Source organism: Diorhabda sublineata, chromosome 9 (assembly GCF_026230105.1).
Source record: "Diorhabda sublineata isolate icDioSubl1.1 chromosome 9, icDioSubl1.1, whole genome shotgun sequence".
In the NCBI taxonomy this organism is placed as follows: domain Eukaryota; kingdom Metazoa; phylum Arthropoda; class Insecta; order Coleoptera; family Chrysomelidae; genus Diorhabda; species Diorhabda sublineata.
The window spans coordinates 24,697,309-25,257,127 of NC_079482.1; the positions used below are offsets into that span (position 1 = coordinate 24,697,309).

General features: G+C 33.4%; 10 protein-coding genes, 1 long non-coding RNA gene and 1 other non-coding gene across 18 annotated transcripts; 4 read left to right on the forward strand and 8 right to left on the reverse strand.

Annotated features, from left to right (window-relative positions):
* Positions 1-23,905: 23,905 nt before the first annotated feature.
* Positions 23,906-28,969, reverse strand: LOC130448558 (uncharacterized). Its single transcript, XM_056785973.1, has 4 exons — positions 28,876-28,969; positions 26,014-26,327; positions 25,078-25,289; positions 23,906-24,022 (listed from the first exon to the last, which is right to left on the reverse strand). Exons 1-4 carry the CDS (start codon positions 28,920-28,922, stop codon positions 23,906-23,908), a joined length of 690 nt encoding a protein of 229 aa, XP_056641951.1. The 5' UTR covers positions 28,923-28,969.
* A 9,433-nt stretch (positions 28,970-38,402) lies between these two features.
* Positions 38,403-58,806, reverse strand: LOC130449032 (endothelin-converting enzyme homolog). The gene is made up of 12 exons (XM_056786667.1): positions 58,633-58,806; positions 48,142-48,184; positions 47,706-48,029; positions 45,996-46,120; positions 44,174-44,404; positions 44,089-44,121; positions 43,810-44,036; positions 42,282-42,737; positions 41,333-41,397; positions 40,298-40,548; positions 38,777-38,942; positions 38,403-38,701 (listed from the first exon to the last, which is right to left on the reverse strand). The coding sequence occupies exons 1-12, from the start codon at positions 58,690-58,692 to the stop codon at positions 38,472-38,474; spliced, it is 2,211 nt and encodes a 736-aa protein (XP_056642645.1). The 5' UTR covers positions 58,693-58,806; the 3' UTR covers positions 38,403-38,471.
* Positions 58,807-81,536: 22,730 nt separating this feature from the next.
* On the forward strand, positions 81,537-331,456 carry LOC130449031 (neuroligin-4, X-linked-like). 2 transcript variants are annotated; one of them, XM_056786664.1, is made up of 13 exons: positions 81,537-81,810; positions 237,575-237,877; positions 241,634-241,912; positions 242,179-242,443; positions 259,878-260,030; positions 286,498-286,719; positions 287,556-287,730; positions 293,028-293,514; positions 297,548-297,830; positions 315,826-315,972; positions 322,614-322,760; positions 327,669-327,852; positions 329,496-331,456. In XM_056786664.1, the coding sequence occupies exons 3-13, from the start codon at positions 241,736-241,738 to the stop codon at positions 329,770-329,772; spliced, it is 2,517 nt and encodes an 838-aa protein (XP_056642642.1). In that variant the 5' UTR covers positions 81,537-81,810; positions 237,575-237,877; positions 241,634-241,735; the 3' UTR covers positions 329,773-331,456. The 2 variants fall into 2 exon arrangements, with proteins under 2 accessions (XP_056642642.1, XP_056642643.1); XM_056786665.1 differs by having other exon boundaries at positions 329,499-331,456.
* LOC130448559 (probable chitinase 10) lies at positions 194,080-213,386 on the reverse strand. The gene is made up of 16 exons (XM_056785974.1): positions 213,298-213,386; positions 212,355-212,573; positions 210,574-210,594; positions 208,885-209,049; positions 207,587-207,625; positions 206,990-207,316; positions 205,656-205,673; positions 203,580-203,602; positions 202,145-202,202; positions 200,780-201,007; positions 199,077-199,097; positions 198,703-198,867; positions 196,917-196,955; positions 195,582-195,815; positions 194,915-194,932; positions 194,080-194,215 (listed from the first exon to the last, which is right to left on the reverse strand). Exons 1-16 carry the CDS (start codon positions 213,332-213,334, stop codon positions 194,208-194,210), a joined length of 1,620 nt encoding a protein of 539 aa, XP_056641952.1. The 5' UTR covers positions 213,335-213,386; the 3' UTR covers positions 194,080-194,207.
* LOC130449034 (probable chitinase 10) lies at positions 219,192-227,256 on the reverse strand. The gene is made up of 8 exons (XM_056786670.1): positions 227,091-227,256; positions 224,364-224,401; positions 224,272-224,307; positions 222,368-222,550; positions 221,512-221,526; positions 220,893-221,099; positions 219,916-219,945; positions 219,192-219,396 (listed from the first exon to the last, which is right to left on the reverse strand). The coding sequence occupies exons 2-8, from the start codon at positions 224,371-224,373 to the stop codon at positions 219,224-219,226; spliced, it is 654 nt and encodes a 217-aa protein (XP_056642648.1). The 5' UTR covers positions 224,374-224,401; positions 227,091-227,256; the 3' UTR covers positions 219,192-219,223.
* Positions 227,677-234,279, reverse strand: LOC130449033 (threonine-rich protein-like). Of its 2 annotated transcripts, none has more exons than XM_056786668.1 (8): positions 234,177-234,279; positions 232,634-232,677; positions 232,533-232,577; positions 232,270-232,302; positions 230,818-230,979; positions 230,190-230,756; positions 228,968-229,003; positions 227,677-227,846 (listed from the first exon to the last, which is right to left on the reverse strand). In XM_056786668.1, the coding sequence occupies exons 2-8, from the start codon at positions 232,638-232,640 to the stop codon at positions 227,827-227,829; spliced, it is 870 nt and encodes a 289-aa protein (XP_056642646.1). In that variant the 5' UTR covers positions 232,641-232,677; positions 234,177-234,279; the 3' UTR covers positions 227,677-227,826. The 2 variants fall into 2 exon arrangements, with proteins under 2 accessions (XP_056642646.1, XP_056642647.1); XM_056786669.1 differs by having other exon boundaries at positions 227,753-227,846; positions 233,988-234,199.
* A 2,859-nt stretch (positions 331,457-334,315) lies between the features above and the next one.
* Positions 334,316-443,082, forward strand: LOC130448750 (fibronectin type-III domain-containing protein 3A). 3 transcript variants are annotated; one of them, XM_056786248.1, is made up of 14 exons: positions 334,316-334,394; positions 338,464-338,891; positions 397,849-398,033; positions 422,937-423,329; positions 423,934-424,170; positions 427,919-428,196; positions 428,938-429,213; positions 429,279-429,455; positions 433,131-433,377; positions 433,440-433,765; positions 434,890-435,148; positions 435,752-435,957; positions 437,037-437,442; positions 437,888-443,082. In XM_056786248.1, the coding sequence occupies exons 2-14, from the start codon at positions 338,498-338,500 to the stop codon at positions 438,230-438,232; spliced, it is 3,729 nt and encodes a 1,242-aa protein (XP_056642226.1). In that variant the 5' UTR covers positions 334,316-334,394; positions 338,464-338,497; the 3' UTR covers positions 438,233-443,082. The 3 variants fall into 3 exon arrangements, with proteins under 3 accessions (XP_056642226.1, XP_056642227.1, XP_056642228.1); XM_056786249.1 differs by lacking the exons at positions 334,316-334,394; positions 338,464-338,891 and adding an exon at positions 375,679-376,136; XM_056786250.1 differs by lacking the exons at positions 334,316-334,394; positions 338,464-338,891; positions 397,849-398,033 and adding an exon at positions 418,886-419,028.
* Positions 443,083-446,528: 3,446 nt separating this feature from the next.
* Positions 446,529-457,693, reverse strand: LOC130448560 (tyrosine-protein phosphatase non-receptor type 23-like). The gene is made up of 5 exons (XM_056785975.1): positions 457,559-457,693; positions 449,841-450,007; positions 448,086-448,264; positions 447,813-448,025; positions 446,529-446,938 (listed from the first exon to the last, which is right to left on the reverse strand). Exons 1-5 carry the CDS (start codon positions 457,691-457,693, stop codon positions 446,529-446,531), a joined length of 1,104 nt encoding a protein of 367 aa, XP_056641953.1.
* A 5,884-nt stretch (positions 457,694-463,577) lies between these two features.
* LOC130448664 (uncharacterized) lies at positions 463,578-471,991 on the reverse strand. The gene is made up of 3 exons (XM_056786124.1): positions 471,494-471,991; positions 465,308-465,586; positions 463,578-465,254 (listed from the first exon to the last, which is right to left on the reverse strand). Exons 1-3 carry the CDS (start codon positions 471,503-471,505, stop codon positions 464,685-464,687), a joined length of 861 nt encoding a protein of 286 aa, XP_056642102.1. The 5' UTR covers positions 471,506-471,991; the 3' UTR covers positions 463,578-464,684.
* Positions 471,992-473,796: 1,805 nt separating this feature from the next.
* On the forward strand, positions 473,797-528,656 carry LOC130448880 (uncharacterized). Of its 3 annotated transcripts, none has more exons than XM_056786449.1 (2): positions 473,797-473,917; positions 523,246-528,656. In XM_056786449.1, the coding sequence occupies exons 1-2, from the start codon at positions 473,882-473,884 to the stop codon at positions 524,416-524,418; spliced, it is 1,209 nt and encodes a 402-aa protein (XP_056642427.1). In that variant the 5' UTR covers positions 473,797-473,881; the 3' UTR covers positions 524,419-528,656. The 3 variants fall into 3 exon arrangements, 2 of the variants coding, with proteins under 2 accessions (XP_056642427.1, XP_056642426.1); XR_008910385.1 differs by lacking the exon at positions 523,246-528,656 and adding an exon at positions 482,785-482,905 and having other exon boundaries at positions 473,807-473,917; XM_056786448.1 differs by lacking the exon at positions 473,797-473,917 and adding an exon at positions 477,198-477,449.
* Positions 528,657-534,482: 5,826 nt separating this feature from the next.
* On the reverse strand, positions 534,483-534,574 carry Trnay-gua (transfer RNA tyrosine (anticodon GUA)). Its single transcript is given in 2 exon segments — positions 534,483-534,518; positions 534,538-534,574. It is a non-coding gene; the product is annotated as a tRNA-Tyr (tRNA).
* Positions 534,575-534,846: 272 nt separating this feature from the next.
* LOC130448882 (uncharacterized) lies at positions 534,847-536,763 on the forward strand. Its single transcript, XR_008910386.1, has 3 exons — positions 534,847-535,065; positions 535,669-536,024; positions 536,111-536,763. It is a non-coding gene; the product is annotated as an uncharacterized LOC130448882 (long non-coding RNA).
* Positions 536,764-559,819: the final 23,056 nt, after the last annotated feature.

Genomic DNA, 559,819 nt, shown 5'->3' on the forward strand with positions numbered 1-559,819 from the left:
ATCAGAACATCCGTTTTTGGAATCCCTCGAAATTTTATCACGTTTCCCGTCCTCCAAAACATACCCAAACCGTCACCGAGCCTCCGCCGTGTTTTATAGTTATCAGAACATCCGTTTTTGGAATCCCTCGAAATTTTATCAAGTCTCCAGTCCTCCAAAACATCCCCAAACCATCACCGATCCACCGCCGTGTTTTATAATCATCAAAACATCAGTTGTCCATTTGCCCTGAGCACAAACATTCTTTTTCAATTCTTTCCAATATTCTTTACACAGCTTCGAGGAATCCCTTAAAATTTTATCAGGTCTCCAGTCCTCCAAAGCATCCCCAAACCATCACAGAGCCTCCGCCATGTTTTATAGTCATCAAAACATCCGTTTTTGGAATCCCTTAAAATTTTATCAGGTCTCCGGTCCTCCAAAACATCTCCAAACCATCACCGTGTTTTATAATCATCAAAACATCCGTAACTCATTTGTCGTGCGTATAAAGACCCTTTTTGTAGACCTAAAAACCTCAAATGTTGACATATCATTCCCTAAGTCTGTAAGACCACGTTCAAACTCAGTCAAAATCAATACTAAATGGTTCTTTTTAATGGAGCAGAGTCCGGATAATACTTTTGAAGCCATTGTTGAGCTTGTACAGTATTTTTGTCATCCAGAAACAATGATAAATTGATACACGAAATTGTTTTGAAAGCAGAAGTAGCTTCACTTAAATGGCTGTCACTTTTTTCTGACTAATCGAAATGTCATTAAATTTGACACATAGTCTTTTGGCAGTTGGTACTTCATAAACGTCATATAGATTTGACAATGGCAACGCCATCTGTGTGTCAGTCACCCGACTTATTAAGTGATATAATTAATAAATTATAATTTTCAAGTAGGACGTTTTTATTTATAGTTCAATAGTTGAGACTTTCTGTATACTCGTTATCTATGTTAATACGATCCGATTATCGTTGATTATTATTTTAACAACGCACATTTTAGGTTATTGCTCTGAATCCAATTAAACAGTTGATTTCTTCCTTCATAACGCCATTATAGTAATAAACACTTTGAAAGTTCTCATGCCTAGCGGTAATCTGTTCCGTGCAAATCGCTCCGAGCATTTATATAACGAAACTTTTCTAAAACGTTCGAATAAGTGAATGCATAGTTCACTAAATGCAGTTAACCTTTCAATTACATCGGTTAATGACCAGCGGTGGTTAACTTCCTGCAATTTCTCAAGAATTAGAGATAGCGACGAATGTGGTTCTGGCTATGAGTTATTAACTGGAAAATTATAATTCACCAACCCATTAGAATAGAATTCCCATGAAGATAAACTATTCCAATAACATTCCAGTGAGGGACAATAATATCGATTCTGAAGGGAGGTTTTTGAGAGCACTCTAAATCTAACCTACATATTTTCGTCGAGTCTCAAAACATCCGACAAAGAACGCAAGTTCGCTATCAAGACATAGTTAAATCAAGCAACGTTAGAACTAAAAACCCTATTCAACAGAATAGAAATAACGAAATAGGAAACAAGAAAAAAAATAAATAGACTCCAGCCAATAAATGCTCCTACTTGTTTGCCAAACACTTAGTACAAGTCTTCAAGGCCAACCTCTTCAACATTGAGGTGGCTATTTGGAAATTGATTGAGTAAATTGTTGATAGTAAACGTTTGTGCAAAAATAAAAGTCACCCGTGAAGGTTTACGTGTAACTTTTGGCAAGGAATCACCATCAGACAAGACTGCTTACAATTGGATTGCAAAATTTCGTTAGAGACAAATGTCGATAAGATCGGTAAAAACGGTTGTCATTTCGAAAAACTTCTTTAATTGTAGCTTCCGATAAGTCCTTGAGAAATCGAAGCTTCGTTACAAAACTAATAAGTAAAACGCTTTTAGTCGAAATTGATCAAACTCTAAAAGAAGATGGCTATGTAAGGCAATTGCAGTTCTGTTTGTCTTTGGGAAAGCTACATTTGGAAAACAAAATTTTTCATGAATTAGTAATAATTCTCGGCCACAATGGTGCCCCAAGACGGCTGCCTGTTCATTCTACACAAAGGAATTCTGATCGGTTTGGTAAGAAAATACATTTGAGAAAATTAGTGTCAACCCACATCTTAAGATAATGGTTTTTGTTGTATGGGGAAGGTATTATCGGAAACTAGAATTTTCAGTTCAATTTTCAAATACGGTTTGAAAGAAAAATCCCATTTTTCATTATCCATTGAACGCATGTCCCAATTTTGGCAAACAAAACACATAAATCATCTGATTCTCATTAGACTTTTTAGCTATTTCCAAAGAGATATTTGCAAATGGAAGTTCAGGGTGTTCTGGGTACAAAACGTGAGCCTCAACGTTAATTCCACATTTTTTGTAGGCATACAAGAAATCACCACTCGAAATATTTTTATACTGCTGCTTTGAGCTTGTGAAGTGAACTTTTAAGGGTAAATCTAGAACCTTAAGGAATTTGGCTTCAAATATGTCAAAAAAACTACAAAAAAGTTCGAATTTTATATTTAGAACGCGCACTTTTAGAAATTGACGTTAGAAATTGTCACATTTTCTTCAAGAACTTCAATAATAATCGAATATGCCACTAGCCAAGAGGCAGAGACAGACCAAGAAATACCTGGAGAAACTGGTAAGCAAAATGCAAAAACAGAAAAGAATGATGAAACCAGGACCAAGAAAAAGAACAAAGGGAGTAATACACCCCAATAAATGGATTTGTAGGCGCACAAAACACTAGGTATAATCCAAGAGATTGAATTCTAATCCTCTGGAACCATCTTCTTGGATATGAGCAAAACCCGCGGACCATGTATGGTGGGAAAAAAGCTGGATATTCTAGAGCCACGACGAAGCTGCTACGCAACTATCTGAAAGAGAAAATCAAGTTTAACAGGACTAAATTAGCATCGAGATGATGCACAACCAAGATGAACAACACCCTGATAGCACCCTCTACGTAAAAGCACTAAACTGCCGATGGTAATACTAAGATTCCAGGAAGGTTAAATAGCTGGGAGTCATCCTGGATCTAGGACTGAAATTCATGGATTACGTTGAATAACTAGTCGATAAGACGAGTCAACAGGCCATGATTCATCAAAATCAACTCCAATCCATGAAAAATACCAACCTGAGGCAAGCAGGGAACGTCCCTTGAACATCAGGGTCCAGCAGGTTTACTGAAAGTTAGACCAAAAGAAAAGTGGAAAAACAAGTAGTGTATGGCCGGGTACTTCCAGTAAAAACGTAGAAGTAAGAAGAAGAACGCGAAGATTAGATGGGGGTGGTTGATGGAAGCTATTAACGGAATGTATTGCTCTTTGAGGGAGGCAAATATATGAGTAACAAATATCTCATTGTACTCTACAGATCAGGGTATTGTGAACCCGATTTATCAATATGACATCCCTCATAAAATACTTATTAATGGCGCGAAATTTGAATCATTTGAAGGTAGGTACCTCGGAACTGTGTATGTTGAGATAATAATTTGATATTCTTTATACTTAAACATTTTCAGTTTGACGATTATATCAGTTTCTATTTCATAAAAACGCCCGTCGCAGTTGAGGATTTGTTTGTGGATTCAGTGTCAAAGCTAAAGAGGTATCAAAGCAAAATGGCGTGAAAGTAACGGGAAACTGGGACTGCCCATTTCCACGGAGTTTATATTTCCGTGTGTTTGACATATCTGAGCTTTCGTTGTGTTTTCAGAAACTTCCTATTTTAAGAGTGATTCGTTCTTTTTTAAAAGTTTTTCTTCAAAGAATATTTTATATTTTCATCTGATAATATCGGAAAATATGATTTTCTATACAGTGGTCAGCTCTATATCAATCAGAGTTTTTTTTTTAAAAAGAAAATAAGTATCATGGAAATAGAAAAGGTTTTATTTATTCATTTTATTTTTATTCATAGATCGAAACATGTTTCATAATCAATATATTAATTAATTAAACTTAAATGGTGAAGGTAAGCATTTTATTTTCAGTCTCTGAAGACGATAACTTGGTTATCGAAACGCGCGTCAGACAATTGTGTGTGTAAATTTTCGTTTTCGTGATTTAAATCCAGATCCACTATCTGTAGTTGAAAAATCGTCACAAAAGGTGTAAGTAATATCAGCATATCGTGTAGAATCGACTACTGATTGTTGGCGAAGCAAATTATTTTCGAGTAATAGTAGTCCAAAAACCTTGCGTCTAATCCGGTAGTTCTGATTTTTTGCTCATTTGTTTATGATGTTGGCCCAATGAATAATCCAAGTTTGAGACCTCGAGCGCTGAACGCAACCTTTTCCAAAATCGAAAAAACCGTGAAATTTTAAACTTTACTTCAGTTTTTGGCAATTTTAACCCTGAAGGACTAGTTTTTCGACAATACTTACGTAATGAATTTTTAAAGTAGACTAAATTTGCTACAATTTGAGACCATAACTGTCTCTGTAGACCCAACAGTTTCTGAGATAAAGCTATTTAAAACAATCCTCTCAAAGGTCCAGGCGTGGTTGGGAGTAACCCTTAACCCTCTCACCTAGGGGTGGATATCAACATCACAAGGTCTCAGCCCCAAAATGATGGCCCAACATCTCCCGGGATTGAGTTCTTGCGGCTCCAAGGGGGGTTGTGGGAACACGTGCAGCTGTAGGAAGGCTCATCAGTCTGCAGGCACTGCACTTGAAATTGACTTTGATTCCATTGAAGGTGAGGACCTGCCCGACGTGGACGTGATAGAGGATGTCTTGTGGGTACAAGATTATCGATGAGACATCCCCTTCCCCAGACAGGGATCCACATACGGGAGAATTACCGTTTCAAGAGGGCAAAATTTACTTAATTTATTCCCCTGAATTGTCATTTTCTTGAATTAAATCTACTCTCATATTGTAGTGAAATTATTTTTTTCCTGAATTATATTTATCTTGAATTTTCTACTCATTTTCTTGTTTAACACCCCTTCATAAAAAGTACAGAGGAAGGATTATTCCTCTTCGGAATCCACTGGCTTATGTTGGGGGAGGAGGTATTTTTTGGTAGAAACAAGATCAAAATTGTTAAGAGTTTGAACACAAATATATATTTTAAATAGCTTTATATTAGAAACTGTTGGGTCTACAGAGACGGTTTTGATCTCAATTTGTAGCAAATTTAGTCTACTTTAAAAATGCATTACTTAAGTATTGTCCAAAAACAAGTCCTTCAAGGTTAAAATTGTCAAAAACTGAAGTAAAGTCTAGAATTTCACGGTTTTTTCGATTTTGGAAAAGGTTGCGTTCAGCGCTCGAGGTCACAAACTTGGATAATTCATTGAGTCAACATCAGGATTTGACGCAAGGTCTGATGTATAAAGTTACTGGTTTATAGGTAGGGGAGAGTGAAATTGAAAAATTCCTCCAAGTCCGGGTCTGCTTAACCGATCTTTATAAACTAAATTGAAATTGAAAAAGCGAAAACCGCATGTCGATGTCTGTTTTCTATGCCGATTTATATTTTATTAAAAAAAAACATATAATGATCGTTCGGAATGTTTAAAAAAAAAACGATATTGCCTAGTGACGACAGTCACGATGAACTATTTTATTAAAATTGAACTCAATCTTCCATTATGAGGAAGGTTAGTAAACTCTATTCCATATTAAATTTTCGATGGGACACGATTTATGAAACACTTCAATTCAAGGATGAGTTGATTGAACTTGCTCTTGTGCTGTCATAACCACTAGAATATCTGACGAATTATCTTGTCTACTTTCCCGTTATTTGAGGGTGTCAAAAATCGTTTTTCATCACACAAAAACATATTTCGGGGTAAATCAGTTTCCTTAGAATTAAGTGAAGGCATATATTTCAATAAAAAACATTAGAGATTCAAGATAAAAAGGTCTCAGTCAATAAATCTTTCTTATATCGGTGTTTTTGATCCGAACTAGAGAACAACACATAAATACAATGGAAACGAGTCGACAAGCGACTAGTTTCAATTAAAAACCATCTTCGAACTTAAATTATTCAACTTTATTATTATAGGCATTAGAATTCATATAAAAATAGACTATTTTTATCGCAAGGCGGGTGTCGATATTAGTTAATATTGATGAAAAGCTCGCTAGCATCGAAAACATTGTAAGAGAAAAGTTTTAGGAAAAATAACCTCGAAAGACAGCGAAACATTTTAGTCAGGGAGAAGAAGATTAAAAGGTAATTGAAAGCAATTGAAAACAAAAATAATAAATTATAAACAAGAATGGTTACTAGACTCACGAAGAGACTACAATATAGACGAATTTCCTGAAGAGGGAAGAAGAAGTAGCAACAACAAATTACAACAAAAAAATTAGAAGAAGATTTATGGAAACGCTGAAAAAAAGAGACGTTTGTTATACTTTTGGTGTGCCGTTTCCTAAATTGACTCCACTTAAGACATTTCTTTTTGCCAGTGACTTCTTTTGGTACATTTTCTCTTATGAAAAGTATTAGGAAGCGTCAAACTTTAGTTCTGTCATTATTAAAACGTTCTATCTTACCTGGTATATTTATCAATGTTCTTAATACCTTCGTCAAATCATTCACCTCTCTGTCACCCTGTTATTTCCAGGAAATTTCTCTTTGAAGACTTTGAGGCTTTTTTAATGGTTGTGATCAACTGTCGATCAGCCATAAGCACTCTAATTCATGGTCCAACTAAAACACCTTCCCTAAACCTCCGAGATGAGCACAAATTTGGAAATATACGCAATTTACATCTCTTGGAACCGACTCCATACGTTGTTTCAGCAATCCCAGCTTTATACGAAGCGGCTATAGAAGTACCTATGAGGAGGTACCAACATTTTACGTGACATGCTATTTTCTTCATCGGAAACACGGTCTCTATTATCCCATCGACATAGAAAGTAAGGAAATGTGTTAAACTCAGATTATTATCCAAGAAATAAGACCAAGGTTTCCAAATCAATGTGCAAATAACCAACTTCGAAGCTCTTGGAGGTTTTCTCGAGATTTACAGAATGGAAGCATGGAAACCGTCGTTGCGAAGCTTCAAACCTTCTTCTAGATTTAAAGGTTATTTACATACGAATAAATCTAACCAATTTCATATATTTAGGGTATGATCGTGATGTTTGTTGGTTTACAATCCAAGCTGACGCAGATCCACTGGGAAATGTATAGATAACAACGCTTAGTGTTGGTTCCAATTAATATTAGAGCTTCTGATTGTGAAGGGGATCTGAATAGATCAAAAAAGATCGGTACTGCTTAGCAGATTACACCTCCATTCTAAGAATTTAGATCAATTGGGTGGTACTGTTGCTGGTTCCAAAACCAGGGGTCCAGGTTAAAACAAATAACTAGTACCGAGAGAAAGCTTCAGACATCTGAAAAAGGACAAAGACAAACGACAATTGCCAGAACCCATCGTTAAAAGAAGTCCTGTTACGTATCTGGTGGAGCTGTGAAGGTTTAGTGTATTAAATCATTTCAAATGATGAGCTATTGATGCCTAGATATAAAATGGATAGCTAATGCTATTGATTGGGAGAAATATTCAGGATTAGTTAACCAAAAACGGTCTTAATGCTAAACCACAGTTACGCAGGATACGATCTAAGATCTGGTAGTGAGTTCCTACCATATCCATCATTTAGTACAGACCTTGCACCGTCAGATTACTATTTATTCAGATCCATGACGAAACTCTAGGAAACAATTTGAATCCAAAGGGGATGTTTAGAATGCAGTCAAGCTCAAATAATAGTTTTGACAAGATCTCAAAGCGGATGGTAAACGTTGGGTTAAAACCATCGAATACGATGGGTTATACTTCGAATATTGTAGCTTTCGTTTTGTATGATTATTCATTCGAAACGTTTATAGTATTAAATTTCGTTTGGACAAGCCTTTATTTTTGTTTGTTCGTAATTTGGATAGAATTTTGAAACGTTGCACAAAACTGTCTGTATAGTAAAATAACTACCTTGGTTAAAATATTACTTAACAATACCTAGTGGTATTAAAATTTTTGGATCGATAAATCACTGTTAACAAAGATAAACGTTATATTGGTCAACAAGTTATGTATCCAGTTGGACCGCATTAACGTTGTTTGCAATTGTTGTAGATGCAAATTTGGGTAAACAGTTGATTAGTTAAAAACATTTCAATACCGCTAGGAATTATCAGATTTGTTTCGTGGCAACGATAAATATCTGGATTCCGAAATAGTCGATTTTACGCCGATTGAAATTTACATATAAAATCGATTGTTTAATATGTAAAATAAGTATACATCAGAGTAATAGTTCAATTGACTTCCACTCGAAATATTTTGCTGGAAAACGGATAGTACGGGGTGTGGTGGGAAACTTTTTGATGACGAACTCAAGTATAATGTTCTGAATATGACACTTTAGATATACACCGGAAGTAGTATACAACCAGCCGCCATATTGTCTAAATATTACGTTATTTATATTAAAATTTTGGTTATATCGGCGTTTTACGGTCATTTATTTTTGCTCTAAACTATTCTTTTTAATAAAAAAAGCGCTAGAAACAATCAATTCTCTATACATAAATGAAATAAAGTCTTTGTTTGTTCACCACGACAATATGGACGGCGTCTCACGTCCCATTACACGAAATGACATATAACCATCAAATTGTAACCATTATTTTAACAACTCGCTTCGTTTATTTAACTCATTTATATTTCCTACAGGGTGTTTTAAACTTAGCAGTCGACAAGTACAATTTGATTTATTTATAAATTTGTCCCAAACATTCCACCAAATATTTTCAAAATAAGTATCTTCAATTAAACTTAGTAAATAACAACGTGCTCATCAACTAGGCCTAATCAATTTATAGGGTAGTTATTTATTTATTATACAGGGTCGCGTTTATTGATTGATATGGCATCAAATTTGATCATTAATCAAGGCACTGTTTGTTCTTTATATACAGGGACGTACTTATCAATTGTTTCGGGTCGAGTGTGGTCATTATACAAAGTAACTCGATATATAGTTTCGTTTCTTCATTATACAGGGTGGTATATTTATTAAACAAGGTTGTCTAATTGTTATACAGGGTCGTTTGTTAATCATACAACATCGAGTTTATCAATTATAAAGGGAAGAGTTTGATAATTGTACAGGGTAGTGTTTGTTCGTTATATACAGGGTCATATATTCATTATACAGGGTCGTGTGATTATTATACAGGGCCGTACTTTCATTATACAGGGTCGTTTGTTATTATAAAAGAGTTTGATAATTATACAGGGAAGTGTTTGCTCGATATACAGGGTCGTATAATCATTATACAGTGTTTTATATTCATTATACAAATAGTTTGTTAATTATACAAGATCGAGTTCATCAATCATAAAGAGACGGGGTAATGTTTGTTATACAGGGTGGTTTGATTATTATACAGGGACATATATCAATTATACAGAGGCGTATACAATTCTGTAGGGTGTCTAGTGATGATTATACAGGGTAGCTCGTTATAAAGGGTCGTGTTTATAAAGGGGACAGTACGATTATTATTCAGGGTAGTGTTTGTTCGTTATACCGGGTCGTTTGTTTATTTGGACTTTGTCCTCTACTTGAAACTTAAATATCCGTATCGAGGAACGCGTTACGAATCTATTGAAGCCATAAAAAGTCCTTGGTTGAAGATACTGAATAACACACAAGTCGAAGCTCACAACAACTCTATAGAAAATTGAATTTAGGGTTAGCAGGGTTAGGTGTTTCTATATATATTGTGAAAATTTGTACAAAAATACGTGAAAATGTTATTTTTTTGAATGAAAATTCAGTCAAATTTATAATTATTTGTGATGATATGGACTATTAGAAAGATGTGAATAATAAGGGTTGGTTTTACTTTACAGATTCAATGGAAAAAATATAAAATAATGTACAAGTCCCGTGAGAAAATAAAAGAAAGTTCAGCATGCTGCGAATTCGTCTTTGTCGTAAATAAATTTAAACAACTCTTTTCAGTGAATTAGTATACGGACGAAATTAGAAAATGGTTATTAAAACTTCAAAACTCGAAAAGTTATGAGATTCTTTGTCTGAATAACATCAGTGTGAGAGTTTCAGGAAGAAAATAAGTTCTTAGGTACATATCTTTATTAAAAACTAATTTCTACAGCTCTTTGCGGTAATTGGATTATTCATTCCTTTCGATGGTAAATCAAGAAGTTTCTTTTGTCTTTTAATTTGTGCATAATTTACTACAAAGGTAAAAGTAGAGACGATTGTTCCTTAGAGACGTTTTTCCTAATAGAATTTTTAGATTAGAAACGAAAAAAGTTGTTTGAAATTGTATTATTGCCAGTTCATTGTTCACAATTCAATTAGTGGTTGGTAAAAGATAGTTTCGTACTAGTTAAAACTACCAAACGCTTATATTATTCAACCACAACAAACAAGGAAGATTCTCATTGTGTAAAACAGGATATTTCCTTGAAAATAGATCAGGATAATGCCAAGTTTCTTTTCTATTATAACCTTTGTAAGCATTTTTATATTTTAATTCAAATTTCGCGCTCTAGAAAGGGAATTTTGAGAGGTTATGTTGGTAACACTGATCGAGGTTTTTGCTTGACAGATATAAATATAATAAAGATAAACATCAGAAGTGGGATGACTCCCGCAAGCTCTGGAAAGATTCTGGACTAGTTATTTTGATAGATTTTCGGTTTGTTGCGACACATAACCCAACTTTATGTACGTGATTTTTTAATTAACGATTGAACTTATGATATTATGGAAAATCAGGACGATTATGATAATTTTTTCGAACCAAGACTCGACCAAAGCGAAGGGCCTCCAGTGCTTAGCCTTCAGGTCCCGAATTTTGGGCATAGTGACCGAGTAAACGCTCAAAATGCAAATCAAAATACTAAACATGTCAATTAAACATAATACCCAGATACTACAGATGTTACAAATACAAAATAGTAGGGCTAAGCCCTCTAGTAGTGACCAAATTAAAAATTTTAGTATTATGCCTAATTTATCCAAAACAATTGACAACTTCAGTGGTGACAACTACATTAAAACTGCTAAATTATCAATTAGAAATGACTGCGACTTAACACAATTGGTCTGAAGCTTTTATTTTTCAGACAGCAAAAAGAATTTATTCTGGCCATCCAAGAAAGGAGTTTACAGCTTTAGCATATACTACACGAAATTCATAGTCATCAAAATGATTTTTATGCTATATCCATATTAAAGAAATACCAAAGTCTAATCCAGAACTACAACCTTTATGATTTGTCCATTTTAAAACTGAATATTCAACATAAATTGTCTACATGAAATTTGGGATGTTTATTTGTGCAAAAACAGTGCGTAAAAACCTAATGATGATTGAAAAGATGGATCTTATTAGTATTAAGAAAAGAATTGGCAAAAAACATCATAATTCAGTTTTTATTTATGGTAGAAAAAGCTGAGTACTCGAAAGGCAAACTGCAGTAGCAGACATTAAGCTTTTACGCTTCAGGTGTTACCAGAAAGGATAGAATAAGAAACAAAACAATAAGAAAATACTTGAATATAAAATCTACGATTAAAACAATCGATAAATAACTTTGATTGTTTGGAGAATGAAGAATGAAGAGCGAAAATAATTTAGAGGAATGGAGAAGAGAAAATTTCAAAACAAATGAAAACAATATGAAGAGCGGCTATGAAAAAGCTAAAAATATAGAAAATTGGTAGAAATTTGTTCAATAATGTCAACATACATCATCCATGGAAAGGATGCTGATGATTTTTGTTACATATTTGGTGAATATACTGCCCCATATATCATTTTTGGATTATTTGATAAAAAAATGGCTTAACGCTTATGAACGACAGATTATAAATGGCTGTTGACATGTGTATTAGTAAACGAAATAAACAAACTGTAAATTTAGAAAGTACATTTAGATTGTTCACTCTTGAATTAAACAAAAAAAGAAAAACTAGAAACAAGCAGTTACTGTACATTACAGATATCATATTATCACCTACGTATTTTCGAAGCCGATAAAAGTTATTGATTCCAACAAAGTTGGCTTTCTTATACAGCTAGTTAACTTTGTTTTTTATTTGACCCATCAGAATACTCAAGGAAAATACGACGTCTCCAGTTGCGAGCTAGTAAAGTGCCCTTAACAGCCAGGAAAAGTAGATTCATGGAAAGTCTTTTGGTAAAGTACGGCATTTCCTGTTTCTATTTTATTTTCCTTGTTTTCTGTAGAAAGGTTTTTTTGGTGTTTTAGTCCTTTTATCAAGGGATTGCATAAATCTGCCGGAAGAGGATAATTTAGGTACACGAAGCTTTACTTTTAATGGATACTTATACAAATACAAACTTAAAACGCTCTGATGAATAGTAAGACATCATGGGTGTAGTAATAATATGTTTCAATTGACGAATGCGTGTATTTCGGCTCGATCCAAGTGGAGCTTAACACTTTCGAAATATTAACAACCATCTGACGTGAATATTGAATCATAACTTGAGTCAGAAGTGGTAATTGAAGATCTTTAGATCATCTGCCAACACTGGATCTTTTTCGAGACAGAATTCGTGAAAAGTAAAGTCTAGTAATCTAGGAGGTTGGATTACTACTTAAGGGACGTGTTCATATGAGACAAAACAGTCTCGAGACTCGAGTCGCGGATGTATATAGGAGTGCGCACCGATTACAGATGGATACGCGTATCCACACTCTCGAGACTCAAGTCTCCAGTCCTCGGATCATATTGGAAAAGTTTCAGAAGTCACGGAGACTTGAACGTTGTGATTTTGAAATTAAAATTATTGATTCATTTTATGAGAAGCATGGAATAACGCTGTTCGGCTCTTCAGCTGTTGTTTGAAACCGATATAGCAAACGCTGCAGGTCTTATTCTTCTACCATCTGAATCTTCTTAGACTCTATTAATTGTTTTATCCACAATTAAACGGAACAAGAACAAGCTCGAACTGTAACCTCGTCGAATACCTGTTTGTATTCGAACTTGAAATCTCTTGTTGTTTTGTTGTTTTTATTGAGATCTTCTATTACGTTTTTGTATTTTGTGGATGTCCCGAAGTTTATCAATCATGTCAGCTAATTTAACTCTTTCGAACGCGAAACAATTTTGATATTTGATTTCATCACTTTTTTGTTTTTTTTTAATCAGTAGGTACTTTTTGGGTCAAGATAAATTTTTGAAATAATATTGTGATCGCTGTTTCTAGTTCAGATCCGTACTTAAGCGTTTCGTTAACTATTCGGTAAAGACCACGAGCCTTCCAGCTTTTCAATTTTGCTAGCACATAAATTCAAAATTTAAACAAAGTACCCCGAGGGTTTGAACCCTCGGGATTTTTGTTAAATAATGAATTTGTTTCAAGTATATGTCGGAGCTATTCAAATCACGAAATGTCAAGATTTAAACATAGAAATGAATAAAACCAAATAACGTCTAGTGTATTTTCTTTTAGTAATAAAAGGAAAATATCCAAAATTACTTTAATAATTTTTATGCGAAAGTTTCTCCATGTGAAATGTAGTAGAACAGAGGTCAGGTGATTTCTACTCTGCACTATAACCCTTCGTTTACAGTTTAGATTGACCCCTGCGAACCTCGCACGTGACCACACACTCGACGCCGAAGACTGATTACGCGAATGGCGCAAAAAGCACAAATCTGATAAAACTGGAGCGAAAAAAAAATCGGAATTAATGCCATCCATTAAAGCAGATTCTACGTTTATTCTTTTCGAGTGGCTGCCGTATAGCGACAACCTTTGAAAAATAGTTTTGTGATGGATTGGAGGTTGGAAAAACGTTTCTGAATTTTCGCGGACCGGAATATTTCTGCATAAATTTTTATCTCGCAGAAATATGTACATTTTATCGACAGTTGAAACGACACGCGAAGCTAGGTGAAGCGCGAAGTAATTCCAATGGAAACGAAAAATTTATAAGAGCTGATAATACCACAACGTTGTTGATATAAACGTGTAAATTCAAGTGAGGATTTACCAAAAAACAGTTTTCAAAATTTCAAACTATTAAACGGGTTACACAAAAGTAAAGTTTCTAATGAGCTACAACCTCAAGGAAGATTCGTGGGTTTATGGTGAAGAGTGTATGTCCTCAAATAGTGCTGAGGGTCGCACAGAATTTCACCATGAAAAACGGAGTGGAAGATTACAGAAACAACAAAGACCTGCTCAAAGATTAGAGGATTACTGTACGTAAACTGTTGAAACTTCTTATTTCCAAATCTTGAACAGAAATGTTGGGATATCGCAAAGTTTGTTTTTACTGGATGCCGGATCCTAACAAATCGAGCAATACCTCGAATGTGTTTACAAGATTCTAGGAGGAGTTGGCAATAAGAAGAAGCTGCTAGATTTTATCATCATAAGAAATAGAACAACATTCGTCAGTGTCATCATTCACCAAACCAATTCCAACAAACGCAGATTATAGGAAGGGTTATCCCGATTGTGTTTCAAGGTAGGAAGGGAGTTTGTACACCTTGGGAAGACGATAAAATCAGACAGATATTGTGAAACATTGTCTCAACTCCGACAAGGAATTCAGAACAGAAATTTGGGTGGACTGCTGAGCTCAATCTCTTTCATAGCCCCGGAGCTGAAGGAACACTTGGAAGGCAAACGCTTCAAGAGCGACGATGAACTAAGAGCAGAGGTTACATGTTTCAACGGGTTGATAATCTTCGATTTTAATACAAAAGCCGAAGCACCGTCTTCAGAAGTATCAAAAGATTATGTTTAAAAATAGACAACATTATAAGTTTTTCAATAGTATTTGAATTGATATCGATAACTTTGTGTTTTTAACCGTAATAATCAATTATTTAATATCTAGTAGAAGAGTGAATTGATTTTATTGAAGAACACATTCATAATTTTGTTTTTTTTGCTCGATTTTCCGTATTAGATCAACACCCCAACTCACACCGTGAGAGAAATCGAAGGAACAAGTAAAAATGCTTCACAAAATGTTAATAATGTGAAACGTTCGTTGATGAAATGACAAGATTATCGTCGTTCAATATGACGACTTTCTAGATCCTCTTTGGCATAAGTTTATACGAATTTTCAAGCTGCTTTCCCCTCGTCGTACCTAAAACTTTTAATTGGAAATAGCTGATAACGATATAACTAGGGAAAGAATAAATGTCCCTGTTTTCTAGAGATAAAGGGGAATATAGACATTTCGTTGACGTCTTAGCGACGTCCTTATCATACAATACGTAAAAAATCCCTCAAGGGTATAACGCTACGTCTTCCTTTCGGTATAATTTATACACCTCCTATTCTTCTCTTAATGGGATTTAGTCTAAGAGCCAGCTTAAATCTGACAACATATACTATACGGTATCAGAAATTTCGTCCTTTTAAACTGCTCTACCCAGTAAACAAACAACTGGTAATAGTTAAACCGGGAAGGGGTCTAGATCGTCGTTGTTTTTTATTTTCCGATCGAATTAGTGGTGGTTTCCAAGTTTACTTCTATTTTCTATGTTTTAAACCATCTTTTCATGATGTTTTCACCTTCACGCATCACGTGGCTTGTCGTTCTTCAGCCATTTTTAATATGACTAAGATTCATAAACTTTTTATCTTCAACAATTTTAATTCTATGATATTTCGAAGCGTATTGATCATTAGAAATCTTCCTCAAACTCAGGAATTGTAGTATCCGTATCCTGTTTAAGTGTATTTACACTGTTCTTTCTTTTTCTTCTTCTTTTTCATTCGTATCAAGCACGCAGTGTTATTAGCGAGTAATTGAAGTTTAATACATTCGGGGTGCGTTACAACTCGTGAGATAAAGATGCACAAACTCGGAACGAGGATATTTTAGGTGAACGAAAAGGTAATACGACTCGTGAAGGATTCATCAAGAGTAGTACTTGATTTTCGTACCTAATCCACACAAAACAAATGGCTTGAAATTAATGATTTTAAATTTAATAAATAGATACCATGAAAAAGTGGTAGAAAATCTTTGCTAGTGCTCAGTAGAATGATTTAAAACAAACTGATATACCAAAGGAGTTAAATTAGGTTATGTTCGTTTTATAATTGAAATCCCAAGTTGTTTAATCTTGATGACAACCACTATCACGAACTGGCTCATTGTAAAAGAAGTTAAAAGTTTCTTTGGAATAGCGTTGGGTCGTGATTTCCCACTAGTATATAGTCATATTTCGTGAGGTTTATGTTGGTGGTTCTGCTTTGCAATTTCTTGCAATTATTCTTCTTGAAAATAACTGGAGATGTTGGTAGAAAGATGTTAATGCAATTTTATTTCAAAGAGTCAATTTTTTGAAAGTCTCCAAGTGTTTCTAAAATGGTAAACAATCCAGCAAAGTTTTTTGAAGCCTATTTGTTTACTTGAGGCTCATAGGAATTCTTGTTTTATTATATTCGTTGGTGTTTTTGATTTATTAAGTTGGACAAGTCCTAGGTCTGTAGAAGGGCGAGCTGTTGTCCACGGGAGGATGGCATCTATTAAAAGAAGGAGTAGTTGAGTTGGTTGAAAGTTTTCTATAAATTTACCTTTATGAGAATACAATTTTCGTCATTATGATAAAAAATTTGAATCATATATAATATTTGAAGGCAAGTAGCCAAATCGCGGTTCGTATAAATGTTCTACGTTTCTTAATAGTGAATACGACGTTCTAATTCTCATTTGTCAAGAGGGTATTTGAGTCTTGAAGATCTTTTGAGTATTACCGCTTTCAGCGAAATTCACTAGACAGAGATATCCATTCATGCGCATATTCTCCACGGAATATAATTCCATTTCTCATATTATTCCTTCAAAATCTCCATTCGCCTGTCTGAAAATGTAATTACACATGGTCACAGATGACTAGGTCATAAATGGAGAGGAATATGAATATACAGTCTTAAATCTACAACTTAGTACACTGTAAAAAAATTATAACATTTGTTATTATTTTGACTAAAAAAATGAGTTAAAATGCATGGAAATTAATACTTTTTTCGTGAATACATACTTTTGGGGTTCGATACTTTTGATACTTAGTGAATGAAACAAGACATTTTCATCTTTCATAATCATTTTTATTTTTAAACGTATTTACACTCAATCTACGTACTCCATATATTTTGAAAAAGACTAATAAAAGTCGAAACGTCAAATTTTCATCAGTATTTAAAACATTATGAAAGAAAATAATTTTGAATCAAAAGATTGAGTAATCGTATAAAATAAAAATTAGTTTAAAAGTAGTATGTCAATCAACATAACCTAAAACAGGAATTGGACTCAATCTATCTCAATACTCCATATATTTTGAAAAAGACTAATAGAAGTCGAAACGTCAAATTTTCATCAGTATTTAAAACATTATGAAAGAAAATAATTTTGAATCAAAAGATTGAGAAATCGTATAAAATAAAAATTAGTTTAAAAGTAGTATGTCAATCAACATAACCTAAAACAGGAATTGGACTCAATCTAGCTCAATACTCCATATATTTTGAAAAAGACTGAAAGAAGTCGGAACATCAAATTTTCATCGGTTCCAAAAAATTATAAAAGAAACTAATTTGATTGAGGAATCGTATAAAATAAAAACTAGTCAATCAACGTAACCTAAAACAGGAATTGGACTTATTCGATCTTTACCAGCTATCGAAAATTTGACAGATCTGTCAAAGTCAATCAACGTAACCTAAAACAAGAATTGGACTTTTTCGATCTTTACCAGCTATCGAAAATTTGACAGATCTGTCAAAGTCAATCAACGTAACCTAAAACAGGAATTGGACTTTTTCGATCTTTACCAGCTATCGGAAATTTGACAGATCTGTCAAAGTCAATCAACGTAACCTAAAACAGTTATTGGACTTTTTCGATCTTTACCAGCTATCAGAAATTTGACAGATCTGTCAAAGTCAATCAACGTAACCTAAAACAGTTATTGGACTTTTTCGATCTTTACCAGCTATCAGAAATTTGACAGATCTGTCAAAGTCAATCAACGTAACCTAAAACAGTTATTGGACTTTTTCGATCTTTACCAGCTATCGGAAATTTGACAGATCTGTCAAAGTCAATCAACGTAACCTAAAACAGTTATTTGACTTTTTCGATCTTTACCAGCTATCAGAAATTTGACAGATCTGTCAAAGTCAATCAACGTAACCTAAAACAGGAATTGGACTTTTTCGATCTTTACCAGCTATCAGAAATTTGACAGATTTGTCAAAGTCAATCAACGTAACCTAAAACAGGAATTGGACTTTTTCGATCTTTACCAGCTATCGGAAATTTGACAGATTTGTCAAAGTCAATCAACGTAACCTAAAACAGGAATTGGACTTTTTCGATCTTTACCAGCTATCGAAAATTTGACAGATCTGTCAAAGTCAATCAACGTAACCTAAAACAGGAATTGGACTTTTTCGATCTTTACCAGCTATCGAAAATTTGACAGATCTGTCAAAGTCAATCAACGTAACCTAAAACAGGAATTGGACTTTTTCGATCTTTACCAGCTATCGGAAATTTGACAGATTTGTCAAAGTCAATCAACGTAACCTAAAACAGGAATTGGACTTTTTCGATCTTTACCAGCTATCGGAAATTTGACAGATCTGTCAAAGTCAATCAACGTAACCTAAAACAGTTATTTGACTTTTTCGATCTTTACCAGCTATCAGAAATTTGACAGATCTGTCAAAGTCAATCAACGTAACCTAAAACAGGAATTGGACTTTTTCGATCTTTACCAGCTATCAGAAATTTGACAGATCTGTCAAAGTCAATCAACGTAACCTAAAACAGGAATTGGACTTTTTCGATCTTTACCAGCTATCAGAAATTTGACAGATTTGTCAAAGTCAATCAACGTAACCTAAAACAGGAATTGGACTTTTTCGATCTTTACCAGCTATCGGAAATTTGACAGATTTGTCAAAGTCAATCAACGTAACCTAAAACAGGAATTGGACTTTTTCGATCTTTACCAGCTATCGGAAATTTGACAGATCTGTCAAAGTCAATCAACGTAACCTAAAACAGGAATTGGACTTTTTCGATCTTTACCAGCTATCGGAAATTTGACAGATCTGTCAAAGTCAATCAACGTAACCTAAAACAGTTATTTGACTTTTTCGATCTTTACCAGCTATCGGAAATTTGACAGATCTGTCAAAGTCAATCAACGTAACCTAAAACAGTTATTTGACTTTTTCGATCTTTACCAGCTATCAGAAATTTGACAGATTTGTCAAAGTCAATCAACGTAACCTAAAACAGTTATTTGACTTTTTCGATCTTTACCAGCTATCAGAAATTTGACAGATTTGTCAAAGTCAATCAACGTAACCTAAAACAGGAATTGGACTTTTTCGATCTTTACCAGCTATCAGAAATTTGACAGATCTGTCAAAGTCAATCAACGTAACCTAAAACAGTTATTGGACTTTTTCGATCTTTACCAGCTATCAGAAATTTGACAGATCTGTCAAAGTCAATCAACGTAACCTAAAACAGGAATTGGACTTTTTCGATCTTTACCAGCTATCAGAAATTTGACAGATTTGTCAAAGTCAATCAACGTAACCTAAAACAGTTATTGGACTTTTTCGATCTTTACCAGCTATCGGAAATTTGACAGATCTGTCAAAGTCAATCAACGTAACCTAAAACAGGAATTGGACTTTTTCGATCTTTACCAGCTATCGGAAATTTGACAGATCTGTCAAAGTCAATCAACGTAACCTAAAACAGTTATTTGACTTTTTCGATCTTTACCAGCTATCGGAAATTTGACAGATCTGTCAAAGTCAATCAACGTAACCTAAAACAGTTATTTGACTTTTTCGATCTTTACCAGCTATCAGAAATTTGACAGATCTGTCAAAGTCAATCAACGTAACCTAAAACAGGAATTGGACTTTTTCGATCTTTACCAGCTATCAGAAATTTGACAGATTTGTCAAAGTCAATCAACGTAACCTAAAACAGTTATTGGACTTTTTCGATCTTTACCAGCTATCAGAAATTTGACAGATCTGTCAAAGTCAATCAACGTAACCTAAAACAGTTATTGGACTTTTTCGATCTTTACCAGCTATCGGAAATTTGACAGATCTGTCAAAGTCAATCAACGTAACCTAAAACAGTTATTGGACTTTTTCGATCTTTACCAGCTATCAGAAATTTGACAGATCTGTCAAAGTCAATCAACGTAACCTAAAACTGTTATTGGACTTTTTCGATCTTTACCAGCTATCAGAAATTTGACAGATTTGTCAAAGTCAATCAACGTAACCTAAAACAGTTATTGGACTTTTTCGATCTTTACCAGCTATCAGAAATTTGACAGATTTGTCAAAGTCAATCAACGTAACCTAAAACAGGAATTGGACTTTTTCGATCTTTACCAGCTATCGGAAATTTGACAGATCTGTCAAAGTCAATCAACGTAACCTAAAACAGTTATTTGACTTTTTCGATCTTTACCAGCTATCAGAAATTTGACAGATTTGTCAAAGTCAATCAACGTAACCTAAAACAGTTATTTGACTTTTTCGATCTTTACCAGCTATCAGAAATTTGACAGATTTGTCAAAGTCAATCAACGTAACCTAAAACAGGAATTGGACTTTTTCGATCTTTACCAGCTATCGGAAATTTGACAGATCTGTCAAAGTCAATCAACGTAACCTAAAACAGTTATTTGACTTTTTCGATCTTTACCAGCTATCAGAAATTTGACAGATCTGTCAAAGTCAATCAACGTAACCTAAAACAGGAATTGGACTTTTTCGATCTTTACCAGCTATCAGAAATTTGACAGATTTGTCAAAGTCAATCAACGTAACCTAAAACAGGAATTGGACTTTTTCGATCTTTACCAGCTATCAGAAATTTGACAGATCTGTCAAAGTCAATCAACGTAACCTAAAACAGTTATTTGACTTTTTCGATCTTTACCAGCTATCAGAAATTTGACAGATCTGTCAAAGTCAATCAACGTAACCTAAAACAGGAATTGGACTTTTTCGATCTTTACCAGCTATCAGAAATTTGACAGATCTGTCAAAGTCAATCAACGTAACCTAAAACAGTTATTGGACTTTTTCGATCTTTACCAGCTATCAGAAATTTGACAGATCTGTCAAAGTCAATCAACGTAACCTAAAACAGTTATTGGACTTTTTCGATCTTTACCAGCTATCGGAAATTTGACAGATCTGTCAAAGTCAATCAACGTAACCTAAAACAGTTATTGGACTTTTTCGATCTTTACCAGCTATCAGAAATTTGACAGATCTGTCAAAGTCAATCAACGTAACCTAAAACTGTTATTGGACTTTTTCGATCTTTACCAGCTATCAGAAATTTGACAGATTTGTCAAAGTCAATCAACGTAACCTAAAACAGTTATTGGACTTTTTCGATCTTTACCAGCTATCAGAAATTTGACAGATTTGTCAAAGTCAATCAACGTAACCTAAAACAGGAATTGGACTTTTTCGATCTTTACCAGCTATCGGAAATTTGACAGATCTGTCAAAGTCAATCAACGTAACCTAAAACAGTTATTTGACTTTTTCGATCTTTACCAGCTATCAGAAATTTGACAGATTTGTCAAAGTCAATCAACGTAACCTAAAACAGTTATTTGACTTTTTCGATCTTTACCAGCTATCAGAAATTTGACAGATTTGTCAAAGTCAATCAACGTAACCTAAAACAGGAATTGGACTTTTTCGATCTTTACCAGCTATCGGAAATTTGACAGATCTGTCAAAGTCAATCAACGTAACCTAAAACAGTTATTTGACTTTTTCGATCTTTACCAGCTATCAGAAATTTGACAGATCTGTCAAAGTCAATCAACGTAACCTAAAACAGGAATTGGACTTTTTCGATCTTTACCAGCTATCAGAAATTTGACAGATTTGTCAAAGTCAATCAACGTAACCTAAAACAGGAATTGGACTTTTTCGATCTTTACCAGCTATCAGAAATTGGGCAGTAATTGGACTAAATTTGAGAGATTTGTTCAAAAGAAGTTGAGTTTAATGTGAAAAAATATAACCAAGAAGGGTTACATATGATAAATTTAGATTAGATGTCATCGTATTCTAAAATTGGGACTCCCTGTATGTATTATCATGTATTAAATCGAGAAAATTCTAATAGATGAATACGATTATTAATAAAATTATAACAAAATGGTTTCTTTTGTGAGAATTACGTAAAATTAAGAAGTGTCAAATTTCCACCATTGACAAACATTTTTATGCCACTCGATAATAATATATTTTTTTTAGTTTTTTCCCAATTTCTATATTATTACTTGTAACCCTTATCAACCCTTTTGAACCGTATTTATATTAAACAGCCCCGTTCCATTTGTCTCTTTCAAAAGAACACGATTTATGAACAGTTTCTATTTCCGTTTCCAATTATCAAATGGCGTCCTCTATAAAGATGGCGGTTGATTGGTTCTGTAGATTAGTTATTGGAGTGATTAAGCAAAAATATTCTGCTACTTTGATCGATTATTTCATCGGTAACAAATATTTATGCCGGTATTTGTAATCATACTAATGAACGAGCGGATATTCTTAATGTTTGTGATATCGAGTGTTGGAATTATTTTTTACGTATGAAACGTTTCAGTTCCAGCAATTGCTTCTTCATTCTAGCTGAATTCCTTACCGACTTACCCAGTAGTCACTGGGGGCCAGATCTGGACTGTAAGAAAAGCAATTCGAAGTGTAATTTCGTTCCATTTAACCATCGTTTCCATCGACTTGGGAATCGGTGCACATTTTTGTTGAAACAGTGGTTTTTTCTTCGACATACGAGGCAGTTTTTCCTTGATTTTTGCATACAAATGATCCAACAACTCATGTAATGATGAATTATATGGCTTTCAGGACTTTCTTGATTTCTGTGGGGCAGTTGAATGCCTCTTTGAGGTTATGTTACAGTTTAAAGTGATGATATGATGTAGAGTATTGTTTACAGTCACAGAAATGTTACAACTTTGGCAAGAAACTGTAATTTAGTTTGTCTTCTCATTGTCACAGCTTCTCTATTGCTCAAAAAATTTAGAAGCAGATGACAAGTAAATGAATGGATGTTATGTAGTGTTGTCCCATTCTTGCCCCGAGATTATTGGATTGGGTTCTTGGGATCGTCATCATATAAACTAAGTTAGGATTTCAGAAGGATTTTGGGAGGTTTTTTTGGCATGGTGATCTGCAGATTCGTCGGAACCCCATTGAAGGTGACTGGTGGTTTCAATTAGGTTCAGCCTCTTTAGACGGATGCTTTTGATGTAATGAATATGATAATTCCATTTGAGTCGAAAATATAAAGTCATATCGAGGATTTTTCACTGATTTACAATAGGTGGTAGGAATTTATTAAGAAAAATTTGAGGCCAAGAGCTGGATTTAAGTATATCCTTCCCGTCTTTTTGGTATGATTCGTCATTCTTTGTGTTTATTTAAACATACGTTCATGGGAGGTGGAAATGAATGAACAGATCTCGAGAAAAATTTGCATTCGAACTTTTATTTTAAAATCACATTGAACAGTAAAACATGTAACTGGTACAGTAGATATCTCCAAAAGATTGTATAATTCCAGTTGTACTTAGTTGATGGTTTTGTTCCATATTACGACCAAATAAAAATCTGATAGAAAGAACGATCAAATTTTGATATCGAAACATTCAAATACAACTAGAAAATTTCATAATACGATGAGATTTATATTGTACCGCTACGGAAATAATAATATCGACTAACTTCAAATTTTTGGACAATCGATCGCTGTTCCTTGACTGCAGCAGGCTGGAGAAGAAGAAGCAAGTCCTGTGAAGACCCATACAGTGTCGTCTTGGCAAATTTTTGATTCCACGTAGACCTGCAAACAAAATATCAATTCATAATCAGACCAAATATTAGATAATTTCAAAATATATCTATATAAGTGAATTTGATGATTTAGACCTCAAACTATTGTCTCAAGTATGTCTGAATTTCACGGTATGTCACATGACTATATTGAAATAACAGTTTACGCACTGCATCGATGTTTTCTAGTACAACAACCGATTTTTTCTGCGTCGAAAGTCACGATTCACTTTCATTTATATACCAAGAATGTTTCAAGTTTATATAAACAACTCAAATGGAGTATGTTCAATATTGCAAATGTCAAATTTCATAATGTCAATGTCAAATTTGACATATTCATATCAATGTTGCCACATCTCAAAACTTAAATAGTAATCCTCATAGTTGTGGTTACTAACTAGATTAAGGAAGATCGTGTAGTGCTGGGAAAATATTTTTTTGGAAATTATTTTCCTAAATTCAATCTTTTGTATTATCTGTATAGACCTTGGATATTCCACAACTATCTAGAACATTTCGAAATATCCTTAGTTCTTGGTTTTACCACTCGTATTCAATACAAAGAAGATTTCGTATGGTCCACGATCTTCCAGAATATTCGGAAACAATGAAGAGTATTTTGAGTTACGTAAAATGTTCTAGAATATCCCTAAACTTTTTAGAAATTCCCAGAGGACGAAACTTTCAGTATTTTCATCCTTCAGGTTGAACTGAAAATGTTTTTGATGGATGGAAGCACTTTCTAGGTCTGTAAATGTTGTTGCGTACACTTAATCCATTAATCTATACAAAGAAACTTCCCGACCAATATCTCTATGGAGAAACTTTCAGTTCCAATGTTGGGTTTTCCAAATAGAAAAACTGGCCGTAAAATATGAGCACTGGTTTTATCCTTATCGATATCTGGAGATCAACCTCGAATCGGGTTCTTTGAGAAGTTTTCAACAAGGGTGATGTATTAGAAAGTGGTGTGGAACTTAACATATCCTTAATAAAAAGGTACTGTGATACATTTAATATTAAGGAAATTATTGATTCTAAGAATAAAAATTGAAAAATTACCGTTATGTTTGTAGCTTGATCCAAGTGTGAGCAAATATTTGCCGGTTCCAGTTCGTTATGGAACAAAGCGGCGAACATACAAACTTTTTTACAAGCGTCTTCATCGGGTACAACTTCATGACAAGTAACGTTATGGAAAGCTTTAGTTCTTAAAGGAATGTCGTTTGTATCCGGGCACTGGGATATAAAAAGTCCGCACATGCAGCCTATCACTAAAAAAAATTTGTACATATTTCAAAAGTTAGTAAAAAAATTTCTTCTACACGAGGACGGTATTTGGCTCAACAAAGAAAAAACAATCAACTTAATCTCCTTTTAGCTCGATACACTTGATGTACGATAAGTTCGATACCCTTTTTATAATAAGCATCTTCAAGCTCTTAAAAATCTTAGACCACCGAGCCATCGATTGACTGGAAATAGAGAGTGATAAATCTGGTGCATGAGGTGCAACTCAAACTTTAATTCATTAAATTTCGGTAACGGTACATTATCTAGAAGAAACAACACTTTCATTTTAGCCAACTGTGACCGTTTGCATAATACAAGACGTCGATAATTTTTTCCTACGCCATGACCTTGCCTGCATATGGAACGGTTTTATTTTTTCTTGCAGTCCATTGTTTTGTCTTTGGTTTCGAGTGTGAAGTGATTGACACACTTTTCATCCATGATTGTCTTCAAAATGCTTTTCCATCAAGTTAATGCTACTTTCCATACTATTTCGATGATCGTCATATCCAAAATTGAATAGTTGCACATTGAATTGGTTAACCACGTTTTCCAACCGTTGGGAGATTGCAGGAAAAACTTTAAACCCGAAAAAAGACTATTTTGAATCGATGTTTGCGAAAAAAAATGTCTTGTATGTTTGTTGGCTTCGGAAACTTTCCAGACAACCAATATTTTTAAGCGATTATTTCAAGTTGAACTCACTTTTTGTTTTATTGTTGTTACTATTTATAATTCCGTTTTCGAGTCCTTTGAAGCATCGAGAACAACTCTCATCAGATTTGGAATAATTCATAAATTCTTCGTTCGCCAGCATTCCGTAAACGGTATTCAGAGCGTCATGGTGACCCGTGAAACAATGGGAACAGCTGTCTTTGAGACCGGAAGCATTTGATGAAGCCGTCAATACATCTTGCGCTAAGGATACTCTGTAATGTATTTCCGGTGTATTGGAATTTGTTTTATTTTCGTCACAATGAGAAATTAGCAGAGTTTGATTAGTTGCTGGATGCGCTGACCTAAAACGAATATAATAAATGTGATTAGCAACAAATAATTTATATTATTGAATTAGCAATAAATAATTTCTTCAATAAAAGTGCTAGAAACTTGTTATATTCGTTTGAATCATATTCTATTATCAATAAAAAGTTATATGATGACTTTCATACACCCGTGATTAAAAACATTAAATACCGAGTGTATTCCAACATTTTCAAGACTATTTTTTAATGATATAATTGAGGAATATTCAAATTAAAACCACTTTGCTCAAGAAAAATATATTTTTCTACCACCGTTTGTAAAGAACGTACTTTATCATATAGGATAGAGTATGAGGCTTAAATACTAGAGGTCCTAGGTTCAAGTCTTCTAGGTCCAAGTCTTAATAAATGTCCAAAATATTCCAAGACTGGAGTTCATTCACTAGATGATTGTACCTAAGAGGATTTTTGGCGTGTAGCAAGGAAAAGCGATAAAGAAAATGTTTTTCCCAGCCTAACCCAACTTCACCTAACCTAACCACGTATTTCCAGCTACTTTATGACACGTAAATTCCCTTACCCAGGTGAAAATCCGTACACCAAAGTAGAGTACTCGGAAGTACTTGTTGTTTTGTCTCATAAAGCACTAAATACCAGTAGAGACGCGGTTAGGTTAGGTTAGGAAAATTTTTTTATCCCGTTTTCTTACCAGACGCCAAAAGTCCTTAATATTTTTCGACGTTCCTAATTGATAAATGACATAATTCATGCTATCGTTTATTTATTTACATATTTTCTATCACACATAATTATAACTAAAAAAAGTAGGGTTGACTGTGTTTTTTGCTACCTTTGTCAAAAATTAATCTATTATGGTTCAATTATAACTATGAAACAAGTTTTTTCAAACCCATACCTCTTAAAAGACGCGAAAAAACCTCTCAGGTATAATCATCTGGTGTACCTGGTAAAAATTTGAGGCTTCGAAGGTTCTCAGAACACCAAACGAGAAGTATTGAAGTGGTCGAGTGAAAATATTCCATACTACATGGATGAGAGAAAATTTTTCTTCAATAATCATAATTTCTAACAAATATTTCTATAATGAAATATTAGTTGCAAAAATTAAACCGAAAAATGTTTTAATTAAAACAAAGCACCTGGTAATCAACTGATAAAAACTATTATTGTAGTTATACAAATATTTTATCAACATTCCAAATAGTGAGTGCATTATAAAATCTTTTTCTTGATGTTTTTATAGGAAACAAGACGGAGCTCCACCAAATTTAACAAGGATATTTAGAAATTATTTGAACCAGGTTTTTCCAAATAGGTGGATTGGAAGACGTGGAACGATCGAATCTCCGGCTAGATCCCCCGATCATTCTCCTGGGGCTATTCAAAAGTATATTCTAATAGACCAGGCGATGTTGCTGATTAAAAGCTAGAAAATTCCTCGGTTATTATCAAGAATTGAATGGTAGTCATTTTGAATATTCAATTTGATTGTAAAGTACATTGAAAAACATTTTGCGATAAAGACATTATCAAAGTTTTTCATCTTAAAAATCAATTTTAATTTAAAAATAAAGAAAATTGGGAAATTTAAATATCTTGACAGCTAGATCCATATTTCTAAAGGTGGAAAACTTATTATATAACCTTGAACTTAAACTTAAGATGGAGCAGAAGCATGGACATTAAAATTGGATACCATGAACAGACTCGAGGCTTTTGAAATGTGGATCTTCTGTAGACTATTAAAAATATCATGGACTCAACATATACCTAACGATGAAGTGCTTAGACGTATGAGAAAGGAAAGAGAGTTACTTACAAAAATAAAGAGAAGAAAAACCGCTTATATGGGCTACTTATACCTTAACAACAGGTATGATATGGTGAAATTAATAATAGAAGGAAATATCGAAGGAAAACGTGGACCTGGTCGCTGATTAGAAGACTAAAATCCCTTTCCAACAAGGTGCCACTCGACCCCCTTCCGTTTTTCGAGGGGTTGCTTATGATTCAGAGGGGGTACTTAAGGGGGATTGAATTTTGTCTAAACATATAGACCGCATTGTATATTTTCTTCCATGGCCTTCGTTTTCGGTTATCCGAGAGTAGTACTAAACAATTCACTTTGTTTAACTATACAGATTGTTTGTTTATGTAAATTCCCGAACTAACTTTTAAATGTTTAACAATATCATGATCGTAATTTCGGTTTATATCACTTGCCTGCATTTGTCCTAGATTCCAGTTTATTGGTCCGAAAAAGTAATACTTTCGAAAGCCGAAAAGTATGTATTTGTGCTAAAATTTTTTTTTTCACATTCTATTCATTATTATAATTCATTATTAGAACAAAATTTGGTATTTTGAAAAATTACATCTTCTTAAACCAGTTGTTTTAAATTTGTAAAAGATTTAAAGTGCCCCTCGAAAACTAAAATGAAATAGTGATTTTTAATCCAATAAATATTTACTATAATTGGAATGACCCCTATAGTATTTTGTATTTATATAATCACTAATATATTATATCATAAACTGAGAATTAAAATCAAATACTTACATGGATTGCGCCAATATGAAAAGCATTAATATTTTATACAAACACATTTTCTTTTCGAATTTATAGTCTAGCACTTGAATAAATTACCAGAAATTCATTGCACAATGTAACTGCTAATCATTTTTATAGGTATTTTTATCTGTTCATTGTGGTAGGAATGACAGTAGGGATGAAAATATTTGGAGGACGTGTTCAAAACTCATGCTGAAATCCAGTGGCTTACATTTATTAATCAACAAACTTAAATCATATCATGCTTCATTATATGAAACAAACATCAAATGCTAATTAATGGCTTTTTAATAATAGTGGGTCTGAGAAGTTGCCGATTTTTTTTCACAATCATTTCATGTGTTTTGGCTTCGGCACTTTTCGAGTTATTCGCGATTTAAAATAATTTTGACGATCAAACCTATTTTATAATGGAAATTTTGAGGTAAGGAAAAAATTGTAACCTTTTTTTGTACAGAATGTTGTGTTCCACATTTTTAATCCTGGCAGTTTTTGTCGAAATCCTCATAGTTTTCGAGTTTTCCATAATTCAAAATGTTTTTAAGTACATAAACCCATTTTACGATGAAAATTTTGAGGTTAGAAAAAATGTTTCAAGACCAATCTTTAGAGAATTTTGTGCTGCACATTTTTTGTTCTAGCACTTTTCTCCGAATTCCTCGTAGTTTTCGAATTATTCGCGATTCAAAATATTTTTGAGTACATGAATCCATTTTACGATAAAAAATTTGAGGTTAGAGAAAAGTGCTTGGAGACCACTCTGTATAGAATTTTGTGCCGTACATATTTTGTTCTAGCACTTTTCCTCGAATTCCTTGTAGTTTTGCGAGTTACTCGAGATTCAAAATATTTTTGAGTACATGAATCCATTTCACGATAAATATTTTGAGGTTAGGAAAAAATGCTTGGAGGCCACTCTGTATAGAATTTTGTGCTGTACATATTTTGTTCTAGCACTTTTCCTCGAATTCCTTGTAGTTTTGCGAGTTACTCGAGATTCAAAATATTTTTGAGTACATGAATCCATTTCACGATAAAAATTTTGAGGTTAGAAGAAAGTGCTTGGGGACTAATCTGTAGAGAATTTTGTGCTGTACATATTTTGCTTCAGTACTTTTCTCCAAATCACTCGTAGTTTTCGAGTTACTCGCGATTCAAAATATTTTTGAGTACATGAACCTATTTCACGATAAAAATTTTGAGGTTAGGAAGAAATGCTTGGAGACCAATCTGTAGAGAATTTTGTGCTGTACATATTTTGTTTCAACACTTTTCTCCGAATTCCTCGTAGTTTTGCCAGTTACTCGCGATTCAAAATATTTTTGAGTACATGAATCCATTTTACGATAAAAAATTTGAGGTTAGAGAAAAGTGCTTGGAGACCAATCTGTAGAGAATTTTGTGCTGTACATTTTTTGTTCCAGCACTTTTCCTCGAATTCCTTGTAGTTTTGCGAGTTACTCGAGATTCAAAATATTTTTGAGTACATGAATCCATTTCACGATAAATATTTTGAGGTTAGGAAAAAATGCTTGGAGGCCACTCTGTATAGAATTTTGTGCTGTACATATTTTGTTCTAGCACTTTTCCTCGAATTCCTTGTAGTTTTGCGAGTTACTCGAGATTCAAAATATTTTTGAGTACATGAATCCATTTCACGATAAAAATTTTGAGGTTAGAAGAAAGTGCTTGGGGACTAATCTGTAGAGAATTTTGTGCTGTACATATTTTGCTTCAGTACTTTTCTCCAAATTACTCGTAGTTTTCGAGTTACTCGCGATTCAAAATATTTTTGAGTCCATGAACCTATTTCACGATAAAAATTTTGAGGTTAGGAAGAAATGCTTGGAGACCAATCTGTAGAGAATTTTGTGCTGTACATATTTTGTTTCAGTACTTTTCTCCGAATTCCTTGTAGTTTTCGAATTATTCGCGATTCAAAATATTTTTGAGTACATGAATCCTTTTCACGATAAAATTTTTGAGGTTAGGAAAAAATGTTTCAAGACCAATCTATAGAGAATTTTGTGCTGTACATATTTTGCTTCAGTACTTTTCTCCAAATTACTCGTAGTTTTCGAGTTACTCGCGATTCAAAATATTTTTGAGTACATGAACCTATTTCACGATAAAAATTTTGAGGTTAGGAAGAAATGCTTGGAGACCAATCTGTAGAGAATTTTGTGCTGTACATATTTTGTTTCAACACTTTTCTCCGAATTCCTCGTAGTTTTGCGAGTTACTCGCGATTCAAAATATTTTTGAGTACATGAACCCATTTCACGATGAAAATTTTGAAGTTAGAAAAAAATGTTTCAAGACCAATCTGTAGAGAATTTTGTGCTGCACATTTTTTTTTCTAGCACTTTTTTCTCGAATTCCTCGTAGTTTTCGAGTTACACGCGATCTAAAATATTTTTGAGTACATGAACCCATTTCACGATAAAATTTTTGAGGTTAGGAAAAAATGTTTCAAGACCAACTGTAGAGAAATTTGTGCCGTACATTTTTTGTTCTAACACTTTTCTTCGAATTCCTCGTAGTTTTCTCAAAATATTTTTGAGTATATAAACACATTTCAAGGTCAAAGTTTTGAGGTTCGGAAAAAATACCTTGCATACTTTTTTGTAGATAATTCACTATTCTACATTTTTTGTTACGGAAGTTTTTTTCGAACTCCTCATTTTTCGACGTAATCTCGTTTTTTGAGTTTCAAGTCCCAAAATTTCGAAAATTCGTGCTCATAATTTTGCCAGAATTTGGTAGACTTTTCCCCAAAACCTCTCAGAATCTAGAGAATCAAAACCACCCAATTTAATTTAAGGTTTTAGCTTAAAAATCCCTAATTTGCCTGTACTACACGTTGAGCTCAGAAACATAATATGCGAATATTTGTAAACAGGTATACGAGGATGGTTCCAAAAGTATCACTTTTTTTTGAATTCAAATATTAATTGAAAATCTATTTTCCTCCGCCTATGTCTGCTCAAAACTCGAAATAAACTATGCTTCAACATTAACGGGACACATATTCATACAAGAATGTAGCGGGGGGTTGGGAAGAGGTAGGAAGAGTTATAATATTTTCATTTACAAAATATTTTGAGTATGTGATTGTTGAGTTTATTTATTATGAGAATCGTTCATTACTGAATCACCATATTATTGAAATTCCAATCAAATTAGTGTTACTCATTTTGTTTTTAACCATAATTCATTTCCGTTTCTAATATCTCATGAAACTTTTGTTTCTGGTTTAGTAGACAGTTTTCCACGTTATACATCGAGTATTTTCATCTGATTTTTACTCATAATAATGTTTATAACTTCCAAACAGCTGAAGGTAAAAAAAGTGCAGCTTTTCCAGAAAGGCATGTTAAGTTTAAACTTTGACTTCACTTTGATTAGACCTCACCAGAGCTATTCCTCACAAATCCAATTCAGAATCGAAATCGCAATTAATCTTTATAATTATTTCAGTTATATTATCAAATTTCCAAATTTTCTCTTCTTTTTTAATCGTATAATATTTTATTAATATCATATTTTTCTTTATAAAGGAAACACAAAGAATACAGAATCAGGATGGAGTTTAATATCTGCTGTATCAATTCTGTTTATAGTTCTTTTAACCACTTGGTTCTGGAAAATAAAAAAATCTCGAGTGAAATCTTGATTTTCCATCAGTATAATACGGTGTCGAGGAAGAAGATTTATCATTTGTTCGAATTATTCTTTCATGTATTCCCTGTAGTAACCGGTACAAGTAAATTAAAAATTTCATGGCTTCACGATCTTAGCACACAGAAAAGATAAATTATTCAGGGATAAATAGTAAGACTAGATGAAAGAATTGATAAAGACAAACAATATTCACATATGTAGCTATGTACAGGGTATTTTTCAACATATAAAACTACTACCAAGCTGATCTATGAATGCAAATGTTATCCAACAAATTAATACAGAAAATAACAATGTGCATCAGCAATTGTGATGATTTGGACACAAAATGGGAATAGAGAAGGACGGATTAGTTAAGGTGATATGGAAAACTGAAGGAACAAAAAGAAGACAAAAGGAAAAGGAATTCTGAAGAACTGGAGAAGGGCTCGAATGTTTTATAATCGATATATTTCATTATTTTAGTTTGAATCGCATTTAGCTTGGTAAATACAACATAATCAATGACGAATTTAGTCAACAACTCATGTGGGGTTATAGTTAGGCTTCCAAGTTTATATATCTGGAATATTACCTGTCTGTTCGGTTCTAAAATTGTTACGTCTCGACTTGAACGTGACCATATCTCGTTTAACCCGTACGGAGATGCTATCTGGCTCTTTTTAATTAATCCGCGTTTATTTTCAACCACATAATCGAAACACTGTGGGAAATTCTAATTAAATAAGTTGGCTATATCAGACTGTTTCCTCTTGACTGTCTCTGTGCTACATGGGAAGTAATCCCAGATAACTTAATGTGTGTCTTCCTTCGTAAACGAAATGAATTTATTTCTAATTATCCGACTACCTTTTAGCTTATTTTGTTGATTTTTCCTATTTTCGTGTAGTACAGAGAGGTGCAAGGGTAATTAAAATTTTTCGTAAATACAGGGCGATTTTAATTGCTTCGTTTCTGTATTCTTAATTCTATAATATCGAAACAGCACAATATCAGTTTTTTGACAAATAAATCGACTAATTAATTGCTTAATGATTAGATATAAAACCTTTTTATCGAAGAAAAATAGTAAACCAAAACAATATCACGCATAGTGCACGGGATCAAAGTCGTGTAACAGGACCGTACTTCACACTGAACTTTCATACAGCAGACAATATGTGTATTGAAACATTGAAATAAAATCTTCATTTCTGACCTCAATAAATACAATTTTCTTATTTCCCATCAGATGACGAGCTTCCACTATCATCAACATTTATTATAAGGGGCTCAATCTGCACATCAATAACCAACTTTAACCTTAAAATCTTCCGTTACGGAAATAAGTCTTTAACTTGTCATCATTTATTTGCATTTCATTTTTATAAATATTAACAATCAATGTCAATAAGTTCATCAGCTGTATCCAAGAGATAAATACAAACAATTTCACTGCATTACGACACTAACGGCTTCTTCAACGATGAGGTAATAGCCCCTCCCACGCTGTTTTTTATTAGTGATATATTATGGTGTCACTGATTTCGACCGCGTCTTCTTTCGCCTGAGATGTTCACGTGCTGATTACGTACTAATCATTGTTTTGGTTTACTATTTTTCTTTGTTGAATAGACAGGTGCATAATCGTTGTTTTTCATGGAAAAATCAAAATATCTCGGGAATTAATAATTTTAGGTATAGGGAATGATGAGAAAAGAAAAATGTTTGTTAGTACTTTTCGATAAACACATAAAATACAATTTGAAAAAACAGAGAAGATTTTGTATCAGGCTTTTGATTAACCCTGTATCAGATTCAATGGATGTTACATTATACAGGGTATTCAACTTTAAAATTGTTTATAACTTTCTAAATATCCCGTAGAACATATCACAATTCTTTGTAATATTTTTCTTATATATCTATACGATTTCTATTCGTGGGGTGAATTAAAAAACATTGTCTCTTATTGATTATTGATTTATTCAAACACTATACACTACACTTACTTATATTAATCCACTTAAAACTATCACTTAACTAATTTCAATAATTTATTCGAATTCTTCGGTTACTTTTTGTTTCGGTCTGTTCACTACGACTATTTATTAGAAACTAAACTAAACTGCGCTACAGAACTTTCTTATATATGTCTTAGAAGAATTCTGTAAATGTAAATAATAATAACTTAATGTTAAAATTCATTCATACTTCTCAAAGGTTACTTGAAGTCTTCTTCTCAGGCTTCTGCAGGTATTACGATTATTTCTACGGACCGTAAGTTCTGGGTAAAGAGCATGATGTGATGTCTTTAGCATTCGACAACAATTTCAGTTTCTTGGAACCAATTGAGAATTTTGGGAGACGATTTGCAACATTCATCAGTATTTAGCTCACTTTGAGTAACCCTGTAGTAGATTCTAGGTCAAGTTTCTTTTTAGAATTATTAAAATTAACCAAACGAACTAAATTAGATTACGTATCGTGAATCCAAGAAATACAAGGGAAGAATTCCTCAAAAGCAAAACTTTCTCTAATATATCAGTTCAGTTACAAATACAGTGTGATTCAGAAATAACCTTAATATTAATACAATAGTTGTTTGTAGTATGGATAAACAAATTTCGTGTTTCTACGATTGATCTGCCTCTGTACCAAACGATTGTCGTTTATCTTCGATAATCTTTCGTGAGCATGTCTACACCAACAATCAGGGTAAACTGCATCTCGCAGTGAGAGATCAGGGTGTAATTGAACGAAATTACCACATGAATTGAACAGAGCTTCAAGCTTAGATCTTGCTGAGTCCAATTAAACTTTTAAACAACTTTTTGTTTTTACCGAAGGATTATTAGGTTTAGAAATGTAACGACTTTTGTTTGAAAATAGAATGAGCTTCCGCTTTAGCAAATGCACATGACTTGTTTATTTCTCTACTATTCCACCCTACTTTAAAGTTTGTGATTAGTTTTATTGTACAAATAAAAACGTCCATTTATTTATTCACCTGTTTTTACGCAGGTACTAAACTAAAATTAAATAAGCATCTATTATTACACAAAGCAAAATGAAACAAAGAATAGTTTTTAATCAATTATATATTTCCCTTTTTGCTCAATGACCTTTTGCCATAAATATTTCAGCGTCATAATTCTGGTCTGGATCCAAACTAAACCAGGTGCGATTGAAGGTCATCGTCATTTGACCATTCAAAGAATTCTGTATACTTCGAAATACATGTTAATTAGATAGTGACAGATCAGGGCTGTATGGGGGATGATGCATTACTTTCCAGCCAAGCTCCAATCGCTTCCCACGAGTTGCTAAATATGTGTGTAACATTAAACCTTTTCGATTTGAAAATTCTGGCAGTTTTTCTTTGATTGCCTCATCCAGTATCATTAATTCTTGATCAGAATTGATCGTTTGATTCCTTGGCAGCAGCTCAAAAAAGTTTTTCAGCTTTCAATACGGTTTGTGATGGTTCATCGTATGTTTCATGATAGTTTTATCACTTGGGATGATTCTTTTCAAGAAAGGGTCAGTTTTATTTCGTTTAAGGTGCAAATATGAAGACTAGAAACATTTTTCCAAAATTTGAAGGTGAAGTGCAGAGAAGAGACAGTGACATGATGGTATGGAAAGAAAGTAAAATTCGTTGACAAGACATTGAAGATTTTTTGGTAGTAGACAGTTAAAGAGAAGTTACTGTTCAGATTCAGTTATGTTTTATTATGGGAAACGTCCATCACGCCGATCAAATGATATCAAAGTTGTGATTTGGATAGAAAAAGCTTCAAACGGATTTTCTACAAACTATTCATGACTACATATTTGAATTCCTTGAATTTCTTATTTCTTAGACCTTTTCATATGTTTATGTTTCTAAATCTTCTTGATTTTAGGTCTCCTCTGTTTCAAAATTAGTTTTTTTAAACAACTTTTGAAAGTCGAAACGTCAATTTCATTTATCGTTCAAAAATTATTTGGAAAAAACCAATTTTGATACAGAAGAGACTTGGAATCAAGAAGATTTAGAAACATATGCATATTTAGTAACAGGAACAGAAAATATGGACGAGAATAATGGATAATGAAGAGAGGACGTTCCTCAAATTCATGGATAATGTTTGGGATCATCTGCTTATTTGGAAAAATCAAGAAAACGATGTATACGATGTGTGGAATCCAAAATAGAAAACAGGATAAAAAACAATTGCCAAATATGCACAGTAATAATGGTTTTGCTAAGTATCATTCTTGATTACCTTGTATATATGCAATGAAAACAAATTTTGAATTACAACGATGTTTTTTTCTATTTTTTTTTTCGTTTTACTCCGTAAAATTATGTTTCATCATTAAGTAATCACTTACCACATCACCTAACCTAACCTAACCTAACCTAACCTAACCTAACCTAACCTAACCTAACCTAACCGAACCTAACCTAACTTAACACATGAAATAATCAACTTTTTGTCTTGTCCTCGTATTGTACCGCAATCTATTCTATTATAGATGTTTCGTATTTACAGGTCTGCTTTAAATAATTAAGTCGGTGTGGATTTACAATCCTTTCGTAGTGTCTATCTATTACACAAGCTAATACCCCTTTGTCCTAGATGAGATTATATGAAAATTAATGTTTAGTTATTGTTATAATAGTATCAACTCAAATATTTGCTGAGCCGTTGACCGGAAACAAGACTGAGAGTAACGTCTTATTTTCACAATCAAATAATGCTTCACAGAAGTTTGCTTACTTTGAAATTAATAGCATTAAGCAGCAAGTAAACGTATGCTTTGAACTAAACTTTCTAAGTACACTCGGGCAATGTATTTATTTAGATTTGGTTTTCGAACGGCAATAAATGTAAAAATACAATTTATAGATTCGAAATAAGTTTTCTGATTATAATAATACGGTCAATTATAGTTAATTCCAAACTAGAAGGATTCTTAAAATATTTCTAATGATCAAGTGTTTGAAATATAAAATTTTCTATAGTCTATTTTTACGAATGAGAGCGTAATAAAACGATAAAGCATTCGTAATACATAAGCGGATCACTTCTTTTAGTAGACATTTAAATTATTTGTTAAGTTAATATAAAATAACATTTGTATGAATATATTGAATATATAGGGTGTACACTTTTCATATAATTAACTTGCAAACAGATGAAAATGGAAAAGTGAAATTTTTTCACAAAGTATGATTCTTGAATCGTATGATTAACTGCCTTTTCTCAGTTTCCAGGCTACTTACAGCTTCAAGAAACAATTGCTTAACGTAACTCTATTTAAAAAAGAATCATTTTCTCTTGAAACTTCTCCCTTTACCTTTGTGTTTTTCAATTTCAACAATTTTTCGAATTTATCATTAGAATAAGTTTTTTTCTGACAGAACTGGGATGAAACTAACGTCAGCGCCACATATTTTCGTTAGTCGTTACAGATATTGGTTGGCCAGAACGTGGCGCGTCGGCAACAGAGCCCGTTCCTAAGATTTTCTGGTACGTCTTCCACTATTTTGGATTTGGTAGCGGCGAGTCGGAAATTGTTTCGTAATCCGCGTTCGTACGAAGATACGACATAAAAAAACTCTTTCTAGAAATACGAACCTATTTTTTTTCAAGTTTCTATAGAGTAATCTTCATTATCTCGAACCGTGACATGAATCTTGTCAACTGTCGGAAATTCTGCGTTCATGGTAACATTTATTTTTCCACATTTTTCCATGAATCAGCATTAAACAAGAAGATACTAAAAAAATTGAGGAAATTGGTGAGGAATAAAGTTGTAAGACCAATTACTGAATCTTCTGGATAGAATAGAATATCAAATGAACTACTTTAGACATTTATTTTGTACAACATACATAGAAATAGAAACTTATTCCGTTGTGTGATTCCTTAGTCTCCTTCATCTTGTTCTTCATCATCATAATCGTCAGGCGGAGATAAAGGAAATGGTCTTATAACACTGGGGTCCAGCCAAAAGCTTGATCCTTCAGAACATTGGAAAGTTTCACCAAAAAAAGGAGAGTTACTTATAACATTTCTAACTTTTATTTGAGGAGGTAATGTTTTCGTTTCGAACAGATCTTTCATAAAAGAAACTTCAGATTGGTCATCGCAGAATTCTGAAATTGCAATCATCAATTGACAACGAAATTTTTTAGTTTCATATTTTTAATTTAGAAAGAAAATTGACAAACCTTGAGCGAAAGCTATAAAAAAACTTTTATTGAAGGATATTCCACCGCTTGATATCCAAGGTAAATTTTTTGATTTCTTTTTCATTTTGTGCAGATAGTCAGTTACTAATTTGAAAGCAGCATTATCATAAATCAATTCATTGATATAATCGTCACCATTTATTGGCTGAAAATTATTATAAATTTGAAAATTCGATTACTTTGTCGTTTTTCCTAATTAGACTTCTCATCAAAAGCATTAAGTTTCTCCAGCTACTGGGTACTGGAAGTTGTTGAAGTTAATCTTCTATTTCTTCTGATGTTGAATCAGATATCGGAATATTTCACGTTTCTACCACTAGATGACCTTCCAAAATAAGCCTACTCTTTCCCTAGCATCATAAATCTTAAGCAATCCAATCCACACCCTTTCAATACCAGTTGGTTATCGATTTTCTTCAGAAAGTCGTAAAGATTGGAACACAAATAGATGAAGGGAGGAAGATAAAAAGTTTTTTGTACTGCACTCTACAACATCCCCAAGAATCCATGGACCGAAACGACGTGGTTAGTACCCAAGCAATTCTAATAATCTGGATAACCAAGATCAAATGCCTGGGAATCGTCCTAGATGTCGATTAGCTAGTGCACAAGACAAGGAAAATAATTAGTAGAAGTCATCAGAATACGATCAAAGTTTGAACTAAAAACGAAGCTCCACTTCATCAAGGCGTGTGGATAAATAGACTAAGGGCTACCGAAAGAAGCTTCAAGTCAAGCAAAACATTAGTTTGAGGTAAAAATAGTAAAAATCACAGAGTTTAAGCCAATGAGCCAACATCCAGTTCCAAATAAAAGTTATAGAAGCTGAATAAAGATGTATCACCTATTAGGGATCACGCCAATATGATTATCGGAGGAATTTCGAATAGGAACCGATTCTTTAACAAGTGATTCCAGTCTTTAAATTCAATTTTTGGATGCGATAAGTTGGAAATCTGGAGTAACTTTGAAGAACAGAAGAGAATTGGATTGGATAAGATGATGAGGGTGGATGGAAGAATCATTCTTTGAGGGATACATTTGGGGAAAGGCGGTTTCAAACTAGTTATTTGTCCTATTTGCTTGCTGGTTCTAGAAAACTTGTCGATATAATTTAAAGACCAGCTTCACGATTGCTTCATTAAGTAAATAGTAAATTTTTCAATTTTTACCCTATCAATTTCAATTTTCGGACATATTCAAAGTATATACGATGGTATTCAAAAAATACAGATCCAGAACATATAGAACAGTCAGCTGGGAACGTTATGACTTCAGTTTTTTGGAATATTCTTGATCGATTAGCTCCAAAAGGGAGAGATAATCAATAGAGAATACTAGATAGAGTTGTTGGATCGTTTGAATGCAAAAATAAAGGAAAACGTCGTAGAAAAAACCCTTTTTCACCAAGACAATGTACTGATTAACAATGGTTGAATTGAATGTGTTTTCTTAGTTAGTCACGTGAGTTATTGAGTGATGGTTAATATGCTTTTTCACCTTAAATTTGAGGAAGCTCCTGTGAAATGGATACGGAATTTTCATATAAAATTTTTCAAATATTTCTTTAGATTGTTTCATCAAGTCGTTGTAATAAGCGTCGTTTGTTTTTATATTATCCGTCAAAATTCCACGACCAATTGGATCAAAATGTTTGGCAAGATTTTGAGCTAACGGAAATCCAATTTTTGCCAACCGAATATGCTCCGGCAATCCGATGGGTACCTCATTGAACACTCCTGGATGCATAACTAGAAACAAAATTTTTAAAAAATGATCAAGTCTCAGAGTTATTATCAAAAATGAAGACAGCGGTGTGTGAAAAATTGAAAATGAAGGTGAGCGGTAAACCGAAGCCATACAACCTATTTACTCAAAGTAACTTTTAACGAAAAAATAATAATTAATCATCAATGGTTGCCTTGCTGCAGCTGGGATGATGCAGACCACCTTTCATACCATCTTGTAGGTGGTCGTCCTGGTGGTCGGGATGTTTTTCTTCCTTTGCAATCTTTACCAACTCGTCATCTGACATTCTATCCACGTGGTCTCCCACTATATCCTGGATGTGACATATCTCCCTCATTTCATCTTTTTGCACTTCAGTATTACTTGTTCTACACTCTGATCATATATTGCGAGTTTACATCTTCTCGGTTATCTGGATACTGTAAAACTTTTGGTTTTCTTCAGGGATATTTGCATGTTGAAAGCTTTCGATATTTGTTCAAACCTATACAGTAGCTATCTTCGTCTCCGGTGGGGATCACTGCGTCTTCAGCATAACATACAATCACAAGTAATAGTCCAATTAAATTAGCCAACAAGTTCGTTCAATTTAATTCCGTTGGACTATTTTTGTTTGGGTTATGTCACTTGTCTCATCGATTTAACACACACAATTTGAAATCAATATCGAGCTACATATGCTGCGATGTGAGTTGTTTATCCACGTTCTAGCCGTGGACAAAATTATATTTAAATAATAATGAGATTTTCATATAAAAAAGCGTAGTATTATAATAAACCCCTTACCTATTGCATTACTCGTGTAGAATGTCACGGGTTTCGTATTGAACGGACTCACAAAATAATGTAACCTAAGAAACAAAACGTTTTTCAGAATGCACATAACCTCACTTCACTTAATATTGAATAGTGTAAAAAAAATCTAGAGGGAACTAAAATTTTTGGTTTAATAATTATTATTTTCTCTATCCTTGTATAAATATGTGGAAAGGAGGCAAGTTGTTTATAAAAGGTGCGGAATGTTTTCCAAAATGAAAGCCGTTCATAATAAAAAATATTTATTTTATTTTAAAAGTAAATAAGGAATTTATTTACTTTTAACTATGCTAGTTTGGTTAGCGTAAACTTTCGATTTGATATAACCCCACAGGAAAAACTCCATAGGCGTTAAATCGGGACTGTGTAGAGGCTAACTTATGTTATCTCTCCTGGAGATCAAGTTGCCTGAAAAACTCATGGGAGGGAACCTACTGGAACAAGGTTTTTCGGTTAGTTCAAGCACGAAGAAGTCGTCTTGTATCTGTACACAATATCCAAGGTAACTTTAGGCAAATATACGAGTTTTTGATGTTTGTTTTTGGTTTAGATGCACTCCAATGAGATGAACACGAACATCATTCGAAAACAAGATGTTGGTAAACGTTGTGAAGCGCTTAATCATCTTGTTAACAGAGTAGACGAGGCTCGTACATTTTCGAGTCTTTGGACACTTAAATTTCAGTTTAGCCAGGGTTCATCCGATCTCTTTAAATTTCTCGGACCATGTTTCAATCAGGCTTGGAACATCATTGTGGGACTAAACTTTCGTTTCCTTTGGAATAGCTGCGTTCAAGCAATAAGCAATCCGAAGGTAAACTCTCTTTTGAGACTCCTTGTAGCATATGTAATGGTTTAAAACTCATTTCTTTATGGTACTAGGTAATTGGAGTATATTAAAAAAAATACTAATACTTACAGCGTCGCTGAAGAAGATTTCAAATCAACAATTTCGTAAATACGCTTTCTATAATTCTTGAGTAGAATTACAACATTTTCTGTAAAATTATCCCTGACTTTCAAATCCTTGTAATTATCTCTGGTTGTGTTCATGTCTCCAATAGTGATCAATCCCAAATTCAAACGTTCCAACTTTTTTCCAAACTTTTCTTTAGATATATCGTCCAATTTTGAATTATTTATCGATTTTCCAAACGAAAGTTTCAAATCGCCGAACATCATTTGTGTCAAATGTGTTGGTAAAAATATCTTCTTGGCTGGATTTATTTCATAAATAATTGTTGTTACTATGTCCGGCATTAGCTCGTGAGCTAAATTCATACAATAAATTTCTTTGTTGGAGACGTGTTTTGGAGATGCCAAATTCCGATATAATTGAAAATGTATGAATTCTTTGATCATACTGACAAGTTTACTGTAAAAAAATCCATAATAGAGTGGATAATAATATAGAATTGAGCAATCTGGAGTACTAGTATCATCTCAGTGAATTTTTACCAACTATAAACTTATTTTGTATAATTTAATATTGATTTATCAACACTTCCATCGATTTAAAGCTGTCACATTCTTATCAGGTGTTATTTTCAATAGTAAAACGATTGTTCGAAATAATTTTATAACAGATTTCGAAAGCTTGGTGCCTGTAAGCAAGCCCGGCCAGAAAAATGACCAATTAGAAAAGTCGAGTGGAGATCCAGACGTGTTAGTTTTTATAAGCTGATTCTACCTTGGCTATGTGATAGAATTTCCGTTGCAGCCTTTCAAGTGTATTTTCAATCAATAAATTCATCATTTCCGGAGCTTAATGGTGTCGAACTTTGTTCGGAACGGGACTGGATGGGTTTAGGTTAGGTTAGATTAGGTTAGGTTAAGTTCTTCGTATTCAGAAAGAATAATTGCAGGTTATAACAAAATGTCGGCAATGTTTCCTCTAGAAATTGATGATGATGAATTGAAAATGTTTTTTTTATTATTTCTAAACCTTAGTCTTCAAAAATTTGGACCAAATTTGAACACTGGTTCCAAATTTTTAACACCACCCGCCGCTCCCGCCTCGAACAATATTTTCACGAACCGAACATGGATTAATTATTGAAGAGTAATTTTCAATTATTAAATAAATCATCAATTTCTAGAGGATAAATTTCCAAAACTTCGTCATTTATTCTTTTTGTATACGAAAAACCTAACTTAACCTCACCTAAGTTAACCTAACCTAACCCAACCTTTCAAGGTCATCGGGGCTGTAAGGCTTAAAAGATAAATTACCAAAATCACTTGTAGAAATGATTATACGTGAATGAATATATTTAATATATTTAATCGGCCCAAAAAACGTAGATTTAAAAAAAAATCGTTGAATTCGTATATGGTCACCATGTTATTTACATAATTATCATAAATATATTTTTGCAGATTGAAAAAAATTGTATTACTTGTGGATGTTTGTGTGGATGAGAAGAAATTTGAAAAGTAAAACTTACTCTTTATCAACTTTACGCAACTCTCGAAAAACAAAATCATAATGACTGGGATAACTCACAAGAATTTTTTCATTTCCACTGAACGTTTTATTCGTGGTTAGTTTTTCGAAAAACAATTTCCAATCAATGAGACCGTATTTAGAATTAAGCTCATTTATTTCCATTGATTTAAATAATTCTCCGGAATTTTGATCGGATCTGGCTTTTACGGCAGATTCTATGAACCGCTGTAAACAAATAAATAAGCATCATCACTACAAAAACTATTCTGATAATTACCTGAATCAAATCCAGTAATTCAGTTAGGAACATCTAAAATAAAAGTACATAGAAAAAAAAATAGATACAATATTTGTTACAATACGTTTTTTTCTGTTATTTTACCAATTGCTTTCATAACTTGTTCAAAATCTTCAGCATATTGTTTTATCAATTGTTTTTTACACCCTATATATTCTTCATGCAACTTATCTATATCGATAGTTTTCGAACTTATGGAGTTCTGTAAATTTTCCAAACATTCTTCAGCGCTTTCCTCAAATACAGACCAACCCGTAATCCTGGTTTTTAAATAAGAAACACCTGATACAGGTAACTAAAAAATAATAATATTATTCCATAGAAATACCGTACGAGAGCGTTTTAGGTATGGCAACACTGATTTGTATATGTCAAATCTGTCATTGTCATCATTGACATTTTAATCGTGAACGTACTCCGAACGTGTCTTGTTTGGGATAGATTTTTGTACGATGATTTTCTACAACAGTAATGTGTCTACCAACTCTACGCTATTAAAGTTTTTAGGTATGGCAACACTGATATATATATATGTCAAATCTGACATTGCCAACATAAATTTTGACATTTTAATCGTGAACGTACTCAAAACGTATTGTCATACGAGTGATGTTTGAGATAGATTTTTGTACGATGATTTTTTACGACGTGGATTCAATGTGTCTACCAACTCGACTTTTGGTGATAGAGCACCATCTCTAACCACTGTACTTTGCTAGTTTTCCGAATTCAGTCATGATCTCACTTCGGTTCAGGATGAATTTCGTGGAGATAGACATGTTGTCATGTGACATACAGTGAGATTGAACCAAATTTGGGCATTAGTTTCACTCGCATACACTTAAGATTATATGAAAATTAGGCTCTCGAAAATATTTGTTCGCGTTGGATTTGGCGATCGCTCAGAAAAAGCTCGCGTCGATTGGCGCAAAGAAATTATGACAAAATTAAATTTTGGCCAACATGAGTCAACGTAAGCCAAATCCAGCCAAAGATGGATGAACTTCGAAGCAAATGGTTGCCTACCAATCGCAGAAGACGAATCATTTTCCACCACGAGACTGCGAACTCTCAAGTTTAAACAGACATGTTTTTGAACAGTTGAAACATCGAATTGATTGTTCATCCCCCGTACAGATCTTTTTTGGTACCCAACGATTTCTTGTTATTTCCGTATATCGAAAATACATTGTGAAATCAACGTAGCAGCAGTTCGATATTTATTTGTATTTTTCCGAATTTTATTTCTGTTATTCTTTCTCATTTTGTTTCCTATTAAGTCAGTCTGGATCGTTAATCGCGACCAAAGGAAAGCAAAGTTTTGAGGCGTCTGTGGGCAGACACAAATAGACAATTTTCACTCAGCAATCGTGCTCTGTGTCTCAGACTTTTTGCCTCTATCTGAAATTCAAAAAGTAGCTTCGAAAAACGCGGCATTGATTTAATTTTGTATGTTATTGAGTGGTTGATCAATATAGAATAAAAATGCAATCTTTAATAGGTAGAAAGTGTTATTAGATTAGTTTTCCAACGGGGTAGACTTTTTCTCGATGTTGCCAAAGTGTTTATTGTTGATCAGTATAATTTCATAACAGCCTTGAAGTAATTCCTTTGAGGTATTTAAGTCCGTAGCATTGGCTAACAAAACTGGATTGAAAAATAGGATTAAGCATGTTTATATTGGTTCCAAAGAGTTTTTATTCGAAGGCCACAATTGAGGTTTGTAATAAATTACGTTGGTTTAAGCTCTAGAGAAAGCGAAGAACTTTTTACCGAAGAATACTTTGAGAGGAATAACTTTGAAGACAAGTTCTACCCCTTCGAGAAAACGGAAAAACCTACTGGTATCGTTAATATTTTCAAGACTTATAATTGTTAAAACTTACTGAGAACTGGAATTTTTCTTTGGTTTCCGAAATGATTAATCCAATATCAAAAAAGGGCATCGCTTGAAGTAAAATAGCTTCAACAAATAGATCAGTAATATCAGAAGTTACCAACGGAGCATCAACTGAAAAATAAAAAAATAATCGCGTATCGCTCCTCAGATAGCAAAACACTTTATTCTAGAACAAGTTAAGAAAATTACATACTTACATACAAATATTGCTGTACTAGAAAGCGATTGATCAATACAGCATATATTTCAAGTTTGAAGACGCCGCGTTGTTGAAGAAAATCCACTGGATGATCGTCGATTGAAAGTGTGCGAGCTAGTAGACTTGGTAGGCATTTCAAAGAGTGCAGAACATCGCCCATTAATTGGAAATTTGGACATGAGAAAGATGGGTGCCGCGTTCGCTCACAATGGAACAAAAACAGCGTCCTGAAGTTCATAACCAAGGATGAAACTTCACACCCGGGATAAAAGAACAATCAAAACAATGAACTGAGAAGGAAGAGCCGATTCCAAAGGTGGTAAAGGCCGTTCCATCTGCAGGCAAGGTCACGGCGTCGGTTGTTTGGGATACGCGTTGGATGATTTTCATTGGAAAAGGAAAAACTATCAACGTTAAGTATTATGTTTTTATAACGTTTGGATGAAGAAAGAAAAGTGTTGTTTCATTGAGACAATGCACCAGCTCCCACATCCGTTATTGCAATGTCCAAAATTATTGAATTAAAGTTTCCAACAATGAAGAGATGATGTCTGCATCTAATGGGATGCTTTTATGTACTCAAATCCAGGTTCAGAATTAAAATGCATAATACATTGATTCATTTTTGAATTTAATTCGAAATTACAACAGTTATATTTGAAGAATATTGGAAAGTAGTACCTGGTGGTGCGTTGTGTTTCAAAATATTTTCGGTAATTGAAATATTAAAGTCAAAATTGAAGTTTTGGGTCAAACGTACTGTCAGAATTCAAGTTCCACTGGCACTGGTGGCTTTTACAAAAGGAATTTACCCCAGTTATCGCTCTATTATAATAAAGACTTAACAAACAAACTAACTATGTATTTTATTATGAATAGATCTGAGTGTGATTCAGGGGACATAGAAATTTAGGATTCGATGGCACTTGTTATATTTTTTTTATTTGGAAACAGCGTTTAAAAATGTTATACAAAGCATAGTATAGTTACAATCATTTTTTCATCAGTAACTTAGCTCACTTTTGAGTTTTTGTTTGAATTCAAGAGAAACTAAAATAGAGGAACCACAATATGTAAATTATATAACGTTCTCTAGCATTTACGTTGTTGAGAATTTAGATATTAAGACCTAAACTCTATCAAACATCATCAAGTTTAAAAAAATCGGCTTGGCAGAACCAGATTTAAAGATATTTTTTCATAACAAGTTTCCCAATCTCCCCCATCTCTTATATGACATGAAAAATGCACAGAATTTGTCAAAGAATTCGATTATTGTAAATAAAGTGCCACTTAATTGATTCAATTTCGAAAAATTCAATCAACTATTTTCAAATATGCTTTTTACTAGTGAACCACGTGTTTCTTGGTACTTACCCACCCAGTACGTTATTTTCATCTAATTTTCATATTCCAAGTATTTAAAAATCTTGTAAACTGAGACCGTATGCTCTATAACGACCCAATATCAGCAATTCGCAGATAGAATCTACTTACTATAATCTATATTCATCAAAAAGTTGAAATCTTGCGAAAACTTTGCGCAACTGTCATAGAATCTTTTGAAATCCTGCAGGTACTTTTCGGATCTGTACGTAATTTTCGTATTCAGGTAATATTCCAGCACCTCAAAATTGCTACGGGTGAATCCGTTTTCACGTATACGTCTTCCACAAACTAAATCATAGAATTCTTCGCATGGATCCGCGCCGTGTTCCATCGAATTGAGCATTTGGGAAGTGAAGCGCTCACACGTGGGAGTGTTACATTCGTCAGGATTGCCCTTCTTCTTCAATAACGTCGCGCGTTTCATTCTGTTTCCTAATAATATAAATTAATTTTATTGTAAATTAGTTATAACTAATGGATTTGACTATTCATATTTCACCAATACTGAATCTGTTTATGACAATTGATTTTTATTTATAATTACCCCAAATATCCTGAGTTTCCGTTGATAAAACCTCAGAGCCTATCTAAAATATTGAAAAATAAAACATAAATTTGCTATAAAGTTATTCGAGAAATTTGTTTCCACGAGATGTAAAGACCTCCTTCAACAAAAGAAGGGGTAGCTTTTAACTCTTGAATTCCCATGTCCCAAGTTAATGAAAAATATATTCCCTTTTTATATAAAATAGCTTAGTTACATTTGAATAAAATAAAAAAATATATAAAAAATAAGTAAACCACCCCCATTTTTTTTAATGGGGGGGTCACCTGCAGGTGACACTGGGCATTGTAGCAAAGTTAAGACTCTGAAGGACACACGGGTTTTTTACCGGTCTTAGTTAGGAAAAAAGATACAGTTTTATAATAATATCTATTTTATTACATATCTATATGAAAAAATATAACAATTATTTATTGTGAAATCTGTACCAACATTTTAGATGCAAACCGATATTGCATTTGGTACACATTTTTCTAGTGCGTTGGTGACAATATCCGCATCTTCGTTGACTTCCGAGTGATCGTCCGCACTTCCTGCGGTCCTTACCGCGGCAGGTACTCTTATCTGAACAGGAACGCCACAAGAAGAATTACGGGACTCGGGCTTGCCATATTTTTGTAGGTAAACAGTTACTACATTTTTCCGGAAATCGCAATAGGTCCAGTTGTTTTCTGACTGTCTTTTGATCAGCCATGCATTTTGACAAGCTGCATCCAGGCCAAAAGCAAACAAAGGGAACCACCACTTTTTGCCGCGAAGAGCTACCCTCATGGAGTCAAACGTTTTCTTCAAAGCGGTCTACCCCACCCATGTACTTATTGTACATCTTGATGACGGCTGGGCAATCAACTTGAATTTTAGCTCGTTTTTTATCCACAAATCCAATCCGATCCACTTTTGTGATAGGATCCAATCCGTGGCAGTTGGATGCAATGGTGACGATGTTATTGTCATGCCGCTTAGCTGCAATAATTTCCTTAGAAGCTTTATGACATAGCTTACCTCTTGGATCTTTTTTCATGTCCTTTGAGTATGGCAAATTACAATTCTCTAACCGGTTTTCCCGAACAGTACCCGTGCCCCCAACATTTTGCTCTCGCAAATATTTGAGAAGAGGCAAACCAGTGAAAAAATTATCAAAGTATAAGTTGTACGATCCTAACTCTTCTGGTAATCTTGAATGGAGTTCTAAAATAACAGCAGCTCCTAGGCCCAAGTCGGACTGCATCTTGAGGCCAGGGCCGGACGCGCCCTGATATGGCTCACAATTTACTAAATATCCATGGCGCGTAGCAGCTGACCAGAGCTTGTAACCGAACCTTATCGGTTTTCCGTGGATATGTTGTTTGGTACCGTGCCTTCCAAAGTATGGTACTATAGTTTCATCTATGGAAATGTGTGAAGAACCTGCTTTTTTGAAATGTGCAGTGAAATTTACATTCAGTTTTGTAAAATATTCTCGAACTTTAGCAAATTTGTCGTTAGGCGGCAAGGAAGTACTGTCAGAAAGATGAAGATATAGCTGAATTTCAAAAAATCTATTCCGCCTTATGCTAGATGCTACTAGGTCATTGTGCGTGTCACTTTTTACTTCCCATAACATTCTCATATACTTTGGAGTCAAATATCCTGTAAGTAGCAGTATTGCAATGTACACTCTAATTTCATCACAAGTTACATTCAGAGTGTGATTTCTCTGTAAAGCGTACAAATTGCTCATATCAACTATGAATTTTATTATGTCGTCATTATAGAGCAATTCGAAACACTCGACGGCACTCATCACTTCCTGAGAGTTAGTAAAAACTTCTTCATCATGGTCTCCTTTGCCGCAGCTAGTAAAAAAAGTGTCGTTGCTATACCATTTTTTTATAGTATTGCCTTTTTTCTTTTTTTTCTTCGGTGCAGGCACGTCGATTTCTTCTTCTTCCAGGTCATTCATGCGATTTTCTCCAGAAGTGGAGGGTCTATTTTGTAGCTCTACTTGAGATCGAAGCATACGACTCGGAAGATGAAGAATATTAGCTTCGTTTTCATCTCCACTGCCTTCGTCAGTCACCACGTCATCATCAGGAGGAAATAAAATAATATCACCTGGGTCTTCCTCAGCCAGCAACTCCTCGGCAATCTCATCTAACGTCAACCTGTAATACGTAAACAAGCACTAAAATATCATGAGCACATAGCGATAAGACTAAATGTAAACAAAAATCTTGTTATTACTAAGAATTAATTCAGAGTAGTAGAATTATTATATTGCCCAGTGTCACCCAAGGGTGACACTGCATGTTTCCAACGTTGTAACAAGGATGCTGATAAGTTATTCTTATTGTAAAATACATTTTTGTAATAGCTTATATATTCATTTATTAGATGTGATAAGAAAAAAAAATAATACTTACGGTTTAGGCATTTTTATTTCACTTTATATCGCAAGAAATTACACAAACTCAAACTGCTCTAGACCGCGTGAAACAAATGAATGAATTTGACAAATGACATAATGGTCAGTGTTGCCAAAAAAAAAACGAATAGTGTTACTAATTAACTTTGCTGTAAAAATGGTAGGATTTAAAAATAAAGTTTAAGTGTGGGAGAAAAAAATGTTTTACTTTCTGTCACCTACAAGTGACACTGGGAATTCAAGAGTTAACTTATACATTGAAGCAGATCTTTATGACTTAAAAAGTAATTAACCCTGTTTTTTTTCTATCTCTTTTCTATAATATCTAGTTCATCCCAAAAACAATTTTTTCAGTACTCGAATTTTCATTTGTATAGAATTAGAAGGTATCTAGTGTATTTAGGGCGATTGTTTTGGGGTTTGAAAATGTATGGTGGTGTTGTAAATATTTTTATCACATATTTTTTGACGAATGTATCCTGTGTAATTAGTTTCCAGACAGCGGGAATCCACAAACGGGATTAAAATCGTTAATCAACCATATTTTGCTTTAGGGTCTCGTTAGATTTTCAATATCTGAGACCTCTAATTTTGCTTTTCATTTATTTTGTGGTAGACTGTATCTACTTCCATATCCATATTAATTGAGCTCCAAGAAATATTATTCGGGTCCATATGAACATATCAAACAATGTTTCTCTTTCGACGTCGATGACATTACCGAGTCTAGAAATGTGAAAATATTAAAAATATTTGAATCAATATATGGAAATTTTTTGCAGAGTTTTTGAACCACCAATATGACTATGGGAATGCTATCAAAAGTCTTTCAACGATTAACCCCATTCCATGGTAAAATTTACTGTATCGTTTATCGTAGCTAAAATTCGTGCTCCATTTTTGAGCTCGTTCGTTTTCAGTTCTATAAGTCTTCTTCCAGTTGAGGTGATTTTGATTTGAAAACGTATCCAACTCCCAAACTGGTATTTCCAACTTTTGAATCACCATCATACATATACGTGAATTTGTCGTGGAAATAATTTTCCATTACAAACATATAATGGAAAATGATCTACTGGTCCGAAAATTTTCCCCTCATTAAAAAATTGTAGCAGTTGAATTACGAAGTGAAATGAATTCTGAATTTCTTGTAAATTTTGAATGAAATTGCTGAAAACATGTCTTTGGATTATTTTCAACGTAAAAAAATTTTGATAAAATTATTCATGGTATGAAAATGAAATTTTCCCAATTAGCTAACACACACACACACGAAAAAAATTCTGTAAAATTTTAAAATTAATAAAATTTTGTGCCTTACTATGAGAAATAAGTGAAATGCCCCCAATAGGCCAGGTACTAGCCGATTTCCCGTGTAATTTTGATAATCAAGATCGATTTTCTTCTTCAAAATCTACCCTGCGTCGAAGGGTGCTTTTGCCCTGGGTGTGTGGAGTGGAAACCACCCCTTCTTGGAGATGATAACTCATTTTATTAAAATGATACTTTTAGAGTTGTTAACGATTGAAACTGCTCATTTTTCATTGGAGAAAACCAATAATTTTTAGCGTTTTTCTTGTACAAAGATTAACTTTTTAAGAACCTCTGTGAATTTAATAATAACTGGCTATTTTTGGTGAACCCCTTAATTGATAACCTTCAACTTCAAATAATTTGAAATTGATGGGATTTTTGGAAAAAACTCGAGAGATTTTTCCAAAGCACATACAACAACTTTCGAAATAGAAACTGTCAAAAGTTTTTTCCATGAGAGTTGACTGATTTATAACAAACCCTCGCCATTACCACCCTAATTGAAATTAATTGTAATCCACTTGCAATCAACTTTATTTATGTATCATCGATATAATCCTTGTTATTTGACCAGTTTATATTAGAAAAAATAATCGATTAAATCGAACACTGCATTTCTGTAATCTTGAAAAAAAATGTATTTTTCTCAAATAGACCAAAAATTATACATATTATGAGAAAATGTTTCAATTTTAATTGTAGGGTTTCTGTTGCCAAAAATTTTGAGCTTTTTTAAATCTATGTGGCTCATGCAACCCCTTTGAGCTGCATCCTTTTTGAAACCAGGGAATAAAAATAAAATTAATTAATATGACGTTGAAGTACTTAAAATTTCATACAAAATGCTTTTTTTAAAAAGTTTCTAGCTTGAAAAATGAGCGAATTATCGTCGAAAAACCGCCTACTTTTTTTTTTCAAAATTTCGAAGCACGAATTTTGGACTATTGGATGAAAGTATCGTACAATCGAGCAACAGCTGCAGAAGATATTTTTTAAATAAAAAATTGATTTTAAAAATAATTTTTCATTACTTCAGTTAAATATTTCAATTGTTATTTCGAAATTTTTGGTCATTGAAGGTGGGTTTCATATTTAGAAATCAACACTACAACAAAAATACTTACGAAATATTCTCAATTCAATATAAATACACTTTAGGATCATTTTTAATTATAAAACAATCGTTGAAATAATTTTTTTAATTTTTCATGTGATTAGGGGATGATTTTGAGGGGTTGTATGAATTTGATTGATCATAAACGTGTTTGATAATGTCAAAAGTTTCACGGATAATATATTTAAACTTTATTTCATCCTAAACATGCATAAAATCTGAGATTTAAATTTTTTTTGCAATAAGGGGGTAGTTTATACCCCACTAAATATAAAAAGCCCGGTTCGGCACAGGGAGGATTTCGTAGAAGAGGGTATGTAGAAATTGAATTAAAATTTTCATCAAAATCGAGATTATAATAAGTGTTTTTAAAAAAAAAGTTTTTAACATTACTACCCTCGGAGAATGGTCTTTGTAGGGGTTACATTAGTATGAATAATCATAAACTTGTTTAAAAATATGAACAGATCTACGAATAATCGATTTAAACTTTATTTTAGTCAAATATATGCTAAAATCAAAGATTTTGGAATTTTTTACAATAAGGGGTAGTTTTCAGCCTCAAAAAATAAAAATCACTCTTCAGCACAGGTAGATTTTGGATAAATGAGTGAGTAGGTAAGCACAAAATGAAATTTTCATAAAAATCGACGTTGATTACCAAAATTCTACAGTTTTTTACCGCTGGTTCCTGGATTTAAGTCGTCAAATTTTGATCTCCTCTGCAGTGTGTGGTTTCTCATAGTGGATACTCTGTATATCGGATTTATATTTATCGAAATATTTTTTTCGGATAACTCTCTCGATATCCTATATACAATCTCATCACACAAATTGTTAACACACAATAACCACGTAAACAGGTCCCTTCTGACACCAGAATGAGAATAATGTAAACATCATCAATAGAGTCGTTAATGTATTTTTCTGATGGATGGGTTGTCAGGAATAAATAACAAATTGGTTCGTAGTATCATGAATTAGGTGCAAAAAATGTTCGCAGCGCTAAATTTTATAACATTGTATCAGAAATATGTTTATACAACAATAAATTCCTCTCGAACATGGATACGATATTCCATATTTATGAAAAATGTACTAGAAAATGGATTTTGATAACGTAAAATGTATTTTAAGTGAAAAAATGAAAAGTATCAATTCCTAACCTCTAAAAAGCTTCTGGTGGAATCGTTTTATCGTCTTCCTCAATCCTAAGCTATACAACGTGAGTTATATGACGTTCCGCTGGGAGCTATGAGCTCTTATTGACGTGGTGAGGTCATCTCCAAAGATAGGACGCCTCTAACCATTTTTCAGGTCTGCAGGCCAGTTTCTTTTGAATCCTCTATTCAGTTGGGGATATATTAAGGGATTGATGTGCAATTACTTTTTGTATGTGATGGATTTTTTTAGTTTTCGTGAAGTACCAGGGCGTTTGTTATCATACAGATCATTTTGGATTAACTTCTTTAGAAAAAACTTGTATTTTATTCTCTGGCACATCCCCATAGCTGGATACCACACATCCAAATTGACTTTATAATGGTTTTGTAAATTAGGAGCTTCTGGTGAAATCGTTTTATCGTCTTCTTCAATCCTAAGCTATACAACGTGAGTTATATGACGTTCCGCTGGGAGCTATGAGCTCTTATTGACGTGGTGAGGTCATCTCCAAAGATAGGACGCCTCTAACCATTTTTCAGGTCTGCAGGCCAGTTTCTTTTGAATCCTCTATTCAGTTGGGGATATATTAAGGGATTGATGTGCAATTACTTTTTGTATGTGATGGATTTTTTTAGTTTTCGTGAAGTACCAGGGCGTTTGTTATCATACAGATCATTTTGGATTAACTTCTTTAGAAAAAACTTGTATTTTATTCTCTGGCACATCCCCATAGCTGGATACCACACATCCAAATTGACTTTATAATGGTTTTGTAAATTAGGAGCTTCTGGTGAAATCGTTTTATCGTCTTCTTCAATCCTAAGCTATACAACGTGAGTTATATGACGTTCCGCTGGGAGCTATGAGCTCTTATTGACGTGGTGAGGTCATCTCCAAAGATAGGACGCCTCTAACCATTTTTCAGGTCTGCAGGCCAGTTTCTTTTGAATCCTCTATTCAGTTGGGGATATATTAAGGGATTGATGTGCAATTACTTTTTGTATGTGATGGATTTTTTTAGTTTTCGTGAAGTACCAGGGCGTTTGTTATCATACAGGTCATTTTGGATTAACTTCTTTAGAAAAAACTTGTATTTTATTCTCTGGCACATCCCCATAGCTGGATACCACACATCCAAATTGACTTTATAATGGTTTTGTAAATTAGGAGCTTCTGGTGAAATCGTTTTATCGTCTTCTTCAATCCTAAGCTATACAACGTGAGTTATATGACGTTCCGCTGGGAGCTATGAGCTCTTATTGACGTGGTGAGGTCATCTCCAAAGATAGGACGCCTCTAACCATTTTTCAGGTCTGCAGGCCAGTTTCTTTTGAATCCTCTATTCAGTTGGGGATATATTAAGGGATTGATGTGCAATTACTTTTTGTATGTGATGGATTTTTTTAGTTTTCGTGAAGTACCAGGGCGTTTGTTATCATACAGGTCATTTTGGATTAACTTCTTTAGAAAAAACTTGTATTTTATTCTCTGGCACATCCCCATAGCTGGATACCACACATCCAAATTGACTTTATAATGGTTTTGTAAATTAGGAGCTTCTGGTGGAATCGTTTTATCGTCTTCCTCAATCCTAAGCTATACAACGTGAGTTATATGACGTTCCGCTGGGAGCTATGAGCTCTTATTGACGTGGTGAGGTCATCTCCAAAGATAGGACGCCTCTAACCATTTTTCAGGTCTGCAGGCCAGTTTCTTTTGAATCCTCTATTCAGTTGGGGATATATTAAGGGATTGATGTGCAATTACTTTTTGTATGTGATGGATTTTTTTAGTTTTCGTGAAGTACCAGGGCGTTTGTTATCATACAGATCATTTTGGATTAACTTCTTTAGAAAAAACTTGTATTTTATTCTCTGGCACATCCCCATAGCTGGATACCACACATCCAAATTGACTTTATAATGGTTTTGTAAATTAGGAGCTTCTGGTGGAATCGTTTTATCGTCTTCCTCAATCCTAAGCTATACAACGTGAGTTATATGACGTTCCGCTGGGAGCTATGAGCTCTTATTGACGTGGTGAGGTCATCTCCAAAGATAGGACGCCTCTAACCATTTTTCAGGTCTGCAGGCCAGTTTCTTTTGAATCCTCTATTCAGTTGGGGATATATTAAGGGATTGATGTGCAATTACTTTTTGTATGTGATGGATTTTTTTAGTTTTCGTGAAGTACCAGGGCGTTTGTTATCATACAGATCATTTTGGATTAACTTCTTTAGAAAAAACTTGTATTTTATTCTCTGGCACATCCCCATAGCTGGATACCACACATCCAAATTGACTTTATAATGGTTTTGTAAATTAGGAGCTTCTGGTGGAATCGTTTTATCGTCTTCCTCAATCCTAAGCTATACAACGTGAGTTATATGACGTTCCGCTGGGAGCTATGAGCTCTTATTGACGTGGTGAGGTCATCTCCAAAGATAGGACGCCTCTAACCATTTTTCAGGTCTGCAGGCCAGTTTCTTTTGAATCCTCTATTCAGTTGGGGATATATTAAGGGATTGATGTGCAATTACTTTTTGTATGTGATGGATTTTTTTAGTTTTCGTGAAGTACCAGGGCGTTTGTTATCATACAGGTCATTTTGGATTAACTTCTTTAGAAAAAACTTGTATTTTATTCTCTGGCACATCCCCATAGCTGGATACCACACATCCAAATTGACTTTATAATGGTTTTGTAAATTAGGAGCTTCTGGTGGAATCGTTTTATCGTCTTCCTCAATCCTAAGCTATACAACGTGAGTTATATGACGTTCCGCTGGGAGCTATGAGCTCTTATTGACGTGGTGAGGTCATCTCCAAAGATAGGACGCCTCTAACCATTTTTCAGGTCTGCAGGCCAGTTTCTTTTGAATCCTCTATTCAGTTGGGGATATATTAAGGGATTGATGTGCAATTACTTTTTGTATGTGATGGATTTTTTTAGTTTTCGTGAAGTACCAGGGCGTTTGTTATCATACAGATCATTTTGGATTAACTTCTTTAGAAAAAACTTGTATTTTATTCTCTGGCACATCCCCATAGCTGGATACCACACATCCAAATTGACTTTTTAATGGTTTTGTAAATTAGGAGTTTGTTTTCCAGGATCAGTTTGGATTTCCTTCTAAGAAACCAGTACAAGTCTTCCGTTTTTAAGTCAGTTTGTAGTATTCGAGCAGGTATTTCGCACAACACTCCTCTATAATTTCAGCTCAATGCTCTATGCTTTTAGATCTTTTGTTTAATCCCTTATTCCTATTCATTTTATTTTCTTTGTCTTACATTTTTAATCAATGTTTTTCTTGGTTTGGTATTCTGTTTTCGGGTATCCGCCAAATGTGTCCAGACCATCTCAATTGTACTCTATATTCTCCATCTCTAGCTAGAAATTATTCTCAGAAATGTTCACAATTGAGTGGTACTTTGAGAGTGGAGTAGAAATAAAATTGAACGTGAACCTCCGTTATTTTTTAACGGGCAATCGATTTTTTCATTCAAATTTTAATATTGATATTCCGGGTAGCTCAGAAAACAATTTTTTTAATTGGAACCCCTTTATTTGACTTCGTAAATAGATTTCACTTCATATTTTCGGCAACTTTTTTGATTTGAGCAGCCTTATAAAATAGTAGCGAACCTTTTCGATAAACCAAAACCAAAAAATGCTTTTTCTTAGGATTTTTGCGATTTTCGTTCATATTGCTTTTAAAGTTATCCCGATAAGGAATTTTATTTCTTTATTGACTTCCTTGTTTTTACAATTTATGAGAATTGAAGATAATTTTACATATTTTCAACAAAAAAAACTGGAATTTATAGGGACAACATCTGAAAAAAGCAACAGCTAAAAATAATAGGAAATTTGTTGTAGCGCCAGAGTGTAATTAGGTCTGAAAAAAATTTTTTTTCCTTCTGCTGTTATAGAGGGCGCGTATGTACTTGTATAGAGAAAAACTTTTTTTCTCTTAAACCTGTAGGTAATTATTAATTGAAAATCTAGTAAAAACCTTATAGTTAATTTTTGTGGTGGTAGATTTCTGGACTATTTTGAGCCGTCTTCTTTATGAATATTTAATTTTTTTCTGATGCTTTCCATTAAACGAAAACTTCAAGAGTCTACGGAAGTTCAAGCTGCAAAGACTTAAATTATGAGAATAGAGTAATCGTAATAAAGATTGATTTTGATTCGAAAATATAGTTGTGGTACTTTTTTTTGAACAAGGACATTTTCCATGGACGGTCGTTTCAATCTTAGCCAGAAATTTTCAATAAAAAAGAATAGAAACTGAAGAGACAAAAAATTATGGAGAAATTTCAGTTATTGGTAATTTAAATTGATAATTCAGCAGTTTTTCTTTTATTTTCAATCCCAATCTGTCATTATTGCAATTAGATATCCACATCTTTTTCCCTGCCCAATTCACATCTCGTGTATGTTAATAGATTAATAGATTTTGAGTTACTTACCGAAAGATTTGATACAGAAACATGTACTAAAAGTAATAATAATATGAGTAACTTAACCATTATAAATTTGACTTTTCCACCAGCTGATCGTCCGTAAATGTTAATAATTTCATTCACGAATTCAACATTTAAATCAGTCAGGTAGTTACGAATTCAGAGTATATGGTTTGTCTCAACCGCGACGTTTTCGCAGGATGTTATATTATCAAAATACGTTTCGAGTTAATCTCCTTTCCTTTTCCTAAGATACTACTCTCTGTTAATTGAAAGTAATATCAGGCGTATTAAGATAATAAGTTGGGAAGATTGAAATTCCGGATATTATATATTTCCTTCATCGATCATATACAAAGCGATACGAATATCCGACTATAATTTTCCATATTTCATATAGAATCAATAAAACCAAATAAACGATTGATGATAAGAATAATCATCGATTAAAAACAACAACCCCAATCAACTTCTGTCGTTAAAATAGACGTCGGAAAAGAATTAGTCCTCATTATTGTCAAGGCCCAAAAACCACAAGTCTCGATGCAGTTTGATGATTTCTACACTAAAGGAAGTCACTGATATGATCCAAAATACCAACAACTGAAAATTGAAAGAAGTCTTTCAGTATTAAAAATGTCAAACTTCGTGATTGAAATGTCAGATTTGACATAATCGCATCAAAACTTAAGTAGCAACCCTCGTATTAGAAAATGGAGCCGGAATGTAAAACACTGTTATATATAAGCTACAAAAAGATATCAAGTAAAGTTTAATATTAAAGCCTTTTCCATATTAGGTGATTTAATTTTGGATTTTTTTGTTGTTTGCGTCAATCTGTTTCAACGGCTTCAAATCTCAAATTTAGGTTAACAAAACAAAAAATTTTCCGATTTTATAACTCGAGTGCTTCGGGCTGTTATAAATTTTTCTTCAAATACCGTCCGAAATGTGTTTGAAAATGCCGAAATTTACTCTATAAATTTTCGCTTGATGGCACTAAACTTGACTTTAATTGAGGACGGTAGGAGTTTTATTGTCATTAATCCCAATATTATCTTTTTAATGCATCTGGAGTCAGTCCGAAGAGTTTGATAAAAATGTGCTAAAGAAACTTGGAGTCTGTTTCTAGGAAACTTAAGTCTTTTAATAGTATTACAACTTAATTTAGATTCTTTGATTATATTGTTGGTGGTGTCATAAATAAAGCAATTCTAATCAAAGGATAATGGTTCTCGCACGTGACATTTTCAATTGAATTACTCACAAAAACTCCGTATAAGATGAACCGTTTCAAACTTTTAAATTACGTGAAATTGAATCTATAAAAGATTCTGTAATATCTGTGCACTATGGTGGTTGATGTACTTCATCCACATCATTACGGATATCTTTAAACTTTCCACGCCATTCACGCACAACACCATCACTCAGGAAGTTTTCCCCATACACACAACTCATTTTCCCATGGATTTCTACAGCACTATGGCCTTCAGCCAGTAGAAAACGAATCACACTTCGAAATTCACTCTGGGCGGGAGAACCAATAATGGCTGACACGTTTACGTGACTATAGCACAACGCCGACTGACGCTTCGCAGTCGCCTACAGCGCATGATGCCTCACTCTGCACTGACTCTTATTTGATCTCAGTTTAGCATCTTTTATGAACTTTGCAATCGAAAAAATTCAATAATAATATGAAACCTACTACAGTTGAGTAATACGAGTGGTGTCTGCAGAGTAGATTTTTCTATAGATACGTAGAACGATCTCAAGCTTTGCACAAAGTTTTAACTTGCTGCTTCGATTCAGTTTATTAAAGTAGAGTTCGAACGACCGCTCAGTCAAATTGTTCTAAAAACTGTCCCAAATTTCCAAAACAAATGTTCTAAGGATTTTTCATGAGCATTTGGATATGATAAACGGTTGGTGTCTCGAATTTTTAGCGTGGTGCAAGAGCAGCGTCGAGTAGAACATTGTGAGCGATTTTTAGAGCTTTGCTGCTACTGAAATCCAAAAGAGATTCTATAGAGTGGAATCGGAAAGAAAATCTCGTTCCTAGAAAAGTTAATCTAAAAGAAAACACCAAAGAGTGATGACTACAATATTTTGGAACTGCGTCTATTTTAGACTAAGAACACAATATGTATTAGTCTCGAACTCCTGTAGATTGTTTGGTCAACGACCTAGAAGTCGAATTGCTGTCCAGTCGAGCATCTTCAGGGTACATTAGGAGATTGAGCTCCAAATGTACGAGCAATATTTTGATCCACATACAGCTTTTTCCTATTAGAGATGGTTTTAAGTTCTTTTATTGCTGCCATGTCAATGACAGGCGAATTTACGATGATGGTGATATTTTATGTCCACATATAGAACCAGCCTTCTTTGTAAAAACAGTAGCCTGGGTCTTAAATTAATTGGATTGGCTCGTCCCCATTCCAAAATGTTTTCATGATCAGTATTGATAGTAGTGATCTCTTGTGGTCTGCAGGACATCAATGTGCTGTTGTTGGTGGAGTAGAGTAGTGGACCAGCTGTGGAGTTGACCACAAACCCTTCTGAAGTCTGTGTGTCTGATAATTTAATTTTGAGAGAAATTTCCTGGACTTGTTGTCACAAAGACAATCTAAAAACGGGCGATATGCATTTTACGGATCTGGATAGGAAACTTACCTTGCAAAAGCTTACAACTGGGAATCTATTTCGTATTAATATCTTGGATAGAGGAAAAAAGCTTAGTCGAAGTGTCACTAATAGTTTGAGATGATTATCGATTCATGGTTAAGATATTTACAAGCAATTGAATTGTTGTACTTTGGGAAATATTTTTTTAAACCAATTTTCCATCGGAAAAGGCCTAGTATCAAGAGGATTTATCAAGTGACAAATAATTTGGGAAAAAAAGTTAAAGACCAGTAAAAGGATGTATATATTACAGTTAAGTTAGCTTTACAAAGAAATAAATGACGAAAAACAAACAAATGAGATCTACAGATGATATTAGATTATGGTGGAAGAGTAGAAGAAAAAAGAGGGATTGGACCCCCCCGAAAAAGGTGCTTAGATTAGATAGAGCAAGAAAAACATTGGAAAACAAGGCCAGGAATCAGAGAAGTTGAGGTGTGTGGTAAAGGACGCCAAGGACGTGAAGCCGAGGAGTTGAAATATTTGAATAAATTATGTATCATCCTGTACGTAAATTTTGGAAGCATATTTCCTTACTAATTGCGGTAGTTTGAACCAGTTCGTGCGCATTAATGTAGATATGTGATATAACTAACATTTAATGAGATTATACGTCAATTTATCAAGGATAATTCGACTGAAACGATGAAGTACAAGTTGAATGAGAAACGTGGTACAGAATATATTTACATGGTTCTCGAAAATTAAGAAACATCAATTAATATTGATGTATTTTATGTGAAATTATTCACAAATTCAATTGGCTAGAATCTCGCATTTCTGTACCCAACTTCGTGTTGTTTATTATTTATTTTTGCCATTTCTAAGTTTATTTCTGTAACGAATTAAATATACGATGATGGTTCCAGGAGTTTGATTTTCAACGGAATCTCCTTTTAGCTCCATACACTTTTCCTATCGATGTTCAATAAGTTCGACACCCTTTTTATAATAAGAATCGTCAAGCTTTTAACCACCGACATAATTGTTGGAAAATCTTCAACCACCGAGCTATTTTTTCAAATCTAGGAACAGAAAATGATCCGAGAGGGCTAAATCTGGCGAATAATCAAACTTTAATTCATTACTTGGTGCATTGTCTTGATGAAACACTCTCTTCTCAGTCCAATACCGCCGTTTTTCCTTCTTTTCCTTTTCCTTTCCTTTTCCAAGATAGTCTATCATAATTACTCTACGCGCATCTCAAAAAACCGACACCATAACCTCGCCTGCAGATGAAACAGTCTTCTTTAGAGCTGGTTCTCCTTGTCAGTCCATTGGTTTGATTGTTCTTTGGTTTCAGGTGTGTTCCATTATGAACAAACACGGCATCCAACTTCTGGAACCACGTTTGTAGTCCTAAATCCTCATAAAAACAATCAAATAAATTGATAAATTCTAGGTGTCATCATATCTTTTGTGGCCTCTTCATGATCTTATTCGACGTCGATTCATTCCACTGTTTCTGTTTAAACTCTGGCGACTTGTGGTGAATCTACATGAAAACTGTCATATTTGGATTAAATCAAACTGGAAAACATCCTGTGCAAAAACTTAGAGGTGTACACTCAATCAAATAAAATAACTCAGCAAGTTCAAATTGCGATAAAGAGTTAATATTTAAAAAGCGCAAATTAAAAAATATCTCATTGACCATCCCTTATATCGCAAGTTACTTTTGCTTGACCCAAATTTTCTGAAAATTCGATATGGGAGGAACTTGGCGGTTATAGATTTTCACAGGAAAATGAATTCTAATCTGAGAAATTGTAAGGAAACGTATTAATTTTATCGCGCGCTTTCTGTTCGAGACAACCAACAAATTTTCCATTCAGACCTCGTTGTGGATCGAAGATTTCTTGTTCTTGTGAAGGATCCGGCGTAAATTTAGAGGCCAACAGCGAATTAGACTTTGTGTAAGTAGGGGTCTTATGAATAATTAATTTATTGATTACGTTCAAAATTCAATAATCTATGATGAGGATGTTTGAAAAATGGAAGAGCGGTTTCCAGTGGAAGTGTGGAAGTTATTTCATGGAATATCTTCATAAGTATACAACAGGCACATTATTTCTGGGAGGAAATAGGAAATTTGGATATCGGGAAGGAACCAATTGAAGGAAGAAATTTAAAACAGATAGAAATCATCGGAAATGATGGAATACTGAATTTATATGTTCAAAATCAAGAGAGAAGATGAAACTACGTATGAAAATTGTAAAGGAATATCAACCCTGGATATGGTGTATAAAGTTCCGGTTAGAGTTGTGAGGAACAGATCAATTTTTACCGGGGAAAAATAGTTGAAGGATACCAAGGAGGTTTCGAGGAATGATGAGGCTAAATCAAGGTCTTTATGTAGCGTTAGTAGATAGTAATTGAGTATAATGAAGGTACATTATATCTATCTTCAGTTTCTGAAGACGATAACTTGGTTATCGAAACGCCCGTTCTTTTAAGTATTCTGTAGATTTTATCTTCTATCCCCCTTGGACAAATTATAACTATAATTCAATCCAAATCTCATTATATATAATAATTTTGAAAGAAACGTGTTATTTTTAACTTCTAAACGAGTGAATAATGATGGGTAAACTCATTATCGACGGTTCTAATTTATTTATGTCGTAGTTTCGCGTTAAATTTAGAATAATATTATGCAGTATTGAATAATTCAAAGTTGTGGAAATTGCTGGAATCTGATTGGAATAAGCGGTGGAAGATGCACCCACTTTTGACTAATGAAAGCAATTTTGAATTTCCTCTATGCATATAAAATATTCATATTTTGCAATATAAAGTTGATTCTATACGAAAATAAAGCATTAATATTTGAAATGAAGTGATATTGCTTTGTGATTTTCCTCTAGTAACACAGCGATAAATTTCTCAATGCAATTTCAACATTAATGTGTTTATTCTCGTATATACACGGTATCTACTGGTTTTACAATTAATTAGGAAACTAGTAAGTACGGAATTAAAAAAAAAAGATCAAGTTACTGTATAGTTTTATCACTACTCTATAACTTTCAAAGTTTCAGTTTCAAGTCTATAAAAGCAAAGTGGAATAACTTGAACAAAAATCATACAGATTTAAAATATTTAGCTAAACTTTCATACGAGGGTGTACCCAAAAGTAACCGGAATAGCATTGCCATTGGTGGAGCTTTTGTAGTACTGATTTCTGCCGCTAGGACTAGTGACCGTTTTTGCTAGTGCTGTTTCACTGCTGCTGTAAAATTTTGTTTTCTACTCGGTAAAAACGCTGCTGAAACTGTTTTAATGTTAAAAACTGCTTACAAAGATGTTTCCTAGGGGGAAAATCCAAGTGTATCGATTTAAAAATTTCGATTGATGACAAACCTCGCTCTGGACTTCTATCTAACTGTTCGAATCGATGAAAATGTCGAAGAAATTGTACGCACAGACCATCGACAGACAATTGATTAACTGTCTGAAATCAGTGGAATATCTTGAAGCTCGGTTCAGCAAACAGGTGACTGATTCTTCCACCATGAAACGCATCAGCACATTCAGCCATCACTGTTAGCCAATGTTAGCCACCTTACTCGCCTGACCTGGCTCCGTGCGACTTGTTCTTGTTTCCACGTATGAAAAGGGTCGTGAAAGGACGGCGATTTGAAAACATCGAAGACATCAAGGAAAGAACGAGACAGGAGCTTGCACCAATCTCTAAAGATGAGTTTAAACAATGTTTCGAACAGTGGAAGCACCGCTGGGACAAATTTATTACTTGTAATGGAGAGTATTTTGAAGGGGATAAAGTTGTTTCGTAAATATATAGCGTTTAAAAAATAATTCTGGTTATTTTTGGGATAAATATTTGTTAACGATCAAATTCAAAACAGATATATTTTCTTAAATAAAAAGACATAACCTCAAATTTCACCTCTACAATCTCCACAAATGCCTAATCGATGTCCATGTCGTTTTCCATCCTGAGATCGTGGGAAGAAATCACAATAAGATGAGGAGTTTAGAAGTTGTTGATGTAGAGCATCCTCTAGATATTCAAGAAAGTCACGAAGAGATTACTTTAATTTTCCGGCCAGATGATCTACTTTTCATATGACTCTATAGTATAGCATCAGCTCCATTTTTTGAGAAGTTCCAGTATCATCATTCATAGTATGTTTGAAATCGATGCAGTACAAAAATATTGATTCTAGTCGGGTCTGGTCTAGTATAGACAATTTTTAATACCCATCTTCGTATTTTCCGGGCAACTGCTTTCGAATGAAAATATTCTCACCAGTCCATTAGTTCGGGATCAGTATCTTCAGCATATTTAGTGTTTACTCCTATTGTAGTTATTTTATTGTCATTTCGTCAAGTTAATCATTGGATAGGAAACGGTTTTCATATTTTTAAACCGGTTCTTTTTGGCATTCATTTTCTTACAGTGTGGTCAACATTGAATACCTGGAGCAAGGATTACGCATGCAAACGTTGTAGTTCTAGTTTCAGTGGATCGAAAATACGAAGTTGAGAAGAAGTTTTGCCTACGAAATCCACAGTTTTGTTAAATTCTCGCAGTTGTTTTTAGTTCTAATTGATTGTTTCTTAACAGTGTTTCATAACAACCAAATAACATTCCTGAATTTTTGATTAAATGCTGATAATGTTTTTGTATTATATGCTTGAATTTATTCCATATTTTACTTATTGGTGTATTGATTTTGCTGTCAGGAGACATATATTCGATAAAGTAAGGAAAATTGCTAATTTTTCACGAATCAAAATGAAAAACTTGAATCACGAACCGTTCGCATTATGAATATCCAAAAGTGTAGCAGCTTATTTTTCTTTCACACCAAGAAAGTTCCTAAAACTTTTCAAATAAACATTTCAGCAGTATGCTTGTTTTCGATTCACTATGCCGTGTTTTTAATCAACAAAGTATATCGTTCTATTTTGTTCAGCTACTCCGAAGTTATATTTATTTTGATAACATTTAGTGTTCAATAAATTCGACACAAGTTTCATAGTGGAGACATTCAATTAGAGATTGCGAATTAATTCTAATCCCTTTTAGAGGTTTAGTGACTGTTTGACAATCGTATAAATGTGATGTTATGAAGATTTGTTTTTGCAAAGAAATACTATACAAAAATGTACGTGGACTCTACATTATCATTTGAAATTTTGGGTAGCAGAAGTTAAATGTTTTCCTATTGGCTTGATTGACCACCAGCAGTCGGGAAGGCTAATAACTGCTGCTAAAACGATAATCATCATCACCAAATGATTCTAGATAACGGTGAGAAGATAGTTTGAAAGATTAAGAGGCTATCAGAATATCCAAAGAATGTATTTGACTCTTCATTGTTTCCCAACCTCAAATTTTTACTTGTAGGAAAGAGATTTTCATCAAATGCAGTTCGTGATTGCTTATTTTGGTGAGAATTATTATTTGGACGAGTTTGAAGCAACGCTAAAACAGTGTGCGATTATGGAAAGAAAAATATTTTGTTATATCGGAAACTTATTCGACGAACCTCGTAAATATATAATAATGATAAATATATATATATATATATATATATAGTTGCAATAATACTGATGAGATTTGTTTGAAACAGCATTCCTTTGTTCTCTTCTGCGAGGGAACGAAACGGTATAAAATCATGGAAACGATAAGGAAATTCTAACAGGATAATCTTCAATATCGAGGTTATTCTCAAGAGTCCTATTTTACATCTGGATAGGAAATCGATGAGATATGGAATATACTTTGTAGTCACTGCATTTTCCAGAACGAAACGAGCTAACAGAAAAATAGATTCAATCACTTTTTATACAAAAACTATAACTATTTAAATTTTGGATGAATTCCAGGTTTTGTTGATGTAGTACGAATCGTAGGAGCCGGTTTATATGTTTTGTTTTTGATCATTTTCCAAACGGTGGTATTCTAAATCGATAAAACGTAGCTTATGATGGATGTTCGCTATAAACAAAATCATCTTCGAAGATATCGCAACTACAATGTGTGGTCGATTTCACTTCAGCAAAATATTCAGATCCTCATCCCACGATCAACAATATCCAGACAGCATATTTTGCATATTTCGGCATTATAAATATCTGACATCCAAGTTGTTGTTTTGTTTTGTTTCTTGATCTGGTGTAGATATTTTTGACGGAGCTCAAGGCATTTAAGGAGTTTGTTATGATTACAGTTTTTTGTAGTTTGAGGATTGAATTTCCACCAAAGGTTGTAGAATAGCATAAATTTCTGCTATTCAGAGCTTACGTAAGGTAATTTATATTTCAAGGGAGGTTTATGAGAGGTGATAACAGCAGCCCCAACTTCATTGGAGGTTTTGGATGCTCTGAGTTTTAATCAGAAACGGGGAAGGTAAGTCGAACGTGCTTTGATATCTGTTTGCAACTAATTTAGATGTTCGAGGTTAGTTATTACGGTATTTGACATATGACTATGTTAAGTATTGTCTTCTTTTAGCTAGTGACGACTCTCCCAGTTGGATTTGTAAACTTTCCATAGGAGATATTCTGTAAGCTCCAGTAATGTTTGATTGGCTATGGTATCTAAACATTTTAGTATCTGTTTTTTAGCGAAAGCACATGCGATGGACCCATAATCGATTCTAGATCTTATGACATGCCTATAGCTGGAGTGTAAAGTCTCTTGGTCAGATCCCCACTTTTTATTTAAGAGAACTTTTAATAAATTTAGTCCATTTGATGACAAGGTACTCAATTTGTTCGTTCCAATTTAATTGCGATTGAAAAATCGTTCTCAAATATGTGATTTTTGATACTTAACCGTGAGGAATACCATTTAGTTCGAGTGGTGGTTTTTGGTCTACTTCTTTTTTAGAGAACGTTATGTATTTAGTTTTCTCTGCTTAGAAACGAAAACCGGAGACTCTGGACCATTTTTCAAATATATTTATGTATTGAATCTATTTTTGTTAATTTGGTGAATATGTTCCAAAAGTTTACGGTAAAATTGGTGATACAGTAAATAAAAAAATTTATAAAAGACAGCTGCTTTAAAACACTCGAGCAAATTCACGAAATTTTAAATGGAAAAGTTGAAATTGATGTTTAGGTATAGAATTTTCAGGTTTCGTTACTTAAAATATCTTAGTCTTATTAGAACGTAGTTTCCTAAATGGATGTGACTACAAAATCTGCATTTTTTTGCTAATTTTGAGTAAAAATTAGTTTTCTCCCAAAGAATACTGTACTGGCGATATCAAGTTTCGTAGGACTATTTTCAAAAACGGAATGAGAGATTCCATATCGATTTCCAGTCACTCCGCATCGTTCCATCTTTTTATAGCGTCTTAATTTTCTGTGTTACGCTATCGGAAATGCCAATCTCAGATATTTTCCATCTTATCCATATAAAGAGCGCACAAAACTTTATTGAATGTTTGTGTTAACAACATCAAACAATGGAAACGTTCCACATTATGTTATTTCGAGTTTGTTTTTTCTATTTTATTCCACAAAATAAGTTGCAAGGAATGACTTTTTCCCACCCAATTTTTTTATATAAGATGTTTTTTGAAGTTCTTTGCGATAATTACCTTGATTAATGGAATTTAATATCATGTTGTGAACTAACCATAGTCTGTTATCCACATAAAATGCGGTCGAGTAGGTGATTGATGTTCGGGATAAAGAATTCCGAAAATCTAATCTATTTCGTTAAATACCTTCCTTCAGAATTTTTTAACGGCGTTTTTCTTTTCCGCCACACTCTTTTGTCATTAAAATTTGATTTTGTTACAAGGGCGTATGTTTGAAATTAATTATTTTCACGTACTTTAATCGAAAATTTTAAAAAATAAGGGAAATTGTTCTAAAATGACTAAAATAACTTTTGTCGTGAGTTTTTATTAGTCAACAACTGTTTGGTGAATGGAGAATCAACAAAAATCGACGAAAACTTAATTGGTTATCGTCAATTTTAAGCTGGAAGGGATATATTAACCTTAAAGCGTCTTGGAGGATGGCAATATTTACAGAAAATACGAACGATCAGCTCTCAACAAAGAAATGACGTTCCGGACTTAACTATACAAAATTTCACAATCAACTACAATTTTAAACAATATTATTCAACAGTTAAGAAGATACTCAAGTATTATTTTGGTTTTACTAATCATAAAAATAAAAATTAAGTTCAATTACTTTTAATCTTTCAATTTGTGCAGTTGTAGAAAAAGTATAGTGTGCAACATGTGACTGGTGTGTTTGTGGCAATCTTCCACACTTGTGAGAAAAGTTGAACTTTTCCCACATGTTGCACAATATATTATTTCAACCGTAACTAATATTTCGAAAAATTTCTCACATATTTAAACATTGAAATAGCGTTTAAAACTACAAATATCAAGTTTTGATAATATGACAGACTGTGTCAACATCCACAACATCACAACAAAAACATCAGATGAAAGATACGTCAGAAAGAGTATTAGACACTCCCAGGATTAAACAGCTTTGCAACAAGCCGCAAAGGATTGGCTAAAAGGATCGAAACTGTATATTGGTTCCTAAGCAACCAAGAATTTATTGAATTCATCAATTGAATCGATACTGTTTGGATTAACAACAATTGAAGTATGAGTTTGCCGACAAAAATAAATTAGATAATAGATTTGATCGCCAGAACAGAAGGGCAGAAAAGAAGTGGTTGAGAGTTTCTCAGAAAAGAAATTTTAGCATATCTTTGCGACGACCAGAACCCAATTTTTCAAGCAGGGCAAAAGCGACCAAAAAGCCTCAAGCTTCTAAATTTTTTGAGGTCTTAAATTCGCTACTGCAAAAATAATCCATCGACGTGAAACAAATGTACAATATTGAATTATCAACTGTTCAAAAACAAATGATTTTTTGTAAAGCTCCTAAATTTGTGTCAATAGTCTGGATAGATCAACTCAGAGCTGTTTCTTCAGTAATTGAACCATTGCTTCTTCTTGTTGAACATCCAAGCCACACCTTCTTAGTATCTGTAGCATTTTGCGGGAAAAATAACATCACGGTTCATATTTTTAGATGATTTCTTTTGCTGAACCAACACCGACAAGCTACAGAATCATTCACATGGTTAGGTTCGTTATAAATATTGTATTGTACAAAAATGTACCATTGAATCTGTATTTTTCTGAACCTTTCAAAGGTATATTATAATCTTATACCACATGGTTGTGCACCGATCCAGGCCCTGTAATTACTGCTTGATAAGTTAGTTAACTCTTCACCGAAGCATTTGGTGAAGCAACGACAATGCTAAATACTTCAACCGGTTTTGTTGGAACAGTTTATTTGATTTCGAAATTTCTCAAATCCTCAAGCTGAAAAATGATACTCGTTAGAGAAAAACTATTAACATCTTCACGGTGACAACCAAGTTGAAGTACAAAATGAACTAGAAATCGTTTCTGAACTTCAGATCAATATTGATGGATAAAAAAAGACCTTACCACCTAAAGCAATAGCCCAATAGAGAAAAAGGATTTTAACAAAGAAATATACGTAGCCTTGAGGAACTGAACATTAAAGGAAGAATCTAATACAATACGAAAGAGTTCTAGGAATAGTTGAAGAGGATACTGACGAAGAAAGCGATGATGAAGACGAGGAAGATGTATCTGGTATTTATAACAACAGATTATTCGAAGAACAGAAGACGAAATGAAAACTCGATCAATAAAAAGTAGATGGTGGCGGTGATTTTTACTCGCACAATTTTATAAGTTTTCCAATATGTAAAATGAAGTTTTTCCATCGTTTATCGTAACTTATTTTTCTTCTGTTGGGATTTCCAGCGAGAAGCGTCCCTTTTAAATTTGTTTTAGGTTCGTTAGTTTATTTAGGGTTCAGGTACAATCGACCGAATGACATTCGTCGATGTCCAATTATATAAGATAAATTTTTGTATTTGTATCTCCAAATAGAATTTTTCTGGATTCTATTTACTCCACCATACATTAATTTCGAATTTTAAAATGGATATACAATAATTTAAAGTGTCCTCTAGATGTCACAAAGTTTTTAATTCAAATACAACATTCGGATCGAATTTTTGAGAAAAAACAGATAATTTTTTGTTACTCTTCCGGGAACATCATTTCAGTCGAAAGTATTTTTAGGGAAGCTGCAAAGAAATCTTGTAGAAAAAACGTAGAAGGAATGATTGACATCAACTTTGTTGAAAAATGTTATTCCTTTCCAAGGACCGATAACTTTTTAGAAAGAAATGTCTGTTATTCGGAATAACTTCAGTGGTTCTAATTTTGTTATATATACAGGGTGGTTCGACAAAATTCAGGAAGTTATTTCTGAAATTAGTAATGCAAGAAACTTGAAATTCTATAATAATATCCCAGCCTTTACGCGGGGGTATAGTGAAGATATTTTCATCTGGTGAGTTAGAATTGTTGGAGTTTGGAGCTGGAAACTACTGTTCGCAAATTTTGTAGACAACGTTCTACTGTAAGAATTTATTCAAAATAACAATGAAAAATTGTGTCTTCCGTGAATCTTATTTTCGATAGTTACGGCTTCAGTCATCCAATTTTTTTTGCTATCAATTATTTGAACGAGTTTAAAAAAAAAACAGGAAGCATTATTTACTCAATAAACGGTGGAACGTATCACCAAATATGAATATGTAACAAAATTTAAAAGGGAAACACGGGGTGGAACGAGACGGCTACCTTTAAGTTCGTTTTGTAAATCTACTTCAAATAGAACCAATAAACCATAATTGATGTTTAGAAAAAATCAAACACGAAAATGGAGTGCAATATATTGAAAAGATTTCAGATATTTTGAAATATTGTAATTACTTTTTCCGGCCCACCTCCGGGGCAAAATGAATTTCACGTTATTTATGGTTAAGTTTTTGGAGTAATCCAGGATTATAAGGATCTATTTGGAGGGCACAGAACTCACATACAAAAACGGCCTCATCGTCATCACTGTCAACTTTAGCACAGGAGTTATGTACCCAATTGTGACGCGTGATGAACTAGATAATCCATCCTTCAGTTGATATAGAATCGAGTCCAGAAAGTTCATAATATCTTATAGCTATTTATATTTGGAGAAAACCATCCTTAATTATGACAATAGTTTCTAAGGATTTGGTCCTTTTTTGTTCCACATTCTCGCGTGTTTATTGATGCAATTTTCTGAAAATTGGTCTTTTCCTTGTTCTGTTAACTGTCACATTGGGCAAAACATTTTTTTTGGCAGATTGTACAATCCATCACTAGTCACTTTTGCATAAACCTCTCCAGTAATTTCCTTATGAAGTTCTTCGTTATCAGCTTCATTTTGATCGACGAATTCAACGTGTGTTTGTAGCCGCAGGTAAAAAATCGTCATCAGTTAACAACAGTGTTTTCAGGAGGTCAAATTTCGGTTCTCTTGAACCAACATGATCGTACATGCAAATCCAAATCCAGTTCCTCTTGAGACTCACTTTGATTCCCATTTTACTACAGCTGAATATCAACCATCAATATATTCAGTCAACCATAATCGTACCACTGAAGTAGCTTCTGGTGAACGCATACCAATATCAGGATGTCTCTTCAAAAATCCACTAATCTGTGTCAGCCATTTCGTGGTTAAATTTGTGGGGAATATTATTTCTAGTTGCCAATCGACTTCAGAGATAAGCCAGCTCAAGTTACTGTTCATCTCTGAAGACACACCTGAATTTTCCAGCTTTCTCATCTACTTTTATGGCAACGGTTTTTGTTGATGTATCCATCAATTTGGCAAACGGTATTTAGAGGTTGATATTGAGCAACACGTCTTCTGATACCTGACCGACACTATCAACATGATTTTCGCTTCTAAATTTGTTCGCTATTACTCGGATGAGCAGTTTGCATTGCTTTGGTTCCATCTCCACATTCTATGATAAAAGAATGATCAAAATGTTGCAAAATAATGAATGTCTTATAGTTCTTTACGATGTTTGATGTGTACGTAAAAAATTTGATGACGTTGGCAGACTCGAGCTTCATTTTAACACTTTTGTCATTTGCATCGTCTCTGAAAGCAGCGAGCTTATTAAGAATCTAGACTTTATCATGTTATTTCAGCCGATTATGGGCTCCCATTATCATATTAACGACTCAATTTTAATTATTATCACAATAAGGCGATGTTTGGTTGCTTCACTCTTTTTAGCGTGTCACTTCAGTGTCTTCGAGCTTTGAGAATACGAACTGAGAAAATGAGATTAAATAGACGAGCCCAAAGGGAAATTTATGACAGCGAAGGAGGCATTACATAAACCAGCTACCGTTACCTTTTAATTTTCTTTCATTCGCCGAGAAAAGCACAATAGTAATTTGAGAAATAAAAAATGGAGCTTCTCTAATAATAGTATACAATTTTCTACTTTATTATTATTGTTCAAGGGATTACATACCACGTAGCTTTTTTATTATTAAAAGAGAAATCGTATGAAAGAATTTTTAAAATTACTACAATGTGAAAATTTATTTAACTACAATTTGTATTAAAAACATTTCTTGCTTTGTAAAAAAAACGATTCTCTATATCACACGTTCTTGATTTGTTTGGCGTCCTTTATGGTTTCCCACGTTCATCAATTTGTCCTTGATTTTTCAACAAAAGGGCCTCCTGCTGAGGCGGTTGATTGAATGTGAGTCTAATAACTTTTCTCAATATTACTTGGTTTTTGTATTCGCTCTGGAAAATTCAAATCACATCGATTTTCCGTTTATTACAGACCGTTTTTGGATATAGAAACAACATTTATTATAACTGAATATTCAGTAAAATCGGACTCAAAATCAAATCAAAATCAAAGTGTGCGACTCTTCTTCTTTGATTCGACTCCTATTAAAGACAATAATCCAGGATTCCGTATTGGTAGATCTCAGATTCATGATGGGCGATACGGCTGAGTTGTATATTTCGAAAGATTGCTTAGTCCATAAGAAATTTGAGGTAAAAAAGTTGTGGGTTCGATAGATGTCGCGTTTACTCACTATGAACAACCGTGAAACAACTTTTGAGTAGTGTTTGAAGGTAAGCCAAAGGTTCGATCTCGAAGTGAAGAAGAAAATAGTGATTTTCCATCTTAATAATGCATCGGGTGAAAACTCTACCCTCGTCGTGGTTAAACTGGTCTAATTGGGCTACGAAGTGACGCCTCATTCACCGTATTTTCCAGATTTGAGCACGTGCGACCTCTTTTTGTTTTCAATATCCATTATCGTACCAGGGAGGCCTATAGATTCGACAAAACTTACTTTTCAGAAGGGGGAAAGAATTTATCGACAATTTCGTCAAATTTTCGTATTTCTTTGGTTGCAATCTACTGACGGTAACCATTGCATTGTAAAATTTCACCAGCGTCTCTTAGTTATGTAGACAGCAACAAAATTTTGTGCAAGTGCAAGTTCAATAATCTTCTTAATCACAAATTGTCGAGTAAGAAATTAAAAATGATTTGTAAACAAACTATTCATGAGTGAACCTGGCGTTGGTCTTGCAAATAATCAAGTTTTTACCAGAAGACTATATTGAAAAAGAAAAAAACTAGCAACGACGAGTATTAGGCGAGTTTAATGCAACTTTTGAGCGAAAAAATCGAGTAAAAACGGCCGCATTTGGCTAAGAAGAAAGTGTCAAGATTTCCTCATTATGAAGTTCCAAATTAAAACAAAATCCTCAGCATCATACACAAATTTTTGATACTCTGTGATATATTTTCAAATTTTTTTCTTCGATCTGTATCGTTTTTAGTGAGAATTCCATATCAAACCGCTACGAAATACCTTTAATGACAGCACTGGGACAATGTTAAATAAATCTCAATACAATCGATTTCCTCATACGCGAAACTAACACAAAGTTACTTTCCACATAATGGTCTCAATCCATATCAGTTCTATTTTATCACCCCCCATAAGTGATTGAGCAATTGCCCATAGGTTGTTATTTAATATCGATCATAGTATATCTAATGAAATCTAATGCTCCAATAAACGTCCATTGATTATAGTAGCAGCAGCAGTAATCTTTCAGCAATTTAGCGCAATACTAGTTGATTTAAGATTGAAATTGAATGGAACGATGAAAAACTTTTAATTTTTATTGTAGCAGTATTATCCAAGACATTCAGAGTAGAATATTGTATCGGGTTACTTGGTATTGATGTTGTTCCATGTATACTGTACATCAAAGATAGTAAACTTACTATATTTAAAGTAGCTACACCAATTGTCCAAACATTTCATCAGTACCTACCAACCCGATTCCTCGTCTTCATCACATAATCTGCATTTGGTCTATTCCCACTTAAATTCACCAGATGGATAATTCCTTTCATAAAGGTTACAACTTCTATTGTCCATTTCATGCTGGGTTACACCTTTTGCGTGCGTTTCATGAATGTTGTTTGTTGTGGACGAGGTCATGGAAGGATTGGCAGGAAGAGGATTTTGAAAGGGTTTGTATTTTGTGCTCTATTTGCTGTAGACACCTTCTCTAGTAACTCAATTAATATAGATGGACTTTCAGCATAGTCGATATCTAGTAACTGCCCTTGTTCAACATTTAGCGTGTATTGGATCAGGATAAAGCTACAAATTACCACAAGATGCAGATGAAAGGGGTTCAAAGATGATAATATCACGAGATGTGGGTCGAAATTAGTAGATAGTCATTGAGAAATTTAGTTCTGGTTTCATATTAGTCGAGCTAATGCCTTCCAAATATAATTATCGTATCACATAAACTCTAAATTACTGCTAAACAAAAACTAAACAACGTGGAGTCTTCAAACTTATACTGTATTAGATTGTGTACTTTCTAATTCACTTCTGAGTCCAATCTCGTACTTTACAAAAATTGAGAAATATCTTAATATCAAGCTTATTCTCATTTTACCATTTACAACAGGCCAATCCTCAGAATTAAAAAAAACTTGATACTTTGATTGCTAGTTTCATAGAATAGGATAAAATGAAAACTGAATTATTCTTTGCGAAAGATGGTTAGGTAAGGCCGGTGAGCTCTTTCAAAACAATAAATAAAATCGTATATAAAACCTGTATCCAAATAAATTCGATAAAATAATATACTGGCCTATTTTCCTATTTTCTTGACGAGGAAAGCTGAAAAGCCCCTTCAAATGCGGAGAATGAGGTCGATTGAACTGCTACAAATGCCGATTGTTTCATTTTGTGAATCTGGTGAGGATTGTAAAAGGGAGAAAGTTAGATGAGCCGCTGATTTATCTACTACTTCTTTTTCTTATAAGAAAATTTGTGTGTAAAGGTAATTTGTCAGATACCTCTCTTTACGTTATCTCTGATTTGAATTATACTAAAACGATTTACCTGAAAATATGTGACGTGATTATGGAGGAACTACGATTTTTTTTTTAAATTTAAATTATCTAGGTTTAACTCTAGACATCAAACTTGTCGCATCTTCTAACAATTGGAAAGAAAACAATATCTAAACAAAATACACTTCTCCAACCTAGTGAATAAATTAAATTAAGTGCGGTGTGTTGATTCCTCTAGTTTTAACCACATCACAACAACGCCGTAGCATACTTCTGATTAAGATGTTATTTTGGTCCGAATTTTCACGATCATTTCATTAACAACTCTTGAAGTTGTTGAAGGTTAGCTTGTGACGAATCTGTGAATCTCACCCTTCTATCTCACATATACAAAAATTAGGGTGTCAGTTCGAGCTTCGCGCACTACAATATTCACTACTTGAAGGTACTGGTGTGCATTATCATGAATTAACACAAAAAATACCTCCCGCCATCTTCAAACCCACTATAAAGAGGAATTTCCCGATCTGGTCTGTTGAGAAACATTTTTAGCATTTCTTGAAACGTTTTTCACGATTTTTGAGGTTAGTTTTTTATTTTGGAGCTTGAGCTAATCCTTGTTTGAGCTATCTTGCCTTTGTCTTCTTCGTACAGCTTGCAGCCTAAAAAATTATTGTCTACAGATGTACTCGTAGTTGCAGACAGTCTACAGGCACTTTCACAGTCAAAATCAATTTAAAATCTAATAAAAAATAAAATTTTCAAAAATATCTGACGTTGATTTTGTTAGCAATGTTGCCATTTATATTAGTGATGCGATATTTTTTTGTCGAAGTGTTTATCTAATGTCTAGCAGACTTATACGTGATTCAAATGGATGTTTAAATATTTAATTCGTAGTATCAATCTCTAGAACAGTTTTTATGAAGTATTTAAATATAATTCCGCATTTGGAATACGATAAACCCATCTAGAATTTAAATTAAACCGAATTTTTCGGCAACATATACATACATCATAAGATAACTACGAATTTAAGTGAGGGTTACCGTGACCATCCCTTTTTGGATATTTCAGAACACACTAAAATTCCTGAAATCTAGCCGAGAACGGACCAAAGGAATGGACCTGATGAAATAATAATTAGCTTACCGTCATCAATAATTTATGGTCTGTTGCAGACAACGCATTAGTATGATTTATTCCTTGACGAGTTTTACTCACTACACCAATAGAAAATGATTTAATCAACATTTTCCTTTTTTTTTTTTGGATATAAACTTCGAAATTTGTTTATTTGTAGAGGATTATTTGAGCGTTAACTATCGAATTCCTCAATATATCGAATTTTTTCTATTCCCGTTTCCAATGCTATTTCTAGCTCTATATATCGAAGAAAAAACACAAAGTAAGCAAACTATACATGTATAAACAACTTTCATCTTTCGATATGTCACCGATACTGGAAACAGATTTGATACACTGTCAATGTCAATGTCGTTGTCGTTGTCAATGTCAATCGCAATGTCAATGTCAATTTTTTGTGCGATGGTAAAATGAAGAACATTAACCTATGAAGAAAAAATTGAAATGATAGAGGCTGTAAACACCGTTGACATTGCTAAAGAACTTGGTAAACCAACCACCACCGTCTAGAATAATGAAAAATAAGTAAAAATAAGGAAAATACGGAAATTAAGCATCTTCATCAAAGAGAATAAAAGCAGCTGAATTCAAAGACATCGAAGATTACGTACTGCATCGGTTGCCGAGATAACAATCTACCGATAAGTGGCCCAATCCTACAAGAAAAAGCAATCAATGTATTCAACAACTTGGTAAAAGTGAATGTGACTGTTGTGCTAGTAAAGGCTGGTTTCAAAATTTTAAGAAAAGATAACTGAAAGTGCATTGTCGACAATGAGGTGTACACAAAATAAAGTGAAAAACTACCTGAACTAACCAAGAGGATCCTTACCATAATGGGGAAGACAGTAAGCTTAGAGTTAGTGGGTTGCTCGGAGAAAATCAAACGGGAAGTGTGAAACTTAAGTCCTTAATGATTGGCAAACCAAAAACCCAAAATGCTTCGAAGGGCTTCGAACTTTTCCTGCAAACAAGTCGGATGAAATCTGAAAGAAATGAGAAAATAGAAAAAGAAAGTTCAGAAACATAAAACACGTTCGTTTTGAGAAGAAAACTTAAATTTCTGGATTTAAATAAATTGCAATCAAATTTTTATTTACGTAAGACTTTAATTGGTCTGTTTACACAAATTTAGTCAATTAAAAAACATAAAATCCTTTAGCATCAGCGAGAAATATTTAGGATTGAAAGGGTGATGCCCCTAAATGTGGGCAGCACGTTCTGCAATTTCCTTAAAAATTGCAGACGTTTTCTTAAGTAGCATGCTATAAATGGGCGTAGAAAAAGTATAGTACGTTACACGAGTTGTGAGTCCATTACGCACTTGTTACGTAATATACTATTAAAGCTCTATATATAAAGGAAGTTGTGCACCAGTTCCTTCGTGATACTGAAGACAATAACTTAACAAAAATAAATGTCCTTGACGCCATGTGGATGGCTTCGAGGGCTTGGAACAATGTAGCTGGGAAGACAATTGAGAACTGTTTAAAAAAAGCAGACTCAAAATGATGTCCTAACATTATTGATACTCCAGATGCAATCGAAACTCCCGATCGATGGAACGAGGTTACAAAGACATTGAACGTTGACGGACTTTCATTAGAGGAAGCTGCAAAAGATGATGATGACGAGGAAGAAGATAGCAATGAATTTTCTACAAAATAAAACAGCAACGAGTGTACTCCAATCAATAGTTGTCCTGGATGATTCATTGCACAAAGCGGCAGTAAGCAGACAAGAATTTTGGATTTTTTAAAAACCTAAATGAAATTTGATTATTTATTGCGGTAATTTCATTTGATATTCAATACTGTACTGTATTTCATTTCATTATGGCAATTCGAAACCTTTGCCTTCGATATATCAAAGTTTTCACATTCCCCTGAACTTGAACTGTATTCATTTAAATCAATTTCGTTTATTTCTTTCCTTACAGGTCCTTGAGGATCACATGTCCGTACCAGAGCAGCTGCTTAGTCTGCTGTATTATTTATTAGCTAGAAAAATTGTCATACAATCCTGATATTGTCTACACATTTAATTGTATCACTATTTTTTTGATCCTATAACGTTGGTAAAAATCTTTTTTTGAGTCTGTTCTGCATTATAACTAAGGTGGAATCGACAATTTAATTTCACCTATATTTTTGATGTTTTTCGGATAAGAATTTGGCACTGATTCAATCTACTCCCAGGACTTTTTATGCTGATGATTTTGCTTGGCCAAATCACTATTTTCAATCTCAGAAAAATAACATGGTAAGATAGCACTGAATCTTAAGAGGAGAATTAATTAATGCACAAAGTTGTTTACTGAAAACCGACGATGCAATTAAATTTTTCCAATTCCTGTCTCATTTAGTTAATTATTCATTCGTTAGTAATACAAATTATGGTCTTACGTAATAAGTGAACGGACGTAACTTGAACCATTATTTGTCAGAGTAACTGTAATTATAGCAATAGCCCAAGTATCTAACAGTCTCTATACGAAATAATTGTCAGCCATTGTGTTATTGATTTGTATACAACACAAGGCAAATTGCCACAAATCCATTGAGATGACAGCCATAGTTTGAGTTACTCTATTGTGGAACTATCAGCAACGTGTTAAACTTGATGAACGATTTTGAAAATTGTTGTTTCTATAATATATCAAAATTTGTGATGGATATACAAATAAAATATTGAGAGATTCACTGAATCAAGGATTAATCAACATTGAAAAAACTTACTTATAGCGTTTCTCTAGAAAGTTTCGTTTTTTATAGTTGAAAATCTACTAGTTCAGTGATTTATCACCGTTTATTACGATCCTGAATGTGAGAATTCACTAAAAACGATTGACTTGTGAGCGAGGGCATTATCTTGATCCACCTGTGTGGCAAATCCGCTCCAATTCGGGCCACACGTTCTCTAAGACGTCTCAAAACTTGAACGTGAAAAATTAAGTTCATTTTCTGGTTGAGAAAGACAAAACAACCCTCCTTGGTTCACCTGCTTCGAGATTTGAGCTCCACGTAGAATTCTTGGAACCAGGAGTCGTCTCCAGTGATAAAGAAAGTTTTTTCTCTCAACTAATCCCCACAGTACTCAACTCTATTTATTTTACGTTCTGTAAACGATTGTTTTGGAGATTGACAGTTCGTCAATTATCATTTTGACTGTCAATCTAAGTCTTTAACTCCGAATTTGCTTAACATTTTCAAAGAACTCGATGTCAATAGACATCTTGAACAAGAGTCATTCTTTAATTTGTTCTTTTTAACCACTTCTTCAAGATTCTTCCAGATAATTGTCTTCGTAAACTTGTAAGTCAAAAATCTCACGGCTATTTTTGCCTAGCTTTTCAAGAAACTTGATGTTGAAGCGCTTTTCCTCAACTTGAATTGAGCGTTGATGGGACTGGCTGCAGCAGGACTTTTTTCACGTATTTTCCGGACAAACCTCGTAGATAAAATATACATTCAAATGTCATAATTATAAACGTAATTTTAGAACATAATGTCAAGCTTGATTTCTCATGTCAGAAAAAATCTAATGCGATGCTAAAAATTAGGTGCAACTAATTTTTGTGCAGGACGAAGAAAAGAATGAGTATCTGCAATCCTTCCTGTAGAAGGTCTGTACGATTCTCACTTGACGTTGGAGGAGAGAATCGATTCCGGTATGCGCTGCTCCACAGCTGAAAATCCGACGTTTTCGCGGAAATGAAACGTTTCAGTGCTTCAGTCTGCGTACGAATGTGGATCTCGATGTAACGGCCTCATCTTCGAAACGTGCTAGTTTTTTCGTGTAATATCGTTTGAATAAAAAGTTAAGCCGCGGCATTCTTTGGAGATAAGTAAGCACTGCCTTTTTTGCAGTTTCCACTTCAGAAAAAAAACCGAGTGTTAGTTGTGACTTGTTCGTTTGGTGTGTTAGATAAAATTGAACTTAGTGGTCGAATAGACAAGGATAATACTCATGTTTTAGTCAGTTTACTGAATTGGGTGAGTGTTTCATGCACATTCCATTCCAATTTCAGTTTCAATTGATTGTTATGAAATAATTGTACGACAAGTAAATTTAAAAAAAATTCTTCCACGGGTTATGTGAAATGGAAGAATGGTTTAATAATATTTATGAATAATTAAGTTTAAAAGAAAGTATTCTTGAAACAAATCTCACTACAGCAACAACAAATTTCATTACAGCATGTTATTTTCAGAAATAGGAAAAATTGTAATTCAGTATTTGATATTCGAGTATGATAAACAACAATTTTTGATATATAAGATGAGACGAATCGAAAAATCTTGATTTTCCATACAATTCTGTATGAAATTTAATTATTTCATAGACAAGGATATCACAAGGAATCAAGTCTGGGAAATACGATGGTTGAGCGATGATTCTTGTCTGCGATTGCGACGAATTCCTCCACGTAGCCGACTCGAAGCAGCCGAGCTGACTCTCTAAAACGAATTAGACGTCAGTTACTTTGTTAAGCATCTTTATTGCAAAAGGTCTTTGGTACAAGTATATCCAGATCAAAATATGTTGAGGGATGTTGAAAGTTTCTGCTAACTCCCGGATACTACTTCCTCGACTATTTTCATGTTGCTATCGTTAACAGATTGGTAATTCGTATGAAGTCAGTTCTAGACGCCTTCTAACAAAAACTTGCGTTCGCGATAACGTTGACGTTGAATTACAAAATTTGGAGCTAACTCGTTGCTCAATTTTTTTCCAAGGTCAATATCGTCAAACAAACAATTAAAAAATGGACATTTATGACGCTCAATCTTTACACAAACATCAAAAAAGGTTGTACCAGATTGGGGAGAAAATATGACCGAATCGATATGAGCGCGCAGTTTGAATACACCAATCCGGATCAAATTTGATACAGCAATGATTATTTCTAATAAAAAATTAATTAAGTCAGTCAGTTTTTATACAACTGAAGATGTGGTTTATGAGTTCAAATCACATGTTTCGGAGGTACTTGGAACATAATGCGAAAATTAGATCTTAATATTTTGAAAACCAATAAAGCCGTATCCAATTAGAAATATTTGTTTTCATTTGTCTTTCTAAAAACTTGAGTAGCATCCCTCGTGGATTCTTAACTATGTATGCGGTCGAAGGCTTTTTCGTAATTGATAAAGTATGCAGAAACTTCTTTTCGCAAATCACCGCATTTTCGGAGTAGAAGGTTCATTCCGAGAAGTAACTACTTTATAACTTGTGGGACACTAAAACAATTGCATGAATTTTACAGAATTTTAATTGCTTCTGTAATCACCACATTACTCAGATATATCCCCCAGCGACACTTTCTTTTTCTCAGGTCCTGAAAGGATGCTCATTGGACAGAAATTTCGCTTTGATAATTCGTACTTTATAGAAACCCTTTAAAGGATTATATCGAATGAAAAAATTTTCCAGCTCGTCCGCCATAATACAATAATGGATTAGGTATACTCAGTGATCTATTAGATGCAGATAACGATATTGATTGCCAGAAATAAGATGTAGAAGTTGAAATCATGAGAATGGAAAGAAACATGGAGAAGACGTAGTGGTAGAAGCAAAAGGAAGATGTAATGATAAGAAGATGTTTCATCAGGAGTATAATATCTGGGCACAATAATGATAGATGATGGTAAAATGGGCGTAGATCAATGCTGAGAATTGCAGAAGTGCAATATTTCTTTCTCGTGATCTACTCGGTACGAATAAAAAAAATTTAGATTATTTAGAAGAATTGAAATTAAGTTATCGGCGAAAATGGCGAGAAAAACATAACGGAACATCAATAATCAGAATATTATGGACATTCAATCAAACGAGGATAAAAGGATGATGCCATGAAAAGATCGGAACCAATAATATCATGAATTAAGCAGATAGCGATTCTTTGAACATAATGAAACTACTAACTAGGGAGAAAAAGCATAAAACAAAAGTGTTGATGAGAATATGATGTCCCAAAACGATAAAAGAAGAAGAAATCATTTAGTTGCTTCATCCAATTTCACCAATAACGCCAATTAGAATCATTTATTGATAAAAAATGCTGAAAAAATATGTTTATCGCTCATATTATCTTGAAATATATTAATTTTGTATATTCTGCTTTTGAATGTGAGGTGTTTGAAATAATTCACTTGATGATTGGTAATAAATTCACCCACCATTTCATACTAAATTAATATAGCGCAATATATTAATCATCCCCAAAGTATTTCATATAATTTCTTGTTTTAATTGCAAGGGTTGTGATTTTATACGTTAGATAATATGAAAAGAAAAGTTCGCTCCAAACATAACGTTGAGAAATGAACACATGAGTACAACAGCAAACAAGGTTGATGAATGTAATAAAAAAAAGCGTTACCGGAAAATGGATTCGGGGTAAGAATAATGAAACATCCTCCGAAAAATAGAGTATTATTTTAACGGAAAAAAACTTGGTGACATAAAGAAGTATGGACCGATAATAGAAACAAATAATCATAAAACGCATTGAGATCGAAGCAAACCAAATCAAAACAAACGACAAACTACAAAGAAAATAGTAATCAGAAAACGAGGAGTAATCCACCTCAAAAAAAAGGGATTTGAAGGACCAATGCGATAGCTATAATCCACATGGGATTGAAAGGCTTGATGATGATGAACGTTGCTGCAAATTAGGACACCATTGGTATTTTCTTACTTTACATACAACACCTTTAACCAAATAACTACTCAGATTTCTCAAAAGAAGACTCAAATATTGTGTACTGAAGACTCATCCATATATATTGAATGTCTTCTAACTCCAGACCTATTTGTAACCCTGTTTGCTTATATATTTTTCTATCTTCATACAATTGGAAAAATATAGACTGGAAAAGTGTCAAAAATTCCACCGGCTACTGGAGAGTGACCTCAATAGACCAGGCGGAGTTGTTAGGTCGCGTGTTTGCTTCAAAATCAACTCTCGATTCAAAGGCTCGGACCACAATATTCTCGATGGAATGGCAGCAATCGTATTGAAGAAATTCGTAGCGGAACTAACTTTTTTATTTATCATTTAAAGTAGATTTCTTCCCCGCCGATTGGCAACTAGCTCGAGTTCAACCAATACCAAAAAAGACAGTTCGCAACAAGTACCGTCCTATTACCAATGTCATTAGCAACCATTAATACGGTTTTCGAAAACATAGATCATCAGAGGATCTCCATATGGGGAATCCAGAGCAATCGAAGGCTTTTGACAGAGCTTGACATGTCTCGACCTCCTAAATGAGTTAAATTACGGTGCGTTATCCTCAATCATCGACTGGTTTAGTAGCTTTCTCCAAGATAGATCCATCAAGGACACACCTCAGAAAGTTTTAAGGTGTTCACCATCACCTATTTTCTTTCTCCTGTACATTAACGATCTGCTTGACAAAATTTAAAACCGTATACCCATCTTAGGAACATTCTTGAATGGAGTGGAAGCAATTTGATTGAGTTCAATGTAGCAACGACCCAGGCTGCTGTTTTTACAATGGAGACTCGTACTGCAGCTCAGGATTTGAGTTGAGGTTTCAATCAGTATATGTTGGAATGAGTTAATTGTTTGAATAATTCAATATTTAATAATGATTTAATTTTGAAGTGGCTTTTGAATCGTCACATGTCAATATTAATAATTCATATTTTATGTGATGATAGTAGACGAGGTAAATTATTTGAATTAGTTGGACGACACTGTTTTACTTCAAAGGTATCAACTGTAGTAATAATATAGATATCTGTAACTAATATTATTCATGTGGAGCTTGATTAGACCGCATTTAATATTCCCGTCAAAGAAGGATGACTACAAACTACCGTTTATTGACGTATATAAATTAACCTCTGTTTGTACTTTGATGTATTGATTGCTATAACGCTTTGTTCACAAGTTGCAACAATGTATGGGATCATGGGAAACGAATATTTCGAGATATTCAACATACCAATTGCAAATTGACAATAAACTGTTGTAAATTGTAAAAAATGGATACCAACAGAATCATTGTTCATAGGCGATTGAAACAACTCATTCAAATAGACAAATTGAGGAAAAGTGCATTTTTCTTATTACCAAAAAAAAAGTATTACTAACTTGGGAAGAAGTTTTAATAGACTTAAATGCAGATGAAACTTCACCAAACGTTAAAAGAGACAAATTATGGAAAACTTTGAAATTTGAGTTCATAAAAAACGATGAAATTGTTCAGTGGAAGAACATTTGATAAACCTATCGTTGTGAATTGAAACCAATTGAGTCAATATCTCTATTTTGTGTTTTTTTACACTTTTACAATGTGATAAACAATTGCACGCATTTTATAAGTATATAAAGGTTGTTCAATGGTACTTGAAAGATTATAAGGCGTATAATCTATTTTTGAAATCTACGACCGAAAAGGACTACGCATCTATTAGGATACAAATGCTTGAACCACAGATTAATTTGAATTTGTAGTGGCACATCACCAAACAAGCTCCAGAGCTAAGTTTGCGAAAATTAGAAATTTTCCCGCGAATACCATTAATACAGTACGTCAACTACATCTGTCCAAATATTCACTGTGAATCTGTATTGATTCCTTGTTTGTATAACTCCATGTGGATTCTCAGCTGGAGAAGATTCTGTATATTACGGGATGTAATGACTCAATCTTTGATGCAACCGCTAGAAGTCGATGGAAAGTAATTATAAGACGTTACGTACGATCGACAAGCATTCCGAGATAACTGGTCAGCTTGGATAAATATTTGGTCAGTCCAATTTCATAAGAAAAATATTAAATATGTCAATGTTGTAACGCGCATGCTTTGGGCCGGTTCAGTACTAAGATCGCGAAGCCCCTGGCTTCAAATTCTACTCTAAATATGTTCACCATACCAAAATAAACATACAGATACGTGATATAATGTTTATAACCTAACCTAACCTAACTTCTAGGATTTAATTTTTGGATTTTGCAACTTTACAAAGTGAGTTAGGTACTAAATTCCAGATAATGCTTTCAATGAATCTGTTACGATTTATATTATGTACACGGACTATATTATGCTGAAAATTTTATGAAATTAAAAATAGCAAAACACTTTGGAAGCCTATAACTCAAAAACTAGGACTTTTATTGGAAAACTGTATATGACTAACTAAGTAACGTTATTTTGGCTGAAACTATACGTTCACGACTTTTTTCACACTTATCCTGGAACACCTTATATCTATAATAAACCAGGATGGTTTCTGAAGTATCAGGCATGACAAAGAAAACACAAAAATTTTGAAAAAAATTATATTTATTTTTGAACGTTATCTCCTTTTAGTTCCAAATACTTTTACCAACGATTTCCCATTTTTTCAAGTCTAGGAAACTAATGTAATCCGTGCGGGTCAAATCTGGAGAATATGGTGAATGTGGTAGCAATTCAAACTTTAATTAATTAATTTTGGCCATTGCAGTCACGGATATGTGATCTGGTTCATGGTGTTGACGAAACAACACTTTCTTCTTATCTAAATGCGGCCGTTTCTGCTTGATTTCTTCGCTCAAACTTTACAATAAGTTTGCATAATACTAGCCGTTCAAATTTTGTTCCTTTGTCAAGATAGTCAATGAAAATGCCGGCGCCATGATCTTGCTTACAGATGGAACGGTCTCTATCTCCGGTTCTATCTTTTCAGTCCATTGTTTTGATTGTTGTTTGGTTTCGGATGTGAAGTGATTGACCCACGTTTCATCCATTATCCATCTGCTATCGACGCTGTTTTTGTTCTATTGTGGGCATTTTCTTTAACATTTCTGGAGCCGTCTGGTCGACAATTGCGATGCTGGTTTCCGCAGATCAAACAGCCTCGTTCAAACTTTGCTTTGTACTTTTTAATACAATGGGTATTTTTCAATCAACCACCGCCATCTTTAGGTCAGGCTATATATTTCTGGGATCATCCTCGTAATTTCACTTTAAGGGAAATTCAACTACCATTTTCAAAGGAAATAATTTATATTCATGGATAATTTTTTATGTTCAAAAAAGAAACAGTATCAGTGATATATATTTGAAAATTAAAAACTGCATTAACGAAAAATAGTTAAGAAACGAATCAGAAACATTCATCCAAGACATGCTATTGATCTTGATATTTTTGTTTTTTTTTTGGTCTTTATTTTCATTTGTGTCTTAAGAAGAAGCTTCAACAATTTTAATAAGAAATCTGAACTGGAAATTTCATCTACACGTCTATAAAAAATATAAAACTGAATCTTTAGTTTCAAACATTTTTTCCTATCTTTCGTCAGAAATATTCACTCTAAAAGGTATAAAAAGTAAAAAACTCAGATCCTCGACACTATAAATTAGAAACTACGAATTTACTCATAGTACGAGGGCTGACGGATAGTTTTCGAATAAATTTTATATATGCCTTTTAAATCAAGTGAAATTGTTCAATATCAAATTTGAATTCGTTGAAGGAACAAAGTGGTAAGACATTTTCACTATTATAATGGCAAAACCCCACGATGGAGATGAAATTTCCAATGGTGAGCACTTGGGCCTGTGGAGGTTCATTCAAAAAGGACAACAGAGCAAAACATTCTTCATTGAAAGTGCAAGCTGCAGTTTCAACAACGATTGCAGTAACGCTTACTTACTAATAATTTGTTATTTTACGTGAAAACACAAGGTCAGTTTACATTTTCCTAAAGACACAAAGATTTGTACACAATATTCTCGACATACTGTACCGAGCGAGATTACTATTCACCTGCAGTGAATTTTGGATAGAAATCTCATCAAAGTGTCTTTTTCCCTTACCAATTCAAAATTTCATCATCTTAGTTTGGCCTTAGAAAAATTGAAGTTTCTATCACTCGAGAATTTCTAAATTCCTATAGTTTCCGAGCTTTTTCTCTATTAAGATATTGTAGTACAATTTTCTCGAAAATGTTTTCGTAAGCTCCCGGACTATTTATTTTCTGGAGTGTTACAACATGAAAAATATAGAAGAAAGGTCATTTCTTCTTAACTTCTTCATCAAAGTAAGTAAAAGCGTTACTTGAAAATTAATTAGCAACTTTTGAAAAAAGATTATTGCTTTTAAAACGCGTATAAAAATTGATCTGAAAGCTCCAAGTACACTTTGAACTTTGGTTCACGATCTAGGAAATTTTTCAATTTATCAGTCAACAATACTTGTTAAAGTATCAATTATTTTCTGTATGTCTTCTAAAACTCTTTGAAGTAATAATTTTAATATAATGAAATGCTTTTTTTATTTATTTGTGTTTTATCTACTTATTTTATTTATACACTAAACTATTCACTAGTCACTAAATTATCCACAAAAACTTAAATTTACCCTAAACTATCCACTAAGACTACTAAACACTTATCTAATTTGCATTCGATACTCCAGATTATTTATTGGCTGACAACGTCTGTTTACATATACAGAATGTTTGAAATTCCTAATTTGACTTAAATAAACAAAAGGCTTTCTTTCTTTGTTTGAAATTGATTATATAAAAACGGCTACAACATACTGTAAATAAGCTTTAAAACCATTTAGAGAGATTGCCGTCGTAAATATAAAAAATAATAAATATGATCTTTCTTGGAATTTTAGATTGTATTAACATTAATAGAACAGGACCAGCTTCATGATCTACTTTAGTGGACGAGTGGATTTAAATCATTTATTTATAATAAAAAATTCATTTTATTATTGAAAAGCTTGACATTATTATGAGATAACTAGGAGGTTATTGAATAATTATAAAAAAATCCAACCAACACTCACAATTACATTGTCTGACGCGCGTTTCGGTAACTAATTTATCGTCTTCAGAGACTGAAGTTTTACCAATTCACCTTCAGTCTCTTATTTTATCTGTAATGAAAAAAGCTTACCTCCATACCTGAGATTTCAATTCGAAAAAATATAATGCCGATATGTGAACAAACTTTTAGTGGGGATAATAGTTGTGATTAGAAAAGTCCATTACTCTCGATAAAACTATTTTGAGTCTTATATACTGAATAAGTGAAAAATTCATATCAAAGACACTTTTTTTAGAATGCACTGAAAATTGAGAACCAAAATTTGTTTCAATGGGAAAACAATCGATGGAAACATCTTCTCGAAGCTATTTTTGTTCCATTGTGAGCAAACGTGACACCCATCTTGCACAGAGCTTTCTTGTGTCCAAATTTTCAGTTCATATGCTTTTTGAAATGCTTAACATGTCTGCTAGTTCACGCACTTTCAGTCGACGATCATCCAATGGATTTTCTTCAACATTTCTGGAGTCGTTACCTCATTTGGTCGACCTCTTCAGTGCTGGTCTTCGCAGGTCGTACGGCCTCGTTTAAACTCTGCTATCAAATATTTTACTGTTGATAACGAAGGATCAGCCTCACTCAGACTAGGATCTAGTTCAGCTTGTATATTGGTTGGACTAAAGCCTTTCAAATAGCGATTACCAAAAATCACTGAGAACTTTCACTATTGATAGCTGCTAAACAAATACCAAACAACAAAAAACTCTCTATCTCCGTCTCTAGGTCAGGCCAAGGATCATCCTCGTAATTTGCAATGAGATTATAAGATAAAAAGTAATAATAGATCATCTAAAATGGCTGCCAAATGGCAAAATGGAATGCGTTTCGCTTCATGCAATAGTTGTATACATTGTATTTTGTAACCTGAAGTCTTCGGTGCTTAAAATCTATATTTCGGCCATATTCTTTTCCATTTATGTGTAAGTAAATTAAGGTGGAATTGTTGAAGTAGACATTTTCGAAATTAACACGTTCCACTGGTAGTTTTCATTTAAGTAGAGAAAAGTAATATATAATCCACATTCTTGTCATCAAGTGTGCTTGAAACTCATAATCAACTTTGGAACATCAGACATAAAATCATTGTTCTTACACGGTTAAGATATATCTGTCGACAATTTTGGCTCTTATCCCAGTTACGGGTTTAATATATTCAGTTAGAAGTATGATGATTCGCACAGCGATAGAAAAATTCAATAAAGCAGTCAGCTCCAGCGAAAATAATAATTAAATTTTACTTAGCTTTAGATAACGGATATTGAGTGAGACAGACTTTCATTTTAATGTGTGATTTAATACTCGTAATCGGAAATGTAGGTAGTAGGAATTAAAAAGAAAAATAATAATAACCTGGAAAACCGTCAACAGCACGGCAAAACCAAAAAAAGAAACGCGAGTGAAAAATCTCGTGCCAACGAATGAGGATTTCCAAAGGGTGCATTTCCTTTAAGGCGACTTACAAAATCGCAGCGCCCTTTAACAAAAGCTTTTTGTTTAACGAATCGTAAGTCCTGAACAAACCCGTTGCATGCTTTAAAAGAAACAATGGGAATATTTCTCTCGATGAAAAAGCTGTAATCATATTTTCAAATGCAGAAACAATGCTGGAGAATGTTTGAATAAAAATCATCAATGTTTCAGTTATTTCGTTCATAAATTTACTAAAAATTTTTTGTGTGTTTAAGCAAGCTTCTTCATATTTGCGCAATCTGCGACGAAGCACTTGCCATCAATCTCTGGGTGATTAAACTTTTCCCAACACTCTTTTGGGTGTCTATGATAGAATAAAGTCACACATGAAGTAGAAATTTGAAATGGGGGGGCTTACCAGATATTTTGGGGCTCTTTCTAATCTAGGAACAAAAAAAAATTTATTCCAATTGTCACCACAATGTTTGTTTCAATATTAGTGTATACTGTATACTATATAAGAAAAAATATCGATGACACAGCATTCGTCGAAGTTTAGACCTCCAATATAACCGGACAGTACCGGATCCACAGTCCATGTCGTAGACGAGTTCAATTTTTTTACAAGTTCAAACCATCTGTTACCTATTATGCTAGACTGACGTAACTATACATGAGAAACTTCATCTGATGCAGCATTCTCACCTAAATTGAGGTTAGAATTAGAGGCAGCTTCACGAACAGATCAATGCGAGGTTTTAAGATGTCTACTAATTACTGCAACCATAAAATTCCATAGAAACATGTCTTACTTTTGGGCAGTTTTGACCAGATCGTTTCTTGCAGGACGTTTAGTCTTTTGGTTGATGCTTGAATGGAAATAATTTCTGTTTTGGAAATAACATGCATTTGAGACAGCCAAATTCAGAACGTGGAAACTACAGTGTATGTATAGAGTTGAAGGACAACAGCTTGAGTTGGTAAAGGTATAAATTTTTTCTCAGTCGGCGGATTTGATAGCAACAGGGGTTTATTTATCTAAAAAATAATCTTTCGCCGATATAACAGATTTCTTTATTTGTAATCAATTTGTTTGAAAAATATCGTCGAACATTTATTTATTATTGACATTCTTTTACACGATGTAGGAAATTTATTATGTGTCTACGTACGTTTCTATGAAAGAATTGTCGTCTATTTTATTATGAGACATGTTTTGCTCATTTGCAGCGTTCTGAATAACAAAGATTTACAACTTCTTTCCTGGCTATGTGCCACGACAAATATTAAATTATATTTTTTTACAACAAAGAAACAGTCACTTCATTTGTTCTCATACGATTCTCGATATACGAGGAGGCTTCAAAGATTAATTAATAAATATTTGTTGCTTGTAATTCAGTGATTAGAATGTTGATTTGAATGCGTTCACTATGCACCTGCCTTGATTTTTTTCTTATTGAAAATTGACCACGTAAAATTTGTTTTCCCCTTGAAATGATATTTGCTTCAATTCCAATGACCTTTCAGTGTGCGCAAACGAAATTTCGGAAGCTATCTTGGCAGATATTCGGCTATATTCTTTAATCCTTCAAGAGCTTTGCAGACGACAATCCACGGTTTGATGAAAACTGCATTAGAGCAGTCAACAACAAAAATGCAGCTTATCGCAAATCGTATTGTTGTCTCGCGAAATACCTGATCATAATTGCTAGTAGGGAACGATGTAATGAGAAAAACAAACTCCTCAGTTGTCCAAATGATTCGAGGTATATCTGGTCAGCAACAAAAGCAGTCAGCCCAAGAATTGGTGAGTTAAACATTCCACCGTTGACTGAAGAAGATGGGCCAATGAATCGCATAGAAAGCTACCACAGAACCTGTTTGGAGTTGGTACATCTATACTAACATCTCAAAGGCTTGAACATCAATGAAGCGACTGGTCCAGATGGAATAGCGCTAAACGTATTAAGGAATTGCACAGTTGCACTAACAAGTTCGTTATGCGAACGATTTTTTCTATGGTGTAAACGAGGTCTCTTCACTGAAGATTGGAAAACTGTTCGGGTTCAACTCGTACCAAAAAAAAGGAGAAAAGACGGTTCTTAACGATACCTCCACGGCAAATTCTTTTCGAGCTGTTCAACTTAATCTAATTGAATTTATGTTTTCTTATATTTTCATGGTTTGTCAATGTAATAATTCTTTGTAACGTATTGATGATCTATTAACCTGTTTTCTGTATACTGAGATGTCTTGCCTATGTAGTATTGTAGTCATGATAAAAGACATTTTTTACAAATTCTCTGAAGAAGAAATGATTTATCTGGTACTGATTTAGTTCCTTTGGAATACAAGTTTTGGCTTTTCTTAGTCGATGGCTTTCGAACTGGAGATTCAGGAATTTTCCATATAGATATTATCGTACTTGAGGTACTCTTCAGCAGAGTAGAAAGTAAATTGTGGAATGAATTCTGTAAAATATTGTAGTCGACATTATACGTTCCCTTAGGTTCTGTAGGTATTAGATTTTTTGCTAAGCTCGTAATTATACATATTAAATCCGAAAAAAGCGTACAAAATGACACAATTATTGTTTTTCCTCTGTATTCTCTAAGAAATCCAAAAATATTAATCCCAAATTACAGTTTCTTTCTCTTGATAATTCATATATCTCTAATGTTTTCCAACACACAGTCATAATATTTGTAATTTAAATTTAGACACGTATATTTCCTTGCTGCGAGTTATTTTTCTACTTCATATTCTGTTAATATATCAGTTAACCTTTATTTGCTTTGATAACTAAAAAAGATACACACTTCAAAACCAGAATTGTACTGACACAGAAACAATGTTTTTAATATTTCATCCGGGGAAAAGCTTGCCGCTGTCGTTTGTGAAGGTCAAAGAGGAAATGATGTGAAATTTTCCCCACGCACCAAGTGTTCTCTATATGAGCAGGCGTAAGGGCTGGTTTTAAATGTTCTTTTTTTCAATAGGCTAGGAAATTGATCGTTAAATGAAACGAATTCCAAGAAAAACTATTCAAGGGTTTCTCGTAAGAGGTGATTTCGTTTAATTGTCCCAATTTTTAAGGGTAAAAACACTCATTTTATAAGATAATAAAAATGTATGATCTAATTTTATATTTTATAAGTGTATTATCATTTTTTTTTCATACTATTGAGCAAATAACAGCAACAAAATATTATGTAGAATAAATGCTGAAATATGTACCCAGTTTTGGAAAATGGCTCAAGTTATAATGAGATTCAAGCCTGGAAAACTACCACTCGAAGTATCTCATTACTGCCTGTTATGTCCAAACTATTTGAAAACCTCCTACTCAAAAGACTGAACCCGCTTATTAAAGGAAGATAAATAATCGCTAATTGCCAATTTGGATTTAGCAATCGACGCTAGATTAAGTCCATAGAATAATCAACATTATAAAGTTATTAATGTTATTACTTTCTTTATGTAACACAAAATTTCACATACATAACCTCAATATTTTCTTTCCAAAACAATATCCTCCATTAAAACATATCGGAAAGATATTTTAGAACCAAGCAAGAAGCAACCAATTCCGATTTCAAAGGAGTATCACTAAGAAGTATTCTATCTTAGGATACGTGGATGATAACAGAAGTACTTGGCCTGACCTAGAGATGGCGGTAGTTGCTACCACTATATTAGAAAGTACACAATCTATACAACATATGTTACAAGTTTGAAGACGCCACGCTGCTTAGTTTTTGTTTGGCAGCCATCGATAGGGAACGTTTTCACTGAATTTGAAATGTATTAGCACAACCAATATAAAAGATTAACTAGATTCTACTCTGAATGAGATTGATCCTTCGTTATCAACAGTAAAATATTGGATAGAAAAGTTTAAACGAGGCTGTACGACCCACAAAGATTGGCGATGCAGTGGGCGACCAAATGAGGTGACGACTCCAGAAATAATGAAGAAAATCCACTGGATGATCGTCGACTGAAAGTACGCGAGCTAGCAGACATAGTAGGCATTTCAAAACGTGCAGTACATCGCATATTAACTCAAAAATTTGGACATGAGAAAGCTGTGCGCAAGATGGACGCTGCATTTGTTCACAGTAGAACAAAACTAGCGTTGAAGATGTTTCCATCGAATTTTCGCTCTGTTTCATAATTATGGATGAAAAGTGGATGTATCAATTCGCATCCGAAACCAAGGAACAATCAAAACAATGGATTGAAAAGAAAGAATGGACTCCAAAGAAGGAAGAGACCGTTCCATCTGCAGGCGAGGTCATAGCGTCGGTTTTTTTGGGATAATTTTCATTGAATATCTTGAAAAAGGAAAAACTATCAACGGTGAGTATTGTGCGAAGTTATTACAACGTTTGAACGTAGAAATCAAGCGAAAACGGCCACATTTGGCTAAGAATGAAATGTTGTTTCATCAAGACAATGCACCAGCTCACACATTCGTTATAACTATGACCAAAATTAATGAATTCGTTAGATTTAGAGCTTTTTGTGTTTTCTCTGTTGGGCCAGTTACTTCTGGGACCATCCTCGTATAGTTTAACAGATTTGGATTCAACTATAATACCAAAACTCTCATACGATGCTTTCCTGGTAGACCAGTTGGTGAATGCGATCAACTGACAATTTTTTTCTCATGTCTCTATAGTATTTTGAACGTTAAAACTTATTTTTTTACTTCAGATGACTGTTTACTATTATTTCCGAAGAGCAGCGTTATTGATAGGTTATTGAGGTTTCGGTTTCTATATTTTCCAGCATAAAAATAGTTCATTGGTATTAAACTTCAATACAATATCTGTGTATGTGGTTAAATAATTGATAACTACTCAATAATATGTGAAATTTATCATCACAACGGAAAAATCAACGCACTGAAAAGTTTGTTTGTTTGTAATTTACCGTAAATTGTAAGCGATGTTCGGAAACTGTGATCAAAATTTGGTTCCACAAACAGCTGATACCAAATCGTAGTTTCCGACAAGCTCTTTAGTGACCATAAAAATTTTCACTTCAATAATTACAATTAACAATATAAAATTACTATACTTTGTTGTCCATTATTATTTTGCTGTTTTTGATAGGTTAACTGAATAAACCTTGTTGGAATGAAACAACGGTAAATTTTGTTAGTTTCCAGTTGAAACAAACTAACAGTACAGAATAAATGTATTTAATTCCCTGGAATTCTAACAAACAACGTACATTTTCCAATATGAATTAATAAAATTCCATAATACAGATTTAACAATGGAACCGCAAATGAGAGCTTAGTAATATTTGCCTGCAAACGAATCGAAATAATTTGATTACACATTTTTTCCCGGCTATCATTTTTCAGCAAATTAAGTTTCATTTCCGAATCTGACAAAAGCAGTGGTCGAAGCAGCGGTTAGCAATTGTTTTTAACTCATATACATACTGGATTGTTCCATTTCATTCAATTTATTTGGAGCAGATGCATTTAATTGGCGGGCAAAAAAACAAATAATTTCGTATTCTATCGAATTATTTACGTTTCCATTCTGATGGAAATCAATTCGAGAAATCATTTTGGAGACCTACCACTTTATATTTTTCCAAAAAACATCGATAGTCACTGTCTAACTGGTATTTATTGAGGTGAGGGAGGATACTAAACACACTGTATACACCACCACTTCACCAACACTCATAATTGCACGGTTCGACGCGCGTTTCGACGAGACTGAAGACTGTTTACGTCACCACTACACCAACACTCGAAACGAGCGTCATATAGTGTAATTCTGAGTGTTGGTGTAGTGGTAGTGTTCAGTATGAATATCTGCTATAGCATTAGAGTCCTATTTTCCAGAATTTGTTATTCTCTTCAACCAGAGCAGCATCAACCAATGTTTGTATGTACATTTTGGTATATCATCATTAACTAATTTCCTGCAAAAATCTTAATTTTCTCCCATTTCTTTGTACGGTGCTTTTTTAACCCCGTCTAATCTTTAACACGTTTCCTCAAACGACAAAAAATGTGCTGACATCATCTACCCTTTTTATTTTATCGGTTTCGTGGAATCGGAGTGTATTGGAAACATGACATTGCTAAATTTGATTCGTGAGCTAAATATTGGAAAAATATAATGACGAAAATTTGGATTATCTCGATTCAAATTTGACAAATATTTACGAACACTGTTGATGCAAGGAAATTGTGAATCACAGTCAGGTCCGCGCTGTACATAAGGGCAAAGTCGTGTGGCGTAAAAAGTAAAAAAAAAAATAGAGCAACTAACAATATTTATAATGATAATGATAAAATTATAACTCTAGTGAAGGGAAAAAGTACGTAATGCATAGTGCATAGTGCATAGTGGAGACTTAAGAAATTTTTATTCTAAAATCATCAATTGTGGTTTTACAGATTTATGTTTTTGTTTTCTGAATTTAGGTAAAGACATTACGGTTTATATTACAGCTTCAGGGAAAAAATTATAACGAAAATTGAAAATTTATAACTTGATTGCGTTGAAAACTCCTTGAATGATTGATATTTTTTATTCTTTTTGGAAACCAGACAGTTTATTCCATTGATATGTCAAGATAACAACGCATTTCTTCGATATGTACATCAGATTACACTGCAGAGAAGTGCCGGTTACCATGGAAACAAGTTTCTTGAGTTTCAATAGCAGCGGCGTTGTTTCGTGACAAATAACTCTAGGCCAAATAATTAGGAACTTGACGACACAAGTAAATTCGAGATAATTGATAGAAGAACAGAGAAATTCTGCAATTTGCCAGACAAAACTTTGTCGATATGAAATATGGGATTCGAGTGTTGATATCACATGTTTGAAACATATAAACTATAATTAACAATTGAAATAATTCAAAAAAGAAAAATTACAGTCTACAAATTACACTGAATAGAGGATAGATATAGAATGCAAGAGACTAAATGAAATTATCCTTATGATAGGATCCAAGAATTGTATCTACTTTGAAATTAAGGACCAATTGCTCCAGAAGGGAGAATCAGCATCAAAATGAGGTTATCTTGCCTTTGATGAATCCAAAGAAGGTGATTTGCTTACAGCAGGTGTATACAAATGGTAAGGGGATGAATAACTCAAATTATATCAGCTATACATAACGCAGACAAGCTTCTTGTACAAGATAATGACCACATCAGTTCACAAAGTTGATTCTAGAATGCTATAAAGTATCCAACGAGCTATTTGGTAGAAAAGCTATGGATTCCAGATCATCAGTAATGAAATTTTTATTGATCTGGTCAAGTTTGAAACAACTCATCTGCAGACAACGCCAGAAAATGCCTTGGGAAAGGAAGAAAACAGAAAAAAATCTCTATACAACACAAGAATGGTAGTTTACACGGATTCATTATTCTGAGGAATAGAGCAAGGAGCTATTAGACAGATCCTCAATTGTATATCCGTGAAAACACGAAAGAGAATCCTGGGATTCAGTATAGTGCCTTGTTTAAGGACCAGCGATGCATTATCCAGTCAATTAGTACCAAAGAACTCAATTCTTTTAACGTAAACTCACAAATTCAGAACACAATCCAAATTATAGTGAAATATAAAAAAAAACAGATGAAGTTGAATGAATTATATATTAATATTAACTAGCTTTTACTCGCGGCGTCGCTCGCATCAAATCCATTAAATAAGTATCAGAAATTATTATAATAGAAAAGAACGAACTCTGTAGCTATTTTAGAACCTGAGATATAGATCTTTGAATGTAGAAAAATTGCCAAAAACCTACAAAAATCCATAACTCCACATTGAATATCCGCGCCTAGCTCCTCTCCAACTCAACCGATTTAAGTGTTCAAAAACTCAAAAGAAAGAGGATGTTTCAGCGAGTGTTTTTAAATCAAAACGAACTCTGTAGCTATATTAGAACCTGAGATATAGATCTTTGAATGTAGAAAAATTGCCAAAAACCTATAAAAATCCATAACTCCACATTGAATATCCGCGTCTAGCTCCTCTCCAACTCAACCGATTCAAGTGTTCAAAAACTCAGAAGAAAGAAGGTGTTTCAGCGAGTGTTTTTAAATCAAAACGAACTCTGTAGCTATATTAGAACCTGAGATATAGATCTTTGAATGTAGAAAAATTGCCAAAAACCTATAAAAATCCATAACTCCACATTGAATATCCGCGCCTAGCTCCTCTCCAACTCAACCGATTTAAGTGTTCAAAAACTCAAAAGAAAGAGGATGTTTCAGCGAGTGTTTTTAAATCAAAACGAACTCTGTAGCTATATTAGAACCTGAGATATAGATCTTTGAATGTAGAAAAATTGCCAAAAACCTACAAAAATCCATAACTCCACATTGAATATCCGCGCCTAGCTCCTCTCCAACTCAACCGATTCAAGTGTTCAAAAACTCAAAAGAAAGAGGATGTTTCAGCGAGTGTTTTTAAATCAAAACGAAATGTCTATCTTGAATAGAACCTGAGATATTGAGGATAGAAGGTGTGTATGTGAAAAACTCCCATAAGTAATGTACAGGGGGAAATCGCATTTGATAGAGTATAACTTGAGAATGGTGAAAATTATATGAAATCCGATGGTTGTTGGTTGATCTGTGCATCAATACCTTTCATTGAAAAAAAGAATTAAGCAAATCGGTTGGGTAGAACGCCTGAACGGAAATCATCAATTTTTTTAATGTATAAAATTTTCGGAAGTTTGATAATCACAATGATGTAGCTGCCGCAGTAATTTACTTCCCATATAATGCAGCTATAATACTTTGCAGCTATCACTGATCAGTTCATGTTAGACTTTTTTGCATTTTAGCACAAATCTAGGGGACGCCAATTCATTGTTTACCGATTTTACAGCGTCTCTGTCGCCTGAGCAAATTTCAAACGACCACATTTCATAATTCATTTTGGGATGTTCTTTGCAGAAATTTGCCAGGTTATTTATCCTTGAGACGTCCTTTATTCATTGATTAGACATTCACTATTCCGTAAAATCTGTTTGATGTTATGTTTATGAAAAATCGTGCCCTTAAAAGTTAATTAGAAATATGGATGTTATATAAAAAGTGATAATAATTTTATATGTATGCTAAACTGTATTTTTATATAGCTAAAGATTTTTATTTCTCGAAATATTCTCCTCTAGAGAGATGGAATGAATATATTCTGACATTGCATAATGGAATATTTTAATATAAATTGAAAAATTAATGATAATATTAACATTTAAGTTGAGGTAAATATGTTTATTTTTAATTTAGATTCAATTTAGTAACAAAAGTTTTTTCTTTAAATAGAATCAGTTGAAGGAACTTAATTATTAGTGAATCCCAACTAGGAACTTCGTTGTACTTCACCAAATGAGACAATTCCGTTGAATTGTGTAATTTTGATGATATTCAGGAAGATTGATACGAACTCAGCAATAGGAAATAGATCTTGAGGAACTCTGACATGCACCAATTAAATAAACCACCGTGAATGACTGTTAATGCATCTTTTAACAAACGAATCAGTATCGTATTCAAGATACAAGGAAATTTCTCAACTACGACAATGATGTTAATGTGCTAGACGTGCGAAAGAAGATGTACGGGAATTTCAAAAGTCGCCGTAATCACTTGAGAATAGTTAAACTCTCATTCACGAGATATGTAAGTTCCGTTCTTATTTTTAACAACGACAACGCTACGATCGCTGACACAATCAAAAAATGCCGCAGCTTATCAAATCTGTTCTAAATGTAAATTGAATTCCAATCAAACGGAAAACTTGGATATTTGATTCCAGATGATACACCTTCACTTCATGGTCTTCTTTGTAACCAGTTCAAAGGAAATTGTGTTAGAAGACGTGGATGTTTGTTGTGAAGATGTAAAGTTTTGCTGTAAGAACATTCAAAATTTCAGGTGTACGTTAACCAATCAGACAATTTAGAAGATTTAACGGAACGAATTAGACATGAAATTACTTGTATAATTCGGTATGTAACACAATTCTTTTGAGAAATAGTTCTGGTTCAATCGACTGCTCAATTTATTTCGATTTCTATTAATTTTCTCGTTCCATTTTCTTGTGACATCTACTTCAACTATTTTTTCCTAGTGTACAAAAACAAGCTTTATTAAATGATATAAAATAATTTACTTGACGGTTTTTTACAATTTTTCGATTTTTCAATCAATAAAACATATTTTTTTGAACTAATCAACTTCTTTAATAATCCCAACAAGCTGTTCTCGCCGAACCAATATCGATCTTGTACGGTCAGGGAATCTGTCATTGCCAGAAGAGTCAGAACAATGCAAAAGCTAATCAAGTAACTGTGGTCCACCACAAAGGATGCGGAATGCTCTAGAGGGTTACTCCTAACAAGACAATGACCAAGGATATGCTAGATACACTCGTCTCAAATTGAAGTTTCGAGGAAAACGTCGTAACAAGATGCAAGTCGAGATAATTGGTCAAGGGAGTTGATGTTTATTCACCCGGATGATATCATTGTTTCGAGATTCAATTTTATAAGAATTAAATAATTCTATAAACATATTATTTACTGTTGTAGACGTTAATTATTCCTTATTCTTGAAGTTTATTGTACAGAAAGTGTTTAAAATACACTTGGGAAATCTAGAGCGAGAAGTAATTCCATTTGTAGGAACCAGATAGACAATTTCATTTCCTCGTGTTGCAAATTACTTCTTACGTTGTAAAAAATTTGATAATTTCCATGTAAAAGTGAGGAAAATCGAAGGAGAAACTTGGAAGTGAAACATAAATTGGAAAAAATTAAAATAAGAAGCGTGGGAAACTTAATATTAATTGTTAGTTAAAAAATCAATCGTAGACTGATGTTTTTCAGTATTGTTTATCATATTTTTAATTTATCACATACTAGCTGACCCGACAGACTTCGTACTGCCTCAGTCAATGATGTTGTTTACTTACAGAGTTTTTAATTTGATATTGATAGACACACACAGTTATGATACAGTTTTTTGATCAATTTAAAGCTTTCTGATAACTGTATTTTTTGTATCGTTTTGTGATGTGTAAATAAACAAAAATAACGCATGCGAAACAAGGAAACTCCAAGTTGATTCCGCAAACTTCCAGTTTCTGGCCCTGCAATTTATTTATGGTTATTGTAAAGGCCAGACGTATCGGATATTGTAAACGTAAACGTGTATCCGTTCGGTATACGCGAAATCAACACATCCTATCGTTAGAATTTTCCTTTTATGATTGTTACCTCAATGACGATATTCATCTCCTTTTTCACAGCCAGTCTTCTTCCATCGTACAGTCGATGTTACGCAGCATGATGAAAACTCATCTTGTTGCAAAAATACTCGCAGTAAAGTGTCACTATCACAAAGAATCACAAAAATAGAAGAATGCACTCGTCATCTAAGGATGGATCGACGTATTAGTTGGTTTTTAAATGTTAAATATTATGGTGGCCTTCAGGAATTTAATTTGTGACAAAAAATCAAGAAAAAACAAAATTGTAGTTATAAAATATGAGCAGAAGTTATCATATTAAAAGAAATACAGATAATTATCTATGAATCAAGCAAACCTGATATGAAAATGTAGTTAATGAAAGTAAGTGTTTAGTTCATTTAAAATTTTAGCAGATCCAAGTATCAAACTCTGATCTACACAATCACAATGAGCCCATGAACTCTATCCATATTTCTCCACTATTATTCGTGGAAAAAACAACACAAGCAGAGTTAAAAGATACTTGGTCCATCATTCAGTTCAGTGTCTTTATCAAATAGGTTAACATTTTGCTCTTCAGAATCTTCATCTTCATAATCAGTCTCATTTTTCTTTGTCAGTTCATTTATTTCCTCTTCATTGTATTTTCCTTTCAATTACAAACGGTTTATCGTCTTTTTCTGAAGATAACTTAGCGCGTCAAACACAAACAATGTGTATGAATATCTTGTTAAACATCATTATTCACCCATCGTATTCACCAGATCTTGCCTCCAGTAACTTCCTTACTGGGAAGGATTTTTACTAACCGAAGACGTCAGCTATGTCATATGTAAACGTTTTTTCGTAGGAGGAATAGTGCAGGAAGAATTGAAAAGCCTGGAGCATTTCCGAACTTAAAACGAGACCATGTTGAAAAATAAAATTGTCTTGTCCATTTGTTGAGTCAGAAACTGTTCATACCACCCTCGTATATGTATACTAAGCTAATGAAATCATCCACTTTCTTTATAAAAGGTACAAAAACAAATGTTTGAAACTAGCAACACTAAAAAATCAATTATTCAGCTTGTACTGCGGTCGTGAGTTATGTTTCTATATAATCCTTGATTCTGTTTTAATTGTTTGTAAGTTTCCGATGTATTATCATCCCCACAACCGCATACAGCGGAATTGTCCGAATTTCGACAGTTTGTATTGCATTTGTCAAACTTTCTGGAACATAATCTCTGCTGAATAGTATTTTGAACCTTTCGAATACACATATAGCGGTGAATTTTGGGATAGGATACATATCTAGAATATATAATTCCTATTTATATGGGGAAGATGTAGTCGGAAATGTAAATTATAAAATTGATTTCTGAGGGTGAACGATATGTATTCACATTGGGTGTTGTCGAACTGGGAAATTTTGATTGGGACTCGTAAAATATTCATTTGTTCAATCATGTTATTTGACTCTCCTGTCAATTTTGGTGACTAATCTAATTATTTGATTCTGAACTCACAGACTACAAAAGTTTTTTCATAAAAGTCTCCATTTTATATGTTTTTGTGTCATAATTAATGATATGATTGAGTATAATTCTGAAAATTGCTTTGGCAATCAACGTCAGTTCAGTTATCAGTTGCTACGTTTTGGGCTATGATAATATTTGATAAATTGAAAAACTACGTTGGTAACTATTGATTTCAACAACAAAACTTTCCAAATTACCTTATTTCAATTCCCTTCATTTGTTTGTTGTTTTATCATTAACTATTCAACCAAATATATCTGTGATAAGTATCTTCAAAGAAACTTTTCTTTTTTACCATAATTAACTGTTGTTTGATATTGTTAATAGCTTAAACTGAATGAAGGGGCTCTTCAATTACCACATATTTCGAGTATTTTCGAAAAATTCTACGCTATAATTGTTTCTCATTTTCAGTTTCATAAATCATAAACGTACAAGTGCCCGATGATCTACAATTGTTTAATGGGAGGACGGTCATAACATTATACCGTCTCCAGCTTGATTTTGACGTAACAAATCAATTAATTTAGTCAGGCTGATGTTAATATACCTTTCGGAATCTTCAGCTTATCCCTGAAGATCTGAATATCAGTCTTGTCGAAACTTACTGAAGCATTTTGTTTTTTTTACATATTTCAAACTTTTCTATAGTATCCATATGAAAACTATCTTTTTCTTAGATATCCAAATTGGTGGGTATGAAGGATTTTTTATCGTTTAGTTAGAATAATTTTGACTTTTTTAGTGTTTTTAACTATTTCTTGATAATTATTTGAGGTATGGTATTTTTTTACGAAAAACCAAACCCGCCATTGTCTTTTGTTCTTCTGATCAGTCTTTCTCAAGATAACATATTTGGTTATCCGCTTTTAGGGAGATTTTGATATGGTATTCCATATATAAAATATTTTCGTTTTGAAAAATGTTAATCTTAGCTATGTGGCCAATCAAAGTATAAACGCTTTTTCTTATTTCCAACTTATGAGATATTTCAATGCAACTGACATTAAAACGGTTTAAAATAACTATTGTCAACAAAAAAATTGATTTTTATATTTGTGAATTCCCAAATTTTGTACAGCATACTTTGTTTTTACATAAATCAATTTAACTATGCAATAATTATTCGTTACAAATCGGGAGATTTTACAAACAAAAATTACATATTTTGTCGTCCACCCCTAGTATAAATGAGGCTAATGATTGTTAGTTTGGGACAGTAGTTGCTTAATATTTTAAACAAAATCCACCGTGAAGATATCCAGACCCATAGTCCGAGAAATATACAGTTTTACACAATTGAAATCTTACTCGACATATTTAAGTTTAAAAACAAACAAAACCGTTGTTAAATTCATAGAAATTGACACAGTTAATCATTGAACATCTCTGGGGAAAATGTATGGAGCTGAAAGAAAATTAAGTTGGAAAATAAACATATTTCTTACCAAAATTTTTGTCTTTTCTTTGTTGTGCCAGGTACTTCTCATATACCTCGTATATACCACATTTCGAAAAATTATATTTTTTGTGTATTTGATTCCGTTTCAAGAACTTTTATAATTGAATGAATGTTTTTTGATATTTCATGATAAAACGCAGTTGCCTCAGACTGATGCACTTCTAATCTATTTTCTAAATACTGAGATGTTTATCCTATGTTTTAGTTTTAGATTTTAGTTTAGTGAAACATTTTGATTGATTCAAAAGTATATATTCAAATTTGAGACGTTTTAATATCCCAAAATTCAAATTTAAATAACGTCGCGAGAGTGCAGATTCCCTTACAAACAAGTAAACTGGAATGTCCAGAACTAGAATCGAAAAATTCTATTTCAAATAGTTTAACCAACAAGAGAAAACACAAAAGGGATTCTTTCAGTTTATTCTATTTATTCCATGTGTAATTACAATTTGTTGATGTGATTTTCGTTGGTTATTCATAATGGTATTAATACAAAAAGCGTGTTACATTCTGTATTTAACGGAATAATCGCTACATTCAAATATAAATTCGGTATTGCTTGTCACAGTTGACATGAAATTAGAATATGCAGTTACATCCATCCCATCACTCCACTTCATTTCAATGCATAATAAATTTTACAGGTTTCAATCAATAATTTAGAGTATCTATTATTTTATGCCTCGTTGTATTTTTCTTTCCCTAATTTACGTTTCACAAACGTGTCCAATTCGCTAAAATATACAAAATAAAGAAAAAATAAAGAAAACGTCTTTTTGATGTTGGTCCTGCAGGAAAATAAATATAAGCGGGGAGGCCGGAAGCCGGAAAAGGACTTCCGTTACAAGAAGGAGTTTACGACTACGACCCGTCTCACGAAACGTACAATAAAGATATTCGTTGGGTGGATAAAATGTATTTGTTTTATGATAATTATATTAACCCTCAACCGGCGAAATGCCATAAAAACACGCTATGCATAAGTAGTGCACTGACCGTTTCCCTTAATAGACATTTTTTATTTGAAAAATTGTTTCAAAATTTGGTTCTTGAGAAATTTATTATTGTGAATATATTTGCGCGTGTATCGAGAAATTGAGTCTAGTGATGTTATTACATTTGGAATGTTCTAGAAGTTTTCCGAATGATCAGGAAAATTCCAAAATGAGTGCAAACTAATGTAATTGATTTGGAATGTTCAGAATGTTCAGGACTGATCAGAAAAGTTCTAGGATGCTAGAATTGATTTACAATGTTCTAGAGAGTTCTAGAAATTTCCTGAATAACCTGGAAAGTTCCAAAATGAGTGCAATTTTTTATGATCGATCAAGAAGGTTCGAAAAAGTTCTAAAAATTTCTGAAATGTTCGGGAAAGCTCTAAAATGACAGCAAACTATTGTCATTGATTCGGAATGTGTCCTAGAAAGTTCTAGAAATTTCCTGAATAACCTGGAAAGTTCCAAAATGAGTGCAATTCATTGTCATCAATCTAGAATATCCCAAAAAGTTCTAAAAATTACTGAAATGTTCGGGAAAGCTCTAAAATTACAGCAAACTATTGTAACTGATTCGGAATGTTCAGAATGTTCAGGACTGATCAGAAAAGTTCTAGGATGCTAGAATCGATTTACAATGTTCTAGAGAGTTCTAGAAATTTCCTGAATGATCTGGAAAGTTCCAAAATGACTGCAATTTATTGTCATAAATCTAGAATATCCCTAAAAGTTCCAAAAATTTCTGAAATGTTCGGGAAAGCTCTAAAATGACAGCAAACTATTGTAATTGATTCGGAATGTGTTCTAGAAAGTTCTAGAAATTTCCTGAATGATCTGGAAAGTTCCAAAATGACTGCAATTTATTGTCATAAATCTAGAATATCCCTAAAAGTTCCAAAAATTTCTGAAATGTTCGGGAAAGCTCTAAAATGACAGCAAACTATTGTAATTGATTCGGAATGTGTTCTAGAAAGTTCTAGAAATTTCCTGAATGATCTGGAAAGTTCCAAAATGAGTGCAATTTATTGTCACCAATCTAGAATATCCCAAAAAGTTCCAAAAACTTCTGAAATGTTCGGGAAAGCTCTAAAATGACAGCAAAGGATTGTAATTGATTCGGAATGTGTTCTAGAAAGTTCTAGAAATTTCCTGAATGTTCTGGAAAGTTCCAAAATGAGTGCAATTTATTTTGATCGATTTAAAATGTTCCAGAAAGTTCTAAATATTTCTGGAATGTTCTGGAAAGTATAAGAATGAGTGCAAACTATTTTAATTGATTTAGAATGTGTTCTAGAAAGTCCTAGAAATTTCCTGAATGATCTGGAAAGTTCCAAAATGAGTGCAATTTATTATCATCAATCTAGAATATTCCAAAAAGTTCTAAAAATTTCTGAAATGTTCGGGAAAGCTCTAAAATGACAGCAAACTATTGTAATTGATTCGGAATGTGTTCTAGAAAGTTCTAGAAATTTCCTCAATGATCTGGAAAGTTCCAAAATGAGTGCAATTTATTGTCATCAATCTAGAATATCCCAAAAAGTTCTAAAAATTTCTGAAATGTTCGGGAAAGCTCTAAAATGACAGCAAACGATTGTAATTGATTCGGAATGTGTTCTAGAAAGTTCTAGAAATTTCCTGAATGATCTGGAAAGTTCCAAAATGAGTGCAATTTATTTTGATCGATTTAAAATGTTCCAGAAAGTTCTAAATATTTCTGGAATGTTCTGGAAAGTATAAGAATGAGTGCAAACTATTTTAATTGATTTAGAATGTGTTCTAGAAAGTCCTAGAAATTTCCTGAATGATCTGGAAAGTTCCAAAATGAGTGCAATTTATTGTCACCAATCTAGAATATCCCAAAAAGTTCCAAAAACTTCTGAAATGTTCGGGAAAGCTCTAAAATGACAGCAAAGGATTGTAATTGATTCGGAATGTGTTCTAGAAAGTTCTAGAAATTTCCTGAATGATCTGGAAAGTTCCAAAATGAGTGCAATTTATTTTGATCGATTTAAAATGTTCCAGAAAGTTCTAAATATTTCTGGAATGTTCTGGAAAGTATAAGAATGAGTGCAAACTATTTTAATTGATTTAGAATGTGTTCTAGAAAGTCCTAGAAATTTCCTGAATGATCTGGAAAGTTCCAAAATGAGTGCAATTTATTATCATCAATCTAGAATATCCCAAAAAGTTCTAAAAATTTCTGAAATGTTCGGGAAAGCTCTAAAATGACAGCAAACTATTGTAATTGATTCGGAATGTGTTCTAGAAAGTTCTAGAAATTTCCTCAATGATCTGGAAAGTTCCAAAATGAGTGCAATTTATTGTCATCAATCTAGAATATCCCAAAAAGTTCTAAAAATTTCTGAAATGTTCGGGAAAGCTCTAAAATGACAGCAAACGATTGTAATTGATTCGGAATGTGTTCTAGAAAGTTCTAGAAATTTCCTGAATGATCTGGAAAGTTCCAAAATGAGTGCAATTTATTTTGATCGATTTAAAATGTTCCAGAAAGTTCTAAATATTTCTGGAATGTTCTGGAAAGTATAAGAATGAGTGCAAACTATTTTAATTGATTTAGAATGTGTTCTAGAAAGTCCTAGAAATTTCCTGAATGATCTGGAAAGTTCCAAAATGAGTGCAATTTATTATCATCAATCTAGAATATCCCAAAAAGTTCTAAAAATTTCTGAAATGTTCGGGAAAGCTCTAAAATGACAGCAAACTATTGTAATTGATTCGGAATGTGTTCTAGAAAGTTCTAGAAATTTCCTGAATGATCTGGAAAGTTCCAAAATGAGTGCAATTTATTGTCATCAATCTAGAATATCCCAAAAAGTTCTAAAAATTTCTGAAATGTTCGGGAAAGCTCTAAAATGACAGCAAACGATTGTAATTGATTCGGAATGTGTTCTAGAAAGTTCTAGAAATTTCCTGAATGATCTGGAAAGTTCCAAAATGAGTGCAATTTATTTTGATCGATTTAAAATGTTCGAGAAAGTTCTAAATATTTCTGGAATGTTCTGGAAAGTATAAGAATGAGTGCAAACTATTTTAATTGATTTAGAATGTGTTCTAGAAAGTTCTAGAAATTTCCTGAATGATCTGGAAAGTTCCAAAATGAGTGCAATTTATTATCATCAATCTAGAATATTCCAAAAAGTTCTAAAAATTTCTGAAATGTTCGGGAAAGCTCTAAAATGACAGCAAACTATTGTAATTGATTCGGAATGTGTTCTAGAAAGTTCTAGAAATTTCCTCAATGATCTGGAAAGTTCCAAAATGAGTGCAATTTATTGTCATCAATGTAGAATGTCCCAAAAAGTTCTAAAAATTTCTGAAATGTTCCGGAAAGCTCTAAAATGATAGCAAACGATTGTAATTGATTCAGAATGTGTTCTAGAAATTTCCTGATTGATATGGAAAGTTCCAAAATGCGTGAAACTTATTATGATCGATTTAGAATGTTCCAGAAAGTTCTTAAAATTTCTGGAATAATCTCAAAAGTTCGGCATGTGTTCTAGAAATATCCCGATTGATCTGGAAAGTGCAATTTTTTATGATCGATCAAGAAGGTTCGAAAAAGTTCTAAAAATTTCTGAAATGTTCGGGAAAGCTCTAAAATGACAGCAAACGATTGTAATTGATTCGGAATGTGTTCTAGAAAGTTCTAGAAATTTCCTGAATGATCTGGAAAGTTCCAAAATGAGTGCAATTTATTTTGATCGATTTAAAATGTTCGAGAAAGTTCTAAATATTTCTGGAATGTTCTGGAAAGTATAAGAATGAGTGCAAACTATTTTAATTGATTTAGAATGTGTTCTAGAAAGTTCTAGAAATTTCCTGAATGATCTGGAAAGTTCCAAAATGAGTGCAATTTATTATCATCAATCTAGAATATTCCAAAAAGTTCTAAAAATTTCTGAAATGTTCGGGAAAGCTCTAAAATGACATCAAACTATTGTAATTGATTCGGAATGTGTTCTAGAAAGTTCTAGAAATTTCCTCAATGATCTGGAAAGTTCCAAAATGAGTGCAATTTATTGTCATCAATGTAGAATGTCCCAAAAAGTTCTAAAAATTTCTGAAATGTTCCGGAAAGCTCTAAAATGATAGCAAACGATTGTAATTGATTCGGAATGTGTTCTAGAAATTTCCTGAATGATATGGAAAGTTCCAAAATGCGTGAAACTTATTATGATCGATTTAGAATGTTCCAGAAAGTTCTTAAAATTTCTGGAATAATCTCAAAAGTTCGGCATGTGTTCTAGAAATATCCCGATTGATCTGGAAAGTGCAATTTTTTATGATCGATCAAGAAGGTTCGAAAAAGTTCTAAAAATTTCTGAAATGTTCGGGAAAGCTCTAAAATGACAGCAAACGATTGTAATTGATTCGGAATGTGTTCTAGAAAGTTCTAGAAATTTCCTGAATGATCTGGAAAGTTCCAAAATGAGTGCAATTTATTTTGATCGATTTAAAATGTTCCAGAAAGTTCTAAATATTTCTGGAATGTTCTGGAAAGTATAAGAATGAGTGCAAACTATTTTAATTGATTTAGAATGTGTTCTAGAAAGTTCTAGAAATTTCCTGAATGATATGGAAAGTTCCAAAATGCGTGAAATTTATTATGATCGATTTAGAATGTTCCAGAAAGTCCTTAAAATTTCTGGAATAATCTCAAAAGTTCTAAAATGACTAAAAACTATTGTAATTAATTCGGCATGTGTTCTAGAAATTTCTCGAATGATCTGGAAAGTGCAATTTATTATGATCGATCAAGAATGTTCGAAAAAGTGCTAGAAATTTCTAGCATAATCTAGAAAATTCTAAAATAAGTGCGAATCAGTGATTTTAAATGTTCTAGACATTTTTGAATTGATCTAAAAAGTTTCAAAATTTGTACGAGTATTATTATTGATCTAAAAGAACCAAATCGAAACAATATGAAACTAAATATTCTAGAGTATTCTGGTACTGAAAATTCTGATGGTATATAAACCAAAATTCAGTTGAAAAATTATTAGAAAGATTATTTTAATCAAAACTACTCATTAGTTTGTCATTATAAAATGAAGTTAATCAATTTTTCATACTAATGTGTGTTGAAATCGTAGTATAAAAATATCAAAATGACTTTCTAACAAAACATTTTCTATTTTTTTAACATGAGTTGTCCTTTTTTATATCAGTTTCATTCAAACGTCTTATAACTTGGAAATAAGACAAAGTGGTTGGATTTCCACGTCCGACAGAAGCTATAGCCAAATATCATGTCTGAAACTCCCAAAAAGTGAAAAAGTTTCATTAAAGATACTTATCACAAAAAAATATGGTTAAATATTTTGTACCAATAATATATTCGTTATAATTATCATTTTTTGTAGGTTTATTTCAAAATTACTTTCAATTCGTGATAAGACATAGCCCGATAACTTTCCTTCCATTTCCTATCGTTCAAGACCGTTTCTGACTAAGTCACGAATTCCGGAGAATATGTCGAGACCCCGAGGGTATTCTTGGAAATTGTTCGATTATTGAATAAATGGATTATTAACGAACGGGTAAAATTACCAATGAAAGTTATGTAGACTGTTTAACTTTCACGATACAATCTCGCAACTTCGACAGTTTAATACACGGAATGTTTGAGAATGAATTGAATTGATACAGCGGGGAACAAATTGGGTTGATTTACCAAAGGACGAGCAAAAACTTCTCGAACTATGTGCTGTGTTGAACATTTGATTGAATTTGATTTAGTTTCTGTGTGTTTAGCATACCTAAATTGAGCCGAAAATCAATTTACTTACTCTTTTCACGATCAAATTAGAGTGATAGGGCGAGATATTAAGATTAAACAATGAACCTAGAATCTGATTATTACGTTCATGTGGTCTATTTTTATAAATGACAGTAGTTAAATGATGGAAGTATTCGTATGACTTGATTTGTATTGAAACCACGATTTTTTGTAATTTCATCAATTTCATTTCAAAGAAAACTGTTTTTCTTCTCATAGAAACGAAGTGGAGCTCAATATTTTTCGATTCCAGTCAATTCTTTCAGCCAGTTGTTTGTGGGCAATACAATTCTGAGGAAGAAGATATTATTTGTTCGAAAACACTTTCTAAAAACATCAGCATTTATGTCCTCATGGAATAGATTCAAAAATCTATTTCTATCTATCTATGTATCTAACAAAACCGTTTGATCTCTGATAAATTATCTTAAAACGACTTGTGACAAATTAATTTTGTCAAAGCTACATCATCATCTTAATTATTGATATAATATCCTTCTTGGAGTTATTTAAAACTTAGTTTTCGAGGCTCAAACTTTCGAATATGATCAGCTGTTTCCGTAATTTTAGTAATTCCTTATCATTACTCTTTCCTTTTGCCATTTTTTCATCTGTAACGTCTTCCTCATTGCCTGAGCTGACCACCTACCAAAACGACATTCATCGTGGTCCTTGAACTGCAGTACTCAACGGTACAACGAATAGCTCAATAGACAAGATTACAATGAATCTTTTTAGATCTTCAAAGAACCTAAGATCATCTCGCAGCAGAGTCAGAAGAAGAACTCCAAGAAAGTTTGAAGAGAATTGGAACAACGCCACAACAAAAGCACAGTGGACGAAACGCCTAACACGAAATATTCGTGAACGGGTATATAGTGAAGATTTGGATAAAAAAATATTGGATTTATAGTAAAAAAATAACGCCTATAACCTCAGAGAGATGATGATTAAGAGCAAAAGGAACTGGGAATTGGTGCAAACGATGATAATCCCTCGGTGTTGTACGACAGTACCACAGCATCTCGATCTGATTTTTCTTATTGGTTATTCTGTTATTTTCCTTATCGTTTTGGTGACTTTTCAATCTATTTTGTAAATATCGTGATGTTTGTCCTATATGAACGATTTACATTTATTCGAACCGAATTCTTTTCACTTTTTCGATCAAATAATTGAATTTCCTTTTAATTCTTTCGAATTTTTTTTTTTTTTTGGTATTCAGTAACTGTTAATATTGGCTGCTGGAAATGTGAAACATATACGCTTCCGAACAAACTAATGGAATCAAGGGAATAATTGAATTGCGTACAACTTGTTTTGAAAAAACGAGTTGTGTGATTAACGGTTTTAATTGAATTCTTGTTACTTCGGATTATGACTCTTGAGTATTCACTAGTAAAGAACGTAAAATTATTTGTTCAATACAAACATGCCTAGTTGTAAAATTTCATATGTAAAAAATTCTTATTCATTATATCGTATTACTATAGAAAATTTTTTCTCGAGAGTTTTTTTGGAACGAGGATGCTAATTTTGGTTCTAATTTAGTTTATAAACAACGTGACCCATTTTAAAAATCTATGACTAGATGAAAATAGATTTTGGTCAAACAGTTTTCACGCTGATTTAAAAAATGAGACTCATTTTTTTTTCTACCATGTCTGGTTAACTCATAAAACATCTACAACTAAATAATCAGACACCAGCGACGCACAGCGGAGTTTAAGCGTGTATAACGCGTGAAGTGCACTTTCACGATTAATTTCTAGTGTGAGGTTAGGATTTACATGTACAACGTCAACTTGTTACATGTTTCTCTCGTCTATCGGAACTTTACCGACGACCGGCAATTTCCTTTCAAACACGCATCGACTGCACTCATCTTTTACCTCAGTTCATTCCATGTTTGTCTTCCGATAACCGTGAAAATAGTGTCTATTTAAAATTAGATATTGATGGGTTAGTGAAGAACCTGTATTCTGCCTATTTCGACTCAAAAAAAGTCGTTACTTTGTAAAAAGAAGGTTGGGAAAAAGAAGCAAAAACCCGTTGGGATCTCTATGGTATAGCGAAAACGTCAGATTCATGTAAACGACTTCTATTTTTGTATTATCAAGACCATGAATAAAAAGTGCGTTGTTTACTAAGCATTCCCTCAGCAATACGACTTATGCTACATGGACAAGATTCCTTCTCCACTTGATATTTCAATCGATCTCCCTTCTAGATCTGAGAGTGAGGTCGATTCATCAGAGGATGCATTTACTTCAAGAAAAGCAGAATTAGATTATTTGGTTCGAGATTCAGACCATTTGAAAGAAGAGGATAAAGTTCTAGGCTCAAAACTTACATCTAAAAATCTCTTAGCACCAGGTACATTCTTGTCATGGTAATTATGAGATTTACCACCTTACTCTGAAGGAACCCCATTGGGTAACATCAAATATGCGGAGCACTAATGGACTGTATGTGGGGATTTCAAAATGATATGCCTTCTGCTAGGTCAACAGCTCTAGCTTACGCAAAAATATATGACTAGGAAAGTAGCTTGTGACAAACACTGGAAACAAAAATTGTGGACCAATCGACAAAATCATGTACCTGGTACGAAAAACATCTTGCATGAACCGTTGGTTGACCATAAGATTTTGCTATCATCGCTGCACATAAGGCCCACTTCAAGTATCGTTTCTTGCATCAGAAAAAATCAAAGCGGCAATTTTCGTGGATCCACAAATCCGAATTTTGAAAAAACGCCATTACAAAAATCTTGGATGCAGCATCAGGGTGAAAGTGCATTTTCTACTTTCCCACTTTGATTATTTTCCTGAGAATCTAGAGGGTTACAATGAAGAATAACTTCAACCAAGACAAAACAAATGAAAAAACTGTTAGAATCCCAAGAGGCATTGCCAATACAATAACTTTTTGAATCGTTATATCTTAGAAACAGTGGCTTGTAGGAAAAAAAGTTTGGAAATATTTTTTGTAGATAAATTTATGATCTACAATTTTTGTCTGAGGTATTTTTATGATAAAACTCACCGTTTTGTTGAAAATCGTGAAAACATCATTTTTTGACCTTTGGCCTCGAATAAAAGTTTTTTATCATACAAGGGAATGATGGGGAACGGTCACATTTTATTTTTAATCGCATTTCACTGATTTTCAACTTTTAAAATTGACCAGATTATAAGTCAGTGTCAAAGAATAGATGCTAAAAGACCTTGATGTCTATCCAACTCACCACCCTGCATTTCCTTTCTTCCTTCTTAATCTGCAATAATGAGAGATAAGCCCACCACAAATTCGATGTCGGCGCAAAATCGATGGCGGCTTTCACTTCTTAATATTTTTCAGGGTAAATAACTGAACGCGGACGCAGGTGAACCCGATGATACGATTTGTTCTGTTGATATTTATTGATTCGAAAATCCGACTACGTGTTCCACATCGAGAGAATATTTCATGGAAATTGTCACGATCGTAACGGGTCATTTATTCCCTTTCAGAAAATCGGCGAAGCTTCCAGAGCTTTTTTCCGAAGGTGATACGAGTTTTTTTTTGCCGGGGTAGTGATGGAGTGACGGAATTTAATATCGGTGTTAACGCGGCTAATAAAAAAATTGTATTCAATTTATAATGCCGTTACCAAATTCGATGGGCTGCAATTTCACCTTTTTTCCATTCATTTGGTACTAATGATTCCATTAATCTTTCTTAATATCTTAATCTAATTATACAGTGATATATTTTAATAATAAAACAATTTATAGATTCACAATCATCAAAAATAAATGTACTCTAAGTGTTAATTAGTAGTATATTATGTTCCTAAAGACATGCCCCAAATAATTCCCCGTTCCCAGATGGGTAATGGTATGATTTATAACATTCAACCACCACCAAGTAGGTCATAACTCACGCATAAGTTTGCTAGTATTATATTTCATTAAGTTAGTAATCATTACCATATATAACCTATCTGACCAATAGCTTCTACTTTTTCTTCCCATTTTATTCTGTTTTTTGTGTCGCCCGCCTCATTAATTATTCTTTTCTTTATCTTCTTTTTCGTTTTGTCTACTTTAACCACTAATATTATCCACATATCTTCAAACATTCTAATTTAATAATCATGAATCTTAATAGTTCTCTGTTCGTTAATTTTTTCATCAATTCGTCTGCATACTTTGTCATCTTTTTGATCATTTTACGTTTCCACTTTTTTGATTTATTCGGTTCTTTCTATTTCATTGTCATACACGTTTAGGTAACTGGCGGTTATTAAATCGTTTGCTACGTTCTTATTTCTGCTAAGTTTATTATTTTTTATACCATTCTCGCTAGTTTACTGTCTTTTGCTTTTTGTCCTCCGTTTCCTTTTCTTCGTCGTCTTTATTTGTAATGGTGATTCCCAGCAACTCGATTTGTTCCACAATGTTTATTCTTTAGCTATTATTTCCATTACAATTTATCTTATTCTTCTATGACTACGTATTTTGGGGTCTTACTCTTTTGTCTAGTACTACAGGGTGTTCCAAAATTATCTTTACAACTTCAAATAACGATAACTAAGAATATAAACAAGATATTTATATTCTGTCTTTTGCATGTATTACTGCAACTAATAAAGTTTTTTTTAGTACACTTTGACATGCCCACACCACATATTAACCTTTGGGCTGTCTCGTTGAAGCTCGATTACTGCAAGTGGGGTTTCGTAGCCCCAAATTCGTACGTTGTGGTGGTTTATTGTACCAGACACATGGAACGTTGCCTCATCACTGAAACACACTTTTTTCAAGAAATCTTCATCATCCTCAATACGTTTTAACATGTCTACAGCAAATTCCACACGTTTCGATCGATCTGTTGGTAACAGTGCCTGCAGCAACTGTACATTATAGACAGATGCAACCGTTTATGAAAAACTCTGTGGATTGTGGTTGTAGGTATTTGGAGTTTGAAGCCTGACGAAGTTTTCGAATTGTGCTGGAATGTTTGTCGTATTCGCTCCACATTTTCTGGACTTGTGCTAGGTCGTCCGGCTACACTTTTATACAATACTGATCTAGTGTTCATGAAGCTTGAGTACCATGCACGGATTGAGGGTCTGGATGGTGGGTCTCTTTGGAATTTTTTCCTGAAGTTCCGTTGAACCTGAGTATCTGATTTCGTCTCTATGAACCATTACACGCATTGAGCTTTCTGTTGTGGTGTCCAATTCACTTAGAAGACGGAATATAGATATCTTGATTGAAGAGGGATTTAGATAAAGGTTTTTCATTCCATATTTTCATCTATATTGTTATCAAAAGTTTAGAAAAACTTTGACCTCGTTATTTATCTTTGATGTACGGAAATAAGAAGAAATCATTGAGTGTCAATCATGGACTGTACGGCGGATGATCCATCAATTCGATGTTTTGACTGTACTAAAACGTTATTGTTCGAAATAATGCGCTGTCGTCGTCTTCTGCGATTGGTTTCCCTCATTTTTACGAACGCTTCTGGCAAACAAACTCTGGCATACCATTAAGACCAGTCAACGTTTCCCTGATAAAATGGCGGCGATATGTCTAGTTATTTCGAAAAAAAAAAAACAGTAAACAGACAACAAGTTCTGAGTATGTTCATCATAATGTTCGAAATTTATGATGGCGACGACAGGTTTGACATATTCATATCAGTGTTGCCATATCTCGAAACTTAAGTAGCAACTCTCGTAATATTAATATATTCACCCTCTTTTATCACATTTTCAACAATTTCTTCTCATCTAATGATTATTTATTATTCCATATTTTATGTTTCTTCACCTTGGATAACAAGATGTCTTTAAGGGCTCTCTACATTTCCTTTTTTCTCCAATCAAGAAGCTTTAACAATTTGAGAAGCCTCATACATCATGTTTCAGCATTTCTTCGCCCTAATTATTTCACAATTCATCCGAAATTATTAATATGAAACTTTCAAGGGTTAATAAATCAATTATTTCAATTAACCACCGATGTTTACCAGAAAAATTATTGGAATCATACGTTTTCTAAAATTAATTGTTGTGCTATTCCCATAACAATTATTTTATGAGTATGCAAGCTTTGCATAACAATTAATTATTATTAAATAAATTCCGATTCATTATTGATGACGAAATATTTATTTTATATAAAACAGCTATGTCAACATAATTTCGAAATTAATTTGAAATTTAGCTATTTTGATTGCTATTTTACTATATATTAAATAATATCTTTGTTTTTGGTATATCCCAGTGAAATTAGTACAAATCAATACTCAAAATCATAATATTTAGTTGTAAAATCAACGCAATTATGGAAATACATCCGAATAAACTCGAAATTGAGGATGTAAACTTGAAAATAGGTACTTGTGATATACCAGGTTTATTTTTCACACCCTATATAACAACATTCTAAAAATTAAAAAGGATAAAGATAAAATTACGTAAACAAATATCAGAATTTTATTAATATAAAAATGAAATTAATTAAGTTCATTCGCTTGGAAAATTGTAAATTGTGTTTTTTGTTATAATGAAGTTTTTTAAAAATAGATTTTCAAAAGTGAAATCTTTAACTCACGTGGGTTTTTTGCTTGTGAGCAGTGCAGGAATATGATATAATACTCATTCTAATATCCTCTAAGTTTATTTTTCGGTAGACTAGTTTATAATTACAATTTACATAACCTCAACAATTGATGACTTCGACGGCCACTTTGGCTCAAGTATCTGTTTCTATAAGTGACATCTACTGCACTTGAAGACTGTACTATATTACAAATCAATAATTGGGTTATCATTTACACTGTAGGTCAAAGGATTTATTGTGTCCCACTTCCTTGCTGCGATACTGGAGTACCCAGCGTTTACAGCTGATCTTATAATTCCATTCCTTTTATAAAGTCCTCTTCTATTTTATACGCTCCCTGGTGTAGTGATCTGGAGTTACGAAGTCTTTTACACCTCGAAAGAATGTGGATTGAGGTTATCCCTTCTGTGAAACAAAATCTGCACGCTGCATTATCTGCTGGATCTGGTATCTTCAGAAGCGACAGTGCCCCGATAGGGCTCCTGTTAGTTTTTTTAGATTGTTCTTACTCAATTTGATACATCCAACTGTTCTCCTCTGGTTACAGTTTCCCTAGAGAGTCTTTGTCTGTCCCTTGTACAGTTACTGATACCACAGAAGGGTTCAGGTTCCATGAAAAATGGAAATGAAAAATGAATCAATTGTAGGGTAAATTTTTTATTGTCTAGGTCATTTAAATTCTTCAGAGTTTGGATTTAATTACATGGAACTTTGATAGCTGTTGGATAGGATTGATGGTGTTTTGTTGACGATAATTCCTCTTTAGATTCTATTGGTATGTCCAGTCACATTCCATGTGGAAGGATTTAACTTTCCATTGAAAAACCATATATACTAATTGAGAAAACGTGCGTTTATTTTCAGTAGATTACTCATTATATTTATAGATTTTGGTCGTTGGGATTAATCATGAGTATAAATCACTAAATACAATCACGAAGATGCAAATAACCTTTAATTAAAATGTGACCAATACTCACCAAGCCGGCTGCAACTTTCACAAGGGACTTTCCTAAATACGCCATTGAATAGTCCCTCGATTAGAGAAGCTGGAAGAGTTATGGGACTAGTAGATCCTGTTTTATTGTCAAAAGTAATTGGTTTATTAGTTTCTGTGAAGCCCAAGCGAGTTATACCAGGGGAGATGAGAAAATAATATTGAGTTAAGACATTAAGATACAAATTCGGAAAACAAAATAATCGATGCATGTAAAAAATACTTATTAACACTCTTTCAAAGTACTTTTGTAGGCTAGAAATCTCATTGTTAAATCCACGATTGAAAGCATTTTGGGAATCCTTGATTCGGAATAATTTTATGGTCTCGTTTATGTGAGGAGTTAAGTCAATACCTCAGAAGTCACGTGGTATTATATTAACTTGTAGCAAGACGCGTTGTGAAACATTCCAGTACCGTGAGAGGTCGAAGGACGTGTCTAAATTATCACCTTAAACTTTGGCTAAAGCTAAAGCTAAACTTAGAGCTGAAAAATTTTTTTCTTTTGTCTTCAGTATCCATCGCAGTTACACCAACATGATCTTTGTGAAGAGATATTTGCTAAACGATGTATTTATATCAAATTTTCTTGTAAATCAAGTTTCACACTAATTAAGTTTGGATAACTTGATGTCATTTAACTTTAGACGCACCTCAAATTTGTGTTGACACGTTCTGGTGAACGATATTGAATTATATGATTAAATAATAATAATTGAATCGTTGTTAACATTATATTTTTGATATAAAATAAAGTCAAAATTATGTAAGATAGGAAAAACTTATGTTCAATTGAATATTGCGTCAATGTTTCACGTTAATGTACTAGATAAAAAAAATTTAGATGTCCTGTAATGTTTCTAGACAAAATTCACCTTGTCAAAGTTATTTTTCATTCTATCTGCTTCCATAAACTATCCTAACCTATCTAACCGCACGAAAACAATGAATTACCAAACTACTTTTTGTCTTCACCAAGGTTAAGTAATTTAGCCATGTGGGATTGTTTTTTAATCTAAGGTATCGTATACGATAAGGTGGCTATCCTCATGTGTCGTTGTGTCCACAAGAGGCCTCCATTTTCTTTCGTTTTTGAAGCCTTGTTCCATGCCAAGTTCATCTTTTGCAGTTCTTTCTCGTCAGTTCGTACTCATCTCTTTTTTTGCTTGTTGTATTATAATTTCGTACTTGTCTAGGTAACTTGTCTATTAATCGCCTTTTCCCCGTTCCTGTACAAGCAATTTCTCCACTACAATCTCTCTAAATATGATTTTAAATGATTCCATCTATCATTTACATCGAGATTTGTCTTCATTTCATAAAATTTTCTCATTACTCTTACGTGAAATGATTTAATTTCCACCTTTGGTTTGCATTTGGTTCTTGTATTTTGCTTCGTACATTTGGACAGTAACAGAAAGAGCGCGCAGAACAATTCGTGTAAGTTAGATTGATTGATGATATTCAACAACTCGATTTGAATAAATTGTTTATCAAGATCGATGTTTCTTCTCATGAATTTTATGCACAAACCATCCCTGAATGGATATATTAACGATTCATATCACGTATTTATACGTAGGTAGTTTTAGTGTTCAAAAATTACCTGTACCTTTGCAGAGGGACCCTATCCATAATGCAATTACTAACACCTATCCTTCAAACTTGGGAGAAATGTGAAGTTTTGGTATTATATGATTAAATTTTGGTCACAAGTGTTTATAATTAATTGGTGGGTTGATAGGGGATTTATTAGTCTTAGAATTCTTTATTAGTAAATGAAACCCGTAGCATTTATTTTGAAACTTGAGTTCTTTAACAAAAAAACGAGGTATGCTCAGATTGTTCATTATATAACAAAATTTTGGGAGAGTATACGACGAAACAACCTCCTTTTTCCTAGTATTTTCATTCATTCAAAGTGGAAGAATCGAAACAGAATTTTTTAATAATGGATATGAGAAATATTGTACAAAGTACTAGATTTTATCTTGAAGTTGTATTGCACACTTTCATTTTTGTTACTTTGTTTCAATATAAAAAATGAATTTTTTTGATCAGGTGGAAGACTATCATTCTTCAGAAATCGTGACGAAGACTTTGGACAACTGCCTACCAAGAATTAGTTTGCCATGAAGCATTTTAGTTAGGAGTTCAGTCAAAGTTTCAGCCAGAAGATAATTGATCGGATGACGGAAAGGGATGATAATCCAACGTCCTTGCTCACGTGATGTGATTTTTTGAACTTGGTAGTTTCAACAAACTAAAATTATCGGAATCAAATTCGAACATAACTTGTATATTTAACCCCTCGCTATATGTAACATCTGTGTTTTACTGCGTTGTTTTCTGATTATAGGGCGAAAAACCCTTTTCATATCGTATTTAGATTCGTAACATGAGTGGGACATATAACGCAACGGCTGTCATATGTTGGAGAACTCCTCTCATTGTCTAGAAAGTATTCCAAATATTAAAGGGCGCGATGGAAAGTATGTGGGGAATTTTGGTATGTTCAAAGCGACAGCGAATATGTTGTTTTCGGAATTCTACAGTTCCATATATTGTGAAAGTCTTCTGGAGAGCTCGGTAATTTATCATGTTTTGAAATAAACTATAAATACATTTGTAGTTTCTCTCGGTGCGAATATATCCCGTATTTTGAATTTGCTTAAGGTAAACAGAAATAATACATTAAAAAATGAGTAGATTTTAGAATACGCTTCACTCTATCGATTGTCCAAATCTATGGTGGCCAAAAGAACAGCGATAAATGACAATATCAATATTATCTGTTTGATCAAATTCATCAAACAGATGACAAATAGTATCCTCAAAACTTTTTTACAAAAACTTTTGAAACCAATTCTGTATAACACATTTGACATTGACTTTAACATCGTACCGGTATCACCTTTAAACGTCAATTCCGCCATTTCTATCCCACCTATTTATACACCTTTACCATATATAAAATCAGTTACTCACCATTTGGGTAACCTCTTACAAAAGCGATAGAAAATTATATCCTACCAGGTATTTATTAACGATACATGTCTACCATGACGGACACAATTTGAATTATGAATCTGCCAAAGTTTTGACAACTGAAAAATACTACAAAAAACGTCTATTTTTATAAACAAAATATATTGCTCGAAATGAAAACTCCGTTAATAAGAAACTTTTGTGCAGATTTTGAAAAAAATAAAATAAATTCAACGCCACTAACACAAAGTTGTAGAACGTCATCGCACGAAAATATGTCAATGTCAATGTCAGATTTGATATATTCACATCAGTGTTGCCAAATCTCGAAACTTAAGTAACAATAATCGTAATATCCTTTTAAGAATTTGTTTTTTCGATTATCTCGACATTCTAATTTGCTATAAATAAATGAAAATTTGCAGCTTGTTATAATTTTCGTTGAATTACAGATAGTCCTCACGACTAACAAGGAATTAAATGATCAATAAACTGAAATTATGCAGTAATTAGAGCAACTAAAGCGATGTAATGATTGTGTAACTAATCTGTAGTTTTGTTGGGTTTGGAAATGAATCACCCATCTATGACGGAATTAATTTCCGCTGAAAAGGCGCATTAACGTGATGAGCAAAGGAAATACTATTATGATACTAAATATCATTCTATATCTCTATTGCCCCCGCAAAAAATCAAATAGCATTTACTCTGTTTTCTTTTAGCTCAAATGAAGAATTCCACAGTCCAATCATTCAATTTAGTTTAGGTTGCTCCAATAATTACAGCATTATAGGAGCTTGTATTGAAGTATATTTTACCATACATGCAAATTACAGATTCAGAAAATCGTATGAAATACCAAATATTTATATACAGTGCGTTTGTTTCGCCTCTGGTCGGTAATTATTAATATATGCTAGAGGTGATATTACTGCCACTGAAATGCCAATCAAATATTTAGTCGCGTACGACGTTATTTGGTGATTATCTCTTTTTCATATTTGTTCCAGAAACTGTGAATCCCAGATATTCCTTTTCTCCTCAATGACTAGCTTGAAGAGCTTTTTCTGCCTAGAGAAGGAAATTAAGCAAGTCTTGTTCGGTCCAACCAAACTACACCATCTTTTTGTATAATTGAGTTTTCTTTAAAATATGCCACGGATTTTATTCTCAAAATATCCTTTAGCGTTTGCATATCCTTGACAGGATATACATAACTGGGAACATTACTCCTCCTTGTGGTCATCCCCTTTTTGCAGTAAATGTTGTCTTTCCCTATTTTCATTTCTGCTGTTCTAGTAGATAGTAGTTGAGATATCCATCTGGAGGTCCCATCTACTTCTTTCCCATCTGATGTTCCTTTGACAGCGTCGCTTCTTATTTAAATTCTTTTCTTTTCTTCCTTGATAACGTTTCTCTATATCACGTACATCCTGGTGAAATCTTCCACCTTGTTCTTAACTGTAGACGCCCAAGTTTTCAAGAAAAGCTCATCTTGAGTTTTATATGCTGTACAATAATTTTATATTTGTAATTCTCCATTTTTGAAAGCATCCCATGATCCTTTTTCAATGTCTCTTGTTCATTCAGGAAAGAGGGAATCAGACAAAAGTTTTTTTATATCGGAGCCAATAGAATTCCTCGTTTTAACTTTGCTTCAGATAATTTCGGGAATTTGGAACATATATATCTAAAAAAATCACATCTTCTTGCAATGATTTTAGTTACTGTTCAATTAGGCCCAATTTAATATGAAGATGTGGTAATTGAATCTTTTCTGTCGGAACCAGAGTAGTTTTTGTCGCAAGTAATTTATCCTTGTCGTGGTGTACCTCTCTAACTCTCTCTGCTCAAGCTCATAATTTCAATAAGCCAGATCGCCAGCTCTATTGAAATACTAAATTCTCTAACTCTCGATCTCTACACCATTTCTAAAAATTCTCTTTTACGCGAAGTAGATTCCGCTCCAAGAATTTCTGAACCTTCATAATTGCATTTATGTTTTCTAATATTTCGTAGTTTGTTGAAGCAGTTTTATTTTTTTTTTATCGTATTCATAACCTTGATGACAATTTAATCTACTTTCTCAATACTGAGATATCTGCCCTATCTATCAAGAATATTTAGAAACATAAACATATTGAAAGGTCTAAGAAATAATTAATTTCTTCACTTTTTTGGAGGGTTTTTACTCGCAACAACATACTTCAATTTTTTTTATTGTCACCAGAACAGATTAAACTTTCCTAGTTGTACTATTCCCTCGTCAGTTTGAAATTGCAAAGTTACGCCAATCTCATGTAAGTTATTATATTATTCACAACAGCAGAGTTCGAAGTTGATTAAACTTTCATTATTAATTCCGGTGTTTGTATGAAAATCATGAACATCTTATTATGAATCAATTTTGTTTCATCAATTAAAAAAGAAAATTATTCCTCTGCTTCGAGGGATGTTAAATAGAGATCTAGTTAGTATATTATTATTGATGAATAACTGTCCGAATTTCGCATTTATATGCCCAGGATCTTGGAATGTCATTAGTACTAGGCAATATATCATCCCGACCACATAATTTACGACTAAGCGTGAAGCTTACTGCCACGTGTGGATTTTCTGGATCAGTATATAAATTTCCCGAAGTCAACACTCAATAAATCGCGTGAGTCACACAAAGATGGCGCTGACATTCATGACGTTTATGAAGTACCAACTGTCAAAAGACTATGTGTCAAATTCAATGACATTTTGATTAGTCTGAAAAAAATAACAGCCATATAAGTGAAGCTACTTTTGTTATTTTCAAAAAAATTTTTTGGTGTGTTAATTTATGAAAAAAATACCGTACAAGCTTCAAGCAATGGCTTCAAAAGAGTTATTCGGACTCTGCTCTATCGATAAGAACAATTTATTATTGGTTTGACGAATTTAAACGTGATCGTACAGACACTAATAATGATAAACTTTCTGGTAGAAGTGGTTACTTTAGAAAACATCAAAAAAGTCCACAAATTGGTTATATCAAAACGTAAATTGAAATTGCTTGAGATAGTTGAGGTCGTAAAGATATCAGAAGGCAGTGGAATCACAAGTATGCATAAACATTTGATCATGAGAAAGCTTTTTCCAAGGTGGATTCCACGTTTACTCACAGTCGATAAAAACAAAACAACCTGTTGATGATTCGGAGTATTTTTTGGCCATGTTTACATGCAATAAATTTTGTGCGATCATCACCTGAATGGACTGCAGCCGGTGAATCACGTCCGAAGCGTACAAACACCCAACAGTCAGCTGGGAAGGTTATTGCTTCAGTAATTTGGGATGCGCATTGAATATTGCTCATAGACTATCTCCAAAAAGATATGAGTGCAAAAAGCAAAGAAAAACGGCCTCATATGTCGAAGAAAAAATCACTGTTTCACCAAGACATTGCGTCGATTCACAAGACGATAGCAACGATGGTTAAATTGAATTAAATGCACTTCAAACGCATCCTTATCCAGCATATAGTCCAGATTTAGCCCTTAGTGACTACAGATCTCAAAAAAATGCTCGCCGGTAAGAAAGCAACTGCAAGCTACAGTTGTAGCCTACTTCGAGGTAAGAGAATTGACCGCGACCTTGTGAAAAGAGCCATTTTAAGTGGATAATATTGTTATCTGACATGTATATCATTCTCTCAAATAAGAACTTCAATTACAGCTAACCTTTTTGCGAGTAATTATCCTGGAATACGGACAGCAACACCTTTTCTATTGAAAGTTGCATCTTTTGCGAGATTAAACGGAAATAAATGGTTATAATATCAAAGAAAGCTTTTTTCCATTTGATTGAACAGTAAACGAAAACATTTCGCGATAAATTTTACGTTTCATAAAATTAAAATTCATTATATTTTCAGTAATAACTTAATGCTTACAGCCACCTACGAACTATTCAGAAAATTGTTTATTGAAGTCATTCAATTAACGAAACACGCTCGAAATTTTAAAAGCGTTAATTAACTATACCGCCCGCCTTTTTGGTTTAGGGTAAATTTCCTGTGAAATTTTTAATTCACTCTTGCCACCTTGGCTTTGTGTATTAGTGCCCATGTCCCAATTAACGCTAATTCGATGTTAAATATTCAGGAAAGCATAACTCTTCAGTGCGCCGTGGAATGTTCGAGGAAAAAAAATTACCGACAGGAATTTCCCTACAATTACATAAAAAATTAATGAAAACTTATTATTATTATAGAAATGCGTCCTAACATGCCACTTAATAACCTAATACTTAAATCTTATTTAACTGACCGGTACTTCCGAGTTAGTTATCGAGATCGATATTTATATAATAGCTGGTGTGCCACAGGGTAGTGTGATGGACCTCGTGCTCTACCTGATCCCCCTACAACTGCACTTACACTGGTGATACTGCCAAGTCCATCCATTTAACTACAAACGATTCTTTGGTGGTTTATATCTAGATTGAAGGAAATTCATATGGACCAAAAAAAAAAAAACAACTCGGTTCAAATCTCCGCGATGTGAATTGATTAATCGGAAGGTACTCTGAACTAAGTCTAGGTGATGAACTGTTACGATGTGGAATACAGTTATAGGGCACTGCATATATCTTTATTCGATTTTTGAATCTTCAAACTAAAATTGAAATACACAATCATGACGTCAAATTTTATTGATAAATTTGTTCCTTCTATCAAATTTCTTCCATATAGTTGCATGGTTCGATTGAAAAATGCATTGAATTCGATACTTATCAAGTAATTATAGAAAGTTTATCGCTTTGTTTTATTTTATTTGGTGCCACATTCATAAAAATCGACCTATTCGTTGAGATACTTTTCTTTTGGAGAAAATAAACCTAATTTATTAGCAATAAAACGTATTTTATTATAGTGGACAGACGTTCCCTCTTATTGGAAGCTTCAATCAGGACATAAATTCCATTTTTATTTGCTTTGGAATTATCCTTTTTTCTCGAAGTGGTTGTTCAACATTCACTCAACGGAGTTAAGTTAATCTCGAACTTCCAGTCTGTTAAACAATGACTGATATATTGACTTTGTTTAGTCATTTATAAACAAAGAAAATGTACATTGCATAAATAATATATAGATAGGTAGATAAGCGCAGTAAGCATGAAGAAACGAATGGTAATAGAAGAAGATTGGTTAACTTTGCAGCAGAGATGGGACTTGTTATTACCAGCACAAAATTCAAACATACATAAAGATACTTGATAAATTAGGAAAATCATCAGATCCAGAAGACCAGGATGGCTCGAAAACTTGAAAAGAATGTCGGAATCAATAGAAAATGTGACCGATATAAATATGACTGGAATACGAAAAAAAGGAAGAGACAAAAAGAAGAAGAGACAAGGAGATCTAATGGAAGGAGGAGTTCGGGACTAAAAGGTGAACTTGAAAAACAGAAAAGCATAAAAGAAAAATTATATTAAGCAAAAACTTGATCATTCAATCATTGCCAAGCAACGTTGTGCATGATTCATTCCTTTGAGCGGAGTTCAATCCTGTGAAGAGCCTGAACAGTTCATCCTTACCACAACCAACAGCTCAGACGTACGCTGACGCTAACCATTTTCTTATTAAATCTAACTTAATTGGAGTTTGGTTTTATCGAACATCTAACTCAGTTTACTTAACTTTTCAAATCGGTTGTAGAAAAAATCGAGTTCGCTTATCACTAATATCATTATTACAGATATACAGTCGATGTTTTCTTGCTAGTTAAGTTTAAAGTGAATGTTTCAAAGCAACTTTCGGTGTTTTTTTTTTATGAAATTCAATAAAACCTACGACTACAAGTGCTCAGAAATAACAAAAAATTACAAACTCCTCTCGAATTTCAGTGGAAAATACATTAAGATAAATTGAAAGATACTAACCCCTCTCATTCAACTTTGCCTTTAGCTATAAGAAGTTCTGAAACGATAGAAATATGATCAACATTTATATCAATTTTATCATACGAGGGAGGCCTGTTAAGTACTTGGCTAAGAAAAGAAAATATGGGTTATTATTAATCTATGCAGTTTTCTTTTGGTTCTATACACTTGGATTAACGAATTTTCAACTTCTTTAACCCTTTTAGTAAAAGAATTTTATGGAACTCTGCGGAGTAGACCTTCGCGGTGCCGTAGACCTCCTCATTTGATTAGAATTTCTGCACGCAACCAAATCTAGAGACTATCTAATCCGCCAAACAGTTTCGTTTTTACTCCAAGTCTCCAATTGAATTGGCTCTATAATCCGACATAGTACAGCCCTTTTCCTACCAAGTAGCCTATGTAAATCACACACAGTTTAAGTTTGCTGTTTCTTGATCTTTGGTAAAAACGTCGATCGTAAAGAAACGATGCCAAAACTTATTTAAACGTGGTCAAACACTGCTTTCTAATGCAGACATTCTTCATATTCTCAGTATCTCTAGTATTTGACTGCATATTCCGAAGTTTGAGTTTATCTTTTCACCTGTTTTACCATCCAACAAAACCGAATTACACCTTATCCACCAAACCAGAGCAAACGTATCAATTATTTGAGTCCCATCATACACCGGGACCCCAGAAAACGAAAAAACAGATAAAGGCGACAAAGAAGCAGCAGATACCAACGAAGCAACAATTGTGATAGCAAACGACTACAAAGGGACAATAAACACAAGTGCAGTGTCAGTGGCAATCTGATCGGAACAGAATAATCACCAGTAATTAATGATTCTCTTAAATATATTTAACACCGAAACGACAATGTTCAAAAAAATATAGAAATGAGGATACTTGACATCGAATAAATTGAATATTATCAAATTAATGAACGTATTTCTTTTTGATTCATGAAGACTCACCTCTCCATTATCTTTCCGGAAAAGATAACAACGAACTGAATTAATAAATCAATCCGACTTTTCCCTGTTCTCTCGGGTCTGTGAATCTTTCATGAGCCATACTGAAAGATACTACAGTATCATATTTAATTCATCCTTAATAAACGTGGCAGGACGAGATTTTTTGATTGATCTATTAAATCCTGTTCTATATTATTATTATAAGCATTGATTCGAGTGTTGTTAATATTTTGAATATTCCCCACAAATTCTCAGTTCCGAATTTTCTTTGTAGCTCAATCTTTTTCTGAACCCCAATTTATTAACTTTCAAATAATTGATGAGCTGTATCTTCATAATCAGGATCATATGATCCATTTTAAAATAATCAGTTATTGTGTTATTATCATTCTTTGACGCATGAAATTAAGTCAGTGTAGAATGCAGAGTGGAAAAACGATAAGAAATCAAAAAGAAGGAATAATGCCCCAAGTTTAAAACCATATATTCTTTTCTTATTATACCAACTAGTATCGAAAAGATCCTTCATTAACCAGAGATTAACAATTCTAATTTTGGCAGTGAATAAATGGTAAAACTAAAAGTATACTTACAGATAGATATGGCTATGCATTCGATAAAAATCGATTCGAATCACAGCCCGAGGATTCAATCAATAAAAACATCGATGTCTAAAAGATCGATTTCTAAAGAATCGATTTCTATCGATATAATTATTTATTAGATACCATATTAAACATATCAGTGAAATCAGGGATTTTTTAGTACAGGGAATTCGATAATAACGATTATTTTTATTACTCTATCAAATATCAGATCAAGTATAAAAGAAGACATTTATTTGTTACATTAAAAAGTTAAGAAAATGGATAATAAAGCTCATAGATCCTAAAGTTCGATATCTAACAGTCTGTCAAGTTTATTGGAATGCGATGTTGCCGGCAATTGAAAAAAAGGGGCCACAAAGAACGGATGAACCCGTTTAAATTATTCGTTTAAGCCTTTTCCGGTGCAAGTGTATTTTATATAAAGAAAAACGCATAGCCAATTTTGGAATAATTAACCGGCAACACCGTAATATTACGGTTTTTACCAAAACAGAAAATCTCGATTGTCGATTTTCAAGGGTGAAATATCGATTCACTGAATCGATTCAGTACAATATTTCGATTTTAAAAATCTTCTTACAGGTATCGACTAAAGGAATATTTAGATTTACTGAGTCCAAGAGCCCGCTTGAGAGCACATATCACAAGCTTAAAGCGAATAGAGATGAAATATAGAACTAACGCAAACCGTTAGTTTAGATTTTTAATACTGTTTTTCATTAAAGTAATTTTCATCCTAGTTAAGAGAATTATGCTTCACGTAACGTAATGAGCTTTAAAGGTTTACCCTGCTATGGATAACATTGATAGATTGGGCTATCCATTATTTCAAAAATCTTTCCTACACACAAACATTTCCTTAGTGTTAAGTTATAATTTCCGCTCAATTAATATGATAAATTGTTTTCAGTTTTGAATATTTCGTAATATTTGAAACGTACGTCACAGTAGTTTAGGCACAAAATATTCAGTCGTATATTTTCATAATAAGTACATTTGATGGAACTTGTATTGAATGGAGAGGCCGCGATACCTGAAGGAAGCGTAGTTTTTTGCAAACAGATGTTTGATGACTTGACCATCTATTTCGGTGAGTTTTCTAAACATTCTACGTTGTAATTTTTCCTTATTTTCGGCCTATCAACCTTAATAATGAAATTCGCGAGCTGAAAGTACCCACAAATCTTTAATTGGACGGATCCGAAGTGATTTATTAGGGTTCGGTACAAAATGTATATTATTTTGATGTACCCAATTTCGAATTGCCCTTGCTTAATGACAGAACGGATAAAACTTACGTCTTCAACGTGATATTGACATACAAAATCGACTAATTTAGTGAAACAGTTGTTGATATACATTCCAGAATCTGCAGCTCTCCCTCAGTCCACCCCTATGTGGTCTGGATATCACCCTCCACATCATATTACATCAACAAGCAGCAACAAACTTTTAACCGTAGGAATTTTTACTTTAAGTTCAACAGTTTGGGATGACAGACTTTGCACTATCAATACGAATGCTAAGTTCAGTCAAAATTTTCCGAATATACATCCTACGGTCCTCTAAAATGAGTTATCCGACGGTTTCGATGCTATCTTTGAACGCTTCGGCTTCAGCACTTAATATCGAATTGATTTCGTAAACGCCGAGGAGTTTCCGTGTTTTTAATACCTTCCCACACCAAGAAAAGAATGATTTAGTACAGCGTTTGTTTGTATCGTATTTGAACCTCCCTCGTATTATTACAATCTACTTTTAAACTCGTAAGTTTTGTATGAAAAATAAATTTCATTGGATTATTGAGTGTCGAGGTTATTTCTGAAAAAATTATTAATTTACGAATGTTTTTGAAATCCGTTGCTGTTTAATTGGAAATTGCCCTTAGTAATATTTCACCGCCATTGTTTTTAATATTGTAACCAGGAACGGAAATGAATAGAAAGCAACGTGGGTGAAACAATAATAAAAGTATATCAGGACTTTGATTTGCATAGATTTTATATACCGAACAGACCAGAGAAATTAAATATTTGCAGAGTATAATGTCCGCTTGGACTTTTTCATTTTCTTGAATTGATACCAGATACATTTCTTTTGTATTTAGTACATTCCGTTTAAAGCCGATAAGTCACCGGAATTATGTTGTCTGATAAAAACGTTCAATCTTGCTTTGCGTCGTTGAATCCAGGTATACATCTTCAAGCAATTTGCCTGATTTTCCTTTTTCGTTTTATCGTCAGTGTCTTTCAAATTGAGTGAGATATATTCTTATTTTATGAAAAAAAAATCTTGAAACAAATTGTAGAGAAAAGAAAATGTTCAGGAATATAAACATAAAATTTGTTTCATACATTCCACGTTATGTAACAAGCGAGCTAAAAAGTTCTTCAGATAGATTGAAACACCTGTTTTGTTATACAATTTGTTTCTATTATTCAATATTGATGCTCCCAGAAATACTTGGCCTGAACTAGAGATGGAAAAAAATACCCATTGTATTAGAATACAGCCAATGCTTCAAGTTTGAAGTCTTCACGTTGTTTAGTTTTTGTTTGGTAGCCATCAATAGTGAAGAAACAAAAACAGCGTCGTGAAGATGTTTCCATCGAGTTTTTGGTAATTTTTCACAGAAATGAAGCCAAATTTTTGCACAGTTCATCACCATAGATGAAACGAACAATCAAAACAATGGAATGAAAAGGAAGGACCAGCTCCAAAGAAGGCAAAGATCGTTCCGTCTACATGAAAAGTCATGACGTCGGTTTTTTTATTGACTATCTTCAACTATCAACGGTGAGTGAGGAAATTAAGCAAAAACGGCCGCATTTGACTAAGAACGAAATGTTGTTTCATCAAGACAATGCACCAGCTCACACATCAGTCATTGCAATGGCCGAAATTGATGAATTAAAGTTTGAATTGTCACTTTTTGCCAGATTAAGCCTCCTCGGATTATTTTCTGTTCCCAGACTAGAAGACTAAAAACAAAAACGGTCAAAGATTTTCCAACAATGAAGAGGTGATGTTGATAGTTAATGGTTATTTTCAGGAGCTCGAGGATTCTTTTTATAAGAGGATGTCGCTGGAAAAAGTGTATGGAGCTAAAAAAAGATGACGTCAAAAGATAAATATTGTATAGGGCAAGGTGCTTGTGGAACCATCTTCGAGATACAACATTTATAATTGTCATATAATATTCCTGTACCAAATTTATCTTTAGCCTAAAAATAGGTTCTAGTTTCGGCGATAACTTCTTCATCTATGCGTAATTTTCATCTAGCGTGAATCACCTGGAGGTTAGAGATTGTAAAAAAGTCACCGGCGTAAGATCTGGAGACTTTTGCGTTCGATTCCATCGATTTATAGCACAGTGAATTATTTTGATGACATACCACCATTTCATCGTGATTCCTTTCCCCAAACGAAGCAATAATAGTTGCTGTTTACGGTTTTTCTGTCTTAAAGATAAGCGATGGATACTATATCATGCATACATCGAAATACCATAATCTTGCTAGCTGACTTTCGGATCTTATCACGCTTTGTAATCAGTTCATTTCGACCAGTCCACTGAACTCCGGTATAAAATGATATTTTCAAATATTGACGCAAAAATTCTGGGGGTTTATTGCGATTGAATAGCTTCAAACACTGCCTACAATCATCAATTCCTTGTTGTTTCTGGTCACGTTCTTCTGATATCTTCAGGGTCGCAGTTATCTCAATCAACCTCACTTCACGGTTATCCGATGTTATTTTATGGATTCTCTGATGTTTTTATAGGTGTCAGCTTCTATGAAGCGTCCACTGCGTGTATCGTTGTCAGTGTTGATTTCGCTCCATTTCAACTACTTCTCAATGGTTGATTTTACTGGAGCAAAGTGCGATTGTTTATCAAACCAAGCCTTCATTTTGATAGTATTTTTTGTCAAAAAGCAATCCTTGATGCTAGTATATCAGTCTATGAATTTTCCAGACCGATATTTATCGAAGGTTTCTGAGGTTGGCAGTAAAGTTTCGGATGAATTTAAGTTGAGAGGCGGTTTAAAAATCTTTATTGTTATATAATAAATTCAAGTTCTGTATTACATAGTAAGTATTAAAATGTTTAAAAAGCAATGCAATTTAGTTGCATAAGTTTTGGAAAGATGATGAATTCATTTTACTAACTAGGTTCTTAAGTTGGGTGAACTCTCTAAAGGGTTTTAATAATAATACATAATGGAATTTTCAATGGATCGTTCGAGAAGTTTTAACAAGATTTTGGTATTATGGATAGAAAAGGCAATTATAAACAGAAACTTTATCGCGCTTTTTGGTTGTATCTTTGTTGTTAATTATTTTATTTTGCATTACTGTCTTTGTTTGTGAGTGAATCACGCCATACATTTTATTTGAATAAAGTTACCATGTCAAGGATTAGCTCTGGTTGTCTGCAAAAATTGAACCATCTTCCAAAAATCCCCTGCTTACAACTAAGTGTTGCAAATTGGATCATTTACCCACAAGTACATGTTCTAATGAGTCAAGCAGACTCAGACAATATTATGAACCTATAGCTTTTAGAGGGGCTACAAAGTGTTGGTTTACTAGAAGGCTTTCCAAATATTTCTTCCATTCACAAAGGTATCAACAGGATTCTCTGCTGAATCATTACTAGCATCCTCCGCACCCTATGGATGATCTATCATATCCATAATCACTCTTCCACCTCGATTTGTTTCCATTCTGGTTATTTTGCTTTCGTAAACAAGAAGAAAATATCCGTTAGATAACAGGAATAATGCACATTATCAAGCTTCACCAAAGTACACCTGCATGTAAGGCTTGGCAGGCTTCTTTTCATATATATCCTTTCCTCGAAATGGTATCAGTTGTACAAGGACACAGATACTGGGATTTAGCGCAGTTTTGCGCAATTTGAATCAAACTTTTCGAACACATTTACATATTTCTGATCGGAGCAATCTTATCTCTCGTGCTTCAAAATTATCGAAGATGCTTCGTTTTGAAGCCACACATGTCAATTATTAGATTTGCAATAATTGGATCTCCATCTTCTGAAATTCCCCCGTCTTCTTCTTCTATTCTAGTCTCTTATACACTACCTGTCGTCTTCTTTGTTTTGCTTTGCTTCGGTGTCAGTTTCTTTGTGGGTGAATACCCAAATCTTGTTTAAACTCAAAACATTTATTCTATTTTGATGAAAGAAGGAATACCTACTAGAATTTCGTCATAGTGAATCTTAGTTGGAAAAAAATCTCTATTCCATAAGCAAACAAAACGGAAACGGAAGCAGTACCTTGGCAATCAAAGTATTTGCGACAGATGACAACCCAGAAGATCTATTATTTAGTTTAGACCTCTGGAATAGAGTAAGCCACACTGTAAATCAGAAGCAGCCTGATTTTAAGGACTGAAATATTTTTTTTTTATAAAGATGGACGGATATGATTATTGTTTTTCAAAATTTTTGAATGCGTTTGGAGCAATTGTCCCATTTTGATTGAGGTGCCTCCATATTATTTGAACGCAACGCTTCTTGTTGTTCAATTTTTGCGAAAAATTTTTGATTAAATGTTAATTTTGGAAACACCCTCTGAAAGTAAAGTAAATAACGCACATTTGGAAAATAAATTGGTCAGGATAGATGAATTTGGGCCACAATGGGCCACTACTTGAAATGCGTATCCACAACGTAGACTTCCAAATGGCGCCACGGGGCTCAAAAAACGTTGTTCGGAAAAATGTATTAGGCCATATTCCTTCAGATTGAATATAGAATAATATCTCAAATTTTGAAAATAATAACAAAAGTACGAAATTTTTTCATAACAACAACACGCGTTTTTGTTATTTTCTATTCGATTATCTTTTAGCTTCTTCGCATGTAAAGATTCGTACGATATGAATTGATTCTCTATTATTCCATGCAAATGGAAGTTGTTAGATATTTCTAAATAAAACAAAAATGTATTTTTCGCCACATCCAATACAAGTTCAACTTCTCTAAACTTTTATGACCGAACAAAAAAGGAAAGTCACATAAAAGTTGTATCATACTTTCCATTCCAAGATAGAAGTATGCGATGCTTGGAAGTATCTCTGACTTTTTTTTTATTACAAATCCAAAATAAAAAGCTCAATATTAACTGCATTTTCATCAGTACAGTGAATGTGAAGGAAAATCTAGTACAACTTGATCGATTTATGGAAAATATTGAGATTAACTGGGATTTATTTAAGGGAAAATAGATGAATCAAATATAAAACACAAAACACCTCAAAATATAGGAGAAACGCAACATCTAAAAGATAACCACAGAACTGGAATCGATAGAAACACAAAAGCAGGAACTAAATTGAAATAAAATGAAAAAAACAGAAAATAAAACATTAAAGATTTTCTCGAAAAAATGACATCCAGAGAAAAAACGGATTATTTATTGTGGCGCCTTAGACGAAAAATGAAATAGCCTGTATAACGAAAACCTCCGATAAAAGACACCATGAGAAAATGGGGTAGAAGCACCAACGAAAAGGCTGACGACTTTGCAAAGTTTTTAAACCTAACGAAATGATATCAAGAATTTCTTCGACATTTGTACGTAGTGCGATCCATGATTTCTCATATTGTGCCTCAACAAGCTTTAAACAAAGTTTCAATTTGCTGCATCCATCCATGTTAAAAGGAACCCCTTTTACACTAGAATAGTTCGAGATGCCTGTGGATATTGATCTTGAACTTCTGTAGGCTGTAGTGTTTCGGAAAGACGTGTCTTTGAAGCTGATTCCATAGACTCTCTAGGTGGGATTTTGCTGGACAGCTCGCAAAAAGATCTGCCGTGGTAGTATCCGTAAAACAGAGTCAGATAAGCGACCTTTCTTCTTTGCTATAAGTTGTCCAAATACTTCAAAATTAGATAAATCTGAGAGGATTTGAAGCTGTTGACGAGTTTATGTCTGTTTCGTTTTGAAGAGAGTGACTACTCTAGAATATATTGCTCCTAACCTCAACATCTATGCTACAGGACCAAATCCTGTGTTGCAGTGCCAGGTTCCTTTGTGAAAACTGCAGGCATTAATCTGAATTAGACCCCATTCCAGAATGTTTTCAAGATTGGTATTGATGGTTATGATCTGTTGGGAATTTATTGGGTCTGGCTTAGCTATATATCAAATTTGTAGACATGGATAGATCGGTGTTTGAGAATCGTATGATAATAATTTCTTTAGAACATTGGTACGGATTGCATCGCAGTGCAGATTGAGTAGTGAACATTCTAGACATTTGTTCGGGTAGAAATAATTCTGCAGATTGCAGATATCGACGAATCCACTCGTGAAATAGAAAACTATTTCTAGAAAAATGTATGAAGATTGTTGGAAAAGAACTCAATTAAAATTCTAATGCAATTAGGATCGTACTTTGATTGATAAATAAAATTATATTCATTGGCTGGTTGTACGTTATGGATCTAAATATTAGAAAATGTCATTTACGTTATCGAACGGTGAATCGACTCGAAAATATCAATTCAAATTTTCGATTGCCTTTCAAATAATAAAATGTAAATACAGCCGTATCTATTCTCCGAAATCAAACGTTTCTACAATTACAATACGCTACTGAATTTCGAAATATTCAAAATTCATCTCGGTTTTCGGAGTCTACTTCGTTATACATCAATGAATAATTGATAAGCACAAGGGAGTTACTGATCTTCATTTCTTACATTCGTCTTATGACAATTCCCATTCTGGAGAAGAGAAATTGTTAGTTTCTATCTCGCATTCTAAATTATTTGTTTTTCTCAATACCGGTTGTATGCAATGTACATCTCAGTGCATTTTTTCAATTATATGAAAAAGAAAAGTGGAAATATTGATTTGATATTAAGTAAGTGTTAATAAACTTGTAGTTAGTATGAAATATCTGAATCTATGAAAGAAACTAGCGACAAATTTTTTATTTATAAACCACACCGGTAATTTATCGTTTCCAGTAGAAGATGGAATAAAGTGAGTGGATATTCCCAGCAGAGTGTTCAAGAAAATATAATTTCCAATCGTGAAATATCGGGAAAATCTCTCCTAATCAAGTAGTAACCAGTACATGTAATAAAAAGTTTCCAACGCTTCCACGACAATCGGCGCTTTAGATTTCAACCGATTCAAAACCGAAAACTATTCTAACAATCTCATTGTATTCCTGGATCTGAGTATTCACTGAAGCAAAAGTAATCAACTTGGTATTACGTGGAGTTATTCAAACACCGAGAAAGTTTCCAATCCGACTTCTGCATAAATCCCTCATTCGTGTCTAATAAGAGCAGTATATATATTCGAAAATGTATTGATAATTATTATTTCATGCACATAAGTTTGTTGAATTATGAATGTAGTAAACATGTATTACAAGATTGATATAAATTCAAAAATTATAGTTAGTTATTTTACAACAGATTAAGGTATATGGGATGGTCAAAATTGAGCTTTCACGGGCCACAGTTAAATAATATGAAAACTTGTACTTGGGTGAACAATTAATATCAATTTGGACGCCACCGACTTTTCAACAATTAATAAAAAAAATGGGAAAGCTTTAAACATCTTATTTATTAATCCAAAATATTATCCACGGATACTACTATTCAAATTAATATTTACTGCTCAGAACAACATAAGAAAGTTTGCAAAAATAATAAATTCGCGTTAATTGCGTATCAAAAAGGACATAATGAACAAAAGCAGTTTTAATTAAAAAACAATTCAGAATATAGAAATCCGGGATAGCTGCAGCCCTCAACTGGATTCCCAGTTGTTGAAGTAATTTGAATTTTTAGTCTGGTGGTTGGATCCTTTTTGGCTGGAACTACCAACCTAGCAGCTATGGAACACCACCAAAATCACTACAAATTCACTAAAAGTGAGTGGGAGGTCGATAAAAAATTAATTTTCTCAAAAACCCGAATGTTAGATGAAATAAATACCTGAACAAAGGAATATTCAAAATGTTTGATAAGCCTAATGACATGTTAGAGGGTTCAATTAGAAAGAAAATTGTCCAGTCAGGTTTTTGGTACACGGTCCCATAATTAATTTTCTACTTTCTTGTTGATCGAGCTGACCATGCACATCTTCTTCAGTCTTTACGTCCTATAGAATAATTATTATTCAACTGATCGAACTTCTCGTCCATAAAAATCGACATCTAGAGAAACTTCTTGCTCTTGCATAGGTTATTGAGTCTTGTACAATATTCATACATCAGTTTCGAATCGAATAGAAGCTAGTCAACTTAATATTCTATTTGTTTTATTAACTATTAGATACTGAATTAAAAAAAATTCAAGGTTGTGATTTTTGTCCGACTTGGCTCTTGGTACACAGCCCCATAATTAATGTTCCACATGCTTATTGATCGAACCGATCATGTAGATCTTTCTCTGTCTCTAGCTTCTATGGAAAAATTTTATTATTCATTCAACTGTTTATAACCAATAAGAGTAGAATAGAATGAATAACGAAAGTGATTTTTCAGATATCCAGTGGAGCTTTTAGTGATAAACTAATTTTACAAAATTTAGAATGACAGCAGTGATCTGAAGGTGAACGTTTCTTCTGATTGAGTCAGATAAACTGCCGCTAGGATGGTCCTAGAAATACTTTTCATGTCTGGGAACATTAAATAATCCAATGGGGCTAAATCTGGCTAATTTTGGTCATTGCAATAACGGATTTGTAAGCTGGTGCATTCTCTTGGTGAATCAACACTTTCTTCTCAGTCGAATGCGGCTGTTTTTGCTTGATTTCTTCACTCAAACATTGATTGTTGTTCCTGGTTCAAGATAGTCAATAGAAATTATCCCAAGAAAACGTCGCCTGCAGACGGAACGGTCTTTGCTTTCTTTGAAGCCGATTCTCCCTTTTTAGTCCATTTTTTTATTGTTCTTTTTTTTCGGTTGTAGTTTCATTCATGCTCATAAAATGGCGCAGAAATTTGACTTTATTTAAGTGGAATACTACCAAACACTCGATGGAAACATCATCACGACGTTGTTTTGTTCTATTCTGAGCAAACACGGCTCCCATTTTGCGCACAGCTTTCTCATATCCAAATTTTCAGATAATGTGCGATGTACCGCACTTTTTGAAATGCGTACCTCACGACATTTCAGTGGACGATCATCCGGTACTGCCTTGTGGATTTTCTTCAGCATTTCTTGAGTCGCCACCTCATTTGGTCGACCATTGTGCTGCTGGTCTTCGCAGGTCGTACAGTCTCGTCTAAACACTGCTACTCAATATCACTGTTCATAACGAAGGAGAATCTAGTTCAGCTTTTATATTGATTCAAATAACGATGACCAATTTTTCCACTATTGATGGCTGCCAAATTAATACTAAACAACGTGGCGTCTCCAAATTTGAAACATATGCTCTATAGATTGTTTACTATGTAATAGAGTAGTTTTTTTGAAGCAACAACTGCCACTTCCAGGTCTAGTCAGGTACTTCGGTCCTATCGAAATGTTTCATTCATCTCAACATTTATGATTACTGATGACATGTACTGGATCATATAAATCATGTTCCTCAATTCTCTAATTAGTTAGTTCTTCGGATATTTCGAGAAAAGGTTGGAAATAAACATGAAAGTGAGTGAGGCTATTCTTGTGCTGTTATTTATTTATCTAGACCAATAATTTCCTAATAATTTCGCAAAATGTGTTTTCTCGATAACAAAAACAAATCTCTTTTGTCTATGAAAGAAAACCAAGAAAAATCTCGTGTCGGAGATAACCAACATGACACAAACAAAAATAACCAGCTTTTAGAGAGAAATAATGCTTTGAAAAATGTATCACATCCATTCAACTCCATAGAATCCTGCAACGGTTCTTTCAGGCGATGATTAATATAATGAAAAGCTTTTTTTCTTTTTTTCCATCAGTCTTCGAGTAAGGCCGATAGCAGTGTGAATACTAAAGAATGAAAAGGATAGTCAATAAGCTAAAATAACCCTTTTCAACCAATTTTCAGGTTGTTATATTTGGTATCGGGAAAAATTAACTCGTTTCAAGCACGGATCTCGCGAAGAATTTTAATTTGATTTTATGAATAACGAAAATTATTACTAAATAGTTTTACTTACAAATGAATGAATCTGCGTTTTGAGATCACATATGACAGCAAATATACTAGATCGATAAAGAATATAGTAATTTCCACAAATGTGCATGAGAACTGAACCGTTTCAAGTAAAAATCAGTGTGTAGTAAACCAACTACCACCAGCTGTTTATGCATTAAAATGATGGACTATGATGAAAAGATCGGAATAAACTGGAAATATAGAAATAGAAAATTAAACCAACAGAAAATTTGGAGAAAATATACAAACAGAGCACTAATAATGATGTACAAGAAGCCGAGAATAACTCAAATTATTAGAGCACGAAGAGAAAGATAGTTAGAACACATTGTGAAATAGTCGTAGCAATAAATTGTGTGTAAATAGTTGTTCCGGGAAGAGTAGAAGAAGGGAAAGAATAAGCTACAAGAAATCACGAAGAAACTGGAGAAGGCCAACGGTCTAGAAGAGCTGAAATATTCATATATAACTAGAAAGACTCAAATTAACTGGTAATCTCATGAGATAAGACAACTTTACAAAATATTAGAAAAGAAATGACGGAAAAGTTCTGTCTGTTTATATTACAAAAAAATCGACAAACTTTCATTCAAAAAACTTTTTCTCAGTGTACGGATACAATGAATAAGGAATGTATTATCCAATTTTCATTGTTATAACTTCATGTTTCTATCTTTATTTTTTATATTTAAAGAAGATGGAACAACGAAAATTGAATCTTCGTTAGTTTTTGATTGTTTGATTATTGAAAATTCTTAATCGAGTTGCTGACGCTTACGATTTCTGTATTGTTTCGGATTCTGTATACTTCTCAAGTATGAACACTTCATGTCGAAGTTAATTGGTTGCATATTAAAAGTGTTAATGAGAAAAGATGATAACGAAATATTATTTAGTCGCCAATTTGCGATTAATCTCAGCCATCGGTATATTTCGCTTCTACCCAACACTAAATCAAAAATACCGTCGCTTTTTCCTTGAAACCGTGAAATATGAGCCGCATATTCGCAAATAGGTCCGTATTTTATTCCACAAAAGTGCTATAAAATGGTTTATGTCACGTCATTTATATTTACAAAAATTTTGGGAATATCGCCAAAAGAATATCAGTAAAGAAAAAGTAGGGAAAAGAATTGAGGAAAGAATGAAATTTGAGCGTCTACCTCGGAAATGTCTATAAAATTCTAAAACGCCATCCAATATTTCATTTACACTTTGAAACATCTGAAGTCATGCAAGAATATTGTGATACCAGAGCTGGACAAGGACAGGATTTGAATCGGGAAGGTCAACCGCTGATAATTTTTAATTTTACCGGGAAATATTCAAATATTCTTAACAAGGAAACACAACTTAACAATCTATAGACAGATTTTGAAACCATATCATCGGAATGGACCAAATTAAAAGTTGTAAAGTACTGATGCCAGCCACTCTCTTGGATTTGTATACGGCAGATAAAAATAGTCAAATATGAATGATTGCTTGATATCCAGGACGATTTGGCCAAGGATTAATAAAGAGAAAACAAAAAAGTAAAGATTCACGAATCCAGAAGAGGTTTTTAGTAATCACTGGACGTTGCATTGTTGTCACAAGATTTCAAAAACAAATAAAAGTACCGGACAATTATTACCATCATCTGTTCTGCTGGTGTAATGTTTTAAGCCACTCAAATACTGAGACATGATACTCCTCTAGATTACCTCGAAAAAGAAGTAGCAAAAAAGCTGGACTGGAAACGCTCTAAACCAGTTATGTAGAAGAAAGATGGGAGGATGGTTAACTAGTTAATTGAATTTTCTAATCGTGAAAAATGAAGGGTATCTCAATGGATCTCAAGCCTTCGAGTGAACCACCAACGATCTAAATAAAGGTTACTCATACTAATAACTTAACAAGAAGACAAAGAAATACAGTGTTACAATTTCCGGTTAGGAGAGTGTAGTTTGCGTCTGCGTTTAGAAATGTTTTTATCGAAATTTATTGTAAATAAAGAAACCCAAATTAAGAAAAAAAGAACCTAAATAAGAAATGGAATGTTCGTGACACACACTCAAGCAATAATCGTTATAAATCAAAAACAATTTAGACCACGGATTTTTTGACCGATGATACGCAAATCAAAGTTGTTTGTAAAAATCGTTTTTATTGAAAATATCCTACAAAATAACATGAAATTGAAAAAAATGAACAAACATATTTTAGATATAAAATAAAATTATGGAATATATCTCGAGCAACAACTGGCTTACACAGACGATGTGGTAATCGAGTTTACGGAAATCTGCAACGCCTTCAGAGCCAGCAGAGGCAACACCACAAAGGAAAAGATCAACGAAAAGTTTGTTAATACAACTGAATAAAGAAGTAAATACTTTAGAACAAGTTAAAAGCTAGGTATATGTTGGGGTGGTTATCAAGAACGACGATGACGAAGGAAAAAATCTGGAAGCGAGGATGACGAAGGGAAGTAAAAAGTTGGGAACGCTGAATAATTTTGTTTTCATCGATTTCGCTATTCTTTGAAGTATAAGATTCTAGCTCTACAGTTTTTGCTTGATGGTACCCTTTCTGTCGTGGAGCTCGGTATTCATCAATAGATTTAAATGTGGATTGTTGGAACAAAGAAATTCCATCTCAGATAAAATTCCTTCCAAAGGGAAAGCGAAAAGTGTGGAAGAAGCTCTTATTCAGTTGTTATCAAGCTGCAACGTCGAACAGAACTTCCTCGTGACATGATGAACGAGTATGGAACCAGAAATACCTGGCTCGACGAAGAAAAAAAGTTTATTTTTCAACGTAATCTCATTTTAGCTCCATACACGTTACTCAGTGATGTTAAATATGTTGAATGAGACATCTTTTCTAAACTGGACACATGAAATAAATCAATAAAAGTAAACCAGGTAAATGGGGTCCTTTAATTCATCAATTTTGACCAGTGCAATAACGGATATGTGAGCTGGTGCATTGTTTACTATGTCTGCTAGCTCTCGACGATCGTCGAGTACCGATTTGTGGATTATCTTCAACATTTCTGGAGTCGTAATGTCTTTTGGTACAACCTCGTTTAAACTCTTCTTTACTGTTGATAATAGCTTTCAAATAAACTGAAATATTCACTGAAATTCACTATTGATGGCTGCCAAACAAATACTGAACAACGTGGCGTCTTAAAACTTGAAACAGATTGTGTACAGGGGTATTTTTCATGTAATTAACGCCATCTGTAGGTCAAGCCAGAAATATCTGAGACCATCCTCGTATTTAGTGACCAAAATAGTATACTATCGAGTAATGAATATCAAAATTTCAAATTTCTATATAAATCCCAATCAAATTTTCCAAATAGACTACAACGAAATAAATTTCTCGAAATAAATCAACGTTTATCACCTTATCCCATCTCTTTTTACTGGTACATGGGTACTGTTGATTTACACTAAGTTGAGAACACATCAGTGTATATATAAAACTATTCCTCGAAGCCGTTCTTATCTATTGCCCGAACAGCACTTAGAGGAATTGGAGATTTATTTTCCTGGTTCGATGCTTTGTATGTAGAACACATTTGCGAAATGTTTCACAATGGAGCGCAGAACCTAAAGTTTAGAGCCTGTCTGTTCTTAAAGTTGTGAGAAAGTTTACTTGATACGGGAATTTCTGATTTCCAAATATTTATTTTCATGAAAGATTATGTTAAACAGATGTTTGATATCCATCTGATAAAGTTGTTAATACTAACATTTATCGTCACCATGAATTTTCGAATCCGGGAGGGTTGATTCAATTTAAAGTTCAATACTTTTGACTTTAATTATGTATTTTTTTAATTATTCAACAAATCAAAAAAATTAGGATGCTGTAAACCTTATCAATCACGCTGTTACGGCTCGATACAAGTTTCGACGAGATATAGGTATATAAACAACGAAACCGTTATAAAAGGGTGATATCAATTAAATAAATATAATTTAAAGAACCAAAAAACTTGCTTTTGTAAGATATGAAACTAAAAAGTGAAACAATAATTAACAATTCATTGTATTCAATAACATTATCGAAATGCTTAATTTCCAACGTGGTGATCAGAGGTTCGAATCCCTCGTGGAACGAAATATTTATTAAATCCTAGTCCAAAGGACTATTTAGAGAAAATAATTTATAACTTTGTAGTTTTATATGCTTCAAAAGTGTATTTTCCTTGAACCATATTTATTTTTTCACTATATTGATCCAGATCTTGCAATATACCTTCGTTCAAACTGGTTATCCAGAAACGTTCGATCATTAAGATCCTAATATGATGGTATACCGTGTTTCAATGAAATGCTGGAGTCGAAATTTTATTTGTTTCCTTATAAAGATTTCACACAATTCAAAAGGTCTTTTCGAATCATCTTCTGAGAGTTCGTGAAAACATATTGATGCACTTCACTACAAACGACTAATCAACAGTTTTCATTGTAGTTGTATGAGTATTGTCTTTTAGAGAAAGCAAAAAATCTATCCACTTAGCATCATCTCTTATTCCTGGTTTTCAAGATTTTGGAGATTTTGGAACAAATCTGCTTAATGTGCTTTGGACAGCTATATGTTTCCAATTTCAGAGAAACAAAAAGCGACCAGAATATTTTTTGCGTCCTCTACTGTTCACTTATGAGATTTTTTAGCACAAACTTTCGTCAATTTCATGTACGATTCATAATAGTACTGTGATTAGGGTTTAAAAACCAATTTAGTTGCCAATTCGTTAGCATTGCTCACAATTTTATTATTTCATCGCATATTGATATGATTCCGTAATATCAAAACACCGGCACATTTACAATTTTATGATTAAATCTATCCCTAATTGGAATTCGGGGGATTTCTAATTTTGATTACTTGTTATAATTGTTAACTCAAAATATCGCATAGCCAAATCACAAAGAGATTTAATTAGTTGGAACAGTAATTTTGTACAAACCCAAATTTACAACTGAGCTTATATTTGACTTGATGTTTTGCTATGGATAAGTAATTACTGATTTTGATACTAGTTCATCTTTATATTGCCTTCAATATTAAATTACTTTAAGGACTTACCATATCCATTTATCATTTCTCATTTGCATTAGATAATACGTGAGTCCTTGAGAACTGAAGATCCTCAAGTTCATGGTTTTTTATTGGCAATTTGTTCTCACAGAAAAATGACCAAACCTATCAAAGTTGTATTTACATAGACCCACTTTAATCCCAAGTATGTACATAAGTTGGGGACACAATAAATTTTATTTTACAACAAAACTGATACAAGATCTGAGTCTAATACGTTGCAGTCTTCCACGTGGATTTCATCTTAATTTGAACATTTCTAAGCAAAGTAGAAGTTCAAAGTCTTTATCGTCAGTAGCATCACTTCCATTCTCTGCATGGTAACATATCGCTGGCCAGATTTCTATCCATTTTAATTATTGATCAGATCGATGTTTACGGCCTTGTATTGTCATGCATAAAGGTTAATTAGTCTCCAATTCAGTCGACGTAAACTACCACATGAATTGCTAAAATCTCGATAGAATTAACACAGATTCGTGCTTCTATAGAAATTGCATACAGGAAGCACTCCGCTCTTCAAAGTAGCAATCTGCAAATCGTTCTGTTGGTCTTCGAAAGCATCTGAGAACAGAACAGATCCCCGTTGTTCCTACGTTCAATTCAAACGATCCTGTGCACAACGGAGGCGTGCTCGCCGATGAATTGGACTTAGTTTTGGATCTATTGCAGGCGCTTTAGTCTCCCCCGACTAATAGTTAGTTAAACTAATCAGTTACTTGCCAGTTTCCTGATGTCAAGTGTCACATTTCATAGAGGAATTAAATGAAAAAAATATTTATTAACTTCACAATTCATTAACATTAATTGAAATAGCATCGTCTCTACCAATTTGGAAGAAATTTAGAGCTTTAGAACGTCGGTTATCTACAGTTGTTAATGATCTAGTTATAAATCTATTTCAGAAGAGTTTACAATAACTTGAGGAGTGGTTGAACTTTCTAACGAGTTAATTGTAAAGTTAGAACGCCCCAAATTGAGCATTTCCTTTCATTGCTACTTTCGTAGAACATTATAAAACATAAAGAGGATTATAAATTTATATTAGAAATTTTCCAATTTATTATAATAAATATTAAATTTGGAGAAGATGTTTTAAAGTAAAGATAGCACCAGCTCGTGTTCGGGTAGTGTAATAATAAAGAAAAATCTATAATAGTACTTTGTAACGACAAAAGATCAAATTTTGGAATATCAATTCAAAAAATGCATACAAAAAAGCCTCGCAAATTTTGTATTTGTCAAGAATTGTGTCAATTTTGTTGTCAATTGAAAATTTATTGTACTGATATCATAAAATTTAGTAAACAACAATTAAAACATTTTTGGAAATATCGTACAACCAAAATTGAGGGGGTATTTATTCGAGATTCTTTGGCGAGATGATTCGACAGGCGTTAATAACTAAGCTGACTGATAATTTTCCTATGGAATGCTATTTTTTAAACATTTATTCTATTTGTACGACAAAATTAAAAATTTAAAATGCAATTTATGTATCTGACGTATTGAAAGATAAGAATGTTAAAAAAATTATTTTGGTAGTGTTGTTTTCCTCCCTTATTTAATTACAGCGAATATAACTTATTTTTATAAATACAAACACATTTAAAATGTGAGTTTTTTTATGATACTACAAAATATTGTGGCTTTGGTAAATCGAAACCGTTTTTAGAAAAATTTCCAGTCCGTTTTTTCTCCTTTCATTAAAATCGTGTCAAAGTTACTTCCTTTGTCACTTTACGTGTACTCTTAGATCCCTTAATCCGCACAAAAACCCTTACAATGTGCTCAACCAGGCCCAAAAAGACCCCAAATTACGAAATCCAATACCACCAGTGGAATATATTCACGCATAGGGGTTCGAATGGAAAACGAGTCGGAATTTATGTTTCAAATAACCGATATATTTGATAACCTATAAAAACAGGTTTCCGCCTGCGATATTTTAGAATAAGGAGAAAATTAAATGGCTCAGAAATTGTGTGGTGAATTTTTTATTTTTCAGGTATCTTCAGAAATTTATTTCAATTGATGTTGAAGGCTGAGGAATCGCTTGAAAGTTATTTATATTAATTTAGTTAACTATCATTGTTTTTATTACAACAAAAAGAAAAATATATAAATAAACTAAAAAACAAGGAATTAATTGAATTATAAATGATAAATTTGATAAAACTAACAGTAAAATAGAAAAAAAGTGGAAAGAAAATAAAATAATAAAAAGAAAGTAGTGAAACATGAGTGAAATAATAGATAATAAATTTGACGAATTATGGCAACATAAAGAAAAAAGTATGAAAATATGTATAAAAAAATTAATACAAAGAAAATGATGATGTTAAGAAAATCCAAAATCGTGAAGACTAATTAGAGAAAAAAACCCACTGAAAAAAATACATTTAGAATCACTGAGAGGAAATAAATATTTAAATACAAAGAATAAAAAGAAAAAAAATGTATTAGATTAGAAAGAGAAGATGAATTGGTAATCATGGATTGAAAATAAAAATGCACAGACCTCATAAATTAAAAATTGAATTAGAATACAAATTATTCTTTGTTTTTATTCATCGTATCGTGATCTCCCTTATGTATTTATGAAATAATACAATTGAGGTTTTTACCAATAAATGGATTGAACGTGAACCTCCATTATCATAATCAGATCGTTTCCAAGCGCCTACTTACTCCTGATCGTGGTTGTCATGAAGATTAGACAACTCGATATTTTACATTCTAAACTTAACCTAACTTAACCCAATACATCCTAACCTCCCCGCTGATGAAATCTAAAACCACCTTTGAATATGAAGAAGGGAGCAACGAATTTAATATTTTTATTTCACAAAGGGTGGTAGCAAAATGGGGATAGTTGTTTTTATTATATACTTTTTAGTATCTACCTAAAGTTAAAATGCAATTTAGAGGATTTAGAACTTCTAGGTTTTATTTTTTGGATTTTACAAATACTCTTAACGAATCTGTCACGAGTACTATGTATTCGGACTACCTTTTCATTCACCTGAAATATCCCCGTCGCGAGTAGATCAGGAAACTGAGTAGTTAGATATAATATTCGTTGTAGTAGTACTCTAAGAAATTTTCTTGTGTTTAAAACGTTTCCATGTATAAATCATCGAAGTTGAAGGTTTTGATTATTCCGATTGAAGTAATAAGATAGAAATCATATCAGAAAAATATCGTTCGTTGAGTTCAAAACAAGCATCTGCCCTTCACTCTGTTATTTTATTAAAATGTGCATAATATCTCAAAGTTAGATTCTCTTAGAAGCACGTCGTAAATCTGACTAGATTTCAACTTAATCCAACATTTACATATCCTCGAAAATTCTATGTATCTCTGTACGTCCCATCTATATATAAACTTTTCCCGTCTAGGGATTGCACGCGTTCCAAGAATTATAAAATTCAAGCGACCCGTAATAAATTACGTTCAAAAAGAGGGTGAGACTTTCAATTTTAGTTCACTTACCCAGAATATGGAGGATCTATGATAAAAGAGCAGTGAAGTAAAAGAACATAGTGATGTGAATGCTACAATAAAAGAAAAGAACAATTTTTTGGTAATTTAATCATATCACAAAATACTCAAATATATTATCGTCTTCCTTTTTTACTGTTTCTAATGTTTTATTTTGTATTAAAATTAATGTGCCTCAACAACTGAAATAATTGACACATTGTATAGTTATAATACAATTATTAACTTTAACTACGATACCTTAACAAACTTTTTAGATTAGATATGTTGCTTTACAAATCCGATTTCAGGTCAAACTAGTTTTGCCTAGACCGAACTAGTTGTGCCTAATATAACTCTAGAATAAACTATTATAGTATATCTAGAAAGTCAAAATAATTAGATAAACTCAATAAAATACTCCGTAATTGGAAACTTTTTCCTTATTTTTGTTTTTGATCTGCTTGTCGACTTAACTTAGGTGCAGGCTAGGAAATGATTTTAGACAGTGTCGTTTGATTATTTGATGTGAATTGGATCCGCCATAACCTACCTTAGTATGCAGAATTTTATTATAATCAGTGGAATTAATAAAATTTAGAAATCAGTATATCGCTGTATTTCATACTTCGGGAATATATATAGAGATATTCCTGGTTGTTTCTTTATCTAATGGTTCTTTTAGAAAAATATGAGACTTCCAATAGTATCCAAAAACCACCAATTTCTAATACAAAATACAAAGAACACCTTACCAACAGAAGTCACCTTGTAAGAGTTGATATAACGATGTCATCTTGCAATCCAATAGAATGTGAAGTGCCCCAAGGCTCAGTACTAGACATCAATGGTAAAATATTCAGCCTTTTTTATTATTGATGTCGTTGAATCTGTATAATTCTTGGGGCTTGTTGTGGATAATTCCTTGAAATGGGATCTACATTGCAGTTCCAAAGAACTGAACCACTTAACACCTTCTTAACAGTTTATTATGCCCTTATTGAGTCCTACCTTCGATATACCCTTCCTTTCTGGGATACGTGTGGTACGGACTCAATTTGAGCTAATATCCAAACTAGAAAAGAGAGCTGTCAGATATTTACTAGAATTAAACAGCAGGGCTCACTGCAGGTATTTCTTTAGAAGATTGAAAATTCTGATTCTTCCTTCTTTATTAATCTTTGAATCCGTCTGTCTAATCCGTAAGCACGCTTCTCCAATTTCAGAAAGGTCCACGTTCGGAATTAGTTGAGTGCTCAATATTTTACAATGCAAAAAAAATGCACAATCACTTGCCAATTCAAATCAAAAGGAATATCCGCAATCCGCAATAATTTGAGGGCATATTTACGGGAAAGTGCCTTTCACTCTGTAAACGACTTAACAATTTTTTGACATTAAAGCTTTCTCTCTTTCTCTTTCTCTCAACTTCATGCCTTTAAGCAGAAAGACACGATTACTGCTTTTGTGACAAAATTGGAACTGTGGATAATAAGTTTGGAAAATAATAACTTTGACTTGTTTCCCACTCTTTAAAATTACCTGTCTTGCTGATGAAATAGAAGGAAGCATTTCACTGTAAAGATCTTGACATGTCCAAACATGAATGGAGTGGAAACCTGCTTGTGATTGAAAAATATGATGATTTTGGCCTTGCGATACCACAGCAGAAAATGATAATTGACTTATCTAGTAATAACACATTAAAGTAGATTTTCAAATAATATTACATTTTGGCTACGAGTAAAGGACAATTTTCCTACTTTGACAAAATTGTATTTCGACAGTAGCTGTATCAAAAACAAATTATCGTTTTTTAATTGGAACTGAGAACCTCGATTTCTTAAATGATACCACGGTTTTAGATTGAAATTTATGCTAAAAAACGAAGCTCAACCGTCGCCTCAAAATTTTATAATATTGTATTAATTATATATTATTTTTTTTGTATTTGTTTCTATTACATTTAAAATTATTATTTATTATAATAAATAATTGTTAATGCATCTGAATGTTTTTGATTTCAGGTTTTTTCTGTTTTGGAATTAGTTTCTTTAATATTTTTCGACGTTTCGACTTTTCTTTAAGTCTTTCTATTAAAATATGATATTGACACTGACAATTTGTGCATTTATATTAATCAATAGATCACGTACATCATGAAAATCAAAATATGGATGAAATCAGAATAGAAATTAATTTTTCCTTAGTCCTTACATCTCAAATATGTAGCAGTACAAATTCTTTGTAGTTGTATTAGAATTTACAAATGTATTTTACTTGAATCATTTAGGTCTATCTTATAATTTTTTTTTCGTTTTTATGAATCTTTATAAAAATTTATGTTTTTTTTTTGATATCTCAGTTTGTTAATGCGGTTCTATATTTTTTATCGTATCGATGACCTCTTAGTCTATTTTCTAAATACTGAGATGTCTGCCCTATGTAAGCAGCGTCACAATTAGTACAAGGCACTTGTATATAATTTTAATTCTTTTGTTTTTTGTTGTTTTGGATTTTAATTTAGTGAAATATTTGGATAATGTTTATGACTTATACTAAAATAGTATTTATTGGAGTAATTCGATAGTTTGTTGGGAAAGAAAAAATGTTTTATACATACCTTTACATAATATTGTACATTATTTTGTAGCCCATTGAATAAGTTATCAGATCAGTTGAGTATTTATGAAATTGAATTGTTAGAAAAATTGAGGGGGAGCAAAAAATTAAAAACCACTGCTTTAGACATAAAATTAACAGAGTTTGTCTCACGTACGTACTTACTGGACCAAACATTATTACTACAACAACTAGTTTTATGAGCGAATCCAATAACACACCACAAATTTTATGATGCAAGGAAATTCGGGATATCATATATTCATGGAAAGGGATCATCCATTGCACAGGTAATTAATTCCTCTGATTCACATATCGTTGTTTCTAACACAATTTTGAAAACTAAATTTGAAATTACAAGTAGTTGTGTACAAAGAAATAATGTACCAGGTGATTAGAATATATTCCACCAGCTAACTCACCATCTTATCAAATTTCTAATTGGAAAAATGGGGAGAATGGAGTGGAAAGGGGTAGAAAGGTATAGGTCGAAATTTCCCCAAGAAATTGATGAAGAATTAAAATATTAACTTAATTTTTCCTATAGAGATTTTAAGAAGTTCAGCGACTGTTTTTCCGGAATTTCAAAACGAAAATTGAATCGATATTTGTGTTGGTAGGTTTCGAAAAAGTAAATATCTACCTGCGTATTTGTTTTGTTTAATTGATTTTTATTACCTGCTGATAGTTAAAAAGTACATGTTTATCATGATTCTATTCACTTTTCGACCCAGTTCTAGAGTTCCTGGATTCCTGATTCAAAAGAGAACCTGATCAATTTCAAAGAACACATGGCGGTTTTGACACATTTTTTTGACCTCGACTTACAATTACAAGGGGACAGCCTTAATTTTTTAAAAATAAAGAGTGAAGTCTTAGATTTTCTTTGAAAATTGTCGCAAGGTATTTGTTGGCACGACTTTTCCAAGTTTTTAAACTAGTCGCAGGTAAAATACCTTGATGAGGATTCTCAGATATAAATTCAAAATTTAATATTACCCTACGTGATGATTTTAGAATCAGATTTGAAGATATTCATTGGATCAATTGTATTTATGATCCAGGAGCCACTTCGACAAAAAAAGTAGCAGATTTAATATCGAATAGTGTGAATATTTGCGGTTATTTATTGGCAAACTCCAGCCAAATATTAATAATTTACAACCAATCCATCAAGTACATCCCTTTCATTGAAATTATGATTTTTTTTGTGATTATCAGTGTGGAAACTAGTAGAATAATAATTGAATATATCTGAATACACACCACACAAGAAAATTGATTGGTTTTCTGTGCTGTGAGTCAATTTAGATTTAGAGTAAACAATCATTTCTCACCTTTTTTTTTCGAAAACTGTTAATTTGTAGTTGAAAGGTAGCTGCGAAATTTGGTGAAAAGAAGTGATCTATGAGAAAAAAAGTTTTGGAACCTCTGCTGTAGAGGTAAATGGGATCGAAACAACATAAAGGTAATGAACATAAATGACATCGAATGGTCCAAGGATGGAACTGGCATAACTGGAATAGAAATTTATGGGCTTAAGACCAATATTAATGGGAATATACAGTATGGAACAGAAAATGAAATTAGGGTCTTTTTTTTCTGAATACACACGTTACACACTCCTCCATTGTAGATATTCAGGCATCAGTCGGCGTTATGTAACAGCCACGTAAATATGTCCGCCATTATTGATGCTCCCGCCAAGTGCGATTCGTTTCCTACAGGCTGAAGGCCATACTTCTGAAGGAATCTATAGGAAAATGAGTCGTGTGTATTGGGAAAACTTGATGGGTGATGGTGTCGAAAGTTTAGGGCACAAATCTGTCGACCTGGTGCAACGACTTACTGCTTTGTCTACAGAAGTTTCAAGGTCTCTTTGTACTTGATTTCAGGGTATTGAAAAGCTTGTGATTATGTTGAAAACTAATCGTAAATGTACAAATCTTTTGGTAATAAAATTATTGTTTTACATGAACTTGTCATTTATCGGAGGTTGAAAAAAAGCCGCCCTCGTGTATTTAAAAAATAGATTTGCTTAAGGGAACTTTTAGAAAGTCTTTGGCCTATTAAACGGCTAGTTTCTTCTAGTTAGACTATTCTAAGAAATTGAAAGCTGATTACCCAAATACATTGTGGCCATTAATCAAAATTCCCTTTATCTTAAACTCCAGAGGATGTGAAAGCTTGCAGTGTTGTCAAACTTATTCCAAGGAAATTCCGATTATCCATTAATATTCTAAAGAAAATTGAGCCAATCAAAATGTTGGGACGTGTATCCTCATCACAAAACGAGCCCAAATTTATTAAAGAGTAAATATTAGCTTCGTGCTAAAAACGAAATCACTGAAATGAGGGAAATTCACCAGAGTTGTAATGAAATATTTGGAAAAATATCTTTAATCAATTTGTCTGGAAAGTAAAGGAAGTTGAAAATCTACAAAGATTTATGAATCATAGATTTTATAGATGGTAGATTCAAAAGAAAATAGCAAAGTAATCTGAAACTTGAAGTAACAGATTATATAGGAAAATTTAGTAACTTCAAAGTGACTATTTAACCACATGAACCAAATAGCGACGTTCTTTCAAGTTGTTTTCAGTTCGGGTCAAATCCGAACGAGGTTTTGTTATATCACTCTGATGAGACGTAATAACGTCGAAACTAGTCAGTGGTTACAAATGTCTCCTAGTAATTGTGAGCCATTAGAGATGTTAATATCGTCAAAAAGGTCGATTAAAATCACGCTCTTCATATTTTGAATTTGGAGATTATTATATTTTATGTGGTTCATATGAAGTGGATTATACGAGATTTTAATGTAAATATCACCATCTGGAGAAGATCTAGGACTCATCCTTGAACCTGGAAGTCTTATTTGATTCATAACAAATAAGGTATTTATCAAATCGACTTGTTTGTACTTGGGAAACAAGACAAGGCATTTCGAAATGAAATATCTGAACGCGATGAAAATTTTTGTAATCTTCATGCATTATTATAATTTTCTAGAGCTGTTTTTTCGAGATGTCAAATATTGACTTTCTGAACTGTCAGGTAACTTATTCCTGTGGGAACCACTAAACTTATATCCGGATTCTTGTTGAGTAAAATCAACAAAGGAAATACTTGGGAGACTTTGAGATGTTCGACGTATAGATACGAAAAAATTTCAATAAGGACGAAACGTACAACTGAAAAAGTTTTTTGTCATGGTAAACTAATGTCACTAATGTTGACAGATTAAAATAAACGGAATATTACGACGCCAAATCGATTCGATTATGATCAATTTACGGGAAACAATTCAGTCCGCACAACATAATAGAGTTGGTGTATTGTTACCATACTGTATCTCTGTTGATTTGTTATTTCAGTTAGTATTATTCGAGCAAAAACGTAAACATGGGAAAATTGTGCTGTCAGCCTCTTTAAACCAAACGCGCATGTTCAATTAAACTATACACAATGTAATTTGATGTTGTGCGAAGTTAGCTTATAACAACAAACATAATAGGATGAAATTAATGATAACAACAACAGCTTCGATACTAAAATCAAAGTTATTCACACGGATTTTAGCGCGTAATTTCGGCCAAAAGATAAAGGAAAATAGTATACGATGAGGAATCGAAAAGTTAAATGTCCTGAAGTATATGATATGAAAATTCAGTTATTCACTTTATTCCATGCTATTTGTTTGTCTATGTTCAGACACAATGTAGAAAAAAGAAGAGGATGGAGGTTGTTTGACCCTACAAACGTTGTTTTGCTATTTAGATTATTTCTAGGAAATATTTTCAAAAATAACTGACACTGTTATAACTTAATTCGTTCGTTTTTTTTTCAAAATTTGAACGTTTATTTAAGAAAAACATGTTGAATAGTATTATTCAAAGTATTGCCCATTTGAAGCTATGACCTTTTCCCATCTTTCTGGCAATTTGTGGATCCCATCCCAAAAGAACTGCGCCGCCTTCGCAGCCAAGAATGAATCAGGACAATTTTTGATATCTTGCTCTGATATAAACAGTTTTCTGGTGAGGGTATTCTGCATCCACTAAAACAAATGGCAGTCAGAAAGGGCAAGGTCTGGGCTATAAAACATCCACTGTTTTCCAAATAGTTCTTAACCAGAATAGCAACGTGATGCCGAGCGTTGTCATCATGGAAAGTTAAAGCCTCGTGTCTGGTTGCGTTTTTCGTCTACTGCTCTCTTCAAACGGATTAATTGTGTTCGGTAGCGTTCTCCATTGATGGTTTCACCCGGATTTAGTAGCTCATAATACAGCACACCCTTCTGATCCCACCAAATCGAGAGCATTACCTTCGCGCCATGGATATTCGGCTTTACCGTTGAATTGGTTGGTTAGCCGGATTACACATATGATTTTTTGCGCTTTGGGTGTCGTCATGGATCCATTTTTCATCACCAATAACAATCCGATGCAAAAATGACGATCCAGTGGCATTTCGGGCATGCGAAACCGTCTATCGACGTCTCTCGGCTTGAGTTCGTGCGGAACCCAATTTCCTTGCTTTTGAATACATCCAGCAGCTTTTAATCGTTTTAAAACGGCTACTTGAGTGACACCCAAAGATTCTGCGAGCTCTTCTTAAGTTTGGCAACAATCTTCATCGAGTAAAGCTTCCAGTTCTTCATGTTCAAACTTTTTCGGCTGCCCAGGATGTTCATCGTCTTCCAAGGCAAAATCATCTCTTTTAAATCGTGCAATCCACTTTTGGCACGTTCGCTCAGCTAGAGCATAAAACAAAATACGAAGAATTTCGGCAGCAGTTCGAAATATTTGAGTGAAAAAAAATTATTGTTGTTAACGCTTCAAACGAATGACATATACTGAAATAACAGTAGCTTTCCAACGCAGGTTCGGATTATTGGAACGATATAATATGATACAAGTTACGCCATCTCTTATCAAACCGCACGAATTAAGTTATAGACCAATAGTTGGAGGAACTAATCTGATGAAAATGCTCGAAGTGATTGTTGGCGTTGTTGATCAATTACTCTACGTCTGTTGACTGAATCTGCGCGATTATCTTCGTTTTAATGGTCTTTGTTTTAATTCGTTCATCTAGTGCCTCTTTAGGTTGTGATTCATGTAAATGTTCGAAATTTACACGAATACCTACATTGTTTTATTGGATTCTTTCGCCTAATCTTCGTTTTCTTCGACGACTTTTTTCTGTTTTGATTTAAAACTATTTGAAAAAAATGTTAAGTACGAGATGTACAGGTACGGTAATGGCCGTTGTTGGCGGGAGCTCACAACACGTGTTTATTTACGTGAGAGTAAAAACAGTTATTGATAAATCGACAGGTAATCTCCCTTATATTGATCTGACTCGTTTCAATAAATCCCGATATCCACTCTTGTGCTAGCCTACTATCAAACAGGAGACTTTTCAAATAACCTTCGTATATGTAGTGTTCTAACCACCCCATTTGGCAACCACTGGGTTTAATGGTTTTAATGATGGATTGTTATTGAATTCTCTGTGTTGAAAAGTCTAATTTTTTCTTATTTTTTCTCATCTAAAAGCCTGATTACCGATGTTATGATATACTATTAGATTTAATCTCTTAGGAACGTTTAATGGTATTTTCCAACGTATTTAATTCTTTTAATATCTGGAAAAATGTATCATAGAGCTATATTACATGAGAAATAATTATATTTTTAATTCCGTACAGCAAGTAGTCATGGTTCTCGTGAGGGTTAAACTGGTTGCGTAATCCTCGGTGGCAGATTTACCTTTTTATAGGAGAAAACTGCTTAATCGGATTATTTCCTTTGTTTTAGAATAACAGAAGTAACCTCAAATTATTAATTCCACTCTAATCAATTAGAGCATAGACTCGGTCACGTTTTACAGAATTTCTACATTTTCATTCGTTTATTCTTTTTTTTTTTATTCTAATACGGGGATGGACTCAGAAGTATCTAGTCCAACAAAAACAAAACACAGTTTCGACAAAATTTATATTATTTAAACACTTTTTATGATAAGAATGGAGATTAACTGCTAACGTCACCACTATTGTTGAGAAACCTTTAACTACCGAGCTATTTTTTACAAGTTTGGAATTAGAAAATAATCCGAAGAGGCTAAATCTGGCAAATAGGGTGAATAAGGTGGCTCTGATTAATCAATTTTAGCTATTGCAATAACAGATGTGTGACCTGGTATATTGTCTTGACACTTTATTCTTAGCCAAATGTGGCTGTTTTTGCTTGATTTCTTCGCTCAAACGTTGTATAATACTCGCCGTTGATAATTTTCTGTTTTTCAGGATAGTCAATGAGAATTACCCCAAGCGATTTCCAAAAAAAAACGACGCCATGATCTTACCTGCTGATGAAACGGTTTCTGCCTCCCTTGGAACCGGTTCTACCTTTTCAGTCCATTGTTTTGATTGTGTGGTGTGAAGTGATAGATCTACGAGCAAAAATTTGGCTTTATTTCTGTGAAACAGTGCCAAACACTCGGTGGAAACATATTCACGACGTTGTTTTGTTCTATTACGAGCAAACGCGGCACCCATCTTTCTCTTGTCTAAATTTTTAGTTAATATGCAATGTATCGCACTTTTTGAAACTCCTACTATGTCTGCTAGCTCGCGCAACTTCAGTCGACCATCATTCAGTCACGGTTTATGGATTTTCTTCAAAATTTCTGGAGTCATCTTCTGATTTGGTCGACCACCGCGAAACTGGTCTTGCTACTCAATATTTTGCTGTATAGATTGTGTACTTTCTATTACAATGATTTCCAAGCAACTACCGCCATCTCTACGTCAAGCCAGGTACTTCTGGGACAATCCTAAGTTTGTGTTATTTATATTCCGAAGTGCTCTAAATTGGTAGCTAACTGAATATTTGAATTAGATATGAAATTTTCTTGATTTTCCTCGCTTTGATAAAAGTTTTATTCTAATGTATAAAAATGACTTCAGTCAACGTTCTTTCTGGATTTCCGAGCTAACAATATCTCATTCAGAAAGTACCCCTAGAGATATTTATAACAGCGACACTAATAGCGAAAAACGGCTTCCGTCAGATTTGATACATTTAGCGAGGCGTTTTTCCTCCAATTTACATCTTTAAAGTCCTTAGTCCTTCTTATCGGTCGACTTTATATCTTACCACGCCCACTTATCGAGAATTCTAGTTAAATAACGAATTGGAGTTCTGTTATTGGATGAACTTTGAATTTACCAAGAAAAGACATTTTTGCATATAATATGAATAATGAGAAAATTATAGAATGGTTAGAATATACTTTTACATGTTAGACGTAGTATTGAAAAAAATATTTGTTAGTTTAGTTCTTATAAAGATATCTACGTAAAATACCTGGTAATTTTGGGCATTCAATTTTATTAGTCACAAATTTTATTTTCCGCGAATTGCTCTCCATCAAAGATAATACCAATATGCTGAACAAAGCTTAATTTACTATCAAATGTAATACCAAAACTTTTGAAAGAAAGTAGAAAAGAGAATGTCATCAATAAATATTAAAACGGATCAACAACTAAACTTTCAAGCATTCCAGGAGTTTCGTTTATTTCTATAGAGTTGAAACCATGGTAACTAACTCTAATATTACGGATGCCTGCAACTTTTTGTGTAAAAAATAATTTTCTATATATCTAAATAAAACTGAAGGACTATCTCCACAACTCCAAAATTTCTAAATATCCTATCCAATTTGCTTCTAGATCTAGAGCTGCGAAATTCTGTTATATTTTGCATTCAGAAATCCTGTGAAGGATGTTTCCTTTTCAATATGTTCGGAAAGGTGCAGGATTATGAACAAAATATTGATACGGAATGGTTTCAACAAATCCTAAATCTCCATCCTCCTCCACTGGTTCGAAATATCAATTGAGGGTATCCTTTCCTTACATCAAAGGTGTCACAGACAAAATTTGCAAGATCTTCAAACCCAAGATGGTATTCACACAACCTTCACACCCAATCAAAAACTATCCCACTTAATCAGATCCAATGAACATGTATGAAATCCCCTGCTCAGATTGCTCCTGTTCCTATATTGGCCAGACAAATCGACGTATTTCCATCAGAGCCAAGGAACACTTGGTGTCTGACGATATGACAATATGCAAATTCAAATAAATTGATGATACGTCTTCAAAAACTTTTCTATTCTTGATAAATAGATGAATTGAGCCAATGTTGAATATCTTAGTGATAAGTCTGGATATACGATATTGACCTGACTACTAATAATGTATTAAGCACGTTAAACTCGATGTACCAGGTTAAAATCATGCTATTCATAGAAAACAGTATCGTGAAGCAGATTTTCATTTAGAAAAATTGGGAATAATTTTCATAGGGATAGTCCCCAACAACAATCTCATTATCCTTGCTAAAAATGGGACAAACTGGTTCAGTTTTTCATACTGGACATTTAGCAGATAGACCAGATAAAAAGTTTAGAAAAAAAGAAAAATTTAGAAATAGATGTGATGATAACTTCAGTTTATCTTCAGTCTCTGAAGACGATAACTTGGTTATCGAAACGCGCGGCAGACAGTGTAATTGTGTTGTTGAGTGTATTCAGTAAGCATTCAAATTCACTTCTAGATGTTTTCCTGGGAATTGTGAGCGATAAACTAGGGAATCGATTCCATTAAACCGTTTCGCAGATGCTGTTGAACGTTAAAAAGAACCATCCAGGAATTACATTTTCCGGAAAATGAACTTTGTTGCGGGCAATCGTTCATGCGCACATCGCTTTAAAGTTGACGTAATATTTGACTTTTAGAAAAGTTTTCAGTATTACCACTGCCACATTATTTGCCGGATTTATCACGCTACGATTTTTTCTCGTTCTCAATATGGAAAACAACTCAAATAGTAGGAACTTTAATCGATTAAATATGATAATAAAACTGAACATAATTATGCACAATAGAATGCAATAGAATGATAAGTTAGAAGGAAATGATGCCCAAAAAAATCATACCAAAACGATATTTTCGAAAGAAATAAATAAAATTGGCAGTTCTTACAACGAGTGAACATGTTAGTAATAAAAATTGTTATGAATGTACCGATAGGAGTAATATAAACTAATATTTTTCACACATATACACAAAATACGGTTTTTCCACTTTCAGATGATTCAAAAAAGTAAATTTCGACTTTCATACAAATACAACAAAAGCCTGGACAAGGTGAAACAGCATTGTTTCGATTTAGAACTGAAATCGATTAATCTTCATAAGCTTGGGTCAGAATTCTTTACGATTTCCTATTAAAGCGTCTCTGGAGTGTACATTAATTGTAGCTGGAAGGTTTCGTTCTCTCAAAGGGAAACGTGCAGATGGAGTCAAGTGACGAGCGATCGATAACCCACCACCTCGACGGTGGTGTTTCAATATGAAAACGGCGAAACATAATTTGTTACGACTAAACATCTGAAAAAATATAATTAAATTATTTAAATGATTCAGATAAGATAATTAACGATTATAATTTGAAATATTTGGGGGAATATTATAATTAATTCATACACCGAACAGATCTTAGGGTGGGTTCACACGATACAGACTTTTGTTCGTACAGAATATGGAGTCGGAGTGAAAAATTTCAACCAAACATTTGGATAGAATATCTGTACATACTTTTCTTTACTTTTCGTCCAAAAATACAATTTGAATTTCTTAGCTACGATAAATACGCAGACTTTTAGGTCGCACCGACATTTGTCTGTACTTTCTAGTTTGCACAGACAAAATTCTATAGAATTTTATGGGAGTCTGTATCGTGTGGACCCACCATTAAACGTCAAAAATCATCTTTATTATTGAATAAGTAATTTTCTGCTAGTTCAATTAAGCGTAGCCTAGTAAAAGACGCGTGCTTTTATTTTTCTTCCTGCTGACTGCGAATTTTGGTCTGTGGTTCACTTCTTGGATATACTGCGTGCCATTTAAATCAAGAGGATTTAATGCTAACCGAGGCTACAGGTGTCGGGCTCCTTTACGAAAGCACAGACTCGAATCAACGGAATTTAGCTAGAAATCAATTAATAACTCACCTAACAGCCCTGATCTTGCTCTAAGTGATTCTCACGTTTTCTTTCTCCTTAAGGATTATTCCAAATGCTTTGGCAACGGGGAATGAAAATGTTGTTGAATGTGTGAGCTGTTTTTTGTATGTAGGAACTTACTTCTTGTATGTACCTCGTAATGTTTTGTTGTGTACATACGGAAGAAGACGATAAGACAACTATTGATGAACCCACGTTCACTATACAAATATCTTGATGCCAATTTCCACAATGAAACCAAGGAAAAGATATTTGAATATTTCTTTGTGGATCTATTTAGTAATATGAAGACGGATGATGCTGTTGGGGATGTTCTAAAGGAGATTTACATTTAAATCAAGCAAGAAATATTGATCATTCCTTTTATTTTTATATCATCCTCTCATTCTCGAATTCTTCGCATCAAATCCTGGAACATCCTGTATAAGTCGAATTCTGATGTTAATGGAATACACAGCAGCAATACCCGTAAATCTTTTAGTTTTTTTTTGACGGAAATTACTGTTTCTCACTCTGCGTTTATTGTCTCACCACTAGCTTTACTACTTTCCTCTTTTCCCCTGGAGCTATTAAATAAATACGTTCTACAGTGTTGGAGAGAACACAATTTTATTCTACTTTCAATTGTGTAAAATATACAATGATACTGAAAAGTTTCCGATCTAACAAATAAGCAATAATTTTTTTTTTCATATTCAATATTATTTTGCCACCTTTTTAAGTCTATACATATAAAATGATTTTCAAATTAATTGCAACAAACACATGTGTTGCTCTAAAGAACAAAGATTTTATTTTTATGACAAATACACTACATAAGTGATATTAATAAACTGTTTTATAATATTACATAACTAAATTTTACCTAGAAATCAAAAAAAACGACATTAAATGTTTATTTCTCCAACTATTTTTTAAATACGCAATATTTCTTGACCTACATTTATTAACCTCTTTTATCTTATTCTAATCAATCAAAAATGACACTCGTGACAGTGACATTTGTGACAGTGACATTTGTGAGAGTGACATTTGTGTCAGTGACATTTGTGACATCCATGACAGATCTATCATAGACATCATATCCCACAGATAAATAAAGTAAACCATATTAAAACTAAAGAAAGACTATTTCTTCACATACACTTAAAATCTGTTACATGAAATTGCTTCTTCTCTAGAATACTATGGAGAATAATATGATTTTACTAAAATAACAAAATTATTACTGTAACCTACTTTAACATTAACATAGTATTATTTATAAAAATTGAAAAAATCACTAGGGGCTAGTTCTAGTGAATACAGTGGAGAGCATTCCTGCAACCCAGCGAACCAGGACGCAGTCATCACCGAGCTTTTTGTACGACAGGACGAACGTCTTTCTTAAAACTCGGTCGAATTGAAATCCCAAGAAATCGTCAGCGGATACTTTCACAATGTTTCAGGTGGGTTTGAAGGTGATATCCCAATCCGATAGGTAGCACAAGATGTTCCGGGATGGCTGGAAATGAAATCCGCTCAAATCGCTCGTCACGAGGTGAGAAAACGACTGCAAAAATCGCTTAATTGCGACCGCAGACTGAGTTTTCGATTGATCAACTGGATATCCCATAAAATTACTACGAATATTGTGCCGATAATCTACAATTTCTGATTAACGTTGGTGCGAGTCGTGGATTTTTTGATACAACCTTGAAACAAAAAGACAGATTGCTGAATGGTACATTGCCAGATGTTCAAAGCCCAAAAAGGCAAGATTGAGCATATCCAAAATCAAAGCATTGTATTTTTTGTTGTCAGAGGAATTGTATAATCTGAAATACTGCAACTTGCAAAACTAAATTTTACATTTTATGGAGGTTAAAACAAATTATCCACCGCGTCAGGCTGGATATTATGAACAACCACGACATTGCGACATGGCATCCGTTGAGTAGGTCAAACAAAAAACTAGGTCAGCCTACGACCGGGATCTCACCCCGCCAGTATTTTTTCTGTGCTCTTGGCTCAAAATGTGACTAAATAAATAGATTTTGAAGACCTCTTACAATATTAAAGCTACGATGAGATATATCCCCATTGGAAGCTTCCAAGTTGCCTGCATCTTGTGGAAATCTTGATAGCAAAAGCTTTTGGACTTGATGACATGGATAACGTATTTTGGAGGACTCTATTGCTCTATGAATGAAATGAATTACTTATTTTTCATTTTACAACCATTAGTCGTCGTTTTTTAAGATAGTCATTGAGAATTATCCCAAGCGCATTTCAAAAAACCGACGCCATGATCTTGTCTGCTGATGGAATGGTCTTTGCCTTCTTTGGAACTGTTTCTCCCTTTTCAGTCGATTGTTTTGATTATTTTTTTGTCTCGGGTGTGGAATGATGGACTCTGGATACTCGATGGAAACATCTTCACGACGCTGTTTTTGTTCCATTGTGAGCAAACGCGACACCCATCTTTCCATGTACAAATTTTCAGTTAATATGCGCGCACTTTCAATCGACGATTATCCAGTGAATTTTCTTCATTATTTCTGGAGTCGTCACCTCATTTGGTCGACCACTGCGATCTTCGCGAGTCGTTTCAACTCTGCTACCCAATATTTTACTGTAGATAACGACTGGGCAGTCTCACCCAGAGTAGAATCTAGTTAAACTTCAATATTGGGTGGGTTGAGGACTATTCTATAACATAACGATATAACAAATACCGAAAAATGTAGCATACTGTATAGATTATGTACTTTCTAATATAGTGGTACTTTTGATGCAACCACAACCATATCTTGGTTTCACCTGGTACCTCTAGGACCATTCTCGTATCAAAAAATCTGACGATCTTACTCAGTCTTTTGACATGCTTATATTAGTTGGTGTATATGTTTGTGTGAAACTGAAAAGTCAGTTTATGAGCACAGTAATTAGACATTTTTTAGTTTTTTAACTATTATCCATTATCTTATATAAATTCTTCCATAATTTAGTCGCATTCCGAATAAAAATTCACACTATTTAGTACATATTTATTATTATTATTAGAATGATTACGGAAAGCGATGAAAAGTGAAATAACCTTGCGGAAATAATTTATCTTCAATGCGAATTTTAACGAGTTATTGTGTTGGGGTAACGTTAAGCCTATAAAAATGACGATGACTGACTGAGTCAGGAGACTGTTCTTAATTCGCTTATTCCACCGGTTGTTCAATTCATTGTTCTGTCAAGCTATGTAGTCATTAATGCCAGTCAAAGCTGACAAATTTGGTTTCTATTCTAGTTTTTGACGATTCGCAAAATTTTGATGATTATTCTACTTCAATTAACGTTAATCGACGTATCCATATTTCGAATAATACAAATTTCAGTACAAAATTTCGATAGAAGATTGATGTATTATACAAAGGAGCTGCAGAATACTTCAAATTGTTCACAAGAAAGATCCTTATCATCAGTTTGCATTTTTATTCACATTTTCAGGAAAAAAAAAGTTATCGGGACTTGTTCTGTATTTTCTTCGATTATATTAAGTATATAAATAACAGTTTGAACTGGTTTTTGCCTTCAACTTGAATTCTCCATTATACCAATCAAACAGGGCTCCGCTGCATTTTGCAAACTTATTTTTAGGAGTCTAAATGTTCTAATTCCTTTATATATCATAGTTTGCGTCAATTCGGATTTAGAAGTGTTCTCGGTACAAAAGATGTAACCCAAGTACTGGTTCAGAACTGCTACGTCCAAAGTAAAGATGTAGTTATATGTTGTATAGATTACGAAAAAGATTTTGACAGAATACTGAAATACTGAAGCAACTTGACATAGACCAGAAAGATATACGCTGTATTAAAAATTGGTACGATGAAAGTGTTTAACCTCTATTAGAAATCAAAGTAAATGCACATGGAATCACCATCAAAGGCTCCTGGATATAGTTAGAATACACAGTCGGCTTATGGGAATCAATATCAACATAAAAAAGACAAAATTCCTAGTAATCGCTCGCAAATAAGATGATTTTCAGAATGTGGTGGGATATTGGTTATGTGAAGACTGATCATCAGACGTGGAGATCAACTGCCGGATAGAAACAGCATGAAACTCAAAGACGTGGTTACGAACTTTAACTTTGACCTCAACTTCACAATGCTACGTATGGTCGGTGGTATTGTACAAAATGGAAAGCTGGACACTGAAAGTTAACACCAGGAAAAGATGGAACGTGGATTGGGACGTGGATCTAACGAAGCAAATTTGAGGAGAATAGGAAAAGAACGTTAATAACAGGGACAAGAAAAAGTGGAAGAAAAGATGGAAACATGAAGGGAATTGGACAGAAAAAGTGGCTCCGCAATATCAAAAAGTGGACAGGTATAATAACCACAGGAGAATCAATTAATACCACCAGAGACTGGATGAAATGGTCAGAAGTGATCGCAAACAACCATTGATGTTGATACCCGATAAAGAAGAAGAGTTTCTTCTATAAGTATTGGAAACCGACGAATATTTCATCGAATTTCTACAAATTACCTTCGTAAGTTTAATATTGAATGGTGTTTTTAGGATTGAAGGAGGTTTAGATTGGAAATTTTCTATATGGTGGACATACGACTCATGTAATTACTATATTGGGACTTTTAGTGGAATAGTAAAAAGTAGTAAAAACATAAAATCAATTTATTAGCACATTTTTTACTAGTATGAATTTGGGGTGAGTTTTTCTAGATTAAAGCTTCAAAGACCGTATATTTCTTGAGTCGAAATAACAGTTTCAATATTGAAAAGATCGATCAGAAGGACAAAGCTCTCTTTGAATACTTAGATACTTTGTTGCTACTGGAATAGGGAAACACACAAAGGGGCAAGCGTTGTGGTTTTTGACAGGAAAAGCGGTAAAATTTAAGGTACGGGCGTGAAACGCCAAAGGCACAAGATCTTGCCTATTATACGGCATTTCAGTAGTCATAAATTCTCGTGGAATTTCTGCATAGAGGTGTATTGTGTAGTGGGTCGTTTCTTAAGTCAGATTTATTGAGCTCTGTGTTGGCGGAAGGAGCTGAAAGCCGACACATTCGTACGTCGTCTAAAGTATACGTAAAAACCTATCTACATAGTAAATCAACAACTAAAACTGCTTCTTGGACCGTCAAATACATTACTTCGAAGAACTAAATTACAAAAAAAAACTTTTAAACTACTTATGAACGTTTCTAGAAACTTTTTAAATCAAAAGTTGTAGATCTACAAAGCGAAACATGACATTTATTATCGATTTTATATGTTATCCCTGATGTATTTGGTCAAAATATTTCAAACCATCGACCTATATACAGTTAATGTTTGTGAAACGGTAAAACCAATCGACAATAGATCAAATACAAAACGTCACAGATCTAATCGAAAAAGTCTTTGAAAATGAACAAGAATGATATGTTTTGATATAGTTCAAACCAAGAGACACGAAAGCAAAAAACACAATCATCAAGATCTTCCAGCTACTCGGTAACCGCGACCTAAAGAGGACAAAACCTTCTGGCGTGGTGTGAGTACTAAGTGAAAATATCCAGTTATTTTTCTACCCTTATCCAAAAAATCAATCATGATTACTTCATGGCAATCCCAAAAAACTGAAGCAAGAACTTTTCCAGCAGATTTTTGGACACGAAACTTCTTAGGTCTTGGAAAACCAGAGTGTCGCCATTCTATCGATTGTTGCTTTGTTTCTGGATCGTAGAAATGTACCCAAGTCTCATCCATAGTAACAGTTCGGTTCAAGAAGTCTACATCGTTTTCAAATCGAGCACGGATCGAACGCTTTTGGTCAGCATTCAAACATTTGGGGATCCATTTTGAAACAACGCTTTCATATGAAATATTCAGTGCTTCAGATTAAATCCGTTTCAGCTCTAGTCTAAGCTATATATCAATACATTCTCGTATGTTCAAGAACAAGAAATGTATCTGGACCTAGTGGTCGAAATAAGGTTGATTGAATCCTGATCCTTGGAAAACGAACGTTAAAAAAATATTTCGCACGCTATCAATATACTCAATCATATATTTTACACAACATCATATTGTTTTTTCACTCTTTCGTAGAGTATTCGCATTTACATCACTATTATTAATGACGAGCGATATACTCTGCGTTTCTCAAGAACTAATTCGTTTTCAAAAGTTCCCTCGTCGAATTTAATCTGGAGCACTCGTAGTATAAGTTAGAGACTGAACGTGGCTAACCCCTTATAACGGTAAGTACCTACTAGAAGCCGTGAAACTTTAGATCCAACCTTTATTACCTCTTGGAATTATTAGGGGAATATTGACATAAATAATTCAAAGGTGTCTCAACTTACCATAAGTCTGAAGGTAACAGGGTGAAAGTAAAAGTACTCAACGATATCACAGAGCTACAAAAAATAGGTAATGCACCGGATGAATTAAAGATTTTGTTGCGGTCTTTACAAAAATGGCGATTTAGTTTATTACCTACAAATTTCCTGGATTAAGTTTGAAGAATTAGAAGCAGGTATTTTCGATGGACTTCAAATATGTTAAGTAATAAAAGACATCGCTTAATTTGAGACATTTATGAATGATAAGGAAAGGCTTGCGTGGAAATATTTTGTAGCACTTGTACGAGGTTATGTTAGGTTGTAATATCAATATGAAATTACACAATCTCAACAGCCATTTACCTCAATTCAAGCACAGCGAAGATCTAGGAAGATAGGACACTGCTGGAGAATCATGCGAGTTTAGTTCAGTTCAGTTAAAAGACCATTCCTTGATGTTTATTGCCAATAAATAATTTTCTGGAAACTGTTTTTTTTTTATTTATCTTTGGAACAAAAGCTTCGGCTTTTTCTCTAGAGGAACATCGTTCACCTTGTAAGGGAAAATTGTGTACGAAAAGTAGGGTCGCATAATACTGCCCATCTGAAGTTTCTGAAGGTTAAATTGAATTTTTAAATCGTATTAACTTGCCTAGAAGGCTTCCTTTTTGGGTAATTGAATTTAAATAGTTTTGTTGGAATAGATGAGATTTACAGATTACTGAATACGTCAGCTGTGAGATGAAAACAATGGAAGGAAAGTTTTATAGGAAAGTTTATAGCATTTTATTAAGCAGTTTCGAATTACTTTGGACGATTTGTAGGTTAGTGAGTTAACAACTTGGACTTTTCCCAAAGATTTCCAACAAAGACGATGATATTATGTATCTACTAACTAAAACACTCTATAGAATGTATCCAGATTTTTAGATATTTATTTACTGGATTAAACGAAAAATAGTTCGGTTCTGAATCACCACGACCATAATTTTTCGTTCATAATTCTAATTTTTGAGTCACTGAAGTGGAGTTTACTGTCTTATCAAAATGTGATTCAAAAACTGCTAACTTTTTATATGATAGCACCAAGAAAACCGCTTCTTTCTGCTTTTTTCATCAACATTTTCACTATACATATCATATAGATCTTTTATGCTTAGGAATATTCTTAATTTTGGATCTATTCTGTTTTAAAATTAGTTTTTTTCAATAGTAATTTTTGAAAGCCAGATCAAAATTAACAATTCGACTCTGTTTTTAGGAAGAGTATCAGTCACTACGTACATTTTTTTTGTAGGACCACTAATTGGTTCTACGAGTGCAATTTCTTCGGTATCTTCCCCAGTTTCGGCTCGAGGTCCTCGAGATAAGATATCGGCTACTTCTCATCCCTCCACGACGGTATTTTATATCAAAATCGAACTGGTACAACATATTCCATCGGACAAGTTGGCCAGTGGGGCTTTTAATAGGACAAAACCATCGAGACTGTTGATCGGTAAGCTTGATTAGATATGGCCTATCGGTGGCGATGCAATGACCCCTGTTCTTTGTCCAAAGATTGGACCAGAACGACTCCGAGGCCAAAGTCTGAAGCGTTATAGACTGAACAGTTTGTTAAAGTCAAGAGAGCCTAGGATTGGTTGAGTCCCAACTTCTAGCGGTTATTCTTCTTCAGCTGTTGGCGCGGTGGTACTGCAACATCAGAAAACGCTGGTACGAATCTTCTGTACCAGGAAGCAGGTCACAAAATACGTCGTAGATCTCGAACATTTGTCGGAGTGGTCATTTTGGCGATGGTCTTTGCGAAGACACTCTTAATATGTCAGTTTTTGATAAATAAATCGTAGCTAACTCACAATTAATTATCAAATCATTAGATACAGGTACCCAATACCTCAAGAACTAATAGTTTTGATACCAACATAAAATATAGGGTGATTAGTTTTATAAAACCGAGAAAATAATATATTAGTATTTTGATTCACCCTGTATCAGATTCGATTAATAGTAATAGAATCAATATTTTTATTCTATTCGAATGTTTTGATTGCAATAGATCTTTATTTTTAAATTTCTCTTATATTATACAGGGTATTCAACTTGTTACGATTTTTATGAAAGATTGGTTATAAATTTTGAAATACTCTATAGAATATATGATAACCCTATATTATTGTGATGGGGAAGTCATGCTGATTCCAAAAATGCAATAAAATATAGGGTGCTACTTATAAAAAACAATGTGAAGACTAACAATAACTATAATCCCTCAAATTTTTGAATTCATATCTCAAAAGAGAAAGGATGCACTGTAAAAACACCTTGTATATTAAAAAATATTGAATAAATACAGAAATTGAAATGTAATTCCTCACATTTTGCGACAAAACGTTTTTAGGAATAACGAATATATACAGAAAGTATCAGAAATATCTCTTTTGAATAACATTTATCAAGAAATACGTTAAAATCCTTGTCAGGATTTTTAAAATCCTGATCTGTTTATTTGCAACAGTAGGTAAAACAAGATCATCAACCTGTACTGGAAGTTTTTATCTTGATCCTAAGTCGGGATATTCTTGAGATAACTCGAAATTCAATTTGTACCTTGATTGAAAAAGTCGAACATATTTGTTTTCTGTTGAGGATCAAATAAAACAAAGTGCCAATTTCAAAGCTCTGGTAAATGAAAAGTTGTTTATACGATACCAACGTTATATTTTATTTAGTTAAAAGTATACGAGTCACCTCACGAGAAACGTTCCATTAGGCAAAACAACACGATTCCGAAGATTTTAAAGCAATAAATTGCGTTGGAGATTGTGGTTTTGGAAGTTTATTTATTGCGTGACAATAATGGAATCTCTTGTAAAATATACCGTATAATCTGTTCAAAATCCATTTAAGACTGGCGCCAACTGACTTTGTTGTTGTAACCGAAAAGCAAATACCGCAATTCGGACAAACCGAATTCGATTATTGTTCCAACATTTCATTCAATAGAATCTGTACATTGTGGATAAAACAATATCAGTCTATAGCAACGATATCTTCTCACTAGAAGTTTGTCAAGTTGGTCAAATGATCTCAATTAACATGAATTGACGTGAATCGTCACCAATCGACGTCAATAAACATCATAAAACATCGATCAACAACAAATGACAATAGATGTCAATTGACTTCGATGGACGTCTATTGATAAAGTCAATTATTATGAAAATTGTCAAGAAATAATAAGGAAAAGTTCATAAAGTGAAAAACACTGTTATTTTTGTAACGTCGATGGAAATATTTCAATTAATCAATATTTTTATCAACGTCACTTTGAATGTTGAATTTTGAATCATATGAATTTGAAATTTATACAACGCCACAATTTTCAATTAATTATTTCCTTCATGATGAATATATAAGTAATCGAAAGGTCGGAAAATATATTAAAGTTAATCTACTTTGGTGTTTTATTGCCACGTTCCCGATAAGAAAACGCTCATAATATAGCTGACAAAGACAAAGTAGGAACCGAATTTTCGACATTTAAACGCGGTTCAACCGGTGAACCTAATCTAGGTTTTTTGTTCTTAATCCTGACCGCGTAAACCTTTCAATAAGAAATTGAAAATTCAAACACTGGTCGTGTTTTTAAGCTAGATGGTAACTGGTAATTATTTAATTACAAATTTCGTGATAAACATAATCATGTATTTCCAAACAAGCTTTTATGGATTTCGAATCGATGGAGAAAAATAATTGAATTAATACCGTTCCGTGACAGATACCACTTTCGGAAAATCAATTCCTTTATCCTTCCATTTCTATTTTCGTGGGGTAGGAAATCCGTATTCAAACTCGACGCTGTCGTTTCCTATACAAGATTTTACTGAATTGTATGGTATGCTATACGACAACCGTACTATCTTAATGGATTTCAAAACATTGAGCAATTTATATTCTAAGTATAATTTAGTCTCTAATGATCCTGATACAAAGCAATATTGATGAGGTTTTACAGATAGATGAAGTGAAATGAAACTTTACTTAACCAGAATCTGATTTAAGAACAAGTAAAGTTTAACTATTTCTGTACTTCGAAGTTTTCATTGTTATAATCTCGGTTCTGAATTTTACGATATTTTCAACCTACACACAGACATATATTTAATATATTTAAGTGTAAGAAAGAAGAAGCTTTGGGCCCAAAGAGGGTAGCAAGCAAAATGAAACATCTATAGAGATTTAGTAGTGAAACCTCTTAAACAGTTTAAACATTCCATGGGTCATCATGGCCATGGCAGTATTGGTACTGCCTTCACTTTAGCAATAAATTTTCTGCAGAAAAAAAGTTGTGTGAGTTTTGACACGTTAGAACAATTATGGCGGACTCATCCTAACCGATTCATAACCTCAAAATGTCCACAAATTTATTATATTTGATTCTTTCTATTATTAACTTTATTGTACCATGATTAGCAGGATGGATCAGAGGTATAGAATGAAATACATGTTTACGTTATGTAAAACTGCCTTTCAACTCGCTTTAGTATGAATAAACACCAAGAAGAGGGATCAAATTCAACTTACAAATTCTCTATCACTCAATTCATATCATTATAATACACCAAATAGTATGACGAGTGATGATTCCAAAAATGGTCCGTTCTTCTCAACGAAATCTGAATGCTTCCAGGTCTAGATCTACCTAGAAATCAATTATTTTGTAGTTAACTCAATATTTTCTTCTGCGAGATAGCTAGAAATGCAGCAGGTGATTGGTGTACACAGTAGACGATTCCAAAGAGCGATTTCTCGTTGAATTGCAATCACATAAACGTGACAGCTGCTAGTGATTCTGCAGACAGGAGAAAACACTGAAGCGCAAATTCATCAAAGAATAAGTTTAGTGTAAAGAGTCACCTTTAATACTGATGATGTTGTTTGTGAATGGTGTCGAAAATTCAAAAATGGCTGAACTGATGTTTATAATGAAGAGGACAACGACAGAAATCTGTCGCTACAGTCTACAGCGAGTTAGTTTGCACTTGCTGGGTCCTCATGATGTTGACTGACAACCACGAAACTCTCTGAATGGGTGCAATTTTGGAGTTTCTTGACCGTTACAAAATACTAATGGAGAAGATTTTTTGAAATCTCTAACGAGACCTACAAAAATCAAACGAACTTTGAACAGTTTTTTGGGATGTGTATCTTGTGGAGTTTATGCTGCATGGAATAAAAATTAATGCTGATTTATGTTGTGAAACTTTGGGACGCTATAGGAAACAAACGAAGAGGTATTTTGAATTCTGGATCCTCGAAATTCATGTCCTTACAACGTTCGAATAACCCAACGACTCCTTCAGCAATTTCAACGGGATATTTTTAAGAACTCACCATACATTCCTGATCTAGCACCGAGCGATTCTCTGAACTGATGTAGTGGCTTATATCTTTTCTGTAAATTCGTTCGTTATTTCTTTCCAGCCTGTAAGGAAAAACAACTCTCGTACAATAAACTTCAAGTTGCGTCTCGGTCTTTCTTGTGTTTATGAACAAACTACTCGAAACAATTCCATCTATGATAAAAGGACGAACTTCTCGAGAAATGGGTAATCCGCTTTGCGTTAGTTTCGTCTGAAGTCACTTCCTTCCTCTTCAAGATAAACTACTACTTTTGTACTCTATTGATTCACTGGAGTAGCAATCGAGTCATTCCACTATAATACGCAAACCACTCTTGGAGAGTTTCCACGCGAAAATTCTCTTATCTTAGATGATTTAGTACATCCACACATATTTTATCAACTTTTATAAATATCAGTGTACTATTAATTTTAGGGTTTTATTCATGAAAATGTCTCAATATTAAACTCATTACATACCCGACTATCTTCGCATTTCAATTTTACATCGTTTCAAAGTTTAATCGTGTTCACTAGCTTTGATCAAGAATCTAATGGAAAATCTGATTGGGATATGACTGTTTTTGATGTACATGTTAATCTTATACCGATGTTTGTCGGTTAATAAAGGTTCGTTGGTTATTAGGAAGCAATTTCGACTACTTCGAGTAGAGGAAAAGTTCTAAACGCAATTAAGAGCTAAATCTAACATATTTCGAACTACGTACACCTCTAAAGGTTGAAACATTGTGGAGGAATGAGTGAATAGTGAAGAAGTGTTTCAAGCATAAAATCATGGATATTTTCAACTTTTAACACACATTAGTAGATGCGCAGCAGTCGAGTCATGAATTATAATGAATCTTAATTCATAATAAACTTCTTAATTAATAATAAACGTCGAATAAGCAGATTAACTAGATAAATGATTTGGAAAAGACTGTCTTCGACTTCATCTTTTCAAAATTTATTGGGTGTATGTCTCTCAACCTCGTCTATTGTCGGTAAAATGAATGAAGAATGAAGTCTTTCAAATGATTTTCCATTTGGAATTTCTCGATTTGAAATATGAAGTGGAAGGTGTGGGGTGTAAAACCCGCCCGCCCCTTTATAATCCATAAAATATCAAAATGTATCTCTAGACCTGGAAGGAATCGATTGTTTTTTAGGTTGGAGGTTTTCATCTCCTGCAGCTCCACGTTTAGCGGTCCGTTTTTTTTCTTTATTCAGCCTAAAGCAGCGCAATCACAAACGTATCTCAACAGCCCCAGCCCAGCAGTGGAACAGCTCCTACAATCGAGGCCAACTCCAATAAACATTCCTCTCTATAAAAACTTTTTCATCCCACTTCATAAGCAATATTAGTTCTGCAAGTACAATTCAAAATAAAACTTATTATTATTGTTTTTGTGTGAAATATGATTGTTGTTGTATGAAGTAAAATTGAATGAAGAATTACGTTCAATCAACAAAGGATTTCATTATTCAAGACGGTAAAGTTTTTCAATGAGTTTCCGAACCAATTTTCGATAGCTCAAATAAAAACATCGAAGAAACTAAGTTTTTTGAAAGTTTGAAATAATTTGAGCACTCTATATGGAGCGTATTATCTTTTTCAACCTGAATATTGATATCACGAATAAAAACATTGGATTTTAAGGCTTAACCAATTCGAGGACTCTATTCAAGACGTACAGGGTTTGTTCTAGGAACAGAAGGTCTTATTTTTTCTTAAAAAAGATGAATTCGATTAGAATTTCTGGATCTTCTCTAGCCGTGATGCTTCACCTTGAACGTCGATTTGAATATCAAGAATAGAAAAAAGGCTGATGGGGCCAAGAAGATCCCGGCAGATGCATGGCTATGTTTCTTATCACGATCTCAAATACTCGTGTTAAAAAAATGCTCAATTCATCAGCAATTATTCTTCTTCTCCTTCAATACATTCTACCAAACTTTACACAATTTTTTATCGGGTTTCACGGCTCCAGTGAAAGCTCCATGATTCTCCATGAAGAGGCGTTTTGATAGGGGTTCACGGTACAAGCAAATTCTCTTCAACAGCCGGGAGGGAACCTTCTGATTTTTTCCCAATGTTCCTTTCCTTAAATCATCCGCATCTTCGATCAGAATTAACCATTTCTACTACTTTTAGTACAAACCCTGTATGCTCTTTCAATAAATCGTGTTATTGAGAGAATTTTAAACAGTTTTTGATCTTCAGGAAATTAAACCCATCGTAATTACAGTGAACCGCATGGTGCCAAAATTTGGGATACTAAAAATTTTATACAAATTTATGATATATAAAAAAACCAACCTACAAAACTGGTAATGATATTCCAGTTCCAGTTCCAGTAGTATTTCAGGCAATTCATGTGAGTTAAGAGGAAATTTGTTCTAGAATTTCCTCGAATTAGAATTCGCACGAAGACTCCATTTTATAACACTTCAGGAGCCAATTTTATCATTAAATAGGAGATATTTCTACATAACTCTTTAAAACGTATCAAAAACATTTAATAAAATTATTTTTTAACAATATGACCGTGTATTATCGATGGGGTGCTTACTTTTTACTACATTTAACGTTGTATACCTTATTGTGTAAAGCTTATCGTTGGATTTTGCCGGTTTGAAAACTGGGTTATTAATTCATGCTGTCTCCAGGTTCACAACGCACATATGCACCGATTCACAGATAGTAATCTCGAATTGTAACCGTGGAAATTCTGCGGAAACTGCAATTTCCGGTTTTCTGTTTCACCTATTACGTACGGTCAAGATTACGGCTAGTCGCTCCATATAACCGTTAACAATGAGAAAACAACTGCTCCGCATAAGCAATTTAGTTGATTATAATTATTTTGATAAAATAAAATGCACTTTTTATAGAAAATATTTTGTTCTGAGTTGTCTTTATTCAATTCGAAAATTTGACTTAACTTTGCCGTTGCCATTCGCGAGTGACGTTTGTCGTTTGACGTCTGTCAACCTTAATCATAATTATGACGTCCGTTAGCCAGTTGGTAGCACTGCGAAATTGTTTCTTTAGGTACGCGATAGTTGACGCATTACGCGCCAGAGGCGCACGACAAGTGGTTCTGTGAGTCCGACATCTGCATTAAAAAAAACAGAAAACCAAGTTTTTCATCGAAATTTTGATTGTTTCCATATTCTTCTTATATTGAGTAGTTTTTGAGGTATCAGAGCGTGGCATTTTGCATATTGTTTCGAATTATTATTCTGACCAAATCGCGATTTTTGGCACCTAGGAGATTAGTGACAGCGTGTAAGTTTATTTAATGGTTAGCTTCTTCTAATTGGTTTAAGCAATTTTAACCTAAGTTTGAGATGAATATGAAGCCAGAACCAAAGCAGTCGTCAGATGGTGAAGAAATTACGGAAAATAGGTCTTCCATTCCAAAACGTACTATTGCAACAGTTCAAAAATAATGAAGCAAGAGCCCTTACTCCAATTATACCTACAGATCAAGCTACGACATCTAGCAATCCACATTTGACAAGCAATAACGGCAACGAACCCGTTGCCTACAAGTCGATGGTTCGTTCTCCGCTTGCCACTTGTTGCCAAATATAAAATTTATTCTGTATTAATATTTGAAATGACTGTACTAAGTTTTGCATTAGAAATTAGGTTTTTCGTCCTCACACATCGATTGGTTTAGCAGCTTTCTCCAAAACCGATTCCTGCTATGAGTTTAACGTTGGTGTTCACCACTATGGAAGCATATTGTCATCTACTTTCTCTTGTAAATCAACGATCTTCTCGACAAGACTGTAAATACGATTTATAGCTTCGCAGACGGTCTCACTTGGCTACGACCCCAAATCCGTGGGCAGATCACCGATCTATAAAACATTCTGGAATGGGGTAGAAGATCCAAAGATACAAAGCTGGCACTCCAGCTCAAGATTTGGTTCTGTCTGGACATAAATTAACACCATCACCGCTAATTCTCTTTTTTGGGCGTTAAGATTGGAAGCAATATGTGCTGGCATAGGTAGCTTGACAAATACTTGGAGACCTTTTAATACCAAAAAGCTATATACTCCGCAACAGCTTCTAATCCTCTATAAGGCCCAGATTCGTTCATCTTTGAAGTATTGCTAGCACATTTTGAGCTTGACTCCCCGAGAATGCTTGACTCTATACAGAAAAAAACAATTCTACTTATAGGTGATCAAGAGTTGACCAGAAACTCGGACAGTTTTTGCCTACTCGACTGGAAGACGAAAGTTCAATATCAATTTCCATAATATTGGATAAGTCTTATAATATATTTTGTTTTCAGAACTTTTCACAAAAAGGATCAAATCTGATAATTCAAAATGGTAAATTTCCGAATACTCAGAATTTTGACCACACTTTCTCTGGATTCTTTCCCTATTTACTCCGGTCCTGTAAACAGCTTTTCGTTCTTATCTCTGAATATTACTATAGACAATCACCAACGAAAGTTATTGATTACGAAATCCCTTGGTCTCTCCACTGATCGGAAATTTCCGATTATCTGACCGAAATTTCGTATGTTGAGGAGCTTAAATGTATGGGCATGTACTTGAATGATAGGATTTTGTACTTGAATTAAGTTTATTGAGGTTATAAGGGAAATTACCATATTCAAACTTAATCCCGCCATTATGAAAGCATACAAAATATTTATCAGCTTGAAGTTTGATTTATTGATGTTGTTAGTTGGGAAACTGAGTTCGGAACTACCTTTCTCTCGAACCTTTTATCGGTTATCCCGATGTGAAATTAAGTTGGCTCAACTAAAACTTTTCAATTAGTTAATAGCTACTAGTTTTCCCATATAATTTTTGCGACGAATTAGAATTCACATTTTTATACACCAGCTAAAAGTTTTCAATTATTTTTAATTTATGTTATAGTCATTTGGGGTTTCAGAAATACTTCATCACTTACAAGATCTAATAAACTTAACTGCTATCCTCCCAGAAGTCGGTCACTAGAACTATCCATGGATCATTCGAACCCACTTTTTCATTTTACTGATAAAAAAGAAGTTGGATAAAAATAACGAACCATCATTTTATATTTCGGGAAAATGAAGTAGTGATAAGAAGCTAAATCGGGTGGATAAGGCTTCACGATTATTGGAAGGATCCACCTATATCCTTGTTCCAAATCCTGGGTCACACGAGCTCTGGACGTCTAAAAATTTCAACATAAAAAAATTCTGTTCATTCTCTGACCAGGAGGGATGAATTCCTTGTATACAATGCACCTAGAATCAAAGATAACAACCAACATTGCCTTCACATTGGACCTTGATTTTCGTAATTTTTTTATTCTCGGTTATCCTGCTAGATTATTTCTTTGCTTTGAGATTTCAGCTCAACGTCGACTTCGTGAAACCAGGACTCGTCTCCAGTGCTCTTTCCTATACTTCTAACGAATCCTGACAGCTTACCTGCTTTTTTTTCTGGAGTCTTGATACAATATTCGCGCACAATTTCTTCATTTCAGTTTTTATGTCAAAATTTCGTGAACGTTTGTTTCGGGGATTGATAGTACTATCATTTTGACTATCAATATATGATTTTCAAAAGCAGAAGCCTAAATTTATTCACCATATTCATCAGAGCTCGATGTCGAAAGGCGTCGAATTAATTGTCCTAAAACGATGTTCAAAAATGATGTATTTTGACCTAAATTGTCCTTAAATGATGTAAAATGAGCCTTAAAGGATCTGGAATGATGTTAAAATGGTAAATACCGTCCTAAACTGTCCTAAAATTATTGGTAAATATCCTAGAATGATCTATAATAATGTAAAATGATCCTAAACGGATCTGGAATGATTTTAAAATGTTCTAAAATTATGTATATCCACTTAAATTATCCGCGAACAATTGATAAATGTTCTAAAATGATGTGGAATGAGCTTAAATCCTGAATGAGTGAAAATGCTCTAAAATAATGTATATCGACCTAAAGTGTCCTGAAATGTTGTAAAATGATCCTAAACGGATCTGGAATGATGTAAAAATGTTCTAAAATTATGTATATCAACCTAACTTGTCCTAAAATGATTTAAAATAAGCCTTAAAGAATCTGAAATGATGTTAAAATGGTAAATATCGTCCTAAATTGTCCTAAAGTTATTGATAAATATCCTAGAATGATCTATAATGATTTAAAATGATCTTAAACGGATCTGGAATGATGTAAAAATGTTCTAAAATTATGTATATAAACCTAACTTGTCCTAAAATGATGTAAAATAGGCATTAAAGAATCTGAAATGATCTTAAAATGGTAAATACCGTCCTAAACTGTCCTAAAATTATTGGTAAATATCCTAGAATGATCTATAATGATGTAAAATGATCTTAAACGGATCTGGAATGATGTAAAAATGTTCTAAAATTATGTATATCAACCTAACTTGTCCTAAAATAATGTAAAATAAGCCTCAAAGAATCTGGAATAATGTTAAAATGGTAAATACCGTCCTAAACTGTCCTAAAATTATCGGTAAATATCCTAGAATGATCTATAATGATATAAAATGATCCTAAACGGATCTGGAATGATGTAGAAATGTTCCAAAATGATGTATATCCACTTAAATTGTCCGAAAATAATTTATAAATGTTCTAAAATGATGTAGAATGATCTAAAAGTTTCTGGAATGAGTGAAAATGTTCTAAAATGATGTGTACTGATCTAAAGTGTCCTAAAATGATCTATAAGGATCTGGAGTGATGTGAAAATGTTCTAAAATGATGTATATCGACCTTAATTTCCGGAAATGATTGATAAATATCCTAAAATGATTTGAAATTATCCAATTAACACAATCACGTTGCTCATATTTTTTGCATGACTATTGAGACTGAAGAGTTATGAATTAACTCAAAAAATCCAAATCATTTTGCTTGAGCTACGTCAATAATGACCGGGCAATTTTGATTCGAGTATGCCTTGTTTGAGATGCAGACAGCCTCCTATATCTTTCTAGATTCAATCTGTCATTCATCCAGAACCATTTGGTGAACTTTGTGGCTAGTTTTCTTACTTTTTCGGTCGTTCTCATTCAAGCTGATTCGGAGACGTTTGCTTTCAAGCTACCAGCTAAATTGTAGTGCAGTAAGTCTCTCTATATCAGTCCTCTCAAAGCGTTCCATTTGCACAACGCCTCACTGTTACGTTTTTTAAACAGAAACTAATCGTTCAAAATGGCGAAAACTATCGTAAAATGGTTGTTTCGTAGTATGATGTCATAGTTTCACAATTTGATTTGTGGTTCCCGTACTACTTGAACTTTCTTTTGTTTGGAAAGCTGCATAAATTTTATTTCGTGAAATGTTACATGAGACTATCGTTATCTCGTAGAGACAGACGCCGTTAACCATTAAGGCACCTCATGATTCAGTTGATATTCCTGTTATTTGAGAGTAAAAGCAAGTTAATAACCATACGTCGAGTGGCATCAAATGTACCGCGATCATTTTGCAGAAATAGAGATTAATACGCGAATCAACTGAAAACAATGTTTAATTCTTCTTATTTATCTATCTGGGACAAATATAGCACACTATATGGTTTTAGTATTCATTTGCATCGAGGCCGGCAATTTTGTCAAATATTGAAGCGACTACTGCAGCAATGAACGTTTGACAATTTTTTTTTATAATATTCGGCAATTCTACTAATGATGGGCATCATCAGAGCACGAATTTGATAATTGGGAAACGCTCAGGCAAACCGAAAATCAAATCTTTCGAATATGTAGAGTATATGTGGGATCATCGCATATAATGGTGATTACTGTCCCATTTTCCAAATTATTTCCCTTTGCTTTTACGCTGTTATCCATGTAAATGATCTTTATTCATTTCACTCAGTTTCGAATACATTCAAATTTGGAGATAGTTGTATTTCAAATTTGTTTAATAATTCATTTCATCGCGAATCAAAAAATACAAGTGAGAAATAACACTTCTAAACAAGTAGAAAAAACTCATTATTTCGGAAATATTCAAGATAATACAATATTATTCAAAAATAGAATCATTCAAATGTTAACCATTTCGCTCGCGGCTCTAAATTTCCTACGATGGAGTCGCTTTGCTAACGTAAGCTTTAAATTTGACATAATCCTACAGAAAAAGTCTATAGGTGTTAAATTGGGATTGCGTGGAGGCCTAACTCGAAATCAAATTGCCATTGTACATTTGTGAAGCTGCTCTATCCTGCTGGAATCATGGAATTGGTTATAATCATCTAAGTTTTGCATTTCAGACACGAAAAAGTCATCTACCATCTCTATAAAACGCTCTGAATTTACTCTAACTGTGTGACACTTTATATGATTTGATCAAGCTGATATCGCAACCCATTTCTGATGTTTGGGTTTCGGATTGGTTGCACTTCGGCATTGTCAATTTCACCCATGATTTAAGGGTGATTAGGTCATTAGTGCCGCGAAATCAGGGCTGCTCCAAGAGTATCGTCTGCAAAAAGACATATTTCACCAGTGATGTCTAGATAAGTTTATAAACAAAATAAAGCATTGGGGCACTCCACAAAATAAACGTGCAGAATTACAAAAATAAAATACTTGACTAGAAGGTGTTTTCCGATTCAATTAATTTAGAACAAAGGACAATTTTGGATGTCGATACCAATCGATACCAATAATTTTTTTGTATGATATTTAGGTTGATAATTTTCCATCAATTTCCATATAATTTTCAATCGAAAGCAAATATCTAGTGGCCATTTTGAAGTAACGCCCCTGTACATATGTCACAGCCCTAACAATTTGTCCAGTACTGTCACCAGTAAACAATTACAACTGAATTTATGGCATTGTTTGTGACGACATCTCAACATTTCGAATATTCTCTAAAATAATTGTATAGCTTGTAACTGTAATCAATGAATTGTGAATGCGTTTGAAAATGATTGCATTGGCGTCAATTAAAAATGTCCTATAATTAAAATTGACAGAATTATTACGAATAATTGGATAGAGAGATCAAATAGAAAAAAAATTGTTGGTTTTGATAACGGCTATTTCAACTTCAAAACTGCATGCATCGATTAAACCAATTAAATTCTGGTAGAACAAAGGTTATTTATTTTCTACTGCTAATTTTTAAACGCGTACAAAACGAACCGTTGAAAATAATCAAATTCATAAGTTTTTTCAATAAATTTCTTCCATATCCAATTCGTCCAGGTAGTTCCAGTCAAAATATATGAGAAGGACGACATTGAAACTTATCTTAGAAACATATTTCCATTATTTGCTGATAAAAAACGCTAAAACGTTGAAAATAAACTAATATTCTTAATGATACCATAAGAATCGTTGTCTTCATCAGCAATCTTCTCCTGTCCTTTCAATTTCGCCTTCTTTAAACGTCGGTTTCAGTACAACAGGGTTCGCGCTGGTACCTGGCGAAACTTTAGCGATATGAAATGTTTATACAACATCATGACATTCATATCAAACGAAACGAACTTTTTTCCCAAAATTTGTTGCATATTCCCTCGTCAAGACGAATCAAATGAACCCAAACTCCATGAGGATGCTTCGTTTATTCAATTACGTAGTTTCTATGGTGATTTTACCCATGATTAAACCCTAATTGCCATCTAGTAACAAAGTACTCGACAAAACCAACCAAACGACCCCAAACTCGAATATTCAATTACGGAGTTCCTGTGGCCGTCTTCTCCATCATAAGATCCTAGTTACCATCTAGTAACAAAGTTCCTGGGGACATCTTCCTTATCATAAGATCCTGGTTACTCTCCAGTAACAAATTTCCTTTGGCCGTCTTCCCCATCATAAGATCCTGGTTACCATCCAGTAACAAATTTCCTGTGGCCTTCTTCCCAATCAAAAGATCCTGGTTACCATCTAGTAACAAAGTTCCTGGGGACATCTTCCTTATCATAAGATCCTGGTTACTCTCCAGTAACAAATTTCCTTTGGCCGTCTTCCCCATCATAAGATCCTGGTTACCATCTAGTAACAAATTTCCTGTGGCCTTCTTCCCAATCAAAAGATCCTGGTTACCATCTAGTAACAAATTTCCTTTGGCCGTCTTCCCCGTCATAAGATCCTGGTTACCATCCAGTAGCAAAGTTCCTGGGGACATCTTCCTTATCATAAGATCCTGGTTACTCTCCAGTAACAATATTATAATAATTCTTGCAAATTTTTCAACAGTTCGTCAAATTGGTGCTTCTAATACGTGATTTCTGCTTAGCTACAACACCAGTCACTGATACCAAGTCTGCAGATTCATTTTAGGTATGGATATTGAGGCTCGAATTGTAATACAGAAGGGACGGATGACACCGTTATAAAATCGAAAGTAATCAGTATTAAACAAATGATAGAAGTGAAAAAATAGTTAAAAAAAATGAACTATGTAAAACTCTAGAATGCAAAGTACATTGGTAGGATGAAATTTACTTATACTCAAGCTTTTCTTTTCTAATTATTAAAAAGTAATAGTTCTTATAATTATTATAAGAATTTCGTTTCCATTTTTGTTCTTATATGTTCCCAATATGATTTTTTTCATCGTTCAGTACATATCAAATAGAGTGTGGTCTTCAGGAACATATTTTCCACTTCATTATTTCTTTATTATTAAAGAAAATATTGTCAGATAAAGTCAAATATGTTGCCAGTAGATTGATCTCGAACAACTATATCCAATGTGACGATACGTGATATACAAAGAAAACGTATAAGGCCACTATGAAACAAAAAGGAAGTGAAAACACAATGAGGCCATTGATAAGTCTTGTCACGATCGGTGCTCTTCATGTCGAAGCCACCTTAAGCTATTTTATCAAAGCTCATTTATTCTAAAGCTTCATCAAGGAGGCTTCAGTCTTTTTAAAGCATCGCAATTCACAAGCTATTGCATCGTGATTGAACCGCACTTCATTTACTTTCGAATGGGTATGAAGAAATCGAGGTTTTCTTTTCCTAGTGGTTTTTAAATTCAATGAAATGAATAGTCGTGGGAAATAGTAGGAAAAAATTGAATTTTCGTAATTTGTTGACTTAAATTTCGACATAAACATTAAATGAACTACCTAAAGTGTAATGGGTTATCTTTTTCCTATTCTATTCCTCTGGATTATCGAATCAGATTTATTAGAATCGAAATTTTTGCTTTATTATTTCCATATTTTCAAATACGCTTCCAAGTAGTGGACCTGAAATTTTGAAAATAAGCTCCACCTGTCTCCCGTTGCCATTTTCATATTTTTTCCCTAAAGCTGCGAAATAATCCGTTCCTGGGTTGTGGTCGACGTCGCGTTTTTACTTGCCCTCTTAGAAATTATTGGAAATTAAGTAGTAAACATCATATTCATCCCTTTATTGAAGATTCTCCCATGTTTCTCAATTTTCTATATTGAAGTACGAGTGAGTGGTGGATATTAAAAAATAGAACGACTTAACCAAGAATAAAAATAACTAATTCTTATTCAAGTTTTCAGGGAATTACTGAATATAATCAGTTTTATTTATTGTGGATAAAAATATAAAGTGAATTAATCAATAGTGATAGAATCCAGAAAATGTTGTTCAAGTTCTATTTATATAGATGAAAATCCATCACTGATTTTATTCAAATATTTTTGCGATATGTAGATATTAAATACCCGCAATCATTAGCAGAAATCCGCATGTATAATTTATAATTAATATTACTCATAAACATATTGATAAATGTTTGAAAATTTCATTTGAAAACGAATCTCTTTTAAATACAGAACGCGGTAAAATCAGAATTAAATATAAATGAAAACAAACCATTACGGAATACATACAGAAACTTGTTTTATTATAAAAAAAAGTGTGAACTACCTTGAACAATTTTGAGTATCGTTTATTATAACTCTTTTAAATATTGGGATGACCAAACATTTATATTTAAGTAGTCCAAATTAATCCCCGATTAAGCAAGGGGCTTGGGGGAGGGCTATAACTTCGAACCCCAGGTCCAAGAGGACATTCTGTATTTTTTGATGCGTTAATACCATAAATCCGTTATTATTTTAGCCCCGGGTCTTATAAATCTTAATCTGGCCCTGTGCATAGGACGAAGTCACACGTCGTGAGATTTGGCAATTTAGCGGGTCGGTTATTTCCGTCTATACAACTCGTTTTTAAAAAATCTGTCCATTTGCCAGAAAGCTGTGTCGTAAACTCTTAAAAAACTAATTTTAGACATGCTATAGTTTATTTGATACACCCGTGTTTAGTTGTCGTAGTATTAACCGATATTTGCTGCACACTGTATAAAAAAATAACGAGTTCTCATTGATTGATTCATAATTGTACAATAGAAACAAATCAAACTATAATAATGGAAAAAATTTGCTTCTATAACGTAAATTCTCACTAAGAAAGGATTTTTTGTTTTTGGTTCAAAAAGAGGATGAAAATTTATATTAAAGTCCATCAATTAGGAAGTTCATATTCTTTTAATTCGATAATAGTACATAATTATTGGGACACCTATTTTTTTCTTAATTATAAATACGAGGTTTGCTGCCTAGGTTTTAGGAAAGACATATAACAACAAATCTTAAGGCATCGTAATTTTCGGAAGATAAAATTTTACAAAAATTATAAAAAAAAACTAGACCTAAAGACCTAAAATCAATAACATTGAGATGAATTAATATATCAAAAGGTATAAGAAATTAAAAAATAAAAACAAATATTTATAATTGTCGTTTCCGATTGAGTAGCCTCAAAAGCATATGATTTGGACGCATCAACGGCTTCTTCAGATATAAAGAAACCTTGACCTCGTGATTAATTTTTGATCCACGGGAATAAAAAATTATTGAGTGTGAAACAAGATATGGACAGCGGATAACCCATCAATTTGACGATTTGACTGCTCAAAAACATTTTCGTTCGGACTCGCAATGTCGTGATGGAGAATAATTCGTCTTCTGCGATTGGTTTCCCTGATTTCTGACCGACAAATGCTGGTGACCATCTACTTAGAAGTGCTGAACAACTTTCGTTGGACTTGGCTTCTCTTTAAAGATCCATACAGTCGATTTTTGTTTAGTTTTGAATCTCTATGTGTAGATCCATGATTCATCGGCAGTCACGATTTTAAAAACACCGCTATTGAATTTCTTTGTACTAATCGACAGAAGCTTTTTAAGAACGATGAATATCAATGATGTTTTCTGTTATCAACAGCCGATTTTGGACGAACTCCTCCAAATTCATCCCGTAACGAAGTGCGATCACGATTGGAAAACCAGGCTCGTCATTGTTGGTCTAATCCACGTCGAAAACTATAGAATATTATCGTACGAAAAATATGAAAATACGTTCTGAGTACGTAATTTTGGACTACAATTTTAACTCATCATAAATAAATGTTTGGAGCTATTGCTGTGTGTTTAAAACATGAAAAAACTTCGTCGAACGTCGACAAGAATCTTCACGAAGTATTGAGACTAACCGAGACTCAAAAAGAGATGTAGTGTGTCCAAATATCTGTAAGCTATTTGTCAAACTTCATAATGTTTGCCATATTTCAACCCTTGTACATAAACTAGACTTATTCACAAGTAATTTTTATCTTATCGTCTCTAAGGTATACCCAAAACTTTCACTGCTAAAACTAATTGGAATTTTTCGGTAATGAGGTGGAATTGTAAGAATAATATAGAGTATTGAGTTCATAGTTCACTCTATTTGGCTGGATTACGTCCGATCACGTTCCCGCCCTCTAGTCCCCAGTCAATTCGCCATGTCTTTTTTCTATTGCCCGCTTTCGCTTAACGTAAATTTTCCCTTGAGAATGCGAACAGAAACGGTTTACACATATACCGCAGACTAGGGACTGATTTATGGAGTCAGATTGTGTAGTTTTTTTTCTTGGAATGGAAAAGATAGAAACGAAATACATGTTAGTTGGAAGAAGAAAAGTCCAATTCTTGTTCTTAGCGAGATGAGTGGAAAAGAATATACGAAACACAACGGGAATATCGAACAATTCTCTCGATTGTACTCATGATCATTATTTTTAAATGTTTCTCTCCTATTTATTTATATAAACGACGTCCGTTCAATGATGTAGCCAAAACAATTTTTTCACAGAATATATCTAATCTAACATTATTTCTTTTTTAATAGTATGTATCTAAATTTACATTTTCAAGTCGTCTTTCTTTAGTTAGTTATTCATCTAACGTCTTATTATTCGTAGTTACTACTCTATGAATAGCTCAAACCTGTGGATATTTTCCACCAAGAATCAATCCACCTTCGAAACTTTCAACGTCGCATTTGTTTGTTATAACGTTAACCACAAGGTTGTCGTTGATTTTTTCTTATTGTCATTTTTCATGTTTTCTGTATTTCTAATAGCTCCATCCATCAGTAAAACCTTGTAGATATAAGGTTTGTTATATTTTATCTTGTCGTTTTTAGCGGTACGTGTTTGTTAATCGACTCGAAGTACACGTTTTTGATTCGTCATGGCCTACAATTAAACTCACAATTTTTTTAATCGCCTTCTGGTTCAAAAACCGCCACAACATCTTCTAATTGAAAGGAAATTGGCTATTTCTGATTGTAAAAACTTTGATGATGATTTCTATCATATTTTTAGCCAGAATTTGATTTAGAAGCATCTGATAAACCTCGCTTACTTAGCTGAACTTGGAAAAAAGTTGAGTCTAAGAAATTGTCAAACAAGAAGGAAATTTATTGACTGCAATTTTTTTTTATGATGACATTGGGAGAATTCTTGTCTACAGTTACGATATATTTCGAAGTTAAGTGTACAACCATTTAAGTAATAAATTTTTTATAATCTATAAACTTGTTTTATTCAAAACCCTTCGGGGAATTTTTATGATTTATAGGAATTTGGACAATATATATTACAGCACAATATATTAGTAATCTTCGGATTCAAAACAACGCACACCCTCAATGCAAATTGCAATCGTAACATTAAATACAAACGTATTTTAAAAGATCGAAGCAAAATTTTCCAATGACAGGTTATTAATCCCTGTAACGATTTATTTATAGAATAGCTTTAATCTTGGGTTTCAGAGATGTTGCGAGAAAGAATTAATCACTAATGAAGCAGAGATTTATCGATTTCCGAAAACAAGCAAATGCCAACAAAAGCAGGAAAATTAATGGAAATCATTTCTTAACCTCAAATTTATAACTTATATTCGTAGTTAACGTGATATTATAACTCATCGATTGAAAAGAGGGATCAAATCCCAATCAGTAGGAGCCGTTGAAGAACCCAAATATATCAAAATCCGGTTCAGTAGCTATCTACTGTACCTTTATTATGGTGAGTTCTTTGTAGCAGCTACCTCCAGCTCCATACTTTTCAGCTAGTGGCAAGTATTGCAGTTTTCTTTGCTCTGTGTTCTCAGGTTCATTACCTCCTACAAGGAATTTCACTTGTGATGACTTTTGTCTCATAATTTATTTTTATATTGCGTCGTACATAGTGATCCATAGCACCAGCTCCAAGATCGATTCCTGCGGTATTCCCATGGTGCATACTTGTCGAATTATCCTGGATCTGATTCTCCTATTATTAAAATAGTTACACTTCACTTGGTATGGGTTTACCCGCTCCGTCAGACAGTCTAAAGTGTGGTTTTCCTAATTTCAGTGCTACCAACAAGCACCACCTCGTTTTTATTCTTTCTTTGATCTTTTCCATTAGCGTTTTCGTTGACGTATATATCCAGTATCCATATTGGTTATCTAATATCAACTTTTTTTCTTGTCTGCTCAATATAAGTCTTTTGTATAGTTTACCAAAGTTATTCAGCCTATACCTGGAGTTATTCGACCTCCAGTGAACTTGGATTGATCTTTGAAGCATCTTTTAGCGTTGAAACGACTTCATTTCTCAAAAAAGAGCTCTAAATCATGTTCTTTCTTTTTTTTTGGCTTTATATGTTTGCCACTTCATTTGTTTTTTACTGTTTTCTAGAAAAGACATGCCATTTTTGATTCCTCTTTCATGAGATCAGAAAAATCACTCCTCAAATTCCACTTTCACTTAACTATTTGTTAAAGTTGTAGGAAAGTTGTTCATGAGGGTTTATCAATCTCTCTCAGAATGAGAGAAAGTTTTTTCTGTACCTCCTGTAAAGAATAATACCACCAGTGGTATTCGAATTTATTGTTTTATTCTCTAAGTTTGCTGTATATTTCTAATTCCAATGGATCATTCGACATCGAACCTTTCTCTAAATATCACACATCGAGTGGATGTACACCTGGAATGCAATTTCCCAATATAATGTCAGGTTATCCGTCATACTATGCGGTAGTTTCGGTTTGATATTTTAAACACGTTTTACACGGTGAACCGACTTCCTGAATATAAAATATCATCTAACCGAAAACACTTTTCAGCGAGATGATACATGGAACACTTGATCCGGACTCTCTAGTTTGGTTGCATATTCAATACGGCCTTTGAGATACAATAATGTAGTCGAAAGATTCAGTTTTGCATATCTATTGTACAGGAATATTAAATATTCATGTTATAACTTCAATGTGAAGCTGTTAGACTCGAAAATACGGAATATTCATATGGAAAATTGTTTTTCATTATTATTTTTGGTTTCACGAAATTTATAATATTTCTTGTGACAATGTCAATACATCGTTTTATCTAATGATGGTTTCCTTTATTGATATACATCTCTATATCAATGAAATGTCTCAATTTAAGTGTCTTGCTTTTTTTTGACTATTCATTTTTCGTCCAACGACGTAGAAGATACTGATGTACGAGGATGGAGCCACAAGCACCTAGCCCAACAATCTCTTTTTAGTTCCATACACTTTTCAATAAGTTCGACACACTTTTTACAATAAAAATCGTCAAGCTTCTCGAAATAACCATCAACTGCTGACATCACCTCTTTGACCTTTGACCACGGAGCTATTTTTGGATTCTAATAACAGAAAATGATCCGAGGGGGTTATATCTGGCGAATATGGTGCATGAGGTAGCAATTAAAACTTTAATTCGTTAATTTTGGCCATTGTAATAACGGATGTGTGAGCTGGTGCATTGTCTTGATGAAACAACTTGCTTCTCAGCCAAATACGGCAGTTTTTCGTGATAAATAAGTTACTATGACTTTGTCTATTGATGGAACGGTCTTTGGTTTCTTTGGAGCCTGTTGCAGTCCATTTTTTTATTGTTCTTTCTGTTTTGGGTGTGAACTGATGAACCCACGTTTCCACCCATCTTGCGCCCAGCTTTCTCATGTCCAAATGTTCAATTAAGTCAAAGAAACCGCCATAAAGAGACATTTTGAAGGAAATTATCATAAATCGTGATCATTTTTCGAAAATACAGAAAGTGTTAAAACACAATCAAACATTTCTAATTGAGCTACATACTGTCTGCCTCACAGCATCACAATGGAAGTTAATTCCATCTATAATTTCGTTCCTTAAGTTTTCCGGTGTTGCAAATAATAAGCTTTCAAAATATCACCAAAAAACGAATCCATTGTATTTGATTCAGGGGAACGTGATGGCTAACCAAATGGACTTCCAAGACTAATCCACCTATTAGGAAAAATGATTTTCTATATTATTTCGAAAGTGAAGAGGGATTCCATCGTGCATGAACCACATTTCTCTGCGAAACGTAGATTGAGAATAATTTTGGAGAAATTTTAAGTATCGCTGACCATTCCTGCCCACAAATTAAGACAAAATCTGTATGGATTCTTTGATTGAATTGTATGTTGTTGTTTATCTCGAAGCCAATCTTGTTGGATAATCCTTTACTACCATGGCATGCACTTTTTGGATGTGAAAAAGAAAACTGCTACTAAACCTAACCTAACCAATTTTATGGAAACGCAAAATTAATTTTCTTTTCTAGTGCTTTTTCCATTGTTCTGTAGCTGAAACCACAGAAGGTTTCGGGTTCCAGGAAGGGCTGCTTGACTATCGGACAGGATGATGATCTCTCTAAATTGAACCAAATTGAAAAGATTTCTGCTTGAAAAATGCTTAGCGCTCTGCACAGGCTTTCAGAATGTTTGATTCTGGGCCTGTACACTTCTACTCCTGTTCCGAAGAACAGGTTTTAGATATATAAATTTATAAACCTTTCTAATGTACGACATAGAATGATGAAGTCGATTAACAACTGGTTTTATTTTGCTATATCTAAAGGTTATGGCGGTCGATAAATGTTATTATAGACCATTTCTGAGAATAATCAAATTCTGTGAAAACAATAATAACCGATAGAACATTTCTTTCCATCGAGTTTCCCAGTTTTGATCTACGATATGGTCAAGACGACGATGTGAAAGTATTCGATAACATTCAATCAGACTTATCTCTCATTTTGTTCGATTCTGAGTGCGTTACAGATAAAAATTACCCTCATAAAAGCGAAATATTCCAACCAGAACACAACTAAGTGCTAAATCGTTGCTGCAAACAGTCGATTCGTTCGATTTTACTAGCGTTCTGGGAGGATTTTTTATGTCTTCGCGGTTGTTTTGCATTCTAAAGCTTTTATCTCTCTGCCGTTCCAATGGCATGTCGTTTATTGTATTGCGGGGTTAGTTCGAGCTCCTTAATCTTGACCTATTCGTCTGTTGTCAGCAGAGATGTTCGACAAAGCTTGTTTATTATTCATTTGAATACACGCAAAATACTTTTGCGTATTATACATATACATACAAATACAATTGATTTCAGGATTAAGGATTGTTAATCTGCTAATTTTTCACGTGAAAAATTAATTAATATCAATACACTTTGCATCCGATTGAACCATTTATCGAAGCATTTTTACCAAATACCTTCAAAAAATGTGATTTGAACGGCGGGTAATCAATCAATTCGATGTTTTGTTCAAAAACGTTTTTGTTTTTGCCTGTATTTTCGGAATAACAAGACATATTGCAACAGTTCCGTTAGATCATCGTAGAATGGTCAATTCTCAATGGTACACCAGCATTTTTTACCAGAAAAATTGACCACAGAAGACGAATCATTCTGCACTACGACAATGCAACATCATCTGAAATAAAAACGTTTTTGAACAGTCAAATCATCGAAGTGATTGGTCATCCGCCTTACAGTTCTTGTTTGACACACGATGATCAAAAATGAATTGCGAGGTCAACGTTTTTTCTACACCTGAAGAAGCGGTGGATGCGTACAAATCACACGAATGGAAATAATGCCTGGACAATTGGTTCGAACGCATACAAAAGTGTATTGATCTTAATAGAAAGTATTTTGAAAAATAATGAAGCCATACCTTCGTAAAAATAGGCTTAAAACAATTTCTAGTTTCTAATAAAAAAGATTACAAATCCTTTGAATGTGTTTGGGCAAATAGTAAATCACAGTGCAGCTAGTATGAACCTTAATGTAGTAAATAGTTAAAAACAAATTGTATTAAACGATTTAGGTAAGTTTTTAGCGAATTATAGAACTAAACTACTTATTGAACATGCAGGAAATTTGAGGAGTTGAGGATAATGACATACCAGTTATAAAAATAATTATTTATTGATATGAATTGTTATAAATCTCGGCTTACAAATTATTAATTGTTTAAGAATATCACGAAGAATTATTTTTTATTTTCCATTATCGTTGCTTTATAATTCATAAGGATCCTTAGTATGCTGCAAATGAATAAAAACAAATATTAACTATTACAAAATAACAATGTGTGACGATGAGTAAAAACGCGGTTTTTCGAATCAACGAAACTGTGAAGTAGAAAGAAATAACCATAAAATGGGTAATTATAGAATCAATTTCACTGTTTTCAAATCGTGAGATGCTTCCTATAATATTGATAAACTAATTTTTTCACTACACACAACACTACACGCTTCCAGAAAAATTTCCCAAACTAATAATTTCTCCGTTACTTGACTCTACCCATTAATTTGAAGTAATCGAGTTTTATTACTATATTGTAGCGGCTAAGTACTATTATATAAGCGTATCCGGCAGCGCAAATAACCAAGGATCTAGATGTACAACGCCATAATAAATCTCATAGTTTTGCTAGACGATTCACAAAATCAAAATTTTTAATTCAATGTCATTTTATAATAATGAACTAATTTATGTACGCCATCGGTGTAGTAGACCCCTTTTTAAGGTCTTTGATTGGAAATCGTTAACTGATAATCCTAACGAGGAAGAGTATGATAAATTTTGGATTTATTTCACCGTCAAGGACTGCGAATCCAAAGAATCTGTTACCTGTTATTTTGGCGTTATGCGAATAAATAAAGAAAACAGTCGCTTTCACCTTTAACCTACCTCATATGTTGAGTTAGTTGAATTTCAAAATAACAAGTGGTACTTACATGGTGGAGGGCTGGGAACTGAAACAGAAAAATTGAATAATTTAATCCAAACGATAGCAAAATAATTATACAATTGAAAGTAAGTTGTGGATTGTTTGAGGGGTCGTTGTGGCTTTTTATCGGCTCTATTTCTGTATCTTCAAAAATATTCTCTTCCAAGTCTGTGATTTCAATGGTATTTGACGGGATAGTGACCTTTCAGAAGACCTACCACGTTTGTGGTGTCGTACTTTCTTATGCCTAAAGTATTTTCCTATTAGTAGTTCCATCTTGGCTTCCACGTCCACTCAATAACCTTCGAGGCCGCTTGGTTATGGAAGAAAATGTGAATATACTTTTTAGACAGGTTCCTATCTAAACCTTCTTCAACATACATTTTAGCAACCCGAAAAATAAGAAGTGATTCTCCTAGTGGAGTGGTTTGGTTGAGGAGACGCAGTTCATTGATCCATCATTGGCGTTTATCGACTACCATTTTGAATGGGATCTCTGTCTCAATCAGTTAAGTGAAGGAAGTGATATTTAGAATCACGAATAAAACAATATTATATTGATTAGATGTAGAACACGATTAGAAGCAGTCAAATTTTATGGAATTGGTGATGGATCGATCAAAGTACATTGAAACTCATTGAATTTGTTTGAAAAAATGATCACAAACACTCACCACAATCCGAATCATAGTCGCAAGTTAGTATCCTTTGATCCCAAAACTCGCCTGAAGGACAATCCATTAAATAAGCAATACCATTAGAACACATATAGAACTTTGTACAATCGAAAGGATACGGGAAATACTGATGTTCGTACGTGCATTGTGGTGTGGTGTAAGGTCCTGGAGCTGAAGTCGTCGTACTTATCGAACTTGTAGTTTTCGTAGTTTTTGTACTTGTAGGTTTACCTAGAGGATTGGTGAGCAAAGTATGAGAAACAGCGTTTTCGAATTTGAAATATTACATCTTTCAGAAAACAAAATGTTTTTTACATAACTTTGTAGATCAAGCTAAAAACTATGAATTTTGTGAAATGTTTTTACTTTGGCGTAATTTCAAAATTTTGGAATGAAAATTCATTAATGTAAAGAGACCATTTGTCAGCAGCAAAACATTGTAATCTAGACTCGTGGGCAAAAATATGGAATCAAGTGGCACGCTCGCTTTCAAAAGTCTCTACTAAAAAATCTGAAGCTCACATTTTTCTTCTGATTTTATCATCTCACACCCATTATCTCATATAATGAATGGTCTATGTTGTTGTTGAGTTATTTTTCTGCCGAAGAAGAATTATTAACCGAAAAGTAATCTCAAACAACCAAAAAGGGTTATAATTAACATTAAAGAAAGTAAAATCTTAAATTCGTCCAAATGATTAGTACCAATCAATATTCAGTACTTTCTTGGCCTTAATAACAGCTGCGAATCAATTTTTAATGGATCGAATAACTCGATTTTTCCGATTTCGTAGCTACGCGCTGACAAATCCATGACGACGGCTTCGACATTCTGTAAATACTACCGTATGGAACCATCAGTATGTGGACGGGCATTAGTATGAAGTTTTCGCCGTTGAAACTGACGTAGGTAACGACCTAATCCCCTACAAACTCCAAAACAAACCTAAACCTCTTCCAAAAGCTATGCAAATCTTTCCCCAGGTCTTCTGTAGAATCGTCATCTTCTATGGCTACCATGCTTGCACGCTCTGGTTCCGTCTGAGAAAAAAACCGTGTCCCATTGATTTTCAGTCCACTCAACATGTCCTGGCTATTTTAGTCAAAAGTTTAAACCAATGAGTTGCATCAGGAAAGATGATTTGGATTCCACATAAAACGCTTTTTATTGTTTTATTGTTTGTTTATGTTTTATTATGTACGTTTCTAGTTGAAAATTTTTTACTTTCAATTTCTGAAGACAGACTGAAAGGTTGAAATTAAAAAATTTAAAAATTTAACTATAAAAGGAATTGACACAATTTTACATGCATCAGTCTGAATAATACGTACCGGTAGACGATGTACTAGGAGGATACGGGATAATGTTGGCTGAAAATTAAAAGAAAAAAATTTAATCGAATATATAGAATTGTCGTGTCGTGATTTTTGTTTCACAACAATCCGTTGCCCTAGTTTTAAGTCGCCACTATACAAACTATACAACAACGGCTAAACTGGTTTGTCTACAGAAACGGTAGATATGACATTCGAAAAAGTAGGGTTCAAGGTAAATAGCGTTAGTCAAGTTTTTTGTAGCAGCGCTGGTCTCGTCACTTTATAGCCACACCTCGTATATATACATGACAGTATATAATGATACATCATTCAATAAGTTGTTTTTTTAGATTTCAGATTATCATGTGATAAGATAATGTTAATACGCAGCTTATTTTCAACAAGGAGATTTCTGATTGATTTATAGATTTACATTGATAAAATCTGATTATCGTAGTCATGCTGAAAACTTTAAAATACTCTGATACCATAACTGGACAATTTTTTGGAATTCTTTTGAAATCGTTCACCACATAGCATAAGATAATAGTCCTGTCAAATTAGACCAAAAAATAAGAGTGAAGCTACATAGATTCCCATCAAGCTGAAAATTGTTTAAAATACTGGATTAAAAAGCGAGGTTACTGCCTATTTGACGAGAAATCTATGGATTTAATCGTTAGAAAAATAATTGTCATTAGGGTAGTCAATCTTACAGAAATCTATTACTCGACTTCTTTCTTGAAACTTACTGAAAACTCCCTATACACATTTTGTGATATACCAATCGCTGTGATTGCGACAATTTGAAATATCTGTCGACGTATTTAGATGTTGAGGTATTTTGATTGAAAGAAAGTCAAAATCAGGCAAAAAAGCGAAAAAAATACACCAAAAAATACGAGACAAGTTTTGGCTAAAGCTAATTACAAGTCAGTTTGCGAAAATCAGGCAGAAATTCCAAAATAGATAAGAAATATGTAAGCAACAATCTAAAGGAACAAAATGTAGTTCAAAAATTAAGAAAATCGAATCGAAATCTTTATCGACGACGGGAATGAAATGCAGAGTGTCCTAACTGAAGCCAATGAAACATTTTTGTCGAAATTTGAAACAAAACGTTTATTCTAAAGGCTCAGAAATAAGAGACAATTTTGAGCAAATTGTGGCGAACGCTAGATTCAGTAATTCATAATTAAATACAATTTTTAAAAATAAAAATTAGGAAAGCGGGTCCACTCGGTACTGATTCAATTATATAAAATGTGTATAACTATTATTTCATAAAGTGCGAATAATTAAATTCAAAGAAACAGTTCGTATAGAGGACAGCAGTCAACAACTTTTGTTTCAACATTTTTTTCAATTCCTTCACATTTTCTCTTATCTTTAACGATTTCTGGGGTAAACACAGCGGCATGTCGAGGTTCGTCGTACCGCCTAAAACATTTTTCCTAAAACTGATGACATTCATTTGGATAAATGCTTGTTTGATAATTATGATAAGTCACCTGAATCGAATTAAATTTTATCACAAAATATCACAAACTCAAATCTATCACTGAATTAATCAATACGAAGCTTCTCATCTTTTCGTGATTGTCTCTAATGCACTATTTTGAGACAGAAAATACAATTTTAGAGTGATTAATTTTTGTTTCTGTATGATAATTATCTGTAGATAACATTTCGAAGCTTATATGTAAGAAAATGTGAAATGCAAATGAGAACTTTAATACTATTGGTGGTACCAGCTACGAATCATAAAATATGACGTCGATAAAATCATTTACATACTTACAGCAATCGACATTGTCACTTTCGTCGCAAGTTTTCTCATCATCGTTCCAAAGTGAATCGTCGGGACATGTTAGTGTGTATAGTACACCTCCATAGCACTCGTAAAACTTTTGACAGTCGTAAGGATAGAAATAGTAAGCAGTTTCGTTGTTGCTACAATCTGGATCTATTAAAAAAAAATAGTTTGATCTCAAATTTTTACAAAAGATGTTCTAGTTTAGTTTTAATTCTTTCCACAAATTTGTACCACATGTAATTATATCCAAATTTGGGCTAAAAAGACTTTTACTATTACTGTTGATAACTTTTTTTGGTATATATAAAATGAATTTGTTGTAAGACTGGTATTAGAATGAAAAAAAAAGAAAAACTCACCTGGGAATGGTATTATATCAGCTGAAAATAAAAAAAAATAAACACGTTTTAAAAATATCTAGTTAAATGTGAAATATCTAGTTGCAACTTGTTTTTCATAAGGTTTTTATAAATAATTTCACACACTGTGAAAAGGGTTCTAGATTATGTCATTGGAAGCTGCGGGTTCTAAATAGGTCAGACCTTAAATCCTTTTAATAGGTTTTCAAGATTATTTCCTGAATTATGAGCTATAAGATCTCATATTTCTGATCTCTCATGATGTGGATAACATTGAATTACTCCTGAATAATATCTAGGATCTTCTTCATCTTGTGACGTGTCGGATGATTTGTATGATGATATCTGCATCCTAAGGTGGGACCACATCTTCGTTCCAAGTTTCTATATTATAGTCTGAGAAGCCATAGCCATTGAGCCTCCGTGTTCTCAACTCTAAGCTCTGATCTCGACGACATAGAAGCTTTTTGATCTTCATAAACAAAACACAGGCTCTCTCGGTTCGATTAATTATTTCTAAACATTAATCCATGGAAAAGTTTTAAACAGGAAACCATACCTCTCGACACTTTCCAGTCTTTTGCACTCCACTTATCGATGTTTATTGAGCGCTTCAGTTCTGGAACTTTGGTGAAATGATTCAACATGTTTTTGAAGAGAAGTTTAGAATAAATTGCATAACTCTTATTCTTTGGTGGAGATTTTCTATGTGTAGACTTTGAAAAGGAGTGGAGATAAAACACTCCTTGCTTCATTTCCATTCTATTCTTTAGTTTCATTATTACTTTTGTATTGTATTAATTGTTTGTGTCTCAATTTATCAAATGTATTAACATAATCGATAAAACAATTTGGTTTATGTGAAAAAATCGCTGCGTTTCTAGACATTCCTTGTTCCAAACTTTATATTTGCTGCAGTTTCTCTAGCTTTTTAAATTCTTCATTGTATGACTTCAGGAAAAAGCTTCAACAACATTTTAACAAACGTAAATTGAAGCCATTCTCTTGGTTTCTTCTGCATATATCTCACTAAATAGTAAAACGATCTAATCTAGATGTTGTTCCTCAATTAGAGCATCTGCAGGTAGGTCGTCAGGACCAGAAGCTTTTTCATCTTTAAGTGATTCAATTGCTGCTTTTACTGGTTTACTTTTATTGGTATTCATTACTTCTAATTCTTAGGTAGAATCCATTGATCTTTGATATCCAACACAATATCCCTTCCTTTATCTCTAAGGATTCATGATCTCTGTCATTGTCCAGATTTGGAAAAATCTCTTTGGCTGGTGTACCATTTAGAATTGGCCGTTCTAGTCGAACGATAACATCTAATCGACACGAGCTTTTTATTGAGTAAATGTTAAATTAAGCGGTATCCAACGCGGACAAACCTTTTTGACAGCCAAATGTTCAAATAATTTTGAATGTTTGCGAGTGGAACTGATGCCCAGGTATGCCTGAATCTCGCGATATTTCACATGACAATGTTGCAATATCAGTTAACGCACAGCTTCGATGTTTTCTGGACGATGAAGTAGATGAAAACAAATAACAAACGATGATTTAAAACTTCAGTTAGAATCCTTTTTTCATGACGATATACTTGAAAAACCATAATAAAAATAGACAATAAGATGTGAAACTTTGATTATTCATCTAAATAAGCTTCTTCGATGTTAATATTCTATTGTTGTAATACTTACAGCAGTCGACGTTTTCCTGAATGTCGCAAGCTTTAACTTCATCATTCCAGTACAAATTATCCGGACATACTTCAAGTTCGAGCTGCCCGTTCTCGCAAGAAAAATATTTTTGACAATCATATGGATAATAACGATAATGATGTTGTCCGTCTGTACATTCGTCGTCATAAATCTTCAGCAAGTTTGAAAAGTTGATGTAGTTGTTATGGCCGAAGCCACAACTTATAACTGAAAGAAAAAAATACCTAACGCGCCTGATTTCTACATTTGGAAAAGATGATACTAAAAACAGATATTCTTTAGATTTTATTTGCCTTTGCAGCCCCCATAGTCGAACTATACCTTAGATATCACTGGACTTGGAACAAGTCTAGACCACTAGGTCAAATTCTATCTTCCAGTGCGAGAGGTTTGTTTGTTTGAGTAGTTTCAATCAAAATTAGTTTTGATTAAGTGTTTGCATACTAGTTCCTAGTAAAAAGAATGCGATATATCCAAAGAAAATTCATAGTTACATTTGAAATGTGAAGAAATTCTGTCGAGGAAATCCGTGAGAAGAAACAGCAGGTAGTGGACTGTTTAATGATGCGGCAGTATTTGATCGAAAGAAGAAAGGTGCAAAAATACCAAGAGACAGTAATTTTGGCAATATTTAGATAATTAGAAAAGATACCTGATGGATATTACAAAACTAACATCACTAGATAGAGGTATAAAACTTATGAGAAATTTCCTCAATTTCTTATTTCTTAGACCTCTTTTATATGGTTTTGTCGATTGATTTTAGGTCTCTATCAGATATAATTTCGTCCAAAAGCATATAACGTCGACGTTTCGACTATTTATACTCTTCATCAAATTTTTTAGAATATGACTAGCGCGTTCTTTAAATTTTTAGTTGCTGCCCAACATTGTGGAAGAACAACATGTTATTCAGCGATGAGACACGTTTTCATTTGAATGGAAACGAAAATCGACAAAATCGTGGTTGTTTGGACAAAAAAAAAGAGTCCAAATACCTCATACATAAATGCCTGTTGCGCGAGTTGTTTCTAGAATAGGTGATTTCACGAAGAGGCGGTATTAAATGGCCACCTGGAAGCACTGACTGATTTTTTCTTGTGGGGTTATTTTAAGAGCGTCGTCCATGAGAATTTTTCACGAAATTTGACAGATTTGAGAAACAATATTGAAGGAGAGATCAGGAGTTTTCTTCGACCACATATTTTAAAATGTACGTAAAAAGTTTGAGGAGTGCCGTCAACTACAACAAATGACTATTATATATTTTTTTTCAACTAAAGTAGTTGGGTCGTTATGAGACACCCTGTATGTTTGATATAAGTAATGAGAGATGTTACTTACAGGTATAAAAATAGCAAATACTCAGCACTACTCTCATTGTATTTTCCGAACTAAACAACTGATTAATTTACAAAAACAACACAATATATATATATAGACGTTTTTCATTGAAAGACAGGTTAAAGCTTCATTGATAACATTATCAGTTAATGCAGGAAATGTGAGCAATTTCTGAGATTCTATCAAGCAATGATCAATTGTTTCAACGATAATCTGAAAGACGAAGATTAAAACTATATTAAAGATAAGACAATCAATGTATCAATTGTTTCGAGGAATTTCCTTCAACCATATTTCCAAACAAAAATCATTTTGATCGAAATTTGAATAAAGTGAACTTTATCTTAATTCTGATACTTAATACTTAATATATAATATACAATTCAATAACGTTCTACAAGGCCATGTTCTACAAAACCTTAATCAAGCCTTTGATAGAGTACGATTTAGGCACTAAAGAAGAGATTTTGAAATAACAGTGTTTCGTATAATTTTTGGCGACCCGGCAACGTTAATTTTTCAACAGCAATAATTTTCTATTATTTCAACCCGCTAAAAAAGTATAGGATAACACATAAAATGGTCCTTCGAGTCGGAAAAATAATCCCAAAATGGGAATGTTGGAAAAATTAATATAAAATGAGAATTTTAACTGAAGAGATCCAATGAATGGTCATAACCAAAGATCCGAATAGATAACGTAGACAACGATGTAATACTACAAACGATGAAAAACAGTTAACTTGGGACAGCAATTTCAAGGTGGAGGGATTTATTGTAGGATATTTAAGAAAAACAATATGAAATAACAATATAATGATCATACAGTGCCTAGAATGAAAAGTTAAGATTGTAGAGAAGAATTAGGAAATCGGAATTGTTCAGGATGTGAACGAGTCCAGTTGGACAAAACAGGAAACTAGACAATCAATTGAAAAAAATGCTACTAGTCAGGAAGAGGCTAAGAATGCGAAATTAAAAAGGATAAGGTCCTTTTATGAAAAGAAGATTTGTATTTCATATATGTAGAAATTGTTATTATTATCAATAATTACAATACATTATGTCATTTTATCGAATAATTATACAAATAAGTCTTAATATTTAGAGTATAACCCATAGGATTCTATGGTTTTAACAATAAAGCTTCTTTGGACCTTGATAAAATCATTCTTTGGACTTAAATGGAAAAAATTGTCCCACTGTATTCTCAACATCTGCTTTGGATTCGTATCTAGTTTTTCCCGGACAACAATTCCGCCATGGATCTTAATAAATAGTAATCTAGCCGTGCAAAATCAGGACTAAATGCTGGATGATATAGTAGAAGTTGAACACTACCAAATTCTTGGATTTTATTCCGTATAAATTTCGGTTGAGTATTGACTCGCTGAATCTGGATAGTTCTCCAACAAACCAGCAGTCAACGATATACCTCGACATTGATAGTTACACTATCTGGAATGATTTCGAAAAACACCTCATAAATCAAAAATAAGACTATATATTTTCATTATAGTTTTACAAATTTTATTTCATACGAAAATACTCGAGGTACAACTTGAAACTACGATTCAACTGTCTTCTAAAATAACTTCACCATTTCACCCTCCTTTACATAGAAATTGACTATAGTATGACGCTTTGTTGATGGCCTCACATACGACCCTTTTTTGAATTCTTACAATTGAATAAATTTATTTTTTATATATTATAGTTTGTTGACGCTATTTCATTGTTTGATATCATTAATGACAATTTAATCTAGTTTCTAAACATTGAGATATCTGTCTTATATAAACAACCTCATGTTTAATATTAATTCTTTACATTTCTTTGTATTTTAGTATTGTGAATTTGATTTTATTGAAGTATTTTGATAATGTATTATGCTATTTGATGTTATTCAATATTTTGAACAATCCCTTCCTGAAGAGTTGAAATTGTTGGAACTTTTGGACGTTTAAATCAAAATACTTTTTCTGGTTCTAATCATATGTATTTGAGAATTATTATTACAGAAATTTCACTCAAATATTTTGGTTAATGAAAATGCGAGTGACCAATGGAATTTTGAATCTGTACTCATAAGTTTTATTTAGAAACACTTTTTATTGGTGTTTTTTGTTTGTATCAATCTTTTGTTTTTGTCAATTGATATTTTCGCCGTGTTTGTTTTTTAAATTTTGCTTTTTCATTTGATCTCCAAGCAGTTTGTATGAATTTTCATTTCTAATTTTCTTTCCAATTATACGTTATAGTAGTTCGAGTGGTGCAGTTTGAAGACACCTCTAATTATTGCCCTTGAACCTCTGTAGGTTGTATACGTGTCTTGGTAGCAGATTTCACACGCTCGGTGCTCCTGAACCACGTCTGTCTGTCGAGTAGGTTCTGCTAATACGGCCCTATGAGGTATTATGTTGGACAGCCCAGAAAACCATCTGTCCTTATAGTATCTGTAAGACAGAGTCCGATCGGCGACTTTTTTACTTTGTTCTAAGCTGTCCAAGGTTCTAGTCGACTCCGGGTCGAATTGCTTCGAGCATCTTATTGATGTATTTGGGAACTGAGCTCTAAATGTGCCAGCAATACTCTAAAAATGAACTAATCTGGGTCTGAAGCTTGGCGATTTAGGTCTAAAAGAGGACTCCAAGTATTTATCAAGCTTTAGCATCCAAAAAACAAATTTGAGGTGATGGTGCTTTAAATGTCCGTATCGTTTAATGTTTATTATCATATTATATATAGGAGGTAGAGGTAATATTAATCAAAATACCTGTTTTACATATATAATGATTTATTATTATAAAATTTGATTTATTCTCATACACGTATTGCGCTTGAAAATTATCAATAATTATTCTGGCCACGGAAATTTGGTTAATTTATCATTCAGGCTAGTCTCTAATAACCTAAAAAAGAAAAAAAAAACATCATTAATTTGCAATTCTCCCCCGGAATCTTCGAAACTCGAAATTCGTTCGTTTACTCAACCATTGCTTGGCATATACGAAGTAAGGTCAAAAAATACGATGATTAAAGTTTTTGTAACAGAAATAACTTACAAAGAATTCACGCACGCACGAGGATTACGCTGTATATTTTGAGATACAAGAAAATTACAAGCAAAGAATTTATTTGTCTCCAAATTAATCACCAACTGAGTTATCTATATGATTCTGAGTTTCTACTCCCATGCAGCACCCAGCAAGTTACCATAACTTCAAATCCACATATAAGTACGGTATTTTCAGTTAGAAGATTTTGAATTTTATTCGGGAGGAAAAACATATTCAAAAACTAACCGAAAAATCAATTTCACCATCTCGTAAAAGCGAAAAACTATGAATTGAATTCAAACGGAAAATGTAGGGATCAAATAACATTTGCAACATCGAATTTGTAGCTTAACACACAATATACTTTTTTCTGATTCAACTTCTCATTCATGCTTGCAATACCTTCAAACAACTTAATAAACCTCAAAGTTATAATATCTAACGGTACTTACTTGGTGAAGGTGAAGGAACTGAAAAAAAAAACAATAAATTAGATCTGAATATTCATATTTGAATCACTCAGAAATATCTGAAGACAACCAGATGTTTTAATTGTAGAAACTCCAAGCGAGAAAGACTTTGAAACTAGACTCCAAAAGAAAACTGTATTGCAGCAAGGACTGCGAATATCTGGACAGTTAAATCTCTTGGAAGTACCATCTGAGTTCAACAACATCTCAATAACTGCTCGGGTCTTATTTCTACTAGATAAGATATCTTCAAACCTAGGCTTAGAATTCTCTGATCTAAAATACGAGGACCTGTAAGAAAGCAATGAAACACCAATGCAGTTCTGTAAAAACTTGAAGGACAACAGATTACCATCAGTGTGCAGCCTTCCAAAGCTCACAACAGGATAACATATATATCCTCCTAAGCAGAAGTATACAAGACGACGAATGAACGTGAATCTAGAAAGGTACGCTTCTGATTACTGCGTAAGATGTTGACCATAGTCTGCAGATCACCATAAACAGATAGATGGTTTACTAAACTGATTTTGTGGGAGTATATAAACTGACAGGTTTAAAGACAGTGGAACTGCTTTGGATTCTCGAACATAAGTTTGCTAAATACTGTCACAGCAAACCATTTCTATCAAATACCAAAGGCTGTGAGTTATATTGAAGGCCTGCTTCATTAAAACTTACAACCACAGAATATCCCCTAAGAAGAAATGCAAACTTAGTGTTATCAGTGGAAACAACATGACGGGTTTTCGACATCAGTTCCCCTGGATGGTACGTGGCAGAACTAATTTATATTCGCGGCGCATTTCGATTTACAATCCAAGAAAAACTAGTAGACTTTACAACGTCACCTTTAAAACTTCAAATTGTTTTTCAATTTTGATATTATGGCTGTTGTATATTGAGGAATTTGATAAATTACTATTTCCTGTTAAACAGTCGAAAAACCCGTTTTTTGTTTATCAAAACGACTAATTTTCTCTGTAACAATGAAGTGTGAGAAAGTTTTCTATTGAAATTTGTAAAATCACTTTCCAGAAATGTTGAACACTGAATTTTACAAAGATTTTTCCAATTTAGAATAACACACATGAGGTGAATATTTGGGAATTCGAAACAATGATTATATATTTTGACAATTGACATTGACAGTAATAACACGTTTTCATTACACTAGCGCCACGATTGGTAAATGGCAGAACTAAATTTTTGTTATGAAAATTTACATGTAAGTCCTTATCGGGTACATGGAGTCTTCCAAATATTTCTTTGATTTCAGTATATTGAAGTTGAAATTAATTGTGGAAAATACTCACCACAGTCAGTATTGTAGGGCCAGTCGCAGGTTTGTACTTCATTATTCCAAACTTCTCCAGGTGGACAATCCATTAACATCGCTTTACCGTTAGAACACTCATAATATTTTGAGCAATCATAAGGATACGGGAAATACTGATGCTCATAAGTACATTCCGGAGTTGTGAGAGGTGTTGGAGCATTAGTTGTACTTGTTACCTTAGATGTAGTTGGTGCCTCAGTTGGAGTTGTTGCCTGAGTTGTAGTTGTTGCCTTAGTTGTAGTTGTTGCCTGAGTTGTAGTTGTTGCCTTAGTTGTAGTTGTAGGACTAGTTTGCGTTGTAGGACCTGTAAAGTTGAATAGAATAATTTCAGTTTCTTAATTTATCGATTATTATTACTTTCTAGAATGGTTGAGAAATTCTTTTTGGATATTGATTGACTTATAAGCTACGTAGATAGTTTATAATTAAAAGTAATTAACGCAAAGTAATAGTGAAAGTAGTGATCGGTTAATTCAAATAAATAATATAATTAGTGATAAGTTTAAAACACAGTGTGTATCTATTCGCCCTGCCGTTAGAAATAGTTTAAATAAATGAAAAAAACACTACATACCTGGAGATGATGAACTGGATGGATATGGAATTATATCAGCTGAAATAATAAAAAAAAACAGATTAATACAAACAAAACATCATATCATTGTATAAATAGATATAAATCTGTGTATCTGTTCAATCGTTTAATTGTTATTTCAATTACAATAATATTTGATTATAACTGATATTAAGATATCGATAAAATGAAAAAATACATTTCAGAATGCATAACACGTCGTTATGATATATAATTCAGAGCAGTGATTCTCGGAAAATATTTATATTTATGAAATTTTGAGAAAAGCTCCTTAAAGAAGAAAAAATTTCTGATGAAAAGTCCCGACTCCCGGAACTTCATCTCCATTATTTATAATTTCATTGTAATTTGTAATTATTTTCCGTAACCTAACACAGATACACATACACACCAATGTGTACTAACTCTAATATATTTCCCAGCTTTCAAATACTTTTTTTATATCTTATTTATACTTTAATATTGTATTTAACCTAATTTCAGTCCCAGACGATGAATACAGTTGAAGTTTTCGAAAGCTCGGAAATATATTAGAGTTAGTACACTTTGGTGTTTAATTTTACTACAATTCCACTACGAAAACGCTTAAGATTAATTTTTCACAGCTCAAATACGTAGCACTCATCAAATATATATAAATTAGATATAAAAACTATAAAAAATAAAACTTTTTAAACAAAATTCTATTTTTATTTTATTCTTATTTTGTTATACATGATGTGAATGATCTATTGAATACGTAAATTGTAAGTGTCTAGAAGAAGACAAATTTTCATTTGTTTTTAAAAAATTATAACTAATTTTAAATCATAAGTCACATTCTTTGGAAGAAATTTCGAACTTTTTTGAGTAGCAGTAGCATTTCGAAAAAATAGAAATAATAACCACAATAGGATTAGTATTTAAGACAGCATAAACATGCATAGTGTGTTCTTAACAGTCTTGACATCATTTATTTAAATACGTTTTTTGTTTATAGGTTAATTTTAGTGAAGCATAAGCTTTACTCAGTTTTTCAGTTTTTAAAACTTGTCATGGTGTCATAAAGTTTTTTAGACTTGAAAGTATGGACAGATAAAACGTTATCGATATCTCATTGTATTTTTGTTAGAAAAAAAATGAAAATTCTTGTTGATTAATGTAACTAGAGGAATTTAATAAAAACATTCGTTTCCACTATAAACGATTATTTGAATAATAACCTTTAGGTTAATAAATAACAAAATAATAATAGTAAAACGTTAAGCTAGAGTCAATAAAATCATTTATATACTTACAGCAATCGACATTGTCACTTTCGTCACATTTTTTTTCTTTATCGTTCCAAAGCGAATCGGCAGGACATGTCAGTGTGTAAAGGACACCTCCATAGCATTCGTAAAACATTTGACAGTCGTAAGGATACATGTAGTAAGCAGTTTCGTTGTTGCTACAATCTGGATCTGTTGAAAGATGAAACTAATTTATTAAAATACACATTTCCGAACTTTTCATAGAATTTTGGCACGTGTAATATATCCTAGAAAGTACCAACTGCCATCCAACACAAAGAGCTCTTCGCATAGAGCAAAACTTGTTTATTAACCATGTTTAACTATTTTTATTTATGATCTACTCCTTACGATATTTATTATTCGATTATTTTTCTATTCCCAAAGTGTAATTTCTTTTCAAACTTTCACTAATGAGCTCAAGCTCATAATCAGGTGTTTGGAATACTACTGATGAATCTAATTCTACCTTATGTGGAAGTTGAGGAAGATGATACCAACATCAATCTTCCTTTGGGTTACACGATGGTTAAAGTGACGATCTCGTATTGGAATATCGTCGATTGAAGATGTGCGAACATTCAAAACATAGCTTGGATCATAATCTGCAGGAAATTTCAGGCGTTTGCTGATTACATCCAAAAAAGATTTCACAGCAGCAACAAATAAGATCTGCATATTTACCGAAAAGTTTTCTAATATACATTCCTCACTGGTAATCGTAAAACTCCTTGATTATATTATACTCCAGATGATCTAAGCCCAAACATATCCAATCACCTCCATGTCCAAAGATCCCAAACACTAAAATAACTTTTGCCAGGATGTTGTTCATATGAAGCTTCGCTTAAAAATGTGTTTACTTGTTTTGCCGTTAATAGCCTGATCTTCAAAAAAGCGATCAATCAATTTGAAGTTGTCTGATTGAAGACAACCAATCAGTACAACATTATACTGAAAACAGTTCTCAAAATCGTGGTAGAATGAGCTTGGCGAGGTGTGGAAGCTGCTACTTGCTTAACTGACTGACTTTTTGTATCAAATAGAATAACTATCAGTAGCAAAACGAGTTGAGTATAACCCCGTGTACTAGGCGATTCAACAATGTATACTGAAAGCAAATTGATGTCAAAAAAGGGCCCAAATATCAAAATCAACAAATTATCTCTAAGAATAAATCGTCACTAGAAATCTAAAGATGATCTGTGGTATGATAATATGCGGAATTGGAAGAAATGCGATTGGCTGGAATACCAAGGAAAAATAATTATTAATCATTCCAATAGATCGACCGTGCTTAGTCGATTGGTCAAAAGTGGTGTACAAGAGAAGAAGCTAATAAAAATTACTGGTCACAACAAAGCAAACTCTATAAAACCCATCGGCGTACATCTTCATCAATCATAGAAACTATAGAGTCTGGATCTTCACTTTTCCAAGCAATCAAAATCTGTAATGAAGTTTTCTCGGATTTTATCAAGGTTCCTAGGTCATTCCTACTGAATTTAAAATGTCCTTACAATAATTATCCTTTTGTGTCGTTGATCACATGTCCAGAAACTGATTTTCCCATATTTGTATGTCTTTGAAAAACGAAAACTTTTTCCGTAAACCTTGAGGCTTATCAGTAATTGAAGTTACTGTATCAAAAGACTGTTCTTTATTTTTGTGCTTGAATAAAAAAGAAATACTCACCTGGGAAAGGTTTTATGTTCGCTGAAAAAAATAAAACTAGTTAACAAATATTGTATACGTCATAAATATCAAGATTTGAATGTTAAACGAAAAACTGGAACAAATTTGTAACAAATATACAGGAAAAGTTTCTAAGTTTATGCGACACAATTCAATTGAGATGAATTTTTTCTATAACAAAATTTCCTTTCCGTGATATTACCTTTAATGTTGGTGACTGAGATTGATTTTTAAGGCTACGTTCATGTATTTTGGCCAGAGGTGGTTATTTCCAGCATTTATTACGAATTTTATTACATTTTACTGTTTTCCACTCAATTTATTGGAAAAATCATAAATTATAGTGTCCAGTTTTCTCTCTGCAGCTATTGGTTTCAATTCAACAATAAAAAATCTTTCTGAATAACATCAAGGCTTCCAAATTATAATTTTATTTCATAGAACTCCATCTAATAAAAAAGTTTCGATATGAAATAAAATAAGGGTAAGTTTACCATCGTGTGATATAATAGGAGTTTCGAAATTTCTAGCACTACTGAAATTTAAAAAAAAATAAACTCAATTTTAATCATATACTTTCAAGTGAGGGCTGAGGAACTTTTGTTTATAGAAAAGACACATCTTAATTTTGAATAAACAGTCACCTCCTGTCGTATGAATTTAGAAACATCCTTTATATAGGAGTTTTTGAAAATATCGAATCTCTCAGACATTAAGACTATACTCCAAAATAGCAGATCCAAGTTAAAGTGTTCGATGGATTCAAACAACTTAATATTCTCATCAAAAACTTGTTTAAACGCCGAATGTTCAGCTCGTTTGTGGGACCAGTTGATCGGGCTGATTGACTCGCTCTAGATGAGGATCAGCTAAACAGCCGATGGACTCAAAGTCCATTCTTGACGTAACCAAGAACAAGCCAACAAGATGTGTCTTGTTCTTTTCTAACTTATCAACTGCTCTACTTGAAGCGGCTATAAATTCAATGGATGACTAGTCTTTTAGCCAGACGCGAATATCTGAGACCCCATTTCTATATTATAGACATTATTCGAAAATGTAAATTGTTGTAGATTGTTTCATTTTTAGTTTTAGTTTCATTTTATTTTGTTCAACTAATGAATCGAGTTTAAACATTAGTGTAGAGGTCCATTCATTTCAAATTTATGACTAATTCTCCTCAGGTCTATTTTAATCCCTTTCTAGGAGCTCTGCGTTATTTAATAACTTTCTTACTCTGGTTTTTTTCGAGTATAGACTTATTTTAGAAGGTATTCAATCGACCTAACTTTGTTTTTTTTTTCTAACCCCCCATCAATTCGAAAAAAACTTCGAGTCGCTGTTCGTAAAGCAGACAAATGATATCCCGAACGTTCTTGGTGTATAGGAAAGAAAAAAAGCAGACTAGGTCAACTTTGGGCAAGACTTTTAGTTCGCCTAGTGACGTTGAAAGGTGCCTGATTGACTTTTTGATATTCTCAAATAGGTAGAACGGCCTATCAGTAAGCCAACTTTGAATTATGATCGGAAACGAAAGAAAAAATTTAATCCCAATTTATAACTGTTTAATTCAGCTTCAACACTTTAGCAACATTTAAAGAAGCTTTGAAATTATTATTTCGTCTTTGAATGGTTCAGTAAAATGCATTTTTTTCTAATAACTCTAATTTTGATCTAGTGGAAACTATAAACCCAGTCGGTATGAGCGATCCATAGAAACATCCGTTAAGATGTTATTTTGTATAATATGATTATTCAAATTTTGACTTTCTAATACTCACAACAATCGACATTTTCTTTGACATCGCAAGCCTTGATGTCTTCGTTCCAATATAAATCGGATGGACAATCTTCAATTTCTAGTTTACCGTTTTCACAAGAGAAATATTTTTGACAATCGTATGGATACCAGTGATAATGATGTTGACCGTCCGTGCATTCTTCTTCGTAGGCCTTCACCATGTTAGAAAAATTTTCGTTATATCCATAGACATAACTAACTAGAAAAGAAAAATGATAAAACATGAAACTAAGGTCGTAAAGTTGGATAATTCAAAACTATGAAGAAGCATAAAATTAATGAGTTGTGAAAGACATAGACAAACATGGGATGTATTATAAGACACAAAAAAATCTTGACACCATTTATATTTGATTCAGCAGTTGTTTGTCTATCCTGTGCAATATTTTTGGCATGATGCAGTCTCATATTTATTGAGGGTTCTGTTCGATCTACTCATCTAGTTGGAGATCTGCCTCTTGGGCGTTTCCCTTCTATGATTAATCGTTCCAATATTCCTGATCTTCTAGATATATGTCTCAGGTACTGCAGACAAATTTGGTTTATTCTCGTTAGCAGCCTTGTACGTTGAATTACTGCATTATTTAAAAAGTAAGTATGTGGTATGGACGATTATGTCCACCTTGAAATCTATACAACTTCATATAACTGTAATTGTTGTTTAAAATATATATGATAATTTCACAGAGTATCCTGACCTTGAATTACACAGTATGACAGTTCGTTTGACAGCAACATTTTGGTGAATCAAGGTCACTACCATTTCTACCTTGTAATTATCAGTTTAAAGGCTACGTAACATCCATCTCGATTATTCCATTGATACTAATTTTACTTATTGGTGAAACTTATTTGAAAAAAATTAATTATAGGTATTTGTTCAATGAAATGAATCCATTTAAGTATTTTAATATGTGACTTACTGGTTAACAAATAGCAGACACTCGAAAGAACCCTCATTTTGTTTTACCAACTTAACAACTGATTATTTTCAACAATGATAGAATATATATACTTTTTTCGTTAAAAATCAGTTTGAAGTTTCATTGATAACGGTTATCACTTTTTTTATTTTATTTGTTATAGGAAATGTGAGCAAAAATTATCAATCAATGATCAGTTTCGTCGATAACTATTGGCAACAAGAATCAAATTCAAATTCCAATTACATTCTTGAAGATAAGAAAATGATTGATTCAATTTGTTTGTATCAAGGTTAGTTGAGAATCATCCATATCCAAATTTTGGATTTCATCTGACATATCAGCTATTGAAAGTGGTTCCTTTCTAGAAAAATCAGAGCTGTGGGGTTATTACTGACCACTTTAGGCTTTAATGGATTACGTTAAATTATGAAAACATTCACCACATGAAATCTTATTAATGAAGTCTGATTACGCCTAAAAATTTTTGTAAAAAGTTCAAAACTCGTCTTCTTCATCCCACTAAATCTTTTGGTGAATCCACCACTGCCAAAAACATACACGTTTAGTCGTTAGACCTAATATGCTGAAGGGTTTGTTGTTATGAGGTATTCCTTGAGGTATGAGGTATAAAACTTGAGCCTCTTATATTAATTTTAGTAAATATTGAAAAAGCTGACATAAAATACATTGCTAGGGTCTCCAATGAAAAAAAGTTGATACTAGTTTTGGCTTATCGAATGCTATAGACAGTTTCTCCAAGGTTTAATTCACTGGCGAAGACCGTGAGGCCGGTCCTGTTCAATTATGTTGACAAAATCCAAAGTTTAACGCTGGGAACAATCCCCTGAAATTTCTTCACATTATACAGGGCAGCAAATTCTGTATTATTTACAGTATGTTGTTTGCAGTAAATCAGAGATTCCGACTAGAAGATTGTTCAAAGTGTAAACAGCTCCTTGTTCTGCCGAAAGACGATCGTTTTATTGGATGATAAAAAAATGATTCCAAAGAACTGTTACAGAATATCAAGTTATTGATACCGAGATATGTAGTGGGCAGTTAATCAGATTTTATAAGATTTTATCAAGGCTTAAATATCTAGAAACAGATTATCTTACGACAAGATGATGTTAAATAACAAACTGCTAAACTTGCGCGAAATAAGATCGAAGGACTTGGTGGTATTGAACTCTTACCACATCGGGTACTTGTTGTTGGGTGGTGAGAATTAGAATGCAAAAGAGATGTTGCTACAATTTTTTGCTTCTAAACCAAATTTTCGTCAAAAAAACAGATTTAACTGTGGATATTTAAGCGCACTCCTGTTGTAAAGCTTCCCTTGGACGTCTAAGGGTGCACCTGGATCATTTTGAGTATCACTGGTCTAAGCCAAGGAATGATTTTACCAAAAATATAATACTATAGACTATACATTCCAATATTAGAACTTTTTTGTGTGATTATTTAATACACAAAGTGAGTACTGGAAACCGATATTATTATGAAACACCCTCTATAGTATATTCTTTTGTTAAATCTTATTTTGTTTGAATATATTTGGGAATGAATATGAGATAATATTTTTAGAATTATTCACTCGCAATCAGATATTATAGGATTATAGAAAAAATAGTATTTGTATCTAGCAAGGCCTATCGCCTAGGCCAACAAACAATGTTTCGTCTGGAAATATATCACTATTAGATACACAATATAATATTATCAAGACTAGATCTTGGATAGATTTTGAAAAAATATCGAAAACAACACGTTTAATTCCCGAGATATTAATAAAAATGTCAATTTGAGAGATAAAAAAGTGAAGTAGATACGGATGTCTCGAATTATGTTAAATTAGATAATGATGAAACACTTGAAAATATTCAATTCGATTGAAACTGACGTTCGAAATCAATCAATATTTATTATTGGATAATACTAGGCATAGATAAATCAATTTATCGATAACCACAACTGATTAGGTTGATGGAATCTGGGGAACAAAACAAATTGAGTACAAAGGCGAAAAAAAAAACGTGAAAAAATTGAAATTCAAATTGATAGATATCGGTCTGGCGAATTAAAAAGAAATCGGGTTAGGAAAACTTGGAATCTGAAGTGGACAAGAAAATGAGCGAGAAGCTACGAAAATGTTGAAGAAAACTTCTGGTAAAAAAATGACACAATCGGTTTAAAGACCAAAGAATATTTATAGACAAGGGTGAGAAGTTCTGTTCAAACAATACAGGACGATCTATTTTTATATGGTGGTAATCTGAAAGACAGTATTTCTTGAGGAAATCTGCATCTAAAAGTAAACGGCAAGTGATTAAATACTTTCTCCAACTTCCTTAACTTGATATTTCATATGACTGTGAACTCAATCTAATTAAACAAGAGGAAGACAGACCAAGATGGCCAACCTGGTTCTTTTCCCTTAAATTGTCATCTTTCAAATGACAGCAATAAAATTTTCATATAATTTCCTCCAATACTTTGTTAGGAAATTTTAGAATGATTGTTTGGAACATACTCTATCACCTGCATTATTTGGCATCAATTTTGCCATACTTTGAGCCATCAGATTAAATTTTAACCATGCACACTTGTCAAGGGTTGACCAGAATCCAATATTTCGATCAAAATATTTCATAATCCTCATCACATTCACTAGGATACATTTATTTTTGTATCTTTGCATGGAAAAAAAAATATAAAGCTGGTGGACTACGCACTCCTAGACTCACAAATTCAAGATGCAAGCATCAACAAATCTGTTCATATTGAAGATGGGTTTCAAAGTTCAAAACTATGTTAACAATTAACAGACTTTGACATATTGTAAGGATACAGGATAACCGATGGACAAAAAGAATTCTAGATTGGAGACCGAGAACAGACAGACGAAATCCAGGAAGGCCACCTACGAGATGGACTGACGGTATTAAAAGAATAAACAAATTGGGTAGCAACCGCTCAGAGCAGAGAAAACTGGAAGCATTTGGTGGAGGCCTATGCCCAGAGATAAGGCTGCATGATGATGATGATGAGTCTTTGACAGTGATTAATGACAGAAGAGACAGATTCCGCTAAAAGAAATTGTCCATTACGTAAATTTATACCACAATATTGAAATGTTTAGATTCAGGGGTTTTCCGGAAAATAAAAATCGCGGGAAAAGACTTTTGGCATCAGAGACAGAGCTTCAGAAACTCGATTGAAATATTGACAGGTTTTCACCTTAATGTGATATAATTAGACGGAGTTGTGAAGAGTTCAAAAGTTCCAAGTAGTAGCCCATATAAGTAATGATGATTTGAGGTTGAATATGTTATAGTAGACCATCACCCTTGGTCTTCAATGACTCCAACTAAACGTTACACTTATAAAATTTTGGTTTTTTTGTAGGTTTTCCAATTGTTTCGTCTCGTCATTGGCATTCATCAAACTCTTTTTTATAATAAAATCCCCTCAGTCCACCTTCTTGGGAGATATCAAGATAAAAAGTAGAATTAAAAAGTGATGAAAACCAAATTTACTTATTACGTTATAGGGATGATATCTCTGAATAATTGGGCGAAGGAAAAATTGTCTTTTTGTCGCACTTTCTAGATAATTATCATCATTATCATCATTTTTCCACAATTAATGTATATTTATCATTCGAATAACTAATAAAAATATTTGCTTGTCACTAAATACTATGCCGTTTATCTAATCACCACTTCTTGAAAGTGTAATATATTCAATCATTATTAGAAACTGCATTATCTGTATGAATATACACTTCAGTTAAACCTTCTATGACGTACGGGGCCATCGTGGGGCGGCCTTGTACGGAGAGGGTACAAACATATCGCATTCATGACTATCACAGACTCCATGTGTACGATCCCCCAACTAGAGGTTATTATTGAATTTCCTACGTTTAGATCTACCCATACAATCCGATATTAAAAGGTCTATTGGCTGAATATCCTCAACGAATTGCAGGTTGAAGTAACTGGAAAATTAATCGCGAGATGCATGTTGGATCATTTCGACAGTACCTGTTTGGAAGCACAAATTACCAACTAAGAACAATAGACGGGAAATACCAAGCCCGTTATTCTAAATAATGGATATCCTGAACTCAAGGTTTGTGATGGAGTTAAAAACGTATCACTATAACTGGTGAATGATAGTGATAAGGTCCAGCTCACTTAGGTACCCAATCACTTGGGCAACAACTTTTATTTGCTTTGCAAAACAATCATACGACTTAGGTTTCCGTCTTCATCAACAGTCAACTGTTTTTCTCGATCAGACACGAAATTTGACCAGTGAATGCGGCTGGGGCATAAAAGATGAAGAAATTGCAGACCACGTCATCGGTGAGTACTCGGACTCACAAGCGCGAGGTTTAAACACATTGACAAGCCGTTTAGATATTCAAACCGAGGTGCCTGATTAGCTTTCAAAGGATATCTGCCTTTGGTAGTTTCATATAAGACACAACGCATGGAAAAGAACTTATTGCATTGATTTACTCACCTTGCATCTCATGGTTCGCACACTCATGCGTTCGCTCCGGCTTGTTCACGAGATCATGATGAATTTTCCAAATTTTCTTTACTCGCCATACGAGGATGGTCCCATAAGTACCTTGTCCAATAAAGAAAACACAAGAAACTTTTTTCATAATAAAAATCGTCAAGTTCCTCAAAACAGCCATTAACTGTCTCATTTTTGGAAAATATTTGAACACCGAGCAGTTTTTGCAAGTTTGGGAATAGAAAATAATCCTAGGGGGCTAAATCTGGCGAATAGGGTGCTCGAGGTGACAATTTAAGTCAATTTTGGCCGTTGCCAAAACGGTGCAACAACACTTTCTTCTTAGTCAAACGTTCGTACAAAACTCGCCGTTGTAAGGTTTTCTTTTTTCAAGATAATCAATGGAAATTATCCAACGCGCATCCTAAAAAACCGACGCCATAAATGGAGCCATCTTCCACTTGACGGAAACATCTTGACCACGCTGCTTTTGCACAATTGTGAGCAATATCAAATAACGACTATGAAGTTTCTCCATGTCTACAATTTCATTGAAAACGTTCACTATTGATGGCTACCAAACAAATACTAAACAACGTGGTGTTTTCAAACTTGAAACATAGTACAGATTGTGTACTTTCTAATACGATGGGCATTTTTCTGGTACTTCCCTATTTAAATCGGTTGCTGTTTCGAATAAAACGATATGACATTAAAAAGGCAACGATATAGCAAGGAAAACTCAATCTGGAATGCTTCCAGTACTTATTGGAATAAGTAGATTGCAAGCCAGGAAAGTAGTTTGGATCTATTTTCACTCTATTCTGGTAAAAATACCGGCCGCTATTAAAACCAAGCATTCTTTCAAATCAAATAATAGAAATTCAAATATTTTCAAACTATTTACTTTGTAAATAAAATTTTATTAGATGTTATATGATATGGACATTCATTTTATTTCGAAATGTTAGAAATCAACGTGATACCTTATCAATTTTGAAAAATATTATTTGTTGTCACTGGATTATCATTTCATTTTCCTTATTATCTCCTAAAACTAAAAAATACAAGTGGAAACTACTAGCAAAACAACTTCATATTATAAATTTGAGATAACAACAATGGGTACAATAATGAGAAAACCGATGGATCCATGACGAATATATCTGGGAGGAAGGAAGTTGAAAGGGATTTTTTCTATTTCCAGAAAGAGCCAGGATCGTATAGTGCAAAAAATTTGGCCTAAACAGACGGCTACACCATATAACTTTCTAGATCGTATGTACGAAGGTATAAAAGATAGTGATTAAAAAAAATTCAACCATTTTTTTTTCAATAATAATAATTTATTAACATGTTTTACGTAACAGTGTTTTCAAGTACACTTTCATTAGCAATCTGATTCAGATTTTTTAACACAAGATTGTAGATGTTCGCTCCAATACAAATCAGCTGGACAAGCTACGGGACCTGTCCAAATATTATTCTCGCAGTAATAGAATTGGTGACAATCTTTAGGATCTATTTTAAAATCGCCATTAGTACATCTGGAAGTGGTGGTGGCTGTAAAAATGTCTTAATCAAATTTTCGTCCCAATTTAAAGTATAAAAGAATCGTTTTTGTTTTGATTTAGCAAAATTATAAGGTCTTTTAATGGTGAACGTATTCAGAAAACGTTTGTCAAACTATTTGAGTTGTTTACGGATACTTGAAACATTTATCTTGGTGCAAAATTACAATTAAGTCAGGAAAATTTTCTGGTACGACTTTTTGTGATGAAGCACCATCTCGAGCTATCATGTTTCGCTGGTTTTTTGAATTCAAACCCCGTGACACTTTTCCACAACATTTGGCTGTCAAAAAGATTTATTCCAGAGGATTACTTTTAGAAAAAAAACTATGAAATTATATTTAAAAGTTACTAAATATTCTCAGCTAGTTTATTTGAATCCAAATATTTCTATTTTAATAATCTTCTGATATTAAGAAAAAAAATTTATTGCGTACGTTCACCATGACAATAAAATTTGTTTTATAATTCAAAATTTACCTGGTAAATTAAAAAATTGTATAGTACTTACTGGTTGCTTCAGTTGTAGTCACTACTTGGGCTGAAAAAATTAAAATAGATTTTGTTATTTGTTTATGCGGCATTTGCTTAAAATTCGAAAAAATCGAAGATATAAAACTATATTTTTAATAACTATGACGCTGTTTACATAGGACAGACAACATTGTACTCAAATAGTAGATCAAATAATCATCTGTATTAAAAAAAAATAATAGTGCATTAACAAAGCATAATATAGAAGAAAATACATCATAAAATATCAAAAAAATATTAAAAAATATATTTGAAACATAATGAAATACCAAGGATAAAAAAGAGTTTGAGTTAAATTTATAATTTCGATTGAAATATTCAAGGATTGTACCAAAAGTATATATAATAATGCCTTTCGCACCCCACTTACTATTTGAAGGGGGTACTCCTTATCGACTGTTGTGTTCTATCCCTCGTATAGCTCGGACTTATCCCCCCTAGCCTCGAGCTCTACGAACACTTGAGTGGCAAACGCTTAAAGAGCGACGATGAAGTCCGAGCAGAGTTCACACACTTCCTCATCGGATTGAAGCGAGATTTAGTAATACAAAAACTGGTGTGTTTTAAAAGTTTGTGGTAAAAATAGACCAGACAACAGTAAAAGCTTTCCAACTATACATAAATTAATAACAATAAATTCTATTTGTAAAAATTATGGGAGCTTCATATTTAGTACAACCCTCGTAACATAATTTAAATTGGAAGCTGTTTGATATGATATCATGTCAAGCAGGCATTAGAGCTCTAAACTCCAATATGGTGAAATCCAAATTCGTTTGGGATTGACCAGAAAAATTGTGTATTTTGGGACGCTACGAAACTAGAGGAGTTAGAACTGGCAACGCTGCATTTTAGAATACAACGCGCAGCTGCATTTCGCTTTTATATTACATTTGGAAGAGGATGAATATGACTGGGTAATGAAGCAGGTACTGGCATTATTTTTATACTTACAACAATCGGATTGCGTGCTACAGCCCTCGATGTTAACATTCCAAAGGAGGGGTACAGTACAATAATTATGTTGTTTTATTCCTCTTTTGCATTCATAGAAACCTCTGCAATCTTCTGTATCAGGAAAAAATTCTCCTTCTACATCACATTTCCATTGCGGGTCGACGGTTGAGGCAGATGAAGTTGTTGTTTCGTATGTTGAATCGGCTATAAGGATACGAATGTGTCGAAAAATATGATACTACAAGGACCCAATAATAATCAGAATAGCATTGCTGTGAATTTATATATTTCCGCCAAATGTAAGAATCGTTTGTTTAATCAAATATGTCTGCAGCTTCGTTGTATATATTAAAAATAGTATTTTGAAGGAAATTTTAATGTCAATTTGGATATGTTCGTAGAATTATATCAGTTATTTTAGGGTTAGTTAGATATTTTTATCAAGTTTTATCCATGATCTAGTTTGTAATGATTTGTTTTCTAACTGAAAGATTAGATAAGGAGATTGATGAAACTCTTTAATTAAAAAAAGTGAAATTTAACAAATAATACTTACTAATTAATGTCAATATCTGTTTCACCATGTGAATTTTATCTTAATCAAAGAAAAACTTACTTGTTACAGTCCATGCTGAAAACGAAACCTTTTATTAATTTTATTGTATTGATATAAACTAGAAATCGATTATCGCACCTTCCATATTTCAAAAAACATCGTAGAATGAATCAAAACAGGAAAAGACAAGGAAAAACAATATAGCAGATGAATGAAGTAGCAAAAGATAAGAAAGAGTGAAGAAAATGCATGAAGGGAGAATGAAAACTAAAACCCCAATATTCTGTAACAAGATTCGCTATAATGAGAAGAAGAAGAAAAGAAAAAGAAGAAGAAGAAGAAGAAGAGGAGCGTACGATACTTTCAAAACAATGTAATTATTGTTGATTACTTCAAAAATTCTTCCATTTTATGGCGTAAATGATATATATGATAAAAAAATGTAGAAAGGACATTTATATCTAGAATTTGTACCTTTTTTAGGTAGAGAAAAATTGATTTCTACTCGAAACTAACTCAAATTAGCTCAAATAATATATTTTTTCATAAAAAATATGAATAAGTGAATAGAAAAATTCATTGTGGTGCCATAAATAATTACGCATAATTCCCATATTGTACAAATTAACATTTCCATCTGAATTGCCTCTACAACCCAAATTTTTGCACCTTATGTTGGTATGTAATCCAGTTCTGCCAAAAGTGAAAACAACTGGGTGCTAAATCAAAACTGTATAGCGACTGATCGAAAATGTACCATTGAAATCAATCGTTTGGTTAGTTGACTTGTCATACCAAAAGTCAACCTTCAACAGTTCACTTTCAGTCTCTGAAGACGATAACTCGGCTGCTTATAAACAAAACTACCAATAATGTCCCAGATGTTCGATGTTAATAATAATTATATTAAACTTACAGCAGTCAGTGCTGTATGGCATGTCACATGTCTGCTTATTTTGATTCCACAAAGTCCCGTCCGGACATTGTTTTTCTTGTTTTTCACCAGCAGCATTGCATTCATAAAATTTCGAACAATCATATATGTTTGGCCAGTATTGCTGGATTTCGCAGTCTGGGTCTATATCAACTTGCGCCTGACCTGAAATATTCAAAAACGTCAATACACATTAAAACGAAACTATGATTTAAATCGTGTAATCAAATTTGACCCAAACGGATTGAACAACAAATGCCAGCAAGGCAGATCTTTCCCGAACAATCCCCAGGCTTCATTATCCATACACTTGTTGTGAGCCTTCAAATCTTGAACCAAAATAAATATATAATAGATGGTGAGATCCTCTGGTATTTCTCTTCAACTTCTTGAGTTGATGACACTCTCTTGAACCCAGTTTTAACGACTTCACGACCTTCACTGAATGCTTTCAATCACATAAATACTTAGATCACAAATCTAAAAATTGTCTATTGTTATTATTTTATATATCGTTGAAAAGCTTACACTGTTTTCTTATTTTCAACATAGTCTCAATATTTCTCGACACAGCTTTTGTATTCGTAGGTCGAAGAAGTCTCCTACCAATTCGTTGAAGAATTTAATGGAAGCTGCTCGTATTTCAACGTCGTTCTTGAAGCGTTTGCCTGCCAAGTGTTTCCTTAGCTTGGTGATAATCGCTGGAGGCTAAAAATCCACACGAACATCTTTTGTGTTTGACGAGCGACGTGGGGCCATGAGTGGACTACTCATGTGTCAGACACACAATTTCCCTTGAGACGAGCCCGTCCCTCTTGGCATCCACCCCCGGATAAATCCACGAGTGGGTGCAAAGAAGAAGAATTCCACCACCCCCTGTCAATTCCGACAGGTCCTCATCCTCTTTCGCGTCGCGGTTTCGCGCGTAGACTCCTTCTTCTCCCCTGAGGTCTTTGGGAGATTCTGGGATGTCTTATCTTTTTGTTAAGAGATTAGCCTGTTGGCTATACACTCTTGGCTTCTTGGTTTGGACGTCTTAATATGTGTGTGTGTGTGTTTCGCTGCCTCGGGTAAACCTCTTCCTACCTCCTACCGGTAGGAAAAAGATCTAATCCGAGTGGTCCTTCGCCTTTTCTATAGCTGTCCCCGATGTATAACTCTACATTTGCTTATGAAATGCAGTTACCGTGTCGGGGGGTGTCCTCTCGTGGGAAGTCCGTCAGTCGTCTTCTCGTGACTATATATTTCTCGCTGGCGTTCTGTGGAGTTATTGGTTGCATGTAATTAATGAGGAGTACCTCCTTCCGATTCCTGAACACACTCGCTATATTCTTTCCTCGCGATTTAGTTAAATTTTTCTGGTAACAGTGATGCTACTAACGAGTTTGTTCTTTTGATTTGGGAGATGCTTAAGTTTTATCTCCTGTGATGAAAGACTCATACAACTTCTCCTTGTTTCCTAGTACCTCACATTGTTCAAAAAACTTGAGAACACAGTCAAGACATTGCTTTTTGTGTGGGTATGTCAGCAAATGGGGGTACAAAAAATATTCAGTTTTTTCAATATTCAATTCAACGGAAAGCTTTAGGAATGCGTTCATGGACATTGACCCTACGATCTTTGAGTATCCCAAATCCATGGTTCTTCATCGTGAACTTCCATTCCACTTCACCATAAAGCACAGTTAGTTGCAGATGTGTGGAAAGTACATTTATTTCTTAGATCAATTTTGATTGTTAAGATTTTTCGCATACAAAGTCAATTTGAGATTAAAATTTGGGCCATGAAAAAAAGTAATTTTAATAATTGAAAAGTGTCATTTCATTTTTACTTCTCTTTGTTTTTGTCTATTGTTGTTATTTAACTATAATTTACAAATACTTACCACTACAAGCAAATAATATAATAACAAACGTTGTAGCTGAAAATATTTTGTTATTTAGTGTTTTGTACAATTTTTTTTGATTGAATACTCACAGTAAATCATTTTTTTATCAGTATAGGTACAGAAAATTCTGGAACAAAAAAATTTTTGAAAAATAATTGGATATTATTCTTTTAAAATCAAAATTTATTTTGAGCAATAGTTCATACTGAACACACTGTATACACTACACCAACACTCACGATTACTCTGTCTGACGTGCGTTTCGATAACCAAGTTTCGTTTTTAATAAATTATAACAAATTTTTTGATAGTTAAATAGATTAAAAAAAGTCTTAAATATTCAATACAATAAGTTGTAGCATCATAATTTAAGATATTCATTAATATTTTTTTTCGTATTTAAAATTTTAGGCGATGGAAAATCCCATGGAAAAAATCTACAATTGTTGAACTTCCTACATAACTTCCGAAGTTTTATAGGCATTTGTATTAGCGTGGTACGGTTCCTTTCTAGAAGGTTATCTGATTCTCAACCATGTTGTAACATCATCGACGAAATGTTGACCACCAAGGAATATTTAAAGTGTGAATAGCTTGAGGAAAAAACAACAAATTTTGACAGTGATCCATTGATTGTTTGGCCTCGTGGTAGTGCCGTTTCTGTCTCAAAAATGGTGAACATTAATTTGGTGTCAAGATTTGCTCAAGCTGAACTTTCGTTAAAAGGGAATCTTGTTTGCATTCCATTGTTTAGTTTCTAGGGTGTCGTCTTCATTGTAGCCCTTCCGAAATTTTTTATTTGTTAGAGTGAGAATTTTGGGTACCAAACGTGAACAAAGTTTTTTCGGTAATAATTTAATGAATTAGTGATCGTGAGAACACTAATTGCAAACTTACAACTTTGTTAAGTGTCTTTTCAACAACTTCATCATCAACCAAAGACTCAAATGACAAATTTTAATAATTGTTTTTATATAATAAATAAAAAACGTTGATACAATTATTACATATGATTTTTTTCATTTTCTGGAAAATAAAGGAACAATATTTGATCAATAAACTGCTAAATTAGGAAAGCAATGAACAAAATTCACGGTTTGAAACTAAAATAAATCAACTATTTATTATTCGGAATAGAAATTACCCCCATATTTGTATGGTTTGTCGATTTTCATTGTGAATATAGTGAATTTATGTTTTCAGTTCTGCCCCATTTATAATAATGGTTGAGTATCATAACGTACAGTGTGGAACGGTTTGTTGAAATTATAAAAGTAGACAAAATTAAACATTCTATACATTGTTTCATTTATAACTTTCGAAATGAGTTAATGACATCAGTACTTTTCTTTTTATACCCGCTAGAATAATTATGATTAGGAAAATATTGTTTTACCAATATTAATAATTCTGTTCCAAGAAATAAGTGAAGCAACGGATTTTACTTTTTTTAAACCAAGTTTCTTTGATTTTGCAAGGATAGGATTTTTCTTTTCATTAAAGAAAGCAAAATCCGCCAATTCGTACTATTTAAAATCTGTTTCAGCAGCTTTTGAAACTTTCGTTACGTCAGAAAATCTACAATCTGTTAATCAACAATCCTTCATAATGGATGATCACTTTTAAATACGGTAGGTCATAGGAGGATGATCCTAGAAGATCCTGGCCTCGCCTAGAGATGGCGGTAGTTGCTTCAAAAGCTAAAATCTATACAGCTTAGTATGTTTGAAGTTTGGAGACGCCACGTTGTTTGATATTAGTTTGACATTCATTTAAATATATAAAGTAAATACGTTCCTAGGTGACCTTGGGACGAGAAAGAAGCATAAACATCAAATGATCATGTAACGTGGATAAAATTGACGAAGAGGTTTAATGACAGACGATAGACTGTCAAAAATAGCAAGGGATTTATCTCGAATTGGAACACCACGAAAGAAGTGGAAAGATGTCCAATCGAATGAACAGACGTTAGACTTATTATGGAAGAAAGAAGAAGAAATTTACTGAGTAATTGTTCGAGCTCTACTATAATAAAATGGAACGAAGCATGAAGATTTTTACGAACGCCCTCTATTTACTATGTCAAGAAATCATTGAATAAATGATTTTCCCCTTTTTTTTCTTGAAAAACAATTCTGTGGCCAGTAGAAACAAATGATGCTTCAATTAGTTATTCGCCATCTACAATTATCCTATCATAAATTTCTTAAACACCTTTTTAACGATCAGGAATTATTTGAAAAAGAAAATTGATATTTCACATTTCCACGGATGGATATTTTTCATCTTAAGGACATTATATAGATAATTGTGAGCTTGGTAACATATTGTTAAGAAATCGTCCACGACATGGACCGTGACGATGTTCCTGTTCGGTTATGATGGAAGAGTTTGAGGATTGGCGAATGCGTCGGTTAGCGGAATTCGTTGTTTGTTTTTACACATACATTTGTTTATATTGTTCTTAAAACCGATTCCTTGGAAGGACTAGTATGAAGTAAGTAGAAGACAGTGTGTATTAATTCACCCCACAGTTGAAAAACAGTTTAAATAGATAAGGAAATGAGAAAAACATCGCAATATTTATTGTTTTGTATCTGAACTGAAACTATCATTCTTATCGTCATATGATAATAATCTTAAATTGAAATCCAAATATTTTGTACAATTATGCAAAAATTGAATATTGGCGAAACTATTACTTTTCATGAACACATCTGCTGCATACAACTGATTCCATATAGGTACATTTTTGTAATAGATAAGATAAAATTGAATAAGGTCTACAAGTCTGATAAGACAAAAATACTTACTTCTAAAATCGATGTGTGAAAGTAACTGATAAGAAATCGTTGCTTCTTCACCTTTATATATGTAGGATCCTATTATATTTTGATTTCATTCAGATGAACAGAAAGACCATTCGAATGAGCGATAAATGATGTTTTTGGAACGCAATCTTTTCCAATGAAGAGGCTTTTATCTATTTAATGTGCATATTGTGTAATTCATTGTATTAATAAAAATCTTTTGAAGGGGGTATCAGAAAAATAATATATTTATCTTTATGTAGATACTAAAGTACTTGTTGATGATGACAACACTTAAAAATTAATCAATTTCGGAAGGTTACCACAAATTTTTTTCACTCAATCTCCATGCCTTGTAGGATTTTTTCGATTTTTCAGCTTTTGATTTTTTATTTTCATTTCTACAGAAGTTGATAATAATTAATTTACTTTAAATTTACATTTTCTACAACATCTCGTACAGATTTTCATTTTAAGTAAATTAGAAATATCATTTTCCGAGGTAAGAGTGGTTTTCATTTCATTTATTCTATTACTTTTTGGATATTTCTATTCTCAGGTAACCGCTCTTGAAATTCTACCGCCATTAAGCTATTTTAATGACATTTATTCAGTATTCAAATCTAACAATTCTACTGAATTTCAATTTCTCGACCGTGAGGTAGAAATAAAAAGAATTTAACAATTGACGTTTATTTTTCGAAAGCTTTCAAAACAATTGCATATTAAACTAATATATTTATACAATTTCCTTTGAACCTGAAATAAAATTTTTTATCGTTTTAGTAATTAATACGACAATTCTTTTACAAAAACAAAACTCGGAATGTTCCTATTTTTACGAATGTTACAAGAAAGTTTCGAGAGATGGCGCTAGCTAAGCCGATTGTATTCAAGTTTGAGTCTAGAATACTCAAGGAAAGATCTTATTATATGTATATGGGCACATGGAAAAACTATTTAATATCTTTAGAGACTGTATTTTACATAAACAAATTGTTACTTGTCACTGTAGAATGTCTTTACCAAAAACAAACTGTCATTTGTCGTTGGAGATTGTCATTTGTCATTAGAGACTATCTTTCTTGAAAATAAACTGACAGTTGTAATTAGAGGCTGTCATTTGTCATTGGGGAGTGTTTATCACAAAAACATAATTATAATTTTACTGTTTTTACGAATGTTCAAGAAATTTTTGGGAATATGGCACTAGTTATTTACTTAGATACTTAGTTAGTGTTATTATGAATGAGTGATAAGGTGGTATAAGAAAAAATTATTTTATATCTTAACAGACTGTTTTTCACACAAACTAACAATCATTTGTCACTATAAAATATCATTCATTTGTCGCTGTATATTGCCATTTATCATTATAGACCATCTTTCACGGAAATAAATTGTCACTTGACATTAGACACTGTCATTTGTCATTAGAGACAATCTATCACAAAAACAAATTATAATGTTCCTATTCTTATGAATTTTCAATAAATTTTCGAAAGATGGCACTAGCTACGCTATTTGCATAGAATATAGTTCACAAAGACGATGTTATTTAGTTGGAGATTGGCATTCGTCATTAAAGACTGTCATTTGTCATCAGAGACTGTGTATCACCAAATGAAACTGTCATTTTATCATGCGAGGTTGTCATTTACAAAAACTTTTTTAATTAGTGTGTCTCATGCCCTCTAGTGCTTAAGTAGTGACAACTTTGAACTAATTTCGTCTGCTACTCTAATAGCTTTTGCGAAAGTATATTCAAGTTGAAAATATGAAAAGAGTTGAATGTAAAATTTCTTTTTGAAAGATGAATAAAAAATTTTAAGCAATTCGTTTTGCATAAAATGATTTTTCATCACATATCAGTCACTTACCTGCGAGTAGTTTTCCTGGGGTTGCAGTTACTTGCGCTATAAAGAAAAAATGACATCAATTGAATGAATAAAATACTAATTACTGCTACTGTTCTCATGCTCACCAATCTAGTGAGTAATTTGTTTCATAATTCTCATCAGAACAGATTTTATTTTTTGAAAAATTAATACTTTCATCGTTACTGATAAAAAAAGTACGGCCCTATCTATTATAATAGCTCAAGTTATTTACTTTGATCGCCCTTACCATACTCATAGAGGCTTTTCAGAATTGGATAATTTTCTGGTCGTCCCTAGCTTTGGAACAAAGCTCTAGACTTATAGAAGGAATTCCTCTCTGTTTTCACATTCTCCATAGAGCCACAGGTTCAGATTCGTTCAATGGTTGAAAGTGACTCCGAGCTTGACCAGGCTAGCTTCAATTTTATTGCTCTGAGATCTGCTTCAAGAAAGCTTATTTTTCTAGGACACACACAAGCTCTTCTCTCTATTTTGTGTCTTGTATACTACTATTTAGATCTGTGTAATGGACATCTCAATCTGATGGAAGCCAACCTCATTTTTGTTCTTTTTCCACGGCTAGAGAGTGGATCTTAGAACTATGTCAAATGAGAAAGGCTGTTGGATCCTAGCATCTGATTCCTTCGTTCCATGTTATTTCAACGGTTTTATTCCGTGGGTTTTCTATCCGATGAGGTCGTCGCAAGTATTGACTTTGCCTCCCACAGCGCCAGTCCTCATCCTCTAGATCAAAGGAATGAAAATTAGTCTGGCCTTAATAATAATCACATTATGGTATATAGACTGAGGCCACAGCTGCACTTCTAGCCTTTCACCGTTCATAATCTGGTTACAGTTTTTATTCCATTGGTAGAATCTTGTAGAGACTTCTAAGTCTTCTTTGGATTGTTGATTTGCATATTCCTTTGCTTCTATGTCTTCTAGTATCTTTTCTAATACCAGACGATTAGTAGATAACGCTACCTCCAATGTTGGCTTCATTCTTGTTGGTTTCATACTCCTTCATACAGAGACAAATTAGTTCTTCTAATCCATTCCAACTCTGTAGATTATACGTTAAATACCCTCGAACAAACAATGACATTTGACAAAACTTTTCGGAAGCCTCACTCAACATGAGCGTTTTTAGTTACACGGTAACGTTTATTTGGAATATTCAAACATCGAATGGAATATTTTTACTACAAAAATTTATACGTACAACAATCAGATTCCACATCGCAAGCTTGAACACGAACATTCCATAGTAAATTTTCAGGACAATATTCGTGTTGTTTGGTTCCTTCCACGCATTGATAAAATCCTCTGCAATCAGCTGGATCAGCAAAGTATTCTAGTTCCGTATCACACAACATATTGAGATCTTCTGTAGAGGAAGTAACTGTGGTAGTAGTAGAGGCTGTAGTAGTTGTAGGAGCAGTTGTAGTAGAAGAGGCTGTAGTAGTTGTAGGAGCAGTTGTAGTAGAAGAGGCTGTAGTAGTTGTAGGAGCAGTTGTAGTAGAAGAGGCTGTGGTAGTTGTAGTAGCAGTTGTAGTAGAAGAGGCTGTGGTAGTAGTAGGAGCAGTTGTAGTAGTAGAGGCTGTAGTCGTTGTAGGAGCAGTTGTAGTAGAAGAGGCTGTAGTAGTAGTAGAAGCAGTTGTAGTAGAAGAAGCTGTAGTAGTAGTAGGAGCAGTTGTAGTAGAAGAGGCTGTAGTAGTTGTAGGAGCAGTCGTAGTAGAGGAGACAGTAGTAGTACTAGTAGAGGTAGAAGTGGAAGTGACAGCATCATCTAAATAAAATTGAACGCGTAAAATTGTAAAACATACAGATCATGAGATTTATATACATACCACAGTCAGAGTCTTCCAGATCTACACAACTTTTTTGTTGTTCGTTCCAATATAAATCGGTCGGGCAATCGATAGGTCCCGTCCATTGACCATCGACGCAGATTAAAAAACTGTGACAGTCCAACAAGTTCGCTGTTACATCTCCATCAACGCAAGAAATCGCTTGAAATTCGATCAAAAAATTATATTCCAATAAAGAAAAAATCAACGCAATTCTAATAAAGAAAAATTTAAGGCGAAGTCATTAAATAATTCAATAAGCCCTCCAACTTCTTGTACGAATTAGATTTCTTAAGTATAATCTACTCATTAACGGAATACGGCGTGGGGAACTGGAAATTAAACCCATCAACGTATTGCATGCTTTCTATAGAAATCCAAATAATGAAGTGTACTAAATTGAATCGTGTTGAGCAACGTTTGGTTTTGAATATTTGCGTTTAGAGGAGTTGAAAGCAGCAACGTAAGTACAGATCAGAAGTTCTGAAACTTTTTTTCCTTGTAAACCACTTTCGAAATAATCGTTTTAATTGATACATTTACATCATATTACCGACTCGTCGAAAAATCAGATCCAGCTATGGAAATTTGGTTTCTTTGGACCCTTGGGGTACACCTGGACTACTTTGGGATCACTGGTTTTAGCGCCTTGAAGTTTATAAATGTTCCAAGGTCCACCAAATTAAGAAATGATTGTTCTAATGTCAAAAATGTCACTTGTCACTTGTCGCTCATATTTCACGGAATAAATCAGATCATGGTTATGCAACCTTGAGACACAGATAATGGTTTATGTGATACGTACTGTACTTACAGCCGAATTGATCATGAAAAAAAATTGTCTGCAATCTTGAAAAGATTTCCGACTTTCTCAAATACTTGTTTGGAACTCAATGGTCTGAAAATATCTGATAATATACTTTAGATACAAGCAAACAATTTTTGGTACATTCATCCACCTAAGAACATTGAATTATCTGAAAGATTGTATTTAGTTGTCAAAAAGAAAGGGATTCATAATATACAGCAACAGCAATTCGTATGGCAGGAAATTTTGGTCAAAAGGAAATTGAGTGAGTTAATTTATTGGAAAAGAGCGCGTACATTCATGAAAATTACTAAAGTATGAACTAGACTAATTCTAAATAAATATCATGGAAGAATTGGGGCACAAAAAGGTAACTAAAATTCTTGTAAATCATGTTAAGAATTTGAAATTTCACAAGAAGCTCAAGCCCACCATGAGGCACCCTGGCCTCCAGTTGGTAGTGTAGAATTATTTATTCAAAGGCCTAGAAACGGGGAGTCAAAGCATCAAGACTCGGATCATCCTGTAGTTTCCGAAAAGTCCTATAGACTGTATAGGCTGCACTGACACTCCAAGTCAAGTAACTTACAAGCAATATCGTTCTGTCTTGTTTCAATTATTAATTTTTATGATTTGATACTTACGATTTGAAGAAATCGGGGCAGTATTCAATGGAGCTGAAAAACAAATATACTTTGCTGAGTATTAAGTTGTGATTATCATCAAATTTATTGTTATTATTATTAACAACATATTTTAGATTCCTAAAAACCATTATGATTTCAATATATGTTAAACGGCTCTAGTTTTATCCCAATAAGTCACCATAAAATTAATTCTTTTACGAGGTGTTTGAGGTTTTTTGGAATGACCCACGTATTTGATCTTAGTGAAAATTAAAACTTACAACTGCTATGCAAAAACAGAGCTACTGTAACTACGTATGTGATACCTGTAAAAAAAATTTCATCAATGCTATTATTTATGGAATTTACTTCATTAACTCACACTTCATCTTGAGTTTATTTCTCGATGTTCATTTCCAGGATTATCTGAAAATAGAATGACCTCAAAAAGTAGCTTTTATTTTCTTAAAATTATTTAAAACACAAGACAAATAAGTATTAATTATCAAATTTATAAATATTAAAGACGCAATTGAAGATATAATAAAAAACGAATATAATATAATAAAAAATCTTTTAATTAGTATAATAAAATGAAGGAATTTAACTAGATAGCAAAAGAAATGAACCAGATGAAGAATGAGAATAAAAATAAGTATAAAGTTGGATACTGGAAAATATTAAAATATCGCAGATACTACATGCAGATGACATGGTAATAACAGCAGAAGCTGAAACATTTTTGGACTCAAACGGAAACTGGAAACATGAAAAATTGGAGCTTTATATGACTTTGCATGTCACTAACAAGCTGAAAAACTGCTGCAAGAACAACTGGAAGACAATTCAACCCAATTAAAATACAGTTTCTAGCGAAAAAAGTAATACCGAAACAAATAAAAATACAAATGTATGAAAAATATTTGGATCAGAATCAAAAAGAAATACGCAGAGTACATAAATGAGATTTTTAAGAACAAAAGGTTATTGAAAAAATACGACAACATAAGACATAACATTATAAAAGAAAATTTTGAGTTGAAATTAATTTTAAACTAAACGAGAAAGGAAACTAAGATGGTTGGAATAAGGAAGGAAGACCGAGGAGGAGCTGTACAGAAGGAATAAAACTGGCAAGGGAAAACAATGGATGGTAGGGAATAAAACAAAAGACATGGGATAGGAAAGGACGTTAACACCTGTGATAAGATAGAGAGGAATTGATTTAAATATGTACTTTAAGAACTGTGGAAGCAAGAAAAATCAAAATACGAAGTACAGAAATGAGGAATCTAAAAAAAATAGAGTATTGAACAGATAAAGAATAATATAGAAGAAAATTGGTATTTGAAACCAATTGAAAACAAAATCGAAAAAGGAAATCATGAGAATGTGGTGAAGCGATGAATAAGGAAGATTATATTTGGAGAAAAACATGAGAGGAAGGACTAGGAAGAGCTGGACATAAAAATAAAGGTGACAATAATGATACAAAAGACATAGGTTAGGAATGAATGGAAACTGCTGCAAAAAGCTTACCTGGAAAGATTTTTTCGAATCTGTGTGATTAAAAGTGTGAAAATTAATGTTTAATGAATGCATAGAATCGAAATTCTGTTATGACCAAAGCAGTTATGGAGAGATACTACAATTTTTGGATTTATTTATAAAAACATTTGAAGGGCTGGTAACGATGACAAGGGGTTGAAAAATATTCTCTAGTAAAAACTACGTACTAGATGAAGCCCATTTCCATGAAGACCATTGGATATGGAAAAGTTTGAGTTAATTTGTAGATGCTGTAGGATGAAATATGATAAATTGAAATATATATTTACAATGTGACAAAATAATTATTCCCACTTTGGTGTTTTCAAATATTCAAAATAAATGGACGAAAATCGTATGATTCAATAAGTACTTACACTTGAAAATTATATTTTATGACAGTTTTTATGATCGAAATTGTTGCTTTTATTTAGAATTTCTGCACTTATCATATCAAGAATACATCTATGGAAATATTAATAGTTATCATCAAATTTTGTGAGTGTTTTTAAATGAAATGATTATCTCTAATCTAAAAATGCACGAATGTACAGAGTGGTTAGCTCGTTTTACATAATCCCTGACCTAATTACAACGAAAAATTATTTTCTTCTGTTCATCTATATAAAATATACGTTTCCTGTTACGAAATTCATATCCAAACACAATTTTTTTATTGAGAAAATTAACAAAATTTACTATGTTATAAAGATACACTTTTTTATAAATTGATTCTTGACACTTTTCGAGATCACTCTCTAGCGTTTCGTTATCAACTTACTGTTCGTTCTGATCGTATCGCCATCGTCTGGATATTTTTTCTAGAATACTGAATAATTGGATTATTGCATGACATTTGTATTATTTCCAGTTGTTTCGGCTTTATTTTTACGTGCATTCGCTACACTGCCCTCCCATTACATCGATTCGTCCCGGACAGGTTACCCCTTTCCCCATAAAGAGCTAGTAGCTCCAAATCGAGAACTTCAAATTCCCCAGGGATATTTCTGTATTCGGTACACCATTTATTCTAGTTATGACCTTGTATGGTTGCAATTTTTGGCTTTGATCTTATCACTATTCAATTCACGCTTAGTCGCTATCCCTCAAGATCCCCTGGAAGCCTTCGTGATTCGCTGGCGAATGAGCGTGTATGCTTATCTCAATCTCTCTATTGTTGTCCATGACCTTCCTCAGGTGCTCCTCCAAAATTCTATTGAATCTTCCACCATTCCGTTTGATTGCGGATGTAGTGGTGTGCTCCTGGTTTTCTTAATACCCAACATTCTGCAGATTTCTCTGCAAATCGAGTGCTCGAAATTCCTGCCTTGGTCGAATGAAGCTCCATTGGAATACCGATCTTGAAACCCAATTGTTTATAAATTCATCGGCTTCCTAGTGTGACATGGGGTACACTGGAAAAGAACCAGCCACATCTAGTGCTACCCTCTCAAGGTTAGAACTAACATAGCGCAGTATACTTTATGGGTCCTCTCGACTTTATATTAGCACCTTTTGAACATTTTTCCAGTTTTCCAACTGTTTTTAGTCTCCTTATCCAATAGAAACTCTGATTTATCTTATTGAAGGTTTTTGTCATTTCCTCCGGCACTACGATCAACTTTTTCAAAGTTTGGTCGTTGTCATTATCCCAGATGAGATATAGTAGTTCCTCTTCTAAGAGCAGGCTTTGCTAAGGAGCTCTCGGACGGCATGACTTCCCATGTCAGCTAGTTATCACTTTTCGAAGATGTGGATTAGCTTTTTGAGCCCGAGCAATTTCGTTTTTTGACCAGGAAATATTTGGCAGTAATTCGGTGGCATCTTCCTCATACAAAGCATGTTTTTTGTGCCTTCTCAGGCTGAAAGACTGTCTTGAGGGCTCCACAAAGAGCAGTGCACCCCCTACAACCACATCCATTAGTCGCACTTAGAGGCTACGTTCCATGAGGATCGGTTTGGAAATTTGAAAATATTTTGTACGTTCTTGATTCCAATAAATATTTCTGATACTAATTTTTTTCAAAATTCTATTTTTATTTGTGTTCTTTGAGAAGAAAAAATGTCTCTATTTATACGAACGTGAAAAAGGCATGAAATATATGTAACGAAAGTTTCAGGACGACTGCGAAAAACCAAACAAAAACATTATATTCACGGTCTGTCTGTCTGAAAAACTCGTTTTTCAAGCAAAAAATACATTTAAAAGAGTGTGAACATCACCAACAGACGGGAAATTCTAACCACGGTTTATCCCTTCGTAATATTGTAATAAACATGATAAACAAAATTTGATATACGGGGTTATAAAAAATGCGATGAATTATCCTTTTAAAAATATTAACTCTAATCTCAATACCTAGTTGTATCATGGTAAGAACAGTATTTTGTAATGTTCCAAAAATAAGTATGAATTTGAGGTTAGGAAACAGGAAAAAGACACTAGGGATCAGATCTGGTGAATGCGAAACATATGGAAATAAATTTCCCGACTTGATGGTAAAACTACAAACGGTGATATTATAAGTGAAAAAAATGGAATATTAGACAGATGCAAGTAGCCAATAAGACAAAAATAGATGACAAAATGTATGAATCAGTCTTACAGACAATGCTGATCTATGGTTGCGAATCCTGAGTGTTGTAAAAACTAATTAAAGCTGAAAATATTGACGTACGGAATAAAAAAAGGGAAAAAGAAAAAAAGGGGTGATTAACAGAGAGTGAAAAGCAAAAAATCGGTTAAGATGGCTTGGATATATATTGAGAAAGAAGGAGGACAGAAGATTTGAGATGATATGGGAAACTGAAGCTAACAAAAAGGAAAGAAACAAAGAAAAGTGAATATAGAAATAGCGAATAACCTAGAAACTAAAGAACGGCCAAACAGGAAGGAAATGATGGAATCTAATGGAAAATATCATCTCTACATCTAGATCAGGGATGGGGAAACTTTTTCTTCGCGTGCCAATTTTTGCTAACGAAATAGCTTGTACCAAACATAGCCATTATTTTCTGGGCGTGGGCAACTATATTTGGTTATTGTGTCCACCAATTTGCTGGTGTTCAAAAATAGTTGCCTCAAATGGGTGGTGCGTTCGACGACGACGGGTTTTATGCCCGACGTGTACTGCCTTCACTGCCAATTCACGAGAATTTAATTTCTGATGAAAAGAAAATTTTTGTTTGCTGGTCGCGGGCCGGATTTCAACGCTTTGCGGGCCGGAGATGGCCCGCGGGCCGTAGTTTCCCCATTCCTGATCTAGAGGTTAATCCAAATCATTCAACGTTATTATTCACGCGCAATTTCCGATCAAGCACAAACTGTCTTAATAACAAACGTCAGCAAACGTTCACAAATATAGTCGTGCTACAGCTTATTAACGCCACCTATTGTTCGATTACAAAAACTGATACCTGGACATTCGTATAAGGATTAAAAAAGTATCAATAATTGCGATTTGGGCTCACGGATATAAACAGTAAATATATCTGGAAGACACTAAGAATAGAAGACGTTGTTTCTTTATTTTCTTGATGAGCTATTAAATAGTTTAGCAAAAAAATTGTTTGTCTGAACCTTTTAACAACAATTTCAACACGTAGATATCTTCTGGTATTAATTTTTTATGTATAATAAACCTTTTTTTCATTTTTTGAGAATACTTTATTATTCATTGTATAAAGTTTCTTGGAAAAATAAAAATTTTAAGTTGCGAATATCTTAAATTCGGTTAAGACAAAATGTACTAAAACCCCAATCTCTTTGTTTCAGAATCCGACAAGACCGAAGGAGCTCTTGAGGCTATATCAGCGTTCAAACTCTATTTTATCCTCCAGGACAAGATGCAACTCGGAACTTTATATCGAAAACAAACTGGAAGCGCTAATCTGGACGTATAAACTATCCGATATCGTTCGCATCGGGACTGAAATATGTTAAATACAGTTCCTCGAAGGAAAAACTTAATAGTTGTCACGATACCAGAGTTAGGGGATGAATAAATAAACCAATTTTCGAGCGGAGTGGATCAATTATAAGTTTTTGTCGAGACATGTGACGAATTTATCATGATAAGTAAGTGGAGTAAAAAATATTAATAGTTCATCACATTTGTGTGGAACGAAAAATAAGTGTTCATATTGTGCTTATAGTCCGGTAAAATAAGGATGAAATTGAGCTTACATAAATTGATTTTGGAGTTGGCATATTATGTTATTTGTGATCAAAATTTGACATCAAAACTATAGGAAATTTCATGCCCTCTAACATGGTGAAACCAAATTATCAAAGAAAAATTGTTTAAACCCTCAATTTACTGGAATTAGCGTTCTTTGTTTACATTTTGTCAATGTCAATCATCCCTCACTGTATATTCGGAATAAAGTAGGTAAAACTTAGGTTCGGAACCGAAACTAACATATTATATATAATTTTGTTTCACGGACTTTCGAACTGGGGTATTTTGGGTCGATTCAAGTTTTATGAAACGAACTTCGTGCGAGCAGAAAATTGATAGCGTCACCACAATTTACTGGAATTGTCAGTTTGGGATGATGTGTATGACGTATTTGCCCAAAACTTTCTCTTTCAACTTTGATTATTGACTCAATTTGTTACCGTCAACAGTCTGCAACTGAAAATATAATTTCAGTTAGAATTAGTTACTAAATAGTTTCTATTGGATGCACAACTAGGTTATTTTTTTATGATTGTTGAAAAAACTTATCGATCGATATGTATGCGGTTCGGGGAAATTGACAGTTAAATTTCTTTTCTGTTTACTTTCAATTTTCCTTTATCGAAATATGTTTTCCCGTCAAACGTCCGGAATGTACATACTAATAGAAAATATTCGGGCTCAGGATAAATAATGAAAACACTCTATACAGTTTTTAAAAAAAAACACGTTTTTTACTATTTAGCCGCAACTACTGGCAACATTGCATTGAAATTTTGTACTAATATTTTTTAATAGCTGATACATCCAATGAATTTGTTTTTAAGTCTGTCTCTTGTACAGGGCGCTAGTTACATTAGATTTATTAAGTTAATTATGTACAATATCATACAAAAATCGATATGGACGTATGGTATAGAGCTATGGGGTTGCAATAAATCATCGAACACCAAGATACAACAAACCTTTCAATCTAAAATACTTCGTATAATAGCTAATGCTCCAAATTTACATACAGACATCGGTATTTCAACCATGAATGGAGTTTTTCAGCGAAAAGAAACTAAAACCGTAACGAAAACCACCAAAATCCAAGCTTTACACTGATCCAAAGGAACAGAGAACATTGAAAAGACGCTGGCTAGAAAACCTCATAGAGTAATCTACGTAGACTCATCAGAAATCATATTATTTACTTATTACTCCGTATTTTTTGAATAGATTGTAAATTTGATTAAAAAAATATGTTTTGGAAGCTGATACATCCGATGAATTTGTTTTTATGTCCGACTCTCATAGAGAACGCTAGTTACATGGTTTGCACCAAGTAAAATTGAATATAACGTTTTCAATATTAGATATACGTAAGAAATTTTCGAGTAAACTTGAAGATCATTTAATTTTACACCAAAAATGTACTCTTGATGAAACTCGATTATGTGTACCGTTTTCGGAATATTTCGATTTAAAAATATGAAGTAATAACCGATGCTGGTATGAAGTATTGATAAAATTATTAATTATTATTATTAATCAGTAAGCATTATGTGAGTTGAAATTTTTTTGTCGCGTAAATAAGACCCCAACGATAAATTTTAAGAAATTGGGAATGAGAGCTTCCGGTTCACAAAAGTTCGGTCTAATCAGTATAAGATTCTGTTCTTCAAAGTTGAATAATTATGGGCACTCAGTATGAAACAAATAACAATTTGATGATCATGTATTTTTCTGGGACATAAACTGTTGATTGTTTGATACTAGGCCCCCCAATAGCTGAGTATCCATAATTATTTAACTTAGGTAATAGCATTTTCTTTGAGTTTGCCATAGAAAACTGTCATTTATTAATAGTTATGACGTTGAGTCGATAATAATTAAATTTCTGAAAGCTTGTTAGTTATTTTATTTGATATTGTTAATCAAAATGTACTCAACTAGTGCCCTCTATGAGAATAAGACATAAAAACAAATTCATTGGATGTAACAACTTCCAAAACATATTCGTATAAAATAGAATAAAGCCAGTAGTTGCAGCAAAATCGTAAAAAATGTTTTTTCAGAAACAGGATCATCCTTTTTTCGAAACACCCCGTATATAACGGCAACGCAAGAGCCAGGGGAGAAGCAGACCTTTCAAAACGAAAAACGATGAATATAATTTGGAAAAATTTGATCCCATTAACTATCTAAAAATACTTATAACGAATACCGAAGAAAGATTTAGTAAATCGGTTAGCAAAAGCTGGGTTTCAAAATTATATTCTGAAAGCTAAAGGGATATCCAAAATAGCACGAATACAATTGAATAAAACGATGATTAAACTGACTTTATGGTATTGATGTGTTCTGGGTATTAACCCAGATGTGTGGAGGAAAAAATACTTGGGGGGCTTCATGGACAAGAAGAATTCATGCAGAAATGCAAACAGAATTAACCAGAGATCACAAATGGAAGAGGAAGAGATCAGAAGCAGGCCGAAAATGAAATGGATGGGAGAGGTCACATCTGAATTGAACTTCCGTTCACTATATGAATTTGAAAATGATGAAAATGTAATCCTGAACCCGAAAGTAGCTCAAAATAAAGGGAGATCTCTAGATTTTGGGATCTCTTGTAAGCCATAGTCATATCAAATCTTATAAAAGTGAAAATGACTGTGGACAGATTCAAAAAGTGAGATGTAGTATATATATTTTTGAAATTTGTATTTATAATAATTAAGGATTATCTGGAGTACTGCAATATATATTTTTTGTGTGAAATATCGGCATTTGAAGGTAAACTTTTATATTCCATTCTAATCTATAATTTCGAAAATATACATTTTTTGTTATACTCATATTTAATAAAAAATTCATGGAATATTTGGATTGTATGCCTAATAACGTTAAGCTCATGAGAAATTGGTTTAAACTGAAAAAAATATGAGGAAATTTGTTTCAATTTCAATAACGCCTGTTTAATTTGTGCGGAATGGAAATTCCACACATAATTTGATATTCGTTAGAGCTTTTATATTAGTATTTCCAGAGATACGTTTTTTTTTGGTAAGTAAATTATTGCGTAATCAATCACAGGGGAAAAAAAACTTTCTAATTATTCACAAATAATTTCGAATGACAAGTGACAGGTTTCATTATTGTACAGTCGAAAATGTTTTCCACATTAATTGACAAACTTGAACGACGTAATCAACGACATATGTTTTTTATTTTGATATATCGCTTTCGTTTTTTGTGAACAAAGATGCGATATACCTACAGTTGATTGCAATGCTGCCAACTTCAACCAGATGTCACTTATCACGCATGCGTTCGAAGATTCCCATTGACATATCAGCCATTTTGGATTGTTAATTTCTAGTTAACGATCGTATAAATGAGTTGTCGTAGAGATTGTGGAAATGAAAACCTAACCAAAACTCCCGAAGCGAAAAACCAATAGACAATAGATCGCAAAAGGCGACTCTATACTCAAAAAGAGACTATATTGAACATAAAATGAGGCTTTTCTTTAGCTAGCTTCCTTTTGGAATTACAAAATAGTAGTAGGGGATAATTTGAAGTTAATGGTCTGTTTACATTGTGTTTATAGAAGTTTTTTTCTATTAATGTGATTGGCGAATAGCGTACATTCCTTTTTTTTGTTTCAGTTCGTTGGTTGGATCATCAAATCATCAACTAGACTTGAAATGTTCTAGAAAGTCAATTAGAACCAAAGTGATGCACTACCATCAAGCATACCTCATCAGATCATGCTTCCCATATGCCTCGCCAGGCATAGATCCATCGTATTTTATTCAATAGTTTTAATGTTGGTAGTACCTAATCATTGCGGACCTCGCTACAGTTCCAGAATAGTCGAGATTCAGACCGGTGCTATTAGAGGCATTATTCTGGAATTGAGTTCTAGACATTTGGAACCTGTCGAAGTAAGTGCTTCAACTAATATAGAAACAATATCTCCGAGAGACAGTTTTTGAAAAAAATACGCAATCGGTTTTCTTCTATAGCCAACTAAAAAGACTAGAGTCAATGTATAGCAAATCCGCGGAGTAGTTTCTTCAAGGAGGATGCTATTGAACGAGCTCCATTGGTTTTTCAGTAATGCTGCTTGTTATCTACTTCAAATACAATCTAACAATGAAGAAAGTAAAGAAAAAAAATGTTGTTTTTCACAATTGTATGTTTTTTATAGGTTTTTCGTGGCGTTCCCTACGCCGCGCCACCTGTGGGTCCGTTCAGATTTCGTCCACCGCAACCTCCCCTCACTTGGCCAGGTACCAGATTAGCAGATACATTTGGTGCGGCGTGTCCACAAAAATACCCGGATATAAGCAATCGCACTGCCGCTTTACATTTTATGCCTAAAGGACGGTATCAATACCTCAAAAAACTGGTTCCTTTATTAGTCAATCAATCAGAAGATTGTCTTTTTCTTAATATATACGTTCCTGGTAGTGGTAAGTACTTTTCTCAATAAACTATAATCATTTCTCATTAAGTATCGTATGATCCAAAGAATCTATTTCTTGCTACGATACTGAAGAACCCTGTGTTTAAAGCTGATCCATTAATCCCACTCCTATTAAGAAGTCTAGAATGTGGGATGGCTTTAATTTCCAGAGATCTTCGTCTTCTATTTCAAGCGCTTCCAGGTGGAGTTCCTTAATGTTTCACAATTCGAGTTAATTTGGATAGAGGCTTCGTCCTTTGTACAACAAAACCTGCACGCCGCATTATCTGCTAGGTCTAGCGTCTTCAGGTGTTTGTTGAGGTGACAGTACCCCGTTAGTATTCGTAAATTGTTCTTACTTAAGTTTATACATTCTGCAGATCTTTACCAGAAGAGTTTTTACCTGTCTGAGCCCTTCTAGGTTGTCCCGATAATTGGTTTTGCTCCCTCTTCTCCAATGCTTTTCCTATCGATCTGTAGCTGGTACTACAGAAGGATTCAGGTTCTATTAAGGGCTTGTCTGCCCCTGCTTCAGCGAACTTATCGGCTTTTTATTTTTTTTGCCTAGTTCGTTTGATTTTTCAATCCCAAACGAGTTTGGATTTTATGATACTAGAACTTGGAGCTCCAATGGCTACTAGACAGAATGATGGTCTCCTGTTTGCGATAGCTCCTCTCTAGATTAAACACATTTTTTAATCGCGTGAATTTCTGCTTGAAAAATGCTGCCCAAATCTTCAGAATGGTTGGTTCTAGGCCCATATACTCCTATCCGAGCGCCGTTTGCTGTTTTTGATACCATTTAATATTATTTCTGTTCATTTCTTGTATGGTGTTTTGGTCCCTCATGGAATGTTATGACCTGGGTTATAACACCCATTGGTAGGGTGAAAAACTGGAAATAAATGGCTTTGGATAAGCAGAAATGAAAGGCTGGTTAACAAGCTGAAGTTGTTAGACGATAAGGACGGTTGAAATGATGAGCAGGCTCCAGCTCTTGAGTCAATTGAACCTTGTAGGCGTGTAAGTTCAAATCTTCATTCAAAATTCGCATTCGTGAAATGTTTAATTATTGGGCACGACGACGAGTCGAGGTTGACACACTATCGCAATGTTTTCCGCAGAACGAACGGGGCGAGCATGCACAAGTGTTTTCACATTTCCTACAGATCCGGTTTGCTGAAATTTGCGCACAATTCTCCCGATTGTGGACACATTTAATCTATTATGCTAACCAAAAAAAAAAAAAATCAGACACTGCCACAAAGGAAAGTCAAATTAAGTTAATCAAAAAACTTGACGTTAAGGTGCGACTCACAATTAACATCGTGCCTTATAGTTGGACCACCTTTTACATAGCGTGAGGCTAAACAGATGGCGTGCGGCTGTCTACCCGTCATAATTTTAACATTTGTTCGATAGTAACTTGATGAAATTAAATTCCTGGAAATCTAATCAACGAAATTATCCAAGTAACTAAATGGCTGTTTACATATATCTTCGTTTATTCCTCAATATATCAATCTTTAGTCCTTTATTGCTGATTTACGAAGTTCCGTACTTCATTTTGTTGTTGGTAATAACTCATGAAAAGCACTACCCTCTCCATTTGATAATGTAATTTTTGACCCATTTCATGTAATACACGCCAAGAGGTGTAAAATTGTTTTCAGCTTAAAGTGCCAAACTAATTATTTAGGGTTCTGACAAGGGTTTAGACAGGAATCTAAGGGGGATAATTCGAAACAATAGTGGCTAATAGACGTGTTATTTCGATGAAGTAGAAGTCATAAACAACGTTCGATCGTAAATATTTCCAATTTTTCGATACGCTACATTCACAAACAAATGTTGAACGTGTCCAATTACCGAAAGAAAAGTAATAAACATTCATTACATTATACAATAATCTTGATTTTTTGTTTATCATGTACGATTTTTACATTTTTGTTTCCATTCATTCATTTCCATACTTGAACTTTATCTATTAGAACAAAATGTAGTGAGAAAGAAAGAGAAATGCTTCATTGTCAAAAAACTGTTCACAATTTGTAGATAAAAACTTGTAAAAAACTAAGAAACAAACATACAAATAACTAAATAAAGAATAATTTATTTATTATAAATATTGGTTCTTCGAATTTCAGGATGTTTAAGGATTATTTTATTATGACTTCTTCTTCTTTTTCTTCTTTTTCTTCTCCTTCTTCTTCTTTTTCTTCTCCTTCTTCTTTCTTTCTTCCTTCGATATCTCTCCTCTCGATTCTAGGTTTTCATTCCATTATCTTTTGCTATTTTTACAAGCCTATTCATTGATGTTATTTTTTACGTCTGATGTTTTCATATCCTTATCTCTTTAGTAGTGTTTCTCCCAGAGATCCAACTGAGTATTTTCATTTCTGTTGTCTCCAAGAGTTGTTTCTGACATGGTTTATGATGTATAAGTCATCAAGGTCCGATTCTTTCGTTGTAAATTCGTTCCTTTGTTTCTTGTATTGGGTATTTGTTTCTCCATACTACATTCCGAAGACATCCCGCGACCTTATTTGCTCCGGCTACTCTGTCCTCGTCATCTACGTCTCCATAACTGGTTATGTCAATTCCAAGATACTTGAATTTTATTTTCTGCTGTATTATTTTAACTCATAGTTTCAAATTGCGTCTAACGGACTTTTTGAATGTTTGAGGATCATCTTCAGTATTAGCATATATGGTGCCGTCTATAATCGCTGTCTAACCTCACTTTTTGATGATTTCATCCATTAAAATAATATGAGACTCAGTCTAATGTCGATTGGTATAGGTTATGTTTGTTTAATGCGAGCCTAAATGCTGTTGGGACGTCACTGAAGCATAGGAATGCTGGTTTTTTGTATTCTATAGATTTCTCAACAAATTATAGTAGGATAGATACTACTGAATCCTTTTAACTTAGTTTTCTAATGTTTTGATTAAGTTTTTCAAATTATAACTTGACGATATTTAAATTTTTTCTTCGTACGATTTCCTTCAATGCTAAAGCTTCGGAATTTGTATCATTATCTACTTTCACTCTCTAGAGGTTCGTGTAAATATTTTCTTATACCGTGAAATTCGGGGAAAATAGCCTCTGTTGAAAAATACGTTTGACTGCACTTGAAGCGCACGAAGGTGTGTACTTTTAATTAAATTTCTACGTTTTACGTTAGTCTTTGTAGGGCTTGTTTGGAATAACATGAACGAGTACTGGGCATCTAAATTAAATTGTGGAAATGCAGTTTTTTATATTTATTTTGCGGCTATAAACTCATTTCATCCTGAAATTCGTTATTACAATAAATTTATAATTACGGATTCTTCAGCGGAAAATACACAAAAAGAGTTCTAATACGATTCGAAGCTCTGCTGTTCGGTTTATTTGTTGCACCATTCTGAAGAGATCAACTCGACGGAAACCGGTTAACAGATTATACATATTTCTTCACAATTTTCGTTATAGATCAGTATTTACCTTCAATTCTCCATCGCAGGACTATTATTTAATTATGGATACTAAATTTTTCGATGGCACAACACAAGACATTCTGAAAATAATTACACGATTATAAGGAATACGTGTTTATTCATATAAAAGCATTATTTAACGATAATTTGATTATACAGAGCCGTGTAATCGATCCAGTTGTCCTCTCTTCACTCAAATCCCTAGATCATCTGCATTTCTCTATTTCTTGATCGTGCAAGTCTGTCCATTTGGGGCCAAGATACTACCTTTCCCCCCCAAATTCCCTAGCTTTCCTTTTTACCCTTAATCAACAGTTACAGAAATCGATATTTCGAATTATGTGCCCTCGTAGTTTATTAACAAGTTTTTAAGCATTCTGCTATTTATCCTTATTTGGGAAGCCTCTTATTTATCAATTCCATCATTTTTGAACGTTCAAAAATACATACTGTAGACAATAACCGACAACAAGTAGCATTTGATGAAGATTGAGGTCAAAATCGGAATTTTCGAAATGCCTGTCCTGGTTTAATCGAGGTAGCATGTCCAGTGCTCAATGCTCAAATACTTGAATTTACTTACTACGGATCAAAACCTCAAGAAAATTGTCCTTGAACATAAATTGAACATGGTTGTCTTATACTATTTTTAATTGTACCGTTTGGTTTCAATATAATTATTCAATGCATCGACTGTCCTTCTTATCTATGTCGAATGCCTTCTCTTAGTCAATAGTCAAGTTTTCTTTGGTCATGGCAATTTGGACTACATGGCGATTATTATGAGCCAATCATCAGTCTACCACATTTATGGTAAACTCTTTGGTACATGATTTTCAGTAATATTATTAAGGTATGATCCAGCAGGTTAATGAGTCTGTAATTTTCGCACTATTTACTTAAGTTGTGCATATCTACTGTTAGGTTATTGACCTGTCTCATACAGGGTGTCAAACTTCTGTAAGCATTCAAACTATTTTAGTAATTATTACAAATTCTCTGGGACAATACGTTGATCAACATTTTATTTTTAGTTTTTCATTAGGAAGAAAGACTACGTCATTGTTTTTGTTCAACGAATGCCGGTGAATTTTTTTCAATTAAAAGTGATGCAGTAATGTCCCAAATCGTTAGAATGCTATATTGATGAGAGTCAGTCCTACGTTATTATTTTCGTTCACCGCACTCGTGACAAATGACGAACGATGTGCGTTAAAGCAAAAATTTCACTTTATGAGAATCGAAACATTCTATTTTTATTCCGTGTAACCTGCCATCAGATTTTCAGGACTCCACGGTCGAACTCTTTTATTGAATAAAACAGTGGCGTTCGGAATTGTCAATCACACAGAAAAATTCGTTAATACTATAAATCAAATTCAACTAATCCAACTTTATTGAATTTATAAACTTTATTAAATTGGAAGTAAATACTTTAAATTGATGAAAAAACGGATTTATTTATGAAAAAATACAAAAAGTTTCTTCCTTCTTCGTCTTGTGGTGTCTATCCGTGAATAATCCGATCTTTATTACAATTTTTATTGTGACAGCACCATGAGAATCAGTTCCATTAAACTGGTTCTCAAGCCAAGATGTTTGTCGTCTTCCAGGTTAGTTCCTTGGTCTAGGACTTAACTTGCTTTTCGACGCGTGCCGTTTTTCTTGGTTGTGGGAACAATCCTCGTTTATAACCAAGGTATTTATATTGTTTGGTTCTTTCCACTAGAACTTGATGACTTCCTGTCTTTTTGACACTAATATCTAGTCGTTATTGCTGATTATAATGGGTGATACTATCTGCATATCTAATGTTGTTTAGCTTATATTCATTCTAAGGTTTGTGGAATGTTTTCAGTAGAGATTTCCAGCTATTATCAGGTATTTAGTGTTAATTATTGTTTCTTTCAGTAGCTACATTCGATCGAACGCCTTTCCATGGACTATTAAACATGCAAACGCGATCTGATTCAATTGTAAATTATGATTTACTTTGAGAAAGGGCTTAATTAGATTGCTCATGAGATTTATCGTATTCTTCGCATTTCTTGCTGCCTGGTTTTTCAGTACTAAGAAGATTGATTAATCAAGAATCATATATGCTGTTCAACATCGTCCTAATCAAAAAGACTAAAGTTTTGGTATATATCAAGCAGTTTAAGGAATTTTGCTGATACCTGCTACCTCGTAGTTGCATTTCTATACTTGGGAATTCTTGTACTATAATTTCTGGTCCTTCTATTGATTCCTCGATTCAAAATTTGTTGTGTCTGAGGTTTTCGAATGTTTTTTAATGGTATATTTTCCAATTTCTTCTTTATTTTTTACAAGGAGCTACCCAACATCGAAACAAATGGAACTAATATACAGAGAAACAGCGTTCAAAATATTTGATCTTTTGGAAAATTGTTTTAAATTTCCTACACTTTCCAGCGGCGCTGCTGCTTTTTTAGTATGGTGAGAACAAAGACAAGTAAACAATTTCAAAAATTTACAGCAGATTTATACAAACCGTCGTGTTTAGATTCAGAGTACCAAATTTGAAAAAGCCTAGTCGCCCTGTGAAATCTTTAGCTAATTCAACCACGTCTCCCAGTGTATTTGGATGGAAAATGACGAAGATTATCCGGAATCCGTTTTCCAAACAAGTAAAAATATATGACATCATTAGATGTGCATTTTTCATGAATCATCAAACTCTCGTTCGATCAACTTTCATATTTTCCTCCACCTGAAACTTTTATAAAAGTATTCTCGAGAAAGTTGTAACGGTTTTTTTTTTATTAACTCGAGGAAAAACTTTTAGAAATTGCTATTGCAATTGGCGGTAATTTACTGATCGATAATAGTCCCGAAACTTTCGACATGTTTATTACCAAACTTAGAAATATCAAAAACCAATCAATAATTTCAGGAGCTCTACAAAATAAATCAGAAATTCATAAGACTTTTATAATAAATCCGAGAAAAACCTGAACACCGTGAAATATTGCGGTTGAGTTGGTTGAATATCCACCCTAGAACCCCGGTCTTACTCCCATCGATTTTCACGGTAAAAAAATTGATCCAGGATACGACAAATCTCTTAGATGTACTGAAATTATGATTTATTTTTGTTTTTTGAATAGAGAAACTTTCTAGATTTTCCTCGTCTTGGTTGAAACGATATATCTGTTCGGCATGCGGAAGGCATTCCGATTAGATAATAGAACCGTGCAATTAAAGGCCCAAGACTGGCACTCGAGATGTTTGCCATCTCGAAATTCTAGTAGATAAATAAAGAAGGTGACGGCCGTGTAATTTAGTGACCGGTCGTCCTAGGTGGCTGCGCGCCTTTGAGAAACGTGTATCATTTGTCAGGTGGATCAATGAAGTCACTCCAAATTGAGATCGAGTCTCGACATTTGTTTATTTTCAAAGGAAAAGGTTGTAAATACGTGTGTATATCCGAATTCGGGAAAGTAAAATAATATTTTCTTACATTTTAGTTAGCAAAAGCTATTTGATATAATAAAATTTTGCAATCTTCGCTAGTTCTAGTGATTAGTGCGTTTTATCTCAGTTTGAATGCTGAAAAGATTGATTTTTTTCAGTACCTATCAAAATTAAAAGAATTATAAGCATATTGCATCATCTTTTTGCGCGAGCGCAGTTGGATAGTTGCACTCGTGGAGTTTTAGTAGCCATGAGTCACTTCGGCGTAAAGCGTCGCGCTTTTTGACGAGGCGACTGACGCTCCGAGTGCAAATTTAATTAAAATATGGATTAAGCGTTTCGAAGCAACCAGTTCCACGTTTAAACCACCAGCAAAAAGTCATCCGAGAACATCTACAACCACAGACAATATTGATACGGTGAAGGAATCAGTACGAGAAAATCCGCGGCTTTAAACTTGTCGCGACGAAGTTTACAGCGTATTTTGAAGTTGGATATTAAACTTCATCCTTATAAGTTCAAATTAACATAGGAATTGGAACATATTGACTTTCAAGCAAGCTTGGGATTTGCTGAAGAAATGCTTAGTTGATTTTCCACTTTCGACAACATCTTTTGAAGCTCATTTACATTTAAATGGGTTCGTAAACCTACGAAATTGTCGTTATTGGACCGAAAACAAACCAAAAATGAAACCACTGCATAGAAAGTAACGGTATGGACAGCAATGTCAAGCAAAGGAATTGTTGGTCCTTTCTTCGTTGAAGATTCACTAGAACGAAACGGATAGGGAACTTGGTTCCAACAAAACGGAGCGACATCAAATGACTTTATGGCGGCTGTGAGACAGATGTGATATCACTTGGCCCCCACGTAGCCCTGACTTGACGCTTTTTGAGTTTTTTTCATGGAGATACCACAAACATAAAGTCTACTTGAGCAATCCGAGGGACATCGATCAGTTAAAGGAAAATATCCGCCAGGAAATGGCAGCAATCACCTCAGATTTATTAACAAGAGTTTTTACAAATCTGCGTTCGTGTTTAGAGAAGTGCCGTCTCCGAGAGGGCCGTCATTCAGATGACGTTATTCCATTTCATATCTTTCGTTTCAACAATACCTTATCATCCGCTTCCTGGTTAGTGATCGGTAAAGTAGAGGCAGTTCTAAGTTTGAGTAACTTTCTAGTTGTGACATACTCCGGTGTAGAAGCGTCCCTAATATGTAAACTCCTGGTTATTTGTGCATCGCACAGTCAAAATGTATTTACGAGATTAAAAATAGATCCTCCAACCGATGTTTTTGCTCAACAATCTCTCGATTTATTAGCAAATGAATTTCTGCTTATTAGACGGTTTCAGTTTCACAATTGTCTTCAGTTTGTAAAGTTCTAGATAATTAACTGATTCAAAAAGTTCAACTTCAAATAGAAAGTTCAACTTTCAAATGCTATTCATTACAAAATTGGAATCGTTCTCTCGATTGTAAAATTCCGTAGTTGTTCTGAGAACAAAGAACTTTTTTAGATTGAAATGTACTATAAAGATTATATTGATTGATAACTGGTATTTCCTTCTCGAGTAAGTGCTTCAAGTGCTATGAAACGTTAAGTTTTAATTCAATTTTAGTACTTTATCAAACATAAAAATCTTTTATTTAAAAAACTTTATTCTCAATTATGTCAACAGTTCTAAATCATCAAACTTTGGGATTAACTTTTGTTCACATTTGACTTCTAATTTATCTGCTGCATGACTGCAACGGTCCCGTTTTATATACTATAATCACATTCTAGATCTTTCGGTTTCTGGAAATCTCTAGTTTGTTTTGAGCATACGAAAAGGCTCACAGAAAGATAATTTCTACAACATATTAGAACAGAATTGGTTTAACGTTGTAGAAAAAGTGTAAAATTTTTTAATGTTATAAATATAGAGATTAGAGACTGTTTTTGAAAGGAAAAGGGACATGTTTATGTAGAATAAGGTTAACTTATCTCCCTTCGCAGGACTTGTTAACAGAGAGATCATATCGTATACACGATGTGGAAAATTATTGTAAATGTTGACAGTCAAAGTAAATATTCATAACAAATAGTAAAAATATCCCGTTTCCGAAAAAGTTGCTTTATTGAAGTCGTCTATGTTAAATCTTCACATACTTTTCACCATCGAAGATGTTCAAGATGGAAAAACCATCGTAATCATCATTGGCACTGAAAAGGATCTTCAATTGTGCTCAGTGGTGTTTGTCTAGTGGTATTTTAGATTTCCTCTGAACTTTGGAACCTTTTTAACTTGGTTAAAGGCCTTTTACTGCTCTATAGGTTTTTATAAGTTTTTTCAAAACCACGAAAATATGAAGATCATAAATTTCGCAATGATCCTACAGTTTTCCAGAAAAGTCTATTAATTTTTTTTTGACCTTTTAGTCCATTTCACTCTAAATTCGCAACAAGACAAAAATACTTAATTACCTTAGAGAAAAATTAATGATCTCTTTCTCAAAATAATTATATTTTCTTTATGAAAATAACATTAAATCTTCTTCTAAAACTTTTCTTTGAAATCTTGCATTAAACTGTTGATTTAGTTTTGATGAATCCTGAAAGGGTTGAAGTCACTCAGTTTTATTTCACTCATTTATCATTCTGAAGCTATACGAGGTCTGGTCATTAAATAACGAGACTGCACCCCTAGAGGGCGCCCTAGATAGCTGGGTTAAAAACGAGTAGTGCGTTGGGTATTTGTCTATGCACTTCCTAAAACACGTTTCCGTCACTAATATACTAGAAGTTTGAAACTAAGTTGTTTTTTATTGTGCAGAAAAACAGGATAAACGTACCAATCTCAAATTTCTCGTTAAATTGAAAAAAAAACTCCGAGCGAGTGCTGTAAATTGTTGTAAAAGGCCTATGGGACGATTCTCTATCTCGTGCGCTTGTTTTTAAGTGGTGTGAGCGTTTTAGTGAGTGCCGAGAAAGAAAATCACAATTCAAGGCAATGTCGATCATTTTTTTCGACCTTAACGGTATCGTGATAACTAATTGGGTTCCAGAGGGTCAGACTGTCAACTAAACTTGCTATTTGTCAGTTTTGGTAACACTGCGAGAACGAATTCGTGAAAAATTTCCCGAGTTCTGGGAGAACAGCTCGTGAATTTTGCACCAGGACCAGTAAGCGCATTCCAGTGGTCAAATACTCGCCGTACTAACCAGATTTGGCAACGTGCGACTTTTTTTTTGTTTCTGAAGATAAAATCTGCTTTGAAAGGGACCCGATTTGAGTCGATTGAAGCGGTAAACCAGAGCTCCTAAAGGCACTCGCCAAAGAAGTCTCTTTATTTATTAGCTAGACCTCGTAATTCACAATTATGGGAAGAGGTAAAAAGAAAATTGAAAAAAATGGCGAAGAAAGTAGCGAGACAATCTTTTCGTCATTCATTGATATCAATAAAGGAAACACAAAAATTTTGGAACGATATATAATTTTATTTTTCTCCTTTTAGCTCCAAACACTTTTACCAGCGACGTTTTTTATGATAAAAATCGTTAAACTCCTCAAAATAACCATTAACTGCTAACTTCACCTCTTCATTTTTGGAAAATCATCAACCACCGAACCATTTTGTCAAGCCTACGAACAGAAAATAATCCCAGAGGGCTAAATCTGGCGAATAGGGTACATGAGGTAGTAAATATTCTCAGAATAATGTAAAACCTTGTTCACTTGAACTTGGCATTGGAGCAAATAAGTAAAATACACTAGACCTCAGCTTTCAGCAATGCTATTTCGGTTATTATTGGGTCTCGTTAATACACACAAATAGATCTTGCGAAATGTAGAAGCGCTTCACTGTATTGAAAATAGATGTCTCTATTTATGATATTAGTATGTAGGGGATTCTATTAAACTGATTGTTTAATTAACTAATGAATAATCCTCCACTTTATTTTGAGCATTGGAACCATGTGAAGAATAATTTCCATAACTCAAATAATTCACAGATATATTTCACTGATGAGTATTGAATTTTCATTTCAATTTAATTGCTCTTATATACTAGTTAGAGAAATGGAAACAAGACACTGAACAGAATTCAGTATTTCCATTCCGCCAGACACTATACGACTCTAAACTCCAGCCCTAATTCAAAATAATTACTCTAATTACTGAGTCCTGAACAAAAACGCAACAACAATGTCAAGTTGATTCTAACAAACAATGACGGTTATTACATTATAGAAACCAACGATTTTTCCGCAAGACTTCATTCTTGTGTTTTTTTTTATGATAAAAATGAAAAAATCCGTAGCTATTGCCATCCATTTGTCAGTTTTAGTATCAAGAACTCGGAAATTAATCTATGAGAAAACACTGTTTTTGTCACAAAAACTTTACTCTCTGACCCAAATCACGTTTTTAGCTTGCAGATTGTAACTGTAAGTGCATACAAGTGCAGGCAAATGTTTATTTTAATTCTTCCACAGTTCCACAGTTAAAATCAGATAAAGTTGAATAAATTTCAACACTTCTAACCTAACATAACCTAACCAACTATATACTTGAGAAAATTGATGTGCTGTCAGCGATGAATTGGATCCACAAGCAATCCACGGATCCTCCAGACCGTCTGGTGATTAGTTCCAAGTAAACCCTACCTTCGGCTAACTAAGAGCTGGAAAAAATGTTTCATACTTGTTTGCCAGTCGGAACTTTCAAGTCTGAACAGTCTTCGTTTGTAAACTGGCACACCTAAAGGTATAGAGATATTTATTCGAGGTTGTAAGCGTTTGCAAGGTACCAGCAACTCAGTGAACATCGCTGGTTGGTGCTATAATAACCGGGACGATTTGACCAGCTTCTCCAGGTGTTTGTTGAGAATGTGATGAGTGTTTGGTAAATCTACGTCGAAAGGAACGACTGAATTGACTCTTCTATCAACCACCACGATGTCAGATCTGTTATTCGTTACTTATAGGTTATAATGGATCCATCGTGGTACAGCCGATCTCGAGAATCTTCTGCGGCTGGTGTTTGTAGAACGGTATTACTGGATAGCTATTATGAAGATCTTGGTCTTTGGAAAGAGAGTTCCGCTAGTATACCAGTAAACAAACGCGTTTTATCTTTCAAAAACAAATTTTAGAAACTGCTGGATACTTAATTTTTCCACTCCTAATTATAATAAGTTGCAGCAACCTATAGATTGATTCTCTTGAAATTATTTTTAATGAATAGTGTATTTGAGTTATAAATTGATGTAATCGGAGGTTCTTTCAGTTAGATAAAGGTTAGATTGAGTCCTAGATTTCGAATCATTATTTTGTCAATTATTTCAAATCTGTTTTTCAAAAGATATCGAAAAATCAGTTATCGAATATTATATTGAATTGTAGTAAAATAGAAACTAGATTTCAATATAATCCGCTCGTTTTTATTATAAAAGAATATTGAATTCAAGCTACTTTGCACTTCATGTTGCAGTTATTGCTGGAGTCGTTTTTAATAAAAGGCGCCGTATTCCCATTATGAATAATTCTTATATTTTTTATTGCAATTCCAATAGGATATCTCTATTCATAACATCTCAATCCACCTCTGTAAATTACGTTGATTTTTTATATTTCTAACATAGTTTAGTTTGAATTTGGAATTCGCGCAAATCCTATTATAAAATATCTTTTTTCTGCCATTGGAAATTGATTAAGCAATAACTGAATACGTTTTTCCTAGCTTTTAAACCAAAATATATTTAAATAGTAATATAACAGGTGCGAGTACAAATTTATTCACGTCATATTAGTTCAGGTATTCTACATAATTCGTTTGGATGAATTGTTGGTTCAAGAATGATCTTTGAAAGTAAAATTACACTTGGTTATCTTCAGAAATAAAAGTTGTATCAGTACTAATCTTTATGTCTTCAGAATCCCCAATAGGTGGAGTTTTTTTTCCTTTCCGCATGACCCATTTGAATTGCTGATTCAAGAATTCTCTTTGACGTATAACAAGGTCTTTTTTACATACAAGCTTACATAATTTACCAGTCCATTTTCTTCACCTGTTGCATCATCATTACTCTGTCTTCCGAGCAATTTGTTTTGCTGTACACTCGAATTGCCAGTACCAATTTAAAGCCGCAAATAAATCTCTAGAATCTTCCTCGATTTTCACTTTCCCTTCATTTATTTTATCGATATTTATGAACAAGCACACAGATATACCAAAAAACTCCAAAATTTAATGGATTTTACTCGTTTTTTGAGTCGAAAAATAGTTATTTGAACGTGCAGGATGCAGATAAAACATCAAATGACACATAACCAGCATTTAGATCCAACAAGTGAACGCAAGATTGTAACCAAGTTGGAAATATTGTTTATACTGTCCGACGCGCGTTTCGACAACCGAGTTATCGTCTTCAGATACTGAAGGTAAGCAATTCACCTTCAGTCTCTGAAGACGATAACTTGGTTATCGAAACGCGCGTCCAATAGTGTGATTTTGGGTGTTGGTGTAGTGGTTGTGTAAACAGTGTGTTCATGGCGCAAGATTAGATATCGATTTTGAGACAACTACGTTGTAAAACAATGGAAAATATGGGAAATAATGAGGAATTGGAACGTTTATAAATGATTGATGAACATAGTTGAAAAAATAAGTAAGAAAACAGTGAATATAGTACGAGATAACGAATAGATAGAAAGTAATTTAGTATTTGGAACTTTAAGACCTTGATCCTTTGCCTGTTTAATTAGTTTAGCACTAATAATATTAGTGGGGTGTTTTCTTTTAACCAGTCAGCTTGTACAAAAGTACCTAGTCACCAATATTTCCAAGAAAAGTGTGCAAAATAGTTTATTTATATATACCAACAATTGCTGGAGTTCCGTTGAATAAATAAAAGAGGAAAAAATAGAATTTAGTCATACGATGCAGCATTCTAATTATCTTTGATCCTTCCTAATGTATAAAGTTAGGATCTATTTAACGGAAAACATTCTAGTGATAAAAACAGTTCTACAAACATATTTTTTGTTATTATTAAAATGGAAACTTAAATGCGTACAAGTAAATATACAATTTTTCGTAGCGAGACTATATTCAATCAAATCAAATCGCATTTATTGGTATCTTAAGGTACCTCGAGTAGGCTTTTAACCACGAAAGCATCTACGCTTCCACCAATTTGCAAAAAAAAGCTTCCTATATAAAATTTTTCTCTTCGAAAGCGAATTTATTCCTTTATATTAAGAAACAGTGTATATGACATTGGAAACAGCTCAAATTCCATTTTTTCAACACAAGGAATATTAAAATTTGGAATGCCAAAGTTGCATCAAATTGTTACCTTCTTTTTTATTCACAGTAAGCGGTTTCAGGATGACTTTTATATGGAATCAAGTTTATTGCTTTGTTCGTAGCAGTTTCTCGATAGTTCTTCTCTTTTCGTCTCTTCTTCCCTTAATAAAGATCTTTTCGCTCTTAGAACCTCAAACATTATGGTTATAAGCTCCATCGAAACCAGTCTACTTGGTCTAACCACAAAAACCAACTCATCTTGACTATACAGCGCTTAGATTAATCTCTGCTCTCAATTTTCTGCATTCTTTTTGCTTCGGAAAACTTTTTTAGTACTTTTCTCTTCCAAATGTTCATTTTGTTCTCTTTTTTCTTTGTTCATGGTCCAGCACTCGCTGCCATACATCACCGTTGGTTGTATGTTGTAAATGTGAAACTTGGCGCTTTTTGATCTTCAAAATCCTTCCTCTTCCTTTTCACCAATTTACCTTGTTTTACCTCTTTCGTTTGTCACTGTTATTCATAGGTATTCGAATTCTTGGACTTTATCAACTCCTCGTTTTATTTTCTCTGGTTCCTTTTTAGTTCTAAGGTACCACAACATCTTGCATTGTTGTTGTAAGTAAATTATCCCCGGGTTCAGATACGAATACATCTCAGGATCATTTTTAGAAAATGGTAGAGCCCTGGTGATTGTTTTAAACCTATTTTTTGAACAAAAATATTGTATATATGGGATTGTTGCTTTCAAGCGCCGAGCTTTAAATTTCGTGGATTGAGAAGTCTCAGTGGTAGTCGTGCTAGGTGGTATTCAAATTGCTTTTTGATGAATGAAAAATTTTTTGGTGTAGTTGACTCATATTTCTAATGGTGTCTAAAATAATTTAATTTTAATTCGTAATAAAAAAACTACTGCGGAATATGAAATTGAAACGAGAAATAAATTTATATTGCGATTTCGAGTGCCCATAAACGTTCCCGTGTTTCCTATCGAACGGAGCTTAAACTTGGATTAAATTGGATCCGTAGGTAATTGGAAATCTGAGCTGCAGTTGTCGTAAATTTCAGTTTTGGAAATATATTGTAGACAGTCGAAGTTATTTTGGGCTCAATAACGAATTACTAGATGTGAAATAAGTTTGATGAACATAAAAAAAATCAACAACTTGACTTTCCCCATTTTATTCAATTCGATAATTTTCCACTGGTTTTGATAGGTAAAATATTTCTGTGTAGCCTAGGAAAGGTTTCCGCGAGTTTAGGGGTTGAACTGCGTTGGAATTTTGAAAATTCTCGACGTTTCGGCTCCCATTTTGGAACCAGCATCAATGGGTGGGTAGTTATTCGTTCATTGGTAAAAAAATTAGTTAGTGACAGTTATTTTTTAATAAAACGCCGATGTCGGACCTTATTACTCCTTTGATTAGAAGCTGGAGTTTGAATACTTTATTAATAATTCAAATTGAGTTTATTGTTATGAGGAAACTTTTGTGAGAAACTGATACTCACTTTTGCAAACTGATGAGGTCTGTTACTTTATGCACAAAAGAAGCGCGAAACGAAAAAAAAAGTCGTACACTTTTTTCTCATTAGCTTTCGAAAACTCAAACTGGATTAGAAAGTTTAAAGACTAATGAGAGAAAAGAAGATTTTTTGCTTTAAAATTCACATCCATCTACAAATATTTGGACAGAATTGTGTTATTGCAATTTTAAATAAAACTTTCGTTTACGTTCGACGAAGTTTAAAGTTGAATTTAGATTCTGATTAGTACTAAATAATTTAATGTATCGAGTTTCGAATGGAAAGTGATTTAGAGACTTAGTGAAGTATAAACATGAAGTCATTTATCAATCGTTCACTGTCTTTATGTCAATTTTCTAATATTGTCTCCTACATCTTCATCCTTAGCACTTTAAATCCTGATATCTCTATTATTTTTTGATAGGTTTCAATATCATTTGCTTGTTTGCTTAGACTAAAACCAATCCTACTGCTTTCAAAACAGACCCTGTATGTAACATATGAGACGTTTTATCTATTTAGTTTTTAGAAAACTCAATTTTTCTTACTGATAACATTTTATTTATCTCTAATTGTACCAAAATCAGTAACGGATTACGATTGAAATAGTATTGGATTCTTGCCACAACATAATTTATCCCATATATAACAAACTCTGGCCCTCCTTCGATAATAGACATTTTGTTTTATTCGATTATATTCGTTATTTTTTATACTTTTAACATTTGTTACTTTTCTCTAACAACGAAATTCTAACCTCATTTCACCTATTGCCAAACGAATTCTCTAACTTGATTATCTCTTCCGGTTCTGATCAAATAAATCAATTCCGGCCGGTATTGAGTAGATAATCAGTTTAAACCTTTCCATTATTCCTGTGTGTGTGTGTTTTCATTTTTCTATTTGTTCGAATATTATGTACGAACAAAATAAACTGATTTGGTAATAATGATGATCCGTTTTGTTTTTGTTACATAACATTATAATTTTTGTATACGGTTTCCACACCTTGAAGATCCTTCTCAGAGTAATTATTTCAATCTGAAGATGTCAGCACTATCAAAATGAAAGAAACCTGCCCCGAAAAAGGTTTAATCTTTTGGAAAAGAGATGGCGACGGTTTTTAGTATAATTGGGGGGATTGTGTCTGATTACGTTTGATCAAAGTTTCGTACCTAACTAGAAATTTGCAGTTTGAAAATGAGTAAACACCGATTTTGGAAAGGATACATTCAATACTAGAGGAATGCTAAAAGAAAATCTGTAAAAAGTGTGTACAAAAAAACAATGGGACTATAAGCTTCTTAACTAGACTAAACAGTAGGACTTACTGCAAGGATTTTTGTTTACTCCTTCCTTGAGCACGGTTATCCTATTCTAGAAAGTTCATTACACAGTAGAAATGCAGAGCACGACCTCTATCTACTTTATTTTCAGACTTAACTATTGTCTATAAAGTCCGGGTCTTCATTTAACTAATGGCTCACTACTGTACAAAGCGAAAAAAATGCACAATCACTTGCCAAGTGAAATCAAATCTAATCTCTCGTCTACAAATTATAAGCAACCTCTGTTGTAGGTTAATAAATTATGTATCGAAAAACTTTATATTACCTAAAATCTCAGAATGACGCGTATATGTTATCAAAGCTTTTTCTTTTCGCTGCACCTGAGAAATATCCTTTTGTATTACAGGAAACCGCGGGCTGGAAGCACCGTACGCCGTTCTGGTATTCATACACGGGGAAAGTTTTGAATGGGGGGCGGGTCATCCCTACGACGGTAGTGTTCTAGCCTCTTATGGACACGTTATTGTGGTAACTCTCAACTTCAGACTTGGGGTATTAGGTAAGTACGCAGCTCCATTTTACTTTGTTCTCTTTGTACTATATTTTTTATAATAGTGACTATCGTGAACAAACTGGATTATTTGTTCTTGGAAATTCTTCTAGCTCAAATTGTGAAGTGTTTGAAGGCTTTGAATCGATCGATAGAGCGATTATTTATTCTTAAATCTCGATTTATTCTATGGAACATTAAAGGAATTGAGCATTTGAAGATAAGGCAGTTTTCAAAAGATAATGAGTTGTAGATACAATTAAAACATAAAAACCTGAAAAAGATGCTAGAAAGAGACAAAATAACTGCTGAAATAATGAAATATATGTATGAAAAGGGGATGAGGGAATTAATAGAAATGCTAAACGAGATGATTCAACAGGAAAAAATACCTGGGAGATTGAAACTTAGAAATCATAGTATCTATATGGATAATTGGCAAAAAAAGAAATTGTAAAAACTACTGACAAAAAAAATGACTAGAATAATAAACAAAAAATAATGAAATAAGGTCGAAGACAATTCAGAGTACTAGCAATGTGCTTTTAGAAGTGGAAGAAGCACAATTCATTTATATTTTATAGATTTGGAAAGAGCTTTTGATCAAATAAGGATAATTTGATAATAGTAGGTAGAAGTTAATCGAATTATTCTTGGGAATGAGTTAAAGATCACCCAACTTCAAAAATCTATGTTCTTACTATGATTAATTCAATTTAAACTCTTGTTATTTTCCATAAAACTTTGTCGTTTCTAATAAAAAGTCAAATAACCAAAGATACGTTTTCAACAACGTAATTTCAAAAAAAAAACTTGTCTAGAATTGGTTTTGAATTAATACGTTGATTTTGCAATTACGAATTCAAATTACTAACTCGAGCAGGTCCTTAAAACACTCGACGTAGATCAGAAAGACATTCGATGCATTCAAAACTCTATGGCACCAAACAGCATAAGTGAAAATAGATAATAACATGTTCAATATCATAAAAAGAGTTTTTAGGAGGTTCCGGAGGATCTGACTACATCATATATGTTTTCAACGATGTAATTTAAAAAAATTCCAGCACAACATTCAACGTGAAACCCGTAGAAAAAGTAATCTACGATTGAGATCCATCAAAGTGTGGTCGGTGCTTCTCTGCTATATGAAAGATTCGACGTTGCAGAAGGATGGAATTGATGGAAAAGAGATTTTCAAAATGTGGATATGTCCTGGAATTATTAAAAAAAAAGCAAACGGATTCGAAATACAAAGTATCTTTCCCTATAACTGTTAATTAAGGACTAGATCGAAGACCGAAGAGGGATCAGAAGAAGGAAAATGTCGTGGTTGCGAAATATCAGGCAATCGACTGAAGGAATAATTGAAAATGTTGTCGGAAACATCCATAAATTGTCTTAGGTTTTTGTGAAGAAAACTGCGAAAAAAGCGTGGATAAACAGAAGGAGGTTTCCTAATCACGTGGTTCCTGATAAATGTTGTCTTATGCTGTAGACGGATTCGAGAAAGAAGCTGCTAGACAAAGAGGATAAAATAGGGAGGACTAGAATAGCAGAAGGAAGAAAGGCATGGAGAAGAAATATATGTCACGACCCCCAATAAATCAGCATATAATATATATTGAAAGTTTCCTAAATGATTATATCTATATGTAGACATTGAAGATTGATATAGAGTCACTGCCTACGTCTAAGTATTTCCTTTAAACTAATTATGATATCAAAGCAAAGATGCTAAATATCATCAAGAATATTAAAATTTATATTTAATTAGAATCATTAAGAAAATTCTGTGGCTGATGGAGTTGCTTCAAAGTCATCTTCTTCCACGCACAGACATCAAATTATTCGGTGTAATTTTTTTTATTTATCGCCATCTCGCTGCCTAAAATAATAATTACAGAAATTTCATTGAAAAATGCCAAATACTGAATTTGTTCTCTTTTGCAAAAATCAATTAAACTCGTGTAATAATTAGTTTTTAATTCCCAAGTAAACGACTGACTGGCTTTCAATATCGAAGAACGAACGTTTTATTAATTGCAGTCTACGGGGGGTGGCGAAGTTTTAATTTTCTTTGGTAGATCATGCAAGTGATTGCTTCAAGAACAATGAAGATGATTGTTTGATATCGATCGATTACAATAACACTTGTTGACATTCTATTAGTTTATAAAGAAGGAACTTATTCTTTTTCATTGATAATTAACAGTGAATATTTCTATATTCTGTAATCAGTTACAATCTTTGGTCGGCTAGATTATTTAAGTCTATTATCGAACTCAAATCATTAGATTTAACAATTTTCCAAACTTTATATTACATATTGGTTCCTCAGCGATCTCTAACCGTCATCTATTTCTATCTTGCTTTAGGTTCCCTCTCCTACATTTCCTCATCTATGCCCTCTATCCAACTTCATCGTGGTTTTCCTCTTCTCTTTTTCCATTGACGTCATATATCCAAGTCATATTTCATGCCATGTGACAAATCTCATTATTGTTTGGTGAAAATTAGTTTTTCTACTTTATGAACATACAAAATACTACAAAAACTGTTTGCCTCCAGTCTCTGAAGACGATAACTTGGTTATCGAAACGAGTTCAGTCATTGTGTAAATGTGTGTTCGGGAATTCCAACATAGTTAAAATACCACAAAGCAAATTTCGATATTTTTCAAAAACTTTTGTGATTAATAGACTTTTTCTTGTATTATCGAAAATTGTCGCTTTTTATTGATCCGACATGACGGTTTTCCCTGTACTGAATATTTAAACGGCTGAAACTGTTGAGATGAGTTTATAAAAACGTATGCGGCAACAGCAATAGCTAGGCCCCAAAAAATTTTCAATCAACTCATAAATTTTAATGATTATAATCATTAAGAACGAATTCATAAAAATAAATGCAAACGGCACCCACAATTTCCGAATATATCAAAGTTTTGTATACCTATCTCGAGATTATGCAAAATAATATGGTAGGAAACGGCAAATTTGGTAATTTATGGTGTTATCGAGGTTCTTTTTTATGTCCCAAGAAAGTGTGCCGCGTCGTTATACGCTAAAAGTCCACGAAAAAGAGCTCGGAAAAGAAGTGGATTTTGTCTTTCGACTTTTTAACGGTTTTTCAGACCATTAGCTTAAATTAAAGTTTTCCTTTTAGGTTATTTAATACCTTGCGCAACTGAAAATGCCGTGGAAAGTATTAAAAAAAATCAAGGAAATCCTCAACAAGTTGATATTATAGAAATTTCTCAATTTTTCTTTCAAAATTCTGTCCGATTGAACATCTATCAACTCCATTTGCAAATGAACTGGTGCCTGTGAAGCTTCAAAATTAAATGGATTGTTGGGATTTCCATTTAATTCATTTTGTAAAAGTCTTCAAAACGATTTTGCACAAGCTAAGAATATTCATTAAATTTCTTTTGGTTCACTGTTCACCAATTGATTTTAAATGAGGAATCGAATGAAGTCTAAAAGCTCTAAAAAGCATGATTCTTCTTTCAGTGACTTATTGCGATCGAGGACCCAGGGGCCGGAAGCGGCCCGCGGGCCGTATCTTTAACATGACTATGATAGACCCATATTAACAAAGAATCTTCAGACATATGGTTTAATACCGGAACTTTCTTTCCAGAGGACGAGGGCTTTATGATGGCTATCCAAGATCAAGTTATCAACACTAACAACTACAAGAAGAATTTGATTAAAGATCCGAACACTTAAAAGGACAGATGACGAATAACAGACTTAGTCGATTTACTCATTTTCCTCGAAGTAACCATGTTGAATATTTGCCTGAGACAGTATTTTTATAAAAAAATCTGAAGGAGCAACTCTGCTTGATATCGAAAACTCCAGAAGTGAACAACTTGATGAGCAATGGAGGAATTAAATTCCTGCATGGTAAACGTCGAGGATAAAGCAATGGACAAAGACAAGATAAAATATACAATGAAACTTGAGGACTTTGTTTTCGTTATTATTAGGAAATAAAAATATTCGCTGACTTTTTGTGTTATTCTACCTACTTTTAATCCCCTAAAACAAGGCGAATCTCATTGGTTCAATAAACAGTTATCATTTATCAACTGCCGTCCGTAGTATGTCTAACTCCAAGTGGAATCTGGTTCCAGATTTGATGAGTCCTCTTTATCAGGAAAGAACTGTTGAAGACGTTGAAGAAACTGCGACAGCAGCTAACAGAATCGTGTAAGCAGTACAAATCAAAAACAATAAAGTCGTGTAAAGAGTATTCAGTATTTGTGTGCAGAAAACATTCCAAAATAATATAAGAATATTGCTTGAATGCCATGGAAGGTGTTGGAGAAGGCAGTTTTCGTGATACATAACATAATTCGTGTTTTCTATCACGTATAAATCAATAATCTTATATTGATGATCATCCTTTAGAGCTAATTGGGAACTAAAGTAGAATAAAAGCTGCACGCCGTCCAGAATACGGGTAGCACCTGGTGATGTTGCAAAACCTAAGCACCTAGAGTTTAATGCAATACAAGATCAGGTTATTTTAACAAAAAGGAGCGCAGGACCTTCAGTATTTGCACCTTAAACTTATCTGGATCGTGTTGAGAGACTAGGTAAAATTAGACACTATACGAGAAATATATGAACCGTCTCTTTTATATAACCTCAAAATTTAGGTGAAAAATTGAAATAACTAAGTTTTTGGTTTTTATCTTTTATAAAAATCATTTTTTTTTTCACGAAGTTTCTTGATTTTCAATCGAAAATTATCCCACCAAAATATTGGCTTTTTCAAAAAGTCGGTGTAGTTTTTGTTTGTTGAAACATCTATTTTCTGATCGTGTGAAAAAATCTTACCATCAAACTAATTTTTTTCAGAAAACGTAAAAAAATTCTAAGAAAAACTCACAATTTACCAGATAAAAAAAAGCCAAATAATATACCTGACTCAGTTATCACGATCAAGAAGAAAAAAAAGATGCTTTTCGTAGTTTTTGCGGTTCTAATTGTAAATATATATTACATATTTGTGTTCATTAGCAGCACATGTTTACTATGAAGGATATAATATGAATATTGAATCTGCCAAAGTTTCGACAACAGAAAAAAACTACAAAAAAACGTCTATTTTTAAATGATCAATGCATTAATAAGAAAACTGTGTAATCTGCGCCGCGGAGAACCAATTAACCTCACCTAACCTATAAAATTAAACTTGACTAATGACCACCTAACCTATAAATCCATAATCGAACAAATAAATATTCAGCTCCATCCATAAGGACCTGGCCCATTAAAATTGATTGCCGTTTATTCATAACGCCCTAACCTATTCTAACCTATAAGAATTTGATGTCATAATCTAACGATTTCTATAACAACCATAACCTTAAATATTGATTTTTGACATTGATGAATTTGATATTTTTAAAAAGTAACGACGATTTGTTTTCTACATATTTTTATAACATACTTGAACATAATTTCAATCCCAGACGATGAATAGATAATTAGAAACGCGGAAATATATTAGAAGTAGTACACTTTGGTGTTTAATTTTGCCACATTCCCACTTATATACACTAAAAAACGTTGTGAGAGAACTTAACGACAATTCACATAGAACAAATACAAACAGATTCGAAAATTTGTGATATTGGGCACATGTGAAAATTAATTTTGCTCTAAAATAGGATCATTTCGTCACTCATGGATCTATAATAATAAATACAGTTAATTATGGTCTTAAAATTTTAGAATACGTAAAATAAGGAGGAAACGCTTCCGACTATGGATCGAGATAAAAAAGAAGTTGTAAGTCATTTCACTTATTAATTAATTTTCGCGTTTTTTTTTTTATATTAATTCCCGGCCAAACTGATGATCGATAAGTGGAAATTACAGTAGGAGCACAATTAATGCGCCGACATTACCGAGACCAAATTATATTTCAATTTATGAGCAAACCGAAACGGAATGGAATTCTCTCGCGTCTTAGCGAAACCGTTTTATTTAATGTTTACCCGCAAGCGTGGATTAATTCCGTACCCTTCAGAAATCGTGTTATAATTCACAATCCTCTATTTTAAGTAAGAACTCGAATATCTTCATGTCAATCTGTATTTAGAGGCTCTATTTTTGAACAATACAAAAACGCTCTCATACAAAAAATAATCGCAACTATTAGAAATTGAAGACATTTTCAAACAAAGACAAACATATTTAGAAACCTTAATTTCTGTTTTATCCATGGAAAACTCAGACCTACTTCTTCCAAGTTTTCCAATCGTAAGCTAAATATGGGCAACTGGATATGGAATAATGTTCAATGGAATCTTTTCAGTACCAAAAGTGGATTGAACGTTATACGGATCAAACCAATGGTTGCTTCAGATTGCTTCTAGTTGATGATAGTAAATATGAATGATAAAACAGAAGAGAGAAGAAAGAGAATATGACGATTTATAAAATTGTTTTAGCAAGCTACGTACGAGGAAAATAGGGGATAATAATTGACCACAGAAATCTAAGACCGGTGAAAATAGACGGATTAGTGTATGCAGACGATGAAATCATCGTAGCAGATATATTTGAGAATGAAGAAAAAAGTAGACTTGGATAAACATAAAAGAAAACCTGAGAATGGAAGTACGTACAAAGACATGCAAATAGTGAATCAAAAAGCAAAGCAGAAGAACAATTAATAGATAGTGAACGAAATCAGGAAAATCCAGAGGAAACGAGGTTGGATAAGATAAACAAAAAAAGGTAATTGAAGGAAAGCTCGAATAGGATATGAATAGGATAGAGAGAAACACCGTAAAACATGATCAGAAGAGTGAAAGAAAAAAGAAAGGCAAAGAAGAAGAAGAAGATTCAAGAAAATTGGTTACAACAAGTAGCATGGGAATCGTGAAAACGACACTACATTGGAAGAATGAAGTAGCAAATGATTGGAAAGAGTGAAGAAAATTAATAAAACACTAAAATTCCACTACTTTGACGCTCTAAAGGACGTAAAGAGTTCTAGAGAAGAAGAAGAAATCTACGAGGTTCTGTTAAATGAAAAAAGTAGTTTAATGAATCTATCAATACTGTTGATATCGTCAAAATTAATAAACATACATTGAAAAGTGAGGAAATTCCTCGTAGTTAGTTTTCAAATTCGAAAAAATTGTATAGATCATAGACACCTATTTTGTGGTCACGATTAGCTCAAAATTATGCTTGAAATTTGAAATACGGGACACAAATATCAACCCCAGAGATATCTAAATTCCTCAATACCCAGGTTACGAATGCTGTGTTTCGATAACCAAGTGATCGTCTTCAGAGACTGAAGGTGAACGATCTAGTGTCTGGTGCTACCATTGCATCAAGCTTGATATAACTGTTGTCGTTTTTTCAAATTAAAAGCTTCAGTTCTAAGATTACACGCACGTTTTTTACGCTTCTCACAAGTAATAACCTTAACCTATGTTACTTTGGACTTGACCTTGGAGGTCTCCAGCATGCGTAAGGTGGAAGCTTTTGAAATGTGGTTAACCAACGACGAGGTACTAAGACGAATGAACAGAAAACTATTAACAATTGCAAATAGAAGGAATGGTTCCTACTTTGGCCACATGAGGGTAGAAGGCACGCGCGGCCTGGATAGAAACAGATTTTCATGGTTGAAAAACCATCGAGATTGGTTCCATGTACGTGATGTCTTCAATCTAATACGCATGACTGATGAACGTGAGGAATTCCAAAGGATGATTGCTAAGTTTCATTGGAATGAAGCAGGCACTGGAAGAAGAAGGAATCTGACTACAAAAGCTACAGTCGAGCTCAAAATAAAATATAAAAGCGAATGTTCCAGATGAAACCGAACAGTCTCAGTTGAAATGATTTTGACCAACGGTTATGAATCAAAAGATTACTCCTCCACTCCTAGATAATAAAAATATAAGAAAAGGCTAGTCCTTCAGCAGTTTTAAAGCTGCTAGAGCACTTGAGTACATGAAGCTCAAGGATTTGGTAAACACTCTGATGTGGATTATAATACAAAAAGAGTTTTGGGCGATAGATTTCAGGAGACACTGCTCATTGGTTGGATATTAGAGAAATAAAGCGAGAGAAAAAACTATTTCTGGTTGATTTCTCTACCTGACACTTCTAGATGCAACTTTCCTATAAATTTTGAAGAAACGCAAACTAGACGAATCATCCCCATTCCAAAAATTATGTCGTTTTGTTCAGGAAAAATTCCGGAGGCTGTGAAAAATGCTGCTTGTTTTTAAACGTCGACTGTAAGGATTAAATCCAGTCACGTCAAGACTAACTAGTCAAAGAAATATCCAGATACTTCGAAGGCATTTAGTACACATCTATTATATAAACCTCCAATAAATATTAAAGAAATTTTATCAAGGTATTAATCTAAAAAGCAAAATTCTCGTGGACTGGTATTAAGATTAATTATAATCAACGAACGAGTGATAAAATGTAAAATTTGAAATCTATAAATTAAATCAGAATATAATAAATTAGATATTTTCATTACCTAAAGCAACTTTTTTCAATATCAATGTTTCCATTAACTTCTTATAGTCCTTAAAGTAAAAATAGATCGAGTATATTATAGTTTGTTTGGAGATAATTATCCCCAACGTTAAATTAATCATTTATCAAAACCGATTATTGAAAATCCTTCATATTATGCAATTAATTTTATCGTAAAAAATATTTTTCGGCGCATAGATTGAAAGTAGAACTAAATACTTTTGAAGTTATCGATGTGATATACTTATACCTCTAAACCGTTCAAAAATTTAGTACTTGGAAAGTTTGTGTTACCCACCACCGAGCCGTTATAAATTTCAATCTAAATTCACGCAAATTCTATTTGAGAGGCGTCCGTCTTAAATTCAAATTCATCATGGCTTTAAAAGTTGTAGCGTAGAAAGTCGTATGTGGCGAATTTAAAAATAAATTGTTCGCCATCTTATCTCAATATTGTAGACGTCATTTTCTTTCGCAATCGAGAAAATTAGAAAGCTTTAATGTGACAGGGTGCTGTATAAACAATTTATTCAAAAGCGTCCGCTTAGAATTCGGCTGTGATATTCGTTAGGTACGAATGATAAAAAATGTAAAAATGGGCGAAACACCCACACAAATATTAAAGAAGAAACGCGAGGAACGAAAATAAAAAACTATTTAATCAAATAAGACATAGCAAGTATATTTTTCCATGAAAATATTCATTAGTATCTATACTGCCCCAATAGTAGTTAGACAGCATCATTTAATGGGGGATTTATAAGAATAAAAACAATTTTTGATACTTATTTTTTTAGAAATTCAGTTTTGGGATTTCCTGATTTTTTGTTTATTAAAAAACCGATCGAAAATAATAACAGGAAGGTCGGATATTCAACTAGGAAATGATGCAGTTTTGTGTGAAAAAAGCAAACATTTCATTTGTGGGTTTGTATTTTGATTTATGATCTGTCAGCTCTGTCACTTTCGCGTGTTATTTACGATCAACTGAACTAGGAACAGCAGGAGAGATTTTTACGTGAAAATTTAATTTCCAAATTCGAAAATCTTTTTACCACAATTGTTGGTACAATTAATACTTTACTTGTTAATGACTATAAATAGCTGTGTTCTGGAAAGTATTTTCTCAAATACAAAGACGGTTTTAGTTCTGTTATTCGGTCAAGAGCTCCAAAAGTATCATTGCTACCTTCCAGTTTTATATTTGTACAACATCCTTGTTAGGTTCAATCAATTTATTAATCTCCACCATCTCCACACTATGAGCATGTAGTGCCCAGCATACAAATGGGGTTCAAACTCTTGGACAACGTCAAAAGGTTCAAGCTAAGGTGTGCTAAAGTGACTTTCAGTAAGTTCACACCACGGGCTGTAGAAGGCTTAACAACATTTTGGAGTTCATGGTGACTGTAACTACTTGAGATACCAAAATCAACAATATACCAGAAATACTTTCGAATGAACAAATTCTAAAGCTGTTATCTTCATTGATTCGGTTTCAGTTCGCCTTGTATAGATATCCGCAATGCTTCTTCTCCAAATATTTCTCCTCTGATTGAAAAAAATTGTCGATTATTCAAGTAAGTACCTCGGAGAAAAGAATTCCATCTGCAAGGATTTATCACGGGATTACTGTATTGATATAAGAAATAAGACAGGGAATTCCGAGTGAATCAGTTGGGAGCAGTCCTTCGGTCGAATGGAATTATATATTAGTTTCCAGTTACATAGTACAAGTAAGATAAATTCTAGAATCCCTAACGTATACGAAATTTGCAACAGCAACTTTTTATTTACAACGATTTTATGGAGATGTTCGGGAAATGCATGTACAAAATGGAAAGGAATAGTACGAGGCTCGTCCATAATTCTCCAACGAATTTCCATGGTAAAAAAACAAGTTTATTGGCATCGAATAATACATGTTTGGAAAGCTTAGACTTTTATCTATTTTTCGACGTAATCACCGTTTAAATCAATGGATTTTTGCGTGTGGTGTCCATCTTCTTTATGCACGAGTCGTAGAAGTATTCCACCGCGTCGAAAACATATGTTAAAACCCCTTCTATCAGCTCTTGGCATATCCTTAGCATCTGGTATGAGAGATCATCTAGCTGGGATGCTTTACCTTCACCATTCGATCTTTGGGCATTGCTTTTTCCTTCACTTTGTCCGAAATCGATGGCCAGAACGTTGTTGGACGTGTCTGTACATCCGTCTTTGAATTATCTGCAACATTCGCGTACATGTTGCACACTCATATAGTTTTTCCTCTACAACTCACACAGTGGAGACTGAATGTCCACAGGAGGAACGTTTTTTTTCACACAAAAAACGATCACAGTGCGTTATTCGCACTTGGCGTGGAAATCGAGAAGAAGCTGCAGCTTTCAAAGCTATCAAGATTGTAATCAAGGTCGTAGACAGCTAGTCTGGCAAAATCTTACTTAACAGTGTTACAAACAAAAATTCATGTTGACATTTGTAGAGGTTATGATGTATAATTTCGAAATTTGTGACATTAGAAATTTGTTTTCCAAATATTAAACAATATAATATTTCAATGGAATTTTCTCTATGGTTTTACGTATTCTATGGTTTGAAATTGTGTCACTTTTCACTTAATTGAATTGTACAATTTACGAACTGTAATTTCCCGTCAGGCAAAAGTGTTTTTAATTTGAAGAATTGCCAGCAATAATCCAAAAGATCTGCAGTGTTTCCGAAAAAGTCAACTTGTAATATTTTGCAAATGGAAAATCTGCTCAGAACAAGGTTGGTTTCATCGGTCGGCAGAAGATTATTACGCATTATGGCTTGATATGTCGACGATAGATTTTGCAAAAAACCGACCGCATTTGAAAAAAAAATAAAATAATTTTCTAACAAGACAACGCACCTTCTCATACATAGATAAATTCACGAATTGCACTTCTAATTTGTTCATCACCCACTGTATTCAGTAGATCTGGTCGCTGGTGACTTTTTCCTGTCTCCTAACCTCAATGTTTCACTTACAGGAGAAATATTTGCCACAAAAACTGAACCTAGTTAATCTTCTTTTTCTAAATTTTGTCTCAACGTAAACAAACAAAAAGCATTGAGCAATTAATTATTTAAATCGTCGTATCATGACATCTTCCTTCAATTTCTGAAAACGATAACTTGATCATCGAAACGCGCGTTAGACAGTGTAGTTCTGAGTATTGGTGTAGTGGTAGTGTAAACAGTGTGTTCGGTTTCCACAAATTCCAGCTTAATAACAAGCACTGTCAAATTTCTGACAGATGGTTAAAGATAGGAAAAGCCCAATTCATGTTTTTAGGTTATGTTAATTGACATTCGACTTAGAAATATGAAAGAATTCAAAAACTATTGAATAAATCTGATTTTAAAACAGAAGAGAACTAGAATTAAGAACGTTTAGATTTAGATTTTATGTTAACTCTATCTCAGTACCTAATAAATGATTTTTGACATTGTCTTGTGAATCAAAGGAAAAAATATTGTTTGCCAATAAAATTTCCACGCAATTAAGCACGTTTCTATCCCGAAAATCCCTTGAAACGATTAAGGTATTGGAAAGCAGGTGATCTCATATATTTTTGTAGAAATTGCAATTTCAATATCAACAGTGAATTAGACTGTTTCGCAAGTCTCGATGTCTATTCACGAAGTTCCCAGAGAATTGAACTCCGAAAGGAAAATTTAACGGAAACTGACGATCATTATCACGGAATCCAATAAAAGTACAATTCAGATACGAAACGTTTTTCCGATTAGCTGATCTAATTTTCTGGATGAGTTTTTAACAGTCGATAAGTTCAAACAATGACTTCTAAGCAAATTGGAATTCGGTTATTCTCAAAGAGGGCTCTAGATGGAAATTGTAGAATAATCTCTGAGTTTATTACTACAGTGGGTTTCTCGGAAAAGTGAAGGGCCGGTGAAAATTTTTTCTTATATGGGCAATTAAGGTCGGCCATATCTCAGTAACGAATTATATTTCAGGAAAAAAACGAAAATGGCCCGAGAAAAACCTGAAAATTATTCTCAGGATTTCAGGTCAACCACTTAAAAGCCCATTTGGAAATATGAATTGAATTTTATAAACTTGATGTTGTTTGAAAGGGCTTTTGTGTGGACCTCGAAGATGGAACAGGTTCCTCAAAGGTTTGAGCGGGTATTTCAATGGGATCAAAAACCGAGTTGATTTTTATTGAAGCTGACGGTTCACATATTCAGATTCCGTACAGGATTTCGAAATTGCCGCTATGGATTGGTCAGCGCGTAGCCACCAAATCGGACTTCCCGAAATCGAGTAAAGAATAGGTTATGTAAAGGTCAAAAAGCTTTTTATCGGTTTTAATAGAGGACATGGTCACATATACGAATTGAACCTATCTTACATCAACAACTCATTGCAATTATGTACCATCTAGCGGATTATCTGCGAAGTTTGTAAACAAAAAGCCAAAATATAGCTGCCCACATGTCCAGCATTCAAAACACCCCCAACAAAATTTTTATTGCTTGGTTTTTTGCAAGCAAATATTCAAATTTTCATGTTATTTTTTCATATTACAGAAAATTATAATTTTATAAAAATAACTCACTGTTGAAAGATAATTTCAAAATGACGAAATTTTCAATGCACTATCCTATATAGTCCAATCATTTAAGGTTTGGAAACCGAAATACTCAGCTATAAAGTCATTCAATCATGTTCATTTGACATCCTAAAACTCCTCTCAAAACTTACATTAATTCGATGTGAGCAACTTTAAAAATGGGGGGTCAAAAGTCAAAAAAATCGATTTTTTACATATTTATTGCAAATAACTCGTTCCCTATTGGTTTTACGCTATTTTTATTAATTATCAATATTATAGAACATTAAATTATCTACAACTTTTGTTTAAAAAATTTTTTTATAAGGTGAATCGTTTCTGAGATAGAGGGCATAGAAAGACAGGACCTTTGATCCAAAAAGAATTGGAAACAAATATCATTGAAGACGATAATGAAGACGATAACAACCTTAGAATTTTAAAGCTGCAGAACGACGATTTATTTGTTTTTTTCTTTTTAATTTTAACAATCACAAATGTACCGAACGACATTTTTCAATTTTTTCATTAATTACATTTTCATTTCTTTTCTATTATTTTTTATTTATTTAATAATAATTACTATGAATGAGATTTGAATTATAATATGATTAAATATAATGTAATTGTTGATAAAAAATGAAAATTATATATTTAGCGATAACTTATAAACTTTATAAGAGATTATTTTGATCGGGACTACCAGCTGATTTCAAACGGGATACTAACCGCCCTATATCTCAGAAACGATTCACCTTATAAAAAAATTTTTTAAACAAAAGTTGTAGATAATTTGATGCTCTACAATATTGATAATAGATAAAAATAGCGTAAAACCCATAGGAAACGAGTTATTTACAAAAAACGTGTAAAAAATCGATTTATTTTACTTTTAACCCCCTATTTTTAAAGTCGCTCACATCGAATTATATGTGAGTTTTGAGAGGAGTTTTAGGATATCAAATGAACAAGTTTAAATATTCTTTGCTTGTACTTGATTATTTTCTACCACTAATAGTTCTCAACTCTAGTTATTTCTAATATTAATTTCGTAGTTAGCTCGCACCCGAAAGTTTCATAGTGGCGCCAAACTTTTTATTCATCTAAATGAATTTTGTCTGGTTCACTTCACATCAATCATTATCCGTTCCGTCGTTTGCAGTAACCTAATTAAGAAACGCGTAAATCACACTCAGCCAAGAACTTTAATCCGCCGCGCCGGTATCTCTATTAATATTTTGAGCACACACTGTTCTCCGAATCTAGTTACCCGATCCACTCCCTAGAAATCGGATATTCGTCGTTTGTTTATCCAGACGAGCTAATCTTCTTTTAATTTGTGAGAATTTATAACTGGATTAGAGGAATTTTGAACAAAAATTTTTGGTTGTTGAATTGAGGCGTACACTACAGACGCCGCGTCGACGACACCACGAAATTATACATTGGAATTCGGATTTTTGTTATAACTAACTAACTTTTCCTCATTAGAATGTCTAATCTAGCTCACAGCTATAATTAATAACTGGATTCGGTAGTTTCGTCAATTAGAAATTCACTAATAATCATGTAGTTTGATTATACAATTTACAAACGAGCTGGTGCGTTGCCTTGATGGAACAACACTTTCTTCTCAGCCAAATGTGACTGTTTTTGCTTAATTTATTCGCTCAAACGTTGATGGTTTCTCCTTTTCCAAGATAGTTAATGGAAATTATCCCACGCGCTTCCCAAAAAACCGATGAGTGCAGATAGAACGGTCTTTGCCATCTTTGGATCCGGTTCATTGTTTTAATTCTTTTCTTTGAAACAAAAACTCGATGGATACATCTTCGCGGCGCTGCTTTTGGTCCATTTTGGCACCCATATTTCACACAGCTTTCTCATGTGCAAATTTTCAGTTAATATGAGATGTACCGCACTTTCATCTAACGATCATCCTCATTTGGTAACTTGGCGTCTTCAAACTTGGACCATATGCCGAAGAACAACAACTACCGACATCTCTAGGTCAGGCCAATTACTTCTGGGACTATCCTCGTAAGAACTAATGTTGGGGAAGGGATGGTGTGACTAAAATTGTGAGTCTGTGGTTTGGCTTTGCATGGAAAAGATTTAGGAGAGGGTTGGTTTGAATTAGAACGTGCACTTGTTAATTTTCGTTAATTTTTGAAGCTCTTTTTGTAAATATTTTTCCAAAAAGTTTGTGCAAACATAATTGTGTAATTTTTAAATACATATTTGGACTAATCATGGCTTTGCTTTGAATTCTTATCGTTCATCTTGAACGACGATCTACCGTCTAAAAGCAAATTCTTCCTCCTCTTGTATTTTGCCGTATTTCTGTCCCGAAATGTTGTTTTACTAAAAATTTTCGCTGGATTGGTTTTTCGAACCGACTGAATTTTGAATATTCGATAACCAACAAAATATTTTCCAAAATAACTTATCATTCCACTACAGGCTCCATAAAAGATTTTTTCATTGATTTAAGCAAGCTCGGGCTAGATTCTGATCCAGGAATATTCCTCGGATGAGACGAATTTTCTGAAGATTTAAGAAATTGAGGTGAAAATTCTTTCAAATATACAAAATGAGCGTTTAGCACACAACCCTCTCTTTTATAATAAATAACCAGTCGCTTGTATACTAATATGAAACTTCGTATAAAACCAAAACACTAAATATTCTATTTCATCTGATATTACAAATTAGCAGTGGTCGTGTGTCCACAATGTTGGCAAACTTCAACAATCTGTGACTTTATCCTGGTAACAAAACACTTTGCGGGAAACGGTCAAACTAATTTCTGTTTCCTAATGAAAACCTTCAAATTGAAAACGCGTTCTAGCGCCCATCTACAAAACTAATAAAATCGGATAATCCCGGATGTTTGTTAGTCTTCGTATAATTTGGAGTAGGACGAAATGCGAACTACAAGTTAACAATGGGTATTTTGATAAGCTTATGTTTGTAAATACATGAATTTTCTGTTAGCATGAATGAATTTGAAGTTCCGCTAATCTATACAAAATATTAGATAGATAAGAAAGGGTTTTCTCATCAAAGAAAATCCATCTTTAGTTTTTAGTTACCGAGACGCGTGTCATTGTGAGTATTGGTTTAATAGTAGTGGATCTTATCAACTTAATTTCGAAATTGATTCGTAATTTCACCATTTTCATCTGTCATCTGTCATCTGTCAATTCAGTTTGTCATATAATAACACTCAATATTGACTTGAAGATAGGATCCAAACTACCAAGAAATTTGTCAACCTCTGCTGCTTTTCTAGACGTTGCCCAGGCCTTTGATAAACTTTAAATCTTTTAATATATCGAACGGAAATAAAAGAAAGAGTATCATAGTGTGGTGGACTAGGCTCTATACTCTATTGCAATTCGCAACGTTTGCTTGTGATATGACTAATTTCAAATCACAAAAAATCGTAGATTAACACCTAGACTAATAAATGGCGTATCAATTTGAACAAAAACAAATCTGCTCATGTTAATCCTATATCCTCCTACGCTCAAATTCTTTATACTAACAATGCAAATTATTTGAGAATACAGCTTTGGGAATGTGCCAGTAAAAGTTATAATCGAAAGTAAAGTATTAAAAAACATCGTTAATAGACCTTGGTACTGCCGCAACAGTCCATAGGGATCGCGATGAAGAAACTGTTAGCCAGACTACAGCCAAATTCTCCAAGAGTAGCCAGAAACAACGGATACTACAACATGGGAACGTTGAGGTTATCCACCTCTTCGACAACGTCAATTTAGTGAGAAAGCTTAATAGGATCAAACCGTTGGAGTTAGTTTAAGTGACGGTTTTAGTTAAAAGTAGAATAGTGTTGCTAGAATCACTAGACACCAAGAATTAACTCAGTTAAGTTAGGCTAAAACTACTCAGGTGTTTTCATTTCAATCTCAGATATATCGAGACCGATACCTTTCTGTAGTTTGTAGATTTATTGCAGGGAATCTTCATTCTTCATATTCTTTCAAATTTTCAGTGCTTTCAGCTTCTATTATTTTGATCTATTCCCCCTTATTATTGATCTTGTGTCTAATGTCTCACTTGGACCTTCCACCACATTTTTCGTCATTATTTTTGTTCATCTTCCATTGGTCTCCAATTTTTTACTGTCTTCCGACTCTATACGTGTCTATACCGCTTCAGTTTCTGAGATGTTAATATCTTCTGATTTGTCATTTAATATGACAGTACTTAGAGCTCAAAAAAAAACACAGTAGACTCTACCATTTTTAAGTTGACAATTCTGTAGCTTCCAGACTATATCTATTACTCTTTGGCGGTCCCCCAAAACAACTCAATTATTAAATTATTAGTGTCTTATTATTTCTTGAAGGAATGATTTTTTTATGGTGAGTATTTCCTTTTGTGCATTCTTCTTCCATTGTACCTTCGAAAGCTGTATCAAATACAACATACAATAATGCATGGTTAGTTCTAACTTCCTCTTTTGATCTTTCCATTATTATATTGATTAATGTGATTGCTTGGTTTCCACCACCATGTCTTTCACATTCCTTATCAGCTTTTTTATATTTACACTAAGAAGGGTTTGTTAAAAATCAAAAAATAATATGAGTAGCTCCATGTTATATTGCGTTTCCGTTGGATCTAGACTTTCCTAAAGTCTTGTTGATATTCTCGAAGCTTCTCTTTCACGTGCCCCACTGTTTTTGGTATTTGAAAGTGCATTTCCTATGTAGCTAATCACTGCATTGCAGGTTGTTCCTAAATATTGGAATCAGTTGCTCTGGCTCCCATATTTCTCCAATAAATTCATACATCTCCTTCAATACTTCATGTCCCCATTTTTAATAATTTTGGAGTCAGTTGTCCCGTCCCCCATTCCTCTGGCAATAACTATCGCTTCCATATTTCTTTATTAACTTCATAGATCTGTTCCTATAGTTCATTTACTCATTTTTATTAATATTTGAGTTAGTTGCATCATCCTTAATTCCTCTGGCATTCATTCTTGCTTCAATATATCTCCAATAAGTTTATAGACATTCCTCTGGCATCTAGTTTTGTTTCTATATTTCTCTAATGAGTTCCTGGATCTTTCCCCATAGTTCATCTCCCGATTTTTCGTATAAGTTCTCCGGATCTGGTACTTCGTCATTTTTTTTAACAATGAACCTAAACCTCGATGGGGTAACCAATGAAATTGTGATGTAACTTTGAAAGTTGTTTTATTGGGATATCTGAATAAAAGAGAAGTCGACGTCAATGAGTTATGGGTCAGTCCTTCAATTCTCTGTTGTATTTAGAATCGATATGTCGAAACCCAAGGTTATAAAATATGCATTGGGCAGGGGACGTGAAAGAAAAACAAACAGAATTCAGCGAAGGCTTTTTCCTTTTCTATTTCGATACCCGAAGATTTTGTTTGATAATATTCATATAATGCCCTTTTCGATGCAGTTCCTTTTACGAAAAAAGTATCCATTCACATTTTTATTACAATTTTTCCATATTATTATATCAGATTTCCTTCTTGTGCGTTCATAGCACTTTCAAAAGGTTTCCCATTGTCTCCATTTTCATTATCGACTTTCTTTGTCCATTGTCTTACAGATGTTTTCACGCTTTGTGGTTTTTGTTCATAATTTGATGTGAAATATTTAAAGTTTACTTAATTTGAAATCGTTTAAAATGCCAAAACGTTTGTTTGGAAAGCGTCTACCAACAATTCACATGGATTTATTTCTCTTTCTCAGCCTTGAAAGCCTGGTCCAGTTAAAGTGGGTCGTAAAATATATAAATCAATTATTTTCAGGAAACTAGGCATTAGGTTAAGCATTTTAGTGTTAGTTTTAGTCTTAAATTGGCGTTTTTTTAATGATTTCAGTTCTATTTACCATTTTTATGATAATTTTACTGAACTTTGAAGCGTAATTTACATAATTATCCTAGATAAATCATCTTTAATACCCATATGGAGCAAACTCTTTTCGCTATTTAATAAACATTATTTTATACGTGTGGAAAATAAAGAAAATGAGGAAAATTCCTGTAAATATCATCCTCAAAGCTCTCCGACTTTTTCTGATTGTCACAGATGATGCTGAACGTCTCAGATTTACTGTAATTCATGAAATCTGTGTTCCGATACGTGACTGTAATGACAAACTCATATTTTCGGAAAGAGTAATTAATTAGAAACTTGCTGGACTAATTGAAGAGTCAGTTTTACGTTGAACTGCAGTACAAAATGGAAAATATTACAAAGAGTTATTTTGTATAGCATTCTTGAAAGATTTAAGGTTATAATTTCGTGCTATTTTTAGGAAACAACAGCTGGGAGTATGATGAACAAGTTATATATGTATCTCATTAAAAATATCATATTTTTTGTCGCGAATACATGTCCAACGTTCATAATATAAATTACCTCTATTATATCAAACTTACATGCAAAATGATTTATTTTTCTCAATTTCCCAAGCTTATCTTGTTCGCTTAGAAGTTTTTTTTTTTTTTAAAGTCGTAGCCGTATTTTATTAAATTTAATTGGACTTTCAATTTCATTAAATCTGATGTTGCCAGGGAGGAAAAAAAGAGAGAAAAAGGGAAAAAATTCAGCCTCAGGATGCTATTTTTTTTGTATCAGTTAATTTTTAGTATTTTAGGGGCTGTTCACTTGAAACGCTGATATTATCTTTTCCTTTGTAAGCTTGTTGACTAAAGTACAATACAAATTTGAACTAAATTAGATAAACTCGATTAAAATTATATATATTTTATCACAGTAACGAAATTTATTGGAGAATTTATGTTTTTGTAACCTTACTATGTAGTTCATAATACAATAAAATCTAGAAACCGTTAAAAAGAGAATTACTTCATACAGAACTGTTGAATCTGTTGGGGCTTCTAGTGGACAATTAAGTTCCTCCTCTTTTGCGCTGAGAACAGTTTCCAAAGTACTGAACTTCTCCATCTCCTCAACAGTTTATTAAACGTGTGGTGCGAATCTTCAAATCCCAAAAAACGGCTCAATATTTTACAAAGCAAAAAATTGCACAATCACTTGCCAATTGAAATCAAATCGATATCATCTTTTCCCGCATTTCGCAATAGTTTGTATCTTTATTCAGTTATTTTTATGTTTGTTTTTTAGTTTTTTACAAGCTTTTGTCTACAAATTGTAACAATTGACAATAAAGCATTTTCCTCTTGATTCTAATGCTATGAAAAAATGTCTAGGGTACGAGTAGCTTGGATGAAATTTGATGAAAAGATTGCTCAACAGTATTGGTTACGTTGCTCCATGCTCACTCGCCTGATCTGACTCTGCGTGAATTTTTCTTAATTCCGATATGACACTGATTTCACAACATTGAAGAAGTTAAACAAAACGTGGGAGTAGCTTTCAACTATTTCTACAGATGAGTAAAAAAAATGTTTTTTCGCCGCATCTCATGGTCAGAAAGAATAATTCATTTGCATCATTGCAATTCAAAAGTTAGTGCAAGAAAACGGATAAACATGTGGGCAGATGAACTTAACCTAAAATTTTATATCTGTCATTTTAAGCCAACCAGATGCCTTAAATTTGACAGGTTGTTATACCAACCTAAATTTTTCGAAAAATCTATCAATCACGTGTGACCAAACTGCAAAATTAATTGTGATAATTTCCCTGGATTGACAGTTCTCACGAAATTACGTGACTTATACTCAAATCAGTATTTCTGTCAACGCTGATCGTTATGATCAATATTCCAAAGTTGGATCTTTCAAAAATTTGTAATTAAAAAGTGAATTTAACTCTTTTGATTGTTGGTATTTCATTTATATGTTTGACATCAACAAAATTGGCAAAAATCTTTTGATAAAAATATTGATATACTGGGTGAATAAGTTACAGACTCCAGAGTGAATATAAACCATGCTGGGTTATTACTGAACAGCTGATTTTTTGCAATTTTCAAACTCGTCGTATTTTTAACCAAGAAAATACTGTGTCCACCAAATTTAGTTTTCGTGTAAACCAGTCTTCAATTTGATCATCCTCTCTCCAGCCAGGACCTCGCTCCTAGCGACTTTCATTTCTCCTTAAACCAAAAATCATCATAAGATACAGACGAGTACGTTAAAAATCATTTATAAATATTTCTCTTGAACCAAAAGCAACGAATTTAGAACTTGTCAAATATTTTTGTAAGAATAATTGATTCCATATCACAATTCTCCCCGACCGATACGAATAATAGACATTTTTAAGGGTGAGTTAGGGTTATGACGAACCTTTTTTGTTCAATGAACAACCCTGCAATTATATGAGATGGAGTAGCATTAAATTAATCATTCTAATATCGTCGATGAAAACATTAAGTTGATATATGATATCTAAGTAATATTTCACTCACGTCTCCGGAGTGTTTTTTTTTTTTTAGATAACAAATGCTTGGAAGAATTCTTCATTCTACTTCAACGAAAGTTAAATCCTTCAGGATTACTTAAACACACTTTAGCGCTTTGAAATAGATCTCGCAGTAAACCAGGTTGTGAAGACACGTGTCTAGTTTAAAAACAATCTTCTATGGACTTTATACAGCAAGTGCCTCTCTAGCATAAAAAATTATAGATTAATTTCAGCTGAATTAACGATATTCTCCCCTGAAGTTAAGTAAAAACCAAACTAGTTATTTCGAATTGTGCATGGGAGGGTTTTGTTTTAAAATCGCAGTCCGCCAAGTCAAATAATAGTCACATGGTGATAAATCGGAACTATGAGGAGGGTGTTTCCCGAACTAATTCGTTTATCGTTTCAACCACAAGTTTGTTCTTTTCGATTGTTGTTTTAGAAGAGCTTCGCAGTATCATCTGGTACTGATCCTTTTCTTCGCTAGGATCGTTAAGAAGCTCCGACCTCCATATTTCTCAATTTAACGATCGGATAAACCCAAAGTTTTGAACTTCTGTCAAAGATAGAAAGTGATATAATAATTTTATAACTATTACCTTTCCTACCGTGTATAAGAACCTTTTAAATTAATTTTTTTCCACATCAACGTTCAGATACTTTCAACATATATACAAACGAAAATAAAACGAGAAGGAAAGCATTTAACGGAATCTTTGGATCCAATTTTGACTTCGACAGTTGTTAACGAACGAAGACAATAAAATAATTTAATAATTTTGCCCCTGAACCTTTATGAAGACCTTTAGTCTAAACGATTTCCATGCGGATGGATAATTCTTAATTTAGAAATGAAATTATTGATTAAATAAGTAATTCCAGGATTGTACGGCGCTTTGTATAATATTTTCGGATTAAAACTAGTGGGAAATTATAGATAAATCAAATGATTCGGAAGTACGTTATTTTATAAATATTTTATCTATGAAAAACTACTCCGAAAGGAAAATATGATTTGGTTGAGGAAACGCGAATTGTCACAATCTTGTCGAAGCGAAAATCTAAATTGAACTGAACAAAAAAGAATGTTGACCTATTTTCCGTGAATACCTTGAATATTTTTCTAGACGCCTTATTTCCAAAGCATTAGAGATTGATATCGTCGTAGAAGAAGAGAAATATTTCGAAAAGGAGAGATGCGTGATGGAGTAGTATTGAAATAGTGATTGTAAACGAATACAGTTTTCGAAAAGCGTGTGAAACAACTTTTCAAAGAAAGTTTATTTACACGTGCTTCGGTGTTTATCTTTGAGGAATGAATGTTCGTAATGCTACACGGGGGGTACCATACTCCCCTCATAATCCATTTTTCGATAGTACCGAGCCCAAATCTGGTCGAGCCATTTGTTATAAATAATTTAATTGGTCATAAAGCTATAAGTCTTAAACAAAAAGACATATGAAAAAGAGTTTCAAATAAAAGAGATCTACAAAAAAGGTTTCTGAATTTTTTCTCAAAAAATCAATATTTAAAAAGTTATTATTAAAAAATTAACGCTTTTTCTCACTTTATCGGTGATTACTTGGTTCCTACATGACGTAGAAAGATTTGAAGCAGCTCATTTTAAAGGTTAAAGTTTAAGTTTCAACATGAGATGTGGTAGACCTTTCAAATATCATCTGTTCAAAAGTTACGGAAGTTTTAGTGTACAAATACATTATTATATTTGTTATTACACGTACATTTAAGTAATAATTGGATATTTCCACATTTTACCCAGTATGGAAGTCATTATTTTTCGAAAATTAAACTCCCAAGAATACATCAAACAGTTGAAAGTATTAAATTTATTGCTTGTTTTATAAATTAGAAAATAGATATTTGTAAGTTACAATAAAACAATGGAATGATAAAAATATTTTATTATCAATATATTTTTTAAACCATAAATAATTAACTTTGGCCTCTGCTGGCGCAGTTTAAAATTTGCGTAACTTTACAACTAAGGATCGAAAATATAATTGGAGGTGGCCAAAATCTTCGTATTGATTAGCACTTTAAGGTATTATAAAGTTTTCCTTCAATTTATATACCCTTAAAAGACTTATGAACAAATTACGGTGGTTTTTCCATGAAAGTTTGTACATTCAATCTTTTATAACTTTTTAACAATTAAAATAAGTTGCTAAAATCTTTCTACGTCATGTAGAAACCAAGTAATGACCGATAAGGTTAAGAAAAACGTCAATTTTTCATTATATTGACGATAACTTTCCAAATATTGATTGTTTGCAAAAAACTGTGAGAATCTTTTTTGTAGATCTTTTAATACTAAATCCTTTTTGTTCGAAACTTTTTTTCATAACTCCTTTTGTTGAAGAGTTATAGTTTCATAAACAAATTACTCCACCTGATTTGGAGTCGACTGTTCTTCAATGATAACTGTCCTATCGGTCTGTTCCAAGCACATACTTCTACAGTTTGTGGAATTTGTTCTTTCCATTAATTTTCTTTCCTTCTGGTAATCTCGCTTGGTTTCCACTCGCTACTATCATTTATATTCTATGAGTTAAAAACATCTCAAATAGACTAAAATTATTCTTTGGACGATTTGATAGCAGATGGAACTGTCTTTGTCCTCTTTGGAACGGGCTCTCCATTTTCAGTCCATTGGTTTGATTGTTCTTCTGTTTCGGGTGTAAAAGGATAGATCCACGTTTCATCCGTGGTTAGGTTGCCAAACACTCGATGGAAACATCTTCACGACGCTGGTTTTGTTCCTTTGTGAACAAACGTGGCACCCAACTTTTAGTCGACGATCATCCAGTGGATTTCCCTCAACATTTCTGGAGTCGACAACTACGTTGTTGATCCTCGTAGGTCGTACAGTCTCGTCTAAACTCTTCTATGCAATATTATACTATTAATAACGAAGAAGAAGTCTTCCTCAAAGTAGAAATAGAAATAGAAAACGTTCACTATTGATGGCTGTCCATTAAATACTAAACAACGTGGCAACTTCAAACTTGTAGCATATACTGTATAGATTGTCTACTTTTTGAGCAACTACCGCCATCTCTAGGACAGGCCAGGTACTTCTGGGACCATCGTCGTAACTAGGACTAAACTACAATCATAAACACCGAAGATAATTCAAAGAGAAATTTGATAGAGTGTATTATTTGAACTTTTGATGAATGGATTATGGGATGGACAAAAACTTTTAACTTTTTTATATGTTGTAATCGAAAAAAAGCTTTTAAGCAAATAAAAATCTCGATCTATTTCGATATTTATCAAGCCTGTACACTAAATATAATCGTGTACAAAACACGATTTTCCCCTTGACATTCTCTTTGGGATCCAATTGTGTCTGCGGTTAAGAATTTCGTGTCTTTCTCCAGATAAGCTGATTAGAATCTTTAGTCCAGCTTAAGGGTAGCTTCTAGTCATTTGTGTCGGTTTCTTTCATATAATTGTTGTAATTTTCAACTTGAGGATTTTTAAAGTATCAGAACGAGTTGGGCCGGTTTCAGACTTTTTAATAATCCCAAACAAGTTCAAACATTTATATATTTCTTCTATTATATAATAGTTTTAAATATTACTAAACATGAAAGCAACTAGAACTAGTGCGGTCGATAAATTCTTGGTCTCATTCGCAAATCTGATCTGATCGATTCTATTATAATAGACTTCGAACGACCACTTAGTCAAGTTGTTTAAAAATGTCGCAAATTGACTAAAGAACGATTATCAACAACCAAAATTAAATACAGAATGGAGGCTGTTTATGATGAAGTATATCCATCATTTCCAACAATTGAAAACTAGTCTTGGTTGTTTCCATACTCCATTATTAACAATCCAAGTTATGCAAGTGATTCTATTGAGTATTCGATCACTTAAAATATCGAGTTATTGAAAAAGTGAATGATATTCACATATACTATTCACCACTACCACTACACTAACACTAATTTACATTATCTGAGCGTTTTGATGAACCGTCGTCTCTGAAGACGATAAATTCGTTACCGAAACGCGCGACTTGAGTAATGGAAAACGATAGACGTAAAAAACAATTATTATGAATCCGTTTATTCCAAGGGAAGTTCGTAGAGTGAATTTTCATCGCGAAAATGTTGTTTTTTTTTTAGGGAACGAAAAAAACTTTTTCGTTCATCTCGGGTTTTCGATTCCTCATTTCAATTTCAACTTCATCTTTGCAATCAAATTACCTAAACTAAAATCTTCCTAATGGAAATTACCCAAGTAGAAACTCTCGGGGTACGGCAAAGAAAACAACTTTTCATTCTTTCTATAATACTTTTCCGCGATATTTCTGTATTTTTCGCTTCTTTACTTTTCATATCGAAATATTTTTTAATTCATTCATTTTCACGCGGCTGTGCCGAATGGTTCCAATAAATGAAATTTATACTGAAAATTGATTTTTATAAAATATTCAATATCTGTCGAGTTGATGAGCACAAAACCTAACAAAACATCACCTAACCTAGCTAAACTAAGCGTCGAAAATGGCTGAAATTTTGGTAAGAATCATGCACAACTTACAGGGTGTTTCGGGGCTTGATGCAAAAAATTCGGGAGTCCTTTGGCTAACCACAATTTTCACTAACAATTAAATTAATTCTCTAATTAACTATATAAACATTACATCAAAAATTCACATATTGAGTATACTTATAGAGAAATATACAGAGTGGCGTCGTTAAAACAAATGTATCACACAGCTCCAAGTCAACATGTACATGTCAGAATATGATTTTGCGTACAATTTATGTTAATAACTTTCTAGATAGTTCTGTTGTATCTCTTCATATCGAGATCATAATAATTTCATCATCTGTACACTATTCTGTATGAATTTCGGAAATTATTCCAGGTTTCCTGCGAACACGTTTCATAGACTCATCATTGCTAGCCGAGGACAAAAATTGGGACTCCTCCGGCGGAAATTTAGGACTCAAAGATATTGCAGCAGCTTTGAAGTGGATTAAAGTGAATATAGCAGCATTTGGTGGAGATCCGAACAGAGTTACCCTCGTAGGTCACGATACTGGTGCAGCACTTGCTAATCTACTCTTGATATCGCCTTCTGCAAAAGGTAGTGTACGAAATCTAAATAATAGCTATTCATATTGTTTTTTAATACTTCAGATATCATCTTCAGTATCAGCATCAAAATCAGCTTAAAATAACAGGGGAAAATTTGACGTTTCCATCTATTTATCTTTATCAAAATATTTCTTAATTTTATCATCCTATTTTTGACTGATTTTCATAATAGAAGAACCTAAACGTCAATGGTATTCTCCATTTATCCCTGTCCTCTCAGTCATCGTCCTCTAATTAACTCTCAAACGTTTTCTTCCATCCATAGAATTCCAGTCGGTATATCTCTTTATCCATCTGGTATTTTCTGACCTTCTTACGTACTCCCATCATAACAATTTCTCTTCCCAAATGTATTCAACAGCACTTAATCTAACTTTTAATTTCCAGTTTATTTCTTCTTCGCATTCCTCACAATACAACCCAGATCCTCTCCATCCTGAACAGATTAGGTGATGTGGCTCTGAAAGGTTCCATATCTCACCATATTTAATCACTTGGCATCGTATCATAAGCCTTCTTTAGATCGATAAATTCTAGATGTACGTTTTTGTTTACGACCTTTTTTTCCTAGGAGACATTAAATTGTATAGACGCGATTGATCTTCAACCTTCTTATTTTGATTTGATTGTCATCTGGATCGACGTTATTTACATTTCCAATTTCTATAAACCTCTGTGGCACCCTGTACATTAATTTGTTTTCCTTGTATAAGTTCACAAATGCATTTAGCAAACTAATCACCGGCTAAATCCAGACTATCCAGACGGAAGTCTGCGGGTATGGAAGTCAAACCGTCAAACATAAATCTTAATGTTTGTTTCTAGGACTTTTTAGGAGAGTGCTGCTTTTGAGCGGGACTGCGCTTAGTCCGTGGGCAACGATACGTAACGCTAACAGTTTGAGAACAAGCGTCGGACAACAAACTGGCTGTTTACCCATGGAGACCGGTTCACAACAGCGTGAAGAAGAATCTGATATTGCCGGATGCCTAAGGTCGAGGTAGGTCAATCATAATTCATAGAAATGAATAAATTACTTTTATTAACCCTCAAAATAATCGCCATAGTACACAACACATTTCAGATTAACCTCAAAAAGCTTCTGAAAACTTTCACAAGATACCTCATTAGGAATCGATATCAAATGGGTTGTTACCAAACTTGTTCCATGTGGAGAATAGTTTCGCAATGCTGAATCAATGATTGGCGCACATGGATTGCGTACCGAATATTCGCGATATCTTGCAGGAGCATCCTCTGCTTAGTCCTGCTCGACTATTACCGAAAACCACGGAAGTAGACAAAGGAGTTGACCTCATGAGTGGTACATCGTTATCGAAGAAGACGATTAATATCGTCTTGAACGTACCACCAGATCTCATCTCTTGCAATCATAGACGCTAATGACACCTCCAGCGGTTTCCATACCCCTTTGCTTTGAATCAGTCGTCTATTTTCACTTAATTTTGTCTTTTCTTTATTTCCATCACTTATTCTACAAAAGGTTTCAACTTGGTGTTCTATTTTCACTTTGTGCCTGCCCTACCACGAGCTGGTACTGTTTTCCTTCTACTTTAAATATATTTCACAATTTGGCATCAATGTATTTTTTGTCTACTGATCGCAAGCGTCATCGAAACGATTAGACAGTCACCTGTAGCTTGCGTTCAGATTTTCCCAAGTCCAGTTACTCCAGCGTTACTCCATGATCTGGTGGCTGTGAATTGTATCATTTAGATCCAAAGGTCGAAACACCAGTAAGATGTCAAGGGCACTAATTGGGGGTACTACTAAGACACGTGACGTGCCGAGTTCTATCTAGTTGTACCATAGTTTTTAATTTATATCACTAGATGGCTTCATACGTGAGAAGGGAATTGACAGTGGCGGATTTTCGGTGATAGCAGAATTGTTTTAATGGAAACAAAGTTTACATACTTTGAAATTGACTCAATTGGATTAACTTAACAGAGGTTTCCACCAAAAGTACAATAATTTTTGCATAACTGTATCAAACTTTCGTCGGCAGTTGGTTTTTCACTCAGCGTTAATCAATTTAAAATAATAAGTGAATGAATACCTCGTATATAGATAGAAACCTTATATTTACGTACAAGTATGATAATCCTATTAAGCTAAGTTTCATGGTTGTGCTATTGTTTCATTCTCAAGCTATTAGTTAAGGAATTATCCCTATGCTAAGTCGGATGCTCTAGGCAACCCTTTTGTTAATATAATACCTGAATTGGGGAAAATGATCTAGGTCGTGACAGTACTAAGCTGCATTTTCTATCTTTATTTCTCAAACAACTCCATCGTTTTTAAGTTTAATTTATCAACATCGCGATTAAAATATACGAGAAGTGATAAAAATTTACGGAAAATTGAATTTTACAACATCATCACCCTTCGTATTGATCCCTACAACGAATCTTGGTATGTGAGTTGAAACTCCATCTTTATAAGAAGATCCACCAATGGATTAACGAAAAAATTTTCGTGAGAGAAAACTTGATATTGTTGCGAACGACAATAATGTTTCAATGAAGGGGCTCGCTTGATTTTGAATGGATTTGTAAATAAACAGCGTTTCGGCAGATATTAGTCCACAGGAATTTGAAAAAACAATCTACATAATCAGGAAGTTACATGAAATTTCTCAAAGAAATGTTTTCTCTTTACGTGATTCCACTTTTTTGGGAACTCTACACCATAACCAGTTCCATTCTTTTGCTAAATGAAACACCACGTTGTCTCAACCTGTAGTTGAGATCTTAAGGTCAGAAATATGATTCCAATAAGATAGAACCACGACCTACATGTGTGGGAATGAAATTCCTTGGAGAAATGTTTTCTCGTTAAGGAATTTCACTTTTTAAGGATTTTCATTGGAATCCATAATTACCAGATTTAGTTTGTTGTACACGTTTTCTCAATTTGAATTTTTGAAAAACTGTAAGTCAGAAATATTATTCCAATGAGATAGAACCACGACCCAGATGTGTGGGAATGAAATTCCTTGGAAAAATGTTTCCTCGTTAAGGAATTTCACTTTTTAAGGATCTTCATTGGAATTCATAATTACCAGATCTAGTTTGTTGTACACGTTTTCTCAATTTGAATTGTTGAAAAACTGTACGTCAGAAATATTATTCAAATGAGATAGAACCACGACCTACATGTGTGGGAATGAAATTCCTTGGAAAAATGTTTCCTCATTAAGGAATTTCACTTTTTAAGGATCTTCATTGGAATTCATAATTACCAGATCTAGTTTGTTGTACACGTTTCCTCAATTTGAATTTTTGAAAAACTGTACGTCAGAAATATTATTCAAATGAGATAGAACCACGACCTACATGTGTGGGAATGAAATTCCTTGGAAAAATGTTTCCTCATTAAGGAATCTCACTTTTTAAGGATCTTCATTGGAATCCATAATTACCAGATTTAGTTTGTTGTACACGTTTTCTCAATTTGAATTTTTGAAAAACTGTACGTCAGAAATATTATTCAAATGAGATAGAACCACGACCTACATGTGTGGGAATGAAATACCTTGGAAAAATGTTTCCTCATTAAGGAATCTCACTTTTTAAGGATCTTCATTTGAATCCATAATTACCAGATTTAGTTTGTTGTACACGTTTTCTCAATTTGAATTTTTGAAAAACTGTACGTCAGAAATATTATTCAAATGAGATAGAACCACGACCTACATGTGTGGGAATGAAATTCCTTGGAAAAATGTTTCCTCATTAAGGAATTTCACTTTTTAAGGATCTTCATTGGAATTCATAATTACCAGATCTAGTTTGTTGTACACGTTTCCTCAATTTGAATTTTTGAAAAACTGTACGTCAGAAATATTATTCCAATAAGATAGAACCACGACCTACATGTGTGGGAATGAAATTCCTTGGAAAAATGTTTCCTCATTAAGGAATTTCACTTTTTAAGGATCTTCATTGGAACCCATAATTACCAGATTTAGTTTGTTGTACACGTTTTCTCAATTTGAATTTTTGAAAAACTGTACGTCAGAAATATTATTCCAATGAGATAGAACCACGACCTACATGTGTGGGAATGAAATTCCTTGGAAAAATGTTTCCTCGTTAAGGAATTTCACTTTTTAAGGATCTTCATTGGAATTCATAATTACCAGATCTAGTTTGTTGTACACGTTTTCTCAATTTGAATTGTTGAAAAACTGTACGTCAGAAATATTATTCAAATGAGATAGAACCACGACCTACATGTGTGGGAATGAAATTCCTTGGAAAAATGTTTCCTCGTTAAGGAATTTCACTTTTTAAGGATCTTCATTGGAATTCATAATTACCAGATCTAGTTTGTTGTACACGTTTTCTCAATTTGAATTGTTGAAAAACTGTACGTCAGAAATATTATTCAAATGAGATAGAACCACGACCTACATGTGTGGGAATGAAATTCCTTGGAAAAATGTTTCCTCATTAAGGAATTTCACTTTTTAAGGATCTTCATTGGAATTCATAATTACCAGATCTAGTTTGTTGTACACGTTTCCTCAATTTGAATTTTTGAAAAACTGTACGTCAGAAATATTATTCAAATGAGATAGAACCACGACCTACATGTGTGGGAATGAAATTCCTTGGAAAAATGTTTCCTCATTAAGGAATTTCACTTTTTAAGGATCTTCATTGGAATTCATAATTACCAGATCTAGTTTGTTGTACACGTTTCCTCAATTTGAATTTTTGAAAAACTGTACGTCAGAAATATTATTCAAATGAGATAGAACCACGACCTACATGTGTGGGAATGAAATTCCTTGGAAAAATGTTTCCTCATTAAGGAATCTCACTTTTTAAGGATCTTCATTGGAATCCATAATTACCAGATTTAGTTTGTTGTACACGTTTTCTCAATTTGAATTTTTGAAAAACTGTACGTCAGAAATATTATTCAAATGAGATAGAACCACGACCTACATGTGTGGGAATGAAATACCTTGGAAAAATGTTTCCTCATTAAGGAATCTCACTTTTTAAGGATCTTCATTTGAATCCATAATTACCAGATTTAGTTTGTTGTACACGTTTTCTCAATTTGAATTTTTGAAAAACTGTACGTCAGAAATATTATTCAAATGAGATAGAACCACGACCTACATGTGTGGGAATGAAATTCCTTGGAAAAATGTTTCCTCATTAAGGAATTTCACTTTTTAAGGATCTTCATTGGAATTCATAATTACCAGATCTAGTTTGTTGTACACGTTTCCTCAATTTGAATTTTTGAAAAACTGTACGTCAGAAATATTATTCCAATAAGATAGAACCACGACCTACATGTGTGGGAATGAAATTCCTTGGAAAAATGTTTCCTCATTAAGGAATTTCACTTTTTAAGGATCTTCATTGGAACCCATAATTACCAGATTTAGTTTGTTGTACACGTTTTCTCAATTTGAATTTTTGAAAAACTGTACGTCAGAAATATTATTCCAATGAGATAGAACCACGACCTACATGTGTGGGAATGAAATTCCTTGGAAAAATGTTTCCTCATTAAGGAATCTCACTTTTTAAGGATCTTCATTGGAATCCATAATTACCAGATTTAGTTTGTTGTACACGTTTTCTCAATTTGAATTTTTGAAAAACTGTACGTCAGAAATATTATTCCAATAAGATAGAACCACGACCTACATGTGTGGGAATGAAATTCCTTGGAAAAATGTTTCCTCATTACGGAATTTCACTTTTTAAGGATCTTCATTGGAACCCATAATTACCAGATTTAGTTTGTTGTACACGTTTCCTCAATTTGAATTTTTGAAAAACTGTACGTCAGAAATATTATTCCAATAAGATAGAACCACGACCTACATGTGTGGGAATGAAATTCCTTGGAGAAATATTTTCACATTATAGACTTCAATTTCCTAGATTTAAGATCGCCAGATATAGTTTATTGTAAATGTTTTCTCAATTTAAAATTTTTGAAAATCTGTTGGTCAGAAATAGGATTTTGTACAAACTCACAATTTTTTGAATTTCTGTTTACGAAGGGAACACAAATAATACAGTTTCGACGTCATTGCATCTCATAAGGGGGTATAACAAAATCTCGTTCGAATAAAGACCCGAACTGAAGACGACGTCAAATAACGCAGCTATATAAATTAAAATTGAATATTTCGAAAAGACAAACTTCTGTTTTCCACTTTGATAAGACGTAATACCGTCGAAACTAGTCTGTGGTTACAAATATCAAATGATGTTCAGAGTATATTTATTTTCATAGGCCACTACAAGCTCTATTGGAAGTCCAATTAGAGAAAGTCCGTTTCATGCCGCGCATAGCTCCGTCACTTCCAATTGAATCCGATGCTACCGATCCAGCTTACGCGATGGAACATGCTAGTGAAAATTTCATAACGTGCGAGGTTATGTTAGGTACAACAACGACTGAAAGTTATAGTGATTTCAGTGCGAACGATATACAATACGGTTTCGAAGAAGACCAAAGAAACAGAGTGTTGCGGACTTATATAAGAAACGCTTACGTTTACCATCTGAACGAAATATTTTCGGCTGTGAAAAACGAATATACCGATTGGGATAAACCGATACAACATCCAATTAATATTCGAGATTCGACGATGGAAGCGTTAAGTGATGGACACACGGTCTCGCCTCTTGTGAGGGTGGCGTATCTTCACGCGAGACGTGGTGCTAGAACGTACTTCTTCCATTTCGGATATCAGACCAAAGACAGCGATTATCCTCAGGTAAATACTTTTTTTATAAAGTCGCTCTACCGCTTCCCTCAATCATTCCTGCTCATTTTTTTATTCATACCATATTCTTCCTTGTCCTTTTTGTTCTTCCTTCGCTCAACTAGGATCTTTGCACCTCTCCTTTCTGACGATATGCACCATCCAAGGCCAAAATATTATTTATTGTTGAGCTCACGTTTCATGGAACTGTATTTGAAGGTTGATTGTATGTAGAAAAAAATCAGAATATTCGTAGATCTGAGTATCAATATATAATTAACAATAAAAAACATTTGCTTATATAAAAATTCACTCACGCCTAAATAATTGAGACATTGAGCTGAAATTTCATGGACGTACTTTTGAAAGGTTGTGTGTATATAGAAAAAATAAGAGACGTTGATAGATCTCGTAGAATTGGAAATACGGGGCATCAAATTTGTACAAACATTGATGAAAAACATTTGTATGTTTGGAAATTCACTCACACCTGAATAATTGAGACTTTGAGCTGAAATTTCATGGACGTAGTTTTGAAAGGTTGTGTGTATATAGAAAAAATTAAAGACGTTGATAGATCTCGTAGTATTGGAAATACGGGGCAACAAATTTGTTCAAACATTGATGAAAAACATTTGTATGTTTGGAAATTCACTCACGCCTAAATAATTGAGACTTTGAGCTGAAATTTCATGGACGTAGTTTTGAAAGGTTGTGTGTATATAGAAAAAATTAAAGACGTTGATAGATCTCGTAGTATTGGAAATACGGGGTAATAAATTTGTTCAAACATTGATGAAAAACATTTGTATGTTTGGAAATTCACTCACGCCTAAATAATTGAGACTTTGAGCTGAAATTTCATGGACGTATTTTTGAAAGGTTGTGTGTATATAGAAAAAATTAAAGACGTTGATAGATCTCGTAGTATTGGAAATACGGGGCAACAAATTTGTTCAAACATTGATGAAAAACATTTGTATGTTTGGAAATTCACTCACGCCTAAATAATTGAGACTTTGAGCTGAAATTTCATGGACGTACTTTTGAAAGGTTGTGTGTATATAGAAAAAATTAAAGACGTTGATAGATCTCGTAGTATTGGAAATACGGGGTAACAAATTTGTTCAAACATTGATGAAAAACATTTGTATGTTTGGAAATTCACTCACGCCTAAATAATTGAGACATTGAGCTGAAATTTCATGGACGTACTTTTGAAAGGTTGTGTGTATATAGAAAAAATTAAAAACTTTGATAGATCTCGTAGTATTGGAAATACGGGGGATCAAATTTGTTCAAACATTGATGAAAAACATTTGTATGTTTGGAAATTCACTTACGCCTAAATAATTGAGACTTTGAGCTGAAATTTCATGGACGTATTTTTGAAAGGTTGTGTGTATATAGAAAAAATTAAAGACGTTGATAGATCTCGTAGTATTGGAAATACGGGGCAACAAATTTATTCAAACATTGATGAAAAACATTTGTATGTTTGGAAATTCACTCACGCCTAAATAATTGAGACATTGAGCTGAAATTTCATGGACGTACTTTTGAAAGGTTGCGTGTATATAGAAAAAATTAAAGACGTTGATAGATCTCGTAGTATTGGAAATACGGGGTAACAAATTTGTTCAAACATTGATGAAAAACATTTGTATGTTTGGAAATTCACTCACGCCTAAATAATTGAGACTTTGAGCTGAAATTTCATGGACGTATTATTGAAAGGTTGTGTGTATATAAAAAAAATTAAAGACGTTGATAGATCTCGTAGTATTGGAAATACGGGGTAACAAATTTGTTCAAACATTGATGAAAAACATTTGTATGTTTGGAAATTCACTCACGCCTAAATAATTGAGACATTGAGCTGAAATTCCATAGAGATATTTTGGATCATTGTGTGTATATAGAAAAAAAAATCAGGATGCTGGTAGATCTCACAGTATTCGATTTAGTGATACAGAAATACGAGGCAATAAACTTACAGATTGATGAAAAATATATGCTTGTTTATAAAAACGCTCACGCCAAAATAATTAGAACATTGAGCTGGAATTGTAGAGAGGGATTTTTGAAGATGTAGTAATCAGAACTTCAGTCCCTACAATTTCTATATCTAATTATATTATATCGTATAAATAAATATTTCAAGATAGAATTAATAACATACAGGGTTATTTCACGAATTACTCAATCAATTTTTTCATATTGTTCCGATTGTAACTGAACGTATGCGCCAATTGCACAGAAACCATTCGCTCAATTTTAAAACTTCATTTAAACGGAATATTTGCCGCTCTATTTCATACATAATGGTGCTTCTACACATTGACAGACAGTGCTGTAATTGGCTCAGTCATAATTTTCCAAATCGATGAATACGGAGAGAAGTGAAAGTTACGATTCATTGGCTTTCGCGTTCATATGACTTTCATCCTCTCGATTCAAAGGAAGAACATTATTTGATACAGTTCAAATGCTGTAAGACGAGATTAAATTTCCTCTTATTAATTAATGAGCTCCAAGCTTTGTAGAGCATTTGATGAACGGGTTTCATCCAAATTTATAGATTTGTGAAGGATTCTACCAGAAGAAATTCAATTTCCAAATCAAGAATCCGTCCAAAAATTTATTATTTAATTGCCTTTAAAAATATTCGATCTTCAGAGACTGAAATTTACAGTAGGGTGTAGTGTAGTATTAACAGAGTGTTCAGTATGTAAACAAATGAAAATTTGGATAAAGAGTTACACAGAGTTAGTCAAAAATATTCTAAAAAGCCTCTAATTTATCTATATCAGTGATATCAATAATATCATCAGTAATTTTATACTTATGCCAAGAATTTTTCTTTATTTTCAGTTTGATTATTAATAAAAAGAAATTTTTTAGTTCCTTTTTCAACTATAATTTATTTTTTCATTGAAATTTCTACCGCGCCAGTATTGATATATATGTCAATGCGATTCTATTGAACCTCTGGTCGTATTCAAATATTTGGTTTTGGTTTGTTTGTTTTTGCACTTTTAATTGTTTATTTTTGCCAGAATAAAATCACATTCTGTATCTGCTAAATATTAATGATAATACATATATCTATTGAGCTGCTTTTAGTTGTTATCAAAAATCCACATGAAAAATCTTTAATAATAACCTATAGCAAATAATTATTTATATTGGGTAGTTCTATTCTTTATAGGAGACACAAATAAACAATCCTATCCCATTAAAAAATGACTAAAATGTATTATAAAGGAGAATAGTGAGTAATTTTCTAATTATGTTATAGAAAAAATTCAATTCAGGTGCTTTAAAAGAGTTTAAACCCGAAACTAAACAAAAATCGATTGTATGGGTATTTCAAGATCTAAATTCGAAGCATTTGAAAGCAAATGATGGTTGTTTTTTTTAAAATTACCGAACGTGTCGCCGCCGTTCCATTATAGTATCATACACCAGCATTTGTTTACAAGAAGTGTTCGGAAAAATCATTTTCCACCTCGACAATGCGATCTATCACAGATCAGAAACATTTTTGCATAGTCAAAACATCGAATTGATGTCAGTCAGTCCTTATTTGAGTCCGTTTTTTCACACCTTAAGAAGCGTTCAAATCACATTTCGGAATTGAATATGAATGGGAAAAGGTTTGGAAAAACCCTAACCAATTATAAATGTTGGTTGTTATTTATATTTAATACATTCCTACAGGATTGAACAGGGACACCCTAAATTTGAGTCTTGCAACTTCTATCGTAATATACAAGTTTTTCAAATTATACATTTTTATAATTTAGTAATTATTATCTTAGGGGAATTTTGTTCGGAATGTTTTGTAGATGCGGATAAGTGAAACATTTTTCGAAAATGGTTTTACCTGATAAAATAATAAAATGAATATTTAAAATCATCAACCCAGTCTTAGCAAACCAGGTCTTAACCATATTTTTATTTGAGTCTCGGTATGTTTTGATGCAAAAATTCATTCTGTTGAAAATGTGATGTACTCTAATTTCTATGTTATCTGTTGCAGCGTTTGGGAAGCATTCGTGGTGAAGATCTCACTTACATCCTTGGATTACCTCTGGTCGGTGGTCTTCCTCATTTTCCACAAAATTTCAGTCGTCAAGATGTGGGTATTGCGGAAGCTATGCTCAATTTCATCAGTAACTTTGCCAAAAGTGGAGATCCCAACGTACCGTCAGTAGATAATAAGGATTTAGCACCAGATTATGGTTCGAATCGAGAAAAAACTCGGTATAAAGGACTTGTTTGGGATCCGTATGAAATTGGTACCCAATTCTACCTTAGTGTCAGTGAGTATCATTGATTTTTTCAACTTTATTATACTAATTTGTGATTACGCCGTCGATTAGTATTTCCAGTCCTATTTTTTTACCTGCAATGTACACAGAATGTCCCAGTTTAGACATATTACGTCAAACTTCATTTCTAATAAATTTAAAAAACTCTGTAATGCGTTAAAATTATTATATTTGCGTCTAAGTATGTTCTTAAAAAGGATTAAGATCTGGGAATCTCAATGTTGTGATCAGGAACATAGAATTTAAAGGATTAACCCTTAAACCTTTGCACCTTGTTCCTTTTTTCACAGGACGACGAAATTTCATTGTGAATGTGTTGGTCACACTGTTTTACGTCCAACGAAAATTATAACAAAGTTTATTAACAAAAATTTTCAATAGTTTACATCTCATCAGTGAAATGGCGTCTCATTCGGGAAAGGTAGTTTGTTTGTGTTTTTTTGAATGCTGTAAATTGTCACAACTTCATAATATTATCCAATTATGGAGAGGAAATTGTTTATTTGATGCCCATTTATGATGCCTAATTTAAACAAACAATTCTGTAGATATAAAGCAATCAATACTAATTACGATCTGAATTTAGCCTCCATCAAGGAGCATTCGGCATTTTTGTATGGTAATTTGGAAAAAAAAGTTAAATAACTATATTTCAGTATCCCCTAAACTTTGAAACTTATAGTTTAAAAAAAGGCATAGCAGTTTAAGTGTTAGGAAATATCGATAACCACCAAACAGAATATTTTCTAATAGATTAATCCAAACACGTGTCAATACAAATTTTGACTTCTCCAATGTATGAAATTGATATAGTTTAGGTCCTAAAAAAATTATATAACATAGAATAGTTTGCTTTAGTTTTCAGACGACTGTCTAAGCGATGTTTTTCAAAATTTGTGGTTTAAATGAAGATAGAACCATAAAAATAAATGTTTATAATTTTTTATAATATACAAAAAGGCTAGAAATACTTTAAAACTGCACATTTTCACTTTTCCATAGGTACTTTCTCTCAATAAACCCCAGATATAGTCTCCCATCATGTTTTCATGTTCATAATGTCCTGATGAAAACGTTCTACTTGTTGTTTTGAATACATGGCATTAAAATGTTTTAGCACATCTTCAACTAACATCTTTTCAGTCTAAATTGCGAACCAACGTAAACCCCACTTCTAAAAACTTGGAAAAAAACTTTTTCAAGTACTAAAAGGTTTCAGAGATATGATCAAGTGTTTCATTAATTCTAGCTTAATGTGCAGAAGCGGCATCAACAGTTTTTTTCGTTTCAACAATCGTATCGAATTCTTCAGTAGCAAATCAACCAACTAAAACAAACTATAAGACGCCATAGAAAGCACTAAGCTTGTTGCTCGAAGCTATCCAATGATAAAATCTAAATTAACCAACAACTACTACAGGCGCGTCGACTAGTCACTCCAAGTAAAAGGTTGATCTTATCCGGTGTCTATCCACCACGCTGCTCCTAAAAAAACTCATGAACTACCTGAAAGAATGCAAACTAAGTAATAAAATTTAGATTTAACGATCGAATGTATTGAAACTCAATTACTAATAACAGTATCATTCAGTTAATTGACCTCAAATTCAATTACTATTATATCTTCGACCATATCAACGTTTCCTTTGCTTACCATAGGATTATCTTTCGTTTAGTTCGTTCCCGGTCGAAGGATTATGATTCAAAAGTTGTGCAAATATTCATCTTTTGATTGGTGGAATCTGACTGCTTTTGTCAGAGTACAAAAGATATTAGAAAAAATAAACGAATGGTTTGAAAGGAATATACAACAAAAATTAAAGAAAAAGACGATAAAAACAAAGAAAATAAAATGAGTAAATGATGGAAAATTTCAACGTGTTTCAACGGGAGTATTTATTGAAAAATATTTATAAGTAAAAGTGACTAACAGCTTTAATTTTCCAACGCTTTCGCTATTCTCATTGTGTGAACGGTCTTGATTGAAATCCTTTTGAAATGTCATAACCAGCGTCGTCGGCTACTAACTAAAGTTTTTTTTTGTTGTTGAATGTATGCGCTTCGAGTACGAAAACAGCCTTCGTGCATTACTCAACTTTTCGTAATTTCGTGCAATATGAAGTTGTGATAAGCAGCAGTAAAATGAAAATATCACGAAGTTCCTAAATATGGCGTTCCAACAACGTATTTTCGTTAGAACAAGAACTACGTGACACGACTTCCAAATTAAATAAACTCACTACAATTGTGACATTCAATAAAATTAGGTCATAACAAGCAACGAAGAAAAGACATCGAGATTAAATCGAATGTAACTTGAACAGACAATTTTAAGAGACATCTATATCAAGATAATCAACTAATTAGCTTCACAGATATGAAGTTGAGTATATTCACTGCTTCTCTATATATATGGTGATTGATTAGTACGATCAATTTGAAAATTTGAGGTATTATAGCCATTATTAGTCTCCATATTTCAAAACGAGTTTCCACGGGACTCCAAGACTCCAATAGACGACGTAGATGTCGATCTGAGCACAGCACCGGGTACCTCGTAGAGTTTTCCTCATAATATTCGTGTTCAGAAGCCTCGAGAGCCTCAGAGTAGGAAAATTGAACTCATTTCCATTATTTCTTATTCGTAATATTTGTTCTGAGGCTCTCCCGCGTCTCACTGCTCAAAAATTCATACATTTTGTGTTTTTTTTCTCGACCATAACCTCCTACACACTAACTACTTTCTGCCTGATCTAGAATGAGTATTAGTCACAAAAGGTTTTTGAAAGATATCACTTAATACCAGAAAACTTGAATGCTTATTTGCTTAAAAAAATGCAGAAGAGATTTTGATGCCACGTGAAAGCGCTTCAATAAAAACCAGTTAAACTTGCATTAAAAAACAATACATAGTTTGAATGAACAAAAATAATAGGAAAGGAATCCGCTCGATCTAGATCTTCACAAAAAAGATGGGCTACGAGCAAGCTATTCAAATAACCTCCTGGGAAACACAGCAGATAGTAACATACCGGTACTCCTACTGCAGACAAATTGCAAATTTGATGAAAAGACATCAAAAACTCAGAATAGTTCGCCGGGTACAAGATCTGGTGAATATAGTGGGTGGTCAACCAATTCGAAGTAATTTCTAGTTAAAAAAAAAAACACTTTTTACCATTAAATCGAACAACGAACTACTAGGTATTGATATAGAGCAAAATTCGAAATGAAAAGTCATCAAAAACTCAGAATAGTTCGATGGGTACAAGATCTGGTGAATATAGTGGGTGGTCAACCAATTTGAAGTAACTTTAAGTTAAAATAAAAACATTTTTTACTATTAAATTGAAGAACGACCAACTAGGTATTGATATAGATCTAAATTCAAAATGAAAAGTCATCAAAAACTCAGAATAGTTCGATGGGTACAAGATCTGGTGAATATAGTGGGTGGTCAACCAATTTGAAGTAACTTTAAGTTAAAATAAAAACATTTTTTACTATTAAATTGAAGAACGACCAACTAGGTATTGATATAGATCTAAATTCAAAATGAAAAGTCATCAAAAACTCAGAATAGTTCGATGGGTACAAGATCTGGTGAATATAGTGGGTGGTCAACCAATTTGAAGTAACTTTAAGTTAAAATAAAACCATTTTTTACTATTAAATTGAAGAACGACCAACTAGGTATTGATATAGATCTAAATTCAAAATGAAAAGTCATCAAAAACTCAGAATAGTTCGATGGGTACAAGATCTGGTGAATATAGTGGGTGGTCAACCAATTTGAAGTAACTTTAAGTTAAAATAAAACCATTTTTTACTATTAAATTGAAGAACGACCAACTAGGTATTGATATAGATCTAAATTCAAAATGAAAAGTCATCAAAAACTCAGAATAGTTCGATGGGTACAAGATCTGGTGAATATAGTGGGTGGTCAACCAATTTGAAGTAACTTTACGTTAAAATAAAACCATTTTTTACTATTAAATTGAAGAACGACCAACTAGGTATTGATATAGATCTAAATACAAAATGAAAAGTCATCAAAAACTCAGAATAGTTCGATGGGTACAAGATCTGGTGAATATAGTGGGTGGTCAACCAATTTGAAGTAACTTTAAGTTAAAATAAAACCATTTTTTACTATTAAATTGAAGAACGACCAACTAGGTATTGATATAGATCTAAATTCAAAATGAAAAGTCATCAAAAACTCAGAATAGTTCGATGGGTACAAGATCTGGTGAATATAGTGGGTGGTCAACCAATTTGAAGTAACCTTAAGTTAAAATAAAAACATTTTTTACTATTAAATTGAAGAACGACCAACTAGGTATTGATATAGATCTAAATTCAAAATGAAAAGTCATCAAAAACTCAGAATAGTTCGATGGGTACAAGATCTGGTGAATATAGTGGGTGGTCAACCAATTTGAAGTAACCTTAAGTTAAAATAAAAACATTTTTTACTATTAAATTGAAGAACGACCAACTAGGTATTGATATAGATCTAAATTCAAAATGAAAAGTCATCAAAAACTCAGAATAGTTCGATGGGTACAAGATCTGGTGAATATAGTGGGTGGTCAACCAATTTGAAGTAACCTTAAGTTAAAATAAAAACATTTTTTACTATTAAATTGAAGAACGACCAACTAGGTATTGATATAGATCTAAATTCAAAATGAAAAGTCATCAAAAACTCAGAATAGTTCGATGGGTACAAGATCTGGTGAATATAGTGGGTGGTCAACCAATTTGAAGTAACCTTAAGTTAAAATAAAAACATTTTTTACTATTAAATTGAAGAACGACCAACTAGGTATTGATATAGATCTAAATTCAAAATGAAAAGTCATCAAAAACTCAGAATAGTTCGATGGGTACAAGATCTGGTGAATATAGTGGGTGGTCAACCAATTTGAAGTAACTTCACGTTAAAATAAAACCATTTTTCACTATTAAATTGAAGAACGACCAACTAGGTATTGATATAGATCTAAATTCAAAATGAAAAGTCATCAAAAACTCAGAATAGTTCGATGGGTACAAGATCTGGTGAATATAGTGGGTGGTCAACCAATTTGAAGTAACTTTACGTTGAAATAAAACCATTTTTTACTATTAAATTGAAGAACGACCAACTAGGTATTGATATAGATCTAAATTCAAAATGAAAAGTCATCAAAAACTCAGAATAGTTCGATGGGTACAAGATCTGGTGAATATAGTGGGTGGTCAACCAATTTGAAGTAACCTTAAGTTAAAATAAAAACATTTTTTACTATTAAATTGAAGAACGACCAACTAGGTATTGATATAGATCTAAATTCAAAATGAAAAGTCATCAAAAACTCAGAATAGTTCGATGGGTACAAGATCTGGTGAATATAGTGGGTGGTCAACCAATTTGAAGTAACTTTAAGTTAAAATAAAACCATTTTTTACTATTAAATTGAAGAACGACCAACTAGGTATTGATATAGATCTAAATTCAAAATGAAAAGTCATCAAAAACTCAGAATAGTTCGATGGGTACAAGATCTGGTCAATATAGTGGGTGGTCAACCAATTTGAAGTAACTTTACGTTGAAATAAAACCATTTTTCACTATTAAATCGAACAACGAACTACTAGGTATTGATATAGAGCAAAATTCAAAATGAAAAGTCATCAAAAACTCATAAATCATTTAAATGAATCGATGTAATGCTTATGTTTGTTTTTAAGTAGACATTCGTTGGAATATCCAACGAACTAAGACAACCTCTATACGTTGTATCGGCGCATTAATAGAGGCCTAACTAGAACAACATAATATTTTATCCAAAAACATTACAGCCTGTGTGTTTATATCATTTTGTACTTGATGAGGTACACGAATGAATTTCTATTATTAATGATTACATAATTAAACTTGTAATCCATTACCGAAATCAAATTCATCCTGGAATATTTGTATCGTAAACTATTCGTTCCAATCGCCCGTATTACTAAGAAATAAAAATTAATAAAGAAAATATAATTTTAACAATAAATTTTCAATAGAACTTTTTAAAACAAAAACTAATGATCGCGGTTGCTTCTAGTTCAGTTTCAATTTCTGTATGTTGCTGTTGCTCATTTTCAGCTTCCCAATCCTTATCATATACTTTTAGCTCAATTTAGTCCTGGACGAAGCTGTGGAAAATTTGGGGGATTATCTCCTCTTGGTACAAATGGTTTTTTCAGCAAATAAGTGACAGGAGGCTAGATACGGTCAAAATATTATTCTTTGGGGATGGTATTTAATAATAATTTAATAAAAAATATTTAACTATTTGCAGTATTTCTTTTTTGGTTTATATTTCACGCCATTGAGACAATTTTCTACGTCATTCGTGTAAATTTGAATGTGGCAAGGTGAAATATTTTTCGTCATGCATAATCAGAAGTCTGTTGATGTCTTCTTAATGCACGGCAGCGTACCGGAATTCTGCGCAACTGATCTTCAGTATATTTTAGACATTTCTTCCTTTTCTCTTCAGTTCTTGATTGATGGTCATGGTTTGATAACTTTTTGGATGTCTAGCCTGTACTCTATATCTAAGTGAAAAATTGGAAATTAAAGCATCATAAAACCTGTATTTTTTCATGACAACTAGATTCAAAGTTATATAGAATTGAAGGTAATGAACTTTTTCCGAAAACTCCCGTTTCATAAGTTATGGTAGCAATTTAGGTAATTTGGATTTATAAAGTCAAATATATTTTACTTCAAGAAATTGAAGGGTCTCTCAAACTCCCATAATATCAATAATTTTTTCACCCAATAATACCGATATTTACAAAACAGATTGTTGTTAAACAATCCAAATACTAATGAGGAATTTGACATATGGAAGGTTGGATATTGTGGAACAAGCAATGAGAGGAGTTGCCTAAATCTAAGACACAAGAGAAACTCCAATTTATGTGAAAAGGAGTCTGAATCGTATAACTTTCTCTTTTGTATTGAAAGAAAATGGAAATGCGGATAATTTATTCCATAATCATTCAATGAAACAACAATGGAGCGGATGAATTTTGTTAAATTTACTCTACATGTTACACATTCATTTCATAAGCTACTACTTTCAACCAGCGCAATATTTGATGTTTTAATTGAAGCCATTACTGTCTTTTTGTAACACGCCTTTAGAACCAAAATTTTCCTACACCGCTTGTTCAATTCTATCGTCGCTATTAAATATTTCAACCTCAAACACGATCTTCGGCATAGCGAACAAAAAATAGTCAGAACGGATCAGATCAGGGCTATATGGTGGGTGTTAAATTTTTGGGAATCTACAATAGCCTTGCAAAGCAAACGCCCACAGTTGTGGGCTTATCTTCTCGATGCAAATTAATTTTCTAATGATTCCCAGCGAAACTAATTTTTAATTATAATAAATGATAGAGTCAAGTAACTGTGAACAGCCTCCAATTTGTTTTTGATTTGTGAATTGAATTCGAAGCTTCTTTAATGACAAAAAAATCCGCGAAACTCAATTTGAGATATTTTGAAAAACAATTTCACTTATTGGTAGAGCTGGAGCTCTGCTATAAAGATTTTAGCGAATGCACTCTATTTATTATATGGGGCCAAGAACTCACGGACTTCACCACGTGTAACAAACTGTTTGGACTGGATTTTTCACTTCTTTGAGTGAACAGATCACTATAATTCGATTGAAATATCTGCCAGGATTCATAGAGTTCTTTTTGTATCGTTTTTATGAGAATAAGAAAGATAGAGCGCTCTATCCCAGACTTACAAAATCGAGATGCAACCATCTCCAAAGATTATCAATGTTACAAGCAAACTGATTCGATTATTTTTCGATTATAACCTATGTAATGATAATTTGCGTTTCAAAATGAGAAACTAGAGGATTTTGAGACTCTATATTCAATTACTACATTTGGTAATTCAAATCAATTTCTATATAGGTTCATTTACTAGCTGAGGTAATTCTACCACATCATCTGGTTGTGAAAACTCCGATATCCGAACAAGTAAATAGACAGCCGACAGGGTAACCTCTCTAACCACAGCTTGAGCTGGATTATTGGAATGTATGGTTGCCTTAACAATCGAAATAATCAGTATTCACCGTATTCATGTATTATACACACCGTGCTGTAACTAATCTTACATTTAAAAAGTGGATTTTCCATTTGTTTTTCATCTTTATCAAAAAAAGAAGTTTTCTGATGGAAACACAAGAAAGACAAAATGGTTTTTATTTGAGAACGAAAATGTCAACTATCATAATACAAACTAATCAATAATTTTATTATTATTTTATACCAGCATCGACTATAACTTAATAGTTTGAGATCAAAATATTCCGAAATCGGTATACAACAAGTTTTTGTATAATATTGAGTTGACATATACCCATCTGAAAGTTGTAAACTTGAATTCTGGACGATTTTACGTATACAAATATTGCATTCCAAACTTTTCTACACCTAAACGTCATATATTTACTTTCTGGCCGAATTCACCACACCAAATGGTCATCTACTTGCAATCTGGCCGAATTCACCACATCAAAAGATCATCTACTTGCTATCTGGCCGAATTTACCACACCTAAACGTCATATATTTACTTTCTGGCTAAATTTACCACACCAAATGGTCATCTACTTGCTATCTGGCCGAATTTACCACACCAAAAAATCATCTACTTGCTATCTGACCGAATTTACCACACCAAAAGATCATCTACTTGCTATCTGATCAAATTCACCACACCAAAACGTCATATATTCACTTTCTGGCTGAATATACCACACCAAAAGATCATCTGCTTGCTATCTGGCCGAATTTACCACACCAAAAGATCATCTACTTGCTATCTGATCAAATTCGCCACACCAAAACGTCATATATTCACTTTCTGGCTGAATATACCACACCAAAAGATCATCTACTTGCTATCTGGCCGAATTTACCACACCAAAAGATATACTACTTGCCATCTGGCCGAATTTACCACACCAAAAGATCTACTACTTGCTATCTGGCCGAATTTACCACACCAAAAGATCTACTACTTGCTATCTGGCCGAATTTACCACACGAAATGGTCGTCTAATTGCTATCTGGCCGAATTTACTACACCAAAACATCATATATTTACTTTCTGGCCGAATTCACCACACCAAATGGTCATCTATTTGATATTTGGCCGAATTTACTACACCAAAAGATCATCTACTTGCTATCTGGACGAATTTACTACACCAAAACGTCATATATTTACTTTCTGGCTGAATTTATCACACAAAATGGTCATATATTTGATATCTGGCCGAATTTACCACACCAAAAGATCTACTACTTGCTATCTGGCCGAATTTACCACACGAAATGGTCGTCTAATTGCTATCTGGCCGAATTTACTACACCTAAACGTTATATATTTACTTTCTGGCCGAATTCACCACACCAAATGGTCATCTATTTGATATCTGGCCGAATTTACTACACCAAAAGATCATCTACTTGCTATCTGGCCGAATTTACCACACCAAAAGATCATCTACTTGCTATCTGATCAAATTCGCCACACCAAAACGTCATATATTCACTTTCTGGCTGAATATACCACACCAAAAGATCATCTACTTGCTATCTGGCCGAATTTACCACACCAAAAGATATAGTACTTGCCATCTGGCCGAATTTACCACACCAAAAGATCTACTACTTGCTATCTGGCCGAATTTACCACACCAAAAGATCTACTACTTGCTATCTGGCCGAATTTACCACACGAAATGGTCGTCTAATTGCTATCTGGCCGAATTTACTACACCAAAACATCATATATTTACTTTCTGGCCGAATTCACCACACCAAATGGTCATCTATTTGATATTTGGCCGAATTTACTACACCAAAAGATCATCTACTTGCTATCTGGACGAATTTACTACACCAAAACGTCATATATTTACTTTCTGGCTGAATTTATCACACAAAATGGTCATCTATTTGATATCTGGCCGAATTTACCACACCAAAAGATCTACTACTTGCTATCTGGCTGAATTTACCACACGAAATGGTCGTCTAATTGCTATCTGGCCGAATTTACTACACCAAACGTTATATATTTACTTTCTGGCCGAATTCACCACACCAAATGGTCATCTATTTGATATCTGGCCGAATTTACTACACCAAAAGATCATCTACTTGCTATCTGGCCGAATTTACCACACCAAAAGATCATCTACTTGCTATCTGATCAAATTCGCCACACCAAAACGTCATATATTCACTTTCTGGCTGAATATACCACACCAAAAGATCATCTACTTGCTATCTGGCCGAATTTACCACACCAAAAGATATACTACTTGCCATCTGGCCGAATTTACCACACCAAAAGATCTACTACTTGCTATCTGGCCGAATTTACCACACCAAAAGATCTACTACTTGCTATCTGGCCGAATTTACCACACGAAATGGTCGTCTAATTGCTATCTGGCCGAATTTACTACACCAAAACATCATATATTTACTTTCTGGCCGAATTCACCACACCAAATGGTCATCTATTTGATATTTGGCCGAATTTACTACACCAAAAGATCATCTACTTGCTATCTGGACGAATTTACTACACCAAAACGTCATATATTTACTTTCTGGCTGAATTTATCACACAAAATGGTCATCTATTTGATATCTGGCCGAATTTACCACACCAAAAGATCTACTACTTGCTATCTGGCTGAATTTACCACACGAAATGGTCGTCTAATTGCTATCTGGCCGAATTTACTACACCAAACGTTATATATTTACTTTCTGGCCGAATTCACCACACCAAATGGTCATCTATTTGATATCTGGCCGAATTTACTACACCAAAAGATCATCTACTTGCTATCTGGCCGAATTTACCACACGAAATGGTCGTCTAATTGCTATCTGGCCGAATTTACTACACCAAACGTTATATATTTACTTTCTGGCCGAATTCACCACACCAAATGGTCATCTATTTGATATCTGGCCGAATTTACTACACCAAAAGATCATCTACTTGCTATCTGGTCGAATTTACCACACCTAAAGATCATCTACCTGTTATCTGGCTGAATTTAACAAATTTGTTGTTTTCTTGAAGATATAAACATGATAAATTAAAGAACACACTCAAAATGCATTACTCCAATATAAGTAAACATTCTGTTTATATGAAAATTCGAAGGGACGTAGAATCTAATATTTCTCAACGTTACGGTCGTTGTGGATTCTTGTATGATAAAGTATCGTTATTTCGAAGTGAAACTAAAATTTGATGGTCCTATTCCGACGACGAAATTGAGAGATATAACATGTGTCCTAGGGATGTAGATGTACTTACATAATTTTACTTATTTTGGAAATTGCTTTTGACGATAAAAACTCGGTTGGCTTTAATATATGATTATACGGATATTTGTCAGATAATTTACATGCGCTCCGTTCGTTTATCGAGGAATAAAACGTAAAGAGTTGCGGCAGATAACGTGGAAATTGTAACAAAAAGTTATTTACTATATTTGTATGCTGTTTATCTACTGAAGACACTGTTCGCACTACTACTACACCAACCTAAATAAATACACTATCTATGTGCGTTTCGACAATAAATTTATCTTCTTCAGACACTGAAAGTGAAGTAGCAAATTGGTACGGGGCTGAAAATTTACCTGATGTTCTTGAGCAAGTCAATCTAGGTAATCGTCATGTATCATCCACTCTATTCGCCTGATTTGGCCATATGTGACTTCTGGTTATTATTTAACTTAGAGGAACATCTGTACAGAGATATTCCTCAATGATATCCTTTATAATTTGACAAGACAACTACTAGAAAGAGTCCGAATATAGTTTTGAATTAAAAAAAATAATAATTTCACTTTTTCACGCAAATTTTTTTAAACCAAATTTTACAGTAGACACAAAAAACTTGAGGATACGAAAAGCTGAATGAAAATTTTGGCCAGATCAAATTTCGAAAAATAATTGAGGAAAAACAGGACACAGAGTGCGGTTAGCTGTATGGAGTTGCGTGGTTTTTGTAGTTTTTCTGTTAGACGTGTTCAGAAATTATCTATCTGATATCAAAACGTTGATATTGGAAGAAAATCGAGCCTCAATGTCAAGGAATTATTGTTCCCACGTTCAACTTTTCCAATGTTATTGTTCTTTACTTCATTGATGAATTTGGTTAATCACAATTTCTAAAGGTGTTGGGATTAGGAGCCGAATTGGCTAAGGCAGCTTCACAAATACTTCTAACCCTCTTCAAGACCAATATACTACCTTCTACAAGGCTCATATTCTTACCGGTTCTCAAGCATACCCTTAAGATTCTCAACCAAGAGTTTTACTACCTCGGCAGATATTTTTCCGAGCCCTCCAGCATAATAAAATGGAGCAATATCTACAAGATCTACTCCACAGACACTGAGTTTGCCTGCGAACGCTCAGAATCTCAATTCATCGAGACTTGTTCCTTTGGAGAAGTGTAAACCTGTTAAATTGGAAGCTCCATATCAGTATTAACAATTTTTTCGACGATATCCTCTATCCGATTTACCTCACAAGGTAAATTTAGTACAGTAAACAACGGATTTGTTTTATTTTGTATCTATATATGAGGTCCAATAAATTAACGTTTGATTTGAAGTAAACTTTTTCTAATGATTCAGTTGGAAGCACCTAACACGGATTTTATCAAAATAATAATCAAACTCCCCCTCTACATGTCTGTTTTGGCGGAATTTGCTTTGTTTATCAATTACCGAATCTTCTACCTTCAATCCCAATTTGTTATCTAGCTTTGGGAAGAATTTCATCATTTTTTCGTTATTATTGTCAATATTATCAGCAGAAGGAAAAGTTATATCATTTTTTTATCTTCTCTTTTACTGTATCATATTTCTTTAACTTCAATACGAAACTAGTCAACCATATATCCAAAAGAAACGTTTACAAATAATATATCGGAGGAACTTTCACTTTACAAAGTATATCCGGTTTCGTTCTTGAAGTGCAAACAAAAGAAAAGTATGAAATCGATCAAAAAAATATTACCGCAACCTAATAACTTTGAGTTAAGGTTGGAAAATTGTTATTTGGAATATAATTTCAAAGAAATATATGGTTGATTTCGAAAATTGTCCTCAATTATGTTATTTACCTGATTTTCAATTAGTACATATCTCTAGCTGACATCGCTGATTTAAGTCATTATCTTGTCTAGTTTAGGAAGATCCCAGTTTAACGACATTTCTAAGCTCGTTCAACTTAATGACCTAACAAGTTAATCGGATTTGCTAGAAAACAAAAACGTCTAGAAATCTCAAGACATATCATTAATCAACGGAACGCGGGGATGTTGAGAAAGATAACCCCCGAATTTGGCCAATATATATTGTATACTAACTCTATAACATATACGTTAAAAAAAATATTTTCTTATCTAGGCGTTGTTTTAAGAATTTATCAATGAAACATGCTGTAGAAAAGTGTGTATTTATATGCGAAAAATTTTTTAGAAATACCCTGGAATTGAAATTATCATAAATTGTAATTATTTGTACTATGTACTATCGATAAAATAAACCAAATTCAATTTTCTTATATAGTAACATGATTTTCGATAGTATGCAGTTCAATTAGAAATATTTGATTGTGTTTCAACACCCCGTGAAAGTATTTTCAATAAATTATTACAATTTATGATAATTTTTTTCAGAATGTTACTTTATGGCGAACGATTTAACGATCTAAAAATCTAATTATCTCCTAAACAATAAATTTTATCGAGTTGAATAAAGAGTAACTTTATCAATGTTATATTTAGATTATACAGATTGTCCCTGTAAAAGTTACAGATTCAGCATTCAATATTATAATCACAGATTAATAGAAAGCATCATTGAGGTCAACAGGAGCTACAGATTTGAAGATATATCGTTATAAAGCAAAAGACAAACCAGGTCTAGGTAAACCATCAAAAAGATTGTATGAGTGCCTCAAGAAAAGCTGGGAAATTAACTAACTGATGGTAACTACCTCATGAACGATTTCCTAGACAATGAATTGGAAGGAAAAGCTTCATCAAACGGTTTGCAAGATCTCCCTTGTAGCCAGGATTTCTTATTGTAAAGATTATTTGACACAAGGTTTAAAAAAACCAGAGAGCGGTTCAAAAAAATTGTTTATTTCGTGTGAAAGAAAGTGAAGAAGTGTTGAGGCTAGTTGTATGAACTATAGTTCTGCTCAGAGAATGCTTTCGTAGGATGTGAGTTACTGAGAATCCAGGCAACATGAGATCATGTCTGTGCAACTACAAATATAGCCTGAACTAGAGGTTAGGACGATGAACAAACTAGAGATATTTGAAATGAAGATATAACATGTTACAAAAGGTCCAAATGCAACTTTTAGAAGTGACGGAAGCATCGATCGTAGCTCAGAAATATTCGAGACTGAACCGTCATAAGAATCTTTCCGTTTGGCACGTAAAAGAAGAAGATACGGTTATTTTAATAGCAATATAAAGTCTCAATTAGGTTTGGCGTGGTGCTAAAAATGGTAATGAAGAGGTTCACTGTGTATAGACCACAATTTTGTTTAATATTTCATTTGTATTATCACAGACACATTTTACATTGTAAGAATCGAAATTAAACTGAGATGGCAGAAAGTATTTATCGTCCTTTTTAGCTCCCTGTGGATATTTACCTCGCCATTTTATATATCTGTTGTTTTGGTAACAGTGCCTAAAGGAATAATAATAATAATTTCTAGAACCGCCATCATTAATCAAACGGAATGGATGAAAGCAGGGGCGTGGTACACAGGGATGAAAAATTCTCCTTGGGGAGTGTTAGAACTTCATTTATCATTTGGAGTTAAGATACTAAGCTTGAATACGGATTATATTCTTTGACAAAAAGTAATTGTTTTACACACTTTTCGTAGAGAATGGGAGACGAGATGGTATAAAAAAGGAGAATGGTGGATGTTCGGGATCTTTAGCTTCGCGATGTCGCAACTAATAAATAATCTGGAAAGAAAAAAAAACGAATAAATTATATCAACTTCTTTCGTTTCAATCAGATACCATTTTCAATAAATTTGATAAAATTACAATCGGAATCGAGAGACATTATTTTGGATGCGAAACTACGCTGGAAAGTCCAAGTCAAAAAGAAACGTTAAAACAACAATTTTTTTGATAGTAAATATCAAGTAAATAAACATACGAAGATGGGGCCTTCAATTCTAAGATCCAGGTCCTCAAAGCACAACAAAAAACCGGATCCTGATAACATAGAAGGTGAAATATTGAGGTTAATGTGCTCAACAGAGAATCAATTCTTGATCAATGTTAATGTTTTAACCACCATCTAAGATAAGAGGAAATATTCCTGAAGGCTGGTTGAAATCGAGCTTCAAAGACAAAGGAAACCATCTTTAACATACATGTTGTCATCCAAAAACGCACACCTGTGGTTTATCGATTTCTCCAAGGCTTCCGATAACGTCAAACATGAAAAACTTGTCGAGGTTCTTAGAGGAAAGATATTCAAAGCTAATTCAGCAGAGACATTCCTGTCAGGAGAGGAATACCATCAAATGGTATGAAAATCAACGGAGAAGCAATCAATAACATTAGATATGCAGATGATACAGTAATAACAATGAAGTGAAGATGATGGACCTATACCAGTTCGTCTGGTGATAATTGGTCAAGAAATAGAAACGTCCACGTATGTCGGAATCACAGTAAACTCGAAATGGAACCGGGCATCAGAAAAAACGATCAAAGATAAAAAGATCTAGTGCTGCTATTAACAACATGAAGAAACTATATACAAGCAAAGATATTTCGGTACAACTAAAATTAATACTAGTCAGGTGCTACTTTACAAAGTCTGGTAATTTTCGATATATGGGCGTATTTTGAAAATATCGTGGACAGAGCACCAGCACGGAAGTTGTGCAGAGACCGGGGAAATATAAGGAAGTCATCTTTATAGTAAAAAAACGGAAACTGGAGTATTTTGGCCACGTGAGAAACACCGTGTTTTGCAGTTGATTCTTCAAATCTACGCCAGTAGTTTGGAGTATCATCTATTAGTCTGTTCAGAAACATAGTAAACTAGATAAGAATAGCTTTGTTTTTTGAAAAAGAAATGGATGGCATTTTTTATGATCTTGGACGATTAATCTATAGAAATTTCTCATTTCTGTGGATAAATTTGTTATTTTACTAAACTAAAGTTATTACATACATCAATAAAAATATAGAAAGAAATATTTGATAATGTATATACATTATTGTATTCATAGTTATCGTTAATTACCACTAATTCCGTAGAGTTGTTAGTACATTTGGAGTATTCAAGTTCGGTGATATCCAATTCCATCAATTTCTAATCACAACTAGTGGCAATGGTGGAAAATCGCGTTTGATGACAATTAATCCGATGTGACATTTCCTCTTTCGCTTTGTTTGCCAATCGATTACCACCGATGACAAAAAAAGGAAAAATAATGCGGATTCTATACTAAATTCATATTTGATCTCAATATTTCTGGAAAACGTACTTACACATGCACATTTGGAACAATTTGTGTTGAAATGACTAACTTTTCAACTAAATTTCTCAATTCTTTTCGATTTAACCTGGTAGAACAATCCAGGGAGGTAATTAGCACACATGTCGGGTGGAAGTACACAAATCAAGATGATGAATGATTCAAAAAATATTTATTTACCCTTACCAATGTTTCCCAAACTTTTTTATGACACGCTTCACCAAAGCCCTTCCAAAATTAGAATTTTGCTAAACCGTGGTAATATTTATACTGAAAACAGTCTGACGCAGCTCTCCAAAGACTGAACTTGTAAACCTCTAGTCTCTGAAGACGACAACTTGGTTATCGAAACGCGCGTCGGACAGTGTAATTGTGAGTGTTGGTATAGTGCTAAATTTGTGTTCAGTATAAGATTTTTTCTATAAAAAATAATCCACATTCAGTTGAATATGGAGATGGAAACTTCAACAATTAAAAACAGTTAATGAATGACACGAATTAAATAATCAGAAGTGAATGGATTTGGTTGTTATGTCAGTAAAAAATTAGAGTAAACAATAAATATACTTACTTAAAATGACAACATTTATTTTTAAAAAACCTCGATTAACTCAATAAGTCTTTTTCTACGTTTTAATCTTAAGGATTTTCCAAATGGGGAGGCTCGTCATGGAAACTAATCGACACGCTAAAAACGATTGTAGAATTATCTTGAAGGACGATGTACTACTTGATATTGCATGAATTGAGTACAAGTTTATTGGCATATTCGGAAGTATTTCTCTCGTAGATGATTAGAAAGACGTTGCCTGGTTCAACCAATTCCAAAGTCAGATATCCTCTGTACCATTAACTCTTCTTAATCGGGGATAGCTTGTCCGGATACAGTAGGCTCTTGTGAAAAAATTGATTCTATTACTTTTTCTTTTTGGAGTTACACACGAGAGAAAACAACCACACCTCCTCGATAAACGCTTCTCCATTAAAAGTTACTTGATCCTAAAATTTGGTTGATTCATCTTCACTGAAACGCTACCAAATTCCGATGCCATCGTATTTCGGTTATTTCTTTCACCATTTAACATAAACAGAACGTTTTCTAGTAGAATGTTATTCATATCAAGATGTTGCATAAAACTGAGTATCAGGATCAACTCTTGATTGAGGATTGCGATTTTACATAGATTTAATTCGTGAATGTTCAATATTTAAACTGATTTGATTCCAAATTATAGTATCGCACTTTATAATCCAAAACACAACTCGCATAATCAATTTTCTATCTGTCTACATGCATTAGTAGATTTTTTTTTAATTTCCAGCATCGAAGCCGAAGATGAAGAGTCACTATCGAGGTCATAAGATGGCGGTTTGGCTCAATCTAATCCCGCAACTTCATCAGCCGGGCGACGACGACGTCACAATGAGGCACCACCATTTTCACGAACGCGAACCTCATTATTACGCAGGTTTGTCAAACTTATAACTAATTGTTTCCTTTTAATTTAATTATCACTAATAATTACACTGTCCGACGCGCGTTTCGATAACCAAGTTATCGTCTTCAGACTGTTTACCTTCAGTCTCTGAAAACGATAACTTGGTTATCGAAACGCGCGTCGGACAGTGTAATTGTTAGTGTTGGGGTAGTGGTGGTGTAAACCAGTATATTCAGTTGTTTTTTTTTTTGTTTCAAAATCCGATGGGCTGTAAAGAAGGGACGGGTGAATATACAAGATATACAAGATTTTATTATATGGCATTTCTTTGAACTCCACGTCAGCTTGGAAGCGCCGCCCCTCTAGACATGAAAATCACTGCTAAGTTATCGAACCATTCAAGAAGTCTTTATGCCTCTTCGTTCTTTTTGAATAGATCACAGTATGAATGTGCTTCAACTTTTGTTTCAGTCTGGATCAACACTGCAAGCAACAAACTCAGAAAACATTTGCCATAATCTTTTGAAAGTTCGTTTGAATTTTGTGGATCTCGTTGAAGAATTCGTGTACATCAATTGCTTATAATTCATGTCTCAACACCTGTCACAATGAATTTACGAAAAAATTTGTTTCATCAGTTGTGTGACGGTCAAGGAACTTCAAAGCTGCACCGAGTCGGCGAGATTCGTGGTCTTTCAGTCAACATCGTTGTTACCAGCGAGCGCAAACTTTTCTGTAGCAGCGCAACTATCCAGTAATGATAGAGTACAGAGAACCTTGGAGTTTCTCTAACCGCTTGGTTGACTCTTCCTTGAGCTGCTTCATCGTGGACGCCAGCTCGGCTATCTTGAAATTTTCGACACCATTCACCACACCTCATGCATGTATCTCCATACATTCGACTATTTTATCAAAAGCTTCTCTGATTATTTCATACCATTCTTGATGTACTCCACACACCTTTCCATACGTTTTTTTCCATTGATCGAAGCAGTGCTGGAAGTCTTCTTTGGTTAAAGTCTTTAGGAGCTCTGCTTTACCGCTTCCATCGACTCAAATCGGGTTCCTTTTCAAATAAGATCTTTTTCTAATCTTTGTAGCCTTCCAAGGAGCAGACCCGTTGACGTAAAAGCTTTTGATCGGGAACTAGATTTTTTGCCATTAATTTCGGACTAATTTTTGTCATGCGTAATTCCTCGTGGTTTTTCTAAACGTTTTTTTATCGTCGCTTACAGACTCGGCAATCATCTGGATGATCATTTGACGATTTGACGTATAATTTGGTTGATTTTGGTCATTGTTTTCGGAGTTAAAACAGTCACGGGGTGACCTAGGCGCTGGTCATCTTCAGTGTCCTCACTAAAGCGTTTACACCACTTAAAAACACGCGTACGAGATAGAGAATTGTCCCCCCATAGATCTCTTATAATAATTTATAGCATTCAGTGGGAGTTTTTTTCATTTTAACGAAAAATTTTAATCTTACCTGTTGACTATTTCGTGGGTTTTATTCTTTGATTCAATATCTTTATCTGCGTTTTCGAGAATCTACTCTTTATATTGTTGTTTTTATATATTCCACGTTTTCTTCTTTTGTTTTATGACTATTTATTTCTTGTATTTTTCTCTGTTAATGTCGTTCAAGTGGTAAATTTATTTTAAATAACCGAATTAGAATATCGATTAAGTTTGCCGTTTCGCGTTCTGTTTCCAATTCTGTCTGACGTTAATGGAACTATTAGAGAAAATCAACGAAGTTTAACAGAATCGCTGTTAAAAGTATTTGTTTACTTTCTGTAAACCGGAAGAAACTATATAGCCAACTTTAGTAATTACTCTGCGCCGACAAGCTTGAAATTTATTAGAAAACTTTCACATACATATGGGCGAAGTTTTTGAAGACAGTTACATTAGCGTTTAACGTGCTTCTAAAAAGGACATTTCCGTTACGAACAGTTTTGTCTAGTTATTTGAGGAAAATACATTAAAATAGTTCTCTCTGTTTAGTTCTAAAGTCGGAATGGAGAGTTTCGGAAGCTTTTACCTCGAAGAAAAACTACCGACTTATTGACGGATTAAATTGTTTTACCAATCGAAGAAACAACAGGAGAATCGCATCAATAAAAAAGAAATAAATAAACAGAATCGCCAATAAATCCCGAACGTTTTTATGTTTATAAATAGACATTAAACAATTCGTTATAGCTACAATTTTTTCCATCGAAATTTCGCGTGATTTCAATTCGAAACAAAAACTTAAACTCTAAGTTAATCTCGTAAAGTGTGTGATTTCAGAGATAAATCCTGTGCTGTCGGTATAACTAATAAAATAAACAGTGGAGACTATTAAGTAATCCAGGAGTCTTTTGACAGAATCAAATCTTTGCTACTCCACATTCATCGAAATATATTGAGTTTCTAACAGAAGAAAACGAAGCCACTAATTATACAACTGAATTTTTGAGTTCTTTGGAATGAACAATTTATAAACCATCCAAAATAATGATAAGAAAACTGATTATAATTCACGCACCGATATTCAAATTAAAGATGAATTAGTTCTAATTATTCCAATGATCCTTGGAGATTTGTCTTGTCTTTACCACGAAAATTAACAAATCACATGATAAATCCTTGACTGTGTGCAGCTTCAATATAAAGAACAGTCCTTTGGAGGGGCCCTGTATCAAAATTAATTGGGGGGGCCCAAATGAAGGGTAAAATTCCTCCTAGAAATTGACTAGCCAAACAATTTAAATTAAATGTATAATTTTCTTGCCTTTTATTCGACAAATTGATTTATTAAATCATCTATAGCTGAAGACAAAGTCTGATAGCCGTTCCTACCCCATCGAAGTCGTTAGGTAATTTTTTATCTGTTTTAATTTTGAAAAACTTCTTCCAGCTGTTGCGGTTTTAACTGAAAGTGTCAAGAATAGAAAGCATGCTGATTACCTCTGGAAAACTTGATGCGAGGCTATTGAATTTCATCAGCAATAATTCCATGGCTTCCTTAATGGAATGAATTCTTTGAATTTCAGATTTAAAGCACGTTTTCAGAGCAATATAGGAATTTCTCCGATTGTGATACTTTAGAGGCTTTTGTAGCCCCGTATCACTGAAACGGCTAATACGGCGAAATCTTTCTCAAAGTCGTTTTATGTGGCATCCATTTTCTTCATTCTTGGTCCAAAAGAGAAAATGTCGTATACCACGAGGTACTTACATGATGAGGATTAAACCTACTGCATTCCATGCTACACCATATGTGGAATGTGGAAGGAATCCTTAGTACGAAATAATTTTTCGTATAAAATGATTTGATATTCAATATTTAGCTCGTGATTAGAGCCAGAAAATTAGATGGTAATTTGAATTTGAATGTGCTTCTTCCAGATAAGACGTTGGTCAAAATGTAGACCGAGATATCTGGCGTCTGTTACAATTACAGGTAGGTTAGGTACGGTGCCGTTTGGTCGATCTAATTTGACTTTACTTTTCATCATTCACCAATAAATGAATTAAGTTGAGGTAGAACGTTTTGGAGATTTCTATAGGATCTTGGTTCACAGCCGCATCGTTAACAAATGTGGAAATTTTCGTGTTATTGGTTTTAGGTGTAGAATAGGACAACAAGGGTACAAAAACAGAACCTTGTGGAATACTGGGGTTGATATAACAGAGACTTAATGGTTCGTTATTAAATTCGATACAAGTTACTGGATAGTTTGGTTTTTAATTCATTAAGCAACCCAGATTTTGTCGAACTATTGAGAAATGTCCAAGGATAAAGTTTTTGGAATACCATTTACGTTTTGATGGATTTGTTTAGTGGTGAAAAACCAAATTTATGTTTTATTAACAGTACTAAAGAAAATATTATTTTTGTGATACATAAAATCGTTGGGGGAATATCGAAAGCAAAAATTCTTCCATCTTAAGTTTTGGAATTGAAGTTTTCTATTTTAAAACACATTTTTAACTTTTTTAAAGCATATATTTTTCTTATTTCCTAAAATAAAGAAAAAAAGGTTTGTGTTATTCAAAACAAAGTATTAGTTTGAATATAAATACAAACCCAAATTTAATGTAGTAGGTAGTTAGTTCTCTCCGATCCTTAACTTTCGAAACTATACGTAGTATTATACGTATTTAGTTTTTTTTTTTTTATAAATATACCTGAACCATATACCCAAACCAATGTATAACACGACATTCATTGACTGTTGAGCATTTCGGAGTTATTAGATATTACAGCTACTCTTTTCGTCTTCACAAACAGTTTATTTTGACGTTTATTGAATTTTATATGAATGTCACCATGTCTTTTATCAATAAAGAAATTTCAGCATTGATATATAACTTAGAAACCACTTTTCAACATCGTATTACGTGTGTCTCGAACGCTACTTCTGATGGAACTAGAAAATTCACTGTCAATTTGCTCTCTTCTCCTATTCCTGGATAAGAAAAGAAATTTTCGGTAAATTTTTAATGGTACAATATTTCTGCCATTTTTGTTGGCGTTATGAACTCGAGCTGGTGGTTTGTGTAACATAAATAAAAAGTTTATAATTTATGAGACGTCTTGTAGTATACAAGTAGAATAAAATGATTGAAGCACAACTAGGACAATAAAAAGGATGTTGAATTTCAGGAAACGGTTATTCCAGATTTGGTATTATCTCTCTATGTTTATAGAATTTTTTTATACGAAAATACAATCGTAGTTTCAGTAAAATTTGTTTTAGGAAGAGATTCTTGGAATCAAAATAAGATTTATAACCTCTATAGGCAGCTCGTACCCCCTATAGGGGGCTTTTGACCAGTCCAAACCTTTTTCTATTGTTCTGTACAACTTATGGTTATTAAAGACCAATAAAAGACTTGTAGTAGTTATAATTATGGAAAATATTTAGATTATTTTATAATATTAATTGAGTCTTATCACTACATAACGCCGAAAATCGTTTTACTTATATAAGAAAAAGTTACCGGTAAATACAACGAAAAGTTATACGCCAATCAACTAAATTTCAATTTTTTCTTTTTGTAAGTAACACGATGTTCGACAGAATGCAATTCGATTTGTTTGATTGTGTTAAAAACCCGTTCAATACGGATTGCCGCCACGCTCTTCGATTCCTTACCCTCTGACGGAGAGCGTGCCGGCGCGCTCGTTTCCCTTCACTTTACAACTCGACACCAAACTATCCGTTACAACCAAAGGACTCAAATTTGTATTCATATGATTCTCGAAGAAACAGTGTACAATAAGTCGTTTGCCGTTTTAAAATCGGACAAGTAAAAGTGTGTTAAATAAGTTGACTTTTATTCTAATTAAAAATATATAATTTCAACATTTCGTTCAGTCTATTTTATAAAACTTTTTTGATGAATAAGTTCACAAGTTTTATATAAATTGGATGAAATATTTATTTTTGAGACTATTTTTAGAATTATCATCATTTATAAATTATTTGTTTTGTTTTTTTTTAGTTATTTTTCAAGTTTTGGGATATATTTTGTTTTCTGTTTTTATTTTTTCTGATTTGACTTTATCGCATTCTAACTTTTAAAAACAATATCGTTATCATATTTCTCACAGTGTATTTTTGTTCATTTTTTCGACTTTTAGTAGTTAAAATCATGATAATTTCTCAGAGAAAAACCCCACCCCAGCCTGTCCAAATAAAACCCCCTTGTGCTTAGTTGACTGTTTTGTAAACTATAACTAAATAAGTAAATTTATGAAAAATTGTACATATAATGAAACTTTCATAAAAAAACGTAACGAGTTGTTTATTTATTATATTTCCTACAACAATTTGATTTGATTGAGATTGTTGGTTTGATTTCTCGGTCTTGGAACCAACAACGAATTAGATACGAGGTTAGTCAGGAAGTTAGGCCACCCGCTACTCAGGTGAACTGATTCCTTTACCACTGACGGAGAGCGTGCCAAGACGCACCGCTTAATTGTCGGAAATAGGACCTTGGAAGTTTCCTAATTATTTTTTTATTCAAATTAATGCTAGATCATATTATTTGTAACAAAAAACATTTCCGTCAGAGCCAAAGGTTTATCTCAAATAGCCCCGTACTCAATGATAATCTGTGGAAGTAACTTCAATGAATAATTACAATCTATGATCACCCTAGGAGAAGTGTGAGGAAAAAATTTCGCCGTTAATACTTTTCTTAAGATATCTCGAGACAAAAAAGAGATATCGACATTAATTTTATGAAAATCAATTAAACAGAATCGGACTTACAGACATTTTTCCCAATTTCCCGTACCTATTTTTTGAAGAGATAAATTAAACCTTGTAAAATGAAAACTGCTCAGAATTTTCAAAAAATTTTGTCTTCTTAATTTGATATTTCGAAATACGTGTTTCTCTGGACCACTTTTGTTATAATTTATATGAAATGCGGCCGATATAATAAAATTTCGAATGTATTCATCCACGTTTTTGAAAGGAGTATTTGAGAAAAAATTGAAATACATTTTCGATATTTCCCACGCTACGCCATACCGAAGGAAAATTTTATCTGCACCAAATAAATCTACAAAAAACATCCGAGTAAATCTGAACAATGGAGGTATACACGTGTATTTCGTACGTCCGTATTTTAATCAGATTTAAACATCTGTTGTTTTATTACAGGAGCAGTGAGGGTGGAATCGTTCACTAGATTACCGCCTCCGCTGCATCCCGCTTCCATGACGGATTCGCATGCCGCCTCCAGTGGCGAAGGGACTGAATGCATACCAAACACGACATCTGATGAAGATATCCAAGTCGACAAAGTCGGTGAGTGTATAGAGATTTGACGCAGGACTAAGTTTCGTGAATTTTCAAATTAATTTCCTTTCTCTTAGATAAAGTATCGTAAACAAAAAAACAATAAAACAATCTGCAAATTTGACTAAAAACTTAAACGTTCCTAAAAGTATTTAACTTTTCATATTTAGCACTGTTTTGAAAAAAATATAAACAATTTGATGAAAATTGAAGGATGAACTTGATGAAGACTTGATAATAACTAGGATAAAGTGAATTGATAACCAAAAGATGACAGAGAGACTAAAAAGACTTGAAATAACTTGACTGTAGGCTAAACTAAATGAAAAACCAAACTAGTATCAGGAAATTAAGCAAATTTCAAGAATTCAAGAAAAAAGACCCGATTAAAGACCAGAAAGGCTTGAAATTATAACTGGAAGACTGAAAAGTCTCATAAAAGGCTCGAAGAATTTGAATAGCTGGCTAAGAGGAGCTGAAAAGACGTTAGAAGATTGAGAAGAAGACGAAATGAACCGAACTAAACGTATTGGACATGAAGTTATTGCTAAAAGGTCAAAAATATCTGGAAGCTGCTAGAAGCACTTGATAACAGAAGTACTCGACTTTACTATGGAAGGACTAGATAAGGAATTTATCAAGAAGACTCAAATGACTAGAGAAGAATAAAAAAAGGTTATTTTATGTCGAGAAAGTTGCAACAGAAGCCCAAAAAGATCGAGAAAAGTCAAGGAAGGCTTGAAATTAATATTGGACAGCAGAACGATCTCAAAATATCCTTAGAAGGCTAAAGAAACTTGCTAGGAGACAAAAGTGATCAAAAGAAATTTCAGAAAAACTTGATGAAATTACTAGAAGGACTTGACAAGAAGAATAGAATGTCTAGAAGGCCCTGGCGGGAGAGTGAAAGAGAAAATTGAAAGGACTATTTTAAAGACCAGAAAAGCTTGAAATTATTGCTGCAAGGCTTAAGGCTTAAAGATATTAACAAGAAGACTAAAAGGAGTTAACGAGATGGCTAGAGTAGAACTTGTCAAGAAAAATCGAAGCACTTGAAACAAGAATCTTGATGAGATAGCTGGAAAATTGAAAGACAAGTTTAAAGGCTTGGAATTTATACTGATGGGAGACTGAAAGGTCTCAAAGGAGGCTTAAGGATCTTAACAAGAAGAATAAAAGGACTTGTCAAGAAAAACCAAAGGACTTGAAACAAGAATCTTGATAAGATTGCTGGAAAATTGAAAGACAAGTTTAAAGGCTTGGAATTTATACTGATGGGAGACTGAAAGGTCTCAAAGGAGGCTTAAGGATCTTAACAAGAAGAATAAAAGGACTTGTCAAGAAAAACCAAAGGACTTGAAATAAGAACTTGATAAGATTGCTACAAGGACTTCAAGAGAGTTGAAGAGAAAACTGGAAGGACCAGTTTAAGGGCTTGAAATTTATACTGTAAGACTGAAAGGTTTCAAAGGCTTAAAGATCTTAATAAGAAGACTAATTATACATATTATGTCGATTTATGGATTTCTTAGCTCTTATCCGGATTGATATGTTCTCAAATAAATATCTAATCTAAAGCGATTTTTGGAAATTTATCTATGTCGAAAGAGTCTCCTATATTTAGACATTTACGACTCATAAAAATTATATCAAATTTTTCCTGTAATATATAATCCAGATTCATGACGTTTTACGTCCTTCTAAAACCATTTATTTCATGCGAGTTGAGCCATAGAGATATATCAGAACGAGAAGGAAAATTTTATTCTACCTTTCAGTTTTTCCGAAAATTTACTATGACTACGGTACAGCGTGGACATTCGTGAAACATTTCCAAAATACATGGCGCAAATATCATCAATAAGTGAGTAAGAATTGTCGAAAGTCCAAAGTGATGTACGGAAATTTTTATAGCATTACAACAGTGAATAATAGCTTAATAAATTTTCTAGCTGACAAATGTCTTTATATAACGGTAAATAAGTGAAGTTTGATATGCGGGGCGTTAATAAAAATATAAACAATTATATTTAGATATACGGGAAACTGTAAATGATATCTTTGATACGTTTTGGATTCGATTTTTTCAACATCAATATTGTTTTAGTAATTTTAATTTGTTTTTGGCGATTATATTTGTAATTTCATCCACCACTATTCACTATTACATAATGATATGAATTGAATAAATTAGTCAATTTCAGCTGATTACGTCAGTGGGGTAAAAAATCGCTTTTCTTGAATGTGACCGTCTCTTACTTGATTTTTCCAGTAGTGAAAGCTTTTTGGTATTGTTTCATGGCGTTAAGAGGACTTCAAATATACGTTTTACGTTTATTTCAGTGAAAAATCATCTAACAGATCCCATAGGCTGTTTTCCCTTTATCACGTTTTTATATCGAATCAAACAACGACGGTTTTATAATAAAATCGAGACTTTTCAAGCAAATTTTCAATAAAAAACAATGACGGCATCGTTTTTCCTATCAGATTATTAAATTCCAAGCAACAATTTTTGAAATCTGTTAAAGCTGAAACCGAATATTTGTGAACCTTTTTTTTTCAAATTAGTCTGTAAGTAACACTTCGAGCAATTCACAAAATCTGGGACATCTGGTAATAATTTTGTGCTTAAATACAATAATTTCCTTTGTTGTATTCAACTCTACCGAACTGATACTAGGAAAAACTTAAGCTTCAGGTGTTAACTCTTTTTATTTGATGCGAAGAACTTCAGTCAGAATCCTACTTATTGTCCAAAAAAAAATCTACAAAGCCACGATTCCAGATGAAAATTTCACACTTCTTATCAAAGCAACTTCTTAAGATGCAATTTAGATATGAAAATAGGAATTTTAATTCATCAAATAAATTAACAAACCACCAAAATTCACCCCACGGTTACATGGGCATCGGATCATTTTGACAATTCGTTAGATTGCTCAATTGGTTGAAATGTGACGCGATTGAAGTTTAATCTATCGTCAAAAGAGCACTTTATAGAAAACAGGAATTTTTATGAATCCCCACTGGGATATCGTCTTCCCAAAACTATCGAGATTAGAGAGAAGGCATGTCAGGAAATCGAATGTTTGATAAGCAGTGTCAAAAGAGCTGATCTCTATTCATTGAAGAAACTTTGAATCAGCTTACTTACTCACAAGCTCTGCAAAGAAATCATTGCTTTTAGCGTTAAATCTTTGCTGCTCTAAAAAGATCCGATAAAACACCAAAGAGGCTTGAAATTATTACTGAATGAGCTGAATAGTAAGCTAAGGGGAGCTGAAAAGACGTTAGAAGATTGACAAGCTAACTAAAGTGAATTGAAAACCAAACTAGACGTACTAGTTAATGCTAAAAGGCTAAAAGGTTATTAGAAAAAAGGTTACTTTCAGTAACCCAACAGGATCCAAAAAATACAAGGAAATGAGGGATTTAATAAACATTAACATTAATTCATTCAAACCAATGAATTCAATAATATATAGAAAGTTTATCGATATATAATCTGGTCTGGAATCTGGTCGCATTAACTAAATCCTGTCAAAATACACACCAGCAGAGATTGCTGACAAAACCATAATATATACCGAGAAATCTAAGACGAGGGTTGGAGTTGGAAGTGCAATATACTTTCAGAATACAAAGCAATTTATAAGAATCAAATTACCAGCATATATACTGCAGAGCTGCTGTACGCTATCTCACAGGATCTGTCCTGGTCAAAGTCAAATAAAAAAGATTTGGAAGTGACTTTATGTGTTATTAAATTTGAGTATAACATTCATTTGGGTTAAAGGACATGTTGAAACAGCTGATCGATTAGCGAAAGATAAAACGTACGGTATCCTGGCAGAAACATTGGGATACTACCTCACTATCTTCAAATAACACCTATTTTCAAATTCATCCTACTTTACCCTCACCCCCGAATTATATTTTCGAATACACAACTTTTACTACTTAGAATGAAGACTGGTCATGGGATATATCCCGCCCATCTTGCCAGGATGGGTATTTTACAATCATCAGTCTATAACTGCGATCTCAATCATATTTTTTTCGGATGCAGCAATCATAAAACAAACAATTTGTTGCAGTTACTTGTTAAACAAAACTACCTCTAAACCTTACACAACTTTTAAGCATTGATAACCGACAAAATTTAGATCTATTAGTGAATTTTATTAAGGATATTGAAATTGATATTTAAATCGTATCATTAAAAAATTCTGTGGGTGATGGACTTGCTTCCAAACAATTTTCGTCCACACACATACACACACACTAATTCCCAATATTTTCAAATCTCTTTTCCAATAATTTTCTTGTTTTATATCCTTCCATTATATTTATATGTCCCAACCATCTAATTTTTTCTTATTATATGGATGTTTATATGAAAATAACTGATTGTCTAAATATTATTTATTATATCGTTTGATTTCAACATTTTCGATACTATTGATACTGCGTCTTCAATGTCTTTCCGCTAATATATTTTCCTTCTTTCGTCTTCTTCATTTGTAACCTTCAAATATTCGATTAATTACATATTTTCTATTCTGTAGCTCCAATTTCTATTATAAATTGAAATCTTAATATATAAAAATTCAGTGTCCGTGTATATGTTTCGAATGAACTCAAAAACGAGTCTCAATAATTAATAATAAACTGATCATCAACGTTAATTGTTGTTATTAATCGTAGTTCCCATAAGTGTGGAGCAGACGGCGCCTTAAGCGAATTTCTTTACAGAGAACTGTAAAATGTTGTCTTTTACGCCTCATAGATGTCGCCACACTTTAATGTGATATATTTTCTTAGACTACACACTATACACATACTTTTTAAATCATTAAGATACAGCCCGGGTCTGCGAGTTAATATTTAACAATGAATTGTGTTTGTTAACAGATGATTTAGATGAAGAAAATGAAGAGTTCCTTCAGAGACTAGCTACGCGTCACTATTATAGCTACACCGCCGCATTAGGGGTTACAGTAGGAGTCGGTTGTCTACTATTGGTGCTCAACATGCTAATTTTCGCAGGCATTTATTATCAAAGAGAGAGAGATCGCCATAGACAAAATCAGTCGAGGTAACATTTACACTTTATAACTATTAATTTCAATTCTTGTTATTACGTAACTCGCTATTTCAAACATCTAAAATACCAATAAAAATATACTGCGCGAAAATTCTCTCCAAGAAACGTTATTTACAAAAATTTTACCCATTAAATTAAAACCAGTGCTTGGTCAAAACTTTGAAGAGAAAATCAAATCTATCATCAAGTGTCATTTCCACATACTTTGCGGTCTTGATACGAGGTTTTTGAGCATTGTTTATTGTTACTGGGATATTTTGGTACCTTTGTTCTTAAAGTTAACGAGAGGATTTATTTTCCATCAACTTTCTACGTCATATATCAGTCCAGGTGTTTATCTGGTCTATGGATGTTTGTAATTTCACGTTAGCTTCTTCGTGGTATTTTCCTTTGGCCGGAATCAGCAATTTTATTGTATGCAAACACCTAGTACACTACCCTGAGGTACACCTGGCGTTGTACTAACATACTTAACTTGTAATTTAGGCCCTTATGATAAACTTTGTTTTCTTTTAACAACTTTCTGATAATACCTGTGATTCTATAAACTTAGTTGATGGTTGAGTGTTTTTCTTCATCTATTACATGTCTTTTAAGGAACAAAAAAAGTTCGCTGATAGTTTGAGGCCTGTGCTACCTCGCTGGTTGGAATTACGGTTTGGACACAATGGACACTTTTGTAGAGAGTTCAATTCTGAAACAAACCCGTCCATGGTCGAAGGGATGCTATGAAACGCCACCGAGTTATAAGAATAAAAAATCGGAGTTTATGTGTTATTTTCAAGGGAAATCTTCACACCCCTCGATCGATGACTTATTAAGAGCCCGAAAAAGCACCCTAATATGCACCAACCATGGTGAAAGGAGGTAAAAGAAATGCTTGAAAGTTACTTTCTTGAAAAACTATGACAGGTTTGTATATTATTTGCTGGAACACCACTCCATGATACGATTGAGGAATTTATTTGATGTATGTATGTATTTTAACAAAATACCGTCCTGAAATACTTCTAGCAATTATATGTAGTAGCAGCAAACAACTCAAAGAAAGGGCTCAATGATCTAGAAGTGAACCACCTGGTGCACATATAGATTCAGTATGACTGGCTGTGCAGGAGGACATCCTAAAATGAGAGCTTGAGGAACAGGTTACCGTCTTTCAAATCGGAGCAATACTCGCTATAAAATGCAACAGTTTTCTCAATCTATTAGCTGCCATACATGCCATAGCAACATAGCTCGGCATCACCATAGTAGGCAATATAAAACCTTAAGTTGTAATACATATGTAACTGAAACTGCATTTTCTTCACCATCACACAGAATTCTTTTTAGAAAACTTCGACAGTTTGCTTGGAAATTACCGGAGAAGCACTACAGTGGAAATGGGCCCCAAAATAGCACATCTTGATGAATACAAAAGAAAAAAGACAACCACAAATGAATTATTTGATTTGATGTAGAACTAGGTGGTTTTTTTTTTTTCGAAAATTCACCATTAGATTGCTTACAAATTGAGATTTTCTCTGTAAACTTTCGGGTAATAGAGAGAAACCAAGTACCAACCAATATTTCAAAATGCAGTACAATGATTTCCTCTTAACTATGAATTTGAAAAATTTGTTAATTGTTAGCAGGTCTCGGCAAACCGGTTCAAATTCTAACGCAACGGCCGAAGCCATACCGATGTCTCAAAGACCTTCGACTCCTGGAAGTTCAGCTCAACAATCGCCGATGTTAACAAAAAAAGAAAAAACCGATTTTCCACCTTCGTACACGATGATCCCCGCGAATATCGATTGCAATACTTTACCTAAAAGAGAAAAACCCCCGCCGCCCGTCCGTACTTCTAGTAACCCTCCAGGAGGTACTGTGAAAAAACGTGTCCAGATCCAAGAAATATCCGTATAGCAAGAGGAGAGGGGTGAAAAGAATCCTTCTAAAGCGGACATCACCCCTGATTCGGAATTCGATTGTGATTTGGTTTCTGTACAGTTATAACAAGACACTGAAGCTTGTATCGTCGTTTTAATTTGATTGAAACAACTTTTAAATATATATTATTATGAGATTTTAGTGATATCTTTTGTGAATAACGATAATGAACAAACAAAATAATTGTAAATATTTAAATCAATGTCTCGAAATATTTCATCTTTTGAATATGATTCTTTCGTAATTAGTTTTTACCTAGCGATGAAAATATTGTTCCAAATTAAGAATTGGGTGGATTATTCATAAACTACTTTCACAGAAAGGGTAGGTAAAAAGGGCAGAAAAAATAAATTTATGTAAATAAGAAAAAAAAACATATTATTTTGAATAATTAAAAGAAATTGTGTCCGCAAGTCTGCCACAACTTCTAGGTCTTTTCGGAAAACGAAACTTAGTAAAAAACTAAATTGTCCCCGCCTTCAATCAAAAATTCCGGTTGAACCACCCTTAATTACGTAGTAAATATGTCTTTAGACGCCCCGTCATGGATTTGACAATTGATAATGAAGAAAATTTTGAAACATTTTCAATATTTTATAATCCGATTCAGTGATAAGAATTTTTAACTTTTTATTATTGTATAAATTACTTTATCTACGACCACAAATAAAATTGATAACGATGCTTTGTGAATAAAAGTTTCATTAAAACACCCAAAATAGTGGAAAAAAAAGTAGAATGCTTTTTAAATCGGATAATATTTTTTATATTTGTGTTTTGTGTTCTGTGATTGTAATAATTTTGTACTATGATTTAAAAGTGTTGAAAGTCATTGTCGTTTTTCAAAATATTTTTCAAATTTTGATCGATAAAACACTGATCGCACTCCTGAAAATGCGGAAATTGCTTGCAGCCCAAAATCTGCTTCAGGAAGTCATATGGCGATTTTTTAGATTGGTTTAGCACTGAAAAAATCAAAAATCACCCGGAAAATGTTCTTATTGCACATTTCTCGAAAAATTCAAGCCAATTTCAATGGAAATAATCAAATCAAGATATACCTAGAGCAGAAATACCTGCACTGGAGGAGCCGTAGCCCGAATCGAGACTTGTCGATTTTCTTGATACTGGAGCGCCTTCAACCTCAAAAATAGAAACTATAACATCAAAAAATTACAAAATGTAATAATATAAACAACTATCCAAATTTCATTGTTAACATTAATTTGAATAATTAAAATCAATTAGATTTTCTGATTATGTAACTTAAATTGGAAAATTTTGGAAATACATGTATATAAAACACATTATTTTCTATTATTTCCATTCAACTATTAGAGTCACATAAATTTTTTTTTTTAATTTTTTGTATATTCTGTAAAATTTTCTATTTGTGGGCTGCGAGATGCCGCCAGAGTTAATCCGACAAAATGTGATATATAATTAAAAAAAAAAGGATTTTCGAATTTCGATTATTATTGCGGGCCGAGGACTCAAAATAAAACTGTCCAAGAGTTTTTCAAAATGTCAACGTTTCGATCTTTTTCAAAATTAAAATTATATGGTACATTATAACTCAAACAAATAAACAAAAAAATTGTGCAATTAAAAGTTGTTAATCAAGTAACGTTTTTCGTATTAATAAACACTGCTTCTTGCATTCTTAATTTATTTACACCTTATACAATACACCTAACTTATAATAATTTACTTAATATCACTTAAATAATTTTTCACTACGACTGTGTTTAAACAAATAATTTAAACACCTAAATAAAATTCTATAGAGTTCTAGAAATTATTTAAAAGAAATAGTATAAATAAACCGCCTGCTATTATAAAACGTCAAAAGGAGCATTTATAAAAAATGTGAAAGACGCCGCGCGAATTTTTTAATAGTGGCCGGACAGGGCCGGCCTAGGGAACCATTTTACGAAACTCTTTTAAATTATTAGAAGTCAAGAAATAAATTACATATATAAATATGACAAAGACATACTTTTCCAATATTGATAAAAGCATGAACGGCAGAAACTTTTGATATTATCCTAATTGTCACCATCAAGTACTAGTCCGGTGAGTTTGTTGACTTATAAACATTCAAAAGTTGATTATATTGAACCTAAATTGGTCACATTGAGCCACGTTGTTAAGAGATGTTGTGCCAAAACTCTTTTTAGATCTTATTATAATCACAAATACTTGCAACCGAGCATATGCTGGTTTATTCTGAATTTCAAATACTGTTTAGTCATACCAATGTAACTCTTATTGCAGTCCAAGCAATTTATTTTAAAAATCTCATTGGAATGTTGTAGTTCAGGTGTTTTGTCTTTGATTTGGGTGAATAAGTTGTTTATTGGGTAGAATGCCTGCTCACAATTATTTGACGAGTGTTTTTCAAGCTTCTCTGATAATCCTCTAATGTTACTTTCGTTCCGACGTTCCTGAATTACATTATAATTGCTCTCTTTTATAATTTCATTAACCATTTCTCTTGGATAACCATCTACTTTGAGAATTTGTCTTATTTTATTATTATCAGTATCGATATATAGTGTTTTTTGATGTGGTCGTAGATGAAATATCGTCTGACACTCGTGCGCGAAGTACCTTTGCGCTACGTTCGTGCCTTTTTTTCGCAACTCGTGCGCAAAAATATCACTTTACGTACTTGTATCATAAATAATCATTATCAGTTCATGATTTATTTATATTCAGTGTCTTTATTAATGAACGAAACACTATTATTTAAACGAAGACTGTTGACATGTGTCAAGACTGTTGACATGTGTCAAAATTGTTGACATGTGTCAAGACTGTTGACATGTGTTAAAATTGTTGACATGTGTCTATTATTTCTTAATAACTCCTAATTGATGGTTTATGTGATTATTTTTTTGAAAATTTTGTTCTTTTTTATAAAAGTTTTTTTTTGAATATTATTACATATATACTAAATGAAAGTAATGAATTAATTTGGATTAAAAAACGAACATCTTATGGTATATATTGTAGAAACAAAATTGAATTTTGTAAAAAAAATATGTTTTTGCATGTATTGATCCTTGTAGAAGTGTAATTACTTCAATTTATAGTCACAAAGTTGACTCTAAACGTTTTTATCTTGTAAATAAATCGTTTTGTACATAAATTATTAAAATAAATACAAAAAATATTGAATAATTTGTATCATTCCAACCAAATACCCATATTTAATCCAATGAACAAGGCGAAATGATTAAAATGTTGTTTATTCGATTACAAAAGCTCGGAGTAGGTTGTCCGCATTAGTATTTTTCATTTTTTCCGTAGTCAAATATAAAAAACTTTATATTTCGTTATTTATTGAATATATAGAAAATTCTAATACACCGTTTTGTAAAAAAATTACAGCTCAAAAAAATATCTCTTACATTTTTTGAACCTTACCGTTTAAAAAAAGATATTTGAGGTTAGATTTTGATAATTTTGAGATAAACTTCATTTTTTCTCATGAATTATATAACTCGTGAATGAATAAGCTCTATGAAATTAATAATATGAGTTTTTATAGAAAATTAACTGCCCTACAAAAAAGGTTTCTTATAAGTTTTCGAGTAAACGAAGCGTTTCAAAGATATTCACGATCGAACTTTGAGGTATATTGATATTAACAGTTTTTGCATTTGCATTTACCCAATTTTTACCCAATCTTCTCTTAAATAAGAATAATAAAATAGAAAATATGATAAAAAACGTGGGAACATACGTTGATGTGGTTTATTCTATACAATTAATTAGGCCTCACGCTAAAATTGTATTGGTCTCTTTAATAAATCTCGAAAATCACTTCAACTTCCTCTATTTTCAATTAAGACAATAGCTTTCCACATATTTTCAGCTGTAGTAGCAATTTCAATGCTTTTTCTGAACGAAATTAATATGAAATATATTCTCAGTAAAATTCCATATATGAATCAATATTTGCTAGTCCAGCCCTGTTTTACCACATATATTTTCTCGCGCCATTTAGTATTATAAATACATTATTTACCCCTGTAGTAATTAAACAATGTCATGAAAATTTTTTGTCTTCAACTTTTATGGCGGTTTTTTATAATAACTACAGTAATGAGGAGCTGGAAACCAATAAAAAATTTATGACAAAAAATACACGAGACTATTACATTTTTATACACAAAATTGTTACAACCTAAAACAAACATTATTTCATTGTTTCATCAGTAGTTTCTTGAATTCTATATCATATATGAAAATGATAAAATCTCTTTTAAAACTATCTTTAATATAATACAATTGATTTCATTACTAGGCTTTAATTATATTTTCAGTTTTATAAATGTTTTAACATGCACCGTCATCTATGACAAATATGAAGTACTAAGTTGATAACTTTGAATATTAAATTACAGTTTACAGTCTTTTTTGAACTACAGTAGTACTTAATGCCGTAAGATGGCGATAGTACATACAAAATAGGATTTTTTTGCTTACTATGGGAGTCGCTACAATCGCCGTAAACAAAAAATCGATAAATATGGTGGTTATATGTGTTCGTGTGTGATAGGTTGTCAATTGCTTTTTTTAAAAATACGGTAAGTACTCGCGTGATTTTTTGTTTAAGTACTACTTCAGATTTTATAACTGTACTATAAACATGAATCATTGTGTGTATAAAGTTATTGTATGTTGTCTTGTAATACCATTGAAAATTGTTGACATATTCGAATTTAACTGACATGTGGGCGTATTTTTAATGTCAAAAACCTCCAAAGCACATATTGAAACTAGTTTCTAACTATTTTCCTAATATTTTTGATTTTACTTCTATCAAACCACAATTCTTCGTATTAATTTTAATTCATAGTTAAATTAATTGGTTGTGTAGGTAACCTATAAATTCGTTCGTACGTGGATAGATTCACTATATTGTTAGCGGCTTTTCATTTATTTTGATAAACAATTATTCGAGTGCTAAGCAAAGTCTAATCTATAGTTAGTTGGAATGTTGATATTGTCACTGATTGCCAATGGGTTTCTTTCGAGTAACTTGGAATTTCTATTGGGAGTGCCTAATTAGCATGTTAACAAGGATTTTACCTGTTTATTATAATTTCAATGTACGGATACTGATACAAGATATATTGAATTGAATCATTTTTACGTGAAAAATTATTATAACTTTAATTAGATTGGTACAAAATACTATATTTTCCTTTTTTTTAATAAGGGCAAGGCTAAATTATTTAGTGATTTATTTATTTTGTGGATATGTACATTCTTATTGTTTTTGTTTACGTTACCAAAAGATGATACATTGTTTTCCATTTTATAAACGGTGATTTTCATATTAATGTTTACTCAACTGATAAAATAACTTACAAGTATTGTCATTGTTAAAATCATTATACACCATTGTAGACAAATAAATTCAATTAAATTATCATAATTATGAATTAAAAGAATATGTTTCTAGCAACAACTACTTATTTATCGATATATACTACGGAGGAGGTTAAAAAAGTTTCAAAAATAGTGGTTATTTTAAAGTTATACAAAAACTTGATTATTTTCAATATAAAGCAACTCCTGTTAAATTGTGCATTTATTTTTTATAACACATATGCTGTAATTAAAAAAAACATGTATTAAAACGTATAGTTACATAAAATTTTGTGCAAAAAAGTGTTGAAGGAGTTCCAGAAATGTTATAATTAGTTTCTAGTGTTAATTTAGTGAGTTGAAAAACTGTTTGCAAGTAGTTTTAGTGAGGAAATGAGTCAGATAAGAAGGAATAACGATCGAGGTGAATTTTGACTTCAAAAACGTATACATGGCGAATTTTATAGACCTGAATAATATACCGACAACTTTCTCCCTGCGCTTTATTGGGTTGTGATTTATTTTGGGATTTTTGGCCGCTCAAGCTCTTCTTTTGATAAGGTTTTCGAAAAATTTTTATATTATGTTGAAGTTCAGTATCGAATTTGTGAGCTGAGAGGCTTTGTAAAACATTCATGGTTTAGTTGGGACCAGAAGTATTTCTGCAAAATTAAACCAGAACGCAAAAGTTTTTTTTAGCTGCATATACTTTTCTCAGCCATTTTTCCAAGTCTAGGAAGAGCAAATAATCCGAGGGCGCTAAATCTGGCGAATATACGGCCGTTTTTACTTGATTTCTTCGGTCAAACGTTGCAATAAGTTTCCATAATACTCACCGTTGATTGTTTTGAAAATGATGATTAAATATTATAATTCCGGTTTATTTTCATCTCGTTCCTCGTATATATTTCGTTTTATTTATCTGTATAATTGGAAAAAATCATACTCTGGTTGTAACTGAAAAGTTACCTTGAAAGATCTATTGAATAACCAGTTTGATAATAAATAATTTAGTTGGTATATTTAACGTATTAAACTGTATAAAGTAACGGATATTATTAAAATATTTATATTAATAAACTGAAATAAATATCGTATTAAAAGCACGCTAGAGATTTTCTTAGATGTTTTAAATTTAACCTAATTCACGCCAAAATATATTAAATCAACGTACCCCATGAAAACGATTAATACGAGGGTGTTACCAAAGGTAAAGCTATATCGTGGAGGGTAGGTGCTAGGCTAAATCCACTATCCCCCACTCCGGAGCTAAACTAAGTATAGTTTAGCTCTGTTAGTTCGCGGTCGACACGACTACACGTAGAAATTATCCACAGCAACTTAGTTTAGCTCTTGGTCGATAATGATGAAGATTGTATCCAGCACAACCGCAAATACTGTAGAGTTTCCAGTGAAGAGCATCGGTTTCGGATGCGATTGTACAGAAATTAATAGTGAGACTTGTTGTACTCATTTCTAAAGCTTCTAATGGCACAATTGAAACGAGAAACGTTTGGTTATCGAATGGCGATGCAAACTTACAGTTATAGACAGCGACGTCTTAGTTTTGCTCGCAAGAAATTGAAACAAACATAGTCGACAGGAAAAGTAATGGCGACTGTGTTTTGGGGAGTATTTTTCATCGATTCCATGCAACCTGGAATGACCATTAACTCGAAACAAACAAGACATCGCTTTGGACTCCGGATTTAACTCCCAGCGATTATCTCTTCCGCAAGGTAAGGGAGTAAACGCTTCGATAGCGACGACGAAGTCCAAGTAAAGGTGATACGGTAGAGAAGCTGAAGCACCGCATAGTATTTAGTCACCACGCTTTGCTCGACACAATCCATAATGTAATTTGATGTAATTCGGGATTTTTTGTCAACAGGTTCGAATTTATCGGTTTCTCAACTAGATTTTTTTGCTTACGAATGTATTTCTTAGAAAATAAACGGAAATTCGGTAATTTAATATGTTGTTTATCATTTACAAGTTATTTCATTAAGATAATATTCGTAACTTAATTTTTGTTGTAAAATAATTTATTGCAAAATGTGATTAATCGATTTAGTATGTGTTACATTTATTTAAAATAATTTGATGATGAATTGATTGGCATTTCCTGGCATTAAATCTCGACGTGTTATGACATTTGTTTGATATTAGTTGAGTCAATTGCATTTGTACGTCTTATCAGTTGTGAAAGAATGTATTCGCGATAATTTGAATAAACAATGGGCTAACAACAAGAATATGTTTAAACGTTTTTAACGCGACGAAAACAAAGGTATACGGAAAATTTCGACAAACTGGATTTATTCCAATCGAAAATCTAGACTGAAACAAAAAAAATTGGAGAATAAAAACATGCGAAAAAACAATATCAAAGTTTTCCGAGAACCGCTAAGAATATTCTTTCATAACCGAGTCGGACAGGCTTCGCGTTCCATGTCGTGGACGAGTTCGTAACAATATAATCATTTTGGGTTTGCAGTTCGTTATTACGAGATACATTACCCACGGATCCAAGTTTAAATATTGTTAAAATCGATCTGAAATCTCGCAGTTTTTCATTTTTCCAAGGAACAGGAGTATTTGCAAAAATGTGGCATTAAAATGGTATTTTTATAATTAACGGCCAATTTATTGAGGTCTTGAGAGTTGATGATGTTTGATATTTTTGGTTCAGATTCGAAAACGATTTCAGAATGTACGGATACTGATGAATTTCGTGATTGAGCTGCCGTAGATGCTTTTCCAACAAGGGCGGAGCAGGTACAGGATTTTCTTCCATATGTGGTATTAGAGCAGATATGGATGGAAGGTGAGGATAAGTTGTATTCTGAATTTTCACCTCTTGAGTGGATTCACGATAACAAAACGAGTCGGCAACTTCTTGTAGCCATTTTGCACATATCGATGCAATGGAAAATGATATGAAAGACCATCAACTGTCGTATACGATGAGCGATGCAAGAAATACTGCTCACACTCCCTCTTACTCCTCTTTCTGCACCATTAACGCGCGAAAATCGACGTTGATTGGGCGCCCAAATTTTATTTCTGTTCATCCGTGTTATCAACATCATCAACAGGCCATTTCGTATCGTTAGTTTATACTTGAATGGAAAGGGCAACGCAAACGGGTCAAACCTAGTATAATGAATGATGAATATTCATATTCCAGCATCTTTTACATTTTGACTAACGCCTTTCAATAGTATATCGCAAGAAATTGAAATAGACAACGGTTCTAATGATAATAAAATTTTTTCGTAGGTACCGTGGTCCATTTTCGCGATAAACTAACCCTATGGTGAAAGTAAAAGACGAGCCTCCAATGGCAGAACCCAATTCTGCACCAAATCCCCATTCTTCATCCACACCGTCTAATAATCCCCCACCGAATCACTACCCTCGTAAGAATCGTCCGCATTTCAACCATCATCATCACTCGCCTTTACAACATTTCACCCATTACCACCCTTGTTCCTATTCGCCGGAGAACGCGGAGGGTGCGAACGGGGCTACAACACCTGCGAGGTTCTATTTCGGACCGGGGTTCGAACCTCAACAACAAATACCAGGAGGTGGTGGATATTCGGCGCCTAGTCAAGGGCAAGGGAATGAATACGTTGTATTGTTTCATGTTAATCCAGGAGTTACCATTAGTTTTCAGATGGGAGAAAACATGGAAATATTGAGAGGTAAGTTTGATTTTATATTAATTCAACAGAAAAATATATTTTAAATACTGTAACTTATTAACATTTCTTGAGAGGTTTGTACCGCTTATAAAAACGGTTTAAACACAATATATCGTCACACGGTTATTATATAGCAGTTTTTCGATAATAACCTCTGATTTATCAAACGAATAAAGCAAATTGTTTGCTTATTAATTGATAAATTTGGGTTTTTGCATAGCATAACCACGATACACATCCTCGGTATTCGTAACTTGTCAATGTTCAATTTGAATTCAGTACGGGAATCTCCACCTACGAGGATCATCTCCCGAAGTAGGAAAACACAAAAATTGTCTACGTAATCTCCTAATAAGTTCGATACCAGATAAGAATCGTCAAGCTCCTCAAAATAGCCATTAACTGCAGACATCAGCTCTTCATTGTTGGACAACTAAGCAATTAGGAACAGTAACTAATCGTAAAGGCTGCATCTGGTGGCAATTCAAACTTCAATTCATTAATTTTGGCCATAGAAATAACGGATGTGGGACCTGGTGCATTGTCTTGATGAAACAACACTTTCTTCTTTGCCGAAAATGCGGCGTTTTTCGTTTGATTTCTTCGATCAACGTTGTATAATATTCGCCGTTGATAGTTTTTCCTTTTTCAATACAGTCGATGAAAATTATCTGAAAAAAAAACGTCGCCATAACCTTGCCTGCAGACGGAACGGCCTTTGGAACCTGTTCTCCCTTTTCAGTCCATTGTTTTGATTATTCTTTTGTTTTGGGTGGTAAGTGATGGTTCCATGATTATGAAACAACTTTATTTCTGGGAAACTTTACCAGACACTCGATGGAAACATCTCCACGACGCTGTTTTTGTTCCATTGCGAGCAAACGCGGCACCCATCTTCAGTACAGCTTTCTACTTTCAATGGACCATCATCCAGTGGATTTTCATCAAAATTTCCGCAGTAGTCACCTCATTTGGTCGAACAACGTGGTGTCTTCAAACTTGAAACATATACTGCATAGATTGTGTACTTTCTAATACAGCAACTACCGCCATCTCTTGATCAGGCCAGCTAGTTCTGGACGTCTCTCTGACGTTGGCGTTAACCATATTCGAAGCTGTACAGTCCCTTTACCAAGCAAAAAAGTTCACCAGCTCTTCTTATACCGATCTAATTTGAAATATTTTTGAGCCACGAGTCGTTTTGGTTTCTTCCAAATTCACAAAGCTTAATTTTGCCTTAAAAGTATGGGTTGTAATAGACGATATTTATGATCTCGCAAAATATGACCAAGATATAATGTCTGTCAGTATTTTATCATTTTACGTTTCTCAGTTCTTCTTCCCAGCTTGTCAAATAGTCTTAGTACCCATCAGGATGAAATTTTGCTTGATACTGATGCCCACTTCTTCAGCCATATTGCGTACACTACCGCTTCAGACTTTTTCTACAGCGCTGACGTTCTCATCGGATCCGAGGCAAGTTTGTCACCACTTCTTGGCCTTTTCGGAAAACGGAACACCATTCATATACTTGTGTCTTCATCCCGAGTAATTTTTGATACATTTTCGAGGGTTTTACATTATCTTTGACCAAAAAAAGAATAATGATGCATTGCTCAACAGATTCAAGCTCACGGTTATTGAAAAATTCCAGGAACCGCCCTCGTATACGTAATATTATGTTTTAACGCATCTTTACAATACAAATAACGGATAATTAAAAAAAAAGTGAACAAATACACACTTACATTGCGCGCATTACATAATAGATTCCTTTCCTGCGAACCGATGATCCAGACAATGGTGTTCTGAATTTTTAATAATAAACCACAAACAAATAATGCAAAATAACTTTCTTTCTTTTCTTGCCAACACATCAGCAGAGTTCATTCATCCGGAATATAAGTATGAATCAGTAGCGTCGTTGCGTGTTTTCGCAAAGGTTCCTATCAAATAATTGCACTGAATTAACCAATAATAGTTATTTATACTACAACTGAGAACATTGAAGAAGATATCGAAAAGATCGAAGAATCAGAAAATATATAACAATTGGTATTAATAAAAGACAATTAAATACAGGCAACAAAAAGGAGAAAAGAAAAAAAGAATGGATGAACGAACTATCACTGATGAAAGATCATTTGAAAGTGACGATTAGAACAAGTACAAAGAGATGCAACGAACGATAAGAAAGAAAATTTCAATATTTATAAGAAAGTGGGAGAAATAGTAGGAAACTGGTTACAAAAAAGGGTCTACATACGAATACGCCCCTTCAATGTACTCCCTCCCCTTGTCACGCACCTTTCCGTACGTTTTTTTCCATTGATCGAAGCAGTGCTGGAAGTCTTCTTTGGAAAAGCTCTGGTATATCGCTTCCATCGGATCCCTTTCAAAGCAGATCTTTTTTTTAAACCTCCCAACGTTCCAAGGAATCTGAGCGGACTCGTTGACGCGAGAGCTTTTGGTCATGAGTCAGATTTTTTTGGCGTCAACCTCGCACAGCCTTTGGTCATGATTTACAGACTCGGCAATCATTCAGATGCTCATTCGACGATCTGCTTGCACAATTTCGTTGATTTTGATCATTGTTTCCGGATTTGAAACAGTCACAGGGTGACCTAGGCGCTGGCCATCTTCAGTGTCCTCACTAAAGCGTTTACACCACTCAAAAACAAGCGCACGAGATGGAGAATTGTCCCCATAGATCTCTTACAATAATTTATAGCACTCAGTGGGAGTTTCCATGGTTTTCGGTACGAGGAAAAAAACACGTTCGTGTCAAACCGCTACTGCACAAATACTATAAGCCTCCAAGCGTGTAGTTTCGTTAGATTGCAAAATAATCATAGACTTAAAGGAAATTAGGAAGATGGACCTAACAACTTTTTGATGATAGCGGAATATGAAGATCTACATCAAATACAAGGAATTTGGAAAGTGGATTAGATATAACAATAGAAGAAATCAAACATGTACTCAAAATTTTGACGAAAAATAAGGCACCTGGACCTAAAGAACTACTTAAGTTGTTTGAGGAAGACGAATTACAAATACTGGCAAATCTTTTTAGTACTATTTAGGAAACAGGCAGAAACAATCCCCAAGAAGGGAAATGCCCGAAAATTCGAGGAATATCTGACTATATCACTAATGAATCACACGGTGAAGACATTTTTGAAAGTTATACACAATAGAACTCATCGAAAACCGGAGGAGGGTATGAGTGATACTCAATTTGGTTTTAGAACTGGACCTGGTACTCGGGATGCCCTTTGCAGTTTTAATGTATTAGTCCAACGCTGCCTTGATGTTGACAGGCACGGATATTAAAAATATTGGGACTTGGAACTCTGTGGGAAAAATTTTGGAACGCGAGTAACTTAAAATCTAGTTGGAATTCGAAACAAAGTGCTGGATCAAAAAGTGTACAGCTCAGTATTCTCTACAGATTGGTCTTTAAACATTTTTTCCTAACCTCAAAATTTTCAACGTAAAAGGGGTTCACGTTTCCAAAGACATTTTGAATTGCGGATAATTCGAAAACTAGAAGGATTCTGATACAATCTGCCGGGACAAAAAATGTGGAACACAAAATTTTGTACAAAAATGGTTTCAATTTTTTGCTAACCTCAAAATTTCCATTATAAAATGGGTTTGGACGCTCAAAAATAATTTAAATCGCGAATAATTCGTAAACTACGAGGAATTTGACACAAACTGCTGGGACACAAAATGTGGAGCACAAAATTTTGTACAAAAATGGTTTCAATTTTTTGCTAACCTCAAAATTTCCATTATAAAATGGGTTTGGACGCTCAAAAATATTTTGAATCGCGAATAATTCGTAAACTACGAGGAATTCGGTACAAACTGCTGGGACACAAAATGTGGAGCACAAAATTTTGTACAAAAATGGTTTCAATTTTTTCCTAACCTCAAAATTTCCATTATAAAATGGGTTTGGACGCTCAAAAATATTTTGAATCGCGAATAATTCGTAAACTACGAGGAATTCGGTACAAACTGCTGGGACACAAAATGTGGAGCACAAAATTTTGTACAAAAATGGTTTCAATTTTTTGCTAACCTCAAAATTTCCATTATAAAAAGGGTTTGGACGCTCAAAAATATTTTGAATCGCGAGTAATTCGTAAACTACGAGAAATTTGATACAAACTGCTGGGACACAAAATGTGGAGCACAAAATTTTGTACAAAAATGGTTTCAATTTTTTGCTAACCTCAAAATTTCCATTATAAAAAGGGTTTGGACGCTCAAAAATATTTTGAATCGCGAATAATTTGTAAACTACGAGGAATTCGATACAAACTGTTGACACAAAATGTGGAGCACAAAATTTTGTGCAAAAATGGTTTTAATTTTTTGCTAACCTCAAAATTTCCATTATAAAATGGGTTTGGACGCTCAAAAATATTTTGAATCGCGAATAATTCGTAAACTACGAGGAATTCGATACAAACTGCTGGGACACAAAATGTGGAGCACAAAATTTTGTGCAAAAATGGTTTAAATTTTTTGCTAACCTCAAAATTTCCATTATAAAAAGGGTTTGGACGCTCAAAAATATTTTGAATCGCGAATAATTCGTAAACTACGAGGAATTCGGTACAAACTGCTGGGACACAAAATGTGGAGCACAAAATTTTGTACAAAAATGGTTTCAATTTTTTCCTAACCCCAAAATTTCCATTATAAAATGGGTTTGAACGCTCAAAAATAATTTAAATCGCGAATAATTCGTAAACTACGAGGAATTTGACACAAACTGCTGGGACACAAAATGTGGAGCACAAAATTTTGTGCAAAAATGGTTTTAATTTTTTGCTAACCTCAAAATTTCCATTATAAAATGGGTTTGGACTCACAAAAAAAATAAACCTTTTAATCTCGCAAGATTTTCGAAAATTTCCCAAGGCGAAAACTATGCTAGCTCACCCGAATAGAAAAAAGAGATCTTAACCATCATGATGCATTTTGATTTTTTGAAAACGAAGCAGTTTTCCAAGAGTTAGAGCAGTTTCCATGTGCGTATTTAACACATTTCGGCGTTGAGGGAGCCTTACTTATAAATAGTGGCTCTAACGAAAAAATTATTGTAGACCTTTTTTATAGAAAATTCTGTGCTCTACATTTTTTGTTTAGGTACTTTTTTTCGAAATCCTTTTAGTTTTCGAGTTATTCGCGTTTGAAAATTTTACAAGTTCCAAAATTTTTATAAACCCCTGCTCGTAATTTTGTTAAGAGCTAAGAGCTTTGGAGAGACGTTTTGACAATTATTTGGAAATAAAGGAGGATATATAGAAAATAATCAGTTTTTTTTACTTTCCTTTCGATTTTTGGGCTAAGAACTCACGGTACTGGTTAATTATATAAAATAGAAGCCGATACTGTGTTATTAGTCAAACCCGACAAGTCCTATGAGAGAAAAAATGACAAAACAAACAACCAGCAACCTTGTTGAACGTATCGATACGTACTTGTAATATAAAATTGGCTGTATAACCCATATGTATGTATAAATTTCCGAGTCAATTGTTTACGTCTGATGTGAGAGAGTTTTTCGCCGGTAATTGTGATTTTTTTCCCTCTCAAACAGGAAATATGGTTTTTGCCTTCGCTAACATGAAACCTGTATGTTACGCAACGTATCAGTGAAAGTCGATTATTCCCAAAGCCATTGTACGTTCTTTAACTAATACTTTTACGGGGGCGTTCGAAATTCCATATTATATAATTTGAAAAAAAAAAAAATGTTATGCTAGAACGCGATCTATCACTCACTTTAGATGGATCCTAAGTAAAAGTACTTTCAATTTCGTTCGAAAAACTCGCTATTATTTAATATTCGATAGATTGTTACCAGTGGTATTGAAAATGTTAATGAAACTCTAATTTTGTATTCAAATAATAATATTAACAAATATTAAATTGTATTCCGTGAATAGACGAATAAAATGTACCAGGATGTAAGGGAGTTTGGTTTAAACAGGATACCAGACGTGCACTGTGCCCTTTTGGTACCCCATTCGTCTATTAGAACCTCGCAAATAACCTTGTCGTCATCGTACTATCTTTCACGATCAGTTTTTTTTTGTTTAAAACTTTTCGCAATGTCTCTAAATTGGTATTATTTTATTCTGGATAATCTGGTATCTTTTGTACCTGGTCCTACGAATTAAATCTTCAGTAGCTTCGTCAGCTGATTTCAGTTTTTCTTTACACGTTTTTCGGTTCAGATCCTTTTTTTAAACATTCGAATGTATTTAAAATGCAATTAAATAAATCTCACCTAGCCACGTCACTGCTTATCGCAGACTGTCTGACAGGAATATTTCAAAGAAATTGTGTACATACGTCTACCGACAGCTTCGGCCAATAGAAATGCATTTATGGAAATGATGAGTCCACGTGGACTGACGGTTTGTTAGATGTTTACTGAATTTTATAATTATGAGCACAGCAACCCCAAATGGAAAATTTATTTGCTCTAGTTAATTCAGCAATTCTTATTATGATAGCAATATCAGATCCTTTTTTCAAACATTCGAATATATTTAAAACGCAATCAAATAAATCTCACCTAGCCACATCACTGCTTATCGCAGACTGTCTGGCAGGAATATTTCAAAGAAATTGTGTACATACGTCTACCGACAGCTTCGGCCAATAGAAATGCATTTATGGAGATGATGAGTCCACGTGGACTGACGGTTTGTTAGATGTTTACTGAATTTTCTAATTATGAGCACAGCAACCCCAAATGGAAAATTTATTTCCTCTAGTTAATTCAGCGATTCTTATTATGATAGCAATATCAGATCCTTTTTTTAAACATTCGAATGTATTTAAAATGCAATTAAATAAATCTCACCTAGCCACCTGACTGCTTATCGCAGACTGTCTGACAGGAATATTTCAAAGAAATTGTGTACATACGTCTACCGACAGCTTCAGCCAATAGAAATGCATTTATGGAGATGATGAGTCCACGTGGACTGACGGTTTGTTAGATGTTTACTGAATTTTATAATTATGAGCACAGCAACCCCAAATGGAAAATTTATTTGCTCTAGTTAATTCAGCAATTCTTATTATGATAGCAATATCAGATCCTTTTTTTAAACATTCGAATGTATTTAAAATGCAATTAAATAAATCTCACCTAGCCATCTCACTGCTTATCGCAGACTGTCTGGCAGGAATATTTCAAAGAAATTGTGTACATACGTCTACCGACAGCTTCGGCCAATAGAAATGCATTTATGGAGATGATGAGTCCACGTGGACTGACGGTTTGTTAGATGTTTACTGAATTTTCTAATTATGAGCACAGCAACCCCAAATGGAAAATTTATTTGCTCTAGTTAATTCAGCGATTCTTATTATGATAGCAATATCAGATCCTTTTTTTAAACATTCGAACGTATTTAAAATGCAATTAAATAAATCTCACTTAGCCATCTCACTGCTTATCGCAGACTGTCTGGCAGGAATATTTCAAAGAAATTGTGTACATACGTCTACCGACAGCTTCGGCCAATAGAAATGCATTTATGGAGATGATGAGTCCACGTGGACTGACGGTTTGTTAGATGTTTACTGAATTTTCTAATTATGAGCACAGCAACCCCAAATGGAAAATTTATTTGCTCTAGTTAATTCAGCGATTCTTATTATGATAGCAATATCAGATCCTTTTTTTAAACATTCGAATGTATTTAAAATGCAATTAAATAAATCTCACCTAGCCACCTGACTGCTTATCGCAGACTGTCTGACAGGAATATTTCAAAGAAATTGTGTACATACGTCTACCGACAGCTTCGGCCAATAGAAATGCATTTATGGAGATGATGAGTCCACGTGGACTGACGGTTTGTTAGATGTTTACTGAATTTTCTAATTATGAGCACAGCAACCCCAAATGGAAAATTTATTTGCTCTAGTTAATTCAGCGATTCTTATTATGATAGCAATATCAGATCCTTTTTTTAAACATTCGAATGTATTTAAAATGCAATTAAATAAATCTCACCTAGCCACCTGACTGCTTATCGCAGACTGTCTGACAGGAATATTTCAAAGAAATTGTGTACATACGTCTACCGACAGCTTCGGCCAATAGAAATGCATTTATGGAGATGATGAGTCCACGTGGACTGACGGTTTGTTAGATGTTTACTGAATTTTCTAATTATGAGCACAGCAACCCCAAATGGAAAATTTATTTGCTCTAGTTAATTCAGCAATTCTTATTATGATAGCAATATCAGATCCTTTTTTTAAACATTCGAATGTATTTAAAATGCAATTAAATAAATCTCACCTAGCCATCTCACTGCTTATCGCAGACTGTCTGGCAGGAATATTTCAAAGAAATTGTGTACATACGTCTACCGACAGCTTCGGCCAATAGAAATGCATTTATGGAGATGATGAGTCCACGTGGACTGACGGTTTGTTAGATGTTTACTGAATTTTCTAATTATGAGCACAGCAACCCCAAATGGAAAATTTATTTGCTCTAGTTAATTCAGCGATTCTTATTATGATAGCAATATCAGATCCTTTTTTTAAACATTCGAATGTATTTAAAATGCAATTAAATAAATCTCACCTAGCCATCTCACTGCTCATCGCAGACTGTCTGGCAGGAATATTTCAAAGAAATTGTGTACATACGTCTAGCGACAGCTTCGGCCAATAGAAATGCATTTATGGAGATGATGAGTCCACGTGGACTGACGGTTTGTTAGATGTTTACTGAATTTTATAATTATGAGCACAGCAACCCCAAATGGAAAATTTATTTGCTCTAGTTAATTCAGCAATTCTTATTATGATAGCAATATCAGATCCTTTTTTCAAACATTCGAATATATTTAAAACGCAATCAAATAAATCTCACCTAGCCACGTCACTGCTTATCGCAGACTGACGGTTTGTTAGATGTTTACTGAATTTTATAATTAGTGCCGTGGAAGATGACGGCCAGTTTTTCGATAGCATTTTCATAATATTTTGAAAGTGTATTAAGTAAATTGTATTTCCCTCGAGAAATAAAAAATGGAGGTTGATATAATTTTTTTTTCATAATTATTGTGTGAAAATCATATTTCTCATAGTATTTAGAAGATCGTTCTCGAGATTTTACGTACATAATTATTGTTGAGGTAGGTCTGTAACATTATTTTTTTTTTCAATTCAATTATTAACGGGAATAAATAATTAATACGACATTGGGCAAGAAATTACTACATTTAAAAGTGTACATTTTTTTCCCGTAACAACCATTTGATAATACTTAATGAGAATGCAGTAGAACAGAGTCGTGTACGCGAAAAACATCAAAAGTGTTTATAGTAAATTAAAAATAAAAAAAATAAAAATTATTTGTTCAAAGGGATTCAAAGATATATCACTAGGTATCGGATATCATGTCTACACCTTGTTTATAACCTCTACTCTCCTCAGGTCATCTTTCACTTCTTTCAACCCCCTTTGTCCTAGGCCTGCCGTTTTTTTTTTATCACCGGCATTCCATAACATTGAATGCTTCCCTGCAACCACTTAACTCGCTGAGCTTTCATTTTTTTTACAATATATTGACCGTTGAGTTCGTCAGTAATTTCTAGGTTAGTTCTTATCCTATAATCCCCTTTTTACTGGTTCCGTTATTATTCTGATTATCGTTTCTTGTTAGTCTCAGTATTTCAGCAAACTTTTCACCTTTCCAACTTGACATTTTCTTTCCGAATCTCATTATTTTGTTTTACTTTGAGTCAGACAGACACACAGAGAGACAAAGAAATGCTTTTTGTCAAAAAATTGTTGCAATTTATAGACAAAAGTGTCTGAATCTCAAACCCATCCGCTTTCCCTCTGGAACTATCTCCATTATTGATTATCTTCCTGACTAATGAATTTTCCTCGTTATATATTCTAATTTTAAGTTCTTAACTTCTTAGTTAACCTCAAACTCTTTCTCCTTTTTCTTTAGGTGTTTGTATGCTGATCCTTGTTTTGCTCATAGTCATTTTGATCAATCTTGGTGGTTTGCATCTTTTATAACCCCTACTTATTAACTTGTTTTTTGTCTTCAATTATGTTGGTTCGTATCCGTTTTAGTCTTGATCCGACTTTATCCGAAAACTTGAATACGATTCGAGATACTGGAACCTTTCTAAGCGATGTGTTTAAAAAGGAACCTGGAAAACATCATTACAATCCATAAGGTGCTTTTATAACAAAAAATTAGGCTCTTCCTGAATTGTCAAGGGAAGCTATGTAGTTTTGGTGGAGATGGAGAAGTTTTCTCTTGAATTTTGAGCTAAGATGAATGTCTAGTAGTGATCCAGGTGGTGATGATAATCTCTTTTTTTGCCCTAAATCCAGATTACTTTCAAAAAATAAATATAATTGACATTTTCTTCCAAAACGGTGCGGTTTTGTCTTGATTAGATCAGCCACAAGATTTGCAAATTCTTCTGGATATCTTTCCACTGCATCAGTGTCTGCAGATGCAGCTTCTTCAACGACTACCACCAGATTCCTCAAAATGGGCTCAAGGTCATAACACCGCTCAGAATCACCCCGTCCACCCGATTTTTTATCGGTCGTGTTCCCAATTTATTTATTAGATTGAGGAAAATAAATTTGTGGATATACACCTTCCGAAAAAGAGATTTTTGTACGACTTTGATATTCAATAGACACACCGTCATCTTGTCGAGACTGTTATTTGCCATACTAGAAATCAATAACCTATTTATACAGCTTTTGTCAAATCGATTTATAATAATTGCATCTATGCAACAAGCATTTTAATAAACCGTAAATGTTAAAGTATAAAGCAATTACATACATTGCATCATGAAAAAATGGCGTCATAACCCAATTCTTTGTCAAACGATTCAAAGTATTTTATTTTAGTCGAAACGAAATTGTTAATAATTGAGTTTGGATGTTTTTACGTGATAATTAAATCTATATTATAAGATAAAAACGATTTAAATGTCATATTGGTGTCTTTATCGAAAATTTCCTTTATCCTAACTCAAGTTATGCACGTTTCAAGGAAAGTCAATTTTTTTCGAAACGCCACGTCCATACGTGTCCATAAAGTAGCCTTTACACACGAATTGCATACAATATTTTTTCTATTAGAGGACCAAGTGGTATCAGCACGACTTGAACCTGGAACCTCCCGCATTTGAGCCTTGTGCTCTAACTGCCACGCTACGAAGACCTTAATAATAATTTTCTCTTCGCATAACCGCTTAAAATATGTTTCTTTACACACTAGTGCTCAAAGTGGAGTTTACACATTCACATTCACGTGTTCGAAGTGATCTGATAGAGTTTAACGCAGTATAGACCCATAAGGCTGAGACTATTGCTCCAGATTTGGTTTCATTTGAACCAAATTATCAGAAATATGTATTGTACTCTTTTGGAGTCTTCTATAAGACCGAGGAGCTGTATCATCAGCAAATCTTCTGCAAAGCTCAAATACGTCTTCTTCTTTGTAATATTGTTTCCACACCAGAAGCTCAGTTCCTACCATACAGACATCTATAGATAGTCCAGAGTTAACCAAAAGATTATAGAAGACTTATTCTCATATATGCCTCAGAAACCAGAGCCAGACATCAAGGGAGTCACCCTCAAGGACCGAATAAAGAGTGATAAGATAAGGGAATCATTGGGCGTACAGGATGTGGTGAGATGGGTCAGGTCACGAAAAAGATTCTGGAGGGATCACGTCGAAAGAATGCCAGGACACACGCGGACCTGTAGGCAGACCACCAAAGAGGTGGTACGAGAACTGGAGTGCAGCTTCTCAGGAAGATCCGGGAAGACGACAGGATTGACCAGGACCTGGTTCTGTTGAAAGAGGAAGAAAAGAAAGATCGTTTAATGATACTACCACAGCAGATGCTCATTCGAGTTGTCTAAAATAATCCCATCTAGAAGATTATCTGCTAGAAGTACACCACAGGCAGACGCGATTGAAAAACGCCGAGCTTTCCTGCAGATGTCAATTTATCGGGACTCTTTCTTTAGGAGAAATGTAAGGAACGTCTTCCTGATATATGACACTGTAGATTTTCTACAAGAAATACCAGAAATGGGTTGGAGATGTTTAGAAAGAAACTATAAGAGGAAAGCATAGGATGCAATGGACCTCAGGCATCTTGAATTGACATTATCACCAAATCTGTTAACTTTTCATCCAGTTATTTCGAATAATCTTAATAGAAATGGAAATTGTTTTATTCGTATTTCTCTAATAATTAACTTTCATGTTGTATACGCTAAAATAAGCAAAATAATTTATTACCTGATTGATTTTTACGGACGATAATGTATTTGTTAATTATATATGTCGTAAATTAACGTTCGTTGATTTGTTTTAAGTCATAATGGCTCAATAATCTCTTCAAATAAATTCGTTTAGTATGTTGTTCGCAATTAATATTTTTTGCATTGCGGTAATAAAGTTTTTTCACATCTTCATTTACTGGAGACTAGAAATCCTTGATAAAATAAAGGTTACGTTACGATTATTATATTATTGCAAATATTTTCTCATTCAGACGGGTTGCAATACATATATCTTTGATTTCGATGTGTTTTCCTGTACTATTTCCAGAGAAAAGCACCGTCCAACATACATGGAGAGAAATATCCTCAATTTAGCCTCACAGACATTCAATATCTTATTTGAGAGGCTTTTCCTTATACCAGTGACCAATAACCGAGAAGATGATCAATCTAAATCTAAAGACTGTCTCCCAGTACCTTGAACGACTCTCTAAAGGAGTTTTGGTGTGTTGCATTCCGATGGTTTCCAGTAGGATCTGTTTTTTCAAATAAATTTTCGATGAAACCATCTGGTACGGAAATTTCATTAACTTGGATGGATACCAAACTATCAAAAGACCTTATCAAGCTGCTCAATAAAGTTTTTCACTACTCTATAGATGATAACCACCACCATGAATGGCTCGAGATATTTTCAGCTGTTGCAGTAGATGTAGATCTGTTTTTTTCTTATGCTTTTGGTTGATATATAGACGGCGGATAACCGTTAAGTGAAGTTGATTGAGAAAGATGCGACTAGAAATATATCGAGCTCTCAATCGACCAAAAACGATTTGTCCAATCGTAATAAACCGAAAAGTGACAATGAATGAAACTAGTGACTCTATAATTTCACACTGGAGTCCAATCGATATTGAGCCTAGTGGATTGCACGTGATGAACCGACTCCAAAGCGTGGAGGGATGAATAATTCATAAACGGGCACTTTTGGGTTTAGTTTCCGAAGAGTTTAGGTTAGATTGTTGAGGACAACCTAGACCTAGATTGATCGCGCTTCACCAAAAGTCTTGAGACGCATATCGCAAGATCAAGGCTTCTTTTCCTCTATAATTTCCAATCACCATGATGTACTGAGCTGATAGATCCTTTCCTCCAAAGGTTTTTGTCTTTAGTTTGCGCTTTTTGAGGATACACCTTTCAAGAACAATTCTAGTTTTACTGGTGTAGTATTTCTAATGTAAATAGTGTTTCCCATTGATTATAAGAAAACCTCGTTGTAACAATCTTTCAGGCAACGTTGAAATCATTTTATGAAATTATGCTGGATAGGAATATTAATGTCTTTTTTCTTATTGATGGATTTTTGTATCCCACACGTGGTACAGTCGAAAGATATTTTATTTACTTATTAAGCAAGCGTGTTGCTATATTTAGGTTCACTGACATTCCACAAAAAAATAAAATTTTTCAACATCAGCGTTACTTGATAACTAATTGACCTCCAAATAATGATTATATGACACGAATGATAAGATATTACGTCGAAATTATAAACAATCTTCGATATTTCGTGGGTCGTATTTAAATCTTGAATAACACCACCCCGTATATGAAAATTCTTTCACAGATGACTGATGAAAATTTCTGGAATGTTGTTTATGCCATAAGTATCTAAAATCTGGAACCGTTAGTGATATTCATATTTTTCAGAGACTGTCTCTGAAGACGATAACTTGGTTATCGAAACGCGCGTCAGACAGTGTAATTGTGAGTGGAGGTGTAGTGGTGGTATGGGCAGTGTATTCAGTATTCCTGCACATCGCTGGAGCGTCCCGACAATCGTTTTTGAGATTCCAGCAGTAATCAGCCATCGAATTTTCGTTCCACCCACCTGAATACCGTTTCCATTTCTTTTATGTCTTCTCTTCATTGCAATTCCGTAGGTTCTCAGGGAAATAGTCAAGATTGGAATCTTTTTTACTCGAGATCTTCACCGTTGCCCAGAAAACCGCCCATAACTTTTTTTAAAGCCAATTTTTCTTTTTGTTTTGTGTCTTCCAGAAAATTTCCCGCTTTGATTTTTTTGAGGTAATGCGGGGAAAGCTGGAGCCTCTTTTTGATGAAGCTTTATGTGCAGCATAATCTTCTAAGGGCCAATCAACGGTTCATGAAGAATGTTTTTCATACCAAGTACAAAATTTTGTCGTTTAGGCCACAATTTTTGTTTCCGCTGTTTATTAGGAGCACTACTAGCAAAAGGCATATCATTTTGAAGCGTATTTGTAAAAGAACTCATCTTAAACTCCTTCGAGGGGAACCATGATTTAAAAATATTGAATTTGACCGGGAATATTCCAACTGAATACCTTTTCTAGATGCCATAAAAAGAATATACCTGCGGCTAAGGTATTTAGTTCAATTTTGAACTCAAAACTCTAACCAAATCATTTAATTTTTCTTGGGTAAACAGCTGTGGTTGATTGCGTCTTCTTGGAGTAAATTCATCCTCTGATGAACCGACCTCTTTCTCAGATTTATGTCAGGTGTAGATAGATTTGGTTTGGCACATGTCGTATTGCTATAGTTTGGTCTTGATCATACAAAAAACCAGTCGCTCACATGATTTAGCGGGTTTCGCTATATTATAGGGATTCCAAAAGGCATTTGCTTTGTTTTTCCTGTCTTCCAAAGACGCAATTCCTCTACACGGGCGCGAGACGCTTTATGGGGAACCCATGAGTTGTCTTCATCTCCAAGTGTTAAGTTGAAATAGGCTAAATGCAGATTATTCATTCTGCTACTGTAAATTTACCTGAGGTGTTTCGCCGATAGCCTAAAATAGCCGGCTCGTGTAGAATGGGAAAAATTTTCCCACGATCAATTCGTCGCGTTATGTCGCTCGTGTAGAATAGCCTTTAGTTATTTTAATTTACAAATGTTAATTTCGCATAGAAAGTTGTTTATGGTTTTGGTTAATATTAACGGTTTTTATAATCAATCACCACCGTACTATTATTTGATAATCACAGTCGCTTTTTGAAATTGATTAGTGTTATTACAATTTACGTAAGAAACTTTTAAAAGTTCATGCTGATTAAACGCTCCTTTCGCGAACGAAAGGAGTGCTAAAAATATCATATAATTATATCAATTTCGTGATGGAAGAAAATCAAATCGTAGTGTCAATGAATCTTAATTTTATATACGGTGTATTTGAAAGAAGTTTGTTACAAGCATCGTCCTACAAGTACCAAATTTCGAATTGCTCTGTAAAGTTTCCGGCTTCGACTGGTGGTCGAGGTGATTGTACTGGATGTTGGACTGGTATGAAGATGAAGAAGACAACTTATTGTACCGAATATTCACCTCAAACGAGATTCTGGTACACTCTATATTCCGGATTGGAAGACGAAAGATTCTTGCGAAAAAAGCATCTGGAGAGGTGACGAAAGTAGAAAATTCCAAGTCTGCAGTTTTATAGCAAAATTCTCACTCAAATTTCAGCGGTTTTGGACGATTTTTTTTCTATTTGACCATCGTATAAGTGAGTTGTGAAGACTTTTATGGGAAGGAAAAAAATTAAGCAGCTGTCTGTGTGTACAACTGAATTGAAACGCGTCTGTATCAATTTGACTGACGACGAACGTTTAGAGCATTCAAAAATTTCATATCAAAACAACGAATTTGTCTTATAATAATTGCAAGCGACGTATTCATCAGATCTGTCCCACAGCGACTTTTTCCTGTTTTCGAACGTTCAGCTTGAAGAAGAAATATCGATTTCTATGGAAAAGTGTATAGATTTAAGAGGAGACCATTTTGGAAAAGAAAAATAATTATGTCTTGGTCTTTTTTGACAACCTTCGGAATTGGAACCGAGTCTCTAATCGGATTTATGGAAATCTTCTTCAACTAGTGAAAAAAATAGGAAATTGCATGCTTAAAAAAACTTGTCTTCTCACTTTTTCTAGCGATCCTATGTAGTATGGTACTTGATATTGAAAATCCAGTGGAACTGAAGCTTTTCGTTTTAAAACTAAGATAGGAAGCGGAGGAATCGGTATCAGATCCAACCAAGAAGCAAAATACTGTGAGATGTTGTCCAATATGACCTCAAAGAAATCCTGCAACACCCTTCTAACGTCTCATATCACGTTTCCTCAGATTTTCTTATGTTTTAAATCGATTTGCTTCAGAAATGAATCTGTGGAAAATTAGTTTTCTGAGCAACTAGGCTACCAGGACCTTGAACCAAGTTCATTCCCAAAGGTTGAAACTAGCTCTATGCGAACATGATGATCATACAGTCACACACAACTTTTCCTGTTCCCAATAGTAAAAAGGAAAGAACATCTATTAGTCGATTCGATTTTGGAATCATAAAAGCATTGAAAAAGCTTTTATCAAAGTGTTTGCCGTGTTTACTCACAGTAGATCAAAAACAACAACGTCCCGATGATTCAGAGCAGTGTTTGGTTATGTTTACATGTAATAAATCAGATCTTTTGTGACAATGGATCCATCGATTCTCATTCATGGATCAAAATAACCACGTTCGAAGCGTCCAAAGACACAACAGTCAACTGGGAAGGTTATGGCTGCATTATTTGGGGATGTGCATGGAATATTGTTCAAAGATTGTCTAAAAAAGGGAGAGATAATCAATAACGAATACTACATAGAGTTGTTGGATCGTTTGAATGCAAACATAAAGGAAAAACGGCATCGTATGCACCGATGGCAAAAAAAAGCTCATCGGTAAGAAATTCAGCTGAAATGAAGAAGCAATTGCTGAAATTGAAGCCTATTTTGATGCTGAAGACAAATCCTTCTATAAGAACGTCATCGAGAAGTTAGAGAAGCGATGGAGGACGGATTTTCGACGGACGGATATTCCAGCAATAAATTTAATACCAAGAAGATGGAAAAAAAATGATCTGCGAATGCATTCTTTCACGAATACTTTAGCGTTATCAATTTCTATTTCAGAATGTCCCATTTACATTCGTAATCACGTAGAAAATGGATTTTTTTTATCTCACTAAATACTTATATTAAAATTATTATCAAAAACGCTATCTTTGATTGATATACGTCACTTACACTCTTCGATGACGCTTTCTTACCACAGTTTTTCGCTAAAGAATGTTGACATACTTCTCGTCGTTAATTCTGTTGGTACCGTTAGTCGTATCCGATCTATCTGCAAGTACCTTATACACAATAATCGATCGATTCAAGCAGATCCGGCCGGGAATCGTTCGATTTTTATTATTTCTTAAAAGAAACGTTATGGATCTGTGATTCCGAAAGTGGTCCACGGGAGACTCGACGGGGGGTCTACGTCGGGCGTGACAAAAAACGGGGGTACACAATCGTAACCGGGAATCCACGAAAGTTTATTTGGTTTTGGTTCCATTTGGAAATTGGTAGTAATGCAAGAGGTCCACCGGATCCGGCATAATTTTGAAACAAAAAAGTTTAGCAACCAATGGTGTAGATTAAAAAGAAAAACTAATAGTGTAAAATTGAAGGGGAATAAATTTCGAAAATTCAAAGAACCATAGACAAATAAAATAACCCGTCAACTGATGGCATTTACCCCATAGTTTTTCTTAAATCTCTTATCTGTTTCTTCCATTGATAACGATCGATCCTCATCTACATAACCTATAAAATTATTGAGCAGCCCCAATTTTCTAGCTTTCTTTCATAATATTTTGTAACTCAAACTGGACAAACATAACAAAATGATAAGCCGGTCCTGTTCTCGACCAATATTCTTTGTACAAGTCAACTATTTCTCTTTCTTTATCTGATACGAATAAACTCGGATTATTTTTTCTCTTTTTAACGTGTAAATGCATGTTTGCGGGACATTCCAATCGTACTCGGAATATCTACGACGGTGGACCACTTCGTAGAATGTGAATCGAAATCTACTGCGTCAACCAGAGATTATATAAATATATATATATAAAACGAAGATGATTTTTTTTCACTGCGAGCGAAGCTTTAAGTTTGGGAAACAGGAAAAACCCGCCGTACTCAATGTGTAACTTCTCTATCGTTTCCATTGCGATTGAGCTACCTGAAAACTGTGTTATCTGAACGCATCCATCGACAGAGAAGAAGTAAAAATATTTAATGGCGGTTTTAGACTATTGCGATATAAAAGTGGAAATCGGAAACTTTCCACACAACCCTGGTACACAATTTCAGTAAATGGCGAATCCGATATAGAAAAACCTCGAAAGGATACGAACAGTGAAAGCTACCTAATCAAAATATGAAATCATCATGTCGCATTCCATAAAAGTATGATTGCAAATAGACAAAAAAAAAATCGTACCTTGTAAAGTGTGGATTTATTTCTACCGTAAATCGTAATTGAATATTGAATTAATTAAATTTTATTCGGTAATCTGTAATTGAAATAGTATTAATTCGATTATTTCGTCTCTGAAGACGGTACCCTTGATATCGAAACGTTTTTTTTAAACTAGGATATCCGATTTAAACTCAAAAGCAGACTACATTGAAAAATGAAAATGATTATAGAAAAAATCGTTATTTCTCATAATAATTGATTTATGAGATAAAAAACGATCCAAAATGATATGAATTGACGTCCATTGAAGCTAATTGACATCTGATGATGTCGATTTGCGACAATTCGTGTCGTTAGAGGTAATTTGGTCGCTGGATTTAATAGAATCAAAGTTTGGTTTGTTTTGATCAACGTTTTCCTAACAATACCCCAAAAATCTTTCGTTTCAACACATCTACAGCAATACAGGAATTGAACGCTTATTTCCTAGCTCGCTACACGCTTCCTGAGATTTTTTCATAAAAAAAATGCACAAAAAGCCTCTTTGTTCGATCGAAAACTTTTGGGAGCAAACGTCGATTCCATGAAAAGGGAAATTTTCGAACAATTATTCATCCGTTTAGAATGTACAGAGACGGAAACTCATCAAAGAAAACCCGTTCCTAAATAATGACCTACCCCGTGTCATGCTACAGGACGTTGCATCGAGAAAGTTTAGCTTGGGGAAAAACCATACAAGAAATGAACAGAAACCCCATTAAATGGTATACGGACGGATCTGAAATAGGAGTGTATCAAAACACTGACCAGCGCACCTACAGAGGATCTACAGAGGAACTATCGTAAATAGCAGATCTTTATCCTATCGTAGAGTCATGGGATCCGAACCGAAGCAAAACCAATTATTGGGACAACCTACAGGTGCCGCGACCTGCAAAGATTCCTCTGGATAACTATAACCAGAGTAGATCTGCTGGATGTATCAACCTACGAATACTAACAGGAGTTCAATTGGGACACAGTCGTCTCGATAAACACCTGAAGACGCTAGACCTAGCAGATGATGCACAAAGGACGAAACCTCCACATTCTCTCGAAGTTTGAAACACTAAGGAACTCCAGAGCACTACACTTGGGAGTTGGGTCGCAGTGTATACGAAACATCAAATCCATACATACATACGATTGAATAATCTAGTACCAGAAATCTGAAATGAAGATTTATCTAGAAAAAACTATAAAGAAGAGAAAAATTGAAGAAATTTATCAAGAAGATAAAAATCTTGTCATATAGGAGGTCACTTCGTCACAGTAGACTTCGTTAATGAACATAATGACGTAGTTAGTTACCGTCCTTGGTACGGTGACGATTCTGCGCAATAGGAACCGCTTCCTGGACGGTCTTTTCGTTATAAATATATCTATAAACTCTTCCAAGAACTGTCCAGACTAGCAGGTTCGCACAAACTTAAAAGTTTTTGAGATCGATACAAATCTAAACATTCCAGTTGAAAAGATCGAAATTTTCTATTGGTTGCTAGAATTCTACTGGAAAAATATAAAGATGGATGTTTTAAATCAGCTTTGAAAATTTTCTAAAAGCAATCACCGAATCGTGTAAAAATTAGCTTTTGTGATGATCGTAATTTATTGAAACGAAAATATTTATACGATAAATTAAATCACCAGCCTTACAGCCTTATAAAAACAATCTTGTAACCCATAATTCAAGCATTAATATTAATAATAAGATCACTGACTTTACTCGACTATATCAAGCAGCGGCGCTACTTGTAATGAAGGTTTACAGGGTTCCCATCACTTTAATATCCTTCAAAACTACATCCAACCATTTTTTTTATTTATTCTCCCCTTCGTTTTTGTACCTCCTTTTCTCTTCTTCAATAGCCCTTTTTGCAAATCTTTTTCTCGGTATCCTTTTAGTTTGCCGCAACCATCTTACTCTTTGGGCTTCTGTGTATCATGTTATTGGTGAGTATTTATACAAACCCTCCAGTTTTTGGTTAGTTATCCTCCTTCAAAGTCTTCTGTTCCTCGACAGTTTTTTTTTCCATATAACAGTTTTGTTACTTCAGCCTTTTTGGTATATTCTTTTGAGTTTAACATTTTATTTCATGATCCTTTAGGGCTTCACTTTATTTGGTTAGTTTTTTATTTAGATCCGTGCGCTCCCAGCTATTTTATAATTTATTTTTATAAATGTATTTTGGCGTTGAATCTGGACCCTTCACGTCATACGCACTTCATCGAATGGTTTAGTTGGCATCCCAAAGTATTTTAAAAACTTATATGGCCATAACTTACAACCAACCGAATCCGAACGGAACCGCATACGTATGAAACGGGCCTTAGTACGTTCGAAATGTCCAACTTACGTAGCTACGCGATCGATTGAGTATAGTCGTGGAAAAAATGATAATTCAACGAGTCGCTACTGTTTCTTATTACTCACGAATTGATATCAATCAATTAAATCATTAAATACACGTTATTAAAGTTCGTGGAAAATAATAAAAAATGGCCGTCTGTTGGAGAACATTAAACTTATTCATGTAGCTTACGTAACTGAAAATACAGATACTTTCATGATTATATACGGGGTAGATATATATCATTGGAAGTAACAAAAAGAATGAATACAGACAACATCTTCTTCTTTTTCCTTTTGTCCTCTCTAGAGCGTTGGAAATGTATTTATAATCCATTTCTTGGATATCTTTAAAAATGTGCTCAAAAGAATCGACATTTTTATACGTGGAAAAATACAAAAAAAATTAATCAATATATTTCCATCCCTATATTTCCTTCTTGGATTTTCATTTACCTAGATCTCCACATGAACTCGCGCTCTCCACAGTGATGCCGGGTCCCCCCATCTTCCTTTTATTTCGGAGCAACGAAACGTTCGTACAAACTTCCCTTAAATTATTCCTCCAATCGCTCATACCCTCACTACTCGTGGTAATAAAAATTTTATCACCCTTTAACCTAACCTAACTTAGCCATTTTTTTATGTAAAATATTCTTCCACCCCATCCAGACACTTTTATTATTGATACCCATTTCTTATATTTTTTACTATCTCGTGCTAGTATCGTCATTTTATTTATTGTCTGTTTTACCTGCCAACTCAACGTTCAGAATAAATTGAAGGCTCAATATTTTACAATGCAAAAATAGTGCACAATCATTTGCCAATTGAAATCAAATCGATACCATATTTGCACGCATTCCGCAATAATATTTAATTCCGAACATGCTGCAAACTAGTTTAATGTTTACTATGGACTTATATACAACTTTTATTTTATTTAGTTATTTTTATGTTTGTTTTTGTAATAATTTTTTGACAATAAAGCAATTTCTCTGTCTCTATCTCTTTATTTATTCCTTCTTCTTCATCCCGTTCAAACTTCTTTGACCAGTTAGCCTTTTTTGGTTTTTAGGTGTATATTCACGGCAAATATAACAAAATTCTAGTCGGGAACTTGCCTTTTGTCTATTTTTTTGAAGAAAAATCCCAAAAGACGTAGAATACAACACAAAGTTCCAGATGTAAAAGCTTTTCTCTAGACCTAAGGATGTTTTCTATAGAAAAACTTTTGCGTTTCCATATATTTACACTGCTTTCAGACATCGGTCAATAAGGGTTCGAAGGATTATCGTTTTTATTGAAGAAATTGTTCGGGAAAACGGTCGAAGCATGAAAAATTTAAATGAAAGTGTGTCTGCAAAGGCAAATTTATGCGATGTTGTAAGCGAAAAATTTTAAAAAATACCAATCAATTGGTATTGAACTGCGGTATTATTATTATTATTATATCCCAAGTCGATATGAAATTGATAACCCCAATTATACAGAAAATTGTTTTCGAAAACAATTCCTAAAATATTTCGAAAAATGTCCACCGAGTCTTTGATTTGTTATAACTTTGATATTTATTTTGGTTACCAGGAAATGTATCGTTCATCCAGGATTGGTTTTAACAATTTTGAGCGAATAGAATTCCATAGACAAATTGAGTTCGATACACATTTTCAGAATAACAACAACGAGAAAAACTATGAATTATACGTGAAGACATTCATAAAGGCATTAGTATGAGTTAAATTATGATCCCAACGTATACAGGGTATTGGATACCAAAAACATATTAGTAATTTTGGATTAGAGACAATTGGAGCCAATAAACAAGTTGAATCAAGTCCAACATCTATTTTACTAAACCATTTTGTAGCGGAGCTTTGGTTTTGGTTTCTGTCTAAGGTGCCAATTGGCACAATTGGTTGTATGGAAACCTATGGTGACCGGCAACGCGGCAACGCGGCAACTCGATGCGCGCTCAGTAGTTTGAGACAAACTATAGTTTCAGAGTTACACAAAACTCCCGCAGACACAAAACTAGAGCTTAAAGAAGACGTAATATTTTATTGCTTCACCATTTCTTTGCACCAATCGAGACAAGCTTGTTTTTGAGATATTGGGATTTCCGACGGGAACAAACCTTTTTGACAGCCAAATATTCATGGAATTTTGATTGTTTGCGAGTGGAACTAATGTCCAATTCATCCACGATTGAAGTCTGAAAAACGGTGATTAGAGATGGTGTATTCGCGTCGATGTTGCCACATCTTAAAATTTGAATAGTAACCTTCGTACTTATTTCTTTTTGTGTTGTTTAAGTTTCTGCTATTCCTGCATCGGAATAAATTTAAAAAAATGACGTTTCGAGCCAACTCCATTGGGATGGAGCTCGTGTTATTAAATTTAGAATTAGAAATATGTTGCAACTCATCCATACCGCCTTTGTGAAATTGCGCAAATATATTTAATTGCATATTGAATTTGATAGGAAATTATCGTGTCGATTACTCACTCGAATCAATCAATATTTTATAACTAACGTTGAAATTAGCATCGTTAAATACCAAGCGGGTAACATACGTTGCACAATTTTTTGTTTGTTTGTATATAAATAATTGCTAGAATGAAACGCATATCAGAATGTGGAATTAATTAGAGAAAAAGTTCGTTGTAACACTTTCCCGCAATATTGAACGTTTTAAATTTCAGGAAACTCGTTATTGAATTAATGAAAAAATATGTGGGACACAGGCGTACTAAAATTTTGAATGTCTGTATTTTTGATATTAACGACCGGAATAATATTCGAACCCATGTGCATATCACGCTTTTAGACCAAAAAAAAAAAAATTGTCGTAATATAAAGCTAAAAGGCAAACTATACGAGGGTAATTTCAAAAGTTTCCGATCTAACAATTTCAAAATAGGCCCACGTCTGATGACGTCGATGGTAGCCAAGATTACCAGCCCCGCGTCATGTAAATTGGTCGCCGGAAAAACGCACATTTCTCTTTGACCAGTTTATCATTCAATTGCAACTTTATATCTTCACAAGAGTTTCTATTTGACATTCTTTTAACTTTCCTAAGAGGAATGTGTTGCTTGGTAGGAAGAAAACTGTTTTCCAGCCAGTTTTGACATCCATCTTTTCCATTTTTGGTATCTAGCCAATCCCCTACCACTTAACTTTCAAGTGGTAGGCAACACTGATGTGAATATGTCAAATCCGATGCTGCCAACATAAAGTTTGACGTATTTAAGGGTGAACGTATTGTTTATGTTGTTTACGGACTTTCAACTCGCTTCGACTTTTGATGGAGCTGATTCAAGATGAATGATTGAATGAATGAACTGTTTTTTTTCTGAATAATTGGACATGTCGCCGCCGTTTTATCAGAGAAACGTAGACCGGTCTGAATGGTATGCCAGCATTGGTTTGCGAAAACTGTTTTCCAGCCAGTTTTGACATCGAACCAATCCCCTACGAAGGTTGCTACTTAAGTTTCGAGATATGGCAACACTGATGTTAATATGTCAAATCCGATGCTGCCAATATAAAATTTGACGCGTGTTTAAGGGTGAACGTATTGTTTAAGTTGTTTACAGACAGAATTGAATGAATGAACTGTTTTTTCGGAGTAATTATGCCGGCATTTGTTTGCCAGAAGCGTTCGTAAAAATCAGGGAAACCAATCGCAGAAAACGAATCGTTCTCCTAAACGATAATCCGAGATCTTTCACTTAATTTCAAATAAAATGTTTTTGAGCAGTCAAAACATGGAATTGATGGATATGTACACTCCTAGTTTGACGTCCAATGATTTTTTTCTTATTTCTGCCGATCGGAAATAAATTTGTTGTTTTGGCGGTACTTCAATCGGAATGGAAAAAATTCTTCGACAATTGGTTGGATCACATGCATAAATGATTGATTTTAATGGGGAATATTTTGAGAAACGATCTGAGGAATCTCAAAAATATGAATGTATCTTGTAAGTGGTTAGAAAATTTATGAATCTTAAATTTTGATAAGTTGCACAACATCTCGTGATATAAATTAATTTATTAAAAACCAATAAAAATGTTTTGATTTGAAATAATTTCAAAACACGGTCAGTCTACTTTCTTTTTTTTTTTTTAATACTCGATTAAATATGGGTGTCATAAACTGTATAGATTCAGTTAGCTATTATTTGAAATAATTGCAAAAAATGCATGGCAAATATGACTTAGAAAGTTTAAATTTACGGTTGCATAGCAATTAATTATTATCTATTGTATGAAAATATTTTTATTGTAAATATAAATAAATCAAAACTGTGCTAAAACGTGAAAAATTCTTTTTTAACACGTTGATCCCCAAACAAAATTGATAAACTTTACCCTGGGCCCAAATATTTTTTGTGAGCGGTCCATTCTGGGCCCGAGGGAAAGTTTATTATTAAAACTTTCCCTCAAGCGCACAAAAAAATATCATTTTTTGCACTTTTTATTCTAAATATATCTTTTCATTATGTTTTTTTGAATGTACACTCCTCCTGCAGTATGGAAACACAAAATTTTGTTATTGCTTATATGTAGAGTGTACGAAAATGTACAATGTGTTTTCAAAAACATTATATGAAATCAAAATAAATAGTAATGTGTAGGGTAATGTTTCAAAGACCCGGGATTGTCCAATCAAACTGTAAAACCCATGTTTTATCTCGGGACCTGGAGATTTGAAATAAAATACGCCGAGTGGTGGTCCGTAGCCTATGAGGAAGGTTTAGCAGCGGCCCTATGGACCGCACTGGGGCTCAACATGTTAATTAGTGTCACCTTTTATATTTATAATCATTTGCTTGAAACTTAGAGCCTAACTTGATCTATATAATTGTCTCTAGTTGCGGATTCACCCAGTGCGTCCTTTTCTGGATAATCCTGAAGGTTCACTCTGAGGCCATTGACTGAGCTAAAACCCTACCACCTCTGGTCAGTCACAACCTATATTTTCAACTTTCCAAATACTGTATCTCACGTGGTCTTTAAACCTCAACTTTTCGAAACTTTGATTCAGTTTTTTGCTTTTTCTTCGGTCAAAATTCTTGGTTTCCCACTTTTTGCAAGGTTCAATTCGATATGTTTAGGCTCAATTTTCGTTGATTCCCTTTTAGTTTATAAAAGATCAAAAAATTAATGATACATCAAGACGTGTTTAAATTGTTGGATTGTAAATAACAAGAAAAATATTTTTAGGTTAGGTGAGGTTAGTTTCAAGTTAGGTTAGGCTCGTTCTTGGTGTTGTTTCAATCACAATGAGACATTTAAATCAATCAATTTTCAAATTCGTTTCTTTATAACTCATTTCCGCAATAAAATGTAATACCAAACCCCATCCACTTCCGTCATCGCCATGATCCGTGCTTGGGTATATTTAGGAAACTTTCTGGTCTTTTCCGAGTCAAAATTTTTAGTTTTCCACTTCTTGGAAGGTTCATATATGATATTTCTTCTTCGCGATGCACGTGGGTTTTCGATATAACAAAAATGTTGAGGCTCAACTTTTGTTGATTCCCGTTTAGTTTCTAAGATCTCAAGTTTCATATCCCGTGAAGTTCACTGGATGTACCTCGTATATATTTTATTTATACTAAGCTGATGTGCTTTGTCCCACTTTTGACTAATAGAAATGCACTTTCAAGTCTTCGAATAATATTTTAATGCAATTGTTTGTTTTTATTTGTCAGTTTTATTGCTTCGAACTAATTCAAATCAGATAATTTATAAACTATCAAAAATTTCCCTTCCAAAGTAAAGTTATTAAATCAGATATTGATTACATCGAAAATTGTATCAAAGATTAAAATATTTGAGCTATGAGAAACGTCAATCTCTTGATGCAAAGGTTACAAAAAAATAACCACTCAAAGCATCGGAAATTAATTCTGAAAAACTGGAAAATTGTGTCAATGCTTTCGATTTATCGTCGGTGTTATTTTCGTTGTCTCCTTCAAAAGAATGAAGATTGTTCATCGCAGTCAAATCAAAAAATAGCTTGTAGAAACGCCACGGTAGATACGGACTCGTTATAAAAAAGTATTATTTAAAAAAAAAAACTGGTTTCGAAACCTTCAATATCGTTTGTTTTTTCCAAGAACGGACGAACAACATTTTTCTTAATATCTCACATATTTGTAAATATATTCACGAGATGGAATTTTTAATATTTATAATTTGTTTACGAATAAATTTTTTGATGGGAAAAACCTAACCAATTCGTCGAAGTACCGTATCGTTGAGTGCAAATTTGTATCAAAACTCTGAACGCGTTTCGATATACGAGTTATCGTCTTCAGAGACCCGATTCACAGAATGGAAAAAATGTTAATAGAGAAGACATATTTTGACATCATAACCTGCTACATAATTTTACTAAGAAAAATTAAGTGGATTTTTGAATACGTCTTTTCCAAAATCGAAACACCGAAATTTTTCCAAATTCTCTTTAATTATCGCTAAAATTACTTAATAAAGAAACTATTAAGAAAAAATTTAAAGTATTTGTTATAACCCAAAAATAAATAATGACCTAACCTTGGACATACACCTCAATGGGATCAGAACATCATACAAGAACAGAAATGTTATTAAATGGTATATGGATGGATTTGAAGCAGTACTGGAATGGAATGGTGTACGGGCCCGGAACCAAACATTCTGAAAGCCTTTTTCAAGCAGAAATCTATGCAATCGAGTAAAGAGACTAGTTCAATCTGGAAAAGAACTATCGCAAACAGGAAATCATCATCGTGTCCCATAACCAAACAGTCGTTGAAGCTTTAAACTCCAATATCATAAAATCCAAACACGTTTGGTATTGACTAGAAAAGTTTAAAGACCTAGGAAAGAAAATTGAAGTGATAAGCTCACTAAAAAGGAAGCAGACAAGGCATTCATGTGGATTGAACCCCTCTGTGGTATCAGCTACAGAACAATAGAAGAAACGTTGGAAAATAAAGTAGATAGGAACTAAACCAACTATTGGAACAACCTACATGGGCTGAGTTGTTTAATGGTTGATTATTTTCAGTACCAGAAAGTAAAAAATGTCTGATTCCGAGCAAGATTATGTAGTTCTTTCTCGGATACTAATCACACATTTCTAAAACGAAGCTTGCAAGCCCAAAAAAGCTGCGATTTTTCCTTTGAAGGCTATTTAATAGTCAAATCAAATCTTATTAGTTTTTTTGTAAAATTTATTTCATTATTTCCTGTAAACCAAAACTCATGAGTTTGGTGGGTAACTTTTTTTAACCTGTTTTCGACAAGTAGTTTTATTCCTAAAGATACCTCAACCTATTTCTATACTTTTTCCAGTTTAGGTGAGTGGTCTGAGTGGCGTCACTTAGTTTTTTTCGGTTCGTAACGTTGGATTCGGGCGCATATCGTATCCCAAAATCATTTTTCAAATATCGGTTTGGTGTAATTATGGAAAAATTCGTCGCAGATCAATTTTGTTGATATCAGAAGAATGTGAAATTGTAGAATAACCGCTCGTTCCGAAGAACACCGCTCGCTTGAACTGTAAATACTGACGTGCCGTCTAAAATTAACAAGTAATAACGTACAACGTTGCCGGATTTACCAGAAAGAAATTCTCGTATTCATATTATTGGTTGTCGAGGGACATATTTGTGCGGAAATATTAAACTATGTAGTTGATAGAATATACTGGGTTTTCCGTATAAGATATACGGGGTAGTTCGCTCTGAAAATATACAGTGTGGTCTAAATGGAAGTAATGAATTGATTTTTTCATAAACCGGCGACTGAAAGAAAAAATACCGAGTCCCGTCGATTTTTTTAAACAGGCTGTTCGTAAGGATACCTCATTATTTTTCACGTTATGTTCAAATAGAAATGTTGTAATTTCTCAAAATAATTTCAAAAAAACATTTTATGTAGACCGTCGGTGGTACTTGGACAATCAAAGTTAATTAACTTACTGTCATTAGAAGTATTCAAAAAAATCTCTGTGTGCTCCTATATGAAGCTGATTAAAAGGCAAAGAATTGAAATTCTTTTAACAATTGGTTGTGGAGATGAAGCACGTAACGCAGAAAGAAGAAATTCAGAGAAACGGATCGTGTGAAAGATCTTCCTAAAGCTAGTAGAAAACCAATATTTGAAAATAAACAACTAGATGTTCTGTTGGCCTATCAAGATGATTTTCTGAAAAATTTGGTGACTCTTTCGATGTTTTGGTAATTTTTGAGTGTTTTGTTTGAAAATTTGGAAGCTTTGTATGGATTTTGATTTTTTTACAAAGATTTGATGACGACTTTGTAGGGATTTTTTCGAGAATTTCAGCATTTTATCAAAACTAGGGTGGTTTCCAGGACCATTTTTGGAATTTTGTTTGGATTTATTCGGAAATTTGATGATTTTCTAATTTTTGTACAAGCTCAAAATTTTGGGGGTTTCAAGGACCATTTTTTTGAAAAATTGAGTAATTTTCTAGAAAATTTAATGATTTTTTGAAAAAAATCATGTTTTTGTAAGAATTTGTTGCCTTATTTGAACATTTTTTTCGAATTTTTGAAAGTTTGGGGACTCTTGTTTCGCTTTTCGGGAAATTTCATATATTTTTTAATGATTTGATAAAATTTCAGGTGATTTTGGACGAATACAGCATTTTCTCGAGACTCAAGTGATGATTTTTTGAAAAATTTGGAGATTTTTTTAATAATTATTTTGAAATATTTTTTTGAGGATTTGTTAATTTTCTAGATGTTTGTTCAATTTTTGAGTATTTTTTATCAATTTCTTAAAATTTTAGGTTTTATTGTCTGATTTTTGGACAATTTCAGCATTTTTTTAGAATCTGGATCTTTATCAGAACAATTTTGGAATTTTGATGAATTTTTGATCGTTTTCCATTTTTTTTTTGGATAATCTCAAAATTTTGGAGATTTCCAGGACGATTTTTTTCAAAAATTAGGAAATTTTCTAGAGAACTTCATGTTTTTTTCGAGAAATTTTTGCCTTATTTGATGTTTTTTTTTTTCATCTTTGAGCATTTTTTTTTTCAATTCTCGATTGGATTTTCGGGAAATTTTATATTTTTTTCAGTTATTTGGTAACTTTATAGGTGTTTTTGAACAATTCCGGCGGTTTCTCGAAAGTCAAGTGATTTCCAAAACGATTTTTTGAAAAATTTCTTCAATTCAATTCATGTTTTTTTGAGAATTTTGGTAACTTTCTGGATGTTTCTTCAATTTTTGAACATTTTTTATGAATTTCTGAAAATTTTTAACTGATTTTTGGGAAATTCCATGTTATTTTCGGGATTTTTATTGATATATTTGGACAATTTCAGCATTTTGTTAAGAAACTGTTTTATATTGTGTAGCCTTGAAGAGATGTATTCAATTCATGTGGACCAAACTTTTATCCTTTTTTTTTGCTATTAAAAAAAAATCATTTTCTAATATTTTCTTTCACTGCTGTTTACCTAACAATTGAAGAAATATTGAAATTTCAAATCTTGTGAAACGGCTTATTGTAAACACGAATTTATAATTAAAAATGATTGCTGACTTATTACCATACTAATCAAGCTGCAATCTCTAAAAAATCAAACAAGAATGATTAAATGAATGACTGAAATGTCATGGGAAAATTATTTTCCGATCGGGCCAGTTTGGAAATGTTTAACAAGCTAATTTTCAAAAATCAGTACAGAACTTTTTAAGGATTTGTCTTAAAGAGCAAAAATTTTTGGAAAAAAATATGATTTCAATTTTCTATAATTCAAAATACGATATAAACTATAAACTATAAAAAATTAACGATTTATATAATTTATTTCAGAAAAACTTTGAAAGGGAATGGTTTATAACCATTGCCCCCCACATACGTTAACTTTTGAAAAACAGGATCATCTAATTTGATTATTTTTTACATCAGAAAATATCAAATAAAATACGTTTCGGAAATAGAACTCATTCCAATTGCGACTATATTCTGAAGAGAAAACTGCAATTTTATGATGTACATGAAAACGCACTTTTGCACGATTACACCACATTCCGCAGCTATTTTACGAGGTTTCTCCGAAAAGTTTCCGACCCAATTTTCCAACATAGGTTCTTGGACTTTACAATAAGTCCAGGTACTTATCCAAATAATAATTGCCATCTTTTGGAAATGAAATTTGCAGGTTAGGAAACAGGAAGAAGTCACTGGGATCTCCTTCATTCCACCTAGAAGACAAAAGATATCAACATAAAAAAATATGTTTGTGGGAATTTTTTGTGATATCACCTAAGGGACGATGCTTGGACTCATTCTCTTCACTATTGTTTAAGTCTGAGACTTCCAATTTCACATTAAAAACGAAGATTTCACTTACTTATATGAATATTCAATATCTGGGGCTTCTCCAATATATTTCTCGATTGATTTAGCTTCAAAATGATATAAAATATTTTGATATTTCCCACAGTCCAACGTTACGTTCGGTAACCACCCTTTTCAATCCTGTTTATAACAGTGCTAATTAGGGGTAACTAACCTTTATAAAAAGTCATCTACCTTTCCAACCACTATCAGTTAGCCGTCAAACATCAATCCATACGCAACATGCAAGAATTCTACCTTAAAGAGTTTCCAGAGTTTACCGTCGTTACCAAGAGGTTGGTAACTTTCATGGAAGATGCGATTCCAAAAGAAATCAGGCCCTCACTGGTGTATATGTCCAAGAAGAGCTTAGACAAACGCGAGGTGTAGCTGAACTGTCAAAAGAAGACTCAAGACACTTAATCTTGATCCTAAAACGCCAGTTACTGTGTCAACATTGTCTAACAATTGAGCTTCTTTCTATTCTCGAACAAAATCAGAGCTATAGAAGAGGAAGTTGGTTTTTATTGAAATTGTAATTAAAATTATGTCCGGAAATCTTGTTACAGTCACGAAATCGGACCTCAAAACGGCTGGGATGGAATCGATCCACAGAGAAGCGATTGGAAGCTGTTATTTGGATCAGAAGAGGGAATATTTCAAATAAATTATAATTTTAACGAATTCGAATTTCTTCTTCAATGTTAGTTTGTTTTTTTGCCAAAAAAATCTAGAATTAATGGCTTTGCGTTGCTAAAATCAGAAAAATAATTGAAGCTAAAGTCTTTTAGACGCGAGCGTGCGACTTGATTTTTTATTTTTTTGCGCACGAACGTATATTATTAAATAGAGCATGAACAATTATCTTTCGGACGGTTTTGAAAGTGCTACTTTTCAATATGACAAGATGTTTCCATTGGATTTACACTTACTTTTTGCTCGATTTATCACAAATGATGCAACAACCTCAATAAATTTATGTTTTACATCGACGACGCCGATTAACTTCGAAGATTTAACAGCCGTTTGCGCAAGTTTAATTTATTTTATAGAGTCGAGAACAATAGTTCGATCATCGTTACGTAAATCTTCAATTTTGTTATTAGATGTGTTTTACAACGTGAATTACTTACGAAAAAATATCAATAGATTTGTGGTTTTTTGTTTACTGACACTAATTATGTTAACCATTTCCTAATTACATTGTGAATTAAGTTTGTGGTAACAACAGTTTAAATAGAGATTCTTTGCAGTACATTTTATAATTTGTTAGACGAAATCAATGCGATATTACATGCCTGAATAGGCTTTCATGACATTAAATACTTCACCGAGGAAATTCCTAGTATGAAATTTGAAATAATGATCATAGTTTAGAGCAGACAATTAACCACAGTCATTGTCATCAAACCGTCAATGTACAAATATATCAATTGGAAAAGGAAATAATTTTTCCCCAGATTGACCTCCCCCGTAACCGGACCACAACAAATGAGTTTATTTCCTTTGGAGGGCGTTTATTCTTCTCAATATTATCAATTTGTTTCTCCATTAACTAATGGACTAGCTTCTTAGCAATTTTCCATCACACACACACACACAAAAAATCCTGTATGAAGAGATACTAAAGTTGATACTCCAAAAGGAGGTGAACCTCGTAGCATTCGCTGGCGATGTGGTCGCAGTAATTGTGGTAAAGCATCTTGAAGAAATACGTTCCTCGAAAGGATCTCTAGGTGGATGGACACAATCGATCTTAGACTAGCAGAGCACAAAACAGAGTCTGAACTGAATCCCAACCAACGCAGTTTGAATAATATCCGGAATGCTGCCTTTGATGAAAGTTGATGAAAGAGTGGTTGGCAAATAAAACCCATCGACTTATTCCGCTTGGTTTTGCCGCCCCCAGGGAAATGTATATTACTACCTGACCCAAATGCTTTCTGGACACGGTTGCCTCATAGAATACCATCACAGATTCAAACCTGAAGACTCCCCGGAGTGTCCAACCGGTATTTGAAGCAGCGAAAGTGCGGATTACGTATTATTGTTGTCACATTGGGAAGCTTGAAGGGTATAGACTAGAAGAAGACTGCCTCAAAGCAGCATTATAACCACTACTTGGAGATAAAGTACCTGCTGATGAAGAACTTAGAAAATCCAAAAGCGACCATCACGTCACAGGCAAATATAGTTGAAAAAATTGTCCTAAAGTCCTGATAGCTCCGAAACGTTTCTAAACCAAATCTTCTACATCATTAATACACATTTACATGCGTTCGAATCAATTGTCAAATCATTGGGTGACAAACAAGGAGTGTACATCGGATGATCCATCAATTCGATGTATTTCAGTACATTCCCTTTCACTTGAAAGCCTAACTAGACTTCAATGGTGAAATGTGTCTTTTTGCAAACGATACTAGTTTCTCTTGGAGCAACCCTGATCTCACGGCACATCGTGGGACCATATCTAATGACCTAATCACCATTAAATCATGGTGCTATTCTAATCTTCTATGTCTCGATGTTTCTAAAAGTTTTATCGTATAAAAAACATTGCAGCCTTTTTTAATATTGACGTCGTGGAATCTGTATAATTCTTAGGTCTTATTGTGTGGCATCTCCCTTTTGGGGTACGTGTGGTGCAACTCAAACTACAAAACAGAGCTGCTAGATATTAACTAACTTATTTATCTTTGAATTCGTGTGCCTAATTCGTAAGGACGCTTCTCCAACTTCAGAAAGATCCTCGTTCGGAATTAGTTGAAGGCTCAATATTTTACAATGCAAAAATAGTGCACAATCACTTGCCAATTGAAATCAAATCGATATCATCTTTTTTAGTAGTTATTTTTAGTCTACAAATTGGTAACAATTTTTTGACAATGAAGCATTTCTCTCTCGAAATAATTCAGGATTATCTGATATTTCACAATAAAGTCTCACCATCAGGTATAGACGTCGAAAATAAGCCCCGATGCATATGTACATATTAATCAACAGTATTTACATACAGATTTAATTTTATTTCTATATTATGTGATATAATTATGCAAATAGAAATAATGCTCAAGTGGTTTATGATATTAGCAAATTTTGAGTTCGTTTTTTTAAATGTTTATTACATTGATCAACATATTCAAAAGATGAACGTAAATTTATAACGACATATGAATGTCAACAACATTAAATTAAAATTTCTAATTTACTGAAATCGCCGGGTTCCGATATCTTGGAAACGGTCATAGTTGAATGTTACAATCAGTTTAGTTGCTTCTGGGTATTTCTTTGGGTAAACCCGTTCCACAACAAGATTCGAAAAAAAAAAACTCAAAACAAGTGTCAATATAACAAAGAAAACAAAATTGATTGATTGCGTTTCGGGTACTGATATTTCAATAAGGAAAAGTTTTAAATAACACCCATGAGAAGTAATCGAGAGGAGTCAAATCGGGGGATCTAGCCGGCAATTCGGTCGTTCGACCTATTGGAAAAAACCTCGTTTGAATAATTTCTAATTGTACGTGTGCAAAATGCGGTCTTGTTAATAGTAAATAGATCGATTATTTCAATGATTGACATCAAGAAAAAGTCTTTGTAACTCAAAAAAAAAAATGATTGTTAATGATACCAGCCCAAACTTTTACTTTTTTGAGTGTGAGATCATTTTTGTAGTGAAATAAATTCAATTTTAGCACATAAGCCGGTTTGATTTACATCGGGCAGACATTTCAGTATACAAAAAATAGATTACAAGGTCATCAATACGAAATAGTCAAATTTTTTTTATAATAAGATAATGCTAAACGATATACTGCGAAAGAATCACATCCAGAATTTAATCCGGATCTAGCACCGTCAGATTCAGATCCATTGCGAAATGCAAATTCGTATTATACACTCAAATATATGTGAAATAAGTGTATTTGAAAAGATTTTTGGCGTCTCTAAAGGGAAGAGGGAGAAAAAATCATTTTGTTTAGGTTTTATGTTGCCATTAATCTTTTAGGGGTCGGATTATGTCTTAATTGGAGTTGATATTTTCATTTTTATTTGACAAATTTGATAAACTGGCCTGTTTATTTCGAAATTTTTAAACAGAATTGGTAACATTATGTCGTGACATTTTCAGTCATCGTTTCTTCGCGTTATTGTCGAAAAAGTTAGGTTAGGTTAGGTTATTATTATTTTTTGTTTAATTTGAAACCTCAAGCAACTTTAAAGTTAACAATGTAGTCAATACACCCGATATAACTAGAGTTTTAAATTAGGGTTTCGCAACTCTTTTGCAATTTATACTTGTCAGTAATGATTTACATTCGACATAACCTCAATGTTTTTAGATACACTTATTTTACATATATTTGAGTGTATGTACGAAATTGCAGATGATTTTGAATTCCAGCCGAAATATTTTTAATTGTTTACGAGAATTGAAAAAAAAGACGCGAAATTTTTCAGTTCCTTTACTTAAAAAATGATAAATAAAATAAATAATATATGAAAAAAGGGTACCCTCGTTTTTTTTGGTTCTAAAAAATGGAAAGGTCATCCGATTTCGATGATTTTTTTTTAAATCTTCGTTTCTACGGCGGATTTATGAAAAAAAATATGGGAATTAAAAAAAATTAAAACTTATATCGATTTTAGGGCTTTAAATGTGATACGTGATGTGGGATGTAATCGTTCATAACTTTTTTACAAAGCATCAAACGTAGTTCATATATTTTTTTCGTTAATCTACACAAAAAACGAACATTTTGAAAAAAAAAATTGAAAAATGCTTGTTTATTCATTTTTTTATTTCTAACAGTGATTTTAAGAATATTTTTGTTGGTACAACTTTAATTATTACTAAATAACAAAGGTACAAACGATTTTTAATTGTAAATACATGATAAATCAACATTTTTCTATAATTTTTTTTTAAATTTGTTGGTTTTTTTGTGTAGATTATGAAAAAAAAATATGACAACTTCATTTGATTATGTGGAAAAAAGTTATCAACAACTACATGTTAATGAGTACATTTAAATCCCCGAAACCAATATAATTTTTAATTTTTTTCGTAAACCCGACGTAAAAACGAAGATTTAAAAAAAAATTAGTCGAAATCGGATGATTTTACGATTTTCTAAAGCCGAAAAACGAGGGAACCGCGAAAGTATAAAATTACCGAAAAATTATTTTTATTTATAATAGTTTGAAATAGTCGACTATGTCTTTGTATTTAGTGGTAAATTGAGAGATCCGACAACGTCGCAATCTCGATTCACCTCTCCTCGCAACGAGAGAAAACTCGGAGCAAAGATTCCCGTACGCGGTCCGTTCAGTTGAACCAGCAGCGCCCGGCCGCTGATTATGTGTATTCATTCCACCAAAACACCACACTTTTCACTTGTCAAACGAGAGTTGACTAGTGACTACTCAACTCAACACTCCTTTCACAAATCCGAGGATTCCGAGGTATGCGGTCTCGATCGTCCACGTAACCACAAACGGTGCAGTGTTACAGTGAGATAACAAAATAATTTAAAAAAAAAAGTGCGTCGCAAGTTGCGATTCAAGTGCGACAAAGTGTCTCATCGCGATTTCGGTCGTCAAAGACGTGGAGTTGTACGACCACGCAGTGTTATGGTGGCCAGTCAAGGCGTTGAACCCCAACAGAATGCAGATATGTACTGCGGACCCGTACATTCCCCATATGGTGATTATTACCAGGAAAATCAGTTTTACGTGCATCCGGAAATGTGTCCGGCGCACATGTGCGCAATCCAAGGAGAGTTCGGTAAGGGTTGCATTTTCTAAATACCCTCCAAAGTGATCATACTCTGACCAAATGTATGGATATATAAATAAATGTTGTTTAGATATATACAGTCCTCAAAAAAATAATAATAAAGTACAATATTTCATAGAATTAACTCTAGTATAAAACAAAAAAAAAAACATGAATTTTATTAATAAAAACTTTGCTAATTAAAAAAATAATCTTTGAGTCTAAGTAACAATAGTCAGACAACGTATTCATGTCTCGGAGGTAGCGTTTTTCCATGACACGTAAGCTCAGATGCACGCGCTCTCCGCTCATATTTTCGAATTTTTTCAGAAACTTATCCTCGTGACTGGAATATGAGCTTCATGTTCATATTTTTTAATTGTAACAAAATATTTTCTATGAATTTTTTTCCGAGAAAATTCTGTATCAAAGAGATGAAAGCTCTCCAAGTCTAGTTCTAAATCGGTCATTGTAAAAGCCGGTTGACAGGATGCAAGACAACGTGCAATGCAACGCAAGGCGAAAATTTTTTTTATCAAAAGCAGGTGCAGATAATATTTAGCTGATTATTTCATGCAAGATCTCGATCTCGTTGATTGTTTCATACAAGATCTCGAGAATTGTTTCATGCAAGATCTCGCTGATTATTTCATGCAAGATCTCAAGGATTGTTTCATGCAAGATCTCAAGGATTGTTTCAAGCAAGTTCTCGATCTCGTTGATTGTTTCATGCAAGATCTCAAGAATTTTTTCATGCAAGATCTCAAGAATTGTTTCATGCAAGATCTCAAGGATTGTTTCAAGCAAGTTCTCGATCTCGAGAATTGTTTCATGCAAGATCTCGCTGATTATTTCATGCAAGATCTCAAGGATTGTTTCCTGCAAGATCTCAAGGATTGTTTCAAGCAATTTCTCGTGGATTGTTTCGTACAAGATCTCAAGGATTGTTTCAAGCAAGATCTCGATCTCGAGAATTGTTTCATGCAAGATCTCGCTGATTATTTCATGCAAGATCTCAAGGATTGTTTCATGCAAGATCTCAAGGATTGTTTCAAGCAAGTTCTCGATCTCGTTGATTGTTTCATGCAAGATCTCAAGAATTTTTTCATGCAAGATCTCAAGAATTGTTTCATGCAAGATCTCAAGGATTGTTTCAAGCAAGTTCTCGATCTCGAGAATTGTTTCATGCAAGATCTCGCTGATTATTTCATGCAAGATCTCAAGGATTGTTTCCTGCAAGATCTCAAGGATTGTTTCAAGCAATTTCTCGTGGATTGTTTCGTACAAGATCTCAAGGATTGTTTCAAGCAAGTTCTCGATCTCGAGAATTGTTTCATGCAAGATCTCGCTGATTATTTCATGCAAGATCTCAAGAATTGTTTCATGCAAGATCTCAAGGATTGTTTCAAGCAAGTTCTCGATCTCGAGAATTGTTTCATGCAAGATCTCGCTGATTATTTCATGCAAGATCTCAAGGATTGTTTCCTGCAAGATCTCAAGGATTGTTTCCTGCAAGATCTCAAGGATTGTTTCAAGCAATTTCTCGTGGATTGTTTCATGCAAGATCTCAAGGATTGTTTCAAGCAAGTTCTCGATCTCGAGAATTGTTTCATGCAAGATCTCGCTGATTATTTCATGCAAGATCTCAAGGATTGTTTCCTGCAAGATCTCAAGGATTGTTTCAAGCAATTTCTCGTGGATTGTTTCATGCAAGATCTCGCTGATTATTTCATGCAAGATTTCAAGGATTGTTTCATGCAAGATCTCAAGGATTGTTTCAAGCAAGTTCTCGTGGATTATTTCATGCAAGATCTCAAGAATTGTTTCATGCAAGATCTCAAGGATTGTTTCATGCAAGATCTCACTGATTGTTTCAAGCAAGTTCTCGTGGATTATTTCATGCAAGATCTCGCTGATTGTTTCATGCAATTTTTTTCAGGAAAAGCCATAATGCGGTGGTAAGAAACAAGCTTAATATCAATTGACGTGCCACATTAATCTATGAAATGTTTTTACTTCGGAAAAAAATTGCATGCAATTTCTTGCACCATGTCAAGCTGCCTTTAAGTACCTTGTACCTTTCGTAAGTTATCATATTTTTGGGCCACCAAAAATACCATCCTCAATATTTTCCATAGTGAGTAAATGTAAATAAAAAACAATTTCTCATGAATTCTGCTTTTCGGGCTCTGTGGATTCAACTTTTACTCCGCTTTGAGCTCTCTCTCATTGTTCACTTTTCCAACCTATCACAGCTTTTTCCCTCAATACTCTATTCCTTATATCTTTCACGATTTCTCACTAGTTTTTCATCCGAACTGTTACAATATCCTTGTTTCCTTGTTTGCGTCGACCTCTTAGTCATCCTGTGACTACCAGTCATATCCAGCTCGTATCAGGGCTTAATAATCTCTTGTTCGTATATGACCAAACCATTAAATCATTTAGTTCTTTACGACTGTCATTCTTGATCTGGTGATTCACAAGCCTTCTTAGGTATCCTCTATTGATCTTTTCAGGTCCAATGGAGGACATTGGCACATCTCCTATGCTTCTACTATTGACGCGCTTATTGATACCTACATCCAAATACTTGAAATCTTTCAATTTTTGAAATTAGTATCGTTCGAAAATCATTTGTATCAGCATTTTCCAACACTGTAGTTTATTTAGTCTTGTTTATTCCTTGCCAGAAGTGCCAGGTCTTGAGCATATCCATCTATCGCATTATGTTGAACTGAGTCGTTCTATACGTTTTCTTTTGACATTATCGAAAGCCCTTGTAACATCACATGCTGAAAAAACTTTACCACTGTTTGTGACATCATTTTGATGAAAGATTTAAAAAGTTTTTCACTGTTTGTGATGAAGGATGTCTGTTGATTTTTCTCACACTCAACAATCGTATTTTTCTATCTGCCCTACACGATCAAACCGCCAAATTGTTTCGCCTATTTACTAATATTTACATAAACTAGTCTAAAGTATTTTTAATAAATACCGAGTGAAAATTTAAGTATACGGAGGTTGCCACTTAAGTTTTGAGATAGAAAATTAAAAACAAATATTTATAATTAGTTATGACTTTATCGGTTTTTATTGAGGGAAGACAAAGAAATCATTTGGTGCTAAACAAGGACTGTACTCGATGTTTTGACTGTCCAAAAACGTCGTATGTCACGATCTTATAGACGCGATTGAATCGTACGACAACAAGTTCACCATTAAAAAATGTCAAACGTCAAAATGCGCTTAATATCAGATTTGACATATTCAAATCAGTGTTGCCATATCACAAAATTTAAATACTGACACTCGTTTAAAACGAAATATCACTTAGACCTTTCCGCTTGAGACATTGTGGGTTGTATTTGTTATTTGAAGGGCGTTGGAGGTGAAAAAATAATTAGTATTTTCATCTTGGTGGTCTGCAGTATTAGAAACAACCGCGTATCAACAGACCGAGTATTGATATTTTTCGTGGACATAACAAATCATTTTATATCGAAACAAAAACAAATTTTGATACGGCTGTTTGTGCCTACTCAGAGTATCTTTGTTTCGTAAGATGTATAAAGAAAATTAGTTGACTCATCTCGACCGTTATAGTCATAACTGCATTCATAAATCATCACATCTGTCCTTGTATTTAAATACACGAAAATAGGTCACTTTATGCGGCTAATCTATTTTTTCAAGTCTTAATTTTCATTCGATGACATAATTTTTTAATTATGTATCGTCAATATCTTTTTATTTACTGTCTTCTATTCTATTTTGTTTATGTAATCATTCTTATTAATTTCCAATTTTCGTAGTACTATTACAAATATGAAAAAAACCCTCCCCTGTAGCTACTTGTAGCGAATCGATTGTCGTAGCTCGAACCCTGAATCCATGATCTGACATTTGGATGTTCCTGTTAAGTTTCCAGGTAAAAATCATTTAAACTACATTGAAGTATATGTCAAAAAATTGTTGTTGGCTTTTGTCTTTTTTCTGAAGATACGGAATCTACTCCACCAGGGAGTGGGACTCCCTTTCAAGTCCGTCCAAGCTGTAACTATACTTCTAGTTGGGAGATCTATCCTTATATGCCTGATTTTTGTTGTCTATTACATTATTATTTCAGACTCAATCCACTGGCACCCGTGCATCGCACCCTAGATACCGGTTTTGATCAAGGTGTTTAACTCCCCTAGGTAGGATACCTCGGAATAGCCACACCTGTACTTATCAAAAATGCCAAGCTTCTAATGGGGTCTTTCAATCCTTTTTCCTATTGGTGGATTCAAAAAGTTTGTAATAATTCCTTATTGCCAAAATTAGACTTTCTGGAATGGTGTTTCCAGCGAAAACTCATTTCAGATTGATCCTTATCAACTCGAAATCTTCTTTTTTTTCTTAATGATTTCCTATTTGAAATTTTGGTTTTCCTCTACGTGGGACATATCTCTTTTTGTACTACCAACTAATTCGATTGTGTCATCAACACTTTTACATAAATTTTTATCGGAAAATTATTTAAAACAATCAAATATTTATGTTTTTTTTTTTCATCTCTTAAAGGACCGATTTTCCGGGGTTTACGCGGTTCCTTCCAAATTTTCCATTATCACAATAAAATTTCCAATAGATTGAAAACTGTACCTTGCAATTAGAAACTAACTTAAACTGTTAGGTCTGTTTCACACGTAAACGGTTTCTTTTTCGACAGAAACCGGAATCGAATGAAAACTGCTCCGTTTGTTTCTCAAGGAGAGAAGGAAAAAAAGGAAGAGGAATTTTTTTTTGAATACTTTAGGATGTCAATTAAATAATTTGCATGTTAAGTTGAGGGACCGTCTTCAATATCAAATTACATTTATGTGGGAGTATTCGGTGCTGTGCTGTTTCTGTACCCCAAAACATCGTTACACAACTTGTCGAATGAACCGAACTGTATACGTGTGAAACGGGCCTTAAGAATACACAACTCCGGTTCTAGAAAATCGAAAAATCATCCGATTTCGATGAATTTTTTTTAAGTTTCGTTTTTACAGCGGATTTACGAAAAAAAATTATGGGAATTAACAAAAATTAAAACTAAGGGCTTTAAATGTTCACGAAAATGTACTCATTCTCGTATAATTGTTGATAACTTTTTCCCAAATAATCAAATGAAGTTGTTATATTTTTTTTCATAATGTATATAAACAAAAATGAACAAATTGAAAAAAATTCACCATAAAAAATGGTATCTTACTAAAATTGATGTTAAAGAGAATTTAAAGTCATAAAACCATACGAAATCTATTTTTTACACATAAAATCCGCCGTAAAAACGAAAATTTAAAAAAAATCATCGAAATCGGATGATTTTTATTTTTTCTAGAGCCAAAAAACCGAAAGTATCTTATTTTAAGTGAAATTTGACTGGAATTGAAATAAAGTTTGTAATGGAAAATAGCTTTTTATAAATCTTTTTATACGGCTATGTAATATACAAGGTTTTTGACCAGTCCAAACCTTTTTCCATTGTTCTGTACATCTTATGGTTATAAAAGACCAAAAGGACATTTATTTAGATTATTACGAGATAATATTCAAAATGGTTGTAATAAGTTTTGGTTTTAATACTGTTTCGTATATAAAAATAGACTTTAGTTTGGTTATATTATTAAAAGCGTCTCTTTTATGTGAATCTCTCATATTTCCAGACAGCGAAACATTTATAAAAGTATATACGAGAGTGGTGTTTATAAATTAATAAAAAAAAATTCTTTCGAATAAATCATACTCTAGAATCAATTCGAGACATTTATTATTATGCTGTTTTGGTTTATTTATAACCATCGTCAATCTCCCAATTCTAAGTAGAGAGACATTAAAATCAAGGACGTTCACTTTCGAATACGAAACACAAGAGTTTGTTAAACTTTTCGATATTCGCAATTATAAGTTTCAAAACTGGTTTCGTGTATTTTTAGAAAAGCTGGCAGCCATATTTTTCGAGTAAACAATTTATAAACTGATTTCAAATAATATTAAGATCGCTAACTAGATAAATATTCAAATTTAAATTATCTACACTGCTCGACAATCTTGAATATCGTACGTTATGACGAAATTAAAATAAACGCGCAAAAAATTATTCACTCACTTATAGACATGATCGACAAGGATGTACCAGTGTCTGTTGCATTCATTAATAGATTTTGGTTGAAGATAAAGTAAAATTCGCTTTCCGAAAAGGCCGATTCTTCAGAGGAGTCCACCTGGTAGCATATGAAATAGAAGACGTAGATTTGTGGCAGCTAGATCCTATATATATTCTGAATATTCTGAATTTTCTTAAAGGACTGGGATGCCCATTATCGCATCAAGACAAGTGGACCCAATAGATCCTTTAGATCGCGGTGTCTATAAAAACAAATCAGCAACAAGTCTTCTTTTTTACCACCTGCATGCCCAATCGGTGGATTGGGTAGCTTGAGAAGGGAATGTTGCCGGTCCCAAGCCCGGATAAAGAAGGAGGGTTCTTGGGTTAGGTTAGCTCCCTGCCTAAGATAAAAACATTGCTCAAACAACCGATACTTTGCCTTTGAGAATGCAGCAAGTAAATTTCCTTAATCATTCCAGTATTTTTTTTCAAAAATTATTCGTGAATTTGAACTCTCGAAAAACAAAACTCATAGTTCTTAGAAATTTGAAAATAAAAAGAGTAAATATTGAATTTAGATAATTAAATTGATTATATTCTACGGAAACTAAAAATACCAAATTCTCTATAATTTTCGAAACCAAAACAAAACGATCTGAACGTTTACAGAAAATATTAAAAACAAATATTTCCTTACGATCATAAATTTCTAATTAGATCTAATCGCAACATATCATATACCGTGAATATGAAATTGAAATTTTAATAATGAGAACGGACAGAGAAAATATTTTTAGAAAGTACGAGGTCTGGCTAATAAATAACCTCCCTAGATGTGCAGTAACAGTTTGAAACGAATGTGTTTATTTCTCGTTAAATTGAAAAAAAAATCCTAGAGGCTTATGGAGACAATTCTCTAACTCGTGCGCGAGTTTTTGAGGGGTGTAAACGTTTTAGTGAGGGTCGAGAGAGCACTGAAGATGACCAACGCCCTGTGACTGATTCAACTCCGGAAACCGTGATCAAAATTAACCAAATTGTGCCGATAAAGAACCGGTGAAAAAAATTTTACACACGACAAAAGCCTGCGAAGTTGGTGCCAAAAAATCTAACTCCCGATCAAAAACTCTTGCGTTAACGGGTCTGCTCAGATTTCCTTGGAAGGTTGGGAAGTTTAGAAAAAGATTTGCTTTGAAAGAGATCCGATTTGAGTCGATGGTAGCGATATACCAAAGAAGACTTCCAGCACTGCTTCGATCAATGGAAAAAAACGTACGGAAAGGTGTGTGACAAGAAGAGGGAGTATATTGAAGGGGAGCATTCGAATGTAAACTCTTTTTTGTAACCAGTCTAGTTAATTAATAGCCATACAATTCGATTGAGTGCTATAAATTGTTGCAAGAGGCTTATGGGGACAATTCTCTAACTCGTGCGCGAGTTTTTGAGGGGTGTAAGTGTTTTAGTGAGGGTCGAGAGAGCACTGAAGATGACCAACGCCCTGTGACTGATTCAACTCCGGAAACCGTGATCAAAATTAACCAAATTGTGCCGATAAAGAACCGGTGAAAAAAATTTTACACACGACAAAAGTCTGTGCGAAGTTGGTGCCAAAAAATCTAACTCCCGATCAAAAGCTCTTGCGTCAACGGGTCTGCTCAGATTAGAAAAAGATCTGCTTTGAAAGGGATCCGATTTGAATCGATGGTAGCGATATACCAGAGCTTTTCCAAAGAAGACTTCCAGCACTGCTTCGATCAATGGAAAAAAACGTACGGAAAGGTGCGTGACAAGGGGAGGGAGTATATTGAAGGGGCGTATTCGAATGTAAACCCTTTTTTGTAACCAGTCTCGTTATTTAATAGTCATACCTCGTATTCATTCTCGAAATTCTGTTTTTCTCGTGCCGATGGATTCTCCAAATGAATTTGAAAAATGCTTAATTCAGGTTCAATTTTTTTTCATATGTGGTTACCGGGGGTTTGGGGGTAGTTTAAACTTAAATTTTAACAAGAAGATGTAGATACGAACCTATCTGTTCACATGTTTACAATATATAGAGGTTTTTGGTAGAATAATTGAAGATTTTGACTTCGTATTTGATGAAATCGACGATGATGATGAAGAAATTAGAAATTATCAACATCGTCGACGCGCTTATACGTTCTACAGCGAAATTTAATGTGTTTTTATCTAAAACATGATCGTTTTTGTTATTATCTTTATTAAATTCATTTGCGTTTAGAGTTTAAACCATAGTTTAATCTTCAGTTTTACCATTAATCAGGGATCGGCAGCCTTTTGAAGCAGAAAAGCCAAAAATTACAATTGAATGATGAATAGTACTTTATAATTAGAGTACAAAACATAGAACAATTTAACATTTACTCACAACCTCAACTCGTAGTTCAATATTAAAGAATTAGAGCGAACGAATTCAATGGAGGCGGTGGCTGGTGCATGGTTTCAGAAAGTTTGGACAAATTTGTCTCATAACTTGGGTGTTTCAAACATGTTTATAAATTTTCGTTTGTTATTTGACTTCTTACTGTCGTTCCAAGATTACCAGCACGCCAAATGCCTACTTCTTTACCTCAAGACTATTCAATGCGTCGCGGCATTTCTTTCAGATCTATCCACTTTTGTTTCGACACGTACATAGACCTCGAAGTCTTCTAACTTTTCAATTCTGTAAATTTTGCATTCCACAAAGCTTTAAATCCATCAATTGCGTTTCTACAGATCCAGGTTCAATTCCAAATGACTCGGGGTTTTACTATAAATGCTGGAGTGGTTGTATTGTTCAAATCTGTCAACCAAATTGAATTATGTTACCGCTCCGAATATCTTCTACAAAATCATTCAATTTTTCTTCATAACGAACCAATTGTTCTACCAAAAACCTATGATGGGTTTCCCTTTTCTTGCAATTTTATATTTTCGCTGTGATATCCACCATCAACCACTCTTTGATTCGGGGCAATTAATCTTTTAGGAGTGTATTCATTTCATACAAGAACGAAGTTTCAACACCTCACCTTTGGAAATCCGTCGCTCTTTATTAAGAAGAAGAGGATCCGGAATACAGAGTCTTCATTGTTTAAACTGGATGCTATTAACAATTCTGATTACAAAATTGGTAAACTCGACTATTTCGCTCAAAAATTTTTAGACACAAAGCGCTTTTTGGTGTATTACGAATCAAACTTTGGTGATTTATTTGGTTCTGAATTCATTGCATTTTTACAAGACATTCGCTTTATCTTCTCCTCTAGTTCGCCTTGAGAAAGTAAAATAAGAAAATCTGATGTGTGATTTCGACGAGAAGGTGGATTAACTCGATCTTAATATTCCAAAAGGTGTATATTAAGAATTTCCTCGCTAAATTAGTGACCAGATCACATATGTTTTGATAAAAACTGAAATATGTCAATTTTTACACGTTATTTTGGATTGATTTTCATAAAAAGGCACAAAAAAACATATAAAAAGGTATATATGCCGATAAAAAAATACGAGATTACAATTTTTTCGAGTTTTCCATAATAAAAAAATATAGTTTGGAGTTTAGGGTTATTTAGCTATATATCATATTATCAAAATACGTTTTATCAATTATCATTTCATCTCTAAGCAATATTTTAAAATGTGTATCACAAGTTTTTTGTAAAAAAAAATATTATATCGATATTTGAATGGAAACCGTCCACGGAATTAAATGATTCTACCAAATGTAGGTATCCTCGTTAATTTTTAAATGTGAATGAACTCTTTTAACCGTTAAATTTTCGATACTTTCAATGTAGTTATGAAGCGAGAGAGCTGGGGGGCTGCCTGCCTTCGAATGTCGTCGACACGGCTATAGGTATAGGTATCCACGTTTTCTATTTAACCACTCTATTAGATTTAGTAGTAAGTAAAAGTTTATTATTTGTATACGCTTACGTAAATCCATATTTTTAAAACTAATTAGACATTACAAGAAATAGAAATCAAACCCGACATCATCACTATAAAAAAATTTTTTCTAAATGGTATAAGGAAACTTTCAGATGCTTTTTTTCGTAAAAATCTTTTATTTTGTCTCGCCCAATAAGGATTCCGTCAAGGGTCTTTCCAAACACCAATTTTTACTATTGGAAACCCAACAGAAATTTACTACATCTTGAATATCAAACTATGTTTCATCTAGAAAAATTATGTGTCTATTAGAACTTCGGTAGTCTTTTATCTGAAGCAAAAAATATTGTAACCATCGAACTATCCTTGACGATTCAGTTTTTTGTGTTTAAAACCACATACTGACAAAACTTGTCGCTGGTATAATTTTTTTCTGGATAATCTGCTACTTTTTGTACCTTGTCCTACTTATAAAATCTTGAATAGCTTTATCAACTTATTTCAGTTTTTCTTCACATGTTTTCCGGTTCTGTGAATGATACACAGCAACCCCAAATGGTAAATTTATTCAGTTAATTCGGCAAATCGTATTATATTGCAATATCAAATTTGTCTGTTTTATAAACATCCGAATATACTTAAAATAACTTCATCATTCGCCTATGGTCTAAAGAACGCAATATTTCTATTCATTTAAAGAGAATTATGGATTTAATAAATCTCACTTAGCCACGCCACTGCTTATCGAAGACTGTCTGACAAGAATATTTCAAAGAAATTGTGTACGTACGCCTTCCGACAACTTCGGCCAATAGAAATGCATTTATGTTTACGATTTGATAGATTTTTATCGAATTTTATACGGGGAATAAACATTATTTATTAATTTGGTATGAGTGCCGTTCGAATTTATGAAATATTGGTTGTACCTCGTGAACATACATTTTCCGATATGTGTTTAACTAATTAAACTCAAATTCTCATTTTCCGGAAACATATTTTCTTTATTTCGAATTATCCTGCAGTAATAGTTGAGTTTTCAGTTTCTGATTGAGGAAATTATTGAAACTAAGACATCTTCAAAAATACTACGATTCTGCGTTTTTCTGGGTGCGATTTTTGTTATATTTTTTTTTACCCAGTAACATTAACCGTTTCTGCGATTTGGCCGTTTTTAATTGTTCACTATGTATAAAAATAACGAACTGAAAATATTTTTATGTAATTGATACCAAATTCGATAATATGCTGATGCTTGTGTCCCACAGCATTAAACCAATTCATTAATTATATGAGCAGATAAGAAATTTTTCATTTCAGCAATTATTGGTGATACGTAATCTTCTATTTTACTGATAATTTATTTAAACAAATTTTAATACTAATGATATTTGGACAATGGATTGAATATTTTCATTAAACAATGGGTGCTAGAAACTAGTTAAAAACACCGAAAAACACGCTTTTATCCATAATCAAATCAAGCAAAAAAGTAATTCTTGGCGGCCTAAGAATAGATTCACTATTCTATGATATTTTATGTTAGTATATCCCGGCACTTTAATTGCGTTCGTTAGCCGAGCGGGCTAAGGCGTCGATCCCCAGATTCGCCGGTCGGTCGTGGGTTCAAATCCCGTTCACGCTGTAAAAAAATTATTTTAGGTCTCTTCTGTTTTAACATTAATTTTTTTCAATAATTTTTGAAAGATAAGATAAGTAAGGGTGCGCGCACGTTTAAAGCAACAGTAATACAAAAATGGACTTTCTTTTGAGACACTTTGTACTTTATCTAAGAGAAAATTTCTTTTTTTTTTTGCATTCGAAGTTTTTTCTTCGTGTATATTACATTCTAATCGATTACAAAGTGTCGAACGTAAAGACAAAGAAAATGTGAAACTATTTATTCAAATCAGAGGGTAATTTCGCAGCAGACGTCTAGGGGGTGTTCGACAAGGTCGCTTCTATAATTAACCCGCAGGGGTGTTCGACTTAAGAATAGAAATATTTCAGTTTAGTACAGAATGTAATCGATCCGTTCCTATTTTTTACATTAATAGGCAGTTTTTGTACATGTTCAGTATACAAGATGTTCAAAGAAAGACTGATCTATAGCCATGTACATCATAGTTTTAGAGACGTTGAGTACACCAGAAAGTGTAGAAACGATTTCTACATCATACACAGTGGAAGCTGGAAGATTCAAAGACTTTGTTCGAATCAAGACAATTTGTAAAAGTTAAACCATTTTATGATTATTGTAGAAAGTAATCTGGAGTCTTTTGTACAAGCAGCGCTGTATTTCTTAAGCTCATTATTGGCTTAAAAGCAAGAGTTAATTAGGAAGCTGGGGGCTTTCTTACTACTCAAACCCTTCTTAGAGATAAAAGCTTTCCTGAGACTGACCTGAACGGTGAAGGAGTATCATCTCATGGTACTTTAAAGAGAAGTTATTCCCGAAAAGTTATGTATTTTGTGAGGATGCTTTTCCATCAAAACAGGACCTTGATTGATTGGTTAGGTTTCAGATAATCCTCGTATACAGATAACGATGGTTATGATTTAAAAATGTTTTTCAATTCCCGCTGGAAACAAAAAGTGATTGTCCAACAGATTTCTGCTTGTTGATTATTAACAATAAAAATTTTATGGTACGGACATTTCGCTAATCGTGCCAATGGTTGACTGAATAAATTAAAATGTCGGTTCAACAGGTGTTCTCGAGGAACGACTTTTTTTTAAGTCAACGACATTGTTGAATCGCTTGCGTACTTAGTGAGCAGGGTTAATAAAAATCTCGCCATTTGTTTTTCATAATTACCTAAAATTTTTAATCTTTTATTTTTCGAATCTTCTACATATTCATTAATAATAAATTACTACAATTACATTTGATTTTCATATTTCAATTCGAAAAATCCTATTTCCTCGGCACCTAACCTACCGTGTATTACGCTTTGCGCTGGACTAAATACAGCGAACTTCTCTAATTACCTCACCCCAGACTGTTTTAAATGGAATAAACAGATTATTAATTATACCAAAGGACAATTTCTTAATAAATATACTTAATACTTAGTTAATTTGTTTATCAAGTTTTTTTTGTGGTTTTCTGGCTCTCACTGTTCTGTTTTCTAGTCTTCTTCATATCATTTCCTCTCATATTCTGTAGGTTTTGTTTTTAATACTTGCCTGAGTTAAATAACTGACTTCACAATTAATTATTAAACACAAAATAATTAAACTTGGTTACAATAACTCTACTAGCGTACTCGACGAATATCGAACTATAAAGAACCCAGTATCCATGTACAAGCTGCCTTAAATACTAAATCTTATCGTATAAAATAGGTACAGGGTTTGTCCGGAAAGTAATAGGACTGAGTCGATTTAAAAAAATTTATTGAGCCAATCGTTACAATTCTTTAAAAACTTTCAAAATAGGCTCCTTCTGCGTCGATGCAGCGCTGCCAGCGCGATTTCCAAGCATTGAAGGCGTCACGGAAGGCATTCTCCGGAATAGCCTTGAGAGCCGCGGTGCATGCTGCTTGGATCCCCTCTGTCGTCTCGAAATGTTTGCCTTTCATCGGCCTTTTCAGGAGAGGAAACAAAAAAAAGTCCGGGGGGGGGCCACATCTGGGCTCTAGGGCGGCTGCGGAAGCGTTGGAATGCCGGCCTTAGTCAGGTAGCTGTTCACAAGAAAGGCGGTGTGAGCCGGGGCGTTGTCGTGGTGCAACTTCCAGTCTGCTGCGATGTCTTGTCGGACCCCATTGGGCAATCAAACGAATACTTAGTCGACGGTCTGTGTTCAAAACGAGTCACATTTGTGTCACGGTGTTTGTCGAAGTCGAAGGTCTTCCAGCACGGTCTTCATCGGCGACCTCTTCCCGGCCCTCCAAAAAGGCCTGGTGCCACCGAAACACACCACTTCTTGCTAAAGCAACATCTGGGTAAGCCTGCTTGATCATATCAAACTTCTCTGCCGCAGATTTACCGAGTTTCACACAGAATTTAATCGCGTACCTCTGCTCTAACGAATGCTGCATTTTCGGCTTGCACAACTCACAGAAACACGTCGCGCGAAAATGCCTGTCCTTACTCTCCAGGTGCTTGGAGACAACTGACCAGCCGCTCGTTTGTTAGCTAGGAACGCCCTCTACCGAATCCAGTCGGTGCGCGCACGCTCTGAAGTACAATCGCGGCGGAAGAAAATCAGTCCTATTACTTTCCGGACAAACCCTGTATAATTAATTATAAAAATAGTTACGGTTGTTTAAAATCGCATCGATATAAAATGAAATCAAGTAATGGAACTTTAAGCGTCCAAGGGTCTCTTGAAATCACTTAACTATGTCGTTGATTCCCATTAGGAGTGGTCAGTGTACAATCTGCCTCAAGCACTAAATCTGGTAGACAAGAGGCATTAAAGTAAGACAAAAATTTCTCTATTTTTATGTCGAGTTTCTTTATTTTTGTGCTTATCGACAACGTCTTGATTTTATCTATGTTCCTGCTGTATTTTTTTATTGTTTGGTTGTACAGATATCGCCAGCCATACCAACACTTTTTTCTTTTGGAATACACTTCAAATTAGGATGCTAATCTGGCTAGTAAGGACATCATATTTCATTTTCATACTAAATTTTTGAAACAGAACAAGGAAGTGCGCGCGTTTTGTTTTTAATGTGGAAAAAATCTGCTGTTTATAAATTTCCAGATCAAAACGTTCGCCAGGTGTTGGTAGAGATAAAAATATACTTGTTGAAATCTGTCGTAAATTCAAATCGATGACTAACAAAACTAAATTCGTAAAATGCATCAATCACTATGAACTAATAGTCACTAATAACGAAATTGATAATGAACAGACTACGACTGTTGGTTAATTTGTTTATTTTTTCTTAAATAAAAAATAGAGTTTCCAAAGTTATTTTCAGATAAACCGAATACTTTTTTATCTTTCTAGAAGATCTACTTTTTATTAATTCATCTTCAACTTCAACGACTTCAATTTTCTTCTCCATCAAATAATATTTCAAGTGTTTCGTCACTATTTAAAATCGAACTTACCCTCATAAAGATACTCATGTCGAAATCAAGTACAATATCACCTCAAAGAATACTTGAACTATTATACTTAAAGATCACAATCTGAAGTGTACAATAACTTGATCTTGTGGAGGAGTTTTTGAAAACTACGGGACATAGTCGTTCATTATTTTTGTTTTTGAAAAATAAACAGTAAAAAACAAGTTCGAAATAAATATCCACCCTTAAGGGCCACACATTTTTGTATACGTTCAAACCAACTCTGGAAACATGTTTTCCATTCTGAAGCTGATATTGTAGAAAGCTGGTACAACAGCTTCTTAAGCTGATGAATATTTTGTTTGAAAGTTATTTCTAACCCATCTTCCTGCTGTCTCCTTTACGCAGGTGTTTTGGTAGTCCTCTACAAAGAAAAATTTTTGATTTATTAATTCTTTAACTGCTTTAACTAACTTTTTTCTTCAACTATCAAAGAGCGATACTTCGGAATATGTCATATTCTGTGCGGACTTGATATCCCTCGAAAAAAATGAACGTTTGGACCGGGCTTCATCATAAACTCTTTATTTATTAGTTTTCCGTTAAATTTATTCCACTTTAAGATGGTGGTATCGTTCCAAATCATCAGATTTATCTCCAAAAGCTTTTTTGGAGACTGTACGGAATGTGTCTTATTTTATAGTGGTCGACGGAAAAGTTTTCTTACAAACGTTGCTTTTATGATGGTTTTCTGCGGTTTTCCTGCAACCTGGTGAACTAATTCACCAGCCAAATGGCCGACGATAGGGAATAATGCAGCCGCAGCTGTACCCGCCCGCCTCCAATTACCCGCATAGAAAAAGAAGTCGTTTACATAGTAGAAGGCAGTTTCCAGTAAATATACCCTCAAATTATTGCGCAATTTCAATTGGCAAATGATTGTACACTATTTTGTATTGTAAAATATTGAGCCCTTAACTAATTCTGAACGTGGAGTAGGTAAATAAAGATAAATATTTATTAACTTATCCGTCCAAATCATCAGATTTATCTTCAAAAGCTTTTTTGGGGGTCCACATTCAAATTTTTAATAACTGTATGGAATATGTCGTATTTTATGCTGGTTTTCTGCGTTTTTCTTGTAACCTGGTGAACCGGTTCACCAGCCAAAAGGAAAATAAAGAAAAAAATTACAAAATATATCCCCAAACTGAGAGGAACCGTTTTTATTTAAGCTGGAGCTCTCTTTGAGTCACTTGGTCGTCTTTATTTTTCTCTCTTGTTCTAGCCTAGACCAGCTCACCACATCACCAACCCTGCAAAAGAGCAAATCCTATACCAGGATCGACTCCAACAAACTTTCCCATATAAAAAAAATATTCCGAGAGCTGTCATTGAAGTGTCTGAAGAAGATAATTTAGCTATCGAAACATGCAATAAAGTAATAAGTGTTGGTGTTGCGGTGGCAGTTTATTCAGTTTGATGTGCCTTGTATAAAATGACTCCTACTTTGTTGTAGCTGCTTAGCGTACGGCTTCTGACCAAATATGAAATACCGACTTATGTATAAGCGATTTCAGTGTCGTTGACTTCTTCTGTATGTATGTGTGTGTGTGTGTGTATGTGTAATTGTCATGGTCAAGGTAGAATTTTTATTCACTGTCTCAGTCTAGGCTATATGTGGCGACTTTGCCAAATAAAGCATTCGGTTTGCTAAACATTCCTAATATTAAACGATATTATTCATTAGAAGCGTTCTGTTGATAATATTTTGAAGATATATAGTGTTGTACAGTCCGGTTTACAGAAGTAGTTAATATAAACAGCTCCGGTCTTGTTTAACATCTGATTTGTTCACTCCATAAAATATGTAAAGTTACGTTCATCAAGATTTGGTGTTGGTTTTACGATTTAGTAGATTGCGGATTATCCCGCGACGAGTTCAATGTTTTCATTCGTCCTCGACGTCCTGATGGGTCCCGGTCGTGTGTTGCTTTCTTACTTGTTGCTCGGAACCTTCGCAACCCATGATCGAATCCAAATCTTCACTTGGGGCGGCACGTAACCGTGAACAAAATCTTCAACGAACATCCTACCAAAGAAACCGTTCGCCGTTTGTTGATAAAATCCCGTAACACCCCGTATTATATGAGGGATATTGTAAATAATGCTGAAGGGCGTTTGTACCTCCCCCTCTCGTTATTACGAGAAATATAATCAATGGAACCAGTAAAAATTCTTTGAACGTTTAGTTAACATCCATCAACGTTCTTTAATATCTAATAAAAACGAAGTCTTGTATATTTGTCGTGTTTCGTTTGGAAACAAAATATCAATTGTCAACGAAGAACAAATATAGTGAGAGAAATGTTTTATTGTCAAAAAATTTGTAGAGAAAAGCTTGTAAAAACTATAAAATTGAATAGAATAGAATGATTGTGCATTTTTTTGCATTGTAAAGTATTGAGCCCTTAACTAATTCGATTAAGAAAATGGTTACACTAAGTCTCCCGTTTAAATAAGTCTTTTGGATAATAAACAAGAGCATTGGGTAAAAAATACTGGACTTGGATAGAGCCTGGATAAAAAAATCTAGTCTAGAACTCATTGGTTGCTTGTGATAAAAAAAATTAGATATATATATATAGCAATAGTTAAAACTTTTGCTGCTGCAGATTACTGTGAACTAAACAGATTCGAATCTACGATAAAATTCAGATTAGGAGATAGATTTGGTGTAAAAACCGATGGGGAATTGTGCAAGTGCTTTAAATGTAACGATTTTTCAATTTTTTTCTTCTTCTTAACGTGCCGTATCAAGTCCCCTTCACGTTGAATCTTGAACTAGTCTAATTAACTGTCCTGCTTCTGTTATCCCAGTCCATTCTCTAATATTCTTCAACCAAAAGGTTTGTTTCCTTCCAATCCCTCTACGACCTTCAATTTTACTCATCATAATCGACTGGAGGATACCAAACCTGCTACCACGCATTATGTGTCCCAAATAAGCTATTTTCGTGCATTTAATATGATCTTTTAGGGACTGCATCGTTTGTTTGCATTGCTGTCCACGGTGTCTTGAGCAAAATCCTCTAAGTGATTAATGGTGGATAGTTTTTAAGTCCATGTTTCGACACCATATAAGATAATTGACCATATGTAGCATTTAATCAGCCAATTCTATATTTTAGTTGTTGAGTAATGCATTAACAAATATATTTGTAACTGGACACTCTTTGAATCGTTTGTCTGTTTACTTGTAGCTGTTATAATACGGCAAACTACTAAATACCATATATTTTGTTTTAGAACAGTTGATGTTTAGACCAATCACTCTTCCCACTCTGATAATGGCGTTTAAAAGGCATCGTTATCATTAATTTTTACTCCAAATGATAAGTTGTGTCCAGCTTGCTTGAATATCTTATCTGAATAGAAGAAGTGGTTAGGTTAGGTTAGGCATCGATTTTCCGTTGATTCGAACGTTCTTTGGCGCCAATACAATTTTTCGATGATTCTTTTCGAGCGCTGGGTGTATTATTCGACAAATACCAATACCGAAACTATGAATAATTAATATGCCCAATTAGTTAAAACGAAAATAAATTATTAGAAAAAAAAACGAAACGATGTATTTTCCACTTTTACGTCTCGGTCAATTTCAGTTTTAACCTGTAAAGTATCGTTAAAAAAAATATATTCATATTATACGATGTAAGCTCCCTGAGCACGATGATGACGCACTTAGTACGACCGGTCACCCGGTGCCGCTGTGGCGTCCTTGACGATGGCGTTGTCCTTTCTAGAATATCTCTACAATGACCTTCTGGTCCGTGCCGCATTTTGCAACAAGGGATTGAGAAAACTCATTTTATTGTATTCGTTCCTATCTGGTATATGTAGCAGATACTTTTATAAAATTCTAACGATGCCACTAAATACGTTTGTACAAGGTACTATCGGAAATCGGATAGAAGGATTGTCGTCCATTTACTAATATATCAAGTTATAGATTGATATAGTGCTTAGAAGACGTATAATTTGAGTTTTACCACATTTTGATGATCGTTTGAAAAATAATAATAAAATCTTCTACTTGAGCTCGTACTGTTTTACGTACCTTGCACGAGATTTATCCGGCAACGATTCAAGAACGGCCGCATTGCTTTCTTCGGTGATGTTTCCTTTTCCATCATCATTCATTGTTATCCATTAATTTAGACAAAACTTCGGATTAATCGAATAAATTAAAATTTTAAGGTTATGCAAAATCATCGAAATGAAACTGTCAACTGTCAACATTGAAGTTGTATACTCCAGAACGTTCCGAAAGCGTTTTGCAGTACGAAACTGTCACTTTCATGAAACACTCAAAACGCACCTTTCGATATGTAAATGAATACAGAATGAACAACTTTAAGATGGTTTCTCATGTTTTTTGTAGTTCTTAGGTAATTTCTTGAAGATTTACGTGCTGTTAGAAAACCAGCGTACAACTAACTAAGTCCACTACGTCATGAACACTTTTACATAATAGTTTGTCTGAAAATCAATGCCTAGGCAATATTTTGTGAAATCCAAAACGTATTTTTCACTTTTATAATATTTTGTTTCTATTTGCATTTTGTATGATAAAAATTTCATTCCAAAAGTTTCTATAGAGGTGGATTCTCCGACGACTTTAGAATAACTTTTAGTCTAGCCGGCTTAGACGTTTATTTGTATAATAAATAAGTTTAAAAATTGTTGTTTCGATTTACTGTTCTACAAGTGCAGAATAAATCTTATTCAGTAATAAGGGGACATTCAAGCGTCAGTCGGCGTTGTGTTATAGCTACGTAAACATGTCCGCCATTATTGATGCTCCCGCCAAGTGTGATTCGTTTCCTACAAGCTGAAGGCCTTAGTTCTGAAGGAATCTATAGGAAAATGAGTCGTGTATATGGGGAAAACTTCATGAGGGATGGTGTCGAATGTTTAAAGATGGCCGTAATGATGTACATGACGAAGAGGGCCAAGGACGCAAATCTGTCGTTTCAGATGACCTGGTTGAACGAGTTGACACCATTACTGCTTCGTCTACGGAATTTCCAGAAATTTTAAAGTTTGTTAGATTAGGTTGTCCTGACAAATGTCTCAATATCTTTCTGTAAACATCTTTGAAGATACGAGGTACGAATTCATTGTGACATGTGACAATTATTGTATCAAATTTTATGATGATGATTTTAATAAATTTAAATGCGAAATAATCGAAAACCAAAAGGTCTTGCAACATTTTATAATATATTCTAAACATTACATGAGAAAATATGTTTTTTCAGTGTATTATTTCGTACGTCACAATTTTACTGAATGTTTTTTTCTGCGCGTTGCTTTTTTTGTGTAACAATGTCAACGCGTAAAACTGCATTTATATGATCTGTTTGAATCGCATAAGTTAAGTTCTGTCTTAATGATCCGTATGCAGCGCTGCAGTTGGTCGCAGTTAATATCAGAAGAACAAAAAAAAAAAAGATTGAAACGTGGGCGTTGCCGTTGTGTGATAGGAGGTCAGGTGACCGGTGCATCTGGTTTCGCCGCATTATTTATTACTAAATCAGACATTCCTCTAACAACATTTGAAAATACCCAAGGTTAAGATCCAACAGTTTCGATGCAGTGTCCGCAAGTCGCAACTATTGGTGTAGTGTAGTGTAGTTTAATTGAAATGATTCATTATTGAAAAATTTTGGGATACTTTATATATAGGTGATTATTTTTCATATTCGACTTGCGCAATAATTTGTTAGATATCTCGCATTATTTTCGAGATATCGATAATTATCGCAACCTAACGTTGCTACGAAATTCGATTTATAGAATTGATGACGATTAATATTTTCGTCTAAAATAAACATTTTATTGGAGAACGTAGTTGCGACACCCTCCATGACATAACGTGACAGTTGACAGTTGACAATTGACAATTCCCGGTTAACTCAACTTTATCACATTTTGATAAATGAAAAGAAAGAACAATTACTTTTGATAATTAACCATCATTTGAATATTTTTTCTAAAAGAATTTTCTTTCGTTTAGTACTTTTTATAAAATAAGAAAAATATTTAGAAATCAATTGAAGATTTCGTCGAAAATTAAATGTAGAAATACGCTGTTTCGATCTTTTTTTTTAATAATTAACAATCCAGGTATCTCTATCGGTACTTTGAGCTAGTTATGTTTTCTGGAGGAAGGCTGCTAATCTGGCCCTTGTACCTTCTTCTTTTTCCCGGACTTGGTACCGGCAACGGTGCCACTAGGCTACTCAGCCCACCCAGAAACACTGCAGCAAAAGAACTAATATATAAGTCGAAGATAGATTGATGAAAATAAGAAATGGAGTAGAGATCGACTACGAAAGAGGTGAAGTGACAATCTAGAGCCAAGAGAGATATCGAAGAAATAGCAGTAGCTGAATTATTATGAGATAAAAAAGAAGAAGTGATTCCGTTTTAATTGACTCGGATCAATACAACCGTGAATGTTTACTAAGGCAGTTGCGTCAAAAAATAGAAAAAAAAACGCGTAGTAAAATCAGTTTCTCGAGGCCAAATCAGCACCAAACGAAAATTCGACATTTGATATTTATTTTTAATTAATTTCTTTGGTTGTAGGTCCGGTGACAGTTCCATTGGTATCAACGAATTCTTCACCTCCGATAGCGATGCCTGTTCAAGTTCCCCCGGGTCATATGGTGCAACAAATAGTTGACGAAAGTGGTACTTTACGACACGTCATATTATCACCGCAACATCCACCAAATATCTTACCGATGCCGTCACACAATCCACAACATTACGTAAGTACCGCGTATTTTAAATTCAACTTTTTAATCCACAAGATAATGACATCGTCCAATTCCTTATGAGGTTTGTTCATAGAGTTGAAATTAAAGATAGAGTGTAAGTAGGGGGGGGGGTCGCTCCTGATTGGTGCTCTTTCTCAGAGGAACTAGGATGTACTAAGAAGAGCGGTGACTGAGAGGGAGTTGTTCAACTTGATCCAGGTGCGAAAGGTTGGATACTCGGGTCACGTTTTTAGAGGAGAAAGATATACAATACCCCAATTGATCATACAAGGAAAGACCGATGGAAAGAGAAGCGTAGGTCGAAAACAAATGTCACGGCTACGTAATATGAAACACTTATAAATAGATGTCTGACCATAAGATAATCTCCAACACACTGTAGGTACAAGGCAGTAGAAGAAGAAGCTCTTTCTCTCTCTCTCTCTCTATAAGCACTTCTAGATCACTTAAACAAGCTTCCATAATTCTTTGCTTTCCTTTTTTCCACATAATGTATCTTCATTCTTTCCTCTTCTCATACCATTCCTTTCGTGGCTTTTCCTAGCTGTTTGTCTTACCTATTCTCGGCATCTAACCTTGTCGTAACTATTCAACTGTCTTCACCCTAAAACTGAAACACTGTTGATACTACAACAACCCTCATGATTACACTATTGGACGCACGTTTCGATAACCAAGTTATCGTCTTCAGAGACAAGACAAAGAAGACGATAACTTGGTTATCAAAACGCACGTCAGACAGTGTAATTGTGAGTCTTGGTGTAGTGATAATGTGTCAGTATGACTATTACCAAAGGTTCCAGAAATTCCAATTTAGTTGCAATATAACCATTAGAAGATCTGCGGATTGTAGGAAAAATCTACGAATATCAACAGAAGTCCTATCGGGGCACTGTCGCCTCATTAGATACCTGAAGACGCTAGACTTTGCAGATAATGCGACGTGCAGGTTTTTTTGTTGTACAGAAGACGAAACGTCTATTCTCGAAATGTGAACCTCCACAGCACTAGACCCCGAAATAGAACACGAAGATCTCTGGCAGCTACAGATTCCCCATATTCTGGACTCTCTAAAAGGATTAGAATCGACATATTAGCTATAAACACCGGGTTACCCAGTATCGCTGCAAGGGGGACATCATTGACAATATCTTCTTTCTATTTTTAACTTTATTAGCTTTTCTTTGATGCTTATTCTTCGCAGTACCTTCCATCCTTATCTGTCTGACTACTTCCTGACTCCGCGTCCTTTAATAACCACTCAGGTTCTAGGTTTATTATGAAGCTTTTCCAGTACTTTATCGAACATCTATATAGAAGGTAAATTCATCTTGGTAACTTCTTTTTCCTTCTTTCTTCTCCAAGTTGATCTCGCAATTTTTTTTGATTTGCGGTAACGAGTAGAAATCGTTGAGGATTGTACGGCGGATGATCCGTCAATTAGGTGTTTTGACTCTTCGAAAAACGTTTTCGATTAAACTGATGTGTGAAAGCTCGAATTGTTGTTGTCTTCCGCGATTGGTAGCAACCCTCTTACATGAACAGGTGCTTTCTAAAGTACTGTACATTGGACCCGTTAGACTTTGCAACTAAGAACTTCTCAGAACCAACATTTCCTATAATTTCTGGATCAAATCCAGCCTTATTTATATATCAAAGTCATGGAAATTTGACGGGCTTTCGACTAGATGAAAACAAGAGTTTTTCTTATCTTCTACGCACTTTGTTTTATTTGAAAAGTTTGCTGTATGAACTGAATTAGTTTCGTCGCTTTTTAAAGATTGATAATGACAAAAATAAAGTTGGTTCAGGTGTTTCATTGCTGGTTATAACTCAAAATCAAGAGGATTGAATTGTTTAGACATTCAAAAACAATGAAAAAACGTTTGAATAATTCAAATTACATTATTAAATTGAATATAATATGTATAAACAAAATTTCGTACGACAACAACACCACGAAAAAATTGTGTGAAAGCAATCACCTGATCAAAGGACACCTGTTGTGACCTTCATACTTGAAATGTCTGCGGATTATTTCTGTACAAAAAAAAAAAACACCTGAATCCGAACTTCGTTAATGGATTAAACGAATTTGGGTATTTTTCTGCAGATTCAACAATTCCAAGGTCGCATCATTAATTTTCATTTTTTGTTTTATCAACAATTTAAAAAAGCAAACGTGTTATATGGGGTTACGATAAACTAATCCACACATATATATATATATATATATATATATATATATATATATATATATATATATATATATAATATTCATAAAACGCACGATGTTAATTTTTGAAAAAAAAATTTGAAAACACGTCAATCAGTTTATCTTATTCGCGTCTTTTGACGTACATTACCAATCAAAAGTTATTGTTCACCCTATAGTAATCGTGATACAATAAAAATAAAAATAACACGATCGATTTTGATATTTGAAATATGGCATCATTGATGTGAATATGTCAAATCTGACATTGACATTATGAAATTTGACATTTGCAATAATAAACGTCAGAACGTGTTGTAATACGAGTGACATTTGAGTTGTCAACGGATAATTGAAATAAAATTAATACCAAATGAATTAAATCGCGAGATCAAAAATAAATTGCAAGATCAACGTTTTTCTAACCTTAAAAAGCAGTTGATGCGTTCAAATCACTTGTTTTGGAGATAATCGATCGTAATGGGAATAAATATTTTGACAATTGGTTCAAATGCATCCAAATATGTATGGATCCTAATGGAGAAGATTTTGAAGACATACCCAATTAAAAATATTTGTTTAGAGACAAATAATCGTTTGAAAACTATATAAATATCATTGAATAATCTTCCAGTTGCTCCAGTTCTCTCGCTAATATCTTGTGCCAATTTTCCATCTTGTGTTAGTGTCATGCCGAGGTATTTGAAGTTTTTCACAAGGCGGGCTCGGCAAAGATGGATGGAGATGCCTGGCATGACATGAAGCCCATATCCATGGACCACGTTGGTATCTCACCATACAACTGCTCCAGCTAAATAGGCGCGAAATCAGACTAGTGACCGGACACTCTAAGATTCCACCTTCACACCATGGGCATCACGGATGATCCGTGGTGCATGGAGGAGGATGAAACTGCAGACCACGTTATCTACGAATGCCCTATACTCGCAAGGGCGCGGTTTAAACACCTGGGAAAGCCCAACAACCTGCCTAACGACATGATCGGCTTCTCAAAGGACATCGGCCTTTGGTAACGTCAAGTGGGGCACTATCTGAAGACCTATGTGCTCAACGGCTTCAACAGTTGCCCATACCTGCGAACTATTCATATATACAGGGAAGGTTTTAGTTTTAGACCGACGTGACTAGACAAAAATTAATTATTTTAGTCATTATAGTAGAAGTATTACTACAATTGGGTGAATTTTAAATGAAATTCTATATATTCCGCCCTTTTTCTTTATGTGGTTCAGGTGGTTACGTATTCTAACCCAGAAACAGATTTTTTAAACGTGATATTCATTAAGTTGTATGATAGATTCTAGATGTTTAATAATTATCCAACTATCGACGATATGAAAACCGCAAACCTCAATAACCTATCAACGACTCTGTTCAAGAGAAATAATACTAGACAGCCATTTAAGAAGGATAAATAAGTTCACCAGGTTAGTTTCCGATGATGATCGAGTTAACTCGATCATAATTTCCGAAAAAAGTTCGATAAATTTTATCTACGACTGTGAGGTTACATTATTGACCGTTTATTTTATGACATTTAATTTTGAGGTGCTACTTGATTTTTTTTTTTTGAGATCCGACATCTATAACTCCTTGATGAGGTTTACTTCCAGTTATGTAACCTCCGATACCTCATACTACATCAGTTGATCATTTTTTACACTCCTTGTGTGTTTCTTTGACTCAATACTAAATCGATCAAATAATCAGATCAAGTCTGTTATTTGTTGAAGTTCAGATATTGATCCTAGTTCCAGCGAATCAGCCTCGTCGATCGGGCACCGGGAACGATTTGAATATCGAACCACCGCGTGTATATAGAATAAGTTGTTGTCGAAGGAAGATTACAAATAAAAGAGTTGTTTAATAAACTACAATTAACTTCCTGTGCCCCCCTCCCCCTTATCCGGTTCGTTTTGTGCAATTTCTTCCGACTAAGAGGAGACGTCGAAGAGAAAGTTATAATTATTGGAAAATTACTAGGAAACGTTAGTTACATTGTAGCAAATGAATATGTATCGACTTTCATTAAAACCATCCTATCCGGAATTAACTAGCTCATACTGGTATTACTTTACACCGATCTAAACAGACACAAAATCGAAAATAGACTGAGATACAGCACGCGTCAACTAATCAGTTGCTCGGATCCTCAAAATTCGTACAAATTCAGGATTATAAGTAGTAGGGAAGGAAAATATTGAACGTGCTTAATTATTTTGAAAATTAAAGTAACTGGTTAATGAACTGTACTCGCTTTCTGATTGTAAATTGTCACTTTTATAATTTCTAAGATAAAAGTGAATGAATTAATGATAATTCCAGAAGGGCGACACTTGCTTATTACAAACTATGAATTGAACTTTAACATTTTGGCTAGTCGTGTTGAAATGTTTATGTTCCGTTAGGGCGGTCAATAAGTTCTTGAACTGATATGGCAAATAGCAAAAATCTTCGTGCCCAGCTCAGTGACAAGTCTCAATAAGCTCTACCCAAAGTTTCAACGTGCTATTTCGATCGATTCTATCATAGTAGAGCTCGAACGACTAATCAGTCAAATTCTTTTGAAAAATGTTACAAATTGAGTTTAGCGACATGTCGAGGAAAGAAGGCGGTTTATGGTGACTCGTGGTCATCATTTTCAACAATTGAAAAATGGGTTTAAGTAGTTTCGCCGGAGACGATAATCATCAGAAGATTGCGTGCGGGAAGCTCTGGGACTAGTCCAAAAAACATTAAACGATCGGAAGAAGTTGTTCAGGAGTCTGAAGATAAAAGAAAAGATCGTAAGGATCCTTTATGAGCATTTAAATATGACTTCAATTAGTGCAAGGACGGTGCCTCGAAGCAACGTCGGATAGAATGTTATGGTCACCAAGACTGACCCATAATAAATAAAAGTATGGCTGCCGATGGTCGAAAATACTCGAACCACGCCGTATGTGACCGAACAACCGAAGCTTGAGTCCCCAAATGAATGGCCAAGACTGGGTTAACCAGAATTGGTCCAACCTTGGTTCAAGCCTGGGTTGTCAACGAATGGCCGAGGCTGGAATAGCCAGGCTTGGCCCAAGCTTGGGTAATCATTGGTATGGCCAAGGCTGGGTCAACCAACCTTGGCTTCCCAGGACTGTCCCTTTGTTAACTCTGGGGTTTCCTGTATGGGTAGCGATCTTCTCGTGGTCGCTCTTCAATATATATTTGTCCTGGAAATTCTGCAACTGCCGAAATATATGAAAAAGATTGTGTTAGATCTAGATTAATGCAGATCTTAAAGAAAAAGCATCCTGAAGGATGTGTTTTTGGTCAGATATGGTAGTTGCTCATTATGCAAAGGACTTTTAGCAGAATTATCTAAAGGTCTAAGAATGTTCCTAAAGTGCCTCAACTGAGCCCAATGAAGCGTTTTTGGTGAAATTTGGAACTAAGTCTATTCTGGAGGTCAAGAAACAACTACACATGAGAAATCAGAAAAGAGAATATTGAAAAAAGCGCCAGATTCAGTATTTTATGATACAATCCAACATTTGAAAACAAATATTAGGAAAGCGATCCGACTGGTTAAATTCCAAGATGCAATTTTCTCAAAATTTGTGGAATTTACTTGGTTCCGGGCTCGTCAAATTGCAATCTCAAAACACTTTTAACAATTTTATGTATTAAACTATCGTCGGACTGGAACAAACCAATCCAGCAATTAACAATCTCAAATTTAATCGTGAATTTTACGTCCCCTCAAATCATGCCGTTCTAAGCGTGGACGTCGCGTGCCTAGGCGTGAATCCATCACTGCAGTTTGTATGGATGTTTCGTCTTTACGCCCTATTACAAATGTTTGTGATTCGGTATTTCACTCAAGGTGGAAAAGCGATAGTTTCGACGAGAAGTATTTCGTTTTCAATGCAAACGATAAATTATAACAAAATTAAAGGGGAACGAGTTTATAGTGAAAATTCTCTTACTATTAGCTACCCTAGCAAAAATTTTCCTTTCTAATTATCCATCCGCAACGTGCAGTGCAGTCGAGCGGCGAATATGAAAAGTCAGTCTCTATCTATACTTATTATTATAATTACTTACAACAAAGAACAATAGCCTAGAGAAAAATGTACTTTCTCTTTTTGTGCTGTAAAGGTTACTGCAAATTCGATATCTCGAATGGGTTACCTTCACATTTAGCCGGATGTAGATATATATATACACATATACCTGCCTGCTTCTCTCTAATAAAAATTGTGGGAATTGTAATATTTAATTACGTTGTAGCGTTTTTTTAATATACGTGTCCTTTTTCGGTTTAAAAACGCTAATAAATTTCAGAAAATTAATTGAATTTTCTATTTATATTCTTAAAATTAATCAATTCTTCGATATAAACTCGATTTTGTTAACAAAGAAAACATGTAGTCTTTGTACTCAAAATAGGCGTTTGCTAATGCGCCGCAATTCGAACTTTGAGGTTAGGAAAAAATTGTTCCATTAAATCCTTTGATTGATCTATAAATTCGTGAATTTTAACCATGGTTGATCACCGAAGTGTGAAAAAGTGAATTCTCCTGTTGGACAAACATTCTCTTTTACTTCTACGAGGGGGTACCCAAAAATAACCGGTGTTATTTCTTAAATCTTTGTCCCAGCGGTGCTTCCACTGTTTTGAAATATTATTTGAACTCATCTTTAGAGATTGGTGCAAGCTCCTGTCTCGTTCTTTTCTTGATGTCTTCGATGCTTTCAAATCGCCGTCCTTTCACGTCCCTTTTCATACAAGAACAAGTCGCACGGAGCCAGGTCAGGCGAGTAACGTGCGTGGGGCAGTTATTTTTAAACAAAAACTGACTAACAGTGATGGCTGAGTGTGCAGATGCGTTTCATGGCGGAAGAATCAGTCACCTGTTTGATGAACCGAGCTTCAAGATATTCCATTGATTTCAGACAGTTAATCAATTGTCTGTGCGCACAATTATTTCAATATTTTCATCGATTCGGACATTCGATGGACGTCCAGAGCGAGATTTGTCATCAATCGCCATTTTTAAATCGATACACTCGAGTTTTCCCGCTAGGCATCATTTTTGTAAGCAATTTTCAACATTAAAACAGAACAGAACGTGGCAGGACAACGGCCCGCGCGGCACTGAACTGGCGACGAGTCGCTTGGCAGGCCCTATCGGCAGAAATCAGTACTACAAAAGCTCCACCAATGGCAATGCTATTTCGGTTACTTTTGGGTACTTCCTCGTATTAATGGCAATGTTTCCCTTTACCTTATTATGCAATGATCTCCTTTTATAGACGATAGCCATCATTTTTTCGAACGATCAAACCGTCTGATCGATTTACTAAAAGAATTCGTGGGTTTCCGAATTTTTGAGTTTTGAGAATAGAAAAAAATCACGGGAAACCGAATCTGGCCCGAATCTGGCGAATAAGATGTCTTAAAAATCATTACCGTTTCGTGTTTGGACCAAAAATAATGCTGGAATGTGGTGGAAAAGCCGGAAATTTATTTCCCAAGCCTCAAAATAGCCGAGTAGTACTATTTAATAGTCTTTGGCTCCTGGAACGATTTAGGTCAGGGTAAAAGCCTTCGAAAATAATAAATAGTGAGAAAAATAGGATGAAACCTATTATGAAAGGAAAGTAATATGATAAAAATGAAAAGAAAAATAATTTACGGGCGATCTGAGGTCGAGAAGGGAAAGAGGTTTGGTTTTTAAGGGTAAAAAACGGTTTGTCTCGATTTCCGGCAAAACTATGGGTCCTATGGAAAAAAGTCAAATAGCAAAGTTGTAGGTAATAAAAAGATCTACAACTTTTGTATTTTCACTTTTTTTATATACCCTCAAAATTTATGTGGAAAATTAAAAAAATCTAGTTTTCGATTTTTTATTTTTATTTTTCACAAAAAACGATTTTTTCCACGAAATTTTGTGTGAAATTGAATTTTTACGTCCCATTTATTTGGTTTGAAATTTTCACGTTATTTTTGATAAAAGCACCCTAATTTTCGAACTACAATTCTCCCGTCAAAATATCGATTTTTTTTTCAAGTTATTAGGACTTTGGTTCGTTGAAATACCTATTTCCTATATTCCTATGTGACTTTTTTCCATAAGACCTATAGTTTTACGAAATAAATAAATTTTTAACCTTAAAAACCCACCCCCTTTTCCTTCCCGACCTCAGATCGCGCGTAAATTAATTTTCCTTTTTGATCTGGTCTAATTTTTGGCCAGTGGACATATTAAATTCATAAACCAACGTCTCATTGTTAGTAAAAAGGTCTAAGAAGTGAAAATTTGAAGAAAATTGAATATTTGGCTCTTTGTAACAAAATTTCACATGTTCACCTACCCTGTATGTTAACTGGAATTTGAATTTTTATCACTTCTGTTGTCTCGATTGACAATCATTTATTGGTACTAATCGTAAACGCAGAGCCACAAACAAGTCATTTTAATAATATGTTACTCGAGTTCAAATGTCGAATTTAAATGAATATAGAGCATGAGTCAAGTGAGGAGGCGGTCAAATTCTTCGCGTCCAGTGACGCGCTACGTAAATATTCGTCGGAAGGATTAGATTCTATTGAAATATCAAATATCCTGACGATCGTATCACTTTTATTATTAGTTTTATTCGCGGTACATAGAGCTAATAAAACACGTTCAGGATTTGAAATTTTGTGTTCTGGATACGTCCAAGGTATCCTTCATTTCGATAATTATTGTGCGTGTTTATTTTATTTGGCATTTTTGTGATCTTGATTCTACTCTCGGGGAGACTGCTTCTTCGTTATCGACAGTACCAGCACCGCGGTGATGAGGTGACGAATCCAGAAATATTGAAGAAAATCCAGCATGAAAGTGCCTGAGTTAGGCAGTCGAAAAAGTGCAGTACGTCGCATATTAACTCCAAAATTTGGACGTGAAGAAGATGGGTACATATAATACTCCATCGAGATTATATGTTGCAACTTTTGTGCGAAGAAATCGATCAAAAACGGTCGAAAGTGTTGTTAGTTCATTTCGCCAGACTTAGCGCCCTCTGACAGTACCAGCACCGCGGTGATGAGGTGACGAATCCAGAAATATTGAAGAAAATCCAGCATGAAAGTGCCTGAGTTAGGCAGTCCAAAAAGTGCAGTACGTCGCATATTAACTCAAAAATTTGGACGTGAAGAAGATGGGTACATATAATACTCCATCGAGTATTATATGTTGCAACTTTTGTGCGAAGAAATCGATCAAAAACGGTCGAAAGTGTTGTTAGTTCATTTCGCCAGACTTAGCGCCCTCTGACAGTACCAGCACCGCGGTGATGAGGTGACGAATCCAGAAATATTGAAGAAAATCCAGCATGAAAGTGCCTGAGTTAGGCAGTCGAAAAAGTGCAGTACGTCGCATATTAATTCAAAAATTTGGACATGAAGAAGATGGGTACATATAATACTCCATCGAGTATTATATGTTGCAACTTTTGTGCGAAGAAATCGATCAAAAACGGTCGAAAGTGTTGTTAGTTCATTTCGCCAGACTTAGCGCCCTCTGACAGTACCAGCACCGCGGTGATGAGGTGACGAATCCAGAAATATTGAAGAAAATCCAGCATGAAAGTGCCTGAGTTAGGCAGTCCAAAAAGTGCAGTACGTCGCATATTAACTCCAAAATTTGGACGTGAAGAAGATGGGTACATATAATACTCCATCGAGTATTATATGTTGCAACTTTTGTGCGAAGAAATCGATCAAAAACGGTCGAAAGTGTTGTTAGTTCATTTCGCCAGACTTAGCGCCCTCTGACAGTACCAGCACCGCGGTGATGAGGTGACGAATCCAGAAATATTGAAGAAAATCCAGCATGAAAGTGCCTGAGTTAGGCAGTCCAAAAAGTGCAGTACGTCGCATATTAACTCCAAAATTTGGACGTGAAGAAGATGGGTACATATAATACTCCATCGAGATTATATGTTGCAACTTTTGTGCGAAGAAATCGATCAAAAACGGTCGAAAGTGTTGTTAGTTCATTTCGCCAGACTTAGCGCCCTCTGACAGTACCAGCACCGCGGTGATGAGGTGACGAATCCAGAAATATTGAAGAAAATCCAGCATGAAAGTGCCTGAGTTAGGCAGTCGAAAAAGTGCAGTACGTCGCATATTAACTCCAAAATTTGGACGTGAAGAAGATGGGTACATATAATACTCCATCGAGTATTATATGTTGCAACTTTTGTGCGAAGAAATCGATCAAAAACGGTCGAAAGTGTTGTTAGTTCATTTCGCCAGACTTAGCGCCCTCTGACAGTACCAGCACCGCGGTGATGAGGTGACGAATCCAGAAATATTGAAGAAAATCCAGCATGAAAGTGCCTGAGTTAGGCAGTCCAAAAAGTGCAGTACGTCGCATATTAACTCCAAAATTTGGACGTGAAGAAGATGGGTACATATAATACTCCATCGAGATTATATGTTGCAACTTTTGTGCGAAGAAATCGATCAAAAACGGTCGAAAGTGTTGTTAGTTCATTTCGCCAGACTTAGCGCCCTCTGACAGTACCAGCACCGCGGTGATGAGGTGACGAATCCAGAAATATTGAAGAAAATCCAGCATGAAAGTGCCTGAGTTAGGCAGTCCAAAAAGTGCAGTACGTCGCATATTAACTCCAAAATTTGGACATGAAGAAGATGGGTACATATAATACTCCATCGAGATTATATGTTGCAACTTTTGTGCGAAGAAATCGATCAAAAACGGTCGAAAGTGTTGTTAGTTCATTTCGCCAGACTTAGCGCCCTCTGACAGTACCAGCACCGCGGTGATGAGGTGACGAATCCAGAAATATTGAAGAAAATCCAGCATGAAAGTGCCTGAGTTAGGCAGTCCAAAAAGTGCAGTACGTCGCATATTAACTCCAAAATTTGGACGTGAAGAAGATGGGTACATATAATACTCCATCGAGTATTATATGTTGCAACTTTTGTGCGAAGAAATCGATCAAAATCGGTCGAAAGTGTTGTTAGTTCATTTCGCCAGACTTAGCGCCCTCTGACAGTACCAGCACCGCGGTGATGAGGTGACGAATCCAGAAATATTGAAGAAAATCCAGCATGAAAGTGCCTGAGTTAGGCAGTCGAAAAAGTGCAGTACGTCGCATATTAACTCCAAAATTTGGACGTGAAGAAGATGGGTACATATAATACTCCATCGAGATTATATGTTGCAACTTTTGTGCGAAGAAATCGATCAAAAACGGTCGAAAGTGTTGTTAGTTCATTTCGCCAGACTTAGCGCCCTCTGACAGTACCAGCACCGCGGTGATGAGGTGACGAATCCAGAAATATTGAAGAAAATCCAGCATGAAAGTGCCTGAGTTAGGCAGTCGAAAAGGTGCAGTATATGTTGCAACTTTTGTGCGAAGAAATCGATCAAAAACGGTCGAAAGTGTTGTTAGTTCATTTCGCCAGACTTAGCGCCCTCTGACAGTACCAGCACCGCGGTGATGAGGTGACGAATCCAGAAATATTGAAGAAAATCCAGCATGAAAGTGCCTGAGTTAGGCAGTCCAAAAAGTGCAGTACGTCGCATATTAACTCCAAAATTTGGACGTGAAGAAGATGGGTACATATAATACTCCATCGAGTATTATATGTTGCAACTTTTGTGCGAAGAAATCGATCAAAAACGGTCGAAAGTGTTGTTAGTTCATTTCGCCAGACTTAGCGCCCTCTGACAGTACCAGCACCGCGGTGATGAGGTGACGAATCCAGAAATATTGAAGAAAATCCAGCATGAAAGTGCCTGAGTTAGGCAGTCCAAAAAGTGCAGTACGTCGCATATTAACTCCAAAATTTGGACGTGAAGAAGATGGGTACATATAATACTCCATCGAGTATTATATGTTGCAACTTTTGTGCGAAGAAATCGATCAAAAACGGTCGAAAGTGTTGTTAGTTCATTTCGCCAGACTTAGCGCCCTCTGACAGTACCAGCACCGCGGTGATGAGGTGACGAATCCAGAAATATTGAAGAAAATCCAGCATGAAAGTGCCTGAGTTAGGCAGTCCAAAAAGTGCAGTACGTCGCATATTAACTCCAAAATTTGGACGTGAAGAAGATGGGTACATATAATACTCCATCGAGATTATATGTTGCAACTTTTGTGCGAAGAAATCGATCAAAAACGGTCGAAAGTGTTGTTAGTTCATTTCGCCAGACTTAGCGCCCTCTGACAGTACCAGCACCGCGGTGATGAGGTGACGAATCCAGAAATATTGAAGAAAATCCAGCATGAAAGTGCCTGAGTTAGGCAGTCGAAAAAGTGCAGTACGTCGCATATTAACTCCAAAATTTGGACGTGAAGAAGATGGGTACATATAATACTCCATCGAGTATTATATGTTGCAACTTTTGTGCGAAGAAATCGATCAAAAACGGTCGAAAGTGTTGTTAGTTCATTTCGCCAGACTTAGCGCCCTCTGACAGTACCAGCACCGCGGTGATGAGGTGACGAATCCAGAAATATTGAAGAAAATCCAGCATGAAAGTGCCTGAGTTAGGCAGTCCAAAAAGTGCAGTACGTCGCATATTAACTCCAAAATTTGGACGTGAAGAAGATGGGTACATATAATACTCCATCGAGATTATATGTTGCAACTTTTGTGCGAAGAAATCGATCAAAAACGGTCGAAAGTGTTGTTAGTTCATTTCGCCAGACTTAGCGCCCTCTGACAGTACCAGCACCGCGGTGATGAGGTGACGAATCCAGAAATATTGAAGAAAATCCAGCATGAAAGTGCCTGAGTTAGGCAGTCCAAAAAGTGCAGTACGTCGCATATTAACTCCAAAATTTGGACGTGAAGAAGATGGGTACATATAATACTCCATCGAGTATTATATGTTGCAACTTTTGTGCGAAGAAATCGATCAAAAACGGTCGAAAGTGTTGTTAGTTCATTTCGCCAGACTTAGCGCCCTCTGACAGTACCAGCACCGCGGTGATGAGGTGACGAATCCAGAAATATTGAAGAAAATCCAGCATGAAAGTGCCTGAGTTAGGCAGTCCAAAAAGTGCAGTACGTCGCATATTAACTCCAAAATTTGGACGTGAAGAAGATGGGTACATATAATACTCCATCGAGTATTATATGTTGCAACTTTTGTGCGAAGAAATCGATCAAAAACGGTCGAAAGTGTTGTTAGTTCATTTCGCCAGACTTAGCGCCCTCTGACAGTACCAGCACCGCGGTGATGAGGTGACGAATCCAGAAATATTGAAGAAAATCCAGCATGAAAGTGCCTGAGTTAGGCAGTCCAAAAAGTGCAGTACGTCGCATATTAACTCCAAAATTTGGACGTGAAGAAGATGGGTACATATAATACTCCATCGAGTATTATATGTTGCAACTTTTGTGCGAAGAAATCGATCAAAAACGGTCGAAAGTGTTGTTAGTTCATTTCGCCAGACTTAGCGCCCTCTGACAGTACCAGCACCGCGGTGATGAGGTGACGAATCCAGAAATATTGAAGAAAATCCAGCATGAAAGTGCCTGAGTTAGGCAGTCCAAAAAGTGCAGTACGTCGCATATTAACTCCAAAATTTGGACGTGAAGAAGATGGGTACATATAATACTCCATCGAGTATTATATGTTGCAACTTTTGTGCGAAGAAATCGATCAAAAACGGTCGAAAGTGTTGTTAGTTCATTTCGCCAGACTTAGCGCCCTCTGACAGTACCAGCACCGCGGTGATGAGGTGACGAATCCAGAAATATTGAAGAAAATCCAGCATGAAAGTGCCTGAGTTAGGCAGTCCAAAAAGTGCAGTACGTCGCATATTAACTCCAAAATTTGGACGTGAAGAAGATGGGTACATATAATACTCCATCGAGTATTATATGTTGCAACTTTTGTGCGAAGAAATCGATCAAAAACGGTCGAAAGTGTTGTTAGTTCATTTCGCCAGACTTAGCGCCCTCTGACAGTACCAGCACCGCGGTGATGAGGTGACGAATCCAGAAATATTGAAGAAAATCCAGCATGAAAGTGCCTGAGTTAGGCAGTCCAAAAAGTGCAGTACGTCGCATATTAACTCAAAAATTTGGACGTGAATAAGATGGGTACATATAATACTCCATCGAGTATTATATGTTGCAACTTTTGTGCGAAGAAATCGATCAAAAACGGTCGAAAGTGTTGTTAGTTCATTTCGCCAGATTTAGCGCCCTCTAATTATTCTTTGGCACAAGACTATTTTGAGGAGATTGACGATTTTTATCATAAAAAAACTTATTGAACAACTCTGGGGAAAATGTATGGAGCTAAAAGGAGATTACGTTGACAAATTTTTGAAAATTTTCGTGTTTTCTTTGTTGGGTCGGGAACTTCTCGGACCATCCTCGTATTCAGAATCGGAATGGATAGTTACTAATTTGAAAAATTTGAATCGCCCTTGAACTTAATCTTCTAAACAGTAATTTTGTTAGAAATTCTTAAAATTCTACATAACAAATCGAGTGCCTTATATCAGCTTCATATTATTGGGACGTTGTCATTACCATTTAAATGAAATGGAAGACAAAGAGGAACGGAGAAGAAAACGAGACGAACGATAAGCATTAGTTCAGAAGGATTTCGCCAACATTGACTTGTGACCTCTCCGCGACCCCATCGCATCTTCAAATTCCTTTTTAAGTGCCATTTGAATGATGATGTCGATTATGGTGCTAGTCCCCCAAATCGATGTCGTCTAATTACGCCAAGTGCTCTGAATAATATACAGAGGGATCGATTAATGTCGAAAAACATTCGTTAATTCATGTTAAAAATATACGAGAGTTGTTTGAAAACTCACAGACTTCGACAACAACATGTTAAGTACCAGATGTTAACCAAATTTCGTTAACACGTAGTCTCATTCAACAATGACTTGTTTTATCAATATGACTCTCATCTGAACATTCTCTAACTTCTAAAAAGAACAAGTAATCGCCGAACTAATACAATCAGTCCAAAGTTATATATCTGTCATTCTCTTATTCAACATTAATTTCCTTGGGACATTTTCTTAGTCCTGAAAAGATCAAATAGTCGCCGAGAGATAGATGTGGAGAATATGGTGGGTACTAAAACAATTCGATGTTAAATCTGGTATTGGACTAGGTGCGTTGTCTTGGTGAAACTAGATTTCGTGCAACATTTTCTTTTTTAAAATAATCGAAAACATAGTAGTTTAGAGAGTGTGATTGTAATTTTTTCTTGTACGCAAGACAAAAAGACACAGTTGATTGAAGGAACATGGAGCTCGAAACCCAAAACGATCTATCGATCTATGCGATCTATCATAAGCTGTGCAGCTTTCATATGGTGGTCAAAATAGGTAAAAAACAAACCTTAGCTGCTTGCAATAACAGACGCACCTTTATAAAAAGTGACCAATCAAACATAAAGAAACATAAAATGAAGTCTGTCGGTCTAACTGGGCATCTAAACGACTGTAAGGTGTCTATAGATAGGATCATGGTTGCAATATCATCTTCTAATAAATACAAATAGCAAAAAACCCATAAGAAATGAGATATTTACAAAAAAAGCGATTTTTGTGACCTTTGACCTTGAAATTTGATAGTTGCGTACACTCTACCATATGTAGGTGTTGGGACAACTTTTAGGGTGTCAAAGTATTTACAGACTTACAGCTGGGTATCTCGAATTCCGAGGTGAAGTTTTGTAGCTCAGAGCTGGCTACAAAAACAGGGTCGATAAGGTGCGCGCCATTTCACCTTGTAAAATGGCGGCCCCAACTTAGTTCATCACCAAACGTCACTTCTTAGGGTCAGCACAGGTCGAATATGAAAATGCTAGTCGGTTTTCTCGAACGAAAAAATTTGCTGAAACTTATCTATAAGGTTTTTGGGGTTTCAATTAAAAGCAGTGTTATAGAGCAAGAAGTTTTGCTTAATGGAAAATTATTTTTGATGTTTTCATTCAAAATATATGTTTAAACTACCCAAAATTAAAAAAATCATCAGGATACGATGAAATATAATCATTTTTTTATCTTCTTCTAATTTTTTTTAATTCATTTACTGCGCCAATTATCAATTGATTTTGATCAAATTTTTCTTAAAACTTCTGTGAATAGTTATACTTTTTGATAAAGTTGCTCAGTATTGAGTAACAGCTCGTGGTGCCCCAAGAAACTGCTCTTAGTTGAAACCCCAAAAACATAATAAAAAAGTTTCGCGCGCGCACGTTATGAGGTTTTTTTCGATGAGTTTTCCGGCACTTTCGATCACTTCCTACGAGGATTATCCGGCCAGTAAAATTTCTTAAACTATTACACCCCTCTTATTTGAGGCTTTTTTTTTTCAATTTCGGCTAGTTTAAACAGATATTTTGAATCGAAACATCAAAAATAATTTTCCATTAACAACAATACGAAAAATTCTCATTTCAAATATACGCCGATTTACTTCAATTTTTTTCAGAGGTTTTCCGGCCTGCAAAACTTCTTGTCCCATCACACAGCTTTTAGTTTAGACTCCAAAAACCTAAAAAAGTTTCGCGCGCGCACGTTATGAGGTTTTTCAGCCAATTTTTTCGTTCGGGCATTTTCATATCCGACCTGTGCTGACCTTAAGCTGAGGCCGCCAGTTTACAAGCTGAAATGGCGCGCACCTTATCGACTCTGTTTTTTTGTAGCCATTTCCCCGTCTATAATAACTGGACTAAGATGAGTTTCTGCAAGGAACCAAACGAAACCTTCTTCGTGATTGCGAAGCTATCCAAAACTCCACAACTTACTTTTGGACACCAGAAAGTTAGTTCACTTTCCAAAATCATCGATATTGTTGTAATAATGATTCTCTAATGGAACCTGGTCAAGATCATAATAAAAAAATGGGAAAACACTTAAAGAGACGCGTTCTCACGCGACAAATTTTTTTGTATTCTTCATATCAGCCGTATTAAGACCTCTAATGTCCATTTGTGTCAGAATACAGTCCAATGCATTCCCCCTGGTATCTTTGTTTCTAGATCTTCCTCCCTGATACCAAAAGCAATCATATTTGCAATAAAGTACCAAAAATTTGTTCAACTCGATTGTGAAAATCCACACGCTTCAAACAGGTTTCAACTTGTTATCGATTTGCGTGACATTTGAACGACAAAGTTTGACTGAATCGATCACTAAAAAATTGATCAAATACAATACGGAACACGAACGTTCCCACGACTATTCGGATACAACAAGATTCGCCTCGTGGGAACGCGCCTTAACGGTAACAGTTTAAGGTTGAATAATGATTTAGTTTGCAGGTTTCGGAAAAAATTTCTGTATCCTTACTCGATTCCAATGGCTATTAATAATATATTTTATCATTTCCTCATTCGAAACGATTTCGAAATTTATCTGTTTTAGTTCTAATTAAATCGTAGTTTATCTCTATTGCTACGCAGTTTTTACCAAAACCGCCTCCACTGTGCGAGGCACCGAAAATAATATGAATGGGCAGTCTCGTAATGGATTTTGTGAATGAAATACGCAGTATAAGAAACACCCCCCTCTTTTCCCTTCCTCGCAGACCTTCAAGAAGCGTCAGTCAGATAAATGTTGTAGTTCGTACATGCCGGATACAATTTCACATAATAACATTTCATGATTAGAGCATTTCCGGAGGTGCTTATCTAAATGTATTATTAAACACGAACCATTTTTAACCCAGGATCGGCACCAGGTGGATTTTATAACGTTTTCGGTTCGACGATGACGCCAAACGTTTTTAACCCGAAATTGACATGCTGGAGAGTGTCATTTTCATCTACCGTCGATTTTTTACCCTTCAATTTCATCTACGAAGACGAAAATGAAAAAAAATCGACTCGGGTGATTCCCCTGCAATCGCAACTCTCTGGCAATAAATTGAACATGAAATGTTGACGGTATTAGCTTCAAAAAAATCTAAAAATTTCCTTTTTCGTGTATCTATAATTGAATTTATGTTTTTTTGATATTCCATGGTACGTCAATACAGTTTTATAATTATTGATGATCTCTTAGTCTATTTTATAAATACTGCGATGTCTGCCCAATTAGTATAAGTCACTTGATATACGATATCACTTCTTTTGTTTTTTTGGCGTTTTGGATTTTAATTTAGTGTAATTTTTGGACAATGTTTGTTACTTACACTAATATCGCGTATTTATTGGAATAATTCGATAGTTTGTTGGGAAAGTTTTTTATACATATGGTAAAGAAAAATGCTTTTAATTTAGTGTTTAGTTTTTGTCTTGTTTCTTAATTGATTATAGTATCTGTATATAAGTTGTTTATTTTCTTTCAATGGAGTTTTAGTTTTTTGAATAGCTAAGTTCGGGATATTATAGTTGGCTAAATCTATCAGCTATCTATGGCTCCATTCTTTTTTGTTAAAGGTCGGTTTTCATTTATTTTTGCTTCCCAAGCTCTCTTCACTTGTCTTGACTCCTCCATTATTTGTAAATGACCCCACCAACTCAACTGTTTTTGTTCAATGAATTCCCTAAGCGACGTAATTTCCAAATTTTTTCGTATTTGCTTATTTGTTACATTTTTTGTAAACTAGCGAGAGTCCAAGTTTTGTAGTTTTTGAGACTGTTTTTTATGTTATAATATGTGTTTATCATTAATATTACGGCTATATAATAAATTGTCAACCCCCTAAATCCGTTCCTGTCAAATAGTTAACCATTATGGCGACAAGCGAACGTCTGATAACAAAAGATAACGCATAGTTGTTGTCTGTAAGTGTTTTTCAATTTGACAAGAAAACTATTATTGCAAACGTCCATTTTCATTTTAGTTTCTCGGGCCGGATGTGTCTCAACCTTGAATATTTTTCAGTTTTTTCTAAAATTTAATTGTACACTGTTACAAATTGTTTATAAAATTGTGAGGTACTTGGAAATGTAAAATTACGATACAACAATTCACTTCAATACATATTTATATTTGATTATAATTAAATAACATTAGAATTGGATTTATTTCGTTTTTTTTTTGTATAACTACAAAGTTTGTCTTACTTCCGGGTGTAATGGGCCCTTCTCGCCCCCCCATTTCACGTTTAGTGTGTCACGGAAATTGGAAAATTGTCACAAACATGGAAAAATGTTTTTGCAAGCTTTATTTAATACAAAAAGAACATTATCTGTATTTTATGACACTATTTTTATAGTAACTGAGAAGCAGACATCAAAGCATGTAGCTTTAGATGAATAAATCAACCTCCGATCGCTCCGTGCAGACCTGTTGGTGACTGCGTAGCTCTCGCACTACACAATCCGCAATTGTTGACATTCATGCGTCAGTCGGCGTTATGCTACAGCCATTATTGATGCTCCCGCCAAGTGTGATTCGTTTCCTACAGACTGAAGGCCTTAGTTCTGAAGGAATCTATTGGAAAATGAGTATGGGGAAAACTTGATGAGTGATGATGTTGAGTGACATGATAAAGAGACCGAAGGATGCAGATCTGTCGTTTCGGATGACCTGGTTTAACCAGCTGACACCAATACTGCTTCGTCTACGGAATTTTCAGAAGTTTTGTACTCTATTTGAGTTCATTGGCGACGACTTTCTTTAAAGAGGGTATTGAAAAAAGCTTGTCCACAGATATGACAAATGTCCGAATCTCTTCGATGATTAAGTCAAAAAGTAACCAATCTTCTGGTAATAAAATTGGGCCATTGGGTCGAAGGAGTACCTAAAGGTGTTGTGACAACCTTGAAGCAGGATAGGAGGCAAGATAAAACAGGCGACTACGTCTAATACACGGAAGAAGAAAAAGAAGAAGATCCTCACTATCTGAAATGTTGGAAATCGTGGATATGGTAACATTCTACCAGACCTACTTACACCACGATCTAGATCTTCCGAGTTTCTCTGTAATTGATGTTTACGTCTAGTCGACATCATTTTCAAAAGGTTTATTTATCGGAAAATACTGTACAATATCAAAAACACAGTTTACGGGCGCTCCCAGCGACTAAATCCTGAACTGCAACTAGCGCTACACACGGCGAAAGTTAAAACATCACGTGAGGAAATTAAATACATCGAAACTTCGCACGCGGGACGCTTTAAATAGCTTTAAATAAAAATTATAAATAATTCGTAAAGCACGGATTTGTTTTGGAAATTTCCTCGCTTTTCAAATTTTTTTTTCTAATATCTTTCATATCAATAGTGTTTAAAGTATTACAGGGAATTAAATATTATTATTATAAGTCGTTTACAGAGTAGAAGGCACTTTCCAGTAAATATACCCTCAAATTATTGCGCAATTTCAATTGGCAAATGATTGTGCACTATTTTCGCATTGTAAAATATTGAGCCTTCAACTAATCCTGAACGTCCTTACGTATCAAGCAAACGCATTCGTTAAATCTACTTATCACATTTTGTTATAATTAACCTAACTATCCGAAATATCAACAAATTTTCTCAGTTTTCCCAATCTAATAGCAATAAACGTTTTAAAAAATAAATAATTTAAATACTATATTAAAATATACCTTATCTTTGCGATAAGAAAAACATAAAATGGAAGCAACGTAAGCAGAGCTATTATTCATACGAACAACATTTTGCCACATCATACAATTTAGTTAGTTAAGAATTAGTTTTGAGAAAAGTTCAGATATTAGTTATATGTACACAATGAGAAAAGAAAACGACGATATTTGCGAGAAGAACGATAACGATAAGGTAGGTTAGTGCAGTAATATTACTTTTCTGTAAATACCTAATGATGTAAACATATGGTGACCTTGCGGATTGTTACTAATGAAAAATGATTCAAATATTAAAAATTATTCGATCATAACACTAATCGACAAAAAAATCGTTTGTATTGACAATATTTGTAGTATAAATTTAATAGACATGCCTCAAATCTATTCAAAACGAAAATTTTGAAAAGAATCAATTTAAGTATCGATTTTTCTTTTTACGAGGGATTGCACTTTCTCTTTTATAAAAACCAACAGTATTCACCCATCGTGGTCGAATCCCATCGTCCTTTATACCGAATTTTCATTGTTCTAATGTCTTGGTGGAACCTTTCACTGACAGCTCCCAAATTTTCGGGAAAAAATGTCAAATTTTCAATGACACTCGAGCACCAAGGGATTTGTGGGCGTCTAGAAGTTCAGCAACTAACTGTTGATAGTTTGGATCCATATTTTTGCCCAAAAATTCCCTCCCTACACTAACAAATGCCTTCGATGCTCAAAGCAATTTTCTTATTTGTGGCCCAATAAAAATACCTTCCTTTAAATTGGGCATCATTCAACTTGGGAAAAGACTTCTCTAAGGTATTTGAATCCATCGCCCTCTTTATCCATAGCCTTTACAAAGTTTTTTATCAATCAAAGTTTAATGCGAACGGGGACAATTTTGGGATCTACAACGTGTATAAACTTGACATTTTGAGATCCAGTTTGAAACTTCTTCACTTCTTGCTTGCCAATTTGTTCTACTGCCCCCTGAAGCCCCATTAAATTTCCAATCATCTCCAGGTCCCCACATATCTGCCACTTATACTTGTTAATGTTGTGGTTAATTTTGTCTGAAAGCGAACGAATATTTTAGATTTTCATCTTCACAGACTAAGCAACTGGTATAGACGGTTTTAAATTTCCATTGTGGATTTAGACGAGTCAATAAATAGGCGCCACTCACTGGGATTATGCTCGATATAAAGTCTCTTCATTAGACCATCAATATCCGTACACGCACACAACGAATTTTCCAAACTGTAGAATACAGAAAATGTAGCGTTTCTTTTTCTAAAGTTCTGAATTTTTTTTCTCTTTGGCTAACAATTTCCTTTCCTTGAGAGGTGAAGCAAAAAGTTCAGACTGTTGCCCCAAATCATGTGCTGAATCATTCAACTCACTTTGAACAATCAAATTCGGCTCGGCTGTACTGGTACTTGGAGTAAAAATAGAGTCGGTGCTGCCTGATGATACGTTGCCTCCAATATCTTCTAAAACAATATTTTGAGGATCTAAAGGCGGGGTAAATCTTCGTTATGAGGAACGGGTGGTATAGCAGACGGCAAACTTGGATACTCGATCTTTTGCTTTCCTTTCTTAGAATAAACTTCAGTCTTTGTTAGACAGTAATTCAGGGTTTCAAAATGGTTAGTAGGCTCCTCCTACCATACCATTGGAATTGCAAGAGGCGTGTTTTTTTTTTTTCGTCCCATTTGTCGACTGCACCAACGACACGCTACAACTAGCACAGCACGCGTGGGGGACCCACTGCTTGTCTTGGTCTCCAATTAAAGTACCAAAATATTTGAAATAGGCTTTGGCTAGGCCTGGCTTGCGATTCCACCATAAATTCTCCACAAATATAGCAAAATTTGTCAGAAGTTTTACAACTGTTTGACTCGATATTTTCGTTTTTATACTTTTACACTACGAACCGCTTACTATGAAACTTACAGAAAACTAATTTTTAATGTTTATTATTCTAAATAATACAGTGCAGGTATTTTTTCGGTCATAAAATTTACAAATATTAATCTAACCGCATCTTTATAAAATTACCTATCTGCTAATGTAACCGGGGATAAATAAGCTATTGAAAAGTGGTACGTGTTAGTGCCCGACAAATATTTTTTCTGTTATTGGACGGGTATTTCCGTTTTAAAAATGAAGGTCGGCCAGTGTAATATTCATTTTAATATTATTAGGTTAGGTCGTTTGTGAGTTATAAGCCTTTGAAATTGCGAAATCACAACATATATTTCTAAATTATACATTAGAAAATTATGAATTTCTAATGGATGATTATATAAGTCCATATAGTGAGTTTAATAGAATAAATAATTCTGCACTACTATCTGAAGGCCAGGGACGGCTAATGCTCTATGGTTAACAATCCGTAACTTTTAAAGAGACAATATTTATAACTTTAGATCCTTGAAAAGCATTTAATTCAAAGTCGATGGTTAAATTGAAGGATTTACACTTAGAATTGCTTCCTCGTCCACCTTATAGCCCAGATCTGGCCCCCGGCGACGATTGATCTCAAAAAAATGCTCACCGGTAAAAATTTTAGCTCAAATGAATAAACTGAAGCCTATTTTGAGGCAAAAGACAAATCCTTCTACAAGCATTTTAATAAATAAAATCGATTTTTGGAAAAAAATCCTGTTTTTTTTTGGGCTATTTAAAAAGTGCCCACCCTATATATTAATTCTCAATATTACTCAATCATGACACTAAAAATATATGTTATTATCTAATAATAACGAAAAATAATAAAATTTGTTATTGTTTAATTACCAGGATGTTTAAATTTAGTGATACATTTTTTGGGATTCCCCTATACTCAAATCCGTCTCGTATGTTAAGTTTTTATTGTAAATTGAATAATAAATTTCGTGATTCACGTCATTTACAATGAATGCAACTATTTCCTATTATAATACAGGGAAAGTTTGAAATTCGCAATAATATAAGTAATATTTGAAAATTTAGATCATAATTCAAAAGGCGTGAATTTTTCTCTCGAGACCAACGTTTCCATAATTTTTATCAAAGTTACGAAGCTGATTATTTTACGTATAATTCATGACGATTTAGTTACAAAAAAAATATCAGAAAAGTCTAATACTTTTTTTGTAGATTATTGTTAAGATGGTCAAGTCGAAAATTCTCTTTATAAAGAAATTCATAACTTGAAACTTGGGGGGTGATTCGAATACCCCATGACACGAGGGACATGTTTTTTTTTTTTGACGTCAATATTCCGGCCACTCTGTATAGTGTACAGATACAGGGAAAATGTTTAGTGTACGAAAATCTGCAACTGTTGAACTAATTTTCTACATAACTTTTATCATAGCGTGTTGACCACCAAGGAAAGATCAAATATGTAAATAAAATCGTTAGGGACGAGGTCCTGACCGTTCGGAGGATGATCAAACACGCCATAGTCAAATTCCTCATCTTGCGTAACTATTCCTGAAACAAAACTTATCAAAAACTGTCCAGTAAGAAAATTGGCTACCAATCATAACTAAAGTTTTTTAAATTTCAGTTTTCTCGTAACAATTGCATGAATTAGTGATTTTTCTAGAAGTCGTAGCTATTTTGGAAGTCTTAAATTGTAACCTCTGTTTTTGCTGTGATAACTCTGGATACATTCCGGAAGTTAATAATATCGTAATGCCTCATTCGATTGTTCGAAATGCGTGAAAGCATTTTCTTGATTCATCCTTCTCTTCCTCGATTTAATCACGACGACGCAAGCTCTTTGTACTAAAAAAACCAACTTCCATTACCCGTAATATCCGATCCACAATCTTCACGAGGAAATTTGAACTATAGAGTTGACGGAGCGCTCGCCTTCGCTCTCCTCGCTTCCCTATCGTTATGTTCCGTGTCGGAGTGTCAAAATCGTGTTAAAGAATGACTGGCTCTTCTATCACCTGTCGCACCTAACCCAACTTTCTTAATCTTCTAATTAAAATGAGAATCGACGACAAACTTTAGTTTCATTGAGATTTCTAACAAATAGTGATAAATTCTGAAGGAAATGAATGCCGCGGCTACACCGATTTGGTTACCAATTTTGTGATAATTTTGTTTTTGTTCCAGGGTGGCGGTCCAGGAAACAACAATCCGCAGTCTCAACAATTTTATCCAGGTATTCCTAGTGGGTATCCGCCGCAACAATTTCATTCCAATCTCCAAACGGGGCATCCGCTCCCTACACATTTAGGCCATTCGCCGCCCCCCAATCCCACTTATTATAAAGACGAGAGGGCGCAAAGGCAACATATTAAATTGAAAAAGAAATTACACGAAAAACAATTGAAGAACGAGTTACCTAGAAAAGAATTAGTTAACGGTTTGAAAAGATCGGGAATCAAAGAGAAAGGTATGAGCAGCGTGGGTACTAGTGAAGATGGAGAGGAAAACAGCGTACCCGATGAAGAGGACTCTATACAAATAGCTACTGATATTTTGTCGTCCGTCCAGGCACCCAAGGTACCGTTTTTAATAATACTTTTATATAATAACCGGAAACGCATTTGTGGACCTTCACATACGCGATACTTTTGATTTTTTTGATTCGCCATTTTCCATTAAAAGTCCTGGCATTTTCTTAGATTAGTAATTAATCAGTAAATTTTTTACTCGTCTCGTTTCGGTCTCGTCTCGACAAGGAAAATTTAGTAGAAAGAAAAGTTCGTATTGAATCGAATTTTTTTGGTGGCGCAGACGAGATACGAGACGAAACGAGACCGAGACTAATTTTTTTCCTCAAGTCTAACGCGATATTGAGAAAATATTTTTATTATCCTTTCCAGTTTTGAATGAGTGCACTTAAAAAAAAATTCGGTAAATCATTTCAAAGTCAGTGCGACGCAGTACGTTTAAAATAATCCCAACAAAGCTTTGCAGAGGAAAAGAATCCTATGTCAGGGCAATCCAATAAATCATCTTGTTCAATACATCTATCAATTTATTGTATACGAGGGATGGTAGAATAATAAAAAACGAGTTTTTCTAGCAATAGCTTTGAAAGCGTTACCGACGGTCGGTGTATTGGCGGCAGAGCCTCAAAAATATATATTTTGATCAATTCCAGGTGTCTGAACTAACTTCCCGTAGTGCCTTACTGCAATGGGCGACGCCCGTTCGTCTATCCGAATCAGCGAGCAACGACAGCCATGACATTGACATTTCGGAATCCGATCTTAGGTACGAGGTTCTTCTAAGCGATAAAAGCAAAGAAATGAAATTCAAATCGATCTATAGCGGACCGGCTCTCTCTTGTAGGATACAGGATTTGAAACCTGGTCATGAATATTCAGTCTGTTTACAGGTAAGAAAGAAAACCGTTATTATGTTTTTTGATATACCCCCGTATATAAAGAAAATTTTGTTGCTGTTGTACTTTACATTCATTAAAATAATTGATATTTTATCGATTGGGGAGATTATATTTCGAAAAAATGATGTAGTTTCATTTTTCGATCTTATTTTCCCGGACTATAACATTAAGTGAACGCGTTAATCTTTTATCGCCGTGACTATAAATTAAAGATTCCATCATTTTCATATCATTTTATCGAATAATTCTCTTTATTATCGAAATTGTTTTGAAATTATTTCCAAATATCCATTCATAATAAATTTATTTACGTATCAAAATATTTAAACTATAAATTAATCTTCGATTGATAACCTGGGGTTAATAAAAAGGCTTCTTGTTTTTTTTTTTTTTAATGGTTTCCTTATCTTTACATTATATAATTTGTGTCACATAGACACATAGATAACGTAAATTATTTCTTTATTATTATCCAGTCTAAAATATTTATTTATAATCTTAATATTAAATATTGGCAACGTCGCACATCGTTAAATTCATTTTTTACTAATTAGTTTATGAATTATAATTATTTAATGATTTTAATATCGATTGTTATTTGAAAAATAAGCCATAAAGGTTAGTTTTTTTGGTTTGATTATTGGATATTTTCAATGTCTGTTGCTAATATCATGAATTGTTGATGACTGCCATCTTTCTTTAACAATTAGTATCTCTACTGATCTAGGGAACATCATCTTTACACTCAATATTTAAATTAAAGTGAATTTTTTATCGAATTCAATGAAGCTTTGTTTCTTTTGTCTCGTCATTTGTTTTTCATCAAAGAAAAGACTTTTTCCTTTGCGGAAATTGACGATAAAAGTGAAATTGGGTTATATAAGTTCGAAAAATTAAAATCCCTCTTATTAAATCCACTCGTGAACGAAAAAATCGTCTCAAGTCGCACGTTCGCGGTGTTCAATAAGTTCGAAACAATTTTCTTAATTAGAATCGTCAATTTCCTGAAAATAGTCAATTTGAAACATTTGCTGTATACATGTTGTAATTTCTAATACAACTACCGCCATCTCTTGGTCATGCCAAGTACTTCTGGGACTATTCTCGTATATTGTAATTTGTTTGGAACAATTTTGGTACAAGTGTTTCATTGAAAAATGTATATTTTATACCTTTTCAAAATAAACAGTCCACAACTGGTTGCGAAATAATTTTATATTTTGGCTATATAAATATTTAGTCTAGTTGTGTACTAGTTAATATTTCAACACACTATTATCAGACACTTTTTAGCTGTTTAAATTCTAGTAGCTATAAACACTCGTTAATCTTGTTAGCGTTTTTGTAATTATCAATTTTTTTTTAGTTCTAACTATATATTTTCTCGATTATAAGTTATATTTGAGTTCAGAAAAGAACGAATTTTTATTTGAAATTACATAGTTTCCTAAATGGTTGATAACGGCGCCGTTTTCCCCTATGTGCAGTCCTTAAAAACGAATAATTGAGAACTACTAGAAGTACTATAATTTGTTGTAATTTCATAACAGATATTTATATTATTTTATGGTTGATGGCCTACTTGCATACCTTGTGTTTACTAGTTGTACGTCTTCATTTAATCAGGAAACTTTGATTATACCATTCAAACCACCACTGTGTAACTATAATTATTCACATTTACAATAATAACATTCATTCCTCTCAAAAATACGTATATTCTTTGAGAAAATTTCTTCAGAATTTGAGCTCAACATTTCAATTATTTTAGCCTGAGATTCTCATTATTATTTGAACAAAATTACAACCTCTTACTTCGAATATCGAGATCCTAAGGTACGTCCTGAGTTTTTCTTTACTTCAGAAACGATCCTCTAAAATTTGAGCTCAATATTCCAATTATTTTGGCCTGAAAAATTATTCAAACCAATTTATGTTTTTCATTATTATTTGAATAAATTTAAAACCTCGTATATCTATTATCGCGACCATAAGCAACATCCTGCTTTTTTACATTAATATAATGATCCTTTAAGAACGCTGCTCTAAAATTTGAGCTCAATATTCCAATTATTTTGACCAGAGGAATTATTTAAACCAGCTTATGTATTCCATTATTATTTGAACTAATTTAAAACCTCGTATATCTATTATCGCGACCATAAGCAACATTCTGATTTTTTACTTTAATATAATGATCCTTTAGGAACGTTTCTCTAAAATTTGAGCTCAATATTCCAAATATTTTGGCCTGAGGAATTATTTAAACCAGCTTATGTTTTTCATTATTATTTGAACAAATTTAAAACCTCGTATATCTATTATCACGACCATAAGCAACATTCTGATTTTTCACTTTAATATAATGATCCTTTAGGAACGCTCCTCTAAAATTTGAGCTCAATATTCCAATTATTTTGGCCTGAAAAATTATTTAAACCAATTTATGTTTTTCATTATTATTCGAATAAATTTAAAACCTCGTATATCTATTATCGCGACCATAAGCAACATCCTGATTTTTTACTTTAATATAATGATCCTTTAGGAACGTTTCTCTAAAATTTGAGCTCAATATCCGAATTATTTTGGCCTGAGGAATTATTTAAACCAGCTTATGTTTTTCATTATTATTTGAACAAATTTAAAACCTCGTATATCTATTATCGCGACCATAAGCAACATTCTGATTTTTCACTTTAATATAATGATCCTTTAGGAACGCTCCTCTAAAATTTGAGCTCAATATTCCAAATATTTTGGCCTGAGGAATTATTTAAACCAACTTATGTTTTCCATTATTATTTGATTAAATTTAAAACCTCGTATTTCTATTATCGCGACAATAAGCAACATCCTGATTTTTCACTTTAATATAATGATCCTTTAGGAACGCTCCTCTAAAATTTGAGCTCAATATTCCAATTATTTTGGCCTGAAAAATTATTTAAACCAATTTATGTTTTTCATTATTATTTGAATAAATTTAAAACCTCGTATATCTATTATCGCGACCATAAGCAACATCCTGATTTTTTACTTTAATATAATGATCCTTTAGGAACGTTTCTCTAAAATTTGAGCTCAATATCCGAATTATTTTGGCCTGAGGAATTATTTAAACCAGCTTATGTATTCCATTATTATTTGAACTAATTTAAAACCTCGTATATCTATTATCGCGACCATAAGCAACATCCTGATTTTTCACTTTAATATAATGATCCTTTAGGAACGCTCCTCTAAAATTTGAGCTCAATATTCCAAATATTTTGGCCTGAGGAATTATTTAAACCAACTTATGTTTTCCATTATTATTTGAACAAATTTAAAACCTCGTATTTCTATTATCGCGACAATAAGCAACATCCTGATTTTTTACATTAATATAATGATCCTTTAGGAACGCCCCTCTAAAATTTGAGCTCAATATTCCAATTATTTTTGCTTGAGTATTGTTTTAAACGACCAAATGTTTATCATTAATAAGCTACGTCCCAATTTTCTATCTTTGCACAGATCTAGTTATGTGGAAACTAACCTAACTTTTGAAAGTCTGCGGCATTTATAATTCACTCGTTTATGTTCGAAAACGACACGTAACGAACTAATGCGTATCAAACGTAAATATTTCAATTAAAAATTTCACAAATACGTTGGATACAAACCAATTTTTCCGATCTAAAATTGTGCTACGTTAAATACGGAATATACATTATTTTTTAAAATTATTTCCAAGGTGCATTTGGATGAACTCCAAGGCTCGGCAACCGATCCGGTAAAATTCAACACTCCACCTTGTGAACCTGACCAACCTCAACCGCCGAAACTCCTAAGTCGAACCAAACATTCGTTGCAATTGCGTTGGAACGCCGTTAACGATAATGGCGCACATATACAGTACTACATCTTGGAATATGATGCGGGCAAAGGAGGAGAATTTGTGGAATTCTACAGGGGTAGAAGTAAAACGCACACGTTACAAAAATTGCTTCCAGCAACACTTTATACTTTCAGGTAAATAACTTCACTTAACTTAACCTCACAAAAACGTCACGCGTCATTTGACCACAAGCCGGAATCGCTACACTGAGAAAAATGATTATGAATAAAAAAAAAACAACGTGAATCATTAATTTTCGTCGATTTTCTTTATTTCGAATTAAAAACTAGATATTTTACGAGGTGTTGTCAAAAAGTTCGGTGTATCATTTTTATTTTAAACAAAGTAATTTTTTTATTTTAAATGTTTCATGTTTAATTGATTTATATTATTTTTATGCGGTGGAGTGACTTTATACACACGGTATTTCTTACATACTTAACACAAAACTACTCGCTCTTTATAGTAATTATTCACTAATACTTAACTATTCAACAACTTGAATAATTTATTCGAATTTGTCGGTTCCTTTTTATATTTCTTTTATTATATTATAGCACATCAGAACATTCAATTATTCACTGATTTTTTTCGCTAAAAAACAAGCGATTATTTATACAAAAATAATTTCTCGATAATTCGATTTTAGAAAGTAAACAAACTGATAAAAAGGCCTTTCTAGAAATCGATTCTATAAAAAACAAAAGTCAATAAAAACATGTAAAAAAAAGTTTGTAATACTCAAACAGGACCGGCTTCACGGTCCATGTTATGGACATTCCTCGCGTGATAATACACTGTGTTTAACCAACAGTTTTGTCCACCTTTTCGTCCATTTTGATACGTTTATATATATATATATCGTTTGTTGATAGGTTAGCAGCTCTTAATGAAGTAGGAAAAAGTTTATATTCTGACTGTATAGCGTATAGTACCAATGACAATCCACCTTCACAACCGTCGCCGCCAACGTTGCGCGAGGCTAATATTCAATCATTACATATAATTTGGCAACGTCGACCGAAAGACGACGAATTCATTTTGCAGATGAACGACGTCGAAACGGAATACGGTTATCTGAACGTTTATTTAGGTAGCGATACTCAACACATCTGTAGGGGACTAAAAGAATGCACCAACTATTCTTTTAGGTAAATATTTTGATATAAAATATCGATAATTATATTTGATGAATGTATCCCCGAATTAATTTTAGATTGAGGGCGAAAAATGAGGGTGGGACATCGCCTTGGTCAGACGAAGTAGTCTTCAGTACGTTGCCCGATAGACCCGCCAGGCCGACTAGACCTATAATCAAAGGAAAAGTACACGCACATTCTTTTAAATTGAAATGGGAGCCGGGCGAAAAGACCGGAAGATCTGTAATAACTCAGTAAGTAACAATTTCCAAAACATTATGTTGATCGTTATTATTCCAATCAAATATGCATTTTAACTGACCAATTATTCGTTATAGCTGATCAATAGTTCATTTCAACCGAACAATAATTTACCTGGATAATAATTAGCTTCAGTATTCCACAATTTGTTTTAGCTGGACGTTAATTGGTTTAAATTGACCAATCGTTCACTTTAGCCATCCAATTCTGCATTTTAGCTAACTTGTAATTGATTTCAACCATCCAATCATTAATTTCCATTGAAGCTCATTTTAGTTATCGAGTTTAGCCGATCAATTGTCCATTTTAATTAACCTTTGATCGATTTTAGCTAACTAAATATTAATTTTATTTGATAAAATCATTTATTCGGTTTAGCTAATCAATTATTCATTTTAACTGAACTGTAATTGTCTTTACTTCAACAAACAATTATTTTACACAGTAACATAACTCATTTGAGCTTATAAATCATCTTAATTATTCATCCGTTGAATTTAGCCAACCAATTATTTACTTTAACTAAACTGTGATTGATTTTAACTAACGTAATATTTATTTTGTTTGGTAAAATCATCCATTTAAACTTATAAATCATTTTAACTATTCATTCATTCGGTTTAGCTGACCAATTATTCATTTTAACTAACCTGTGATGGATTTCAACTAACTAAATATTAATTTTATTTGGTAAAATCGTTCACTGAAGCCTTAACACCAATTATCCATTTTAACTGAACTGTAGTTATCTTTACTTAACCAAACGTTCATATTACATAGTAAATATAATTCATTTGAACTTATAAATCATTTTAGCTATTCATTCATTGGAATTAGCTAACCAATTATTAATTTTAACTAACCTGTGATTGATTTTAACTAACTTCGTTCTTTAAAATCATTAATTTAAGCTTATAAATTATTTAATCTTGTCAGCAGTCAAGTTTAGCTAACCAATTATCGATTTTAACTAACCTGTGATTGATTTTAACTAACTTCGTTCTTTAAAATCATTCATTTAAGCTTATAAATCATTTATTCTTGTCAGTAGTCAAGTTTAGCTAACCAATTATTAATTTTAACTAACCTGTGATTGATTTTAACTAACTTCGTTCTTTAAAATCATTAATTTAAGCTTATAAATCATTTAATCTTGTCAGTAGTCAAGTTTAGCTAACCAATTATCGATTTTAACTAACCTGTGATTGATTTTAACTAACTTCGCTCTTTAAAATCATTAATTTAAGCTTATAAATCACTTAATCTTGCCAGTAGTCAAGTTTAGCTAACCAATTATTAATTTTAACTAACCTGTGATTGATTTTAACTAACTTCGTTCTTTAAAATCATTCATTTAAGCTTATAAATCATTTAATCTTGTCAGTAGTCAAGTTTAGCTAACCAATTATCGATTTTAACTAACCTGTGATTGATTTTAACTAACTTCGTTCTTTAAAATCATTCATTTAAGTTTATAAATCATTTATTCTTGTCAGTAGTCAAGTTTAGCTAACCAATTATTAATTTTAACTAACCTGTGATTGATTTTAACTAACTTCGTTCTTTAAAATCATTAATTTAAGCTTATAAATCATTTAATCTTGTCAGTAGTCAAGTTTAGCTAACCAATTATCGATTTTAACTAACCTGTGATTGATTTTAACTAACTTCGTTCTTTAAAATCATTCATTTAAGTTTATAAATCATTTATTCTTGTCAGTAGTCAAGTTTAGCTAACTAATTATTAATTTTAACTAACCTGTGATTGATTTTAACTAACTTCGCTCTTTAAAATCATTAATTTAAGCTTATAAATCACTTAATCTTGCCAGTAGTCAAGTTTAGCTAACCAATTATTAATTTTAACTAACTTGTGATTGATTTTAACTAACTTCGTTCTTTAAAATCATTAATTTAAGCTTATAAATCATTTAATCTTGTCAATAGTCAAGTTTAGCTAACCAATTATCGATTTTAACTAACCTGTGATTGATTTTAACTAACTTCGTTCTTTAAAATCATTCATTTAAGCTTATAAATCATTTATTCTTGTCAGTAGTCAAGTTTAGCTAACCAATTATCGATTTTAACTAACCTGTGATTGATTTTAACTAACTTCGTTCTTTAAAATCATTAATTTAAGCTTATAAATCATTTAATCTTGTCAGTAGTCAAGTTTAGCTAACCAATTATCGATTTTAACTAACCTGTGATTGATTTTAACTAACTTCGCTCTTTAAAATCATTAATTTAAGCTTATAAATCACTTAATCTTGTCAGTAGTCAAGTTTAGCTAACCAATTATCGATTTTAACTAACCTGTGATTGATTTTAACTAACTTCGTTCTTTAAAATCATTCATTTAAGTTTATAAATCATTTATTCTTGTCAGTAGTCAAGTTTAGCTAACCAATTATTAATTTTAACTAACCTGTGATTGATTTTAACTAACTTCGTTCTTTAAAATCATTCATTTAAGCTTATAAATCATTTAATCTTGTCAGTAGTCAAGTTTAGCTAACCAATTATCGATTTTAACTAACCTGTGATTGATTTTAACTAACTTCGTTCTTTAAAATCATTCATTTAAGTTTATAAATCATTTATTCTTGTCAGTAGTCAAGTTTAGCTAACCAATTATTAATTTTAACTAATCTGTGATTGATTTTAACTAACTTCGTTCTTTAAAATCATTAATTTAAGCTTATAAATCATTTAATCTTGTCAGTAGTCAAGTTTAGCTAACCAATTATCGATTTTAACTAACCTGTGATTGATTTTAACTAACTTCGTTCTTTAAAATCATTCATTTAAGCTTATAAATCATTTATTCTTGTCAGTAGTCAAGTTTAGCTAACCAATTATTAATTTTAACTAACCTGTGATTGATTTTAACTAACTTCGCTCTTTAAAATCATTAATTTAAGCTTATAAATCACTTAATCTTGCCAGTAGTCAAGTTTAGCTAACCAATTATTAATTTTAACTAACCTGTGATTGATTTTAACTAACTTCGTTCTTTAAAATCATTCATTTAAGCTTATAAATCATTTAATCTTGTCAGTAGTCAAGTTTAGCTAACCAATTATCGATTTTAACTAACCTGTGATTGATTTTAACTAACTTCGTTCTTTAAAATCATTCATTTAAGTTTATAAATCATTTATTCTTGTCAGTAGTCAAGTTTAGCTAACTAATTATTAATTTTAACTAACCTGTGATTGATTTTAACTAACTTCGTTCTTTAAAATCATTAATTTAAGCTTATAAATCATTTAATCTTGTCAGTAGTCAAGTTTAGCTAACCAATTATCGATTTTTTAACTAACCTGTGATTGATATTAGTTCATCAAATATTCAATATACCAGTTATTCATGTTAGCTAATCAATAATTCAGTTTAACTAAACAATCATCAATTTCAGCGCACAAATATTTTAGTTTAGCTGAAGAATAAATCGATTTAGCTGATCAACTATTGATGTAACATTTTGTTTTGAATACATCTATTATTTTTTATATTGAGTGATTGCGATTGAGAAGGAAGATACTGAAACTATTTATTGACCTTTGAAAATTTTCGATTTTCAATGAAAATCTAATAATTATATGCAATCGATTTTTACGTTTCTATGTAACCTAATTTTTATATAAAACCGATTTTTCTAGGTATAATTTAGAAATAAGCTCAGGTAGTGATTTCCAAATAATCTATCAGGGCTTGGAAACTGAAACAGTCTGTGATAAGCTAACACCGGGAACTACTTATCAAGTCAGGGTGAATTGTGTTAGTGCCGGTGGTGTTAGCAATTTTTCTGAAATCTGCACAGTGACTACAGACGCTGTACGACCCGGTCAGTGTTCCCAACTTAAAATGTTCGGAAAACCTTTAGCCAATTCGGTGACCATTCGATGGGTGAGTAAATTAAGGGGTTAATCGAATATTGGTCAGACGATATCGAAACGTTTGTTTTATAGGTTGAACCGGACGATAATGGCGGCGCGCCGATTCTACAATACGAAATCGAAATGACATCTCCGGACGGTAGTAAAAGTATTTTACATACTACCAAAGTAACAGAATGTAGTGTTAGAAATTTGAGTCCGGGCTGTGATTACGTTTTCCAAGTGAGAGCCGTCAATCGAGTGGGATCCGGAGTTTGGTCGGAACCGTTGAATGTAACTAGTGGCGCTGCGCCTCCTTCTACACCCGAAACGCCCCAAGTGGTATGCAAGAGTCCTTTCCAAGCGTACGTCGAATGGACGGAGCCTAAATGCAACGGTGCCCCTATTAGTGAATATAAGTATGTATATAATTACAAATTTGATATACCCCCCCTCATTTTTTGTAAAAAGGCAATGAAATTTTCAATATAAGCGATATTATAAGTATTTTTACTCCAAATTCAAAATTGCGTTTAATTATGACCATTCGTGGGGTCATTTCTTTCAAAATTGATCAAGTAATTGAATATATTTGCATACTACATAAGGAAAATGTAGAAAAAATTGGAAATTGGCATTTTTTTGTATATTTTTGAAACTAAAAAAATATCAAATCTACCCGCTCATTTTATTAAAAAATGCCTTAAAATTATGAATTTTAGCAAATTAGAAATATTTTTATATGAAATTGGCATTTTGTAACACAATTTTTTCAAAATATTGTTTCTTGAAAAAAATACAATAAAATTTTGATTCAGAGCAAATTAACATTGTTTTTGGTACCCATTTAAAACTGAAATAAATTGCCATTGATTTTGACTGCTAGAAAGGGTCATTTTTTCAAAATTATATGAAGTAATTGAAAATATTTGTATACTAATTGTGGAAAAGTTGACAAACAAGTTTGAATGAAATCGAAAATTTACATTTTGTTTTATAATTTTCATCAAAATTTTTAAAACTAAAACTTAACAGCATATTTTATTGAAAAAATAGAATAAAATTCTTAATATGCGCATATTAGAAATATTTTTACTACAGATTTTATATTTAAATAAATCACGATTAATTTTGACCCCTTCTAGTAGTCATTTCTTGTAATTCATCGAGTAATTGAAAATATTCGTCTAGTTTTTAAAGAAAAAATCGATAAAAATTGAAAATTTACTTTATGTTTAACAATTTTCCTCAGCATTTTTAATAATTATTAAAAAACATAATAAATAAATAATTTAAACCCAAAATTTAAAACGAAAATTGATCATAATTGATTTTGACCCCCTAGAGATGTAATTTTTTAAAAATTTTCGATTAATAAAAAATATTCGCATAGTTATAGAGAAAAATACAAAAAAAAATTGTAATTGGCATTTTGTTTTCAATTTTTTCCAAAAATTTGTAAAATTAAATTCATTTTTTTTTATATATATTCTATTCCATGTACGAAATAGAATAATTTTAACGTATTAAAACAATTTTTTAGGTTAGAAATGAGTCAAAGTATGAACGAAGACTCATTCTCGAGTATATATCAAGGAATCCACTTGAATTACGACGTAAAAGGCTTGCAACCCTTCCATTCCTATTGTTTTCGAGTACAAGCCGGCAATAGCGCCGGTTTCAGTGGATATTCTCAAATAGCGACGACGTTGACACCACCTGCATCACCATCTGCCGTCAATACATTGAAATCCATTTCCACTCCTACCTCCATCACACTTTATTGGAACACACCCAATGAGGTAAGTCTCATTACCAACACCCTAAAATCAAGAAAAATTGAAAATCAACAATATACGAGGTGTACCTAAAAAATAATGAAAAAGAACAAGATACTAAAAAAAAGAAGCAGACAATAACCTAACACCGCACAGTCATTTGACATTGACAAGTTTAGGCAAGAGTCACAAAGAATTAGTTTGTTAAATTTCAATTTTGAATATCAACAGAAAATAATGGAAAAAAAAGAAGCAGACAATAACCTACCACTACACGTTTATTTGACGTTGTCAATTTGACATTGACATTTTCCGAACACAAACAAAAACGATTGGATGCATTACACGAGGTGTATGTAGAAAATAAAAGGGTATTTAGAAAATTACCTGATTTGAAATATGCGATTGTTCATTTTCATTATTTAGTTAATCCTCTTTTTATCATTTGTTGAGAAGAATTTGTATCAAATTTGGAGGATAAACCAAAATAATAAAATAACAAATTCCTATGGTGAGTCTATTATGAAAAGAAGAGTTGTAAAAACGTTTCCAAAATGGCGCCAATATCGCCATATTGTTTGTATATATAATTTATGAATATTTATCAATTTTTCGTTGGTTTTTTAGAATGGAAGTCCTATTACACATTACAACATTGAAATTGGCGATAGAACGATAACTACAGAAGGCGCTGTTAACGAATACACAATAGAAGGTTTACAACCTGAAACTATTTATAAAATAAAAATTCAAGCTGTAAACGATGTTTCTTCTGGTCCTTATTCTTCGCCTTTGAAAGCTGCCACTTTGAGGTTACCTCCTTCAGCGCCTAGGTAAGTAATTATCTGAGGTAAAAAAAATTATTGTTGTCGGATCCAACGTTTGTCATCTTTTACACTTTTACACATTTCGTGCAAATTCTACTCTCTTGTTTGTATTTTAATCCTTCCGTATACAGAAAATCCACTTCTAATGGTGGAAACGACGCTGACGTACCTTGTATATTGTTTTCTCTAATTTCCAACCCTTTTTCACTAATAAATACTCATTAAACACACCTTGACAAACCTAAACACGTATTATTCTCGACTTCTCCTCGTATATATAATAGTCTTGTTTTTATTTGCCTCCATTGGTTCTTATACATCTCTAAACATCGACATGACAGTTGCATACTTTGATCCTTCTACTACCATTGAAAAAAATAACCAAAAATTGTCACTCGAATGTTTTTTTATCGTATATTAGTAATAAAATTAATTAAAATAAGATCCAGATTTTTTTTCTTACTTTTCATTTGGCTGATATTAATAATAAAACTGTCTGATCCTTCGAGTCCTGCCATAGATCACTGGCACATATCCGGCTCGAAAGACCAGACATAAATCGCTGGTACATATCCGGCTCGAAGGACCAGAGATAAGTCGATGGAATATTTCCGGTTCGAAAGACCAGAGATAAGTCGATGGTACTATCCGACTCGAAGGAAAATTAGTTGAAAATAAGCTTTTAAACAAACGAAACAAAGTTTGAGGTAGCTTTACTTATCCTAAGATTTACTATAATGGAAAAAACTTGTTTAGAAGTCAGAGGCACCTGGAAGATTGTCCAATTGTGGATAACTTTCCTGAGGTGGTAGTCGCTGGTAGATATCCGGTTGGAAGGTCCAGAAAAGGGTTTTAAAACAATCAAAATTCTAAATGAATCTAATTGTAAAGAGGTAAAAGTGTTTGGTGAGACATATGCAAGTGTTTCGTTAATATAAAATGATCAAGGAAGGCCGTGAAATATTGGAACGTTTATTACTAAATAGTCAAATCACGTATATTCATTTGGGTTCGAACTAGAGCCAAAATTCTTTTTGAACGACTTTGCTTTTCAATTCCTTATAATGAATGAACGGTTTTTGTAGATTGGAATGCTTGGGAGTGGGCCACAATTACGTCAAACTAAAATGGGGCGAGGGTAAAAACACCGAATACACCCAATACTGTATAGAAATGGAGAATCCCCGATCAGGTGGTTATAATTGTGTATATAAAGGTACGGCTCTAACGTGCAAAGTGAATAAACTGCACGAATCGACAACGTACAGATTCAGGATAAACGCCACGAACGATGCGGGCGTAGGTGAATTTTCAGAATACTACGAATTCGGTACGAGCCTAGCGCCACCTGCCTCATTGAAAATACCGAAAGTCGTGGAAGTTGACGAGAGGAGTTGTTCGCTCGAATGGTCGCCGGCCAGAAATACCTTTACGGATTCGATAATATACAGGGTGCAACTGGCGAGGGTGAAAGAACAAGTTTATAAACAGGTAAGATCTTTTTTGGTTATACTTACGTATCCGTCCTGTTTAGGATCATAATTAGCGTTTTCGAGGTGGTAGAATCCATATTATTAACGTAACGAGGAAAATATGAAGAAAGGGAATCATAACCTAACCTAAATTTTTTTCAATAATTGGAAAAAATCGTTCAAATTATGATATTCAATGGTAATTAAATTGTTCATTTTTGTTTGTACTTTCCGAAAAAAAAAAACGATTTTCTAGGTTAAATTCACTTTACCTTCGATTAGGTTAGGTTAACTTAACCTTCAATTAAATAAGATTGAATTTACTTCAGCAATCTACTGTATGTTAAAATCGGAAGTAATAACCAACATATGAATCCTAACCTTACCAAATTCGTGTTTTTATTATGATTTTAAACCGGGTATATAATTTTTTTTAAATATATAATAGCATGTCTGTATTACAGGTATCGAAATGTTCTGAAACTAAATGCGCAATCGAGGAATTGGAACCAGGTACCGATTACACGGCTCGCATTTGCCCCGTCCGTTTAACGTCTACTGGTGAATTACCAGGTCCGGCATCACCTCCGGTTACCTTTACGACTACTTCGGTGGAACCAGTAGGGGGCGGTACGCCGTCGAAGACGGTACCAACAGCAGGTAGCCCTTCAATTAACAAACACCGTTCTCTCTATCATTCCATTCGGCATAGGGTTAGTTTTACCGAGGAGTACTGCACTTACGTGTACGCAATGTTAGTACTCGTCGCCGGAATCGCCATATCTCTAATGATCGCGTCGTTTTTATAAACGTCGATTTGAAAGGAGACGCGCGCGTCTGTAGAAATTTAAACGAGGTGGGAAGCGTTCGAAAGGAAGTGGTAGCGGTAAATAATTTACGTAATTTCGATAGAGGGTTATTATCTGATTGGAACCATGATTGCTGTATATCACAAACCGTTTTACTTAGATTCATTCAGTAAAAATTATTGCAAGAGAAATTGCCTGAAATATTTTCTAATTTGTTTAATAATATTAATTGTTGTTGCGCCACATAGCGGATATTTTATGAAGCTGAGAATAATTTCTTATGGTCATTTTTTTGCTGATATTTTTACAGAATGGACGTGAGTTGAGCGGGTTTCGATAAATGGCTGTTTACCTACTTTATTTGATCGCCCGGTATATGAAACAAATTTTATATCGTTTACTATGTGATGGTGTAAAATTTTGCAATAATTTTCCTTGATCTGCCTATTTTTTTGGGTTAGGTTATAAGCAAACTTTTTAATTACAATTTTTCTTCCTTATTTTGAAGGTTTTTTTTAAACATTGAACGTTTTAAATCAAAATATTCCACTTTTACTAGTTTTCGTTTTCTAAACCATTTTTTAAAATAAGTGTCTCATGAAAAGTCATTGATAAAAGTATATTTATTATTTATAATTCATAAAACACTAAGATTAATTCACGTATCAAATTTTCCTTTTTTGTTTTTTGTTAATTATGGTTTATCTATGATTAGCGTTGACTGCAGTTTTTCTATGTCAACTGTCAATAAAAGTTGTTCTGTATCCAGTGCCAATAACAATTGTTTTGTATCAGATGTCAATAACAGTTTCAGTTCTATGTCAAGTGTCATTAGCAGCGCTTGTTCTATGACGGCTGTCAGTAGCTGTTATTCTACGTCACAGTAATGAACTCATATGGTTATTTTAAATTATATTTTTTCATTAATGGATAACCTCGACGATGTAAAGTATTTGAAATCAACAATAGAAAATGGAATATTTATGTGAAACTGCTTTAAAAAAGAATATATTTCCTCGATCAATTTCATCCTTTTTTTTTATTATTATAGTTTTGTCGCTTTTTATCCGTTTTTCTATAATTTAAACTATAATTTTATTAGTATTGATGTACTACAAACCCTCGTTCCTATTTTTGTGCTAATTACATAGATACCACTAAAATTCATATTAAATGAATGTTTTAGTTTATCTATGATTGTCGTTCACTGCCAATTGTCAATAAAAGTTGTTATTGTGTGTCAGCTGTCACCTGCAGCTCTTGTGATGTGTCATCTGTCACCAGCAACTATTATTATATATCAGCTGTCACTAGCGACTCTTGTTTGTGTCATCCGTCACCAGATACTCTTGTTATGTGCCAGCTGTCAGCAATAGTAATTATTATAATGAAAACAAACATTTTAATTGAAAAAATAGGCGATACGAATATATTTTTGATAATAAAAATTTTCCCTGTTCAAATAATTGTTACAAATTCTTAACTGTAGTTCTTTTATATATAATTTTAAATTGACATTTGATGAAAGTTTTGACATAAAGTTCTACCACTATCTTTCGTAAAACTTCCAAACTCGTAACCTCTCTCCGCGATTCTTAAGTATTATTAAACAGGGCTTTTTAATAATGAAGTTTAATTATAGAGGACCAAAGCGTCATGTTTTGGTATTTTTTTATACATGTCTCCCGTAATTGGTGTGGTGCTAATAACTCGATGGTCTCGACTAACGTTCATTGCGCAGTATAATAATATTCACTTCAAACTAATAATTTTTTTTCCAAATTACCCATGAACATACAGTGTCCTGCGAAATTAACTCAAAATAATGCATACTTTTTGAATATACCGCGTATATTAAGAAATAATGTAGCAATTTTGTATGGTCAATTTTTCAATTTTAAAAAATATGCGTTAATTTTGAAACATTTTTTAAAATAATTTTAATTAATCAGATTTAGTTCGTCAAACACGTCAACTGCCGATATACGGCTCTCACTAAATTAGTAAGACAATTTTGAATATGAATAATTTTGGTAATTGGATTCCAATTTTTTGGTTTCAACGAACGTGATATTATTATACAGCGTGTAAATTCCTCCTTAACGGATCTTATTTTATATTTTTTATTATATTTTTTTACATTGAAAGATCCAAGGAAAGGCGTTATAATCGATACCACCGATACATATAGATTATGATGTGATGATGAATGGCTATAGTAGATTGAAAACTAACAATAGGCAAATATACGACCCTTAATTTTTTGTCGAAGGGGCGTAATTTTTACCCATCGTTAGTTTACGGTCCCGATGACCTATCAAAAGGGATGAATTCCAGTCATAGTGTACATATTTAATTATGTAATGCTGTTGGCAATATTTAAATTATTATCTAGATGAAATTTAAGTGAAAGTGACTGGAAAAGTCGATTCGTATATACAGAACGGACTGGTTATTAGTTATATTCGAGGAGTTGTATCATTCAGTTGATGATCGATTTTAAATATTTCGGATATAGTCCTTCAAGTTGTATGCAAGCTATTTTATCGTAAAACATCACCTACAATCAAAAAACGTTTTTACCCAAACGATACGCCCCTCGATTATCACGATTCTGTCAATTAATAGTGCAATGTTTGTATCGAACATAGAAATAATATTGTTTACAACACGTAAACAAAATGTGAAATTTCATACGAATAATGAAATATCGTATTTTCTTCACGTGTTGTATACTATATTTTCCCTACGATCTACACGAAATATGGTGAAATATTTTCGTGTTAGTTCGTCGAAAAGTGTTACGTTCGTTGTGATAGTACACAGAAGTCTTAAATCGATTATTATTACAATAATTCCTACCATATTCACTGATTGTTGCACTAAAATCATCGATTTTTTGCGTTGGAAAGATTTATTATCGTTTATTTTATGTATATTTTAAATATCCTTGTTAATTTATTTATTTATTAATGTGTAGATGTGTCTTTTTTCTTATTTTGAGTCAAGTACAACAAAAAAAGCCAACTCGAGGTGGTAATAAAGTTCTTATTTCATTTTGTTATTCTATGATCAAGTCTAGGATGTGTTAAAATTTATTCCCTTTTTAATGTTTTCCAACTAAAATTGATGTAGTGTTAACTAAAATTTTGGTTTATCTATGGTTGTGTCAACGGTTGATAACAATAATCAATAGCTCTTGTTCTACGTCAACTGTCAACTGTAACTATTCCATGCCAATTGTCAATAGCAATCGTTCTGTGTCAGTTATCACTATCAGTCCCTGTTTTATACTAGCAATTATCGTATCAGCTGTCAACAACTGTTGATCAGTACCAGCCATTGATAATCGTTAATTTCATGTAATAGTTATATATAAAAAATAACTATCTAACAACTAATCAATAACAACAGTTCTGTGTCAGTTGTCAATTCCAGTCGTTTTTCTGTGCCAGCTGTCAACAACAGTTGTTTTGTACTGGTTATCACTAGCTATTGCTCCATATAAAACACAATTTTTGGTTGGATAATGTACATTAATAGACAACCTCAATGGTCTTGAGTAAAGAGAATGCTTAAGGTAGAAAATTGATATATTTTGCACATATAAAGAGAGTTGCTTCGAAGAAAGGTTTCGGTCAAACGTTGTAGCTCGATTTTGAAGGATAATTTGTTTAAGAATAATTTTAAACATTGAATTAAGTGCAGTATTATCATAATTTTAAATTAGAATTCATTCTTTATAGATTATTTGACCCATCCGTCTCATTTATTAGTAATTGGTAATGATTTTAAAGCAAATCATTAGTGCATGTTGATGATTTAATTACTACTGAACTTTTTACAGTCAAAAGTTATTGTTCTGTACCAGTTGTCAATAGCACCTGTTGTTCTGTGTCAATTGTCAACAAAAAGTGTTCAAAGTCACAGTTTTTGGCTAAAGGAAAAAATAAATCAACTAAAGCGACTTTGATACCATTAAAAATAAAGAATAATGCCCCAGATGAACCTAAAAGTATGAATTGTATTTTTAATGCTTTATTTTGATAGCTACTTTGAATTTTAATGTAACATTCCGTGAATTAGATGTTTGGAAATGAATATATTTGCGTTTGATTCGACAAGTCGATGTGTTGACCTCGAAAAAAGTTTTTATATTCTTATGGGTTCAGATTTTGGAAGATTGTCCATTCTACTAACTTGTATAGGCCTATTTAAGACGACCCAAGATTTATTGGCTCTACTAAATTATCAGTGCTACTAATTTTCGAATTATCGAGAAATTTTATTTTATATTGCGAAACAGAGAATGCGAAAATTTTACCTACGAGGTTTATCAGCGACTCCGTACATTGTACATAGTAAAATCTGTTGGAAACAGTTATTTTAACTCTTTTTTTTTTAATAAATAATATCTTTATATAAAATATATATTTATGAGAGATTTTTATAGAGCATTTATTTATTTAGTGTCCCAATTTCTTCCGTAGCAGGCGCTCTATTCCTAAATGTACTTATGGAATTTGCAGTGGGAATAGAAACGCCGTTTTCGTATGCATCGTCCTGTGTATGTAATTTTTGAAAGTTTTATATGTTATTATTGTTAACAGTCCGTCTGTGTATACATATAGTAACATTTATATAGAAAAAAAAAGTGTATATGTTGAAGAATATCCATTAAATTATATAAATCTAATGTTAATCGTTTATGATCTAATCATTTATAATTTTAAAGTTGGCTATACTGGGATGTGTAACTGTGCACCTTGCACTATATGAAGAGTTATAATTATTATAGGTAAATATACATTATATATATAAAAGAATCCATTATATTTTATCTACTAGAATCACGTCTTTTATTTACTTACCCTATCCTAATCATTTTATAATTACTTGGAAAAACACTCTACTACTACAACACCATGTTTCACACTTACTGGTCCTTCGAGTCGTATACGAGGCTGAAGAGACCAGAAAATGTATTAGATGGCTCTACTTTAAAAGAAACTTGTATAAATATGAGTTGGTGAGTTATAGCATAGTTCAAAAAAATCTTATACAAATATTTTGGTACATTATAACACTTTTCGTAAAAGAATACCAACTTTAATACGATTTTTTATTCTACCCACAACAATACGGTTTAGTTGGTAAAAGTATGATTTACAGTTAGCACAAACCTTTCAATTTGGAAACTTGAGCATTTAACGCTCAATTTAAGATGAAATTCAAGTTTTTTTTTTCAATTTAAATAGGTTTTTAATCATTTATTCGCCCTTGAGAGTTAACCGTAATCAAAGTTTGTTTTGTTTGGACCGCGGAAATTTTAATACTGCTATGTGAAATCACCATTACTGTCACTTATGGGAAGTATGTTTTGTTCCGGAAATGTTTAATATTGACGATATTACATCACCATTAATGTGACTTTTAGGAGGTCAACTGTCAACGAAGTATTTACGCTTATATGTACAAATGTGACGTACAGAAAGTCAACTGTCATCGAAGTTTTAGACAACACACATTTCAAAATGGCGATGTTACATCACAACTAATGTGACGTATAGGAAGTCAATTGTCAGCGGAGTTTTTTAGGCGAAGAACATTTAAAAATGGCGAAGTTGACTACAAATCAAATTAAACTCTGAAATAAAGATTTAGGCTAGGAATGAAGACGCTGCAAAAAAATTTGATTGGGAATTAATGAAACATAGAGTAGAACACGTACTGCTTTATTTAAAATAAAAATATGTACAACTCAATTCACATTTAAAATACAAGGATTACAGTATGTCCTATAATTAATATGACTAACTTTCAAATGTATTGATAGGACATCATGTATATACAGTCTAAATATATATTTAATGTAATGCATAATATTACGCAAAGGTAGATTGATAGTTGGGAATCAAGTTTTTTATAATTAAAAATGACCGATAATTAACAAGACTAGTTTTTACTCCACCCACAACAGTAAGGAGGTCAGTCAGAATGCTTTTAGTTGGCTCGTCATGCAAACATAGCACTTAAGATATTTTTTTATCGAAAACAAAAACATATGTCTTTATACACCTCTAGAGTGAATTAAAAAAAATCCAAAGGTGAATGAATTCATTATTCAGTTGACAATTAAATAGGAAAATTACCATCGTGAATCTGACCATGATCAATCGCAATTTTCCTTTTCCTAAGAATGACAATTTTCATTGGCGGTTGTTCAAACTAATTCAAACACCCTATATCAAAAGGATGACGTTGCAAATAGTTAATATCAAAGATAAAAGAGAGCGACACTTTCTATTAAAATCAAAACATGCCACTCCCTTCCTTTATCGTTCCCACCACTCAAAGTCATCAGGCGATCCAATAAGAATAGACAAGACAGAGAGAGATATATATACGGATGTTCTTTCTTTCTCTATCGGTATTTAGAGCCCATCCTTCACCCGGCTCCCTCTATTTTTAATATTAAATCTATGTGACGCTGTCGTTGGAGTTGATCATGGTCTTTTTCAAAATTTTCTTACAAAAATATCGAGACTGATATATTTTAAACGTAGATGTTATAGGTTAAAGTGACCTTGATAACTTAATGTTTAGTGCAGAAAGAGATAGATTAGAAAATAAGAAAGGGAAGTTGAGATAGAAAGAAAAGATCAGGACAGGAGGGTAGTATAAAAATAAATGGAAGATTGGAAGGACAGAAAGAAAAGAAAACAAGAAAATAAAGAAAAGATAAGTTAAAGGACAGTTTAAAAGTGAGTGATGAATCAGTATAGATAAGAAAAAATGAAAGATAGTTGGAAATAGAAAGAAAAGATCAGAGAAGGGAAAATTTTGAAAGAAGTGTAATATGAAGATAAATAGAAGATTTGAACAAAAGGAAAAATAGAAGAAAAGGAAATATAACTGGTAATAAATGAAAGATAGGTTAAAATACAGTTTAAAAAGTAAGTGTTAAAACGGTATAGATAAGAAAAGGTGAAAGGTAGTTGAAAATAGAAAGAAAATATCAAAGAAGGGAAAATTTTAAAAGAAGTGTACTATAAAGATAAATAGAAGATTGGTAAATACGAAAAATAGAAGGAAGGAAATATAATTATAGAAAAAGAAAAAATTAATAAAAGTATACTTAGAAATAAGTAACAAAGGATTGGGAATAGTTAATATAAGTAAAGTTATAAATGAAATTATTAGAAAAAACTACTTTAGACACAGAAAATATTTTAAAATCCAGTAAAAATGAACAATTATGTATACAAATAGATAAGTAAATAAAGAGAAGAAAGAAAATAGATCAAAAATGTTAGGCAACGAAAGAAAATAAGAAATATATTGAAAAAACTTGATACAAAAATTTTATATAACAAAAAACAAAACACATAGTACAGAAATGGGAAAATAGAGAATAAAACAATAAAGAAAAACATTATAAAAGAAATTTTAAGATTAAAATGAATTAAAAATCAAATCAAGGAAGGACAACTAAAATAAGAATGGAAGAAGGGCGATTAATAGAGATGATGTATTAAGCAGGAGCTTACAAAAACAAAAAAAAAATAATAAAGAGAAAGCTGGATAAAAGAAATAAAGATGTTAGTGAAAAAACGTAGAATGAAATGACAGGAAATAGTACTGAAGTCACATGATTGGAAAGAATGAAAAAGGAGCCCAAGCAATGACATAACTTGAACATCTGAAAAAGTAGGAAGGAAGTAAATTAGAAAATACAAAAAAGAAATCGTTAACATTGAGCATACAGGAACCAAAAATAATCCAATTAATTCAATTCTCTTTGTCCTTGCTTATAGAAAGAGTTACTACTAGATATATTGATGACATTGCAAAAGGTTGATGATATCATCTGTTGAAAGCATTCTTAACTACACGATAGTTATTTCTGAAGGTAGATTTCTCACAAAAAAAACTTTGATTTAAAGATTCTAGAGTGTTTACAAAACCTGCAGTCAAGGTGTTACAGTCTTTTCGTGTGGACAATTTAACGATTTCAGTAACTAGCTATGGAAATGAAGATTTTGCAAAATATCTACAATCTGAAGCTGACGTTACTCCGGGTATAATTTCCGAAAAGGGAAAAGTAATATTCATAAATTATAACGGGGGATTCACTGAAGATGAGAAGAGATTGTGCATTCACACTTCACCCCGTAATTAATATTAATTGGAATTGGAAAAACTAGTAACTACCAACGATGTTCAAACAAATTATCTCCTTAACTTTCTATTATGTTAAAATATGACAGTTTATGATTATTTCAATCGTAAGTCTTTAATAGTACCCGAAACTGATATCGTGCAGAGGCGCTGCTCCTCCAGATGGTAAAGCGTAATCCTTACTCAACTGATCCAAAATTCCTCCGGATCTGCCCGCAGATGGTATAGACGGTGCAGGTCTAGGCTGATATACTGGCGCGGGGGCTGGCGCGGGTGAGAATCTAGGAGCGGGTCTTTCGAAAGCAACAGGAGCTGGTCTTGAAGGAGCCGAAGCAGGCTGAGCATAAGTTACTCTAGGTTGAGTTCTGATAGGAGCTGGTTCAAAATCTTCGTTGATTGGAGCGGGCTGTGCTCCTGGTATTTGAAGAGGTCTAGGACGAGGAGCCGATACTGGAGCGAACGCTCTTGTCGGTGCCGGTCGAGAAGGAGGTCCGAAATCGAAATCAATTTGAGCTGGGCCTGCAGCTGAAAATTCATTTATATTTGAAAACAAAACTAGCTAATTAACTAACTAACAAAAAAGTTGAACTAACTGTCATTCTATTTAGATAAGACGACAACAAAATGGTGCTACTATAAGTTCATTGAAGTCTGGTTGAATCAAGTTGATTTCAAGAAATGAATCTGTTAATTGGACTCCACAGTAGCGAAATTTGACACTTGAGTCCATCTGAGCAAGCTATCTGTTAAACTGTGGATATATTTCATACTACAAACTCTCTTAAAGATATGATGTAGATGGAATGTACCTATTGTACTGTATTAATCTGTATATTGACGTAAGACCCAGCTGGTGCAAGATTCGAAGCCACAAGACCGCCACATGCATCAGTCTTTCTCCAATTATCCTCTAGAACAGATTGCGGACTCCATTACATCGAAAAAAATGCACAATTAGGAGTTATTTGCACCAATCAGACGAACTTATTTATTTAAAAGATAAGTCAGAACCTGGGATGGATTGGTGCTACCTTAGACTCCTTGAAATTTGGTTGCATCAGGTTAAAGCAATCAGCAACAATTGACACCGTAGGTGCCGAAACTGTTTACGTTATTGAGAAGATCAAATGCATCAGCCAATTGGACTCTAGAGCAGGCTATAGGCAGAGAATTGATCTCCATGATCGTGCAACTTGACCTGATCACTTCCAACTACGTGGTCTACTGGTTTATACACCTCTTAGACACACTTTGCATTATTCATAGTATTGAATCCATGATATGCATCAGTCTCTCTGCAATTATCCTCTAGAGTAGGCTGCAGACTCCATTGTATCAAAAAATGCACCAATCAGAAGATTATTTATTGAAAAGAGAAGCTAGAGCCTGAAATAATTACCTGGACGTGCAGGTGCAGGTTCAAACTGTTGTGGAGGAGAATACTCTTGGAAAGATGGCTGTGGTCGAGGTTGAGGTTGAGGTTTTGGTCTGATGACTTGAGCTCTTCTTGGTGGAATTTGAGCTCGAGTTTGTGGTTCGTAGTAATCTAAGTCTTGTTGTTGTCCTTCTTTTTGAGATTCGTCCACCAATGTCGGCGGCGGTACTGTAATACCTAAAATGGAATGTAATAATTTTCAAATTAAATTTTTTTTTTTTTTTGAAAAAGTGTTACCTTCGCCACTGGGATCGAATCCGTATTTGGTGGCACCGTACTCTACGACGCGTACTTTACCGGTGTCATCAATGTAACCGTATTTTCCTTTCACGTCTCCTGTGGGAAGTTTTGTTTCAATTTTGAATGTACCATCGGCTGATTCATATCCATATGTGTATGAACCATCTTCGTTGTGCCTGAAAATGGAAGAAAATTGTCAAGTTATAGAAAAAATTTTGAAAATCATATACTAGAAATTAAAAAATCAATTTTATAAATTGGAATTCGTAGCTGTATATATATGAAGATGGAGGTACTGTTTCTTTGCCAAATTAAAATTGCCAAGGTATACCAGGAAATGAGGAAGCAGACAGCCTTGCTAAAAAAGGGACAACGACTCCATACCTTGGACCAGAACCCAACTGTTGCCTCAGAAAACGAATTGAACGAATGGCTAGAGAATTAAATGGATTCTCACTGGAAAAAATTTCCAGGCCTACGATATAACCACATCAGCTTAGGAGACTGAAGAACCAAGACCAAGACCAAGACCAAGACCAAGACCAAGACCAAGACCAAGACCAAGACCAAGACCAAGACCAAGACCAAGACCAAGACCAAGACCAAGACCAAGACCAAGACCAAGACCAAGACCAAGACCAAGACCAAGACCAAGACCAAGACCAAGACCAAGACCAAGACCAAGACCAAGACCAAGACCAAGACCAAGACCAAGACCAAGACCAAGACCAAGACCAAGACCAAGACCAAGACCAAGACCAAGACCAAGACCAAGACCAAGACCAAGACCAAGACCAAGACCAAGACCAAGACCAAGACCAAGACCAATACCAAGACCAGGACCAAGACCAGGACCAAGACCAAGACCAAGACCAAGACCAAGACCAAGACCAAGACCAAGACCAAGACACGACACTGGTGGTTCGTTTTGTGACAGGTCACTGCCCCATCAAATACCACTTTAGGACGATGAGCATGACAGAGGACGACAATTGCAGATTCTGCGAACAAGCTATGGAATCAGCTATAGCTGCAAAGCCAAAACAATCTACATTGAAAACCGTACATTCGTTTTGATCAATGTAAATGTAATAACTAAGACTCAAGACTTGTTGATATGATATTTGGTAAATTTTTTCACTATTTAGCTTCAGTTTAGATTTACCATAAAAGAGGAATAAGTTTGTTATACAAACGTACTGAATTATTATTTTCTAGTACTTATAATAGAATACAAGTAACAGAAGGATTTTTGCATCATTATTTCCGCTTGAATTAACATTATTTATTTATAGAAAAATTATAATAGGGAAATTACAGCGTAACGTAGGTGGTCAGTTGGTAGTACTGATTCATGTTTGACAGTTGACTTTGGAACTACAATTTGAATTTAAAAGTTAGCTTAAGTCATTCATTTTGAGGTTAGGTCTTTTCAAGCACTGTTTTTATTGTAGATTTGTATGTTTTGTTTATATTTACTTGGTCTATAAACTCATTATAAATTATTGTAAATAGTATTTTAAAATTGAAATAACCTCACAAATAACACTCTCAAACTTGATCGAATAATGCATCGTCCAGTCAGTTGTCAAAATGAAATTGTAATTCAGGGGTACCAAGCCAAGAAACGGAGAAAATAATTTCGAAAGCTGATTTATATATTTGTTTCTTCCCTACATTTGTTTATAATAAACTCGTTAATATATAGTTGTTATTATAAATATATAAAATACGGATTTGGGTTAATTATACCTATTGATTTGTTTGAGGATTGGAACTGGAGTGGCTCTCGGTTCATTCGGTCCTGAATAACCCGGTTGAACTCTAGCAGGTGCAGGTCTGGCTCTAGGTGAAGGTTGAGGTTCATCATCATAATAATCTTGAGCAAATGTTGCGGCTACTAGAATTAGCACAGCCAACTACAACAAAATAATTATAAATATGCGTTATACTAAATTAAAATTTATTTTTGTTCGATAATTTGTTAATCAAAATTAAAAATAAATTTCTTTTATTAATATAATTAAAAATAAAAGTAAAAGCCTTGACATTTTTAATTTAGGATGTAGATTTTCGAATGAATGCTTCAATAAATTTCTCATTACCAACTACTTTGGGTGGGGCTCATGAGACCCCGTTATCTCAGTCTTGTGAATATTTTAAAGGTGACTACCGTATGGATTTTTTCAAGGTCCCGTCGAAGAAATTTTCAAAACGATTTTCATATCAAATAGCAAAAATAAAGCAATTTAATAACGTATAAATAAGGAAAACGACATTGAATTCATTATTAGAATATACAAAAATATTTACGGAAAAGATTTATTTATATAGAACAAATTTTAATGGCGTTATTGGAAATGGAAGTTCAGAGCACTACACTTTGGAGTTTATGGATTAGAAGACGAAGATTTTTGGTAATTAAAACCATCCCATATCTATAAATAATTTTTTTACCAAATTATCACGTTTAGGGTTTATAAATATGACTGAATACGTCCAAAAATTGGCCAAAGCAGGATGATCTGGCTATAATCCTTGCGATAATAACGAGAAGGTTAAAAAACCAAAAGGAAAAATTCTTGGAGATCGAGCAGGAAGCTAGTGGAAAAGGTCTAGAACTAAATAAAGGTAAGACTAAATATTTGGAGTGGAAAAGAAAACAAAATGTTGTTTAATACTCTTGGGAGTAATAGTTAACAATCATAATGAACTAGGAGCGGATCCGAGCTGGTTACCGAGCATTCCGGCTTCTATGCGATGCCAAAAAAATCAGTAGAAGTAAATTATGAAAGAGAAACGATGAATCTAACAAAAGCTTAATACTTTAACGTTAAGAATATAACAATTTAGAACCCCGTATTAGAGAAATCTTAAACCAGATTTATAGAATCGCGGCAAAAAATTAACTAATTCGAGTCCTTAGGAAACCAGCCTAGAGCAAAACTTAAAACTCAATGGGAAAGTCATGTAAGAAATGATCTGAACAAAAAGGAAGACCGTGGATGGTGGAGCATTACCCAAGATAGAAAAAAATGGAAAAAATTTGCGTAAAAATCCAAAACAATGCTATAAAGTTATTAATATTGATGCGAACACGTCTCGAAACTTAATGACAAGAATATTTACAGCAAAAACATTGTGGATCTATATAAATTTGGATCTAATCTACAGGGTTCATTCGTAGTTTTCCCTTATTCAATGGAGGCGCTGAACCAATTACTGAATAATTTCAAATCGGTTTACTATCAAAAATTGTTTAACATTGAAGTATCATTTAAATGGTCCCACTGTCACTAGAAGCCTCACCACCACCTCCAATAGAAACTCAAGAGTCTGTGAAACCGAATCGAATGATTCATCCTACAAGTACAAGTTCTCGTCAAGAAATAATCAAACAGCTTTTTCTATGTGTAAACTTCTTTGTATCTGACGCAAGTCTCGATCCGTGTTACCAACCTAACTTCTCAAATTTCCCTTTCTAGAGCGCGAAATTCGAATTAAAATATGAAAAATGCTTACAACTCGGCTCTTTCTTGAACGACCAGAATAAATTCGAGATGATTTTCATTTTTATTGCGTTTACATCTATCTGACACAAGTTTCGATCCGTGTTACCAACCTAACTTCTCAAATTTCCGTTTCTAGAGCGCGAAATTCGAATTAAAATATGAAAAATGCTTACAACTCGGCTCTTTCTTGAACGACCAGAATAAATTCGAAATGATTTTCATTTTTATTGCGCTTACATCTATCTGACGCAGGTCTCGATCCGTGTTACCAACCTAACTTCTCAAATTTCCGTTTCTAGAGCGCGAAATTCGAATTAAAATATGAAAAATGCTTACAACTCGGCTCTCTCTTGAACGACCAGAATAAATTCGAAATGATTTTCATTTTTATTGCGCTTACATCTATCTGACGCAGATCTCGATCCGTGTTACCAACCTAACTTCTCAAATTTCCGTTTCTAGAGCGCGAAATTCGAATTAAAATATGAAAAATACTTACAACTCGGCTCTCTCTTGAACGACCAGAATAAATTCGAAATGATTTTCATTTTTATTGCGTTTACATCTATCTGACACAAGTTTCGATCCGTGTTACCAACCTAACTTCTCAAATTTCCGTTTCTAGAGCGCGAAATTCGAATTAAAATATGAAAAATGCTTACAACTCGGCTCTTTCTTGAACGACCAGAATAAATTCGAAATGATTTTCATTTTTATTGCGTTTACATCTATCTGACACAAGTTTCGATCCGTGTTACCAACCTAACTTCTCAAATTTCCGTTTCTAGAGCGCGAAATTCGAATTAAAATATGAAAAATGCTTACAACTCGGCTCTCTCTTGAACGACCAGAATAAATTCGAAATGATTTTCATTTTTATTGCGCTTACATCTATCTGACGCAGATCTCGATCCGTGTTACCAACCTAACTTCTCAAATTTCCGTTTCTAGAGCGCGAAATTCGAATTAAAATATGAAAAATACTTACAACTCGGCTCTCTCTTGAACGACCAGAATAAATTCGAAATGATTTTCATTTTTATTGCGTTTACATCTATCTGACACAAGTTTCGATCCGTGTTACCAACCTAACTTCTCAAATTTCCGTTTCTAGAGCGCGAAATTCGAATTAAAATATGAAAAATGCTTACAACTCGGCTCTTTCTTGAACGACCAGAATAAATTCGAAATGATTTTCATTTTTATTGCGCTTACATCTATCTGACGCAGGTCTCGATCCGTGTTACCAACCTAACTTCTCAAATTTCCGTTTCTAGAGCGCGAAATTCGAATTAAAATATGAAAAATGCTTACAACTCGGCTCTCTCTTGAACGACCAGAATAAATTCGAAATGATTTTCATTTTTATTGCGCTTACATCTATCTGACGCAGATCTCGATCCGTGTTACCAACCTAACTTCTCAAATTTCCGTTTCTAGAGCGCGAAATTCGAATTAAAATATGAAAAATACTTACAACTCGGCTCTCTCTTGAACGACCAGAATAAATTCGAAATGATTTTCATTTTTATTGCGTTTACATCTATCTGACACAAGTTTCGATCCGTGTTACCAACCTAACTTCTCAAATTTCCGTTTCTAGAGCGCGAAATTCGAATTAAAATATGAAAAATGCTTACAACTCGGCTCTTTCTTGAACGACCAGAATAAATTCGAAATGATTTTCATTTTTATTGCGTTTACATCTATCTGACACAAGTTTCGATCCGTGTTACCAACCTAACTTCTCAAATTTCCGTTTCTAGAGCGCGAAATTCGAATTAAAATATGAAAAATGCTTACAACTCGGCTCTCTCTTGAACGACCAGAATAAATTCGAAATGATTTTCATTTTTATTGCGCTTACATCTATCTGACGCAGATCTCGATCCGTGTTACCAACCTAACTTCTCAAATTTCCGTTTCTAGAGCGCGAAATTCGAATTAAAATATGAAAAATACTTACAACTCGGCTCTCTCTTGAACGACCAGAATAAATTCGAAATGATTTTCATTTTTATTGCGTTTACATCTATCTGACACAAGTTTCGATCCGTGTTACCAACCTAACTTCTCAAATTTCCGTTTCTAGAGCGCGAAATTCGAATTAAAATATGAAAAATGCTTACAACTCGGCTCTTTCTTGAACGACCAGAATAAATTCGAAATGATTTTCATTTTTATTGCGTTTACATCTATCTGACACAAGTTTCGATCCGTGTTACCAACCTAACTTCTCAAATTTCCGTTTCTAGAGCGCGAAATTCGAATTAAAATATGAAAAATGCTTACAACTCGGCTCTCTCTTGAACGACCAGAATAAATTCGAAATGATTTTCATTTTTATTGCGCTTACATCTATCTGACGCAGATCTCGATCCGTGTTACCAACCTAACTTCTCAAATTTCCGTTTCTAGAGCGCGAAATTCGAATTAAAATATGAAAAATACTTACAACTCGGCTCTCTCTTGAACGACCAGAATAAATTCGAAATGATTTTCATTTTTATTGCGTTTACATCTATCTGACACAAGTTTCGATCCGTGTTACCAACCTAACTTCTCAAATTTCCGTTTCTAGAGCGCGAAATTCGAATTAAAATATGAAAAATGCTTACAACTCGGCTCTTTCTTGAACGACCAGAATAAATTCGAAATGATTTTCATTTTTATTGCGTTTACATCTATCTGACACAAGTTTCGATCCGTGTTACCAACCTAACTTCTCAAATTTCCCTTTCTAGAGCGCGAAATTCGAATTAAAATATGAAAAATGCTTACAACTCGGCTCTTTCTTGAACGACCAGAATAAATTCGAAATGATTTTCATTTTTATTGCGTTTACATCTATCTGACACAAGTTTCGATCCGTGTTACCAACCTAACTTCTCAAATTTCCGTTTCTAGAGCGCGAAATTCGAATTAAAATATGAAAAATGCTTACAACTCGGCTCTCTCTTGAACGACCAGAATAAATTCGAAATGATTTTCATTTTTATTGCGTTTACATCTATCTGACACAAGTTTCGATCCGTGTTACCAACCTAACTTCTCAAATTTCCGTTTCTAGAGCGCGAAATTCGAATTAAAATATGAAAAATGCTTACAACTCGGCTCTTTCTTGAACGACCAGAATAAATTCGAAATGATTTTCATTTTTATTGCGTTTACATCTATCTGACACAAGTTTCGATCCGTGTTACCAACCTAACTTCTCAAATTTCCCTTTCTAGAGCGCGAAATTCGAATTAAAATATGAAAAATGCTTACAACTCGGCTCTTTCTTGAACGACCAGAATAAATTCGAAATGATTTTCATTTTTATTGCGTTTACATCTATCTGACACAAGTTTCGATCCGTGTTACCAACCTAACTTCTCAAATTTCCGTTTCTAGAGCGCGAAATTCGAATTAAAATATGAAAAATGCTTACAACTCGGCTCTTTCTTGAACGACCAGAATAAATTCGAAATGATTTTCATTTTTATTGCGCTTACATCTATCTGACGCAGGTCTCGATCCGTGTTACCAATCTAACCTCTCAAATTTCCCTTTCTAGAGCGCGAAATTCGAATTAAAATATGAAAAATACTTACAACTCGGCTCTCTCTTGAACGACCAGAATAAATCCGAAATGATCCTCATTTTTATTGCGTTTAGATCTATCTGACGCAAATTTCGATTCGTGTTACCAACCTAACCTCTCAAATTTCCCTTTTTAGAGCGCGAAATTCGAATTAAAATATGAAAAATGCTTACAACTCGGCTCTTTCTTGAACGACCAGAATAAATTCGAAATGATTTTCATTTTTATTGCGTTTAGATCTATCTGACGCAAATTTCGATTCGTGTTACCAACCTAACCTCTCAAATTTCCCTTTCTAGAGCGCGAAATTCGAATTAAAATATGAAAAATGCTTACAACTCGGCTCTCTCTTGAACGACCAGAATAAATCCGAAATGATCCTCATTTTTATTGCGTTTAGATCTATCTGACGCAAATTTCGATTCGTGTTACCAACCTAACCTCTCAAATTTCCCTTTTTAGAGCGCGAAATTCGAATTAAAATATGAAAAATGCTTACAACTCGGCTCTCTCTTGAACGACCAGAATAAATTCGAAATGATTTTCATTTTTATTGCGTTTAGATCTATCTGACGCAAATTTCGATTCGTGTTACCAACCTAACCTCTCAAATTTCCCTTTCTAGAGCGCGAAATTCGAATTCAAATATGAAAAATGCAAGCAATTTACTATCAATTACATGACTATGATGGTATAAACTCAGTCGATGTGGATGATGATCTATGTACCTATAGATAGCGAGGTATAGAAAAGAATCCACTCCAATTTCAACAATATTAATTAGATTTTAAGAAAATATTCGAACACAACACGTCGAATTTTGTTCTGAAACGACTTGAGGGTAAATGTCCTGCAACGGCGTGATAAGATTCTGTCTATTGGTAGTTCCACCCTAAACTCAATTGATTACGAATTATTTTCGTAAAATCATCTTTTGTAATCTATAAGTTTTATTTGGTTCAAATAGGGGTAGTTATAAGACATCTAGGTGCTTTTAGATTGTGTCTTGGATGACACCTTTCACGAATGGTATTCCAAGATTTTGTTGCAGTGTTCGGTTTGATACATACCAGATGGAGTTGATAAACATACGTAGAATTTTCGACTGGATTATTTATGTTAACAGACACACATCTGGTACCAATCAAAACTTTTTTTTGTAAAAACTATATAAATTTTTAAAAAAATCTACTCAATGGTATATTTCTTATTTGAAAATATGTGATTGACAAATGACAGATGTCAGATGTCATAGCGTTGACCATTTGTGTTAAGATTTAACTAATTTAAGACTGAAAATAGTTTTAAATTGAAAACGTCCAATGTTTTTGGAGAAAAAGTCTTTTCTATTAGTTATTTTATGTTTGAAACTCTATTTGATTAAAGGATCATGTAAATGATTTGTTATATAAAAAAATATGAGATGAAACTTCATTTAATTTAGAATGACGAAAATGGAACATTCTGTATAATAAAATAATAATTAATTTAGACGTTTATTATTGATTATTTCATAAATTTTCTTGATTGAAACTTGATTTGTCACTAAAAGCGAAATTTCAGTCAAAAATTAGTGGATATTTGATTAGAAAATTCCAATTAAACGTTAATATAAACTGACTAAAACCCCCCAACAAGTTCTAATAAAAGATTTTTGTGAAATGAAAATCGATTTTTAACAAAATAAAATAAACAATCTTATGAAATATGGAAAGTAAATGTTGTTGATGGTAAAACTACTATTAAAGAAACACATAACTACACTTTCAACCACCTCCACCGTCACTAGTCCTTTTTGTAAAAAAAATAAAATCAAGTGATACTCACGTTTCTTAAGAGTATCATGTTTGTGAATGTAGGCACAAGACTAGAGTGTCGCGGGGGGTCAACTTTTACCTTTTATAAGGTAAGACTAAAGAAGGGGGCAAGGTCCCTGCGAAACCGATGATGTCGTTTCTTGTCCATAGTGAATTATTGTGGTTTTCGTACCACCCTAATTTTTTTTACGCAGAATTCTATAAAATCGATCGATTCCATTCGGATATTTCTTCTTCAATATAAAAAAAAAATGAGGAAAACAGGGTTGTAAACTGTTGTGAGTGTTTACTGGTTGATTTTATTAATGAAATGATTAATAATATTGAGATTAAACTACACGACTTATTTGTAAAAACCTAGTTTCTTCTGAAGTTGTTTAAATAAGACAAACATCGCAAAATTTATGAAATAGATTAAATAATCACCATTACAGTAAAACAACATTAAGCAACTATAAAATGGCAAAAATGTCAATACTAAACTAAATACACACACCCACTCAACGGAACCTTGGCCTCCCGGACAACTGTCCTCCATTAATCTCGATGTTGTACTTTTCTCCACAAATTTCCAACGCCTAATTTTGATCTACGTCGTCCTGCCATCTTATCCTTGGTCGTCCTAAAATTTTGCGGACTTCCGACTTTTGTCGGTACGTAAATTTGATTCCTCAACTCTCCGACATCCATTCGTCGTGGATCTGGATCTCTACCATCAGACTGCGCCGAAGTACTTTTGTCTCCGACGAGTCGAGTCTCAGTTCGTCTCTAGCAGTCATTGCCCAGGTTCAGAAGCATGTAGGAGGAGTATGGAGAATATTGAGAAACAGAGAACTCAGGGTACAGACGACCAGATACTGTGGCTGTGATAAGAAACAGAAGAATTAGGAGTCTGGGTCATGTAAGAAAAAATGATGAAGAGACAATAATAAGAAGAGCGTGGAGAGGTCAGGGAGGTGCTCACTGGGAAGACCAAGCGCAAAATGGAATGACCAAGTGGGTGAAGATGAAAGAAGACTTGGTGGATAAGTAGTCATGGTTGTAGTAGTAGTACTAGTGGTCACAGTAGTAGTATAAAGGCTAGTCTAATCGTCGTTTTATTAGAGGCTTCACTACTTGGGATGAAAAATTTATCTAAACAACCAGAACATGAAAAATCACGGCCAGAGCTCGTCGCGAATAATAGTTATGACTATTTAGTATATTTCGAAGTTCATTGCAACTATTAATGCGGTTAGTTAACGGAAAGAAGGTTCTCTTACAAAGATAGGAGATGTTGGGAATCCAATGCGACAATTTTTTGCACCCAGAATGGTTTTAACAAGGTCTCAAAGAGAAGAATAGAGCGTAGAAACAATGAGATATATACATCGAATGTAAAGGAATTATTTAATATACAAAGTGAACGACATTATTTATGAGACACCCATTTACCTTCTACTTTCAAGTCAACACTATTGGACAATAATTAATTAGGATTAATCAACATTCCAAAGCTAATTTATCAAAATTAATGATTGTTTATTTCATAATTTTGGTACAGACAATAAAATGAGCTACATTAATAAATAATTTCAATGTTACATTTAAGAAATAGTAATTTCTACTGCGGTTATATCATTATTACGTAGTATCTTTGATGAAATTGGGACTACGATTTATTTATCACATGAATCGAATATAAAAATATATTGTTCCAGTTATATTAGAATTCTTTAAATCGCCTAAAAAATTACTCAACCTTAATATAATAATTATTTAGAGAATTCTTTAACACACCGGGTGGCACACAGATTTAATTACATCATTTATACAATCAGTATAAAATTTTCTTATTATAATAATGATAAATTTGATATTTTTAACTGAAAAATCGATAATATTACGATAACTTTCCAAAAGAACTAGTTATAGACAATTTTTGTTTGGAAACTTCTGTCCTGTTACAGTTTACTTCTTCAGAAATAACATAGTTCGTGGCTATTCAATAATAGATGGAGCCGAGCGCTATAGTTTCCGCTACATCAAATTATAATCGGCGCCGTTAGATGGCGTGCGACTGTATACCCGTCATAATGTTATTCTGCAATATGAACAATCGCTGTAGATTTGAATCAAAATAGAAAAATCGTTTTTTTTTTTTGGTTTTTATTGATGTTAATTGTTATTTCTTTCTGCTACCAATTATTATCCCTGCAGTCTTGTCGTTGGTATTTTCCTTACATCGTTTGATTATCTTTCAAGTTCCACCACTTTGATTTGGACGTTCTGTCTCTTCTTCTATCCCCGGATCCGAATGTAGCGTTGACTGCTTTTTTCCCTAACCACTTTTTCCTTTGTTCTATTATGATTCAGCCGCAGTTGTTCTTTCCAACCAGAACATCCAACACAACCATACACAACGTTGCCAGCTCTAGCCCTGCAGAGGAACAACTCCTGTATCAAGGGGGCCAATTCCAAAAAACCAAAAGTTGGTCCTTCCTCTATTAATCGGTAGATACTGGAGGGGATATTACTGCACTGAAAGAGCATGGCTTTTGGTGTTTAGCAGATTTTTCATGACAATTTTTTTCAGTGTACGTACGTAGCGTCAATCTGATCTGATCTTGTTCGTAGTCAATATTATTAATTTCTAACCCAACCTTGTATAAATAAATCTCTAATTCATTACCGCGTTTGGTCTTAATATTAGTAAGAGATTGCTAAAGATCAAAAGTTGTAAAAAAAAACGAACTAGTTCAATGGAGGGGGAGTTTCGCAGGTTTCTTACATTCCTTCGTTCGAATATTCAAGGTTTTCCTGACTCCACCCGTTCACTTTATGTGTATAAGATTCCGGTCAGATATTTCTGATTATTGTTATGAAACCTTTCGTTCTAATAGAGGCGGTATATGTAGCGAAACACATTTCTAATCAGAACGAACATTGTTTTGCTTATAATTCAATAATTACAATGCGTTTATTTGCAATTTATATCCGAATAACTGTCACTTCAAACTAAAATATTTCATAAACATGAAATAAATAATATATACATGTATAATAAAAGTATAAGCGTTATCGTAGTGGGAATGTGGCGAAAGTGTACTATTTATAATATATTCCCAAGCTTTCGAACAATTACGTATCCATTGTCGGGGTCGAATACAATATAAAGTTATAATTGGGATTGTGGCGAGTTGAAATTTTCAAAAATCGATATAAAAATCAAATATGAAGTTGATTGTTGAGGTAAGGGAATTTGTTTTCTTAAAATCTAAAAGATATGCATGGATTAGACTAAAGTTATTCGAATAATATCAGGTCATTCACCCATCGGATAACCTCTCACAAAAGCGATAGCAAATTATATACGGATAAGTGTTCTTTAGCAACACATCTTTTTTATGAAGAGCAACTACAAAAAAAAACGTCTATTATTAGAAACAACGTGTGTTGCTCAAAATGAACAGTGTATTAATATAATAACCGATATGAGCTATGGAAATCCAACTCAACCTTTAACTTGGACTGATTTTAATTTTAAAAAATATTTGAATAGCAACGGAAATTAACAAATTCCAGTTTTTTGAAACGAATGAATTTAAAATTGATTAAATCATTTCAGGACATGTTTATTTAATAATAATTAAATCGAAACAAATTTGAGATTGCGTAAGATTAAAATAAATTGATGGTAAATGGTGGTTTGTTGGAAGGGTTGCCACACAGAAACATGGACACCTTTTTGTCTTTGTCAAGGTCTTTTCTCTACTTTACTTAACTTTCATTATCTTCATCTGACAACTTAAGTGGATTCAACAAATCCATTAATTCAACCATGTTGAGATATTTTTCACTAAAATGAGGTAATCTACAGGATTTCCAAGCTTTATCACAACCAATAATTTGTTTTTAGCTTAGTGACAACCATTTTCTGCTATTTTAAGTTTGAAACAACTTCCTTATTGGAAAAAATTACACACTCTCTACTATAGTATGTTGTTATTGAATTCGAATCGTACTGAAGAACTAAATAGTTATTTACTCGGCATCTAACCACTGCATTAAGGGAAGATAGGTGTTTATCTAGTTGACTATCTAGTATTAAAAATTTTCTTTTGCATAAATAATAGAAAATGTTGTATTAGTTTTGATGATTATTATTATCATTTTTATAATTTGTTAATTTTTTCGCATGTTTGCAACGCTTATGCACTAGCACTCTTGTAATCCGGCGGTTGTCATTTGTAACAGTCCTGAAAAACGAGTGAAATTATTTATTTGTGTTTGCCCTTCACTATATCTGCCCCCCGACGATCCACTCGCAGCCGTTTCGTCCAGTGGACCGAAGACATTTTCGGGAAACAGTTTCAGGCAACAGTTACGGAAAACAGTTTAAGACAACAGTTTCGCGAAACAGTATCGGAAAATAGTTTCAGGCAATAGTTTCGGGAAACAGTTTCAGGCAACAGTTTCGCAAAATAGTTTCAGGAAACAGTATCGGAAAACAGTTTCAGGCTACACTTTCGCAAAATAGTTTCGGGAACAGTATCGGAAAACAGTTTCAGGCAATAGTTTCGGGGAACAGTATCGGAAAACAGTTTCAGGCAACAGTTTCGCAAAATAGTTTCGGGAACAGTATCGGAAAACAGTTTCAGGCAATAGTTTCGCAAAATAGTTTCGGGGAACAGTATCGGAAAACAGTTTCAGGCAACAGTTTCGCAAAATAGTTTCAGGAAACAGTATCGGAAAACAGTTTCAGGCTACACTTTCGCAAAATAGTTTCGGGAACAGTATCGGAAAACAGTTTCAGGCAATAGTTTCGCAAAATAGTTTCGGGGAACAGTATCGGAAAACAGTTTCAGGCAACAGTTTCGCAAAATAGTTTCGGGGAACAGTATCGGAAAACAGTTTCAGGCAACAGTTACGGAAAATAGTTTCGGGAACAGTATCGGAAAACAGTTTCAGGCAACAGTTTCGCAAAATAGTTTCGGGGAACAGTATCGGAAAACAGTTTCAGGCAACAGTTTCGCAAAATAGTTTCAGGAAACAGTATCGGAAAACAGTTTCAGGCTACACTTTCGCAAAATAGTTTCGGGAACAGTATCGGAAAACAGTTTCAGGCAACAGTTTCGCAAAATAGTTTCGGGGAACAGTATCGGAAAACAGTTTCAGGCAACAGTTACGGAAAATAGTTTCAAGGAACAGTATCGGAAAACAGTTTCGCAAAATAGTATCGGGGAACAGTATCGGAAAACAGTTTCAGGCAACAGTTACGGAAAATAGTTTCAGGGAACAGTATCGGAAAACAGTTTCGCAAAATAGTTTCAGGGAACAGTATCGGAAAACAGTTTCAGGCAATAGTTTCGGGAAACAGTATCGGAAAACAGTTTCAGGCAATAGTTTCGGGAAACAGTATCGGAAAACAGTTTCAGGCAACAGTTTCGCAAAATAGTTTCGGGAACAGTATCGGAAAACAGTTTCAGGCAATAGTTTCGCAAAATAGTTTCAGGCAACAGTTTCGCAAAATACTTTCAGGGAACAGTATCGGCAAACAGTTTCGCAAAACAGTTTCAAGTAACAGTTACGGAAAATAGTTTCAGACAACAGTTTCGCAAAACAGTTTCAACTAACAGTTACGGAAAATAGTTTCAGACAACAGTTTCGCAAAATACTTTCAGGGAACAGTATCGGCAAACAGTTTCGCAAAATAGTTTCGGAAAACAGTTTCGCAAAACAGTTTCAACTAACAGTTACGGAAAATAGTTTCAGACAACAGTTTCGCAAAATACTTTCAGGGAACAGTATCGGCAAACAGTTTCGCAAAATAGTTTCGGAAAACAGTTTCGCAAATAGTTTCGGGAAACAGTTTCAGGCAACAGTTTCGCAAAATACTTTCAGGGAACAGTATCGGCAAACAGTTTCGCAAAACAGTTTCAAGTAACAGTTACGGAAAATAGTTTCAGACAACAGTTTCGCAAAACAGTTACGGAAAATAGTTTCAGACAACAGTTTCGCAAAATACTTTCAGGGAACAGTATCGGCAAACAGTTTCGCAAAATAGTTTCGGAAAACAGTTTCAGGCAACAGTTACGGAAAATAGTTTCAGACAACAGTTTCGCAAAATATTTTCAGGGAACAGTATCGGCAAACAGTTTCGCAAAATAGTTTCGGAAAACAGTTTCGCAAAATACTTTCAGGGAACAGTATCGGAAAACAGTTTAAGACAACAGTTTCGCGAAACAGTATCGGAAAATAGTTTCAGGAAACAGTATCGGGAAATAGTTTCAGGCAAGTTTCGGGGAACAGTAACGAGAAACAGTTTCAGGCAACAGTTACGGAAAAAAGTTTCGGGAAACAGTTTCAGGCAACAGTTTCGCGAACTAATTTTGGGACACAGTATCGGAAAACAGTTTTAGACATTAGTTAGGGAAAAAAGTTTCGGAAAACAGTTTCACGCAGTGATAACCCAGCTTAAGACTTGTTTAATTTTTTTTTTGTTAGTGAGAAATACTCGTTTTGAGTCACCTGGTATATTAAAAATTATGTTAGTCACAAAATGATGAAATTTTATTGAAAAAAAAACCAAGAATTCCATAAAAAATTATATTTCCATTGAATATAATAGGTACAGTTTAATAATAAAATTTGCAACATCAAATAGGGAGAATCTATATAAATAATATACAGGATGTTTTGTTTAAAATTAATTCTCGTCTTCTTTAGGTATAATCGAGAATAGTACGAGACAATAGTACGAAAAATATCAGAAAAAAGAGAAAAAAATTGATTTTATTATAATATCAAGGAACAACCTGTATATTTCAGTCATAAAAAGATGTCCTAATGATGTTGTACTACAAATAAATTACAAAATTATGTTTCTAAGTGCGAATCACTTTCGTTCAAATGAAAATCAATTATTAATGATCGTTACGAAATTTCAAATTTATAGGTTATGTTTGTTACATCACCAAATCTCCTAATAGATGTCGCCACATATGTTTTCGACTATTCGATGATCAGTTAACATGATTTTATTTGACTATATAGGCGATTTGGTACATATAGCGACATCTTTGTGACAGTTAAAGACATATTTCAAAGCGTTAATGATGATGTATAAGTAAGCGTCAGTTTTGGTAGCATCATCATAAAAGATATGAATAGGCGATTATAGGAAAATTTTTCTTCCAACAAGACGAAGGAACCAAAGGAAGTGGTGATGTCGAAGAAAGGGAGGCGAATGATAAGAAGTGATTGAAAAAGATTTGAGGATATTTCAGCGGCATATGGAAAGAGAAGATTTATCACAAGGCAAAGATGTACAGACTATGTAAATGACATTTAGATGCAGCAATTATAGTTAAAGTTTTTTAAATACGTCTTATCTCTGAAGAAACAAGCCTTTAAATTGACGAATAATCCAAAGTCGAAAAGGAATAAACAGATTGGAGTTATTAAGAAAAACGTTAAGTGAGAAAGTGGATGAAAGGATGGAGATAAATTATGATTATACACAGTGAAAGATATTAATTATTCAAAAAGACAAACACAACGGAAAACGCCGAAATAAAAAGTAAAACTCAAGCTAAAGTCACAACAACATAACCTCAAAATAGTAAATTTCTCCAAAATGAAAAAAACTCTCTCCGTTAATTGATTTCCATTGCACAATTTTTACCAAATCTCTCAGTTCTTATCTCTTGTATTGAACTGTGTATGATCCAGTATAAATATCGACGTTTTGAGCCGGATTTCCTGCCCAAGACGGACCGCCGCCGTTCGGTGGGGGATTATTCCAACTGGGGTTATTGTTCCAAGTAGGTGCAGGCGTAGGATTCCAATTGTTATTATTATCGTTTCGAAAACCGAAATTTGATTGTGGTCGATACACAGGCTGCGGACGCGGTTGAGGTTCCGGTTCGTAATATCTAGGTTCCGGATCGTTTCTGTAATAACTCTGAGGTTTGTAAGATTGTTGAGGCCTGAACGACGTTTGAGGTCGATACGTATTTTGCGCTCTATAAGATTGTTGGGGTCTGTAGGACGGTTGGACTATTTCTGGTTCGAAAGTATCAGGTTCTTGTCTATATACGGATTCCGGACGATATCTTGGTGTTGGGTTATTGATGGGCTGTCGGGGTTGTGTGTAAGGATCGTTTTTGTAATAATCTGCAGGATCTTCGCGGTACTGTCCGTCGTCTTCTTCTTCGGGCCCGAGAGGACGAATAGCATTACGATTAGAATTAAGAGTTGGTGGAGCTACCTGAAACGAAAATTATTCGAAATTCAAAATATTTTTTTTATATATAAATTTACTTGAATTTCATTGCCGGCAGGTTCGAAGCCTCTTCTACTAGCCCCGTATTCTACTTCCCTCAAAGCACCAGCGTCATCGATGTATCCGTATTTGCCGTATACTTCGCCGTTTGGGTATTTGGTTTCGATTTTGAATGTACCATCAGCAGCTTCGTAACCGTAGCTGTAGCTGCCGTCTTCGTTATGTTTGTCGATTTGCTTGAGAATCGGTACGGGCGTGGTGTACTGTTTGTTGTTATTAGCTGCGGCAGCTACGGCGACAACGGCCGCTGCTAAAACCTGCAATCAAATAATTTGTTTTTATCAAATTAATGAATTTTCGGGATCGTATAGGGGGGAATTTAGGAAATTCAACAGCAGCAGTAAAGTACAAAACAAATCAAACTAGATCTCTAGATATCGAACTATGTCAAATATGTTTATCACAAATTTGATCAAGGAAAAGATCCAGATGAAATGGAATGGTAAAAAAATATAAAACTAAAAAATAATTCCACATGTACTAAGTATAATATAACACAGTGAATTGTCCAAGAAGATAGCGAGCACACCAAAATTTCCATTCTTATATATGTACTACCAGTGGCGGACTAAGATCGTCAGAGGTTCGGGGCGGCAAAGCTAAATGAGGCCCCCAGCTTTAGAAAATGTAGTTTTACAAGCTTTTTATTCAATCTGTATGTATAAATGTTTATGTTTATTTCGTTAAAAAGTTAAAGTTAAATTCGACTTAAATTATTTACGCTAAATAAACATATATACCTACAATATGGGCGAAGAAAATAAAATACAAAAAAAAAATAGATAAAATAGATCAAAGGTAGTTTTTTGTATTTTTGGAGTTTACTCCTTAAGAATGGATTTCCATATATAAGGGGCCCGGTATGAGAAAAATGTGAGGAGTAAAATCTATCGATGAATGATCTCGTTACGTTTTTGGTGCGCACCCTATGATGCGCAACTTTCTAATTTGTCAGTGTCAATATACTTATATTGCTGTCATTGTGAGGTTTTAATTTTTATCATTGTGTTCCGCTAAAGTGAATTGAAAGTATTTTGAAATAACTATGGCAGAAAGAGGTGTAGGTGATATTGCCGGAACATCTAACAAACGCGTGGTTGCAAGGTACGTTATAATTCATGTATTATATGTATGAGCGTGTGCAATTTGTATTTATTAAATATTTTAATAAGTATCGATGTAGTTCATATAAATATATATTTGAAAACTGCACATAAAATTAGATAATCAACCCAATATGAATTATCGAGCGCATCCACATAAAACAGAAAATTTCTAACCTAACCAAAAATTAATTTTTTTGTCGATGTCTATAAATTCTTTCCACGTTATTATGATTTTTTTTATAAATAATTTTTATTAAATATTAACAACTGTAGACAATAATTCGATAATATTATCAGAAAAATCGATAATATTTTTTCATTATAATTTTATATAATTTTCTTTCGAAAAGTTATTTTTTAGCTTATTTAAATAATTATCATGTACTATTTATTATTGTATTTAAAAGATTTAGTGACATAATTATCTTTTTATAACCATTTTTGTTAATTATTAAGATAATATTATATTTTAAATAAAAAATTAATTATAATAATTTAAAAAAAAAGTTTATAAAAACCTTTCTTTATCAATTTTCTTAAAGTCGGTTAAAATTTTTATAATTATGCATTTATAAATTTTCTAATTTTTTTTTTTTTATATTTTTTGACTAGGAAAAAATCTAAACCTCCAAAAACTCCAGCCGAGAGACAGCGAGCTTACAGATTAAAAAAAAATTAATGAGGGAAGCCCAAAACATGGCAATCAATCAATCTTTTTTAAGTTAAATAAACTCTTTTTGAGTCTGGTTATACTATCGAACTTAAGGAGTAAACTCCAGTCGTGCGTCGGAGCTGACACACATTTTTTTTGTAGCGTGTTATATGTGTTTTCGTGCCTCAATTTACTTAACTACTCAATAACTTCTGTAAAATCGATCGTTCTTGATCCATTGTAGATCAAAGATAATTTTTAATCAGTTTAAGTTTCGAAAAACTCCCCTCTCATTATTCAACCGAGATGCAAATAGTCAATGGAACGATTTACTGAAGTTCTAATTTATTATAAATTGAAGGATTTCTTGGTAGCAACGTCCATACTTGTACACATGCCCATGGTACTTTTTTATTTCCTGGAAAACTTGCTCCTTGTCAAATTCACCATAAATTTGTATCAGATTACCAACTGCTACAACCAGAGCGTCATCTGAAGCTTCTAACATAAACTTTATTTCAATAATTTGGAAAATATTATTCGGACCCGTATCGTGACGACAATTCTTGTATAAATTGACCGACGTATTTCTTCTTGAATTGATAATCCAATATCACGAGCTGGTTTACCTTCTTCCTCGTTTCTTCATGTTGTACAGCATTGTTTACAATCGTGGTTCGTTCGGTCACTAAATCAACTCTTTTAAGGCGTTTAGTTCCTGTATCCAGAGTTATTTTTGGAGATTGGAAATATCGTCGAACTAAATTCACTTTCTCCAATATAGAAAACCAGAATTTAATCGTCTTCAAAAATTGCCCTTCCATTTATTTTAAAACTTCGACGGTACTAAGCACATTTTTAGAGTCTCTCCGCCACCGTGTAGTGCAAATACACCACCTTTTAAGGGTGATATAAGGGAGAATAAATAGTATAATAATGTACAGTGGATAACTTACAGCTTTATCCATGTTCAGAATTGAAAATTCCAAAAATCCCTAAGGAATTGTTTTCTATTGGTTGAAAAGATGATAAAGTAAGTGTTCTATTTTAAATCAGTACTACAAGGTAGATGAATTTATTGACATTAAAAGTTTCCAACCCTCAAATATAATCGATCTTATTAACAACGAATATATTTACATAAAATTGGTCATATCTCTGGTATCACCCTGTAGAATCTAATGAATTTTATTATAAAATACAAAATGTTTGTTACCGTATAACTTTTTTAAACCCCAGTATAAATATAAGGGTGTATTTCCCCTTGATTAGTAAAGATTAAAACCTAACCTAACATAATATGTAGAAAATTTCTATAATTTTTTATTTCTTAGACTTTTTGATATATTAATGTATCTAAATGGTCTTAATTTAGGTTTCTTCTGTTTTAAAATTAGTCTTTTTAATAATCTTTTGAAAGAAAGATAAAAATTGACGTTTCGACATTAATTTAAGACCTTATCAAAATATTTTGACTAGTTTTCAAAATAGAAGAGACCTAAAAGGGTCTGTTTTATAACAAAATTTTCGCAGCCCACCTTTTCCCGAGATATCACCCTTAAAAGAAATTTCAATTCTAGTCACCACCTTTTAAATGTGATATTTAAGGGTGGGTATAACAAATTTTGTTATAGAAAGCAATTACCTGCCGGATTTTGTCGCAATAATTTAGAAACACCCTGTACATATTCCTATATTCTTTTTTCTGGAAAAGATTAAACTTCGTACAAATATAATTATAATGATTTGGGTTGGGAACCACCCCTCAATAATATCCATTTTATTATCAAATAATTTTAGAACGTGAAATTTTTGTACCTCTACATTTTTTCGCGTCCCTGTATATACATATATATATAAATAATTATTATTCATATTATTTTTATTGAAAATCAATGATTCAATGTTACGACCTTGGGGTGAGTTTAAGAATTTCATATAGTTTATAGCGAAAGAATAGTCTTAGCAACTATGTGTTTCAAAAACAGGTGATAAAATGTAACCGCCTTGATTTGTCATTTTTTTTTGCTCCGGTTTGAAAAAATTGTAACAAGGAATTCGTCTGTCAAGGATAATGTACACATTCATATATTAATACCTGTTGGTTAATGATAAATTTTAACGATAACCAGTTTCATTGTTCAGAAGGAAATGTAATATTTTGTGATTATTATGAAAGCTTTTATATTGATATAAATAATAATAAATCAAATAACCTAACCTAACTTTAACTTTGTTTTTTTTAATCAAGAGGATTTGGTCGAACATTCATTTGTATTTATTCACTAAATTGAGTGTTTTCAGTCTAAAATGTGCCTAGCTAATAGCTGTCATGTTTTTGATTTTACTAAGACAAGTCATATTTGATGAAAATTTGATTAAACTCAAGTAATTTTATATTTTCGCGGTCCCCTCGTTTTTTGGCTCTAGAAAATCGAAAAATCGTCCGATTTCGATGAATTTTTTTTTAAATCTTCGTTTTTACAGCGAATTTAAGAAAAAAATGATGGGAATAAAAAAATATTAAAACTTATATTGGTTTCAGGGCTTTAAATGTTCACGAAAATGTACTTATTCACGTATAATTGTTTATAGCTTTTTTCCAAATAATCAAATAAAGATGTTATATTTTTTTTCATAATCTACACTAAAAAACGAACAAATTAAAAAAAAATTATACAAAAATGACGATTTATCATGTTTTTACAATTGAAAATAATAAAAATTTCTTTTAAAATTGACTTTTTCTCACATATAATCGTTTTTACCTTTTTTATTAATTTATCATTAAAGTTGTGAATGAAAACATTATTAAAATCACTTATAATCAAGTGTACTATATTAAAAGTTAACATTTGTTCTGAATTTTTAGTACACCCCCCCTAACGTAACCTAACCTATCCTAACCTAACCCAACCTAACCTAACCTAACCTAACCTATCCTAACCTAACCTAACCTAACCCAACCCAACCTAACCTAACCTAACCTAACCTAACCTAATCCAACCTAACCTAACTCTAACCTAACCTAACCTAACCTATCCTAACCTAATCAATATAAGTTTTTTTATTTTTTATTCTCATATTTTTTTTCGTAAAACCGCCGTAAAAACGAAGATTAAAAAAATTCATCGAAATCGAATGATTTTTCAATTTTCCAGAGCCACATATTGGTTAATGTCACTTACCAACTGGTCCCCGACAATTTGGCGACTCGCGGCCCTTTTGATATTTTTTAATTTTTGTTTACAATGTTTCTTTTGAACTAATTTCTAGTATTTGTGAAAAGTCATGATGATTGACGCATACGCAGAAGAGTTTCTGTGAAAAAACTATGCAAACGCGTCATTTTTATCAAAAAACCTAACCTAACCTCACAAAAATGACGAAATTTCAATTTTATCCATTGGTTTTTCGTGAAAATAATGCATTTGCCTACTTTTTCCACAGAAATTCTTCTGCGCATGCGTCAATCATCATTGATTCTTTATTTTCTAGAATGTTTGAGAAGTTCGTTTTGGATATATAAACGAGTTTGTTTAGTACAGTTTAGTTAGTTGATAATAAATAGTCATAGTGAATTGAACGAGATAAAAAAGTAACCGAAGAATTTGAATAAATTATATAAGTTATCATTATAATAAATTCACTCCACGTATAGAAAGAGTATTAATAAATAAGAAAAAACTACATTATTTTAATTGTATATAAAAAAATGTAGTGAATTTTGTCTACTTTAATTTCATATTGATAAAGTGTCAAGATTTGTTCAAATAATTGGAACAAACAACAATTTTTATCTGTAAACTTCAAATTCGTCTTCAGAGTTATAAAAAAAATATGGAAGATGAGAAAATTACAGGAATTTTTATACTAATATGCCTGGACTATAATTTTTTTCAATAAAATTACTATTTTAGTGGATTATAATAGTTATTTATACCACAAATGCCAAAAATCAATGTTTATTGCAAGCGACGTGAATTTGTCTAACGAAACTGAGTTTTACAACACGTCGAGTGCAATAAATACTTTCTGCATGATTTGCATACAATATTTTTTCTACGTTTATGAAAAAAAATTAATTTTTGATTCTGTACTAAAATGACAGATTAGTGCAACAAATATTTATTGCATTAAAGCAATAAAGATCCACTTTTTTCAGTAAATATAGTTCAATACTGCAATTTCATACTTTCATCTGCACCTGTACTATAACCTTGACTATTAATTTCAATTATATGTCATTCGATTGTAATTTTCAATAAAAAAATAAGTTATTTCTTAAAATTCATAATAATAATTGAAATTACTTTGCACAAATTAATTTTAAAAATTTTTTTTATTCGAGATTTACAATCAGTCACTGTAAATTATTGTATAAAAAATATAAATAATACACTTACGTAAATTTTCATCTGGAACGGTCACTTAATGTATCGGTATGGAAAGACGTAAACAGCCGCACCCTCCTTAAATGAAAGCTTTTATACGAACCTGTCCCCACGTACTTTTCTAGCAAGGTTATGTTTCAATTTTCAGTTTTGAATCAGTTTATTAACAATTTCATTCGATGTATTTGTAATAATACAGATGTACATAGGTACATTTGAACTCTTAAATTTGTGTAATAATTGAATTCAAATGTGTAAACTAGAAAATAAATTTCTTGAATCTGTTATATTTGTTTATACTTCCAAAGTTCTTCATTTTAGGTGTTGTTATTTTCAGTGGGTTTTGGGTTATTTATTGTTAAACGATACTTGTTTTGATTAACAAAACTCTTGCTGAACAATCTTAGGATTGTTACTTAATATTTAAAACTTCTTAAAAATTACAAATTGTGACAAATTTTGCCTGTCACAATTCTTGTGTCACTACTACACTGTCACTTGAACAAATCTAAGAGTGCTTGTCTCCTGCCAACTTAACTAAATTAAAAATAAATACAAACATGGCTACCAACTACATAAATTTGACGTTTCGACTATCAAAATATTTTTATAAAGGCGTAAAAGAAGTCGAAACGTCAAATTTTCATCTATTCAAAAAATTATTAGAAACAACTAATTTTAAATCAGTAAATACTCAAAATCAAAAACATTTAGAAGCATAAACATTAACATCTCTTGAACTCTTGACCCCTCAAAGCAGTGTCTTTTGCTAAAATCAAATGCTTCAGTTAAAAACTTTTCTTCAATTCTCAAACTGGACTACTTCATGAATGGATACATCATGATTGTGTGTGAAAAGATGTTATTTTTTTCGAAAAAGTACTTCATAACATTCAATATAAAAATAAACTCAAACTTTGAACACATATGATCAATCAGTGATCATCGGTTAAGAAACGTGGTTAATTAAACAAATCACTTGTAATAAAAGTTGTCGAGACACGCGTCGTGCGCATGAACATATCCACGTATGCAACAGATCATGCGCTCTCCGCACAATGAAACACATGCGCACAAACATAAATGTTGTACTCTTCACCAGTTTTTGAATCAGTTGCTTCAATATTTTCCATAACTGATGCTGAACGTTGTACTTTCAAAAACCAATTCTTAATTCTCATCTCTTTGAATGCATATGCTGCACTTTTATCGTGGCAAATACTGTACATCTTTTAGCAGAATAAATTTCATGTTTTGAGTAGTATATAAATTTTTTTTACTAGGTAATTAAAGCAATAATATGATTTTAGGTGGACAACGGTCGATTTGATTTGATTTTTATAAGCTTAGGTATCGCTTTTGTCTTAAATGCATCAAAGAAATGGAAAAACTATTATTACAAATATCAATTTACCGATTTTTTATTGACAAAAATAGGGTGGACCCCAATGAATCATCTATATACTTCAAACACATCCTATAACAAAATATTCTTGAATTAACATTTTTTTTAGATGCTTATTTCGGAAGATAGTCCAATTTCCAAAGTGCCTTCAATATAAATACATACATTCATCAAACTTAATACAAATATATAATCAAGTATATTTTTATCGAGGTCGACACACCCTATAACGCACCAAATTATTAATAATATACCATAGATTCCAATCGAAGTTCTAATGACGAATATATATAAAGTGTTGAAGAAATATCGCATGAAAATAATAAATTTCTAATTAATTTATGTCTACTATACAGTAAGGAAACATTAATACTTGCTAACCCCACTGTTTCCTTTACTTCTAATAGAATAATTATCCATTCATTATTAACTCAATATAATTTGAGATTTATACGTAACAAAAACCAGCTGTAAAATCACAATAACTTATTTGTCATTAAAGAATTTAAAGTAATCAATTCGTAAATTTTAATTGAAAAATATTTACTTGTTCATTCAAATGAATCTGTAGCATAGATAAACATTTATACAATTATGAGAAGCTGGTTGCCAGCCTTCGAGAGCAGATAAAATATGTTATTCTAAATAATTTCTAATCATATTCACAGTCTGAAGAATATGTTTATAATTTAATTATTGATTGCAAATAAATCAACGTTAATGAGGATTATCCTATTGTTGTCAATTATCAATTTATTAAAATTATACGAAACGGTACTTCTTTATAGACGAGCATCCTTACAAGTTTGAAAAACTGGTTGCATACCTCACATAAGTATGTGAAATTAGGGAAATTTTATAAACATATTTTACTAATTGTACTTGAACTAATATTTCATCTCATGAATGAGTAAAAACAAGAATGTTTGTGTTCAATTGGTTTATTTTGATTTAATTAACATCATTATTAAGACATTAAGTGTTTTCTTTGAAAAATGTTTGTAATATTCAACGTAAACTCCGTCGATTGGGTGAGTGACGAATTGATCAATATAAAAATGAAAATACACGACGTATCAACAAGGAATTGTTTTGATATTTTTCCGTTTGAATTAATATTACGAGAACGCACTTATCAACCTTCTATCGACCTTAGATGTAGGTGGAACAGTTATTTCAAAATTTCGATTGAGTCACAATTCAAGAAACTATGTTGAAAAACGATTTATAAAATTAATTGTTCTTTGTTGAGGTAAATGCTCAGGTGTTTCAAAATAGGAACCAAAATGACCATTTAAGTATATAATTGATTTTCATTATATTCCAGCAAGGAAGATAACGATAAAATTATATAGTATAGGAGAAAACAATGTTATAGTAAGGGAGATAATTATATTATATTATATTATAGTACGGGAAACAAAAATATTATAATTATAGAGATTTATGTTTCTAAATATTCTTGATTTTAGGTCTGTTTCAAAATTAGTTTTTTTTTGATAATTTTTTTAAAAAGAAAGATAAAAATTGACGTTTCGACTTTATTTAAAGTCTTTATCACAATATTTGGACAGATTTTGATAATAAGATTGTGTTTTGGAGGGATTTGTAACAAAAATAAGCTCAGGCTGCAAAGGTCATGAGCTATAAAAGCTATATTTAATTTTTAATATATAATTATCACAAAATATCATAAAATAAAATTTAATGTTTAGTAAAAAGTAAACAAAGTCTTTATTGTTATACTAGATCACACAATATTTGTACCAATTTCCTCATCGACAATAATGTTTTGATCTTCTTCATTGTTGAGATTTTCGGCTTCTTGGTTTTCCAAATCTCGACAGATTTTGCTTGACAAGTTTAACTTCTATAAAAGACTTCACCGTAGACCAAAATATTATTTTTCTTCTTTTTTAGCATCATACTTTTCGATGGATAGAACTTGAAGTGCCACAAGATGGGTTTTTTTTGCACTTTTTCAGATTAAGACTTCCAGTTTCGTCAAAATTCTTCATATTCTTCTTGCTTAAGAATAATGTACTTCTTTTTAAAATCTTTCTCGATCAAACAACTCGCAGAGGATCAAGTCAAGTCACGTGACGAAATTAGGCGCTCCCCCTGGCGGATATTGCAACTTAACCTCAACTCTAACCTTAAAATACACTAGGATGTGGCGGGATTTGCTAGAAAATAACCGTTGTATCGAATTAACTTCTAATTCTGTATGAATTTTTTTATACAGTCATATATCAAATCATTATAGATCTAATCGTATTCTGCGAAGTATTTTTTTCATAAAACAAAAATGTCTATAGTATGCAGACAACGTACAAAATGTTTTCAATGATAATTTGAAGTGTATATCGTGGCAAAAAAAAGGTTTGGCTTTGTTGTAATATTTAAAAATTCCCGATGTATTGTTGATGGGATTGGTTATCAATATTACATTCATTGTTGGTTTCTAACCTGAGTAAACTTTCTGGAGACCTTCAGATTCATCGAACTAAGACAAAAAAAATCCTATTTAAAACTGGCAGTGAAAATATTGTTAAAACTTTGTTTGTTTGTTAGTTTCAGTTGAAAAATGTGGAATAAGTGATTTAATACCAAAATAGGCCTTCATATCCTTCGTGTTGATAAGCAGGCACAGAAAAGTTGTTTCGACAATTTCAAAACGTTTCAAAAGAGTTTTTGGTTAAATGGGATTCATTTCTACTGATTGTTTGGGCAAACGCTTACCAAACCCAAGTGCAGATTAATTCAGAGCCCAGTACAAGGTTCCAGAAAGATGTAATGATTGAATAGCTCAAAAAAACAACATTTTGATAACTCATACGATGTGTGGTCACTATGTATGAAGTTTTTCCTCATATCCCTTTTGAATTTGGCCGCTTCTCTTGTTCACAAGTCCCTTTCTAGCTGGTACTGTTAAGAATAACACAAAACAATAAGCAACATGGAATTGTTCATCCTTGAAGAGGAGTAAGGAATACAGGCTTCCATATCTTCCAAGATAACTGCTGAAATTTCGTTGGACGCTTCCATGTGGACGATCTAAAGTGCCAAACTTCACGTGGTCTAAATGAAACCTGATGTTCCTAGAGGTTGCATAGATCAGGGTCTGATGTTAGGAAACGATTTTAAGAGGCTAGCAAAGTCACCAGTGTTCATTTAGAAGTTGCGTTTCTGCGTTAATTTCCTCTTGTTTAAAGTCAAATTTTGTGTTGGTTCGTATTGCAAACGTTCACGTTTCGGTCTAATTACTTCGATTTAATTATTTCGAATAAATATAACTTTTCTCGATTTTTATTTTCAGTGTACGCAACTGCGAAAAATAACCTTTCACCTACAGAATTATGGGTATAGATACCGAATTCTTTCAATGTATCAGTTATTAAACTTGACCCGGTTTCCACACGCTTTATGAAGAATGCATATTTCTTCACAAATATATGAATCAAATTCTAATTAATTTGGTGTAATATTACGAGGATTACGAGACGAATCACGCAAGAAATTTATTTATTAACAGAAATTAATAATTTTGAATTATATGGGAACTGCATTTATTATTTTAGAAACTTTTATATCACTCAATAAGTCGTTGTTGTCGAATCCGTATGACGTCAAAAGACTATATGTCAAATGTCACGACATTTCGATTAGTCAGAACAATCGAATCTAAAGATCGGTTTGTAAAAAATCGATTATTCTTCAAGTTTACTTGCGATGTTGCCGGCAATTGAAAAAGTTTTTTTAATACTACAACTGCCTGCGATAAATACTGTTCAAATTCTTCGTTTAATCCGTAAGGAAAACAGAAATGTCGATTTTCAAATGTGTAATATCGATTCAGTACAACATATCGATTTATTTGTCTCAAGGAATCGATTCTTAGATTAATCTATTTAGGATCGCAATGTCTATTGTCAATATCAGCTGATACCAATTTAAATATGGCCGCCATGAGATGTACGAATAATTCTAACGTAATTTTCTGTGTAGTTTTTGAAGTTATTTGTTGGTTTCTGGGTTTAATTATTTTCATTTTTATTGCGAAAGGCCTTGATACTTTAAGAATATTCAAAATGTGGCAACGAATGATTCAAACAAATATTTTGTAAGTCATCACTATGAAGAATGCGGTCCTCGGCGACGATATTTATAAAAGAACGTTGGTGATTCTCCAAAATGATTATCGCGAATTCTCAACTTAATAAAATCATTTCTCGCCGATTATAACAAATCATTCGAACCATCATCACCGAACAAAGCACTTATATGGTACTTCGGCGGTCAAGTCCGGAGTCTCCGGAATACCCGGATCGGGTCGCAGTTCTCCGGAGCACCGAAGAATTGTATTCGTTACATGGCGGTGTATCGAATGTCAGTGTGTTGTTAGACTTGTACGAACGCGCATCGGCGCGACACATTAGCGAACGTGCGAGTTCGTGTCCGTGCGAAAGTGTGAAATGTCGTGAGATTTCGGCAGAGATGCGCGCCTCAATGTGCTCCAATAAACTGCTGCTCTATTTTTTTATCGGCGTCCTCACCGTTCCCGTAAGTTTCTTTTACAATATGAAAATATATCTATGACAACACAATTACACTGTCTGACGCACGTTTCGATAACCAAGGTATCGTCTGCAGAGACTGAAGGCAAACTTTACCTTCGATAACCAAGTTATCGTCTTCAGAGACTGAAGGCAAACTTTACCTTCGATAACCAAGTTATCGTCTGCAGAGACTGAAGGCAAACTTTACCTTCGATAACCAAGTTATCGTCTTCAGAGACTGAAGGCAAACTTTACCTTCGATAACCAAGTTATCGTCTTCAGAGACTGAAGGCAAACTTTACCTTCGATAACCAAGTTATCGTCTGCAGACACCAAAGGCAAACTTTACCTTCGATAACCAAGTTATCGTCTTCAGAAAGTGAAAGCAAACTTTACCTTCGATAACCAAGCTATCGTCTTCAGAAAGTGAAAGCAAACTTTACCTTTGATAACCAAGTTATCGTCTTCAGAGACTGAAGGCAAACTTTACCTTCAATAACCAAGTTATCGTCTTCAGAAAGTGAAAGCAAACTTTACCTTCGATAACCAAGTTATCGTCTTCAGAGACTGAAGGCAAACTTTACCTTCGATAACAAAGTTATCGTCTTCAGAGACTGAAGGCAAACTTTACCTTCGATAACCAAGTTATCGTCTTCAGAAAGTGAAAGCAAACTTTACCTTCGATAACCAAGCTATCGTCTTCAGAAAGTGAAAGCAAACTTTACCTTTGATAACCAAGTTATCGTCTTCAGAGACTGAAGGCAAACTTTACCTTCAATAACCAAGTTATCGTCTTCAGAAAGTGAAAGCAAACTTTACCTTCGATAACCAAGTTATCGTCTTCAGAGACTGAAGGCAAACTTTACCTTCGATAACAAAGTTATCGTCTTCAGAGACTGAAGGCAAACTTTACCTTCGATAACCAAGTTATCGTCTTCAGAAAGTGAAAGCAAACTTTACCTTCGATAACCAAGCTATCGTCTTCAGAAAGTGAAAGCAAACTTTACCTTTGATAACCAAGTTATCGTCTTCAGAGACTGACGGCAAACTTTACCTTCGATAACAAAGTTATCGTCTTCAGAAAGTGAAAGCAAACTTTACCTTCGATAACCAAGTTATCGTCTTCAGAGACTGAAGGCAAACTTTACCTTCGATAACAAAGTTATCGTCTTCAGAAAGTGAAAGCAAACTTTACCTTTGATAACCAAGTTATCGTCTTCAGAAAGTGAAAGCAAACTTTACCTTCGATAACCAAGCTATCGTCTTCAGAAAGTGAAAGCAAACTTTACCTTCGATAACCAAGTTATCGTCTTCAGAGACTGAAGGCAAACTTTACCTTCGATAACCAAGTTATCGTCTTCAGAGACTGAAGGCAAACTTTACCTTCGATAACCAAGTTATCGTCTTCAGAGACTGAAGGCAAACTTTACCTTCAATAACCAAGTTATCGTCTTCAGAAAGTGAAAGCAAACTTTACCTTCGATAACCAAGTTATCGTCTTCAGAGACTGAAGGCAAACTTTACCTTCGATAACCAAGTTATCGTCTTCAGAGACTGAAGGCAAACTTTACCTTCGATAACCAAGCTATGGTCTTCAGAAAGTGAAAGCAAACTTTACCTTTGATAACCAAGTTATCGTCTGCAGACACTAAAGGCAAACTTTACCTTCGATAACCAAGTTATCGTCTTCAGAAAGTGAAAGCAAACTTTACCTTCGACAACCAAGCTATCGTCTTCAGAAAGTGAAAGCAAACTTTACCTTTGATAACCAAGTTATCGTCTTCAGAGACTGACGGCAAACTTTACCTTCGATAACAAAGTTATCGTCTTCAGAGACTGAAGGCAAACTTTACCTTTGATAACCAAGTTATCGTCTGCAGACACTAAAGGCAAACTTTACCTTCGATAACCAAGTTATCGTCTTCAGAAAGTGAAAGCAAACTTTACCTTTGATAACCAAGTTATCGTCTTCAGAGACTGAAGGCAAACTTTACCTTCAATAACCAAGTTATCGTCTTCAGAAAGTGAAAGCAAACTTTACCTTCGATAACCAAGTTATCGTCTTCAGAGACTGACGGCAAACTTTACCTTCGATAACAAAGTTATCGTCTTCAGAGACTGAAGGCAAACTTTACCTTTGATAACCAAGTTATCGTCTTCAGATACTGAAGGCAAACTTTACCTTCGATAACCAAGTTATCGTCTTCAGAAAGTGAAAGCAAACTTTACCTTTGATAACCAAGTTATCGTCTTCAGAGACTGAAGGCAAACTTTACCTTCAATAACCAAGTTATCGTCTGCAGAAAGTGAAAGCAAACTTTACCTTTGATAACCAAGTTATCGTCTGCAGACACTAAAGGCAAACTTTACCTTCGATAACCAAGTTATCGTCTTCAGAAAGTGAAAGCAAACTTTACCTTCGATAACCAAGTTATCGTCTGCAGACACTAAAGGCAAACTTTACCTTTGATAACCAAGTTATCGTCTTCAGAGACTGACGGCAAACTTTACCTTCGATAACAAAGTTATCGTCTTCAGAGACTGAAGGCAAACTTTACCTTTGATAACCAAGTTATCGTCTGCAGACACTAAAGGCAAACTTTACCTTCGATAACCAAGTTATCGTCTTCAGAAAGTGAAAGCAAACTTTACCTTTGATAACCAAGTTATCGTCTTCAGAGACTGAAGGCAAACTTTACCTTCAATAACCAAGTTATCGTCTTCAGAAAGTGAAAGCAAACTTTACCTTCGATAACCAAGTTATCGTCTTCAGAGACTGACGGCAAACTTTACCTTCGATAACAAAGTTATCGTCTTCAGAGACTGAAGGCAAACTTTACCTTTGATAACCAAGTTATCGTCTTCAGATACTGAAGGCAAACTTTACCTTCGATAACCAAGTTATCGTCTTCAGAAAGTGAAAGCAAACTTTACCTTTGATAACCAAGTTATCGTCTTCAGAGACTGAAGGCAAACTTTACCTTCAATAACCAAGTTATCGTCTGCAGAAAGTGAAAGCAAACTTTACCTTTGATAACCAAGTTATCGTCTGCAGACACTAAAGGCAAACTTTACCTTCGATAACCAAGTTATCGTCTTCAGAAAGTGAAAGCAAACTTTACCTTTGATAACCAAGTTATCGTCTGCAGACACTAAAGGCAAACTTTACCTTCGATAACCAAGTTATCGTCTTCAGAAAGTGAAAGCAAACTTTACCTTCGATAACCAAGTTATCGTCTTCAGAAACTGAAGGCAAACTTTACCTTTGATAACCAAGTTATCGTCTTCAGAGACTGAAGGCAAACTTTACCTTCGATAACCAAGTTATCGTCTTCGGAGACTGAAGGTAAACAGTTTATCTTCAGTCTCTGAAGACGATAACTTGGTTATCGAAACGCGCGCCCGATTTTCAATGTTAATTTTGTTTATTAAATAGTCATATAATAAGTAAGCTTAAGTATTAAAAGTATAGATCATCGTATTCTGTGGTTTTAACCCAGCTCTTTGAAATCTTGGTTAAAACATTATTTGAGACTAGATGCGAAAAATTGTCGCACTGCATTTTCAACATATCTTTGGATTCAATTTTTCTCACACAAGAATTACGCCTTGAATCTGAATAAATTGTAATCTGACAGCGCAGGATCTGGACTAAATGCTGGTTGTGGTAGATGTTCAATATCACCAAAATCATCGATCTTATTCCGAAGGAGGTTTAGTATTGTCTTGTCTATTCTCCATTAGGATCAATACACTTTTGCGTGCATCAACCACATCTTCAGGTGTAGAGGAACGTAGACCTCGCGATTTATTGATCTGCGGACATCAGAAAAAATCATTGGGTGTTAAACAAGAGCTTTACGACGGTTGATCCATCAATTCGATGTTTTAACTGCTCAAAAACGTTTTTGTTTGAACTGATTGTCGTCCTCAAAAGGAATCCTCAATATATGAATACAACGGACTAAGAAGCGTTTACCGTTTAAGAAGTAGAGGGTTCAGGAAAGGAAAAAAGAAGGTCTAACTACAAAAATAGATGAGAGGACATCGAAAACGAAACCAAGTCTCGAAAACTCAGTTTTTCAACCGTAAAAAGTTGTGGGATCAGCAAAATTTGTTATCTTCTTAATCCATAAAATTTTCATTTGATACTTTGAGATGGAAATTTAGATTTTCCGTTCGATAAAAAATTTTCTGTTCACTTTAACGTTCCTAGTTCGTATCTTTATAAATTAACAGCGAACAAAATCGATTTTATTTTTATAACACGTTCCATCCTCATAAATTTCATAGAATTAAAGCAGAAAGAAGCACATTAAATGAGATTTACGAATTGTACGAGGTAACTAATAAGGAAATCGATTGTGATGAACGCGCTGTAATTTAAATTCCATTCTTAAACTTGAAAATCGTTAAATTACACATATGTATTAAAAGAAGCAGTTAAATTCGTTTTTTTTCGTACGTCAATTAACAACCACGAAACTCTTTCATACGATACATGAAAAAATTACGTGTATCAAGGTAACTGTCAAGGAAAAATTTCAGAATGAAGGTGTGGAAGACGAGATAAAATAACTTTTATCGTTAATCATTACTTTTTATTTAATATAAATGAGATATGCGAGAATAATCACCTCATAGACTATTTATAATATATATATATAAGTATGAAAATCAAAGATTTTCCGTTCTTCAAATGAGAAAACAACTACTTTCCTGGCTAATACCTCGACGAATATTGAATTTCAACTCCTCTGAAAAGCGTGATGTCAAACGACCTTTTTATCGATATTAATATCTCCAATAGCTCGCAATTGCAAGGAGATATTGTAACTACTGACTAGTTTCGACGTTATTACGTCTCATCAGAGTGGTGTAACAAACCCTCGTTCGGACTTGAGATCCGATCTGAAGACAACGTCAAAGAGCGTCGCTATTTGGTTCATGTGGTTGAATATTCCCCAGCGAACGCTCACTGGCGCCATCCTCAGTTCCAACTGCGAACCACAGGTCAGGTAGCGTAGTCGCCGATAATATAGATTCCGATAGTAAATATCAAAATATATTATTTCTACTATTCGGCTATGATATAATTTCGAAAATGTATTCTGTCGTTTTTCAAAGGAGAAAACAACTACTTTCTTATCTAATACCTCGACGAATATTGATTTACATCTCCTCTGAAGATCGTGATGTCAAACGACCATTTTGTCGATATTAACGTCCCCAATGGCTCGCAATTGCAAACCCTTCTTATTTATATTTTTTTTACATTAAACTCAAATTCTTTTGAACACATTCTGGCAAAGATTGACAAAGTCCAATTCCTGTTTTAGGTTACGTTGATTGACAAATCTGTCAAATTTTTGATAGCTGGCGAAGATCGAAAAAGTCCAATTCCAGTTTTAGGTTATGTTGATTGACTTTGACAAATCTGTCAAATTTTTGATAGCTGGCAAACATCGACAAAGTCCAATTCCTGTTTTAGGTTACGTTGATTGACTTTGACAAATCTGTCAAATTTCTGATAGCTGGTAAAGATCGAAAAAGTCCAATTCCTGTTTTAGGTTACGTTGATTGACTTTGACAAATCTGTCAAATTTCTGATAGCTGGTAAAGATCGAAAAAGTCCAATTCCTGTTTCAGGTTATATTGATGACATTTGACTTATTTTCATTTTATACGATACATTAGTCGATTGAAATATTGTTAGAATGGTAATTTAGACATTTTAATGACGTTTCTGTCTTTTCTTTAGTCTTTATTCAAAACCAAAGTGTAATTCATCGATGTATATTGCAGTTTTTAATTTAAAAATCAAAAATTTTGACGTTTCCACTACTTTCAGTCACAGTATAGTCAGTAAATTTCTTCAATTACATCATATCACACTGTTTTAAACCACCGAGATTATGACGTGAGTATTTGTAAATCATGGAAAGAGCGCGCATAACAAGTCCGTGTATCCCAGATGAATAATAATACAGCTACAGCGTGAATCGGAGGATTATTCAACTGGTCAACTTTACTGCAAGTTAGAATTATATTTGCAGGTATTACAAGGAGAGTGCGAAGTGTTAAAAATGGTTTTTTAGATTAGTAACAGAAATTGTATTGCTAGTTCAGATTCTTATCATTCAAATTCATGTTTAATATCAATATTCGACTCAAATCGGATCCTTTTCACAGCAGATCTTGTCTAAGCTAGAAAGCTAGGTAGGAGCAGACCTGTTGACGCAAAAGCTTTTCGACAGGTGTCAGATTTTTTACAGGAGTTACAGCTGGCAACACCGTATTGTTGTAGCGAGATCAGACCATTGTTAAACGATAAACATGATTTGTGAAGATGGTGAAAGAACGTTGAAACATAACCTCAAAATTGATAATAATATAACTAAGTGCGTTTGATTTAACACAAGGCGAGTTTAAGTTTATTATTAAATTGTATATTTATCTTTGTGAACGAGCCCACTGATCGGAGTTGGTAAGGCGTATCTGCAGACTTAAAAATACGATGAGAAATGATGAAGGAATAACACCCACGGAGAAAGAAAATAATCCACACATGAACGAGAAAATAAAAGTTGCTTTATCTATTTCGTGTGTGAACGTGACAGTTTTAGATAACAGTTCCTCACAAGTTATTAATAGTTGCCGTTTGGCTACCTACCGAGTAAGCGCATTTTTGTATCAAAAACATTCATTTAACGATAATCACCCGGTTCACAAAACTTTTCGGAAACTGAATCACATAGATCACCAATCAGATGATTGCGAATCCAAACACAGAACGAGTTTCACATCAGAATTATCGATCTTCGTGTTTTGGTAGATTCAAATTTAAAACTCAAGTTAATTCTAGTACTTTAGTTACTTTTTTTTGCAGTAAAAGTTTAACAAATCAATACATCGAAATAAACTAGTTCTACGACGTTATCTAGATCTGTGATCGAGTTAACTCGATCATAGAAATAGGTTCCATTTTGTCCAACAGTGACATTTGTTATTTGACATTGACATAATTATTCTTAGTAAATACAAACACTAAATTTATCAAAATTTTAAGTTTAACAATTTGAATTTTGGATAATGTTTGATTTGAAAACGTGCATGTTTAGAAATTGATTTGTGAGTGAGCCAAAGAAATTTATCGTTTGAGCATCGACTTTATAAATGAAGGAGATTCAATGAGACTAATAATAGGTTTGTTCTGGTTTGAATGATATTTTCGCGTTACAGTTTTTGCAACAGTACTTGCTATCAGTCAAGCATCTAAAGGATAGTCCCGGTAACAATTCACAAATTAAAGAAACACTATATGGTTCGTTAAACTCGTATAAAAACTAATTTTTTGATAAGTGATGTTTTGTATCTACACCTCGTACATAGAAAGTAAATCGTGTTAACTGGGACAATGTCTAGGAAATAAATTATGTCCAAAAAAAGTCTTATAATATTATTTCTTAATCTGAAGGTCGTAGATGAAGTTTGTGCAAGAGAAAGCAATTGCATTCTTTAAATGATCGTTTTTGTTGTATTTTTCTTTGGATAATTGCATAACTGAAACACCTACAAATAAATGCCATGTACTTTATCCACTAGAAATCTTCCATTTTGAGGAAGAAAAATAACCTCGATGGCGATTTTTTACAAATACTGAATGAGGTAAATAGAACCATGAAAGTTTCATATATTTTAGTTTATTAATGTTAAGATACAATTATTCAAATTTGGACACATTTGTAGTTTGCGTACTTTTTGATATACAGGGTGATAAGAAAATTGATAGTTTTGAACAGAGACATTCAAATATTTTGATTGTTTTTGATATTTTAGGTATTTCTAAGTAATTTTTTGTTGTGACTCTTGCGACTCGACCTTCAGGTTGTTTTCTATCGATTGTTTGAAATCGTGTACAGGGGGTTGAGAGAAAATAATGTTTTTGATCAGAACTATTGAAATATTTTGATTATTCTCGAAATTTCGGTATTTTCTGGTTCATTTTTATGAATTTTTAATCACGTATTCAATCTAAAGGTTGCTTTCTATCTATTCTTTGAATTATATATTTTTTTCATGTACAGGGTGTTGAGAAACTTATGATATTCATCACTAACAATGAAAAGTGTGAATATTTTGTAATTTTCCAGTTTTTGGCTTAATCAACCAATTGAATAAACGATATATTTTAAATTTTGTACAAAATACTTTCAATTACATAAGTTGTAGTATACGAGGGGTCCAGAAAATGATGGTTTTAATCAAATCTATTGGAATAATTTGATTTTTTTTCGAAATTTCGGTATTTTCTGGTTCATTTTTATGAATTTTTAATCACGTATTCAATCTAAAGGTTGCTTTCTATCTATTCTTTGAATTATATATTTTTTTCATGTACAGGGTGTTGAGAAACTTATGATATTCATCACTAACAATGAAAAGTGTGAATATTTTGTAATTTTCCAGTTTTTGGCTTAATCAACCAATTGAATAAACGATATATTTTAAATTTTGTACAAAATACTTTCAATTACATAAGTTGTAGTATACGAGGGGTCCAGAAAATGATGGTTTTAATCAAATCTATTGGAATAATTTGATTTTTTTTCGAAATTTCGGTATTTTCTGGTTCATTTTTATAAATTTTTAATCACGTATTTAATTTAAAGGTTGATTTCTATGGATTCTTTGATTTATATATTTTTTTCATGTACAGGGTGTTGAGAAACTTATGATATTCATCACTAACAATGAAGTCTCATATTTTTTAGTTTATTAATGTTAAGATACAATTATTTATATCTGGACACATCGCATTTGTAGTTTACGTACTTTATGATGTACAGGGTGATAAGAAAATTGATAGTTATGATGGGAAACATTCAAATAATTCGATTGTTTTTGATATTTTAGATTTTTCTAAGTAATTTCATCAATTTATGATTATAATTCGATCTTCAAGTTGGTTTTAACCGATTCTTTGATCATCATGTACAGAGTATTCAAAAACTTGACAGTTTCCATCAGTAACAACGAAACTTTCTGATATTAATGTATTTTATACGAATTTATTATTATATTATATTATTAATATAATAGTCTAGAAATGTTTTAACAATAAGTTAAATGAAGGAAAACCGTTTGAATAATTCAATAATTATAAAAATGATGAACAATAGGTGAATAAAAACATGTTCTTGAATTAATTACTAATAATTATAAATCTATAATTCCAATCTAATATATCTACAGAATTTCGAAATAGTTTAGCATGTGGAGGTCAATCTAACATCGATAATTGTATATAGGGAGGCCGTAGATTGTATAACTACAACATCGATTAAATCAAAAATACTAATCGTTTAGTTATAATTTTTTCAATTTCATACATTTTTTTCCTTTAGAAACGCAACGAACCTTATTAGTATGTGGTACGGCGTCCCTTCCTCTATCTATACAAAACGTTGATATACGAGGGTTGTTACGTAAATTTTGAGATAGATAAATAAAAATCAATACACAATACACTTTGGCATGTGTGTAACCAATTGTCGAAGCATTTTTTCCGTTTCTATATCAACAGCTTCTTCAGGTGTAGAAAAACGTTGATTTCGTAATTTATTTTGGATCTGCGGGAAGAAAAAGAAATCATTGGGTGCTAAACAAAGACTGCGCTCGATGTTTTGACTGTTCAAAAACGTTTATGTTAGAATTGATCTGTCAGAGGTCGTATTTTCATAAGAAACAATGAAAAGTGTGAATATTAATTATTATTAATAAATTCTTTCAATTACATAGGTTGTAGTATACGAGGGGTTCAGAAAATGATGGTTTTTATCAGAACTATTGGAATAATTTGATTTTTTTTCGAAATTTCGGTATTTTCTGGTCCATTTTTATAAATTTTTAATAACGTATTTAATCTAAAGGTTGCTTTCTATCGATTATTTGAATTATATATTTTTTTCATGTACAGGGTGTTGAGAAACTTATGATATTCATCACTAACAATGAAAAGTGTGAATATTTTGTAATTTTGTAGTTTTTGGCTCAATCAAACAATTGAATGCACGAAATATTTTAAATTTTGTACTAAATACTTTCAATTACACAGGTTGTAGTATACGAGGGGTTCAGAAAATGATGGTTTTTATCAGAACTATTGGAATATTTTGGTTATTTTCGAAATTTCGGTATTTTCTGGTCCATTTTTATAAATTTTTAATAACGTATTTAATCTAAAGGTTGCTTTCTATCGATTATTTGAATTATATATTTTTTTCATGTACAGGGTGTTGAGAAACTTATGATATTCATTATTAACAATGGAAAGTGTGAATATTTTGTAATTTTGTAGTTTTTGGCTCAATCAAACAATTGAATGCACGAAATATTTTAAATTTTGTACTAAATACTTTCAATTACACAGGTTGTAGTATACGAGGGGTTCAGAAAATGATGGTTTTTATCAGAACTATTGGAATATTTTGGTTATTTTCGAAATTTCGGTATTTTCTGGTCCATTTTTATAAATTTTTAATAACGTATTTAATCTAAAGGTTGCTTTCTATCGATTATTTGAATTATATATTTTTTTCATGTACAGGGTGTTGAGAAACTTATGATATTCATCACTAACAATGAAAAGTGTGAATATTTTGTAATTTTGTAGTTTTTGGCTCAATCAAACAATTGAATGCACGAAATATTTTAAATTTTGTACTAAATACTTTCAATTACATAAGTTGTAGTATACGAGGGGTTCAGAAAATGATGGTTTTTATCAGAACTATTGGAATATTTTGGTTATTTTCGAAATTTCGGTATTTTCTGGTCCATTTTTATAAATTTTTAATCACGTATTCAATCTAAAGGTTGCTTTCTATCGATTATTTGAATTATATATTTTTTTCATGTACAGGGTGTTGAGAAACTTATGATATTCATTATTAACAATGGAAAGTGTGAATATTTTGTAATTTTGTAGTTTTTGGCTCAATCAACCAATTGAATGCACGAAATATTTTAAATTTTGTACTAAATACTTTCAATTACATAAGTTGTAGTATACGAGGGGTTCAGAAAATGATGGTTTTTATCAGAACTATTGGAATATTTTGGTTATTTTCGAAATTTCGGTATTTTCTGGTCCATTTTTATAAATTTTTAATAACGTATTTAATCTAAAGGTTGCTTTCTATCGATTATTTGAATTATATATTTTTTCATGTATAGGGTGTTGAGAAACTTATGATATTCATCACTAACAAAGAAAAGTGTGAAGATTTGATAATTTTGTAGGTTTTTGCTAAATCACTCCATGAATTCGATGTTTTAACTGTTCAAAAACGTTGTTATTTCAACTGATCTGTCAGAGCTCGCATTGTCGTTGTGAAAGTTGATTCGTCTTTCGAGATTTGTGTCTCTGATTTTTTCAAACACTTCTAGCAAACAAATGCTGTTGCACCATTCAGAATAGAGCGTTCCACGTGGCTCTAATGTCCAGTTATTTCGAAAAAATTGGCCACCTATCGTTTTATTTTATATCATCGACGTCATAGAAAACCATCGCACGGAAATATTAACGATTTAATAGGATTTTTTGACAAAAGCGAATGGTAATTACATACTTTCGCGGTCCCCTCGTTTTTTGACTCTAGATAATCGAAAAATCATCCGATTTCCATGAATTTTTTCTATAAATCTTGGTTTTTACGTCGGTTTTAAGAAAAAAAAAAATAGGAAATATGTCACCTGGAGATTTCGTATGGTTTTATGACTTTAAATTCTCTTTAACAGTCAATTTTAGTAAGATACCAGTTTTTTATGGTGAAAATTTTCAATTTTTCAAAGTTTACCCTTCAATATTGTACACTCGATTATAATAAGTGATTTTAAGAATGTTTTTGTTACTTGATAAAAAATGTACAAACGATTATATGTGAGAAAAAGTCAATTTTAAGGAATTTTTTTTTATTTTTAATTGTAAAAACATGATAAATCAACATTTTTGCACAATTTTTTTTTCAATTTGTTCGTTTTTTTTGTGTAGATTATGAAAAAAAATATAACAACTTCATTTGACTATTCGGAAAAAAGTTATAAACAATTATACGTGAATAAGTGCATTTTCATGAACATTTAAAGCCCTAAAACCGATATAAGTTTCAATTTTTTTTAATTTCCTTAATTTTTTTCGTAAATCCGTTGTAAAAACGAAGATTTTAAAAAAAAATTCATCAAAATCAGATGATTTTTCGATTTTCTAGAGCCAAAAAACGGAAGTTTGAAATAACCATAAAAAATGTCAAAATTTATTATGTCAGATTTGACATAGTTATGTCAGTGTTACCATATTTCAAAACTTAATTCGATCTGTTTCAAATTTTGAACTACTTAAACTTTGAATTGCATACAGGTGAAATAATATTATATACGAAAATAGTATATACACTCTTTTTTACTTTTATTGTTTTTTATCTAAAGTGAAAACATGACATATTATTTTAGTACGTACCAAACTAGTTAATTTATCGTAGTTTACCTTTTTGACATAAATAATTTTAATTTAAAACTCAACCGTAAGTTTCTATATACTACAGATTTATGCGGAATATCAGCAAGTTATTGTCTACTTTAAACATTTCCAAGGAAGACACAAATAACAAAAAAAAAGTAAAAAGTAGTAGCTTCGTTATGTTTATGATAGCCAAAATTACCGATAAAACTTTTACTAAATACTCATGCGTCTGTCATAAATTTTATTTATGATAATTATTTTCTCGAGAACTGGTTTTATCGCGTTTACAATGTTCTTTATATCATATAAAGTAGTACCATTCAGTTCTCTAAGTGATAATGGAAAATAAAGCGGCAGGTAGATATTGAATTTTAGATATTGATATACAGGGTGTCCCACGACGAGTTAAAACTATCTGTATATCTGTATATGGCAAAATACTTATAGTAAAATCATGAAAATTTCTACGTTTGGGTTTTCGAATACGATCTTTTTAACTAAAATATTTTCAAAGATGGACGACTTCCGTTTCTACCGGAAGTCGACTGTAACTTTGTTATTTTAAATAAAACACCCTGTATATTAATACATTTTTGAAATCTACGTAAAATTTTAGTATATTTTTGTCTAAAAAGTTTTTTCGAAAAATTCATACTTTTTGAGTTATTAATTTTTTTATATAAAATTTAACCGTTGCAAACCCTTATAAATTATTTTTTTACGAAGTTACCCTTAAATATATGAAAATGGTTTCTATTCGGTTGATTATAGCAAGATCAGACGTATTTGAATCTATGTTTATAATTTTTTCATTTTATACAGGGCGTGTATAAAAAGTGTTCAAAGTTTAACTACATAAATATCAAATTTCTTTATTTTTTCAAATAGAACCACCCGGTTTTTTCTATTTTAGAGAATTAGAAATACCTAAAAGAGAAATTTCACAATATCAGCAAGACAATAATTGAAGATGGAGTATTTATTTGTCGACAAATACGGAAACTAATGAATGATACAAACTTTGAAGGAAAACTGAATGATGTGGAAAAAGTCGCCTGGAAATATCTTGTGGATGTTGTCCAAAATTTCCATAAAGCGGAAAATTACAACGAGCAAAAGCTTTTGGATGTAATATGTTTTCAAAACTGATGATCTGGATCTCTTCCTCGAGAATATGAGAACTATAACTGATTGTAGATTTCATCAGGACATTTCCTTAATAGAAAAGTGCTATCGAGAGAAAAAGTCCAGGAAAACTAGCAGATTACTCTTGGAGACTTAGAAGGAACCTACCAGAAGTCAAAAATTCACGAAAATCCAGCTGATTTTGTAAATTGTAAATGTCCACGATCCCACCAACAATCCAATAAATACTGATACAACTATAGTGGATGTTATTTCTTTGAACTCGTTAAATGTTGTATCAAAGTATCAATAACAATGTAGCTTCTTCTTTACTTCAAATTAATAATTCTCACAGTTGTACTTCTAATATTATTATTACAAAATAAAAATTGATAAAAGTTTCTTTAAGTCCACGGACGTGGAAAAACTTTTAAATGAAGCTCGTGAGTAAAGTAGGTTACACCGTATTATTTCACTCACTTACTTGCATAAAAAACTATTTTTTTTTTGTATTTTTCATAAAAATATTTGTCTTGTTGTCACACAAAAATCTGATGGGCCAATTTCCATTGATATTTTATTGTTTGGTGGCCATAGAAAATTTGTTATGACAAAAAAAGTTGTTGCCAAGTGGAATTAAACTTTTAAGTATCTAAAAATTTAAAATATTAAAGTAAAATTCGGAAAGCATTTGCTCTTAATAAATAAAAGAAATCTGGTTCTGTGGCATTCCGACCAATTTATAACAGTGAGAAAATAATATATTATTTCAATTTAACCTCTAATTGGCATTATAAAAAGTTACTAGTGTATTTTTAATTAGTCGAATGACTATGTGACGCAAATGATTTAGATCGAAGATTATGTAAATGAGACGAATTTAAACGATCAAATAAATAATTGGGTCCACTTTAATAGGACGAAAAATTACGTAACTCGATAACAGAAACAAGTTTTGCTTTACCCAGGACAAAAGTATTGTCATTAGTCGGTGGGAAAAAAAAACGCCACCTTCCAATAATAACTAATAACTCATCAACAAATAACAATTTCCTAATAAGGTCTTTCTCCCCCTTTTTTTCACCCCTTACCATTTCTGTAGATCCATCTATAGATCTATCTATCTATTTTCCAAAATTTCTCCCTCTATGATCATTTCTTTCAAGCCGCTTTTCGAAAAGTATCTAGGATTTTCTTTCGGCGATTTGAAACGTCAAAAATCGCACGGTCAACATTCTTTCTAAATGACAGTTTTCTACGTCCATGTCTGTAAACGTCAAAAATCGCACTGTCAACATTCCTTCTAAATGACAGTTTTCTACGTACATGTTTGTAAACGTCAAAAATCGCACTGTCAACAGTCTTTGTAAATGACAGTTTTCTACGTCCATGTCTGTAAACGTCAAAAATCGCACTGTCAACATTCCTTCTAAATGACAGTTTTCTACGTACATGTTTGTAAACGTCAAAAATCGCACTGTCAACATTCTTTGTAAATGACAGTTTTCTACGCCCATGACACGTAGCATACACGTGCGTTTTGAGAAGAAAACTTCTTGATTTAAATAAATTACAATCAATTTTTCATTTACGTAAGACTCTAATTAATCTATTTACATAAATTTAGTCAATTAAAAAACAACTTTTAGCATTAGCGAGATATATTTAGGATTGAAAAATTTATACCCCTAAATGTAGGCAGCACATTATGCAATTTCTTTAAAAATTGCAGACGTTTTCTTACGTATCATGCTATGAAAATAAATGTCATGTCAATTATATCGCACAATCGATTTACAATAATTGTTATCAACAACTATTATAATAAAGATTAAATAATTGCGTTGTTTTATATTTAATGGAAGAAAATGATTGGACGTAGAAAAAGTATAGTATGTTACATCCTGATACCTGAACCTGGTATATCCTTTGACTCTATTTTTATGTCTGACTCTCATAGAGGACGTTAGTTACACGGTTCGTACCAAGTGGTATTGACAGTAGTAAGAATGACAGTTGACAGACAGCAGACGACCTTGAGGCAAAAGTTGAGGTAAATTCATTCTCTCGGCTATTAGTTTGGTTGTTTATTGATGTTTATAATATAATTTTCTTTTTTTCTACCATACCAGACTTTGTGTAAAATCTCTTGAAATCAAGTGGGGATTTTGGCTACCCTTGTGAAGATATACAACAGAACGTCGTATCCAAAACAAGTGATGCAGTATCTTGGAGAGAGAAGGGAAAAGGCCAGGAGGAGTTGGCGAAGGAAATTAAAGATGAAAATAACAAAAAACTGTCTTTTTCTCGATAAAACCAACACAAATTTGAAAAATGAATTGGACAATTATTTGCTGTAGGACGAATAACTTTTGGTGGATAATATTGATAGTTTCTTCATCATTATCGTCGATTTCATTTAGTGCAAATCTTCAATCATTATACCAAAACCTTTATAATGTTGTTAAAACGTAAACAATTTGAAAAAGTAAGGTTATTATCCTCTGTTTTATTTTAAACTACTTCCTGGCGCTGATGCCATCTATGAAAAGTGAAAAGAAACGTTTAAAGTGACGTTTGACGTTTAAACTTCATTTTAGGGCCGGAAGTCTACATGTAACTGTATTGATAATGCGAATACATAAAACATATTTAAATAGTGTTATGGAAATCAAACATTTTATAAAAATGAACAAATACTATTTTACTTCAAAGGATATAATTTATTGAACACGTTGGTGGATATTTGTATGCAATAATTCAATTTTTTTCTCGTATTTCCATAATTAATAACGGACAGGAATGTATTCTGCATTAAAAATGCAACAATAAAATGATTTTATAATTTATTTTAATGTCAAGTTTATAATATATGATACGTCAATTTATTTATTAATAATAATACGACAAAAAACTTCTTGACTTGAAAGAGCATGACTATCGAATGGAATTGATGATCTGGCCGACGAAAGAAAAGTCTTAAGCCTTCATAAGTCAAAATTTTCAAAAGAAAAATAAATGTATCAAACTGAGAGTAAAAAATACTACAACTGAGCGCAGTAAAAACTGGGTCCAGGTAGATCACCCATCAGATGATTTCGGATCCTAATCCAGAACGAATAAAATCACAGTTTCCGAACGTCGCATTCAATTTTCGGTGGAAATATCAAATTTAAAACACGACTTTTCAATTTCTATTACTTTTTAATGCGTTAATTCAAGCTTGGGTACTGGAAAATATGTTTGGACTCGGTTGTGACACAAAACTAACAATCACTTACATGATTTTTTGGTTTGGTAATTTTTTTCTTGATGAGAGTACTTACAGAGAAATCATGACAAAGTTCGTGTGACAAAAACAGTCAATTAACCTCGGGAATCCTCCAGGAAGGACTACAAATAAATTACCCAGGATTTTCATATTTAATGTTTGTATTTTCAAATTTACATTAATGAATTTTAATATTTTTTTCGTAATATGAATGTTGAAATATTTGCTACTTGGTTACGAAGTCAAAAAGTCGAACTGCGCTATTTTATCGAATATTTTAAAGTAGTTTGATTCAGTTGGAAATCAAGTTAATATTATAACATCCAAAATGTATATTTAGCAATAGATTCTGAAGATTATTAATAACTTTATCTATTAGAGAATGTCGAACACGACAGTACCACATGTGATGGGCACGGTACTCCCCCGCTACTGCCGTAATATCACGGTACCACACCGGAAACAGTACTACTTGTTCGAGTTGGTGCTGTTTTATCGACAAGGTCGTCCAGTCTGCTCTAGTTCTTTATGAAATTTTATCAGAGGCGGAGCACAGTTGATATTTTTTCTAAGCAACGGCGCTCCTCTAATTTATCTAATTAATTTGAAAAAAAACACTTATTCGGACTGAACTTCCGGTGAAATTTGACAGGTGACGTCGATATTTTTTAAATTCCCGCAATTATTTCGTGCGTAGGTAATTAGGCGCAGTAATATCCGCCATTTTGCTTAGGAACCAACAATTTTCGATTCTTCAACTTTGAAGCTCTGTATCTCAAAAACCATCGAATGTAGTACGTTCCTGATTTATTTTTTAATAGTTTGAACCTTTGAACGTACTTCTTTGAAATATTAACTTGATATTTCAAGTAATTTGGTCTGTACGATTTTAAGAATACATTAGGAACCAACAATTTTCGATTCTTCAACTTTGAAGCTCTGTATCTCAAAAACCATCGAATGTAGTACGTTCCTGATTTATGTTTTAATAATTTGAACCTTTGAAATATTAACTTGATATTTCAAGTAATTTGGTCTGTACGATTTTAAGAATACATTAGGAACCAACAATTTTCGATTCTTCAACTTTGAAGCTCTGTATCTCAAAAACCATAGAATGTAGTACGTTCCTGATTTATTTTTTAATAGTTTGAACCTTTGAACGTACTTCTTTGAAATACTAACTTGATATTTCAAGTAATTTGGTCTGTACGATTTTAAGAATACATTAGGAACCAACAATTTTCGATTCTTCAACTTTGAAACTCTGTATCTCAAAAACCATCGAATGTAGTACGTTCCTGATTTATTTTTTAATAATTTGAACCTTTGAAATATTAACTTGATATTTCAAGTAATTTGGTCTGTACGATTTTAAGAATACGTTAGGAACCAACAATTTTCGATTTTTCAACTTTGAAGCTCTGTATCTCAAAAACCATCGAATGTAGTACGTTCCTGATTTATTTTTTAATAGTTTGAACCTTTGAACGTACTTCTTTGAAATACTAACTTGATATTTCAAGTAATTTGGTCTGTACGATTTTAAGAATACATTAGGAACCAACAATTTTCGATTTTTCAACTTTGAAGCTCTGTATCTCAAAAACCATCGAATGTAGTACGTTCCTGATTTATTTTTTAATAGTTTGAACCTTTTAACGTACTTCTTTGAAATATTAACTTGATATTTCAAGTAATTTGGTCTGTACGATTTTAAGAATACGTTAGGAACCAACAATTTTCGATTTTTCAACTTTGAAGCTCTGTATCTCAAAAACCATCGAATGTAGTACGTTCCTGATTTATTTTTTAATAGTTTGAACCTTTGAACGTACTTCTTTGAAATATTAACTTGATATTTCAAGTAATTTGGTCTGTACGATTTTAAGAATACATTAGGAACCAACAATTTTCGATTCTTCAACTTTGAAGCTCTGTATCTCAAAAACCATCGAATGTAGTACGTTCCTGATTTATTTTTTAATAGTTTGAACCTTTGAACGTACTTCTTTGAAATATTAACTTGATATTTCAAGTAATTTGGTCTGTACGGTTTTAAGAATACATTAGGAACCAACAATTTTCGATTCTTCAACTTTGAAGCTCTGTATCTCAAAAACCATCGAATGTAGTACGTTCCTGATTTATTTTTTAATAATTTGAATCTTTGAACGTACTTCTTTGAAATATTAACTTGATATTTCAAGTAATTTGGTCTGTACGCTTTTAAGAATACATTAGGAACCAACAATTTTCGATTCTTCAACTTTGAAGCTCTGTATCTCAAAAACCATCGAATGTAGTACGTTCCTGATTTATTTTTTAATAGTTTGAACCTTTGAACGTACTTCTTTGAAATATTAACTTGATATTTCAAGTAATTTGGTCTGTACGATTTTAAGAATACATTAGGAACCAACAATTTTCGATTCTTCAACTTTGAAGCTCTGTATCTCAAAAACCATCGAATGTAGTACGTTCCTGATTTATTTTTTAATAGTTTGAACCTTTGAACGTACTTCTTTGAAATATTAACTTGATATTTCAAGTAATTTGGTCTGTACGGTTTTAAGAATACATTAGGAACCAACAATTTTCGATTCTTCAACTTTGAAGCTCTGTATCTCAAAAACCATCGAATGTAGTACGTTCCTGATTTATTTTTTAATAATTTGAATCTTTGAACGTACTTCTTTGAAATATTAACTTGATATTTCAAGTAATTTGGTCTGTACGCTTTTAAGAATACATTAGGAACCAACAATTTTCGATTCTTCAAATTTGAAGCTCTGTATCTCAAAAACCATCGAATGTAGTACGTTCCTGATTTATTTTTTAATAGTTTGAACCTTTGAACGTACTTCTTTGAAATATTAACTTGATATTTCAAGTAATTTGGTCTGTACGATTTTAAGAATACATTAGGAACCAACAATTTTCGATTCTTCAACTTTGAAGCTCTGTATCTCAAAAACCATCGAATGTAGTACGTTCCTGATTCATTTTTTAATAGTTTGAACCTTTGAACGTACTTCTTTGAAATATTAACTTGATATTTCAAGTAATTTGGTCTGTACGATTTTAAGAATACATTAGGAACCAACCATTTTCGATTTTTCAACTTTGAAGCTCTGTATCTCAAAAACCATCGAATGTAGTACGTTCCTGATTTATTTTTTAATAGTTTGAACCTTTGAACGTACTTCTTTGAAATATTAACTTGATATTTCAAGTAATTTGGTCTGTACGATTTTAAGAATACATTAGGAACCAACCATTTTCGATTTTTCAACTTTGAAGCTCTGTATCTCAAAAACCATCGAATGTAGTACGTTCCTGATTCATTTTTTAATAGTTTGAACCTTTGAACGTACTTCTTTGAAATATTAACTTGATATTTCAAGTAATTTGGTCTGTACGATTTTAAGAATACATTAGGAACCAACCATTTTCGATTTTTCAACTTTGAAGCTCTGTATCTCAAAAACCATCGAATGTAGTACGTTCCTGATTTATTTTTTAATAGTTTGAACCTTTGAACGTACTTCTTTGAAATATTAACTTGATATTTCAAGTAATTTGGTCTGTACGGTTTTAAGAATACATTAGGAACCAACAATTTTCGATTCTTCAACTTTGAAGCTCTGTATCTCAAAAACCATCGAATGTAGTACGTTCCTGATTTATTTTTTAATAGTTTGAACCTTTGAACGTACTTCTTTGAAATATTAACTTGATATTTCAAGTAATTTGGTCTGTACGATTTTAAGAATACATTAGGAACCAACAATTTTCGATTTTTCAACTTTGAAGCTCTGTATCTCAAAAACCATCGAATGTAGTACGTTCCTGATTTATTTTTTAATAGTTTAGCAAAACTAAATCGTTTGATTTCGATGGTTTGAAGAATTTCCAAGTTTTAAATCAGCCATTACTCGCCAATAGTATAATCAAATTTGACCAGGACTGATCAAAAAAAAATTTTCCCTACACTTGTTATGGCCTCTTTTGAAAATAAACAATGAGAAGTTTACCGAACGTCTGATAAAAATTCATTGTATGTAATTTACAAGTTACCGATTATTGTCAACAAGAGGTGTGTCTTTCAACACTTATTTCTGCATTAATATGATCCTGTTCGATGATAAATACGACCATGTATAAGTCGTTTACAAAGTAGGAGGCACTTTCCAGTAAATACACCCACAAATTATTGCGAAATGTTGGAAAAGATTATATCGATTAGCAAGTGATTGTGCATTTTTTTGCTTTGTAGAATATTGAGCCTTCAACTAACTCTGAACGTGGACCTTTCTGAAATTGGACAAGAATCTTATAAGGATTTAAAGGTAATTAGGGCATTAGATACGGTCCTATTAAGTGTAATGTTTATAAACAGAAGAAGGGTCTAGTACTGAGCCTTGGGGTACTCCACATTCTATTGGCTTACAAGAATACGTTGTATCAACCCTTATAAGCTGACTTCTGTTGGTAAGGTACGACTTAAACCATGCTAGAGGTATTCCCTTGGAAACGTAGTACTGCAGTTGATTAAAATAAAATGATTAATGATTAATAATATTAATGTTGACCGAATTTACCGCACCAAAAGGTCTTCGGGGTTTTTATTACCACGTATAAAAACCGTATAACAAAGTTGATTCATTCTTCTAAGAAAATTGTAACTATAACTTTTTGTTTACAGTGATTAAACAAAGGTACGGAAGTTGTTAATTCTACAACAAACTATTGGATGAAATTTGACATCTGTCATTTGACAAATGACACATAACTGTTAATATAAGAACCGAATTGATTGATGTCATTATTTCTTCGTATGACATTCTCAAATTAACGTTTTATAACCTATAAATCCCATTCCGAAGACTGTCTGAATGATTTCTACCATTGAACGTTTGAATAAATTGCTGGGACTAATTGGAACTCAATCTATAATAAACATAAATCACCACTACAAAAGCCTGTTGTTTATGTTGTCTACCTCGTAGATTAATAACACCAAATTATGGTAAAATGATATTTTGTCACTATTTATTGTGAGTTTTCGCATAATTTGATATTGAAAATAAACCAATGCACTCAAAGCTTGGCTAACATTTTAAAAATACGATACATCTTTTCCAATTACATTCAAGTCACTGAAATGCAATAAATAACAATCATTAAACGTACAAGTCGAGTCTAAAATAAAGCTGTGTGTATATACTTTGAGTTAATTCAGTACTAGTGAAATCATGGCATGTATCATGTTTCAAAATGATTAATGGCAGTAGATGCTATGCAATTTATTAATTTTTAATTGTCCTATGGATATAAATTACAATAGTAACGAACAGACAGACAGTTTAACAAACATCAAAAAAAAACGGGCCTGTTTCCCATCCATACAACATAACCTTTAATAAATCCTTATATTTAATTAAAGATGGCGTATTGAAAATAAGAAAAGAAGATTTGACGTTATCAAGTAGGTTATCTACTCGTCTAATATATGTTTTGACATATTTGACATATTAAAGTAGGTTATCTACTCGTCTTATATATCTTTTGACAGATTTGACATATTAAAGTAGGTTATCTACTCGTCTTATATATCTTTTGACAGATTTGACATATTAAAGTAGGTTATCTACTCGTCTTATATATCTTTTGACAGATTTGACATATTAAAGTAGGTTATCTACTCGTCTTATATATCTTTTGACAGATTTGACATATTAAAGTAGGTTATCTACTCGTCTTATATATCTTTTGACAGATTTGACATATTAAAGTAGGTTATCTACTCGTTTTATATATCTTGTTAATTAATTATCGCGACGCAGTAGTTCCTTATGTTTCTAGAGACAATTTCAAGTTCCAAATGAATATTTCTTGGTTTTAAATGCGATTTATCAGTGTATGTGACTACTACACAGGCGCACGCCACCTGTCGACGCCGCTCATAACTCAATATAGTATGACAGGTACACAGTTCGGCTCCATCTATTGGATAGTCATGTACCAAATTTTACGATGTTCATCCATGAAAAAATCATAGAGAGTTTTTGTATGTTTTTGTCGTAAAATTAAATGTACAAGGTAAAAAAAAGATAAAAGTCGTTTGAAGCGAAATCCGGGCTGTATGGAGGATGACCAAACACGTCGCTGTTCGCAATGTGAGGTTATGAGTTGTGGTCTCGCAAAAAACATGCTGGTTTGATCACTTCAAGCGTATTATTGAATCTATTTTGGTTTAACTTTCTTTGCATTTAGAAAACTAATCACAGATCTGATTCTACAAGCGTCACAACGGAAACGGAACTGATATTGTGGATAAACCTCGTAGATATTTTTGGAAAAGAAGTTTAACTGTATTTGGACGTAAGTTGTCCAGTATTGAACACATTCTTTCCTGTGATTATGGTTCTAGCTAATTTTTTTTGGGAGTTATTCAGTTTCATCATTATCAAATGTGTCCAGGAGTTTGTATCATCCAACGTTGATCCTGGAAGTTGTACTTCAAAATTTTTTTTGTTTTATTGAACTAACGACAATCTTCTTAGATATTTAGTGTTTTTAATTAATCTATGATAAACTTGAAACCAATAAATAAATGCACTTAAACGTCGTTATCGCTTAAAGCGTTTTACTTTGCACCTACGCTTCTAAGTAGGACAAGCTGATGGTTCAAAGTTGCCATTTATCCGTTGTTAAGGTTATCACATTGAATATGAAAGTAATTATTATTTAATATTGTTATCTCGGATCTGGTAATTTCAGTCTTTGTATATATACACGATGATAGAAAAATTTGATACCTTTTGCGGTATGTATTTATGACATCATATAATTGCCGTTTTAGAAATCCGCTTTGTTCATGAGTCCTAATCAATTTCCTCGATTTCAAGGAATTATAATCGTCGAATATCTAGTCAAGTTCGTACTGGATCGCTTTGTTAAAGTATTAATAGAATCACTGATCATAAATAATAATGACGAAGATAATGATAATGAAGAATGTTGTTTCATTTGAATTAAAAACGTTTCAAGTACTATCATCGATTTATAATATGATAAAATACATTTATAATACAAAAAAATACTTCATTTATTATTTCTGAGGTATATACAGGGTGTCCCGTATCAAAAAATGTGGCTTGAGAATAATTTGAAGCAAATTATTCTCAACTAAACAATTTGCAGTATGAAAATTCCCCCCTCTGGATTATAAGCACCCCTTTTGAGTAAGAAACAAGGTCGTGTGGCATCTTTTTGGTAAGGGATTTTAGTCATCTGTTCAGCGATATAAGAACTAATCGAGAGGAGTCAAATCGGGGGATCTAGCCGGTCATTCGATCTTTCCACGTTTTCCAATCTACTTATAGGGAATAACCTCGTTTAAATAATGCTCAAAAATAATTTTATTGTTAATGATACCAGCCCAAAACGTTCGCTTTTTTGGGCTATTGAGTGTGAGCCTCCTAGCACATCCATTGAGGATTTTCTTTGCACCAATATCCACAGTTCTGTTTGTTAAATGAAACGTCGCTTCATCAGAAAAAACTATTTTGTTTATGAACCGCAAATCTGCGCTCATTTTGTCCATCATCGATTCACAGAATGTTTGTCTTCTATCAGGATCATCTTCATTCAACTCCTGAACCAATTCAACTTTGTAAGGGTGCTCTTTCTTTAGACAAAATTCTCAAAAGTTCTCGAGGTTTTTTCGACATATGGGGGTCTAAAAAGTAACTTACATTGACATTAAGAGCAGGTGATGCTTCATCACCCCCCAAGAATGGTCCAATCGCATTCTACTTATTAATTAATGCCTTCAATAGTGTCATTCGTTGTATCATATTCGTTGACATACGTTTCTTATGTATAATACGACAAAAGTAAAGATTTCATCATTTTATTAACCTTAATAAGAATTAAAACTATCACGAAGAACAGATCAAAAAAGCACTTCCATTATTTGTATCATACAAGGGTTGTTTGAAAACTTTCCGTTCTAATAAAGAACCAACAACATTTTCTTACAATTTCTCATTTTGAGGTTAAATATGGATGCAAATAGAGCATTTAAGTCCGATTTTCCCGACGTATTTAATAGACTATAACGTATTTATTCCAAATTTTGACAGATGACATTAGAAATAAGGAGGTAACTAGGTTTTTAATCGCCGTGACAATTCGTATAAAGCCTGTACTACACGATGCGTTCGTTGGCTTGCTCGAAGGCTGGAATCTTACCTAAAGAAATGAAAAATTGGCAAAAAATTACTAGAATAAAACACAAACACTCAAATTGAATGAAGTATTAGTTTTACTGCCTTCTTTATATATTAGTTCTTATATTAAAATATATTTATGGTATTTATTTTATATAATTGAAGATGGTACCTTAATGGAGTTGAAGTTGAATTTATAATACCGACGGAAATACTAAACACAGACAATTTATAGTAACGATAACTCAATGAGGTTAGATTTCATAATAATAAATAAGTAATTGACGATGATGCGTCGCTGTTCCAATGTCAATTTGCAGAAATACCAGCTTCGAGAGCTTTGTGGGCATCGCGTTGAACCGGCTTAAGCACTTAATCAAATTAAATAATTTATAACCGCAGGTTTTTAGCTAATGTTTTTTTTCCTCACTACTACTTTCTGTTACTTAATAACGTAGTCGGCTTTATATCCAAATTTATATCGGGAAAAAAACTAATTTTTAACCGCAGCCTTTTTACAAGTCTTAATAAACAATCTCATGTGGCCTTGGCAAGGTTGAATTCTATCCGTTCGACTCTCTTCTCTTCAATGCCGTAACCAAAGTACTTTCAAACAGGATAAATAATATTAAAATCCGATTAATTCGTGTATTGTGCGGCTCTAAACACATATAGCAATTAATTTAGGCACAGAAAATGATTATATTTTCGTATTTATTAATGAAATTTTTCTAATGGCTCAGCAATATCCGATTTGAAAGCAATAGGAAATTGGTGGAACAAAGCAAAATGCGTGGATTTCGCCAGATGTTCCTTTGGCGTAGTTCCACAACAAGCGTAGTCTCAAGAAGGTCGGAATCAATGCACCAAAAGTCACCACAGAACGTCAAGAACGTCCATTGACTGTTACCTCATCGTCTTGGCCACTTACTCTGGTGTAGGGAAAGATATCAACTACGGAATCAAGTAATCTTCAGGAGATATGCAACATTTAGGATGTGATTACTTCACAATAGTTTTCAGTCGGTTCATCTAGGTGCAGAATCTCTTAATTTGAACACGAAATTTGTGGTAGCCAGTTTTAGCTAGAAGAAACTGGAATGCTTCAATGAAAGCAGCTCGATTATAGAGGTTCTATATTGGAAAGTCTACAAAAAACGACTCTAAATGTTTTTCATTGATTTTCATAACCTCGTCTTCAATTTTGTTTTGAGCATGTCAATTTGGTATTTATTTTGTGGTATTCTATACATACAAAGATCAGAATAGTGCGACGACCTTTATTTATTGAATCGTTTTGATTTTTTGAACGCTGTTTATGAGATGAGTGGTTTGAATTCAGAACTATCCAATTTGAATCTTCATAATAGTTTTTCTCAAAAAATTGTGATAAAATGTTATCAAATGTTCTATATTATTGACATAAGTTGTTGGAAAGATCAGACGAACAAGGACTCTATAGTGTACCTTTCAGAGTTTTGAGCTTTTATCCTTAGAAGCAGCTGCTTCATCGTAAAGTAACTCAGCTTACAGAAAGAAACTTCACTTTCTTCAATTAGTTTTTTTTTCTATACTTTAAGCGACTCAATGAGAACTAAAGAAGGTCCAAGCATAACACAGAAAGGATAACAAGGACTCTATAGTGTACCTTTCAGAGTTTTGAGCTTTTATCCTTAGAAGCAGCTGCTTCATCGTAAAGTAACTCAGCTTACAGAAAGAAACTTCACTTTCTTCAATTAGTTTTTTTTTCTATACTTTAAGCGACTCAATGAGAACTAAAGAAGGTCCAAGCATAACACAGAAAGGATAACAAGGACTCTATAGTGTACCTTTCAGAGTTTTGAGCTTTTATCCTTAGAAGCAGCTGCTTCATCGTAAAATAACTCAGTTTACAGAAAGAAACTTCACTTTCTTCTATTAGTTTTTTTTCTATACTTTAAGCGACTCAATGAGAACTAAAGAAGGTCCAAGCATAACACAGAAAGGAGAAGAAGGACTCTATAGTGTACCTTTCAGAGTTTTGAGCTTTTATCCTTAGAAGCAGCTGCTTCATCGTAAAATAACTCAGCTTACAGAAAGAAACTTCACTTTCTTCAATTAGTTTTTTTTCTATACTCTAAGCGACTCAATGAGAACTAAAGAAGGTCCAAACATAACACAGGAAGGAGAAAAGAGAACGAAGAAAAACGAAGAAATAGAGAAAGAACTGGTGAAAAAAATATAGTGGAATGCATTAAAGCACAAAGACTCAACTGGGCTGGACATATGATGAAAAGAAAACCCATTGTGGTCAAAAAGAAAAGGCAGATCAAGAAAGATTTGTCGAAACGAAATAGAAGAAGACATAAGAGGATTGGAATGGAAAGAATGGAAAATAACAACAAACAAGACAAACGATAAACTGTAAAGAAAACAAAAATAGAAAACGAGGTGTAATCCACCTCAAAAAATGATTTTAAACTACTAGCCATAATCCAAAGGATTGAAAGACTTAATAATGATGATGAAGAAGATGATGAAGCATCTCGACGCCTTGCATATTTGGAAGTAGATAGTAAAATAGTAAAACAGGATCTTTATTAGTTTAGAAACTGTATTTTTAAGAGCCTTACTTTTTATTTTCGTTATCTTAGATTATTTAATAATAATTCCGTTGATGTGAAGATGGTACTCAATTCTTCGTAGCAATTCGTTAACGTTAACGTTCCTGGGGAAATTCTGGTTCAAAGTCTTCACAGTAAGATTCTAAAATTTCTGCAAGTAAAACCACATCATCATTTTCACTTCTCCAACAACAAGATATTGAAAGAACGATCTCTGAGATGTCGAAGTTGACGAAGTCTGAGATGAAGGTAGAGAATAGCAAGGGGCTCAAGGTATCTCCTCGTGGAACACCTTTAGTTACTTCAAGTTTCTAATCCTAATAACTTTTGCATCAATTCTAACATCGATATCAATCGCTTCAAATAAAAATCCTTTTAGACAACTAACGATCTACGTTAATGATCAAGCGATATACGATGATGGTATTGCATGTGTAATCATCGAGATCGTGCAGGTATTTCATTCTTCAATGCAATATAACGGTTTAGTACGTCAGCAATAAATGATAAATTATATTTTCAAAATAGCACAAAGAGATTTCGACAAGTCGAAGATTAATGATCGTTAAAATATAATTTGTGATAAATAGGAAGTATATTGAGAGTAGTGAATACTCGAAGATGGAATTTATTACGAAATAAATTGTTATTTAAGCTTTGTTAAGTGAAATCATGGTAAAAACTACCGAAAAATCGCAGAAATGAAGTTCTTTCAGCACGTCTCCGTCTAGGTCATCAGCGACTGACTTATAGCTACTTATTTGATGCGATTTTTAACCAAAATGTAGCAACTGCAATTGCAAACCGACTATTAAAGATATAATCGCAGAATTATCTAAAAAAATCATCATCAATCAAAATAAATTGTTATTTTAGTTATATCTCCACCCCTGATGTAAACAGGTCCATTGGTGACATTCCTGACCACTTATTAATGTTCTCGAAACTTTATATTCGAAATCCATCCATCCCTCTTCTATTTTTTATTCGTTTTAAACAGAAAAATGTTCGGGATTCATCAAAAATAAAATTACCTCCACTTTAATGTCATTCCTTAACCCCGCTTCAACCCCCCTCCCTCTAGCAATCTCCACCCTTGGACTTAAAGACGTCAAAATCTTTGAGGATTCTGTTTTTACCGATTTGTTTTCATTCCGTTGTATATAGGATGTCCCTTATAAGAACCTGAAGTAATTATACACTTTCGCGGTCACTTGGTTTATGGTTAGATTAGGTTATGTTAGGTTAGGTTAGGTTAGGTTGGCTCTAGAAAATCGAAAAATGGACGGATTTTAATGATCTTGGTCTCAAAATGTTCCATTTTACGGCGGATTTATAAAAAAAATTAGTAGAAATAGTTGGAATGAAAATTTCTCATAGTTTTACTGTTTTAAATCGTAAAAAAAACGGTTTTGCAAAATAATCGTTTACAAAAAATTATGGTAATTATAGACTTTCGCGGTCACCTGGTTTTTTGGCTCTAGAAAATCGAAAAATGGACGGATTTTAATGATCTTGGTCTCAAAATGTTCCATTTTACGGCGGATTTATTAAAAAAATTAGTAGAAATAGTTGGAATGAAAATTTCTCATAGTTTTACTGTTTTAAATCGTAAAAAAAACGGTTTTGCAAAATAATCGTTTACAAAAAATTAAGGTAATTATACACTTTCGCGGTCACTTGGTTTTTTGGTTGGGTTAGGTTAGGTTAGGTTAGGTTAGGTTGGCTCTAGAAAATCGAAAAATGGACGGATTTTAATGATCTTGGTCTCAAAATGTTCCATTTTACGGCGGATTTATTAAAAAAATTAGTAGAAATAGTTGGAATGAAAATTTCTCATAGTTTTACTGTTTTAAATCGTAAAAAAAACGGTTTTGCAAAATAATCGTTTACAAAAAATTAAGGTAATTATACACTTTCGCGGTCACTTGGTTTTTTGGTTGGGTTAGGTTAGGTTAGGTTAGGTTAGGTTGGCTCTAGAAAATCGAAAAATGGACGGATTTTAATGATCTTGGTCTCAAAATGTTCCATTTTACGGCGGATTTATTAAAAAAATTAGTAGAAATAGTTGGAATGAAAATTTCTCATAGTTTTACTGTTTTAAATCGTAAAAAAAACGGTTTTGCAAAATAATCGTTTACAAAAAATTAAGGTAATTATACACTTTCGCGGTCACTTGGTTTTTTGGTTAGGTTAGGTTAGGTTAGGTTGGCTCTAGAAAATCGAAAAATGGACGGATTTTAATGATCTTGGTCTCAAAATGTTCCATTTTACGGCGGATTTATTAAAAAAATTAGTAGAAATAGTTGGAATGAAAATTTCTCATAGTTTTACTGTTTTAAATCGTAAAAAAAACGGTTTTGCAAAATAATCGTTTACAAAAAATTAAGGTAATTATACACTTTCGCGGTCACTTGGTTTTTTGGTTAGGTTAGGTTAGGTTAGGTTGGCTCTAGAAAATCGAAAAATGGACGGATTTTAATGATCTTGGTCTCAAAATGTTCCATTTTACGGCGGATTTATTAAAAAAATTAGTAGAAATAGTTGGAATGAAAATTTCTCATAGTTTTACTGTTTTAAATCGTAAAAAAAACGGTTTTGCAAAATAATCGTTTACAAAAAATTAAGGTAATTATACACTTTCGCGGTCACTTGGTTTTTTGGTTGGGTTAGGTTAGGTTAGGTTAGGTTAGGTTGGCTCTAGAAAATCGAAAAATGGACGGATTTTAATGATCTTGGTCTCAAAATGTTCCATTTTACGGCGGATTTATTAAAAAAATTAGTAGAAATAGTTGGAATGAAAATTTCTCATAGTTTTACTGTTTTAAATCGTAAAAAAAACGGTTTTGCAAAATAATCGTTTACAAAAAATTAAGGTAATTATACACTTTCGCGGTCACTTGGTTTTGTGGTTAGGTTAGGTTGGGTTAGGTTGGCTCTAGAAAATCGAAAAATGGACGGATTTTAATGATCTTGGTCTCAAAATGTTCCATTTTACGGCGGATTTATTAAAAAAATTAGTAGAAATAGTTGGAATGAAAATTTCTCATAGTTTTACTGTTTTAAATCGTAAAAAAAACGGTTTTGCAAAATAATCCTTTACAAAAAATTATTTCATTATCAGATAAAGTTTTTATATTTTTTTTGTATTCTACATAAATTAATAAACAATTTAAAAATAAAAAAATCCAAAAAGAATGATTTTTTCAGTTTTTATAGCTTAAAATGAAATCGATGAAAAACAATCAATTTTCGTGAATAGTTTCGTACTATATTCTTCAATGTTAATAGTTTTTGGACCATTAAAAATCGAAAAATAGATAAATTTTATAATTTTGGTCTGAAAATGTTCCATTTTACGACGAATTTATGAAAAACACGGGGGTGGCAGCTGAATTTGCGGTTTTTAATAGTTTTAAACCTTAAATAGTAGAAATACTATTTTTTTTTCTCTTCAAAATATTCATTTTTTTATGTAAATTGCGAAAAAAAATATACGAACTTGATTCCACGACGTCAGAAACCGTTACGAAGGATTATATGCAGAAAGTCATTTAAAGTCATGAAACTGTAAAAAATATTTATTTTTTTTCAATTTTCGAATTTTTTTTATAAATCCGCCGTGAAATGGAACATTTTGAGACCGAGATCATTAAAATCCATCCATTTTTCGATTTTCTAGAGCCAAAAAACCAGGTGACAGTGAAAGTGTATAATTAATGAACCTGATCTATGAAGTATTTTTTAAATGATACTACTCACTGTAATTATTATTGAAAAAATCTTTTTGTTTCACAATATTGTTATTTTCTATTTGCTACGAGTTTATTTACAGCTTGGTTTCGATAAATTGACCGAATGTCAAAATATTAACAACTCAGTATTCACGTACAAGCTGCCTTAAATACTAAATCTTATCGTATACAATAAGTATAATTATAAAAATAGTTATTTTTGTTCAGAATCACGTCCAAATAAAATAAAAGTAAGTTATTAGTAATTGTCTGTCTCTTTCTCGTATTATATAGTAGAATTTCAACTAAATATTTTATCGTGACGACCCGTGTAGTGGTTAACCAAGCCTCCGTAACCAAACACAAACCTCTTAGTAGTCTTCCCTCTCACTTGGTATATCAAATTATAATCTGTTTGATTTTTTTTTTCTTAAATCGTTTTCATGTTAACTTTCTTGACCATTTTATTGGCTCTATAAATCAACGTCTCTTTTGTACACAACAATAAATTTTTTAATAAATTTCCCTCGTTCGTGGAACATGCGAAAAAAAGAAAAAAAAGTTTCGCATTGTCACATTGTATTATTTACCTACTTGCTCGAACTGTCAAATATTTCCCTTTTATAGCGTACACTTCGTGAACCACGCGTTCGTTATGCAATATGACATTGTGATAAATTTATTTACTTAACATATAAAAGCCTTAAACGCGTTGATCTCTGGAATATTCAAGTAAATTTACCTCGCATTCTCCAGTGTAAGTATATTGCTTCTTTGTAAGTTATTTCAGCCCACCAGCGTAACTTTTTTTATTTTTATTAAAATCGCGATGCAGGGGCGTACTACGCATTCAAAATTATTTTGAATCTCCGTATAAAACTAGCACAAATTAATATTTACACCCACAAAACTTCTGTATAAGTTTATTGAGGTTATTGACGATATCATACATTTTACTACTTTATTTATTTTTAGTATTGTTTTTCTTTTCTTTCTCCTTCTTCTGCTACTTTTTCTACTCAAGTTTTTCCTTTCGTTTTTTTCTTATTTGCCACTTTTGTTATGAAGCTTCGGTTCTTATTTCAGTTTTTCCCAAATTATCTTGTATATTATCTTGTCTATCTTCATTTTTCTTACTATTTTCTTTAGTTTTTCTATCTGTTTCTCTATTATCTTACTGTGTATCTTTTAGCTCATTACTCGGGCTACACTTGTACTTGTACATTTCCTCTTTGAGCTAACATTCCACAAAATTGCACTGCGTTGCACTTTAACTATTTTTTTTTGGCATTGGATCTCTTCAGCACCAAAATCTCCTGTTGCTAGTAGTTGAACACTCCATATATTTTTTATTTGTTCTCCAAAGCTCGTTTTCGAGTGAATTCTTAATATATTCTATAGAATATTTTGTCTCAATGTTTTGTCTCGTGTTTTTGTCTTTTGTCTTTTACTTTTTGGTCAAGAATATCAAATTGCCGTTAAGGAAAGATGGAAGATGTTAAAAAACTAGAGGCTACATTCCAGATAAGATTTTTCGAAAAAATTCGTCACTAATAAACTGATGATAGGCCTAAGGATGTTTGTTCTTTTGCCAAAACAAAAACCAAGCGATGTCAAGGCATTGCTTATACCTAAGAGATTCAGGTGGTTTCCAGAAGGTAGCTCAGTATTTCCCTGTTCGCTTCCACAGTTTGTGTGACAAGATTTCGGAATAATATTTGCGGCTTTTTACTTAAGACAAAATCGGATACTTTCTGTCCACTTTCGGTTGAAGGTTACCAAGGTCGAGTGCCAATAAAAACTGCAAACATGGAAGATGTTAAAAAACTGAGAGACTACATTCCAGATAAGATTTTTCGAAAAAATTCGTGACTTATCAACTGATGATTGATCTCAAGAGATTAAGAGGTTGAAGAAAAAGGTCTAAGGATGTTTGCTCTTCAGCCAAAACAAAAACCAAGCGATGTCAAGGCTTTCCTTATACCTAAGAGATTCAGGTGGTTTCCAGAAGGTAGCTCAGTATTTCCCTGTTCGCTTCCACAGTTTGTGTGACAAGATTTCGGAATAATATTTGAGGCTTTTTACTTAAGACAAAAACGGATACTTTCTGTCCACTTTCGGTTGAAGGTTACCAAGGTCGAGTGCCAATAAAAACTGCAAACATGGAAGATGTTAAAAAACTGAGTGTCCACATTCCAGATAAGATTTTTCGAAAAAATTCGTGACTTATCAACTGATTATTGATCTCAAGAGATTACGAGGTTGAAGAAAAAGGCCTGAGGATGTTTGTTCTTTTGCCAAAACAAAAACCAAGCGATGTCAAGGCTTTCCTTATACCAGACAGTTTCAGATGGTTTCCAGAAGGTAACTCAGTATTTCCCTGTTCGCTTCCACAGTTTGTGTGACAAGATTTCGGAATAATATTTGAGGCTTTTTACTTAAGACAAAAACGGATACTTTCTGTCCACTTTCGGTTGAAGGTTACCAAGGTCGAGTGCCAATAAAAACTGCAAACATGGAAGATGTTAAAAAACTGAGAGACTACATTCCAGATAAGATTTTTCGAAAAAATTCGTGACTTATCAACTGATTATTGATCTCAAGAGATTAGGAGATTGAAGAAAAAGGTCTAAGGATGTTTGCTCTACAGCCAAAACTAAAACCAAGCGATGTCAAGGCTTTCCTTATACCTAAGAGATTCAGGTGGTTTCCAGAAGGTAACTCAGTATTTCCCTGTTCGCTTCCACAGTTTGTGTGACAAGGATTTCGGAATAATATTTGAGGCTTTTTACTTAAGACAAAAACGGATACTTTCTGTCCACTTTCGGTTGAAGGTTACCAAGGTCGAGTGCCAATAAAAACTGCAAACATGGAAGATGTTAAAAAACTGAGTGTCCACATTCCAGATAAGATTTTTCGAAAAAATTCGTGACTTATCAACTGATTATTGATCTCAAGAGATTACGAGGTTGAAGAAAAAGGCCTGAGGATGTTTGTTCTTTTGCCAAAACAAAAACCAAGCGATGTCAAGGCTTTCCTTATACCAGACAGTTTCAGATGGTTTCCAGAAGGTAACTCAGTATTTCCCTGTTCGCTTCCACAGTTTGTGTGACAAGATTTCGGAATAATATTTGAGGCTTTTTACTTAAGACAAAAACGGGTACTTTCTGTCCACTTTCGGTTGAAGGTTACCAAGGTCGAGTGCCAATAAAAACTGCAAACATGGAAGATGTTAAAAAACTGAGAGACTACATTGCAGATAAGATTTTTCGAAAAAATTCGTGACTTATCAACTGATGATTGATCTCAAGAGATTAAGAGGTTGAAGAAAAAGGTCTAAGGATATTTGCTCTTCAGCCAAAACAAAAACCAAGCGATGTCAAGGCTTTCCTTATACCTAAGAGATTCAGGTGGTTTCCAGAAGGTAACTCAGTATTTCCCTGTTCGCTTCCACAGTTTGTGTGACAAGATTTCGGAATAATATTTGAGGCTTTTTACTTAAGACAAAAACGGATACTTTCTGTCCACTTTCGGTTAAAGGTTACCAAGGTCGAGTGCCAATAAAAACTGCAAACATGGAAGATGTTAAAAAACTGAGAGACTACATTCCAGATAAGATTTTTCGAAAAAATTCGTGACTTATCAACTGATTATTGATCTCAAGAGATTACGAGGTTGAAGAAAAAGGCCTGAGGATGTTTGTTCTTTTGCCAAAACAAAAACCAAGCGATGTCAAGGCTTTCCTTATACCAGACAGTTTCAGATGGTTTCCAGAAGGTAGCTCAGTATTTCCCTGTTCGCTTCCACAGTTTGTATGACAAGATTTCAGAATAATATTTGAGGCTTTTTACTTAAGACAAAAACGGATACTTTCTGTCCACTTTCGGTTAAAGGTTACCAAGGTCGAGTGCCAATAAAAACTGCAAACATGGAAGATGTTAAAAAACTGAGTGTCCACATTCCAGATAAGATTTTTCGAAAAAATTCGTGACTTATCAACTGATGATTGATCTCAAGAGATTAAGAGGTTGAAGAAAAAGGTCTAAGGATGTTTGCTCTTCAGCCAAAACAAAAACCAAGCGATGTCAAGGCTTTCCTTATACCTAAGAGATTCAGGTGGTTTCCAGAAGGTAACTCAGTATTTCCCTGTTCGCTTCCACAGTTTGTGTGACAAGGATTTCGGAATAATATTTGAGGCTTTTTACTTAAGACAAAATCGGATACTTTCTGTCCACTTTCGGTTAAAGGTTACCAAGGTCGAGTGCCAATAATAACTGCAAACATGGAAGATGTTAAAAAACTGAGTGTCCACATTCCAGATAAGATTTTTCGAAAAAATTCGTGACTTATCAACTGATGATTGATCTCAAGAGATTACCAACGATTTCGAGGTTGAAGAAACCAACGATAGCCATTAAATCAAATATTTTAAACTCATTTAAGTGATTTTACTATTGTCATACAATAAAAAACAGTTTTTACTACTTTTACTAAACATACGAGTGAAAAATTTTGAATCCTGTTGTAAATTGAAAGTATTTACAAGCTGACATTATTTTTTCAAATATTTCAAGTGATATATTTCGATTTAAACAGTTTTATAGTTTTCGTAAACTATATTTTTCAACTTTTCGACAACCCTCGTATAGCTACAATTAATTGCTGTATAATTATAAGTGAATCGAATTAAAATGTTATTAATATTCAGTAACAAGTAATTATAAAATTAAACATCAAAGTTCAATGTCATTTTTATCATTTCACGTATAAGCTTGTTACCAAATTAGTCGACTTGTGATTCATTTAAAGACAATTAATTTCAACAGTTGAAGCTCCAGTTTACGGCCGACTTATGTGGGACTAAATTATAACTTCAATTGGGCGAGGTTATGTTTATATTTTATACGTGTTTAGGTCCTTGAACCGGGGCCCAATGGCGCCACTTACTGTCCCATAAACTTAGATCGCGAACTGATATTATTGCCAACTGTGCTTTTGAATCTAGCGACATTTTGATAAACTGTTAGACAAAAACGTTACATTTGTTTATGTATAAACAAGACAATGAAATTTATATTCAAATAGAATAAACCTTGAACTTTTCTATTACTGTTGTATATATCCCATTACCATTTTTATAGTACAGGCAAATCAGGCAATTTTCACTCAAAACCTTGAATCAAATTCGGCGGTTTTGATTTTCTATTTAATTACGTACAGTTTAAAGACTTGAAGACGACAGACTAACCCACCCAAACCGTTTAATTCTAAATAATACTTTAGACAACAAGAACTAAATTAGAACCTTGTAATTTTTCTGATCCAATAAGGAAGGAGGAACCCCTGTAGGAACCCCATTGGGCAACATCAAATATGCGATGAATTATGCGCCCTATTCGCCAGATTTAGCACCCTCGGATTATTATCTGTTCAACAAAAAAGTGGCGATGTCAATTGATGGATATTTTGAGCTTGAGAATTCTTTTTATGAAAACTTATGAACGTCTCTGAGAAAAGTGTTTTTGTCGTGTTTTCTTTGGACTTTTTGGACCATAATTGTAAATTGGTTGGATACGTGTACTGCGTGCGCTAAAAATAACGAAAATCATCGAAGACTTTTCATCAATATTTAGAAAAACTACCTCAAAACTGGACCTCAAAGGTGAGGTTGAATCGTAGCTCCAAAATGAATATGTAGTTTATCAGGTTGTTTCATTCAAAACCACACAGTTAATAAAAATATGGGTGTATAGTATTTTATAAATTTCGTAATAATCAAACACTGTATCCTGTTCAATTTTTTTTGTTATTTCTAAAGTACAACGTCACACCCAGCGATAAATCGTATGCAAGTAATTTACATTGAATAATAATCATACTATTTATTGATAGAAATCATGTTTTCGTTAATACAATTCACAAATTATTCCTCACAAACTCAAGGCTTTTGCTTTTCTCCATCTATTTTTGTGCATTGCTGCTTCAGGCCAGTTCTCTATTCTCATATTCTTACGTAGTCTTTTCTTTCGTTGATCTCTGCTCTCCTTCCCTCCCTACACTCCCCAGGAAATCCTCCTTGGTACCTTTCCCTCCAATATGTTTATTTTGTATTCTTTTCGTAGCTTGGTGGCTGTTGAAATAATCCTCCTTGGGCTTCAAACGTTTTGTTCTTTCTCACAAGTCTATTTCTTTGACATTATCTCTCTCTTGGACATTATCAAATCTATAATCCTTTTTTTTGCTCTGACTTTCCTTTCAATTGGTCGCAGCTATTCAGATCCCTTCCCATCTCCATATATTTGGACTTCTGGTCATTTACACGCAGTCCAAATTCGTTTGCTTTGTTTTCAATGAGTAAAAACACTTTTCCAAATCGTTTTTTGTTATATTTATAAGTATCACATCATCTGCAAGGATTCCAGAACAAAGTTTGACAGTCCTGTTGATGCTTTAAATCTCTTGTTGTTTGTTTTACTAAATGTATTACTTTCTTAGGTATTCCAAGTGTTCCTAGCGCTTGGACAAATCTTTTATTGAATCATACTGTCGTCCAAGTATTTTCCCAATCTCTTCTTCATAATTCTAGCTAGGATTTTGTACACGACATCCATCAAAGGGTTCACCATCATATTTTATAACGTATTTTGGAACAATTGGCTAACCGAAGTTACTTCATCCAAATGTTGGAGTGTGTACTCAGTACTCGTGTCTTCTTTTGGTAGATATACTGGTTCCTGATGTTCCAAGGATTGTTATTTTCTTTCATTAGATTATTAAGCATAAAGCTGTTAATCCCCGCGCTTCAGATCCTTCCTCGTCTTGTCAAAGAGAAATTTTTGTTTTGTTTTGGAGATGCTGCTTCAAAAAAGTTTGTTCATATTTATGCTCAACAATTCTAGTACAGAAGAAGATTTTATTCAAATTCCAACATCCAATACTTCTTCTTTTATAACGAATAAAACGCATTCAAAACAAAATTTCAGTATTCCGAAATAAAAAGAAGTAGAAAGGTACGTCGATCTAAAGTACCCACTTGATATTTTATTACTACATCTACTATACAACTTAACCTGATATTTATGGGCTCATTGTGATATTTTTTTTAACCAACAAGCGCGCGTCTGCTTGTCCTCTTAATATCAAACTAGACTAGAAAAGAAAAATTTATTTCTAGCGAATGTCTTGAGTGTTTTTTCTACGTTTAGATTTGCTCCGTCATTGTAGAGGGTGTCTTATAAATGATCTCCATTTTGTTTTAAATTATCGTACGAAATGAAGGCTTTAACATCTCCTGATAAGACCAGTAATGAAATATGCGATGGAAACAACAGTAATTAATAAAAAGGAAGAAGAAGAATTTCAAAGAACCGCCAACAAAGAAATAGAGAAGGAAACTGGGCATAAAATGAGAAGAAAACTATCCAAAAGAATGACGCAATGGACCCCATTGTGGTCAAGAAGAAGATGTAGAACGAGGAAGACTTGGAGAAACGAAATAGAAGAAGACGTAAGAGCAGTTAATAGAGAGGACAAAATTGCGGAGCCGGAAGGAAGCAGCCAAGACAAACGATAAACTATAAAGAAAACAAAAATAGAAAACGATCTAAAGGTTAGAGTGGCACTATTTAAATGGCTTTGTCTGGTCTATTCTTCTAGTTGGAGTTCTGCCTTTTGGGCGTTTGCCTTCCATGTTGAATCGTTCCCGATCTTCTGAAATAAAAATTAGCAAATTCTAAAATGACAATTGAACCTTGTTGTGTAAATAAGAACCTGAATAATCGCCATGTTACTTTCATTTCTGAACTATTATATATTTAATAGGCAATTATAAAAACTTCTATATGTATTATAACATTGAATAATTGCTTAACTATGGTTAGATAATAAAGATCAAGGTAATATATTATGTAAAGAATTTATTATTTATTTTGGTTATAATAAGACGTTTATATGCAAATTATGGCCGTTATATCGCAAAATAAGAAAAAATGGACAAGCAAAATAAAAAGTGCCGCAATAAATGTCCGATTAGATAAATTTTGTATAGTCCTTTGCAAGGAATTGACCCATTGGTAATTAACCTACAATAATTATGGAATAGACCTCGTATAACATCGATTTTTCGGATAAAAACGACTATAATTTAATAATTATCCCCTTCGGGAAATTATTATTGGGGTGCTTTTGTTTTAATTATTTTTACGGCCCTGATATGGGTCATCAAGCCGGTCCTGTCCGGTTATATTATTATTTGTATCAAAGTGGCGATTTGTTTACATTGTTTTTGTTTATAACTAATTTCTAAGTAAGTCTTTTCGTTTATTTGTTCATCTGTTTTGTTTTCTAGAATTTTTGCGAAAATCTTTTTGGGTATATAAAGGAGTTTGTTCAACGGAATTAGTTAGTTTATAATAAATAGTCATGGAAAAGTAACCGCTGAATGCTTTATTGTTTATGAATTCTTCCCACCGATAGAAAAAGTATAAATAAATAAGAAAAACATTAGAATATTAAGTCTTTGTCTGAGGGTTATTTTCTCTGAAAAAAAATACGTAAACTCTTAATTTTTTATTTGTAAATTTCTATAGCTCATTGCCGTAGCTTCGACCATGGATGGATTTTCTTTAGAATTGAATGCTCTACAAAATTTTCCATTGCGAACAAGTTATAACTCGATACGGCGAGCTAGTATAGGTCTTTAAACTTGATTTTTCTATAAAATGGGCGTTTTTTCGCATTTATATTAACAAAAAACTTGTAGAAATTGAGATATTTGATGATAAAGCTTTCGTTTTTTGAAATTTTTGACTTATTACTTTTTTTTTAAATGGGACAAAGTTTCTTTTGGGTACTCGCAATAAAATTTTACGGTTAAACGAAAAAAAAATAATTAAATAAACAGTCAAGTTTCTTAGCAGCAAAAACCATTCTGTTTTGTTTTTTGTTTTTTGTTACCCTACAATAAAAAGTTACAACCATAGTTTTCTTATGGTTTTTCTAGATTTTCTTGTATTTTGTAAGTATATTAATAAAATCGTCATCTCCATTTGATGACATTGTTTACTTAAAATGGCAAAAATCACCCTTTCCCACCCACCCTATTAGGCCAGGGTATTTACGAAATTACGTGACAAAATTACTAGGAAAAAAACGCCATCGTGTTCTAGGGGTTGAATGAAAGATATGTGCGTAAAATTCAAAATTTTTTGTCTATGCGTTATTTTTTTAAAAATCGGTACATATTTTGTTTTTTTTTTTTCGTTTTTCCCTAATCTTCAAAATAAGCTTCTATAAATTAAATTTCGATCATTTGTTGCTTAGATAATTTATAATATTTGTTTATAATTTGTTTAATTTTAAATATAAAGTTTTCTTATTAACTGAAAATTTAAATCTCGATGTACTTAATCAATGCTCTAAAGATGGGCCCAGTGGCCCAGTGGTGGTTAGACATTTTTTTTAAAATTCACTGCGGCTTTGTTTTTCAATATTAAGGAATTTTTTTTGCGTCATTTTGTAGGGAAAGCTTGAAATTTTCATCAACAATCTATTATTGAGGGACACTGTTTTTCTCCGCTGCTCCGCGAAGCCGCTCCGACAGACTTCAAATAATATTAATTATCTCCGTAAATATTGGGCCGATTTTGATTAAATTAATAATTTTTCCAGAATTTTCCCCTCTACGAATTATGCAATTTTTTGTAATATTTATTTATTAACTAAATAAATAGTTATCCATATTCTATAGGTGAAAATACTTAATTTTATAGGGAAATATTTCTTATTTACTGTTTTATTTATAAAAAAATTTTAAAATACTCCTTTTTTTTTTAATTTGAATTAAAAAAAAATGTCCTCGCTCTATTTTAAACTGCCAACTTTTCGAATATGACATTAGTATCACGATATTTTTATAAAATGTTTAAGAAACAATAAATCGTTTATAAATTTGTTTTACAGCTATTTTGACTTAGAGCATTGAGTAATTACATCGAGATTTAAATTTTCAGTTAATAAAAAACGTTAATATTTAAAATTAAACAAATTATAAACAATTATTATAAATTATCTAAGCAACTAATTATCGAAATCGAAACTAAAAATCGAAAACAAAATTTGTACCGATTTTTTGATGTTTTTATTGTTTAAAAAAATAACGCACACACAAAAAATGTTGAATTTCACGCACACAACTTTCATTTTACCCCTAAAACACGATGGCGTTGTTTCTCCTATTAATTATGTCACCAAGGGCCTTTTTTATCGCAAAGAAGGAACCGTCCGTGGTGATTCATCAGCATATGGTGCAGAGCTTTTGCTGAACATCGCTCTTGGTGAAGAACCAACATCGCTGATTAGTGGTTACGACTGGAGACTCACTAAGTGTGAACGCGTTATACGCAACCCTTAAAAAAACTCCAACGGAAACGTTGGGATCTCCCCCAAAGTATCTTTAGGTCCTCCGGATGGTGATGTTGGAATTAAGTAGCCACCGGTTAGACTTTGCTCGCAAATTTCTTCAAAACTATGAAGGTGGTAAACGAGCGACGATGAATCCGAGTAGAGGTCGCTTCTTCGACGGACTGAATGGAGATTTCTTCGAATTGGAATACAAAAGCTGCAGCATCGTCTTCGGAAGTGAATCGATTGAAATGGAAACTAGATTATTTTGCTGTATAAATAAGAATTAAAAGTTTTCTTCTATATTTATGGGTTATAATCAATGTTCGATAACTAAATTATTCTATTATGTTTAGAGATAAATTTAGAGATAAGTATAAGACGTCGACCTTGGAACTATTCCAAGGAAAATAAAAATAGTTATGCATTGTGCTTTGGTGTGTGTAGTTTTCGCAAATAAAACCGTTTGGAACGGTTAATTACAACCATAGGCGTCGGCTACTTCAAACGCATTCAATTAAAAAGTATATTCCGGCATCGACTATCAATTAAATTAAATATTACGACGCGTATTCTTTTATCATTTACCGCAATTGGTTTGAGTTGATTATATTTGTGTTGGTAAGGACGAAATGCGGGGAAAAATGTACGTCATAGAGAGAAAGTATGAGGTCATATTTGTACGACGTTGCCAGTTTCTGAAAGTAGCGTAGAGATCGAGGAAATTTTGATAACCAACGGCAAGGATAAAGGATAATATGTTACGTAAAACCAAAACCGTTTAGAAACTTGTAAAAACAAGTTTATTCAATTGAAAATAGTATTTAAAATGGTAAAAATGTAAAATTACATATTTGTCTGTTCGATAAACGCTCCGACGTTCAAACTCAAAGCCCATTATCTCCAAATCTGAAGAACTCCATTTAGTACAGACGTTCAAGCTTAAAATCGTTTTCTTTTTGGTCAACAGAAGGACAATTTTGGCAGATATCACCAGAGCAAATACGGCAAGTTTGCGACACCTGCAAGTTGAGCCACATCCTTTTTTACTCGACTTCCGTTTGAGCTTTTTGCTTTCATCCATACATCATTTTGTGGGGAATTTCATAAGCTACAAAATCATGAGAGTTGCAACCCTTTTCTTCAGAGAATTTTGATGTTAAAGGGTAAAAAATATTTTCCCTTGAAGCATTGAAATCAATAATTTAAACAAACGCTTATATCTCGTTCAATTTTCAAGCTACGTGAGTTTTAAAAAAAGCGAAATGTTCAGTAAAATAAAAGCTAAATTTTAGTTGAAAAATTTTATTTCGTTGATAAACTAGTTTTTGAGATATTTTGAAAAAATAACGTTTTTTGTTAAATCGAAAAAAAATATTTCACATTAAACAACTTTTTTCAAAATATACGTGTTCCAAACCATTCAAAATTTTGGAACTTGTTGCTAGAGGTTGAATAAAGATAATTTTACATGGACTACGATTAATTTTAATTTTTCCGCACATGGTCTACCGATTTTTTTTTTTTTTTTAATCAAGTTACTTAACTTATTTTCGTCATAACTCGCTTAATTTTCATACTAGGCGGTTCTGTAAAAGCTCATTTTAAAGGTCTGAAAAAGTACTTTAAAAATGTCTATTACAATTTTTTATGAAAAATTGATCGTTTTTCCGTTATTTGAGCTCAAACCTCTACATAAGTTTACGAAAAAGAAAAAATTGACTTTCAGTGACTCATAAATTGCTGAATATTATTTGAAAAATTTAATTTAAACTGACTAATTGCTTTGTTTTTTTATAAGCTTCAATTTTGATAAGAATAATTTTTTCCAGAAAATGCGTAATTTTCGAGTTTTTCGTAAAAAATATTGAAAAACGTTTTTAATTTAAATTTAAATTTTCAATCGCGAATAAATCAGAATTTATTGAATTAAATAAAAAACTTTATTCCACATTTTCTTCATAAAATTTAATGCTCTATCGATTCCCGGTATTATTTTGAAATTTTAAATTTCCATCCCTGAGTAAGGGTAGGGTAAGATACTTCACTTATTTTCGTCATAACCAGCTTAATTTTCATACTAGACGGTTCTGTAAACACTCATTTTAAAGGTCTGAAAAAGTACTTTAAAAATGTTTATTACAATTTTTTACCAAAAATTGATCGTTTTTCCGTTATTTGAGCTCAAACCTCTGCATAAGTTTACGATAAAGAAAAAATTGGTTTTCAGTGACTAATAAGTCGCTGAATATTATTTGAAAAATTTAATTTAAACCGACTAATTGCTTTCTTTTTTCATAAGCTTCAATTTTGATGAGAATAATTTTTTCCAGAAAATGCGTAATTTTCGAGTTTTTCGTGAAAAATATTGAAAAACGTTTTTTATTTAAATTTAAATTTTCAATAGTGAATAACTCGGAATTTATTGAGTTGAATAAAAAACTTTATTTCACATTTTCTTCATAAAATTCAATTCTCTATCGATTTCCGGTATAATTTTGAAATTTCCACCCCCGAGTAAGGATGGCATGATGTCAAATCTACCGATTTTTTTTTTTTTTAATCGAGTTACTTAACTTATTTTCGTCATAACTCGCTTAATTTTCATACTAGACGGTTTCATGAAAGCTCATTTTAAAGGTCTAAAAAAGTACTTTAAAAATGTTCATTACAATTTTTTATTAAAAATTGATAGTTTTTCCGTTATTTGAGCTCAAACTCCCCAAGCATAAATTTAAGAAAAAGAAAAAATTGACTTTCAGTGACTCATAAGTTGATGAATATTATTTGAAAAATTTAATTTAAACTGACTAATTTCTTTGTTTTTGTATAAGCTTCAATTTTGATAAGAATAATTTTTTCCAGAAAATGCGTAATTTTCGAGTTTTTCCTTAAAAATATTGAAAAACGTTTTTTATTTAAATTTAAATTTTCAATCGTGAATAACTCGGAAATTATTGAGTTGAATAAAAAACTTTATTTCACATTTTCTTCATAAAATTCAATTTTCTATCGATTTCCGGTATAATTTTGAAATTTCCACCCCCGAGTAAGGATGGCATGGTGTCAAATCTACCGATTTTTTTTTTTTTTTTAATCGAGTTACTTAACTTATTTTCGTCATAACTCGCTTAATTTTCATACTAGACGGTTTCATGAAAGCTCATTTTAAAGGTCTAAAAAAGTACTTTAAAAATGTTCATTACAATTTTTTATTAAAAATTGATAGTTTTTCCGTTATTTGAGCTCAAACTCCCCAAGCATAAATTTAAGAAAAAGAAAAAATTGACTTTTAGTGACTCATAAGTTGATGAATATTATTTGAAAAATTTAATTTAAACTGACTAATTTCTTTGTTTTTGTATAAGCTTCAATTTTGATAAGAATAATTTTTTCCAGAAAATGCGTAATTTTCGAGTTTTTCCTTAAAAATATTGAAAAACGTGTTTTTTTTTTTAATTTTCAATCGCGAATAACTCAGTAATTATTGAGTTAAATAAAAAACTTTATACCACATTTTCTTCATAAAATTCAAATCTCTATCGATTCACGGTATTATTTTGAAATTTTAAATTTCCACCCCCGAGTAAGGGTAGCATTCACCCCTGGGGTAGAACCATACATTGACAGATTTGTTATTTACATCATTTTTGAGCTTCTGTCAAAGCAAATGTCCGATTAGATAAATTTTGTATAGTTCCTTGCAAGAAATTAACCCCTTGGTAATCAACCCAAATTAGAACTACAATAATTATGGTACAGACCTCGTATAACATAAATTTTTCGGATAAAAACGACTATAATTCAATAATTATCTTTTTCAATAAATCTATTGTTCAAATATATAACGATTACCAATTTTTTTTATTGTATTCGAAGCTAAATTTCCATTTTTTGTTTCAGATATTTTGTGGCATCGATATTGTAGTCGAAGGCCTGCCGTTGCGAAGGCGGGAGCTCGATACTAACCAAGACATTCTCGCCGGCGCTGATTTCCTATCAATTCTAATGGGATCTTCATTAAAAGAAACCTACAATGACATAACGTCCACGGTACCATCCACGACGATTCTCGTAGAAATAGATACCGAACCTGATTACACCACCAAACGTGATAAACGAAATTCCGATTCGAATTTCGATACTACGTACACTAATAGTTTAATAACAAACGCCGTTTTATCTTCTTCTCAGAGTACAGAACGTTTCGATGTTAGTGACTCTAGTACTAATAAAGATGGCGTTGTAGTAGCTGTTAGTATATCCACTTCGATCGGAAGATCTAGAGGAATACCAAGTTATAAGTATTCTACATCGGAGCTTCAACTACCCAGCCCAATAGAAGCGGTTAATCAGACGGCTATAGAAAAAACAATCAATCGGGATTATTTCGGTTCGGAACATCGTCCTAGTATAATAGCTGAGGCGAGTAAAAGTGAATTAATCGTCGAAGAAACCGAACCGATAACGAAAGATAATGAATCGGCACCGGACTCGAGTTTAAATTACCAAACAACTACGTTTCTCGATCAAAATTTATCTAATAAACAGACTATTTACCAGGATAATCCACGATCTGTATCGTACACTTTAACTTTACCTGGAATACCAGCGGAATCAGATAAATCGCAGCCTCGCGAACGTCACGAGAGAAATTATAAAAATTCTTTCGTCAACACTTTCGAATCCAATTTAAACAAAAGTACGGAAAAACCTTGGGCGAAGTATACCCCGACCACACCGCTACCGGTTGATTTACCGAAAGTTTACGCTCATCCCGAGCAAAATTACGAAGTCGACGAGGAATTGAGCGTGGTAACCAACGGAAGAGCCCACGGCATCCAACCGACCAAGCCGGACAAAAAAGACGATAACCAAAAGTTCGGGTACGTCGTCGAAGGGAAAAATTACAGAAAATATAGAGTAGAAGAAAGAACGGCCGATGGATTTATAGTCGGGGAATACGGAGTCGTGAGTCACGACGATGGATCTTTGAGAGGTGTTCGATATACCGCTGACGGTACCATCAATCCCAGATTGATTTCCGAAGCTCTAATGAAATTTTTGTCTCTGTGATTATATTTGCCCAACTGGTGCTAAAGATACCGTACTGACACGTATTTAGTTCCTTTCGAATTAGATATTATTATTATTATTATATAATTGTTACTCGAAATATGTCGAGAGTGACGAAAATCTCGTTTCGCGGAGTTTCGTCTCGCAATAACGACGACCCTCGCAGACTTCTCGCAAAAGGCTTACAATAAAATCAGTTCGAATTCAGCATCTTAAACTTAACACTTCGTTCTGCTTTCTAACTAACGTTTTGACCCTCTTAAATCTTCTGGTCATGTTTGTGGTGTCTAAGAGTTTTGTTTGTCTAGCAAGTTTTGTTGTAATTTAGTTCTTCATCTGAAGATCCCGATGGTCACCGTTCCAACAATACCAGGATGCAAACATGATGTAGTCTTTAGTATCGATGTTGTATAGAAGCAATTTGATGTATCTGGATAACGTTGAATCTCGACCTAGTATCCAATACATTTTTTTTCTTACATCAAGCGCTCCACGTTTTTTTTTTATATGGAATTTTGAGCTGTATTGAATCTAGTTTCATTCAACTTGATACTCCACATCTTGGTCTAGCTGCTAAAATGATCAACGGATGTGCTTAACTTCTCGGCAGCTTCTTCTTGGTGTTCAGGAATGTCATTAGTGTCCAGCAGATAGAGCACTAGACTAAGTACGCAACCCTGGGGAAGTTCTACTTTGATTTCCTCTGCCAAATCTAAGTAGACAGTTGACATTAGACGGACCTCTCAATACTGCATTCGATTTTTTGAATTTGATCTGCTAATTTGATTTCCTTCTTCTTGGTGTTCAGGAATGTCATTGGTGTCCAGCAGATAGAGCACTAGACTAAGTACGCAACCCTGGGGAAGTTCTACTTTGATTTCCTCTGCCAAATCTAAGTAGACAGTTGACATTAGACGGACCTCTCAATACTGCATTCGATTTTTTGAATTTGATCTGCTAATTTGATTTCCTTCTTCTTGGTGTTCAGGAATGTCATTAGTGTCCAGCAGATAGAGCACTAGACTAAGTACGCAACCCTGGGGAAGTTCTACTTTGATTTCCTCTGCCAAATCTAAGTAGACAGTTGACATTAGACGGATCTCTCAATACTGCATTCGATTTTTTGAATTTGATCTGCTAATTTGATTTCCTTCTTCTTGGTGTTCAGGAATGTCATTGGTGTCCAGCAGATAGAGCACTAGACTAAGTACGCAACCCTGGGGAAGTTCTACTTTGATTTCCTCTGCCAAATCTAAGTAGACAGTTGACATTAGACGGACCTCTCAATACTGCATTCGATTTTTTGAATTTGATCTGCTAATTTGATTTCCTTCTTCTTGGTGTTCAGGAATGTCATTAGTGTCCAGCAGATAGAGCACTAGACTAAGTACGCAACCCTGGGGAAGTTCTACTTTGATTTCCTCTGCCAAATCTAAGTAGACAGTTGACATTAGACGGATCTCTCAATACTGCATTCGATTTTTTGAATTTGATCTGCTAATTTGATTTCCTTCTTCTTGGTGTTCAGGAATGTCATTGGTGTCCAGCAGATAGAGCACTAGACTAAGTACGCAACCCTGGGGAAGTTCTACTTTGATTTCCTCTGCCAAATCTAAGTAGACAGTTGACATTAGACGGATCTCTCAATACTGCATTCGATTTTTTGAATTTGATCTGCTAATTTGATTTCCTTCTTCTTGGTGTTCAGGAATGTCATTGGTGTCCAGCAGATAGAGCACTAGACTAAGTACGCAACCCTGGGGAAGTTCTACTTTGATTTCCTCTGCCAAATCTAAGTAGACAGTTGACATTAGACGGATCTCTCAATACTGCCTTCGATTTTTTGAATTTGATCTGCTAATTTGATTTCCTTCTTCTTGGTGTTCAGGAATGTCATTGGTGTCCAGCAGATAGAGCACTAGACTAAGTACGCAACCCTGGGGAAGTTCTACTTTGATTTCTTCTGCCAAATCTAAGTAGACAGTTGACATTAGACGGATCTCTCAATACTGCATTCGATTTTTTGAATTTGATCTGCTAATTTGATTTCCTTCTTCTTGGTGTTCAGGAATGTCATTGGTGTCCAGCAGATAGAGCACTAGACTAAGTACGCAACCCTGGGGAAGTTCTACTTTGATTTCCTCTGCCAAATCTAAGTAGATAGTTGACATTAGACTGTCAGATCTGTGGTTTTCCCTAAAAAGCAAATTGATGGGCGGGAATTACCTTCGAGATAACAGACAGCAATGAAAAATAAAACCTTATTGTAGTTTTCCCGGTTTGAGGATCATAATGACCCCTGCAGCTCTTCACATCTTGGGAACAACTTGTTTTAGTAGTAATCAGATCAGGGACTGGTTTTTGGGATCGTTGTTTGTTCTGATTACCTCAAAAACTTCTTTTGAAGAATTAGGTTCAACATCTTCCGATTCTGGTTCATTCTAATCGTCAGGATTTTCTCCATCATCGTCTGTAGATGTTCTGCAAGCTCTTTAAAAACATTTCTGATTCGAGTATTTTATAAGATGGGTCTTTTCAATCGTTTGGTAGTTTTCCAAACTTTATAATGATTTTTTTTTGCTGCGTTGCTTTATTTAAGGCTGTTTTATTTATCCTATGATACTTTGTTTGATGCCAAGTTTTCGGAAATGAATTATCAAGAAGACTTGAAAAATTGAACATTGAATGGACTTGCATATGATGTTTGTGGATGTTGAAAAGGCTTTTGATAGCGTTTGGGAAAGCTCAAAAAGATAAACATGGTTTTACTCGTTGTAATACGGTTTCCAAAAAACATATTTCAAAAACATTCTTGATAGTTAGAATAATTAATTGATGTGTTATTTTTATCTGTAGGATTTTTGAGAAAATCTCGTACGAGGTTTGAGTTGAGACTCTTTTTCTTGTGTTGTAAGAAAAATTTGAAGTATCGTCTCGAGTCCCGTCTGGAAAGCGAAACGAAATAAAACTCTCGCAAACGAGAAAATCGTTTTTCTTTTTAAATTGCTTAATTATTTGATAAAAAAAAGAGTAATAATTATAACTGATAATATTTCTAATTTGTACCTGACTTTTCACTTTAATTTGACCCCTATACTGTTAATTTTGTTAATAATAGAAAAATTTTAAACAAAAACTGATATTTTAGACGTAGAGGATTCAAATCCGGACTTTTTTAAACCCAGGATTACGGGATTACATAAAGGAAATTAATTAATAACCATTGATTTATATGAAAATCATTATAAATAATAAAAAATATTAAAATTTCATTCATTCAATTAAATAAGAAGTTTGACAAAAACTTGTTTAGAACAAAGTTAAAAGTTTGGGTCGATTTGAAGTGAAAAAACAAAGTTTTCTGTTAACGAAATGTTGATAATAATCTTGCCTCGTTTTCGGAAAACTAAACACCTTGTTCTGTTTAATGTAAGACGTCTTACATATATTTATTATTCCTATAATGATAAAACTGGACCTCTACGACTTAATCCTGTATAAAAATTTGTTGGGGGTCCTTCAAACTAATTGCAGAGAGCCCCCAAAACTTTTTCACAACTAAACAAAAGCTATTACTTACAATAAATGCTTCCATAGTATAGATTTACCAATTTGAGAGTAATAAAATAAAGAAGCATTCCTATTTTTGACCTCTTTTTTTATATTCTATGTAACTTATAGTTATAAAAACCCCAAATTGAAACTTCTCGCGTTTTTCGCATCAAATTCAGTAATTTAACCATCCATAACAGAAACCGATTTCAGTTTTTCGAGATTTTTTATCCTTGTGGATAATAGGGAGGAATCTGGAAGCCTTTCTTGCACTATAGAGGACCTTGATGACTTTTTTATGAATATAATTTCAGAAAACTTCTTTCAGAAAGTGCAATATAGGAATATTATTTATGTGATAGTTAATTATAAACGGCGCCCTCGAATTTTTGGCGCTTTCGCAACAATAATATTTAAGAAACAATCTGTAAAAGATCTAGTTGTAATTTTTGAAACGTATCGAACGTGGAAAGCTTATTCTAGTATAAAAAAAATATCATTTACTCTCATAAATACTTTTTATTTTTAGTCTATTTCAATCAATAATGTATTTTTATAAAACATTCAGTCTCTGAAGACGATAACTTGGTTATCGAAGGTAAAGTTTGTCTTCAGTCTCTGAAGACGATAACTTGGTTATCGAAGGTAAAGTTTGCCTTTAGTCTCTGAAGACGATAACTTGGTTATCGAAGGTAAAGTTTGCCTTTAGTCTCTGAAGACGATAACTTGGTTATTGAAGGTAAAGTTTGCCTTTAGTCTCTGAAGACGATAACTTGGTTATCGAAGGTAAAGTTTGTCTTCAGTCTCTGAAGACGATAACTTGGTTATCGAAGGTAAAGTTTGCCTTTAGTCTCTGAAGACGATAGCTTGGTTATCGAAGGTAAAGTTTGCCTTCAGTCTCTGAAGACGGTAACTTGGTTATCGAAGGTAAAGTTTGCCTTTAGTCTCTGAAGACGATAACTTGGTTATCGAAGGTAAAGTTTGTCTTCAGTCTCTGAAGACGATAGCTTGGTTATCGAAGGTAAAGTTTGCCTTTAGTCTCTGAAGACGATAACTTGGTTATCGAAGGTAAAGTTTGCCTTTAGTCTCTGAAGACGATAGCTTGGTTATCGAAGGTAAAGTTTGTCTTTAGTCTCTGAAGACGATAACTTGGTTATCGAAGGTAAAGTTTGCCTTTAGTCTCTGAAGACGATAGCTTGGTTATCGAAGGTAAAGTTTGTCTTCAGTCTCTGAAGACGATAACTTGGTTATCGAAGGTAAAGTTTGCCTTTAGTCTCTGAAGACGATACCTTGGTTATCGAAGGTAAAGTTTGCCTTTAGTCTCTGAAGACGGTAACTTGGTTATCGAAGGTAAAGTTTGCCTTTAGTCTCTGAAGACGATAACTTGGTTATCGAAGGTAAAGTTTGTCTTCAGTCTCTGAAGACGATAACTTGGTTATTGAAGGTAAAGTTTGTCTTCAGTCTCTGAAGACGATACCTTGGTTATCGAAGGTAAAGTTTGCCTTTAGTCTCTGAAGACGATACCTTGGTTATCGAAGGTAAAGTTTGCCTTTAGTCTCTGAAGACGATAACTTGGTTATCGAAGGTAAAGTTTGTCTTCAGTCTCTGAAGACGATAGCTTGGTTATCGAAGGTAAAGTTTGCCTTTAGTCTCTGAAGACGATAACTTGGTTATCGAAGGTAAAGTTTGCCTTTAGTCTCTGAAGACGATAGCTTGGTTATCGAAGGTAAAGTTTGTCTTCAGTCTCTGAAGACGATAACTTGGTTATTGAAGGTAAAGTTTGTCTTCAGTCTCTGAAGACGATACCTTGGTTATCGAAGGTAAAGTTTGCCTTTAGTCTCTGAAGACGATAACTTGGTTATCGAAGGTAAAGTTTGCCTTTAGTCTCTGAAGACGATACCTTGGTTATCGAAGGTAAAGTTTGCCTTTAGTCTCTGAAGACGGTAACTTGGTTATCGAAGGTAAAGTTTGCCTTTAGTCTCTGAAGACGATAACTTGGTTATCGAAGGTAAAGTTTGTCTTCAGTCTCTGAAGACGATAGCTTGGTTATCGAAGGTAAAGTTTGTCTTCAGTCTCTGAAGACGATACCTTGGTTATCGAAGGTAAAGTTTGCCTTTAGTCTCTGAAGACGATACCTTGGTTATCGAAGGTAAAGTTTGCCTTTAGTCTCTGAAGACAATAACTTGGTTATCGAAGGTAAAGTTTGCCTTTAGTCTCTGAAGACGATAGCTTGGTTATCGAAGGTAAAGTTTGCCTTCAGTCTCTGAAGACGGTAACTTGGTTATCGAAGGTAAAGTTTGCCTTTAGTCTCTGAAGACGATAACTTGGTTATCGAATGTAAAGTTTGTCTTCAGTCTCTGAAGACGATAGCTTGGTTATCGAAGGTAAAGTTTGTCTTCAGTCTCTGAAGACGATACCTTGGTTATCGAAGGTAAAGTTTGCCTTTAGTCTCTGAAGACGATAACTTGGTTATCGAAGGTAAAGTTTGCCTTTAGTCTCTGAAGACGATACCTTGGTTATCGAAGGTAAAGTTTGCCTTTAGTCTCTGAAGACGATAACTTGGTTATCGAAGGTAAAGTTTGCCTTTAGTCTCTGAAGACGATAGCTTGGTTATCGAAGGTAAAGTTTGTCTTCAGTCTCTGAAGACGATAACTTGGTTATCGAAGGTAAAGTTTGCCTTTAGTGTCTGAAGACGATACCTTGGTTATCGAAGGTAAAGTTTGCCTTTAGTCTCTGAAGACGATACCTTGGTTATCGAAGGTAAAGTTTGCCTTTAGTCTCTGAAGACGATAGCTTGGTTATCGAAGGTAAAGTTTGCCTTCAGTCTCTGAAGACGGTAACTTGGTTATCGAAGGTAAAGTTTGCCTTTAGTCTCTGAAGACGATAACTTGGTTATCGAATGTAAAGTTTGTCTTCAGTCTCTGAAGACGATAGCTTGGTTATCGAAGGTAAAGTTTGTCTTCAGTCTCTGAAGACGATACCTTGGTTATCGAAGGTAAAGTTTGCCTTTAGTCTCTGAAGACGATAACTTGGTTATCGAAGGTAAAGTTTGCCTTTAGTCTCTGAAGACGATACCTTGGTTATCGAAGGTAAAGTTTGCCTTTAGTCTCTGAAGACGATAACTTGGTTATCGAAGGTAAAGTTTGCCTTTAGTCTCTGAAGACGATAGCTTGGTTATCGAAGGTAAAGTTTGTCTTCAGTCTCTGAAGACGATAACTTGGTTATCGAAGGTAAAGTTTGCCTTTAGTGTCTGAAGACGATACCTTGGTTATCGAAGGTAAAGTTTGCCTTTAGTCTCTGAAGACGATAACTTGGTTATCGAAGGTAAAGTTTGCCTTTAGTCTCTGAAGACGATAGCTTGGTTATCGAAGGTAAAGTTTGTCTTCAGTCTCTGAAGACGATAACTTGGTTATCGAAGGTAAAGTTTTCCTTTAGTCTCTGAAGACGATAACTTGGTTATCGAAGGTAAAGTTTGCCTTTAGTCTCTGAAGACGATAGCTTGGTTATCGAAGGTAAAGTTTGTCTTCAGTCTCTGAAGACGATAACTTGGTTATCGAAGGTAAAGTTTGCCTTTAGTGTCTGAAGACGATAACTTGGTTATCGAAGGTAAAGTTTGTCTTCAGTCTCTGAAGACGATAACTTGGTTATCGAAGGTAAAGTTTGTCTTCAGTCTCTGAAGACGATAATTTGGTTATCGAAGGTATTGTTTGTCTTCAGTCTCTGAAGACGATAACTTGGTTATCGAAGGTAAAGTTTGTCTTTAGTTTCTGAAGACGAATTTTTGCCCAATTAACTAACCACCATCGATCTATTGGAGTGATTAGTCATTTTCTTTCCTAGTATTCAAACCAATCGCTTAGGCAGACGATTTTGATACCAGAGATCATTTTCTGATTTCCACTAACTATTTATTCTTAAAAATAATCTGTTGACATCAATTTTTTTAAATAATCTGAGAGGAAAAACACATTTTTGACCACCTTGCTGAATATAGGACTATATTCAACTCGATTTGTTACACAACTTAATGATGTCGAACTTCGTTCTGATTTGATCGCAGCTTTCGTCGTATAGACTCGCGAGCAGCTCGCCGTGGGACAATAATAACTTTCATTTCTTCAAATTCTATACCAACGTCCAATTTCCATCTAATTTGATACTTTCTATCATTGCCATTGTTTGCTTCTTCGATTTCATTAATATTATCATCTGAATTACAAATATTTGAAACGTCAAAATCGAAATAAATCAACACAAAGTGATGAAGGGTGAACAGACAGGTTTTCCTTATTAACCTGACCTAACCTAGACTAGATCTTTCACAGATATTGAATCTAAAATGTTGTTGAATCGTACTCATTTTTGAGATATTTGCTCATGTCAATTATTGTAGGTAATTTTCAAAAAATGCTATTATTTTTGTATCTAATTTTATTGTAAATCTAAGTAATATAATCTAAATGAACTATTTATTATTATCAACACCTTTCCTTTGATAAACTAGAACAACTCTATGCAGTATTGGTATTGATTGTCTCTACCTTTTGAAGATAGTCCATGAACAATATTCCATGCGCGTTCCAAAATACTGGAGCCATAACCTTCCCAACTGACTGTAGTGCCTTTGAACGCTTCGCCGACTGCAGTCCACATCTTCTGATACCTTCGACATCAGCTAACTCACGCAATTTCAATTTACGATTAGATATAACCAATTCGTGGGCTTTTCTGATGTTTTCTGAAGTAACCACCTCAATTGGACGACCAGAACGTTCACCATCATCGGTGTCTGTACGACAACGTTTGAATTCAGCAAACCAATAAGGTCTTTTCGATGGAGCAGATTTTGAAACCATTGCTGAGCGTGTACATTACTTTTTTCATCAAGAAGCTCAACTTAAATGGCTGCCACTTTTTTTGGCTAATCGAAATGTCGTGACATTTGACACATAGTCTTTTGAAAGTTGGTACTTCATAAACGTCATATGGGTTTGACAATGACACAAACAAATAAATTATTGCGTCATGCGTTGGGTATTGATGCTCAGTTTGTACGTCGCATTTTTTAAAGTGAAAGTCAATTTTTCTTTCACGGTTATAAACTTATATATATATATATATATATATATATATATATATATATATATATATATATATATATATATATATATATATATATATATATATATATATATACAACAACGTCTCCTTTTCTTTAATTCCAATTTCCGCCATTTTGGTTGTACTTGAAACACGAAATGGGGTAAAATACAGAGCATTAAACACCAAACTTGGAAATCTCATTCGACACAAATAGTAAATTTGCATTTCAGCAGTTGGTACGTCCACATATACGTGGCCAATTATGTGAGATGTGAACCCGGCTTAACGTATCAAAAATATATGATAAAGTGAGGTTAAAAACCGTTAGAATTAGTAGAAAGGAATTTTACATATTTTCGTAATATGTGATTGGATGTTTTGTGCTAAATAACAATCATTATCGTTTTATTATATACACAACTTCTTATAAGCATAAATATTATTTTCTGGACTAATATAATTGATTACGACACCAATTTTAACTAATCATTTCATAAAACAACTTTCGTTAGTACCTGTCCACATAAAAAAAATAAATAAACAAGGACGTACGACATAAATTTGGAGTGTCTTTGTGTCCAGTTAATTCGAACTCGATTTACAGATAAAATCCATACCTAACAAGTTTTTTTTTAACTATTTTTATTCGACCTTGCAAGGCAGTAAAATTCGATAATCTGTTAAATAGTGGTAAAGTCGTTAGAACAAAAAAAAGGCACCTTCAAGTTGTTTTTTGACAATATCTCTAATTTTATTATAAAAATTTAACTTAAGCAAACGTTTTGTAATTGTTTTTTTTTTTTGTAAAATCGATAGTTTTGTAGGCAGAAACAAATTTTTTATGATTTGATTCGTTTATTCAACTCCAAATTTGTGAAACTAAATGAAAAACTAAACTAAGTCGCGCGTGCCAAATCTCTAGAAGCCGCGTAGCCATGCTGAGATATAGACGTTCGAGATCTGCTCTCCTGGGTTCGTGTAAGTGTGTTGGTTTTCCCTAAAACGTTGTATGCTCCTAGTACATTGAGAAGATTATGAAAGGTGACTTATGAGACGTTAAATCGGGACTGTTCGGTCGAGATCTGGACGTCCGGTCACCTTCTGTTTTAAATATAATTCACAAACCGACTTGGCAACTCTGGAACTTGAATGATACAAGAATTGTATTTGTGTGGTTTGGGCGTCAACTGCCTTGCAAGGTCGATTGAGAAATTACCAGAAAAAACCCTGTTTTGAATTTTATCAGTCTAATAAAATTAATGTAACCTGACATATTATTATTTGATGTTTGAATTTATTTTTGTCGTCCTTGGCTAATATGGACAGACTCAGGATTTTATAATTTACCAGTTTAAATAAATAAATGTAACATTTAAACGTAAAAAATAATTATAAGATTAAAAAAAAATTCCTTCGAGCCGGATTTGAACCAGCGACCTATGGATAACTACTTTAAACATTCAACTACAGTCCACCGCTCTACCAACTGAGCTATCGAAGGTTATGTATAAATTTGTCAAATGTTCATTAAATATAACTTATAGGTTTCTCTTAAATAATATTATTTTATTAATAATATATATCATTTTTATAACAATAACTATATATACAATTAGATGTATGAATAATTATCACAAATGGATAAAAAAGTGAATTATTAATTATTTGATTTGAAATTTAATTATACGTACTACTTGTTAGGCAACACAAACTACACTTATGTACAAAGAAACAGTTTGGGTATACTTATTCATTTACATTACAATGTTTTTTGTTGTTATAATAATTTAACATTAATTGTGCATACTTTCTTCAATTCTGTGTTTTCCAAAGAAAGGTTTTGCCTTATTTTCAGCTTTATTCACACAATCAAGTCTTGATAAACATCTTTTTTTTATAAAATTTCGTGACAACGTCAATAAAGTTATTATTTTCACACAAATTCATATCAAAGACGAGCGTAGGGTTTGTTGTGACAAAAAAAACATGCAGGTAAACGATTTTTATCAGATTTATAAATAAATATGTTGGTACACAGTGAAAGAAAGTGAGAAATGACCAACAATAACTTCACACAAAGTAAAGATATTACGCAGATAGCATTGTTAACACCAGGTGGTTTATTTTAATAAATGTATCAATTATATACGAGGTGTTTCAAATTTACGGTGAATTACGGGAATATTAGAACTAATTCTTCACTTAAAGCGTTAGATCTTTTTGTATATTAATAAGTTATTTATATTAACGTTGTTCAAAAAAATTCCCACAGGCTAAACCCAGTCTTAATTTTTTTTTCTGTACATCCAGACATTATCGTTATACAACTCATCATGTATTCTACGTTTACCATTTTTTTAAAAAGATGTACCGCCCCGGATACGTCGTCAAAAGCCCAACAGATCTTAACCTGCAAATGTACTAAACAACTTTCTATACACCAGGGCAGCCAAAAGTTCAAACTTTTGTTCCTCGGCCGATTCAAGCACTCTTAAGGGGCGGTCTACACCTGATCGTCTTTTTAAAATCATGTGAACGCCTCGAGTTAGGTAGGCTATGAAATCTGATAGTGATTTTTATATTTTTTTTTTCTAGTGAATAGTTCGTACGAAATGAAAAGTGAAGTCGTTAAATTCCGTTTCGGTTTCACGTAACAATTTCCGGTTGAAGTTGGAAACAAAAATTTTCGAATGATTAGAATTGAAGTTGATGCAAAAAATTCGTTTCTGAGATATAGATATTTAAAGCTGCCAAATCACAACATATATTTAAGTATATTTTCTAAATTATACATTCGAATATTATAATGGGCGATTATGTATGTTGATGTAGTATTTTGGATGGATTCTACACTACTATCTTAAATCCAGGGGCGGCTTATTCCCAATGGTTATGAGTTTTCAATCGTTTCTCAACAAAAAGATACTTTTTGTTTAACTCTAGTTTAGAAGGTATGTAGATTTTTAGATTGTTATACCGTTCACCATACACAGACATTGTGAAAAAAATTGTAGTTATTTTTTGAAAATACTTACAGGAGGTATTAAAACACAGTTGCTGGAAAAGTACTGTTCAGTTATGAAGCTGGTTTCACACGAGACGGTTTTATTAATTCCCATAACTCACATTTATGTTAAAATATAGGCAGGAGTAGTGGGTAATAATAACCTGGATGGTCAGCGGTACTTAGATTTTCTCCAAGATGATTTCTCATCCATTTTATGTGATATTCCTTTAAACTTTCGTGGTTTATGTACGATGGAACTTCTCCTGACTCCCTAAATGATGTAATAACATTTTTCTTAATAGATGGATTGGTCGGGGAGGACCATTTGCATGGTCACCATGTTCCCCTGAATTAAATACAACAAATTCGTTTTTTGAGGGATATTATTAAAAGTTTGGTATTTGAAACACTGGTAAATACAAGATCGATAGAATATACTTCCATTGTGTCCAAGTTCCAAGTTTTTTATGAGTCACTGGATATTCAGCAAGTGATGAATAATAAAACATAAATGTACCTGAGTTAATACCAAGTTTTTGGGTTTTTATTGGTCTTTTATAACCATAAGCTGTATAGAATAATAAAAAAAGGTTTAGACGGGTCGAAAGGCCTGTGTACTAATGACTATATAGATTTTATTTGTCAACAAAGTAATAAAGATTAAAAATTTGGTTTTATTTCAATACCATAAAGCTTTTTCTAAAAATTTTACCGACAATACGATTCTAGGTTTATACATACAGAAATGTAAAATGAAGCTTGCAAATTGGAGAAGAATTATTATAGTTGGGCACCACATTTTAGAGATTGTTCACAGTAAAACGTTAACTCTTTCACCAGTTCTCCTGATATTCCTTTATTCGAAACCTTCAAAGCAGTAAAACCTTTGATTAAACAAGGAAACTTCAAACCATCGGAAGAGTTTCCACATTTGAAGCACTAAATGCTTCATTTATTGTCTTAGAAAGAAAAACGCAGTCCAGAGATGTACATGGAGGTAATAGTTCTCGCTTTACTAGCTAGGGACCTCGAAAAAAATAATTGGTAGACTCCAGGTGCTGTTGGAATCTGTCTGTTTCGTAAGCAAGAGGATTTCAAAAAGAAAAATCAGAGTTACAGCGCTTTATAAACATTGGAACGGTCGTTTACGTGAAATACTAGTTTGAGACACTCATAACTTTGAATTCTGCTTGGACAGATCGTTTTCCTTGGATAAACATGAGGATTTAGATCCTCAAATCATCGAAGTGGTAGAAAATTCCAGGAAATCACATCTTTGGTATTTTTCGGGTGAATTAGTTGGGTTAAGCTCTTGAAAAAGGAGAAACTATCAAATGGAGTGATAAGATCAATCAAAAACGGCTTCATTTGGTTAAGAAGAAAGAGTTGTTTCATCAAGGCAATGCACCAGCTCATACATCTCGTATTGCAACGACTAAAATTAATTAATTGAAGTTTGAATTGCTACTAGACGCAACCTATTCGCCTGATTTAGCCCTTCGAATTATTTTCTGTCACCAGACTTGAAAAAATGGTACCGTGGTCAAGGATTGTCCAACAATAAAGGGATGCTGTCAACAGTTAATGGTTATTGTATAGAAATTACCACATTTTATTCTGAAAATTTTAAAAATTAACCTGTTACACATCCTTTAATAATTCTAAGAGAATATGACTTATTATCCTTACGATTTCCTTCAAGAAGTCTCACGTAGTCATGTCAAATTATTTCACATCCTGCCGGAGAGGTTGAAGGTACCCTCTTGTAAATTCGAAGAAGAAAACAAGTAAGACGATCTACATCTCGGTGTAGTTTTACATCGTCAATTCAAAAGGTCCTTTTGTATTTGCCTTTACACCGAACTGTGATCTTCTACTCTATTAACAAATATTCACAATGGCGTTGGATCTATTAAAAGGCTTTTGTGCTTTTTGTTGGTGAATGAGGGCGTATTTTTTTGATGTCGATCTTTAGATTACATCGATGTTTTGGATATTTAATTCTATAACTCACTTACTTGACATTTAGAACGTCCGTATTCGATTTAGAGCTGCGATTCGAATTCAAACTAATGTATAGTACAATTAGTTACTTTAAAAACATGATATTCCTCGACTTTTTTGTAGATAAAACGTCCCTAGTAGCTAGTAATTGCAAGGAGACGTTCGCAACCGATGGTTAGTTTCGACGTTATTGCATCTCATCAGAACAGCGTAACAAAATCTCGTTAGGAGACTTATTATTACAAAATCTTCTCATTCAAGAGCATTATGAGGAAAAAATAGAAGATGTAAACGGACAAAATAAAAATAAAATAAATCTGGAAGAGGAATGCACATTGAATGGTAATGAGTGAAGCCAAAGACGAAAATACTACAGGAAAAGAGTTGACGAGTATTTACGACATTACAACTACAAATTTTCCAGAATAATAGTGAGGAAATTAAGAGAAAAACTAGAAGAAACTCAGTTTGGATTCCGAATCAATAGAGGGCCATAAAACTCGAGATAAATCAGCGATTGAAAGCAATACGAAACAACTTACAGTAAATATAGAAGACCTTAGAAGCATTGGATGTCTTCTTAGCAAAAATAATCCTTGATGAGATATATTAAGTTGATGATAAAGTCGAAGAAAAACTAAGCCAAAATCAGATAAACCAAGACGACGATCATAAGCACCTTCAGTCTCTGAAGACGAAGGAAGACCTGGATGGACGAAAGCGATTGGGAACAGAGAATAGAAACTATTTGAGAAATAGGGAGAAAGTCATGAAGAAAAAAGAAACAATAGGGTAGTAGTAGACATAAAGATGAAGTTAGTAAATAAGTATGTTAAAGACTAAGTCCATCCATGATGGCTTACGTTGTTTTTAGAGAATTTACGTAAAAACTCTTATATTAATGAAATACCCTGTATATAGAATGAACCAATACTTTAAGATTTTTCTCTGTATAAAACGAGATATTAATATAGTGGTCACAAAAGAGGGAATGGACCAGTTTCTAACACAGGAAGCACACTACTTGAATGCTCTATGATCGATTGTGCGTGGGTACCAAGAAGGCAGGTAATAAACCTTTTTCTTCTGATGTCGGTTCAATGGTATGGAGAATTTGTTTGACATAAAAATGACAAATCATCGAATAAAGCGAAGCGACGTGAAATAACTTGACGAATTCGATCAATATAAATATCTGTTGGTGATTTTGTGAATGAAATGTGGGCTTGCGAATCGACACAATAATTGAAAAACGATTTGTCACTTAGTTATTCGGAATTCTTCGTCATATTAATCAAAACAAACCTTTAAATCATTAGTAAATCACTATACGTTATCAATAAAAATATTATTAAGTAATTAGGAGCAGAAAGAAACATCGCGAAGGACTAAGGATTCCGGATTGATCTCAAGATCACCAGGTTGGAACTAGGAGGCTTCGGTTTTACAGTGTACAACGTGGTATATTAACATCAACGTAAAGAAGATGAAAAAATGCTTTTAAAAACAACAGTTAACATGAACATTGCAAAAAAAGAATCCAAAAACGTGTAATTGAAGACCAAGTTTCGCGTTATCAAAATGCTGGACGCATCTACAGCTTGGTGTTACACCAAGATGAAAAAATGCTTTTAAAAACAACAGTTAACATGAACATTGCAAAAAAAGAATCCAAAAACGTGTAATTGAAGACCAAGTTTCGCGTTATCAAAATGCTGGACGCATCTACAGCTTGGTGTTACACCAAGATGAAAAAATGCTTTTAAAAACAACAATTAACATGAAAATCGCAAAAAAAGAATCCAAAAACGTGTAATTGAAGACCAAATTTCGCTTTATCAAAATGCTGGACGCATCTACAGCTTGGTGTTACACCAAGATGAAAAAATGCTTTTAAAAACAACAATTAACATGAAAATCGCAAAAAAAGAATCCAAAAACGTGTAATTGAAGACCAAGTTTCGCGTTATCAAAATGCTGGACGCATCTACAGCTTGGTGTTACACCAAGATGAAAAAATGCTTTTAAAAACAACAATTAACATGAAAATCGCAAAAAAAGAATCCAAAAACGTGTAATTGAAGACCAAGTTTCGCGTTATCAAAATGCTGGACGCATCTACAGCTTGGTGTTACACCAAGATGAAAAAATGCTTTTAAAAACAACAGTTAACATGAACATTGCAAAAAAAGAATCCAAAAACGTGTAATTGAAGACCAAGTTTCGCGTTATCAAAATGCTGGACGCATCTACAGCTTGGTGTTACACCAAGATGAAAAAATGCTTTTAAAAACAACAGTTAACATGAACATTGCAAAAAAAGAATCCAAAAACGTGTAATTGAAGACCAAGTTTCGCGTTATCAAAATGCTGGACGCATCTACAGCTTGGTGTTACACCAAGATGAAAAAATGCTTTTAAAAACAACAGTTAACATGAACATTGCAAAAAAAGAATCCAAAAACGTGTAATTGAAGACCAAGTTTCGCGTTATCAAAATGCTGGACGCATCTACAGCTTGGTGTTACACCAAGATGAAAAAATGCTTTTAAAAACAACAGTTAACATGAACATTGCAAAAAAAGAATCCAAAAACGTGTAATTGAAGACCAAGTTTCGCGTTATCAAAATGCTGGACGCATCTACAGCTTGGTGTTACACCAAGATGAAAAAATGCTTTTAAAAACAACAATTAACATGAACATTGCAAAAAAAGAATCCAAAAACGTGTAATTGAAGACCAAGTTTCGCGTTATCAAAATGCTGGACGCATCTACAGCTTGGTGTTACACCAAGATGAAAAAATGCTTTTAAAAACAACAATTAACATGAACGTTGCAAAAAAAGAATCCAAAAACGTGTAATTGAAGACCAAGTTTCGCGTTATCAAAATGCTGGACGCATCTACAGCTTGGTGTTACACCAAGATGAAAAAATGCTTTTAAAAACAACAATTAACATGAACGTTGCAAAAAAAGAATCCAAAAACGTGTAATTGAAGACCAAGTTTCGCGTTATCAAAATGCTGGACGCATCTACAGCTTGGTGTTACACCAAGATGAAAAAATGCTTTTAAAAACAACAATTAACATGAAAATCGCAAAAAAAGAATCCAAAAACGTGTAATTGAAGACCAAGTTTCGCGTTATCAAAATGCTGGACGCATCTACAGCTTGGTGTTACACCAAGATGAAAAAATGCTTTTAAAAACAACAATTAACATGAAAATCGCAAAAAAAGAATCCAAAAACGTGTAATTGAAGACCAAGTTTCGCGTTATCAAAATGCTGGACGCATCTACAGCTTGGTGTTACACCAAGATGAAAAAATGCTTTTAAAAACAACAATTAACATGAAAATCGCAAAAAAAGAATCCAAAAACGTGTAATTGAAGACCAAGTTTCGCGTTATCAAAATGCTGGACGCATCTACAGCTTGGTGTTACACCAAGATGAAAAAATGCTTTTAAAAACAACAATTAACATGAACGTTGCAAAAAAAGAATCCAAAAACGTGTAATTGAAGACCAAGTTTCGCGTTATCAAAATGCTGGACGCATCTACAGCTTGGTGTTACACCAAGATGAAAAAATGCTTTTAAAAACAACAATTAACATGAACATTGCAAAAAAAGAATCCAAAAACGTGTAATTGAAGACCAAGTTTCGCGTTATCAAAATGCTGGACGCATCTACAGCTTGGTGTTACACCAAGATGAAAAAATGCTTTTAAAAACAACAATTAACATGAACATTGCAAAAAAAGAATCCAAAAACGTGTAATTGAAGACCAAGTTTCGCGTTATCAAAATGCTGGACGCATCTACAGCTTGGTGTTACACCAAGATGAAAAAATGCTTTTAAAAACAACAATTAACATGAACATTGCAAAAAAAGAATCCAAAAACGTGTAATTGAAGACCAAGTTTCGCGTTATCAAAATGCTGGACGCATCTACAGCTTGGTGTTACACCAAGATGAAAAAATGCTTTTAAAAACAACAATTAACATGAACATTGCAAAAAAAGAATCCAAAAACGTGTAATTGAAGACCAAGTTTCGCGTTATCAAAATGCTGGACGCATCTACAGCTTGGTGTTACACCAAGATGAAAAAATGCTTTTAAAAACAACAATTAACATGAACGTTGCAAAAAAAGAATCCAAAAACGTGTAATTGAAGACCAAGTTTCGCGTTATCAAAATGCTGGACGCATCTACAGCTTGGTGTTACACCAAGATGAAAAAATGCTTTTAATAACAACAGTTAACATGAACATTGCAAAAAAAGAATCCAAAAACGTGTAATTGAAGACCAAGTTTCGCGTTATCAAAATGCTGGACGCATCTACAGCTTGGTGTTACACCAAGATGAAAAAATGCTTTTAAAAACAACAATTAACATGAACATTGCAAAAAAAGAATCCAAAAACGTGTAATTGAAGACCAAGTTTCGCGTTATCAAAATGCTGGACGCATCTACAGCTTGGTGTTACACCAAGATGAAAAAATGCTTTTAAAAACAACAATTAACATGAACATTGCAAAAAAAGAATCCAAAAACGTGTAATTGAAGACCAAGTTTCGCGTTATCAAAATGCTGGACGCATCTACAGCTTGGTGTTACACCAAGATGAAAAAATGCTTTTAAAAACAACAGTTAACATGAACATTGCAAAAAAAGAATCCAAAAACGTGTAATTGAAGACCAAGTTTCGCGTTATCAAAATGCTGGACGCATCTACAGCTTGGTGTTACACCAAGATGAAAAAATGCTTTTAAAAACAACAGTTAACATGAAAATCGCAAAAAAAGAATCCAAAAACGTGTAATTGAAGACCAAGTTTCGCGTTATCAAAATGCTGGACGCATCTACAGCTTGGTGTTACACCAAGATGAAAAAATGCTTTTAAAAACAACAGTTAACATGAAAATCGCAAAAAAAGAATCCAAAAACGTGTAATTGAAGACCAAGTTTCGCGTTATCAAAATGCTGGACGCATCTACAGCTTGGTGTTACACCAAGATGAAAAAATGCTTTTAAAAACAACAGTTAACATGAAAATCGCAAAAAAAGAATCCAAAAACGTGTAATTGAAGACCAAGTTTCGCGTTATCAAAATGCTGGACGCATCTACAGCTTGGTGTTACACCAAGATGAAAAAATGCTTTTAAAAACAACAATTAACATGAAAATCGCAAAAATAGAATCCAAAAACGTGTAATTGAAGACCAAGTTTCGCGTTATCAAAATGCTGGACGCATCTACAGCTTGGTGTTACACCAAGATGAAAAAATGCTTTTAAAAACAACAGTTAACATGAACATTGCAAAAAAAGAATCCAAAAACGTGTAATTGAAGACCAAGTTTCGCGTTATCAAAATGCTGGACGCATCTACAGCTTTGTGTTACACCAAGATGAAAAAATGCTTTTAAAAACAAAAATTAACATGAACGTTGCAAAAAAAGAATCCAAAAACGTGTAATTGAAGACCAAGTTTCGCGTTATCAAAATGCTGGACGCATCTACAGCTTGGTGTTACACCAAGATGAAAAAATGCTTTTAAAAACAACAATTAACATGAACGTTGCAAAAAAAGAATCCAAAAACGTGTAATTGAAGACCAAGTTTCGCGTTATCAAAATGCTGGACGCATCTACAGCTTGGTGTTACACCAAGATGAAAAAATGCTTTTAAAAACAACAATTAACATGAACATTGCAAAAAAAGAATCCAAAAACGTGTAATTGAAGACCAAGTTTCGCGTTATCAAAATGCTGGACGCATCTACAGCTTGGTGTTACACCAAGATGAAAAAATGCTTTTAAAAACAACAATTAACATGAACATTGCAAAAAAAGAATCCAAAAACGTGTAATTGAAGACCAAGTTTCGCGTTATCAAAATGCTGGACGCATCTACAGCTTGGTGTTACACCAAGATGAAAAAATGCTTTTAAAAACAACAGTTAACATGAAAATCGCAAAAAAAGAATCCAAAAACGTGTAATTGAAGACCAAGTTTCGCGTTATCAAAATGCTGGACGCATCTACAGCTTGGTGTTACACCAAGATGAAAAAATGCTTTTAAAAACAACAGTTAACATGAAAATCGCAAAAAAAGAATCCAAAAACGTGTAATTGAAGACCAAGTTTCGCGTTATCAAAATGCTGGACGCATCTACAGCTTGGTGTTACACCAAGATGAAAAAATGCTTTTAAAAACAACAATTAACATGAAAATCGCAAAAATAGAATCCAAAAACGTGTAATTGAAGACCAAGTTTCGCGTTATCAAAATGCTGGACGCATCTACAGCTTGGTGTTACACCAAGATGAAAAAATGCTTTTAAAAACAACAGTTAACATGAAAATCGCAAAAAAAGAATCCAAAAACGTGTAATTGAAGACCAAGTTTCGCGTTATCAAAATGCTGGACGCATCTACAGCTTGGTGTTACACCAAGATGAAAAAATGCTTTTAAAAACAACAATTAACATGAAAATCGCAAAAAAAGAATCCAAAAACGTGTAATTGAAGACCAAGTTTCGCGTTATCAAAATGCTGGACGCATCTACAGCTTGGTGTTACACCAAGATGAAAAAATGCTTTTAAAAACAACAATTAACATGAAAATCGCAAAAAAAGAATCCAAAAACGTGTAATTGAAGACCAAGTTTCGCGTTATCAAAATGCTGGACGCATCTACAGCTTGGTGTTACACCAAGATGAAAAAATGCTTTTAAAAACAACAATTAACATGAAAATCGCAAAAAAAGAATCCAAAAACGTGTAATTGAAGACCAAGTTTCGCGTTATCAAAATGCTGGACGCATCTACAGCTTGGTGTTACACCAAGATGAAAAAATGCTTTTAAAAACAACAATTAACATGAAAATCGCAAAAATAGAATCCAAAAACGTGTAATTGAAGACCAAGTTTCGCGTTATCAAAATGCTGGACGCATCTACAGCTTGGTGTTACACCAAGATGAAAAAATGCTTTTAAAAACAACAGTTAACATGAAAATCGCAAAAAAAGAATCCAAAAACGTGTAATTGAAGACCAAGTTTCGCGTTATCAAAATGCTGGACGCATCTACAGCTTGGTGTTACACCAAGATGAAAAAATGCTTTTAAAAACAACAGTTAACATGAAAATCGCAAAAAAAGAATCCAAAAACGTGTAATTGAAGACCAAGTTTCGCGTTATCAAAATGCTGGACGCATCTACAGCTTGGTGTTACACCAAGATGAAAAAATGCTTTTAAAAACAACAATTAACATGAAAATCGCAAAAAAAGAATCCAAAAACGTGTAATTGAAGACCAAGTTTCGCGTTATCAAAATGCTGGACGCATCTACAGCTTGGTGTTACACCAAGATGAAAAAATGCTTTTAAAAACAACAATTAACATGAAAATCGCAAAAAAAGAATCCAAAAACGTGTAATTGAAGACCAAGTTTCGCGTTATCAAAATGCTGGACGCATCTACAGCTTGGTGTTACACCAAGATGAAAAAATGCTTTTAAAAACAACAATTAACATGAAAATCGCAAAAAAAGAATCCAAAAACGTGTAATTGAAGACCAAGTTTCGCGTTATCAAAATGCTGGACGCATCTACAGCTTGGTGTTACACCAAGATGAAAAAATGCTTTTAAAAACAACAATTAACATGAAAATCGCAAAAATAGAATCCAAAAACGTGTAATTGAAGACCAAGTTTCGCGTTATCAAAATGCTGGACGCATCTACAGCTTGGTGTTACACCAAGATGAAAAAATGCTTTTAAAAACAACAATTAACATGAAAATCGCAAAAAAAGAATCCAAAAACGTGTAATTGAAGACCAAGTTTCGCGTTATCAAAATGCTGGACGCATCTACAGCTTGGTGTTACACCAAGATGAAAAAATGCTTTTAAAAACAACAATTAACATGAAAATCGCAAAAAAAGAATCCAAAAACGTGTAATTGAAGACCAAGTTTCGCGTTATCAAAATGCTGGACGCATCTACAGCTTGGTGTTACACCAAGATGAAAAAATGCTTTTAAAAACAACAATTAACATGAAAATCGCAAAAAAAGAATCCAAAAACGTGTAATTGAAGACCAAGTTTCGCGTTATCAAAATGCTGGACGCATCTACAGCTTGGTGTTACACCAAGATGAAAAAATGCTTTTAAAAACAACAGTTAACATGAAAATCGCAAAAAAAGAATCCAAAAACGTGTAATTGAAGACCAAGTTTCGCGTTATCAAAATGCTGGACGCATCTACAGCTTGGTGTTACACCAAGATGAAAAAATGCTTTTAAAAACAACAATTAACATGAACGTTGCAAAAAAAGAATCCAAAAACGTGTAATTGAAGACCAAGTTTCGCGTTATCAAAATGCTGGACGCATCTACAGCTTGGTGTTACACCAAGATGAAAAAATGCTTTTAAAAACAACAATTAACATGAACGTTGCAAAAAAAGAATCCAAAAACGTGTAATTGAAGACCAAGTTTCGCGTTATCAAAATGCTGGACGCATCTACAGCTTGGTGTTACACCAAGATGAAAAAATGCTTTTAAAAACAACAATTAACATGAAAATCGCAAAAAAAGAATCCAAAAACGTGTAATTGAAGACCAAGTTTCGCGTTATCAAAATGCTGGACGCATCTACAGCTTGGTGTTACACCAAGATGAAAAAATGCTTTTAAAAACAACAATTAACATGAAAATCGCAAAAAAAGAATCCAAAAACGTGTAATTGAAGACCAAGTTTCGCGTTATCAAAATGCTGGACGCATCTACAGCTTGGTGTTACACCACCAAAAGTATCTGTAAGTTTAGTCTGAGGTACAACGCAGTAGATCTACCGAAGAAGACACCAAATTTTCGAAAAAGCAAAGAAAAATAAAAGGTACCATCTACTAAACCGTGTTGATGTTTTTTTTTATGAATTATTGCATCCGTTTTAACTTTTCACTTTACCAATAACCACGGGTTAGTTATTTAACACACATACACGTGTTATACCGGTCATAATTGTGCCAAAATTTGGTCTAAGCTAGCACAACAAGCCTACCAGTGAACCATAAGCGGTCTAGGTTAGGTTGCTAGTATCGACTTGACTTTTAAAACATATTGCTACGTATTTACAACCCATAATGAACTTTTTTTACTATTTCTTCAAGTACTAGAATACTGTTTCGTCTCCTAGCAGTTGACGTCGTTTTTCTGCCAAGATAGACCACCAATAAACCAGATGCTGCATCAATTCTTCTTCTCCGTCAAATTCTTCGCAGTAATTATCTATTATAAGTCCCATTTTTGTTTTCTCTTTATTGATACTTGACTAAATCGTTCTGGATATGAGGTTTAGCTTTGATTTCTGTACAAATAGTATCTTCAAGCAATTCTTCGGCATCTTGTACTTCATAGTGTCGAGGTACCTCACAGTTTACGATACCACGTCTAGCAACTCGTCTCGACAGTCTAGCAGTCTTCTCCGTTCCAATTTACAGTCTGATAACTTCTGGATGTCCATTTTCTGTATCTAATAGCTGTAACCTTTTAGTGGGAGCTCTTTCTGATTGACGAACACCCCACATCAACATCCAAGTTTACTGAGATAATTCTCTGAAGAAATCAACCGTGGACAAGTGGTTAGAGAGGTTCCGGAAAGGCCGAGAAGAAGATTTTGTCAAATCGAATTAGGATTTGTGTTTTTAAAGATCGTAGATTCATAGTTGTTAATTGTGTACGAAAATCGTTGTGTTGCGCGTTAGTTTTTGGTCTGATCAACGTGAAAGACCACCCGATTTAGCCCCTTGTGACTTCTTCTTTATCCCGGAATGCAAAATGATGTTTCGGGGGTAGTACTTGGAAAACGCGGAAGCCATCTAGCCAAGTGGTACGTCAGTTAAACAAGATCTCAAATTAAATACCTATAACTTCTTCTGGAAGAAAAATCATATTTTTACCCTTTTACCAAAATGATGACCCTCGTTTTCTATAGTAGAATACTGAACAAGAAAAAACTTGTGGCATCCGTAATTATCTTTTTTCAATCCAATTTGACTGGACTATGAAGACAACGTTCTTCTTCTTTCTTTGCGGTGATGGACTAAATCCTTACGGATTATCCAGCCAGGTTATCGAAGACAACATTGTTATTGGATTTGTGTTGTATCACCACATTTTTTGGAAGAAAAAGTACAAACCAAAAGAATGTAAAATTAGTAAAAATAAAATTTCTTTGTATATTTCTTGAATATCATCCGATAGGGATTCTACAAATACTGTTATCTCTTTGAATAATAAGGGGATTAGAAGGTTTGTCCACATTTATCCTTTATTAAGTATAATAAAAAAAGAATCGTAAAAATTTGACATTTGAGATCAAAGTGATCGGAACTGACAAGCCGGCTGCTACTGCAAACAAAAACTTATCCTTTGTTGGCGATCTCTGGACGATGGGTAAAGATGTTCAATCACAGAGGTGTACTTGCATAAATACGGAATAAAACCCCGGGCTTTACATAATTAACTTTAGTCCATTTAAAATTAAATACAATAAAATATAATAGTGAACGCGAAGAACTGTTTTTAACTAAAAGTTCTCATCCATATAATAACTCAAAATCTGTTATTAAAGGTTTGATAGGGTGCATTTTTTGGGTCTACGTCGGATAATACATTCCAACACTAGTTCTTGACCAAAAATTTTGAATTAAACTGAAATCTTTCGTTGTATTTTTCACTGGTAACTTTTGATGTTGGACATCTAGGACTCAGAACTTTTGAGTGAAATCTCTCGATAATATTTGATCGAGTATCGAGCCATGCTTAATAGATGTACTTAATATCCTTGGTGATCAATGTCCTTCGTGAAAAATTGGACTGCAAGCTTCAAAAGAGGTAAATTTTCCGTTGAAGATGATGACCAATCGGGAAGGCCAGTTTCTGTGTCAGTCCCCGAAAACATCGATGCAGTTCACGATTTTATCAGACCGTCGAATTTAGCTGAAACGGATTTAATCTGAAGCACTGAATATTTCAATTTGGACATGAGAAAAATTGCTGCAAAATGTATCCCCAAATATTTGGATGTTGACCAAAAGCGTTCGATCCGTGCTCGATTTGAAAACTATGTAGACTTCTTGAGCCAAATTGTTATTATGGATGAGACTTGGGTACATTTCTACGATCTAGAAACAAAGTAACATCGACACTCTGGTTCTCCAAGACCTAAGAAGTTTCTTGTCCAAAAATCTGCTGGAAAAGTTCTTGCTTCAGTTTTTCGGAATTGCCATGGAGTAATCATGATTGATTTTGTGGATAAGGGTAGAAAAATTACTATTCGACATTACTACGGGAAAAAATTGAAGAGAAAAAACGCGGAAAGCTATTCAAAGATGTTTTGTTTTTGCAGGACAACTCCCCTGCACACAAATCTCATGTTGCCACTAGAACAGCCCCCTTATTCACCAGATTTGGCTCCGTCCGACTATCATCTCTTACCTCAACTGAAAATAAGTTTAAAAGGTCGTAAATTTTCCTCCGACGAGGATGTATTAAAAGCTGTTGAGGTCTGGTTTGCAGAGCAAGAGAAAACATTTTTTTTGAAAGGTATAGAGACGTTGCAGGTTCGCAATTAAGAGGAGAATATGTTAAAATTTTGTTTGATTCTATAGTAGGCTAAGAATTTTTCAAAAAATAACCTCGTAGTTGTGATTTTCCACCAATTATCCAACATAGTTTTCTAAGTTCAATCCAAATCTGTTTTGTTTTAATAAAGAGGAGTTTCCTCCAAGAAAGTCTCCTATCCATATGGATTCCAACACGACGAAAGGTCAGTTTTCTCGTTTTTTTATGAAGATCACGTGGATAGATCGTTAATTCGTCATACTTTTAACAATTTCTGTAGCCTGTTTCAAGATTTGATCGAAGAACTTGTGATGCAACTTCGGGATCAAGATGTGAAGCTAGTAAATCAATATCATCAGCATATTTTGCTCTAAGCGTGTTCTCTAACGTGGGTAAATCGACTTCATATATAATATATACTAGCGGACCCAAAAACGCTACCTTGGGGAACACCTGCGTCGATTATATGAATCGTTGAAGATTTTTCCATCTTCAAGGTAGGATGTAGGGAAAAGAATTTTTATTTTCACAAGTATCACACTTTATCAAAGGTCTTACGTGAATATGGGTATTATCCTGGTTTTTAACACCTTCTATAACACTTTAGGAAGTGAACTGATTGGTCTTTGGGAAGTAACTTCCTCAGCAGGTTTTCAAAGTTTAGGTATGGGATTGTTCCAACTAATTTCCATTGGAATTGGAACTGGAAAATAACCAGTTGTGATTATTACATTATAAACGATATATTCATCATTTTAAAGGCTTTTTTTACGTAGTTGTTGTAGAAGTTAGGTTATAATCAAGTCATTACCCGAAGATTTTTTTTTCTATTTTCACAAGAGGAGATTGTAGTTGGTTAAAAGACAAGATGGGGTGATATCCATGAAGAGGGTCACATCCCAAACTAATATACAGTGTGTGTGTAATATATACACGGTGATTCGTGAAGAACTTTACAAATCTTTACTATATACGGAGTCCCTCGGAGTGGATACCTTCTTAATCTTCAGGTTATCAGCATAGATGTTTTTATAGACCTCCAGCTTCTCAAATCTGTTACTGATGGTATTGTAGATGATCTAATGACTCCTCAATGTTGCCAAAAGATTGGGCAAAGTCATAAAAAATCTGTCTCTATCCTAGAAACGGGATCAACTATTTTTGTATCGTTTATAGTTGGATTTAGTGAATTTTTTCAGTCCGAAAATATCTAAATATACAACTTGAGCTGAATATAAACAAATACGATGTAATAACAAGTAAAAAATTCAAAATTAGGAATAGTTTTCTTTATATACAGTTCGTTTTTTAAATCGGAATATCATTAAATAGGTAATTTGATCGATAGATGTATTTCTCAAGTAAATAATTTTTTCTAATCACAGATTTTCGAATAATTATTTGTGCCGTTTAAATTTTATGCACATTAGTTCGATTTCAACCCTAAAGAGGATAATTATATGACTAGGTCTAAAAACCCCTCGCTGTATACATCGACCTAAACAATCAATTTTAAAAAGGGATTCGGCTTAAATACGTGATTACCAAGGACCTTCTTTTCGGTTAACTGCGTGCTAGGAATGGGGCTTGTACAAAATAATCCTGTATTAAGTCATAAAGGCAGAAGGAGATGTAACGGCCATGTGCAAATCGACGTCATTTCACTCTTTTATATGTAGCGCAGAAAAAAAGTAACTACAACTGAAATAAACGATAAAATAATTTGTTTTGACGTTTTGATTGACTCTCAAACACAAAAACTAATAATCCACCGATTCTTTCCGTTTTTCGCCGCTGCAGCTCAATCCAGTTCAGCGTTTCATGTAATACGTTGGTTAGGTGCCGAGGGAATAGCTTGTTGAATAGGATTCCAAGGATAAACTGTCTAGTTATCACGTCTTCTTTATCTATTGGTGAAGAAAGAGGCATTTAGAAATGCCCACAAGCTAATCCAGGCTATAGAGCTGTAAATCAATGGACTAAATGTATATATAAATCATTGGTTAACAAAAATCTTTTTGGTACCTAGACGGTTCGAAGCTAGCGCAAGGAGTTCGACCAGGACATTTCTAGAGCATTCTCCATACCTCTAGGAGCATCTATCACCATTTTTCAGGTAGAGTTGCTAGGAATAAACGTCCTTGAAGGTCCATAAAGGTATTGAATGCACATTCGAACCAGAAACGACATTAAACTGTTTCAAATAGTTGCTAAAACATTTTGCTAAAAGGCGTAAGTACCTAGCACTAACACCTAGGGAATTGGGACACAAGAATCCAAAATATGTTTTTGGTACAGCTGCAGAATGGTTGTGAAGTCAAAACAACAATGATTTAACTTATTAACAATATACTATAATCGAGTATGCGTTTTTGGCAATAAAAAACTGTTCTCAACTATATCTAAGACATTTAATGATTGAAATGATGGTCATTACCAAGAAAAAACACAAGTTTACATTTTGGTGGTTTTATTAGGATCAACGAATATGAAAATGTGTCAAAAAATATCTATATATTAATAAAAATTATTATATATTAAATTTGGTGCGACATTTGAATAATCTCTGGACTTTTATGATTTTATGGTCTGAATTTCAAGACTTCAAACCTTCCAGTATGAAACGTGGCAAAATTCCGTCCATATCCCACCCAAAATTGAAACCACTGATCCACGTAAGACAGACTGGACGAGTCAAAAACTTTTTCAATTACACTGAGGAAAGGAAATAAATAAATAGAGAATTATAAACATCAAATGGCGTGGATTCGAGTAACTCTAATTTAGACATTTAAGGTTAAGCAAAATCATCGAAGTGAAACTGTCAACTGTCAATATTGGAGTGGCTAGAGTCACTCCAGAGCGTTTTGCAGTACGGAACTGTCATTTTCACTACATGGAACACACAAAACGCAACTTTCGGTATGTAAATGAATACGGAACGAACAATTTTCAGATAGCATGGAATGAAACCATCGATATTAAAAATGTTAAAAATCTTAAATTCAATGCAAACCTCCCAAAAATATTAATACGTGTTTTGTTATGTACTTCGCTTGAGATATACCCTGGTTTTTGTTTCTGTGTTAATTTAGAACGCAAAATCGGAAGCGATATTTTCGGTATTTGTGCCAAAGCACCGAACCGAACACTATTACAGAACCATTAACGAACCAATACCTCGAAGAAGAAGTTTAACTTCTGTGCAATTAATCCGTCGTAGGTCAGGTAAAGTCAGGGTGATGTATGAAAGAAGGGCGAAGGGATGCATCCCGAGACACACCTGGATACGATGTTTTCAAAGAGATTGACCTAACTCCTGTGATCCTCATTTGTTGGTTGGACGGACAGACACAAAGTGAAATCATGGCCGACTAGGATTATTGTTAAAAGATATGAAGAGGGGAAAGGGAGAGAGTTCGTTCGGTTGAATATGTTTATTGTTTGGATTCGAAAATGAAATTCAAGGTGATGAGTTCATTTAAATAGTTTTTCATAAAAGCATCCGTCGAATCATGGGATAACAGACACTAATAGATATTAGATTGTTTTAAAACAATACATCTTGATCCTTGACCGTTTATCAATCTAATTACGATCAAGGGACGGCTGCAGAGCTTCCAAAATAAATTGAATTATAAAGATTGATTCATAAATATCGAAAGATTTCATAAGCCACTCAAATTAGATGTTATGTAGTATTTTGACAAAAGTTTCCGAAGCTACTACGTATAATAGTTATTTTTAGACGACGCCATCTTAAAGTTGTTCGTTCTGTATTCATTTACATACCGAAAGTTGCGTTTTGTGTGTTCCATGTGGTCAAAGTGACAGTTCGCGTACTGCAAAACACTTTCGGAACGTTCTGGAGTAACTCTAGCTACTTGACAGTTTCACTTCGATGATTTTGCATAACCTCAAAGCTTATATAGATGACCCAATAACAAACAACATTGAAATTGCTAACAGAATACTTTCTTCCACCACAAATGCGAATCAATCATCAAATTCTATCGAAGACATCTACAGAAATTCCATCAACATCTAGTAGACATATTCCAGTACAGTACATTATATTGTTCAATAAATAAAATGTTTATAATTCTCTATTATTTATTATATTATAACAGACGAGTCCAACAAAACAGTATTTCGGCGTACACAACGTCCAAAACTTTTTCAATTACACCGAGGAAAAAAAATAAATAAAATAGAGAATTATAAACATCAGATGGCGTGGATTCCAGTAACTTTTCATCGCTGATGTTTTCTTTTTTATCATCATTCATTTTTTTACATTAATTTAGATAAAACTAACAAATAATTTCGCGAAATTAAAAATTTAAGTTAATGCAAAATCATCGAAGTGAAACTGTCAACTGTCAACATTGAAGTTATCTACTCCAGAGCGTTGCGAAAGCGTTTTGCAGTACGGGAACTGTCATTTTCACTACATGGAACATTCAAAACGCAACATTCGGTATGTAAATGAATACAGAACGAACAATTTTCAGATGACATGGAATGAAACCATCGATATTAAAACTTTTCTATCTTAAATTCAAAGCAAACCTCCCAAAAATATTAATACGTGTTTTGTTATGTACTTTGCTTGAGATATACCCTTATTCCAAAAGAGAAAATTATTTTATTTCATAGAAAATACCTAATTGAGGGAGGGTATGTGAAAAAAACCAGGTGGATTATCCTCAATCTGAATTATCGGGCGCTAAACAGTGGATGACCCATCAATTCGATGTTTTTACTATTCAGAAACGTTTAACGACTCAAATATTTTCTAGGGTCTCCAAATTTCGTCCTTTTAGCAATATCTCGAGCCGAAGGAACAAAAAGAGATTGAGATCAGTGCTGATAACCAGCTGGGGTACGACGCTGATACCAGTACCCCCTCTACCTAACTTCGGGCAAAATTTTCGGCGTTATTTCGCGAATATACCCTGTATAAATCAACGAAAACGAAGAAAAGGACTATAAAAAGTAGCTTATAACTACTCTCTTTGAAGAAATAGGTATATAGATGAATTTGATTTTCGAAATTTATTTTTAAATGTTTCCCTCGTTATAATCTATCCCACGCAATAAATCATACCCCTTCAACCCTAAAAATTCCCACGCATTTTCACCGTGTTCATCATTTCCCGTTCATCAACAGATTGTTAAGTAATTATTAGATAACTGGGTATATCACATGAAACTAATCGGCTGTCCGTTTAAATCGATACGAATTCACTAATATTCAATGACAGATGATAGTATTCCGAATTACTATGGAGTCTCACGACTCTATTTCAACATATGGTGTGAGTTCCGATGCATCTAAAACAAGGGATGATGATGCTTGTTGGTGTTATTTAAACGTAAGCGCGTCATTTGTTTCCGAAACAAATGACAATATCGTGGGAAGTTACAAGCGAACCGAGTTCGGTGATTCATCTATAGAAAGCGTATCATTATAACATCAAAATATTTTTTTAAAAGACGACATTTCAAAAAGTTGTTCGTTCTGTATTCATTCACATACCGAAAGTTGCGTTTTGAGCGTTCCATGTAGTAAAAATGACAGTTCCCGTACTGCAAAACGCTTTCGGAACGTTCTGGAGTATACAACTTCAATGTTGACAGTTGACAGTTTCACTTCGATGATTTTGCATTAACTTATTTGTTAATTTTATCTAAATTAATGTAAAACAATGAATGATGATAAAAAAGAAAACATCAGCGATGAAAAGTTACTGGAATCCACGCCATCTGATGTTTATAATTCTCTGTTTTATTTATTTTCTTTCCTCGGTGTGATTGAAAAAGTTTTGGACGTTAAGCGTCGTTTAAAAAATGTTGTGCACGCCGCGGCTGAAATACTACTTTGTTGAACGAGTACTTTCAGTCCTTGGAGTACAAATAACTATTTATAACTCTATAAAACATTATGCCATTTGATATTTCAACCAATTTTTAAATTTTGTATCATAACCTTGTAAGAATTAGTCTAATATTATTTCCAGCTACACAAGATGTTCTAAAAGTAGTTAAACAAATAAAAAAAAAAACGAATTTTTCAATGGAATAGATTGAAATACGTCGCGCGAGCTGAATCTATAGAAACTGCGTAGTTTCACTGGGATCTAATCGCTCAACATCCCGAAACAGAATGATTCCAAAAGTTTCGCCTGGGTATAGAAGGTAGAAGGACGCAGTTATATTGGTTTTTCATAAAAAGTGTACCGGAGAGGTATAATTTCATTTAATTACTTAGAATTAATTGAATCAGGTATCGATCAGTCAGGGGTGGAATGAGTTTTTCGTTGAAATGAATACCTGTATTAAATATTTTGATTGCAAGGGCACATTAACCCCTTTTCTAGTGATAAAGTCACGAAATTATGTGTATATGTGTGCACGTGTTAATGTATGTGTGTGTTTACGAAAATTCGACTTGATGACGTTGTACGAAGCTCCAAAATCTAGTAAAAAAACCTTGTTGGTAAATTTTATATATAAAAAAAATTGCATCTTTAATCTGTGCGATTACGTATATTTTGAATAAACTATAATAAATACTGCACAAGAAAAATATAACTCAACCATTCTGAGATTTTAAACATCATATCTTAGACACTTTTTATTACGTCTCTGTGCTACTTAAGTTTTGTTGGCAACACTGATGTGAATATGTCAAGTCTGACATTATAAAGTTTGACATTTGTTTGACATTGACACTTGAAACATTCTAGACACTTTTTATTACGTCTCTGTGCTACTTAAGTTTTGTTGGCAACACTGATGTGAATATGTCAAGTCTGACATTATAAAGTTTGACATTTGTTTGACATTGACACTTGAAACATTCTAGACACTTTTTATTACGTCTCTGTGCTACTTAAGTTTTGTTGGCAACACTGACGTGAATATGTCAAATCTGACATTATAAAGTTTGACATTTGTTTGACATTGACACTTGAAACATTCTAGACACTTTTTATTACGTCTCTGTGCTACTTAAGTTTTGTTGGCAACACTGACGTGAATATGTCAAATCTGACATTATAAAGTTTGACATTTGTTTGACATTGACACTTGAAACATTCTAGACACTTTTTATTACGTCTCTGTGCTACTTAAGTTTTGTTGGCAACACTGATGTGTATATGTCAAGTCTGACATTATAAAGTTTGACATTTGTTTGACATTGACACTTGAAACATTCTAGACACTTTTTATTACGTCTCTGTGCTACTTAAGTTTTGTTGGCAACACTGACGTGAATATGTCAAATCTGACATTATAAAGTTTGACATTTGTTTGACATTGACACTTGAAACATTCTAGACACTTTTTATTACGTCTCTGTGCTACTTAAGTTTTGTTGGCAACACTGATGTGTATATGTCAAATCTGACATTATAAAGTTTGACATTTGTTTGACATTGACACTTGAAACATTCTAGACACTTTTTATTACGTCTCTGTGCTACTTAAGTTTTGTTGGCAACACTGACGTGAATATGTCAAATCTGACATTATAAAGTTTGACATTTGTTTGACATTGACACTTGAAACATTCTAGACACTTTTTATTACGTCTCTGTGCTACTTAAGTTTTGTTGGCAACACTGACGTGAATATGTCAAATCTGACATTATAAAGTTTGACATTTGTTTGACATTGACACTTGAAACATTCTAGACACTTTTTATTACGTCTCTGTGCTACTTAAGTTTTGTTGGCAACACTGACGTGAATATGTCAAATCTGACATTATAAAGTTTGACATTTGTTTGACATTGACACTTGAAACATTCTAGACACTTTTTATTACGTCTCTGTGCTACTTAAGTTTTGTTGGCAACACTGACGTGAATATGTCAAATCTGACATTATAAAGTTTGACATTTGTTTGACATTGACACTTGAAACATTCTAGACACTTTTTATTACGTCTCTGTGCTACTTAAGTTTTGTTGGCAACACTGATGTGTATATGTCAAATCTGACATTATAAAGTTTGACATTTGTTTGACATTGACACTTGAAACATTCTAGACAATTTTTATTACGTCTCTGTGCTACTTAAGTTTTGTTGGCAACACTGATGTGAATATGTCAAGTCTGACATTATAAAGTTTGACATTTGTTTGACATTGACACTTGAAACATTCTAGACACTTTTTATTACGTCTCTGTGCTACTTAAGTTTTGTTGGCAACACTGACGTGAATATGTCAAATCTGACATTATAAAGTTTGACATTTGTTTGACATTGACACTTGAAACATTCTAGACACTTTTTATTACGTCTCTGTGCTACTTAAGTTTTGTTGGCAACACTGATGTGTATATGTCAAATCTGACATTATAAAGTTTGACATTTGTTTGACATTGACACTTGAAACATTCTAGACACTTTTTATTACGTCTCTGTGCTACTTAAGTTTTGTTGGCAACACTGATGTGTATATGTCAAATCTGACATTATAAAGTTTGACATTTGTTTGACATTGACACTTGAAACATTCTAGACACTTTTTATTACGTCTCTGTGCTACTTAAGTTTTGTTGGCAACACTGATGTGTATATGTCAAGTCTGACATTATAAAGTTTGACATTTGTTTGACATTGACACTTGAAACATTCATCTTGATAAAAAGTTGAATCGCCAACATTTTCTATGACGTGGATTGAATCAATTTACCAATCAACGCGCTTCGCTACAGAATAAGCTTCGAGTAGATTGTCTAAAATCGTCTGGTGTACCAGAAAACAACGAAGCTGTGCGTAAATTGATATTGAAAGATCGTCATGTGACATAACGTAAGATTCGGGTGTACTTGGGGATGATTTCCATTGAATATTGCATGAACATTTGGTGGTCAAGAAGATTTGATCGCGTAGAGTGTTTATTTCAATCAAATTAATGGATTTCTACTATTTAACTCTAAGTATAAGATATTTTTTCCATTCGGAATCCTGTTGGATCCGCTCATGAATTTATTTAGAAAAAATATGGAACGCGTTGTACGGAATGCAGTTATTAATATACCCTAATACCCTCACGCAGTCAATATATGTATCCCCTCTTCAATTTGATTCCCTATATTAAAAATATTTTGTTATTAGCCTTTCTGCACCTTATAATACTCGAGGGGTAGTTTCTAAACAACAGCATATTTGTGGACGAAAATTGCCATGGATAAATACTTGGAATACCTTTTGAAACTAATATATAATCGAATTTTTTGATATTCCATATGGCATTTTCGTATACAAATCTTTCACCTAAATTTTGTATCACGACGCTTTGTTTTCCTTCAATAAAAGAACATTTTTGAACCACCCTATATGTTCTCAAGAGGGAAAACCTTCCGAAGGCAAAATATGACGAAGAAGATAAGAAAGAGCAAAATGGTTAGAGGACATTGACAGATTGCCGCAGCAGAGAATGATGCCGAAAGAAGAAGAAGGTGCCCAAAGCAAAAATGGATACAAAAAGTCAAGATCTGTAGAGCTGAACAAATGTAGGAGATGATTAATATGGGTTTTTGCTAAAACAAAACCTCTTCAGTCCACAAAAGACTAACCAGGGGTTTTTTCTTTAATATTCCTGTCGGGGTGAAGCTAGTAATCTTTATTTTGTTTCGTATCAAAACTTTTTCCCAAAAACCAATAGTTGGAGAAAAAAAATTAAACATAAACATCAATATTTGGATGTGAAAAGTAATTCGAGATTCACCCCCGTATAATGTATTATGACATGAATTTTCGAGGGTGATATCTGGGAAAGGGTGAGGCTGAGGAAATTTTATTACAGGAAACACCCATCTAAACTTCAACAACATCCTAATGGTCATTAAATTTTTAAAAATATCTTTTCGTACTATTAAACTTTATTTCCTAAAATTTTGTTACTTCTTTTATGAGTACAATTCATCAATGTTCAAAATTTGATAATTTACAAAACTCACATACTTTTTCTGAGTTCAGCAATCGGTTCAGCAATTTTACATTCTGTTTTCTGAGTCTTTTGAAATTTCCAAACTGGCAATATCGTGGCGTCGTTTTTTTGGGGGGGATATTT

What these genes read in the sequence shown, in the direction of transcription:
- LOC130448880 (XM_056786448.1), top strand. Translation starts at nt 477,384, where the DNA reads ATGCGCGCCTCAATGTGCTCCAATAAACTGCTGCTCTATTTTTTTATC. An exon ending in TCGGCGTCCTCACCGTTCCC is followed by an intron (nt 477,450 to 523,245) that starts GTAAGTTTCTTT and finishes TTTTTGTTTCAG; the next exon opens with ATATTTTGTGGCATCGATAT.
- LOC130448750 (XM_056786248.1), top strand. Translation starts at nt 338,498, where the DNA reads ATGGTGAAAGTAAAAGACGAGCCTCCAATGGCAGAACCCAATTCTGCA. An exon ending in CACACAATCCACAACATTAC is followed by an intron (nt 398,034 to 422,936) that starts GTAAGTACCGCG and finishes TTTTTGTTCCAG; the next exon opens with GGTGGCGGTCCAGGAAACAA. An exon ending in AAGAACAAGTTTATAAACAG is followed by an intron (nt 437,443 to 437,887) that starts GTAAGATCTTTT and finishes TCTGTATTACAG; the next exon opens with GTATCGAAATGTTCTGAAAC.
- LOC130448664 (XM_056786124.1), bottom strand. An exon ending in CTGCCGGCAATGAAATTCAA is followed by an intron (nt 465,255 to 465,307) that starts GTAAATTTATAT and finishes TTTTCGTTTCAG; the next exon opens with GTAGCTCCACCAACTCTTAA.
- LOC130449031 (XM_056786664.1), top strand. Translation starts at nt 241,736, where the DNA reads ATGCTTCCCATATGCCTCGCCAGGCATAGATCCATCGTATTTTATTCA. An exon ending in GACATTTGGAACCTGTCGAA is followed by an intron (nt 241,913 to 242,178) that starts GTAAGTGCTTCA and finishes TGTTTTTTATAG; the next exon opens with GTTTTTCGTGGCGTTCCCTA. An exon ending in CCAATTCTACCTTAGTGTCA is followed by an intron (nt 297,831 to 315,825) that starts GTGAGTATCATT and finishes TTTAATTTCCAG; the next exon opens with CATCGAAGCCGAAGATGAAG.
- LOC130449033 (XM_056786668.1), bottom strand. An exon ending in TGCCCCGATTTCTTCAAATC is followed by an intron (nt 230,980 to 232,269) that starts GTAAGTATCAAA and finishes TCGAATTTCAAG; the next exon opens with CGATTTCTTGCGTTGATGGA. An exon ending in TCTGGAAGACTCTGACTGTG is followed by an intron (nt 230,757 to 230,817) that starts GTATGTATATAA and finishes AATTTTATTTAG; the next exon opens with ATGATGCTGTCACTTCCACT.
- LOC130448559 (XM_056785974.1), bottom strand. Translation starts at nt 213,334, where the DNA reads ATGAGGGTTCTTTCGAGTGTCTGCTATTTGTTAACCA. An exon ending in TGTCTGCTATTTGTTAACCA is followed by an intron (nt 212,574 to 213,297) that starts GTAAGTCACATA and finishes TTTCTTTTCTAG; the next exon opens with TTAGTTATGTCTATGGATAT. An exon ending in AAGTGACAATGTCGATTGCT is followed by an intron (nt 196,956 to 198,702) that starts GTAAGTATGTAA and finishes TTTAATTTTCAG; the next exon opens with CCAACATTATCCCGTATCCT.
- LOC130448558 (XM_056785973.1), bottom strand. Translation starts at nt 28,922, where the DNA reads ATGTGTTTGTATAAAATATTAATGCTTTTCATATTGGCGCAATCCAT. An exon ending in TTCATATTGGCGCAATCCAT is followed by an intron (nt 26,328 to 28,875) that starts GTAAGTATTTGA and finishes TATTCGTTTTAG; the next exon opens with GTCAGCGCATCCAGCAACTA. An exon ending in TAACAACAATAAAACAAAAA is followed by an intron (nt 25,290 to 26,013) that starts GTGAGTTCAACT and finishes AATTTTTTTTAG; the next exon opens with TGATAGGCTGCATGTGCGGA.
- LOC130449034 (XM_056786670.1), bottom strand. An exon ending in TAGCACGCAATCCGATTGTT is followed by an intron (nt 219,946 to 220,892) that starts GTAAGTATAAAA and finishes TAATTTTTTCAG; the next exon opens with CCCAAGTAGTGACTACAACT. An exon ending in GACTACAACTGAAGCAACCA is followed by an intron (nt 219,397 to 219,915) that starts GTAAGTACTATA and finishes ACATTTTTACAG; the next exon opens with CCACCACCACTTCCAGATGT.
- LOC130448560 (XM_056785975.1), bottom strand. Translation starts at nt 457,693, where the DNA reads ATGGATGTCGGAGAGTTGAGGAATCAAATTTACGTACCGACAAAAGTC. An exon ending in TTGGAAATTTGTGGAGAAAA is followed by an intron (nt 450,008 to 457,558) that starts GTACAACATCGA and finishes ATTTTGTTGTAG; the next exon opens with TTGGCTGTGCTAATTCTAGT. An exon ending in ACCTGCACCTGCACGTCCAG is followed by an intron (nt 446,939 to 447,812) that starts GTAATTATTTCA and finishes ATGAATTTTCAG; the next exon opens with CTGCAGGCCCAGCTCAAATT.
- LOC130449032 (XM_056786667.1), bottom strand. Translation starts at nt 58,692, where the DNA reads ATGGTTAAGTTACTCATATTATTATTACTTTTAGTACATGTTTCTGTA. An exon ending in GGAAACTCAGGATATTTGGG is followed by an intron (nt 48,030 to 48,141) that starts GTAATTATAAAT and finishes TTATATTATTAG; the next exon opens with GAAACAGAATGAAACGCGCG. An exon ending in AAGAAAAATTCCAGTTCTCA is followed by an intron (nt 44,405 to 45,995) that starts GTAAGTTTTAAC and finishes ATTATTTTTTAG; the next exon opens with TTACCTGTATCAGGTGTTTC.